At 41.2% G+C, this 540,073-nt stretch overlaps 73 protein-coding genes, 5 long non-coding RNA genes, 4 other non-coding genes and 2 pseudogenes across 160 annotated transcripts; 36 read left to right on the forward strand and 48 right to left on the reverse strand.

Moving 5' to 3' along the window:
- Positions 1-770: 770 nt before the first annotated feature.
- LOC115734281 (protein argonaute 4-like) lies at positions 771-7,724 on the forward strand. Its single transcript, XM_030664991.2, has 23 exons — positions 771-928; positions 2,167-2,417; positions 2,522-2,727; positions 2,797-3,021; positions 3,103-3,239; positions 3,313-3,410; positions 3,485-3,582; positions 3,662-3,833; positions 3,913-4,029; positions 4,141-4,248; positions 4,336-4,398; positions 4,472-4,585; positions 4,888-5,053; positions 5,136-5,248; positions 5,366-5,503; positions 5,577-5,707; positions 5,865-5,930; positions 6,196-6,259; positions 6,334-6,445; positions 6,523-6,596; positions 6,802-6,896; positions 6,994-7,025; positions 7,237-7,724. The coding sequence occupies exons 2-23, from the start codon at positions 2,169-2,171 to the stop codon at positions 7,410-7,412; spliced, it is 2,754 nt and encodes a 917-aa protein (XP_030520851.1). The 5' UTR covers positions 771-928; positions 2,167-2,168; the 3' UTR covers positions 7,413-7,724.
- A 747-nt stretch (positions 7,725-8,471) lies between these two features.
- On the reverse strand, positions 8,472-20,299 carry LOC115734282 (la-related protein 1A). Of its 2 annotated transcripts, XM_048279974.1 has the most exons (15): positions 19,604-20,299; positions 18,088-18,178; positions 17,647-17,928; positions 16,045-16,198; positions 15,515-15,605; positions 15,253-15,324; positions 14,545-14,999; positions 13,378-13,444; positions 12,388-12,492; positions 11,980-12,302; positions 11,663-11,806; positions 11,531-11,594; positions 10,679-10,824; positions 10,208-10,312; positions 8,472-9,037 (listed from the first exon to the last, which is right to left on the reverse strand). In XM_048279974.1, exons 1-15 carry the CDS (start codon positions 19,886-19,888, stop codon positions 8,896-8,898), a joined length of 2,526 nt encoding a protein of 841 aa, XP_048135931.1. In that variant the 5' UTR covers positions 19,889-20,299; the 3' UTR covers positions 8,472-8,895. The 2 variants fall into 2 exon arrangements, with proteins under 2 accessions (XP_048135931.1, XP_030520854.1); XM_030664994.2 differs by having other exon boundaries at positions 17,647-18,178.
- Positions 20,300-20,732: 433 nt separating this feature from the next.
- On the forward strand, positions 20,733-23,944 carry LOC115734284 (UBP1-associated protein 2B-like). The gene is made up of 2 exons (XM_030664998.2): positions 20,733-22,245; positions 23,893-23,944. The coding sequence occupies exon 1, from the start codon at positions 20,899-20,901 to the stop codon at positions 22,243-22,245; it is 1,347 nt and encodes a 448-aa protein (XP_030520858.1). The 5' UTR covers positions 20,733-20,898; the 3' UTR covers positions 23,893-23,944.
- Positions 23,945-24,645: 701 nt separating this feature from the next.
- On the forward strand, positions 24,646-33,285 carry LOC115734283 (probable peptide/nitrate transporter At3g43790). Of its 5 annotated transcripts, none has more exons than XR_007198610.1 (18): positions 24,646-24,965; positions 25,686-25,726; positions 26,215-26,275; positions 26,680-26,782; positions 26,870-26,972; positions 27,094-27,147; positions 27,228-27,290; positions 27,865-27,914; positions 28,017-28,092; positions 28,634-28,819; positions 29,297-29,384; positions 29,921-30,006; positions 30,103-30,210; positions 30,726-30,770; positions 30,905-30,993; positions 31,934-32,056; positions 32,173-32,216; positions 33,172-33,269. XR_007198610.1 is itself a non-coding variant. In XM_048279976.1 (18 exons), exons 1-18 carry the CDS (start codon positions 24,809-24,811, stop codon positions 33,173-33,175), a joined length of 1,413 nt encoding a protein of 470 aa, XP_048135933.1. In that variant the 5' UTR covers positions 24,646-24,808; the 3' UTR covers positions 33,176-33,285. The 5 variants fall into 5 exon arrangements, 2 of the variants coding, with proteins under 2 accessions (XP_048135933.1, XP_048135932.1); XR_007198611.1 differs by lacking the exon at positions 33,172-33,269 and adding an exon at positions 32,488-32,532; XR_007198609.1 differs by lacking the exon at positions 33,172-33,269 and adding an exon at positions 31,677-31,850 and having other exon boundaries at positions 32,173-32,195.
- A 115-nt stretch (positions 33,286-33,400) lies between these two features.
- Positions 33,401-60,383, reverse strand: LOC115734285 (calmodulin-like). Of its 5 annotated transcripts, XM_048279978.1 has the most exons (5): positions 60,369-60,383; positions 58,394-58,398; positions 38,633-38,765; positions 36,956-37,325; positions 33,401-33,729 (listed from the first exon to the last, which is right to left on the reverse strand). In XM_048279978.1, exons 3-5 carry the CDS (start codon positions 38,706-38,708, stop codon positions 33,615-33,617), a joined length of 561 nt encoding a protein of 186 aa, XP_048135935.1. In that variant the 5' UTR covers positions 38,709-38,765; positions 58,394-58,398; positions 60,369-60,383; the 3' UTR covers positions 33,401-33,614. The 5 variants fall into 5 exon arrangements, with proteins under 5 accessions (XP_048135935.1, XP_048135937.1, XP_030520861.1 ...); XM_048279980.1 differs by lacking the exons at positions 58,394-58,398; positions 60,369-60,383 and adding an exon at positions 37,452-37,629 and having other exon boundaries at positions 38,633-38,786; XM_030665001.2 differs by lacking the exons at positions 38,633-38,765; positions 58,394-58,398; positions 60,369-60,383 and adding exons at positions 37,452-37,629; positions 37,664-38,602.
- LOC115734327 (calmodulin-like) lies at positions 42,022-42,580 on the reverse strand. The gene is made up of 2 exons (XM_030665062.2): positions 42,505-42,580; positions 42,022-42,410 (listed from the first exon to the last, which is right to left on the reverse strand). Exons 1-2 carry the CDS (start codon positions 42,578-42,580, stop codon positions 42,022-42,024), a joined length of 465 nt encoding a protein of 154 aa, XP_030520922.2.
- Positions 46,236-50,878, forward strand: LOC115734527 (oligoribonuclease). Its single transcript, XM_030665369.2, has 8 exons — positions 46,236-46,420; positions 47,511-47,642; positions 47,896-47,972; positions 48,257-48,338; positions 48,461-48,516; positions 49,125-49,211; positions 50,013-50,103; positions 50,506-50,878. Exons 1-8 carry the CDS (start codon positions 46,306-46,308, stop codon positions 50,625-50,627), a joined length of 762 nt encoding a protein of 253 aa, XP_030521229.1. The 5' UTR covers positions 46,236-46,305; the 3' UTR covers positions 50,628-50,878.
- Positions 51,670-57,306, reverse strand: LOC115734278 (CBL-interacting protein kinase 32-like). 3 transcript variants are annotated; one of them, XM_030664988.2, is made up of 15 exons: positions 56,930-57,301; positions 56,158-56,437; positions 55,799-55,861; positions 55,426-55,497; positions 55,045-55,152; positions 54,885-54,965; positions 54,558-54,611; positions 54,338-54,463; positions 54,157-54,246; positions 53,385-53,507; positions 53,154-53,264; positions 52,542-52,655; positions 52,368-52,424; positions 52,213-52,287; positions 51,670-52,040 (listed from the first exon to the last, which is right to left on the reverse strand). In XM_030664988.2, exons 2-15 carry the CDS (start codon positions 56,329-56,331, stop codon positions 51,966-51,968), a joined length of 1,323 nt encoding a protein of 440 aa, XP_030520848.1. In that variant the 5' UTR covers positions 56,332-56,437; positions 56,930-57,301; the 3' UTR covers positions 51,670-51,965. The 3 variants fall into 3 exon arrangements, 2 of the variants coding, with proteins under 2 accessions (XP_030520848.1, XP_048135934.1); XM_048279977.1 differs by lacking the exon at positions 55,426-55,497 and having other exon boundaries at positions 56,930-57,306; XR_004014634.2 differs by lacking the exon at positions 51,670-52,040 and having other exon boundaries at positions 53,140-53,264; positions 56,930-57,306.
- On the reverse strand, positions 58,424-63,406 carry LOC115734280 (COP9 signalosome complex subunit 2). 2 transcript variants are annotated; one of them, XM_030664989.2, is made up of 12 exons: positions 63,252-63,406; positions 62,808-62,900; positions 62,097-62,175; positions 61,227-61,467; positions 61,074-61,148; positions 60,850-60,984; positions 60,394-60,581; positions 59,661-59,729; positions 59,477-59,567; positions 59,242-59,376; positions 58,876-58,988; positions 58,424-58,758 (listed from the first exon to the last, which is right to left on the reverse strand). In XM_030664989.2, exons 1-12 carry the CDS (start codon positions 63,259-63,261, stop codon positions 58,668-58,670), a joined length of 1,320 nt encoding a protein of 439 aa, XP_030520849.1. In that variant the 5' UTR covers positions 63,262-63,406; the 3' UTR covers positions 58,424-58,667. The 2 variants fall into 2 exon arrangements, with proteins under 2 accessions (XP_030520849.1, XP_030520850.1); XM_030664990.2 differs by having other exon boundaries at positions 62,808-62,894; positions 63,252-63,398.
- Positions 63,407-65,529: 2,123 nt separating this feature from the next.
- On the reverse strand, positions 65,530-70,902 carry LOC115734479 (proteasome subunit alpha type-3). The gene is made up of 10 exons (XM_030665295.2): positions 70,651-70,902; positions 70,498-70,537; positions 70,308-70,391; positions 69,323-69,396; positions 68,413-68,499; positions 68,214-68,298; positions 67,980-68,026; positions 66,677-66,742; positions 65,949-66,039; positions 65,530-65,763 (listed from the first exon to the last, which is right to left on the reverse strand). Exons 1-10 carry the CDS (start codon positions 70,752-70,754, stop codon positions 65,692-65,694), a joined length of 750 nt encoding a protein of 249 aa, XP_030521155.1. The 5' UTR covers positions 70,755-70,902; the 3' UTR covers positions 65,530-65,691.
- A 4,120-nt stretch (positions 70,903-75,022) lies between these two features.
- Positions 75,023-78,486, forward strand: LOC115734476 (probable serine/threonine-protein kinase PBL3). 2 transcript variants are annotated; one of them, XM_030665286.2, is made up of 6 exons: positions 75,023-75,579; positions 76,037-76,362; positions 76,454-76,589; positions 77,240-77,376; positions 77,484-77,607; positions 78,028-78,486. In XM_030665286.2, exons 1-6 carry the CDS (start codon positions 75,519-75,521, stop codon positions 78,390-78,392), a joined length of 1,149 nt encoding a protein of 382 aa, XP_030521146.1. In that variant the 5' UTR covers positions 75,023-75,518; the 3' UTR covers positions 78,393-78,486. The 2 variants fall into 2 exon arrangements, with proteins under 2 accessions (XP_030521146.1, XP_048135930.1); XM_048279973.1 differs by lacking the exon at positions 75,023-75,579 and adding an exon at positions 75,757-75,895.
- Positions 78,487-80,577: 2,091 nt separating this feature from the next.
- LOC115734478 (urease accessory protein F) lies at positions 80,578-83,232 on the forward strand. Of its 2 annotated transcripts, XR_004014660.2 has the most exons (3): positions 80,578-80,752; positions 81,378-82,245; positions 82,688-83,232. XR_004014660.2 is itself a non-coding variant. In XM_030665293.2 (2 exons), the coding sequence occupies exon 2, from the start codon at positions 81,388-81,390 to the stop codon at positions 82,117-82,119; it is 732 nt and encodes a 243-aa protein (XP_030521153.1). In that variant the 5' UTR covers positions 80,578-80,752; positions 81,378-81,387; the 3' UTR covers positions 82,120-82,390. The 2 variants fall into 2 exon arrangements, 1 of the variants encoding a protein (XP_030521153.1); XM_030665293.2 differs by lacking the exon at positions 82,688-83,232 and having other exon boundaries at positions 81,378-82,390.
- Positions 83,233-85,665: 2,433 nt separating this feature from the next.
- LOC115734474 (transcription factor GAMYB-like) lies at positions 85,666-89,778 on the forward strand. The gene is made up of 4 exons (XM_030665283.2): positions 85,666-86,584; positions 87,036-87,400; positions 88,233-89,202; positions 89,315-89,778. The coding sequence occupies exons 2-4, from the start codon at positions 87,050-87,052 to the stop codon at positions 89,512-89,514; spliced, it is 1,521 nt and encodes a 506-aa protein (XP_030521143.1). The 5' UTR covers positions 85,666-86,584; positions 87,036-87,049; the 3' UTR covers positions 89,515-89,778.
- A 1,765-nt stretch (positions 89,779-91,543) lies between these two features.
- Positions 91,544-93,908, forward strand: LOC115734477 (probable E3 ubiquitin-protein ligase RHC1A). Of its 6 annotated transcripts, XM_048280870.1 has the most exons (4): positions 91,876-91,897; positions 92,366-92,370; positions 92,617-92,986; positions 93,113-93,908. In XM_048280870.1, the coding sequence occupies exons 3-4, from the start codon at positions 92,665-92,667 to the stop codon at positions 93,700-93,702; spliced, it is 912 nt and encodes a 303-aa protein (XP_048136827.1). In that variant the 5' UTR covers positions 91,876-91,897; positions 92,366-92,370; positions 92,617-92,664; the 3' UTR covers positions 93,703-93,908. The 6 variants fall into 6 exon arrangements, with proteins under 6 accessions (XP_030521151.1, XP_048136828.1, XP_030521149.1 ...); XM_030665291.2 differs by lacking the exons at positions 91,876-91,897; positions 92,366-92,370 and adding an exon at positions 91,544-91,719 and having other exon boundaries at positions 93,116-93,908; XM_048280871.1 differs by lacking the exons at positions 91,876-91,897; positions 92,366-92,370 and adding an exon at positions 91,544-91,719 and having other exon boundaries at positions 93,164-93,908.
- A 509-nt stretch (positions 93,909-94,417) lies between these two features.
- Positions 94,418-99,332, reverse strand: LOC115734475 (tyrosine-specific transport system). Of its 3 annotated transcripts, none has more exons than XM_030665285.2 (14): positions 98,957-99,332; positions 98,805-98,845; positions 98,481-98,573; positions 98,258-98,332; positions 98,015-98,064; positions 97,456-97,545; positions 97,249-97,305; positions 96,808-96,877; positions 96,427-96,528; positions 96,289-96,341; positions 95,648-95,798; positions 95,437-95,521; positions 94,917-95,045; positions 94,418-94,786 (listed from the first exon to the last, which is right to left on the reverse strand). In XM_030665285.2, the coding sequence occupies exons 1-14, from the start codon at positions 99,231-99,233 to the stop codon at positions 94,605-94,607; spliced, it is 1,455 nt and encodes a 484-aa protein (XP_030521145.1). In that variant the 5' UTR covers positions 99,234-99,332; the 3' UTR covers positions 94,418-94,604. The 3 variants fall into 3 exon arrangements, with proteins under 3 accessions (XP_030521145.1, XP_048136824.1, XP_048136825.1); XM_048280867.1 differs by having other exon boundaries at positions 98,258-98,359; XM_048280868.1 differs by having other exon boundaries at positions 98,258-98,340; positions 98,481-98,845; positions 98,957-99,063.
- Positions 99,333-100,487: 1,155 nt separating this feature from the next.
- On the reverse strand, positions 100,488-101,210 carry LOC115734480 (Werner Syndrome-like exonuclease). Its single transcript, XM_030665296.2, has one exon. It carries the CDS (start codon positions 101,208-101,210, stop codon positions 100,488-100,490), a length of 723 nt encoding a protein of 240 aa, XP_030521156.1.
- Positions 101,211-107,251: 6,041 nt separating this feature from the next.
- LOC115734482 (cysteine proteinase inhibitor-like) lies at positions 107,252-122,484 on the reverse strand. 4 transcript variants are annotated; one of them, XM_048280026.1, is made up of 4 exons: positions 122,474-122,484; positions 109,165-109,283; positions 108,544-108,754; positions 107,252-107,560 (listed from the first exon to the last, which is right to left on the reverse strand). In XM_048280026.1, exons 2-3 carry the CDS (start codon positions 109,264-109,266, stop codon positions 108,551-108,553), a joined length of 306 nt encoding a protein of 101 aa, XP_048135983.1. In that variant the 5' UTR covers positions 109,267-109,283; positions 122,474-122,484; the 3' UTR covers positions 107,252-107,560; positions 108,544-108,550. The 4 variants fall into 4 exon arrangements, with proteins under 4 accessions (XP_048135983.1, XP_048135982.1, XP_030521157.1 ...); XM_048280025.1 differs by lacking the exon at positions 122,474-122,484 and adding an exon at positions 119,043-119,051; XM_030665297.2 differs by lacking the exon at positions 122,474-122,484 and having other exon boundaries at positions 109,165-109,352.
- Positions 110,346-117,813, forward strand: LOC115734209 (protein DGS1, mitochondrial). Of its 4 annotated transcripts, XR_007198628.1 has the most exons (15): positions 110,354-110,747; positions 111,155-111,269; positions 111,374-111,577; positions 112,727-112,864; positions 113,039-113,200; positions 113,660-113,854; positions 114,000-114,100; positions 114,605-114,694; positions 114,911-114,983; positions 115,100-115,128; positions 115,233-115,356; positions 116,048-116,158; positions 116,793-116,893; positions 117,362-117,560; positions 117,693-117,813. XR_007198628.1 is itself a non-coding variant. In XM_030664839.2 (14 exons), the coding sequence occupies exons 1-14, from the start codon at positions 110,524-110,526 to the stop codon at positions 117,480-117,482; spliced, it is 1,788 nt and encodes a 595-aa protein (XP_030520699.1). In that variant the 5' UTR covers positions 110,355-110,523; the 3' UTR covers positions 117,483-117,813. The 4 variants fall into 4 exon arrangements, 2 of the variants coding, with proteins under 2 accessions (XP_048135977.1, XP_030520699.1); XR_007198629.1 differs by lacking the exon at positions 116,793-116,893 and having other exon boundaries at positions 110,346-110,747; XM_030664839.2 differs by having other exon boundaries at positions 110,355-110,747; positions 117,362-117,813.
- LOC115734212 (50S ribosomal protein L20) lies at positions 118,685-120,701 on the forward strand. Its single transcript, XM_030664842.2, has 2 exons — positions 118,685-118,997; positions 120,293-120,701. The coding sequence occupies exons 1-2, from the start codon at positions 118,812-118,814 to the stop codon at positions 120,482-120,484; spliced, it is 378 nt and encodes a 125-aa protein (XP_030520702.1). The 5' UTR covers positions 118,685-118,811; the 3' UTR covers positions 120,485-120,701.
- On the forward strand, positions 122,163-125,902 carry LOC115734210 (cysteine desulfurase 1, chloroplastic). The gene is made up of 10 exons (XM_030664840.2): positions 122,163-122,470; positions 122,707-122,840; positions 122,921-123,080; positions 123,364-123,550; positions 123,863-124,008; positions 124,085-124,157; positions 124,288-124,351; positions 124,617-124,716; positions 125,351-125,509; positions 125,642-125,902. The coding sequence occupies exons 1-10, from the start codon at positions 122,237-122,239 to the stop codon at positions 125,810-125,812; spliced, it is 1,428 nt and encodes a 475-aa protein (XP_030520700.1). The 5' UTR covers positions 122,163-122,236; the 3' UTR covers positions 125,813-125,902.
- Positions 125,903-128,190: 2,288 nt separating this feature from the next.
- Positions 128,191-133,200, reverse strand: LOC115734211 (translation initiation factor eIF-2B subunit gamma). Of its 3 annotated transcripts, XM_030664841.2 has the most exons (13): positions 132,990-133,197; positions 132,770-132,865; positions 132,377-132,454; positions 130,848-130,928; positions 130,554-130,773; positions 130,394-130,452; positions 130,107-130,156; positions 129,931-130,018; positions 129,579-129,839; positions 129,385-129,477; positions 129,092-129,196; positions 128,784-128,900; positions 128,191-128,657 (listed from the first exon to the last, which is right to left on the reverse strand). In XM_030664841.2, the coding sequence occupies exons 1-13, from the start codon at positions 133,053-133,055 to the stop codon at positions 128,586-128,588; spliced, it is 1,386 nt and encodes a 461-aa protein (XP_030520701.1). In that variant the 5' UTR covers positions 133,056-133,197; the 3' UTR covers positions 128,191-128,585. The 3 variants fall into 3 exon arrangements, with proteins under 3 accessions (XP_030520701.1, XP_048135978.1, XP_048135979.1); XM_048280021.1 differs by lacking the exon at positions 129,579-129,839 and having other exon boundaries at positions 132,990-133,199; XM_048280022.1 differs by lacking the exons at positions 129,385-129,477; positions 129,579-129,839 and having other exon boundaries at positions 132,990-133,200.
- An 84-nt stretch (positions 133,201-133,284) lies between these two features.
- Positions 133,285-133,357, forward strand: TRNAA-UGC. The gene has a single exon. It is a non-coding gene; the product is annotated as a tRNA-Ala (tRNA).
- A 1,309-nt stretch (positions 133,358-134,666) lies between these two features.
- LOC115734407 (stomatal closure-related actin-binding protein 1-like) lies at positions 134,667-144,624 on the reverse strand. Of its 2 annotated transcripts, none has more exons than XM_030665169.2 (13): positions 144,391-144,624; positions 143,535-143,834; positions 142,843-142,971; positions 142,127-142,219; positions 140,921-141,061; positions 140,533-140,601; positions 139,068-139,151; positions 138,696-138,873; positions 137,664-137,780; positions 137,489-137,547; positions 135,784-135,918; positions 135,145-135,294; positions 134,667-134,993 (listed from the first exon to the last, which is right to left on the reverse strand). In XM_030665169.2, the coding sequence occupies exons 2-13, from the start codon at positions 143,811-143,813 to the stop codon at positions 134,946-134,948; spliced, it is 1,482 nt and encodes a 493-aa protein (XP_030521029.1). In that variant the 5' UTR covers positions 143,814-143,834; positions 144,391-144,624; the 3' UTR covers positions 134,667-134,945. The 2 variants fall into 2 exon arrangements, with proteins under 2 accessions (XP_030521029.1, XP_030521030.1); XM_030665170.2 differs by having other exon boundaries at positions 143,535-143,903.
- Positions 144,625-157,139: 12,515 nt separating this feature from the next.
- LOC115734530 (tubulin beta-4 chain) lies at positions 157,140-160,593 on the forward strand. 2 transcript variants are annotated; one of them, XM_048280023.1, is made up of 4 exons: positions 157,140-157,289; positions 157,944-158,347; positions 158,565-158,834; positions 159,731-160,593. In XM_048280023.1, exons 2-4 carry the CDS (start codon positions 157,954-157,956, stop codon positions 160,405-160,407), a joined length of 1,341 nt encoding a protein of 446 aa, XP_048135980.1. In that variant the 5' UTR covers positions 157,140-157,289; positions 157,944-157,953; the 3' UTR covers positions 160,408-160,593. The 2 variants fall into 2 exon arrangements, with proteins under 2 accessions (XP_048135980.1, XP_030521232.1); XM_030665372.2 differs by having other exon boundaries at positions 157,152-157,301; positions 157,943-158,347.
- A 1,979-nt stretch (positions 160,594-162,572) lies between these two features.
- Positions 162,573-164,031, forward strand: LOC115734532 (blue copper protein 1b). Its single transcript, XM_030665378.2, has 2 exons — positions 162,573-162,945; positions 163,372-164,031. Exons 1-2 carry the CDS (start codon positions 162,714-162,716, stop codon positions 163,869-163,871), a joined length of 732 nt encoding a protein of 243 aa, XP_030521238.1. The 5' UTR covers positions 162,573-162,713; the 3' UTR covers positions 163,872-164,031.
- Positions 164,032-165,522: 1,491 nt separating this feature from the next.
- LOC115734533 (10 kDa chaperonin, mitochondrial-like) lies at positions 165,523-167,895 on the reverse strand. Its single transcript, XM_030665379.2, has 3 exons — positions 167,696-167,895; positions 166,293-166,432; positions 165,523-165,761 (listed from the first exon to the last, which is right to left on the reverse strand). The coding sequence occupies exons 1-3, from the start codon at positions 167,798-167,800 to the stop codon at positions 165,713-165,715; spliced, it is 294 nt and encodes a 97-aa protein (XP_030521239.2). The 5' UTR covers positions 167,801-167,895; the 3' UTR covers positions 165,523-165,712.
- A 5,009-nt stretch (positions 167,896-172,904) lies between these two features.
- On the reverse strand, positions 172,905-178,457 carry LOC115734531 (hydroxymethylglutaryl-CoA lyase, mitochondrial). 2 transcript variants are annotated; one of them, XM_030665375.2, is made up of 9 exons: positions 178,053-178,457; positions 177,016-177,214; positions 176,336-176,540; positions 176,044-176,223; positions 175,680-175,760; positions 175,410-175,573; positions 174,721-174,857; positions 173,986-174,101; positions 172,905-173,387 (listed from the first exon to the last, which is right to left on the reverse strand). In XM_030665375.2, the coding sequence occupies exons 2-9, from the start codon at positions 177,180-177,182 to the stop codon at positions 173,139-173,141; spliced, it is 1,299 nt and encodes a 432-aa protein (XP_030521235.1). In that variant the 5' UTR covers positions 177,183-177,214; positions 178,053-178,457; the 3' UTR covers positions 172,905-173,138. The 2 variants fall into 2 exon arrangements, with proteins under 2 accessions (XP_030521235.1, XP_030521236.1); XM_030665376.2 differs by lacking the exon at positions 178,053-178,457 and adding an exon at positions 177,827-177,995.
- A 3,086-nt stretch (positions 178,458-181,543) lies between these two features.
- On the reverse strand, positions 181,544-193,226 carry LOC115734326 (Holliday junction resolvase MOC1, chloroplastic-like). The gene is made up of 7 exons (XM_030665061.2): positions 192,871-193,226; positions 184,868-185,083; positions 184,036-184,141; positions 183,422-183,474; positions 182,685-182,816; positions 182,026-182,098; positions 181,544-181,653 (listed from the first exon to the last, which is right to left on the reverse strand). The coding sequence occupies exons 1-7, from the start codon at positions 193,108-193,110 to the stop codon at positions 181,544-181,546; spliced, it is 930 nt and encodes a 309-aa protein (XP_030520921.2). The 5' UTR covers positions 193,111-193,226.
- A 3,587-nt stretch (positions 193,227-196,813) lies between these two features.
- Positions 196,814-198,594, forward strand: LOC115734126. The gene is made up of 2 exons (XM_030664717.2): positions 196,814-197,587; positions 197,881-198,594. The coding sequence occupies exons 1-2, from the start codon at positions 196,814-196,816 to the stop codon at positions 198,340-198,342; spliced, it is 1,236 nt and encodes a 411-aa protein (XP_030520577.1). The 3' UTR covers positions 198,343-198,594.
- Positions 198,595-198,659: 65 nt separating this feature from the next.
- On the reverse strand, positions 198,660-202,218 carry LOC115734127 (F-box protein At2g32560-like). Its single transcript, XM_030664719.2, has 5 exons — positions 201,233-202,218; positions 200,936-201,015; positions 200,580-200,758; positions 199,989-200,063; positions 198,660-199,143 (listed from the first exon to the last, which is right to left on the reverse strand). Exons 1-5 carry the CDS (start codon positions 201,872-201,874, stop codon positions 198,956-198,958), a joined length of 1,164 nt encoding a protein of 387 aa, XP_030520579.2. The 5' UTR covers positions 201,875-202,218; the 3' UTR covers positions 198,660-198,955.
- A 1,553-nt stretch (positions 202,219-203,771) lies between these two features.
- Positions 203,772-238,020, reverse strand: LOC115734125 (flavonoid 3',5'-hydroxylase 2-like). Of its 2 annotated transcripts, XM_048281248.1 has the most exons (5): positions 238,009-238,020; positions 233,178-233,184; positions 220,614-221,279; positions 220,264-220,505; positions 219,506-220,144 (listed from the first exon to the last, which is right to left on the reverse strand). In XM_048281248.1, the coding sequence occupies exons 3-5, from the start codon at positions 221,275-221,277 to the stop codon at positions 219,512-219,514; spliced, it is 1,539 nt and encodes a 512-aa protein (XP_048137205.1). In that variant the 5' UTR covers positions 221,278-221,279; positions 233,178-233,184; positions 238,009-238,020; the 3' UTR covers positions 219,506-219,511. The 2 variants fall into 2 exon arrangements, with proteins under 2 accessions (XP_048137204.1, XP_048137205.1); XM_048281247.1 differs by lacking the exons at positions 233,178-233,184; positions 238,009-238,020 and adding an exon at positions 203,772-203,797 and having other exon boundaries at positions 219,512-220,144; positions 220,614-221,335.
- On the forward strand, positions 213,491-214,215 carry LOC115734129 (splicing factor 3B subunit 6-like protein). Its single transcript, XM_030664721.2, has 2 exons — positions 213,491-213,969; positions 214,001-214,215. Exon 1 carries the CDS (start codon positions 213,587-213,589, stop codon positions 213,959-213,961), a length of 375 nt encoding a protein of 124 aa, XP_030520581.1. The 5' UTR covers positions 213,491-213,586; the 3' UTR covers positions 213,962-213,969; positions 214,001-214,215.
- On the reverse strand, positions 227,404-230,154 carry LOC115734325 (calcium-dependent protein kinase 17-like). Its single transcript, XM_030665059.2, has 8 exons — positions 229,222-230,154; positions 228,929-229,072; positions 228,674-228,826; positions 228,420-228,535; positions 228,146-228,313; positions 227,854-227,981; positions 227,615-227,714; positions 227,404-227,511 (listed from the first exon to the last, which is right to left on the reverse strand). Exons 1-8 carry the CDS (start codon positions 229,910-229,912, stop codon positions 227,419-227,421), a joined length of 1,593 nt encoding a protein of 530 aa, XP_030520919.1. The 5' UTR covers positions 229,913-230,154; the 3' UTR covers positions 227,404-227,418.
- On the reverse strand, positions 232,338-237,169 carry LOC115734352 (pentatricopeptide repeat-containing protein At1g62350). 18 transcript variants are annotated; one of them, XM_030665093.2, is made up of 7 exons: positions 237,023-237,147; positions 235,325-235,353; positions 235,106-235,189; positions 234,932-235,005; positions 234,269-234,342; positions 233,739-234,119; positions 232,338-232,931 (listed from the first exon to the last, which is right to left on the reverse strand). In XM_030665093.2, exons 6-7 carry the CDS (start codon positions 234,099-234,101, stop codon positions 232,515-232,517), a joined length of 780 nt encoding a protein of 259 aa, XP_030520953.1. In that variant the 5' UTR covers positions 234,102-234,119; positions 234,269-234,342; positions 234,932-235,005; positions 235,106-235,189; positions 235,325-235,353; positions 237,023-237,147; the 3' UTR covers positions 232,338-232,514. The 18 variants fall into 18 exon arrangements, with proteins under 18 accessions (XP_030520953.1, XP_030520951.1, XP_048137207.1 ...); XM_030665091.2 differs by lacking the exon at positions 235,325-235,353 and having other exon boundaries at positions 237,023-237,169; XM_048281250.1 differs by lacking the exon at positions 235,325-235,353 and having other exon boundaries at positions 234,932-235,189; positions 237,023-237,169.
- Positions 238,021-243,867: 5,847 nt separating the features above from the next.
- On the forward strand, positions 243,868-258,385 carry LOC115734221 (rho GTPase-activating protein 7-like). Of its 2 annotated transcripts, none has more exons than XM_030664864.2 (22): positions 243,868-244,559; positions 246,628-246,664; positions 247,302-247,378; positions 248,437-248,507; positions 248,602-248,680; positions 248,828-248,972; positions 249,078-249,197; positions 249,879-249,956; positions 250,076-250,131; positions 250,222-250,291; positions 250,880-250,967; positions 251,825-252,068; positions 252,621-252,842; positions 253,518-253,871; positions 254,648-254,697; positions 254,806-254,866; positions 254,950-255,033; positions 255,439-255,552; positions 255,632-255,795; positions 256,518-256,587; positions 257,340-257,555; positions 257,863-258,385. In XM_030664864.2, exons 1-22 carry the CDS (start codon positions 244,506-244,508, stop codon positions 258,046-258,048), a joined length of 2,640 nt encoding a protein of 879 aa, XP_030520724.1. In that variant the 5' UTR covers positions 243,868-244,505; the 3' UTR covers positions 258,049-258,385. The 2 variants fall into 2 exon arrangements, with proteins under 2 accessions (XP_030520724.1, XP_030520725.1); XM_030664865.2 differs by having other exon boundaries at positions 243,869-244,559; positions 257,352-257,555.
- A 1,606-nt stretch (positions 258,386-259,991) lies between these two features.
- Positions 259,992-263,624, forward strand: LOC115734222 (proteasome subunit beta type-5-like). The gene is made up of 8 exons (XM_030664867.2): positions 259,992-260,133; positions 260,459-260,581; positions 260,676-260,805; positions 261,062-261,168; positions 261,914-262,048; positions 262,133-262,236; positions 263,081-263,181; positions 263,318-263,624. Exons 2-8 carry the CDS (start codon positions 260,468-260,470, stop codon positions 263,446-263,448), a joined length of 822 nt encoding a protein of 273 aa, XP_030520727.1. The 5' UTR covers positions 259,992-260,133; positions 260,459-260,467; the 3' UTR covers positions 263,449-263,624.
- Positions 263,625-267,941: 4,317 nt separating this feature from the next.
- LOC115734517 lies at positions 267,942-269,874 on the forward strand. Its single transcript, XM_030665349.2, has 3 exons — positions 267,942-268,095; positions 268,565-269,238; positions 269,445-269,874. Exons 2-3 carry the CDS (start codon positions 268,641-268,643, stop codon positions 269,567-269,569), a joined length of 723 nt encoding a protein of 240 aa, XP_030521209.1. The 5' UTR covers positions 267,942-268,095; positions 268,565-268,640; the 3' UTR covers positions 269,570-269,874.
- A 9,306-nt stretch (positions 269,875-279,180) lies between these two features.
- On the reverse strand, positions 279,181-280,103 carry LOC115734324 (AT-hook motif nuclear-localized protein 28-like). The gene has a single exon (XM_030665058.2). The coding sequence runs from the start codon at positions 280,101-280,103 to the stop codon at positions 279,228-279,230; it is 876 nt and encodes a 291-aa protein (XP_030520918.1). The 3' UTR covers positions 279,181-279,227.
- Positions 280,104-284,463: 4,360 nt separating this feature from the next.
- LOC125315677 lies at positions 284,464-288,484 on the forward strand. The gene is made up of 3 exons (XR_007198964.1): positions 284,464-285,177; positions 287,755-288,077; positions 288,454-288,484. It is a non-coding gene; the product is annotated as an uncharacterized LOC125315677 (long non-coding RNA).
- Positions 288,485-292,436: 3,952 nt separating this feature from the next.
- LOC115734434 lies at positions 292,437-294,564 on the reverse strand. Its single transcript, XM_030665220.2, has one exon. The coding sequence runs from the start codon at positions 294,115-294,117 to the stop codon at positions 292,699-292,701; it is 1,419 nt and encodes a 472-aa protein (XP_030521080.1). The 5' UTR covers positions 294,118-294,564; the 3' UTR covers positions 292,437-292,698.
- Positions 294,565-296,377: 1,813 nt separating this feature from the next.
- LOC115734436 lies at positions 296,378-299,042 on the reverse strand. Of its 2 annotated transcripts, XM_030665222.2 has the most exons (4): positions 298,672-299,042; positions 298,057-298,181; positions 297,360-297,464; positions 296,378-297,102 (listed from the first exon to the last, which is right to left on the reverse strand). In XM_030665222.2, the coding sequence occupies exons 1-4, from the start codon at positions 298,726-298,728 to the stop codon at positions 296,667-296,669; spliced, it is 723 nt and encodes a 240-aa protein (XP_030521082.1). In that variant the 5' UTR covers positions 298,729-299,042; the 3' UTR covers positions 296,378-296,666. The 2 variants fall into 2 exon arrangements, with proteins under 2 accessions (XP_030521082.1, XP_048136995.1); XM_048281038.1 differs by lacking the exon at positions 298,672-299,042 and having other exon boundaries at positions 298,076-298,181.
- A 1,192-nt stretch (positions 299,043-300,234) lies between these two features.
- Positions 300,235-302,214, forward strand: LOC115734556 (ankyrin repeat-containing protein P16F5.05c). Its single transcript, XM_030665411.2, has 6 exons — positions 300,235-300,392; positions 300,671-300,758; positions 300,959-301,023; positions 301,589-301,657; positions 301,729-301,778; positions 301,897-302,214. Exons 1-6 carry the CDS (start codon positions 300,318-300,320, stop codon positions 302,006-302,008), a joined length of 459 nt encoding a protein of 152 aa, XP_030521271.1. The 5' UTR covers positions 300,235-300,317; the 3' UTR covers positions 302,009-302,214.
- Positions 302,215-304,119: 1,905 nt separating this feature from the next.
- Positions 304,120-304,878, reverse strand: LOC115734323. The gene is made up of 2 exons (XM_030665057.1): positions 304,821-304,878; positions 304,120-304,604 (listed from the first exon to the last, which is right to left on the reverse strand). The coding sequence occupies exons 1-2, from the start codon at positions 304,876-304,878 to the stop codon at positions 304,120-304,122; spliced, it is 543 nt and encodes a 180-aa protein (XP_030520917.1).
- Positions 304,879-308,022: 3,144 nt separating this feature from the next.
- LOC115734555 lies at positions 308,023-309,000 on the reverse strand. Its single transcript, XM_048281385.1, has 2 exons — positions 308,294-309,000; positions 308,023-308,255 (listed from the first exon to the last, which is right to left on the reverse strand). The coding sequence occupies exon 1, from the start codon at positions 308,960-308,962 to the stop codon at positions 308,306-308,308; it is 657 nt and encodes a 218-aa protein (XP_048137342.1). The 5' UTR covers positions 308,963-309,000; the 3' UTR covers positions 308,023-308,255; positions 308,294-308,305.
- Positions 309,001-322,743: 13,743 nt separating this feature from the next.
- On the forward strand, positions 322,744-325,890 carry LOC115734130 (integrator complex subunit 3 homolog). Its single transcript, XM_030664723.2, has one exon. The coding sequence runs from the start codon at positions 322,797-322,799 to the stop codon at positions 325,734-325,736; it is 2,940 nt and encodes a 979-aa protein (XP_030520583.1). The 5' UTR covers positions 322,744-322,796; the 3' UTR covers positions 325,737-325,890.
- A 3,545-nt stretch (positions 325,891-329,435) lies between these two features.
- On the reverse strand, positions 329,436-329,508 carry TRNAR-ACG. Its single transcript has one exon. It is a non-coding gene; the product is annotated as a tRNA-Arg (tRNA).
- A 213-nt stretch (positions 329,509-329,721) lies between these two features.
- LOC115734494 (annexin D8) lies at positions 329,722-331,708 on the forward strand. The gene is made up of 6 exons (XM_030665316.2): positions 329,722-329,826; positions 330,055-330,200; positions 330,370-330,588; positions 330,720-330,932; positions 331,143-331,235; positions 331,359-331,708. The coding sequence occupies exons 1-6, from the start codon at positions 329,739-329,741 to the stop codon at positions 331,563-331,565; spliced, it is 966 nt and encodes a 321-aa protein (XP_030521176.2). The 5' UTR covers positions 329,722-329,738; the 3' UTR covers positions 331,566-331,708.
- A 1,966-nt stretch (positions 331,709-333,674) lies between these two features.
- LOC115734316 (eukaryotic translation initiation factor 3 subunit A-like) lies at positions 333,675-337,118 on the forward strand. Its single transcript, XM_030665052.2, has 4 exons — positions 333,675-334,475; positions 335,712-335,875; positions 335,940-336,158; positions 336,266-337,118. The coding sequence occupies exons 1-4, from the start codon at positions 333,947-333,949 to the stop codon at positions 336,977-336,979; spliced, it is 1,626 nt and encodes a 541-aa protein (XP_030520912.1). The 5' UTR covers positions 333,675-333,946; the 3' UTR covers positions 336,980-337,118.
- Positions 337,114-337,709, reverse strand: LOC125315437. The gene is made up of 2 exons (XR_007198699.1): positions 337,462-337,709; positions 337,114-337,378 (listed from the first exon to the last, which is right to left on the reverse strand). It is a non-coding gene; the product is annotated as an uncharacterized LOC125315437 (long non-coding RNA).
- Positions 337,710-337,932: 223 nt separating this feature from the next.
- On the reverse strand, positions 337,933-340,647 carry LOC115734317 (mitochondrial fission 1 protein A). Its single transcript, XM_030665053.2, has 5 exons — positions 340,402-340,647; positions 339,048-339,186; positions 338,788-338,909; positions 338,291-338,354; positions 337,933-338,206 (listed from the first exon to the last, which is right to left on the reverse strand). The coding sequence occupies exons 1-5, from the start codon at positions 340,492-340,494 to the stop codon at positions 338,121-338,123; spliced, it is 504 nt and encodes a 167-aa protein (XP_030520913.1). The 5' UTR covers positions 340,495-340,647; the 3' UTR covers positions 337,933-338,120.
- A 932-nt stretch (positions 340,648-341,579) lies between these two features.
- LOC115734526 (probable magnesium transporter NIPA6) lies at positions 341,580-345,558 on the reverse strand. Of its 4 annotated transcripts, XM_030665363.2 has the most exons (10): positions 345,236-345,558; positions 345,066-345,122; positions 344,621-344,711; positions 344,348-344,508; positions 344,137-344,264; positions 343,709-343,846; positions 342,560-342,652; positions 342,124-342,244; positions 341,896-342,044; positions 341,580-341,853 (listed from the first exon to the last, which is right to left on the reverse strand). In XM_030665363.2, the coding sequence occupies exons 1-9, from the start codon at positions 345,363-345,365 to the stop codon at positions 341,917-341,919; spliced, it is 1,047 nt and encodes a 348-aa protein (XP_030521223.1). In that variant the 5' UTR covers positions 345,366-345,558; the 3' UTR covers positions 341,580-341,853; positions 341,896-341,916. The 4 variants fall into 4 exon arrangements, with proteins under 4 accessions (XP_030521223.1, XP_030521222.1, XP_030521224.1 ...); XM_030665362.2 differs by having other exon boundaries at positions 341,580-342,044; positions 345,236-345,557; XM_030665364.2 differs by having other exon boundaries at positions 341,580-342,035; positions 345,236-345,550.
- Positions 345,559-349,175: 3,617 nt separating this feature from the next.
- LOC115734496 (F-box protein At4g18380-like) lies at positions 349,176-350,775 on the reverse strand. Its single transcript, XM_048281130.1, has 2 exons — positions 349,466-350,775; positions 349,176-349,431 (listed from the first exon to the last, which is right to left on the reverse strand). Exon 1 carries the CDS (start codon positions 350,649-350,651, stop codon positions 349,476-349,478), a length of 1,176 nt encoding a protein of 391 aa, XP_048137087.1. The 5' UTR covers positions 350,652-350,775; the 3' UTR covers positions 349,176-349,431; positions 349,466-349,475.
- A 2,176-nt stretch (positions 350,776-352,951) lies between these two features.
- Positions 352,952-365,740, reverse strand: LOC115734429 (serine--glyoxylate aminotransferase). Of its 4 annotated transcripts, XM_048280407.1 has the most exons (7): positions 365,715-365,740; positions 356,687-356,733; positions 354,908-355,167; positions 354,540-354,824; positions 353,951-354,317; positions 353,660-353,870; positions 352,952-353,221 (listed from the first exon to the last, which is right to left on the reverse strand). In XM_048280407.1, exons 3-7 carry the CDS (start codon positions 355,110-355,112, stop codon positions 353,084-353,086), a joined length of 1,206 nt encoding a protein of 401 aa, XP_048136364.1. In that variant the 5' UTR covers positions 355,113-355,167; positions 356,687-356,733; positions 365,715-365,740; the 3' UTR covers positions 352,952-353,083. The 4 variants fall into 4 exon arrangements, with proteins under 4 accessions (XP_048136364.1, XP_030521068.1, XP_048136366.1 ...); XM_030665208.2 differs by lacking the exon at positions 365,715-365,740 and having other exon boundaries at positions 356,687-356,840; XM_048280409.1 differs by lacking the exon at positions 365,715-365,740 and having other exon boundaries at positions 356,698-356,823.
- On the reverse strand, positions 360,829-365,707 carry LOC115734492 (uncharacterized protein At2g34460, chloroplastic). Of its 3 annotated transcripts, none has more exons than XR_004014662.2 (10): positions 365,388-365,707; positions 364,339-364,451; positions 364,157-364,210; positions 363,974-364,058; positions 363,650-363,755; positions 362,953-363,039; positions 362,776-362,873; positions 362,008-362,117; positions 361,309-361,463; positions 360,829-361,201 (listed from the first exon to the last, which is right to left on the reverse strand). XR_004014662.2 is itself a non-coding variant. In XM_030665312.2 (9 exons), the coding sequence occupies exons 1-9, from the start codon at positions 365,686-365,688 to the stop codon at positions 361,401-361,403; spliced, it is 1,017 nt and encodes a 338-aa protein (XP_030521172.1). In that variant the 5' UTR covers positions 365,689-365,707; the 3' UTR covers positions 360,829-361,400. The 3 variants fall into 3 exon arrangements, 1 of the variants encoding a protein (XP_030521172.1); XR_007198697.1 differs by having other exon boundaries at positions 361,299-361,463; XM_030665312.2 differs by having other exon boundaries at positions 360,829-361,463.
- A 5,741-nt stretch (positions 365,741-371,481) lies between the features above and the next one.
- Positions 371,482-373,840, forward strand: LOC115734444 (scarecrow-like protein 3). Its single transcript, XM_030665239.2, has 2 exons — positions 371,482-371,825; positions 372,243-373,840. Exon 2 carries the CDS (start codon positions 372,302-372,304, stop codon positions 373,715-373,717), a length of 1,416 nt encoding a protein of 471 aa, XP_030521099.1. The 5' UTR covers positions 371,482-371,825; positions 372,243-372,301; the 3' UTR covers positions 373,718-373,840.
- A 1,678-nt stretch (positions 373,841-375,518) lies between these two features.
- On the reverse strand, positions 375,519-376,577 carry LOC115734179 (protein GAST1-like). Its single transcript, XM_030664802.2, has 4 exons — positions 376,414-376,577; positions 376,210-376,275; positions 376,066-376,099; positions 375,519-375,885 (listed from the first exon to the last, which is right to left on the reverse strand). Exons 1-4 carry the CDS (start codon positions 376,480-376,482, stop codon positions 375,704-375,706), a joined length of 351 nt encoding a protein of 116 aa, XP_030520662.1. The 5' UTR covers positions 376,483-376,577; the 3' UTR covers positions 375,519-375,703.
- Positions 376,578-379,308: 2,731 nt separating this feature from the next.
- Positions 379,309-390,570, forward strand: LOC115734176 (nuclear cap-binding protein subunit 1). The gene is made up of 19 exons (XM_030664799.2): positions 379,309-379,535; positions 379,719-379,778; positions 379,872-379,928; positions 380,715-380,786; positions 380,938-381,000; positions 381,112-381,288; positions 381,871-382,002; positions 382,925-382,991; positions 383,106-383,305; positions 383,993-384,063; positions 384,986-385,070; positions 385,654-385,722; positions 385,819-385,937; positions 386,604-386,742; positions 387,337-387,837; positions 388,862-389,161; positions 389,407-389,585; positions 389,694-389,805; positions 390,414-390,570. The coding sequence occupies exons 1-19, from the start codon at positions 379,455-379,457 to the stop codon at positions 390,531-390,533; spliced, it is 2,604 nt and encodes an 867-aa protein (XP_030520659.1). The 5' UTR covers positions 379,309-379,454; the 3' UTR covers positions 390,534-390,570.
- Positions 390,571-391,597: 1,027 nt separating this feature from the next.
- Positions 391,598-397,376, reverse strand: LOC115734178 (THUMP domain-containing protein 1 homolog). 2 transcript variants are annotated; one of them, XM_030664801.2, is made up of 7 exons: positions 397,216-397,376; positions 396,951-397,070; positions 395,650-396,075; positions 394,319-394,458; positions 394,082-394,202; positions 392,710-392,850; positions 391,598-391,841 (listed from the first exon to the last, which is right to left on the reverse strand). In XM_030664801.2, the coding sequence occupies exons 1-7, from the start codon at positions 397,297-397,299 to the stop codon at positions 391,758-391,760; spliced, it is 1,116 nt and encodes a 371-aa protein (XP_030520661.1). In that variant the 5' UTR covers positions 397,300-397,376; the 3' UTR covers positions 391,598-391,757. The 2 variants fall into 2 exon arrangements, with proteins under 2 accessions (XP_030520661.1, XP_048137520.1); XM_048281563.1 differs by lacking the exon at positions 391,598-391,841 and having other exon boundaries at positions 392,805-392,943.
- A 173-nt stretch (positions 397,377-397,549) lies between these two features.
- On the reverse strand, positions 397,550-403,355 carry LOC115734177 (hexokinase-3-like). 2 transcript variants are annotated; one of them, XM_030664800.2, is made up of 9 exons: positions 402,588-403,355; positions 400,914-401,064; positions 400,636-400,818; positions 400,140-400,214; positions 399,433-399,588; positions 399,248-399,346; positions 399,045-399,172; positions 398,243-398,324; positions 397,550-398,122 (listed from the first exon to the last, which is right to left on the reverse strand). In XM_030664800.2, the coding sequence occupies exons 1-9, from the start codon at positions 402,866-402,868 to the stop codon at positions 397,730-397,732; spliced, it is 1,548 nt and encodes a 515-aa protein (XP_030520660.1). In that variant the 5' UTR covers positions 402,869-403,355; the 3' UTR covers positions 397,550-397,729. The 2 variants fall into 2 exon arrangements, with proteins under 2 accessions (XP_030520660.1, XP_048137189.1); XM_048281232.1 differs by having other exon boundaries at positions 399,415-399,588.
- An 11,043-nt stretch (positions 403,356-414,398) lies between these two features.
- On the forward strand, positions 414,399-416,009 carry LOC115734521 (glucan endo-1,3-beta-glucosidase-like). Its single transcript, XM_030665355.2, has 2 exons — positions 414,399-414,649; positions 414,927-416,009. Exons 1-2 carry the CDS (start codon positions 414,577-414,579, stop codon positions 415,871-415,873), a joined length of 1,020 nt encoding a protein of 339 aa, XP_030521215.2. The 5' UTR covers positions 414,399-414,576; the 3' UTR covers positions 415,874-416,009.
- Positions 415,919-421,913, reverse strand: LOC115734518. 3 transcript variants are annotated; one of them, XM_030665351.2, is made up of 10 exons: positions 420,874-421,907; positions 420,465-420,595; positions 420,273-420,335; positions 420,045-420,134; positions 419,627-419,792; positions 419,030-419,219; positions 418,029-418,849; positions 417,028-417,642; positions 416,883-416,948; positions 415,919-416,675 (listed from the first exon to the last, which is right to left on the reverse strand). In XM_030665351.2, the coding sequence occupies exons 1-10, from the start codon at positions 421,441-421,443 to the stop codon at positions 416,568-416,570; spliced, it is 2,820 nt and encodes a 939-aa protein (XP_030521211.1). In that variant the 5' UTR covers positions 421,444-421,907; the 3' UTR covers positions 415,919-416,567. The 3 variants fall into 3 exon arrangements, with proteins under 3 accessions (XP_030521211.1, XP_030521210.1, XP_030521212.1); XM_030665350.2 differs by having other exon boundaries at positions 418,029-418,852; positions 420,874-421,905; XM_030665352.2 differs by lacking the exons at positions 415,919-416,675; positions 416,883-416,948 and having other exon boundaries at positions 417,337-417,642; positions 417,989-418,852; positions 420,874-421,913.
- Positions 421,914-423,772: 1,859 nt separating this feature from the next.
- On the reverse strand, positions 423,773-426,688 carry LOC115734519 (protein TRAUCO-like). Its single transcript, XM_030665353.2, has 2 exons — positions 425,333-426,688; positions 423,773-424,270 (listed from the first exon to the last, which is right to left on the reverse strand). The coding sequence occupies exons 1-2, from the start codon at positions 426,495-426,497 to the stop codon at positions 424,005-424,007; spliced, it is 1,431 nt and encodes a 476-aa protein (XP_030521213.2). The 5' UTR covers positions 426,498-426,688; the 3' UTR covers positions 423,773-424,004.
- An 814-nt stretch (positions 426,689-427,502) lies between these two features.
- LOC115734525 lies at positions 427,503-429,684 on the forward strand. The gene is made up of 3 exons (XM_048281229.1): positions 427,503-428,617; positions 428,714-429,253; positions 429,359-429,684. Exons 1-3 carry the CDS (start codon positions 427,781-427,783, stop codon positions 429,452-429,454), a joined length of 1,473 nt encoding a protein of 490 aa, XP_048137186.1. The 5' UTR covers positions 427,503-427,780; the 3' UTR covers positions 429,455-429,684.
- A 114-nt stretch (positions 429,685-429,798) lies between these two features.
- LOC115734520 (protein RETICULATA-RELATED 4, chloroplastic) lies at positions 429,799-433,660 on the reverse strand. The gene is made up of 8 exons (XM_030665354.2): positions 433,082-433,660; positions 432,170-432,238; positions 431,540-431,671; positions 431,390-431,443; positions 431,256-431,300; positions 430,766-430,902; positions 430,118-430,243; positions 429,799-430,031 (listed from the first exon to the last, which is right to left on the reverse strand). Exons 1-8 carry the CDS (start codon positions 433,604-433,606, stop codon positions 429,995-429,997), a joined length of 1,125 nt encoding a protein of 374 aa, XP_030521214.1. The 5' UTR covers positions 433,607-433,660; the 3' UTR covers positions 429,799-429,994.
- Positions 433,661-436,019: 2,359 nt separating this feature from the next.
- Positions 436,020-441,004, reverse strand: LOC115734524 (phenylacetaldehyde reductase-like). The gene is made up of 6 exons (XM_048281228.1): positions 440,798-441,004; positions 439,388-439,557; positions 437,885-438,076; positions 437,476-437,638; positions 436,786-436,972; positions 436,020-436,343 (listed from the first exon to the last, which is right to left on the reverse strand). The coding sequence occupies exons 1-6, from the start codon at positions 440,922-440,924 to the stop codon at positions 436,199-436,201; spliced, it is 984 nt and encodes a 327-aa protein (XP_048137185.1). The 5' UTR covers positions 440,925-441,004; the 3' UTR covers positions 436,020-436,198.
- A 5,022-nt stretch (positions 441,005-446,026) lies between these two features.
- On the reverse strand, positions 446,027-446,367 carry LOC125315639 (annotated as a pseudogene).
- Positions 446,368-447,817: 1,450 nt separating this feature from the next.
- LOC115734522 (phenylacetaldehyde reductase-like) lies at positions 447,818-462,198 on the reverse strand. Of its 2 annotated transcripts, XM_048281227.1 has the most exons (7): positions 461,991-462,198; positions 460,848-461,017; positions 459,484-459,675; positions 459,075-459,237; positions 458,383-458,569; positions 457,810-457,955; positions 447,818-447,850 (listed from the first exon to the last, which is right to left on the reverse strand). In XM_048281227.1, the coding sequence occupies exons 1-6, from the start codon at positions 462,115-462,117 to the stop codon at positions 457,811-457,813; spliced, it is 984 nt and encodes a 327-aa protein (XP_048137184.1). In that variant the 5' UTR covers positions 462,118-462,198; the 3' UTR covers positions 447,818-447,850; position 457,810. The 2 variants fall into 2 exon arrangements, with proteins under 2 accessions (XP_048137184.1, XP_030521216.1); XM_030665356.2 differs by lacking the exon at positions 447,818-447,850 and having other exon boundaries at positions 457,717-457,955.
- Positions 462,199-465,125: 2,927 nt separating this feature from the next.
- LOC115734260 (photosystem II 5 kDa protein, chloroplastic-like) lies at positions 465,126-465,724 on the forward strand. Its single transcript, XM_030664962.2, has one exon. The coding sequence runs from the start codon at positions 465,252-465,254 to the stop codon at positions 465,591-465,593; it is 342 nt and encodes a 113-aa protein (XP_030520822.2). The 5' UTR covers positions 465,126-465,251; the 3' UTR covers positions 465,594-465,724.
- Positions 465,725-466,326: 602 nt separating this feature from the next.
- LOC115734258 (sulfite reductase [ferredoxin], chloroplastic) lies at positions 466,327-470,871 on the reverse strand. Its single transcript, XM_030664960.2, has 8 exons — positions 470,495-470,871; positions 468,836-469,618; positions 468,446-468,742; positions 468,085-468,282; positions 467,437-467,571; positions 467,228-467,344; positions 466,981-467,139; positions 466,327-466,801 (listed from the first exon to the last, which is right to left on the reverse strand). Exons 1-8 carry the CDS (start codon positions 470,690-470,692, stop codon positions 466,595-466,597), a joined length of 2,094 nt encoding a protein of 697 aa, XP_030520820.1. The 5' UTR covers positions 470,693-470,871; the 3' UTR covers positions 466,327-466,594.
- Positions 470,872-474,265: 3,394 nt separating this feature from the next.
- On the reverse strand, positions 474,266-476,657 carry LOC115734259. The gene is made up of 2 exons (XM_030664961.2): positions 476,334-476,657; positions 474,266-474,832 (listed from the first exon to the last, which is right to left on the reverse strand). Exons 1-2 carry the CDS (start codon positions 476,545-476,547, stop codon positions 474,585-474,587), a joined length of 462 nt encoding a protein of 153 aa, XP_030520821.1. The 5' UTR covers positions 476,548-476,657; the 3' UTR covers positions 474,266-474,584.
- Positions 476,658-478,346: 1,689 nt separating this feature from the next.
- LOC125315600 lies at positions 478,347-479,438 on the forward strand. Its single transcript, XR_007198809.1, has 4 exons — positions 478,347-478,451; positions 478,574-478,783; positions 478,874-478,945; positions 479,352-479,438. It is a non-coding gene; the product is annotated as an uncharacterized LOC125315600 (long non-coding RNA).
- Positions 479,439-482,450: 3,012 nt separating this feature from the next.
- Positions 482,451-483,198, reverse strand: LOC115734320 (annotated as a pseudogene).
- A 1,192-nt stretch (positions 483,199-484,390) lies between these two features.
- On the reverse strand, positions 484,391-487,955 carry LOC115734464 (putative pentatricopeptide repeat-containing protein At3g01580). Of its 3 annotated transcripts, none has more exons than XM_030665269.2 (2): positions 487,741-487,955; positions 484,391-487,015 (listed from the first exon to the last, which is right to left on the reverse strand). In XM_030665269.2, the coding sequence occupies exons 1-2, from the start codon at positions 487,931-487,933 to the stop codon at positions 484,698-484,700; spliced, it is 2,511 nt and encodes an 836-aa protein (XP_030521129.2). In that variant the 5' UTR covers positions 487,934-487,955; the 3' UTR covers positions 484,391-484,697. The 3 variants fall into 3 exon arrangements, with proteins under 3 accessions (XP_030521129.2, XP_030521130.2, XP_030521127.2); XM_030665270.2 differs by lacking the exon at positions 487,741-487,955 and having other exon boundaries at positions 484,391-485,968; positions 486,104-487,730; XM_030665267.2 differs by lacking the exon at positions 487,741-487,955 and having other exon boundaries at positions 484,391-487,730.
- A 7,518-nt stretch (positions 487,956-495,473) lies between these two features.
- Positions 495,474-497,124, reverse strand: LOC115734472 (cyclin-dependent protein kinase inhibitor SMR9). Of its 2 annotated transcripts, none has more exons than XM_030665279.2 (2): positions 496,955-497,124; positions 495,474-496,353 (listed from the first exon to the last, which is right to left on the reverse strand). In XM_030665279.2, the coding sequence occupies exons 1-2, from the start codon at positions 497,117-497,119 to the stop codon at positions 495,916-495,918; spliced, it is 603 nt and encodes a 200-aa protein (XP_030521139.1). In that variant the 5' UTR covers positions 497,120-497,124; the 3' UTR covers positions 495,474-495,915. The 2 variants fall into 2 exon arrangements, with proteins under 2 accessions (XP_030521139.1, XP_030521141.1); XM_030665281.2 differs by lacking the exon at positions 495,474-496,353 and adding an exon at positions 496,529-496,845.
- Positions 497,125-500,308: 3,184 nt separating this feature from the next.
- LOC115734467 (heterogeneous nuclear ribonucleoprotein H-like) lies at positions 500,309-502,962 on the reverse strand. The gene is made up of 2 exons (XM_030665273.2): positions 502,727-502,962; positions 500,309-501,232 (listed from the first exon to the last, which is right to left on the reverse strand). The coding sequence occupies exons 1-2, from the start codon at positions 502,945-502,947 to the stop codon at positions 500,461-500,463; spliced, it is 993 nt and encodes a 330-aa protein (XP_030521133.2). The 5' UTR covers positions 502,948-502,962; the 3' UTR covers positions 500,309-500,460.
- Positions 502,963-505,686: 2,724 nt separating this feature from the next.
- LOC115734469 (chaperonin-like RbcX protein 2, chloroplastic) lies at positions 505,687-507,515 on the forward strand. 4 transcript variants are annotated; one of them, XM_048281286.1, is made up of 5 exons: positions 505,687-506,036; positions 506,254-506,345; positions 506,737-506,821; positions 506,992-507,112; positions 507,187-507,515. In XM_048281286.1, the coding sequence occupies exons 1-5, from the start codon at positions 505,695-505,697 to the stop codon at positions 507,201-507,203; spliced, it is 657 nt and encodes a 218-aa protein (XP_048137243.1). In that variant the 5' UTR covers positions 505,687-505,694; the 3' UTR covers positions 507,204-507,515. The 4 variants fall into 4 exon arrangements, with proteins under 4 accessions (XP_048137243.1, XP_048137242.1, XP_048137244.1 ...); XM_048281285.1 differs by having other exon boundaries at positions 507,047-507,112; XM_048281287.1 differs by having other exon boundaries at positions 506,764-506,821.
- On the reverse strand, positions 507,495-508,278 carry LOC115734473. Its single transcript, XR_007198920.1, has 2 exons — positions 507,747-508,278; positions 507,495-507,586 (listed from the first exon to the last, which is right to left on the reverse strand). It is a non-coding gene; the product is annotated as an uncharacterized LOC115734473 (long non-coding RNA).
- A 1,902-nt stretch (positions 508,279-510,180) lies between these two features.
- Positions 510,181-510,262, forward strand: TRNAS-GCU. Its single transcript has one exon. It is a non-coding gene; the product is annotated as a tRNA-Ser (tRNA).
- Positions 510,263-512,576: 2,314 nt separating this feature from the next.
- On the reverse strand, positions 512,577-515,496 carry LOC115734468 (transcription factor MYB46-like). 2 transcript variants are annotated; one of them, XM_048281284.1, is made up of 3 exons: positions 515,157-515,496; positions 513,247-513,954; positions 512,577-513,151 (listed from the first exon to the last, which is right to left on the reverse strand). In XM_048281284.1, the coding sequence occupies exons 1-2, from the start codon at positions 515,438-515,440 to the stop codon at positions 513,258-513,260; spliced, it is 981 nt and encodes a 326-aa protein (XP_048137241.1). In that variant the 5' UTR covers positions 515,441-515,496; the 3' UTR covers positions 512,577-513,151; positions 513,247-513,257. The 2 variants fall into 2 exon arrangements, with proteins under 2 accessions (XP_048137241.1, XP_030521135.1); XM_030665275.1 differs by having other exon boundaries at positions 512,577-513,134; positions 513,230-513,954.
- Positions 515,497-520,132: 4,636 nt separating this feature from the next.
- LOC125315643 lies at positions 520,133-521,807 on the reverse strand. Its single transcript, XR_007198919.1, has 2 exons — positions 521,042-521,807; positions 520,133-520,745 (listed from the first exon to the last, which is right to left on the reverse strand). It is a non-coding gene; the product is annotated as an uncharacterized LOC125315643 (long non-coding RNA).
- Positions 521,808-525,470: 3,663 nt separating this feature from the next.
- Positions 525,471-529,631, forward strand: LOC115734466 (tRNA-specific 2-thiouridylase MnmA). The gene is made up of 10 exons (XM_030665272.2): positions 525,471-525,920; positions 526,279-526,353; positions 526,529-526,582; positions 526,763-526,841; positions 526,915-527,039; positions 527,146-527,229; positions 527,379-527,462; positions 527,763-527,914; positions 528,218-528,368; positions 528,925-529,631. The coding sequence occupies exons 1-10, from the start codon at positions 525,558-525,560 to the stop codon at positions 529,219-529,221; spliced, it is 1,464 nt and encodes a 487-aa protein (XP_030521132.1). The 5' UTR covers positions 525,471-525,557; the 3' UTR covers positions 529,222-529,631.
- Positions 529,632-531,224: 1,593 nt separating this feature from the next.
- Positions 531,225-534,203, forward strand: LOC115734465 (aldehyde dehydrogenase family 3 member F1-like). Its single transcript, XM_030665271.2, has 10 exons — positions 531,225-531,544; positions 531,688-531,756; positions 531,987-532,083; positions 532,201-532,407; positions 532,530-532,654; positions 532,764-532,868; positions 532,954-533,126; positions 533,218-533,308; positions 533,458-533,607; positions 533,853-534,203. Exons 1-10 carry the CDS (start codon positions 531,347-531,349, stop codon positions 534,111-534,113), a joined length of 1,476 nt encoding a protein of 491 aa, XP_030521131.2. The 5' UTR covers positions 531,225-531,346; the 3' UTR covers positions 534,114-534,203.
- A 3,509-nt stretch (positions 534,204-537,712) lies between these two features.
- Positions 537,713-539,237, forward strand: LOC115734471 (extensin-2-like). 7 transcript variants are annotated; one of them, XM_048281279.1, is made up of 3 exons: positions 537,713-538,689; positions 538,777-538,865; positions 538,988-539,237. In XM_048281279.1, exons 1-2 carry the CDS (start codon positions 537,798-537,800, stop codon positions 538,827-538,829), a joined length of 945 nt encoding a protein of 314 aa, XP_048137236.1. In that variant the 5' UTR covers positions 537,713-537,797; the 3' UTR covers positions 538,830-538,865; positions 538,988-539,237. The 7 variants fall into 7 exon arrangements, with proteins under 7 accessions (XP_048137236.1, XP_048137240.1, XP_048137238.1 ...); XM_048281283.1 differs by having other exon boundaries at positions 537,713-538,604; positions 538,815-538,863; positions 538,986-539,237; XM_048281281.1 differs by having other exon boundaries at positions 537,713-538,310; positions 538,443-538,863; positions 538,986-539,237.
- Positions 539,238-539,735: 498 nt separating this feature from the next.
- On the forward strand, positions 539,736-539,819 carry TRNAL-CAA. Its single transcript has one exon. It is a non-coding gene; the product is annotated as a tRNA-Leu (tRNA).
- The last annotated feature ends 254 nt before the right edge of the window (positions 539,820-540,073 follow it).

The following is a 540,073-nucleotide window of genomic DNA, read 5'->3' on the forward strand; positions in this document are numbered from 1 at the left end:
TGACATGGTGCGACTATTAATCTTATGTTGGATATATAGACAAAAGCCCCCCCCAAAAAAAACAATAAAAAAAAAAGACAAAAGTAAAAGGCAAAACTCAAAAGAAACGGATTTTCGACTTGATGGTTTATTCAAAGAAATTGATTCAATTGAAGTTATCAAAATCATACGGGCTTAAGTGAATTGTTAAGACACACACAATACGTCACGAACAACTCGAAAACATCAAGTTGGGATATCTTTATATTTAAGAATCTATCAAACTCTCGAAGATATGAATATAGATTCATCAAATTTCTCGTCGAAATAATGTAAAATGATAGTGGGTACATGATATGGTAACAATTATGACTATCCAAATATATCGATCAAGAATATCTATTCTTTTACAGCACAATTAGGCAAGTACTAAGAAAAAGGAACAAATCAAAGCAAAATAACAAGCTAGATAAGATTTTCCTCAGATTAGCCAATTGCCCTCTTACGGCCACCGTTTACTAAATTGAACCTAAACGTCGTCAGTTCAGCAGATCATATCGACAATCCATTCGATATAATCGCATCCCGTCCTTGAAAGCATCGCGAGCAAAACGGAAATATATCGCGGTACTGATCAATATCGAGTAAAGATCTCGTCGCCACGTGGAAGCTTCTAGATCGAGAGCGCACGGGAGTCCCCGTACGCCACGCCTCACCGTAACGTACCTATGACGGAGCGACCCTAGGTTTTAACGGAGACAGAGCGCCGTGGGCCCGTATAAAAGCTGAGCACACTCTGTTTGCCCTCCAAAGAGTCGCTTTTGCCAGCAACAGCAGTTATCGAGAGCGAGAGCTAGAGCGAGCGAGTGTTTGGAAGAATTCGCGTTGAAACAGCGAGAGAGCTCCAGAGGATCTCTTCCGCTAGGGTTTTTTTCATCCTTCGCTTCAGGTAGTGCTCTTCTTCCATGCCTTGTTGCAGAACTCTGGCGTGTTCCGATTTTTGTTGATTTTGAGGGATTTTCCGCCGTTGTTTTTGGTTCAGTACTGTTGTTAGTGTTTTTGGTGCTTCTGAGGCCTGAAATCTGCAATGCCGCTTCTCTCCGTGCTTGATCGGGGACGACGATTGCGTTTCCTGTTCGCGAGTTTTTGTTTTGAGCGATTTTCGTTGTCGTCTCAGGCTTTGTGAAAGTATTTTGCTATGTTCGGTGGCTTTGTTTTTGTTTTTTTTTTTGTTTGTGCCTTTTTTGACTTCTTTTGAAACGATTTTAAGGATATATTTTTTTTACGGTTTTCATGTCACATCTGTCGCGTGAGAGCAGTGGTTTGACTGGAGCGTTGTGATTTTCCCTGTCCGAGTTGTCTGTCTGTATTCGCCTCTCGAATGGGCTTCTTCCTTTTTGTTCCCTCTGATCCCCATGTTTTCTGGTGTTTTTGTTTTTGGCTTCTTCTAGGGCATACTGTTCTTGGGTGCTTCGTTCCTCTTATACACCTATGCAGTGACTGTCGCTCTTAGGTCGGATTAGCGCTTTCTTCTTTGTTATTTCCCAATGCTCATGTTGTTGTTCTGAGGCTCGTCCTGTGCTTCCGGGATTATTTCTGTTTGATTTCCGAGACTCGTCCGTCAGAAACGGTTTCTGGGCGACGAAATATTGTGATTCAGTGTCCGTTTTATTCGCCTGCATGTTGGCCTAGCCGAGTAAATACCTGTAGAGATTGCTGTGTTTGTGGGTTTTCCTTGTTCTTGGGTTCCATTGGGCGTGGTGATATTTTTTCTTTGCCTGTGGTACACTATATCTTGTTTAATTGGCTCCTGTAGTGTTATAGTGTTCTGATTGCTGTCACATTGCGGACACCATTGTTTTTGCTATGTGATGGTTTGGCCCTTTTGTTCTGAGTTTTGAGTTACAGTTGAGTAGAAAAATTTGGCAACTTGGTGTTTCACATTGATCACGTGACATTAAGTAGTCCTCTTGGGTCACATGTGCCTCATCTGTGTAGATTTTCTCTGCGATGTATTTGATAGACAAATATGATTAGACAGTCTGTGCCGTTGTAGTAGTCAGTTGATTATTCTGCACTGTGAAGGTACTGTCTGCTCTGGGAAATATCTCCAGTAAAAACACTTGGTTGTATTTGTTGCTTGTATAGTGTTTTACCCAAATTATATGACCTGTGTCCACTGACCAGATATGGACTCATCTGAAACAAATGGAAATGGGGCGAAAAGTGATTTGCCGCCACCTCCTCCTGTTATTCCACCAGATATTGTTCCTGAGCGAATTGAACCTGAGATTCCTCCACAACCTGTAAAGAAGAAAGTTTCTCGGGTCCCAATTGCTAGACGTGGCCTTGGTTCTAAAGGCCAGAAGATACCTGTGATAACCAATCACTTCAAAGTAAATGTTACCAATCTTGACGGTCAATTCTTTCATTATTCGGTATGTACTTTCTATTATCTCTCCTGTTGATTCTGTGTCTGTTGATTTGCTTCAGTAACTGAGTTATATGGCAGTTTCACTTCTTGTTTGTTCCACTGTATTAGGTAGCTCTTTTTTATGAGGATGGCCGCTCTGTTGATGCCAAGGGAATTGGTAGAAAAGTGATTGATAAAGTGCAAAGTACCTACAGCAGCGAGTTAGCTGGAAAGGACTTTGCATATGACGGTGAGAAGAGTTTGTTCACTATTGGTGCCCTCCCTCGGAACAAACTCGAATTCACTGTCGTGCTTGAGGATGTAACCTCTAGCAGGTAGATATGTGATTACTGTGCTCTTTCCCTATATGTCCTTAAGTACTAAACTACTATCTTTATTCATAGAAATCATGGAAATTCTAGTCCCGATGGTCATGGGAGTCCCAATGACAGTGATCGAAAGAGATTACGACGCCCATATCAGTCGAAAACATTCAAAGTAGAGATTAGCTTTGCTGCAAAGATCCCCATGCAGGCAATTGCAAATGCCTTGCGCGGTCAGGAGTCTGAGAATTCTCAGGAAGCTCTCAGAGTGCTGGATATTGTATTAAGGCAGCACGCGTCAAAGCAGTAAGAATCTCTTTGGCATGGACTCTCTGCTGCGATGAGCTTGTTGTCGTATCAATATGTAAACTAAATTTGCTGTTTCAGGGGCTGCTTGCTTGTTCGTCAATCTTTCTTTCACAATGACCCGAGAAACTTCACAGATGTGGGCGGAGGCGTCCTTGGCTGCAGAGGATTTCATTCAAGTTTTAGAACGAGCCAGGGAGGATTGTCTCTTAACATTGGTGGGTTTGCTGTATTACCCCCTTTTTTTCCTTTTGTTGATGAGATTTTCATTAATGATGCTGGTTTTGTCAGATGTATCAACCACTATGATAATTCAGCCTGGACCAGTGGTGGAATTTTTGATGGCGAACCAAAAGGTGCAAGACCCCTATTCTGTTGATTGGGCTAAGGTAAATAGCGTTTCTACAATGGATCAGAATGCAATACCTGTTTCTATATTCTGGATCTGAACATTTCCCTGCAGGCTAAGCGGACCCTAAAGAATTTGAGGATCAAGGCAAGTCCAACCAACATGGAATACAAGATAACTGGCCTTAGTGAGAAACCCTGCAGGGAGCAACTGTATGCTCCTCGTTCCTTCATGCCCCCTTCTCCCTTTCTGTTCTCTCTGATATTTCGGTAATTGGGCCTCGTTTTGCAGGTTCTCTTTGAAGCAGAAAAGCAGAAGGGATGCAGATGGCGAGGCAGAGACCATAGAAGTGACGGTCTATGATTATTTTGTCAACCACCGCCACATACAGTTGCGATTTTCTGGAGATTTCCCATGCATAAATGTTGGCAAGCCAAAGCGACCTACATATATTCCTCTTGAGGTATAGGATAGGCTTATATAATATACTAGTGGAAACTACAAAGAATGTTATTTTATAACCCTAATGTGGATCTTCTCAGCTATGCGAGTTGGTATCCTTGCAACGCTACACAAAAGCTTTGACAAATCTTCAAAGGGCTTCTCTTGTTGAAAAATCACGGCAAAAGCCACAAGAAAGGATGAGAGTTCTGTCAGATGTAAGTTCACTCTGATTTGATTATTGTTCTATATATGTACATGTGTAGCGGGTGGTAGTGTTTTTTATTTATTTATAATTCTATGTATTAAGTTCAAGGTTCTCTTTGCAGGCTCTGAAATTGAACAAGTACGATGCTGAGCCAATGTTGCGTTCATGTGGGGTATCAATCAGCCCCCAGTTTACTCAAGTTGAAGGACGTGTTTTACCTGCACCAAGGGTATTAATTTTCTGTAGTTTAACTGTTATTATCTGTTGGAACTCTTGTCATCTTCCTCTGAATCCGCGTTCCGTCATATTTGTGCAGCTGAAAGTAGGCAATGGGGAAGATTTCTTTCCTCGCAATGGGCGGTGGAACTTTAACAACAAGGTGTGTTTGGTTCTTGTGGGTTGATTTCCAATTTGCAGACTTCCCTTTGCTCATGTATGAAATGCTTTTTCAGAAGTTGGTCGAGCCATCTAAGATAGAGAGATGGGCTGTTGTGAACTTCTCCGCTCGCTGCGATGTTCGTGGCCTTGTCCGAGATCTCATAAAATGTGGCAACATGAAAGGAATCGTATGTCTTATGTTCCATTAAATATTTTCCAATTTGCATTTGTGTTTCTGTTGAAAGTCTCTGCTCTACTTTTGCGCATACAGCAGATGCAAATTCTTTCAGTTGTTTTCGAATCCTATTGCGCACCTTAAAAATATGATTGCAAATATGTCCTTTCTGATACGGATGGATGACCCTTTCTAGGGTAAGGTTGTATCTGTTTTTGTTCCTGCAGCAGATGCAGTTTTATAGTTCGTGTTGACACTTTGTATTGTGTTCCAAAATACAGCCAGTCTGATAGTGCTTCTTTCCTCCTTGTGTAGCGTATTGATCAGCCATTTGAAGTAATTGAAGAGAGTCACCAGTATAGGCGAGCTCCTCCTGTTGTTAGAGTAGAGAAGATGTTTGAGGAGATACAGTCAAAGCTTCCTGGCGCACCACAATTTCTTCTTTGCTTGCTTCCTGAGAGAAAGAATTCTGATCTCTATGGTTTGGTGTTCTCTTTCGTTAATCTTGCCAGTTTTATATATCTGCCCTGATTTGTTGATGTGGAGTTTAATCTAATATTTAGGTCCATGGAAGAAAAAGAATCTTGCTGAACATGGGATTGTTACTCAGTGCATTGCTCCTATGAAGGTTAATGATCAGTATCTCACTAATGTTCTCCTAAAAATCAATGCAAAGGTGAGAGTCCATCTCTCTCTCTCTCTCTCTCTCTCTCTCTCGCGCGTGCCCTCACATGCACACAAATGGTGCCCTTTTTGTCATTTTCACCCTAGCTATAGTTAAATATCATTGCAGCTTGGGGGTTTGAATTCAGTTCTGGCCGTTGAGCATTCTCCTTCGATACCCTTGGTGTCTAAAGTACCCACTATAATCCTTGGGATGGATGTATCGCATGGCTCTCCCGGACAATCTGATATTCCATCAATTGCTGCGGTAACATGCTGGCTCATTTCACATTGTAATATCTTGGATTGTTCTCAAGGTGAGTTGATGTTTCCCGCTCCAGGTTGTTAGCTCCCGCCAATGGCCTTTGATTTCTCGCTATCGAGCTTCAGTGCGGACACAGTCTCCGAAAGTCGAAATGATTGACAACTTATTCAAGAAGGTATCTGACAAGGTGGATGAGGGGATAATCAGGTTTGTTCTTAGTTTCTTCAACTCAATAGTGCCTTTTTATAGCTTTTAGTTCCTTTTTAATAGATTCGTCCAATGTAGTAGCATGCATTGTTCACCATCCTTGTTATTTCACTTGCCCACAAGCGATGTATGGTTTCACCTCTATTGTTTACTTCAGGGAACTTCTCCTCGATTTCTACGTGAGTTCGGGTAAGAGGAAACCAGAGCAAATCATCATATTCAGGTATGGAGTTGGATATCCATATGGTGGACATCGTGTATCGCATCTTTTATGCTAGTAAACTTCTAGGTAGTCTTCTTGGTGATGAGGTGCAGGGATTCACGCTTTTTATTTTTTTGTTGAAATATTGGATTGTCCTGAAGAATGATTCTGTGAAATTTTTGTTGGTGGAATTTGTACATCGTAGTGCACACTGTCTATCTGGTGGGAGTGCACTCTTGGTTTCTTGCCATGCAGCTCACATCTCTCTCTTTTGTGCTTGCTCCAGGGATGGAGTCAGCGAGTCTCAATTTAATCAGGTTTTAAACATTGAACTGGATCAGATTATTGAGGTTAGCTTCTGATTGACTTTAATGCGGAAAGTTCATCTGGAGAAATGGTTTAGTTTATGCTAAGTACTTTTCAGGCCTGCAAGTTTCTTGATGAGAAATGGTCCCCCAAGTTTGTTGTGATTGTTGCTCAAAAAAACCATCACACCAAGTTCTTCCAGTCTGGATCGCCAGATAATGTTCCTCCTGGTAAAAGCCTTTCTGCCTCTATCAATAAGAACACAGTTATTATAGGACACATCTGCCTAACTTTTGTTTTCCTGCAGGGACGATCATAGACAACAAAGTGTGTCATCCACGCAACAATGACTTTTATCTCTGTGCACATGCTGGGATGATTGTGAGTAAAACCCGAACAAATTCCTTGTGATTGTTGCTTCTCCTAAGAACTGATTGCGGTTTAATCCTTGTCAATTTCGTCTCATCTAGTTGAGCTCTGAATGGGAAAGAATGTTCATGTAATAGTACCAACCTCAAAATGGCAATATCTGTTAATGTTATATTTCTTTTGCCTACTTTTAATTTCTTAGTTAATTACATTGCAGGGAACGACCAGACCCACTCACTATCACGTATTAATGGATGAGGTCGGTTTTTCCGCGGACGATCTGCAGGAGCTTGTGCATTCTCTGTCATATGTGTAAGCAAAAACTTTGAAAATCTGCTTATATGATTGATTTTGAGCTTCCACTTTGCTATGCTCATATATTGATAAAACTTTGCTTATCATGTTGCAGGTATCAAAGAAGTACTACAGCTATATCAGTTGGTAAATAAATCCTCTTTGCAAATGTTATTTTAGGAAGTCTTCATGGGAATTCCATACTCGCTTAAAAAAAAAAAAAAAACGTTGTTTAAAGATTTCATGGTGGTAGTTGTGCCATATATCTTAGGATTTTGACAGTGGTTAATGGAACTCTGATTGCTTAACAGTCATATGGATCACGATCTTAACTCTCTGTTTTTCCCCCGAAATCCAGTTGCACCGGTTTGCTATGCTCACTTGGCGGCTTCTCAAATGGGTCAGTTCATGAAATTCGAGGATGCTTCTGAGACTTCATCTAGCCAAGGCGGGCTGACTTCGGCAGGACCAGTTGCTGTTCCTCAGCTGCCCAGATTGGATGAGAAAGTGTGCAACTCCATGTTTTTCTGTTGAAGGCTTTACTTGCACTTCCTTCTTACACAACTCTCGGGAACGGCGGTTTTTTCACCAGTACAGGCTTTTGTTTGAATGACTTTGGGTCTTGAAGACTCCTAGTATCACGTTTTGTGGTGGCTGAGCTCTGGCTTTATCCATCTTGATATTTTCCGTGACTTCGGCCATGGATGGTGGTTTCTCTTGCTGTAAATAATATGCTTAGTACATTTTGGATGTGGCCTTCCGCTAGGGAAGATCAGCCATAGGTATATATGGCGGTGAAAACTGGCATGAACGCCTTGCTATCTTATTGTCTAACTTGTTTCTATCGCCCAGTTTTCGCTTGGATTTTTGAAGTTGTGTTTCAGCCGTCTTTTGTTTGGCAACAACATTTGGCATTCTGGAGCCACCTTTTAGCGACAAAAAGTGGGGAAAGTCTTGGTATGCCTACTCGACCATGAGAACGGGATCGTTAAGATTAATTGGTATTCACTGAACTTTCTCGGCCTCTGTCACTAGGTCTTGACCATATAGGAGAGGCAATTTTTCTCATCTCGTGTCGGTGATGGGTATCATTGTTTTTCCTGTTTGATTTTGGCTCCGAAAATTGAGTGACTTTGAGTTTCGTCATTGATTACATAAAAGTTAGCAAGTTTGGGAGACGAAACAAGCGGTAGATCCAATAGAGATTTCTTTCTTTCTTGAAGGTGAATTGAAAAAGACGAATAGAAGTAGAAATCATCGACTCTGAGATAACAGCACATCAAATATAACTGCAAGCTGACCGAGGTTTGCTTCATTAACGGGTGAAATGCAGTTTCACCATAGAAGGAGAGATCAATCGTCAAGGGTACTTCGATTGGACAGAAAGTGCAGACGGCCCAAAGGCAGACCGTAAATCCCTCGGAAAAAAATAGGTTGCCCAATAGCTTCAAGTACGAGGAATTTTCAGATCCAACGGTCATCAACATTAGCATAACATCGGATTGATCAACTATCCTCCACATTATCGGGTCAGATAGTTGTACCACTCATTTTCAGGGTAACATGCATAGATAATAAGAAAACAAACGTGAATTATAAGGAGGCTACCAAACACACTGGCATAGCAATCTCTTATTGTTCCATTGTGGACGAGATTCAAAACTGACCACCTTATTTTGATTTTTTTTTTATTGGTTTTGGTTTTGGTTTTACCCCTTTATATACAAGTTACAACTGAGGATATGCACAAAAGCACCTCCCTCCTGTGGACAAGAATAAAGACAACGCGAGAGCTGAAAGAACTGTCCGAAGGGGGCAAAAAAGCCTCAGCCCCAAGTGAATGCTCGTAGCTAGAGCAAAGGGTGCCCTGAACCCAAAAAGTATAAAAGACACAACCACTTCTTTCCATCCACGCCAAAAACAGAAGCTTCCGTATCTCAAACCTGTCGGTCAAATCGTTAGAATTGCTCTTCCAAAATTGGACGTTGCCACGCCGGAACAACTAGTGAACTGCTCCTTAATGGCCCACCTCCTTCGTGATGTTAGCTTTCTCTTTAGCACGGAAATCATCCAAGGTGCGGTATTCCTCTAAGAGCAACCTCTCCAAGTCCGGTAGCTTCTTAATTGGATCTTTCTGGTTGCGATAATGGTGAAATGCCCTGTCACAGCAAGTTACATCCGCATATAATTCAGGAAGAAAAGGATTTCTGCACCTACTAATTATATGCACATACGAAACACAACCTCCTGAATTCAGAAGCATGAAGTCTCATCCGCGTTTTAATGGGAGATAAAAAAAGCAACTCTACTCGAATTGCACACCAAATCAATATCATTATAGCAAGGGAGAGACAGTGAAGAATATCACAGTTTATTCATGCAAAACAATCAGAAAGCACATGACTTTCTCATGTTCAGATGAGGATAATCTGGCAAAATTTTTCCAATTAACGACGACTTAAGAAAACAGGTATAGAAAAATGGCCCTTACATAATAAGAGCGGGGATAAAAGGCTCCAGACACAGGTTTCGTCTGAAGCAGCTCTACAAATAGCCCCTCCACAATTAATCAATGAGAACTTTAGAAATCAAACGCAGATTCTCTTTGCCAAGGCTAAAGTCTCCTTAAAAAGGAAAGGTGCTGAGAATGTTCTAAAATACAGTCTACGCCACTCGGCGAGTGCTCTCTACATGCTTCAACAACTGCGTTAACAGGCTCGCTCAAGCTATCCCATAACATCCTTGCATGTTAGAAGTTAACAGATCGCAGCTTCCCAACGTAAAGAGTTTCACATCTCATCGAGAAATTTCAACAGGTCAGGGTAACTTAGATAAGTCGTAAGCATATCAACAGAATCCAAGGAATTGTCATTTCCATGTCTTCTAAAGAGGAGCAGAGCTACTTCTAAAAAATTGGTGAAGGAGAGTGAAGAAAATGTGATTGTGAACATGGTGGCCAAAGAAAAGAAACAAATGCTGTAACTAGATATAAATATTTCAGAGGTAATAACCAACTAAGCAATATAGAGGAAGAACACCTGTTTGCCTATGCAAATTCTTGACAATGCTGATACACAACAGAAGATATAAAAGGCAGAGAAGAGAACTTCTAACTCATGTATCAACTAAGACGAAAAAAATGCCTCTTAATAGACCAATTTAATGCAATAACTAAGCTAAAATATTAGATGGCTTTATTGGTCAATGCAAAGATCGCACAATGTGCAAAATATAAAGGCACAAAGAAAGTTCAATCAATCTAAGTAAAAGACTGCCCCCGAGGTGTGTGGGGTGGGGGGGGGTTGGTGGTTTGTGTGTTTAGGAATTACCAGTATTTCTCAAGGCCATAAAGGTTGCCTTTATGGTAGAAGTCGAGGGTGAGCTTTTCAAAATCCTTATACAGATCCTCCCTGAATTCCTTCTCCAAGCCATAACTATAATGGACGAAGTTTCATAGGACAAGATCAAGGTACAACGTGATTTACAATGGCCAATAAAGATAGGCAAGACAGATGTTCCAAGGATGTGCTAACAGCCATAGCAGAGTCTCCAGTACACCAATCAGCTGGTTAGACCCGCTGGATCGTAAATTTTATCAACTCAATAAATTTTAGTACCATTGTACTTTAAGTTGAGTATAACTTTAAAAAAAGGTGGCTACCACAGATTTCTAGTGTAAGTGAGTCGACACCACCATCAATGAGTGTCTAATTATTCAAAAAAGATGGGTTGAAGCAAATTATAAACAAGATGCTTGAAACAATTAAAGAATAGAACAAAGAGATATCTGGCAGTAATACCTATAGAACCTGAAAAGGCACTCCAGTCCATAACAGTAGTTAGCCGCAGCATCTTCGAGTGCAACTTTGCGGAACTCTTCATACATAGAAGGGACAAACATGTCTCTAAGAAAGTATGACCAAAACCGGTACAGTGTGTTCATTTCCTGCACATAAAAGTCGATTGTCTCCAAGGAATAGTGGTTGAAAATGCCGCAGATACCAAACTCAAATTAATCAACTGCATGAGCTGGCACTAAGAAAGCCAAATGATTCGTTCTTAAAGGAATTAAGCTCATGCAGATTGGCCATCACACTGCAGCAAAAGGATTCTGCACTGGAAGCATGATAAAGCATCGAAATTTTGGAAGCCATAAATGTTTTTTTTTTTTTTGGTAAGGAGAGAAGGTGCACATCCGGGGAAGCCATAAATGTTGAGCTCCTAGGAAACCAAAGGCATTCAAATAATAACAGATAAAATGGGAAAGCAAAAAAGGAATGACTAGCTAGCCTTTGTCTTATCTTCCTACATTGATCCAACATTATTGTGTGTTTCTAAATGAGTTCTCAAAAATAGCCTTCAGAATCAGCAAGAAAATGGTGGCTTCTCTACCAAGTAATGTGGGAAGGACCTACAAAAGAAAGGGTCAAACAGGAAAGATTGCACCATTCGAATCTCAATATTGAACAGGACTGATGAAACACTCTTCCAACAAAAACATGAAAGTAGGTATATCATAAGAGAGAAGGATGAGCAAGAAGTTCTCTAGCCTTCACAATCCTAGTCTCAAATGACAATGACTTCTGCAATCAACATATACAGCTCACATTCACCTCTTAAGAAATACAGAGCAAAAAAGCATAGGGACACACCTCACTGCAACCAATTCCTGACTTCTTTCTGTCATTCAAGCACCGTTTGCGATACTTCAGGTACCTTAAGGGTAAGCAACCATGTGAGTGAAACCTCAAATTAAACAAGCATATTTAACAGGGAGCTCTTACATTTGCTGTTTAAAACCATTTTCCTCCAAAAGACGGTGACTTGGATGTTGAAATGGTGGAAATGACTTTGGCATCGAACCAACAGGTGGACTACAGCCAGAGAGATTTCCATGAGGTGAATTACTCAATTTTGAAGACCTGGGCCTGTATATGTCACGATTAAGTTTGTGTTACACTTGCAAAAACTAGACAACCAGCGAGACCACCTAAACCTAGGGTCAGATGGCACAATGGAAGGGAAAAAATTCCTTCTACGATATGCTGATGGAGAGAGTAAGAAGAGACCACAAAGATGGTAGCAAAAATTTCAAACTAACCCATGGTTTTCAGGAGGAGTAGACCCAAAGAAATAACCAAAGGAATTGCTCGGTGGACTCTCCGATATCACTCCTACAGTGCTTGGAGCAGTACCATGATTTCTGAAGTTGCTGGAAAAAAATCGCTGCTTAAAGGATGCGTGTTGCTTAGAGGTACTCTTATTTTGCTTTCTGCGGGCATTACTAAGGCCAGATTCACCAGGACTGCTGGACGTAGCAAAATGTTCCCCCAGCTTGAAGTTTGATACTCCAGGGCCACATTTTCCAGACCCGTTTTCCAAACAGTCGTTCTTTCGACGATTGGATTGCTTTTTTTCCAGTTCCTGTTAGCAGTGAAAAAAACCATTATCCACAATGCAAACTTCAAGTGAGCGATGAAAGAATAAAATACAAGAATTACTCTCTAACCTGCTCATAGAAGTAAAGACCCTCATCAATTGCAGAAGCAAGCTCCCTAGGGATTGACTTCGATTCATTGCCTCCAGTTTCATAACATTTGCCAATCCTGCCATTCTGCATTGTAGACAGAAAGGATTCAACTTCCAAATCCAGAGCACTGGACAAAGTTCTTGAGTGAATCATTATCAGATGGTGAAAACTCAGAGAGAGAAAAAAAGAGAGTTTCTTTTGAAAGACAGTTGTTTCTAGTGAAGTCGATGAACATTTCTCCCTATACGGGGAAAGAGAGAATGAAGAAAAATGTGACCTTTTTTTTTTCTTTGGATACATACTGCTTCCTATCACCACTATTTCTCGAAAAGTAACACACCGGACAAAATGGATAATGCTTTCAAGCACCAAACACAGTCTCAAACTCCTTAAAAACTGCAAACTGTCTAATGCTATTTTCTCTGTTATCAGCTGAAACCATAAGAGAGAGAGCATACGGACCTGTAATGAAAAAAACAGCTATATTTTTTATTATTTGAAAATAAGAATACCATTAGTTTAGTTACAGTTAGAGACTGTAAATACAAGCTAATCTCTCTCAAATTTTCCTGAATCAGACCTCAGCTAGGTGCTAGAAGAAACAAATGGAAGATGAATAAAGCAGCTTCCCAACCATAAGCTTACAACGGAGAGAAAGTTAGTAGAACGGGTTCTTTACAAAAGTATACCCTCCTCGCACAAGGATGACAAATCGTCTCCAGCAGACAGCATCTGTTTGTGAACTAAAAGCACGTTTCTGCATGCAAAATTACTAGCAAAGGCAATGAAGAGCATTTTTAGTCCACTACTCCATACTTCCAGAAAAAGCATGCTTTAATAACGCAATTGTCCAAAACCACAGGAAACATAGATAAGTGACTGAGGACTCCTTGACTCACCGATTAAAGAGCAATGCATGTGTTCTTTTTTTCGCTTAAACATTTCTTTCTGCTAAAAAAGCAGCAATACCTGTGTTACTATCACTAGTCTCTGAACATCATGATCATAGCCAATGTCATCTTCTTCATCATCAACTCTGCGAAAACATAAGCTCAAACCAGAGAGAAAAAGTTAGAACAAGAATCCATCACCCAAAAACATGGTGACAGAAGCAGAAGCAGTCCAAAAATGCCAAACAAAATGCCATACATAATATTTATCTGACAGAAATCTTGCAGAAATATAAGATTAAACAAACAGGAAATATCAGTAGTCAGCTGATTTAAGAAACGTTATCATGATATGGTTAACAAGTACTGGAACCAACACAGTTATTTCTTGTTTAACATAGAAATAAGCTTGAAAATTACAATTTTCAGATGGTGATAAGACATTGAAAGTGAACCATCTTAAGAATAGAGATAAAAGTTTATGTTTTTCAAGCTTATTTCTGCAGTTTCCAGTTTCCATAAACCAAATGGAGTTTCTAAAGTAAGTCCTTAATAAGTTTCCTGAGTTTTTATTTCCCAAGAGAAAACTAAGACAAACTCAGCCATGGGTCCAATAAGAGAATAAAGATAAGAGGGGTGAAATAAATTTATTGACTAGCAAATCATCAGCAAAAGATATTAGCTACCATTTCAAGGTTCCAGCTTTCCCTTTATAATTCCTTGTCACTTGTAACTATGGATGTTTTACTCACTGCACATAGTCCTCAAAAGAATCATCATAGTTAATAGGACTGTAGAATATGACCAAAATAAATAAATAAATAAGACTGTAGAAACATTGTTTTTGGTCGTCAAGGATATTGAGAAGATCACTAGAACCTTGGTGCTGCATCTTATGTTAGCCATTTAAAAAGTGCACCTACTTTTTCTAAAAGCTGATGTCACTTAGCATTAGTTCCTTCTCACATCTTTCAAAAAAATAAACATCTCCCCACATATTTGTGTCCTCATAATTAATGCATCAGTGCTCTTTTCATCGAAATGTATCACATAGTTTATCAATGCTCGAGATCCATTTTAGTTCCATTAACTTTTCCAAAAGCGGAATTTACATGATGACATCCCTAATGCCTAAAACCATTTCAGAAGACTGCCAACAATCCCATCTGTGGAAAACACACTTTTTTGGGCAAATACTATTTAGAACTGCATATGATAGGAGCAAGAAGAATAAAGCATGTGGCACCTTCTAATGAGAGAAAGGTCGTCTCTTTTCACAGTACTTTGCTCTAGCTCCAGCTCTTCATCAAGCATAAATGTGCTAGAGAAGTCATCAGACAAGTCAGAAGCATTAACGTTTCTAGACGTAACTGATGGCGCTTGGTTTCTCTGTCTCACATAATCGCCCAATGTTGTTGATTCTGTCTCCCGTACATCATCAGGAAAAGTAGTGCTAGTAGCATGGTTTAAGCACTTGACGGCTGATTGACAAGTTTTTCCATTCAAATTACACTCCGCATCACAAGATGGATGTGTGGCACGGCTTCCCTGCAAGAGACTCTCTGCTTTATCCTCAGTAGCATCGCTATCCACAAAAGAATCAACACCAAGTTGACTTTTAGGAGTCTCAGCTTTTGATGTAGATTCATTTCTCTTGCGAACCCACTTTGACCACTCATCTCGCTTTCTTATATTGTCACCCTGCATGTTCAATAATGGAAATTGGCCCATGAACTCTGAAAAAATGAAAGGGCATAAAGCTGGGATGACATGTCTTTTAGAACAACTGAAGAAGAAAGATCAAATCATGCATAACTGTTGGAAAGCCAATTTGAAAGCATTTGAAACTTTTCGTTAAAGTCGAACCAAAAGAAAAGGTTATCTAGCAAAAGAAACATTTCATAATCCTGTCAGCATGCATTTTTTCATCAAATATTGAACACCAAAATCAGACCTTTACTTCAATAGTGCTCGAACTTTGCAAAGCATAGAGGATAAATTCTATGTTGGTGCACATTTTCTGTACCTGCAACCACAAATCAAAAAAGGAATAGCCTTTTGACTATTAAAGGTGTTTCATCTGAAAATATTAAGCAAAAACTAATGTGAATTATTTCGTAACAAGGACATAACCGATGCACATTGCACACGCATGCGATACAGCATTAATGTACCTTCCAAGCAAAATAAAATAGCATTGTTGCATCAAAACATACCCTTCTGAAGTTAGCAATTTCGGATATTGAAACCCATCCTTGTTCATCCAGCAACTCAATTAGATAATTGTCATTCTGCAAATTCTCATCACTGCAACAAGTAAAAGTCAACAATTACACAGCAGAAACATGTTCTGCAAGCAAGTAAACAATCATGCAACTGCGATGAACATAAGATATTTTAATAGCATTTTCTGGATCAAGTCTGTCATGTCTTCCACAGCACATGGAGTGCACCCTCAAGTAAATTACTAAGGCAAACACGCAAAAAAGCAATGTCAAATGAGCATTAAGAAAATGAGAGCAAATTCCACACACTGCTGATTAAGTATTAATGATTTTTACGTACGCATGCTCTGACATGTGATAGACATTTTAATTTATTGGAGAGCACTACCAGCAGCATCCGCACTTAATTTTTGTGCACCTGATGGTAATGGGATGGATATTGCTCAGATTCGTCATAAGGGGAGGAAATCAATGATCCACCGACAGTGGCTTAATTTGCAAAAGTAATAAAGGAGCAATACCTGAAGTAATACTCAATTTGTTTAATAATGCTCGATTTCAATGCCAGTGTTTCTGGGGGTAGTGTGCTAGCCCCTGGATTTACAGGATGTGAAACAAAGTGCGGAGGATAAGGTCCTCGAGGAGCAAAAGGAACATAGCATATGGATGAAGGTCCTGTGACAGAGACAAATTATTTAATTCAAAGGTAATAAAACACCTGGCAAAAATATAATATCCGATGACCAAGCAATCTAAGAGAGCAGAATGAACAATATAAGGCAGATCGCAAATAGCAAGGAGATAAGAAGGACATCATTCCCCTATTAGGATTTTTCTTACCTTCATCTCTCATATCCTACAGTGAATATCATACTGCATAATTGAGAGGTCTAAACATATAAATCTTCTGATAATTTCGAGTTTTCCTCACTGAGTATGAGCAGACTTGCACTAATTAGAAGCCCTTGTTAGAGAAGAAGAAACTTTTCTTTTGGGAAGGATGGAATCTATCAACTGAACCATTGATTACCTTATGCTTCCAAAATGAGTGACGTAATCATCAAATTGAAATATGTGCTTTAATCTGGTGGCATATAAGGGAAAAAATAATAACAGCGCAACAGATCAAGCGCATGAATTTGCTTTGACATTCAAGAAAAGAAGAACAAAGAGGGCAAGAGTTAGTTTCAAGTTTCTAAGAAACTTAATATATACATCACTTGTGTCAACAAAATGAACGTTGGAGCTCGCTCTTCTTCTAGCTCATGTTTTTGGGATTATACATCTTGTATACATTGATAATGCACATATTCATATCCACTGAATTTGTCGTGAATTCACTAAGAAAATCCAGGTTGGAAATGCAGGGTAAAAACCAGGTCTTGAAAGGTTCTTACTATTCCAAGCACCTCAAAGAAAACAAGAAAAGATGCAGCAACCTATTCCCAAATAAATTTCCAATTATGGCTTCGGACGACATCTCAAATTTAGCGATATTTCAATTACATGTATCATTCATAAACTCCTTTTCTTCCGTCACTACAGTAGCTGATTACCTCTCACAAAAAGGAGCTCCAGGTGCCAGATCACTAGCCAGTCAAAAAGTCCAAGATAAACTACTAGAACAGATTCAAGAACATCTATTGCCACAATGGAAAGGAACAGGCCTAAATTCATACCTTTTCCTATGGAATAACTAGAATATTGCGGATAGACATGTAACACACCTAAACCATGCACCTTGACAAATAATTAAGACAGAAAAGGGAATAAATGCCAAACGTCCTTTTTGGGTTCTTTCTCTCAATGCTGAATAGATCATCTGATAATCCTTTGCCTTATGCGTGGAGGGACTGAACGATTACTTAACAAATACAGCGAGTGTCTAGAATGACTTACTTTTTGCCCTTTTAAAAAAAAAAAAATTCTCGCGCTTACGCAGTTTGACCTCTTATTTAAACCCAGAACTTCCAAATCTTGACATGTAAATTTCGGATATGATCTATCCTTATATCTTTCAATTTGAAAAAAATCCTAACTTTTGGTAGGAAGACAAAACAAGTTCTTTTTATTTCTATGAATAAAAAGAAACTGGGATAAAGAAACCATGGTTGTATTCTCACCTGGGAAGCCTGGACCAACCATAAATCCAGGGGCTGGACCATAGAATGGAGCCCTAAAATACGTTCTTGGTCCAACAACCTGTTGCACTGGAATGGTCTCTCCGGGCCCAAATGCTCGATGATTCCACGGTTGGGAAGTACCACCAGACCGCTGCATATTAGGTCTTCTATTTGAAAAATTCACAGCACAAGCATTAGGATCTCCTTGTGGCAAAGGTTGACTTCTACTGGGATTAACGCCACTCGCAGCGGGAATGAAAGGCTGTCCAGGCATTTCACCTCCTGACTTCACCAAAGGAGTCTCAACGCTTGGAAAAGGTCCAGGACGCGGATGGCAAACATATCCCGGCATTCCCATATGGGGGACAGGAACCAAAGTATGATAAAAGGGGGGAGTAGGAGATTGACCATACTGTAATTGTACAGGGAAAGGAGGCCCACCATTTGGGTTGCGCTTAGAACCTGATTTTTGATGACGTGGTGATGAATGCTTCTGTGAGTTAGAGTTTCCAGACCCTTGAGACTTAGACTGCATGAATGGTGAATGTAAAAGGAACAAAAAATGCAGCGTGTTATGAAATGAAGCTCCACCAAAACAAAGGAAAAGGCAACACTTAGCAATTACACAACAACAAAGTACAGGATCTTTGAAGTACATTCAAGCATCAAAATTACTACATCCATCAGTTTTCCTGCATATACCGGATGCATGTACTTCTTTGAATAATAGTTCTAAAAACTTTGGACTTCTCAAGCCATTAGTAATAAAACATTCACACTTTAGCATCAGATCAAATTCAAATGTTCAAACCCAAAAGGATAGAAACAACAGAAGAAGTATTCTTAATGCAAAACCAACAAAGGTCTGTACTGTTAATGTTTTAAGTGCCAAGAAAGACGTCATTGGTCATTATTACTGAAACCACTGAGAACTAGCAATTTATCACAGGGGTTAATGACAATCTGCAAACCAAAAGAAATGAACACCTTATTTGTCGATCATTTTGGTTCAGCAATCTTGATAAAGTGATACCCATTAAACAGGTCAATTTTCTCATAATTATTCCAAATAAGACAACGTATGATCCATGCACATGAATGGCATGGTACACATGAGCTTATCTGTTCATTACCACTTTACACTCGTCTAAATCTGCTTATATCCACTATGTTACATGCCAGATAATAGCAACGCCAGCTGCAATTCTTTGACTCTTTCCATTCTAAGTTTCTTCACCTATCAAGGTAACTCAAATACTGGATCTCAAGTTGACATAATGACAGATGCCTCTGCATGTCGCAAGAGAGGACGCAAACAGAAACAACTATTCTACAACACGCAGTACTCCAAAACTGCGAGCAGCAGGTTTTGATACTGTCTATTTACTTCAGAGAAATTGGTAAGCATAAAAGGAAAAGAGGAAATCACGAACACTTCTGCTATGCCAAACTCACTCCTATGTCCCAACTCCTAAGCAGCACACTAAAACTTGTACTAGTTATTAAAATTACAATGCCCTTACTAATTGGACATTCCACCGGTAAAGCCTCCTTGATAAACCCATGCTAAGATAGAAAATAATGATAAAAACTGAAGGCTTTGTGAGAACGAAATTAGGTAGCACAGAAAGACATAGTCTGGAACATCCAGTCAAAATCATCATTGAGAACATATTTCAAGCCATCCCTCGTAAAGAACTTAAGATTGAGTGTGGTTCCATGTCTTCGCGTTTTAAGGCTAATCTGCTCCTATAATGGCTTCACTTGTCAGAACGCGTGTGCAAATCAAGAGCGAATATGCTCCTGAATAAAATTCCGATGCAACGAGCAACTCCTAAAACGCCACGTCAAAATGACACTACTATCAATACCGATCATCACAGCTCAAAACCAAAACGCCGATCAAGCATAGCCAGGGAGCTTAATCTACACGATCAGACAGAAGCTAAACCTGATGAGCAGCTTGTGTGGGAGCTCCTTTGCCAGAAGCAACCGAAGCGGGAGGCTTTTCCGGAGATTCCACACTCTTCGTCCACGCCGGAGCATTGCCAAGAGCAGGCCAAGACTCCGCGCCCATCACCGGCGCGTCCGCAGGGGTCCCATCGGCCGCCGGCGCCGCCGGCGCCGGAGTCTTCCACGGCGACTTCGGCCCGCCGAGCTCCTTCTGCTCGTCGACGCTCTCGTTCTCGGCCGTCACCATCGCCTCCGATCTCGCCAGAAGCCGCGGAAGCCCCTCAATCATCCAACCAAAACTGATAATGCGGGATCAGCGTTCGCTCTAGCAGCAGCAAGCCAGCGAGCGGCCGGAGGGCCCTTACGAGTCTCTGTAAGCGAATCCTCCTCCGACGATCATATCGTGCGCTTGCCTCAGCTGATGATCACTAGCACGAGAGGACCAAGCTTCGCGAGGCCTAGCTTGAAGCAGCGAGAGAGAGAGAGAGAGAGAGAGTGGAAGTGCGTGCGATGCGTGCGCGTGACGGAGACTAGGGTTGAAGACGGTGAGAGACAGAGAGTGCGAGGGTTTCTGAGACAAGATTGACAGCAGCGGACACAGTGTGGAAACTGTTGATGGATTCAGAAGCACTTCCGCTCTCGTGAGTTTTCGTGTGTTCGCCTCGGGGCTTGTCGTTGTCGCTCATTTTTTTGACTGTCTCCAGATAGGGGCGTCCGACTCTGTTTGCGTTGGACACCGCTGGCGAGTGAGGAGACCGGAGTGGAAGTAGCCAAAACCAGTGTGCTCTTGGGAAAATAATAATGCGAAACCTTCTATTGGTCGGTGTGCGATGCATAAACCCTAGGACGAGCGACAGTTGGGTTTACAAGATGGGCCCTAAGGCCCAAAGCACCTCGGAGAATAAAGCAGCCAGAAGCTAGAAAGGAAATATTTAGGTATAAATTATTAATTTTTTTATCAACTAATTAATTTCAGCGATTTGAGTGATTTTTTTTTTTTAAATTAAAACTATTTATTTTTCGCGTGAAACAAAAGAAGTGGAGGAGGATGAATCTATTATGGCCAGATTGCCTTGGACTAAGCCCAGAACTCTCTCAAGTGTAGGCCCAAACGATACTCGATTCGGCCCACGATTCGAGCATCGTCACGTCAACTTCGCTTGACGCTGGACTTCTCCTTGCTCGTTTCTCACAGTTCGCTTCTGTTCTCGCCGTCCGGAAGTACGCGAACTCAGTCCGGAGTTCTCCTCGGCCGAAGCAAAACCCTTAAGACCTATTAAAGCTGATTCGTAACATTCAATGGCGAAGAAGAGGAAAACCATAGAACCCGAGCCCCAGCCACCTCCTCCGAAGGAAGTATCCGAAGAAGAAGAAGAGGACGAGGATGAAGACGAAGACGAAGAAGAGGGCGAGTCCGCCTCGGAAGAACAAGAAGACGAAGAAGAGTCGGAATCGGAATCCTCAGAAGACGAAGACGAGGCGTCGAAGCGAGAAACCATTAAGCAACTCCTCGAACCATTCACCAAGGACCAGCTCATCACCGTCCTCTTAGAAGCCTCCGCTAACAACCCTTCTCTGGTCTCTCAGCTCGTCAAATCGACTGAATCGGACCCCGTTCACCGCAAAATCTTCGTCCACGGCCTTGCCTGGGACGCCACGGACGAGACCCTGACCTCCGCGTTCAAGCCGTTCGGCCCAATCGAAGAATGCAAGGCCGTCACTGATAAGGCCACCGACCGGTGCAAGGGTTACGGTTTCGTCCTCTTCAAGACCCGCGCTGCAACGCAAAAGGCCCTCAAGGAGCCGCAGAAGAAGATCGGCAACCGCATGGCCTCGTGCCAGCTCGCGGCCGCCGGTCCCCCATCGGCCGCCCCAGTTTCGGCGAACGCGAGCTCACGGAAGATGTACATTGCAAACGTCGCGCCGCAGGTCAGCCCGGAGAAGCTGCGGGCCTTCTTCGCGAAGTTCGGGGAGATTGATGATGGACCTTTGGGTATGGATAGAGTGACGGGTAAGTTTAGGGGTTTTGCTATAATTGTGTACAAGAGCCTAGAAGGTATCAATAAGGCGTTGCAAGAGCCTGTCAAGGATTTTGAAGGCATGAAATTAGAGTGTTCTCCTTTCGTGGAAGGGCGAAATTCCAAAACCGTCAAGAAGGCTGCACCGGCAGCAGCAGCCATGGGGGGCGGTGCAGTTGGTATTGGGGGTGCTTCAACGACCCTGAACAATGTCGGATTTCAGAATTTTCCAGTTGGATTAAATCAGGGATTAGTTGGTCAGAATTATCACCCAGCGGTGGCTCTTTTGGGGCAGAATGCAGGTTTGGGTTTATTGAATCCTTTGTTGGGATTTGGTGGGGGCTCCTTAAACCAGGTGGTCATGAACCCGTCATTCCCCGGTGCCATTTCGGCGCCTTTGAACAGAAACTCGGGCGCTTCAATGGGATTGAATGCTGGTTTTGGCGTGCAACAGGACATTAATACCATAAGCCCGAGTGTGATCAATGCATATAATTCTCAGGCTGCTTTGCCAGGGTTTGGTGCTTATCAAAACTCCCTGTTGGGTCAGACATCTGCTTCTGGGGTATCATCAGTAGGGAGAGGACAACCTGGTGCCGGATCTGCTGGGTCGAATTTAGGGCGCTAGGTAGGTGATTGATTTCGTAATTTGGTTTTGAACGTTGTTTTATTGTGGTTCTTTGCCTGTGATTTGCTTTGTAATCTTTGTTCCTTTGATGCGTTGAAACAGAGGATATTTGTTATTTGTTTGTCATATGTGCTTGAGAAGTTGAGATATTTATCTACCATTTGTCCTTGTGGGCACGGAGTGCTCACTGCTCAATGTGCAAGAAATTAGAATGCGGTTGGACTTGACTTGGGTGGCATATATAACTTAATGTGGTAATTCGCATTTTAGAATCGGTGGCGGAATGCAAACAGTAGTATTGTGATTCATTATGAAGTCTTGAGAGCATTACACAAGCAGCCATGCAATGCTGGAGCTACTTCTAATAATCTCACGGACCTTTCAGAATTTACTATCAAATGACTCTTCAACAAATGAAAAGTTAATGTAATACATTCTCTATTTGACACACGGCGTGTCACGTTGGCCTTCCGTCAAATGTTTGATAGGTGGTTAATGGATCATGAATCCAAGTTATGCAAGAATAACCTGGTAAAAGATTTTCAAAAGTATAGTGGCCTTTTTCAAAGTAATCATGAAAGTATTGCATGTGATTTTAAACTTCTGATCAATTCTCGTTGAAGAAAGCCTTTATGTCACAATTTTATAGAAGAGAGTTTCTGGCCATTTGTTGAAGTCATGAAATGAGGGTTGAAATTTGAAATGACGGTTTGAGATCCAGTAATTTGAGAAAATTCATCATCTTAGCTGTGGACGTCATATTCCCATAAGAAATCTTCCCTTATGAAGGACTTAATTTACTATTAGCAAGTTCTAGATTTCAAGTCTTTCCTTTGAATAAGAAGCTCAGTAGAGAGATCGGTTACCAATTCTCTAAGTGACAGATATTGCTAATTAGATGGAAGTATAAGAGTAACACTGTTGTCCTGTTTCCAAGTGGCTGTCTAGGGCAAAAAAAATGGCGATGGAGACTCTCTTCTTTTTTCATTTTGTTGTATTAAGTGGCGTTGGAGACTTTTAGTACTGCAAGTTTTGTAAGGGCTAGAAATGTTAAGGCATGATAGGTCTAGGCTCTTGTGCACCCCGGCAAATATACAGTTGGGAACTGTAATTGAACTGATGATAGTAACATAATAGCCTAAATACAGAAGTTACTTGAGAGTAGAAAGTTATACTGAGTTTACGGAGTAGCTTCAAGCAATATCCTCGGAGCTGTATCAGAAATTTAAGTGAGATTGTCCTTCTGCATCGGGAGAGCAATCATGTATATAATTGCCTTTATGTTGATTACAAATCTAGGTTTTGCACATGGCGAGCGACATGATACTTCTTTCATGGGTTTGGGGTGGTTATGAGTCTGCAGGTCTTAATTTTAGACCAGGAAAGTCCATTAGCTGCTATTTAGATTCTTTTAGCTCTAACGGTTAGAATGAATGGTGTCTGACATCTTTCGGACAAGAGCCTAGATTACAAATTCACGATGAATGTTGTGATTCAATTTGGATGCTAAGGCATGTAAATAACAACTATTGAGCAGCTTGTTCAAAGTCGGTTCTCCCCTTTCTTGCTTTTTTCGGGATTTTTAGTAACCCTATGGTCCTTTACTAATTCACTTCAACTCGAACAAGTCTGCCTTTGTGATTGCAGTGGTCGAAAGGATTTGTCGGTCAATGGACCTTCGCAACTGCAATGCTGTCTCAAAAACCAACCAAGGAGGAGCCCTCTCAAGATGCTCACAAAATCGTTCTGTACATTGATGCGACGATGCTGATTCTAGTCCGAGGTGGAGATGCGTTGATGGTGACTTATTTAACTTGTTGAATTCGAAGTGTAGACCAACAATCGGGGAGCTGTTCATTGTGAGAAACCTACTTGATTCTCATTACTACCCATTGGGATGCACACTCTCTCAAAAGAAACATGTAAAGACATCCGTAGATATCGAGCTATTTATAGTGCACTGAAATAGCGATTTCGGATGAAAATTGATTGGGAGAAGTACATTGGAATTTCGCGCAAAATTTAGAAATAAATTAGTAAAATTGAAAAGTTTAGGATTGAGAATGGTAGATTTAGGATTAATTGGCTGACTATGAATCAAGTTTTCATGTGTATTCAGATCATAGCATGAAATATATTTAAAAATTATGGACTCAGCTTGTCATTTAGCACCTCAAAAAGTCGTGCATTTTTCTATCGAGCCCATCCCAGCAATGGTGAACGAAAATGAATGACTAAAACGACACGGCGTACGCTAATAACTAGCCAATTGATCTCACAAATGTTGTCTCTTCTTCTCGTATCTCTAGGAATAAAAAAGGCGGAAAAAATCGGCACGAGAAATGCAAGAAAGGCGGCCCGCGAAACGCCAAGGAGGATTCGGGCTGGTAATGTCGCATTCCAAGTTTGACGAATACGATCAGTGAAAGCTCCATTCTTGTAGTCGCTCGACCTCGCTCTCCGCTATTAATGTTCAGCTCGTCTTCTTCGACTTCGTTTCGAGAGAGAGAGAGGGAGGGAACGCGCGTCTCTGCTCTCGAATCAAGCTCTTGCTGATTCAGCCATGGCCGAGAGCCCCGAGACCAGCGACGCCGTCCCTCTGTTCGAGAAGGCTTATCACGCCAACTGTCCCGGGTGCAAGGTCGACCGCCTCAAGCAGGAGCGACGAGGGATCCCTTACAGGGACCTGTCTTTCATTTGGATCGTCTCTTTATGCACCGGTTAGCCCGGCTGACTCTGTCCTTCGCGTTCATGAACCTCGTCTTTCGAGTTTCCGCAGTGTTCATGGAACTTGTGGTTGCGCAATCTATTGGTAGAGACTGTTGTGGCGCATGAAACGGTTATGTGTGCTCTCGTCTTGTGTCGAAGGATAGTAACTTGAAGGGACGTTCAACGCAAATTTAGCTATCTAGTTAACCCAGTTTGCTACGTGGTGCGTGTTGCTGTTTTAGTTAAGTACTGCACAATGAAATGGAGTACGTTCTACTATTCTATTCCATGTATGTCCTCTGATGAATTTGAGTCTAACATGACTGGAATACGTAGTAGCTGCACTAAGTTTTAAATCTTCTTGCTTTAATCCTCTCTGTCACGGTGGACAAGTTTGTTGTTTTTAAGTAGTCAATCGACAGATTTGGTCGATTCAAATGTAAACGAGTGTTCATGTTAAAGGGTGGACGATAAAAAAAAGGTTTAATGAGGCATTTTATTGTTTGACGAGTATTTGAGTGCTATGTTGTTTTCTTTACCTTTAACTTGTTTGTTCTGATGATGTCACGCTTGTTTCTTTTCCCGAATTTATGTAAAAGCACCTGTTTTATTTAATTTTGGATTTATTATGACATAACTTCGCATTTAGATTTTGGGGGGATCATACTTTCTCCTGTAGTGTTAGATGATATCATCATGCTCTTATAATTCATCTGCCTGCTTTGTTTCAGCTCTGCCGATCTCGTCACTTTTTCCATTTCTGTACTTCATGGTACGTATCTCCCTTCCTAATAAGAACTCACTTTAATCATTGCAAGATGAAGTGTGAATCCTTTCCTCCTGCTGGTTTCTTAATTCTATAAGCATGCACAAAAACATAGATTAAGTGGTTGTCACAGTGAAGCACTTCCTTCATTGACTCAATTACAATTCCTACCGTAAAGTTTTCTGTGCATCATTCTTGAACTCGCATTTGTCATTCTGCCGGTATTAAATGCTTTTTTTCGAGGCCTTGGTTAGGGTTGTCTCCACTCCAATTCAAATTTTGACAAAGGCAGATGGAAGCTTTAATTTCAGCCCATATGATCACTCTGATGGTACTCCAACATGTAGAATGAGTTACATGTCGAGACTGATTTACCTTTTCCTATTTCAAGCTAGATGTCAAAGCTCCTCAGGAGCATAATTTTTTTCAATTATGTCCTTGTACTTCCCATTCTGTATCTTACTAGGACAATTAATCGCAACTTCTACTCTCGGATCGGAGACTTCCATATCGCAAAGAGAGAGGAAGACATTGGTTTCTATGCTGGATTTGTAGGTAATGTTGAGAAATTAATTTGTTTTCATTTTAAGGGTAAATGAAATAAATGGTCCCCGAACTTTGGCCTAATGTACAATGTGGTCCTTGAACTTTAAACTTGTTCAATGTGATCTCCGGAATTTTGGTACATGTTTAATTTAGTCCCTGAATTGTATGAAAATGTTTAATATTGTCCTTGAACTTGAATTATGGAAGGACAACATCAAACATATTCCTACAAGGACTAAATTTAACATATACCATAAGTCTAAGACCATATTGACCAAATTAAAAGTTCATGGACTATATTGCACTTTGGGCTAAAGTCCAAAGACCACATTGAACATTGGGCCCAAGTTCAGAGACCATTTGTGTCATTATCCCAATCTTTAATTACATGTTGATGAGGATCTTCTTTTTAGGGTCTTCATTCATGGTGGGAAGAGCTCTGACATCTGTTTTCTGGGGAGTTGTAGCAGATAGATATGGTCGAAAACCAGTTATTTTGATCGGCACATTCTCAGTGTTAGCCTTTTTCCTCCTTTGGCAACTGCAATGGAAATGAAACTAAGAAGCTCCTTCGAATGTGTGTTAACAGTCATTTGTCATCAGGGTTATCCTCAATGCTCTCTTTGGCCTGAGCACTAGTTTCTGGATGGCCCTTTGTACACGTTTTCTTCTGGGATGCTTCAACAGTCTACTGGGTACTATAAGGGTATGGTTTCTTTCTGTATGCTTAGATTTTAGTTGCATTATAACCACTGTAGGGCAGGTTATTTGGTTCCTTTTCCGGACATGCTAATCTGCAGCTGTTCCTTTGGTTTGTTCTGATTTAGGCTTATGCCACAGAGGTTTCTAGAGAAGAACACCGTGCTCTCACTCTATCAGTTGTAAGAAATTTAGCCTCTGTTCTCTGGCCCAAAACAGCTTCCGATGCGGTAGCAATTTACTCTAGTGCTTTTCATTTCAGGTCAGTACATCGAGAGGCATAGGGCTCATCATCGGCCCTGCTATTGGAGGTTTCTTTGCACAGGTGTGGGCTTTACTGCTGCTCAATTTCCCTGGTTGTCATGCATGATGGGTTTACAAGCCCTTTACTTTTTACCTTATATTCTTGAATTCATCAATAAACACTGTTGTGACATCGAATTACCTTTAACATATTCTGGGAGAAACACTTTGTTGGATAATTCTCAATCTACCGACTCAATATATCTGAAACCAATGTTCCAGGAGTACTTCACCAGTAAGATAGAGCTTGAAAGGTGGAAGTTGGTGACCTGTAAAATGTTCTGGCAATTTTCGTACTTTTTTCTTATTGCTAATTTCACGTTCACGTATGATTTTCTGTCAATCTCCTTTTTCTATTGGTTTTGCGCGGCAAAGATTTTCATTCTCAGGTGGTTTCTATCCATAGAAGTCATTGCAACAAGGATTATTATTCAACAAACTAAAATTGATGAATCATTGTCCTTCAATTGTGCCAGGGCCTGAGCTTCAATTTTGTGGGAGGAAATTATGAATTTTCTTAATCTCATTCTTATCCCTTTAGCTGTCTGGAAATCTTTTTGGACTTATTTCTTACAGTTTATCTTTGGATGCATCAGCCTGCAGAAAAATATCCATTTTTGTTCTCTCAAAGCTCTATCTTTGGAAGGTATATATGACTATCATTTTGATAAAGATTCCATGGACAACCTTTCTATCCATCTTTACATGCTGGTAATTTAACCTCTCATGAATTTATGCATCTTTGCAGATATCCCTACTTCTTGCCGTGCCTCCTAATATCGATTTACGCGGCAGGAGTATTTATTTCTTGCTGGTGGCTACCTGTAAGTTTCAAATGACATTCTAATATTCTTATTCAATCAGGAATGGCATTTTTCGGTCTTGTAAAGCTGAATTCATCGATTCAAAGTCACATTTCAAAAGTCCAGCATGTTTTTGTCCCTTTGAAATTTGAGTGAAAACAAGCAACATAGAAGATTTTATCCGATTTGGAACCAAGAGGATCATAGACTGGAGTTGTTGCGAACATGCATATGCTCTATGTGCACTGTTACCTTTGTCCAAGTTGGTCGATAAAATAATTCCTTTTGTAACTCAAGGACTTGATTTTTCTTTTATTGAATCATTGGAAGTCCGGATCAGCCAATCCGTTGATGTAGAGTCATCAATAACTTCACGTGCGAGAAAAGTTGAAAGTAGGGGAAATGAAGCTATAAATTTACTTGTTTGAAATGGCCATAATTCTTCACGATAGTACTGAACTATGTTGTTTTGCTCAAATTACCATTCTTCTAGTATGACTCGGTTATAACTTAGTGGTAATTGCTTAAGCAAAGTTGTTATAAAATAGTCATGACAATGCAGGAAACATTGCACATGCATGAAAGCACAGTTGGTAGGGATTCATGTGATTCATCTGATGCTACAAAACATGATACAGAAGTTGAGGAACAGAAAACTTATGAAGATAATCTCCTCAAGAATTGGCCTCTGATGTCCACTATCATTGTTTATTGTGTTTTCTCGCTTCAAGAAATTGCTTACTCAGAGGTAAATTTTGTTCTTATCCGTTATATCTCTCTGATAGTGCTCACAAACATGGTACATATTTCTATAACGTAAGTGATAGAATCTACTCAAGTTCAGGATTGGCGAGGTCAATGATCTGCAACTCAGATTGAGGTCATAGGTACCTGAGGCTGATCCTTTTATCTGCCTAAGGTTATATAAGGTCCGGTATAAGTTCATGATTCAGGGTCTAACTCGTGTTTAGGGCATCTGCTTTCGGCTTCTGTGGTTGTTTCAAAGGTGTCTTTACTGCCTTAAGTTAGTTCATTTTGTTTGATGGTAAATCATCGTTCCAACTTTGAACATTAGGTGCATCCTCAGTCTCAAGAATTCTCTCGTTATTTTTCATTCTTGTGGTCCATGACACTGAGCAAGATTCGGATCAGTTACTTTTTTTGAGAAAACATGGAAGGTCTTAAAACATGCTATAAAATCAACTGCCCTTCTATTCATTCACAGATATTCTCACTGTGGGCTGTCAGTGAAAGAAAGTATGGAGGGCTGAACTTTTCATCTCAAGATGTTGGTGAAGTTCTAGCTATTTCAGGTACATACCCACCAGGCTCATGATATAGAAAACTGGTTTGCCAGTAAAGTAGGTGTTTGGTCTATTTGCAACATGTGCTTGCCAACTTGGAATATCAGGAAAAGTTCCTTATGCAATGACAAAGGGAAGCTTCTTTTTCTTGAGTAACTGGGTTGCTCGGTCATCTGTGTTATCTTAGTTTGTCTTCATATCATTGGAGAAGTGAGGACAACTGGACTTACCAAGAAGGCTGGAATATTGGGTAGCAAGAGTGATAGAGGGTTTATGTGTTTTTTGATTCTTTCTATTTATTATTTATTTGGTTTTATTTTATTTTTTATTTTTTTGGGAGGGGGTGGGGGGGTGGGGGAAGATGTTGTTGAAAGAGGCAACAACTGCGATATCATTACAAAGTTTATAGTTAACTGTGGATTCTAATGTCTAATGTCTCATCGAGTTCAGTACTTAATACTGTAAGCTTAGGTTGACTTGCACTGCATCATCGGATTATATGGTTCAACAGTTTAGCTAACCTGTGGGAATGGCAATGTCATCAGGGCTTGGTCTTTTACTATTCCAACTTCTTCTATATCCACGGGTCGAGAAAATTCTTGGGCCGATAATGATCACTCAACTATCAGCTGTAAAGTTTGATCTTTCACCTACTTTCTTCATTTCATTTTTTAAATTGTAGTTTTTGCAATAGAGTTGAAAATTAATGTTTGGTTACTTGTTCCAGGGCATATCTATCCCATTGCTGTCAAGTTACCCTTATATAGCCATGCTTTCTGGGTTGACGCTTCACATAGCAATAAATTTTGCATCCATATTAAGGAATGCTCTCTCTGTGAGTATTTGCTGCTCTTACAAGTACAGGGAATAATCATTTTCTGCCTCAAGTTTTCTCTCTTTTTGTCATTTTCTAATTACCGTTTGTTGTCAAAATATGTAATCACAATTGTTTGTTGTATTATCTGGTTGTCAAAGTGATTCGTTTCCTGAGAATTCACAGAACATGTATTTGATCAATTTCTGTTTTTCTTGATGATTTGAGCCATATGCGATGAAGATGGATCGGAATAGCACTAACATTTTCACAATTACTTATCCTTTTTCATTTTAATTGTTCTATGAGCCTCGCAGTGTCCTTAGCTTAATCTGAATCCTGAGGGTGTGTTTTGCTGAGCAGTTTGCAGACTAGAAATAACCTGATATTGATAAGGCCTCCTTTGAGTAATTTCTTGCGATGACATATTTTGTCATGCTGTTGTTCATGTTGTCATTGTAATTGGATGTCTTTTTCTTGAGTAGAAACCTTTCCATTGCATATATCACACGATATGATTTATCAAACCTATGCAGGTATCTGGGGTCACAGGAATATTCATATTGCTCAACAATGCTGTTGTAAGTTTACTGTCCGCGAGTTACAGAATAATTTGTATAGGCATTCAATTTAATCTGTCTTTTAGTGTGAGAACCTAGCTTAGCATGATTGTTGTGTTTAGGACATTCTCTTTTCACCTTCTACTGCTTTGCAGCCCCAGCACCAAAGAGGAGCTGCTAATGGTATTTCCATGACTGCAATGTCTATCTCAAAGGCATTTGGCCCTGCATGCGGAGGTGCCCTGTAAGTCAAATTAATGTAATTAAGATCTAGTTGATATCTGCTCATTGTAAAAAGTATGTATGGAGCTTGCAGTAGAGGCAGCAGCCAACTTACTGAAAGAGTAGTGCTATGTGATGCCAAAAATTAAAGTACAAAGCCAAACATTTCTAAATTCCCTAAACCAGCTCTCGGAATGTCAAAGATCTTAGTGTTGCCAGAGAGATCAAAAAATCATTTTCTTTGCATTCCTTCTCATGCAGTGCTTCTGTATTCCTCTTCTCCATTACTTTAGTAATTAGGTATTGGCTGAAATTTTTTCACTCTTCATAGAAATTTGTGCATGTCTTCACAGAGTACTCTGCGAAGATGACTTCTGCGGAGGGGCGAGTAGCAGGGACAGATTTGCACAACCACATTTTTTTCCTTCTTAGCTCTTCTCAAACATAGGCATCTGACTCCTCCTTTTGGCTTACCAATTGGTTTTTGGTATGTCTCTGTCCCAGAAAAATTGATCATCAGACTCAAAACCGATTGAAATTTGCCCTGTCAAAGCTAAGACACCCCTTAAAAGTGGCATTAATGTACATAATTTGCTAACTTAGAATAAATCTAGATGTGGCAATTCGTTCAGTTAATTGATAGAAATATTTGGATAAACCTTCTTACTTTTTTGGAGTCTTGCAATTGTAAGATTGAAGCTGGAGTATTCAAAAGCAATGGGTAGAGTTGCTTGTGGTAGCGTCTAAACATGGACAACTGAGTCACGATGGGTCTGGGATCCAGCGTCAAGCGTGTATAGTTCTCGATTGTCTCTACTCTTAGTGTCTAGTCGGAAAAGGCCACTGTGGATCTGGGACTGGGATAGCTTTCCTTTTCAGGTGAGAGTGTACTAGTTCCCCCATGTTCTCATTATAAGTAGGTTCCATAGATCTCATTCGTATTATGATAATCTGATTTGTAGGGAATTCAGGATATTCCTAATATCTCTTTTAGCCTTTCTTAAGCTTGCTCTGCTTTGAGTACATATCATCTCATCTGAATGAACCAGCTTCTCTAATTAGAGTCGCACATAAATGCTTGAACTGTAAGTTCACTTGGTCAATGCTAAAAAGTGATGGATATTAAGGTAGTTTATCTGGCGGTATGTGAACATCACTGCTCCAGTAACTTCTTTTCCTTTTTCTCATCTCTATTCTGCAGGTTTTCTTGGGCCCAGAAGCGGCAAGTAGCGACCTTCCTCCCTGGTATACACTTATGCTCGCATTGTTGATAGTCTGTTTAAAAATAAATTCTTCCAGCACCTGTTTGAGTGGGAGGGTTTGGTATAAACTCAGCATGCACCTTTACTATTGATGGATTGCGGATATTTATGTCCCCATTCTTGAAAATTATCTAGTTGCTCCGCTTTACCTAGCACTATAGCAAGTTTAATTATTTCTTGACTCTGCTTTCAGACAATGAGACGAAAAAACTATTGTTTTTTTAAGTTGGCTGTCTGTGCATGACATTTTACAGTGATTAACATCCCGTTTGCATCTGAGGATGTCACTATCCCAAGAGTTATAATAAAGTATCTATCTTAGCAAGGATCTCAAACTGCTAGGACCATACAGGATTGCAATTAAAAATCTCGATCCTGTGCATCCTTTACAATGTATGAGCTCATTTTTCATATGAACTTAGGATTATTTAAAATCCAGTGATCACTTTGCATATTACTAATCACTAGATTAATGATATATTTTGGAATTTTGGATTATGTGAATGTAGACTTAAATCCTAGGTTTATGGATGCTATCGTCTTTTGTAGTTTCGATTTCAGCAAACGCTCATCTATAATTATTCAACTTTTCTTTGTATGTTACAAGATTTGCATGATTTCAAGGATCTCTTCTCTGGTGTCCTACGCTGACTTTGATTAAGCAAAATGCCAGAGCACGTGCTGCTTCTTGTTTCACATTAATGTCATTTTCATCCTACCACCATCAACTTTTCTAATTCAAACATTAATGTCATTAAATTGCAACGACATTTGCAAAAATGGTGGCACATGCTGATGTAATGTTACTAATCAGCTCTTTGAGCTTTAAGATGGTTGTGACTGTCCACGAGTTATATCCACATCTCTTCCTTGTTCCTCTGCATTCCATATGACCAAATTACTTCTTGCAGCCTGTGCCTCATTTTTCTGGAATGCAGGTGATCAAATGGTCTTCTTCGTATTGAACTTGCTTCAGATGATCGGATTGATTCTCACCTTCAAGCCTTTCTTGGCCCAACCCCGTGAGCGAAGAGCAGTTTCCCTTACTTGAAGTAACAGGAGGTTCTCATAAATGTATATAAGCCTACTCTTCTAGGCCTTTGACTTTAGTCTAGCAGTGGGCGTTATATATACATACAGGTATAGCATTGCATACAGATCCTAATGTGTCATGCGCTGGAAAATATCTGGATAAATAAGATTTACGCTTACACAAATGTATTCATACTGGACATGTCCGCTTGTCCATTTGGTGCACATCATTATGCTTATCGAAGAAGCTTGACTTGGCGCGTTTGTTAAAACTGCCTCACATTTGTAGTGTTGGAGATAGGAAGCCGCCATCAAAACGGCGTGAATAAGGCTGTAGACGTTTCGGCTTTTAGAGGAAGAAACACTTGAGGAGGCTTTGCTTGGCTCCGTTGGGCTTACCTCCCTTCGAGGGCTTGCCACTGCTTGTGCTGGTCAATTTCCTCTCTACCCTCTTTTCCCTTCTCCTGCCATTAAAAGTTATAGAGATCGTTAGGTGGGACAAAAGAACAAAAGCCCAAGGCCATCTCTTTTCCTGCTTTATTTCTTTGTTTTTTTTTATTTATTGTTCTTGCATCGAGGACAAAGATTGTCCCGATTCATTCTTCTGTCCTTGGTAGATTTCATGAGGCAATAGGACGCACTGCAAAGAGAGAGAGAGAGAGAGAGAGAGAGAGAGAGAGCAGATGCGAAATCAATAATGATGCGTCAAGTAGCTTCAAGTATCATTCCCGCCAAGCCATAATGGTGGGTAATGCCAAGGGCATAAAAGGTGATTGCAAAGGATGGCCTCCCTATGGAAAAATTCTATTCGGGCATGGACTTAGCTATCCGAGTCAAATTCTCTTTTGTGGTCTGCCTTGTGAAATTCTATCGGTGTCACGTCCAGCGAATCTCCTAATCTAGAGGTCCACATGGCGAGAGAGGAGGCAAACACCAGTATTCTCTAGGGAGCAGTCGATAGGGGCATGTGATGCAATAGCACAACACACCCTTTCTGGGAGGAAAAAAAAAAGGAGTGATTTCATATCCAAGTTTAAGAACTAAAAATATGATCAATGGACAGATAGATGAGATATTCAATTACAACATAAGAAGAGATGCGATATTGTATTTGAATGAATACTACCTTTATCACGATAATTTGCATCGGTATCTCAGTATTTAGGTGAACAGACAGCCTTATTTTTAGATCGTTAAGACCTCTTCAGGCCAAGGATTTAACTGGGAAAATATTCCTAGCATTCATGCAAAACATTCAAAAAAAAAAAAACTCGCTTCAACAGTTTTGGACGAATGACATATTGAAATTTTTCTAAACACTAATAAAGGATATAACAAAATCTCAAAACGTTTTGTGGGTTGTCTTGGGCTTTCAGCCTTTTGAAAGTTGATTTTACCCTAAAGATGTTTTGAAAGAAATTACCAAACACCTAAATTTTGGCCCAAAGGGCTTTGGACATCCAAACCCCCTTGGGAAAGCCCTTCCCAAACGCAGCCTATATGTTATTCTCCATTTTCCTCTTTCAAGGTTTTCTTTTGAAGTGCGTCCTCCACTGGGCCAATCAAGCTCTTTGTACCAAAGGTGGGCCCATCCAGATAAAGACGCAATGATTTCAAGCTTATGGACCCCTTTCCAGTTTTTTTTTTTTTTTTATCGCACGCCCCTTTCCAGTTAACGACACTGTATTCTCCCAGTTCACATACCATAAAACTCATTATCTAAACGAAACAAATCACGTCAGTGTCATCCCACTAAATCCACAAGAAATTTATGCAAAACTTCTACCCGAGCCCACGCAATTATACGACTCACATAGATCTGCAAGGACAACACAAAGCGTAAATGCACAAACTTTCGAGGAAGGCGAAACAAGCCGTAGATCCTTGCCGTATCTTTCTCTGGAAAATTCGCACTAAAGCATCCAAGAGGGCAAAAGCTATTACGAGATCCTCTTATCTTCACTTTCACTTTTTGGATCAAACCAGATTGCACTTAAATTGTTTTACCGACTTCTTGTTTATTTGTTCGGTCACCGTAATTGCGCATCTACAAAAGTTGAACTAACCTTCAAAAGAAAAATAGAATCTCAAGGGGTGGCCAAGATTCACTGATCTTTGAACGCAAGAAGGGGTTACAAACATATTCCCCAAGGGGGATTTTTTAGGACAACCGCCCAACGCGGCCGCAAAAAAAGTTCACACCACAAATATGTTTTTTTTTTTTTTTGGTCGAGCACACCACAAATGTGTTCAAAAGCAAGGGAATGGAGATATAAGACCAGGGTCAATGATGTAATGAATCATCTCCAACGATGTGGTTTAGAAAAGTTGGAATCCACGAGCCAGGGTCACATAATGACGCGCAGATAACTGTACTCTCCGTTCCCACCTTAATAAGCAGGAAGACCAAAAACTTACTGAATGACAACTTACCGAATTGCGAACGAGAAGTTCGGAAATGCATCGACTCAAGTACCCAAATTTCCATCTGACCAAAAAAAAAAAAAAAATTACGCAAATTTCCTGCGAATGCCTACCTCCTTCGTCTTGCCTTTTACCTTATGGACAAGATAATGTCATCCCAGCGGGCGGATTTATGCAATTAACTCATTGGAATTACTTGAAGTATGATAATATCAACCTCCTGCTCTTAGATTGGTATCCCACTTTGGTTTTCACATTCGCCCTTATGAGGGTTACTTGAAGGAGACGAATTCCGTCTCACAAACAAATTCAACCATCCAAGCCCCACAAACATGAAAAGTCCCTACTCAGCCCGAACAAACCTTACACGCACCTCCATTGCTCAAACAGGCCAATTAAACTAGTATCTACTCAACAGAACTCGTGACGGCTCTTGGATAAGAAATCGATATTTGGGTTACAGAATTGGACAAGTACAACCAGGAAGAGGACTCCCAGCACTCAATAAAGGTTCGGATGATCTTGAAACTGAAATGAATTTCCTTTTAGCAAATAATGTGAGCGAGCGAGATACGGGGGAATTGCAAATCGAATCAAGTCCCCAATTTCGTGTAAAAGAAGTGGCAAGACATGAAGAGGCAAAAGGTAGCAACCCAAAGTGGTTTTAAATCACACTAATCCGACAATGAACAAGCAAAAGGGGATAAATCATCAAATAGAAAGGAATCAAATCCAGCTTTCCGGATTACCTTTATCCAAAACCTGCTATTGTTCGGCACATTTCCAAAGGAAATCCACCAACAAGTGGTCGACTGTGAAACCAATTAGATGCCACACTACCACTGTCGATATGCAAGCAATCATTCAAGCCACTGATGGAGAATACGAGACTCCAATTTCCTATAAGGCAAGAAGCATTCACACAAAAACTGCAAAGATCTAAACTAGCAACCAGAATTGCCATAAACAAGGTGGAAAACAGCTGTTCACCAATTGTTCTAAATTCATGTAGCAAAGTAAGAGGCATAAAAAAAAGAGAGAAGGAAACTAAAGGCCGACTAAACTAACATTGAAAGCAGACCAAACAAGCAAACATACAGAGAAAAAGTGCCACTCAAGGATGCAAAATAAGGAAGAAACCACCCAACAAAAGCTACTGACACAATTCATGAGTCCCTAGGAAATAAAGTGTCATCAACTTATCTGTCCTGTTCCCTTTTCATTCAATCATACGCAATTAGAGGACTGGTTTAGGGGTGTTCTCACTTGGCCATCATGACTCTGACAAACTCCTCATAATTGATTTGGCCATCACCATCCACATCAGCCTCACGGATCATTTCATCAACTTCCTCATCAGTCAGCTTCTCACCGAGATTTGTCATGACATGGCGGAGCTCAGCTGCCGAGATGAAGCCATTCTGGTCCTTATCAAAAACTCGGAAGGCTTCCTTAAGTTCCTCTTCGGAGTCAGTATCCTTCATCTTCCGAGCCATCAAGTTGAGGAACTCTGGAAAATCAATTGTACCATTGCCATCAGCATCAACCTCATTAATCATGTCCTGGAGCTCGGCCTCGGTTGGGTTCTGTCCAAGTGACCTCATTACAGTCCCAAGCTCCTTGGTGGTTATGCAACCTGTGATGAAACTGAACATTCAGGCAGGACATCGGTGGAAGGTTCACCATGTAACAAAGATGACATTAATTATCACTAGTATATTTCCTATTGTTGCTCCCATAATCTTCCAGTGCGTTCACTTACTTCCAGCTCTGGACATTCCAGACTACCGACATTCTGACAAAGAAATGTCATTGAATGACAAGAATGAAATGAAAGTTCCCTTCCTAAGCAACCAGGTTCGTAACACCTAGTACTAAAGTACATGGGAGTGATGAACAGCATGACCAAGCATCCAGCTTCACTTTTTAACATCAACAACCTGGAAACATGTTGGCCGAAAAAAAAAAAAGAACCTGGAACATGACAGACGCTGATGGTCTTTCAGTAAGAGAACATAATGAACTCAAGTATGGTGGGCAATAAACCTAGAAAATCGACCTTCAAACAAATTAGTTTTAACTGCTAATCATCACTTAATAGTTTAAGATCCTACATCCTAGTATGTTTTTTTATCAATTCCTAGTCAAAGTACGAGAAGGGCCTACTAGTGTCGATTTAGAGTAGATAATGTTTTTCTTAAACGATATGAAGAGATCTCGATCTTCGAGAGCTAACACAAACAGGGAGACAGAGCTGGAAAGGAAAGCATAGTTCGCACAACTACGTCGTAAAAAAAAAAATGCTACAAGAGAACCTCACACACACCAAAAAGTCTATCTATGCACGCAACGGAGTGCCTAATTTTCCAGCTCATGTTTCTGCCAATAATTGATGACACGGAGTTCAAAGCCCTGGACAATTTACTCCATAAAGATAGTGGAAAAGAAGAAGAAAGTCAAACTCCACAGCAAAACATCTGACAGGAGGCAAATCCAATTACTTATTGACCGAACAATCGGTACACAACGTGAACGACCTCCCGGATTCACCATAAATCGCCAGAGATCATCAAAGCTCTAACACATCAAACGGAGCAGGACCTGCCGTCCTCCTAAAAAGAGATCAAACGAGAGCTCAAACACTAAAAAGATTCAACCAAGAACAAACAGTAGCACAAAAAATCAGATGCCGCCGTACACACGGCACGGTGGACTAGCGGAGACGGACCCTGAGAAAAAACAAACACAAAGACCAACACCGCAAAGGATCGCTCGACCGACTGTACAGCTCCGAAAACTGAATCAGAAGCGTCACGAGCGAAGCAACATCACGGAACGACGAAGCAATAGGACTGGAAGTCCAAAATCCGAACGCGAAAAACTCAGTTCGCGAACCGGCGAATCACACGAGAATCTAATGGAGAGAGAGAGAGAGAGAGAGACCGTCGCCGTCCTTGTCGAAGAGGCTGAAGGCCTCCTTGAACTCGGAGATCTGATCGCTGGTGAGCTGATCGGCCATGTCCTCTGTCTGTCAACCGGCTGCGAGATTCTTCCCCGGAGCGCCGTCACCTGCTGACTGAAGAAGAAGAAGAAGACGAAGAAAGACGGGAGGAAATTCAAAAGGAGGCGAAGCGAAAGTCGTGTCCGCGTCTGGCTCGTCAGGCATGACCGAAGAGTCGAATTAATACTAGTCGCAGCATACTCAGAGTGCGTGCAAAGTTATTCCAGAATAAATTAAATAAATAAATAAAAGAAAATAAAAAAGGGCGAAAGTTGCCCCCGCCCCCACCTACGACTACTCTTCGAGGAAAGGCATCTCATTCTCTCTCTACTCCTCACGAAATCTTTTTCTAATTTCCTGTAATTTTCCTTTCTTTTTCTTTCTTTTTTTTTGCCCCTTTCCTATTTTCTTGAAAATTGTAAAAATTAAAAAAAAAGGAAAAAGAATTCTCACGTTTCTTGAAAATCCGACGTTCGTATAAGAGAAATGTAAATTCGGCGAGGCTGATGTAGTTTCCTAAATAATTAGCAACAAATCAACGGGTGATAAACTACGAATGGCAATTGTAAAGATGGTGCGCGAATATAAGCTCGACAAATCTCTTAATCGACGAGATTTGCTCAAATTTTAGACCTGTCAAATGGATAAGTCATATTCGAAAATGATCCGATCCGAATTGACAAATTTTAATTTATTTTTTACGCATTTTCATGCAATATAATCTAGTGACGTATACTCAATCTGATCCATATTACTAAAACATTTTTATATTTAATCTAATCTTAAAAGTCTCATACCCAAACCGCTATGAGAGCACGGAGTGAGCGAGCGCGAAATCGAATAAGGACGAGAGAGCGAAGAGAGAGTCATATAAATTGGTTGAAATTAAGTAAGTTATAAACTCATTTAACACTATTATTTTGAATTTTACCTCTTTGGATCGTATTTAAACATCTCATGCCTGATTGGTCATTTCACTCACACCTCGCACGTGGGACCTACCATTTGTTGTACGTGATTGATATGATTGGTGGATCGAGCTCCAATAATCAACTTATTCGGACTCTAGAGGGGAAAAATTGCATACGCGATTACACCTTATATAAGAAAAAAATCATCCTAACGTTTAACTACCCATCTGTTTTTTCATCTACAAGGAAATATTTTATAAGTTAGATAGCCATCGCAATAAGGTCCTTTACCAAATTTCATCTCGATTTTCAACTGTGATTTTCAGTAATTAACCACGATCCTTCGTGTCTTCCATCTCCACGAGAGTCACTAATTTATTACTGTTATTCAATAGAGAAATGAATAGCCAATTGAATGTGCATATTCAAAATCGAGTCGAACAGTAATAATTTACGGAAATAACTAATATCATTTTTTCACGACATCGAGATATGTAGATGTAAGCATATTATTATATATTTATGTTCATAATTTGCAGAAATTTGGAGAACGGTGAAGAAGTTATTTTTGCTTAATGCCAAACGAACGGATTCTCTTTATAAAACTTCTTACTTTCTCATTGTAGAGATTAATAGATAATTTTTTTTGGTGATGCAATCTTTTTACTACCCTCTCTCTCTCTCTCTCTCTCTCTCTCTCTCTCTCTCTCTCTCTCTACTATGCTTTCGCAATCTTTATTTATTATGGATGAGTAAGACATATCTACCGAAATGGCCGGTTTGGTCCGATTCCATAAAATTAAAACCAGTAATTTTCGGTCCGGTTCTCGGTGCCATGGAGAACAGGACATGAGCGATTATTTTTTGCTTATTTACTTTATTTCTTAAATGTAAATTTAATTTCAATTAAAACGGGAAAATGAAAGTTTGTGTTATTCACCCTTTTTAATAATATACCGGATTTAGGATCGAAAATCGATGACTCCCGCTATTTTTACCCCTTTTTCTATCTCTCCTTGGACGTGGAAACACGTGTGCTTTTTCTTTTTTTTTTTTTACTTGTGAGTATAAAAAGAGAAGAATATTTAAATATCAAGAGGACCCGTGGCTGTCGATTCAATGCTATTTCCTCGTTAGATTCGACGTACCTCCTTCGTGGATTATCTCCCCCAGCACGCCACTCGGAGAAAATCACAAAAATAAGAAAAATGGGGAGAAAATACGGCCCCTCTCGAAAGGGCCATACCCGGCCCGCCTCCGAAAGCCGGGCACCCAAAATCCACCAAAAAACCGTCATCGCCGTCTAACAAAATGGCGCCAAAATCCATAGCCGTCGTATTCCATGGTTCGTTATTATATGCCACAGCGGGTGCAGAAGAAGTTGCGTACCGTCAGTTACAGACGCCGTCGATATGACGAACGGGCTTGAACGTGGAATCCTCTCTCTCTGTCCGACAGGAAAAGCCACGTCACGCGAGTAGTCGAAGTACAGTAGCCATAGAATGGAAGAAGGAAACTAACGAATCTGAGGGGCTAGGGTTAAAAGAGGCCGCCAATGGTGGCGCCGCCTCCCCGGATCACGGACTTGTGAGAACCGGCGTGATGCTCTTCGATTCGGCCATACTCTCAAACCGATAAGACGCCGTCAATTGTGGATTAGATAAGTCTAATGGCTCGTGCACCAAAAAATTAATGATATGCGATGATGATAAATCTAAAGATGAATTTCTGGTGAATCTCCAATGTCGATGGTAAGTACAAGTCGATCCTTTTTTTTCTTTTTTGTCCGCTGAGTTTTTTGTAATTTATTATTGAAAGAGCGTTCTTACCATTCTCAGATTTAGTATTCCATAATAGAATACTAATTTTTTTTATTAAACAAATGGGTCCGTCCATTTCAACAAAACGGTGAGTTTTCCACACTCATATTCAATTAAGTTGATTTCCAAAATATTTTAGATTTTACAGGTGCACATCAATTGTTATTTTATCAATAAACTATCAATAAAGTGACGACTTTATGATTTGGAAATTTTGTGTTACATTGCCAAATGTCGTAAAATTTTTTAGTAAAACATTATCAAAGCACTGAATTTTATCATTTAGAACAATCAATTAGATTACTAACGGAATAATGATTTTAATATTGTGAAGACGTAGGTCATAATGTACAAATGGTATAATAATTTTACCACCCCCACATGTAATAGTAAATTACCAAAAAAAAAACATTTAAAAAATTTACAGGAAGGCCAGAATTAAGAAGTAACTTGCACCCCAAGTGATGGCTCTACTGCCCTCAATTCTAGCAAACATGTATGATATATACACAGGAAAAATCGCGTCTCCAGGTTGGAAACAAGCAAACAGAAGGCTAAAACGCCGGTTCAAGAGGTGAGGACCGCTCCCTTTTTGCTCCATCATGAGTGACCAGACGGCGCCGCCGCCGCCGGCCAGTCGGTCGTCATGAACATGAGGAATTCCTCGTAGTTGATCTTGCCGTGGTCAGCCACGTCAGCCGCGTGGATCAATTCCTCAGCTTCCTCGTCAGTCAGCTGCCCCCAAAGAGTTGTTAGGACCTGGTGCAGCTGCTCCGCCGATATGAAGCCATCCCCGTCCAGGTCGAAGCTCCGGAAAGCTTCCTTGAGCTCCTCCATCCTTCGAGCCATGAACTTGAGGAAGTCTTGGAAATCGATGGCGCCATCGTGATTGGCGTCGACCTGGTCAAACATGTTCCGGAGCCCGGACTCGGTAGGGACCTGTCCAAACGTCCTCATTAGAGTCCCAAGGTCCTTGGTAGTGATGTAACCTGTAAAACGGGTAGAAATCACAAAAATTTGTGTAATCCATACAAGAGACGCCCCGTGAAAGGAAGGAAAAAGGAGGACTGGGGAGGGAGAGACCATCGCCGTCCTGGTCGAGGAGGCCAAAAGCCCCCCGGAACTCGGAGATCTGATCATCGGTGAACCGATCCGCCATGTTTTCCGGTGTGAAGTGGACGACAAGGAACCAAAGTTGGAGAGAGAGAGAGGGGGGGGCCACACGATCCCGCAACTTGCATGCCGTTTTCCAAACGGGAGAGGAGGTGGACATAATAAATAACAGCAGCAGCACGTACTACGTTGCTGTTTCTCTGTCTCTCTAGCTCTCTCGGGCGGCCGGCCTTGTGCTTTGTCCGACTCTAGAAGCGCGAAGTTCCTCTCATCAGCGACACGGCCTAGGATTTGGGTTAAATCAGCTCTATCCTGTCCTCTCTCTCGACCTCTTGTCGTTTCTCACTCTTCGCCATTTCCCGCTGCCTTCCCTCTCATGACCGTTGCCTTTATTCATTCTTCGCCGTATGTAGACGTACGTCATCAGAACACACTAACAGAATAGAACTACGACAGAGAGGAGAATATCCCGTGAGTTATGGCGAGTTAATACGAGGACGGAAGAGACAAAGAAAAGAGCAGATAAACAAAGGTTTTATATCGTGCGGTCGACCAAGACAGCATTTTCTCGGAAGCCTACATCCACGGTAGGAATCCTCATTTTCTTAGCTTCTTGAGGAAGATTTATTCTCCTTAAATAAAGAAAAGCACATCATGATTGCTAAACATAACCTATGATTGTTATGGTAAATACAGTTAGTACATATTGGACCTTGTTCTTCAATCTTAGCATAACTTGGCAAGTGTATCTCGCCAACACTCCCCCTCCGAGTTGGGGCAAAGATGTCTTCTGAGATCAACTTGGCCAACGTTTGTTCAAACACTCCTTTAGAAAAGGGTTTAGTAAACACATCCGCAAGTTGTTCTTTACTTTGAACAGAAGGAGTCTCGATAGTTGTATCCTGAACTTTCTCTCGAACAAAACGATAATAGATTTTTATGGGTTTTGTCCTTTCATTGAAGACCGGATTTGATGCAACGTGGGTTGCTGCTCGGTTATCACAAAATAAGCTTCATAGGAGCCCGAGGTTCTTCAAGACCCATGGCACTAAATAGCAAGCGAAGCCAAATCAATTCGCATGTGGCAAATGCCATAGCTTTGTATCTCGCTTCAGCGCTCGAACGAGCAACCACACTATGCTTTTTTCTTTTTCACTCAACGACGTTAAAAAAATTAATGGTGGATCTCCTATTAGTGGGACTGCCAGCCCAATCAACATAAGCATGACCTACAACCTATGTATGACCATGTTTCTTCATAAGAATGCCACATCCTAGACATGACTTCAAATACCTCAATCTACGGTCTACAAGCTTCATGTGACATTCGGTAGGAGCATGCATAAATTGACTCGCAAAACTAACGGCATATGAAATGCCTGGTTGAGTGATAGTGAAATAAATTAGCCAACCAACTAATCTCACTTTGTTCCCAAAGTCCATAAAAAACTCTGGAGTTGAGTCCTAAAATTTTCAAAAAGTGCAATCAAGTCCACAAATTTATCACAAAAGTGCAATCGAGTCATAAAATTTATCAAATTGGTACAATCAAGTCGTAAAACTTGTTAGCATTTTTCCATTGTCAAGTTGAACGAAGTTAATAAAAGGACTTTATTGTATTTTTAAAAAAATTTAGAACTCAATTGTGATTTCGATACACTTATCCCTAGCCATAACGGGTAAGCGAAGCACTTGGTTACACTATACATTATTTCGGGGGACTCGAATGAACAAAATAAAATTTAGAGGACGAATTTCACACCGATCACGAATAATAGAGAACTTGATTGCATAAAATAAAAGTTAGAGGACCAAATCACATATAACTAGACCTTAGAGGATTGAAACCGTAGTTAAATGTTTTAAAGTACTTGTGACAATAGAAGTTCCTTCAAGTACAAGTACACATATTTGACATTGATGAATAAGGTGTTTCATGGATCGGTTACTGCATGTAAAAGTGATACACATGGTGCAACGAGCCAAAAAAAATTGAGTGATTTGAAAATCGAACTTCAAGTAGGATGAGATAAATATTGCACGAGCAACATGATCGAGAGTGATCACACCACATCACTCTTGTAACCGACACACAAATTACATTTCTGACACCAAAAGAAGTAATTTAATTAGGAAAGCAGGGGAAGACTTCGCTTAGACTTATTATATATAATAATCTAAAGAGAGAAAACTACGTTTTGAAATTTGCGAGAAATTGCATTTTAAAGGGTTTAGAAGTTTTGCCAAAATGAATGTTCCGATTATGAATTACTATAGCCGCAAAATGTACAAAAAATTGGAAAGTTGAAAAGAGAAATTCGAAAATTTTAAGATAAAAATCAAGATAGAATATATTTTATCATATTTTGTGTTTGGTAGATGTACGGGATTGGATGAAGGAGATATAGAAGGAATATAGCTCGAATAAAAATATCTTAAAGTAGAGGTGGGACAAATCCGGATAGGATTTCTCAAAAAAACAGATACGAGGAGAACCGATTTTTTCCACAACCACTACCTCGCTTCCACGCCGGGCTACCTCTCCGGTAGGGCCAGGCTAGGGTCTCCAGTAGCAAAACGGAGCATCTCCACGACCTCGTTCTTTAACCGATAGTTTGGCGTGATATGAGATCATGTTTTTCGTTCTTTAATCACTTGAATCTTTTCAACATTCCAAATGGGACTCAACATGTCATGAAAAACTCGAGGTTAATCATTGACTTTCAAGGTAGCTCTTTTGGGCGACTTGCATGAGTGCATCTTCAACTTATGAAAGAGGCCAAATAATTCAATTGTTTAGCACTTGTTTACTCACTCGATAAGAAAACGAGCAAGACTAGTGGGTTATTTTCAAATGATTCGCCTCCAAATCAAGACACATGATTCTACTAGGTCCGCTTGATCGATGTCATTTTTAAATTTAGACGGCACAAAGAACAATAACCGACTCATCAGAATTCATCACTAAATAATTTCTAAAACATTCCGATGTTTTAGCAAATCGAAGTCGATCTCAACCGTGCTTTGCCTTTACTTATTGGGCTTTATATTCGTATTTCATCAAGCAGGTGATAAAATATGACAAAATTCTTTGATTTCTTATCACACCCTATCTAGTCATACTCTTGCTAGAAATCCGGACGATCAAATAAAGCCTAAAAGAACCAAAAATTATGGATTCACAGTATGTACATGAAAGAATCTTAACTTGTGATATGACACTTTCTATATGTTGAATCAAGTCCATTACATACATCCCTTCAATCCATACGTGATCCAAATGGTAATTAGGGCGATTTAATAATACTAATAATACTGTCAAAAAAATCGTTGCTTTTATGCAACAAAGCTAGCTAATGCCGATTTATAAAATTAGCACATACTAATCCACGTGTCAAATTGTGGCCGTACCCTATAAATAAATGGACCGTATTGAAGAATCAATAACAATATTTATAACGTATCACTGAGTAAACTATTCTTTTTCCCGATTAAAAAAAAACTAGTTTTACATTTTTTTTTTGTTCGGAATACTGATTTTGCATTCCAATCTTCGCAAGTCTTGCAATTTTCCAACGGTACCTTCCTAAGCACGCAAAACCCCACAATAATTGAATCACTATAGGCAAAAGTAATTCCGACCAAAAAAAAAAGGAAAAAGTAAAACCCGGGCCCACACAGAAAATCGCCATAACCCGTTTCCGCGAAACGGCAGGCCGGTTTCGGAATTGCGCCAATCACAGAGAGAGAGAGCCCCCCGCTAGACACAAAATGGAGCGCCTCTCGAACTCCTTCGCCGTGCTGGGGCTGGACGCCGTCGACGACCACCTCGACGGCGGTTCCTCCGCAGCTCCTTGCGCCGCGCACGAGAAGAACAGCGGTTCAGGTGACGTCACGCTCCCTTCTTACCTGATCGCAGGAAAAGAGCTCACGCTCGCTACTGCCTTCTACTGTCTGCTACAGTGGAATCGCGTAGGGTTCCTGAGTATTTCGATCTTGAAGAAGTCACTGGGTGTTGGCGCTAGGGCTGGGCAACTACCGTCGGTGGTTGTCGTTGATTAGCTGCTTTAGATACGATGGGGACTGCTTGTTAAGCAGATTCAGTTTAAAGAACAATACTTTTTGATGGCGACGAGTGAGAATTCGGACACAAAATCAAAACTTTGAGCTTATACTTTGCGCATGTGCAGATATTGAAAAGTCGCCGTGCAATTGGCAAATGCGTTAACACTGATATGTACAAACGAATTCGATAGACTCCTTAGTCGATGTCAAAATCTGCAAGGCTCTAAAGAGCGGTCTTTTTCGTGGCAAGGACTTTGCACACTCATAGGGAAACAGAATTTCTATCTGCACTGAAGCTCTTTTGCCCCCTGCCTTCACTGTACTTGAAGCAGTCTGGTGGGTTTCATGATAACTAGAATTTAGCCATAATCGAACCTCAGCAGAACATCCGTCTTCTTAATAAGGTTTCGGAAGTGGTGTGAACTTCAGTTGATTCTTGCCCCACAATGCATTATGCATTTTTTCCCCTTTATAACTTTGTCTGCCGATAAAACTGGCAAGAGGTCCCTGTGACTGGCACGAGACTCAGGTGAGACAGTTCTAGGGTGATTATCACTAGATGTTGGCTAAGTTGTAACTGTAGCTACATGATTGTTGGTGATTGGTGTAGTCACAATGTTGATCGTGGAGGGTCTGCGTGCGAAGCTAGGGTTTCAGATGTACATGGAGCAGCTGAAAGGATTGTCTCGGAGGCAGTGAGAGAAGTGAGACGACTATTATAGTCAAACAAGAGATTGCAGAGAGCGCTATGTTTTATTGTCATGATATGTAGATGAGGCAGTTTCAGAAACTTAGCACTTGCTTATACTTTATTGCACTATGTATATAACAGTTCCCACTATTATCTGAATTGAAATTGAAGATACTAATTTGAAGTGGTTTTTGGGCTGATGTGTAACTCTTATATTCAGCTAAGAAGAATAAAAAGGCCAACGGTTCTGCTAATGGTGTGCCAATGAAGAACGACAAACCAGATGGGGGAAGTTCAGTGATTCCTCCTGCGTACAAGATGCCTCTTGTGTGGATTGACTTGGAAATGACTGGTAAGTTATGGTATAGTCAATAGTATTAATAGCCAAAAGCGGTTCTGCCTCTGCTGCATTACCATTTGCTTAAGTCAAGACGCGTGTAACCCGGAGTTGCTCTAGTTCTTCGCTAGCTTTGGACATTTGTGGTGATTATATGGTGCTAACTGTATGTATTGACCCAACACATTGGCCGTTTGAAGAGGATGCCGAAGCCACTAGATGTTTGTTTCTTCTTCCCTCTCACCCTTTTACTTCTTCTGCTATGCAGGTTTAAATGTGGAATTTGATAGGATTCTAGAAATTGCTTGTATAATAACAGATGGAAGTTTGACCAATTCTATCGAGGTACTTTGTTTCCCTCAAGTGGGTTTTTAAGGCTGGTGTGGCTTTCAAAGATACTACTCACAGTCCATTTTTACTTTCTTCAGTTGGTTATCATCATTAGTATCACGTTTGTCATCCATGTTTATATTAGAGCCAAAGAGAAAATGATGTTTAGGATATGCTTTTGAATCATGACCTGCCAGACAGGATATTCTTCTCAAATCCTTCTTTTTGACCGCTTGCATTAGTGTGATATCTATCTCTCTCAGGTGATTCTTTTATTCTAAAGATTGCTCTCTTGTTAGGGTCCTGATTTAGTCATCCATCAAAGTAAAGAATGCCTGGATAGTATGGGAGAATGGTGTCGAGATCATCATGCGGCTAGTGGTTAGCACTTAAAAGACCTGCTTCTTTCATTGGTTTTTTTTTTTTTTTCAGGTTCTGAAGGGAGCTGTCTTTTTTAGAAGTGTTGGGTTAAACCAGACTAACAAAAATTGAACTTTATGCAGGATTGACAAAAAGGGTCCTTCATAGTACGATAACAGAGAGAGAAGCTGAAATGCAGGTTAGGAAGATCTACTGAAATTTCTACGAGATGTATTATTCATTCTTGGATTGTTTGCTTCAGTATGTTCCGTTTAAACTAGTGCACTCATTACAAAATACACGCAAACACTTCAATTCTTCACCTTATGAAGCTTCCTGTCATTCTTAAATGTTGAAGCTTAACTTCAAAGCTGTAGGCGTTATAAGGTGTCATTATTGTGAAATATAGCGGATTACTGAGGTTTTTGCTCCTTATATTTGACTTCGTAATGAGAAAGAAGGCTGGAGGGCATGTGTCATAGAAAATCATGAAGGTGTCACGCTGGCAATATTGAAGTCATATACAGAAAGCATGAATTCTTTTGTTGCCAACAAATGTTTTTTGGTGTATAACTTTGTTAGTCTTGAGGACATTCTGATCGAAATGGCTTATGGGTGGATAACTTTGCAAGTGTGAGGACATAAATATGGCCTGTCCATCCATAACAATCAACATTATGGCTTCGTGATTTTTGTTCTTAAATTTTGAATTGTGAGTAATATGTGATTGATGGAAGAACTATGTTTTTTTCCCTTCTTTATTATATGGATAGGTACACATTAATGTCATGGTTTCTGATGGTGCAGGTTATAGAATTTGTGAAGAAAAATGTGGGAAGTCATACACCCCATTTAGCTGGCAATTCTGTTTATGTTGATCTTCTCTTTTTAAAGGTATAGTTATGATACGAGTATCGGCTTGAGTAGTAGGTCCTGAGGCCATTGATTTCTTGCATTATATAAATTACTACATAAGAAATATCGGGTGATTTTTGTTGTACTTTTTTCTTATAAGTTTCTGCGTGATAATTCTGTTGATCTAATGCTCATCAAATTTTAACGGATGCCAGTATTTAGAGATCTGAGTGGCATGCACATGCTCAAGGCTGTTGCCAAGTTTTTTCCAGATGCATGTTAACCGTTTAGTTGTTGAACTTTGATATATGGTCTGCGGGCTCATTTTAAAACTTGTTGTAGTAGGTGAAGAGAAAACTTGTCTGGTGAAATTATCAGTCAGTTTGAAATTCTGAGTCACCACTAAATTGAAGGAGATGGTTCTACCCATATCCATAGGACAAACCAATCATTGTCAAAAAGTGCATCTGAGCGACATTGTTGGATACAGAAAAATTTGTTTTTACGTAAGAAACTTGTTTGAGTGGGTTCCCCTCTAATCAACCGCATTAACTTCTCAAAGGATGTGTAATAGGCCGTGATCATGAATGACATCTAGAATCCTCGTCTCTTTTGTTGTATTCCATCAATACCTGGTCAAGGTCTCCTTCCACCAGTTTCATACTAATCCAGAACGATTTGGCAATTTAAATATTCGTCTTTTTAACTCTCCGCCAATCTTGCAAAGTGGAAAAATGTTTAATCTTGCTGTTGGACTTGTTTTCTTGTTGGTCCTGATGAATGTCATCATCATAAACTCCTGTTCTTATTCTCTGAAACATCTCGTTGTTTTGTCTGCAGAAGTACATGCCCAATTTGGCTGGCCTTTTTTCCCATGTACTCGTTGATGTGAGTAGCGTCAAGGCTCTGTGTATCCGATGGTATCCTGGAGGTAATTTTGTGTGGTTCCTCTGCATTTTTTTAGTGCATCTTATGGCTTCTTCTGCATGGTATATCGCTGCCTCAAGTTTCCGCGGAGTTATTGTCAGTGAAAAGTAGAATCGTGAGGGGTCACGAAACATTGGCCAAGACCTGAACTTTTGGAAAAAGAGAGAGAGAGAGAGAGAGAATAATTTTTTCATAGGTTTTGCTGGAAATAGTCTATTAACTTCTTGCAGTGAACCTCCTTGTACCATTTGTAGACTGTTTTTGTGCCTATGTGCTTGTAGATGCGTGTGCTTTCTATCAGATAAGGTCATTTTTGGCTGGTAAAATTCCTTGTGTTTATTTGACCAATGGCGTTTGGAATTAAGTGCTTGTTCACACCTTAAAAGTGATTGTGACATTCATACAGACTCCAGGAAAGCCCCTTCGAAAGAAAACAAACACAGAGCAATGGATGACATCAGGGAAAGCATCTCGGAGCTGAAATACTACAAGGAAAGTATATTTAAGGCATCCAGGTCCAGAAAATGACGCAATTGATGTCTGCACTATGCAGAGTGCTTCATCTAGAGGTGTGATTTCTAAGTACCTCCTGGATGACTTTCATCATTGAATAGCACATCCTCTTTGTGATTGGCGCCACTGTCTTTCTTCACGGTTTTTTTAAATCAATGCTTTGACTGCAATATTAGGTATGATCCAGTCATTTGCCATGTAAGCCAATGTACGATAAATCTTTCAAACATTCCAGCGTTAATTATCTACAATGCAATTATTTGTATCGGGGATTATTGGTCTGACAATGGGTGGATGAAGAAGGTTTCACGTCCAGACTCATGGCTGGCGTGTCAAACATCTTGGAGTTGAGCATCACATTGTAAGGAACAGAATACTATTTTGCTGAAAATTTTTCTACAGGGAACTCTGCGCGCCTGATCGAGCGGTGCTTTAAAATAGCAAAAAAGGTCTTTATTTCATGTTTTCCAATTTAATAGAATCTTTCTGTTAGGGAGAGTGAATTTGAATTCTTTCAGTTACTAAATAAGAATGAGGAGCTCCATCCCATTTTGAATTCTTGCAATTGCTAGACAAGAATGATGAGTTCCATCCCGTCTCTAAGAAGACCATAGGCACTCCAATTTATGATTGATATTGAGTGGGGAGACTGGACATTCTCGTTTGGTATACAAAAAAGAACTTATTGACTGTCGTTGAAGGTTTTCAACTATTTTATCGTTTATAATTGGTACGTTAGCGTGAAAATATGAAAAGTTTTGAGGTGAAGTCACAAATTTGCTACATATGATTGATAACTTTTCAATTATGTTGGTGATTTCCATTCTTCCTTTAGTAAATTTCTAAATGAGTTGGTTAATCCCGGATTGTTATGGTCGTCCCTCATCAACCCGATGGATTTGTCAATAGTGAATTCATCGGTTATTTGGTTTTGACAAGTCCTCGAAAACTGCTTTAAGTGGAATCGAGGAAATGCCTGGACGATGCGGCAGGACCATTACCAGAATTACCGGAGAATTTCTGTCGATTTTCTTGGAATAAAGTTAAAGCATGCTTAAGCTAAAAGAAAATTTCAATGGGGGCCCTCACCTGAGGGAGCTGGACAAGGGGAAGGAGACTATCCATTCTTTCGCTAACTCGCCTTTCTGGACTATTCAAACAACAATAAGACACAGGACGCTGAAGAAATTGCGACACTCTTAATCACGCAACACGATTACAATGGTACTGCTGAAGTTTAGTTTTGTCTGATGATGCGTTCCAAGAATGAAAATACAAAGCAAAAGCATGACGGTTGGGATGATGACAAGATGAGAGCTATCCTCCAAAATTGTCCGAGTCCCACGAGCTTCTCTACTTTGTTTCTTGCATATCATCCTCAGTTTTCCACACGATGCCCTCGAGGCGGTTCGTGAGGTTCTTATAGAACTGTAGGAAGCAAAAGGAAAATTCATGAGGGTCATAGCAAAATCTCAAATGAGACCAGATTTTCAGCATCTCTCTTCAGCTATAATTATAATAGCATGCTATTTGCAGGAGCCATGTACAAAGAAGATTAGAATAACATTAAGCGTGACCAAGAAAAATATGGTTGGAGAACCTTATGGAACTCCAAGGTGTCTCCTTTCGCCTTTCGCACTTCAACCATATGAAGCGACGGCGCAACTTGGAAGATCTGAAAGCGATGAAGATATCAGAAGTTATGATAAGATATCAGCTCCATGTGTACCAAAATTGTAGTTCAGACGAGAATACCTCCGTCGCAATGTTTAAGTTCCCCTTTCTCCCAGCTTTCATGTTTTCGAGCCGCATCTGAAGGGACACAAGCAGAAAGTAGATCAAAATTCATCCGAGAACTCCTAGCATTTACTTGAAGCACTCTATTAATGGGTGTACTGCATTATCATGTTTATCAGTAGCATCGTGAACCTTGTAATTTTTCTTGTGAACACCGTAACCAAGGGGCTTTGCAGCTTCTTCAATCTTGTTTATGATCTCGTTCGCAGCGCATTTGGATGTGAACCTTGTTTCTCTTGTAAATCCCTGCAGCCGTTCAGATCATAGACATTCTTTGAAGTAGAAAATGAAAGGAGGTAAAAAACAGACTAGAAATTCCATGTTGAGCTAAGTTACTGTGGAGAGCAATTCGTCTGATCCAGCTCAATCATGAACAACAATTCAGTCTACTATTTCTTGAAATCCTTACTCTGTACCTTTGCCATCGGGCATTGAGTACCGATATAGAATGGTGTAATTCTTCCTCTCAACTACAGAGTTTTCAATGGCAGAAGGAACTAAGTTTCAGATAGAACCAGTCTTTGTGCAACTTCATTTTTAATTTAACAAATACGTATTCGAATCAGACTGATGATTTCATCATTTTTACATGCATTATGCACCCTGTCTTCCACAATTTTCTTCTCAGAACATGGTGGAGAAGCATAACCAATCACGTCATGGAAAATGTTTATCTGCGGACCACTTTCATCTAGTTGACGCAGATTGGAAAGGTAGGCAAGAAACAAACCTCGTCTCACACACCTGTTCCCCATCAAATAAATTCCCAAGGTTTAGCCCTTTCGACATCGAAATCAAATCAAATGCATTCATGGGTGTTGGTGGTTCTTCCTTCTTCTCGCTCACATGGTGCGCCTGTATCGACAGCAATGCACTCCTCATCAGGCCACTAACCCAAAATGCCACAAGCACTTTTGTCTAGATTATAACGTGTACAACTCATTAGCACTTTAGAATCCCTGGAGGTCCACTCACCTCCGAATCCATGAAAACGGCTTCAACGTCATCCAAGCTTGTGTCTTCTTTCTCGTCAAAAACGGCGGGCTTGTATTCCTTCTTGAACCATTCATCCTCCAAAATTTCAGGAATGATAATACGCTGCAGTCAGAAAAAAATTCTTTGGAGATGGTAACCAATCCAGTAACTTAAAGTGGAGCTGGAGCTAGGGCAGGTTCTGTAGAATTGCTAATAGAGGTAGACTAAGCAAAGGAAGCAAAGCATGTGGAGCTGAAGATGAGTTTTGATACTTTTGCAATGCCTTGGTGATCAATGAAGCCAGAGGTAGCCAGTTTCAACAGAGTCAAAGTTCTAAGGTGTCAACTAGTGCTATGCCGAACCAGTCAAAAGGGTATGGCTTGTGAAATGTAACAGAGGGAAGTATAGTCAACCTAACCTGCCTTATAAAGCTCCTTGTAAATGTTCTGTTAGCAGAGCACAGTATAAAGAGATGTGATTTTTATGTCTTCATTTTCATCAAGTAATTAACCTGCCCTAGTTCTATAAATTGACAATACAATGGTGGCAACTGGCAAGTATGACACGGTGGTGCTTTAATATCTACCATCAGGTATCCCTAGATCCTGAAAGATGATGCATGAGATTGTCATCACTCATCTGAAAACTCAAACAAGGCTCATGCTTTGAGCACCATTTCAGATATTCCTATATGCTTCATAAGATGCATACAACTGCCTATCTCCTAATGGACGGATCAAACAATGGAAAGTCCAAAAGCATCTCTACTCACCGTCGCGGGATTCGGGTCCAATAGACGAGTTATCAACTTCATGGCACCAAAAGAGAGCCAGGGGGGACAAGTAAACTCTGCAGCCAAAATCTGCAGAAAAGGGTAGCAATAGTGAGACACCAAAGAAAGCTGGATTCGTGGAGAGCAAAACTGTTTATTGTAAATAGAGCACAATGCTCACTTTTTTGTACAGGTTCAGAGTATTAGCATCATCAAAGGGCAAGTAACCTGCAAGCAATACAAAGAGTATTACTCCACATGACCACAAGTCTGCAGTTGCCCCATCATAGCCTCTATCATTTAGGACCTAAACAGCAAGATGGTAGATGACTACAAGCCTATTAGTAAAAGTTCATCGATAATAAAATACACCACGGGAAAGAACAAGTGAAGGTGAAGACCTCGGGAGCAACATAGTTTGGAGTTCCACAAGCCGTGTGAAAAAGTCCATCATCCTGTCAAGGCAAATGAATCTCAGATCAAAAGTAATTCTAGGAGACATAAAGTGATGTCCCTAACATTGGATACGTTCAGGATGGGGAGAGAAAAACAAACAAAGCCCTTCAGGAAAGCTAGAGCACTCTTGGAATTGCTTTATTGTGCATAAAGAAAGGACCTATATAACTGTACCACAGTCTTCAAGTACAAGGCCTCAGGTAACACAGATAAGACTTCACATAGATCATACAAGAATGGAATTTTATAAATTTTGAAGAGGTCAATATTACCCTGACTTGTCGTGACAATGCACTCAGTCCAAAATCAGAAACTTTAAGATTTCCATAACCATCCAGCAGCAAATTTTCTGGCTGCAATGAGAAAAAATCAACACAAGTAACATCATGAATGTCCTTTATAACAAATTTCTGAAAAGACCAGAAGAGGCACCTTTAAGTCTCGGTGATAAACACCACGGCTATGACAATAGTCAACAGCATTAATTAGTTGCTGGAAGTAATTTCGTGCTTCATCCTCAGTCATCCTTCCATGGTTTACCTTTATTAAAAGAACAGAAGAAAGTAAAGAACACAGCAATGCAGGGCAAAAAAACAATCAAATTAACGTGCCCTTAGTTTGTGTGCCTCATTCTATTAACGTCCTATCCATAGCAGAATGCTTCTGCATAGCCACAATGTCAAGCATAAGAGATTAGTATACTTAGCACGGAGGTTTGTGGAAATTGACAGTCATGAACGAACAACCAATTAATTTAAAGCAAAATAGATCTTGAAAATAACAAAATCACCCATGGAAAGCAGGACAACTTACGATTTTGTCAAAAAGCTCTCCCCCAGTTGCGAATTCTAAAACGATGTATATCTTTGTCCTGCTGCCCATTACCTGCATTAGTAATTAAAAGAGGAGTCTCTGAAGATCAAATTGGTTCGGATCAAACCAATCATTTGCTTTCCGATAATTTTCTAGTTTCAATTATGATGCAATCAAATGCCTCAGGCCTCCAGTGAATGCCCATCTACAGTCATTCCCAACTTCTCTCTCTATTACCTTTCGACCTCGACCTCGGGGTTCGAGATAAATCGCAAGGTCATATTCCAACTTAAATGACACAAACCACCCCATCGCTTCCCTGGACCGCCGTATGAACACGCAGGTGTGCAGAGAGAGAGAGAGAGAGAGAAACCTCATATAAGCGGACAACATTTGGATGCTTTATTAGCTTCATTGTTGCTATCTCCCTTTTAATCTGAAAATTTAAGGGTAAAGAATCAGAGAAAAACTGCACCAAAGATGAATATAAATAAGCACTTCTGCTGAAAAAGCCAGGGGAAACAACTGAGTCACTTTGTCTAGAACAATGTCATCGTGTGAAAGCAAGGACTAGGAATTCTACAGATATAGCAGCGCCATCAACCTTCCAAAGAATATTTTGAGATGTATAATGATTTACAGGGATGCCGAAGGGCATCAATGAAAGAGCTTGGAAAAGCAAATGCTTTCGGAAGAAGGAACTGTAAAAGAAAGAGAACTATCAGAAATGACCTGTTCTGCCATTTTGTGTTTGAGGACCATCTCTTTGTCAAGGATCTTGACAGCCACAGCTTCCCCAGTCTCAGAATTCCGGGCAAACTTCACTTTCGCAAATGTTCCCTCACCAATCGTCCTTCCCACTTCGTATTTACCGATCCGACGCTTGATTTTAGATGCATTCATCATTGATTTTTCTTACGGAGAGTGGTAGTCCCACTACTCTTAATCACTCTATTCACTGTGCAAGTGAATGTTTCATCCGTAGAATTGCTGATTGTAAGACTAACCTTATCTGAACAAGCAGAATGGAGGTAATATAAGACTTGATGACCCTAAAAATCAGATGACATGACACTCAAATCCCACTTGATGACGACGATCATAAATGGCTAATCAGGGTGCGATATACAATCACCAATTGTGGCAATATGCCAAGTCTCACCAGATAGTAAACCCGAAATTGGAAGAGCAAATCGAAGAGGACTCTGAGAAAAGAGTTACAGAAGATGAAAATCTGAACAACAATTCGACTTCGTAATTCAACACTCAAGTAACCACAACATTACGTTTTCTGTAGTAGCAATACAACCGTGAAGTGATCCGTATTTTCATGGTGCCGTTACCATGATTTGATCTGTATGGAAATCTACTCATCTCACTAAGTTAACAACAACCCACGTCAGCCACAACTACTACTGCTTTGAAGAAATTACAAGCACGGGATACTTTCTCCATTTTTCCAACAAGGGGCGATGCACGAGAGCGAGGAGACAGAAGGATATACCCGAGCTTCGCGGAGAGAGATTCTTGATGAGGAGGAGGAGGAGGAAGCCTAAAAAGCACGGCCAATCAAGTTGGCACAGAAAGGGAGTCAAGATTTTGATAACCACGAATCATTGTCGCTGAGCTGGATCGTATGAGGCTGAACCCATAGGACAAATGCTCACCCATCAGCGTCACCCCATTTCATTGCAGTTCGATCAGGACCAGATCATTCGTACAGGTACGATACTGACCATCCGATTATTCACGGTTCTTGGAAAGCAAAATCGAATTTTGACTACCCAGTTCGCCATATAGTCGGTAGTTATTCATATCGGACACAGAGAAACTGCCGCCTTTGGCCACCAGACGTGTGTCGAACAATCGTGTTCGGAATCCGACAAGGCTGGAGCTGAAATGGGATTAGTCGAGTATGCTGTAGAACGTGAATTTGTGCAATAAAGGTGGTAAATTTGAAGCCAAAAAAAGGAAACAGACATCACATGTGGGTGTACACAACGATTGTGCGAGTGGTCCGTGATCCACGTGATTGTGCTGGCGGGACTCTGGCCTTTTTTGTCTCTGTCCGTTGGTTCTTTTCTTACAAACGACAGAAAGTTACGTTCCATAATAACCGAAGACCACTCGATTCCGTTTCCCTCACGGGTCTGTCTCTTTCTCCATAATTTGCATTCGGCGTGTTTCGTCTGGGTGACTCTCATCGTCATTAATTTCTCGTCTTAGCAATAGCCGCACGACACTGCACTCCCATCTTCATCCGAGCTTGACCCAATGGACCGGTGCTTCTATTTTTCCAGGAGTCATGGAATCCATCACCGCAAATTTGTAGGATCGAGGAGAGGTAGTCAGGAAAAAAGGCTATTGGCTCCGCTGCCTTCAGATTACAGACGGTGCGAGGTTGGTATGAGTCAACCCGAACATTCCGTCACGGATGTGAAACTCACATGATTAAAGCCTAGATGAGATTACTAGCACTAATCATCTCATTGCATTCGTATGAGTTATTCAAGCCCTCTTAACATTAGTAAAAAGGTAATCGCTTGAATTTGATTCATTCGCCATGCTGTTGTGTTCCGGAAGACTGTCCTTTTTTCCAGAATATGTAAATTGGTCTCTCATTCGCCATGCTGTTGTGCTCACGATGACTGACGGTGGTTGTTTAGAGAGAGTTGACTGTCTTCACTAGAGACCATAAATCTTTCTGTAGGCCCGCCAATAATCTCACAATCCATCTCAGATAATTGCAGCTCTCCATTCTCTATTCCAAAAATGCAATTCACGTGATAGAGTTGTGGCACCGAAACAGGGGAGAGACTAGAGAAAGGATCAAAACGACCACCTGAAACTTTTCTTGGTCGGAGACACCTGGCCTCAGCCGGCTTAGAGTAAAGATTAAGTATGGTTTGACGCAGAATAGTCATCTGAGAAACAGGATAAAAAAGATGGGAGGCAAAAAAAAAATCACAAAAGCTTCTCAACAACGGGCAGTCTATAGTTCTGCAAACAACATTCAATTTTGTCACCATCAATCTCTTGCAATTATCATTTTGTACACATCATGTGGATGCAATTACAAGAAGAACCATGTCAAGGGCAATCAAAACAAGAATGTCCCCCTAGCGCTATTGAACAGATCACCTGATATTACAACTCTCCAAGAAGAAAAGCAGACAAATTCTACCTTGACTCCAGCAAAGAATATCGCTCAAAATGCCGGCCAATCGTCTATGCAGCAAAACTCAATACACTCTGTTGTTTATAGTTTGATAAAGAGACTTCAGCTGCGTGTTCCACTTATCAATAGCAGCGTACTTCTTCATTCCCTTTGACCTGGTTTGGATTTTGAAAAAAAGATCTTGGAGTTTCAGATTCATGTACACAGGAGAATGGCATAAAAGATGAACAACTTCTAACATTGCGCGGTGCACCAGAAAGATGATATGGTACCTGTCACCACGCTCTAACAACCGATTTACTTGATCAATGTGCCCATCAATACGGTTGTCCAAAATTAGAGAAACCAACAACTGCTCGACGTCCTTTTCTGGCACGTTAAGTTCCTGGACGTAACAAGTTTCAATAAGCCAGTAAGTAGGGAGGCATAGAGAATAAAAGAGGCAGATGGAAGTAACGATAATCATTAGTATATTGATTGACCAAGTAAATATCACTATGCTTAACAGCAAAAAAAGAACTTGCTTATAAGTTTGAAGCTACGTAAGTGAATCTGTAGCTAAATCATATCAGCAATGAAGATCTAACACCTATTCCGGAGAATACAATAATTAGTGAAACTAAAACCAGAGCCTTTACCTTCGAGATGAAAGGGATGCGGATTCTGGTATAAGGCTTGATAAGTTTAAGCAATACTTGTGTCCTGATGTTCTTCAAAAGATCTTCAATATAATTCCGGATGAATGGGTCATCCATTATGGTTCTTCTGTTGCTCTAGAAAAATGTGCCAATGGTAACTTAATTTAGGGAGAACGGAACCGGTGAAACACAGGCACAAATCGTTAATAAAAATAGACAAAAAAGGTTAACATACCTTAAGGATTTTCTCAAATTCTAGAATCTCATTTCGTTGATATGCAGCTATAAGATTTGTCATGGCTAAAATTTCAGGGTCATTCTTATACCTACAGAGTGTGCCGGACCATTAAAAAAAGTGAAAGAGGAATAAAGGCATTATTTTGGGGAGGAAGGAGGTAGAGAGAAGAAAGAGTACTTACGGCTTTGCTTCTTGGCCATCGAATGGATTAACTTCAGACTCCATCAGCATATTAGCCAGAACCAAATATCTGCCACAGAATGCAAATAGACACTATAGTGGCCTCAAGTTACACAAAAGTACAAACTTCACACTCCACAAAAATGGCAAAGTAACAGTAAGATAAGAAAAGAATATCTTCTGTTGTTCATATCTGAGCATTTAGTGGTTTCTACTCGCTTATACAAGGTTAAATTTCATAACCCACAAACAGTGGCAAGCCAAGGATCACAGTTCAAACTATAGAAACTTGTGAAACAAAACAAAAAAAGACATTTATATCCTAAATTTTTGAATTTCTTCCACTCTCTTAATGGGAGACTTTCAAACATACAAGAAGGTTAGGTTCAGTTGATAATCTTGGTTAAGGTCCCACATCTAATGCTTCTTTCAGAAACATCAAAGACATTGTTGCCTTCCTACTAATTTGTCTTGTGAAAAATGTATTTTCTCCTCACCCCAAAGTTAAAATTCAATCCATCAACTAGCAGTGGAAGGATAACCAAAGTGCACTTTGCCTAGATAACAACAGACCAACCCATACAAATTGTCAAGGGAAACCAATTTTTCCTCAAAAAAGCCAGCCATACTTGCTTCAGCATGAACCATCCTCCAATGGGATAAATGAGAATAATCCAGTAGGAATAATCATCAGCAATTTAATCAAGACAAGACGGAAGGACAAGTAACCATACTTTAGACATTGGATTCGCCTTTGGTTCCCAGCTTCATCATAATTTTTGAAGGCTTCAAAGAAATCAGTCGCTGCCTCAGCCCACGTGCGCTCGGCCATATGCATCTTACCGCCACATTCCCGAATTATACCCATAATTCTTGGATGTGGTATAGCTGACTTGATTGCAAGTGCTTTTTGATACAATTGCTGCAGCCATCATTAATTTCAGTTGGTGTCCAAAAGTAATTTAAAATGGACAATTTACAGAACAGTTTACAAGACAATTACGGCACAAGATTTAGAAGTGGTAGAAATATGGTATTGCTTGATTGCTGAAAGAGTTACCTTTATCGGCTTGATAAGAACACTGACACTAATAAAGAGAGAAAATCTACAGCATTGCAAGTTCGAACCATAGATAGATGAAATATTTTAGAAAAACTTCGATTAACCACTTTGAGAAAGTAGAAATTACCTTAAGCTTCTTATTATTCTTAGTCTCAGTGTACATTTGGATCTCAATAGCGTACACTTCAAGAAGCTGGCTTCCTTTCTTGTGGTCATCAGTACCATCCTCTCTTTGGCAAGATTTGTGGAGCTCCTTCAAAATCTAGTTATTTACAGAAGATTATAAGCATAGCTTGCCATTGACAAATTATGTCAGCCATACTGTGCAAATACTATCCAATAAAATGGCACCTTATTCATTCTTCCATATTCGCCCATATCAAACCAAATCTTGCAAAGCTTGAGATTTGTCTTGAACCAAAGTCTCTGCAAATTATAAAAAGCATAAATTTCACAAGAAAAATGGCATTGTTGCAAACAGAGTGATTAGGCAAGATTGGTGACCTCATTCTTTGCCTCTTCAAGAGCCTTTAGAGTAGTCTGATAAAACTCCTGTAGAAGACTAAAATTCTGACTGGCTGATCCCGAAACAAAATCCATTACATTGTTTATACATTTTTCACTGTAGTTTCTTGTCACCGCTGATTTGATGTATGTAAGCATCACTCTGTAAGAATCCATCATTTCTTTATACTTTCCCAACCGATAATAAAGCTTGACGGTTTGCTTAAGAGCTTTAAATCCCCTATAAAACAAGTTAAGAGAAAGATGATCAATAGCACAGTAGTACTCATGGTAATTTAGAATTATAAAAGAGATATTCTTGAGCTGCAAAGCTGAAAGCTATTAAATTTATGCAGACAACTCTTATCAGTTCATCACTGCACAAACATTCCATACAAAATATGGAAACCATGACTACGGAACACCTAGAAAAATGTACTTTGCATAAAGGAAAGTGGTCACAGTCCAATGCCCATCCCTGTACCCAAGACAAACCTCTTCAGACAAAAATGACAGAGAGATGGAATGGATCCTATATTAGAGCTTCCATTCAATTTTTCCTAAATCTTTGCTCAAGTTGTTCTTTTTTCACTCATTGATATAAACTAATGACCAGCCAATTCACCAGAGTAGTTTTTCTCCTGTCAAGAATTATTTCAAGAAAGCTGACTCGGGGTACATAAAAGAAATTCTTTCTTCTGAATGTTTCAGCTGTTATTTGCGGTTTGCAGGCTCAACACTGGCCAAAAAAAGTTCATCTTTGTTTTATGGAAGGAACCACATGTAACTTCACTTGCAATTTTAAGCGAACTAAAAATTTCTTCCAAGCAATTGATTATGCCACAGGTATAAAAAACCTACAGCACTCACCATTCAGCCTTCTCAGGTTCCATGCGGACAACCTCAGCAAAGCCTGCAAGTGCTCCTTCTGGATCAGTTTCTATGAGGCCTACATTGCAAAATCAAATCAAGCTACATTCAGGATAAACAATTAAAAAATATTAAAGAAAATTGTGCGTGCTACTCAAGAAGTGCACCGTGTAAGCAAATTAGATCGATTTATAACATACGTCTCTGGTAACTGAATAACTCTAGATATTTTAAGTTTCCTTAATAGCAAAAACTTCCCCGAAACGGAAGTATTCTGCTGTTGATACAGGAACAAATAGGAAACCTTAACAAAGACAATGAACGAATAGTCAAATAAAAGAGCAGGAAACAAAAATTATCTCCGCCCATCACTTCCAGTGACATGATTATGCTCAAACATTAATCTAAAGGAAGTTTGCCAGTAAAGGGACACGGCTCCCCAACTCTCCCAGAAAGTACACTAGGATCTTATCCAAGTTCCATCACAGACCACATTGCAAATGATTCATCCCCCAGAACAGTAGCTAAGCACCATGGAATCTGCTAATCTGGTCAAATGGGCGGTAATCAAACATTCCTCTTTCAACAACAAAGATTCGCCTAACCGGAAAGAGCTCCCCAACGGCATAAAAATGATGCAAAGCACAACCCAATCAGGACACGACAAAAGAGTGCCCAACAGACAGATTGCTTAAGAGAGGTCGAAAATACCTTTAGAGTTGTAATACTGATTCTCAATGTCAACGTCCTGCTCCTCAGGCTCCTCATCCGAATATTCAAAACCATAATCCTCCATATCTGCATCTGGGAATCCAGCGAACCAGTAAAGTAACCAACGATGATCTTAAAACAGTAGATAAAGCCAGAAGAACAGCGCCAACAGGACTCCCCATAGTTTATTCCAGCACAGCAAAAAAAAAAAAAATCATAACACTGAAGAGAACATCCTTCCTTCCCTTAAACGTCATCGAGAATGAACGCGTTAGGACCAAACCCTAGTGCAACAATTTTTTCCCCGTTTTGTCAGTAGATCGATCAGACCAAGACAGTAAAACCGATGATCAAAGAAACCTAGGAGTAGGGAGGCCGAGGCCGAGGCCGATGAACGGCAGTGAGCTAGCAACTAACAGCAAGATGTTGAAAGAGAGAAGAGACCTGAAGCCATTGCAGCTTGCGAAGGTAGAGAGAAATCTCCCAGCGACGAACCGGCGATGGTAAGTAGAATTGTCCGATGAATTTGATCTTCGCAGCGCTCGGGACGGTGGCAGAATTAGAAGAAGATGCCGGAGGCCAGTGTTGCGGCCCATAGATTTTCAAGCCCAGCGGGCCGATGAAGTTGGCTAAGGAGATAGCCCATGAATTGGTGTATTGGCCCATTTATTTTGAATCTTCTAGGCCCAGTCCAGATATTTCAAGCCCAACATGCCGATGAAGTAGGCTCTAAAATGTTCCGAGATAATAGTATACATGAATATTCATTCCGAGGGCTATGTATGAAATATCCGCTTGTATCTAAAGACTTCCCATCGATCTCTATGTGGATTTACCCTTGTAATTAGAGGGGTCTTGTACAAAAATGGGTTTTTTTTTTTCATTTGGATCGCCCATAAATATAACTGGCTACTCTATACACGTCTCTCTATAACGTTTCTGTCTAAGTATATTTTAGGTTATTATCTATTGAAAATACCAAATAAAAGATTTTTTTTTAAGTGGGAACTGTATTATTAAATAAAGCAGGAAAGGAGAGTTTCAACATTAGTAGGTTCTTAACAAATTCATTTTTTTGTCGGAGTTTGCGGATTTCATTCTTTAGTGTCGTATTTTTCAAATGTCTTTTTCGTTCTATATTCGTTTAACTAAAAACTTGAAACCATTACTTTTATGTCTAATTCTTAAATTTTATTTGAGCGATAATGTTAAAGGCAACATGTCGAACAATGGGCTATTACATTACAGCTTATAAGATTCTCTCTTTACCTTCTTTTTTTCAATTCAATTAAACATTACTCGAGCTTCCAATAAAATTATGTTCATTTTTAAATCTCAACTGAATGAATCTACTTTGAAGCATATAAGATGCATTCAATATAAGTTGAGTTCAAGAGAAGACATAAAACTAAATGAAATTTCGGCATGCATGTTATATTAAATAGGTAAATTGAGTAATTATTCACATGTTGATATGAATTATACTTCAAATATCAATACAATTCACCTAATAATATACACTTCTCTCTCTAAGTCAAATTTGATTAACTGAACGTATTGTGTCTATCAGTATAGTTTATATATATTGGAGATAAATATCTTGAAAATATAATTATAATACATTTCAACAAGTTTTGTCACTTTTCTTTTTCTTCAAATTTAAAACAAATGGGAGAAGGCAGTTCAAAAAGATGTTGGAGAATACGTTTAGATACTTTCACTAATTTTGTCATTTTCTTTGAAATTTAAACTCAATAAACAATAGAAACATGAGGATGACAATTCAATGGTCAAATATGAGCCACTTAGCAATCATAGAGGCAAAGTGAAGTGCTACATGAGAAACACTCAAGAGTCAAGCCTTCACTCTTTTAGCTCCGGCTTTAACTATAATTAACTAATTAGTTACTTACCCCGCACAAAGTAAACATATTACAGAATAATTTTTATTCTCCTTTCTCTTAATACCGGCAATGATTTTCACTCGTAGAATGTCAGGGTTTGTTGTTATCCATGAAGAAAAGAAAAAAACCAAGTAAAAACATTAGTCAAATCAAGCATGCGAAAGATAGCCTAAAAGTTTAAACTTAAAATTAACTAAAATAAAAATAAAATTTTTTTATCTAATTTTATCATATCTTATTCTACTACACAAGCCACTATGTGTGCATTATGTGCCAAGTGTCGATTGCGAAACCCCACTCTCTCACGCGTCTCTACCTTACTCCGTCCCAAGGTGGAAAGTCGAATCCCCATCCTCCCTTCCCAAATGGAAAAAGCAACCCCCGAGGCAAACCCCTAGTGGTTAAATAGAAATATAGTTGAAAATTTACAAAATAAGAGCCTTGCTTCTTCACAAATCTGACTCTATTTTCATACAAAATTGGCAAAGTTCACATACAAAAATGGCAACTTCTTAAAATTACATTGGGCAATATGAAATTTAAAAAAAAAAAAAAAGGAAAAATTTGAAAACTAATAGCAGATTTGCAAAATTCAGATTATTTCCAAAAACCAATAGTTTCGAAAATATTAGTCGACACACACACCCCTGGAGAGCACAAGAAACACAGGAATAATATTACGATACCCCTGTCGGAGACATTGTTATCTGATAGTAAGGCTTTCAATGTTTAGCTGACCGTTTGCAGCAACTGATGACTTCGCGAGCTTAGGCCCCGAAAGAAGAAAAAACAGCGAGAAAGAGAGACCGCTATTCAAATTGAAGAACAAGAGAAAACCATAGGCCTCTCAGATGAGAAATTCACTTAGACGTAGATCAATCTCTGACTGTTCCTTGCAAGAAACCACCAAAAGAATTCCTTAAAATCGTACAGTCAATATCACAACAGTAAAATCATGCATTAAAAGTGGGCTGGAATATTTAATCAGCATCCATCTCTTCCAATGCCAATCGAGCTGCAGCCTTCGCTTCCTCTAGGAGGTTGTCAGGAACCTGTGATTGGGTTGGCAATGGCAAACGACTCAGCCAGACAACATGCGAGTTTTAAAGCAAGGACGGTTCTGAAAGCATAATATGAGTAGAAGGCGACGTCCTTCGGCGTATGAATTCAGAACCGTATGAGTAGAAGGCGATGTCCTTCCGCGTATGAAAAGAAGCATGGAGAGAGATGACAATACCTTCTCCTGCTGCCTCTTTGACTCGTCGCAGACCCAGCTCATTTCTAGTTCAAACGCCTTGTCCTTTGCCTCATCGTGCACCTTGTAGATGCTGCTTAGTGGCAAACCAGATGTATAAGGAATTTACCATTCTTGATTTCCCATAAAACAAACTTCACATACTTTCTTCCAAAAAGTGTAAAAGGAAAGGGATAAAATCTCAGGCTATCTCCCGGCTTACTATTTAAACCCTCTCACCACACACAATTGCCAATCCCGGGTTAGCCAATTTCTAATACCACTATGACTGCATATACCTCTCCATTATATTTAGTAATTGGGCAAGCAAGTTAATTACTCCGGTGAAGATATAGTTCCAGTGAATTGATCCTGCTGCTTCACTCAAAATGGGTGGTCCTATGGGTTTCTAATACTTCAGTTGCAGTTAAGAAGCAAGTTCAATTTGGCTATATCCAAGGAATTGCACTCAAGCAACTCTCTAAATAATCATGCCATGGAGCAAGAGTCAAGGATAGTGCAGTGAGGTTCAGCGTGCGTCAAAACAGAAACAGTACAAAAGAGGGATATAATTCAACATATTAATCAACAGCTTCCAACGACATAAACCAAAAAGAAGCAGGCTACAAACTACAAAGGATGAATCAAGAGAAACTCGAAATTACGCACTATATGAGAAAAAATTCCATGGTATGTACACAACAAGACATAAAACTAAGAGGAAAACTTACATCTTAGCTACTTCAATAACTCCTTCCCTGCACGTCATCTCTGAGAGCTTTAACTTTTCAATTTCTCTGTTAACACCAATTAAGTCACATTAGACAACAAAACCTTAAATGAGTTGTTTCACCGAGATTAGAAAAACAGACTAGCACAGCCGAACCCAAGTACACTGTTTTTTTTTTTTAAATCAGAAACACATGCTATACTGTTGGCCTGATACAAAAATGAATTCTTAACATTTGCACAATCGAGATGTAATGACAGTTAACCGCTTATATCAACACAATTAGATCCAACAGAATCAAATGCTGCCCCCAAAGTTCTACTTGGCATAAAAGCAAAAGCATTGAAAGAAAGAGTACGAAATTTACTTTGATCCCAGATATGTGCCACTCCAATATGACATCTTTCAATAGACAGCAAAAGTTTAGAGTCTCATTACCTAATAGGCCATAATAGGCTAAGAAGAATGGCAAAATAACATAGCTCGATACGTGCTAATAGATCACAAATCCATTCCAAATTATTACGTGAAGGGTGCAACATAGAGGCTTTCATAACAGAAGGACCAAATCAATCAAAACATAGGGATAACAGCAGACAAGTTTGGGACAGTTGACTCTGGCCCAAGCCGATACCCATTAGCCATAAAATCACCCCAATCAATTAAAAGAAAGTGAGGGATAGGAGCAAGCAGTTTTGGGACAGTTGACCCTAGCCCAAACTTGAACCCAAACATAAGCTACAGCCACCCCAAACCAGAGATAAGATTTAAATGGAGTCCCAAAACCTGTACAATCGAGTACAAGGGAAACCAAAACCAGCATAATTGTGTCTAATTTGACTATTTTGAATAAATAGATATATCAAATGCAAATGAAATAAAATTACACAAACAGCTAGTGTACATTTCCGGAAAGTAAACAACCTAGTGTATCAACATCAACATCACCTTTATCCCAAACTAGTTGGGGTCGGCGAAAGTAAACAACCTTGTGTATATGAAAAGAAAATTGAATTTAATGATTATTTGAGTTTTAGGTACCCGCCATCTAAATCTCAAACCCACTACAAACCCTACAGTCAAAAGGGAACCAAGCACATCTGGTGATGCCAACCCTAGCAAAAGTTTAAAATGCTATTTATTCCAAACAGAAGTAGAGATTGAATTAACACATTAATATCAGATGCCATAGGTATCATTGCAGAAGTAAGTCACATAAAAGTAAAGCCACAGAAATCTCGCTTTCATGTGCTTTTCCATTTAGTTGGTAATACTTTTCCTGCACAAACGAGCAAGAGACTTACGTCTTCGCAGCTTGCTTTCCCTTGCCAATTGCAGCCCCAAAGTATCTCTACAACAAAAGTCGAGAGCAAGAATGTTCAGAACAGGGTGAATAACAAAATGAACCAGTTTTTAAATAACATCAAACAAGTAACCAAAAAGCAAATTAAGGGAAGGGTAGCCACTAAATTCAGATGAACAACTTAGAGGAAACCACATGAAGCAAAAATGTGAGAGATTGGAATGGGACCACTCACATAGGAAATACCAGACGGTTCAATCATGTATAATTGAGGTCCGTCTCTGTCATAACCTCCGAGAATAACTCCACAACCAAAAGGCCTGCAGAAACAACAGCAAAAATCTAAATATCCTGCACTCATAAGAAAAGAGGTAATGCACCAGAAAGAGGTACAAAAGAGCATGAGCAACCACAAGGGTGACATTAATCTCAACCTGAGCCACCAATAGAGGGTGCACAAATGTACATAATTAGCAACACGTTCAGCAAGCTCCTTTACAGGAATGGCTTCCCCATAAACACTGCACTTGAGGACATGACGATGATGAGTTAGCAAACCATCCAATCCACAAGGAAAAGCTAATCAGCGATCAAGTCCTTGTCTACAGCTTAAAGCAACACATTCACCAGAATTTAACACAGTTACACAACTATCTGAATCAAAAGTGCGAGAAATATCTTTATTTCACTCAACAATCCAAAGGCGAGCACTAGATGATGATTAGAAGTTAGAATCAGCACATAATAATCCATATATCTTCAGCTTGATTACAATCATCAGCCGAAATTGTCTCCACTCTTGAACAATCTGAAAGTCGCCTGCTCTAATAAAATTTTACAATATTACACAAAAAGAACATGAAAGAGTACCATAAAACCAGTATGCAGCTCGGATTTGATGATTAAGAAATTTGAGCCGATATTTGAACTTTCTACTACCTTAAAGTGAAGAGATGCTCTTTACAGATAACTACATCATTGAGAGGACAGTTAACTACATATAGTTCTAGGAAGCTATCATAACTTCAGTATGGCATTGGGAAAATGTCTGAAGCCAAAAAAAAAAAGCCAGAATATTTTAATTTACTGCACGACTTATGCATCATTTTCATCCTCACGATATTTACTAATAATAATTGTTGCTGCACACGTTTTACAGCCTCAATGATACACGTGCTCTAAAAATTGAAACCCTCTTCAATATGGAGCCAAATCACACCAAAGGACCAACAAAAACCTAAGTACTTGCTAAAAAAGGAGACAAACTCATAAAGCTGTTTCCAGATTAATATAAGCAGCTCCACAGCGATTAAGGTTTGAGGTGGGTGTGAATCCAGTACAAACCTATCATAATTAGTTGCCTCAGACTTTGCTCGTGCAACAATTTGTCTCCCATCTGCTGCTAAGCCAGCAACAGCCTGATTCAGAGAGAGAGAGAGAGAGAATTAAAAAATTACCTGAAAACACATTACCAGTGGATTACTCACAAGATGCAGGCAAGTGCTTCTAAGAAACGATTGTCCAAAAGGGATACGGGCTTATGCTTGACACTCGGTCAGTTTAAGTAATATAGACTACAAAAGCATGAGGACACCTTTACAACATTCATTACAACCAATAGGAGAATTTAGAAAATGACAGCACTCTTTCGGAAGTAAAAAGAATGGTCAATCACTTGTGCAGCAGCTTCTTAAAGGTACCATAAGGAGGACAAAATTTAAAAAAATCCTTCCATCTCACAAAGTATGAGGTGTTACACAAACTAACGAACCCACACCACAAGTGCATTTTAATGCTTTCAAAATGTGCTCTAACAATCATAGTTTTGCAGTCCGGAGTAATACGGTAGCCCTTGGTCGTGTCATGGTAAAAGATTTTCCTAAACTTGCAAAGTCTCTCTAATCATATGGATGGAATGTACATATGATTGCAGGAAAAATAGGAATAATTCATCTAAAAAGGTAAACAAGTCCAACCCTATAATATGCATCGAATCCTACATGAAAAAGCATTCTTCTAGGCACCTTAATTAGCATGTCATAGGTCTTAAAAGTATCTTCCTATCTTCGATTCACACAATAGAAGTCTCATATCAAACACACCAAACTCAATATTAAGAAGCAACAATGAGCAATATTCTGAAGTATCAAATGCTTAAGCTACAGATATTCGAACCGAGGAACAAAGAAATAGAAACGATGAAAAGACCGTAGGGGCCGTACGTAACTAAGTCTACGACGAGAAAGTGTAGTAAATCTGCTGTGTTGACATCTAAGTCAGATGATGAAGAGGATTGAAGTGTAGCCAAGGGGAAGTAAAGCACAATTACCATGCCGGAATGACGATGGACGGCGTGGATTCGCCGATTGGAACCAGGCAACATCATTTTCGACGTTATCAGCTTCTCGACGCCCTAATCGAAGCCCCAAAGCATTTAACCAGCGCCATCAACTTCCATAAATCGCACGGTATTGGCAACAAAATCATCAAAAGAAGACGATTCAGCAAAGAAAACCTACCATGACAATCCCGTCCTTGCACCTGATGCCTATCACAGTACTGCGAACAGCGGAAAAAACCTAAATGTGAAAAATCCAAACCGGAGAGAAACAGAACCACAAGATGAACAATCTAGAGAGAGAGAGAGAGAGAGAGAGAGAGAGAGAGGAGACCCGCTGTTGTCGACGGCCTTGGCGGCGTATTCGATCTGGAAAACGCGGCCATCGGGAGAGAAAGTGGTGACCGAGAGGTCGTAACCTGTGCCGATGCTGCTCATGGTTCTTCCCGCTGGATTTCAAGCTCTGCGATTTTTTCGTTCCGGTCCCTGTTCGCTTCGGGGAGTGGAGAAAGAAGATGGAGAAGCAGAGACAGCAGCTCAAGCTGTTTACGAGGTTCTTACTTGAATCTCAAGACAGTGAGGAGAGACTCCCCTTTTCTTTTTCGATCATTTTTTTTTATTATTTTGTTTGGGCCTGTTGTCTCGGTTAGAACGGGCCTAAGAAATGTGGTGTAGTGGAGGTCCATTTAGTATTGGCCCACGGATCAACGGCCCATTTTTTGGTCAACGGCCCATTTGCAAATAAGCGAAAAATGAGCAACAAATGTCAACCCACCGGGAGAAATGCAGAGATATCTATACTTCGATTCCGCCCTTCGAAAAGGAACTGTCCGAGACAACTATTCAAGAGTTCCTAAAACTCCTCGTAGGACTTGTTGGAAGACCCGTTACCAGACTTGATTGGATGAATAGGGTACGACCATAAGTTTGCTGAGAGGCGTAGAGCTTGCTACCTGATGGCGATTGAAATCAAGTTCTATAAGGAGCAACGATATCAAGGTTCCATGTCATCCTTCAATTATTCCTAATTATTAAATGTAATCCCTAAACTTTCGATTTGTTCAATCTCGGCCTCGGCTTTTCAAAATAAAGTCAAATAAGTCATTCGATACTAGTCACAAGTTTTCTTAAATATATTATTATTCGGATTATAAAGTATATATTTATCTCGATCTATTTCAAATTCAACAGAGGAATATGCTATGCTTCTATTAAAAGTTAAAGGATGGCATTGCACTGCATCAAAATTTAGGGGAATAGTGTCATTTTCCCGCTTGTATTTGTACTAATTACGTAGCAAAAATTTTGAGTTTGATCGATCGAAAATTTTTGGCACTAAAGTAAGCAATATACAAAAATTACGATAATTGTACTTGTAGTGTTCTTTTCGCAATAAAGAGGAGGACACGAAAACTACTACGCTGGTTGAAAACAAAGATATTGATGGACACTTGAGTGACTAGTGGCATGGGTAATTTTGTAACCCTTTTTGGATGAGTTCGGCGAGCAAATAGGAGGCCTAGAAACTTGAAAACATAGTTACAATTATACTTAGTATGTTATGGCCAAAATATATACATACATATATATATTAACTGCTCACACAGGTGATTATTGTTAGAGATTATATATAAAAATAATACCACGAAAAACTTCAAACTAATACGAATTTACCCCAAATTAGTTTTTTTCCTCTTATTCTGACAAAAAAAAATCTCTTATAAAAATGAGAGTACGAAAAATAGTTTTTGTCATCGGCCTATATTGTTGTCGATAATGAAAATAGTTTGACTAATTATCTCGAGCGATATAAAACGATCATTTTCAATAAAAATATTTTAAGACTGTTCTTTTTTTTAGGAAATAAATGAAATCTTAATATATTTTAAATTCACGTCATGCGCTGTCCTTTGCTCTTAAATTTACTCTTCATGTTCTCTGTCACGCCAATTCAATCCTCATCCGAAACCATGGCAGGACTCATTTAAAGAAAAAAAAAAGGAAAGAACAGCAATCAACTTTTGGCGAAAGGTTTGCGGAGAAAATATTTTCTCTTCTTCGCGGATAACGGGGTTGACTGGACCCATTACCGAGCCATGTTGCCCAATCCGTTTATTGACGGGGAACCCGTCCGTAAACGGGTCAGCTTGTCATCGGGGCAGGTCCATACCCATTTACCTCACCCGTCCGCCTCTTTCCCGCCCTTTTCACTTCAGCCACGAACGAAGCCGCCTTGTAATTTTCACGGGAAACCTCGCTCCCACCTCACCCCGTAATCAACTCATTTTGACCTATACCGTCCTCTCTGTAAATAATCACTTGATAAAAACAAAATTTAAAACTGCGAAAGAATGGCAAATAAGTAATTCTATTCCAATCCGCTCGCTCGCTTCGGCTCCGGGTGCTTGCTCCAAATAATCGAGCGCTCCGAAAGTTTTCAAAGTTCCTTCGCTATCCGTCTCTCTGCAGTTAGCTTGCCCGAAAGTGATTTTTCAATCAACTGATATTTATGTCGTACTCGTTCTCTTTCGATCTAGAGCTATATTTAGATTTGGGTGCTCTTCTATCTCGATTTAGAGATATATCGGGGATTTACAAAGCATTTTTTGTGTTCTTACAATATTGTTGTGGTCTCCATATGATGAGAGTATTGGGGATGTCGAGCCTAGGCGTCTACCTTTTTTTCGCAAAACCGTAGCTACTAAAGAGGAATTTATCGACGTGTGCTTATCACCGATGCTGATGCGAGATTCGGTGATTGGTTACCATATAAGCTTTGATGCTATAAGAGATCGGTCTTTGTGAAATGGGCCAGTCCATGCAAGTAATATCAAATCGATTCATTTTTCAGATTTACTTATTTTATTTACTTTGTAGGGTTTGTATTTTTGTCTCAAAGTTATGCATTCATTTTTTTATATGAAATGAAAACGTGCATTCCGATAAAAAAAAAAAAAAAAAAGTAAGATCGCAGCACTAAACTCGTGAAAGTAAAAATGCGTCCATCGACAAACCATTACCATAACCATCCCGACTTCCCTTTTAAATGTGCACCACAAGAAGCACTCTTTTAGCCATCATAAGTCAGACTTCATCTTTTTCGAGATTAGTCTCATGATCTTGGTTATAAACAAAGGGAAAATTTCAAAAAAGGGCTCGAGGTCCTCTTATTTTCTCAAATAAGAGCTTGAAGTGTCGTTACTTTATCAAAAAATGGCATGAAGTAAACATTGTTTTAAATAAAAGCCTAAAGTGGCCATGAAATTTTAAAAAAGGACATTATTTCAAGTGCATTTTCATCCTTTTTTTCTTATTTGATTTTTTTTTTTCTTTTTATTAGACTTTTCTTTTTCTATTTCTTTAAAATAAAATAAAAAGATACGAGAGGAGGGACGATTTGCCCTCTCACTTGTGTCCGCCGCCCCATAGCTGGTGGGGGGTCGACGACCACAAGAGGGAGGGGCAAGCCGACAACCCCGCCGACATAGCCCTCGCTAAAACGGGGAAGGGTCGGGCCCTCTCCCGAGTCCGGGTATGGGTCGCCGACCCCCGCCTTGACTATGGGAGGGCCCACGACCACCAAGGGTTGGCGACCACCGCCTAGTCAAGGTGAGGGCGACGACCCCCGCCCAATCCCGGCCCTTGCCTGCGGTCGGTGGGGTCGCCGCCCCTCGCCGAGGGGTTGGCGACCCGGCCAACCCCCACTAGTGGATGGCCGATGGCTACGGGCGGGAGGGAAGCCCTCCCGTTTGTGTGGTTGTTTTTCTTTTAATTTTTTAAATTTTACAAAAGGAAAAAAAATAGACAAAAAATCAAAATGAAAAATGACGAAAATGCCCTTTAGCCCAGGCCCTTTTTTAAAATTCTATGACTACTTCAGGCCCTTATGCGAAGCATGCTATGCCACATCGAGCCTTTAATTGAAAAAATGAGAGGATTTCAAGCCTTTATTTGAAATTTTCCCTAAAAAAAAGGATAAATAACACAAATGGTCCTCCTTACCAAAAATAAATAAATAAATAAATAACACAAATGGTCCTTAAACTTTGGCTCAATGCATAATGTGTTCCTTGAACTCTTAGTTTGACCAATATGATCCATGAACTCTAGTCTAATATATAATGTGGCCTTTAAACTTTCAATTTGTTCAATATGATTTTTGAATTTTTAGAACAAGCTCAATTTAGTCCATGAACTATAAGAAAATATTCAATATCGTCCTTGAACTTGAATTGATGGAATGACTACATTGAACATGTTCTAAAAGTTCGTGGACCACCACATTGAACAAATTGAAAGTTCATGAACTATATCGATCAAATTAGAAGTTCAATGATTACATTGGAGATTGGGCCAAAATTTAAGGATCATCTATGCCTTTATCTCTAAAAAGCTTTCGAGAGATCTCTTACACAGTGTACTAATAAGTATTTTTATTATTTTTAAGCACCACATAAGAACAAGAAACGTATTATTCGGGAAAATATGGTCGGTCAGACCACGTCACGCAGACCCTAACACCTAAAAAGTAAATGAAATATTGGCGCCGTGCTCGTGATATATTATCATGTGCGCTTTTCGGGTAACTTGTCGGTTTTCAAATTGTAGAATGCGTTGATTTTCAGGATCAAAGCAAAGATTGTCAACATGTTCCTAGAAGCAAAATAGAGAAGCCATTTTTCTGGGAAACTCTCGGCAGCCAGAAAATGCGGTTTCTTTTTGGGAAGGGAACTTGGAAACGTCAGACACTTTGAACGATCTTGAAGCACAGGATGCCCGACCGGGTCATCGTTCACCGCGCGGAAGCAACAATTATGAATCTCCAATCACCGTCGTGGCCGTCGTCACCATTATCATCTTCCCGAGTCAAACGGGCTCCTTAATGTCAAGGGCAGTGGGGCCAGGAATAACGTTCGGAGCCCGATTCATTCAGACCAGTCGACTCCTCAATCCCGTCGCTTTCGATGGAGATTTCCAGTTCATCTTCCTTGACTCGCCGCCGCCCATGGCACAGGCAAAGTCCACCCATTATCTTTATTGTTGGCACCTTCTTTTCTTTTCATTTTCTGTCTTCTCTTTCTCGGCTGCCCTTTATATATGCGCTGCTCGAGCGCCTCGGGCTGACCACCTTCGTTGCTGACGTGACTTCGCTTCGTCCATGGAGTTTTGAGAGCTCCTCTCTGTTGGGAAGAGCCGTCCGGCATGGGAATCTGCGGTGGGAAACCTGCGAAGTGCGCTCATGCTTCGACCATTACCTTCGCCGGTTGGTACTCCGGCTTTTTTGTTTCGTCTATAGTTTCTGTTGGGATGTTGCGATCTCTGCCAGTGATCGAGTTGCGTGGGTGATCAGTAGCCAAATATTGGTTTTTTTTTTTATGCTGGAAATGCTAGTTTGTTCGGTTATTCCCGAATTTTGGAGTTTGTTCTCGTTTAGTGAATCCATGGAAGTGGTGACTTCTTTGGTGCTCTTGCCAAGATGCTCTTTGGTGCTTTTGTCGAGATGCTTTCGTGTTTGACAAATGCTGCAAGTACCATCGAACTGTAGAAATGTGTGACACTAGCCATGAGTTTTCATTAAGGTCATGAGCTTGACTGCATATCGAATTTCTGTCCGATTATATAAGTTCTTCATTATTCTGTTATGTGGCAACAATATTAGGTATCTGTTTATGTTATGATGTGGCGATCAACTTATGGCTTCCTTGGTAATTTTGTTCCAGAAGCTAAACGATCTCTTAGCAATGTTAGCCGGGATCCACCCCCTCTCAACCAGCAAGAGGCTATACCAGGCCTGAAGAAACCTCTGATGAATTCCAAGCTTGATTCCTTGGTCTGCAACAATCTCAAGTCCTTTAGCCTCAGCGATCTCAAGAATGCCACCAAAAACTTCCGCTCTGAAAGTATGCTTGGAGAGGGAGGGTTTGGTTGTGTGTTCAAAGGATGGATTGATGCGAATACACTATCTCCTGCTAAACCTGGAAGCGGGATGGTGGTGGCTATAAAGAAACTGAAGTCTGAGAGCTTTCAAGGCCACAAGGAATGGCTTGTACGTGGATTTCTCTTCTGACATTCTCTTCGCTACTCTCTTTGCGCGTCTTGTTCGTTTCGCAGTTAACTTAGTTCTGTTTCATTGGCAGGCAGAAGTAAATTATTTGGGCCAACTTCACCATGAGAATCTAGTTAAGCTTATTGGCTATTGCTGTGAGTCAGATAACAGGCTACTCGTGTACGAATTCATGCCAAAGGGTAGCTTGGAGAATCATTTATTCAGAAGTAAGTGCATATTCTTCAAAGGTTTTTTGACCTCTGGACTTCTCTTCTCTGGAAAATCACATGTATGATAACATTGGTGGGTTAGAGAAAAGGCAGAGAACCAATGTTAAGGAAGGGTCTGTGAATTGTGACCCCTTCTCTTTTCTGTCTCGAGAGCTTATTCCACTTGATTTGTCAACAAGGCCTAGAAAGACTGGGCAGATTCTGCTTCATTTGTGTGGAAGGATGGCAGTTTTAGTTTTCGAAGGGCCGGACATGTTAGATGCGGAACATAGTCACTTGAAGAGGAAAGGAAATAGGACGAGAGAGCACTTTGTAGACACCGTGAATTGTCCACGAGATTCTGAAGGCTGGTTGGAAAATGATTTGGGAAAATCCAGATGATGCTGTTTATTTTGTAACTCAGAGAATGCCCAATCATTTCTGTATTTCGGAAAACTATTTGGAGAGCAAAGTTGAGGATCATCCTAGGAGAGCCACCAAAGACAGCTAACACTAGATCCGAGTTGCTACTACAGGAAAATTTCATGCCCTCTAATCTGCAACTTGAATGTGTTAGTGGACGGGGACGTACTATTGGTTGAACATAATTTGGAAACATCCAAGTTTCGACGCGCTAACTATTTGCTGACCTTTATCTATGTCTGCAGAAGGCGTCGAACCCATTCCTTGGGCCACAAGGATGAACATTGCCATCAGTGTTGCGCAAGGATTGTCTTTCTTGCATGGCCTAGATGCTAATGTCATCTACCGTGATTTGAAGGCTTCCAATATACTGCTCGATTCGGTGAGCAGAAACTTTCTAAATGATATCGTTCATTAATCGTATATAAGCAGGTAGTTCCATCAGAACCTTGCGTTTATGCTTAACGAAGTCTGGATTAATTTTCGCAGGATTTTACTGCCAAACTTTCAGATTTTGGCTTAGCTAGGGACGGGCCTACCGGGGACAAAACTCATGTTTCAACACGAGTAGTGGGAACCCGGGGCTATGCAGCTCCAGAGTATGTGGCGACAGGTTAGTCTAATCTTCCTGTCACGTTGGACTTTTCATCTATAAAGAATTAATGTTTCACGGAAAATTGTACAGCCGGTACAGCCTGCCATGTTTGAATTGAAATACAGACGGTTGGGTGACTGGGCCAACGTCAGATTGAGACTTTGGAAGCTTCAGCTTCTACACCCGATTCGTTCTTGCTGCTGCTTCTCTGCAGCATAAATAAATCTATACTTGAGTTTTATTTATTTATTTATTTTTGGGTTGGAGCAATTTCAGGAAATAATGATTCTAGAGCGCTGTTCGAGAAGTGGAAAATGTGTCGAATGACGAGCTTGCATGTTATTGAATTTTAAGAGCCCCTTCCCTATTTTTCTTCCATTATTTGAGAGAAATACGATACTTAATCCGTTTGTCTAATGATCGATCCACACGAAACAGGTCACCTAACGCCGAAGAGCGATGTCTACAGCTTCGGTGTTGTTTTGTTAGAGTTACTGAGTGGAAGACGGGCTCTGGATGACGAGAGACCTGGTTATATTGAGGAGACCTTGGTCGAGTGGGCGAAGCCTTTCTTAAGCGACAGCAGGCGGATCTTTAGGATCATGGACACAAGACTGGGCGGTCAATACTCTAAGAAAGAAGCCCAAGCTGCTTCTGCTCTTGCTTTGCAATGCCTCCATACGGATCCGAAGAGTAGGCCGCCGATGGTTGACGTTCTGGCGACTCTAGAAGAGCTGCACACAACAAAGGAAGGGCTGAGAACGCCGCCCTCTAAGCTCGACCACCATGGGAAATGGAATTAAGCATCTCGAGCGGTGCTTACGCTACAAGTACTGTATGAGGTCCGTTGCAGCAGTAGCTGGGGTCCGCATTATTGGTTTCGAGTACCGGAATTAGTGTGAGAACCCGATAATTTAGGCGACGCCGTATTTATGCTGGGCGAGTGTACATATATATATTTTTTGTATAGGTGAAGGTTTCTCTCACTTAAAACTCGGGGTCTGTCTTCAGTAAAACAGAAAGAAATGCTGTTGGACTCTTGTATATATCAAAGAATTAGTTAGCTGTCGAATGCCCTTCTCAGGAGACCCTGAAAAATTCGAAAGATGAAATTCGTCCGAACACCGAACGATGGGCAAACTGAATTCGGAAGCTTTAACAGCTGACAATGTCTTTTGTGTGTCTATCCCTGAAGACATCATTCATCCGTTTAGTCGTGGTTGGTGACGGCGAACTTGCGCCGCGATAAAACACCGACGAACTCCGATCGCCGACCTTTTTTGGTTTAGGGACGACACTCGTGAACAGGGTTTTGAAACTAGAAAATGTCTGAATGGGGCCAGAAAACGCATTCCCAAAGTCAAACTTCGCTAGCTTCTTGGGGTTCTGGAGTTTTGGGGGGAGACATGTCAAAAGATTATCAAAAGTACTTTGTTTCCCCAATATGAACAGGGAATAGTCGTGTGGACTAGAACTCGGACCTCATGGGTCATTCCTCAGGAACTTTGCGCCTACATGGGCCGACTTGGGCGAGATGCTGCTGACTCGCCAAGGGTCTGAAATCTGACTCATCACTCAAATGAAAATCGCCGCAGATTTTGATGAAAGAACCCTCCGAGCTTTCATGTTCAAAGGTCAATTCAGAATTGGAATTTGTAGAAATCTGAAATGGGAAACTAAGGGCGCACGTGGCAATATTTATGCTCTACATATCAATTTTTATCCGGGAGTTATTTTTTTACTTCTTCTTCCGAACTGAAGTTGATTTTTCTACTTATAGAGAGCTGTAGTTTTTTTTTTTTACTCTTTTAATGGCTCCAAAATTCCTTCTAAAGCAAAAAAAAAAAAAAAAAGCTTTAGAAATAAAAAATAAAGTTACATAACTAAATGAACCTTTTGATTCGTAAATACTTCTGAATCGGAAATTCTATTCAAGAAATGTTGTCATACAGGCCCTAAGAGAAAGCCTTTCAATTTCAACTTTTTCGTTTTGTTATGGGATAAGTTCACTATAAGTCTTAAAACTTGTCACAAAAATATAATTGAATCCTAAAACTTAACATCGACAATTTGATTAACGAAAAATATGGATGTGACATTTTAAATTAATCTCAATCTCCTATGTAGCATTAATTATTATTATTTATTCATAAAAATTTTATAATATATTAAAAATAAAAAAGAACATTAACATTTTATTTTAAAAAGAAAAAATGCAAAAAAAGAAAAGGTAGAGCCTAGGGGCTACATTTGCCGATCGCCGGAGGGGCCGCCGACCCTTGGTAAGGGTGGCCGGTCCTTGCCAAGCCGGGGCAAGGCCTTGCTGGCCCCTCGATGACCCTCGCCAGGCTTAAGTGAGGGCCGGTGTTGCTCGAATCGATTCTCATAAATCACGACAAAGTCGCGAAGAGATGACGTGAAACCTTTGAAAATCTCTACCACAGGAGAAAACTAGATTTTGCAAAACCGAACTGCGACAACCCGGATCGGGTAAGTACGGATGGACGAGCTAGTGCAACGTCTTGACAAGACCCGAGTGAGGCTAAATACATGTCTTCTGTTCCACATCACCTAGGGGGAAGTCTTGGGTTAGTTGATAAGGCTCGCAGCTCTTTAATCTGTCTAACGTGTTTTGAAGCGGTGAGGGTTTCGACCCAAAGTAAGCAATATTATACGGCGGTAGCTCCCAAGGTCTTTATAAGAAGGACGGGCTAGTGCAACGTCTTGGTAATATGCAGGCGAGGCTATGTGCATGACTTTTGTCCCGCCTCGCCCCAACTTGGCGAGGCACCTTCGCCCCAACTTGGCGAGGCACCTTCGCCCTTCCCTGGTGGAGGCCGCCGGTCCCTCCGGCGAAGTGCGGCAGCTCCTATCAGCGAGTGCTGCATTTTTTTTTTTTAAGTTTTGTTGTTTAAAATAAAAGTTTATAGTTTCTTATAATTTTTAAATTAACATAGATAGATTCTCAGTGAAAAATAACAATAAGCCTTATGGTCCAGTTCACTCCCTCTTCCTCAACATCCACTTTCTCGTACGCAGTTGTCTCTGGACGACTGTCGAAGGCAGCTCTCCCATGACCCTCTGGGTCTCGGTCCGAATCAGCCGGTTGAGCTGAGTCCCTTCGCATGCGTTTTGAGAGATCGGCTAGTGCGACCAAATCCTGGTAAGATTGGTTGATGTCGAAATCAATTGTTTTCCCCTTGTTTAGCGCTTCGGTATGCCGATTTTTGCTCTGTTTTTGAGTTCTCCTCGTTCTCTTGGTCGCTGCGTCGACATGTTTTTGATGAACACTCAGCTATCATTCGTCGGAAGGGGCGGTGATTTCGAGAGAATTTGTTTGGGTAGTCGTCTAACTTGACACTTACTGTGATTAGCGGAGGAAAGGCAAGGAAACGAGATTTGCTGTGATTGTGTTAGAAAAAGCTTGCATCGTTCATGGGATGAATTGTAAAAGTCATCAACGTGGGGTCAAATTTGATTTGATGAAAATGGTGAGAAGCTCTATTGCACACCTGTGTAGCGATCTTGGTTGAATGAATGAATGAATTGGCTTCGTTGTGTCTATGTAGGGCTCGGATCTCACAACCTGCTTGTTAAGTATTCTGGAAGAGAGTTTTGCTGAATTATTTTGAAGTTGCCTTGGACCCGAATATGGAAATAATTTCAATCACTCGATGCTCTTGTTCTCGGAATCATAAGTACTTGTTTTGGCAGAAATGGGAATAAATTGGGGCCTCCTCATTCATTGTGTTACATGTAGCATATGCTCTTGATTCATTTATTTCCAGAGTGACGGCGATGGAGATCGATATGGAAAGGAACAACAACCGGAAAAGACCCGCCTCTACTGACTTGCCCCTACAGTGGAGCCAGTGGCAGCTGCTTGATTCCATCCTTCCGACGGGGGGATTTGCGCATTCGTCTGGTCTAGAGGCTGCAATACAAACCCGCGTGATCACCGGGCCTGAAGATCTTCATACCTTTGTAGTACACGTGTTGGAGAACACTGGTAGTTTACTTCTTCCTTTTGTCTACACCGCGAGCAAATCGCCAAGTGCAGACACTTTGTGTAAGCTTGACAGGATGCTAGACGCGATGCTTACTAATGAGGTGGGCCGGAAGGCATCTGTAGCTCAAGGATCAGCACTTATGAGGGTGGCTGCGTCTGTATTTTCCGAAATCCCGTTGCTTAAAACGATGAGAGATAACTTTTTGAGTTCTGGAGCCGTTTCTTTTCACCATGCTCCAATCTTCGGGCTTGTATGTGGGCTTCTTGGGTTTGAGAGTGAGACAAGTCAGAGAGCCTTCATGTTCATTACTTTAAGAGATGTTATTTCTGCTGCAACTAGGCTGAATATAGTTGGGCCACTGGGAGCTGCTGCGTTGCAGCACCAGATTGCTCATGATGCCGAAGCTATTACAGAGAAATGGAGTAACCGTGGTGTTGAAGAAGCGTGCCAAACAGTTCCTTTGCTTGACACTGTGCAGGGATGCCATGGCTACTTGTTTTCGAGGCTGTTCTGCTCCTGATGATTATTCGTGCACGTCCATAACGATCAATTCCTTTATTATGCTCTCCTGCTGATATTGGACGTTGAATTAGAAATGTTTGCATCTTCTTCAGCCAGGAGGATCCTTGCTGGTGTTTTATGTCGTGTAAGTTAATTTGGATTTTCCATGACTGTCGAGTAGGGAAATGTAGATGGATCCATATACCCGTTCGATTGCTTCAGCACTGAATACTTTTATGATGCTTTTGAAAGTTACGATGATCTGAATTTCGAATGTGGTTTCAAGGCAAGTCAATTCTGTTGTCGCAGTGGACTGAAGCATCGTCTAGCTCATTAGTCACATCTCTAACTAATTTTTGCTTGTAGAGTTGCCAGTGTGACAATTTCTACGTCATCTGCTATGGTTTTGCTTTGAATATAATACATAGAACTTTCCGATCGAAGATTTCTTGATTGCTATGTGTAAAGCCTTGTATTTTTTTTCCTGCCTCAGATCCGTATGCTACTTTGTTCCTTTTTCATTGGCGCCGTGCCTTTCATCTAACAACGCAAACTCGATGTTCATTGAATTTCTCCGTGTTGGCCAGATGCTCCTGTTCGGTGAGGTCGCTATCGTGTCAAGGAATCCTTAACAGGAATGTCGTCTTCCCCACTTGGAGAGTTTTCTGTGGCAGCGGTAACCGGTGACTGTTGATGGGTGAGTGCTCCATTTTTGTCTCTGGACTTGCAACACTCGTTTTCTCTTGCACAATTCGCAAGCTACCATTCTGTTGCCGGTCTCGGCCATCGTCTCTCTATTTGTAACTTGGTTGTCAAGGCATTGGACGGCGATCATTGCAGGACTGACCTCTGTGCGCCCAAAGTGAGACAATCTCGTTTGCCAGTTGCCTTCGAATTCGAATAGTGTGACACGGCCAAAATGGGTCTGACATGCATTTTCCTTGTACTCGGTGGCTTGATCGAACTGATCGTCCGCAATCTCCACATCGAATGGCTTGTTCTCCTCGATCGGAACTGGTGGGTCAATTTTGTGTTTGGACTGGGATGAAGCTGCAATGAGAAATAGCTAAAGAGATTCGTGAAGGTCCACCCCGTTAAATACTCCATGAATGAATGTATATTCCTAGCTGGATGAAACGCCTCTCACAAGTCGAAGGCAACGAGATTCGCATCGATCTCACTTGATCCAATGACACTGTTTGACTATGATGGTCTCGAATTAGGCATTGGCCAATAAAGTTACACATTTCCTTATGATGTGAGTACGCATGCATAGGCTTGACCATGGGTCGTAAATTTAAAATCGATCTTCCCTAATTTCCTCCATGGATAGATATCTTCTTTAAATTTCGAAAAAAAAATCGTTGCAATGGTCATTGACAATCGCTAGATCGCTACGTCAAAGTCACTCGAAAATTTGAATCAAATTTCTAATGATAGGGGGAGTATGAGGATCATGAACTTTAGGCACATGTTTTAGATCGGATTTCATTCACTTATTTATCATCTTTCAAATTATTTCTCCGTTTTATTATTTGTAGTTAAAACTTAATAGATTAAAAAGTATGTCGGTTTTAACTCGAACTAACGAAAGTGTGGTTTTAAATTTCTTAATGTAATTTAGGGATTATAATGAACATTTAACAATAATTCGGGGTGAATTGTAGTAAAATAAAAAATGATAGGGCTTCGATTTGTTTTCTCCGAATAATATCCTCTTTCGGGCACATGTTTTAGATCGGATTTCATTCACTTATTTATCATCTTTCAAATTATTTCTCCATTTTGTTATTTGTAGTTAAAACTTAATAGATTAAAAAGTATGTCAGTTTTAACTCGAACTAACGAAAGTGTGGTTTTAAATTTCTTAATGTAATTTAGGGATTATAATGAACATTTAACAATAATTCGGGGTGAATTGTAGTAAAATAAAAAATGATAGGGCTTCGGATTTGTTTTCTCCGAATAATATCCTCTTTCGGGCACATGTTTTAGATCGGATTTCATTCACTTATTTATCATCTTTCAAATTATTTCTCCATTTTGTTATTTGTAGTTAAAACTTAATAGATTAAAAAGTATGTCGGTTTTAACTCGAACTAACGAAAGTGTGGTTTTAAATTTCTTAATGTAATTTAGGGATTATAATGAACATTTAACAATAATTCGGGGTGAATTGTAGTAAAATAAAAAATGATAGGGCTTCGATTTGTTTTCTCCGAATAATATCCTCTTTCGGGCACATGTTTTAGATCGGATTTCATTCACTTATTTATCATCTTTCAAATTATTTCTCCATTTTGTTATTTGTAGTTAAAACTTAATAGATTAAAAAGTATGTCGGTTTTAACTCGAACTAACGAAAGTGTGGTTTTAAATTTCTTAATGTAATTTAGGGATTATAATGAACATTTAACAATAATTCGGGGTGAATTGTAGTAAAATAAAAAATGATAGGGCTTCGATTTGTTTTCTCCGAATAATATCCTCTTTCGGGCATATGTTTTAGATCGGATTTCATTCACTTATTTATCATCTTTCAAATTATTTCTCCATTTTGTTATTTGTAGTTAAAACTTAATAGATTAAAAAGTATGTCGGTTTTAACTCGAACTAACGAAAGTGTGGTTTTAAATTTCTTAATGTAATTTAGGGATTATAATGAACATTTAACAATAATTCGGGGTGAATTGTAGTAAAATAAAAAATGATAGGGCTTCGATTTGTTTTCTCCGAATAATATCCTCTTTCGGGCACATGTTTTAGATCGGATTTCATTCACTTATTTATCATCTTTCAAATTATTTCTCCATTTTGTTATTTGTAGTTAAAACTTAATAGATTAAAAAGTATGTCGGTTTTAACTCGAACTAACGAAAGTGTGGTTTTAAATTTCTTAATGTAATTTAGGGATTATAATGAACATTTAACAATAATTCGGGGTGAATTGTAGTAAAATAAAAAATGATAGGGCTTCAGATTTGTTTTCTCCGAATAATATCCTCTTTCGGGCACATGTTTTAGATCGGATTTCATTCACTTATTTATCATCTTTCAAATTATTTCTCCATTTTGTTATTTGTAGTTAAAACTTAATAGATTAAAAAGTATGTCGGTTTTAACTCGAACTAACGAAAGTGTGGTTTTAAATTTCTTAATGTAATTTAGGGATTATAATGAACATTTAACAATAATTCGGGGTGAATTGTAGTAAAATAAAAAATGATAGGGCTTCAGATTTGTTTTCTCCGAATAATATCCTCTTTCGGGCACATGTTTTAGATCGGATTTCATTCACTTATTTATCATCTTTCAAATTATTTCTCCATTTTGTTATTTGTAGTTAAAACTTAATAGATTAAAAAGTATGTCGGTTTTAACTCGAACTAACGAAAGTGTGGTTTTAAATTTCTTAATGTAATTTAGGGATTATAATGAACATTTAACAATAATTCAGGGTGAATTGTAGTAAAATAAAAAATGATAGGGCTTCAGATTTGTTTTCTCCGAATAATATCCTCCTTCAGTCTCCCTTTTGACTTGGCTGGGAAATCGCCACTCTTTTTCTCTTCAGCTTCGGCGTACAGATAGCAAAAACTCAAAAACTCTCCCTCTCACTCTCTCTCTACCCAAAAAGAAAGGAGAGATGTATCTCTCTCTCTCTCTCACCCCTTAGCTCCCCCACGCTCCACGGCACGCGCGTACTCCCCACGGAACAGCCACGACCCGCCACCTCTATCTCGTGCTGGCCACGCGCCATCTCTCTCCTCCTCCTCCTGCACCCGCTTCATTATCGGGAAACAATCGCCACCTCTGACCCGATCAAATGATTAGCATTCAAATTTTTTTTTTTTTTCTTTTTTTCACTTTTCTCGCCTGCGATTAATAATCGAATCGAGGGATCGAGGCTCGAGCGTGAGCGGGATAAGGTGGGGGCCCAAGGAGATTTCGATCGGTTCAGTGATCTTCATTCCTTCTCTCTCGCTCTCTGCGAAACCTCCTTGCTCGCCTTCTCTCTCCTCGAGCTTTAGAGAGGGAGAGTGAGAGTGTGAAATGGTGCGGAGACGCCGCGAAAGCTCGGAGCTTCAGATGGAGGTGTAGATCGGAGCGCGGGAGATTCGGCGCCATCGAGCTTCGTCCGCCTCTCGTCTCTGCTGAAATCTGTGTCTCCTCCGGTGAAGTGCAGTTCGTTCTGAATCGCTGCTGATTCTGTCCGCGGGAGAAGCCAGCAAGCTGATTCGACTTTGCGAATTCGTTGAATGCGGTTTTTTTCGAAGCCCGTGACTGCTAATTGGAGTTACGTTTTCTCTCTAATAATCCGCTTTCTGGAGAGGGAACTTCCGAGGATCAGGTGCTTTGAGGATCAAGCGGAGTTTCGAATGGGTCCAAAGGACTATTTTGAGGATGCTTTGGACGCGAAAGCCAAGATCATGAGTAATGATTAGTTCTCTCGGTGAAATCTGACCAGGCGCCGTTTCCTTCTGGTAAATTTTCTTTCATGATCATGCTAGGTGGCTTCAATTCTATCACTGACAAAGTCTGAATTCAATTGCTATTGTCCACGTGGTGATTCTGAAGAGTATGATAGTGGATAGCTCTGATTCCGATGACTGACTAGAAGTATGATCTTTAGTCTCTCGGCCTTGCATATTTCATGCTTTTGGTTACCATTGGTACTGTGGGCTGATCGTGGTGTTTCACTTCTATTTTTCACGATGCATCGATCATCACGCAGTTACAGATGTTAGGTTGCTAAAAAAAAAGGCTAGAAAAGAAAAGGAATCAGTTTTTAGGAAGAAGGGAGGAAGGTTTATCTATGCACAAGAATTTCTAGGTCACGTTATTGCTGATAGTAGTGATGTGCCCTGTCTCTGCTCTACTGCTTTTTCTAAGTCCATTTGTTAATAATGTGGAAAATTTGTGTTTTTTTTTTAGGCATATTGGTCGAGATGCGAAGTACGACAGACGGTGGCAGGGATAAAAAAGTGCGCAAGATTCGCAGGCACTCGCCATCCGGTGAGGAAGCCAGTGATGGAGGAGGGATTCCTTTGAAGAAAGGCCCTTGGACAGCGGCAGAAGATGCAATTTTGGTTGACTATGTCACTAAGCATGGGGAGGGAAATTGGAATGCGGTCCAGAAGCATTCAGGGCTTGCCAGGTGTGGGAAAAGCTGTCGTTTGCGGTGGGCAAATCATCTGAGACCTGATCTGAAGAAAGGTGCATTTTCTCCTGAGGAAGAGCGTCTTATTATTGAGCTCCACGCGAAAATGGGAAACAAATGGGCTCGAATGGCTGCAGAGGTTCTCAAAATGCTGTTTTTTAAATGTTTTTCATGTGGACATTATCTGTTGTGGCTTTTGGTGCTTGTCTTGTATGTCTTTTGCTGCTTGTGAAATGTTGCCGTAGTGTTTCGCGACATCTTCGCACGAATGGTTGGGAACAGTTTGATTTTTATATCAGATGAAGTGAGGAGTCAAAAATAGCAAAAGGGATTAAACCCCGGGTTAATATTTTCTTCGGGGATAAGAGATGGAATGTGGAACTTTGAATTGCTGTTTACAATCTAGGGAGGTATCCTTCCAGCTAGTTTAAGTTGGAGGATTAGGGGACAAGGTTTCACTAAATTGGCACATCTGTTTTTCCTGCTTTTGCAATGGCGACTTGTGCCTCTCATTCTATTTCATGACTTTGTGGAAATGGTATCTCAACAAAATCTCTTTGGTCCAATAGACATGTTTTTTATTCTTTATGTGTTTTTGGGTCATAAGCTTGTAAGTTTTGCAATCACCATCTTATAATTCTTGTGATATTTGGTTATTTTTTAAAAATAAATCAAATTTGACAGTCTTATAGCTTGGAATAGGATATCCTGTGAGAGAATTCCCCTGTCCTTGATTCTTTGTTGCTGAACATAGGGTTAGAGAGGTGGCCTTGTGTTTGATTGATTACATCTTGTCTCTTGGATGATGTCACATTTTGAAAGTCACCATGTCCAATCTCTTGCCATCATTTGTGTAGCAGAACACGAGCCGTGCTATTTATTATTTGAAAACAAATCTTGGTCTTTAAAACAAATAGAACCTCCTTATTTTGTCTTCTTGCCCTGATGCATTTCTTCCTTCCCTTTTTCAGTTACCCGGACGTACAGACAATGAGATAAAGAACTACTGGAATACAAGAATTAAGCGACTGCAACGCACTGGCATGCCTATATATCCTTCTGAGGTTTGTCTTCAAGTGTCAAGTGGGAATCAAGAAACTCATAACATGGGTAACTTGCATACTGCAGGCAAAGATAATTGTGATCTCTCACAGGCAGATACACTTGAGATCCCAGAGGTTGATTTTAGAAAACTGGAACTGCATCTAGGTTTCTCTTCTTTTTGGTCTACACTTTTGGACGTTCCTCCTTGCGGCTTTGCAAGAGAGGCAATGTGTCTATCCGATGCTTACTGCTTTCCATTTCCATCAATCCCGTCTCCTAAACGCCTTCGGGGTTCTGAAACCCCATATCCTGTTTTGGATGCTGGAAGTAATGACAGTTTCTCTTCATTGGGTCAGTATGCTGACTATTCTTCCGAGATCAATCCTGAGTCCTTTGTGTTGTCATCACCGTATGATGTCAATCCTGACTCGACTAACCAGTCTCTACTGGGCGATCTCCCAGGCAGCCATGCCTTTTTAAATGGCAACTACCCTTCTTCTGTGCCCCATTTGGAGGCCATGAAGTCGGAGCTCCCTTCACTCCAATATACAGAGACTCAGCAAAGTAGCTGTGGTACTCCTGCATCCCCACGACCTTCCCTTGAGTCTATTGAACCTCTAATACAGTCACCTCCATGCGAGCACTATCAGTCAGATTGTCATTCGCCACAGAGGTGCGGCCTACTGGAAGCCGTCGTCTATGAGGCCTGCTCTAAGCAAAAATCCTGCGCACAGACTACTGGCGTTTCTGGCAATGTAGCTTGCAACTGTTCTCCGGTTCAGCTCAGGACAAAGCCGGAAATGTATGCTGCCCCAGACTCTCCTTTTGGTCATAATGCTACATCAGTGCTCGGCGGAAGATCGCTTGAAGAACCCCAATCCGCCGACACCATGCCTGGTGCGATCACTTAATGTTGCTTATAGTTCATAAAATGATGATGGCTTTGTTTCATTGCCAGAATGAACTTCAGCATTTTCTCAGTGGAGTTTTCGGTTTGTCTTTCATGCAGGATTTGACATCAAGCCTGAGGAAGATAGCAAACCTTTTACTGATTTTGAAGGAAAGCAAGAGATCTTAGATCAGATGCACATCAACAGGCCAGATGCTTTGTTTGATTTAGATTGGTGTCAGCACAAAAGTCAGCCTAGCGAAGACAAAATTGGGCGGGCAGATTATATCGGAGCACTTCTTGGTACTGATTTTTACTAAGTCACCCAGAATATGGGTGATAGGACCACATTGCACTGGTATACGACACGACTACAACATGCCTTCTCGTCAACCCTTGGGAATAGTGAGTTTTTAGAATTTTGGAAATTCTGCCTCCTTTTCCGGTCTATGAATTTTGCAACTTCCACCTTACGTTTGGGACCTATGGCTTCAAGATTTGAGTTCTCCTTTTTGAGTCCTCTGGACAATGTCATGTGAATTCCTTTGGATGCTTATAATTCTAGCTAATTGTCGATTTGTTCTTCCTGTGCTGTTCTTATTGCTTAGTTACACCGGAAGCAATCATGTCTGACTGGCCCTTAGCTCTAGACTTGCAACTTCTTGTTGTCTTGTGGTGTTTTATTTGCTGGTCTTATTTCGATCTATGGGCATGACACCCCAGGCTAGGAAAAGTGTCGCATGGATCAGCTGCAGCACCAGCCTGGTGAGGCAAAGTAGTCCATCTTCAGCCTAATGACTATACGTCTCAAATTTTTACCTGGACTTTCATATGGTTGCAACTGGTTGGCTCCGCGATCGTGGCCATCCGGCACTGCCTCACAGTCTCTCCTGTTCAAGAGGGGCTGTATTAACGTCGTAGGCCATTGAACGTGAGTAAATGTTGCGTTTGAATAGAAGAAGAGACGTGAACGAGACTGTCCGGACTGGGGAGATACTCTTTTGCAGAAGGCATTGACCATTTCTGTCGACTTACAACTTTGCTCATCATTCCAAAAGTACGTGAGTCTATATCATGACCACCACGCCCAAAACCCAGAAACATTCCTGGACAAAAAAAAAGCAAGAAAAATAACCACACAAAAAAAAAAAAAAAAGGGCACAGCATGCCACTGATACCCTTTTCCAGTTTTCCTGGTTAATAATATTTGCCTTACCGATAGAACAGATTAGTCGACCATGCGATAAACCAAATGTAACCACGTCCATATAACGCACCTTTCACTAAGACCACCTCGAGGCGAAAAACGTTGACGGGTTGTGTTCGATCGACAATTAATCTTGCAAGTTGGTTATTCGTCTCGTAGATTAGTTTTTCGTCTGCACGGGTTGCATCGATACTAAAAATACGCAGAAAACATAATCGGATTTAATGTCTGAATTTGAAATGGTTCGTGACAAAGTGACTAATTATCGCGTTAGACAGAAGTAGAGAAAACTGGCCGACATACATTTTGGCCGGCCTAGCCGTCGAGTCCTCATACCTCCAATAAATAGAGAGCGAATCCACCGACAGACTGACTCATTTCATCCATTTGCCAAGCCAACCCAAAAATAGAAAACCCGGCAAGGATGGTATTATTTTCGACCTATATTATTCCTCCCTCCCCTGAGTCCCCTCTCCCCCCGCCCGGGATGAAGTGAGCTTTCTTTTTTTTTTTATTTTCTTTTACAGGGAAAAATGATTTAAGATTCATTTTCGTAGTTTTAGGTATTTATAATTTTTAAGGAAAATTTCGAATAAAGTATGAAATAGACTTTATTCCAAACAAGAGTATGAAGTGTACTTGTTCTTCATTGATTTTTTTTACTTTCTTTTATTTTTCCTTTGACTTTTTCCCTTGGTTTCGCCGGTTGACTAGGCCGCCAGTAAGGGCAAGGGTGAGGCCGTCCCTCCCGACCGTCGAGGGCAGCCGCGAAAAAAAAAGGATTAAAAAAAAAAAGCAAATGACATGAATGCTCTTGATCGGATCACTCTTCATAATAAAAAGATGACATTTCAGGCTTCATTTTAGATTCTTATTTAATAAAATAATGACATTTCATGTCTTTATTTAAAATGTATATAATTTTTATTAAAAAAATTGAAAATGATAAAGGGAAAAGAAAGGAAGAAGACGCCTATCAGAATCCGGCAAAAAATTAGAATGGGGATAACGTGGCGTAACGTGAGTTTGTGCCTTTTTCTTTTTGTTCTCTCTCTCTCTCTCTCTCTCTCTCTCTCTCTTTCTGCTAAGCGCTAATAATTGAGACCCACTTTCTCTTTTTACTCACTCCTTTGGCCTACTTCCAAAGTGGTAAAAGCTAAAGCTAAGCTAAGCTCAGCTCATCTCCCACTGAGCTTCGTCTTTGCTGGGTGGGGTTGGTGATGTGGAGCTTTTAGGGGGTGTTCGCGAGCTTTTGGAGTCCACGGCTGGAATCGGATCTCTCCGCCCCCTCCTCCGCCTTTCCCTCGTCGTCTCTTTGGTAGGTTTCGGATCTTCTCTTTCAAGAACTTTCATTTCAACCCCCTCTCTTTTATACCCCCGGTGAAATCAGATGCGGATTGAGTTGTGTGGTCGTCTTTTGAGTGGCGAAGAATCTCCTTGCTTTTGGGTGTTGACTGTTTGACTAACCTGAGCCTGTATTTCCTTTTGTTGTCAATCAAAATTCTTTCTTGTGATCTTGTTTTTTACCGTTTTGTGGGTTGGAATCGTGACTGGATCTTGAGACTCTGTTTCTTTCTGACGAGACGAAGGCCTTGGTTCTCCATGATTAGCTCGGATCAAGCTTCGGTTTCACTTTGCAGAGGAAGGGGAAACTGCGTTCTCGTGGTTCCCGAATCTTGTGCCGTAGTTTCCGTGCCTATGCTTCTGCACTACACAAAAGTAAAAAAGAAAAAAGAAAAAACAGCATTTTCTGCGATATGAATTGGCAGAATCTGTTGATTCCACGAGCCAGCCTCTTTTGTTTTTATGTATTGAATTGCCAATGCTCATGTGAAAGTGTCGCCGTTGATCATTTGCCATATTTCGTTGTAGACCAAGTAAAGCTCTGAAGTGTGGTTGTTTTGTGTAGTGTTTTACTTGCGTTTGGGAAATTCAGCTGCTCTTTCTGTTCCTGCTCTTAACTCTTCCAGCTTCTTGTTGAGGTGCAATTGGCTGATTCAATGATTGGATTTAATCTTCATTTTGGAAAGGTGTGGTAGTAAATCATTCTTTCCAGAATAAATCATGAGCTCGTGTCGTATCAGTGAGAGAAACACTTGGCCAAATGGGTTTTGTTGCCCCTTCCAACTACTGTGAAAGAGACCCCTTTGTTGGTGTTATATACATACTTTCAGAAGTTATTTGGTGTAATGCAACTGTAAATTCTCTAATGCAGAAGGAAGCGTGTCTATTGTTTTGATATTTGCACTTGAACAAAGAAAGGATGTATAATGGAGAAGAGACACATTGGTGCTATCAGTGCAACCAGCCATTTGGGCTTCAAGGCCAAGAAGTAATTTGCCCTTACTGTGCTGGAGGATTTGTGCAAGAACTTCAGGAGGTACAGGCTCTGCCGTTGGCAGATGTTTCAGCACCATACCCGATGGATCTCTCTTCTCGAGTACCTCCAGTGTTTGACGCTTTATATGCTCTGGTAGGCGATAATTGTCTCGACCCCAGAAGTAGATTTCTTGGCTTAGTTGATTTGTTAATGAGGGATGCAGTCGCAGGAGGAAATCCTAATTTTGATGTCAGAGGACGTCCAGGTTGGGAGCTAAACTTAGTTTCAGTGTTTGTACTTTCCTTTTCTTCATCACCCCCACCCCCTTCTCTTTTTCCTAGTGACCACATGCATCATTAAATAAGATATTCGACTGTTTACCATAATATAGCAGGAAGAAGACCAAGGTTAGCTGACATGGATGACTATTTCATGGGCCCAGGACTTGAAGAATTGATTGAACAGCTCACTGTTGATGATAGAAGGGGTCCACCCCCGGCACCTCAGTCGGCAATCGCTGCATTGCCGACCATTAAGATCACTCAGACGCATCTTCGGGCGGATTCAGAGTGTCCCGTCTGCAAAGAGGAATTCGAGCTGCAAGCCGAAGCAAAGATGATGCCTTGCCACCACATTTATCACCCTGATTGCATTGTGCCTTGGTTGGTACAGCACAATTCCTGTCCTGTTTGCCGCTTTGAGATGCCGCCGCTGGGTGCCGGTTCTGTTCAGGGGGTTCAAAGCCGGAGTGACCAGAGTAGAAGCAGCAGCAGCAGCAGCAGCAGCAGCCCTCTAAGGAGTGGTGATAGTGGCAGGGACAGTGCGAGGCAAAATCAAGGGAGGAGGAGTCGATTACCATGGCCTTTTGGTTCATCAAATTCTAATACCCAGCAATACGCTGAAACAGGAGGAAGCAACTCGAGAACCATTCATGAGCAGAATCACGAGATGAACTACTCTGGATGGCCATTTGATTACTGAGTCCCGCCATACTTAGAGGATAGTGATAGAGCTCATAAATAATCGTGGGTAGGTCTAAGTACTCGATGGTCGCTCTTGTTTGCATTGGGACTGCAGTGAAAGTTGTCTCCGGGTCAAACTATCTCTGTGTTTTTGGAGTGGATATGGTCTCTTGAGGCCGCAGCTTGGTTGAATATCTATCGGTTCTCATAACATTTTCCTGTGCATGGCCGTGTGTGGCGAACTCCAAAATGAGTCGCTCTGTCCTAGCTGCTTGTGGAGTCGACAGCTACATGATGTTTTGGCAATCCCTTATTTTTTTTTTCTCTGTGGGGGTGTTGATATAATTCTATAATTGCTCTTAATCTGGAGAGATTTATGGATATTTGGGTGGAGCATTTTTTTCCTTGGTCAAATTGCTTTTGATGTCCAAAAATGGCTGTGCTAACGATGCAGGGCAAGCATGTTTAATAGAGAAAATGTCTTACTTTTCAAGGTAAACTTTAAGTTTCAAGACTCTACTTATACACACTACGAGAAAAGCTACCATTTGGGAAATTCAAAATCGAAGTATATTTGTTTTGTTGCTCAACCATTGTTTTAAACACTCAATAGCAATGAGAGGGAGGGAGGGAGAATTATCAAATTGTCGTAGTTGTGCGAGAGATATGGCGGTCACACTATCAAATTAAGATTTGATCATGAAGACCATCGATTACTGCCCGTTGTTTGTCCATTTGAATGAACATTAATAACTTGACGGAAGACAACCTAAGGAGCTTCGACAATACAAGAAACCTTGTTCGCACCATGAGGAAAGGGAATGGTCACTAGCTGCTAGTGTGAAAAGAACATGTGCTCTAGTTGTCCATTCAAGCGATTATTGCTAGGTTATCTGGCAAAGACAATGAATCCTCGGTGCTCTATGTCTTCCCGAGGTTCTCTAGTAATTCAGATATTATCACCCATCCCGCCCCTCCACCAATTACCGCAAGAGTGAGCTGTCCGCCGGGAACCAGCTTGGGTGGTCTCATCGATGTAATTGAATTCGACTGCCTATCTGACCATGACATTGCAGCAGGGAGGATTCCAAACAGCACCAGCACTAAAATGAAAATGGAACAGGGGGATATAAGAGAAAACGAAACGGGCTGAGTTCGCCAAAGCGACCATCTCTAGTTGCATGCGAGGAGATTAACCCTGCCATCAACTTGAGCTAGAAGAGTTGGGCTTACCTCCATAAGTTCCAGCAAAATCCAAGGCTTTGAAGAAAATTTCTGGATCTAGCAATGAGAGTATGAGCGGAGGAACCAAGGTCAAGAGATATGGCAGAGGTTTGTTCTGACCAGAGGGGAGCTTCAACACTGCAGATATAAGATTACTAACATCAACATACAGTAATACGATCATTTATTTAGAGAATTTGACTTATGTCATGTCTCGGACAAAGTTTTGAGGTGATGCTTTGAATTAAGATTGTAGGAACAGGGTGCTATGCACTCTCATATGTTTTGGCAAAGACATTTGTGACTGGAATGTGCTACATACTCTACTGCAACGCATTACCCAACACTGGTTTATTGCCTATTAAAGAGCTTGCCTCTTGCATCTCCGCGAGGGATTGTAAGATTTAGACTAATGTAAATTTCAGAATGTCCATAACCACGTACATATAGGTGCAAGACAAAGACCGCGTATGAATTCTCCATTAGAATTTAACACGATTGACTTTGGTGAAGAAAGAAGCATACTTACAGTCAGCCAAGAAGTCGGAGAGGCCCAGAACAAATCCGATATAAGATGTTGCGATTGCAAGAAGCGAGAATACCTCAACTATAGGCTGTGGAAACAACAAGAGGCATATAGAGCTAAGAACTGAAAGTCTGTTTTGTAAGGTTTGAAACTATATTGAAATGGATGTTGAATCTTGACTAAAAAAAGTTGAAATGGTTGAAGCCAGACTTACGCCAACGACTCCATTACTGGATCGTAATTGTTGTATAGGGTCAATGAAGTTATCAGAGCTCACATCAGCACTTGTAATAGTCCCTAGGATGACAGCATTCCATACAAGAAATAAGCCAAGAGGTATAGCTGTGCCCAGGACAATTGCAGTCCTACAAATAATGCAATGTCGTCACGGACAAATTAAGAAGTGTCAAACAAGAATTGTGAACTATGTCAACATTCCAAATAATATATGAAGGAAAAAGCGACTAGAATTATGACAACATAAAAGAAGCAAGATGAACTCTGATTAGGGAGCGAACAGGGAAGTGACCACAAGAATTATGCAGAACTTATTTTTGACTTCTTGTATTAATTTAACCCACTTGATAATCTTGAAGTCGCTAAAATTCATTCATGTGCAAAGAGCAAGGCTTGAAAAGTGGCATTTTATTTGAATGCAGTTGGCCATCGCATTATCTTCAGCACAAAGGGCTGAGCGGCCATGTACACAAAGACTGCCCCGGTCTCAAACTAAAAGTAAACCCAATTTCTCCAAAGCAGGATTAACAGATCAGCATAAAAACGAGGATGAGGTGCATTAACTGAGATGGACGATCTTGAGATGCCAGAACAGATGCAAGCAGTAAATCTTATTACCTTACTTTTGTCAGGTCACCTTCAAGATTTGTACAAAGAACAGGCACTACGTTCTGCACAAACCCAATACAATATGATCAAATTAGTTCTTTCTGAAAAACTGTCCTGATTTCAAGGGCTCCAGTCCGGTGAAATTACCTGGTACACAAATGATAGTGCAATAACAGGTATACTCATTGGAACAGCTTCAAAGTTGGCTTTGAGAAGAGACTCCCAGTGCACATCTCCACTTGCGGCTGCCTAAGGAAACACACTCAACTTCAGTAGACATGAAAAACACACCGTCTTGAAATCACCAGTGAAAGTGCTCTAATTGGTACATACAAAATTGTTAAAGTCAAATAATGCAAACAAGAACTTGTTATAGGAATGAATTCCATTAGAAGCAGTACAAGGAAAATATATATGAGATTTTTTCAAAAAATAGAAAATATCTTGAAAATTTGGCATTACCATACAGACAATTCATAGTCCAGGAAAAGTATTAACATCGCGAGCTGAAACTTAACTGAAGCTTACCACGAGAGCTGCAAAAGACAACAGGATGCCAAGAACCAAAACCCCGTTTACCGCACCAATCAAGCGCTGGCTACAATAGGAGATGATTAGAGTCCCTTCATTCATCCAAGCGGTGGGTACAATGTTTATATAGAAAATTCACAATAATAACCAACCACACGAACAATTAAAAATTGCAAATGACTTGGATCTTAATTGAGACCGTATAATTTTAGGAGCTGTCAAGTCAAGATTGGTCTGTAAATCAAGCATTCTTTCAGGCTATACAGGTATGATCATATGGCTAAGATAACAGGAGATATCATCTGCTCGTCAGTGGATTTGATGATGAACAAGGAAAATTTTTTTTTTTTTTCTATCTTCCATAAAAAAATTCAGTTTGAACGGGGAAGGACCTTCTTATAGTTACTTGAAGAAATGAAATCAGAAAGCTACACCAACCTGCCAAAATAGCAGATTCCCCCCATTACCAGTGAGAACAGGGTAGCACTCTCCCATCTGCAACCATAATGCTGCCCATCAACACCTACGAAAGTACGAAATGCACTTCAAATATGTGCCTCATAAGTGCTAGCGAGGAACTAAGCATCTCAAGAAAAAATTTAGCATGAAAACCAGGAGGAGAAAAGCTAGAGTGATGATCCATACAGTGGAATGCCAAGAGAATTTGTTAAAATATCTGAAGAACGAGCCACATAAGCAACGAGGAGGGCATAATGAATGAAAATGTATGACCAACTGCAGGAAAGAATGTATAAATCAGAGAAGCAATATAAATGGAGTCATGTATGAATTTAAATTCGTGTCTCTAAGAATGCTAATATCATATTGTCTATCATCACTGGACGCCCTCTTGTTTTCAGAATTTGTATCCAGTCGAGTTTACAAGCTAGCGATAATAATAATGATTGAGATAAACCTCCTAAAACAATAGAATGTATGGGGTGATGGCCTACTAGATAATCTCAGACCTGAGCTCACTACAAAAACATGAGCAGTGATACATGGCCCATAACCATTTGTTGTGGTAATTTGTCATTAATACAGAGACAACTAACAATGGCGGGCAGATTTTACATTAGTATCCACACTTCGTATGCCTAGATCACTCTAAAATACATTGATTTCACTTGCTAACACATAACTCAAGGTGAATCATAATAAAATGGCAATCTCACTGAGAGAGTGGCCAAAGAAAATTCTTTACCAAGCGACTTGCACTCCAAACTTCCCTAAAGTTCTCATTGCCATTGATACCTGAAAGGTTTTTCGTATAAAGTTAATTGCAATTCGTATAACAGTAAGTAAATCAGATTAATGTTTTGAATGCTGTAACAAAGTATGAGGATCAAAAGGTTTGTCTTCTATTCTTGCTGGGGTAGTCACAAGAAGTTTGCATCAAATAGTAGCTTTTTTTGGAAGCGCAAGTGGATTCTCATGAGCGGATTACCAGCGATACACCTCCAGAACCCAGTTCGCACATCGTGTTCACATTGACTTCAGCGATGAGCAGCCCTGTTGCAACCTGCAATGTTTGGACACCCAATAATTGTTGGAGTGAGTGATAATTTGACTTAGCTTGTCGTCAATGATGAATTGACAATAGCTCACAAAAGAAGAAAATGGAAAATTCACTATGTGAACACGTTTAGAAGTATCACACAGATGATTACCATGAAGATCCAACAGAAAATACAGGTAACTGCAGAAGCTATGAATCCAGATTCTTGTGTCACGGCAGGTATGGCGAGAATCCCAGCTCCTACCTATCAAACTTTGGATCAGTAAATGAACATCGCGGCAAAAATGAGGCGCTAGAATTCCTTGATAATTACGACTATAGTTAACGTAACATGCAATTTGCCATGCCCAGAATGTGCACCGGGCAGAAGAGTTCGTGATCCAGCCAAAATTGAACATAACCTCCGCATGACTCGATTCTAATTTAGGCCAGTCCAATGCTGAAGTCGCATTCAAATGGGTAACCGAATCCTTACCGTAGTGCCTGCGACCAGGAAAACCGCACTGGACAGGCTTCCTGAAAACAGCAAAACAAGAAAAACGAACGCTGCGACGATTAGTAAAGTAACATCGGACAAACGCAAGCCGCTGAGAAATGCGCTCGGCGCGAGGTCGGAGGATACCGCACCAGGTTCCCGCTTGAGAGTGGCCTGGTTAAGATTCGAGAACAGTCGCTCGAGTTCGAGCTCGCTCTCTTCGGCCGATTGCCCCTGCGAAGAGCATCTGAGCCTGACCGTCCTCCAAAGCTCGGAAGAAGCAGAAGGAGAAGAGAGGCGGTGAGAACGCAAGGACGGTCCGCCTCCTGGGGACCGCAAAGTCGGGGGCAAGTGGAAGGAACGGCGATTTCGGGGTTGGATCGAGAGAGAAGGCAATGGAAGGCAAGAAGGAGATGATGATGGTGCCATTCGACAGCGCCTCCCCTCGTCTCCGCTGTGGTAGAACACTCAACACTGGTTGTTTTGGGTGGAAGGAGAAGTCCTCGTCTGCTTCTGCTTCATCATGCAAAGATGGAGAGGAACCTGATAACGTGGGGCCTACCTGTGCCATTGCAACGCATCATGCATCCAATGGAGTTTGGTAGCACGTGACCACCCATGGACGAGGCGACGCCACGTCCCCCAGCCGACATTAGATTATATCCGTAAAACTAATAAGAACGTCACGTACTAAATCAATTTTATAAGTTAATTTAATTATGTTAACCATTTTCCTTCTTACATTACGGAAAAGTCTTCCTTGGGCAATCAATCAGACACCCATCGAAATATACAAATATTCCTCATGAATTAGGCAACGCTCCGATTAAAATATAAAAATATGCTTATTAAAAATTTTAAAATTTGTCACGAAAATATAATCAAATCCTAAAATTTATAATCGAGTGCTTCCATTGACTCCGTCCAGCTTGAGAAAGTGTAAACGAGTTTTAAAACTTGTAAAAAGTATAATCAATTCATAAAATTTATCAAATTGATACAATTAAATTTTTTCTGTTAACTCCGTTTAAGTTGACTAACGAAAAATGCTCACATGGCTTCTTTGAATATTTTTTATAGCTAAAACGATGTTATTTTGGTTCAAATATAATTTTTAATATAATTTTTTAATTATATTAGATAAAAAGGCTAAAATTAAATAATAATAATAATAATAATAATAATAATAATAATAATAATAATAAAAAGAAGAAGAAGTTAGAACTAAACGGGGAGAGCCCTCGTGGCGGCCCCCCCACCATCATCGGGAAGAGCCGGCAGTGACAGGCGAATGGTCAGCGGGAGTCGCTGGCCCCCAGCTATGCAATAGTCTAGCTCAGAGGATATGAAAACATCATTATTTACTAGCATGGCTAACATTGGGTATATATATACATGCACGGGACATCTTCCACGACGTGGTAGCAAGCGAGGACTATCGACTAGCGTCACTGTCGATCGATAATGGATGGATACACGAGCTGTCTGAGTTTCCGCACGCCTGGAACGAACGCTCTCCTCCGCTTCTTCGTCGTCTTCCGAGCGCCATAACTGATCGGACTGGACTCAACCCCCTCCTCCACCATTACGCACTGTACAAACACATAAAAACACACCAGCCTCCATGACACTACCGGCTTTGTTCCTCCATTAATCCACCCACCACGCAAGCACGTCTTCTTTTCACCTCAGATCCTCCAGCATGTCGTCGAGGTACTGACCCTCGTCGCTAGGACGCTGCAAAGAGCCAAACCACTTCATCACCCACATCATGAAAATCTCATCGAACAGCAGCAGATGCCCCAGCTGGAACGAGTAGTAAGCGTCGGCGCACGCGTACTTCACTTGCCTAGGGGTAAGCCGCCTCGCGTCCCACTTGCCCAGCGCGATCTCCCTCGGGATCTTCAGGTCTCGCCCCTTGAGCTCCCTCACCAGCGTCGCCAAGCCCGCTCTCCTCAGCTCCCTCCGGTTCGTCTCCCTCGCCGCCAGCTTCCCCAGATCCACCGCCTTCTTCACCTCCAGGCCGTAGTCCTCGCTCAGCTTCGCCGCGTCGGGGGCGATCCGGACGCCGGTGAAGACGAACCTCGGGTCGCGGAGGGCGAGGTAGAGCGACCGGGGGAGGCAGCGGGCGCGGAGGATCTGGTAGACGAGGCAGCAGCGGCCGATGCAGAGGTGGATGGTGGCGACGGGGTGGCGGACGCCGCGGGCGAAGCTCGGTCGCCACTTGATGTCGAACCCGACCGTCCGGGGGTAGTCACGGGCGGAGAGTAGATGGACGGAGATCCACAAGTCGACGGCGCTGGGGCAGCGAGTGACGAGAGCGCACACGGTTCGGTTGTGGACCACGACCTCGAAGGATGTGGCGCACTCGTGAGGGGATTCGACTTCTTCGATAGTGATAGCCATGGTGGAAGTATTGACTTCTCCTCTTCCTTCTTTCTTAGACTCTTTTCAGAAGCTGGAAATGGGTTTTGGATTTCATCGGTGGAAGGAGATGATTCTGATGATTGAAGGTGAAGAAATGATGCATTGTGCGTTCCAGGAAATGGAAGTACAATAATGGATGGCGGAGGAAATGGACGCTACTATGATCAACAAAGACATTTACCCTTTTCATCGGACGGTGAACATATGGTAAGAAATCCGTACCACGGAGCCCGCAGCCAATTAGTGGGGGGTGGAAAGGAGTCGTTGCTTTATGTTCTTTTTGTCTTGTCACTCTTTTATCTTTAATGGAGAATTATATTTTGGCTTTCATATTTTGAAATTTAAATTTCATTTATTTCACGAAAAATAATTTTTTAAAAAATATTTTTCATATTTTTCGATGTGAGCGAAAAGTAAGTGGTCAAGAAAAATATTCTCCGATCAACGAAAAATTTCCTTCTAAATCCGAGGAAAACAATTTCTTTTTTCGAAAAATGGAAATCATTTTCTTGATCTTTCTTTCCTTATCTCTTTCACACTTCCTTTATTTATAATTACTTTTTCACTTTATTTTTAATTATTTATTTTTTTAATTCGAATATTTTATATTTTCTTTTTCTTTTTTCTTGTTCTTTTTTTTTCTCTTCCTCCTTCCTCCACCAGCCGTTCATTTTTCCTCTAGTTGCCCGTTTCTTCCTCCCTGTCTCCTTCCTCCGGCCGCCTTGGGATTGGCCATGACTTGGCTCGGCGAGCTCGAGGCGGCCAATCTCGACGATTTGGGGCTTGCCGGATCGGCGACCTTCGAGCTCGATCGAGGAGCAATAGTGGTGCTCAAGGAGGACGGATGCGATCTCAGGCCTCCTTCGATAGAGCGCCTCCAAGAGCGGGTTTCACCATGCGGTATTCTGGACCAAGGCGTCAGCGCCGGCGGAGGCAAGGGAGCGGATGGCGAAGGCTTCGGAGAGGCGGACAACGAGGTGGACAGTGGAAGGGGACGCCGCTGCCGCCTAAGGTGTCGAAGAAGAAGACGACAGCCTTCAATTTGGCTGAAGACGATGAAGAAGATGAAAATGGTGATTGAGGTGCATCCAAAAACTACACGCGCACAAGCGCACATATATATATTAAAATTTTGAATTTTTTATAATAATAAAAAATAAAAAAATTATTGAAAGGAGTTCGTGGAGGATAGGGGTGGCCACGGACGAGTTTGGGCCTAAAACCGGCTTGTTGACCAACCGGAACCGGCCCGGCCCTCATGGGCCGATTACGGTTCCTTCAAATTAGGAATTGGTGGTTCCGTGCCAATTTCGAACCACCAATTAGCCGTTCGACCAAGCCCAACGGTTAAGCTTAAAAAAATAAAATAAAAAAACTAGGGGGACCCTTTGCCCCGTGAGCCCAATTTGGCCGTTGCATTGCAACAGATGCTTTTTTTTTTCTTAGTTTATTAAAACCATCCTAAATAATCTCTATAAATACCCCTTTCCTCTTTCATTTTTTCTCACAAATTCTCTCAATTCTCTCAATCCCGGCTCAATTCTCTCAATTTTCTGAGTTCGCTTTCTGCTTGATTCTCTAAAAAAAAATGGCAAGTGGAAGCATAATCCGGTGACGGGGGAAAGAGCGCGATGCGGATGGGGGAATTCGATTATTCCCATCCTCATGAATATGATCATCGTGAATTTACAAATTGGGTAGACGAGAATGATAATATCAACGGCATTCCCAACGTCGAGTACGTCCCAACGCAATAAAATCTTCATCCTTCTACCAGTGTCGAAGAAACATCGACAACACAAGAACCGGAATGGGAGGGTACATCCAACATATGAAAACACTTCACGAAGGAACATTTAGGCGAAGATAAGTATTAGGTAAAATGTAAATATTGTAGGACAACATATAGTTTTATAGGTGGAGGTGGCTATGGAATATTTAAACGGCATATGAGGTCAAAACATGCAATACAAGTGGAGATCAATACTAGCCAATAACAAATTTTCGGATACGCCAATCTTCACACTTCTTCTTTATTTCGTTACAATGAAAAAATTTATAAAGAAACATTAGCTCAATATGCTGTCATTGATCATTTACCGTTTAATATTGATGAAAATTTTGGTTTTAATTTTTTTATAAACACTGCATGTACTCCGTAAGCAAAACTCATTCTGAAAAATACTCTTAAACGGGAAAAATTTTAGACTTTTTAAAAAAAGGAAAAAGAGATTTGAATTTTTTTTTTTATGAATTTTAATGGACGTGTGCATATAAGTAGTGACATTTGGAGTAATCCTTGGCAAACTCATTTTTATATGGATATCACATGTCATTGGATAAGTGACGATTGGAACGTTCAAAAAAGAGTTATTGCATTTCAAATTTTTTATGATAGGCAAGTTTTAAATAAATATAATTTGATTAACAATTTTTTTTAGTTGGTTTGATAATGCCGCGGCAAATACCGCTTCCATTCCTGATTTAGAAAAGATTTGTAAACCCGTTTTTTGTGGATAATTTTTTCACATTAGATGTGCTTGTCATGTTTAAAATTTATGTGTACAAGATGGTTTACGAACTTTTGATATTTTTCTCAACCCAATAAAAAAAGAAATTCAATTTTTATGGAAACATTCTCAAATTATAAAAAAAATGGGGTAGATTTTGTAAAGCAAATAGAAGAACACCAAAAAAATTTCCAAAAGACGTTTCGACTAGTTGAAATTCTACCTACGAGTTACTTAATAGCAATCAATCTTTTGCTTATAAAGATTTATTATGCGCGTTTATTTCGAATAATGTTTCAGAAATTAATTTATTCCAACAAGATTGGGATATTTGTAAATAAAAAAAACATTTAAAAGTTTTAAACGATGTAACTTATAGTTTATTCTGTGTTTATTGTTCTACTGCACATTTATTTTTAATAGAATGTGTTAATATTGTCGGTGTTTTTAAAGAATACGAAAAAGATGATCAATGAGCTCCGACTATTATAGCAATGCGAGGAAAATGGCTGCTTTATTATACCGAAATTTCTCTTATTTATTTGGTTGCTTTTGTTTTTTATCCACGTATGAAATTAAATGGTTTAGGTGATTATCTAAATAGCTATTATGAATGTTTATATTTAAATGAAATAGTAAACGTTAGAATTATACAAGCAATGGTTAAAGACGCAATAGTAGAATTGTATAGTGAATTTTATAGTACATATAGTTTAGGTGATAGTGGATCTTCCTAGCCTAGTGACGTACAAAGCGGGGAGAGTAGTAGAATTAGTAAAGGGTATAAAATGCTGATAAGTAGACAAAAAAGATAAAAGAGAGCAACATGTAATATTTCTGAAATATAGACATATTTAACCATTTCTTTTGAGTTTGGTGAATCCGAAGGTACAGATTTTCCAATTCTAGAGTGGTGAAAGAGGCATTCAACTCAATTCCCAACCCTCGCTCTCATCGCAAGATAAATTTTAGCAACCCCTTGTTCAACGGTTGCGGTTGAACAAGCATTTAGTGCTGGAGGATTAATTTTGGACAAGTGACGTTCAAGATTACATCCGGATTCGATGGAGGCCCAAGCTTGTCTCGATGATTGGATAAAGGCTCAATTTCGACAACAAAAAATGAATCGCAACGCAGAAGCCGAATTCTTCGATGATAATGATGGAAATACCACCGCCACGACTACCGAAACGGATAGCGACGATTGATGATGAGGTAAGTTGGGGTTATCAAAGGTAAAAAAACTACATTGGCTTTGATTCTTCTATTCCCAATAAGATATGTAGGCGCTTAATGATAATTCATTAAGTTCAAGCCCCTTTCCCCTCTCTTTTTTTCCCCCAAATTTGATTACAATGTACAATTTGATGATAATATATATTTAATAAATTATTATTTAAAATTTAAATATAAAAATCTGAACCGGATCCGATACCGCCCCTTAAGGGGCCTGTTTTGATTCGGGGGTGGCCACGAACCGGAACCGGCCGGTTTCGAATCGTGGCCACCTCTAGTAGAGGAAAATCGAACATGATTTTCTATACCAAATGATGCAAAAAAATTTCTGGGTCTTTTTTATAGTTTAGCCAAATATCAAAAAAAATTGTCATTTTCTTGGAAAATAACTATCCGAAAAAATATTTTCCGAAACGCTCGCATTTTTCGCCAAACAAACGGAGCCTTATTACAAATTGCCTGGAATTTTCAAGTTTTATAAGGTGGCTCTTGAAATTCCGAAATTGATTGCAATGTCCCTAGCCTATCCTTCCACCGGAGCTCCGGTCATGTTACTCATCACATGATTAGCTTCTCTTACAGAGGGCAATGGCATCTGATAGATGAATAGTATTTTGTCTCGCGAGTTTTGGCACTTGCCGGAAGTTGCACCCTGATATTTCAGTTGTTTGCAATTTTCTCTTCTAAGGTCTCGAAATCAATTGCGATGTCCATCCTAGTGTTAACTTTGGCTTATTTTCGTAAAAGGCCCTCACTTTTAATAATTTTTTAATCTAGCCCATACTTTAGAAATAATTAGTCAAATAACCAAACTACGTATTTCGTTTCAGTTGTGGTCTCCAAAATTCATCCAAACTTTCAAAGTTATTATGAAATCATGCGAAATTCATATATCATTTTCACAAATTGACCTCTTGAAAATTGCCATACAAGGTAAGACACAAAACAAACTAGGAATTGTAGAGAAAGGTCCTAACATTACAAGACAAAATACAATCTACTAATTTTTTTTTAGCACAAATTAACGTGTTTATTCTAAAAGTCAATCGTTTTCCTTGTTAAATAAAAGGGAAATTTTATCCAAAAAATCCTAAACCAATCGCAACTTTTATATTTAGTCATAAACTTTTTAATCGTGACAATTGAGACCTAAACCTTTTCAGATTTTGCAATTGAGTCCATCCGGCCAATTATGACCAGAAATCCAGTTGTCTACGTGGCACGGCTGGCGCTGGTGTGCACAATTTATGAGAATATTTTAATAGTTTTTCTATTATTTTTCTTATTTTTCTTTTCTTCTATTTTACTTCTTTACTTTTTTCTATTTTTTATTTTTCCCTTTTCCCTTTGCTGACCATCTCCAGGCCTCATCGATGGCAAGGGAGGTCACCAGCCTCATTCGATGGCTGCCCTTGTTAAATTAGGTGAGATCGCCCTTCGCGGGATCGGGCCAAGGCCACCCTCGCATGAGGTCGAAGGAAAAAGGGAACATCCAAAAAAAAAAAAAAAAGGGAAAGAGAACAAAACATAAACAAAACAGAAAAGTAAACACATATAGAATTCGAAAAAAAATTAGACAATTATTAAAAATTGTGCATGTTAGCGATTTCCCAGCAAAATTGGCTGAATGGGCTCTCAATTGGCAAAATAGGAAAATGTGCAGGACTCAAATACAATTAAAATGTTTATGATTGAATTGATAAAAGTGCAATATATTTAGTTATAATTGTATTAGTCTATCCTAAATAAATAATGATGTTAATACCAATGTCAACTTATAATTAACATGATTAATATTACATAATTATTGTGTATCGTAAGTACATAATATCAATTAATATACTATCCACAATAACAATTGAACTTAAATTTTGATTTAGTAATTCTAAATTATTGTTGATTAATTACACATTACGTGATTAACCTTAAATAACTGCAACTGTTTCTCTAGCAATTCATTATGAATAATTATTATTTTAGAATATATACAATAAATTGAAATTAATGAACAATGTGAATTCGATTACATTCCAACATATATATACAATATTAATTAAAAAGTATTAGCTAATTTACTTTTTATGGATAAATTTTGTAACTTTACAATATATAGTATAATAAAATTTTTGTAAGTACAAGATTAATTAACTTTATTGGAAAATTATCATTCAATTCCATTCTCGCAGCTTTTTTTCCTACAAACAGATACAATAATTTGCATTCGATTACATTCCAACAACTTATCAAACAATGATATTGGAAATGGAATGGTCATTCCGTTCAATTTCATTCCTTTCCCATTTTATTTCATTTCACCGTATCAAACACAACATATTGGAATGGTCATTCCATTCAACATAAGATTTTGTCTTCTGATTGTAAAGCCAACAATAGGAATTGTCGATTTGCCGTCTTAAACACAACGTATAGAACGGGCTAACTTTTACAGCCTATGAGTACTTTTACTTTTACATCAAAGTAAAGTTTTTCTTTTGTTCTGACAAAAAAGGTACTGTGTCTTCGATCTTCTCTTCATCCTTTTGCTTTGAGCACAGAAGGCCTATGCAGATTCCTCTTGCGAACCTGAAATAAGAGCACAACGTTGAAGACATCGTCCATCTGATAAAACAAAAACACTGATGTAATGCGTCTGGTCAACTCTACTAGCTTTATTGTTTGTACTGAGGATGGTTGACACGCCGCGAAGCATAATTGCACAGAAAAAGATCACCATTGGTATTGATCACAGCTATAGGATGTCTTTAGGATGCTGGAACAGGATTCGCTAAATTCGACATCAACATACTTGAGCAGCTGGTAAAATGCTCTTTCTTTTCCAAGGCTCGACAGGAAATCTTCATTCCATGCTTGGACAGAGTCATAAACAGTGCCTAACATACCTATCTTTACTAGCGGAAGAGCCAAAAGAGAGTATTGTGCCTTGCGTTATCATCCAATCAATCATCATAACTTATGTTAGGTACGTGAATTGCTCGTTCTGTCCTATAAGGAACCCGAATCAAAGATGCTGTCTCCCCATTACCATCTCCAAGATGACCTTCTCCAGCATGATCGACTCCAGAAGAAAACAGAACTGCATGAACAAATCAAGTCCTCGATTCGTGCAATTGTGAATTATCTCAGATGAGTGATCAATGGGTACTTATTCTCTTCTTCACGTTATTCCCTTCCTTGACATCTAAGCAGTAATCGCAACCATGATGATGCACTTGTCGTCGTTTTTCCTGTAATCCATATGATCATTTTGACTTAACATCTCAGGAATTCTAGGTGCATCCATATGATCCTCAACAAGCACAGTTTTAGGAATAAGTGACTCCCATCAGGCGTCTCAGTAATTTCACGACCACATGTTGTTCCCTCGATGCTATGCTGTCCACTACACATAGTGAGAAAAACAAAAAAGCACAGGCAAAGTTCTTGGAGTCCGCAGCACTACAGAGTAGCCACCAACTGACAGGCTTAACAGCAAATTAAGCAGAAACAAACTCTAACTCGTCTGCTAATATGTGGGCACAAGACAGATCAGAGAGCAGATGACATACCGCGAAACTAAGCTCTAGCCTCAGCAGGAGCATCGCCAAGGAGCTTGAACTCTTGCAACGACTTGAAGTTCATCCATGGCTTCACCCAAATCTTAGCATCATACACTTTCTTGACGCCGCCATCAGCCGCCTCCAAGGTAATGTAATACATGGTGCCCGAAACCACCTGCTGCTTCACATTCACCACTTTCCTAAGCTCCAGAAGAGCATTCTGCACCACACATTCGCTCAATCCATGAGACACAAACTCAGAATTCACAACCAAGAAATCCACATTCGAAAAACAAGTCCGATGAATACTCTTCATTGAGTCTCGAACGAAAACCAATCAAACAACCAACATTGATGTCCCCTGCGACAACACTAACACCATAATCTCTCTCTCTCTCTCTCTCCACCTGTTCTTTGCCCGAATCAAAATACCCCTCCATCATTAATCTTCCGAATGTCACCTTATTCGCAAGTTTTATTGTAATTAGATAATAAAACTCACCAATTTTCATGCAAACTTTTCCTCTCGCCCCAAACTAGAAATTGCAAAATTCTTTTGCAACTCCCACTGAGTTTTTGCGTGATGAAGGAACAAAAGAAAAGGGGGAAGAAGAAGAAGAAGAAGAAGACCTGCTTCTTGTTCTGCTCGTCGACGGCGAAGCGAGCGAGGCCCTCGATCTCGAGGCTGTTCTGGTTTCCAGCAAATTGACGGATATCACCTACCCTAGCCATTATCCCCCTCTCTCTCTTTTCCTCGCTTCTTTCTGCCTCGGATTTGCAGGCGACGATCGAGAATTTCTCGGTAGCTGCGAGATGGGAAGAGACTCTACTTCCTGGTCTTCTTATAGGCGAGGCGCGATGGTTATTCCCGTCGCTGCCGGGGGCGCTGTCGAGGAGGAGTCTTCGCTCCTAAGTCATTTTGCTCGTGGGCTTTTTGGCTTGGGCTGTGCCAAGCGTGTTAAGTTTGTGGTTTGCTTAGCACCTAAGCTTATATTGTGCTTATATTAAGAATAATCGCTTATATCTTCTATAAAAATAAATCAAATAAAATATAATTTTATCGTCCACGAAAATATTTAAATATAAATTATCATTGACAATAGAGACACTCTTCATCAATTATTTATTCCATGCGGTATTATCCATCGATTTTACTTCTTCTTTTTTACGCTAAACAAATGGAGTGATGTTGGTTCACATAATTCAAAATTATCAATAACTTCTCCGCTTGAGCTCACGTGTCAATCATATTTATTAAACATGTTCCGTATGAAATTATTTATTTTCAAAGATATCAAATGACTTCGAAGCGTTTTTTTAAATAAAATATAAGATAATTTGTTTTGCGAAAGACAAATGATTTGAATTTTTGTTTAAAAAAAGCAGTAGTTTATTTCGCGTGTGATGAATCACATGAAAAAAAATGAAAAAGTGATCTCTTCTATATCTTAAAATAATTAATTAATGATTTTTTTATTATAGATAATAATTTATATTTTATTTTCATGAACGACGGAAATATTTTTGTAAGCGATAAGAGATCATTTTTAGAAGAATGCCTCATAAGTTATTTACTTTTCGTGAAATAAATGTAGCTCTAATATCGAAAAACAAAACTTTTTTGTCCCAAAAAACAATGAAGATGATCATGAGAAAGATCATTCGGTAGACTTGGTTGGCCACGAGCACGTGCCCTTTTAGAGAAGTCACTTTCCAAATTGTCGAAACTTTCGAGTTAGATTCGATGGACATGAAACGTTTTGTCCAAATCTTCGCTTACTCCTTTGTGGCTGGGTGCAGCTGTGAACTCGCGTAAATTCAGGGACTTTCGCGCAAATTGCCGGTCAAACATTCAAACGCTTCTCGCACTCTTCAGAACATCTCGCTCCGCCACATCGCAGAGTCGCCAGTCAGCTCCATCGGGCGCGAGCGAGTCGAATCCACTTCCCAATAGCTCGGACCAGCGCCGCCTCATCCCCCGCCGCATCCATGGAGGCTCCGACGCCTGAAACCGAATCGAAGGACTTGAAAGCCCTCGCCTCGTTTTACTCGAGCTACGTCTGGAACCGGCTCTTCGGTTCCTCTCCTTCTCCCGGTTCCAGTTTTCTCGGGAAAATCTCCCGCCTGTACCGCCAGACTGCTCGCCCGAGGTCCCGCAGGCGCACGTCCCGTCTTCCTCTTCCGTTGCCTTCCAATTCAGCCGACTGCTCCGTGTAAGGCCTCTCTCTTCGTAGACGTTCTCTCCTTTGTCGAGAAAATGGGAGGACCTACGACTTTTAGGGAGCGATTGACAATGTAGCTTGTTGCAGTTTGTGCGGTCGATTCAGATGTTCGGTTTTGCAGGCCGTGTTGATTGCGAACTGCAGGCGGTCAATGTGTCCGTGCCCTTCATTTTCAGTTGATCGTATGCTGTACGAGCCATCGTAATGATGTCTTAATGGGTAGAAAATATATTGGCCGTGAAAGTTGCATGGAGATTGAGCAAGTATCTAAAAATCTGCTGTAGTGGAGAATCGATTGCTTAATGTGGTTGATGTCTGTTGGAATTATAGTCGTGCCTAGTTTTGGTTCATGCTTCCAACCAGAGGTTCTTAGTTAGCTCTTGAATGGTGTAATGCAGGGTTTTAACAGAGGCATCTAGAGTTTACGATGTCCTGGAGGATATTATGGAACATGTATTATCGTATCTGCATGACATTCAGAAGCATTTGCAGTTTTGGCAAACGCGAGCTGAGGTTATTTAATTTTAGTTCATAGTTCTGGAATACAAGTTACATTTTGCCACCGTCCGGCCGTAGCGTTTGAGAGATGTCTTCTGATTTTTCCTTTCTGAATTCAGGGTTCTAATGGTCAAAAGATGTTCTTCATGATTTTTGAGAGAGGCCCTCTTGCTTTCGTAGATGAAACAGTTCGGTTGATACAACATTCTGTCACAGAGGGCTCTTCATTGCAACACTTTTGCCACTCTGCATCAGCACACATATCTGAGAGGATAACCATTTTGACTTACTTGAGATGTTCGCTTGCTTCTTTTCTAGCCGAGGTTTGTGCGATTCTTATTTTTAGCTTGTTTAGTTAATACTTTCTCGCGTAAAGTTCTGAACAGTCATAGCACATTGATAGCCATTAGCTGATCACTTAGCAGTTATGTAGTATGTGGCTAGCACACATTCTCTATTCTTCTTGACTTGATGTTGATCCTTTCCACCAATTAGATGATCTGTAACATATCTTTTTCATTAGTAGGTCGCGCTTGTTATCTTGTGTTAATTTGTAATATGACTACCAGAATAATTCCTCGAAGGAAATGGGCAATCTCACATGACCGATAGCGAGACCCTATAATTTCATGACGTTGGCTATTGTTTACTATCCTTGGTTTGACAAGTTAACAGAATGAGGCCTAAACAGTATCATTGAAGTTCTTGTCTATCTCCTGTTTGAAAAAAGGATACTTAATTAACTGGCCTCAATTGGGAACACTTGCGTTTGCTTTCTTCTAAAGTTTTTGTATTTGATAGTGATTTAGCAGTATATCAGATGCTAATATCGACGCTGCATTTTAGTTGCTTTCCAATCTTGGCTGGCTTTAGTATGTATTTTTCCTGAGTGTAAAGGATGAAAATATCATTTTTCCGGGATTTCTCATTGCCTCCATCTATTACCTGTGTGAACTCAATATCTAGCTTGAGAAATGAAAATTTTGAATGCTTGGATGTTAATGAAGTATGGTTTCTCCCGGCTGAAAACATAATTAGAATCAATATTGTGATATGAAGTCCTCATCTATTTATCAATTGAATGTGTCAACAATAGATCTGTTTGGATGTCTCAGGCTCTTAGCTATAAGAGGCTCGTCAAAATATCTAGGTAGAGAGGTGTAAATTCGCGTCTTGTCATCATACCAGAGCCACTTAGATCATTTTGCGTCATTTGTAAGATGGAAATCAGCACAAATTTAACCAATAGAAAAAAGTCTTGAAAGATGTCAAAACACAGTCATACATGACATTTTGGTTCAAACGAATAGTTTGTGCCTCTGTAGGATATTCAGTGATTTTACAGCTTTTGCTGCCGTTGTTCATTAGATAGGTTGCTTTCGACATGCTTATTGTAATTGACCCAATATCCGTGCATAGCAATTTCCATGGATGCAATGACTTATTTTTTAATTCGTCATAAGGGATTATAGGTCTATGTTGAAGTTGACAAAAGGGGAGAAGAATTGGTCAAAAGCCCGGAGAAGTCTTTGCCATCTTTATTGGTAGTTATGGACGGTTTATTTTCAAAGTTGGAGGAATCCATTGGCTCTTTGCCCCTGCATAATCAGGTGTGGCCTTCTTTTACTAACCCTTTCCTTCCCCGTCGTAGTTATCCTTGTCCTTCAGATCCTCTCTAGAAGTTACCCTGGAATTTTGCTTAGAGTTTCCCTTTGAAAACTACGGAAGCTGATTCTCTTTTTATACCAATATATGAAAAAGCTTTCATGTCTTTTCTCATGCAGAATAATTCTTCTCCTGATGGAAGCTATTCTCACCGGCTTGCATTTTATAGTTTGCCCACAGTAATTCAGGAGGGTTCTCAGTGGACAGATAGAGAAATTGGTGATGCTGTCAATTTGGTTTACCAGAACATACAGAAACTTGAGTCTTACTTATCTTTTGAGGTAAGTCTTAGTTACTTTTTACACCAAGTAAACTTCTTATTACTTTACTAGAGACAATAGAGCTTTGCTGGTAACTCCATGTTAAATATATTAATTTGAATTGAAGGAGGTATAGATGATGCGCTATAATAGTTTCATATTATTTACTTTTTTAATGTAGTGTACTACTGGCATATTCCTTGCCCTTGCAAAAGCAGTATGTTAAATTTCTTTTATTTGTAAAAAGAAGAAGGAAAGAAATAGTTGATACGGAGATGGATACTCGAAGCTTTTTGCAGTAAAATTTTCGATATTACTATTTTGGTTAGGTCTTAACAGTGCTCAGAGCAGTTCACTACCTCCCAAAGTCCTCTGTAGTTATTATTTTGCGGAAAACTGGCTAATTTACTGACGTTTGATTGTTTTCTTGCCGACTGGAGCATTTCTCCCATGCGAGTAAATCTATTTTTCTTCCCTTAGGTGGCCAAGTACAAGATGCCCAGAAAAGTGACTCAGTACTGGATCAGCTATACATGTGGAGCTGTTGGATTTGCCGCCTGCTCTATGTGGCTGGTCAGGCACAGCAGCTTGATGGGAAGTTCCGATATTAACAACTGGATTCGTGAAGCGAGGGACTCTACACTTAGCTTTTTCAATGATCATGTAGAGCAACCGGTATAGATCCATGTGCTTTTCTTGTTGGTTTACGTATGTATTTAAATCAGTATACCATTGATATTAGGAATTTGAATTGCCTTCTGCAGATAGTTTTTCAATAAATATGAAGTAATGGAACTAATAATTAATAACACCTCATCAGCTTCTGTCCATCAGAGACGAACTCTTTGAAACATTCAGGAAGAGACATGAAAGTGCGATGGAGCTTGAAGAAGTACATTTAACTGCCGAATCTCTCCATAGGTTAGTTTTTTGCTAATTCTTTTTTTCCCAACACGTAGAAGATTGCACATTAAAGTAAGAACTTGGTATTATATACTTCGGTTTTTTAGTTGTGGGAAGACTCCGGTGGACTTCAGATTCGGAGAATGCTTTGCATCTGGCTCTGTAGACATAACATAGGTATAGGTGAGGCAATGCCATTTTCCTTTCGATATACCTGTGAAACTACACATGCAACGGGAAGGGAAACAGACATTGAGAGGTAATACATATAGGGAGAAGAGAAGTGCATTGCTTCAAAGATGGCCTATACCTAAGCCCCAACAACAGAATGAGCAGCAATTCATGTAGATTGACTTGCTAAACCTGTTGCCATTCTATTTGAAAGGAATAATGGAAAGAAAATGGTGATACTACAGAAACCTACTATGTTTCTTAGCTTTTGGTTCCTGATTTGACTTCCAAATCGACTTTCCCCCCTTCATTCCTTCTTTCTTTTCTTTTAACATCTTCTATCATTAGCAGAATGTTGCAGGCTTTCAGTGAGCAGGCTGAGGGACAGAAGCTGCCAGAGGATGCATCTGATCAGCAAATGCTAGAAATAGTTATGGCCAGGTATATGGTTAGTAAAAGAGTACTTAAAGGGATGCCAGGCTTTAGACATTGCAGTTAAAATTTCACAAGTGTGAGGTCTTAAACTGCTACTCTGTGGATTAATATCTACTTGACAGAGCTCTCAACTACTTGTGTATATGCTGTTATTTTGATACTTTCCCTTTGGCTGATAAGCTCACGAAATTCCAAATCCCATTGTTCATCTCTTTATTGTAGATATGAGAAGGAACTGATGCATCCTGTGAAGAATCTTCTCAGCGGAGAGCTTGCCCGTGCTTTGCTCATTCAGGTAGTACAGAAAATGCTTAGTGGTTTTGCTTTTCTGGATATTGAGATGTGAGTTCTTTTGTATGGTACCCTTGGAGTCAAATCAGGTGACCGTGCCATTTATTTTTGTGGCTGCAGGTCCAGAAGCTTAAACTGGATATTGAAACGTGAGTTCTTTTGTATGGTACTTTTGGCCAGTCGATAGTTATCAGCTTCTAATTCTCCCACTTTCTCTTACTACTTTAGTCTCGTGATTTCCTGTCGTCATCAGGGCAATGCTTGAGCTTAACCAGATACTTAGAGCAAATGAAATCAACTTTGCAATACTAGCTGCCTTGCCAGCATTTTTCCTGTCTCTTATTCTGCTGATGATAATGAGAGCTTGGCTAAAACAGGTGAGATGGCCATGTGGTGTGATTTCACAAGTAAGAAATGTGCTTTTCATTTCACTTTGATTATGATATAGTACTTACTAGCTGTGAGAGTTGGTTTGCTATTCATGCAATGGTGAGCGCTGATTATATATCTCACTGTGTGGCATTCGGATTACATAGTTGGCATATTGTTTTCTAGCTGCACTTTGACCAATGAGAGCAACTAGAAACATATTGCAACTTCTCGAAATTACTGCATCATGTATAAAGACAAGTTAGGTAGTTGCTCCAATCTTAATTTAGTTCAATTATATGTAGTTGCAAAAATATTTTTGTTCCGGCATGCATGCACTCCGTAAAAGGATTTTTGCTGCATGTTCATCTACTGAAAATTTCCTGAGATAAAGATAATGCTGTAATAGCACTTCGATGTGGTGTATGCGAGACTTGTGTATGCTATGGCCTCTAAAACCTCCTCTATTTTTCTTAGCTGTTTGAGCATCTGTGTTGGATGCTGATTTTCTATTTAACCATTTATTTTCCAGGGCACTTTTACTGTTTTCTCATGTCTTGTTTGCTATTCCGTGTATATGTGAAAGAAAAGGATGGTGTCAGGACTCACCCATTAGATAGAGGTGTCGTGTTCTGTGCTTGTGTCCACTGTCCGCTGTGTGTTTGTGTAATTGTTAGAACTTTTTCTATTTTTATCCAGGATACTAAAGCTGAAGGTAGAGGAAGAGTTGCTCGTCTGCAAAGGAGGTTACTTTTGGTGGAGATTGAGAAACGAATCATGCAGTACCAGAATTTCATCAACCAAGGACTGGTAAGGCTCTATTCTTCATACGTACTTGCCACCTGTATCAGCTACATGAAAAGTTCCACGATAAGAACCAGTTGGATCTTATTATGTTCATCAGATTGAATGGAGTGCATATTGCATATTTTCTGTCCTTTTTGTGAAAGAGATGCATCTGTTATAACCAGTTGGATCTTAGGGACTACAGTATCAAAAAAGTATGAAAGTTTCAACTACTGGAATTATTATCAGTGGCAATGATAGTGTCCATGGTAATATTTTTAGTTGCTGGTCCGTTTTGTTCCCTTGGTTCCTCTTTTACACAGCAGAATGAGGAAAATGCTCTAAGTTTCTTCTAAGGCGTCAGTGCCAGTGGTTAGATAGATTGAGCTTGTTAGTTCTCTACGAAGTAGGAGCGCACCAACATTATGTTCTTCATGGTTTTATAATGCTTCGCACTAGATCTCGCTTCTAATATTGGAGAAGTGTTTATGTTGCTATAGATGCAGTGAAAAGTAAGTTCATCTTTCATGCCTTCGCGATGGGGAAGAAAACCGCAATTTATACACTGATACTTATTCTATCAAGAGAGTGAGAGAGAGACATTCGGTATAATTTGTTCTCTGCCCATCGAAAAGGTACTGATTTTATGCATGTGCAGGAAAATGATGCACGGTGCATGTATGGTTTGATGTTGTACAGTCTAGATCGCCTATACCTTGCTGTTGAGAGGCATGCAAGAGCAACTGGGGAATGGCCGTGGTTAGTTGTTAATTTACTTTTGCTTACAAATATATGTTCTCTAACTACTCATAGTCCCAATGGTTAGCCCAGGCATGTAGTAGTCAGTACCTGCATGCAATGCTATGTACATTCATCGGTTTGTACTTGTGTTGAGAGCACTTTAAGCAGAGTGCATGGCTTGGAATCTGTCTCACAATCCCAAATCGTACATGTCCGACATTTAGTGTGGTTTTGTTGAGCTTGATAATCTTCTGGTTGGGACGAGAAAATTTTATTGTCCTCCGATTCAGATTCTTTCTTGCTTAAGTATATCTAACACTACTGTGTTACAAATATACTGTGGCTAGTGAATGAGTTGACAAATATAGGTTGGATGCCGATAATTTGGTATGGTGTGACTATCGTAATGAGAGATAAATTGCCAGCCCTAATCTAGAGAGTGAAACTTTTATCTGCAAGAGCATGCTAATATTGCGAGTTGAGCAGGTTGAGGCAAGATATCATCGACTTGGCAAAGCCTGGCCTTCAGACGACGTACAAGTTCAAAGTGACATCAAGGATGGCGCGGATGTATGACTGCCTGCTCCCTTCACCAAAACGACAGTAGCATGTTGGAGCGTTTCACTGACCCGAAACTTTTTGAAGGGCTTGACCATTTTATTTTCACACAGGATAAAGGCGGGAGGCAAGTGTATTGATTCTTGTTTTGCTAATTGTAGGAAGAGAAAAGTGATTCGCTCTTCATTAGTTCCTTGCCTTAAATGTGGGGAACTTCTTTTTCTTTGTTTGCTTAGAATGTGTTGAACTTCGTTGACAGAGATACGATGTCCCTGTACTGGCGTGGTTCACGGTAAATTGTGTGACATCGGCTAAGGGACAATTCGCAAGTGGAGCAAGACTTAATGCGATGCTACGTTCCTTGTGTTCTTTTCTCCTAATACTGTTCTCTTCACTACAATCTGAATGCATTACACGTCCTCATTAGATGTCATCCCTGACGGGCATTTTGTCCGATGTGCTTGAGCAAGGACTGATCGGCAGTGTCCCAAGGTGTCTGGCCGATTGGACGAGCATCGTAACAGCAACGAATTGCATGTGGCATGTTGTTCGCTTCCACGGAGAATGATATCACTCTCTTTAAGCGGGGTATTTGACGATTAGATTGCAAGCACGACTACCTCGAGCGTAATTTTCTTTATCCACAACAAAAATGTGTGAATCGTGAGGACCATTTTCAGAAGCCAGAACTTGCGCTGATCCCATCACGTGCGCCACTTAAGTTGACATCAAAAGATAATCTCATCCAAAATCTCGGTAGTAAGTCACGTTGTTATTTAATAATTTAATCATTTTAATGGTGATAATAGTATTTCATGATACCGGAATATGAAGTCATGATGACCGACGTTGATATTTGACTTTGTTCGCGTGAGGTAGATAATACTGCGCCTCTGAAATTTTATGGCTTCATATTAGTAGCTCAAAACTTGGTCGATTGTGCTCAACTATGTTTCTCTTGATTATAAACAGTCACTCTAGTCGAACATATTAGATACACAGTTTTCACCATAGTAAAGTTCGTCATTCTGATAAAATGTGGATAAATATGAGGATTATAATTGACCCGGTCGGATTCGGGAGCCTACAAGAGGGGAAACAACTGAATTCTACTCAAATCAAATAATCGAACCTCTCGTCGGACTCGATACAACCTTAGCAAGTTAGAGGGAGACTCGAAAAGAGGCCCAACCGGCCCAGAAAGCAGGGGTTGCCCACCCGAATGGCGTCGCCCCGCCGCTCGCGCTTTTCAGTCCCTCAAACTGAGCGAAGTAGCGAGCGAACTCTCCCAAACAATATAACTTTCTAATCCTCTCGATCGAAGCTCCGGTTTGATCGGTGTTGATTTTCTTGACTGGGGTTTGAAGCGGAGACAAAGATGAACAAAGCGAAGGTGTTCAAGCTAGCGAAAGGTTTCAGAGGGAGGGCGAAGAACTGCATCCGGATCGCGAGGGAGAGGGTGGAGAAGGCGTTGCAGTACTCTTACCGAGACCGCCGCAACAAGAAGCGCGACATGCGTTCCCTCTGGATTCAGCGCATCAATGCCGGCACTCGCATCCACTCCGTACGTTCTCTGAACCAACCCCCCCTTTTTCCTTTCCACCACACCCTCTCTCTCATGTCGCTCCCTCGGTTGTGGAGGTCATCGATGAGAAGCTTTGTTGCCGGTGAATGTGGTTTCGCTTATTTGCTGAGGTCTGTTTGCTTGCCAACGTGGAGTTTTGGGATTTCTTATCGTAGAAATGAGTTTGCAGCGTGGGGAGTTGTTGTGAGAGTTATGAGCTTGACTTGGGAGTTGCTGTTGTTTGTCCAGCAAGTGCTCGATAAAACGACGCTGAAGCTTGAATTGCTTCGAACTCGCAAGTTTTATGGAGTTTGTAAAGCCCATCGCCCCCCAAGATCCTGAAAAATTGGCCAGTCTTTCACCTGCGAGCTGTTCTTGTTTTTGGGTTTCTGTTTATTGGTGTTTCCGATGGTAGTTTTCCTCAAGTTCTTCACACCTGACCCGATATTGCAGCTATCTTTTGTTTTCGAGAATTGTGTGATCTCAAATTCATAGAATGTGAATACGATGATTTGACTCCATCCTCCTACCTGTTCTATGAAGAATAAGAGTGCATTCAGTCGTGCTTCTCCAAACTAGAACTACCAATGGGTTGTAGTATGAATACATGGTGGTTTTCGTATATGTTGCTCCGTAATTTTCAAGAGCCCATTTGGTCTGACCTTTATCTTGGATGTGTTGTTCCACTTGCTGCCTAAGTCCGATTTTCCAGTTTTGACTTTTTTATTTCTTTGTAGCCTGCTGGATATAAGCACTCGGCGGTCCTTTTTTAACTTTAGAAGTAGTCAAGATTTTCGATTTTGAACCTTCCATCCATTTGCTAATGTACAGAATCGCCAGTAGTTTGAGTTTCTTGCCAAAGCAATGTCCCTCTCCCTTTCTTTAGAACCCAAAAGCCCCTCAATAATACGGTTTCCTTCTAAAAGTAGGATGGTTAGTTATTCCTCTCTCGGTCCCAATCTGATGGATATTCCTGGTAGAGAACTAAGCCAGTTCATCCTTATGATCGTACCCCTTTCTATTACTTCTAAAACGAAATCGTGATGCTTTTCTGAAACCTAGAAATGGCAATGAGTCCTATTCAGGAACTTGTGAATGAGGTGATAAAATTCGGGGCATACTATTATTCGATGTTACCCTAGGTTTTTTAAGTCTCCGATCTTGTCACTTTTCTTATGGACATGGGACTGGAGTGTTTAGTATGCTTGTGGATTTTGTGCTTAGGCGCTATAGCTTGTGACTTCTATCTGTGTCCTTTTATGTATGGCTGAAATACTCCTTTTGTTTTGTTTCAGGTCAACTATGGCAACTTCATGCATGGACTAATGAAGGAGAACATTCAACTGAACAGAAAGGTCCTATCGGAGATCTCAATGCACGAACCACATAGTTTTAAGGCGCTCGTGGACATTTCTCGTAATGCCTTCCCTGGAAACAAGAATGTGGTTCATGCACCTAGGAAAGTGGCCATGCCACTTAGTGTCTAATAGTTGACTTGACCTTCCTGTCTTGCTCTCGGTCTCATGGAAACCAAGTGCTTGTTGTTCCTGATGCACCCTTTTGGGGCCAACAGCGATGGGAATAAGTTATCAAGTTTGTTTTTATATCTTCTTGCCGGGGCTCCTCCTCTCTCTTGCTTGAATCTCATAGGAAAAGATTCTTTGGTGATCCTTCCCATACATATGAAACATTTCCCTCTGTACTGGTGCTCATTACTCTTTTGCTGGATGTGCATGCAAAGATTATGCCCATATCCATGGAGGTGAAACCAAGCAGATGATATAACTGTTCTCTATTTTTCTCTTTTTTTTTTTTTTTGGGGTACTTGTCTAGTGTGACAGTTCAATAAGAGAAAATAAGAGGTTTTGTTTATCTCCCTTTTTCATGATAGGACGTCTGGTATGGGGTGAGGCTTTAGTTTATGTTCTTATGGAAGACGGAGAAGAGTTCACTTCCTGGTGTCTGTTATTTCGTGAGTTCAATTAGCCGTCGCCTCTTCGCTTTGTTGTTCATGCCGGCCACTTGATAACCTGTTGCAACTGTTGCAGGCATATTACTCTTCTGTATGTTTGAATTCAGACTGGAAAAAGCGCCCGGGTGAATTTGGAAATTTCATGATAGAGCTAGGAGTTTCGATGTCAAACTTAGATCAGATGGAAATCCAGGAGTGTTGGGGCCCGATTCATTTCTAGCTCATTTGCTTCGAAGTTGTGGCTTCGTATCACGAGTACATATTTTAGAAGTTCAATTTTTTATATTTTCTGTGACGTAGATGAGGAGGTTCATTCAGAGTGCGATTGTTCCCTCGTGAAAATCATTTTCAAAGAAAATTGTTGGTTTTCATTTGTTTAATGATTTAGGAAAGTAATTTCCTTGCTAGAAGGCGAAATTGTTTTCTTCCAATTTAATCAATTAGTTTTTCATCATCAAAACACTAAAATTTTTTGTATATATATACACTCACGCACATAGATATGTGTGTGTTTGTATGCGCACATAGGTAATGATACTAATGGTACTTGTCGAAATCTCTTGATGCGTCCCGATTGTTCGGTTTAATGTGTTACCAATCATTATATTGGTACAATTGCATCCTCACATTTTATTTATTTGTTACATTGAGTTAGTCTTTGGATTGTTGTTTTATTTTTCTCGCACAACTGCCAGAGTTAGATTACATCACAATATTAACATCCAAATATATCACGTTAATTATGCAATGCAAAACATTGAAGGTATGAAATTCTTATATACGAAAATATATCCTTGTTTCCATGTTTGTGACCAATTCAAAATGTAAATTAACACGCCATGTTAACACGAGAAACATCTTAAATTGCTTAGCTAAACGAATCTAAATGTTTCATGAATAGATAAAGAAAAAGTCAATTCATACTTGACATAACTATTAATCACTAAGATTAAGTCTATATGAACACATTAATGCGTATAGTGTGTACGTCTGGTCAATTGGTCATGTAAAAAATAACTAGCTAAGATTTTATCTTATCAAAAAGTGCACTCCCAATTTTCACGAATCCACCGCAAACGAATCCTCATCATCAAAACACAAAATCCTGACTCCTTTGCTCAGCCGCCAGAGCTAGCTAGTAGCGTGCTGCGATCTTCGACTGCGCCCACTTCTTCCCCGTGTCCCCGTCTCGTTCTCATCATCTCTCTCTGTGACTCGCTTTTCTCGCTCGGTAGCGTTTTTCGCGCGAGAGAAGACGACGACGACCATGGCGATGGCGATGGAAGGAGCGGCTGCTCTGAAACTCGCTCCTCTCAGACCATTTTGCCCTAATTCGACCCTCACTCTCACCACGTCCTCTTCTTCTAGGGCTTCCTTCCGCAGACTCTCTTCTTCTTCTTCCTGCTCCTCCTTGTCTGTGCTCGCCGACAGCGACCCCTCCGCTTCCGGCTCTCTCTCCTTGGGCCACCTCACCCGTCCCGATTTCCCCATCCTCCACCAGGTTCTCTCTCTTCTCTCTCGTTCAATCGCGTGTACTGAGACTCAGATGCATACCCTGCTTCTTAGCTGTATCGACTTCACATTTGCGCTATGGCGGCGATCTCCGGCTTGCCTCGTTGTTCGCCTCTCCGTGGTCTTGTTTCATCGATCGAATGGGATTCTGTTTGGTTACTCGACTCTTTGGTAGATTTATGTATGTGGTTGGCATTTTGATTGCCGCGACTTTCCGCTCCTCAGGAGGTGAATGGCTCGAAGCTTGTCTACTTGGACAACGCCGCGACGTCGCAGAAGCCTAACTCTGTCTTGAAGGCTGTGCAGAAGTATTACCAGGCTCACAATTCCAACGTGCACCGAGGGATTCATTTCTTGAGGTAGCTCATTGTATTGTATTGTGCGTTGAGTGTTTGTTTTTTTCAAGCTTCTGTTTGTTAACGTTCTGTTTCTTATCCAGTGCAAAGGCGACGGATGAGTACGAGTTGGCCAGGAAGAAGGTGGCCGAGTTCATCAATGCGGGAGATTCTAGAGATATCGTTTTCACAAGAAATGCTACTGAAGCTATCAATCTTGTTGCCCACTCCTGGGGCCTTTCGAATTTGAAACCGGAAGATGAGGTAGGACTGTAATTAGGGAGTGCGTGATTGTTCCTGGGAGTGTAATAGTTTTTATATGGCGGCTCCTTTGGAATCAAATATTGCTGCTAATTCAGGTGAAGATCAGATCAGTGGCGAACTGAAAGTTATTGAATGACTGGTGATAGGATGATGTGTCAACATAAGTCAATTTGTTGAGTCTCTGTTGCTTCTTAAATACCATTGTGTTTGTTTCTTCGAGAATAACCTATGGAATTGCGGAACATCATAGAGCTATGGTTGATGTCATGTGATCTTCTCGCAGATCATACTCACAATTGCTGAACATCATAGCGCTATCGTCCCGTGGCAAATAGTCTCAAAAAAGACCGGCGCCATTCTTAAATATGTGGACTTGGATGGAGGCGAAGTACCAGATGTGAGCAAATTAAGAGGAATGCTTTCAAAGAAGACGAAACTGGTTGTAGTTCATCATGTATCAAACATGCTTGGTAGGTGAAGTCCTTGCATGTTATATAATGATTCTTTACTTTGCACATGTTTTAACTGCATTTAATATAGATAAGGTGGGTATTTGCTTATGGGTCGTATATAGTGTTGGTGAAGAAGCATTGAGATGGTTTATGCGATAAGTAAGGATGATGATAGTATCTGCAGATGCCGTTAAATGAGATGAATGTAACATGAGTTAACTTTTTTTATGCTTACAATAGTTCCTAAAACATCTGGATTGTTTCATCTGTCCAACGGAATCGGAAAAGAATGTCGAATGATTATGGGTTATCATAATTGTCTCTTGGCAGCTTCTATTCTGCCGATCGAAGATATTATTCAATGGGCACATGATGTTCAGGCTAAAGTCCTTGTGGATGCTTGTCAAAGCGTGCCTCACATGGTGGTTGATGTCAAAGCCCTTGATGCTGATTTCCTTGTTGCCTCGTCTCACAAGGTTGGGTTCCTCCCTCGGCATTGAAATGTTTACTTCATTGACAAGTTTGTGAAGTTCTGGAATAAACATCCTTCAGATGTGTGGGCCTACAGGCATTGGATTCTTGTATGGAAAGAGTGAGCTGCTGACTTCCATGCCTCCATTTTTAGGTGAGATTTCTTGATACGTAAAAAGCAGGATCTATTTTTCCAGGTATTGCTCTTCTGTGCGCGTGCGCTGTGTGTGTGCGTGTGAGATGTGTGTCAATTGGTGATATTTCCTCTAAATTCTGTTGTGTAGGTGGTGGAGAGATGATTGCTGATGTCTTTCTGGACCATTCCACATATGCGGAACCTCCATCCAGGTTGGCATACTTGACCCTTCATAACCTATTCTGCTGATGACAGGTGGATTGTTGGGCTCTGGGATCCTTTTGGGTGGCTGAGCATTGCATTACTAATGACGTGATGTAAGAAGTAGTCTACATACATTCAGATTAGAGATACTTTGTTTGTCAGTAACTCTTAATTTTGTCAACTATCTTCCATAACAGCTTACTTTCTCCCCGCCTCCTCCCTTTTTTCCCCACTTTTCTTCTTCATAAATGATGTTGGGTTTACTTGGAATAGGTTTGAGGCTGGAACACCTGCTATTGGGGAAGCAATTGGACTAGGAGCAGCTATTGATTATTTGTCTGAGATTGGCATGCAAAAGATTCATGATTATGAGGTGATGGTCTCATTTAGTCCATATAAACGATAGAAAGTTGCCTTGTCTCTATGGAAGTACTTTTTCCCCCTAAATTGAATACTAAGCATAGATCAGTGAAATCCAAATAGTTTATGGTCTCAAGGCATGCATGTTCCTGTGGCTTAGGAAAACTGGTGTTCTCTGTTTCACGATGGACATTTGCTTTTAGGAAGGAAGCATGCTTCTAAAGGAGACTTTAGAATTTGCCTGTACTGCAAGAGGGAAGTGGTTGTAGCATATGAGGAATGGGACACTGCCTGTTGTGTGGTGCGGTTTTGTTTGTGTGTGTGCACATGTGAAGTAGCTATAGAGTATAGATATCTTGCACGCCAATGTAGGAAGAATCTTTTTGCACAACGTATTACATAGATGAGCAATGTATTGGTCTTCCTATATCTGGTTGGGGATAAGTTAAAAGCTTTTTCATGACGGCCTGTTGGTATGCAATGTTGTGGAGATTAGGCACATGATGGACTCTGCAATTTGAGATGTCTTTTTGTTATTTTGCTTTTTGCTTGTTCCAGACAAGTTGGCTAGAGTCAAGATACAGTAGTTTTGGCTGACGTATTTGTCACTTGGATGGTCAATGATTAATTTTCTCCTGTATGTGTAGATGGAACTTGCAAATTACTTGTATGAAAGCCTTCAATCAGTTCCGAGTGTTCGTATCTATGGTCCAAAACCTTCAAGGAATATCGGTCGTGCTGCTTTGTGCTCATTCAATGTCGAGAGCATACACCCCACTGATATTGCGACATTTCTCGACCAGCAGGTACATAAGCAGTTTGGGTAGGCCAGAGTTGTAGATTTCCAGTTTTACCATCTTTTAGCAATTTTTTCCTTCTATTAGCGAAGTCTTTTTTTCTGTGATTTCTCTTTTCACTGCTATGTTTCTTATTTTCAGCATGGGGTTGCCATCAGATCGGGTCACCACTGTGCTCAACCCCTCCATCGCTTTCTAGGAATCAGTGCGAGTGCACGTGCCAGTCTCTACTTCTACAACACTAAAGAAGATGTAGACAATTTCATTCTGGCACTCAACGATACAGTCAGTTTCTTCAATTCTTTCAAGTAAAAGGTGCCTCCCTATGTTATTTTTAGGGACGTGTGCATAAATATGTGGATCTCGGAGCTAGATGGATAAAGAGGAGTCGAGATGGTTTTAGATATAAACTTCTTCAATCAAAGTGCTTGCTTCAGGAATTCTCCGGGGAATACTCTGCTTCTAAGTTGATAAAAACCTAAATTGTACCCATTGTAAAATAGTATCGGCTGTGTTTTTAAGTTTTGGTAACTTGATTCATGTAAAAATCCTAGTTGATGCTTCGGGAGCATGCATGTGGTGGTGGGTGGTCGATTGTCTAGCCCTGTGCATTGAAGCTGTAAGTTAATTGGATGGTAGCATAATGTCGACAGTTTCTAGGCAGAATTTCAGAAGAAAATATGGTAAAGTTCCAAGCAAAAAAAAGTTGTATTTTTGGTTCTCCTCTGCCGTGTACAAAACCGAAAAGTCTGCCCTTTTTGTGCCTGGAAAATTACGGCGGCAGGGATCATTCTTGCGCGGGCCCCGCCCAACTCTTAGGGCCTTTAAATTGGGCTAGACCTTAACTGGGGCCTGGGCTGGCCCGGCCAATCAAGGCCTAGTGGCCAACTCATTGTGCCTAACAAGGGCATGGACAGCCACAGTAATGGGCATCTACTCTTTGGGGGCTAAGGCCCAATGCCAACAGTAAATGGGCCTGGATAGCCTCAAATTGGTCCATAAGTTGGGCCACGCCAGACCTTGCCTAATTCGAATCAAATTTGGCCCAGTATCTACCTCAAATGGGCCTTAAATTTGGCCACGTTGGACACTCCTGGTGTGACCCAATAGCAACCCTAAATAGGCCTGGAGCCTACAGTGGCTAAGGCCCAACAAGGCACACGTTTTTGGGCTAAAGTTGGCCCAGTGTGGATAATGATGTGCCCCGGTTGGCCCAACAGCGTCTTCAAATGGGCCTTAAGTTGGGTCAAATCTGGGATGGCCCAAATCTTTGATCTAAATTTGGCCCAACCCAGTGGGGTTTATGATGGGCCTGGATTGGGACAATATGAACCTTAATTAACGTTTTTGGTCGGAAATTGAGCCTTAACTTGGGTAGGGCCTGGCCCAACTCTTTGGGTTGGGGTGGGCCTATGTTATGGACTATTTTGGGCCTTGAGTTGTGCCTGGCCTAGCCCAGTATTGGGCCTTAACTTTTACGGCAAATATTTGAGCGTTTTTGGTCAAATATAATTGGCTTAACTTGGGCCATTTTTTCCAAATAGGCGTGGCCCGTCCCGCTGTTTGGACAACAGAATGTCTTGGGCTTATGGTTTCGCAGTTTTTATGGGCTGGAAACCCAAATAGGGCCGAGGTCCACAATTAAATCCATGATAGCCAACATTTTACCAAGAATTGAACGACCCACGTAGGCTTTTCCTGACCCATCTATTTGGGCCTGAAAGTTTTAATGTTTGCATTGAATGGGCTTGACCCCTAACTATCCCTCTCGTGATTAACAAGTTCGCAACGAAGACATCAATATCCAGGGTAGAAAAATTCTTGTGGCTAATGCAAAAAATCTCTCATATCGAGAAGAGCAACCGTCAAGCAACTAAAGGCTTGAGACGGGCATTGTGCTCCTTTTAAGCAAAAGCACGGTACATGCCTAATCTAAGGTCGCAACATCACATGATGTAAAAAGGGCCATGCCCAACGATTTAGTCCAGAAAGCAGTGAGATTCCGAATGCCCTGTCAATAGGAATCCTACTTTCAGATTCTCTGGGAGGAAGCGCGAGAGATTGTCTTATCATCCCTTTTCCATTCAATTCTAACCTTGGAACCGCATCTCTACAGCTGCAAAAGCATAGAAAGAAGAAAAGACATGCCAAAAGCATTATAGTTCCTGGAATCAGCTGTCTGTGGGTGCTTTTTGTAAGTGGTGAGTGTAGTGGGCACGGACAATTTACTTCCCCGAAATCACAAGCCCAAATCATCTATCCGGACTTCCCTTAAAAATCTGTAATCATATACAACAATCAGTGTCGTTCCCATATATTGAAGACTGGCTTATGCATGAGAATGGCCGATTAAGCAATGGCCATTCTCTCATTGGATTGCCACTTGCCATATGCCCTACAGTTTTGAGAACTGGATGTAGGATAGAGGAACGGCAGTAAGTCATGATCCGGACAATGAAGAGAATAGTTGAAGATGATGAATCAACGAGGCACCAGAGCAAGCCCCACTGTTATTGATACTGTTGAGTATCTACATAAGGTGACAACCTTTCACTGTATGCAACTCAAAACAGTAATGCCAAGTAAATTAAGACTTGTCTGCACAATTTGTACACTAACTAATGTGATCGGATGCAAGTAGCAATTAAATCACTGGGTCATATATAACACTTGTGTCGCATCACTTGGTATATCAAAGTAAATCAGCTTCCAAAAGGGCAGATCACAGCAATTGCCAACAATTGCGCAGGAAGAACTTTTCACAGTTGCCTTACAAACAGATTATATATTATAGCAACAAACTTTGACAAAACTGATCTTAATCTATTTTGACTAGAATTTTTCTGCAAAATTCAGTACCATATTGGAAACTTCAATGAACGAATAAGTGGCCAAACAAAAGAGCAGACGAATAGAACCAAAAGATTGGCATTTTCATTCCCACTGAGAACCCTCTCTATATTGACTGCAAGCGCAGCAGTCACCACAAAATCTTCCCTCACGTGGATTGTGGAAAAACTCAGATACCTCAGTTAAGTACCTCAATACTAATTGCTGTCTTCCTAGATAATAAGTATCCATTTACTCATTTCTCCTTCTTAGCCAAGGACTCTCCCTTATACTCACCGCCTGCAATAACGACAAAACCTGCTCCAACCTGGAATCAAATATGATGTATTGATGAGTTGATTTTAGCCTACCACTGGATTACATGGCTATTAATGGACATGAAGGCTTCAGCAAGCGCGCGCATGTGTGAGAAAGAGAGCAAGAGAGAGAGAACCTGGCAATCTTTCAAAACAACACGTTCTTGAAGCTGTACATTACTGCAAACTACAGACCCTTGTATCGAGCAACCATCTCCAATCGTAACATGGTTCATAATGATTGAATTAACAATCTGCATAGTGGAGAATAGGGAGAAAAAGCAAAGGAAATCGTCTCAAAACAATATTTTCGAGGAACTTTTTATATTTTTGGCTGCTTTCAATACTAAGCTAAAAAAAGTTATGGAAAGATGGAAGACATCATTTATCTTTTTCTCTATTGTTTCCTTAGCTTGATCTTCTAGTTCAAGTAAAATTACCATACCTTGACATTGGAACCTATCCGGCAGTGGCGGCCTATAACAGATCGCTTTACGCTACATTTATCCCCCATTTGAGATCCTTCCCCAAGCATACAATGTGGTCCCACCTATCACAGTAAAACCACTTCAGACACTCACATCATGAACTTCTAATATACATGAAACAATACGATTTTCAGCCAAAAATAGGCATCTTGTAATCACCCTTTACCTTTAAAGGAAGTAGCGATGTTAAATTTGCATTGGCTTCTAGATGCTAATAGGATGAATACATCGCATTAAAGTAACAACTCACAGTAGTTTTAGATCCCAGCTCCGCTGAAGGATGGATAATGTTGTTATGAGCAGAGAAAGAATAGCCTGACAGATGATTTACCTCTCCAATGACCTGATACATTTTAAAATATCAACTCAACAAGATGAAGCACATAATATTTCAAGTACAAAGTGACTAGGTTGAAAAAAATGAATCAAACAATAGACGCTCACATCACGATTGATATCGCTAAATGCTTGGATGGAGTTCAAGCGGGCGCAATACTTGCTTTTGCTGGCAATGTATACACAACATTTATGCGTTCTTCGAGCAGGGGCAGAACCATATGAATCTAACTCATGGCGTTCATGGAAATTTGGCCTCGATGAATTAGACAGAATTTGTGACAGCAATACTTGGTTGTTCTGGGAAGCAACCTTTTCATTTCCGTTCTCTTCGGGTTGTGGTGCACCATTTAGTAATATTTCGGATTTCTAAGGTTCAGATAGGAAATGAATCAACTCTGGCCATATGTAATTATCCAACCAACCGATAACTATGTACCAAGGGACTTTAGAAACTAACCAGCTGGCTCCGCACTAGATAAGGCAATAAATCCTCCTTTAAACTTTGAAATGTATCCTTCTGATGTAGAATCTCTTGCAGCACGGTCCTGGGAGGAAAAAAAGACCCACGGAAGAATGAGGGAAAGGCATCCACTTATTTATACTCGCAAAAAAAGGGGCAAAAGGTTATCAAACCTTTTGAAGGCATATAAATGAGCATCAATGAGATCAGCACGGATTTCCATCTGCATTAGAGAGAAGGATGACAGTTGATGCTAATAACCAGAAGACATTAGGAAGGCATCAGCATTCCTCTTCAGTTCTCAAGCATACATGCAACAATGTATTACACTGGACGCTTTAAGGCAGTGCAGAAAGGCATGCATGAGGGTATCAGTGTCATCTTTGTCAAGCACAGGTTTTTGGGCATTATGCAATTAACCAGATTAACCATGGGGAAAGGTAAAAGAAACATTGACTACCTCGCCTACTGCACGAAGTATACTCTTCTGAATACGGAGATCGTTCTCAAGTTCAGCACCTGCAATTAGCAAAAGACGCTACCCTATGAAGTTTCTAAGCATATAAGCAAATCTCTCCCATATACCCCTGATTTATTGTTACGTTAAATACATGTTGAACCTGTGGCAATGTATAATAGGAACTGCTTTGAACGGTCCAACCCTATGAGGTTGTAGCGTCCTGCTTTCTTGGTTTTGTCCTTTCCACCAGAGGATCCTGACTCTGCAGGACCGCTTACAGGAGCGGAGCAAAGCATTGCAGTTACCACAGCATTGTGCCGTCTATGTGCAGCTGCCACAGCTCCAGGAGGCACATCAGAAACAAGATCACCACTCACAACCTGCAAAAACATGTGTAACGCAATTATTTATAAATGTTGCATAAAGAGAATTTTAAACAGGTAACATGCTTTACCAAGATGTCTTTTGCAGTCAGATGATGTGCAATGGCTCGAAGGGCTCCAGCTGTCCCGATGTCCTCAGGTACGGCAGCAACCTGTAGCACAATAGTATTTCTCTAACTCTTTTATGAAGAAGAATATTACAAAGAATTGGCTTACTTGAAGCATAACTCAGATTAGATAAGGGGAGCATAACAGGATTGCATTATTGGCATGACACTACACTAGTCGTCACAACCAATAGAATGTTATCTGAGTGGCTGGATTCCAAAAAACCACATTTATATAAATTGTCCTACTAGAAGGCCTCAAGTAGATCAAATAATCAAAAGATCATGCTATTGCACAGTTATGTACCACAAGCTGCAAGATATCTTGGTAAAACAGTTTTTAATTGTTGGTACCAAGAATAAAGCAGCTGTGGATGCTGCCAAAGGGAGTGGCGATGCCATACGCAAAAAGGAAGAGACTCATAGAATGGCAGAGGCAAATAGAGCTTTTGCACATCTTCATTAATCCATGAACATCCTTTATATAGACACATAGAATAACAGGATACAATTCCATATATTTAACTATTTGCTAATTAATTTAAGGGCAAAACCTGAAGTACATAAGACAGTTACATTCTTCCAAGTCCTAAACAAAATACTTCCCAAACTGAACAGTATAAGTGGACATGTAAGTTTAAAAAAAACTAGATAGCGATATTAATCAAAATGGTCAAACTCTTCAAATCTGGGGATTTCTAAACAGTTGTGAACTGCCAGCTCAAGTCTGTATCATCATAGAGAACATTACTGGCAGAAATCAATTCTCAGAACTTAATATTGTTAGCACATCATAATTAGCTATGCTACTCTACTTTCAGTGGCCCCATCCTAGATGAAACGCCATGGGCCAAATTTATCTCACTAGAACAGAGAAAATGAGGAGACAACCTCAAAAGGGGCAATCAAGGAAAGTCAAAATCAGATGACCACTTGGCCATGCAGAAGTTTTCCCAGACTTTTAGAATGATTAGGTCTTGCTTAGAGTTTCCACTCCTTAGAGTTTCCACTCCCTTTCACTAGAAATATGTTTCAGATAAAGTTTTTGCAGTAACCAACAGTACTCAGCTTAATCAGAATGTAAATCGACAAGACCCAAAAGAACCTCGGATTATAATCCCCTGCTTTCAGGAAGATTAAGGACCATAAATTGCGGGTAGCATATAAAGCTGTTTTAAAGGACTAGAAACAGAAGATTGAAATTTCAAGGGAAAATCTTGCAACTTTGAAATTCTTACCATCTTTCAATCTCCTGAATCCATGTACTATAACTTAAAACAAACAGGAAGGGGCCTATTTTCAGCTAATATAATGTGAGCTCAGTGTAAAGGCATTCGAGCATCACTTATCATAACACTACATCTCCTCTCCTCAAAGCTACTTTAATGGCATTTTCTCTCCTCCTCATCTCAAGTTGGCTAGGAATAAATAAAGGTTAGCTACCATGATTGGAACCACTTGATGCCTTACTGCAGTGAGCTGCATTCTCATACCTCAACATGCAGACGGTCCACATAAGCACCCGATATCCAGCCTCCAACAAGGAGAGCCGCATGTTCTCCCTCGACAACCTAAGAACCACAACATGTACACACGCTAGCATCGGTACCAGAAACAAATTAGAAGCACAAGATAGAAGATGCAACCGGTAATCCTGACCAATTTCACATCACAGAAAAAACAAACTCATAATTATACTTGAGTTAGATCATCTGCTGCAGACCAAATAGGAAGCACTTGCAAACAATCCCGCGAAGCAAAATCAAAGCAATTTTTTCTTTACGACAGAAGAACATGAAGCACCAAAAAATGCTCGCATCCGCGGACCACAACATGCTGGGAACTGCGATTAGGGTTATGAAAGAGGAAAGCGAGAGAGAACTAACGACGATGAGATCCTTGAGGTTACTTTGCTCCAGGAGCTCCAAGACGTAGGACAGGACCGGGCGGTTGGCCACCGGGAGCAGCGCCTTAGGCACCTCCTGCAACGAATTGGACCAAGGAAAAAACACGAAGAAGAATGAGAAAACCTTCGAGAATGGAGCGAGGAGGAAAATACATCAGTTCCTCGAGGAAATCTTCGCCGCAGGAGTTGGAGGGAGTGACCTTAGAGACGAGAGGGACGAGCTTCTTCGAGAAGCCACCGGCTAACACTACCACTTGAAAATCCATCGACGGCGACGAATCGCAGAGGCTCCGTCAGTCTGCCGGTGGCGAGCGAGAGAGAGTGACTTTGAATTGAATTGTATGATCCTTCTGTTCTTTTCTCTTTCTTTTCCCTCAACGTTTTTTTGGAGGGGAGAGAGAGAGATAGAGACGACGTCTACGTCATTTTGTCTAATTGAGCAAGACCAGTGCATAAATGATACTTAGTCTTATTATTGGAGCATTAAAAGCAGTTGGGGATGTAGCTCAAATGGTAGAGCGCTCGCTTTGCATGCGAGAGGTACAGGGTTCGATACCCTGCATCTCCAAAAGCCTAGCTCTCTATCTTATTTTTGCTTCCTTACTGTTGAACCTGTTCTTGAATTTCAACTTCGAAACTTTAATTTATTTAATGTGGTTTTTGAATTTCAACTCCTCCAACTTTTTAATTGTTCAATTTAGTTCTCGAACTAGATATAAAAATATTCAACACTATGTACTTGGTTCTATGGCTAAATTGAACATGTATTAAAAAGTCAAGATATTATATTAAATAAACTAAAAGTTCATGAACAACGTGGGGTCACATTCTACATTAAACCAAAATTCAGAAACCATTTATGTTATTACCTTTTTTTATTTATGCTTATGGTCGTTATTGACAATTTCATTCTCACTTGACAAAACAACCATATATCGGTTGCCGAGATAACATTGTCGGTCATCTTTCTCCGGGCAATTTTGAAGACGGTCCTCTCTTTATGTGTTCAAGTTGCTCTCACTGCTAGCGATTCTTTCTTTAGCTTAGTTTCCGGGGTCGCGAATGGCAAAGCATAATCCTATCACATCGCAACTATGAATCTTTCTTCTTACTTAATGTGGTTTTTGAATTTCAACTCCTCCAACTTTTTAATTGTTCAATTTAGTTCTCGAACTAGATATAAAAATATTCAACACTATGTACTTGGTTCTATGGCTAAATTGAACATGTATTAAAAAGTCAAGATATTATATTAAATAAACTAAAAGTTCATGAACAACGTGGGGTCACATTCTACATTAAACCAAAATTCAGAAACCATTTATGTTATTACCTTTTTTTATTTATGCTTATGGTCGTTATTGACAATTTCATTCTCACTTGACAAAACAACCATATATCAGTTGCCGAGATAACATTGTCGGTCATCTTTCTCCGGGCAATTTTGAAGACGGTCCTCTCTTTATGTGTTCAAGTTGCTCTCACTGCTAGCGATTCTTTCTTTAGCTTAGTTTCCAGGGCCGCGAATGGCAAAGCATAATCCTATCACATCGCAACTATGAATCTTTCTTCTTATTTTTGGTCCTGTCGTCGTTAGTATCAGAACAACTGCTTAGAAATCCATGGCTACTGCGAAGTTGCAAGCGCTACTTGTTATCGGATGCGTGTGCTTCCAACTTGCTCTTTTTCCAAGCCAAGGCAAATTAGATATGGCCAAGTTTCGACTTCGTTACTTGCGCACAAATCCTGTTCTTTTGCCGACATACCTATGTGTCCAAAGCTGTCACATCCAGGCCGGCCCTCTCCAGAAATTACTACAGTTTCTCACTCGGTGGGTTCTATCTATCATCGGTGTAATGAATCAGTGTGCTAAATCATTTTCAAACAGACTGCACAAAAAACATCCGGCATGAGCTGGATACGGTCACCCAAAACATGAAATAGTTTCATACAGGGGACAAATACTCCATGTGTAATCAGATACAAAGATCTCAAACGGCAGAACAACCGGATACAGGAAAGTTGGGTTAGAATCACCCAAAACTATGACAAACAATGAAAAAGTAACACGGTCGAAAGCGCATCAACTTACAATACAGTAGACAAAGAAAGGGAAATGTAATTACACTCTACTAAAGGCAAAGATTTGAACGGAATTATCGGGTACCTATAGGTGCTCTGTCATCTGGTCCGGCAAGCATGATCTGGCAAGGGCAATTTGAATAGTTACAGAAGAAATCGGGGAGAGAAATAAGAAGTGAATCGAGCGGCAAGGAATGGACAGCGGATAGTCAAAGGCATTGTGTTGCATGCATGTACAAGAAGAGCAGCTAGAAAAAGTTAGCGAGGACTTACATTGCAATCATAAGCAAATCTTCTGGCAAGCATTACGGCAGCATTCCTTTCTCTCTCTGATTCAAATGCTAATACAAAGGAAACTCCTTGCTTCGCTTGCCAAAACAATGCCTGAGCTGCAGCATTGCCACCACCTCTAACCCCGCAGAGCTAAAGAGACGGGAAAGGACATAATAAGTGGCACCCAAGATACGGGGGTTTTAAAAAGAGAGAAGAAAAGACTAGCATGGCATGGGGGCAGTAACATATGACTGAACAAGCTTGTTCCTAAGGCATAAACTAACATTCCTAACTACAGAAAGTTAGGTTAAATTTTCTCGTCTAAGCCACCAGATATTCACTTTTACAGAAATACCACCAACAAAATGATATGATTAGAATAAGAATTTGGAAAGTTGTCAATCATGATACTCATAAAAATCAATAAAAAAATCAATAAATACGTCAGTTGAATGCAACCACAGCGAATCCCAAAAGGGTGTACCTTTCCAAAGCCATATAAGTGCATAATACAGTAAACATGTGGAAAGACAACAGTCCCTCACAGTAAATGTCAGACTTTCAAGCTGATAATTACTCCTTGGACCACACAAGAGTAATTACTGCAAACAAAGAATAACTAGCCACTCTGTTTGATACCTGCATTGAACTCGAATAATATTCTTTAGCTACGGTCGTCTTTTCTTTAGAAAGTTTCATTCTCATTCTCCCAATGTGAAGAACGTGAATAGATTCTAACGGATGTTCCACACCATTAGTCTGAGCAACCACCACCTGCAAAGCACAGCCACAAGGACCAACAAAGAGGTCAATGAATGACAATATGCATGGGCAATGATAGGCTTTTCTATACATGTAACCTCCCTAAATATATCTAGTTGAAGCTTCCAGACCAAAAATGAATTTGTTTCCATTTTCACGTGACAGATTAACCTTCAGATATGAAGACGAAACTAAAAAACATCTGAATGCGGCAACAAAAAGAGAAAAAAATCCGTGCTTTGTTGTGTATACATGATAAGAGTGATAAGGATCGGAGATTTCTGATCAGTTAGAATTTTCACACAATTAGATGTAAAAATTTCAAATGGAAAAAATAAAAAATCATAAAAAAATTATCCATCCTGCACAAAATACAGGGTGCAGGGTGTGGGGTGTGTACCGAGTAAGTAGTACAACTACAAACCGTAGAACCTAACCTGTACTCACAGGCATACCCTACAAACTCTAATACCCACATAGGAACCTATCCGATCATGCCGGTTTTGCAGGTTCAATAGGTTCTCAAGCACACCTCTAGTACTTAGGCAGTGGCTTTCTAGGGTGGACTAGCCCTCATGTATCACTTCACAAGCCCCCTTCCATTAAATCTAGGATTTGAAATGTTACAAGCTTTTCAATTATATCACTAACATCCCTTTTCCAATGCTCAATGAAACCCAGAACAAGACTAGGTGCCCATGCAGGCTGAAGAGGCAGATCTCATATCTTTTGTCAGGGGTGGGTTCAAGAAATGATTCACATGATGTAGCATTTTAAACCTGCAAGACACTGAACTATGTTTGGATAGGTTTTTGTAGTAGGTGAGGAAAATAAAGGTGAAGAAAAATGGAAGCGTTGAAAAGAAAGGTGAGGGATGATTTCTTTATGTGTTGTTTGGGAAGGATAGAAAGTGAGGGTGAAGAAGATGCGACGAATTTGATCATGTGTTAATTGGAAATAAAGAAGTATGAAAGTCTTAGAGTAAAAGTATATTTTTTCCCTTCTTCTACAATTTACAAATGAAAGAAAGGCTCAGGCAGTTTAGGAATTTTATTGAAAAGGCGAGGGTGAATTTGAAAAGTAAGTTTTTAGTACACCAATTTTATAAGTTTTCTTCACAGTTGTGGAGAGAACACTCACAGTGGGCATAGAAGATTTTAAACGCCTTGAATTTCTACACGTAGTATTTCCATAGACATTCCGATCAGATGAGTTTTCAAATCCTCAACCCAAATCTTTCCTTAGCTATACTTAGCCCCACTTTTCAATGCATCCAAACTCAGTGTTAGTTCCCACACTTCCCAAGCGCTGTAATACCATTCCGATAATGGCCTAACCCAATCTAAAAATACCAATCCCCTTAAAAAAAAATCCTCAAGTGGTGATATTATGGAGGCAAACTTTATTATGCGTCGCTTGACAAGCCCTCTCCCATTTGATGTGGAACCTAGGAGGTAACAAGAATATTTGTCGGAGATATGAACGTTTTTGCACATTTCCTATTACATCAGTTTGCAAACTTCAAGGAGAAAAAATTTGTAAACTTCATTCAAAAGCAGTTTATAGGATGAGCATGGCATACCTTGAATTGTGTGTCATGTTTCCGCACAAGTGCTTCAACATAACTTCCCAAACCAGCGGCTGCATGAAAAAATCAAACAATGCTGAATGAACACAAGCAGCATTAAGCATTAAAGAAGCTGAAACCAAAACAGTAACCTACATGGAAGGAAAGAAATAGAGAAACCTAATCAGACCTGGGTCAATTGGACCAGTGGTCGTCAAGGCAATGCGTTGGTCATCACAAACAATATCAACTTGCAGTAGTCGCCCCACATCAAAAGGCTCTGGAGCATAGATAGGTTTGGTAGCTCCTGAAACAGTACCAAATAGTGACACCAAATTCAAACAATAGTACCCAAGAGAAATGTTCTCTGAAAGTACAACTGAGTTCCAGCAGACACAGTCATTATGATACATTCAACATAATCAAGGAACCTCAAAGGAAGTTGCTTTGCTTAAGACATCCATAGAGCATTACTTTTGACATAAGATGGGGCATATGTTGCGCACAATGTAATTTAGTGGGAAAGCATCTAAACAGCACACGACATACAAGGCTAAGATAATTACGATTGATCATGTATCTCAAAGAGAAGTGCAAAGACGAAAACACTATTAAGAAGCTTATTCGATTCCGAGACCATTACAATAGAAGATGGGGTCCATCAACATTTCAAAGTTTCTGGGAAGTACCAAAGAGAAGCACTATTGCAAACCACATAGCACACATCTTAAGTTTGACACCTAGACAAAGATATTGATCATATCCCACTTCTGAAAGTTGTCCTTGCTAGCTGTTTCATAAGGTTCACATCAAAATAGTCATTAGAGTCGTAAAGCTGAAGTGAAGAGCTTGGGATAAATTTAACTACATGAACAAGCTGGCTGCAGACTTTTGTCCTCCACCCTACGAAGATGAGTTTCCATTAAGCCAGAGATAAAGCGAAATGACCGTGATACAAGTTCAGGAAAAGGCAAGCAAATTGCGATTTTTATACAATGAATTCATGTTACCTGAGCTAAAATACATTAAGCATGAGCGGTAGCATTTTATATAGATTGAGTACACGTAATTCCAACACAACCATGCTGCATGAATTAAAGGAAAAATATTGCAGTAAAGTTTTGAGTTCATGCTACAATTGAATCACTTGGTATATGCATGTCAGAATGCAGGCATGACTCCATATATGCATGTCAGCCTAAAGATGTACAAACATATATACCTGATATAAGTTCCTTACTGCCATCTTCACATGACATCCTGTGCCACTGAATTGTACATTTAGATAGTACTGGAGCACTGTCAGAGCATGGCACAATCTGCAGATAGGAACCCAGTGCTTCGGCTCCTTCTAACTCATATAGAAGCAAGCTCATCTCTCCCTTTCTCATCATTGCAAGCTGGATGAAGAGAGAAAGCAAAAGGAAAAAGGGAAAAGCTAATTGATTACTCACTTCATGAAAACAATTTTACATTTCTACAGTGGCTCTACCCACAGGTAAGTAAATTCCCACAAAATTTGGAAGTTGAGGAAAGAAGGAATTGCAAACTTTTCACATCAGATCTGCAAGAATAAGGTAAACAATGAAGGAACCTCTTTTTGAAGCTCAAGTGAACGCTTGGACTTCTCTGCAAGTTGACTCCTCAAGGCGTGCAACTCATATTCCATGTCCATGACCTATGTCATGATATAAATTCAATCGCAATAAACACAAGGAATGAACATAGACAAGAAAAAGCACACTAAGAATAACCTAATCCGTAAAATACATCCAATCAAAACAAAAGCAAGATCTCATCTTATCTACAATAAACAATCTATGCACTAGTTGCCACTCCACAATCCTTGAAACTTCACATTTTTGTAAATTAAACAGCAGGTATTCCTTTCTACTTTTATAAAGAAAAGAAGCATACTCTCCTCCATCGATGATATAGTTGCCACCTTCAATATTTTAGCTGCAACTGCCACACTCTGGAAACTAGACCGGGCTTATATTTTTTACCTCTTAAGCATATGTGACTGGTTAATTTTCCCTTTTGGTCCCCACTTAGCTATGTGATTAATATTTGAGAAATCTCATCTTCTTCTCTCCGCAGCAATTTAAATTATATTGCTTAATCAACAAAAATTGACCAGAAAGACTACATTGGAATCGTGCGTGAAGGTACAAGACTAAATTGGCAAGATTAAAAAGTTTAGAACTGAATTGGTATCCATACAATAGGTTTAGGACTAATTGGGTAATATTTCCTATCTTTGACATTTGCTATCCAAAGAAACTTAGCCTTTGTATATCACGACAACAACAAAAACTTATCTTGAGGAAATCTGTAGCTATTAAGCTTGGGATATAACAGCTTCTCTTTTTGCTCTGGCTTGCTTATCACTCCCAATATTCCCCTTTTCATGCATCAACTGAGTTTTGTTCTTATTTTTCCCTTTTTACTCCGACCGTGACTATTAAATGCAGCCATAAAATACAAGATTCACTTACAAGTATAGAAAAAGAAATGGCGGATACTTATATTTATGTGAGAAATCAATGTTGAAGACCAATTTCCTTCTTTTCACCATCTTCTATTGCAGAATCATGAAGATTGAGTTAGATAGAGAAGAACCCTGGCCCATTCCCATAATCAGATCAAGAAAAGCACATCCTCCATCTACACAGAGCACCAAAAGGAACTTTTTCTCCTCAGAGAAATTTCCTCCTTAGAGAAATTTCCTCCTCACGATTTCATACTACCACCCAAATTACCAATTCAAAGAAGTCACCCCATTCCTCCTCTTTAGTTTCTGGGTCTAGAACTAACAATGGCCCTTTCCTCTGGAACTCGTATAGGGTCATGAATCGTGATTATCTGCATCTAAGGACCACCCAATCTGAAAGAGACCCGCTTTGCCGCAGTTATAGCATGAATCTATCATAATGCAGAAACTATAAGAAAGGAGTAGGCATCTTGCCCACATGCATCAAGGAAAAGAATTTGAGAGAGATGCTCATTGAGGCAACAAATTGATGCAGTTTGAGAGGGCATCAAGCTGGCACATTTACCTTACTTCGCTGATGCAACATAATGATCCGCCTAGCTTCTTGAACCTCTTTCATTAATCCTTCCAAGTCCTAAAAGATCCAAAAGTTTACATTAGTTAGACACTGCAAATCCAGAGTCAAAGGCTAACTTTCTTGAACTGTTTGGAAAAGTGAGAGATGCAATAAACACTAGATTCCAAATGCCACCTGCATTGTATCGTAATTCTAATTCCCAAGATACAAGCAACAAAAAGCTCAACTTTGGGTAATCATGCAAAAAATATCACGGTGCCCAGAGAATTTTGCAGAGAAAGATAGTCATCATCGAGAAACCAAACTAGCCAAGAGATCAATTCCAATAATACTGTCATCAGAGAACACAAGACAGCACCACTTCTGTAACTCATACCTGTTTCCCTGAGGCTCGAGATGTACGTTCATGCTCCTGAAGGGCCTCTTCTACTCTTCGAACGGCAGCTTTCGCACTCTCAATTTCAGCACGAGCAAAAGCCCTTTCTTCATCAACAAGTTTTTTGGCATCCTCCGAAGCCTAACAAGCAACCAGTCAGTGGCAGAACAAAATTTGTGTAAAGTAATCGCAACAAACCAATCATTGAAAGACCTGAGTCTTGAAGGTCCTAATCAAACAGATAATTTTCTTCTTGTCAAAATTGAGTTGCTATCCACTTCTACAAAGAGTTCTTACACAATCTAGCAGCTTATTCTTAAAGCTATATCATCACTCTGATACATTAAGGTTCTAAATACACTGGGCTGAGTTCATGTAGTCGCAGAAAATTAAGGGGGTAAAAAAAGCAATTATGTGAAAAACGGATCTCCCACAATTATTTTCTCATGGTAAACCGTGCTTGACATAGATTTCTTGCGTGGTATTTTTTTACCGGTGTGAAGCACAAAATCTATATCCAAAGAAAATAAAGACCGCGTTTAGTATCATCTTCTATGAGGTCTTATTTTGACAAACCCAATCCACCCTTTGGTCCTGCAAAATCGAACAATGCGATATAGCCCGTAGCCCCTATTACAGCAAGATGCACAATGCGCTGCCTAGAAAAGTCCCCCCGATGGGTACTTTAAACATCAAGCCCAAATATAACCCTGTCAACTAAAAAACGTGTCCTGAACTTTTAATTTAATGCCCATCACTCCTCTAAATATATACTTCGTGTATCATTAGGCAGTTTTTAATCGGCTATCTTTCCATCACTCGTCATTTTTCCCTCAAACAGTTAAAACTGCAGTCAACCTCTCCAAAAACTGTGTACCATTACATCATGATCCTCTTCAGGAACAAAGCCCAGAAGCTTTTAGCTACCTCATGGCATCACCACAACGATCAAACCAATGGCCCCTCAAAGCTCTTAGATTGAGTGTTCATATTTTACTAGCGGTTGTTTATAATGTCTAAAGGGTTCATAAATTAAAATTTGTCTGGAAAATGTGTAGCATAGCCTGATATTTACAAAGAGAGTATCATGTGAAAACTCAACCATCCAAAACAATCTCATAATAATAATGCAAGTAGGATCCATTCGACACTCAATGACAGACCATTTATATAATATAAACAAACTTCTATTAGGAAGAAGTGCACCTGCTTGAGGAAATTTGCTAATTTCTTTACTTCAGCCTTCTCTTGGATTAACTCTCCTTCTCTTTGAGTCAACTGAGCAGCCAAAGATTCCACCTACAAGAAGCCAACTCCATTTAATTCTTTTGGGTTATAGCGCCCGCTTTACTAAAACGACTATAATGTGCTTTCAAAAACTACAATGAAATTAGACATTCCTACAGATAACATGTCCAAAGAACAAGATCTACAGCTAAAAAGGAAGTTACAAAAAAACACACTCGAAGAGTTGAAAAAGAAAAATTTACCAAGCAACTCGACATAACTAAACAGGGATACAATTGTTAAAATACTTAACTATACTCCAAAATTTTAATTTTCACCTGTATTTATCTTTCTCTGTCATGACAGCTAATTGCGACTTGCTAGACTCGAAGAAGGGGGCGTGGGGGGAGCCGAAAACCACTCAAGCAGAAAACGAAAAAAAATTATGCTACTTATATAGCCTGCAATTTGTGAACAGTGCTTAATAAGCTCACGGGATCAACAAGTCAACTTCAAATTGCTTTCCTGTTTTCAAGAGACACATGTATTTGCAAAAGAAGATAATGTTGGAGGATCATGCCATAGGAAGGGGAGGGGGGGTTATTGCAAAGGACGTAAACAGAGGCCCTTCATATACCAGAGTGATTGTTTCAATAGGAGAAAATATAATATCAGGAACAGACATGAAAACTGACCATGGTTATTGCTTCTTCGACATCATCCTTGCTTCTACCTGTCACCCGTCCTCGCAAGGATTCCAATGCATCTCTAAGCTTCTTCAATAGAACATGTTTCTCCAAGGAAGCAGCCTCCCTGAGTCGAGCCTATTTATGCACAGTCACTAATGACTTTGTTAGTACTAAAGGGCAAAGCAGAGCCCCTGTGAAGAAGATTTGACGTCTTATATATTCACTGCATGACTGGAAGGTGAAACTAATCATTAACATCACATTTACTCCATTCAGCTAGTTGAATCAGCATACCAGGAAAAAAAAATTCAGTGAAACAACCACCTCTTGTCACCTCATTTGTGTATGTACACTTAATAAAACAATGTCACAGGAAGTAATAAGCAAGAATTCCCTTTGTCTCCGTAAGAAAGAAACGGCATGTTTCATTAACACCACTACAGAGGGATGGTTACTACATGCACTGCTGGCGAAGAACATCAATCTCTATGAGCATCACTTGCAAAGAGAAAAGTGTACATTTTAGTTTCAAATTAAGAGAACATAAGCAAGGACATATGAAAGGGGAAATCATTGTTTCACTGCAGAATGCATTGCACATTATTCCTGAAATGGATTGCAGTATATCCTAAATTCATCAGTTCAAAGTACAATGACAAACAAAAGGATAAGACACTAAATCTGCTAAATCTACCTACCTCATCGGATAATTTAGCAGCAGCAGCCAGCCCTCTCTCAAATTTACTAGCAAGATCACGTACTGATAAACGCTTCTGCTGTTCTAGCAACTGAGCAGTCTCACGCGCAACAACTTCTTTCAGAGACAGAATCTTTGCATCATCTCTTGCATCTATGATCCGATTGTTGGCTCCAATTTTGTACTTTGGAAACCGAGTAGAAGCAAAAATCACGTCAGCAGACACAGCAGGGACCGGTCTTTGGATCGCAGTGCCAAATTCACGAGTCATCCTCGTCATGGTTGGAGCGGATTACCCCGTCTAAAACGATGAGTAAGCTTTATAAATAAGGAACCCAAGAAATTGCTGAATCGAAAAGGGCGTCTCAACCTACAAAAGCAACGTGGGACAGGGGGTACCAAACCTAATTAATTCTATTAGGTGAACAACAGCAAGCATTATGCACTTAATGACCGTAATACACAGTGTGACTAGAAGAAAGGGGCCAACTTGCCAAGACGGAGCTCCTATTCCGGACTATCTCGAATTACTCGGCCAAGAAAAACTATTCCCGGGTAATTTCAGCCGCAATGCCCATAGGGGCTGAAGCTAAATTCCCAAAACTGATAAAAACTCTGAATTTTTCATTTCAGGAAAATGTATATCCATGTACACAGGTTTTAATTCCCGAAATGGGGAAGAACGTTATTACCCATAACAGTTAAATGCAGAGATCAAGGGCAAAATGCCGTGAGCATAGCACAGCTATCGAATCAAGTCTCAAAAAGGAGACGAAACTGAATCAAATGCTCGTTACCGCAACATCGAGGAGGAAAAGAGGTTGCATAAGTTCGAGACTAGGAGGTGTCGAGCTTACGAATCTCGCGCGAATGAGCGAAAGCGAGCCGGGCTTGAAGTTGAGACGCTCGGATCGGGAGAGAATCAGTTCGAATTCGAAGATCCGGAAGCGGAATCACATTGCGACAACGAGCTCAGCGAGAAATCGGGAGCAGAACTGAGTGATGAAGTGAGCAGGCAGTGTTGTACGGAGTAGTTGCTCTGTTTCGTGCTCGCTTTTCGAAAAGGAAGATGAAGGGGAAATATTAAAAAAAAAAACCGCGTCCTCTTTTGTAATAGAATTAAAATATTTTACGCCGCGAGCATTTTAACGGTCAGGCCAGAATCTTGACTAATCAGCGATGACGATGGGTTATTGCATTTTGACCCCCCATATTCTCAGGATTGTCTCGATCAACCTCGTAATCCATAGTTTATGTCGGCCAACTCCTTAAACGTTATTTCTATAGGGCACGTTTTTTTAGCATCTACACAAAAGCAAAAATTTATATTATTATCCAAAAAATAAAAAATTATGTAAAAAAGTATATGAGAATCTACTATCAACCCTTAGGAGTTCTTGGGAAAAAAATCAGAGTGCGCTAACAGCAAAATTTAGACTAAGCAAAAAATCAGAAGACAAAAATAAGTTCAAATTGGCTCATATTTCAATTTGGGCTAAGAGCAGGTGACATCAATTGTCATGGTTTGATGATGGCTAGCACAATTCTTATTTCTCCTGTGCAAGTTCTGATGAGATCTTTTTTTTTTTTTTATCCTCTTCGAATTACGAGTTATTGAAAGAAAATGCACGTAACGTTTGATTTGAATGCCTTTCACAAGAGAAATGGCATATGCTAATCATTTCAATCTAATCGATTGCTTCAGTTAGCACATCTGGTTCAAAGTGTTGTAAAAATCATCACATAGGTATTAGATCTCAAACATCCGGGAAATTTTGGTCCAATAAATTTGCAGCGATTTGACTCTACAAATTAAATTATAGGCATTAACTTAGACAACTGTATAAAGGAGGCATCTCCATCTGCAACTCCAATGAATATAAAGGACTTATGCGGAGGCCTGAGCGAGTCCTTGAAATGCCCGATGGAAAGCAGGAAGCTAAGGGTGCGCATGGTAACACTTTAGATTGATTTCTCAACTTTTCCTTCAAAGCGGAAGATGATTTTTCTACTTTTACTTCGGATTAACTTCTGATTAGAAAAATTCGTTTGATTATGATTGAAAATTTCTACTTCTAGAACATTATTAACAAAATCTTCAACGGCCGGTCGGCGGGCGGCCGGCGACGATGGGTGGTCGGTGGAGGTCAATGTGATCGAAGAAGTGATTCTAAGGTGGAGAAGTAAAAAAAAATTACTTCTCAAAGTTGGCAAAGAATCTTGCCGGAAGTTAAAAATTCTACCGGAAGTTGAAAATCCTACCATAAGTTAATTTTTTTACCAAACGGATTTCCACTTCGGCAAGGTTTTTACCAAACGGATTTCCCTGGCGGATTAACTTTTGGCGGAGAAATCCAGTAGTAGAAGTGATTTCATGCGCACCCTAAGCTTTCGTAAGACTTTCGGGTATTTCCCTCCTTCCGGGTATAAAAAATAATAATTTGGTGGGAATTGAGGAGGCTTGAGGGTCGGCCTCGGGCCGACGTGAAATGATTTTCGAAATTTGCAGGCCGCTCGGTTAGGGGGCAAGTAGAACTAGTCTCGAGTTGCAATGATCTCTGTGTACTTCGTAGCAACAAAGCTCAGGGGAAGTCACCCCGGGCTACGAAGTTAGACAACTCCGCAAATTAGGCATCTCCATCTTTTAACTCCGACCAATATAAATGAATTTGGTGCAAATTACATCCCATATGGTCGTTAACGATTTTCATGTGGATAATTCTTTTTCTAAATTGTGAATGAACGAGGAAGAAGCAAGGTTAATTCATAGTACTCTTGCACAGACATGTTGGAGACGGGAGTGTATAAATTAAATTAGCGCAATTAAAGATTCATTTGCAGAAAACTAGTTTGGCAAGGTAGATATGGAGAAAAGCAGTTCAAAATCATAGAATTAGAAAAATAGCAGGGGAGCACGACCATGATAGAGGAGGATAGTGACCATCTCAGAGTGAAGACGTCATTTTCTAATTAAAAGACTTAGAGCTGAATGGATCGGGGATCTCTCATTCGACAATGGCTTCTCACGCGTGTGAGAGCGAGAGTGGGGGGAGAGACTCCACGAGGGCTCCTCATTTATTTGGGAAAACACTAAAAGCGTGCCTTGATTTTTAAATTAAATGCAAAAGGCATAACTCTATTTCAAAACTATAAATAAATTTGATAATACCTTTGCTTAACTAACCCGATTGAAACGATCGAAATGACCTCTCTTGTCTTAAAAGCCCCTTGCCTCATGTCACTCATAACACACAAGCTCTCGACCAAGTCGGCTACCACCCTCCTCAGCTACCGGCCATCGCCTCCGCATCGCTCGCCCATTGCATTGCGGCTACATTGCTCTCTCTCTTCCCTCCAACCAAGGTTAGGTCTGTCTCTAGCTCTCTTCCTTTCTTTGCAACTCCTCTCTCTCTTTCTCTTCTTTGCAATCTCTTCCTTTCTCAAAGGTCACAACAGCCGACGGCGATCTTGAATGAGGTCCCGAGACGCGGTTTTAGAGAGAGAGAGAGAGAGATGGGCAATTTGGGTGGAGTTGCCACGAAATCAAAGCAGGCTAAGCTAGTGGCCGAAGACATTGGCGGTGGCCGAAGGTGGCGGGGCTGTGGCGGCCGAGCTAAGGTTTAGGTTTTTCACTTTGTTGGCTAGGCTTTGACCGTTGATAGAAGTGAAAAAACATGGGTAGGCACATTTTCGAAAAAAAGAAATGACGATCTTCTAAATAAGCGCACCATTTTGCTGAGATGAGGTAGGTAACTTATCATTTTGCAAGAAATGGTTTCTCAGACACAGATTTTGGTGATCCCGAAATCAGACACGATCCATTTTCACTAATGGGCCATAACAATCTTACATAAGCCCAGCTTGATTACTCCATTGATTACCTTGAATCAACTCCCGAACTTTGCATGTCGAATCGTGATTAACGTAGTGTCCTTCCCCTCCGGATTATCAAGGCAAAAACTCGTGTGTACAATTCGATGTCACTAGGGGCGATGTTCATATCGATCTGTCTGTGTCATCTTAGTAAATGGAAGAAAAATGTATTAAGAAAGGTATCAAATGTACCGCGATTTTCCTCGATAAATAACACGGTTTGTAACAAGCCCATCGCACATTATTTTTGACTCGTCATGAAAGATAGAGTAGACATCACATATTCGATGTTGGATATGTAATGACCTGTTTCTCATAGTTACCCCAATGCCCTCCGATCCATTGCCTAGAAAGTGACTAGGGGAAGCAGTAATTTGCTTGATGTTAATGATGTAAAATGCCCTTAATTAACAGGTAAGAGGTCATTTTTTGAGGCTGACATGGTCTCTTCGGACTCTTATTTGAAACAACGAGGGCGCTTCGGGTCTTTAGTTGAATTAAAATCCACTTCAAGTTCTTATTTAAAAAAATGACAACACTTCGAGCTTTTATTCGGAATTTTTCCCAATCTCCATCATGGACCACCAATAAAGAAAAGAGAAGCTCAATCGCGGGCCTCGATACTCGATAGGCTCGAGCTAGGCCAGTCCTTATAAGCTTCTAGAAGATTGATTTAGCATTCTTTTTTTTTATTATAAATTCCTTTTCAATAAATATGAACTACCCTCATGATTATTAGTTGCAATTCACATTCTTTTATATTGGTAGTTGGGTTTGGGTATTGTTGTCTACCGAACGTTATTATTTAAATTGAGAACCTTTTTGGCAATGGTGGTAATCGCCAAGGGGTCCAAATTTATCTACGTGAGCCTAGAGAAGAGGTCGGCCCAAAGGCTAAAAGGCAATTGATTTCGAATCGCATAGGTATCTTGAAAAGGGACCGGCCACTATTTTTGTTTTCAGCTCGGCTCCTATTGTCATTCGGTTGAAAAATTTAAGTTCGCGTTGATTTTTCCTTTTTTTTTTTAAAAGCTCCCGACTTTTTTTTTTTTTCGAATTTTGAAAGTTAGTAATTGGATCTATGCCACGCGTGCTTCAACAAATAGTGACGGTCGTTAGAAAGTCCAACTCAAAAGTTTAAGCTAATAGATGGAGAGATATCACGTAAATATAAAGAGCACATGAGACCCATTATCAAGCGATGCGGGACAACAACATCAACAACAACAACAACAACATCAATAATGAAAAGGCACAAAGTGTGATTTTCCTAAATTTCGAGCATATACATATATATTTTAACTTGCGAGACAGTCGGAGAGCCAGTAATTTTTGCATACGTGTTTGCTCGTGTCTTTTTGAAAGCCAAATCACGATCTTCGCAAAGGCTCCTCCTCGCTTTCGACGCTTTACAATCTTAAGAGGACGCAATCTAAGCAAGTCTCGCGTTTGGCAATGCAAGGTTGGTTGCGGTGATTTGTTCTGCGGAGTTAGTGTTGCGAGATGTGAATAATAAGATTCGTATCCCTATTTCGGTTTTCTCTTTTCCCTCTACTCGTCTGTTAAAAATTCCACGGTACAATGGATGAAATCCCCGCTTCACCGCGGTAAAATTCCGTGTAAATTCCGATGGTTGCATGTGAATTTTGTCTTGTCCGGGATCGAAGAAAGGTAATCCATTTGGGAATCTAGTGGAGGATGGACCAAAGGGCAGGGCAGGGACAGAAAGAGAGAGAGAGCGCCTAGCGACTCAATCCGGCTCCCAAAAGAAAGCATTGACCAGCGGTCAAAGACGCCAATAATTGCAAAGTCAATAATTCTGATTGCACTCGTAATCGAGATGGACACGAGACGCTCCTAATCCTTAGCCAATCGCCTCTGTCGGCATTCTGGCTCTCAATCTTTTCATCACTCAAGTAAATGCGCGAGATGTCCTTTGTTTTTTTTTTAAATAACATTTCATTCACTTTCTCAATCAAAATAAAAAAAAATACATTTCAATAGATATAATTTCAAATCATGACAAATTTCAAATAATTTCAAAACAAAACAAAGCTCAAGGCAATAATAAGGCTATAAATCACACGCTCAAAGAACACATATATGACTTATTTAAGCCAAAATTGACAACCGATCACCATATCCTTCTTTATAATGAGCACACATTGAGAACTCAAATCGATGTTACAACTTTACCTTTCGGTGATGCGCGCCTATGTTTGACGTCTCCAACATCATCATCGAGTGGAGTAAAAAGATTGAACAAATATAGATCTAGCATATGTGAGAGCGAAACCTCGATGAAGCTCCTAACTTATTCAAAATTGAATTTGTTCACTATCGAAATCGGAGAAAAGCGAAGTCCCAAAAACATACACATAGAAAAACTCCAAATCTAAACTAGACTGGGATAGAAATCTCATCGAAATGGGAGAAAGAAGGTTCTAGATCTACACTAAATCGGAAGAGAGAAGCTTCAAACGAGAGAAAAATAAGAAAACAAAATAGAGGATGAAAATAAATAAAGAAAAAAGGGCAGGGAAGGTGCCCCCTCTCCCTCGTGAACAAAGCTCCTGGGAAAAGAGAAGGAGGCGGCGGCTGCTGGGAGAAAAAAATCTTAGAGGAGAAAAAAAAAAAACTGTCTTGCCTACGCGAGATGTCACTTGGCGAAATTTAAAATCCACTTATTTATAGAAAAGTCATTTTTTGAGAAATTATTTATATTTTTTAGCTTTTGGATGATGAAGAATAAATTGATTTACGGAAAAAAAAATTCATCAATTGAAAATAATAAGCTTAGATTGGAAAAATACAATTTTTGCTTCTAGCAAAAGGCAACTAACTTTTTATGAATCGCTAAACAAATGAAAATGAATTTTTTTCCTTTAAAATGTTTTTAGCGAAATCATTTGCTAGAAACACTTTTCAAGAAAATGTTTTCCCCTTTTCACTTTTCAAGTTAGAGAATTCATTCGACCAAACTTTAAGTTCCGTTTATTTCGCGAAGAATGAATGATTTGGAATGCATTTTCTTAAAAACAATTGCTTGAAATAATTAATTAATGAAAATATTTTCATTGCAGACAATAATTGGTATTTAAATGTTTGCGTGGAGGATGAGAATATTTTTATCTATTGATTTAATTATTGGTATCGATTGGTTTTTGAAAAAAAATGATTTTCCAATTTTTCATTTTCGCCAAACAAGCGGAACTTGAGCATGCATATTTTCTTTTTTCCTTAAATGGCTCTCCATCTATTGATTATTTTTAGTAAACCCTCTATTGATTATTTTCAGCGAGCTCAATGGGTGAAAGTCCAAAAAATTAATTTTTTAAAAAATTCTATAGCGTGACTTCATACTTTAAATGGAAAGAAATGCAGAGGCCCCAAAAGAGCCACGATACGCTACTTTGTAATGCGACAAGGGTGCTAATACGCATGCAGTCTGCTGGCAAAGGGATTAAGGGTGAGTTTGGTTCGACATTTAGAAGTAGCATTTGGCCCCGAATGCTCATTTGAAAAATGTTGAACCGTTTGGCAAGCATTTCGAAGGAGCATTTGGCCAAATATTCCTCTTGGGAAGACTGAAAGCCCAATGCTAGAAGCCCCAACATTAGCTTTCAGCATTTGCATTCCCTCAAAGCTCTTTCCAAATGTCGAACCAAACCCACCCTAAGAGTGAGAAAGCTAGTATCATAAGCGTGAGATTCGATTTTTGTGCTCAGTAAGAAAGGTAATGTAGGAGACATGAGATGGTGACACGTGTAGCTGAATCCGGAGAAAATAAGAAGAAAAGAGAAGCATTGATTTTCTTTACGATCTCAAGACTGGACAAATGGAGCATCTGGAATTCACGATCGAGAGACTTTGCTTTTTCCTCCTGCAGATTTTCACGTGAACTCATCTTCTTGGCAGCATCCTCGACCGTCCAAACAAACAAGCCTCGATCTTTCCGAAGCCGGCCCAATTTGCCTGGCCGGTTCCTTTGAACATCCTTAAATAGAATCGATCCAAGTCGTGAATTAAAACTATTGATCATCAATCTATGGACTGCTTTTCACTAACAAGTCAAGCCAAACTGCTTTTTTTTTTTTCCGTCTTTTCGAGTTGACATCTTAGCGTCCTTTTTTTCCTGGGTAAGCGAATGAATTTATTGATAATGAAGCCAAGTTACAAGAAAGTAATTTCGCCTTTGGCTGATTATGCATCCGGTACCGGCCTGTGCATATTAATACGAATTAACAGTAATGGAACAGGAACAAGTGCACTTGAAAACACATCAATAACCAAAAAGGTGCCGCTTCAGATTCGATCTTGTGGTTGAATTTTGAAGCCCAAGCGAGAGTTCGAGAAATTTTAGAACTTGCAGTGGACTTTTTCCTTTGTATTTGTTTTTGTTAAAATATATGTCTCGAGTTTGAGTTCGAACAAAATCCGACGATGTATTGTGTGGATGCTCCAGCACGTGAAAGAACGAAAAAAAAGATTGGCACATATATTTGCCGGTGGATATGTGTTCACGTCAAAGGATGAGAAAAGGGAAAAGTGCAATTATTGACTTTGGCCAAATAATGAGGATATTTGGTTCAAAGTGGACTCCTTGAAGACAACGACAAAGAAGAAAAGATATGCTTTCTTGGTTGTTGAAAAAGTTGCATGCAGGAGTAAGAAAGTCCAAGTTTGAGACTTTGTTGTCCCTATCTTCATGGTGGAAATCTGCACACTCTTTGGTGGTGAGTTTAATATAAAATGCTTCTCAAGTTTGCTTGAGAGATGACTCTTGAAAAAGAGTCCTAAAGAGAGCCATTCATTGAGTGCTCTGCAAGGGTTTCATTCGTGGGTTTTGTTCGTGGAATTACATCAAGAATTCAAGTATCGAAGCCGATTAAATCTTGAGGTTAGATTTGTGTTAATTCCTTTGCGAGAATATTGCTAGGAATTGGGGGCTAAACACTGTGTGCGTTCTTGAATGTAATTGGGGTTTGGGAAACACCGAGAGTGTTTGAGTTACCCGAGTGTGGTTTTGTAATCTCCGTGTATCGCTCGTTCTATAGTGGAATTCGTTGTCGCTCTCCCCGTAGACGTAGGTCTCTACGACCGAACCACGTACATCCGGTGTCCGATTTATTTTCTTGTTCTGTCTATTTATTGTTCGATCGCTTGTTCCGCGCAACAGTTTTTGTATTGTGACCTATAAGAAGAAAAAAGAAAACACGAATGGTGGATGGAAATCCAGGAAAAATTAAGAAGTGGGGATGCTAATCCCACTTGATTATCCATGTTCTTTCTTCTTCGTTTGCCTCCGTGAACGCATTTATTAATTGGTGCTGGCAATCTGTACATTGCAGCAATTATTGAGCTCCCTGAAGAAACGACTAAGCTAATGGATTTGGGGAGTAATTCGGGTCGGACTTTCAGTTTTAGTAATCAATTCGGGCCAGATTACTCCAGGGTACCCGACACAACCCCGGACAAACTCACCCCGAGCTCTGCCAAATGAACGTCGATTTCCTTATTCCCACCCAACGCAACACAACCCAACCCCCGTCGGCTTGCATCAAAGGTGTGGACCACCACTACTGTACAACGATGAAATTTTTCCCAAACCGATCTTAATGTCCCCATAATGATCCTTCCTTAACAAAAAGTAGGGATCTCATCAAAATCCCACCGGCCCCAGATGCTTGATTTATAATTCGCTTCCTGTGGCTTGGATCTGACGCAGAAACCGGCTTTCTCTACAGTCTAATATGGCGTTTTCGGCATGTTTTTGGAGTGTCCGGAGAAACCCACATGATGTGTTTGGACAAAATTACAATAGTTCATGTTACGAAAAATATCAAATTGGTACGCTTGTGACAAATTTACTCTTATATTAATTTTTCGAATCATTAAAAACTTCAAATTGGTACACATGTGATGAATTTACCCAAACTAACTTTCTAACTACTAAAAATCACAAGTCCGTACATCCGTGATAAATATATCTACCGTTAATTTCTGTTAAATTGGGTTAGTACCATGAAATTTTTTAAACCGGTACACCCGTGACAAACGAAAGGTAAGAATCTTTAAGATGGTATACCCGTCAATTGACTCATGTCATCCAACTCAACAATTTAATTGTCAAATTTAACGAAAATTAAAATGGGTAAATTTGTAATGGATGTATTGGTTTCAAATTTTTATGGTCAAAATATTAGTTTAGAATAAAATTATTACGTATATATCGATTTGAGGTTTTTCGTAATATTAACCCTAATTGCAACGTCTAAACAGAGAGAGGGGGTGGTGTGGGTGGGTTTCCATGACCACGAGCCAAGAAAATTGTTCGATTTGCCTCCCTCCGGAGTATTAAGTGACTAGTGAGAAGGACCACATGGATGAGCCCTTTCTCTCGTTCATGAACGCGAGATCCCGCCTGGTGCTCAATGTTTTCTTGTTTAATCTATAAGCATCATGCGCTGCCCCAGGCACATGCCACCCAGTTATCCACGACATTCAAACCCTCTTGTCTTAAAACATATTTTGGCGGCCATTACGCGGAGTTTCCGAGAGAAGTGAGCGTGTTAGGATGGAATCCGAGCTACGAAATACTCGACTCGTGAATTGTAGCTCCACCTTTTGGTTCGAGATCCACGGGGTGCAATGTCGACCCATTCCTCCCCCGTCGTGGCCTTCTCGGACTGAAGATCGAACTCTGTGTTACCCGCCAAAGTGGACTCCACATACTATCCGATCACTAGAAAAGATTTATCTCCTTACGTCCGATTTTCCAGGGACACATATTTTGTGTTAGAGGAGTTTATTCGGGAAATCCGAGGGATATTTATTGCCGGATATGTTGCAAGATCTTTAGACATGTCAAGCTGAAAAATGAACCTTGAGACTCTTTTAAGGAGCACCGTGGTCCTAGAAGAAGACAAGGTCTAAGCTTTTGTCCTTGCTATTGAGGACCGTATACACCATCCGTTGATGCCGCGATATCAATCGCTCGTGCATCGGAAGGAAATATGAACTCAGATTAACTCGGATTGAACATGCAATTGATGTGCCACGAATCTCAGACAAAAGTTCATTTTACCCATCAAATTAGACAAGTAATGTTATACTCGATGAGTTAGAAACTTTTTCAACATCTGGTTGAATTGCGATCGAAGAGGAATTAATGGAACCCGATACCTTCACATGGGGAGAAGGTCAAATGGGAGTCTAAATCCGAGCCCGTTAATATATCCAGTTGGATCCAACTTTACCCAACAACTCAAGCAATGATTTATGGGTCAATTGAGATATGTTAACTACTTCACTCCACACAACTATTCGGTTAACTCAACTCGCACGTGTATCTCAACAATCTTCCCCCCACATGTGAGTTCGGTATTAGGTATGTTCTCCCTTAATTCATGTATCATTTTGCATTAATTTATCTCAAGTTAAATCTCCTTGTCATTGCATTGTACCTGCAATTATGCACAACAACCATCTTTGTTAACTTGGAAATTGAATCTCAACGTCATTACAATGCACCTCTAACTATGCACTGTAATAATCATCAACTACTAATTTGGGACTGTATTACCCACGATCTCTATCTCGCGTTACCAAATCAACGGTCCATGGTCTTTTCTTGCCAAACCAATCATAATAATAATTTTCACCAGAAACAAACGTTGATCATGAGATTTCTTTTTTGAGATATTCACCAAACATCGAAAAGATTGGGGTGGGGTATCAATCGACCATCGGCTCTAAAACCATTTGTTGGAAGCCCCTAGCAGAAGCCCGATATGAAGTTCGCAAAGAGGGAGCCAAAGTTCGAGCCCGTCGACACAACTAGTTGGACCCATATTCACTTAAAAGTTTAAACCAATGAGTAATGAGCCAATAGAAATATATTAACTGCTCTACTCCGTACCAATTCTTTAAATATGAAATTTTTTTAATAGAACTCACACGTGTATCTCAACGGCAACGATATAGCTAGGAAAATTTTTTTCAATAAATATTGAGAATGGTCATGATGCTATACTTCAACAAGAAACCTTTCGCGAGCATTATGCTATAGACGATAAATTTGCATTCGATGATTACTTAGGCTCAAATAGAGACGTGTATAGGGCACGCATCAATCAAGAAACCAAATTCCCAAGTCCTTCGGGGAGAAATCACCAAAAACAGTCCGCTAGTCCTAACAAGTAACACATACGTAATTAGAACCCCATCACTAGGCAAAAATAGGCTTAATGCCATCATATCAAAGCAGTCCACATATTCCCATAATAGCTCAATCGATCAACCCTTACGCTCCAATGTCCATGGAAGTACAGCTTAGAACCACCCCATTCCCCACCAAAGAGACTTCAAACTCAATCTCCCATGCCCAACAGAATTCAAAATTCGTCGTCAATCGCAGCTTTCAAAACGCGAATTCAATGGACCTTTCCAAATCTTCGTTCTCATTTCATCATCTTCCTCCTATCGATCTCAACACATCGAATCCAAATCCGGGGTCCCCCCGGCACAATTTGCCATATCGTACCAAGAAACGAAAGAGACGCTTCAGCGAAGGGTGAATTTTGGTGGTCGAATTGAACGCAGGTGGGAGCGAGGGCGACATGAGATCTTAGCGAGGAGAGGGGGGGAAGTGGTTGGCTTGGCTGGCAGGTCACATGGCCGCATCGCTGTCCCATGCGACCCCACCCCGTCCATCCCAGCTCTCTTCCACTCTCTCCGTCCTCTCGCGCCCCATCCATCGTCTAAGGAAGCAAGAGAAGAAATATCTCCCATGCGATTTTCCCAAAAGAAGGATACCCAAAAAGTGACCTGAACGGCTAAACTTAACAAGAAAATGGGTAAATAAACGTATATGTTCTTTAAATATTGACCAAATGCGTAACGTCGTCCCTGAAATTTTGGCACATGTTCAACCTAGTCTCCATTCGATCCCTCCCCCCCCCTAAAAAAAAAATATAGTATTTAGACTATATTAAAATATTTAATGTGGTTCTTGAATTATTGAACGTATTCACTTTAGTCCATAAATTATATGAAAATGTTCAATGTTGTCGTTCCAAAATTCAAGTTCGGGTATAGCATTAAAAATTTTCAAATAATCTATGAACTAAATTGAACATGTATCAAAAGTTCATGAGCCGCATTAAACAAATAAAAAATTCAAATTTGATAGTTCACATTGAACTAAAAGTTTAGGAACAACATTGTACGTGAGGTCAGTCATGGACCATTTGTATAATTATCCAAAAAAACATCGTTCCTAAATTTTCTAAATCGGCTCTCATCAAATGCGCAATGTTTGTTCTTTTTTTTTTGGATCGGATGTGTTTGTTCATCCGTCAAGCTATACTTTTCCTTCTGACCAAAACAACATAAAAAGCTATGCTTTTTCTTGCCGTGCGGACGGGACGCTGTACCTTTTCGAAATAAATAAATTTTCTTACAAATCCGAGTCACCTCCAGGCCACAGTGGCAACATCGTCATTTCGGTCAAGGTCACTAGCGCCAACCCCTGCCGAACATCCAAATATTTCAAAAAACCAATAATGCGCCCTCGCCCGGCCAAGCGCCATCCGAGCCGTTCAAGCACCGTCATCTGACGGCATCCAACGGTCCGCAACGGAAAGGGAGGGAAAGAGCCAAGGCCGTCCGATCACACAGGCTAGTCCTCCCTCCCTGTCTCTGTCTCCGTCTCTCTCTCTCTCTCTGAACCCCCTTATAAAACTCCTCATTTCTCGCCGTTGTCCTCTGCAATCTCTCAGTTCCCTTCCTCCTCGCGCTACCCGGTCGGGCCTCGCTCTCGGTCGCTCGATCCGCTGTCGCCTTATTCACGTTCCGGCATCTCCTCGACGGGATCTCGCCTGTAAGTTTGGCCGACGCTGTCCTCATTTTCCGTCTCTGTTCTATGCATTTTGGTCCCGCCGCGATTTTGAAGAGATTTGCGTCGAATACGACTATTGCGGTTTTGCTTCGCTATTTTTGGTTAGTGAAAGTGAAATGAAGAGTTCAAAAGAGATGTTGATTGCTTTGAGCGGTTTTGTTTGTTCTGATGGAGCTGTGCGAGAATGTTACTGTTTCTGGCATTTTGTCGGTGAGAAAACGGCCCGGATCTTTTCGTTTTTGGTGCGATTCGATGATTTTCTGATGTTTAGCGCTTTGTTCCCTCGACTTCGTTCTACATTTCGAGGAATTTGAGATCTGGGCTTTGAATAGGGCGCCTCCATGCACGGTAATGATGTTATGCTCAGATAAGGTCTTTCGCTGGGGATTCAGTGCTGTTATAGAGAGAAATCTCGAATGCCTTACTCCGAGCTTTTTTCAGTTGATTCATTCGATTGTTCTTTTGAGACTCGTTCGAATTGTTGTTTCAGTGTCAATTTACTAGTTCCTCGAACCTGCTCGATTTATGTGCTGAAATCATTTGTTAGATTCATTTAAGGGTTTATATCGCCAAATTATTGGTCTCGTCCATGGTCCTTTGAGTTTTGAGGCATATTTTCTCGTGATGCCCTACCAGATAAACGAGAATGAGAGAAATCCTGCACATTCAAGGTGGGCAATGTGGGAACCAAATTGGATCCAAGTTCTGGGAGGTTGTCTGCGACGAACATGGCATCGACCCAACTGGACGCTATACTGGTACCTCTGATCTCCAGTTGGAGCGTGTCAATGTGTACTACAATGAGGCTTCATGCGGGCGCTTTGTACCTCGTGCGGTGCTCATGGATCTGGAGCCTGGTACTATGGACAGTGTACGGACAGGTCCTTATGGCCAGATCTTCAGGCCAGACAACTTTGTCTTTGGGCAGTCTGGTGCTGGTAACAATTGGGCCAAGGGGCATTACACTGAGGGTGCAGAGCTCATTGATGCCGTTCTTGACGTTGTGAGGAAGGAAGCAGAGAATTGTGACTGTCTTCAAGGTACATCTATAGCTTTCTTCTATTTTAGCTGCGGGCTCATGCATTATCCGTGCTGGATCTAATCTGTAATTACTAATCTTTCAATGAACATGTAGAGCAGAGACAGAGAGTTAACGTTTTGTAAATAAGCTTAGTTTCGTGAGGACGTGGCATGTGCTGTTTGATTTATCCACTTTATTTGCAAAACTTTCTTACCGAGGATCCGTTTACTGTGCAGGGTTCCAAGTCTGCCACTCGCTCGGTGGTGGAACTGGTTCTGGAATGGGAACCTTGTTGATTTCAAAGATCAGAGAAGAGTACCCTGACCGAATGTTGCTCACTTTCTCAGTGTTTCCATCACCAAAGGTATCGGATACGGTAGTTGAGCCCTACAATGCCACTCTTTCTGTGCATCAGCTTGTGGAGAATGCTGATGAGTGCATGGTCTTGGACAATGAGGCTCTATATGACATTTGTTTCAGGACTCTCAAGCTGACGACTCCTAGCTGTGAGTATCATTTGTGTGTTGTGTGTGTGTAATTCAGTGTAGAAGCAATGGATTCACGTGGCCTATTGTCCGCGATAGAATTAACATTAGTCAAGCAACTTCATTACTGATTTGCTATTTAGTATTTTTCTCGAGAGTCAATCAAGCAACTTCTGATTGTCGAATGCTGTACAATTTATAGCTGAATTTGGATGGTTTTGATCTCTCTTTGCTGTTCATTATGTCGTTTGAGTAGATTGATGACCAATAGGGACATAAGCTGAAGCTGAATTTGGATGTTATTGCATGCCTGGTATTTTGTCTCGCAAGACTGTCCTTGATTATTCGGATTTGTAGATATGTTTAGGTTGTAATCTGTTACTATCCATTCTAATCTTTTATATGGAGTATGGCAGGCCATGGCAGTTGCACATGATATGTAACTATAATTTACCACATTTGATTGGATTAACCATGGGGATAATTTGATACTGGTGATGCAGGTTGTAATCTGTTACTATCCATTCTAATCTTTTATATGGAGTATGGCAGGCCATGGCAGTTGCACATGATATGTAACTATAATTTACCACATTTGATTGGATTAACCATGGGGATAATTTGATACTGGTGATGCCATCAGAATGGGCAGTCAAATGTTTTCCCTATTCAATATACTGCTAGCATGGCTTTTTCATTTTCACATGTTCATGTGAATTGCATTCCATTGTGAATGCCCTAACCGTTTGAACGATTTTTGTCTGAGAAGTGTTAGATCATTTTCTCCACACCAGTTGTGATAACTTGATGCTATAGATTGTGTGATATTGGGATCTGATAGTTATACAGCATGTAATCTCGATTTGTTTTTATTGTGATGTATATTGAAGCTTATATGGGTTTTACTTCTATTTCAGTTGGCGATTTGAACCATTTGATTTCTGCTACCATGAGTGGGGTTACATGCTGCCTCAGGTTCCCTGGGCAACTGAACTCTGACCTCCGAAAGCTTGCAGTCAATCTCATCCCCTTCCCTCGTCTTCACTTCTTTATGGTCGGATTTGCCCCTCTCACTTCCCGTGGCTCTCAGCAGTATCGTGCTTTGACTGTCCCAGAGCTCACTCAACAGATGTGGGATGCAAAGAACATGATGTGCGCAGCAGACCCACGCCATGGTCGCTACCTCACAGCATCAGCCATGTTCAGAGGCAAGATGAGCACGAAGGAAGTCGATGAGCAGATGATCAATGTCCAGAACAAGAATTCCTCTTACTTTGTTGAGTGGATTCCGAACAACGTGAAATCCAGCGTCTGTGACATTCCTCCCAGGGGACTCTCCATGGCATCTACTTTCATCGGTAACTCGACGTCGATTCAGGAGATGTTCAGGAGGGTCAGTGAGCAATTCACGGCCATGTTCAGGAGAAAGGCGTTCTTGCACTGGTACACTGGTGAAGGCATGGACGAGATGGAGTTCACTGAAGCTGAGAGCAACATGAATGACCTCGTGTCAGAGTATCAGCAGTACCAGGATGCAACAGCCGATGAGGAACTCGAGTACGAGGATGAGGAGGAAGCTGAGCATGATGTGTAAATGTACTATTGAGAGAGGGGTATTACACCTTCGTTGCAGCAATTTGTGGTGGTTGATGCCTGAGTACTTAATCCGGAGAGGATTTGGAGAATGCCTTTTCTTTTCAGTTTAAATCTCAGTACTTATATGCAGAAGTTGCTTTGTCACTGTTCATGCTTGCTTGCAGCTATTAATAGTATCTACATTTTAACCACGTGCGATCGGTGATCTGTTCTTCACTTCTTGCATTCTCGATGTAAGTTGTTTCTGATTCCAAGCTAGCAAACTGCAGATTTCACTTGGACAAGTTGGAGAAATCCAGAACTCTGTTCTACGAGATTGGTCCAAGTGTCTCCTTATATTTTTGGTCGAAAAGAACTCGATTGTTTGACTTGATGAAAATAACGCTGATGCTCCAAAGTCCAACCGCAATGAGGTTTCAATTATCGTATCAGCGAACTGAGTAGCAAGCTTGCAGGTGCAATGATAGGTGCATATGATTGCGATGCAACCCTCATTCGGTTTGAATTCGTTCAATGATTGGGGTGCCGATTTCGAGTCAATTCCTCCGTGATGGACATGGAAAATAAGTACAGCAACCACCGGCCCTTCTTAATTTATTTGCTTCGAAATTTGAAGCCTTCAACTGGGTCAGAATTCTAGGAAGCTGTTCAATGACAACATTTGGCCATTTAACAAGAGATGAAATCGATGAGAATTTTAATGGACCAGCTAATCGTGGAGTTGCAGGATTTCACTCGCCTGATATTTTGCATTTCGTGATCAAGGGAGAGGATGCAAGACGGGGGCGGCAGTGTCGTAGTGATAGAATAGACGCAGCGGAAAGTTGAAGTTCAACGTACGTATGGGCATCTCCACGTGAAATGGACCAAAAGGCTTTCATCCTCCATGTAATTGGATCCCATCCCATCAAATCCCATCCCATCCCATCCCATCCCATCCCATCCCACACCACGCCAACCCTACCCTACTACCGACACCAACTTTTATGACTCTCCTCCACGCTCTGCTCCTTTTTCCTTCTTTTTATAGCGAAAAGAACGGAGCGAGGCGAGCGCGCCACCGACTCTGCCCATGCATTAACTGTAAAAGACCTCCGCACATCTACGATTCGATATATACAAACCGTTATCATAGTCCCATCAAGATATCAACAATCGGAATTTCTCTTTATGCAAAATATGTCACAGGTGAAAGAGTTAGTTCAGAAATTTACAAACATCGCGAGCAACGTCGAACTCATGTACCAAAGACGAGCAATCATTTTACCCCCGTTCCACGAGGAATCGATCGGACCCGCAAATTGTCATCTCGTGTAGCCGGGACGACGCGTTGGGTTCTTGATGAGACGAAGACAACAAAAGTAATCAACAAGTGCACGTGACGCCTCGTGACCAGAATAGCGTCCCATTGCAAGTCCCGCGCCTGTCCATGCATACCCTTTTCGCAATCTTATCTTTTCTAGCTCGTAACATGCAATGCAAAGCTGCCATCGCTTCAGACTTAAAACCTCCGCGCTGAAATTGCGTTCCGTCAGAGCTCACGTGGTGTCGTGATGGAAAATTGCTTGAAAATGAAAGCGGGGATAACATTAACGATGCAATAATGGATTAAGCTTGTTATAGAAGCAAAGCATCTTCCATGACCTTACTTTCTCTCTTTCTTCTTTGATGGGGTCTGTCTTTGCTTTTTTGCCCTGTGCAGAGATTTTTACAGTTCAGCTGCGTTTCGTTGGGGTTAACACTAAAGATGTATCCCTTGCTTGATTCTCACTAAAATGGGTTTCACTTGCAGTGATTGGAACATACTTTGTAAAATCAGATTGCAAGTTTTTGCCCAGAGATTGTCCACTAGAAGGGTAAATGACAAATTTTTAATTTTTTTTTTAACTAGAGGGGAAACAAAAGTAGTAAAGGTTCAAATATCCATATGGCCAATCGTTTTTTTTTTTTTTTTGGCCTTCCTTGAGTTCATGTGATTGCCGCCGACATTATCATTGTGTGAGTGTGAAACATTCATGTCAGTATATACAAAAGAAAGGAGAAGGTGCAACCATAAGCTCACATGGCTATCTTCTGAATCATCTATGCTTTGCTTGCGATACCCAACATTATTTGAACAGGATAAAAGCAGAAGACTGATTTGGTAATTTGGGACGGAGGTGGGGTCATATTGGTTGCACGAAAAGGCTGGAGACAACTCAACTTCAACGCCCACTCTCTCTCTCTCTCTCTCTCCTTCTCTTGTCCTAAAATTGACTGTTCTGGTCCACACTCGAACATAACATTCAGCAACTTCAGCTTCCCATGTTCCACAGATCCCAAGAAACAATGGCACAGGGAAGGTACGGTTTTGGGCTGGTGACATTTTACTTCTGCATCTCCTGTATTGCTCTCGTTTCGCTCTCAGGGCGTGTTGAAGCTTATCAGAACTACACTGTGGGTGGCTCTCTCGGTTGGTATGACAACCAAGAAAAGCCTGAGATTGATTACAAAAAGTGGGCTTCTGGCAAGAACTTCAGCTTGGGAGATTTCCTCAGTAAGCTCTCTCACACCCACAACAATCTCAAATTTCATCTTTTCTTTTGTGGGGGTTCCTTCTTTATGCATTAGAGCTTCTTGTTTGCTTTAAAGTCACAGTAGGCATGGCTACTCACTGCCACCGAGGCTTTTTTGGCTTGTGAAACTATTGGATTGGAATCTGATTATGGTGCCACCGGCGTTGGTGCCCTTGTTTGGAGTAAGTTCATTACAAGCGTTTGATCCCGTCAGTTGTGATCATTGGCTCTGCCAATTAGACAATTTGTGACTTGTCAGGATCTGCTCCAACATCAAGCAAAGGGTTTTTTACTGTTCACTCATGGTAGTCAAGTGATGAACACCATCTTAATTGATCAAGTGTTATTCCACTTACTAGTTTCGACTTTTCGTTCTTATAATTGTCGAACCTTTGTGGGTTATGCAGTATTCAACACCGACACCAACCACTCAGTTGTGCAAACATACAATTCCACCACATACAAGCTCTGTGACTTCGAGGATGCCCTGGAAAAGGACACCATCCAATGGTCGTCCAGCGATCCGTCCAACACCGCCACTCACCCGGTCACCGTGGCCGTCCCGCTTGTCAAGGAGGGGGCGAATTATTTCTTCTCCAGCGATTACGACGGCGAGCAATGCCAGAACGGCCAACTCTTCATGATCAACGTGACGCACGGGCAAGGCCTGCCTGAAAGTCTGAAGAACCCATCGGACCAGTCGCCAGGTCCGGCGAGTCCCGATTCGGGGGATGATGGTTCGGCACCCGACACGGTGGTTCCGTCCAATTTCAACAACCCCCAAGAACAGAGCACCGATGACAATGAGTCATCTGGGTCTGTTGCTCTAACAGCTTGTGGTGATAAGTTCTTGAATGGAGCGCTCTTGATGTTTTTGGGGACCGCGTTGCAGACCCTGATGATTTGAGTTCTGGTTACACTGACAGATCCATCGATCTTCTTCTCTTTTTAACAGATTTTTATTCAAAATGTTTACTTGATACGCTATACAGTACTCTTGTAGAACATGGAGCAAATTATTCAAGGATGATTAGATGGATAAAGTATAAGTCTTTGTTTCTAGAAAATCAGCAGATGAGTCAATGATTGCAACACCAATCGTCTGGAAAAATTAATATACATTGCAAGAAAGGCGAAGCGGACAAAAGTATGTACACATTAGAGCATAATGAATCATGGGGCTTGTGCACATGGAGAGTTGTGCAGGGGTTTCTGTCATCTCTACTTGATTTCTCCATTTAAACTTAGTTTTGGACGACATGGCTTTTGCTTACCGAACCGAACTGTAGTGAAGTGGTTTGATTGCTGACTGAGATGCTGCATCATGACTCATGAGGATCACCAAACGACAGCAGAGCATGTATATTATGAATACCAGTTGATCGGTCCTTGTCACCATGATCCTGACCTTACTATATAAAAGAGTGGCAATAATGACAATGTCAAAGAAAAATTTGCTTATACAAGCTGGCAATTAGTCGGCGGTTCACACCGCAATCGTCAATTCTTGCAGTATAAAACAATCGGCTGATAGCTCTGCTTTCATGACAGGGAAGTATCGCGGCTTATTAACAAGGGCAAGGGTTTTGATTTTGTTAGGAAAAGGTAAATCAATAGCCTGAATTTCATGGCCTTTTCCCCTGTTTTGACATTTGGTTTCCAGACAACGAAGAAATTTCTGCAAGGCGAAAATGGTCGATGTTATGGCGCATACAGATAGATAATCAGCTTTGTACAGGACGAGAAAGTCTATGTTACTAACATCGGACAGAGAACACTGGCAAGAAATAATCAGCGGACGCCTTGGAAGCACTTATCTACAATCGAACAGCGAAAATTTTACATTTGATAACGCGTAACTTGAGGGACAAGAGCTTGAATCTGTTTCATCAAGAGCTGAGCCAGCGACAACTGAAAGCTACGGCACCATCAGTCCGTAAAGTACCTATAGAAGTTTATGAGGCTCGTTGTTTGGCGATGCATCTCTTGATAACTCTAATGCTTCCAGCGAGAAGCATAGGCAAAACACACAATAAGCACAATGAGGCGAAGATCCAGTTGTGGATACCCTACAGCAGCAAATTCCCGCCTCTTTCGGGGTCTGAGCCCGACAAATTTTTTGTAACATTATACAACATTGTCCATTTTGTGAGTATCTCGCAAAACAGGGACATGTAAGGCACGCTATGGTCCATTTCCTACAGTTTTTGCCAAAAGTTTGAAGACTTGTGCTGTGCTTTTTCTCTTAAGCAATATTCTATCGACATTTAAGCTAGGAAAAGGCTGATATAGTGTATGAACAATAGATGACTGGTGTCCCCCATAAACAAACCTCGTTTAGATTTCCACGATTCGATTGCAAAGATCCTCGATTTAAACAAGTATATATGTTCATTGTTCAGCAGGGGCTGACGGAAAGACCTACTACGCGTCCGTTGTAGGAGCCAAGCACTAGCCTGACAAGACATGGTCCTAACGGTGTCTGAACACTTGACCAACTTCACACTCAAGTGATAATGTTGCCAATGATTCACTGACAAGGATGACACAGGAAAGAATTATGTAATGAGGATTAATAGCTTTTCATTGCAACGTAGACCCAAGTGTTCGTAACAGCCCAGTCCGAAACAGTTCTAGCTAAGGTTGAAGTCCCCATGGATCATTTATAAAAAGGAAAATCAAGTTGCAGAACAGTAGTACTCCATGGCAGTTAATGTTTCATGCCTCAGAGAGTAGAAGATGAGCACACTAATCATGGAGAGTCCCCAAGATGTCTTCATCTCTGTATAAATGATACCTGCATCATTGAAGGTGTGACTAAATGAGAAATCTAAAGCTATCACAGACAATACCCTGAAGCGGGCATTGCAGAAACAGGAGAGATAAGCATGAAGAAAGCATGAGCACGGGATTTTATGCACAAAAATGCAAGCCAACGAAGATGTTCTGCCCCACAGTCAGTTGCCACTGGCTCGGTGTAGCAGCAAAGTAGACTATGATTCTACTGCCGATATGAACCTTAAAAATATGACCAGAGGAGAACATGATATAACGAGTCGGGATTGGCTAAAAATTGAAAGTTGTCCTAGTAGCCAATCTTTAAGGAGAGTTACCCGTGTATTGGAGTGGCAAGTAATTGATAAGGCACAATTCATGAGGGAGATCACATAGAGCAAATGAAGAAACAGGTTGTTGCAGTAATTAACAGAACAGAGGCAAGATCTACAACTAGGGATGCATCCAAAATGTACACTAACTTCACAACAAAGAGTTGACTGAACCAGTTGCAATATGCAAGCAGAAAGCTGCTCAAGATTTATGAACTTACTCTTTCTCGCCAAGCTTTACTTCAGTTCCACCGTATTCAGGCAGAAGAACTGTCTCTCCTTCCTTCACGCTAACAGGAATAATCTTCCCATCCTTATCCCGAGCCCCAGGACCCACTGCAATGACTTTTCCAGAATTCAGCTGCACCGCAAGCATCGGGAAGAATAATATGAGACCAACCAAGCATTAAATCTTTCAATCATGACAACAAACAGCAATAGCAATCGTACCATAGATACAAAAGTCAGTTAAATGAAAATGCCGTAGATTGAAACATGTCAGGACTTTGCTCCCAAATTCTTTATGTCCCTAGTAAAAAAAATACCATCCATGGAATGGATATCCCGATAAGTGCACGCAGACCACCCATCTTTACTCACTCTATTAACGAAGAATGATGAATTTTCTCAAAAAGTATGGAAGGAGACCCGTGCTTTGGAGGGGAGCTATGAGAGGACCTTCATCCTACCAGAAGAATCCACAGCAGTAGCGAGAGAGCATCATGCTAACAGACCCACAATGCGTTCAAATCATATGAAAAGCTTGGTCAATGTCTTCCAACTATATTCAGCCCATCCGGGAATAATACTCATACAAGGTATCACCTAACTACTATTCTCGCTAACAATGTTACGAAGAAAGCCACGTCTAGATCCTTGCTAATGTTATATCTTGTTGCAGCTAAAAGTTGAGAAATCAATAAGATGCCCAACTCATGAAGAAATCTTCACAAAAAGGGTAATTCAGAATGTCATGATCCCCAATTACTATAATAGCAAAAGAATGCGAGGGAGAGTTTGAGCAAACTTGACTATTTGCGCTAACGATCTTCGGGCTACATACAGATGAAAAAGGGGGGCGAAAGGGAAATGAAAACCAGTAGCATTGCTACATTAGGCAAATTCGGCATAGCATATAGGATAACTCAAGAAGGAAAACAGAATCAGCAACTTCAAGAAGAACTAAAACATGGACTCTAACCAACATCGAATAGCGCATAAAGCACTTATTAACTCAAAATGTAAACTTGCAAAACCACAGGGTATTGAGGGGAGTCGTAATTCATTCAACGATTAAGCAGCTTTCCGAACTAGAAATTACTCAAGGAACTGAAAATCCCAACAAAGAAAAACGGCAGTAATTACAATCTTTAATAAGACTGCCACCACAGCTCACAATGGTAACTACAAAAACCAGGGCCGTCATATATCAATCACGAAAAAGGTCCACATCTTACGACAGACAAGAACAGGCCTTGCAAGACGAGACATTTCCGTCCTACTCCATCAATTCTAAACCGAATATATCCAGATACGAAGCACGTCATTGAAATGGATTCTAGATGATAAAGAAGTGCTGAGGATACAGACTGAAACCAAATCAAGAAAAGAAGAAACGGAGAACCTTGGTGGTCTTCTCAGGGAGTAAGATCCCGGTATTGGTTTTGGATGGAGGAACGATCTTCTCTATCAAAACGCGATTGAGAGTCGGAATCAGACGCTTCGCCATGGGAGAGGACTCCGAAGACCCAGAGAGAGAGAGAGAGAGAGAGGGAATGGAATGCTAGAATCTTCTTGTACTAAACTCGGGGAGTATGGTTTGGGAAGGAGAAGGTAGGGTTTTAGGAGGATTTATGGGCGGGTGCAAGTTCGAAAATGCCCCTGCGATGTACACTGTTTTTCTCGGTCACCAAATTTTGCATTTAGCCAGATTTTTTCGTCATTTGCGGCATTTTCCCTAATTTCCAATAAGTAGAAGATTCCTTTCTTAGCAAGAATTTGACCGTGTAACTTTTAAGACCGAAAGATCCTGCGACTTTATAAAAGGCGTAGCTTTTTCCTCTCGAAAAAGCCTCGGATGCTGTTATATGACGGGTGAATAAAATTATGTACGCAATGACGTGTACAATGTAAATTTGAAATAAATCTTGAGACACTCGATGTTAGCAATAACTAAAAGATGATCGGATTATTGGGTCTCCTCTTATTCTTAAAAGGGTTTTTGTTAAAAAGTAATCCCCGACATTTACAATCGTAATTCTTTGGATGCAATTTTTTCTCGTGGTATTTGTAATTAATGATTTGAAAATCAAGATAATTCATACTACAAGTTTCTCTGACACTCTTTAACAACACTTAAAAATGAAAATCAGCTGGATATCCCACCCGACAATGCTGGCTTCCCTTGATTGTGCTTTGTTTGCGCGGACACCATCTCTTGAGTCTTTGACAACGTATGAATCCCTAGGCCCCGCCATTTTTCTGTTGTTGGGCCCAATCCAGGCCCAATTTTTATAGGCCTGCACAGAAATTTTGGAAGCTTTATTTATTTCGCGAAAATAAATGATTGAAAAATATTTTTCTAAAAATATCTCTTGTGTCGCTTAAAATAATTAATTAATAAAAAATATTTTCATTATTGACAGAAATTTATGTTTGCATTTTTTCGTGGAAGATAAAAATATTTTTTGTTTATTCAATTTTGTAAGCGATACAAGCACTCGTTTTTAGTAGACATTTTTCAAATTATTCATTTTTCACGAAACAAATAGAACTCGAGTCTTCTTCTAACTTTCTTGATTTTGTACAATTGAATCAAGACTGGTAGATTAATTAATGACATCGCATTGTGATTAGGAGAAATTGTCACATGAAGCTAATGTGGTGCCAAATGAGCATCAAATTAGCAAAAAAAAAAAAAACTAAGAAAAAGAATGCATGTTCTAATCCAATAGCGTTAGCTACAACGGGGGAACAAAACACTTAATTGCACAAATCAAGAACGTTCGAGCACTCGAATAAACCAAAGACAAGACCAGATCACACGAATCGAGAACTATTAGGGGACTCGACTGCATAAAATCAAATTTCAGGAGATCAAGTCGCACGGCATACACTAGAGCTTAAAAGGAGTAGATCTGCACTTTCACCATTGCATGCCAAATTCATTTTGGGTGTAAGTCCAAGATCATCAGATGGTGTAATTGCTCAGATGTCTGGGAGAAAGTTCTGCAACCCTAATTCCAGCTACAATTTCCTTTTTTTTTTTTTTAATCATTTTCTTTTTGGCCTTTTTCCCATTTCAATTTCAAATCAACGGCTGAGGACTCACAGACATTTTGGCACGCAGGAGATGCAAATTTCGAAGCATGGATACACCATTTTCGAGTCAACCAGGGCGACACATCTCCCTGCCTGCAGCTTCGTGACCTTTGTCTGCCAAACTTGCCCCCCCCCTCTCTCTCTCTCTCTCTCTCTCTCTCATGGAGAAAAATTCTTGCTAAATGGAAAAATCAAGAAAGTAAAAGCAGCACCTTTCAATGGAGATGTGTCTAAATTCCGACAGGCAATAAGCAACAACCCTTGTAATGATCTCCATTCCCGATAAGCTTTCATTCTTTCTTACCTGAGTTTTGTAAGATTTTCCACTGTTTCTTTGTGTCTTTCCTGTTTTGGTTATAGTTTGAGAGGAAGCAGCGAATCGGTTTTCAGCAAAAGCTCAAACTGAACTGCACTGAACAGAGCTTTCAGCTCAAAAAGCCTCATAAGAAAATGACAGCTTGGCCATTAATCCACAACCACCAGAAAGTAAAAAACACCAAACCACACTCATAACGAACACGACCAAGTTTTACTCATTACCCAACAACTCCATTTATGGCAGCAATATCACCAGTTCTTGATTCATCTTCTCTGTCCATACTTGACAAACTATATCACTATTCAAAACTGGAGACCAAAAACTTTTACATGGAATTCTTGAATATATAGCTCAGGGCATGACTATAGACAGTACATACTCAGACCGCAGATGTTCATCAACATAGATATCAAGAAAATATATTGAGAAGAAAAAAAAAAATCAAGTTTTTCAAGAAGGAGACAGCTTCAATTCATAGCTTGATGCAGGACAGAAGGCAGAACTCTGCCTCCAGAGTTCATCTGTTGTGTAAAGGATTTGGACCTGTGTAGACTCTCCTCTTTTCATCACCAAAAGGGCGATCGCCCTCTTCGTGTCTTGCTCCACCGAAGCTTGCACTGTCTTGCTTCACGGGACTCAACCCAGAAGGACCGGGCTTAGTCTTGAAGCTTGCAAATCTAGCAGACCCATCAACAGTAATGGAGGTTTCCAGCAGCAACAGCAACAAAAACAGCAGAGAGAAGCAAGCAAGCTCCTTTCCTGAGCCCATCAACTTCAAGAGTATTGCCTAATCCGTACATGGAATGTTGTCAGCCTCGAGATACTGAAAAGTGGGAAGCAAGCCACTTTTGCATTTCTTTTGGATCTGATTCCAAGAAGCAGCAAGGCAAAAATTCAGTGTTTTCCTTTTGGGGGTGATAGCATGAGAAAGAGGCCCTTTTGGTTTTTGCCCCTTTTGTGGGTTTCTTTGCTTTGGTTTTTCTGCTGGTTAACCTTGGAGTTCGAGCTCATGGGGATTGAAATGGAGGAGGGTCAATGAAGGGAGAGAGTCAACTTTTGCATAGGGGTTGGTGCCTCAAAGGAGAAATAGTAAATGAGGGTTGCAGAAGGTGCTTGCTTTCTGATTTCGGAGCCCGTTTTCAACCTTGGGAAGCCTCTAAAAGCCAAGTGAGTGATGGTACTGTTGGGGTTAAAAGATAATTCTGTTTGTTTGTTTGTTTTTCTGTTTTTTTGTCAAGACATTCAATAAATGTATTGCATATGAGAGAGAGAGACAGAGGTTGGTCTAGATGCCATTACTAATTGACTCTTCTCACATAATTGAAACGAAAGAGAGGACATATGTACAATGATTAAAAAGAATGAGACATCTCCCAATCGATTTATCTTTAAGTTGCTTCGTCTTCGGATCGAATGAAATAAAATGTCAGTGGTTATTTCTCTCTCTTTCCAGTATCAACTAGGGCAATTTGACGGGTACTAGCATTCCAAAGTCGTAGCAACTCCTTCTCCTTGTTAGTGAAGTAAAAAAAATCCATTCACTTTTCTTCTTTTAGCTAAGTATCTTGACATTGGTATTTAAGAGCAAACAAGCTCTTTTTTCTTGGTCAAAAGGGAGAAACATATGATCAAAATAGTCAAAATATTAGGAGCTGATAGGTGGGCCATGAGGGAGTGGCCGGTGACTGTGTGGAGTATTCTTTTTTCTTAGGGGCAAATGATGTTGTCTTCATTCACTATCTCGTTCACAATGAAAAAGAAGGTCTCGAGTGTATGAAAGTCATGGACAATTGATTTTTGCACACTCCTCAGATGGCCCAGTGACTTGTTTAACAATGCAATAAAAAATCTTACTTTGAAGATCACCTCCTTTTCTTTGCCTTTTCCTCGCCTTTTCCTCTTTGCCTTTTGCCCACTGATCATCTTTGAAATTTTTTTTTTTGTATTTTTTTCCTTCTAATTCTCTAACTTCACCATCTCTTTTCCGAAACTCAGAGATCTCAAAAGGAGCTTGATCTGATTTAAACCCACATGAGCCCAAAAATTATAACTTCGCCAGTTGTGTAGACCACCACAGACCCAGCTGAGGAGTTCCTCACAAGCAAACAAGACTTGCTTCACTGTTCTCACATAAGGTCCCATATGTTCGTAGATGCACAGAAGCCAAATAGAAAGATCATTAGATTCACAGGGTTTACTTGTATATACATCGGGACAGGGCTACTGAATCAAGATTCGGTTGAACACGAAAGCAATATTTCGCAAACTGATAACGTTCTCAAATGATGGTGCAATAATACTTGAGTTTCGGAGTCGATACTTGTCATTTGAGAGACTTTTGGTATGTGGATCTTAGACATGATGATCTAATATCATACAAAAAGCGGCTGATTTAGCAGGAAAATGCTTAGCGTCAGTTGTTGCCCATCACACTGCATGTAGTATTTTTAACATGTCTATCACCTTGATTTTCTATTTTGAGTACAGCATAATAATCCACCCTAAGAAAAGCAAACAGAAAACCCATAAAGCTTCCTCATAAAGCTTCCTCTTTTGTACAGCATGGATGATACAGCAAAATCACAAGAAGCCGTGCCTTAGTGCTCCTATTCAACGACACAAACTTGAGCCCTCCAGCTTTTTCATAATGAGTTACAACAACTGATACCACAAAAGCAAAGAGGGTTTTGGGGCAGATCAGGGAAACACATCTTGATGGATTTCCATGAGTGCCCAGAATAGCTTTGACTGGGAGGGAGGGAAGGAAGGACACAGGTAAGATGAGACAATGTGGCTAATTGAGTACCCCTGAGGCATCATTAGGGCAAAGAACATGCATTTTTGGTGGACTAGCAATTATCAGTCTCCTTTTTCCACCACCTCTTTTCTTTCTCCCCTTTTCAATCTCTTTTGCTTAACTGGTCAAGGTCATGGTGCCACACACCATCATTGGAAATTCAACTACTCTCCCATGAAGAAATTCACACCGGGGGACTCTGTTGAAGTCTCAACGAGGGGATATTGTGATTGAGTTAATAAAGGATGATGTTAACAAATTTGAACGAGTCATGATGTTATCACTATAAAGTTTTGGCAGGTTCTTGCCTCGGACTTCCTTACACTTCCATTTGCCAAATTGAATAATGAATTTGCAACTAAGCTGAAGGTCACACAAATTATTTGAAAAATACAATGACAGAGCCAAGAAAATTAGCTTTGGGATACTTTTATCTGTTTCTGAGTCAAGCAAAGAATTAGATTATGATGCTGAATTTCTATATCGACCGTCATCGAAAGAAATAAACTTTCTGGTTTCTTCTATTCTTCTCTAGACACGAGGCATTGTACGATCCTGAGCAGAATAGATACATTAATCATCTTGCTTGGGGCAAGAAAATGGTAAAGAAGACTTAGCAATATGAATTCTTCATATCTTAGAGGCATCTGCTGTAGCACGGCATAGGGCAATGGCCGTCTTTGAACCAGATGGCCGGCACAAATGTTTGCTTATGAATTCTCCAGCCACCATGAGCTTTGCGAGGTCCACATTGGTCTTCACGCCAAGCCCATTGAGCATGTACACCACATCCTCCGTGGCAACGTTTCCTGTTGCTCCCTTCGCATAGGGACAACCGCCTAATCCCGCAACGGAGGAATCTACTGTGCTAATTCCCATCTGTCAAAGTTAAGTGTAAGAAGCAGAAAACAAATATCATCTCGAGCACTAAGGTCTATCATAGGGCTAAACAGCAACAAACTCAGTAAGATATATCATTCTGAGGTAATATTCAACCAAAAAAAATGACTGAGTAGTATTATGCTGGAAGAGGGTGAAATTACGCATCAAAATGAGAGGACTTTCCAATGTCCCCTTTTGAGAAACTTATTACGAGGATAAAACCAAAATTATTCAATCTGACCCGCATTATCGAAAATGAGCTGCAAAATGAAAAAAGGAGTGCAAGAAGATGCTTTAGAAACCGCAGCAGTCCAATTCAAGTGAACATATGTATACCGAGATGCTCCTGGTATCGCATTCCAATAGAGAAGTGGTTTTCCAAATTTAGGGAAAGGCCATAAAATTACAGGAAGATCCAAATTCAAAGAAAGCTCATGTTTGCTGGAAAGAAAACTCCTCATGCAAAGACAGCTTCCATTTTTTCCACAGACGGAATGACAAACAGATTAAAGATAGAACCTAAGCCGCTTTAGGCCAGATATATGTGCATTCAAAGATCAAAGGCATGACAAAAGACGGTTTTTTAGCAACTTACTTGGAGGGATATCAAAATATTCGGGAGAGACTGCCCATAGGTGTCATGAAAGTGAACAGCAAGTTTGTCAGCTGGGACAACAGCCATTACAGCTTCAAGCATTGGAACAACAGTTCCTGAAACACACATCAACAAAACAAGAAGATCAATGGAACGTTGAAATCACGTGGACTAATGCTTCAGACTCAAAGAGCGTGAATAAACCAAACTCCTTTTTATTTAAAAATTAGCTAAGATTACTAATATGAAAAACCAAAGAGCTTCACAAACTGTTATGTTCTCCAGAAATTGGATGTTACTCGGGGGATTACTATAAGGCATTTAACCAACTGAACAGTGTCCTCAACAAACACAGCGTCTTAATCAAAAAGCGAATTTTGAATATTCGGCGAGTAAAAAGATAGAATGATTATGTGCTTTCATCGAAGCAGAGCGACGAAGGTAAGACAAATGGAAATAGCTAAAGTGAATAGTTGAAGGTTTTCAATACATGCCAAGAGCACCAAATTATCACACTTTCATCTTCCTCCAATTTGCTTGTTGGAAAAGTACATCTTTGTTGATTGCTGGACTTAACTAAAACTCAAAACTCACTAACATCCCTAAAAGCTTTCTATCTAGATAAAACCCAGAGACTTCTCTTAAATTCATCATGTAACAAAAAGAAGTTTATCCTAGGAAAAAATTTCTACAGCTAAAAAACGAGGACAAGTACTTGTCGCTTCTGAAAATTACCTGGAGTACCAACCCCAATCGTATCTCCGAGGGAAATTTCGAAGCAGCCCATTTCATATAGCTCTTTTGCGACATAAGCAACTTTTGAAGGTGCAATTGGTCCTTCTACTGGACATCCAATGGCACATGAGACATACCTGATGTTTTTCAAAAAGTTCATTCAATTGAACAGCCAAAGCCTGATGAAGTGAACTGCTGCAACATGTCATTGTAGATGAAAGGAATGATACAGTCACCCAAACAAACACAACATTAGGGATTGAGAGCATATATTAGCTCTGAAAAAATAAGTCTCACACTTAACAACAGGTTTATTAAGAAGACAGGATTTTAGGACAAAAGCTCGAGAACAGGAGTAAGTAGAAAACCAAAGCGTTCCAAGAAGGGAATCACCAAAAATTCCAATTTAAGGGATTTGCTTTTATTATCGTCTAACCAACATAATTCACAGACAGCAAAATTTTCTTTGCTACACCAATTTGATACCAGAGTTTAGACTCTAGCAATCATATAAAGCTTCTTACGGTTGCATATTGTTTCAATAGTATAAAACAGGTGCAAGCATATTGCTAGTGCTAGAGAACTGCTCACAACATCAGCACAGTTTAATATAATAAAGTTAATACTCTGTAGATCTGCACATTGTGCTTTGTGGCTTCTCACACATACACATGAGAGAGAGCACTTACCCACGGACAGGGATTAAGAGCGCTTTAGCAGCTTGAGTAACGGCACGGTAACGTGCAAGACTCTCTTCAATGCTACAATTGATGTTTGACTTCGAAAAGGACTCGGAAGCAGATGCAAACACTGCTACTTCCTTAGCACCAGCTGCTACAGCTGCTTGAAATCCCTGAAAGAAATGTGCTAATTAATATAGGACAAATATATATGACTCATCTTTTAATTCAAGTAGCATAGTGTTAAATAATTTCATGATTCTGTCCATGACTACCTACTTTCATATTAGGAGTCAGAACAGGCAATCTGGCATCCTCCAAATTATGTACTGCTTCCATTACATCCTTTGCATCCGCCAGCTGAAACCAAGTTCACAGATCAGACCAATATAAATACGCTTTCACAAAGATGAGTAAGAAAGCTTCACAGAATTGAAAATCAATGAGCTATAAGCGTTTTGACTGATCTTCATTCCGAAGATGTAGGATAATAGGTAGGCATAACGGCTGAATGGAGATTATAGACTAACAAGCACCTAGAACTGCAGATAATATTGCAGTAATTCCTGAAATGAATAATGAGGCTCTCAACAAGGAACACTTTGAAATTATGGCATTACTTGGAATCGAGAAACCCACTAACCTGAGGAACCCATTTAGGTGATACAAAGCTTGTGGCTTCAACCACGGGCAACCCACAGGACACTAATCTTCGTATCAATTCCACCTTAATTGCGGTAGGCACCGTATTTTTCTCATTCTGTAATCCATCTCTTGGACCAACTTCCACAATCTTCACAAACTTCGGAATACCTCTCAAAAACTGATCAAGCATGACGATGTTCAGATGACCAACACTTGACGATAGAAAGAAAGATTCTCTTGAGCTTAGATGGTAAAAGAAATTATAAGCATGTGGGTGGCCAGTAGATCACCTTGTTTGATGTGGTGCGCATGCTTTTTTCATCACACTTGGATCTATACTGATGGTCCAGGAAGTACCGGGAAGCGCATAGGCTCCCAGCCACCGAGTCGTTCCTGCCTCCATTTGAAGATCGGGTGTAGGAGTCGTTTTTGGACCCATTTCGGGTATGACTTCTCCATGGGAATGAATCTTCTGTAAACTCATCATAATCGTTGCTGAATGGAAGAAGAAGAAGGAGTCAGCTTTCGATCTCAGGTACCTATTTTATAAAGAATGACTATCCCAAATTTCAACAGGATTTTCTTCCCAAATTTCCCAAATAGTAGGTGTTTTTTCTTCCTTCACGATTGATACTCCCAAGCCATTAAAATCATGATTCCACTCCAGCATGAACTATTCTAGGCTCCTTAGATGTTTCCTAAAATACAGGAATGCACTTCTCACTCTCAAATACCGAAAAGAGGACTTGGGGGCCGCACTAATTCATTGCTCATGATCTAATTTTTGTTAAGCCCTCACCAAGCCCAAAAAGGAAAAGGAAGAAGTTACAAACCCTTCAAATCCAAGCAAGTCATTTCCTAAATCCATTAAAAGGTTCCTGGTTAAATCTCATTCCTGATAAGAACATACAGAAGAAACAGAGAAGACAGCTTAATCTTGTAGGTCATCTTCAGCAATTCAAAAGAATACCTGCAACTGTTTGATGAGCTACAATCCCTTCCTTCGATCCAGCAACTCCCCATTCCCATATCATCCATTCTTGGTCGACACGCACCGGATGAGAACCTCTGAATCCTATCAATAGTACTCATGCTGGGCAACTTGTCAAGACCAAGTGGTTCCTCCAAACTCGACATTGCGAAAATGGGTACAAAAATAGTTGGAAATCCTGCATAATGATTACAAGTATCAGATACATCTGAACCATTAGTACACCGGATTCCAGTTTGGGCAATGCAGTTTCAGCACTTGAAGTTAACAGCCAGATTAGAGGACATATTGTTCGGCTTACCAAGACAACAGAGCTGGACAACACAAATATCAGCTACTCAATACATTGAGTTCACATCTATGCTCCGTAAGCATCAAACCTCATGACGAATATGTCATTGAATCTAAGCCACCACTACAGAATTAATGCTCACAGATCAAAGTATAGAAACTTTCTAGTGCGACGGCATTGCTGTGAAACATAAACTCCTTGACCACTAATGTGGCAAACCATGTTTACATAGATGGTGTTCAGACATTTCTTTTGTAAAGACTTAGGTTCCTGCTTCCTCTGTAAATGCAGCAATTCATTGAGACATGACTGCAAGTGACATGACCAAAAAAAAAGAACAGGAGCATCTAAAAGTAGCAACGCAGCATTCACCAATATGACTTCTGAGCTACAACAGAACGGATCAGACATTGCTCCTAAGACTCAAGGTTTGCTCAAAAGGATCACTAAAACCCGCCAAATTGGACTGATTTAAGAGCATTGTTTTTCACTTATTACTTTAGCTTCCAAGCGTGGGTCACAAAGCCCCAACTAGCAATTCGCTCTTGTTTTTCACTTATCACTTTAGCTTCCAAGGGTGGATTACAAAGCCCCAACCCGCAATTCGCTCTCTATTAACATACGCTTCTTTTACTTTCTCATCCCTCAACAGAGCAAGCAGAAGTTCACAGACAACAAACCAAAGAGAACCCAAATCAAAAGCAGAAAAGACCAAGAAAAGTACCAAATCAAAACGAGGCAGAGCTAGGGTTTCTGCTGGAAATCTAGGAACCCCAGAAAAAAAAAGATCGAATTTTTCCGGGGACCCAGTCAAGAGGACTCGGAAAGAGGAAAGAAGAGTTCCTAAACTCTTGGTGGGGCGTGGTGTTAGATGGAAGAAGAAGAAGAAGCAGATGAAGAAGAATAGAAGGTCAAGAAACGTGACGGAGTCGTTCAAAACAGCCTTTTCGTTTGGGTTTGGTGGAAGATGTTAATCTGGGAATGGCCTTTCTTTTCTTTTCTTTTCTTTTTTTTTTTTGTGTAGAGAGAGAATTAATTCTTGAGCGTGCGCGTCAGAAAGAGAGGCAGAGAGACAAGAATTGAATCGCCCGGAACACAGAAGGTGGGAAAGATGGTGGGAGAAGGGTGGTAGGTAGTTTTCCGTTGGCAGTTGGCCTCTCTTTCTCTCTCCACAAATTCTTTCTTTCTTTCTTTCTTTTGAATTCTTTAATGAAGTTGGCTCTCTTTCTCTCTCCACAAATTTTTTTTTTGTATTAATTTTTCAATTTGATATGTTTGACTTCCTCTCCGTTTCTTTTTCAATTCCTGTTGGTACAAATTTGTTTGTCCGACCGGCACAATTCTGGAGCTTTTTCAACAAGATGAGAACTTTCGTGTTCGCATTTTGTAAAAAGAATGTCTTAGGAATTTTTGTAAAGTGATGTATTAAGAAGATTTTATAATTTTCGAAACATCGATCGTTCTCATATTACACACAATCAACGTCTTGAAAGTAGTTAGGATTGTTATGAATAAACTCAACGAAGATCGGAATGAGCTTGTGTGAGCAAGCGCCAAGACCGAGAGCTTCAGGTGGCCATGCAAGCATTGTTATAGACTTGTAGGTTTGCCATAGGAGACTTGCCATAGGAGACTAGGTCCCAATCTGGAACACATTGGGCCACCCCACCTTGATTTAGACTAATATGAGGCAGCCACCGTCGCCGACCTCAAGTCCGACTTAGAGGCGGCAGAGGGCTAGGGCAAGGGTGGTGGTTGGTCGGTGATAGGATAAGAGAGAGACGATGGAGGATGGAGAGAATTATATGTTAGCGTTTTTGGATTTGATTTTTGAGCATGAACAATTCGAAAAGAAAAAAAAGTGGCAACTTCTGTAAATAAGAGCGGTCGTAAGAATGCAAAGTGATACAGAGAATGACAAAACTCGAAATACAAGTTATGAGTTTCAAAAGTGTGAATGACATTTGACTCCATGACAATAGTCATATACGCAAAGAAATTTTTTTTATAAAATCTCTTAAATTGCTTCTATGGTTCTTTCTTTCAATGCACGAAAAATACGCGAAATGTATGTTTTGTTTTTTCGATTTCCAATCATGAGAAGTCTTTGGAAGTTTTATTTTTTCGATTTCCAATCACAAGAAGTCCCTGGCCTAAAAAATAGAATGAGAAGTTCACCCTTTAGATAATATGCAACACAATTCATGAACTTCGGAGATTTAACGCGTGTTTTCATTTTTTAGCTATTACCCAAAAAAGAAAAGAAAAAGGTAATTCGATCAAGTCGTTTCTTTAAATTAATCGAAGAGAATTACATCTAGTTGGATTCCGTTGACCAGGGGCAAAACGTGTTCGTGTGGGAATTCACATGTTACAGAGACAGCGATCCTGGAATGGAATCTTCCAGGATCCCTATGCGATGTCCTAATTTTTTGGAGTTTTCTGGCTCCTAGGTGGTAAGTTTCACGCCGGGCCTATCGCTCTTGCCCGGTGGACGAGACTGGTAGGTCCTTCTTCCTAGTTTTGATCGAAGCTACCACTACCAGCCATCATTTCCTCTAGGTGAGTCGAAAATTATCGAGAGGAAATGAAAAACCTGAAATTTGAAACTAGACCAAGTTTCACAAATTGAAAAACCTATTTCAATAGGTAAATTTCAAATTTCAAATTTTATGTGGATGAAATCCATAATGATTTTCTTGTGATTTTCTTAATACATGTCTCTCTGTAATTCCACGACATTCCGTAACGTCGGATGATAAATTACTAGTGTAAATTTTCATTTTCGACAATATTTTTTATTGAAATTTTTATTTTGTTAATATTTCATATTTATTCGTGAATTTAAATATGATATGTAATTAGTAAATTACAGCAACAAAGAATGCTCTTTAAATATCATAATTTACTATAATTATTTAATTAAAAATATATGTGAAACCTATTTAGATCCTAAAAACTCGTGACAAAGTAAGTTTCAAGTGTCAGATATGCAGAATGGGTTTTATGTGTGCGTGTGGAAGGAGCCGTCCTACCACGAGTGGTTCTAGAAGCTGCCGCGTCCCCCGTTCAATCAAAACCGATGGACGTCGGGGAAGACGGAGACGGTGGAAGCAGAAGCCGACAGGTGTGCGAACGTGCGCGCTACTGTCGAAACAGGGCCCCACTTTGACATGGACTCCGTTCCCAACAACCCGCACGGAGTTTTCTTCTGCTTATGTGACGATCCTCAATTTTTTTTTTTAAATTATTACTCCATTTCATGGAGGTTTTGCTCGAGAAGACAGATGATTAAAAATTCGTTAAACCGTCGGAACAGAGTAATGACGCGCTCTCCAGAAAACACGGGCAGAAAGCAAGCTGTCGGCCTCGTCATTTTGACAAAAGTTCAGAGTGATTTGGAGCGAATTCAGACCGTGAAGACGAATTGTTTTCCCATATCCAAATTCTGTGACGCCAAATTTTTGCTGAGAAACGAACCTGTTCCCATAGACTTAAGAGACGTACCAATGCCACTAATTCTTTCCGTCTCGAATTAGGCATACATCGTGAGCCTTCCGTTCCTGAGCAGCTACCGACTTCCGAACCTTGTACAGTGTCTAACGTGGGCTAAAATTCGCGTGGAGCTGTCTTGAGCGATGTGTCCAAATCATAGAAAAAGCCGTGGTCGTTGGCATCATCAATGCAGAGAGATCAAAATAATCGTTCGGGCATGTCTTTGACAGATGGGTGGTTTCTGTGCAGCAGCTTTCTAGTTGGTTTTAGTTGTCCGTGCGTGCTCCTACGAAAGCCCGTGAATCTGCAGATGGGCTTTGAGTTGTTCACCAACCCAACAGCCCATTCACCGCCAATTCCGGGATCTATAATCTACCTGTCCCAGGCACTGGCTCTCCTCCTCGTGCATGAGCCATGAACTGAAAGCCTCAAGCAGCTTCTCTACCACGCTGGCCTGTTACAAATGAGAAATTGCTATGGACATCTACATCCTGGGGGCGGACTCGAGTCCGTCGATGCGTTCGACCGGCTTTCTGGAACCGACCTTCATCTACTCTTTACGGTCTTTCACCTCCCCATTGGTGTGGAAGTCTGGAGCTTCTTATATCATGCGCTGATGAAGCTTCTGACTGGCGGAATACCTCAACAGGACTCATCCGCTTGCTCGTCCAAGTATTCTTTGAGATTAGGGTTCTCCCAGGAAAAATGAATTGCAGAAGATCAAAACAAATGGAGCGACGAAGAGACCACTTCCTCAACAATACACGATGAATTTGACTTCAACTTCAAGCCTTTCCCATAGGCGGCAATAAGAAGAGCCTCAGCTCTACCTGCACCGCGGCAAATCAAGAGAATATTTGAGACAGACCCAATCATACTTAGTAGATTGGAGCATCTCAATCCACTCAATTAATCTTGGCTATTGGAAAGTGACTACTAGTGTTTTATCGCAACAGCTTTTGGCAGAAACAAATTTGTCCAACGGCGGCAGAGGCTAGATAAGCTTTCCTATGTTTCAAATTATGCAAGAACGCTATGTCCATAAATGCACGGTCCCTGGCTCCATCAAAGTGATGATTACGAATAAATTCCCATGTGGCATATCTTTGAGAACATTCCTATCACTCAACGCAGTAATATGATGCTAAAATTGTAGGGCACAACCAAAAAGAAAACAAGAAAATAAGGAAAAGATCAATTACCATGGTCTTTCTTCCTTTTAAGTTGATCATCCAAAGAAGGAAACAAACTTGATGCAACCCTCCGACTGTCATCCTGTTCCAATCAGCATCTCCAAGGTGAACATACCAACTCAACATCTCAATAAAATAAAACGCAGCAATACTTTCAGGTGATTATCACGAAAATATACTCAGTCCAGAAGACAAAGCAATGGTGAGGGAGACAGAATAGTCCAAAGTCATGGGAGTATTGATTCACTGTTGGAGTTCTACATAATACAGCAATCCATCCACAGGGGCTACAGCTAGTATGAGCCACAATTCCATCCATATAAAACATGGAACACCAAGGTTCCGTTTGTTTTGTGGAAAATGAGTGATCTGGAAAGCCATCATTTTCAGGAAATTCCAGATCACTCATTTTCCGTGATCTCTTCCGCAAAACAAAAAAAAGAAAGGGGGGGGGGACGGTGGTGGTGGTGGGTGGTGGTGGTTTGGAAGGTGTGGCCCTTTCTCACAAGATAATAAACTTAACTGGCAGAAAGATTTATTTGTCAAAACCTGGAACACCAAACTAGAACCCTCGTGTAAGGAAAAGGACAGTTTTTCGCAGGCTTAACTTCCCAAAACAAAACTAGCATGTAATTTTATATCAGTGATTGAGTTGAAACCAAACCTACCTTTGTGAAGGCACTCCCAGAGAGCTCAAATACATTTTTCCACAGTGAAGATGCAACTGGAACCACGGAAAATCCCGACGAAACCAAGATTCCAATCCACAAGCCATATCCAAAACCTCCACTCCACCATCCCTGAAAAGCATATGAAGAGAATCCTTAAGAAAAATCGCCTTACTCCTCTATGCCTAAACAACAGTCACTCCAACAACATTGCCATTATGAACCGAGACAATTCAAGAGGAATTTCAGATAAATAGACATCAAAAACAACTCAGAATAAGGGCATGCCCTAGATTAGAAAGATACAAACTTATTGGAAGGATTGGCACACATCCCTTCTCCAAATAAAGACATGCAACTTGCTTACAGTGAAGAACTTCACAATTTTTTACAAACTCAAAGCCCTAGAGAATTGGGCCCAAACAAAAAGCGCTATAGAATGAATTACTCAATTACGGATAACTCTTAATCAAATTGAAAGAGCATCTTTAATATGTATTTTTTTCAAATCTTTAATGCAGACTTCCTTGCACTGAGCAATGAAGCCCTATACTTCATGTGAATGATCCCAAATGTCAAGACATGAGACATGGTCAGTACATAATAGTTCAATTCGACTCTTCTCTCACGATGTAGATGTAGCCACATGAGAAGAATGAAAGAAGAGAGATGATATCTGGTGAGTAGGCACATAAACATCTAAAAAAGATCAGAAAATCAATTTTATTCAAACGAACCTGTTTACCATCATTAGGAAATGGAATAGACTGTTCTATGTATGCCTTTGTCCCTAATTTAAGAAGCTCCAAAAGTCAGTGACCTTCAATTAAAAGGGATAACAATATATATAGGAAAATGAATGTGCTCCTTTCTGATGGCTTGACATGAAACTCATGATGTTATGGGATAAAGGACATAAGTGATGCATTTTTGTATTGATTTCTTAGCACCAAAACAGGAGAAACATGATCAACCCAGAAATTGCACTCCCAGAGTGATTTCAAGACCAACAATGCAAGCTAAAGATACTCAATTCAGATAGATCTAGCCACCATGCAAGTGGAAGCATAAATAAAAGCTCATATGCATTTCCAACCATTCCAATCCGCCTCCCAGCAGTTTGCATTCTTATTCATAGTGTACGAAGTCCTATAGATCAAGCAGATTTAAAATGAGGATAACCTTTACCAACAACAACATAAAGCATAGTAGGACAAGTTAACTACCATAACACCCAAAAAGCTGACACAACAGGGTACAACTTGATCTTTTACATGACAAAACGAACAGTGAGATGCAGGATTCACTGACAAAAGAAAGTGAAACGCAGGATTGAACTTCAAAAAAGTACCAATTGGAGCATCCAAGCTCCGAAGCAACTGAACAATAGACTTGGGATCCAATCGCCTTCGAGTTCTTTTACCAACCAGTATTGGAACAGCGGGAGAATCAAACACCTATACCAATTAAATTTTCTAGCTTAAGAACAAGGATCTTGCAATCCTAGCAGATAAGAATGCCAATAACAACATGAGTAACAGAACCAAGGGATGAATCAAGTACTGAAATATGTTCACCAGATCAGTATAAGTTTGAAGAAGTCATGATCAAGTGCAGTCTCTATCTCTAGACTAGGAAGGCAAATTATGCATGTTTTGAAGCTAAGGAATTGCATATAAAATGGAATAACAAAGTCGATCAGGTAGGTAAAATCATTGTGTAGTTGACAGCTTCTAATATATTGCCCCATTACTTCTACTCTAAAGCTTATTATCAGTAGGCTCCACAGAAACACCATGCCTCCTACAGGAGGCTTTTCGCACATCCTTCACAATACTGCTTCGACCAATCGCCAACAAAAACAGCACCCCCTTCCTTTCTTGGATAATGGAGGGGCCATTCCAGTAAGACGAGTCTTCTCAAATACCTAATAACTTCAAATTTAATGTCTAATTGTAAACTCGAAAACCTGATGTTACAACCCAAATTCCAGAGAAAAACCCAATATTGTCCATATATCAAACACCTAGGAACTCAAAAAGCACTCTATTACGCGGCCAAAACAAAATAGCTAGATTGACTACATACTCAGCTGCACATTCAAATTGGCACCCAGTAATTTGAGAAAAGAACTTAACACGCACAAAAGAGCGCAACGAAAAAGGCCATCCACAATCCCAAACCTGAGCTGAAAACCCGGACTTGTCGGGTTTCAAGAGCGCCAATGCACCCGAGAGATCCGGATCGATGCCGATAACCCAATCCAAGCCCAAACTATCTCCATCACAATCTACCCACCCAGAACTAGCGGCAACAGGGCAAGTGAGCGAGTCCAACCACCTCTGCTTCAGCTGAGCATCGGGGGACTTACCCTTAACCTTAATTCTCCCATTCCCATTTCCACGAACGCCCTCTTTCCTCAAATCAGGACTCTGCGAACTCGGCGCATCCAAAATCGGAACTTGAGCCTGATTTGCAGCAAGAGTGGAAGAACAGAAGAGGGAGGTGAAGCGAGACCCAGCGAAGGAGACTTTGGGTCTGAGAGCGAAGTGGAGCGGGTTCATGAGATGGCTCTGGAACTGGATGGCTTCTTGTTGGTGGCGAGGCTTGATTTGGATGGCGTCCATTACAATGTTAGTTTTCACTGTAACAATGTGCTCCCGTGAAAAAGGTAAAGCCAATCTGAGAATGTCGTCACAAAATGGAACACAAATCTTTCACATTAGCAAAAAGCTCCTCATAAGCATATGCCATAGCTTGTGGGAAAGAGGCATTTGTCAATAGCACCAGACAACATCACACGACTTTATGAAGCGGGGACCGTACTTTGTTGCTATCGCTGTTCATTCAAACTCATGAAAATTTTAGTGGCTGTGACGCATGAAACGAGATAAATATTAAGCACATTCTACATCCATCAAATCTCCCTCTCGAACGGCAACTTAGCACTCCAACGATAGCATAAACTTAGCCCATGTTTCCTCATATGACAATTGGCATTTTTGCATGCAGGCAAAGACAAATGTACAAACATGAATCATTAACAAATCCATTTATCTCTTCTCCTCTTCTATTTGCCAAGTAAACCGAAAGAAGGAACAATAGAGATACATCTCCATAAATAGGTGAATGTCTTCACATCTAGGACCTAAAGTTAATCTTTCTGTTATATGCATATGTGGGCGAGAGAGCAGATTCCTCACAACAACATTTATGCAAATGTTTATGTGGACGACTTAATAAGATATCTCAAATCAAAGTTTAGCTATGAGAACACATTGAACAATCTAGAAATCCCAAATCAAACACTTATGAAACAAATTACCCAATTAGCAGCACAAATCACTAAAAAAGATCTCACACAAAACAGAAAACACACGTAATCTGGAAATGAAAGTTGATGATCCTAATACAAGGTTACGCGCTTTGAAGAAGTTGCTAAGTTCTTTTACACATGTTGTAGGCACTGAAAACATGGCAACAGATCTCAATGTTGAATTTTCCAAGGATACCGCGGTTTCAGCCTTAAGGTTTGGGAAGTCATGGGAATGGTGTGAGTTTGTTCATCGTACTCATTCTCTCAGTATTTTCGCTGTGTCTAATGTCGAAGAAAAAATCCAGAAGAAGGCGAGACAAACTGTCCTTCAGCCAGAGTCCGACTGTTTCGAAGGAAATCAAAGAAGTTAGGGTGGAGCAAGTGCAATCAGTGCATTCGGTCCTTGTGATGGCATCCTTCTCACTATTCAGGACAAATCCAGTGACAGAGAATCGGTTTAAGTGCTTGTGCATGTCGGCAAGGGGAAACCGTAGAAAAGAGATAATACCAGTCAGGGCCATTTCATCATGCAATCCGCCGTCGAACGCGGCCTCCGCCTCCGCCTTGTCCGTCGGACCAGTCCACTTGGGGGAGAGAGTGTAGGAGCAGGGCGTCGTCTCTGCTGGGTTTTGGGCGTCGATTTGGGCGGGGAGGGGTAGAACCACCGTCGCGGTCAAAACCTAAGGCGTCGGGCGTCGATTTGGGTGGGAGGGAGAGAACCACCGTCGCCGTCTCTAATGGGTTTGGTCGCCCGATTTGGGTGGGAGGGAGAGAGCATGGGGAAGGGGAGAGGGAGAGGAGTATGGGTTGGGGATGCGGGTGGGCGGCGGGCGGCGCGGCAACCGGCACGAGTTTTCTTCTGCTTCTGTCACAATCCCGGCGGTCTAATCGGCCTGAACAGAGTATCTGGCCTAGCTGCGTATAATATTATCTGGACATCTCAACCGGAAAAAAAATGCGGATACAACCGAACGGTAAAATTTCTCTTGCCGTGGAGAAGATGCGGGTTCGATTCTCACCGTCCGCCTAGGTTAAAGTAATGTGCTTAAAGATATTCCAGATCTATGGATAAAGATAGAAAAGCATATTCCGAATGTAATTAGATCTTCTATTTTTTGTTTTCGATAGAAAAGATTGAAGCAAAATAGCTATGAATTAATTAACTTAAAGGATGATTTTAGTTTATTAGAGATATTGACATATTATATTTGTTAGCTTGCCTTTTTTTTTATCATGTAATCCTTCGTTTTATGGAGGTTTTGCTCGTGATTTGGGGCAATTCAGACCGTGAAGACAAATTATTCTCTCATATCAAAATTTCGTGACACCAAATTTTTACTGAGAAATGAGCCTGTTCCCATAAAAAACAGGATAGGATACGTCTTCAAGGATGTTCTGAGCGTGATCAAACCACTAAAAATGCGTCAATCCCCCTTCATCCTAACACACAAAAAGACGTCAACTTGAACAACTATAAGCAAACGATATGGTGAAAGAAAAAGCAGAATACATACTCTGGTTATGTGAACGAGGCCTTTACGAGCATTAGAGACAACCTTTTTCGCCCCAAGATGCATCTTGCGAGCACGAAACTCTAGCATCCTGACCAGTAATCAAAGACTAGGTCAGAGAGATGCCGCCAAATCACCACTGATAAGGCCAAAGGAAAGAGCAAAGAACGAACTTTGGTTGACAAGAGGATATCACGGCCAAAGGAATGCTGATTAGTAGGGGTGAGGCCTGGCTCGAGCCGGCCCGAAAATAAATAGTACCTAGTTCGGCTCGGCCCGAGCCGGCCCAAGCCCGAATTACATATGCCCCAACTCTTCGGGGCCAGGTTGGGGTTGGGTCAGATTTTTTTTTTTTTTTTTTTAATCAAAAGCACTTGACAAGCCCGTCGAATGAAATAATATAAAAAAAGAGAAACGAAAAGAAAATAAATTAAAAAGAAAGCGTAGATGTAAAAAAAGCCGGAGCCGGCCCGGCCTGAGCCTTACAAGGACAATGCCGAAGCCCGGCCCGACAAGGCCCAAAAATTCACCTAATTTTCGGGTTGGATCAGATTGGGTCTGGTCGGGCCGGGTCAGGCTGGGCTGGGCTTTTTTGACACCCCTACTGATTAGGGCTCAAGTAGACCGGAGAGCAGATTTATTGTTTTCCGAGTCGAGAGAGATGGAAAAGGGTCTGTTGGCATACCGTTTGCATCTTAAATACGAGTGTGGCGACTTTCTTTTTCATTATTCTTTTTGGGCTTTCTTTTTGTTTTTCACTTTGAAACTTTTTGGACTGTCATGCTAGCACATCTCCAGTATTTTTTTAAATATAAAAACCTACGAATTTTTCATATTTAAGGTCGTCCTAATTTATTTATTTTTTTGGTCGGAAGGCTCGCCCTGATTAAACTGCTAAACATTTAACTGTAAGGCTTCATCATAGATGTGTAAACATGGCTAATTAGGGAAAAAGCTCATTCAAAATTAAATCCCTAATGCTGACCGTCTCTCAAACTAATCAAATACTTGTCCAATGCTTCTTTCTTTTCTAATATAATTGAAATCGCACGCCCTCAACAGGAGCCGTGGAAATAATTTCTCTCAAATCTTGAGTTTCAAAATGTAGGTAGATTAATTTGAGATAGAAAAATTGATCAAAAGTATTTCAAGGCTGCAATGCAACAAAGGAAGCTGTTAAGTTGAAACATCTGATTATTAATATTCAAAATTACCGCAAAGGGAAATAGGGTTGTGATACATGTACTCAGATTTTAGGCGGACATTGGACGCACGCCTCGCACAAATGTGAGCCTTTCGTTCCTGATCAGCTACCGACTTCCGAACCTTGTATAGTGTGTAACGTGGGCTAAAATTCGTGTGGAGCTGTCTTGAGCGATGTGTCCAAATCATAGAAAAAGCTGTGGTCGTTGGCATCATCAATGCAAAGAAGAGCAAAATAACCGTTCGGGCATGTCTTTGCCAGATGGGGTGGTTACTGTGCAGCAGCTTTCTCGTTAGTTTAGTTGTGACGTGCGTGTTCCTACGAAAGCCCATGAATCTGCAGATGGGCTTGAGTTGTTCACCGGCCCAACAGCCCATGGACCTCCAATTCCGGGATCTACAATCGACCTATCCCAGGCACTGGCTCTCCTCCTCGTGCATGAGCCATGAACTAAAAGCCTCAAGCAGCTTCTCTACCTCCTCAAATGTCATGTTTACCTCGCTGGCCTGTTACAAAGAGAAATTTTTATGGACATCTACATCCTGGGGACGGATTGAGTCTGTTGATGCGTGCGACCGGCTTTCTGAAACCAACCTTCATCTACTCTTTACGGTCTTTCACCTCCCCATCGGTGTGGAAGTCTGGAGCTACTTATATCATGCGCTGATGAAGCTTTTGACCGGCGGACGACCTCAACCGAACTCATCCGCTCGCTCGTCTAAGTATTCTTTGAGATTAGAGTTCTCCCAGGAAAAATGAATTGCTGAAGATCAAAACAAATGGAGCGACGAAGAGAGGAACTAAGAGACCACTTCCTCAACAATACACGATGAATTTGACTTCAACTTCAAGCCTTTCCCATAGGCGGCAATAAGAAGAGCCTCAGCTCTACCTGCACCGTGGCAAATTGAGAGAATATTTGAGACAGATCCAATCATACTTAGTAGATTGCTGCATCTAAATCCACTCGATTAATCTTGGCTATTGGAAAGTGACTACTAGTGTTTTATCGCAACAGCTTTTGGCAGAAAAAAATTTGTCCAAAGGCGGCAGAGGCTAGATAAGCTTTCCTATGTTTCAAATTACGCAAGCCTTATGTTAACTCTATTTCCATAAATGCATCGTCCCTGGCTCCATCTAAGTGATGATTACGAATAAATTCCCAGGTGGCATATCTTTGAGAATATTCCTGTCATTCAACGCAGTAATATGATGCTAAAATTGTAGGGCACAACCAAGAAGAAAACAAGAAAATAAGGAAAATATCAATTACCATGGTCTTTCTTCCTTTTAAGTTGATCATCCAAAGAAGGAAACAAACTCGACGCAACCCTCCGACTGTCATCCTGTTCCAATCAGCATCTCCAAGGTGAACATACCAACTCAACATCCCAATAAAATAAAATGCAGCAATACTTTCAGGTGATTATCATGAAAAAATACTCAGTCCAGCAGACGAAGCAATGATGAGGGAGACAGAATAGTCCGAAGTCATGGGAGTATTGATTCACTGTTGGAGTTCTACATAATACAGCAATCCATCCACAGGGGCCACAGCTAGTATGAGCCACGGTTTCATCCATATAAAACATGGAACACCAAGGCTCCGTTAGTTTTGCAGAAAATGAGTGATCTAGAAACATTTTCTAGAAAATGTTTCCAGATCACTCATTTTCCATGATCTCTTCTGCGAAACAAACGGAACTGGCAGAAAGATTTATTTGTCAAAACCTGGAACACCAAACTAGAACCCTCGTGTAAGGAAAAGGACAGTTTTTCGTAGGCTTAACTTCCCAAAACAAAACTAGCATGTAATTTTATATATATGACTGAGTTGAAACCAAACCTACCTTTGTAAAGGCACTTCCAGAGAGCTCAAATACATTTTTCCACAGAGAAGATGCAACTGGAACCACGGAAAATCCCGACGAAACCAAGATTCCAATCCATAGGCCATATCCAAAACCTCCACTCCACCATCCCTAAAAAGCATAAGAAGAGAATCCTTAAGAAAAATCACCCTACTCCTCTATGCCTAAACAACAGTCACTCCAACAACATTGCCACTATGAACCGAGACAATTCAAGAGGAATTTCAGATAAATAGACACCAAAAATTAGAAAGATACAAACTTATTGGAAGGATTGGCACACATCCCTTCTCCAAATAAAGACATGCAACTTGCTTACAGTCAAGAACTTCACAATTTTTTACAAACTCCAAGCCCTATAGAATGAATTACTCAATTATGGATAACTCTTAATCAAATTGAAAGAGCATTTTTAGTAGGCATTTTTTTTCAAATCTTTAATGCAGACTTCCTTGCACTGAGCAATGATGCCCTATACTTCATGTGAATGATCCCAAATGTCAAGACATGAGACATGGTCAGTACATAATAGTTCAATTTCACTATTCTCTCACAATGTAGATGTAGCCACAAGAGAAGAATGAAAGAATAGACAGATGGTATCTGGTGAGTAGGCATACAAACATCTAAAAAAGATCAGAAAATCAATTTTATTCAAACTAACCTGTTTACCATCATTAGGAAATGGAATTGATTGTTCTATGTATACCTTTGTCCCTAATTTAAGAAGCTCCAAAAGTCAGTAACCTTCAATTAAAAGGGATAACAATGTATATAGGAAAATGAATGTGCTCCTTTCTAATGGCTTGACACGAAACTCATGCTGTTATGGGATAAAGGAAATAAGTGACGCATTTTTGTATTGATTTCCAACCGCCAAAACAGGAGAAACGTGATCAACCCACCCAGAAATTGCACTCCCAGAGTGATTTCAAGACCAACAATGCAAGCTAAAGATGCTCAATTCAGATAGATCTAGCCACCATGCAAGTGGAAGCATAAATAAAAGCTCACATGCATTTCCAACCATTCCAATCTGCCTCCTAACAGTTTGCATTCTTATTCACAGTGTACGAACTTTATAGAACAAGCAGATTTAAAATGAGGATAACCTTTACCAACAACAACATGAAGCATGGTATGAAAAGTTAACTACATAACACCCAAAAAGCTGACACAACAGGGTACAACTTGATCTTTTACATGACAAAACGAACAGTGAGATGCAGGATTCACTGATAAAAGGAAGTGAAACGCAGGAAGTACCGATTGGAGCATCCAAGCTCCGAAGCAACTGAACAATAGATTTGGGATCCAATCGCCTTCGAGTTCTTTTACCAACCAGTACTGGAACAGCAGGAGAATCGAACACCTATACCAATTAAATTTTTTAGCTTAAGAACAAGGATCTCGCAGTCCTTAGCAGATAATAACAACATGAATAACAGAACCAAGGGATGAAACGACTACTGAAATATGTCCACCAAATCAGTATAAATTCCAAGAAGTCATGATCAAGTGCAGTCTCTATCTCTAGACTAATTGTGCACATTTTGAAGCTGAAGAATTCATATAAAATGGAATAACAAAGTAAATCAGATAGGCAAAATCATTATGCAGTTGACAGCTTCTCATTTATTCCCGTTATTTCCACTCCAAAGCTTATCATCAATAGGCTCAACATAAACACTATGCCTCCTACAGGAGGCTTTCTGACCATCCTTCGCAATACTACTTCGACCAATCACCAACAAAAACAGACACCCCCTCCCTTTCTTGGATAGTGAAGGGGCCATTCCAGTAAGACGAGCCTTCTCGGATACATAATAACTTCAAATGTAATGTCTAATTGTAAAATCGAAAACCTGATATTTACAACCGAGATTCCAGAGAAAAACCCAATATTGTCCATCTATCAAACACCTAGGACCTCAAAAGGCACTCTGTTACGCGGCCAAAACGAAATAGCTACATTGACTACGTACTCAGCTGCACATTCAAATTGGCACCCAGTAATTTGAGAAAATAACTTAACACGCACAAAAGAGCGCAGCGAAAAAGGCCATCCATAATCCCAAACCTGAGCTGAAAACCCAGACTCTTCGGGTTTCAAGAGCGCCAATGCACCCGAGAGATCCGGATCGATGCCGATAACCCAATCCGAACCCGAACCATCTCCATCACATTCCACCCGCCCGGAACTAGCGGCGACAGGGCAAGTGAGCGAGTCCAACCACCTCTGCTTCAGCTGAGCATCAGCGGACTTACCCTTAACCCTACTTCTCCCATTCCCGTTCCCACCAGCGCCCTCTTTCCTCGAATCAGGACTCCGCGAACTCGGCGCGTCCAAAATCCGAACTTGAGCCTGATTTGCAGCCAGGGCGGAAGAACAGAAGAGCGAGATGAAGCGAGACCCAGCGAAGGAGATTTTGGGTCTGAGCGCGAAGTGGAGCGGGTTCATGAGATGGCTCCGGAACTGGATGGCTTCTTGTCGGTGGCGAGGCTTGATTTGGATGGCTTCCATTACAATGCCTGCCTATGCTTGTGGTTCTTGGATTGTGCTCGCATGTCTGAGAAAATCTGCTCGGAAATACGAGGAGCCAAAAATTGCGCGGGTCTCCGAAATTTCAACTGCCTGTCTCTCCACTATTGCTGTTCGTAGAGATCTTTCCATGCACTCGGTCTATACTCCATAGCCCTGCGCTTGGTCTGTAGCCTCCCGTGGCAGTCACTGATTGGTCGAGCCTATACGAGATTCACATTACTAATGAATGACATTTTATGATACTGTAAATTATGCCGAGTTACCACTGAGGCTAGAGAAGTCAGGAATTTGCTCGGAGAGAGCAGATCGGAAAATTCATGTAGACGCGTCGCGGGTGGAGCGCGGATCGGAAGCGTCGGCTGCCGGAATAGTGAGAGACAGCCGTGGATAGTTGATTGATGGTTTCTCAGAGCCCATTCGAGCCAAATCCCCCCTTGCGGTGGAAACCCTAACCCTGAAGTGGGGTTTGTAGAAAATCTCTGAATCGAAAGTAAAGATTTAGGGCCTGTATAGCAACGATTCTGATCCAAAAAAGTGATTATGATTAAAATCGATTTTTTTATTCTATTCATAAATGAGTTTTAGACAATCAAAACGTGTTTGGTAATCGCACAAAATTTATGTTTTCGGAACAAAAACACGTTCGGTAACTACACAAAATTTTTGTTCCTGAAAATAATTTCTTGTCCCAATTTTTATCATTTAAGTCAAATAATTACGTAGTTATTTTATGAAATTTTATCCTACATTTCGAATTAATTGAAGATTAATTCATATTGATTCGCTTATATAACATATTGCATATAAAATTTATTTGTGATATTCCGTCTAATTGTCATGTCATAACGAGTCATTTTAAGCTTAAAAAATGAGAGATCATGTTAGGTTAGTGTGTTATTTCGGATTAGCTCGAGTCCTCCTAGGCCTATACCAAATTGCAATGAGGGAATATTAAATTCAATCTTAGTGTGATCGATGGCATATGTATGTGTATGTGCAAATAGAGTCATTACTAATCTTTAACGAAGGTAGACTGTAAATCTTATCAAATGATTGGGAGAAACCATTTAATTCTACACAACCAGAGAAATATAGGGTCCGAGGATCTAGTTATGTCGATGCCCTTTCGACACCAAAGTTAAGTGTTTCTAAATGTGTTTCATGCAAATTTTCAATGCATTTGTAAACTTATGAGGTAAGCCAATGCTAAGTATCCACGCAGGTCTTTTTTTTTTTTTTTTTTGTCTTTTTTCAAATTTTCTAAAACTATATTAAGTCTAAAGTACCTAAACCTAAGCAAATCACAACTAGTGAAATGAAGTGCACAATCAGGGAATCATGGCATTGATAAATTGCATCATAAAATTCTAATGAAGCTCTAAGGGCTTAGAGAAATGTGGTTCGGGTTTAATTTCAAATATATTTATGATTTTCCTAAAAGAGAACAAAATATACAAAATATAGGCCCAATTCTATGAAAATGAGGTCAAACTACCACAATCTAAGCTTCTTTTATTTTTAGGGATTTTCTAAAATTTTTCTGATTTTTTAGAATTTTTCTAATTTTTAATTTTAATTTTTTTATTATTTTATATATTTTTCTTTGAAAATAAGACCTCGTTCCGTTTTAGGCCGAGGGAAAAGTGATTAGAGAACCGAAAGAAAAAATTGAGAGATGCGGGATTTCATTCTGTTTTGTAATTCTTAAAAGTGATTTTTTTTTTCCGGAACCAACTTTTTTTTGCTTCTCGTTTTTGCTCCAAAATCGTTCCCGGAAACAGAATCAGAATCAGAATCATTTATGCTACCAAACATGATTCTCATCCTATTTTGTTTCGGAGAACGGAATTAGAGAATCGGAATCGTTGCCATGCAGGCCCTTACTTGCCGAAGCTCATCTCAAAGAAGTCCTCAAGTGATACGGTAAATGACAGATCTGATCTGCATGGCGAGCTTATCAGCGATAATTTATCACTTGTAAGGCACTTATCATGCCAAGCACATCGCCCTCAAACCCGTGACCCATCTCTAGTTTAATCGAGGATTGCAGAGTATTGATGGGCCAGCTCAAGGATGTTAGCATCATCTACTCTCCACGTGAAGAAAATTCACATACGAATTGGTTAGCTCAAGCACATAGATTAGGCTTTCTCCCACCTAATGGGTTGTCTAATCCCCCCTAATCCTTCGGTATTTGCTACGTTTTGATGTTACTTCTGGTTGTTTTTCGAACGTTATTAGCGAACGAAAAAACCCGCATTTCCGATCAAAAAAATTTATGCAATAATTTCTCCTTATAAGGTGCTAGAATGAGACTTTATAGCAAAAATTAAATAAAATGGATGATCTCATGTGAAATTGGAGTAATCCGATCACTCTCCAGTAAAACAAAATCCGATTACTTGCATGAAATTGGTGTATGCAGAAATTACCTACCGAGGACAATCCCATCCTTAATATCATATCTAGGCGAAATTGCTTGGCCATAAAGGAAAGTAGGTTAATAGGAAACCCGTTGCAAGATCAATTTGGCAAAAACTCTAAATGGGGACCAAAAATATTAATTAGTCCTTCTCAATTTGGCATGGAGAAAAATCCTTAGAAAATGTGAAAGTTGACATTAAATGATAATTTTTTTTGTTTATTTTGTCAAAAAGGTTGACTAAATTATAATGATTTGAATCGAGAAATCACGCCGAAAAAAAAGAGATAAAGTCATCCCGTAACCACGTCGATATAAATTTCATCTTTTTATGGGGGGTTTACATTCATGCATCCCGTGCTATGAACATCCCATGTTATTTCTCGATACATCAGTAAGTTTCCCAACGAAGGCTAATAACTTAGCATTATCAAAGTTGACTAACTTTTTCAGACGGATTAGATGACGACCACAAGCCTGTAGGAGAATCCCATCAACGGCAAATCTCTCCGGTGGCTTTCTTGAACCTACCGGCTGCGTTTCTCGGTAGCCTGAAAGAGGGGTGCTCATTGCTTGCCGCTAATCAGTTTTCGCTTGCAAGTCTCTGTCTTCCTCCGCGACAATTGCAAGGCCTCGCTTTGAAACCATCAACTGGTCGCGACGCTAGACAAAGAAAAGCATGTGGCGTGTACCGCTCCGTGTCGCTTTCGACCCGCAAAGTCTGACCTTAACGCGCACGGAAGATCACGCGACGCCTGTGTGAGCAAGAACAAAAACAGAGACCTTCCCGCCTGTGACTTCCATGGCAGGGAGTGGAGGAACATGAACCCTCCAATCACGACGAATTTTATCAAACCGCATTAAACCGGCCTACAGAATAAGCGTGAGATCGAGGAATGCGACGGATTAGGAGCAGGACGTGGAGTTAATAAATCATATTCTATACCTAGCGAAGATCCGGCATATCACATACCATTTGATTTTTCATAAATCAATCCTAGTATTCAGTGCGCAAAACATAATTTTATTGGTTATCTAGTATCTTAGAATTGCCAAACTTTGAAGATTGCTTTGGCCACAAAAGCAGGCACACGAAGCTCTCTCTTATATTTGGCCAGGATTTCCCCTGAATTCAGGATCAAGAAAAGGGTCAACACAAGTTAGCCTCTAAAACCAGAGCTCTTCACAATACTCGGCATCAGCACACGCATTTTCCCTCCTCATTTTCTCAGCCGAGAAAATTTCAGGAAAATCACAGTAATGGAGATCGTGGATTCTCATAACATCACCGCCACAAGCATCCACCTGAGCGCTCCCGCGAGCCCAGACGAGAGCAGCTTCGAAGGCTTGCTCTTCCACAGTGCCCCCGGGAGCCCCAAGACTGAGCCCCCCACTCCTAGAGCCTCCTCCAACGACGGCGGGGACTTCCAGTTCGAGACCAGTCGCCAGTTCGACGACATCGCTCTTGAGAACCCCACGAAACGACAACAGCATGAGCGGCGGGAAGAACCACAACCACGAGAGAGCCCACGCGAGCGACCTTGCATGGCATTCGCGGACGAGCTCTTCTGCGACGGGAAGGTCAAGCCGCTGAAGCTCCCGCCGCGGCTCCAGAACAACGGCGGCGACGGGTCACGGGTTCAGACGCCGGTGGCTTCCCCGACGTCGTCTCCGCGTTATGCTGGCGTGAGGAAACGGCTCGCGAGGCAGAAGAGCTTGTGGGACGACGGATTCGACCCGTTCGAGGTTGCGCTGGAGCGGGTGAGGGCGGAGGAGAGAGATTCCAGCCGCCGTAGGAGCAGGTCTATGTCTCCGTTCAGGGGATTTGGCGGCGTAAGTGGCGACGGCGACAAGGTGGTGGGGATGAGGTCCAGTGAATCGACTCGGTGGACTCTGCGGGGGAGCGCCAGGGAAGAGAGTGCCGAAGCCGGCGTGCGGTTCTGGAGGGCTAAAAAGAAGGTGGAGCCCGTGGAGCAATTCGACCCTGCCCATGAGAAGGACACCCAAACGGGCTCCCTTGAAGAAGAAAAACAGGTAGTTCTCTTCTATTTAACCAAATTGAACATTGAGATTCTTCATTTTGTATGAAGTTTGGTGTCTGAGCAATACTAGTAACAATCGGTGACCCGCGTCATCCGTAATCGGGCAATGCCGACTATAGAAAACGCCTCGAAGTGGCATAATAAGTTGCATTTCTAGGAGCCCGAATTCACGCGATTCCTCAAAGGCATCCTGAGTCTTAACCAACTAGATTAGATAATAAATCTTTTCATTAGGAGTGTAGTTACCCAACAACGCTTTGACTGCTTTCTACTCGTATCTTGCAGAGGCAAAGGAAGCTGGCGTTGGCAGAGCCGAGAGGAGCAGACTTCGCAAGGAGATTGAGGCTGGTGAAGATGGACACCCATGCAAATCCATGCAAGCCAACCACGACCGCTCTCCCAGGACCAGAAGCCACAAGCACACCCGATCAGGGGAAAGAAAATGGAGGAGGGTCTGTCAACTGCATCCCAAGAGAATCGAAGAGGCAGAGGATAAAGAAGTTCCTCCTGAGGAGCACGTCGCTGGGGAGAGAACTCGGGACGAAGGAGAAGGGGGGAGATGGTTCCGCATCGGCTGAACCAGTGAGCAAACCGAACATCTTGAGAAGATTGAGCTTCAGGTCAACAGGGTCGAAGCAGTCGGGCCACGAAGTGAGCACAGTGGGTCAGATGACGCTCGTCCGTTACAGGCCCAGAATGCTGCTTTGTCTGGGCTATGGGGTCCAGAGCTCCGTGCATGTCGGGTGAAGCTTGCACTCCTGTGCTGAACAGTGCTGGCTCAGCTTTCATGGCATCTGTTCTTTTTTGGGTGAATTCAGACTCATCTTGAATGTGATCTTTTGTGTTATCAACTCCACCTCAGTTTAAGGTGGAAATCTTTTGTTCAGTAGGAACGCGTACAGCTGTTGATTCTATGAACTGTTCTCAGAGGTTTTTATTTCTCTGTCATTGTATGAAAAGCCCAGCCATTGCAATGGAGGAACGAAAGGTGTTATAAATTTTCCATCAGTTGGTATCTATTCAGGTTGATTCGTTTTGCTAGGATTGGAACAACAAAAGTCACATTTTGTTCAAGAGAAGGCAAAAGTCACATTTTATTCCTTCATTTGTATATGCTACATCATGTATCCATCAATAAAGAAAGCGATTCGCCGGAATTGCTGAGATGCAAATTAATCTCCAATCATCGTGGAGAGGGGGGAGAAAAAGAACTTTCGCATTCATCCAACTGACTGAGTTTCAGCTTCTATCGAGCCACTTTCGCTGAGTAAAAATATTCAACAGAGCTCTCCTTGAATGGGGGGAACCGTTCCATAATTATCCTCGCCGTGTGCTCAAAGCAGGCTGTTGGGGACATAACCTATTCTAGTAGTCCAGTTGGCCAGATCCGCTTCCACGCAGAAATCTCGTCGTCGGTCCTGAGCTTTCTGATTCCTCCATAGAATCCGTCGACCTCGTTCCCTTCCTCCCTGTGGTTTCGCCTGTCTATGGTTGTGCGACTCCACCGCGACCCTGCTGAATACTGATTGAATTCCAGAACCACAGCATCTGTTTGCCAAATCATCAATCAACTGTCAGGTCATCCATAAAGAACTAATAGATGAAGCGGTATTGTTTTATGGAGCATCACTGTAAGCAGATTGAAATAATTAAGCATGGTTTCCGAGGCAAATATTTCTCTGATGCATTTCGCCCCAGAATGCATCCTCCATTTATCGTGACCAAAATCCACGAAAAATGCCTAGTGAAGATAGTGAATTGACAAAGTGCAGTCGACTTTCTTATGTTCTTAGCTGTTTATTGGATCTTATCAGAAAGAATCAGTTGTTTAGGATCTGTTTGGATGGCGTATGAACACAGGAACATCGAAGAAAACTATACCGATCATTATAACAATATCAGCGCCACAAATCCACGAGATTCCAACTTGAGTAGAAACAAAAGTCTTAAAGAGAGAAAAAGGTTGAATCTTTCGACATGGTCGGCCATCAATATTCCACTCAGACACAACTTATCGCGTTGTTGGTCAAAAGCTTGACACCCTGATAATTATTTGTCAAGGGCGCCAATCAAAACTAGCCCAAAAGGGAGGGTGGTCCATCCATTGGAAAGATGAGAATCGAGAAAGCTACCCGAGAAGCCGAGACATCGGTCTATTTCTCTGAAAGTTTTAGCTTTATGATCATCTTCTCATCCACATCTTTGAAAGCTTCTCCCATTTAATGAAAGGTTTCACTGAAAAACTTTTCGTCCTTTAATAGTTTCTTTCTCCTAGATATTGTTTTCAAAGGGGTCATTTTGAGAAGTGGTGGTGTCTGGTGCTGATTTCGCCAACACAACACATAGGAATCGGGTTCCACTGCAGAAAAAAGAGCACTAAATGATGAACTCACCGCTGCTAAGGCAACGGCAGTAGTTTTCGTTCCTGTCACATGATTCCAGATGACCGACGACGCCGTACCACCAACCTGCAATATGTGTGACGACATTCGGTCATGTACATTGCCATTCAGAATCTGCCTCGGCAAGACAGGATGCAGTTGAATATTGTACTACAATGACCAAGTGGAAGGATTTAGACTAGAAGAGCCCGATGGACCCAAGGCAATTAGAACTAGTAATCTCAGAATTAGGTAGAATGAATTCGGATTCTAATTTCAAGTCTGGGGTAGTGTGGTAACATGATGAAGGTTGAAAAGATCCTATTTGATGGAGCTTGGCACAGCATAGAGATGCAGTTAGCTTGTTTGTCCTTGCCATCTAAATAAGTATAGTAGCTAGGAATGGGATCTCTTTTTTCTTCTTGTAAGTTTTTTCGAAAATCTATGTTTACTTCACTTACCAGTGACAAATACCCAAGAAAGAAAAGAATGAACGATCAAATGAAACGAGCCCAAACAATCTACTAATATATAGACTTAACTTCTCAGCAGAAAGTTGATGCAGTGAGACTGAAAACTAAAGCTTTGGATGAAACAATATACCATATGGAAACTCTTTGTTTCTTCTCCACTGAATCTCCACATGGTCACCAGGGCACAGATCCTTCAAACAATCGGACAAATGAAGGTCGTGTGGAGAAGTATCGACCGGAGGGGACCTCAGCCTTTCCCACGTCACCCCGGTCTCCAGCGCCATCGCCCTCCTTCCATGCGGGGGATACCTGCAAGAACCAAAGTCCAAATGATCCAACCACTCAGGCGGCTAAATGAATTAAGGAATTAAATATTCCAGGAACACAAGAACCAACAAGATATACAGTAGGAATATGTCGATTAAGCAAGCGTTGGAATTATTCATGGACATGTTTGAAGGAGGTATCATATCATCAGCAATTTACCTGGCTCTGAAGGTGTCGGTTTGAAAATCATAGCTGAGCTCAGCATCATAGCAAGACAACATAAACCCAGCATGCCCGTTCTGCAAAAATTGCAACATCAAAAAATTCTAAGAGGAGATCACAAAGAAAACAGAACAGAAGCTTCGACTGAATCGCAGGGCAAAATAGGACAGTAGTTAGCACAGAATAAGAATAGAATGAGCAAGACAACTGAATCTAACAATTTGCATAAGCAAACTCAAGCATATCAACAGCCTTGGAAATTTCGAAATCAACATATGAAGCAGTATCCAATACCTCACGGTTATAGACTTGAGCAGGGAACCAGAACCTCCCAGTCTCAAGTGCAATATACCAAGACATGACCGATGAATCATGTGGCAGAGAACACGTCCGGTCTTGACCGATATTGATCCTCTCACCAGCCCATGAACAAGGCCAGACGAGAGAAAACAACCTCAACAACCCCTTTTGCTTCCCTTGATTTGAATCACCATTATCCCTCCTTGAAGCAAGGCCCAATTGCCACACCTTAGAAGCTGATGGACCAACCACTCTGTCCCATTTCTGCTTCATGTGCTTGTCCCAGAAATAGTCACTCCTGCACCTATCTCTCAAAGCCGTGCACACGCCAGACATGCTCAAGAGCCCATCCGGCGGGAGCTTCTCGAGAATGCATTCCAGAGCGAGCTCCGGCAAGTCCAACAGCGGCGACACTCCTCCTTTGGACTCCTCTGCATTGTCTGCTCCTGAAGCTGGACTCATCTTCTCCTTCACGGACAATCTCAGGGGCCGAACGGGAACAGGACTACGGTGGCGATCGAGGACCAGAGAGACACGGAAGCATGTCCGCCGCGAAGAGAGAATCTTGAGAGGGCGGGACTTCAATAAAAGGAGGAGGAAGGAGAGGGAGGAGGTGACCAAGAAGCAAATAAGCATCACAGAGGAGGTTGAATCGAATGCCCTTCTTGTAGGGTCAGATGTCAAAGTTAGGCATAAATGATAAGCCTGAAAAAGATGAACTAGAAGGAAACTTGCTCTCTCTTTCTTGTGCCGTGATGAGTACCCTTTATATCAAGAGACATTACAGTGTGGCGATCTTGCAAGAATGTGGAATCTTATTGGGTGATCTTGCAGAAATGTGGCATCTTACTGGCTTGATGACACCCACCAACCCCACAAGTAGGGCCTTTACTAGTATAATAATTCTGGGAATGTGTCGACGTTCGCACGCGTTTCACACGTCAAAGAAGAAAAACTTAGGTAGGAAGTTGCCTCGTACCAAGTCCTGAATCGAGGAAGCTAAGCAAGAAGAGGTCCTCCCTCTATAATAAAGTCAGAATGGCAGCCGACTTTTAAATGCTATGAACATGATTAGCGGAATCAATAATCAATTATAGTGTATAAAATCTTCCTTTAGTCACATGTATCTTCTGTCGGACATGGTCTGAACAAGAGGTGATCATGTGCTTTGCAACTTCCAAGCCTGTACATCCAAAGACCTTCCGAGCTCGTTCGTCCAAGCCCGCGCGGGTCCTTAATAAATTCTCGGGCGCGGCCAGTCTAAACCCGCTTAGGATATGTGCGTGTATAGTCTTGGATAAGGGTAATAAGCCGATCCTAGGCCAGTTCCACGTACTGATCGAGTCCCATATGAACCGGGCAACGTGAACAAATGCGTGGAGTCGTAATTGATTCGCACCTTTACATAGGCAAGAGCTCCATATAAGCATTAGTCTTGATGAAATACACACACACAGTCTCTCTCTCTCTCTCTCTCTCTCTCCCATCTAGTAAAAGATCGGACGGGCTTTGGGTTGAGTGAATCCATTAGAGCATGTGCAAGATAGAGCTGATGTCCCTTTCGAAGCACATGAAAAATCTCAAAGGAGGGATGCAGATGAGGCAAAAGCAAGTCCAGGTGCAGAGACCCATATCTCCCATTGTCTCCAAGATCTTTGAAATGTCTAACGTGGGAGTCCCCAAAGAAGTGCTTTGAAGCATCATGGCGAGTGACATCGTGCCATTTTAGGCGCAATCCCACCACCGAACGATTCCATCTTTTCGCAAGCTAAGAACCAAAGTACAATAATACAGTACACGTATACATCTGCAGATGTAAAATACAAGTTTGGGCTTAGAGAATGTACAAAACTTGAAGGAGTGGGGTCATTCGGACGCTTTATAGTCCAAACGGAACTCCTCCTCCTCCTCCGCCGTTGGGGACGCTTTCGGTGAGGCAAATCGACGAACACGTAGCCGACATTGTAAGATGGGGGATCGGTTCCTTGGACGAACGTATCTCGAGAAAATCTCTTGGGGGCAAATTTCTGTCGTGGGTCGGGTATTTTTATAATATATATATGTACGAGCAACTTTATGCCTTCTTTATTATCTAGAGGAATATGAAAACTTTACGTTGCCGACGAATTTGCGAATGGAAGATGGTGCGAAATCGAGATGGTTGATAGCAGACCCGCTTTCACCGTGGCAAAAGGAACGAGCCTTCAAATTTTTTAGGGATTAGTACAATGAAAAGTTACAAAGACTGTCATGAAAATATAATTGAAACTTAAATTGCAAAAAAGTGCAATCAAATCTTACAACTTGCCAAATTCATGCAATTCCTTTTGTTTACTCCCTTCGGAAGGAAAATGCTTGCATGTTTTTATTTATTTATTAATTTCTCTATCCTACGTGACAATAATGCGCATAAAATGAAGTCGTTTTAAAAAATGAGTTAGAAAGAGGGCCTGGTGGACCTCGCACCTGGGGCCCAAAGACCCCCGCCACCATTCCTCCACCATCACCGGTGCAGAGGGTTCGTCGCCTGGTTTCTAACTCCTTTTTTTTTTTTTTTAAATAGCTTATTTTTAATTTAATTTAAATAAAATTTAGCTTGACATTTCGTATTTTAGCCATGTTATCACCACTTGTAAGAGAGAAAATATTATAAAAAGACAAAGTCAGCATTTTCAGTTAGTCAAGTTGGACGGGGTTAACATAAGAACTCGATTGCACAAATTTGATAAGTTTTAGGACTTGATTGCACTTTTTATAAATTTTAATGCATATTTACACTTTGGTAACAAGTTTTAAGATTTCTAGCACACTTTATCTTAATTTTCAATTATTTGCGATTGACCCCAAGAAAGACACACTTCATCGGATCTTCGAGTTGGTAAGTGTTGTGGTGGCGACGACGGCTGCGTGGACGCAATCGCCGCCAGCCCTCATGCATCGACCTTTGGTCGTATTATTGGGTAATTAATAAGGGGACCATTATTAAACATATGGACGCTGATTAATACAATTGATAACTACTCATTCGATTTCGAAACGCGGTCCATCTGCGTCGTCTTATCCGATTTGTTAATGTTTGAAAAAGCTAGAAGAAGCTTTTTATCACTCGACTGTTAATGTCAAGCAAATTCTCTTAGGGCAATCCCTTACATGATTGGGACTTTTACGATGTGATTAAGAGACCATCTTTATCGTAAGAAATCAATCTATTGACCCCTTCCATTTTCCGTGGACGCGATCGAGATAATATCTTTATTCGTCGAGCGATTTCAGAAATCTTTAGGGTCGTAATTCCTCTTTGGCAAGCGATGCCATGCGAGACCGAGATTCTATTCGCAAAATTGAGGAAGCCTATTCCAAACGTTCGAGACATGTAGGATCATGAGTACACATGGCAATCTCAGAATGTAAATAGGGGTATGCTATTTTTAATAGACTTGAGAGATGAACTTCGCATGATATCACATAAGGAGTGTGAGTTTGGTCAAGACTGTCGGGGATCGATCGATAAAGTCGAGGGATAACGACACTTTAAAGGAGAAAATGACACTAGAAGTGCCGTAATTTTTGTATAGCCCTCATTTTGGTGCAAAAAATTTTTGCCGGATTCCTTGAGTGCCACCTTTTTTAAAAGAACTATCACTTGGGTGTAGTTGCAGTTTTGGGATGCCGGACAACCGACATGGTAATATTTTATCAATTTTTCTCGATCGGTTGGAAGAGTTGTATAATTATGTTTTTTATGGGGTGGGTGTATTTTTAGTTAATTGTCTAATTGAGTTCATTTGCGTCGGCCATGTCATGTCTGTTAATTTAATAAAGATTTTGAGGTTCACCTTGTTAATTTTCAGTCAAAATTAGCCACAGTGACCTCAATGAAAAGAGAAAAAAAATTGGTAATATTAAAAAATTCTCTCTCTAAAAAAATACAAATGATTTAGAACTAAATTAGCATCAATGCAATAAGTTGAAGACTTTTTTTAAGACTTTTTTCCTTTCCATATTAGCGTTGTAGTGTCTCTTGAAATGATGCCGTGCCAACATAGACATATGGGACGATAAGATTGTCCAAATCGGCACTCTCTCCCTTTCCTTATAGCTCAATACCAAAACTGAGATGACATGATTTTCACTTGGCAAGCAAGTCACGCTAGTAATACGACTAAGCTCTTGCAAAATAAGCAAGCCACCAATAAAATCACACGACACAACAACATCAAGTGGAGGCCTTGCACCGAGCCAAATTTGAAAAGTTAACTTACCTTATCGAATAAAAAAGAAAATTAAAACATGAAATAACTATTAAACGGCTCAAAGTTTAAAACATGAAATAACTTAATGAGTGGTTTACAACTCTCTCTACTTTTCAAACAAAACACGGAGAGAAAAATTAGGAGCAAGTGGCTCCAGGATCTATACGCGTTTCATCTATATTCTTATTTGAATGACTGTTAAAGAATCATCGCCTTCTGTTATAATTCATTGATCGCAACTTGTTATAAGTTATACTTTAAACTTATCAGTCAGAATAGATTCTTCGATTTTTAAAATTTAGAACTGGATAAGTTCCCTATCGATTCGATTTCAGATCTCAGATCTTACTCTGACACCACCATGCTCAGCCTTAAGAAAGATAGCTAAGGCCCCCCAAGTTCATGAGGTACATGACCAAGTCAAACAGATGCCTTGTCTCCTAAAGTTGAGGCAACGCTTTCGATATCTTTATCTTCAACCTTCTTTTTTTCCTCTCCGAAATGATTAATCTTGTCTGGTCGGACGAAATTGTCAATTCAAAGCCATGTGATTTTGCATACAAGTGGCTCGATACAAAGGCTCTCTTCTTTTTCGCTCGACTCTCGTCCGGCGGGGTCCCGAGGCCCATTTCGTTGCGTCTCTCTCGGCATGCCAAGTGTCCCACTATCATCATCCGATCTCCAGAAATTGCTTGCATTTCACCCAATTCCCATGACAAGTGACCGCCAAATTAAGCTTTGAGAAAGGAGGGGCGGCAAAAAAAAAAGCAAGATCGAAAATAAAAAAAGGATCAAGTCACAAAAAAAAAAAAAATCAAACTATACCCACTTAACATATTTACTAAATTACTCACTAATCCCGTTGTCATTTATCTTCCGTTTTCGTCACCGAGAACCAATAAAAAAACTGTTTGCGTGGACGGCGGAACTGATATGGTGCTTGCGTGGCTTAAGTGAAATAAAAACAACGTCGTTTTGACGGGAATATCATATGGTAGAGGGTAAATGTGTATCACTGGCTTAGATTTGACGTTTTTTATGTCACAAAAAAAAGGTTTAAGGAAAATGTATCATGACGAGTATAGTTTAGGGCTTTGGGCATTAGGGGTGAGCAAGTCGGACCAACCAAACAGGGAACAACCCAAATCGGACCGAACCGGTGGTCCCCGTTCCTGGTTCTAGAGGTATAGAACTAGACCGGACCACTTTGACTAGGCCGGTCGATTTTAATTTATATTTTTTTGCATTTTCGAGGTCTCATACGATTGAGATTTGGATCATATGTTTATTTTGCAGCTTCTATTGTCATGACTCCACCCAACAATGTCGAATGCTACGTGTTACTGGATTGTGCTGGAAAATTCTATCATCTCACTTTTGTTTTAGGAAAAGAATCTATTGTTTTAGAGTCATTTCTTCAAAAATAATGACCTTGATAATATTTGCTTGACTCCATTAGACCCCCTAGGAATCGAATTGGGCCGGCCGTCCAATCCCCGATTCCGAAAATTGAGAACCGGCACCACCGGTTCGATTTTCGATTCTCGAGGGAAATCGGATTGGATCGAGAACTACTCACTCTTATTGGACATCATAAAAAAAGTTACAACTAAACTTAAAATTTTTGATGACCTTTTCCCTAATCTTTAAAAGAGCGGCCCATTAAAAGATAGAATTAGAACATGACTACAACTTTTGGGCAGCCCCTGATGGGTTTGGTTTCATGGGCCTCTCTAGTCATGTGGACTGGGATGCATTGCGTCAACATGTCACGTTTGAGGATGGACAATCTCTACGAACCATTTACGTGGGCAAACAGACCGTGGACCACGCCGTCGTCTTTGACCAGTCTAATTGGCGAAAGACTATGATTCGCAAATTAAAAATCGATCGTACGAATTCCAACCTTGATATGAAGAGCAAAATTGGGCGGCCGGAAATCGATTTCAAGTATCGTACGCACGCGATGCAGAATAACTAAACAATATGGGGTTGGCACTAGAATTGGATCGAATCGATCGATTATGGGCAGTTCCCAATTATTAGAATTTGTAATATGTGATTATTAATCTAGTTCCTATTCTAGGTTTGAATCGAATCACTCGGACCGAATCAATATTTTTTTTTAATATTGGCATACTAATGATACTCCATCACATTTTATCACACAGTTTGGGACTTTCACTAAGATTTTCATTGGTTAAAGGTCCAAAATACTAAAAGAACGAGAGTCTAGACTATGCAATAAGCCAACGACACTTTTAATCTTACGAGAAATAGGAGAAGGAAAAGATATCACCGCCGGTTCCTAAACTCACATCGTACTTGCCCACTCGAGTTCAAATTCGTAAGTGCCTCTGCGCCAGAAATTGGCCTCAATGATTGCTGCTTGCCTTTTGCAGCACCAAAATCGTACGTGCATGTACTGCAATAGCGCAATTTCTTGCCTTACAAACGTACGAAAGCCAGTTGATTCTCCAGTACAATGTTGTCGAAAGTACACACTTGTACTCAGGACTTTTTGCTTGAACGTGTGGGAATCGCAGGTGGTCAAATTTGCAGTACGCTCGGGCGTTAGTACCAGAGATCTTTTGGCTCCCCCCGCCTATTAAAGTTCAAGGAAATCCACGATCTGAAAGGCACAGTGTCGTCGTCTGGTGCATCCGCCGGAGATCACAGCGGGTTTTGGCCGAGGGCCCTACAGGAGCGACTTGAGATCACATGCGAGGCGCGGCGCGGCGCGGCGCGTCGGCACTCGGTATATGCCGTCGCCGCCGTGCATTGTGCCTGATGTGTTCTCAGGTCGCCCCTGCCGGGCCGTCCTCGGTTATTGGCCAACGGGATACGGCAAGGTTTAGCGACAAATCTTGGTTGGATTTGGGCTTCCTCCGGCAGGTAATCGGCACTCGGATCTTCGATAGTTAATATTGGGCTTTCGAAATTGTTGATTTTCGCTATGTATTCAGATGTACAAGGCGATGCTTCCAGACTTGTCAGGTTTCGCATGTTAGTAAAAATCCGTCAAGATTTTGTTAGCGAGTATTTCAAGGGATGCAAAGTTTACGATTTCTACGCTCTGTCTTGTTTCTCAATTGTTAGATTCAGATTCTCATTAAATGTTATATCTTGAGACATCCTAATTTGAGATTTGCAATAAAAATAGGGTTTTAATTAAATGGTTGTGATTGTAAATTTTTTTTATACGCTACGCTGTACGAAACAAGTATATCTATTTAAGATGTTACTGTGGTAGGTTGGGCAGTACCCCAGTTACTATTAATGAGGCTTATTGAATAATGTTACGTCAAAATCCCTCGTGGTAGGGTTTGGAATCGATTGGGCAAATAATTTTGACTTTGACATGAGGTCCTCACCTTTCAAAACCCGTTTCGATTTTGATGGCGACAAGTAATGCGGAGACAGGTAGGCTTTCAATCAGTTTCAATCTCGGCCCACAAAATAAATGAAGGTATCATGCCGTCGAAATTTCAAACTGGCATATCCGTATCACACGTATCACAATTAATTTCATGAAAGATTTATCGAATTGATTCAACCATCTCAACCTGTCACACTCATTTACCTCTTATTAATTTCTCTATAATAAAAAAACTTCAAATCGGTACACTTGTACCATATTTTCTTAATAAAAATTCTGGATCTATCACAAATTTGGGGTTCATGTTTACTCCAGATCGGTGCGCTTGTGCCACTAGTGCAACATATAAGCATGGTCTTTCAATAGAAGGAACCTATTTGACAATGGCCGTTCAAAATTGGAGACCTTGCTTGGCTTGGTTTTTTGCGGCTAATGACTTGAAAGGCCGCTCATACGTCTTTTTTTTTTTCTTCTCCGCCTAAGGATACCATTTCTTGCACGAGTGTAGGATTTTCCGTGACCCTAAAATTAAATTAGAGTAAATGTGGTACGGATGTATCTGCTTGGGGGTGGGGGGCTTGGGCGGTATTAATCTTAAAATAGAATAATCTCGTTGTTAAGCAATGATACGAGCTCTCTTATCAATAGACGGATGGAAAATTAAAGAGGTACACGATCCGGATGGTATATATATATATATATATATATATATATATATATATATCTAGATACTTATCACCATTACATTGATCGTACTGTAAAGTATAAAGGGAGCGAAATTCGCACATAAAAGGACGATTATATTCCATTAACAAAGTCGCGAGTGTAAATATTTATCTTAGATTTCATTCGCATCTATGGGTCTTGGGCATGCTCTTGTTGGCAATTTGCCGAGCACGATCATAAGTTCAAGCCTTGCAGTAATCGAATATTGCCACATATCTGAATGAATTGCTAAACAAAAAGAGATTACCAAAAAAAGTCCTAAATTTAGTATATTCGTGTCAATTCAGTCTTAAATATTTTAATTTGATCAATTTAATCCTAAACTTTTTTTGACAATTTGCAAATTGGGTCTTATTCGCTAGAAATCGCTAACTTGAATGGTGGTTGTCCTATTGGCACGACTGAAGATGAAGTGATTTTTTTTTTTTTTAAATTGTTTATTTTCATTTTTTCTCTTTGATTTTTTTTTTTCCAATTATGCCGACGAGGGTACCAGTGACCCTCGCCTGCCTCGAAGGCATCGTCTAGTCTAGGCAAGGATGTGAAGTCCCCCACCCATGGATAGCAGAGCTGTGAAGGCCCTCGCCCGGGTCTTGGGAGAGCCCTTATGCCCTTGCTCGTGGCTGGTGAGACCGCCATGGCCACATCTAGGGACTTCGTGGCCTCATTGGTGACCTCACCTGCTTTGGGCAAGATGCCTCAACGGCCAGCCCACCCTCACCGGCAAAATGAAAAAATAAAAAAGAAAAGTAAAAATGAAAAAAAAAATCAAATCAAATAAAAAATTAAAGAACACTTCAATTCGGCGTTGATCGTGCCACGTAAAACAACCGACATCCACGTTTAGGATTTATTAACATAATTAAAAGATTTATGATTGAGTTGATAGAAATACTATATGTTTAGGACTTTTTCAGTATTTTTTTTTTTTTTGCTAAATAGATATATGTAAATGTCTAACTAGTTTTCTACATGCTCTCCGCGCCCACGTGAAGTTGCGCCCGTTGCTTGTGTAGAAGGAAAGTAACGGCCCACTGAAATAGAAGCCCAAATGACATCACGCCATGATTACCGCACCTCGTGAATTCGAGCAAAAAGAATGAAAGTAACCAAATGGGCAATGGTAAACAAACAATTTCGTATCGCGTTAACCGGGGTAACTGTTTAAAAAATTGTCAACTGTTTGTAGGACGGCCTGGCCATTTCAATCATATATTTTTCGATTTGGTCAATTTAGTCTTAAACGTGACCGGTGTTAATGTAGTTATTACAGTAAAATTTGACATGATTAAAAGGTTTGTGACTAATTGTAGACGGCCTGGCCATTTTAATCGTAAATTTTTCGATTTGGTCAATTTAGTCTTAAACGCGATGATTGCTAATACGCAGGCATTACAATAAAATTTGATCGAAAACTACCGACCTAAAAGTAGGCCATCCTTCGTGTGATGACGGATGTTGCGTGGGGCATGTTCCCCAAAAGAGGGAGCGCGCCGACGACCGGTCACCCTTTCGGCCCTGGTGGGAGGTTACGGGAATTCATACGAAGGATCGACTTGATGAAGAAGCGGGTGACGAGTAAGAGAAGAGCCGCCGATGCGACCTCTCGGAGTAAAACTACGTTTAAGTGAAGGACCATAGTATTGCCGGCGTGAAAATTTTGCCAAATGAAGAAAGTGGATCACTAAGGGTCGTATGTTGCTGAGAATGAGAATGAGAATATCATATATTTATAGACAAAAACCAAGGGAGATAGCAAGGGATGAGCATGATTTCAAGATAGAGCTCTTGAGGAATCGAAACGGTGAGAATCGGTCCGATTCCAAGTTTTAGGGCATACATGATAGGTTCCAGGTTAAAAAAACTAAGGAATCGATTCCGACGTGACCTAGAATTAGTTTTTATGTTTTTCTTGTTCTATGTCTTCGCACGATATGTTATATCCCACAACGTCTAATGATGAGTTTATAATCTAGGACTGAGATTTTTTTTCTTTTTAATCTTTTATATTTTTCGCGTGTCTAAATATGAGTTGTGGTCAATAGACGGTCATTAGAGGTGATGATTCAATGCAATCGTTCAATTAAAAATATAAGTGAAACTTTGGTAGACCTTGAAATAGATATCGGAACTCTGTGATAGTGTAGGTATCGGGTTGTATGATATGCATGGTAAGTTTCAAGTTTGAAAAATTGGAGAACTAGTTTCGATGAACAGGCTCCGGGTTCAAAAAATTGAGCAAGCAGTTCTCATAAATTGGTTTCATATTTTAGGTAAAACCTAGACCAATTCTGGATCCGCCCGCTACTAATAGATGGGTAGAGTTACAGATGAAGAACTATTGATCTTCGTAGGCCGCATGGACACTGACCGCGACATTTACCCACCGGGCCAAACACAAAATGTGGTCGCTGGATTTCGATCGTCGTCACGTGTTAGTATAAAATGTTAATCCTAACATTTGTTTGAATCTACACGACGACCAAAAGCAATTGAGAAGAAGTATGAAAAAAATCTTATGGCAGCACCACATGATTCATGCTACGGCAGCATCACATGATTCATGCTATGATAATAAGTTCGAGATCAACCGTGAACACCAGTGAGAACTCGAGCGACGACGTGGAAATGAAGAAATCGCATCCCTATCCCTATCTAAGATGTTGAGGTTTGATTTTGACATTGCTAGAAAAAAAAATTTTGGCTCATCTTATATTTAAGATCCGACATAACTTAAATCAATTTTGTGTCAATGCATATTATAATAAACATCTATTTTACAAATGAGTAGGGTGTAAACAGTAATTCGAACAGAGTGAAACCCCACCCCGACTCGAGCTGGCTTGAAATTCCTTAACCTGGATTGGGGATTACCACGGCTGGATTTTCGGGCTTGATTCGGTTTTCAATTCTGGATGGGTCATGCCATCGAGCTTCACTTTGTGTAGCCTGAAATGGCCCAATTTGCCCCGAATTTTTTTTCTAGTTTCATATATATTTTCTACATTTCTAGTATCATATCATTAATATTCTTGTTAAAATTTTAGTTTGTGTTATGACACGAAATAAAAAGTAATTTTGTAAGTACTTTTTTAGTTACATTCATTAAAATTAGAACGCGAAAAATTTGAATACTAAATACTGTGTGGATAGAATACGAAAAACATCTCGAACTACGTAAAGAGAGAGAAAACCCCAATTTATCAAGTTCGTTTGTCCGATATCCACAATCGGGATTAACGGGATTGGTTTTCGATTTCATGTACTTGAAAAATCGATCCTGATCGGATAGGTTTCTAATTTTAGGACGAAACCGATTAGCTTTTCTATGTATTTTCTTGGAGAGAAGTGTAAAAAAAGTCTTAAACTTATTGTATTGGTGCCAATTCAATCCAAAATATTTTTTTTGTCAATTCGGTCTTACATCTTTTACATTTGTGCCAATTTCAATCCAAAATATTTTATTGTGCCAATTCAATCTTAAATCTTTTATAACTGTGTCAATTTAGTTCTAAATTTTTTGCATTTATGCTAGTTAAAATAATATTAAAAAATTTCAACGTCATCGCTAGCCGTATCAAGTAGAACAAGCGACGCCCACGTCGCCGATTTCAAGCTTAAATTGGCCGGATTGATTCAATTGGTACAAATGCAAAATATTTTAAATTGAATTGACACAAATATAAAAAATTTAAGACCGAATTGATATGAATAAAAGATTTAAGACTGAATTGGTATTAATGCAATAGGTTTATTACTTTTTTTTTTTTTTTTTTACATTTTTCCCTATTTTCTTGTCTCTAACGTCTAACCGACCGTGGCCCGGTCCACCAGGACACCAGTCCATCCCACCCGGCCCGAGTCCGCACCGACTCACGTATATTTACCAAAATCGCCTCTATCTCCTCAGCAAACCTGCCACTTTCCCAGCCAAACCCTAACGTTTTTCCCGCACTTTCTCGAGCCCCCGATCGACGACCTCTGCCCCCGATGGCGACGATCAGCCTCCGCAAGGGCAACGCGCGGCTCCCGCCCGAGGTGAACCGCGCCCTCTACGTCCGCAACCTGCCGTTCAACATCACGAGCGAGGAGATGTACGACATCTTCGGCAAGTACGGCGCGATCCGGCAGATCCGCATCGGCACTAGCAAGGACACCCGCGGCACGGCGTTCGTCGTCTACGAGGACATTTACGACGCCAAGACCGCCGTCGACCACCTCTCCGGGTTCAACGTCGCGAACCGGTACCTGATCGTGCTGTACTACCAGCCGGCGAAGATGAACAAGAAGTTCGACCAGAAGAAGAAGGAGGACGAGCTCGCCAAGATGCAGGAGAAGTACGGGGTCTCCACCAAAGATAAGTAGACGTCGATCATGAGTTGTGTGATTTTTTCTTGGCAGTGTTAGGAGGTTTTCGATGTGTACAATTATCATTGGCATCGGCATGTTTTGTGGTGTGAATTGATGCAGATGTATGATAGATTATGCAATGAATCCCCTCATTTGACTACTACTCTGGATATGTGAGTTCTGGTGGTCGTGGTTTAGCTAATGTCTGTACTTTTGAACTATATATTCATCGCAACGTGCCTGAACTGCAGCTTTGTTATGCTGAGAAATTTGAATTTTCCTGAATTCAATAGAGTTAGGGTGTAAGCCTCGTCGATGCAGATATGTTTGCTGTTAGGAGCTAATCTGTTTCATGAGTCATAGAGATTGCTTCACTTCGGAATGTGTATAAGAACCGGGAACTAGACTATTTATGATTTCAATTTGTGTCCGTTTGTGAAAGAAGATAATAGGTGCTGCGAGGTTATGTGCTGTGTCTTGCTTCTGCAGGAGAATCTGCATTGCCCCCGGAGGACTTATATGCTGACTCTATGCTAGAATTATGAATGAATATTTGTAGTGATGGGTAGTTGATCTGTTGTGTGCTAGTGAGAGTATTGTGATAGATTTAGAGATTCAATACCGGAGAATCGGATTTTGTAGGGGCTTCTTTGCATTGATTCCTTATTGGTAGTTAAATGATCTTGAATGTGCGGATGGTTAACATTGTCGATGGAGTCCTTTGTTGGAGCTGTCATTCTACTGTTATTTTAGGGTCTAGAAGGGGGAATCGCCATTTCTACAAAGGTTCTTGGAGTAACGTCCTTTTAGGCAGTCTAGGTGGATGTTGTGAATCTTCTGATTCTGTTTTTGGTATTCAAGTTTCCTGGAAAGCTCATTTGTTTGTGAGCTCATTCTGTTTGATAAATTTTACTGGTTCCTTCAAGGATCCTTCTACTGAATCTCCTTGATAAGAATACATTTGGAGTTTTAGATGTAATTATCGTCCTTACCGGAACATGAGATGTTGTGGGTTTGCAACTCGAGGCCATTTATGTAACGATGTAATTCTCATTCTTTCAAGTGGTGATTCTTTCCTGAGATGAGCTCTGGGGGATTCTACCACACATCTGTGCCCCTCTCAATTGCCTTTCACAGTCAATTGACTTACTAGGAATGTGGCATAGCCCTTTTTTGGTATACTTTTTTAAATCCTCGTCCTCATTAACTTGACAGATATGACGGTATGCGGTATCACTCGATGTTTTAATTCAGTAGTCTGATCTATGATTCTTATTTGAGGGAACATAGATAAGATCTTTCCAGTCAGAGCCCAGTCCTTACGAGCATTGCCTCCGAGCATGGGTAGCTTGCTGAATTTTGTAAGCAAGCGAACTTGTCTGTGTTCAAGAATCATTGGCCAGAGATTTATTGAGGTGGCGAGTGAATGGGTTGTCAAACCTTCATTTATAACTTCAATTCACCACTTGCAAAAGAAAATAACTCAGATTTATCATGGTCATATAGAATAAGCAACTCAGATTATCTAAAAATGATATATTTGAAAAGAAAAGGGATGTTCGACAAAAAAAAGAAGAAAGATGAAGTCCGGAGTGTCTCCAGAGCACGCATTTGCCACCATATGTCAGCCTTCCAAATTGTTTCCTGAAGTATCAATTGGATTAACATAAGATCCTATGATTTCCTGCTGATATAAAAGTTTCAGTTCTCTCTGCCTTAGATATCTTCAGTTTTGCTTTTCAGAAATTCTACTTCAGAAAGAAGCGATTAATTTCATGTGCAGCTTACCATAGCAGCAGAGTTCAAGGCTCTGATCTCTGGCATTAATTTGTGGCCTTGTGTTTCCTTGTGTTGAGTCGGCGCTTCTTGCCTGATTGTTATTTGTTCCTCGGCTCTCTCTGTCCGTGTCTAAGCCACCGCCACCAGCGAAAGAAAATGGAGAATACAAAAAGTCATCATGTTTAATATCCGACAGAAAACATGGTTTCAAGTGCATGGAAAGTGTTCACTGAGGCTCTCAAGTATACATCTCTTGTTACTTGCTAGTTATCTATGATTCCAGTTTCTTATCGGCTAAAACCCTTTCTAATGATGGGAAAAAGAGTCATAATAATGAAATTATGCCAACCGAAAACAAAACCACGCTGGTTGGTGAACGGCTAGTTCCCAAATGTTGCGTCTTGACTGCGGTGAAAGGCTAGTGTGCAACTAGCTCATACTGGACTCTCTAAGGCTGAGAAATTATGGCGGAAAAGTAGTAATCCTAATTGTGAAGAAATGAGCCATCCGATCGGCTTGTTGCTTGTGCCCGCTAGCTTTTGAAAGTGGTTCTATCAATTTCGGTGTTGGACTAAAGTCGAGCTTGTTTACGAATTTTTCTTTTAAAATCTCAGGAAAACAAAATGGTCTAGTAAAAACGTGGCTGCTCCATGACCCAATTCGTGTCTTTGGCCGGAAGATTCTTAGGTGCTCGCGAAGGATCATGTCAAACGTTTGCTCGACTAATGACGGAAACACGAAATGGTACGTCTTCTCATTGATATTGATAGTCATGACACTTGGTACTTTGTGACTGGTTAGGGGGCTAGGGATGGGGTGCAACACGGGACCAAGCGAAGCACACTGGCAAGGAGGAAGATTAGCCAGTCATCTTCTCCGGGACCCCATTTTTGGATTATGCTGGTGAGCGCATGGACGACCTTATCTTCTTAGAATCCGTCTGCTGGAATCGTGATTCCAACCACGAACGAGAAAAGGGCCAAACTCGAACATAACGAGCTTGTCCTTGGGGCTGTCTGTCTGTTTTCTCGCGGCCCATCTTGAGCATTTTATCCCCCATCCTCCAACGCACCGCATCGTGATTCGAGAGCTAGGGCTGCTTGCTCGCTCCCGACTCATTCTCGAGCTCAACCCGACTTACATAATTCCACGCGATCGGGCGGGGCCTCCGTGAGGCTCACGGCGTGCAACCATCCATGCGATTCGGGCTTCCACGTGTTGGGAAGAGGCCCGGACGTTTGTACGAGCGTTAATCCGGTCTCAAGTTTTGATATTACGACTTCGTTACTTTCGAGGATTTCTTGGATCTCGTAAATTTACATTTTTTGTTTGTTCTTTTTAGCTTACGAACGGGCAAGAGAAAAAAATATATATGGTCCCGTTCGGAAAGTCGCTATCGTTAGCACCTTAACCTATCAATCTAAATCTTCCATTGTTTTCGCGAAACTGAGCTGAAATCCGACTATTTGGCGCATATCCACGTAAGACGATGCCGACTCTTTGGTGGAAAATCTACGCAATGAGGCGGGGGATACACGGACCCGTCTTCCTTTCTATGCTCTAGTTTTCATTCCCATCAGAAGTCCGACACGCCGGGCTTCATCAGACTTTAGGATTCGCGGATCGTGACCGGGACCCCGATTCTTTCCGTTTCGCTCTCGAGCAAATACGACAGCCGACGAGATGACTACGTGTCTGACTTTGAGGCAAGGAGCATATGTCCCGGGATTCTCGAGACCAGTGTTGCGTAAAAAATTTGCTTATTGACTGCGCAATGAATCACACAACTTATTTGATCAAAACTAAGGTCGTGGGTTCACGCATTCTGAAAAGCTTACCACGGTCTTTTGGTAAATCGATTTCCTAATATTTTTATGTGATTCGCTGGAGTGACAGCTCATGGGATAAATTTCTTACTGTCGTTGTCGTTGTTTTTTACCCAAAAAAAGTGGGGTACACGTTGTCATTTTCCAGTAGAATGCTGGATTAATCATCCAAACTTGAAACCTGTGAAGGTTGGCCCGGGCGGCGTCACGTCACTATAGCACGATTTAATTTGATTTGATTTGATTTGATCTCCGGAGTGGTTACGGCCTGTTATCTTTCGTCATATTTGGCTTTTTTTTTTCAATTTTTTCTTATCTGGAATCTTTACCTTGTTTGAATTTTCTACTTTCAAATCGCTTTGAGTACGGATACGGAGAGACCGTCTCAATTTTGGGCATGCGCTTGTTGCCCTTTTTATCGAAGTAAAAGGGGCTCGTTAGATAACCTAGGGACTTCCTTTTTTTGGGGAACGAAGGTTTTGGATGATCACTTATTTTGATGGATAAGTCGGTAATAACGTTTCATTTTTCTCCGGGATTCGCCGAACCTGGCCCGATCCGACGTGGTTGCACCCTCACTGGGCTCTTGCGTGTCAGCAGAGGAAGGAGAAAATAGCAAGATAAAAAATAAAGAAATTTAGAATATTTTTTTTTTTAAAAAGCAAAAGTAAAAAATCGTCCTCGTCGGCTCGGCCGTGTTACGTAAGGCCGCCACGATTCACGTTAGTAATTATCGATCAAAGTTGATCATAAGGAATTCATTAATAACTCGTCAAAAAATTTATGAATAAATTTAGTTAAATTGAAAATTTTATGTCTGAACCAGCATTAATGTCAATAGAATCGAGATTTTTTTTTTCGATTAATCATCCTTCCCGTTAATTCGCCCGACGATTTCATTTCGATTAAAGCCAAATTATAGGCGTTGAATTATATCTCGAGTTCGGACCGTTCCCGGAGCCCGGCCCGGTTGGATGAATGCCGAAGTTGACCGTGCAAAGAGATTGAAGGCGGTGAGCTTCTTATACGGTCAAAAACAAAGATGGACCCACCCCCTCGGCACTACGAGACAAAAGTGGGCACACTTATCCATGAATATTAATTTCGCATGTTGAGTGAAAAAGAATGGGTCCAGCGGGAAAGCATGTGGGACCAAGACTTTGTCGAGAACAAAAGAAAACAAAACAAAAACGGAAAAAATCACGAAAAATCTTAAACTATGCTCGTTGTGACACATTTATCTTAAATTTTTATTTGTGACACAAAAAACCTTAAATTTATACGTATGTGACATATTTACCCTAAACTTATGCTTGTGTGACACATTTACTCCAAACATTTTGTTGTAACACTAAAAACTCCAAACTTATATTCGTGTAACACATTTAACTCCAAACTGATCCATGAACAAAAAAAGAGAGAACATAGGTTTTTGCTTTTGGGGGGCCCTTAGTTGTCCCTCGTCTTTTCATTATCGTGTGGCCGCCAGACGTCCCCTCTGCCAAGGCCGAACAATGAAGTCCTTTTGAGGGGTGGTTCGGACCGAACCGCGTGACGCCTATCGATTCCTCGTTTAATTTCTCTGATTCTCTCGCATTGCCATAAATTTACAAGATTCTGGTTAACTTCCGCGTATTAATTACAATAATAGAAAGCGGGACATTGCTCCTCATGCATCGAGCCAAGCAAATTAATCGGTGGAGGTAGGTTTCTTCTAGGATTCGGGATGTCCGTGCACGAGAGAGAAAGTGTCTCCTGGACTCGAGTGGAAATAATCAAAGCGAAGCAACACGAATATACAAACGCTGGGGGAAAAAAACACTCAGATTATTCGAAATACATAACGAAGAAAAGTTACAACCGAAAGAGGAGCGAAAGAGTTAGAAGAGCGCAATTCATCGTAATAGTCCTAGGACTATGGTGATGTCGGATTCTGGTGGTTGTCGGAAAAAGCTTTTCTTTAAGATGCGTATGCGCTAGGAGAGAGCCTTGGGGTGACGATGGCCGACAGGGGCACGGCCTTCTGCAGCGCCAGGCCGAACGCCTCGTCCATGTTCAGCTCCCCCACGCCGTCCGGTAACTTCCAATCGAAGGAGTGGACCAGCGTCCCCAGGATGCACTCCACCAGCACGATCCCCATCCTCGTCCCGGCGCAGATCCTCCGCCCGGCCCCGAACGGGATCAGCTCGAAGTCGTTCCCGCGCGGGTCGATCTTCGCGTGCCGCCCGCTCAGGAACCGCTCCGGGGTGAAGCTCAGCGGGTTCTCCCACGTGTCCGGGTCCCGCCCGATCGCCCATATGTTCACGCTGAGCCTCGTGTTCTTGGGGATGTAGTACCCGTTCACCCGGCACGCCTCGGTCGAGATCCTCGGGAGGTTCAGCGGTGTGGACGGGTGTTTCCGGTAGGACTCCTTGCATATGGCTTGCAGGTACGGGAGCTTCGGGATGTCGGATTCCACGAGGCGGCGATTCCGCCCGATGACCCGGTCCATCTCCTCGTGGGCCCGCTTGAGGATGCTGGGGTTCTTCAGCATCTCGGCCAGCGACCATTCGATTATGCTCGATGAAGTGTCGGTGCCTGCGGTGAACAAATTCTAGACCAAAAAAAAAAAAAAGAGAGAGAGAGATAACAAGATCAGCACTAACTAATGTCACGAGTTGATGAAGAAGCCAAGAATCAACATGTTGAATTCACTTTAGACAGTGTATATACCAAGAGAAGAGCCTTAATGTTGGTCAAGCTAAGCTTCTCGGCCCCGGGGTTATCTCGGTTCGCCATGACGACGTCGAGGAAATCCGGGTTTCCTCTACGCTCATGAGCGGTTGCGGAGTGTTGCTCGATCATCTTCGTCAACAGCACGTCGAATTTCTTGTGCAAGCGCTTCATTCCGCCTTCGATCCCTTGCAAGTCCATCCACGCGATCGACGGGATGAAGTCGCCGATGTTGAAGAACCCTACATCGAGTAAGGCAAATCAAGTTAAAACCTTTGCGAGCCGTCTCCTAGATTCAAGCACTAACAGCTCGTGCGATAGCGAAGCGTGTTTGGTTGAATGCTATGTACCTGCGCTCGTCATCAGCTCCACCACCATGTCCTTGAATTCGTTAGACTCGGAGCCCTTGGTCACGAACACCCTCCGGCTCAAAATGACTTGCCCGATCATGTTCGCCATAGCGTAGGTCAGCATCTCCGGCACCACCACCGGCTCGCCTCGCTTGCTGCACTCGCACATGGCCTGGACCATGTACCCTAGCTCGGCTGACCGGACCCGAGCCCAGTCCTCGAGGGCCTTCCCTCCGAGCATGTGCAGATTGCTCAGCTTCCTGAGCAACTTCCACCGCGGGCCGTAGCCGGCGAACACCATGTCCTGCGCGCCGTAGGCCAGGTGGGTCGCGCCCGCGTTCGGCGGCCTGTTGGAGAAGTTGATGTCCAGGGTCTTCAAGAAAGCCCGGGCGGCGTCGGGTGTCGACGCCACGACCATGTCGCACGTGCCCATCTTCAGGTACATCACCGGCCCGTACTGCTTGGCCATCTTCGCCAGGGCGACGTGGGGCATGTTCCCCAGGAGAGGGAGGGCGCCGATGACCGGCCACCCTTTCGGCCCCGGCGGGAGCTTGCAGGAGTCTAATCGGAGCAGGAGGGACCGGATGAAGAACCGGGTGACGAAGAAGAGGAGAGCCGCCGCGGCGACCTCCCGGAGCAGGACTCTGTCGGCGAGAATCACCATCTCTCAACCCAAACGAAAGCGAGGAGCGCTGGACACTTACTTAGTGTGTTGTGTGTTGGGTGCCGCATGTTATATAGATGGACGAAAACATGTATTAAAGCGCAATCCGGGTAGGTCGCATGAACCTAAGCACGAGAGTCCTCACCAAACCGCGATGTCTCAGCTTTTGCCGAGAAGGTTGCGAAAGACAACACGAGCGTTTTCGCCTTGAGCTCGTCGGGATCTACCATTCTCCTTCCCTGAACGATTACTGGACGTTCCAACGTTGGGCAAAAGGCATAATATAATAAATAGCTCGCGTGGTTTGATGACGGAACAAAGTAGGATTTTTTTTCCTTTCCGGGTAGATATTCGTGAGATGTATAAATGCGGCACGTGGACCGACGGAGGGCTTCGCGGCCATCGCCCAATCGGAAATCTAATCCTTCATACATCCACCCTTCTTTTCTATTTATATCGGGGTCTTGTTAATTACTATTGTACGCCGGCCCGGCGGTGTTAAAAAAAAAAAATCACGACCGAAAGAAGTATTCATGGAGTAATTGTTATCACGAAAGCCCTCAAGAAGGGAAGAGACTTCCATCTACCATTCTCGCTCTTGCCCCTTTTGAAAATCTTTGAGCAGGCATGGTGGACATATTATATGTAGTACGGAATGGACAGGTCTTGAAATAAGCGGCAATGGCAGACGAGGAAGTGGCGGGTTGATTAGCTGAGGTCCATGATGTAATCTTAGACTTCCGATCCTCACTAGAATATAAAACAGATGAAAAGTAAAAGGAAAAGGAAAGGAAAGAAAAGAGAAGGAAAGTCTCTGATGATTAGGAAATGACCTAAAAAAGACTCAGCCACCAGCTATGTCCTAAGATTTCTTCCTAATTCGCACGAAACGAACGAATCATCCCGTTATTGTAATTATGGGTGTTAATGGCTCGACATTCTGTGAGACGTTACTTTATTTATGTCTATTCGATTCACATGGCTTTTTATTATGCTGTAGTTACCGACTTTAGTATTGTTTTTATTAAGGGTTAATGGCTCAACTAGTGATAGCCATTAATTTTTTCTGCCTATGTTTCCCATTCCATTAATAGGCGAGTGTCCCTAGTTCAAAGACATGAAGAACCAATTTGAAGAACTCCTCCAATGGGGAAAATTGTCAAAAAAGAAGAAGAAGTCATAAACTTTTCACACATTTGCTAATTCAATTTTAAACCTTTTAAGTTTGTTGATTTAATCCTAAAACTTTTCACTCTATGCCGATGCAGTCCTATTCACGGGAATTCTTCGACGTGGGTGTCGATTGTCCTACGTAGCACCTTTGGTGACAATTTAAAAAAATTATTTAAAAAGTCAATTATTATTATTATTTTTTTGTTGGCTTCAAAGTCGACAACCCCAGCTAGATTACGGCTGGTGGGGGCCGCTGGCCCCTAGGCGAGAGCCGGGGACCCCTGCGGGTCCTTGGGCGAGGGCCACGAATCCCTAGTGATCGAAGATGAGGGGTCGCGGCCTTGGCCACAACGAGGGTTGCGACGCCCTTGCCGTGGCCCGCGAGGGTGAGGGCCACGACCCCTCGTCTTCGGTTGCAAGGGATTCGCGGCCCTCGCAAGGACCCATGGGGGTCGTTGGCTGCCGCCGACCCTAATCCAGCCAGGGACACCTAACTTGAAGCCAGCAAAGGAAAAAAGGGAAAAAAATATGTTTTTTCAAATAAAAATATTTAAAAATTATCCACGTCGGCGCCGGTGGTGCCATATAAAAAACCGACATTCACTTCAACGATTTTCAACGAAAAAGATTGAATTGGCACAAACTAAAAATGTTTAAGACTGAATCAACAAACTTAAAAGGTTTATGACCGAATTGATAAAAGCGTGAAAGGTTTATGACTTTTTCGACAATTCCCCCCTCAAATTAATGCTCTAGTTTTCTCGTAGTCGTCCTCTATGATGGGGTTTTGGGATTGTTAAAACGCAGCGAAATATAAATCTAAACCGAAACCCTAGACAGGATCCATGCGTATATTGAAATCAATAGAAGTTCAAGATGTACCTTTTACATATCGAAATTAAATTGACGATCGGTTGTGTTTGGATCAACACCCCAAGTATTGCGCCTCTACTAGTATCCACACACACGGACTGAAGTCTCCAACGATCCAAGTGCTAGCTTACGGATCTTGGAACTCCTCTTCCTTAATTACCTCTTTGATCTTCGAGACTCTCTCAAAGATCTAAAAACAGAGAACGATTCTCTGTGTTTTTTTTTTTTATTCTCATAGACGTCTCTAGGATTTTTCCACGTTTATATATAGCTTCAATATTTACGCGTAATAAAAGAAGTGGGGTCGGGCGATTCGGGCCCGCCAAACCGTCTATCTCCAATCATTCGTTTCATTGTTATCTTATAACATGCACGATCGCGTAGATATTTAAAATAGGAGAATAAATTAAAATCTACTTCTTAAGTAGATCAAGGCACGGATAAAATATAAACTCAGTTCGCTATTGTGTGTGACCCCGTAAGTTCGCTAAACATTAGTAGTGTACTCAAAACTCTTTTTGGCTCACAAGTCATAAGCGGTCTCTAGCAACACATTATGACTACCTAAGTATAGTGAATGTCGTTTTTCGACACAACCTAATCCACAACTAATGTTAGAGCATTAACCTTGATTAGTTCCTAGGACGGACCGCTAACACTCTAATGTGTTGGTTTCGATAAATGGTCGACATAGTCTTGTCCGCACAGTACTAATACAAAGGGGGTCGCATGGTGCTAATATAAACGGGTTTGAGGTGTCGTATCTTGGGAGGCGTAGTTCCCGAAAATGCTCAGCATCGCTAGCTGGAACTAATCGCCTCAAGAAAATTCGATTAATTGTACCTCACCTCCGGTTCATTTCTTTTCGAGTCTATAGCGTTAAGCAAGTCTCCGTGTGATCTATAATTCAACATCTCTATTTGAAAAGAGATAATGCAAACATTGGCTTGGTCATTATTATTGAATTTGTTATGGTCATCTCCGTGTTTTTCTTCTTCTGCTCACTACAAACAGTACCACGTTGCGCACATATATATTAACTTCTTGCCAACATCCGTCGATCGGATGCCGTGTTCTCGAGGGTTTTTACCAGTGCTCGTGCTTGTCAGGTTAACGACTAAATGTCGATCTGGACCATGATTTGATCGGAGGGAAGGATGTTTTCTCGCACAGCTTTGACACTAAACATTCGCTTTTAGTACAACCGAGAAAAGTAAAAAATTCGCATAAATTAATTTCATTAGTTAGGTTGGGAGCGTTGTCGTTGACCTTTCAATGATGTGATGATCGTAGCGCCACGTGTCGGTTTCCGACGATTGGATAAACGGGGCAAAATTATCTTTAACATAATCACGATTAGCTGCGGTTTGTGCCAAGACAGCAGCCACCCGAGATGCGTTCGTGTGGTTTTTGCCTCGTTCATGCGTTTTGTATGGCCTAACCAAGGAACCATGTCATTAGCGTGATGATTTGGAGAGACTAGTGGATCTGCCAAGCGCCCTTAAAATTCTAATCCGTATCGTGATTTGACCATTTGTATTAAGAGAAAAATCTCAGTGTATCTCATGGTAAGTTTTACGAGCCAAAAAAAAAAAGAATGAACGAACCAGCTTTTTGGGTCGTTCTCGAGACTTCAATTAACCTTAAGGGAGAATTATTGAAAAATTCATAATCCTATTGCGGTTATGCCATTCAGTAACAGTTTTTTTCTTTTGCTTTCAATTCAATTTTAAATCTTCTATATTTGTATCAATTCAATTCATTCGGCTAGTGTTGATCCAAAATTACCGATATTGCGTTGCGCGCAGTGACTTGAGAATCTTTTTATTTTTTATTTTTGCGATTTTTTCATAGTTAGAGAGTACAAATTGTGCATTGACGGCGAGGATTAACTCTAGGGAGGTTTTGTTGGAAATCCATCGTTATTCTTGACTAGAAAATGGTTTAGGTATAATACAAGCCTGTTTTAGAAAATCGTGTGGCGAAAACGGCTCTATCCCTCCGTTCAACGCGACGGGGCCCGTCATCATTCATTTTCCTGCCTTGGCTGCGGGTGGGTTGGAGCCATTTGCAATCCGGAACGACCAGTCACGGAGAGTTCCTACCGTCCCGCTGTCCAGAAAACGTCTTACTCAGGTGCAATTTGTCATCCCACCTAAAAAAAAAAAGTGCAATTTGTCATACCATCTATGGGATATGTCTTTTTAGCAAACACCTCAAAGGCTGCCAATGATCAACCAAGATTTGACTCGGGGACGCTGCAGAACCCGTCCCCACAAAGAACCGACGTCGTTCTTGCGGGACACGTCGGCTTTCGAGTTAAATTGATGAAGCAGTGAATAGAAACACATCGGCAACGGCCGATATGCGGGGGCCGGGCGGCGTCTGAAACCCGGGCAAACGGGTCGGGCGGTCGAATCTCAGGAGTGACACTGGAGCTCCAAATATTCAATGCGCGGGGGTGGTATGAAACCCGGGGAAGAATCCAGAGTCAGTGCGCTAATTTTTCTATTGCCTCTTTCTCTGCCCTTTTGCTTGCAGGAGATATATTATTCATAAGACTGCCGTAAAATGCGGAGCCAAAGCAAGGACCGGTGTCTCCGGTGGTTGGGAGTTAGTTGACGGAGCACGTGCACGCGTCTACCTACTTTCCCTCCTCCACGGTTCGTTGATTTGCCATTCGTGCCCGTTGGCCTCCGTCCGTCTCAATCAGGACCACGATCGATAGACTCGGGTCGGATGGAGACCAGACCATTCTGCTATTGAATGATGATCTGCTATGTTATATCGACACGACACGCCGACACGTGATTTCCCAAAAAATAGAAAATTTCGACACGTTGAGATACATTGTATATTAAATATATATTTTTATATATACATGATAAATTATCAATTTTTTGAAGAAACAATGACACCCAGAACGAGGGTTCATTCTGAACGAGGATGTTGTTGCGATACTGCCCTCGGACCTTCCTTTTTTTTACGCTAGGACAATGGCAAAACAGTAATAAACTTTGCGGGAGGTGCTAGACTGGTGCTTAGGTTTTTTTACGGGAGATCTTGACCGTCAAGCTAATCCAAGAGCACATCTTGCGAGATCGTCATCCTCGTCCTGCGTTGAGGAATCCGACGTGGCCACCCCGCAATGGAAAGTGCGTGACGAACATGTACAGAAATAGGTTTTGCCATGAAAAGCGAAATCGGTGTTCCCCCATCGGCCACAGAATGGAGAAAATGACGGAAAGCTTCTCATAGAAAGGGGCGCAGTGCGACATGCTCACCTGGACGGGATGAATGGGCCATGTGGAAGGCCCAGAGGCCCATCGGGCTAGTATAGATTTTATTTTCAAGTACAAGCCTAAGCGTGTCTCATTTGTTGACCGAGTGTCCTCGTGTGTCGGACTCGTGTTCGATACCGACACGTGTTCGACACCGACACGTGTTCGACACGCTTAAAATGTCTCGAGGCGCGTGTTCGTGCAACATAGATGATCTGAGCATGAGATCCCGCGTTACTCAGCCGAGACCATTCTGTCGGAGGCCCGCACAACAACTAGGCTATCTGATTCCTACACCCCGTCGTCGAATAGGTGGCGAATGGGTGGGTCGGATCGGATAATAAATTAGACTCGTTTATGATTTGTTTATTGCAATACAAATCTAACAACTCATATCCGATCCATACTCAAATTGATTCGTATTCCTAAAATACTTTCATACTTGATCCAAATTGAAGTGATGGCGCAGAGTGAGTGGGCATGAGGTCGAGAGGCAGAGTTAAAAGGTGGGCTGGATCTAAATAAAAAACTCCTGGAGAACAACAAGGATGAGAATGTACAGCTTTGAACCACAAACTTCCCAAACCCCTCCAAAACCCTAACAACGCGTGTTTTCTCTAGCTGAGCCCCATGTCTAAACCAACCCTGTATCCTCCCCAAGTTCTTCCCTTTAAACCAGCTATGTGTGTACATGCCATGCCCCTGTATTCCATGAACTTCTCCGGCAAAAGCCAAGAAGATGCATCAGGGTTCAGAAGGATGAGAATTTTTTTTTTTTTTTTTTTGTGTTCCCTTTTTCCCCGGAATTGCATCGTCAGACAAATACTTCGTGTCGCTTCTTCGGATTCGCTTCCGGATTCCCCTTCTTCATCATAGCCACGAACTCGTCGTAATCGATTCGGCCATCCTGTGAGAGTCAGCATGTCATACGTAAGTACTCGAACGGAGAGCAATCCAGAGTTTTTTGCATGGTTAATGCAGCGGTCGATGTTGTTTGTTTTGCTACTTACGTTGTCGGCGTCGACTTCCGAAATGATTTCTTTGATGTCCCTTCCGTCTTGCATGCCGTATTCTCGTAGAGCTTGTGCGAGTTCCTCTGTTGTAATAAACCTGTACGCATTGCTAAAAGAGTTAATACTATAATCTGCGAGATCATAACCTCCTAGTACTTTTACTGCAATGAGCCTGTTACTGTTCTTGTGGTTGGAAAATCAAATGCACCCATTCAAAAACTTCCTACCACTCGTACCCGCTATTGTCTTTATCGAAAAACTGGAAGGCCGTGTAGAGATGCTCTTCTCTGTCCATCCGGTTCATGTGCATCGTTGCTGTAATGAACTCGTCGTAGTCTATGGTTCCGTTACCGTCCGCATCGGCCTTCATCCAAGGAAAGCGAAGAAGCAGAGAGTAAGAGAAGGTATTAGCATGTTTATGAAGCGAACATGTATTCCGGTTGCACGACTAATTGTAAGCCCGCACATTCGATGCGATCAGCCTCTGCCGATGCCGAGAAATTGACAACTAGAATAGAGTTGACTCACTGCTTCCATCAGTTGTTTAACTTCGTACTCCGATAGCTTCGTCCCTTGCATCGAGAGCCCTTGCTTCAACTCCTCTAGTGTTATCGTACCGCTGTTGTCGGTATCCATGCCCTTGAACATCTCCTTCAATCCTCTTATCTCTTCCTTGGAAAGACATCCGGCGATGACCTGTTGTGTTGCGTTTAGAGAATCTAAGGATCAGTGCTAGCAGAAACATCTAGCCACTCAATTTGGTAATTTAAGACCCTCTTTCCATCCGTCACTCGATTCGTACCCGAAGAGCCACTTTCTTGAACTTGTTCATCGCTCTGAATTGCTTGAGGCGACCCAAGACCGCGTTGTCGAGAGGGGTATCGGGTGCTTCTCCGTCCTCCTTAATCCACGGATGATCTATCAAAATGTTTTGGCGGTTCCTCAGAATACAATGTCAGTAGAACAAGACTGTGTGGAAATATTTCTAATCGTGATTCTGGCAGCTGCAGCATATATAAGCTTACAAACCGAAACAGTTCTTCGCGAAATACTTACTAAGGACTTCAAAAGCCGTTAGCCTCTGCTTAGGATCGGAGTTCAACATCTTGTGGATGAGATCTTTTGCCCCGGGCGAGATCGATGGCCACGGATCACTACTAAAATCAATGTGGCCACGCAAGATTGCATTGAAAATCCCGGTTTCCGACTCTGTCCATGCAACGCATCTCATTTTGAGCATCATAACGAGAAATTTTTGTTCCTAGAAACTGATTCCCGACTGAGTCGGACAGTCTTGATGACAATCTTTACCTGCCCAAAAAGGGGGAACTCCAGAAAGGAGGATATATAGCATTACGCCGACACTCCAAATGTCGATTTCCTGTCCATATTTCCTCTTCAGAACTTCCGGCGCAATGTAATATGCACTTCCAACTACATCTTGAAATGTATCTCCTGCCGAAAGAACAACAAAACGAGGTCGCTTCTCACATCAGCCATGCTCGGCGAATGGAAAACCGGTAACTCGCTATCTTTCCCACTTTGGAGATCATCAGCTTTCGTCAGGAACATGAAAAATGTGAGTAGAGGATTAAGAGGCCAACCTGGCTTGAAAAATACCGATAGGCCGAAATCAGTGGCCTTAAGTGGTGAGTCCTCGTCCTTGTTCAACAGAAGGAAATTCTCGGGCTTCAGGTCCCGATGAATGACCCCCATAGAGTGACACGTGTGCACGATCTGAACGATTGTCCTGAGCAGCGACGCGGCGGCACGCTCCGTGTAATTCCCTTTGGCTATGATCCGGTCGAACAGCTCCCCGCCGGCGCACAGCTCCATCACCAAGTGGACGGATCGCTTGTCCTCATGAGCCCCCTTCAGCTCCACAATGTTGGGCTGGCCAGTCAGGTGGTGCATGATCTGGACTTCCCTCCTCACATCCTCAATGTCCTCCTTGTTCACGAGCTTCCTCTTGGCGATCGTCTTGCAGGCGAGCTGCTCCCCGGTCGCCTTGTCGGTGCACAAGTAGGTGACGCCGAATTGCCCCCGGCCGAGCTCTTTCCCCATCGAGTACGAGGCCTTGAGGTCCTCCATAGGCCGGTTGAGGACGGGGCCGACCGGGGCTGGCTTGGAGGGCTTGGGATTAGGGGTCGCCATCTTCGGCAGGACGGGCACGTTATTGTTTGGGGTGGCATTGCCCTCCGGACTGCTTGCGTTGTTCTCCGTGGCGGACCCCACTTTCTGTAGGTCCCCCTTCGTGGCGCCGCGACCAATGCCCCCCGAGCAGCAGTTGCCCATGCCGGCAGCGACGCGATGACCAGGCGGGAACGGGATGCTGCCGGTCAAATTCGGACTTTTATCTTTCTTTTGGATTTAAGTCAATTTAGATTCCATTAAGAAAAGATAGTCCAGGATTAGCAGAAGAAAGGACAAAAAAAAAAAAAAACTGAAGAAAGGGAAGGATTACAGCTGAGGAGTGATGGAGAGAGGGACAATGAAGGGTTCTTGCGAGTTTGAAGGGAAGAGTCAAGGCAATTCTTGTAGGGTAATGGTTGAGAAAACTTCCCGGGGAAAAGCCAACGGTATTTTGTAATTTTTGGGGGGGCGGCTCATCAACGGCTACGACAGGACAGGCTTTTCCCCTCCGTGTTCAAATCGCGTATTCGGCAAGAACTTCAATCTTGGTTTTCTACTTTTATCTTAGCAGGGAAAGACAAAATATCTTTATTCCTCAATCCCGAATCTTAGCGATCATTTATTTCTGACGGTTGTGTCTGAAAGGTAGCTCATATCCAATGGAGATATTTGAATGATCAAGGGAAGAAGGTAGGGCGGGAGTATTTACCTCGAGGATATTCTCGGGATATGGGTCGTGTATTGGCGAGAGAGGGGATTCAGCACCTAGTTTAACTTCCTGTTCCTGCACGATTATGCCCGGACCTATTTCTATTCCTATTTAAATTTGAGAAAAATGGATTTCTTTATAAATTAAGGGTGCATACAACAATTCTATTTCCCTGTTTTTCTATTTTTCTGATTCTAGAGAACAAGTTAGGAACAGCAATCCATTTGGTAACGTAATTTCATTTTTTTTTCGAGACAAATTTGGCTCAGAAATAAGAAAAAGAAATTTTCTACTTTTCTATTTCAGCAATAATAGAAATAGAAATAAGAACTGTTCTTGTTGCTCACTCTCTCTCTCTCTCTCTATCGCGCATGGTCTCCCTCTTTCTGATGTCCTTGCTGCCGCTCTCCTCTCTCGCGTCCCTGTTGCCGTTTGCCCTTTGCCATCCGTCGATCCACCCTCCGCCGGTCTTCGTCCACTTGTCGCCGACCAACAACCATAGAAACTTTATTCTGTTATCTAACGAATTTATGTTTCGAGAACAGAAATTTTACGTCATTATCAAACACTTCTCTACTCAGAAGCTCATCCAAAAAATAGAAATAGAGCCCGTAAATAGAGTGGTTGACATTCGAGCCCAGTGACTTGGCATAGGAATGATTCTCCATTCCATGTTATTCACTTTAAGAACTTCCTTAATTCACCTCTCAACTTAATGGAAAAATTGTCCAAAAAGTCCTAAACCTATTACAATTGTGCCAATTCAATCCTAAACCTTTCATTTGTGCCAATTTAATCCTAAACCTTTTGATAACTTGCCGGTTCGGCCATAAACCTTTCAATTATGTCAATTTGATCCTAAATCTTTTAATGATTTACCAAACAAGTCCTAAACTTTTTCACAAATTATCAATTTAGTCCTTTCGACAAATTACTCAAATAATAGGCTTAGGAATAAAATGGCAAAATTTCAAAAGATTTAGGACTAAATTGACAAAATTTCAAAAGATTTAAGACTAAATTGACATAATTAAAAAGTTTGGGACTAAATTGGAAAGTTGTCAAAAAATTTAAGACTGAATTGACACAATTTAAAAATTTAAAACTAAATTAGCACGAATGCAACAAGTTTAGGACTTTTTTGGTAATATCCCCCAACTTAATCGTGACACTTTCGCACATAAATGGTGCAAAGCGAAATCATTCTCGAGGAACCACTTTGCGGACTCACTACTTGCTTTTCCACGACAACCTCACGAAACACCGCTTGTTTTCATTGCTACTCTAGTCACTACAAAGGCACTAGGCAGTACATTTTGCAGCATGTGAGGGGAACCCCAATGCCAAGCTCGAGCCTTTGATTATCGACATGGAGGAAGTAGGAGATCCGGGAAAGAGGGCTTCACTGCAGTCAAGGAGCTTAGGCATCTCCCGTCTGACTGGTTCCGGCTCGACTAGTTCATCAACTCCGCACTTCTCATGGATGCCCAAGTCCGACCTTGTTGCTGTCCTCACTGAGTTCCAGGGGCAGGACCAGGTCCCATGAAGGTTTGTCAGTTTTTGTTCATTCGAAATTGGCTCGGAGCATTTCGAGAGTATTAAAGTCGATGATCAGAACAGTCTTGAGATGAGAGACCAAATAATAATCAACAAAATTCCTAGCATGGAGGGGCAAAACAGAACAGTTCTATATGCAGTTCTAATGGCTGTAGCAGATTACTACTAAAATGAGTACCGAGCACCTAGTGGTCGGCAGCAAGGGGCAGCAGATTTTCAGAAGATGTAGAAGAGAAGCAGTTCTTCAAAACGAACTAACTTCCCTTTTTCCATTGCCGCAAAGATTAAAATCAAAGGCTATTACCAAAATGACACTCGAGAGAGAACAAAATTTATCATATTCTACCAAACAGAATTGGAAAATTAAGGAAGACAATCCGTTGACATGGCTGGTAGTTAAAAGGATGAAATTGAGCACCGAGAGTACCTTAGGACTCATTTTGACATAAATTAAAGGAGTGATGAGTCCCATATAACATCAGTCCATGAAGAGCACCTCTAATCATCTTCACTCTCCTTTATCAATTCTTGATCTTCAAACAAGTCTTCAGGTGGGTCATACACAATCATACCCGGGAAGAGCTCCAGGAAGTCGTCCTTCACCCTCTCTCTCAATTCTGGATATGGAATAAGCCCTTTCAATATCACGCGGAAAGGCAGCGAGAGAGGAGGATCAGGAGACTGTCTCATTTCGCCATATATCTCCATAGCCTCCGAGGGAAGTCCGCTATCCAAGAAGGCCCTGACTATGTCCCCAAAGGTGTGCTGATCAAACAAAACTTCTTCCCTTTTCAGATCTTCCCACACACGACTTGCCTCATCCACATTTTTGTTCCTTGCGAGCATCATCAACATGTCCCTGTAGAAAAACATGTCCGGCCGGTACCATATCTCTTTCCGCACCACATTATACAACTGAAAACAAATAAGACATAGCTAAAATCCCAATCAAACATGCTGCTAAAATCCCAATCAATGATGCCCTCATTGAAAATGAAAAGAAAAAAATAAACACAATGCAAACAACAGTGTAATTTGATGATCTTATCAAAGGGACAACATCCTTCGGCAATATTCTAGTCGAATGTTTATCATGGCCTGGCTAGTTCGAAGCAGTTACAATGATCGAGCAGGTGCTAATCATATTCCACTCACAAGCACACTGACCCTTGTATATTTGACCTTTATCCAGACAACCTTTGTCTGACAATGTATTAAAGCTTGCGAACAGTTTCACAAGTTGGAAAGACCACTCAAGTGACAAAGGACAGAATGATTCTAAAAATAGTATTGAATCTTACAAAAAACATGAAAATTTAACACCTTCCATCACTTCTCTAATCAATTACCATACTCTGCACAGATAAAGATCAAATTATACAAATGACAATGGCATTACAATATACAGGAAGTTGACTGCAGGTTCAACCACCTTAATAAATTGTCTCGCCTCTGAAGACGAACCGAAAGAAGATGGCAGGATTGTCTCCCCCAGGTCACGGACCCCGACCGCAAGGTGCTCGGTACACAGTTTAGTGTATATTCTACAACCATTGACATAAACATTCTTTATTTTTCCCTCCAAGCTAAGATTTTCGGTTTTTTATTTGGCCTCTGTAATCTATCTGCATCTGCTATTTGCCTCTCTGATCTCAAGACCAGTACAGTTATCAACTAAAATAATGCGCCACATCCAATACCAGGTGAACAAAAATGACGAACCTTCATGCAGAGAAAGACCTGATCCTGCCTCTGGAACTCAGCGAGGACAGAGACAAGGTCGGACTTGAGCAGGCGCGAGACGTGGGACTTGATGAACCGGTCGAGCCGGACTAGGTTGGTTTGGAGACGCTTGAGTTCCTTGGCCACAATCAAGCCCTCTTTCCCGATCTCCTTCTTCCTCCTCCATATCGACAAACTAGGACTCGAGGCTGTCCTGACGTAATGTAAAATCTGCTGTGTTCGTGGCGACAACAACAGAAACGGCAGTAAGCAATGCTTTGAGAGATTGCTGTGGAAAAGCAAATGTTGATTCCGCAAAGCTGTTCTTCGTCGAAGAAGAAGATGAGAAGCGAGGTTCAACATCAATGGAAGTCATCAGAACTGCAAGAGGACTGAGGAACATCAAACTTTACTGACAAGCGCTATCTTTCAGATATGCTTTAGGCTTTTTTAAGTTCAGGATATGGAAAACCTCAGAAAAGCCTATCTACAATGAGATATTTACATTAAATAATGTGAATGATACTAACAGGATCATTTTTTGAAGAATACCAAAGAACTGCATGTGAGGATAAACCAGCTTTTCCAAGACACCAGCCTATTCCTACAAATATTGGGAACTCCTGTCAGTACTCGGTAGAGGTATATAGCATATGCAACGATCAAGTTATATCACAATACTGTCACAGGAAAGGATAGAATAAGATTACAATCAGCAGACGATGAACATACTATGGGAAAAATAAAGTGTGTAGCCTCACTATACACCATATATAGGTAATAAGCAAGTAAAAAATGCTAGAAATGAAGTAGTGCAAGCAAACTTGACAGTCGAACGTACGAACAAGTGGACCATCATTCTATTTCAATCAGAGTAGGGTGGGTATAGGTGCATATATATCCAATTGCAAGTATTATTCCACAATTAGCAAGAATTTCATTTGTGCCAGCATAATTTGACTTTCCTTCATGATATGTTCTGTTTAGTCATCATTCACCTCATCGATTATGAGAAGTTATTAATTGATCAAATTTTTTATACAATGGTTTGCAAACATGATACATCTTCCCATGAATGAAGATGTGTTTCAAAAGAAGTACCACCTCAGAATAGATATTCGATTGCAAATGCAAGTATAAACATTCTTAAACCTAATGAGCTGAAAATAAGAAAATTTGTTATCTTGACTGACCTTCTGAAGATATGAAAAGATGGCACTCTTTAACACCTGCCAAAGCTTCAATGTATTAGAAGTTACAACCGAACCTACTAAACAATCAGAAGCAGCAACCATTCAAAAAGTTGAATTCCATATATAAATCAAAAGACCAAGAAAACTATTGCCACTTGAGCAACCATACATAACCTCACTTTGGTGCTTACAACAAAACTCCAACTAAACACGAGCTATCAATAGACCTTCCAGAAATAAGATCGTGCTGAGAAAATTCTGGAAGAAATTGGATACAATGAGTAACGGAACAATTTAGGAGGATGCAATAAGTAACGGAACAATTTAGAAGTGTCACTCGTGATTGATACTTCTACTCAAGAACCAGTATATTCCAGGACATAGAGGAAAAACTGGTTATTGAACCTGGCAATTTACATAACCTTCAACATAAAAAGAGAGCCTATCAATGTCCATAGATAAGTAACCTATTTCTGTTTGGGACCTTAAGATTTGACTTCTATAGCTGTGAGCAGAAACTTTATCCCGCATCCTGAACAGCATGAAGCAAGCTTTAACATGCATTGACAGAGTCATTCAGGACCCCACAAAATTAGAGTCATCAGGAGGCATTCATTGCAATAGCTTAGGGTACTTTTAAAATTGTGAACAGAAGCATCAGATACTTGCAGTAACAAAGGGCGTTTTATGGGAGTTTGGAAAATTGTTTTAGAGAGGACAAAACGACTGAATTACTCGGTACATCAATAGGCAGTAGCAATGGCACATCTTATAGATTATGGTCTTGAAAATTGTTTGTCAGGGGAAAAGGGTTAAGAGAAAAGAATAATGTTTTTTCCTGTTCGAACAAGTAACATCCTAGACAAAGATCACCGCTCCCAGATCTATTTTAGGTACCGATAGATAAGAGGACAACTTCACAAGAGTAACACCATCCTATTAAACAAAGGTCCGAGAGAAAAGGAAATCAAATGTAGGGTTTTTTTTTTGGTCGGAAATCAAATCTAGGTTCAAAAGCATATATTCTGACAACTATTGATGGCTTTACAACCAGCACTCATACAAGAAACATCAACTTTGCAGCTTTCATTATTTACATCAATTACCGAGGGAAAAAGGGACCAAAACTAGATGTTGAACGAGGAGAATAGATGAGGTCATCAAGATGTCCAAACTCCCCTAAAAGCCTGAGGTTTGTTTTGTGACCAACATGCACTTATATATCAAGCACCTACCATTATTTACATAGCCTTCAGTAAAGCCTGTGAAATCGGAACATATTCTGGTGATTTAGATGTTTTACTCTACATTTAAACTGGAAATAAAGTCAAGATGGTATTCAATAACATGCCAGAACCCACACCTGAAGCCTGTGAAAGTACAACTTCGTGCACACCCAAACAGATTTTACCGATGTATGAAGTCCTTAATGGCTAAACCGGAAAAGGCCGAAGAAAACTCAAGCACCGAGCAATTGCACCACTCCAACGTTCAGAAAACAATCGTCGATTGGTAAGAAACATCAATCTCTTGCAAATTCGTCAAAAGTCACCTAGAACGTAAATCTATGTATATGAAAGTGCACCTAAATACAAAACCCTATTCGCTCCCCGTCAGTAAATAGCTACAGGAAACATGAAAGGGCAACGAAGAGTCCACCGGTACGCAAACAGAAATTATATCAGAAGGCTCGGTGAAAGTGCTTCCACCTTCTTCGAGCTGGATTCAAGTCGCCAAACATACCCAAACCCCTAAACTCCATGGTTGTTTGCGAGCTACTGGTATAATAAAAAACCAAACACGACAGAGCAAAGATAAACTGACTCGCCGCTGAGAAACAAATGGAGCTCTAAGAAGAATTTCCTAGGGTTCCTCCGAAAAACTTCCTTGTCTCACCACTGAAGCGGAGCACAAAGCTAACGCCTCCCACATGAGCGCGCACAACAGGGAACTTGAAGCACTCCGCGTTTCTAGAACATTAGAGACTCGTACCGCCGCCACACGACGGAAAATCAGGAATCGGCGGCAGTCGAACAAGATTCGCCTTGAGCTAGGGTTGCCGTGTGGGAGAGAGGGAGAGAGGGGTGGTACCTGGCCGGCAGCGACGGCGAGCGGCGCGGAGAGAGGCTGCTCGCTGGTCGACGGAGAAAGGTCGCTCCCGGGGAGCAAGATAGAGTCCAGGTCAGGGTCAAGTTCAGGCTCGGTCTGTTTCGCCAAAGACGAGTAAATTTGATAATATTCTTCTAGAAACGATAGCATATGTCACATGCAATATTACCACAGTAAAAGCTTTAAGTTACTACGTGTACTCACGTAGTTCAATATTTACTTTTCTATTTCGTGAGATTTATAATATTATTAATTATTTAAATAAATATTTTAATTTAATACTCAATTACTCTAATATTTTTAATGTGGCTCCAAAAGCTCTCGTGAGATTTTGTAACATCGCTAGCTATTCTAAAAATTGAAGTTATTAAAGGAATACACAATTTATTATTTAATTATTTTAAAGATATCAACATCCCAAGGCCCAGCTTCTCAATAAAAGCCCATAACCTCTATATGGCTCAAGCGACAGTCTCCTTGTCGAGGCTATGGAATTGCCATGCTCGATCTTCATTCGAATCGAATGATCATCCTCCAAGTTTACGCTAATTGAAGCTGCAAAACATGACACTTAACATATCACCATCGCTATTCCATCTATTCGAAAAGATGTGAGCGTTACCCTAGGCAATCGGCTCAAAAGTCTCGGGTGGGGTGAGGGGTTGGTCCACAGACGAGATTCGAATAATTAGTCAATGAAAAATATTTTCATTATCGGCGATAATTTATATCGAGACATTCGTATAGACGATGAAAATATTTTTCGTTTATTCGTTCTAGAAAATAATTTTAGTGATCCTTTTATTAAAAAAGGTTTTTCGGATAGTTTTTCACGGAAAAAAAAAAAAACGAAGCCTTCGGTTTAATAGTACAGAAAGTCCTAAACTGGAACACATGTGATAAATCTATCTCGAACAAATTTTTTTACCACGAAAAATTTTCGAACCGACAACTTGTAACAAATTTACCCTATATTAGTTCCTATTAAATTAGGTTGACATTACATAAAACCTCAAACCGATGCTTATGTGCCAAACAGATGGTAAAACCTTTATTAAAAAGTCATTTTGGACCAAAATAATGTCGTTTTAGATTTATATTTCATATTTTAGACATGTCATTACCATGATTGAACTTTCCATGAAATTCATAGTCGTGTTACTTATAACTTCATCAGTAGTTCAATCGAGATTCCCGAATGGGGCGGTGGAATAAGAAATTGACTAATTCGACTTTATCATACTCTCTTTATCATATTAATTTCTATTCTACCTTCTCAGAGTTCATTCTCCAGTGAACTCCATTTAAAATATTCTGATGAATTCCTTACAATTTTCTTTTTTTATTTTATGATCTCATTAGAAATCATATAAATACATGATTAATGAAATGACTTGATTGGACTTATTTAACAAATTTTAGGACTGAATTGTATTTCTTTAAAAGTTTTTAAATTTAATTACACTTTTGTGATAAATTTAGGACTTCCAATGCATTTTTCTTTTTTCGAAAGTGCTGGTCTTTTCATACGAAGAGCAGCATTGCCCATTTCGCACAGGGCAAGCTCGTGGGCCGCTGTCAGAAATGCTATTCGTTTCACGCGCCAAAAATAGCGCGTGTCCCAGCCAAAAATCTACTTATTTAAGTAGCGGTAAATTCGGACTTGTCTTCACTCTGTCGAAAAGTTTGACTTCTTTTACCGCGGTAAAAGATTCCTCTGAAGCCGCCTTTGTTCCGAAACGGGGTAGGTCTGGCCAATAAGATCGTGCCAGACAAGCACGCTTCCATGTGATGGCAATAGTGGTAGATTGTCTAATAATTTCAAATTTTCGTTCGATGGCAACCAGCATTTGAAATTGGTTATGTTAGGTACACCATAAATCACCCAATTAAATGAGCTTCTCCGTATGTCGGTATGTATCCCCGCATGGGCTCGTTTGACTTTGATCCGTGACTTCCAAAAAGGTTTAGTACTATTAAACAGCCTCAAGTCCCCATATTAATTTTCATTCTACCAAAAAAAAAAAAAATCTCTAACGGATATTCATGGTACATTTAATGTAAGTTAATTTTCGTTTCACAAAATATTTCAAACTCATTTTTTCGACTCGGATCGACCCTCCGTTAAAATGCATATGGGTCAACACACGTTGTATTAGTCCGTCTCCACATCCAATACGTCTTGTGATTCTTCATGTACGTGGACACGCATGCATTTTGACGTGAAGCTAGACGGAATGTTAAATCAATGTTAGATTTTGGTTGGGGTACCGGCTTGGTTTTCTTACGAGACGAAAATTAGCTTTACCGCTTTAGGATTATTTATGAGACAAAAAAAAAATAGTTTATGGGAAATGAATCGAGGGGCACTACTTTGAGTTTTTTTTTTTTTTTTTTTTTGCGAGGCAGAAATTTGTTTGGAATAAATGTGTCATGGGCCGTGAGTTTCGAAAATTTTAATGGTATTAATCATAAGTTCTATGGACATGTCTAGATAGACTTTATCTTTCACTTAATTCAAATCCTACGGCGCATGATTTTGGCCTCGTTTAATTCTAAAACTTGGAACTATCGTCCACATGTACTTTTCATCCGTTTCTGACAATTTGATAACATATTAAGTTTTATGGAGGAAGCAATATACTTTTCATCCACCATCATTGAAAAGTGTGCTGCTTGCCTCAAAATCAATTTACAACATTAATGTATCGAAATTAATGAGGTAAATCGAGAATAAGTGTCGGGTGCGCCAGATACACGTGAGCTCAACTTAAGTACACGCTATATAAGGCGACGCGCATATCATAAAATAGTAGGGAGAACTATCAAACAAGTCATAAATCTATTGTATTTTTATCAATCCAATTCTAAACTTTTTAAGTTTACCAATTGAATTCCAAACATTTTCACCTTTTTATCAATTCAATCCTATTGCCGGAAATAGATAACGTGAAAATCAGCAGTCCTACGTGTCATTATCGGTGCTAACGTATATAATTTTTAATATATTTTTTTATTTTTGATTTTTTTTTCCTTTTTCCTTATAGTCTTGTCTTCATTTGCCGGCAGGGTCATCTAGCCCTCGCCGGATGCTGAAGAAGAAACCAGAAAAATAAAATAAAAAACAATTACATTTTCTTAAAAAAATATATGAAGATATTATTAAAAACTATCTACATAAGCGTTGGCCATGCCGCATAGGACGTTCGCATTAGCGAAATTTCGGTTAATAGGATTGAATTGACAAAAAGTGAAAAGGCTTAGAACTCAATTGACTACTTTAAAATGTTTATGATTAAATTGGCAAAAATACAATAGGTTGAGAACTTTTTTGACAAATTTTCCTCGAACGATGCGCTGGATTAGCTTGCATACGCCGAATGCACCTAAAAGCATTCTCAGATCAATCATGGAAACTCATTGAAGTACATTGCAAGCGATAGTTAAACAAATTGATTACATTCAAAAAACAAACAAGAAGAGTCTATCGCGTGAATTAATATTATGTTAATTAATCTTAAGGTACATAATATTATCGTTAATGGAGTTGGAATTCAATCCCGAACTCTCTAACTACAGATTTTTTAAGGTGATTTATCGAATGACCCCAAATTTAATTGCAAAGTTTTTCAACGGAGGCCTATACTAAAAGAAACATGATTACTGAAATATTATATACCGTTCCTTTTCAAGTATGCTATCAAATAAATCACTTAAACAAGATGGTCCAATTTTAACCAAACAACTTTTGACCCGCAAGGCTAAAGTCAGGAATCCCATGAAGCTTAAGGGTAATTAACTAATTATTCACAAACTCCAAGACAGAGAGTGGCGTATGTAGATGTCTGGACTCTAGAGTTAGTAACCGACGCAAAAGAAGGAAAAAAAAAACATGTGATTTTAAATGAAGGCCTATCAATTTATAAATGTAATGAAATTACGGGTTATGACATTTCTAGGCAAATAATTAAACTCGCGAAATGGCGAGAGAATCTATATATTGAATCACGTGGCATGTTTTCATAAGAATTTTATCGATTTACCGACGGACAACAATAAAAGGGCTCGATTTAGAACTTTTTTTTTAAATGTTTGAAGTCTGGAGTTGTTATATAAAAAACTTCCGGCCCTTGTACATTGGTCGCATTTGAGTACTAAGGCTCTCGATGCAGTTCTTTCTCGCGGGGCTCCATGACTAAAGAATACAGTCATTCGAATTCGTTATATAGGCAAACATGTGAATTTATTAGCTTAAAGCTATTCCACCGAACAAGGATTTTGGAACAATTTTACCAAATCACTCTAGTTTGGTAGAAAAGAACATAGTTTCTCTTTCCAGATTCAATCGTTACGAACATGAAAAGGATCGAGCCTTTTCCACTTTGTTGGCTAGGACACTTCCTAAAATAGTAATTTTACTATAATATCCCTTACGGATCCTATCTTTTAGCATATCATATCTATTGACAAGTCTTAAATTTAAACGTGGGCCTATTTTATGTTTACTTTATTTTTTCTCTATTTCTTCCCTATCCTCTCCTCTCTCTCTTTGCGGGTTCGTTATCTTCTTCTTTGCCCGAGATTAAGGAGGCTATTAGCATCCCTCGAGAGTGTGAGTAAGTTATTGTCCAGGTCACCGGGGAAGGCAGGTGACTAGATCTCTTCGGGACCCGATCTATCAGATACATGGTCTACTTGAGCGCTAGGATGTATTTGGTCCAACAGATACATGGAGGTTAGTAAACTATGAATATTTGAACATTCAATTGTCTTTTAATCACAATTTAAATATAAATATATATACTTATAATTAGAAGAGTTTTACTTAGATTAGCTAAAACATTTCACTTTCAAAAATATAATATACCAAAGAACTCAAGCGGAACATTCGATAAAAGTTTCAAAGTCCTCAGACTTTACTTTCCTATGTGTATTCACAAGGCTCAACACAAGAAGCTGTGCTTTGCCTACTTACCGATAGTACCTTTAAATTTAAGATGAGATCGTGTTATAATAGAAAACCTAAATCCTTAAGAACTGCACGATATCTGCATGTGATCGTGTTACAAATCAAGGTTTTTGCGGCGCAACCGATCGATCATACTACTTGGAAGAACCTCAAGACTTGAAATGTATTGGCAACTAGGTTTCTCTAGGGTTTTCTAGAGTATTCTTAAGAGCGGATGATATTGTAATTGTCCCGTGTTCTAGAATTTTCATATTTAATATGGATAGTTGAGTGGATGGGAAGGTGCGATCTTAGCCATTAGATCAATAATAGATCAATAGGTGTAACGAAATGCCTTCTACTGTAAATAGAGGTGTCTTTCCCTCATTCGAGTCATCCGACGAAAGAACAATACAAAGCTTTCTCTCACATATGAATTGATACAAGCGATCATTTTTAGAAAAATATTTATTCATTTTTTGTAAAACAAGCGAAGTCTTATTTTATAGAACAATACATGCAATTTCCAGCGAGGTTCATGGATTTATAAGCGTAATGAAAGTATAGTTTATGAGATTTCCACATAAACAATAAAATTCACGAGAGAGCGAGGGAGTCTATATATTAAATCAAGCGACATGTTTTTGTAAAGTTTTTTTTGTCAATTTAACAGCGGAGGGTAATAAAGGGGCTTCATTTGAAACTTTTCAAAAAGTTTTAGGACAAAAAGTGTGATATCAAAAGCTTCCGCGACTAATACACACGTCGTTTTTGAGTACTAAGGCTCTCGATAGTTCTTCCCACGCATGTGAATTTAATAGCAAAACAATGGAAATGTAGTAATTTAATTAGTTAGTCATTTACAAGCCTTGTATTTTAAAACATATTCCAAAATTATTAGTTATTATTCGTTTGGAAAATCAACCAACTACAAATATTTTCCTTATCACACAACCTATGCCCAAATATTCATGTTGTTAGCAAAAAATATTTACGGTCGACTCGTTATTCTAAGCGATTCAAGTTATTACCTTTTCAAAATTATATTTTTAAATCGTTGATTTTCACGAAACAAAGAAACCATCTCCGTTTTATTTCCTTTCCCAATTGTCCTAACGAAGATTTTCAAACTCATAGCAATTACAAATTAAAAGAATAAATTACATAAGACCCCACTTGTACGCTTGCCCTCCACTTTCATCCGTTATGTCCACCCCATTAGATTGTCATTTTGCTATGGTCATTAAACCACACTTATTTTTCTGTTAGTATGGACAACGCACCACGACTTCTAAAAAAATACAAATATATTCGGATATCACTTTTTAACCGATATCTCTCTTTTATTTGAAATTGCTTGAAAAAAAAAAGAATAATACCAAATCACATAGTATACTAATAATAGAAAAATAAAAATTTATTTGTATATCCTACAATTTCACAATCTTTTATTTTTTTGTATTATTTATTTATATATTTTTCTCCATTTTTTTTTATATAAAAAGCAAGAGTAAAAGAGATATTTCCTCTAAAAATGAGAAGCAAAGTACGCACGCATAGCAATTGTAGACAAGCGGGTTAACCACCGTAGCAAAATGAAAGCTTAGGAGGAATGTATAATAGTTGAAAGTTTTGGGAAAAAAGTGTAATATCCTTAAAGTTTGGGAGAGTATCTTATAAGTTTCTCCGAATCAAAGACAGTTGTTCCTTATTTTTTCCTTTTGTTTGGCGAGACCAATAAATAGACTAAGACAGCAGTTAACAAATTAAAAAAAAAAACAACATTACCATACAATGACGTGGCTCTTTCCAATTGGATGGCGACTATACGTTGGACTAAAGCTGACTTCACATGACTCCTTCCTCCTCCTTCGCTGAAAACTCTCTCTCTCTCTCCCTCTCTTCTCTGCTGCTTCACGGCCAAAAGTAGGTGAAAAGCAAAGCCTTCCTCTCCACACTTGCACATTCCCACGACAACCACTATTTTGCTGTACCTAATCCCGAGCTCGAGCTAATAGAAAAAATGGCGGATTCGTCAGTATAATACTCGCGCCACTCAGTACACGCGCGCGCGCGCCCACTCAGTTGGGATAAAAAAACGAAGAGGGATAAGCAAGAGCGGGGTTGGTTCAGGTTGGTGTTCCTGTTCTTTCAGTCCAATCGGAGCGAGAGCGAGAGCGGACCGAGGGATTCGCATGGAGACAGGGATTGCGGAACTGGCTCGCCATTCTTTTTAGGGGTTGGGGTGGGGGTTGGAGGGGTGGGTTTTTGGGGGTCGAGTGATCGGTACTTTACTGTCTGTTGGATCGAAACCCTAGGCTGTTGGGATTGCTTCGACACGGTTCGGATCTTACGCTCGCCGATCTACTGGCTGACGATCGTTGCTGACTGGGGCAGGCGGTGGATGGCGAAGCCGATTCAGGCGGAGTGAGATGTTCGGGGATGTGAGCTATGGTTGGACTTCGATTGGGCGCGAGTTCAGTGCCGTAGCTGCGGAAGCGCACCTCTCTCGTGGAAATGTCAGCTTCGTTAGCGGCCTTTGACCGCCCAAGACCTGGTATTTCTAACACGGTACGAGCCTCTAGCTCCAGAAATGTTTTAAGTACTTGAAGTTTCCTTGTTTTGCGCGTTCGGGTAGGAGGAGTTGGGAGACGAGGAAGTATTCGGCTGAAAACTAGGACTTTTTGTTAGAGCTTCATTGCTTTTTGGGGACATTGTTCTCGCAGTTCATCCGTCCTTTGTGGTGTTTGATTTTGCTTATACCATTAGCTCGGAAACAACTGTGGATGTTAGGTATGTTTGACGATTTAATTGAGCTTGAAAAGGTGGAGGCATTTTGACCGAGCGTGTTCATGTAATTTCTGCTTGCGTAGGACTCATTTTTACCCTTTCTTTTTTTCGTAGTTTGTAATTGAGGAGAAATGAATAGGATTGTGTTTGGCACTTTCATCTCCAGAGATTTATACTTGGGGTGCGACTTTTGATGAATTTTTGCGAGAATGATATTTCTTGCTGGCTGAGGCTCGTGTTCTGAATAGTGGTATGGTGCAATTGCTCGGTGCTTAAAATTTTTCTTTGGCATTTTCAGATTTAGCAATCCAGATAATCATTTATCAGTAAAATTTGTTTGGGGTTGCAAAAATTGTACTTTCGCAGGCTACAGACACGGGGTTCTGGCTTGTTAGTGAATACCACCTGTACTTTATCACTGGTTTTAAATTTAGAGTTTTAACATCTAAATCACAAGGATATGTTCCGAATCCACAGGTTCGCTGAAGGCTATCCAAATAATGATAGGTGCTTGATGATGTATGTGCATGTTGGCTTCAAACAATCTTTAAGGATGCGGTGGTGTTTAGGCATCTCGTTTAGCTCTAGTTGTTCAGAAACTAGATTTAGCCTTTTCTTCCTCGTTTTTTACGAGAATAATGGCAGCTGCAAAGTTTATATTCCTAATAAGAATGCTGGTTGCTGATTTTTTACAATAAATGCTTATGAACCTAAATTTCATTTTCCATTCTGCTCTGACCTTTATTTAATAGGATGGATGCGTTACTCTAGTGAAGTTTTTCCTCTTTCACTTCTCAATATTTTACCTATCAGTACCTAAAATTCAAGTGAGATTGGTATCTTTGACTAGGATATTGATATTATTATTTTTTTTTCTATTTTTTTACCCTGTGAAAACTAAGTTCTCAAAGATCATAATCTGGAAAATGTACCATTGGTACTGCCTATCCTTGTAACAAGTAGCTCCGTGGGTTTATCCTTTAAATTCCTTATCCAAATTCCTGTAAAATGGTCCTTGTTGCCGAAAGGATCGGATGCTTTTGTTCACAATTTCAAAAGCTATTCCAATGAATGCCTCCGCACGATGATAATTTTGCGGGATCGTGTACTATTCCGGCAATGCATGTTAAAGCAGTGTTCTACGCTGTTCTGGTTGCGAGACAAAGTTGCTGCTCATTGTCACACCTATAGGAGCTAGCATTGATGTCTTGTACTCAAATATGATATTCATCTATGGACAAGGCTCTTCTTTCATGTTTTAGGTTGCGTAAATTGTAGAATTCAGTCACTAATTTTTCCTCTATGTCCTAAAATATGATGGCTAGCATTGACGTCTTGTACTCAAATATGATACTCATCTATGGACAAGGCTCTTCTTTCATGTTTTAGGTTGCGTAAATTGTAGAATTCAGTCACTAATTTTTCCTCTATGTCCTAAAATATGATGGCTAGCATTGACGTCTTGTACTCAAATATGATACTCATCTATGGACAAGGCTCTTCTTTCATGTTTTAGGTTGCGTAAATTGTAGAATTCAGTCACTAATTTTTCCTCTATGTCCTAAAATATGATGGCTCTTGAGTAGTATTGTCAATCATAAGTCACAATTTTAAGTTACTCCGGTTCTTATTGCTGCCAAATTCTTCCAAAGTTGTCTCAGCGCACTCTTATTTCTGGGAGGATTATTGATAGCTCGTGTTTAGTTGGAGTGTAAGGCTATATGTGGTTGCCCCTTTGGTAATAATCTGTCTTGTCTTTTATGTATGGACTTTAATGTTCTAATGTTTGTTGCTAGTGATTGTTTAGGGGGTTTCAATTCTCAGCTCTAATACATTGAAGCTTTGGCAGGTGTTCAAGAGTGGCCCTCTTTTTATATCTTCCAAAGGTCAGTCAAGATATCACGTTTTTGTATTTTCAGCTCATTCGGTTTGCGTACTTTTATAATTCCACTTGCGATAATGTACTTATTCTGAGGTGGTACTTCTTTTTAAACGCGTGTTCTGATCATCGTCATACTTGTGAAGATGTTTTATGTTTGCAAAGCACTTTATCAAAATAGATCTGTTAATAATTTTTCATAATCGAACAGCTAAATTAGGACTAGTGGAAACAGAACAATATGCACTTACACTTAACCTATTTAGATTGAAACAGACAAGGATGGTCCATTTGCTCCTCTCAGCAACTGTCAAGCAATAATCCTTGTAATTTGATAAATAGGCACCTACAGTTAACCTATTTAGATTGACACAGACAAGGATGGTCCATTTGCTCTTATCAGCAACTGTCAAGTTTTGCACCGCTTCATGCCTAGCATCTTTTTCTTGCTTATTACATCTATCATGATGTCAATTGAGGATCCACCCTTTGTCTTTCCTTATAATATGTTTAACATCCGTATGATGTGTCTGCTTGTTATGATCATATTTTTACTGGTGTCTTTTTCTTTCAAATTTTCTTGAAATAACTAGATCTTTGCATGTGCTTTTATACCTAGTGACGGGAATTCCTAATGTTTACAGGAATAGGCTGGAAGTCTTGGAAAAAGCGCTGGTTTATCCTCACACGCACTTCTTTGGTTTTCTTCAAAAATGATCCTGTTAGTATCTATTTTACGTTACTACATGTGAAGTATTTCATTGGAGATTGACTTTTCTGAGTTTTTTCCAAGTTTTCTTGATTTCTCCTTTAGACGGCATTGTTACAAGAGTCACTCTAGCTGCACTTTCTGGTGGTTTGGCAATGTGTGCTTATGGTATTTGTTGGGCAATTGGATGAAGGATGTTGTAACATACTCCTAACCTTAAGTTTAGCAGATTTTTCAACCTAACAGTAGCTCTTAATGTTGTGTCCAAATCCATGGTACTTTTGGCAGTGTTAGATGTAGCCCAAATTCCAGTCCTTTTAATATAATATCCGGTAAGTATTCCTTGAAATTGTTACCTTACAAGCACCTGTTATGAAATTGTTGCATAAATAAGATAAGATGTATAGACTGGAGAAACCATTAAATTGCCACTTGAAAGCACAATTATTTTTGTCCACTGGACATTATTAGCTTATGGCGTATTGTCATACAAGTTTTAGTTATCTGGGAGAGTAGCAGGTGCTTTGACAAATTTCACTGAAGTTCACTATTAGCCACTTGAAACCATTCTTGAGATCTCAAATTTTGTGCTAATGAATCGCGATCACTGTCAACCGTTAATTCTAATTGCTGTCTAGATTGCTATGCTTGTCTTCTGGTTTTCCCAAATATCCACATGCTTCCCCTTTAACTTATGAAATTCCTTGTAAAGGAGGCACTTTATCTCAATTCTTGGACTTACACCAAAGGGCTTTACCGACTATTCAGATGAATCGTCATGTTTAAGTGCACCACATCTTGTTTTCCGTTTCCTCATTCTGTTAACGGGGATCTAGTTGAGCACTTGCACCTTTTCAGATTCAAAATGGCTACACAATCTTTTTACTTGTAACAATTTATGTATTTTCTGTGCTTCATTTGATGAGTGGTCGAAATTAGTGATATTGGCCTTTAGTTAAGTTTGTTTGAACTGGCGTGTTTCAAATTATGCCTTTCCTTGTAGTAAGATCAGATGTCGTATCTGGATGATTAGATACAGCATATGCTTATTATTTTGATTTTTCATGTAGAGTGCCCTCCCACAGAGAGGCGGAGAGGTGAACCTGACTTTGGGTGGGATTGACCTGAACAACTCTGGGAGGTATGTTTTCCTTTCTTGGCGGCTGAGGGCTTTACTATGGTTTGAAGAGATTATTATGTGTGTTATAATGGTTCATTTCTTGCACCTCCGTCAGCGTTGTTGTTAGAGAAGATAAAAAGCTGTTGACTGTCCTGTTTCCTGATGGACGCGATGGCCGAGCATTCACTCTTAAGGTGCTTCATCTATTTTTACCCCTAATAGTTGTGCAATTTCCTCCGACACAGTGAGCGCGTTCTGTTATTATACAAACTAATTATTCTCAGACTGAAGTTCTCAGATACACACCTTTCCTTCTGTTTGCTTTGACCCTTTTTTCCCAGGCGGAGACGTTGGAGGATTTGTATGAGTGGAAAACAGCCTTGGAACATGCTCTTGCCCAAGCGCCAAGTGCTGCCCTTGTCATGGGACACAACGGAATCTTCCGGAATGACACGGGTGATACAATTGAGGGCTCTTTTCATCAATGTCTGTACTCCTCTTATAATTGTACATTTTGCTTCAACCTGGTTCTTTTGCATGCATAAGGAGATTCTTGGCACTTGCTCTTCGCCTCATGATGCTTTAATGCAGGGAGGGAGAAGCATCCTGTAAAATCTATGGTCGTTGGGAGACCAATTTTGCTTGCTCTGGAAGATATTGATGGAGGTCCTTCCTTTCTTGAGAAAGCTCTTCGGTTTCTGGAGAAGTTTGGTGAGTTTTTCTACTGTAATCTAGTGTGATCTTTAGCTTTCTGAGTTTGTAATCGTTTTCTTAAAGCAAGTTACCTTGTCATATTACTCCTTAAGGGTCATTTAGTGTGCTGCCCTACGATGGTCTGGCAATTCATCTTTACATGTTTCCCTAGTTGTTTACCTACTTGTGCCAAAGGAGCTCCAAGCTGGTCGCACAGTTGGGTTGCCTTTACCCCCATGCCTTGTCTTTTGATTTTCAAAACAGGAGCCTATGCAGCATAGTTCTCCTTGGCCTATACGCATCTGAATATTTGCTTCGCCTATTCCCTCCCTTTCCCTGCTGCACTTCTCTGGATGTCTTTTCTGTTTTAAAAAGCTGGCTGCTTGGCATTTGGTTGTAAGTGGCCATTATTAGGGACATTTATGCGGAAAATTGGCCATTTCTGAAAATATGAACTTTGGTTGGGAAATGAGAATGATATCTTGTTGAATTTGTTTGTGTGGAGTAGTGTATTGTCCAAAAGGATAATGAATAGAAAATTTAGGCTAGGCCTTTTAAACACTTGATTCTCGAAGAATGGATATGGATTAACACTTCATGTGCCATGTTAGGTGATAAAGATAGATAACAGTTTTTTTCAACTACACGATTCTTCTTGTTCTCAGAATTATTTCACTTTAAATAACTGTTTTCAAACAGGAACAAAAGTAGAAGGTATTCTAAGGCAATCTGCAGATGTCGAGGAGGTGGACCACAGGGTCCAAGAATACGAACAAGGTACATGTTGATTCATTTGTACAGCCAGGGTGAGATGTATGAAAGAGATCTAGTTATTTGCATCTGCTGCTGTTCATGCTAAGTGTGGTTCATACTCTCTTTTAACTTAACACTTGCAGGCAAAAATGAATTTGCTCCTGATGAAGATGCTCATGTTGTTGGTGACTGTGTGAAGGTGCTTTTTTTGCTGCCAGCTTTGATATATGGTTCTTGAGCTATTACTGCTTCATCTAAGTCATTCAATATTCACATGTTTGATCCGCAGCATGTTCTGAGGGAGCTACCTTCCTCTCCAGTTCCAGCATCTTGCTGCACTGCGTTGCTAGAGGCTTATAGTAAGTCGAGCTTATGCTCAATGGATTCCAGGGTATCTCTTGTTCACTGTACTGAAGTATCTATTGTCCTAATACAATATCAATCTCAAGTTGCCTTTCACTGAATGATTAATTTCAGTCAACTTGCTTTTTGCCTTTTAGGAGATGATGTAGACGACCACATCTTTTTCTTCTCTCATTAGCGGCAAACCCCATTTTCGAGTGCTTGTTAATCATTATTTGCCGTGTTTATGATCAAGGTTCCATGAAAATTAGCCTCAAGAAGAAAGTTGATATATGAGGACGGGGGTTCTCAGCTGTCGTGCTCCAGCTGATTCATTCGGTTTTATGTTCATTCATGAGTATTTTGTTGAGCAACATGCGATCTAAAAAATGACAAACGGCAGCTTTGGATGTCAAGATTTGCTTAACTCATACTGTAGAGGACCATCCATGGTGTAATACTGTTAGTAGTTTTATGATGCTAGTAGTGTTTTATGGTCTTTTCTTCTCCTTCAGTTCTTGTGGTGTTAATATCTGGATTTTTGTGCTTCGTTCTAGATTATAACAGGCATGTTGATGTAGTTGCTTCATGTTGTTTTATGTCAGAAATTGATAGGAGGGAAGCTCGTGCTCATGCAATGCGGTCTGCGATACAGGATACATTCCCTGAACCAAATAGACGTTTACTGCAGAGGTATACCCTCTCTCCTTAGCTTTGACATCATTGTGTCATTACTTTCAGTTATCAAGCTTATCTGATTGGGAAAAGTTTCCACAAATTGTAAATATGATATTGAAATCACATGAAGCAGAGCGCAATTGTAAACTCATTCGAATTTTATTTAAGTCTGCCATTTAGGGCGCGCACATAACAACACTTCTGAAGTAGAAATTTATTTGGTTACACAACTTCATTTTTTTACTTATGGAGCATTTTTTTTTTTTTGCTCCAGAAGTAGTTTTGGAGTCACTTGAAGAAGTAAAAAAAATTTACTTCTCTCAAGAAGTAGAAAAATCAACTTTTGGCTGGAAGTTAATTTCTAAAGCAGAAGTAGAAAAATCAATTTTTGTGGATGTGCTATAGAGAAATTTTAAGTTGCATACGGAAATGAGATAATGTTTTTCATTTTGGTTGTTTCTTGGTATTTGTCAATGAAAACTTAGGACCTTGACATGGTACAACCGTGCTATTGAATGGCATTTTTATGTGGTTTCAGCAACTGATCACTCTAGTGTCCAAATTTGTTGCACCTTAATACCCGGAATAGCAGTAAATGAAGCCATATGAAATTGCTAAGACTTGATTGCGTGGTGAAATCATGTCAGCACACTACAGCCTATTGCATTTCTATTACTTATAAGTGGTGAACTGCATATTTTATGAGTTGAGGTTCCTTTTTCCTATTCCTTTTGTGAGCAAAGAGCCCCGTTAATGATTTTTTTTTTGGGCAAAAAAGAAAGAGAAACGGAGTTAATTGCGATTTTCTTTTTTCATCTTGTTGTTGATCCTCCATTTCAAACTGAATTTCTACTTGCTTCCTTGTTTTGCAGAATCCTGAAGATGATGCATACTATTGCCTCAAATTCTCATGAGAACCGGATGACTGCATCTGCTGTTGCTGCTTGCATGGCTCCTTTATTATTACGTCCTTTATTAGCTGGTGAATGTGAATTGGACGATGATTTTGACACTAATGGCGATGCTTCTGCTCAGCTTCTAGCTGCTGCAAATGCTGCCAATAACGCGCAAGCCATCATCACAAGTCTTCTAGAGGAGTACGATAATATTTTTGATGTAAGAGTCTCTTAATCTGAATCTTCCTTAGTGTCTCTCAATCTGAATCTTCCTCTGCAGTTTTTAAACACTTGTTACTGGACATATATGTCGTGGGTCATTAGTTGTACCAGGTACTTTTTACAATTTCATTTGTCTAGAGCTGGAAACGTGAAATCATAACGTCATACCCACTCCTCCATATAAGCAATCGGATACTTGTCACCGATGCAAAGCATTCTGCGTGAATTTTTTGTTAGTTTATAATTCAGAAAAGTGTAATTGTTGAGGAGAAACTACCTATAATATTATGGCTTGCATTCATTACAACGCATAATATCTGCAAACCTTGCAGCTGCAGTTCGTTATGCCTTGCTGGCTCATGAGTGAGATACATATCGAGAAACTCAGTTTTAGACAAGGGAACCTTTGTAAACTAATCGGTGCTAATTTTACTTGCTGTTATGAAGGGTTCCTGTTGGAAATAGTGAGAGTGACAATATTCAAGGGAACCCTCTTTTCATCATTCCTGGCGGTTTCACTAGGTGCTTATATTGTTTTACAAAATTTCAGGAAGAGAATCTTCAAAGATGCTCCATATCTGCTGATTCTCGGATTGATAACAGTGGGAGTGACGATTCATCTGATGAAGATAATGTGGATGTAAAAGTCAATGGTTACCATGATGCAGAGAATGAAGTTGATCCAGAAACAGAAGATGATCCAGAACGCACGCTTAGTGGAAAACTTAGTGAAAGCAGTGGATGCAATGGAGGCGATCTGTATGACTATAAGGTTCATAATAATCATGTGTATGCCGTTTGTTGCTTCTTTTTCTGCTTGCAAAAATACTACAACCGTTGTCGCACTACATCGAGTGTAATATTTCAACCATTGTCGCATGACATTGAGTGTACTTCTCATGTTTCTTGCCAAATCTTGGTTTTAAGACTAGCATTGACCATTGTAGGGGACAATGGTTGACTTACTTGATGTGGTTGACCATTATAGGGGACAATGGTTGACTTACTTGATGTGGTTATCATTGAAGAGATTAGCATTAGTAAAATCCCTAGTTGTGGTTAAGATTATTTTTATTATGTTCACTTCCTTTTTTTCTATTTGTACCGGAAAGAATTCCAGCTCCCTTTCGTTTATCGCACTGAGAGGATAACTAATCTTAGAGATGGTTACCTAAATGACTTGCTACTGCTTTTCACATAATGACTTCAGCTGTGTAGCTCTCCATCAAAAGCTAGACATTTATTGACAGTTGTATGGTGCTTCAAGTCATTGATTTATTTTGGTACATCAGTATATTCTCCTTATCTTCTGTGTAATCTTTTTTCACATGATAAATCTTATCAAGGACTTAACGAAAAATCTGAAATTGGTACTCTTTTTAGTTAATTTAGCTGTGATGTTCAGAACATGTCTGTTGACTGTAATTTTCTTTCATTCTGCATGCAGGCTTTTGGCACGGATGATTCAGATGTTGGGTCACCTAGGGATAATTCTGCTTCAATTGGCAGTTCGAACTTACATGCTGATTCTCGACCTAGGGATTCCAATATTCAGTTAGTTGAGCAACAAGGACAACTGAAGAAAGAAATTGACAGCTCTGCTAGTGAAGTTGAATCTTCAACTGTCGCACATTCTGGTGAGCAGTTCCAATCTGTGGGTGAAATTTTGTCTTCAATCAGGCCAGGCCAGAGCCACACTCTTCCAGTTTCAGGGCTTGAGGGAGGTTCTGGAAGGTCAATGGGAAAAATGTCAAGCTCCAATCTCAACACAAAAAGATCAACATTGTGGGGAAGAAACGCTGTGAGCAATCTTGCAGCCTCTCAACTTTAATTTACAACTCCTATGCAGCACGGTTAAATTCATAGATTGACCAGCCACTTCTATTTGTGGAATTAGTGTTGTTGTCGACCCTTCCGTCTATGCAAGAAATGTGTTGATAAATTTGTGTATGGTGATTTTATTACGTCTCTGTTTGCAAATTATTTACTTGAAATCCAGAAGTACACGCTTCTTGTATCTTCCTTGATACCGAAAGCTTTCAAATTACAGGATGTAGAACGTATGAGCAGAGGACATACCCCTGTTATTTTTTTTTTCTTTTGGCCGGACTATTATGTTAGTTCATTCGCAGTTTATTAGATGACCTGAATATTATTTTGTATCCTCACTTTTGGGAGTCTTTATTTTTGGTACTCCGTTGAGCAATTGTGCATTTTATTGGTGCTGCCCGGCAAAGTGGCTAACCCATACTCTATGTCCGGACAGCATTTAATTGTTCTATCATCTATATCTGGTTATAAGCATTATCGGTAGATGGGGATATTATTGGTAGATGGTAATTTCACAAGTCACCAATCCCGTTGGCAATGGGCAGAGATCACTTTTGTATTTCTTTGTAGTTGAGTAGGCTAGTAAGTTTTATGATGAAGTACGATTGTAGTATTCCTGTAACCAGATTCGATTTCTGTCGATTGGGTAGATGTATCTTTTATGCTCTTGGCAACAAAGAAACTAGATATCGCTAATAAACTTGTGTAAATTAAAATGCTGACACTTGGATCTTAACTCTTGTGCAGGCCAGAAAAGCACCATCAATGGAATCAGTGGATTCTTCTGGAGAAGAAGAGTAAGACATTGTCGCGTTTCAGCTTCTCTTTTAATGGGCTTGACTTACCTGGTTAGTTAATTATCAGCCGCTCCTTTACCATTTGTCTAAAAGTTTTCTTGCTTGCAGGCTTGCTATACAGAGACTTGAGATAACGAAAAATGACTTGCGACAAAGGATAGCTAAGGAGGTAGTCTCACTTTATAAGAGTTCGTGATCTGCATTGTAGATGGTTGAACATTTCGATAAGATATTTCATGTCAACTCTAATAGGCCAGAGGGAATGCAATATTGCAAGCTAGCTTGGAGAGGAGGAAGCAGGCTCTGCATGAGAGGCGCTTGGCACTCGAACAAGATGTATTTTCTTACTCTTTGATTATGTCTCTATTTCCTCTAAGGCCTGCCCCCATTCCCCTAAAGTAATGGCTCCCCCCCTCTGTTGGGCAATTAGGTTGAAATTGGAACTGAAAACCGAAACCCTTTAGAATTGGGTGATATGAGTCATGGGGGTCTTTAAAGGCAGTTTTTCCTTATCTTGCTCAGATGGCAAGAGTCATCATTTCCTCAAGGGGAATATTGATTGCCATACAACTGTAGAAAATAACGCAGTTGCTTCTACTGTCCCATACTGGTATTCTTATGCAACTCTATCACTGCCAAAACCTATTCATAGTGCTGAGTCAATTGCATGTCCCAGTTTATTTACATAGTAAGACATGGTTTATATGTTGTTTACCCTTGTGCTTGTGGATGAATATTTAGGTGGCTAGATTGCAAGAACAGCTGCAAGCAGAAAGGGACCTGAGAGCTGCACTTGAAGCTGGTTTGAGCATGTCGTCTGGGCAATTTTCCAGTTCCCGTGGCATGGATTCCAAGGTTCATACTGAATTCAATGGGGCATTTTCCTTTGCAAGTCTATCTTTCTCTGTGTTTCATGGTATGAACTGATGGACAGACAAGGGCCGAGCTCGAGGAGATTGCTCTTGCAGAAGCAGATGTTGCTAGATTGAAGCAGAAAGTTGCAGAATTGCACCATCAGCTGAATCAGCAGCGCCAGCATCACTATGGATCCCTTTCTGATGCATGTGACCGCTATCAACAAGTGCAGAATTCTCAACAGTAAGTGTGTATAACTATGTTGCCTTTCTTCGAGCGAGCTTTTAATCCATTGGTTTGTAGCGTGGAGTGCATCGTCCTTAGATATTTGGGTGGCTATTTCAAGGTCTAAGATGTCCTCCTCCCGTTGACAGCCGTTAAGACAATCTAGTGCTTTCCTGTTATCTTGCTTCCATTTTCAGGATTTTGTCATGACAAACTTGCTAAGGCGTATTATTTTAAAGATAATTCATGGTTGTATTTGGGTATACAAGTTTTAACATTTGTTTTGTTTGTCCCAACTTTGTGAAAACCTAAAATTACTTATTGGGCCAAAGAATTGAGACAATGTTATCCAAAATAGTTATAAGGAGCAAACCCAACATTGTGGAGCTAATAGGAAGATTGGGTTTGTTTCTAGAAAGCTTATCAGTTGCTTCTTTCACTTAGTGAAGGAGAAATCCTTGGTATTATTGTGGGCACTCAGGCATTTATGGGTTAATTGTGTGGGAAATGAGATGAATAGCAAAGATGGAACACAGATGTCAGTTTGAAGCCTGTAACTAGTCTGTGGTGCTCAAGTTAAGAGCATTGTAGTAGCAGGGGTAAGGAACTCATGATATTTTGATCTGCTCTCAGCATGTTTGGATCTGTGTTTGGGTATGCTATTTGATCATAAGATTGCTGCTACAAATAAAATATGAAAGCTATTATATCGAATTTAAAATCTCATTGGGTATTTGCAGGATATTTCTACCACAAGATTTTGATACTACCCTCGCCTTTTATAATCACGAAAGAAAACAGAGAAGCGAGGTGTGTATTTCAATCCGTCTTGTCATTTGTGCTCGGTTTTTCATTAGAACAGATATAATTGATAGAACTGCTCGTCCTGCTCATTATTTTCTAATCTTTCACTTGATCTTCTTATATCTCTGCAACATTTGTGTATTTTGTTCAGTATGCCCTTTATGCTGTTATGCCTTCTACAGTCTACACTGTTTGAATTATCTTCGTGACCTTGGACCACACATGGGCAAAAGCAGATTTCAGTTATGCTACCATCTTCAAATTTTCGAATCTGCAGTTATGAAATTGACATAGTATGTTCACGTGCAAATGTGCTTTTATTGCAGAGACATTTATGTTGTTACCGAAGGTCAAGATGGTGCTAGTCGTAACAGCTGTTTCTGCCTGACTAGTTAAAGATTCAAAATTACAAAGTCTTTATCAAGTATTGAGAGATTGCACATTGGCAGCATTGTGCATAGCGCACAACTAAATGATTTTGAAAGATGCTGCGCGAAAATGACTTTGAATATTAAATCTTAGGTTGGCGAGCATGAATTTTTAGTTTAAATGCAAAACGCCATGTATGAATAATTGGTCATCCTGTTTTACTTCGTTTAATCTTTCAATACTATGATTGATAGTCAGGTCCTACCTTGGCCTGAGAATTCTTAATGCAATATGAATGTTCTTTTCCTTTTAGTTTTAATCTCTCCTGTGAGTCTTGATCACGTTAATTGTTTCTGGTGATTTATTCGATTCATCTATAATCATCGCAAATTAATCAACAGGAGAGTTTGCTCGGGGATTGGAGAAATATCAAAGGTCAAGTATTGGCATCTGCAAGCAGTAGCAGGTTGCCTTCAGGGAAGCAATTTATGGATTCGTCGCCTCTTAGCGATTCAAAAAGTACAGAGGCATCGACAAGTATATCCGTGGATGAGCTCGGGGCTGTTGATTCAGCATCTCTGCCCTCTACTTCAAGAATAGCGGAGGTAATAAATGGATGTTGGACTGTGAATTCTTGTGTCTTACTGTCAATTCAGAAGCAGTTGTAAATTTTATTCTCTTTCCCTTTCTATTTCTTGGAAAATTGATTTACATCATACCGTGTTCGCTGTGGTCCGCATCCTGCTCTGTCTACTTTTGAGAATGTTTCTAAACAAGCTCCAATCATCCTGTTTTAAGGTGAACTTTTTCCCAGCTTTCCTCTTTGATTTTAGTGTCACGTGCAGCATAATTTCGTAAATTTATAGGAATGACTACCATATTCTTAAACAAAGTTCCACTCTTTGATTGCAGGGAACGGAATTTCCAAGGCATCCGTCCGTGGCATCTTCTGCTTTAGTGGAATTAACGACACGTCTCGACTTCTTCAAGGAGCGGCGATCTCAGCTAATGGAGCAGCTCCACAGCCTTGATTTAAATTATGGCACGGCTTCTTCGCAAGACTTTGTCTACAGACCGTCATCTCCGCCATGGAGTTGATCGAGGAAGGACACTCTTATCAAAGTAAGCCATGACAGAAGATTCCCGTGTCTTGTACAGTTGTTGGCGCTCTTGCAAATAGTCTCCCCTCCTCTGGTCCGCCATTTCTGTTAATAACTATTATTTGATGTTCAAAAAGGATGTTCACCTAGTGGAAAATGAGATTGGGTTCTGGATAGCGTTCAGTTTTGTCCCTTTTTGTATTGTTTGATTCTTGTTATTTGTAATCTATGCCGACATTGTCCATGGTTGGAGCTACTGTCGAGCAGACCTTGCCGTAGAGTGAAGCTTGTGTTTTTGTAGACGTATCTGACATAATGTATCAGTGTCCAAATTTGCGTATCTGACATAATGTATTAGTGTCCCAATTTTCCTGGTACGTATTCTCGTATCCACTTGTTTGGTGAATTTCGACTCGTCCTAGGATAGATCTCTGGCGTACGGGAAATAAAGACCCTGGGCCCATCCTCGCCCTTCTATTTTAGATAAAAGAAGTTAAAATTTAAGGTATTGAATGTGCGATTGATAAATTATACTGGAAACTAAGAAAAGTTGTCACTGCTGTGACGGCATCATGTTTGATGAAGCCTATTATATACGAGGAACGCATCAAGAACCATATTATGTCCGGACAAAAAATAAAAGTTCGCAAATGACTCTTGTACTGTAGTGTTTTTTTTTTTTTTTGATAACCGAGGATCCGCTGGGCCCCTTTCGAGGACCCACGGTCTCTACGGCGCTCGGACAGCGCCTGCTGTTGGCGACTATACCTTGGGAGAGACTAGCACGGGACCCGACCACCATGGCTCTCCACTTAAGACGTTAGCAACTGCGGGTTTTGAACTCTCAACCTCGGCGATGAGGGAGGGACTCTCAACCAACGCAGCTACCCACCGGTGGGTCTTGTACTGTAGTTTTAACTCTGCTGATTTCTCAAAAAAGGGCAAATTAAAAAATTGGGATAAGTAAACTAAAAGTCTAAAAATTTGCAAGGAAGGTGTACTCAAGTTCTAAAACTTATTATGAAGGATATTATTTGTCACTTTCATCTCTAGATAAATACGCTTGGGATGTTACTTTTGACGGGTTTTTTGCGAGACTGGTATTTCTCATTGACCGATGCTCATTTTTAGATATGTTAGACCGAGTTCAAACTTGATCTTAGATTTCTCCTTTTTTCTATTTATTTTCGAAATGCAAATTTTCACTTCTGGTTGAAACTCGAGACGTATTCTAACAAGACGCTCGTGTGCGTTGGGGAAGAAGAAGAAGAAGAAGAAGAAGAAGAAGGCGACTTGCGTGGTGGAAAGCGAGGTTGGGCTTGGGCTTCAAAGGAAAATATCTAAAGGGGGAAGTGGGCTCTGAGTCGAGAGATCGCCCAATCTTCAAGCCCAACTCACCCCCAACCCCCTGTAAAACGCACCGTATAATCGGTCAGGAACATTTTTCGATCACTCTATCAGCAATCTCTCTCCAGGCAGCTGCCACTATCGGCCTTCTCTCTCTCTCTCTCTCCTCTCGTCTCCCTGGTACGCCTCGTCCTCCCTTTTCCCTCCGTCGCTAGGTGTAACGATTCTCGTGTTTTCTGTCTTGTTGGTCTGTTCCGATCGTTCGTTTCTGGTGTGTTTTCTTTAGCGAAGGAAATCTGCTGGTTGTAAAGCTCTTTCACTCTGCATTGCGTGATTTGAGGTCGCATGGTCGGATCGACCGTCTGGAGTCTCTGCCGCTGTTTCGCTTGGTTTTCTTGTCTGTTTGCGTGTTCTTGATGACGTAACTTTGTAAGCCCTCGGCAAAGTCCGGTCCTTTGTATTGCCCTAATTATACTGTACTGATGCGTGAGTCGGGTCCTTTCCGCGTGCACTGCGAAAGCGATCACAAGCTCGATCTCGAAATGCTCCACGTCGAAAAAGCCTCTTGGCCCGTTTAGGCTCGAAAGCCCAGTAACGCTCGTTTTCCTGCAGCGCAAGAAAGAAGAAGGGAAAGCATAAAAGCATTTGGAGAGGCACTCTCTCGTTGTTCTAGCTCGTCGCATCGCATTCGATCGCTTCTCACATATTCCTTCGTCGCTTCATCGACCACAACAAGGTACTATCCTGATCTGTTAGCACTGTACCTCGCAGTTCATGCTTTCACCTCGTGCCTGTAGTCAAATTCGGAGTGGAGAGTGTGCTCGAGATTCGATCATTCGGATGAGAAAATTGGACTTCTTTTGCGGAATGGTTTTTGTTGCTTCAGTAATATGACAATGGAAATAGCTCGAATCAAATGATTTTGTTGGCAAGGGTGGCAGATCGATCTGTTTGGAGTTTGTTGGAGCTCTCTGAGAAACCTGTGTTTTTGGTGTCATTCTTGAGTAGCTTAGTGGCTGGTCTTGTCTGTGGTTATGTAGTTGCTCGAGTTTTTCTTTCAGGTTTTAGCCATGAAGCTTGATACCAGCGGCCTAGAGTCCGCCATGCCGTTTTTCGGGGTGAACAAAGAGCTGGTCGAGGGGTTTTCAGCTTCCCCGTCTTTTGAAATTCCTGGTGCCTGTGATGTGAGTTTGGCGAGGCTGTTCTTTTTTGGTTGGCTGTATGCACCGAGTTAATAAATCGGACAACGGGCTTTTACATTTGTGTTTGTATCTTCAGTTCGACAGCTTTCAAAAAGAAGCTGTGCAGATGGTGAAGCCAGCTAAGGGAACGACCACCCTTGCTTTTATTTTTAAAGAGGGTGTTATGGTTGCTGCTGATTCTCGAGCTAGCATGGGAGGCTATATCTGTAAGTTCATTTTTGTTGATTTGGTTTTATCTTCAGGATGTGTGTTATGGCTAGTTCATGGAGGGAGGGAGATGCCCATATTACGTACAAATAGATTCACAAGCTCCTTTACATTGTGTAGAATATGTTACCTGCCTTTGGGTCAAGTAATGCACTGCATATGGTAGTTTTTGTCACTGTTCAGTAGTGCATGCCCCAATGAAGTTAGCTGTGCATAACATTATTCAAATCAGCTGTTCATGTCTGTTATTTGCAGCATCTCAGTCAGTGAAGAAGATAATTGAGATAAATCCGTACATGCTAGGAACAATGGCTGGAGGAGCTGCTGACTGCCAATTTTGGCACCGAAATCTAGGTATTAAGGTAAGCACTTTTCTCCTTGACAGGAAATTCTTCTTCTTTTTTAGTGATAGTGATATCTTATGAAAGAATCTTAGTAGAATACTTTGATATTCCCCTATTGGGTTGCTGCTTCAGCATTTGGAAATCTGCTCGCTTGTTTCACATTAAGCATGTTGAGCATGATATTTTCTCCTTCTTGTCATCATCATCATAAAATTTCTTGGGTTGCATAGCTACCTTATGAGTAAACAAAATAGAACAATGCGAATCTTTTTCACTGGTAGACTTGACTAAAGAAAACAATGATTAAAAGGGAAAAAGTACTTACTTTCTTTCTTAGAAACTCAGGATTGCCAATCGTCACGCATACTGAGATACTTCTTTCTTTTGGAAGGTTGTGTGTTTTGTTTTTAGAAATGGGGAATTATAAGTTGTAAGTTTCTTGTAATATATGTCCGAGACACCACAACTTGTGTTAAACAATACTTCTTTCTGCAGGTGGAATTGGTCGATGAATTGCATGCATAAATTTTTGGTTTCTCTATGTCCTGCCTCAGTTAATATGAACAACTGTTGTGGAAGAGGGCTACTAGAGTTTATAAAGAAATATTTATACTATAATCCATCTCCATAGTGTCTGAGCTTCACGCTGCTGAACTTTACATGTTTTTTAACATTTTAATGTGTTGTTGAAAATGTGCTTTTGCTGAACTTTACATGCTTTTAACATTATGATGTTTTGTTGAAATGTGCTTTATCTGAATAGTGTCGGCTCCATGAATTGGCAAACAAACGGAGGATCTCAGTGACAGGGGCTTCAAAGCTCCTTGCAAACATTCTCTATTCGTATCGTGGAATGGGTCTATCGGTTGGGACGATGATCGCTGGCTGGGATGAGACGGTATTGGCATGTCAATTCAAAATATATATATTTATATAGGTTTTTTGTTTGTATCTTTCAATACCTTGCGTCTACTCATTGTAGGGCCCAGGTCTATATTATGTGGACAGTGAGGGAGGAAGATTGAAAGGGACTCGGTTCTCAGTTGGTTCTGGATCACCATATGCATATGGTGTTTTGGATAGCGGGTATGTTACTTCTTAGTAGTTTTATTCTGTAGGTTGTAAATTATACTGGACTGATTTGCTTTTCGAAAAATGGACACACGAACATCTGCTGGATGCATTTCGTACTTAGAAATCCTTCTTGTTACTGTATTTCTTATATATGCAGAAGAGGCAGCATATTCTCCTAATTATTGGCACTAAGAATAGATATTAATCTGTTTAAATTATAGAGAAAGAGCCAAAAGCTAATGGGAAGTGTGTTGGGGTTGAATACTGTGTTGAAGCTCTGTCTGCCCACCCCAAATGAAAGAGCAAGAATGAGTGGACAAACTTTCTTCTCCATCTTCTTTTTGCGCTAGTCATACAACCTGCTCTTACCTTGCACCTGCCTTTACTACATACAGTCAAAAAAATAAATGGGTTTTCGTTCTATGGGGAATGGATAAGTTCTTCGACTATTGATGGCGATCAAAGTTTGGATGACGAGTATAAAACATGCAATTGGTCATTTTCAGGATATTGTTGGAATACAAATACGCACAAATAGTCTACCTTCAAACTGTGATTTATTCGGAGGTCTACACCAGTCATTCCTGACAATGCCAATATGCAATATGGACACTCATGCCTCGGGATGGTTCAACCTACATGCACTAAAGCTTTTTGTTAGCATGTATCTCGATGATTGAGTAGCTTTCCCATGGTGGCATTAGCTTTTGTTTGTAATTTCACCAACCCAGTCTAAGTCTGAAGTTTCTTCAAGTTTTCTTTATTATTTTTTTAAAAAAATTCCTGTAGCATTACACTGGTTTCCTTTTTTCAACCATGATCAACCTGATGATTTTCCTGCCCTTGCATTTGCTAGCTATCGTTATGACATGTCCGTTGAAGAAGCTGCAGAATTGGCTAGAAGAGCCATTTACCATGCAACTTTTCGTGATGGAGCCAGTGGTGGAGTTGCAAGTGGTACACTCTCTCTCTCTTGCACGCATGCACAGATCGCGTCCACATCTGGGTTAATATTTGCCCATGCTCACATGCGGTGCTTAATTGGTTCGATAGGAATGAATTACTTGAGCTTTTTTTGTTTTCTTCCATTCAGTCTATCATGTGGGACCAACTGGATGGAAGAAGCTATCTGGTGACGATGTTGGGGAACTTCACTACAAATACTATCCTGTCATGCCAAGCACGGTGGAACAGGAAATGGCTGAAGTAGTGGCAGGGCCTTGAAAGAAAATCTATTCTTCAACTGAATTCTTCGAGTGGGTCCTTCCGTGTACTATCTGCCTGGGGAGATGGCTTTCTTCACATGCTTATGTATATTGATCTTGTTTAGCTGGGGATTGATGATCAGAACAGCACTTGATGAAACCTGAAATGCACTAAAATTAGAAGAGAATCTACTCTATACTCATTCCCTCCTTGTTTATGCTAGTCAACTTTAAATGCCATAAAAACGCCACCCCTTGCAGAGTTCTTGAAAATTTGGACCTGACGCTGTGCCTGTGGTGACTCTTTGATGTTGAGATACTTGGAAACCTGAAATTGGACGTGGTGAATTGGTCAGTAACATTTTTCACTCACTCTTATCAGTAACCTTGCATCTTTTGCTTTAGGCCAAATGTTGTTAGTGAGGTCTTGAACCCCATCTTGTCGTCAGTGGTATGTGTGGGATGACATCTGCATAATTAGGGGTCAGTTCTTTTGGTTCATTTCTTTTTTATGCCGGTAGGAAAGAACCAGGATTTGATCTGAACTACGTTAGGTACGTCTCCTTCAGAGCAAAGCAAAACGAAAGTCAGCGAAAATTATTTGCTGCTTGTGAGAGAATTCGCTTCTTGTCCACTATTAGGACCAAGAACAGTGGACGGTCATCATTTAAAGATGTCATTTTCCTATGATGAACGCTCTTTGCAGGACAAGAATTGGAAAGCAGGGCAAATTTAATATCTTTTTCGGATTCGGCAAGAAAACAAATTGATCATCAGACATAGGAAGGGGATCAAAAAAGGAAGTGGGTTCCTAGGGAGGGGATCAGATCTTAACTAATACCAGCATCTGATATGCAATTACATACAGAGTCCCAGCAAATGAAATTTTGCATCAGTTTTGTGGCTAATCAACATGGAGTAAATACATGCGGAGTCCATCGGTCGTCTTGTTCGAACAAATTAAAGATGGGACGAGCTGCGCGAATGAGAGAAAGACTGTATGATTTATGATTCTTAGTATAACAAGCATCAGCGAAAAAAATGTACGGTATACCCGGATGGTCGGGGAGGCGCGCAGCAACCACCAGCCCCTTGGTCGTCCCTGGATACACGATGCGTCTTCTAACTAACAAATCATGTCCGCGACATAGTTTCAAAACTATGGTGTGCATGACACACAGAAATGGTAACCGATAAGGATGAGATTCATGAGAATTGCTTATTATTTTAAGAGAAAAATACAAAAAAAACCCCTAAAACTATTGCCCTTATGCCAATTTAATCTTAAACCTTTCGGTTGTGTTGATTGCATCCTAAACATTTTCATATTTTTCCAATTTAGTTCATCCAACAAATTTTGATTAGAAAACGTTGATGTGGTAATCCAATCGGTGCTAATCATTTTATGTGACGCACCGACATTGACGTGAATAACTTTTTAAATTTCTTTATTTTTTCTTTCCTTTTTGCCGGTGGTCAGTCTCGGGGGATGGCCGGAGAGAGGTGTGCGAGGTCACCTTGGCACTAGATGACAAAATAAATAAATAGAAGATATATATATATATATATATATAAAGAAATTCAAAAATTCATTAAGAATATCAAAGTCGAAGCCGATCGTGCCGCGTAAGGTGGTCGACATCAACATAGGCAATTTCTGGCCAAATTGATCGGATGGACTCAATTGGCGGAATGTGAAAAAATTTAGGACTTAATTTGCACATTTGAAAATTGTAAAACTGAGTTGACATAAATGTAATAAATTTAAAGCCTTTATGATAATTTTTTCCTTCTTTTATCATTGTTCTTGGTTTGTACTTCATTGTACCCAAGCACAAGCGTCGTTCCAGAACACGACGAACTAATTTTAGATTTGTGTTGTCAAGGAAATTACCGTGTTTTACGAGGAAGAATTCTTTGAAGATAAAATTGCAAAAAATGGGCCTCAAGTGACGCTGTTTTCTTAAATAAAGATCTAGAGTTGACCTTATTTCAAATAAGAGTCTAAGGAAGCTAATTGTGCAAGGTGCAATGCTAACAGAGGATCGGGATAGTACCTGTCATAGCGGATGGGGACAAGTAAAAATGGAGACAAGACAGTGCGAAGAGATCGAATGCAATGCGACGAGCTAGAACAACGAGAGGATGCTCTCGAAATGGTTTTATGCTTTCTTTTCTTTCTTGTGCTGCAGGAAAACCTTCATTACTGGGTTTTGGAGCCTAAACGGGCCAAGAGGCTTTCGACGTGGAGCAATATTGGTATAATCTTGTCACGAGACTACAGCTTTGTCAAAACACACCCCCCCCTCTCTCTCTCTCTCTCTCTCTCTAGAAGGAGGAGGAAAACTTGTATCATCGCTCGGATGGCTTACCTTTATCTTTACATGCAAAAAGGGTCGGCGACTCCCATGTGAAGGGAAAATTCCAAATAAGGGCATCGAGTACTTTCATTTTCTCAAATAAAAGACCGAAGTGATCTTTGTTTTAAATAAGGGCCTAAAATGCCTTCTATGTCTCAAATAAGGGTTTAAAGTGGCCGTATCTATTTCAAATAAGGGTCGACCTCGTTGGCCGGACAACCAAATATTTCGGCCTACTAGGGGAATTTTTGTAATTTTCTTTTTTATTTTTTTTTGTTTTCAATTTTTTTAAAAAAAAAACTAAAAGTATAAAGAAAAAAAGAAAGGACTGAGATACAGGTGAGAGGGGGATTGGAGCTAGGCGAGGATCGTCTCCCTCAGCCGAGGGGTTGGCGACCCTCGCCCTGGTTTGGCCGAGGGCTTGGCCTCTAGTCGACCGGGTCGCCGGCCCCCGTCGCCGCCCCATCGAGTTTGGGGTGGCGGCCCTCGTCTAACCTGTATCTCAGTTTTATTTATTTATTTATTTAAGTTTTATTTTTTTAAAATTTTTTGAAAAATAAAAAGTAAAAAATAAATTTAAAAATAAAATTACGAAAACGCCCCTAATCAACTCGTGAGTCGGGCTCTTTTTTGAAACCGATATGGCTACTTCATGTCTTTATTTGAATTAATGAGGACACTTTGGGTCCTTATTTGAAATTTTCTCTCTTATGGACATTAAAATCGATTCAGGTTGTCACTGCTTCGCACTGCCCACAACCCCGATTGTCCAAAATTCACAAGCCCATCACTCAGCTCGACCAAAATACTATCCGTAAGAAGTGATGCCAAACGCCGTCACGCCCATTGGTTTAAACCTAAACACTTCGTAATGGGCCTCGGAACCTCGCCGTCACCGTCACAGCCAGAGGGAATAACAATGCCCAGGGCCCATCCTCGCCCTTTTATTTTATCTAAAAGAAGTTAAAATGAAGGCATTTCATGTGCGATTGACAAATTAAATTGAAAATTAAGAAAAGTTGTTACTGTCGTGACAACGGCATGTTTGACGAAGCCTATTACATACAAGGAACACATCAAGAACCATATAGTTTTCGAACGACTCTTGTACCGTGAGTCTCAACTCTGTTCATTTCTTAAAAAATGGAAGGTTAAAATGGAGAGTACGGTTCGATTCTCGTGAACAGTGCATGCGTGTACATAAAAGAGAAGAGAGAGATTAAAAAAAACGGCAAAAGAAGTCACAAACATGCCCACTTTTAACACATTTATCTTGAATTTTTTTTACATAAACTATCCCAAATTCCGGCGCCATAAAAAATCCAAAACTTATACTTATATGGCACATTTATCTGATTTTTCAACTAGAATAAAATCAAGCCGCGCGGACGCCATGATAGTATTGTTTGCTTTAGGGCGTTCGCATAGGCGGATTTCAACGGTGAACGTTGACGGAGGATAAATGTGTTAGGTGGTCTTGAACCTCTCTCATTCCAAGAGTTAGTTTAAAGGTTAAGACTTTCCTTCACACTTATAAACCGATCCCTGACCCCTTCCACAACCGATGTGGGATAACCTCAACAATTTCCTCCTCACACATTAGGCCATGAGTCGGAAGTACCTAGGCTCTGATATTAGTACTCACACGGAAGAGATATGGGTTGTCATCGCTGCCCACCCATGGCCCGATGTGTAAGGGGAAGATTGTTGGGGTTATCCCACATCGGTTGGAAGGGGCTGGTGATCGGTTTATAAGTGTGAGGGAAAGTCTCAACCTTTAAACTAGCTCTTGGAATGAGAAAGGCTCAAGACCATCCAACACTTATAAACCTACCACCTGCCCCTTCCACAACCGATATGTGGTATAAATTTGAGATTTTAAGTGTCTAAGAAAGACCAAACCCTTCCACAACCGATATGTGGTATAAATTTGAGATTTTAAGTGTCTAAGAAAGAAAAATATTCAGGTAAACGTATCACGTTGAGTATAGTTTAGGATTTTTGGTGGCTTTTGCCCAATTTTTTTTTTAAACAAAAGTTGGACCAAAAGTTGTATCTTTTTAATTGAAAAAAGTGTCTGAAAAAAAGAAAAAGAAATTGAAGTGTTGGGTCGGACCATGAGGTCCCATCCAACGAAATCCTCATTGGATTTCAGAGTCGGCACTCACCAACGAACGAAATCCTCGTCGGATTTTCTCCTCCTCATCTTCAAAAGTCCACGCAACAGTCACGAACATTCCTGCACTTCGCTTGCGATGCTCGGGTCGTGTCTCGAGCTCTCGTCTCCCCAGTTTCCTCGCATACGAGTAAGTCCTCCGTCGCTCTGCTTCCTCAAACCTTTCCTCCCTTCGTCGCAACATCGAATTGGGTTGCTGCCGGAGCTCCGGGAAGTTGAGCTTTTTGCTAGATATCGGATGGACCGGAAGCTTCACGGTTCGGTAATTAGTTTGGTTGCTTGCTCGACTGCCCTTTGATTCTTGCTCTTATTCCTTTTTTGGGTTTTTCTTTCTGCGATCGTTATGATGAAGTTGCGGTTGCTTGCCGGTGAATCGTGGTTTTGGGGGGTGATCTTTCAGGGTTTGTTTGGGTTTAGGAATCGTGGCAAGTAGGATAATTGGACGATGCCCCGTGGTTTCTCATTTTGTTGGAAATCGAGAGTTGGGTGTTTATGAGATAAAACCCTTTTGTTGTCTTGGTAACACGGCGGATTTTCGTCTACTCGGGCCTGACCTCTGTTTGTTGTATGCTTTTGCTAACTTCCCAATGCGATTCCTGGCAGGTCTACAGACGGTTGATGCTATGATTCTGTGGTTTCGATGCGAAATCCCGTGATATTTTCAGTTCGACAGTGATGAACTTCGAGTTCCTCAACCATGTTCCGTGGTTCAGCAGGGTCCATCCGGATAAGGATTTGGGGCCATCCTTTGGATCTACCACGGTCTTGATAGAGCAACCTAAACAAAAGGGTGGTTTCAATCTCAAGTTGTGGGGATGGTCCATCCTTTCCGTTTTTCCATGGGCTCTCGATTCCAGAGATGGAACCAGAATGCCTCCCACTGTAAATAGGCAGTTGAAAAGGCGCACTCAATCTGGTGGGATAGTTCAAAACAGCGATAAGGTCATGACTGTCCGCTTCCGGCCATATGTTTCTAAAGTTCCGTGGCATACAGGGCCGAGAGCAGTCCTCTCTCAGCTATTCCCAAGATACGGGCATTATTGCGGACCTAACTGGTCGAGTGGAAAGGATGGTGGGTCTCCCCTATGGGACCAGAGGCCAATTGATTGGTTGGATTTTTGCTGCTATTGCCATGATATTGGTTACGACACCCATGATCAGGCGAAGCTTTTGGAGGCTGATTTAGCATTTCTCGAGTGCTTGGAAAAGCAACACTACAGTATAAAAGGAAATGCCCACGTTGCGAATTTCTACGAGACAATGTGCATCACAGGTATGCATCTTGCCTCTGTGACCTTTGTAGTCGGGTCAAGCTTTTGCGGAGATTGTATATGCAATGGCAATTAGGTTCCTTTCTACAACACTTGAGAAGTGAAATTTTTATGGAAAGCTTTATGCTTCTGAGTATTTTGTTCGATAATGAGCTTTTGTCACTTCATGGCTTGATGTATATTAACTGGTCTACTCTGGGATTGGCAGGTCTCAAGAACTTCTTAATTCCGTACAGAGCGCATCTCGTAAAGCTAACGTCTAGGCAACCTCTAATTGATTTTGGTTGGCTGAGCAATGTGAGATGGAGGAGTGGAAATAGTCAGAAAAACTGAAATGAGCAAGAGTTGTGTGGCCTGACAAGCAGGATCTGTATGGTATCACTTAGTTGACTAGCTAGGTAATTCAGCCCTGGATCTTTGAATGTATGGTTCTGTAGTTTGTCTTTTGTATTTGTACCGAAGCTTCTCTGAGTCGCACCTTATATAGTCTATAGATCACCAGTGGCTATTTAAACATGTATTATTTACAATTTGACTTTCTTAATTGTGCGTGCTTTGTACATAAACATCATTTGTGCCACTGCCCCTCTGTTGCCACATTCTGTATCTGAACACAATCGGTTGAGCTTGTGCACTAAGGCTGAGATGTAGTATCGTAGTCAGATTATTGTTTACTGTACAGGCCTTTCGTATTGTTCTCTGCCATCACGGTTTCATATTTGACTTTTTCTAGTTGCAAACACTAACACAGGTAGGTGGATAAATTTGGCTGACTGTTGAGAATTGAATTACAATGCTCTTAAGTATTTTTTCGGTAATTCTAATATACTTTGCTTATTCTTCTTCACATCTTTGAATAATAGATCTGGGCATGTTTTGAGAGGACTATGCAATGCTCTTAAAAACGCCCCTTTGTCATGCTGAGAATGTCTAAGACCATTTCAATCGACAGGTCCAGTTAACAATGGTCATCCATTTTATTAGTGAACTTCTTTCACTTTAACTCCAATTTGCAGCCTAGGATGATTGTTTTCTAACTAAAGAATTTGTAGTTTTTATTGTTGAATGGCCGAAAACCTCCGGCGACTTTGATAGCAGGTTGCGATTCCTTGCTCTTCTTCATTTGCTTTACTGAATGCGCTGGCCTTCGCTATTCTCACTGCCCAATTTGGGGTCTGTGTGGACTTTAGCTTTAGTACAGTCACAAGGGTTTGATCAATGAGCCTACACGAGAAGAACCACGATCACGGTGAACCCGACAGAAAATCAGTTGATTGGGCGATAGATATCTTAGTCGATCCCGGCAAGAATTGCGAATCCAATCTGCTTACGACTCTGAGAAGCTTGAATTACAATTGCCAGGTCAGATAACCCCCATTGCATTTACGCCCCGAATTTGCATCCCCGCATCTTTTCCGGCTTACAAGAGCAGGTATGTTGTCTTTTGGACATTGAATGTATTCTCTGTTAGAACCCACCACTACCTAACAATGAGACTTCAGAGCTGCTTCTTTTTCTGTTCTTTTTTATTGGAGAGACTAAAAAGACTTGTGAGAATGGACCATTTGCTGGGTCGAAACTTACGGGTCAATATGTCATCCTGCTTTCTCCCTGATAGTTATCACCATGCGTGCCTCTCTCTCCTGACGCTTTCACGAGCCTTTTAAAAAAAAAGTAGCATGTCAGGAGTCTTCGCATGGGAGGAATTCTCCCATTGAAACATCACAGAAGCCTAGCTACTCAGCAAAAGCAAAGTAAGCCTGAGCCAGAGCTTTTTGAGCCGGCCATTGTTGGGTAAAGGTGCCCAAGTGGATCTCTCACTTATTTGCATGTGTTTTGAGTTCCAACGCCCCGTGCATTTATTTTTATAAAGGGAAGTTTGGATCCAATGTACATCGACGATCCAACCGGGTACCAGTTTGGGATAATGGGAAGGAGGAGAGGAGGGCGGTAGCGAGAGTATAGGACATCTCTTGAGATTAGTTCAAAAGTACAGTTATGATGCATGCTAATTCCCTAATCTAAGAGGGAACCTGGCCAACGAAACGTATGCGCACGTAGCGAGTTCATCACTCAGCTGACGGCGGCCAAGGATATGAAGGGCAGTGCGGGGTCACGGAGGTCATGCAATCTTGGCATCTCCTCGCCTAAGATTACACGACTCCGATGTTGCCTCTCCCGGGGCGTGCAACCTCGGGCGAGGGCGGTAGCTATTGCTTCATCGGCGAAAGCCGTTGCCGGAGCCAAGGGTCGTTGTTGGTGTTTTGTGCAAAGGTTTTTGATAAATGCTCTCTCAAATGCACACGTAATGAAATCTGCATTTGACTGTTTCTATCTATTCTTTTGAAAAGTTCTTGTGTGCAGTAGTAGCCTTGAACGTAAATACATCGATTTTCTTCGAGTTTAGGGATACGAACGTCATGAATCCTGTGATCATCAATACACTACTTACCACTATGGCTCCCATTCAAAAGTTAATAAGCTGAGATAACAGCACGTGTTGACCGACACACCTCTAGGGGGGAAAGAACTTTAATTTAGACATAATCGGCAGATCGAGTTTCAATATTTTATTATGATGAGGTAAGCCTTATAAAAAATCGGGAAAAGTGTCAAAACAGTCCTAAACCTATTGCATTAGTGTCAATTCAGTCCTAAAGCTTTTTTTGGTTCCGATTCAGTCCTAAACCTTTTGCATTTATGCAAATTCAATCATGAACTTTTTATTAGTGCTAATTTAGTCCCAAACGTTTTGTATTGATGTCAATTCAGTCCTAAATCAACCAATTGAATTAGCCAAATTCAAAAGATTTAGGACTAAATTGGCATCAATGCAACAAATTTAGAACCGAATTGGCACTAATGCAATAAGATAGGTTTATGACTTTTTTGATACTTCTCCAAAAAAGAATCTATCTAGATCTGATCCAAAGAACATTCCCCTTCATGGCCTACTTTGGTAGCATAACAATTTTGAGGGACTATGATAATAACATATACGTAAATTTTTGAAAAGAGTGGACTCCATAATAATTTCTATTTATCTATTTTTTTGTGACCCAAAACTAGCTATTAATCTCACAGTAAATTAAGATTATTACATAATTATTTCACAAATTTAATTTTATAAACGAGTGCATCATGATACTTAGGACGTGAATGATAACCATTCTGTTTCTTTATTTTTATCATGTTTGGAACATAAATTTAGTTGACAACGCAATTTCATTTTTCTATTTCTAGAACAAAAATTTAATCTAGAAATAGATTTGGAACAAAAATGAGAAGTTAAAATTTTCAGCTTCTCCATTTCGGGAACAGAAATAAGAAGTAAGAATTCTTCCCATTGCTCACTCCCTCTCTCTCGTGAGGTGCCACTAGCCCATGTTATATTTATGGTGGTTGGCTTAGTACGTTCGGTTGTCAATGATAACAGTGTAAGTCACGCAATTCGAAACTTGCTTCGGGGAATTCGCGGCAAAGAGAGCGAGTGGGGGGTAGGGGTAGGCTATCGAAGTGACTTCCACATAGCCGAAGAAGGGCTTACGGTAGGAATTGGATATATAGAACTTTTGGCATAAGTAGGCTGATTGACTTTACTCTTGCTTGCTTTTCTCGATGGATTGTTTTGAGGGCTTTCTTTGCGCACGGGCATCAAAATCTAGGCTTTATCAAACCAAACCAGCTTGATGATTCCCCCTGCTGCCTCCCGTGGGAGTTCGGGCCGTGTCTCAATCCCAGTGTGGCCGATCATCTAAAAAAACCAGCTAAGTATCATTGGCTCGGCCAACTTTTACCCGACCAACTACCTAATACTACGCAGGCTCATCAAAATGCATTTTGCATTGAGACCTACAAAAGTATGTATGGAGTAACCACCCGGATATCATGTCTTAGATGATTCTAAATGAGTTTGAAAATGGAGAAAGGAAATCCATGGGTTAAAACTAGCCACACGAGTCTAGTTTGAAAGCCTCGGCAAAACTCTTCTTTCTAATGGTTACGGTTGATGTGCCGGAGCCGTAGGTAGAGGGTGTCATTTGGGCCCGTGGGCCCGGAACCGGCCTGTTAACCGGGCCCATGGTTCCGGAACCGTGAATTAAAAAAAAAAAAAAAGTGGGGCCGGGGCGGAGAGCCCACGGCTCTCGCCCCGGGCCCCCACCCCCTTCCTCCCTCCCTCCCCCCCCTCTTTGGGCCGTTGCAAAAAAAAAAAAAGAATTAAAATTAATTCTTGCCTATAAATACATATGCTCCCCCTTTCATTTTTGTCACAAATTCTCCGAACAATCTCTCGAATTCTCTCTGACATCCTCTCAAATCGCTCAAATTCTCCCAATTCTCTCAATCCCGACTCAATTCTCTCAATCGGATTTCCGATCAATTCTCTCAAAAATGGCAAGTGGAAGCGGAAATGCCGACAAGGGCAAGATGACTATGGGAGATTCCGAGTATCCCATTCCCGAATATGATCCTCGTGAGTATGCAAGTTGGGAAGACGACGACGATAATATCAACTATGTCCCGATTCCGAACGTCGAGCACATCTCAACACAAGAAAGTCTTCATCCTCCCACCGGTGTCGAAGAAGCGTCAACGGCAAATGAGTCGGAACGGAAGGGCCAAGATAATACATCCGACTTGTGGCTACACTTCGACAAGGTACGTGATGAAGGCGAATGTAAGTATAATATAAAATGTAAATATTGTTCGCAAACATATAAATTTACGAAAGGAGACGGCTACGAAACATTCCGTCGGTATTTGACGAAAAAACATCCAACGCGAGCGGGGATCGACAATATGCAACAACAAATTTTCGGGTACGCCACTTCTAATCCTCATCCTATATTTCGTTTCACTGAAGCACTTTATAAACAAACATTAGGTGAATATGTTGCCCTTGATCATGCTCCGTTTAATACTGGTGAAAATTTTAATATGAAATATTTGACAAATACTGCGTTGGTTCCCCAAGCGCCAACTATTCCAAAAAATACTCTTAAACGCGAAGTTTTTCATCTTTATAAAAAAGGAAAAAAATCTTTAGCAAAATTTTTTGCGGAATTCAATGGACGTGTGCATATAGGTAGCGATATTTGGAGTGATCCTTGGCAAATTCATTCTTATACGGGTGTCACGTGTCATTGGATAGGTGACGATTGGAGGATTCAAAAAAGACTTATTGCATTCCGAGTTTTTGATGAAAGACATTCGGCTCATAATATTTATAGAATAATTAGGCAAGTTTTAAAAGAATATAATTTAATAAATAAAGTATTTTCAATTGGTTTTGATAATGCCGCTGCAAATACCGCTTCTATTCCCGAATTAGAAAATATTTGCAAACCCACTTTTGGCGGACAATTTTTTCACATTAGATGTGCTTGTCATGTTTTAAATTTATGTGTACAAGATGGTTTACGAACTCTTGACACTTCTCTCGCCCCAATAAAAAGTGCAATTAAATTTTTATGGAGTCGTCCCCATTGTATGAAATCGTGGGGAAAATTTTGTAAACAAAATGGGAGAAGGGCAAGAAGATTTCCAAAAGATATTCCGACTCGTTGGAATTCTACGTACGAGTTGCTTCAGCAAACTTTTGAATATAAAGATTTATTATGTATGTTTATTTCACAAAATATTCCCGAAATTACTTTACTTCCTCAACATTGGGACGTTTGCAAGAAAATTTTAGATATTTTGAAAATTTTTAATGATGCTACTAAGACTTTATCTGGTATTTATTATCCTACTACGCATTTATTTTTAATAGAATGTGTTAATATTGGTAGTGTTTTTAGTGAATATGAAAATGATACCGAATTAGGTCGAACTATTTTAGTAATGCGAGAAACATGGTTGCATTATTATTTGCAAATTCCTCTTGTCTATTTAGTTGGTATTGTTTTTGATCCACGTATTAAATTAGACGGTTTACATGATTATTTGAATGTGTATTATCATGATTGTTTACATTTGGAAGATTCAATAGATATTTCAAATATACTAGGACATGTTAAAGAATCTATAGTAGCATTATATGGAGAATTTTGTAGTAGATATGGTTTAAGTGATTCTGGATCTTTACAATCTACCGCCTCACGTAGCGAATGTGGTAGTTCACTTAGTAGAGGGTATAATATGCTTAAGAGTAGGCAAAAAAAACAAAAAGGGACAACAAGTAGTATTTCTGAATTAGAAAAATATTTAACCACTCAATTTGAGTTTCGTGATGCGTAACATAGTACAGATTTCGAAATCCTGAATTGGTGGAAGAGTCACCAAATCGATTATCCAGTTCTCGCCCTCATCGCTCGTCAGATATTAGCAACCCCTTCTTCAACGGTTGCAGTTGAACAATCATTTAGTGCTGGAGGATTAATTTTGGACTCTTGCCGTTCAAGATTAAGCCCGGACTCTGTGGAAGCTCAAGCTTGTGTCGGCAATTGGACGAGGGTGAAATATCAACACCAAGAGTTAGATCGTGAACACGAATTTTTTAGCGATGATGTTGGAGATACCACCGCCACGGGTACCACAACGGGTAGCGACGATTGACGATGAGGTAAGTTGGGGTTCTCAAAGGTAAAAGAACTACATGGGCTTTGATTCTTCTATCCCCAAGAAGATATGTAGGCGCTTAATGATAATTCATTAAGTTCAAGCCCATTCCTCCTCTTTTTTTTTTCCCCATATTTTATTACAATGTACAATTTAATTGTATTTTATAATTTATAATTTATTATGTTTATTTTATTATTTATTATTTTAAAAATTAATATTAAAAAAGGAATCGGAATGAACTGCCGGTTCCGAAGCGGAAGCGGAACCGGCCCGGAACCGGAACCGGCGGTTCCACCGAACCGGCCGTGTCGGGCTGTAGGGTTCAGTTGGTGGTTAGAGCCAGTGGATTCTTCATTGTCCCCATCATAGGGAGGGCTCTTGGTGCCTCGGTGACTGCCGTTGTTGGCCATGATCTATGGGTCTGATTCACTAAGGTGTTCTACTGTTCTAGGTCCTCTATTTTGACTAACCTCCTAGGATCATAGCTAAGGGTGTCAAAAAAGCCCGCGTTGGTCCGATCCGGCCCAACCTGACCCGGCTAGGCCCAAAAATTCACCCTAGTTTTCGGGGCTTTTCGGGCCAGCTTGGTATTGTTAGGGTCGAGCCAACCCGGTTCCGGCCTTTTTTTTTTCACCCAAATTTTCTTTTTAATATATCTTATTTTCATTTTATTTTTTATATTCTTTCATTCGACGGACATGTCAAGAGATTTTGATTAAAAAAAAAGAAACCGACCTGGCCCGAAGAGGGTTTGGGCCGAGTCGGGCTTGGCACTGCTCGGTTTCCGGCCGGCTCGGGCCAGGCCGAGATCCGGCCAATTGACACCCCTAATCATAGCTAGAAGAAGGAAGCACACTAGATAAAGGACAACATAGGGATGTGCAAATTGGACCAGACCGGCCGGGTTGGTCCGGTCCGGCCCCCGGTCCCAATAAATGGAACCGGTGACCGGGCGGTTCGGTTCTCGGGTCCATGGTGGATGGGACCGGTCCGGACCGCCCGGACCGAACTGTTCAAAATATATATAGAGATTCATAAAATTATAAAATAGTTAGAAATGTTTGACTTCAAACAAAGTAATCCAATAATAAAAAAGAAAAAAAGAACCAGTTAACCTAATTTTCTTAAGTCCTCTCCGCTTGCGTCTCCTTGTTGCCTCTTCGCTCACGTCTCGCCTTCGCTTCTTCGCTTACGTTTCACCTTTGCCTTTCCCCTTGCTCTTCTTGCAGTCCCACCTACCGTCGACTCGTCGCTCCTCTCGCCGTATCCTCTCCTTGCCTTTATCCTCACTTTTTTGCTTCGATCTCGGGTAAAACCCCATAATTATTGAATCGCATAACTTTTTCATTTTTCTTTTTTTCCTCGAAAAGCAGTTCTTGATTTGCAAGGGTTACATAATCTTCACAAACCGTGCAACTATGTATCAGTATATCAGTAAAACTCTAACCTAGTGAATTCCCTTTTTCAAGCACTAAAATCGACTCCACCCCCAATGACACAAATCGAATTCTCGGAAAAAGCAACCGTGCAACTATGTATCGATTAGTTGGAGGAATCATGCCATAATCTTGATATTCTTTTCCGATTTCCATTATGTAAATCTAGTGAACTTTGTGACACCTAGTGTTTCTCTCTTCTATTCTTTTTATCTGTTTGTGATTGATTGAGGTTTTTGTTTTCCATGTTCATATGACTTGTGAAAAATGGTTTTCTTTTTGCATTTCCTGTATCAGGCTAATTATGTTGTACTACCTACATTTACTTCAATCTTTTCATCTTCTTTTATTGTGCCAAAACTACAAGTGGTAACGCAGTTACATTGTTTTCAAGATCCTTCATATTTTTCCATTTAGAAGCCAAGATCCTTCATATTTTTCCATTTAGAAGCCTTACTTCTAGAGCATTAACGTGATGTCATTTTCCATAGCAAGATGATGATATTCCAACTTGTTTTTTTTTTTTTATTCAACCGGGGGTATAGATTTTAAATTAACATGCAATTGAAGCATATTGTATTCAAAGAGTTAGATTTTTATAAGTAGCTAATATTAGCGGTCCCATCGGGCCGGACCGCCGGTCTCGGTCCTGTCCGATCCCGATCCGGTTCGTGGTCCTGAAAATTTGGGGACCGGGACTACCGGTCCGGTCCCCGGTTCCATATCGGGACCGGACCAACCCGGACCATGCACACCCCTAGGACAACATGTACCTCTCTCGATTGAACATAGACTTGACGTCTATGGCGGATGTCGTCCCAGTTGCCACTCGCCATTCCACCATTGCCGGCCAGCCGGTTGTTGATCACCGCTTAGCTGTTTGGTCGGCTAGCCGGTTTTCAATTCGCCGGTTTCCGATTGTCGTTCCGTCGCTTGCTGGTTTGTCGGTCAATTGTTTGTCGGCCGCCAGCCCCCGGTTCGGCAATCAATCTATCGCAGGTCGCCGGATCGACGAACACCGATTGCCGACAATTCTAGAAAATTTATATTGTTATTAAAAGAATTGTTATTCCGGGAACATAAATTTTAATGTATTTATTTACTTTGAAACTCGTCTAAAAATTAAAAATTAAAAACCTACTTTTAATCAGAAATTGATCCCTGAAACTGAATAGTTATTATTCAAACCCTTGAAGTTATCCTCGTTCCATTGAGAGAGGTGATGAGAGGGAAGGGATGATGATGATGGCCTCCAATGTCCATTAATGGATGCAGGGAAGGGTCTAGTCAAAGCTGAGGAGAGGAGGGCTGATCTGATCCGATCTGCAAAATGTCTGTGCTTTTGCTTTGATTTGCTTTGGACATCCCAAATCGAGCCCTTCCCTTCCCGAGGCTTAATTACTCACCACCTCGCTTCGTCCAACCTCGATTCCCCATTTACTTCTACTTTTCCTCCCTCGACTTTTTCGCTTGGAGGGATGGACGGATTCGAGAAGCGACTGAAGAACAGCAGTCCGGGACGGACAGAACCAGAAAAAAGAACAGGAAAAAACCAACCAACCAACCACCCACGCGTTCAAACATTTAACAAAAGGAGTTGAAGTCGAATGTCCAGTTCAAAACAGAACAGAAAAGACAAATCCAGTTCAGTTCGCTGGTTGCACGTTGCAGCAGAGCACGCGATGGATGGAACGGAAGAGAGAGAAATCATCACACGCAGTCGCAGCATCATAACCCAAACAATATCACGCCGAAGCCCTAACATTCCAAGAAGGGTTTGCATGCTTGGAGATCACAGCTCGGATGGTGATATGGAGATGGGAAGAGACAAGACAAGTTTTTTAAGGAAAAGACATCAACTGCTTCTACAGTTCTACTCGTTCAATACACTACAAAAATCCCCCCCCCCCAAAAAAAAGAACGAAAAAAACGTTACATGTGACGTTTTCTTCCAAATTGAGCTTGAATTTCTCTCTCTCTCTCTCTCTCGCTCAATAAGGAGGGCGAGAGGCAGAATTCGCTGCACCACCCCAAGGCATTACCTCGGGAGACATCGGCTGACCGCTCAAACCCCCTCCTCCGCAGTAGATGCGGCCGGCCGCAGCGGCGGAACTAGGGCAAGGAGGAGGTTCGCTTCCCCCGACGCCGCCAATACAAGGCTCGGTCTCCTGAAGATCGCCACCTTCTTCGTCGCCTCCAGATCGAAACCTGTGGAAGCTGGGGCTCATGAATGTAGCCGCCGCGACCACCACGGGCGTCGCGGCCACCACCTTCCCTCCCACCACCCCTCCGAACACCTGCCCTTGAGCCCCCGCGAGAGTTATCCCGAAGTGGCTTGAGCCCTCCTGACGACGCTGCTGTCTCGCGGGTCTGTCGTTCTCGGACTCGTCATTGTCATTCTTATCGTTAACGCAACCACCCAGGACAGACCCACTCAGGGAGAGGAGGTTGAAGGGCCCGCGGAGTGAGAGCGGCGGAGCGTGGGGCAGGGGGTGGCGGAGCGTGACATCGGAGACGGAGCCGAAGCCGCTGAGGACAGCGAGGCCCATGCGCCGACTGAGCGCGAACGACGTGAGGGCGTGGACGACGTCGGAGCCGGCGGAGATCTCCAGCAAGACGGGCCTCATGGCGGAGGAGGAGCCGGAGGAGTCTTGGGCGGTGACGAGGACGACGGGCGGTTTGGGCTTGTTCTTGGATCCGGGTGGTCTTCCTCGCGGTTTCTTCTTGGTGGGGGGGCTGGTGGCGGCGGCGGGTGGAGGGAGGGCGAGAGGAGTGAGGTGGTGGCCGGAGGTGTCGTCATCGGAGGAGGAGGAAGAGTGGGGGTGTGAGAGGGAGAGGGAGGCGGTGTTGCCACGGTCCGCCGCCATGGTGTAGGGTGGCCGGCGGTGGCGTGGTCTTCAGGAGAGAGAGAGAGAGAGAGAACGAGAGTGTGGAGTCTTTCGCGCTCTTTGAGGGTCAACTCAATATACTCACAAGGAGGCATGATAAGTGGCTTATGCATATAGACGAAGTCCCACGAGGTGAAGAATGAAATCTGTGCAATAATAATAATAATAATAAATTTGAGCATCATCGTATCTCGAATTATAGAAGTTGAATGTACATGTATATATATATATATATATATATATATATATACACACACTTTAAAAGTTACCAAAACTTTGTCGATTGAATGTTTAAACTCTTTTCACGTGTCGTTTTATCTAGCTAAAATATATAGTGAGGAATCATCAATAAAGGTGTTGTCAACAAGTACTTGAGACAAAAAAAATGAGCACTTGAGGCCCAAAAAAAAAAAAAAAAAACCGAGAACTCGAGATAGACCAAAACAAAAAAAAACAAAAAAAGAGTACTCGAGACAATTGCTAAGTAAGTTTTACTTGAAATAATGTAATATTTAGTACACTGATTGAGAATAAACGAAGGCAATAAATGTAATATAAAGTAATTTTTTTTAATTGATTGCTTAACAAGTGTCTTCAAGGTATTCCATTAACAAAATCTTCTATAAAAAAAATTGAACATTTAAACAATATATGCCATATCAAACGCCTAAGAATGGTTTCTTACATACTTATGCTAAAGTAATTTGATAAACCTATTTTAGTGTATTTAGCATCATTTATTTTTTCATGAGAATAGTCCTTGACATATGCAGGAATTTATGAAATTGTAGCACTAGGATGGGGAGCAGCAATCCATGTAGATCGCTCTTCCAATAAAATGGTAGGATCAAATGGGTGTCAATAGTGAATTGGTGATTTGGCTTCTCAAGGAATTTGCAACGATGTTTTATCTTTTTTTCACCCAATCGAAAAATTATCATTTATCTAACAGTCTAAATTTTTGCATTTTCAATTACAATTTACCATTGGACCAAAAGAAAATTACAATTTACTAAACACTCTTTGCATCTTGTGAAAACCCTTTAATATAAAGTCTTTTACATTTTCCCAAAAGTTGAACCAAACACATTTTCATTAACTTGCCTTTTTCCTTCCGACCAAAAAAAAAAAAAAAAAACTTGCCTTTTTCCCTTTTTCTTTGACATTTTGGACATACCGGTTGGTTAAGCTTTTTCAATGGACTTTGACCTTCTAAAGTCTATTGCGAAAAAAATCTTAGATTCGATCCGGCTCGCGAAAAATAAGATGTTTCTGGAAAATGTTTTCCGTTAAGTCATTTTTCAGGAAAATGATAACATCTTCCGGTGATTCGGTTGAAATCCGAAAATAAAAGGGAAAAAGCCACCAAAAATACTAAACTATGTCCGCCGTGACACATTTACTCCAAACTTTTATTTGTGACACAAAAAACCCTAAACTTGTACGCATGTGACACATTTACCCCAAACTTATTCTTGTGTGACACATTTACCCCAAATTTTTTGTTGTGACACTAAAAACTCCAAACTTATATTCGTGTGACACATTTACCTCAAATTTTTGAAGTAAATGTGTCGCACGAATATAAGTTTAGGATTTTTTATGTCACAAAAAAATATTTTTGGGTAAATATGTCACACGGGTATAAATTTAGGGTTTTCAATGTCACAAGAAAAAGTTTGGGGTAAATGTGTCACATGAGTAAAAGTTTGGGATTTTTGGTGTCACAAAAAAAGTTTAGGGTAAATGTGTCACAATTGGCATAGTTCGGGGTTTTTGGTGGTTTTTTCCCAAAATAAAATAGAAAATATTTTCAGCAGTTCGATTTGGAAAATTAGATTTAATTTTTCTCCATTCAGTCCTTCTAACAAAATTTAAATTTAAATTTTTTCTCTTTTTATTTATTATATATTATATATTTTTTATATTTTTTCTTTTTCCCTCTTCTTTGGACAGCCGACGACCGGTGAGGCTTGAGCTTGTCGACCTCGGGTGAGGCCTCGTCTCGCTAGATTTGGCGGAGTTGGTGACGCTTGGCCTTGCCATGCCGGAAGCCGATGAGGCTCGGTCTCACTCACCAAGACCCATCATTAGCTGGGTTGTGGCCGACAACAGGCCGAAGAAGAAATGAAAAGAAAAAAATAATAAATAAAAAAAAAAAACAGACAAAATTAGAAGTTTGTATTTTTAAAAAAATAAAAAATAATGGTCGAGAAAAATATTTTTTAAAAAGTTATTTTTTGTAAAATAAATAGAGTGTAAGCATTTAGTGATTCTTTTTCAAGGAACCTTGAGTGAAAAATATCTGAGCATTGGATATTTTTGGGAAAATTACAAATAAGGATATGAATGGACCTTTTTTCAAAGAAAGACCCGATTAAGAGAGTTTTCATCATTTCTCTTTTTTTTCTCTTTCTTTTTTTATTTTTTTATTTTTTTAAGGCCCTAGCTTCTCGAGAAAAAAAGAAAAAAATCAGACAAAGGGAAATGATGAAAATGCTTTTAAAAAGGTTATTTTTCAAAATAATGAAGGAGTTTCATACCCTTATTTGAAGTGCCCTGATTTGAAATAAAAGCAACTTTAGGCCTTTATATGAGAAAACTAGGATACTTCAACCCCTTATTTAGTATTTTTTTTTAATCATTTTTATGTTTTGAAAAATCTTGGGTAAAAGCTTGGTACTTGAGCTTTGGGCATTTTCGGGACTGCATTTCTTGCTGCCAAAAACTTAATAAAATTCCCAGTTATGTTCTCCTTCTCTCTTGCTCGCTCACGAATGCTCGCTATTGTGCACGCCTCTCTCTTACTCGCAATCCAGCTGCTGGCCTCTGGTTCTCGCTTCAGTTCCTTCCCGTTGTGCTCACGAACACCAATCCAACAGATTGCAGAACTCTCACGCCAAGCCCAGGTTCGCTCGCTTCAGTTCCTTCTCGTGTGCTTCTTCTCCTTGTGCTTCTTAAGCGAATGGTGATTTTGGTGTTCGGTTATTTCAATGCTGTGTTTTGATTGAAGATATCACTGCTCGAGTAATGAATTTTTGGCTAATGTTGCTTGCGCATAGTTTGCAAAAGTTGGGGAATTGTTTCGTGAGAAGGAGATGAGTTCTTTAATTTCTTTAGAACAGACATGCTCGTATCACTATTGTAATCTAGCTATGATTGATGTTCGCTTGAGTTCAGATGGGTCTTACAGCATTTGGAAGCCACATTAATTGTGTAGCTTGTTGGGACTAGTAGTTGCTGTTGCTAGTTATTTGCTAATGAAAAGGCATTATGGGATGGCTAACCATGGGTTCGAGAAGGGGGAACCACAATGTGAATTTTAAGTCTCTTCCTAACAGCTCTTTTTGACCTCCACCATTCTAGGCACAAGGCCTGTGGTGCGAAACCTTATTATGTTCGGATATATTCACATTTTATACTTTTCCTCGTTGAAAATACTAGCGAAAGGATGAATCTCTTTTCAAACCATCCTTCTGGTTTGAGCGAATGTGGAAGCGGTTGCTTGTATTCCAAGGGACAGTAAACATTACTTCTAGAATTGGTTGTTCCTTAAGTATAGAATTGTCGCTAGGCCCATGACCAATCTTTAATGTTTAGCTGCATGTCTATAAGTCTGTTACTGTGAGCATGGTATCGAAGTAATTGAATTAAAGTTTACACTTCCTCCTGTTTGCTTAATCTATCATATGGGTTCTTAATGGTGCGACATGAGTTCAATGTCGAGGGAGATCAGGAACATCATGTTTCCCGTTTCTATTTATGGCTTTTAGATAAATGGGAAGTGGTGCCACAAATTTTATCACCTGTGAGGACCAATGACGCATCTCATTCATGCAGCCGGTTTTCTTTTATCAGCATTTGTACAACTGGTTTGTTGACTTGATTACGACAATTGTCACGCGATAGGGAAAAACACGAGTAAGTGTTTGTCTAACCAGGATTCGGATCCCCTAACATTGGGGATTCATGTTAGAGGTAACATAACCCCTCATCGGACCGTTCATTTCCTATCGGACGGTCAAAAATTAATCGCGTCAATAAAAAAAAAAATTTCCCACCCAAAATTTCCCCTCCCAAAATTTGAATTGACTGATTGTTGACCATCCGACGAAAAATTGAGGCCTGATGGGGGGTTATGTTATCCCTAACATGAATCCCCAATGTTAGGGGATCCATTTCCGTCCAATGTCCTCTTCAGTGTTCTGCACTTAGTTACGTTCTTTTTGTCTGATTAGGTCTAAATGACCCTCTTAAATAAAACTAAACCTCACTCTACTGGCCAAGCAAGGGGAGGGCTACTTAGAGTTGGCCTCATTTGTTGCGTATAGATTTGGCTTTTCTTTTTGAATTGAAAATTTAAATTGCAATCACAACATTGCAGTTGATGGAAAAATTTGTTAACCAGGATCTTATTTCTGCAGGGTCTTCGAGTTAGTCATAAAAAGTACAAGGACATGCGGGTTTGGCTTCTGTTTCTCGCCTTGAAGATGCTGTGATATCGTTTTCTGCTCTGTTCAGATTCTTTTCAGGTCCGGTGTAGAAGTCACAGTTTACAATCATAATGCATTTTGCCCTTTAAGCAAGCTATTTCATGTCACAACTCATTTCTGATCTAGTTGTTTTTGTGCAATGTCCGGACTGCATAATGCCTCCTGCTTTAATTATTGTCCAATGCTTCCGGTTATTTGAATTGCCCACTTCAAGAAATGTTTTGAGTGATGTGTGCTCATCTGACTGTCAATTTTACTGTGTCTAAGCCCACCTATGCGATGGCAAGTGGAATTATATGGAAAAATGGAAGATGGATTTTATCATGTCTCCATGAAGCATTTTTTATGACCTTTGATTAAGGGAACATACAAACATAGTTCAATATTTCCTATCTTTTCACTTGCAGCTCCTTGTTGACTTTTCTCTTGGGAATGTTGTGAATGGTAAGTGCATATCCTGATCATTCAGTTCTTAATTGTGATATTGCATATTTCTCTAGCATGTCACTGTGGCAGAAGGCTAGCTATAGAAAGCATCTGTTTGACCAGACTTCGTTAAGGTAAATAAAGTTCATCATCTGTTTGTTTCTTCTCAGTATTTGAGTGATTCTGAGATTGGTGCTACGTTTGTCAGCCCTCCTACGTACGTCAGTGTTATCGTGTTTTAAATCAGATATTTGGAAATGGTGCTTAATACATAGTTAGGTCTGGCATAATTTCTATCATCGCACTTTTGCATGAAATGATTTCAGAATGATTTTTCTTGGAGATTTAACATCATATCCGGCCTATGGTTAAGGATAATACAAAAATAATTGATACTTGATTTGGGAACTTCCATCTTAATAAGGTGGTACCGTGGTGCAATATATCTTTCTGGCAGCTTCAATTAGGGCATAAACTAATTTGGAATGATATTTCTCATAGAGTTAACCCTAACATTTTCTCCATTCCCTTCATTGGTTTTGTAACCTGAATTGTTCCAGAATGTCTACTAGATTAAATTTGTTGTGGGTGATAGTGAATTGCGTTGATGTAATTGTAATAAACTGAATTATGGTCCTGAAGCTGATGTATTCACCATTATGCATTTTTTAAGGTCTTCAGAACCACCACTTAGCCAATCAACCTTTTTCTCTGTTCATATCAGATTCCTTGGCTTCCCTTCTGGCTGTTCAATGTTGAGAGGACCTAGCAACTCTGATTTGTCTGCAATCTCATGTTGGGTTTGGCAACTTTTCCAATGTAACTTAAAATTTAGAAGTCTACTAGAAATGTCTGAAACTCGTTGCTATGATGTAACCTCAAAGTAGCTTGGGCATAGATCTTGTCTCCATGTCGTGATTGTTAAACCAGGAAACACCACTGTTTAGTGTTTACCATATTAGATTTGATATATTAAAATAATAAACCATGTTTTCATCTAATAGCTTAAACTTTTAGAGCAGGTTAGGGTGGTCCCACAAAATCTCACATGTATCAGAGCATGAAGTCATGAGTTTAAATTTTTCTAGGCCCCTATTTGCCTTCCCAATTATATGTTTCCATGCTCAATACTAGGCAAAAAGACTAGACTAAGCGTGAGGTGGAGTGATAGGTTATTAAAATAATAAACCATGCGTTTAAATTTTTAGAGCAGTTAGCGGTGGTCCCGGGAAGGGGTGGTACTGCCTTGGTTCCTCATGGATCAAATTTGACGTTCGAGGAAAGTCACTCGATGTTTGGATATAAATCTTGGTTTCTATTGCAATAGTGCTTTGAGTGTTGAAATTTGTTTGTCTCTTACTATCTAAAATCATAGTAAAAAAAGGATGAATTTTCCTTTTCTTATGTTGGCAAATGAAAGTTGCTCAACCTATTAGTGATGTACTGTGGGGATGAGCAGCCACTTTGCCTACTAGGATGCAGGACCAATTGTTTATTTTGTCAATCAAAAACAAATATTATTTATGCATATGGATATGACTGTAGTATCACAATTCTGGAATAGCCTGGTGGTTCAAGTGGCTTTGAAGGATTGCTACTGAAGATAAGAGTCTCTGGAAAAAGGTCATTGCTGCTGAATATGGCACTTGCCAGCAAGTTTGGTGTTGGACTTGTTTGTGATGATAGATCATGGGAAGCATTAACTACGGAGGGAAATGTAAATAAATTTTCTGGCTTGACCGAGGCTGATGATGGACATAAATCAAGTTATTGACAGAGATTTTGCGTTGATGGAGTTTTCGAACTTTTACTCCATTCCTCAGGAGAGACATGCAATCATGCTACAGTCGCTAATGATTTGCGGAGAAATGGAATCTCTGTATGCTGGAATCCTAGTTTGTTCTTAGCTGGGCTGGTGGGGGGCTGGATGAGATAAGTTACACTCTTACTATAGAAAGATAAGTTGCAATGAAAAATTTGAGAAGAAAGAAATTTGAGATCTAATCTTACTGCAAGGCTATTTGTCCCAGACAGACCACTTGCTTTCAGTTGAAACAGATTTGGAAAGTTAAAGCTTCATGAAGAGCTTCTTTTTAGGCCTGATCAGCATCAAGGGAATATCTTACAAATGAAAAACTTTTGAAGTCTTGGTCTCACTGTTTGGGCAGTTTTGCTGCATGTGCCATGGAGAGGGCCAAATCTGTAACTTGTCTTTTGTTTCACTGTGAAGTGGTGTCCAAAGGTTGGTCTTTTTTTTTCATCATAAGCCGGTTTGGCTCTGGTGATCATGATGCCACACTCTAGATGCTTAGTTCTTAGCTATCGCAAAGGTTTCAAACTGAAGTATAAATTCGGAGAGTTGCTGTATATTGGGATCAAGTACCATTCATTTCGAAAAAATATATCATTACCTATCAAAGAAAATAAGTTACTTCCTATGATGTGCCAACACGTTGCTTACAGTTGATCATCTATGCAAAACAGTTATTAGGGCATTGTTTTTTGCTGTTCCAGCCTTCGAGAGGGTTTCTCAGGAATTTGAGGTTCTTGTCAGATCTTATGGGTAGGTAATTTGACTTTGTTATTGTTGCCAGGATCAAGGAAATGTTTTTTGGTCACATAGTTGTTTATTCGCTTCGGCATTCGCTTACCTTACGCTGTTTATTCAGCACAGTTTGCCATGGGGTTGAGAATGTTTGTCTGTTTTGTAGGTGCTTTCATTCAAGTCCAGCACTTTTGGCTAGAGGTGATAGGCAATTTGGTTTGAGGACTCCCAAGAGAGAAGAATATTCGAAGAGAGAATAGGACCCAACCACCCATTGAGGTTCCATATGTGCCACCTAAAGTGAAAACAATGACAAAGTCCTCTGTGGCTAAATCAATCGACATTTTTGCAGGCATGGCAATAGTCGAACTCGCCAAGCTTACTGGTGAGTCATTATCTTCCCTGCAAGATATTCCTCTGAATGTTGGGGAGAAGGTTGAATCAGAATTTGATCCTCTCAGCATTGATATTGCGGAGCTTGTTGCAATGGTATGTTTACTTGCTTGTCATGGTAATTCGTTTTCATGCTTGAAATGCAAAAGAGAAAAAATAGCCGAGAATACTGGTGTCATTTTCATTCTTCATAAATAGCCGAGAATACTGGTGTTAGGTGAAACATAATATGTGCTTAGACTGCTGATTTAATTATCTAAAGAAAGAAACTTGTTCAAAGGGAACATTACCATCTCGTGCCTTGTGAGAGACTTGCTTAATCATTGTTTTTTTTTTTTTTTTTGCATGGACAATGTTTGTGTTGGCCAGCAATGTACATGAAAATGCCTTCAGTATGAAAAACCTTATTTGCTTACTGCCGTTAGCACTTAATAGAACTGAACATAGCGCATGTAGCTCGGTCTGACTACAGTTGCAGGGACTTACTTTGTACCCTATACATCGAGCTTTTAGCTCGATCACCCGTTGTCATGGTCATGGTTATGGTCATGTGGACCATGGAAAAACTTCTATTTTGGATTCTTTGGACCCTATATTTAAGGGAATCGTATGTTTGGGTGCTTATGAAGATCAATTTCTCGATCGCTCGCGTGGTACTCTTGTTCATTGACAAGTGGTTGTCAAGTCAACATCCGAATTACATGACTGTTCTCCAGGCCCGTGAGGTCGAACGATGCTGGTCATCTCTCCATAGGCGATGGTGTTTTGGAGCTAGGATCTTGAGAAGAGACGACATGGCCAAGTCTCAACCGGGTCCTTTTTTTTCCTTTTGCCAACCCAATTTGAGTCCATGCATCTGTTCATGGCCTGTCGGCCTAAGATGGTCAACTCTTTTGAGGCAAAGTACGCTTGGGGTTCAAGTCCGCAACCAATGCACGAGGACGAGGTGGTTTGTGTGCACTTGTCAAGATTGGTCGGGCCGCTGAATGTTCGGACGTCCCGCGTCGTTGAGAAGAAAATCTCACATCATCATACTGACAATATATTTCTGTCTGCAACACGTTCAGTTTGTGAGTCTCTTTATCTTCGCAAAAAACTGGCGAACAGAGATGGCTTTGCTAAATCCGACCACGGTGGTTGGGTTATCTCTTTCGTTCAACTTGCAAGGGCCATCGAGAACGATATGTATAGTCTCGCTAATCCGACCGCAGTGGTCAGGATGGGTTTTCGGGCCATTCCAAGGAGCTCAATCTATCAAACAACAGTCGATCACTTTGATGCCTCACTCGATTACAAAGCTCTCGTCACCGAGCTAGGCACTGGTGAACCGAGAAAGACGGCTGGAGAAATATGAACGTGGTTGGGCTCGTGAACATCTTGCCGGTTCACCATGGGCCTGTGCTCTGTTTCGCCCTGTTTTAGTAGTGTTTGCCCCCCAAAAAGCCTTTGGAATCCTTTTGGTTTCGTGGTCTTTTGGGTTGCTTTCAGCCTTAAAGCCTCTCTGTTTGGGGTACGCATATTGCGACACCGACTTGCATAATGTCACATTATAGATAGCAAAGAGGCATTGAGAAGATGAAGAAAGGAGAAGAAGCCCTCCTCAAATTCAGATTTTGTTTGTTTCTCGAAAAATGAACGAGTTAAAAATGATTGTTTATATTGTTTAATATTTTATCCTTTAGATATTTTCGTGAAAGATGAAAATACTTTTAATTTATTTATTTTTACAAGCAATACTAACGATCATTTGTAGGAAAAATGTTTTGCGAATCATTCATTTTCTGTAAAACAAGCAGATGAGAAAAAGCAAGAATTCATTTGGACAGGCGCGTTACCCCTGAATTTACCATCTTGCACTGCTGTTCTGCTTCTTCTTCTTCTTCTTTTTCCGAGCCGAGATATCCCGCCTCACTAAACTAAAATGTTTAATGTGCTGACTCTTTGATTGCGTTAGGTGAGAATATAGTCAATGAGATTTTGACTCGGGATCCACTACCGATCAGTTTCGTCATCGATGTCCACTTCACAAAAAAAAGGAAAAAGAGAAAAAAAATTACGGATTCACGATCTGCTACCGATCGATCCCCGTCGTCGGAGTCCACTTCATTAGAGACCAGTTGGCGAAATATCATATGACGATGCGAGACTCTACCGAACACCCTTTATTCCATCGATAAAAACAACGGAGAGCAACAACACAAAATCTTCCTGTCCTTTCCAAATTTCTTCGTCCACAACAAAAAATATTCTCTGTGGAAGCCATGTCCGATTGCAAGATCGGGCGTTCCTCGGATTCCATTTGCTCAGCGCAGGCTTTTTACATCTTGTGGGAGTTTGGTGTCGTTTCTTCTTTCTGGTTCGTTTGTCCTTTGTTTTCTTCGAATGCTAACGGGGCATTATAGATCCCGAAGAATTCTGTCTCTGTTTTTTCCTTCGAAAGAAAATGTCGGAATCGACCCCACCAGTCACCACCCACCATCACTCGTCCCCCCATTGTTTGTACATGCTTGGCTTCTAGTTTCAAACATTCGATCATGACTTAGGATTAGGATACACGGTCCTTTCCTTTGACAGGTCGCTCGTTCAGGAAAAAAAAAAAGGGACCTAACTTTTGCTAATTTCATGGGGTTAATTTTCTAACAAAAAAAAAAAAAAACCCTTCAATTTTAAGTTCATTCTTAATTTTATCCCGAACCTTTTTTTTTCTCGAAAAGAAATCACAAACTTTCATTATAGTCTCAAATCTACCCTTGCGTACAAAAAAAAAAAAAAACCAATAGCTTCTTTAGAATTATCAACATCGAGGCCAATTCGAGATTCGTTATCAAAACCGTGTTTTTTCATCAACAACATCACCTTCGTATGGAACAACAATAGTCTCGTCATATAAGTTAGGGAGAAATCGGTAACGATATTTGGACACGGGGTAGACTTGGAACTACAGTGAAATTTTATGATATTTTCCTGACAAAAAGAAATGTCCCGGAAATAATTGGAATAAAATAAAAAAAATGTTTTTTTTTTCACATGAAATTAGGACCATTTTTGTCACACTAGTGCGGTCTTCAAAGCATTTTGGATGAGGATAGAGAGAAGGAAAGAGAACATGTAGTCAAACGAACTTCATGATAATTTTGACCAACACCAACCACGCAAACATTAAAAAAAAAAAATTATTCTAAGCTTGTCCTCCGTGTCATCACGAGGCTCGTTTATTTATTTAAACACTTTTAATTCTTAATTACATGTGGCTTTTCTTAAATTTTCAAGTTCTCGAAATATCCTTAACTGGTAATAGCGAACGTGATTGGAACTTAGCGGGGTTTAATGCATGGTTCCATAAGAAATTCCAATTGTTCAAACTCTGCACAATATTTCAGTCCAGTGATCAACATTCATTCTTCAAGAAACAAATGGAGCCTAAATATCTTGTATAAAGATTTTAAATCTGAGTTAACCATCTTTAACTTATAATTACTTAAATCAATTCTATGAAATAACTCATATCGAATTTTTCTTTCTTTCATTGTAGCCTTTTCCATATTTTGCGCGCGCCCACACGGCACAGTATGTATGGATTTCTTTCTTTTTTTTAAAATAAGTCTAGGCACTTGATAAATATTCATATGATGAAAGTTTGCCATTCCCAAAGTAACTCAATAATTAAGATTGATCTAAGCTTCAAAGACAATCCTTAATTTACGTAATCAATCATATGTTAACTGGTAAAGTTTAATTCATCGTACACAATTTCCAAATTTTGCTACAAAAAATTCTTTATGTAATAAGAAAAGGCAAGCTTCTAAGTTTTTTTTTTTTTTTTTTTAGTAATTGATTGACATATGAAGAAATTGAAACATTAAGAAAAGCACATAGATGCTTCCATAGCACAAAGCACTCTTAATAAATAAATTTAAAAAAAAAACTCTCTTTTCTGACCTAGATTATCCACACACAAAAAAAAACATGGAATGAAGGAGAAAAATTCATAGCTGCTTCCTTAACCAGAAATGTGTCAGCTTTGCTTCTTTCTTTGGTTTCTTCTTCCCCCTTTTTAACAGCAAAAGAAGGTGGGGGAGTGGCGGTTGGTGTTCCAACAATCTCGAGCATTGCCCCAGAAGTGTCACAGTGTCCATTCGAACCATGCTTTACGAATGCGCCACTTTGCTGCAAATCCTGAGCTGTGTCGACGGCAGAATCAGAAACTTCAAGAATATTCAACGGAAGTTCTCTGTGAACTCGTTGTTCTTGCTTCAAAGCCAAGAGAGGCAACACTAGGGGTTGAGAAAAGATGGAAGAAAACAGGCGGAGATCGCAAGTTATCAGTCCTGGAGACAAATCCTGCTCCAGACTTTAGACACTGAAACTGTAGTTTGTGATTCCAGAGGACACCCACAATGCAAGTCGGTCCCATTGGCCATTAGAACAGCACACCAGATCCGCTAGGAGCTATTCAGGAACAAGAAGCAATAATCACCCAACACTTCTCTCGAACCTGGAATCATGTAACTTATAGCACAACCACAGAGTTTAGGCAGTCACTCTGTCTGTTTGTTGTAGCTGGTGGACCACTAGACTTTGAATTCAAACTCAAAAGACATATATGCTCTGAGGGGTCATAAATTAATTTTAAGTTCTATCGAAACAGCACTAACAAGTTAAAATCCTCGCAGCCCTGCTCCCGTGCGAAAATCGGCATCCTATTCGTGGTTACTGGTCAGAAGAATGCGCGGCTACCGTAGAAAACCCGCGACTGATCCTTCCTGTTGCTGTTATTATTGTCCAAATCCAATTTGCCCTTTTGAGTCTGGATCTCGGCGGAGGCTGCGGCGGCAGCATGGTCTTGTTTGATCTCGGGCTTGTCGATGTCCATCGGGAGCTTCATTTTAGCCAGGGACTCGGTGAACTGTTGCATGCTTCTCATGTACATGTCCACAATCTGCTGTTGCATCGCCGATTGCTCAGCCTCGAGATTCATATTCGTAGTCGCGGGCGAAAACACCTGATGATGATGACCAAACTTCACACGATCCATATTCGCATTCGCATTCGCATCCCCTTCTTCATTATTACTTCTCTTCATCGCTCCTTCCTCAGAGTCACACTCCTCGTTCTCATCTTTCATGACTTTGATGATCTCGCACGCTTTCTTCGAAGTCGGAGTGTCAGGACAGGCTCCACAGGCATGACTGGCCCCAGGATTCGCTGAATTCGACGCGTCAATGCCTGAACCTGAGCCGGACCGTGCCTTCTTCTCGACCGACGACTCGGCCGAGTTCCGATCGTCACTCAAGCTGGTGGTAGTCGAGCTCAGGAACCCGGAGTTACGGCCACTCCCGTCGGGCGAGATGGGGGATCGCTCCAAGGCGTGATTTTGACCCATCTCGCAGTCGTCTATCGCGGTCGGCGACGAACCCAGATGGAGAAAGGACCCGAAGAAACCGCCGTTGCTGTTGGGTTTCGAGCTCGAGCTCGTCGAGCCCTGCCTCGCCAGGTCAAAGTACTCGGACACCATCTTCTGATTCTCCCTCACGACGCTGATTTCGGGGAACTCGATCTTGGAATACTCGACCGGGTCGAGGATCACCTCCGAGATTTTCCGGTCGAGCAGCACCACCTCGGAGCTGATCGACGAGTTAGCCGACGACTCGACCGGCGCCGACGCGGTGAGCTGGAGGCCGAGTCTGACGGTCCCGGCGGGGGAGTGGAAGAGGTCGGTGGACGACAGGCTGTAGTCGCGAGTGACCTTGCCCTTGCCGGCGATCTGCGACAGCGGGACGAGGGCGAACCCGAGGAGCTGGTCCTCCATGAAGTGCCGGGCGCGGCTCAGCATCCAGACTTCGCACTTGAGGACCGCGTCGGGCTGCGTCACCTCGAGGGCGAGGGTCTCGTTGAAATCCGGGTTCTTGCCACCGCCGCAGGCGACGCGGGTGGAGAGGGCGTCGTCGGGGCTGTAGGTGAGGGAGAACTTGGCGTACACGTCCTGGTTGTCGTAGATGCAGATGTTGTGGATGTTCCTCGCGTGGTGGACGTGGACCTCGAGGACACCCGCGAAGCTCGCGTCGCCGCCGCCGTCTCCGCCGCAGTGGCCACCACCGACCATGCCAAAGGCCGAGGGGCAGGCGAACGAGTCCATGAATCGTTTTCTCGATGCTCGGAGAGGAAAAAACCTATCTTGAGGGAAGGAGTCGACTCGGGGACGTCATGGACATAGCCCGATCAGCTCAGCTACGCTCTAGCAATGAGTGGGGGTGCCTCGCAGGAGTGGTCGAGAGATATGATTGGCTTGATGCGTGCGTGAGGCAGAGAGAGAAAGAGACAGAGACAGAGTAAAGGGACTGCCGTTGGAATGAATAGCAGAAGAATCAAGAATTCGAGCTGTGTTTCACTGTTGAAATTAAGACTTTGAGAGAGAGAGACATGGTGGGTAGGGTAAGGTCCCGTAGTAGGTGAGAATGGAGAGCGAGCAAGAAAGAAATCAGAGAAGAGGAGGAGGAGGAAGGTGGTGATGTGCAAACAGTCGTACGATAGATAATTCTGTCAAAAGGGTCGCCACCTTTTTCTTGCATGATGTCAAAATCTCGATTTCTCCAAATTTCTTTGTCTTAGATTCTCCGTGTGGCGTGGGGGTGGGTGGAGGTGGAGGTGGTTTTGCTTGGCCTGGCTTGCTTCCACTTCAAGTGACTGAGCCAAAGCTCCATTGATTGATATGGAGTCTCTGTTGGAGGGAGGTCCCCACTTACACTTGGACGGATGCTCTTTGTTGGCGATTTTTTTTTTCTTATTTGCTTTCCTGCCTAAGACATGGTTAGGGTTCTTACTATTGCTCCCCCACGAACACGATGGTGACCTTAATTCAAAAAAAGAACACCACTCCCCGGTTTTGTAAACATGCATTGAGTACATGAAATTGGTTGGGCAAGATCGTGTGTACCGAATTAAGGTGCGGCGCAAAATGAGTCTTTTAATAGTTGTTCCGAGGCGCGAGACGGTGCATTCATTTTTTACGTTGATTAGGCTGTTTACACCGCCAACGGGCATACCGATTAGTACAAATCATTTTTTTCATCGACCCAACCGCAGTCTATTCGCTAATTTAATATCAAGAAGTAGCCCTTTCGTACCCCGGGTCATAATGTCGTCGATCGACAATTTCAGACCGGACGCTACTCTCTTCTCTTGTTCTTCCTTGACTAGGACAGAATCATCTCGGACATGGACATGATTACCCCAGCCTTCCACGAGAGTCGAAGCATATGATAGTGTTTTTCAGCCAACGGAGTCGGAATCACCTCCCACTTTCAATAGTTTAACAATAATTCAACTGCGGTTGGGCAAGTTGGTGTTGAGAAGCTATCCACCACATGGCTCGCTCTGCTCGGACAGGGTCCCACGTCCAATGGCGGGCTTAGGCTCTTCATCAATCACAGAGTCGGCACTTAAAGAGCATGGCAGAGAGATTAAACACATCCAACATCGGCGCAGTCGGCCGAAACGTTAAGAAATTTTCAATTGAGAAATTGATGGTTATCGATTCGAATTTCAACAACATGCAAACTCGTTATCTTCTGCACGGGTTAGTGCCCGAATTGAACCGATTCACCAGACTTACGGTTATCTCATAGTTATCTCTGATCCAGATATATTCCTTAATTATTAAAAACAAATTATCCGTTCGAGGACCGCACTTGCACCCAGCAAGCGAAGCAAAAAATGTGTTAGGTAATGAAACTCACGTCTCTTGATGTTTGATGACGCCCCCAGTTGGACTCCCAGAGAGAGATTTCACCGTGTTATTCCCTCGGTCATTTTCACAAACAGTTAGCGAGCATGGCGCGGTTGAACAAGAAGACGACGGGTCGGGAATCTTCAAATTTGCGAGACGACAGACTTGATAAGTGCCCGACAACTATTGGAGTAAAACCCATGGAAAACATGGGCCGGAGATGATCGGGCCGGGTTACATGTCCATGGCTTAGATGACTGGGCTAGTCTCGGGATTGCTAGAGCGGTTCCTGCTTGAGTAGCACCGCAATGATCCGTCGGGTGCAATATCGGGCTGCAATTTGGCCTCTGAAGAGTGAAAAAAAAAAAAAAAACATAACTTGGTGTAATTCCTGGCGTTGCACCAGGAACGGAGAACGCTGAAGCATTCTCTAGCACACGTGATGCTCACGGACATCGGCTTCCATATAACGCATCGCCGCATCTATCATCATCTTCTTCATGTATTAACAACGCAACAAGTCTGACTTCGACGGTATTCGGACAATTAGACATGTAAACTTGTGTTAATAGACTTGCCAACTCCAACTAAACCATTCATGTCAGCTATATTCAGATTTTTGCGATATCTCGTGTTTCCGTATTTTCGTAAATACAAACACAGTGGTTCCTCCAGCATCTAAGACGTTGATTCATTAGTCAAATGTCTCATAAAGATAACGTGGTGAAGCATCCCAAATTCAGAGGGAAGCAAACCACCAACCAATGAAAGGGACACGAGGGCATAAAAATCCAGATCTTCGTGTCTGAATTGTGAAAGCAGAAGCCTAGAGAACTAATTTACAGCATCATCTTTATCCCACCTAGAAAAGTCATTATTTCACAGCGGTCTAAGCTTATGTACAAGAGTAAGTCGAAACCAGAGCTTTCTTCACCCCTCCCGCTAGAGGACCACTCCAATCAGTTCCTTCCCAGCCTCATCAGATGCTGCTGATGCTTGGCCGCAGCTGCCTTATCAGCTGCCTCCCGCTTCAGAGCCCTCTTCGCCCGCCTCCCAGTACCGACCGTCTCCTTTGCTGCAACCTCCTTTTTCTTGGGCTGGCGGGACGAACTAGAAGCACCCTCGTCTTGAGGGTTTGCCCGATAGGCTGGCCGTGCTTCTTGGCGGCCTGCCCTGACATACCCGTTATCTCCCCACCTCCGATTCCCAATCCGGATGCTAGGACTGTTGAAGTAAGCTTCTTCAAGATCGTCATCCTCATCATCTACTTCGTCCACATAGGGACAGTAGTCTTCGAGGGGATCATATGACTCCTCGTAATGGACCTCCAGTGGCATGAACCATGTAGCCCTAAGAAGCAGGCATACGCTCTCCTCGAACATGTAATCACGGATACTGCAATAAATGAAACAGCTTGGATCAATCATCCCTCACTCCTCTTGCTACTCACTTTTCCTTCTAATAAACAGAATCTACGGCGAAATAAGCCACCACACCTCTCGGTACGAAAACTATCTCAAAGACTCAAACAATGTCTTCCACGACACTGTAACTTAACCCATACTAGTCCCTCACTAAAAAACTTTTAGCTTCAGTTATTTTTCATAGTTACCTTACAAGTAAAATCTCAAATAGCATATACAGATCCTTACCTTCCGTCAAGCGAGCGATGAACATTGAGGAAGTCAAAAGGATTTTTACATTGAGGGCAGGATGGTCTCTCCTTACATGAGGCCCAGCGGAGAATGCATGTCACACTGCATAAGATAACAAAGAGATCAGGAAAGGCGTTGTGCTTTTCATAAGTATGAGAACAAGCAGACCAAACTAACATGGTTCAGTATCACCTAAAAAAAGCAGTCCATTGCTGCCTATATTTTAACTTGCGATTCCTACCCTATTTCGGTACCTTCCATGGCTTTGCAAACTAATATCTCCTCCATTTTCTAATTATCTAAAATCTCAGAACCTCAACCTAAATCACTTTTTTGATCTTTAATAAACAAAATTGTGACTTCATACATTTCGGAAAGTAAAGGAGAGGAGCAACCCTATAACAGAAAAGAATCAGTTCCTCAAACCATTCTAAAAACCCCCAAGGATGGAGCAAGTCATCTCCTCCTTGTCACTAAATGAAAGACAAACTGATCTCGCGGGATGCAAATGTCACACATCTTATGATGTCAATACGGAATTCAAACGCCCTTGCCCTAAAGCATGACTACGACCAAAATATACAAATACAGAGGCAACATTCTTTATAAAGGTTCGGACAAAGGACAACAACTAGGGAACAATGTACTTCAGTCAGTAATAACAAATAAAATGGCAGGTGGGTTTCAAACAAACCAGTAGGCGTGCTCGCAACCTTTTACAAGGGCAGTTTCTTGGAGCACAATCTTTTCCAAACATATCGCGCAAACCCCTCCATGATCAGCATAATCATGGCTGATCGTTGCAATCGGCATTTTCTCCTGGAATATCAGGCACACAAAAGCTCAAAGATTGAACTAACTACTTAAGGGACCAGGACAAACGCCTATCTACGATAAGAGAGACCCCATAGTTGATGCATCCAAGCAAACCGTAGGGCGAAACTATGATCTGATCACCATTTCTAAAGGTCACCAAACATATCCAAACCCAAAAAGCAATCTCCAATTCCCATAAAATGAAGCAAGGAACAGACTCCCAGAGCTCCCAAATCAAGCACAGCCGAGCTAACACGGAGCACTAGAATCACTAATCCCAGCAAAAGTCGATCACACCAAACCGAAGCATCGCTCTAAACGGATCGCAATCAAAATTCATTCTTTTGCAACACAAACAAACCAAATAGGAACAAACACACGACCCATTTCCTCAAAACCGGGACCAGATCTAATCCGATGGAAAAGAAACCCGAAAAACGAACGAAGAACTCGAGAAGCGAGCGAACCAAACCCCGGGAAACCAAAGACGTACCTGATCGTGAAGAGCGTTGACCGCACGGTCGCCGTCGAGTTGGATGACTGTGGCCATGTCGATCCGGTGGGTGGATGGACGGATGGAAACGATTCAAGCTGCCGGAAGGAGAAACAAGCCCAGATTTCGGCCCCCCTACTAATTTACAAAATCTCTTGCTCTAAAAACCCAACAGACAAAAAAACAGAAAGGAGGAAAAAAAGAAGATAAAGAATGAAAGAATAAGCTCCTGTACAGAGCACAGGAGAGAGAATATTATGCTCAGGGAATGATTCCGATTCCAAACCAGAGAGCGCGCGCGAGCGAGAGAGAGAGAGAGAGAGAGAGAGAAGTTCCCCTTGATGGAGGATGTAGCCCCGGCAAGGGGAAGACGAGATGTGGTCGATATAAAAAGCGGTAAATGGCAACAAAAAAAAAAAATATATATATATATATATATTAAAAATAATAATTTTGTGATTATAATAAACGACAACGGATCTCGATCGTCGAAATGGAAATTTATTGAACGGTTCGGATCTCTCCCGGAGACGTACGGGGGACTCGGCCGTGAATTTGGTGCCCTAATCTCGTTGACGGGTCACGGGGTCCGGGATTTATGAATAGTGGGGCCCGCCCTTGGGGCGCAAGCAGTGGCGACACCTATTTTCTTTTTCCTTTTTTTTTTTAATTTTCAATTTATTCTCCCTCATTTCTTTCCTCATTTTACATTTTTTCCCCCCTTTTATTGTCTAAAAGGATGGTGTGTTCCACGCGCTTGCTTTTGCTTGCAGACTTTCGCCTTTGACCTAGGCTCAAACTCAAAAGGAGAAATTTTTTTACGGAGATCCGACCAGAAATCCCCCCCGCCGTAATTTGAGAACGGTGTCGTCCAAGAAAGAACTGAACAATACGGACACGTGATTTTATCGGTGGATCTTTTGCGAATATGCTTGGAACGTGCTTTCACCTAATGCTGCTAGTCATAGTCACGGCATAAACCTCGGTGAATCATCAAATTACCCTTACTAACACTCGCTTGTATTGAAGGGAGAAGTGGGTTTCGTATCCCTTTTGAAATTCCCATAGTAACTTAAATTGATGATTGGATCATCTATATTGCTATTTATCTGCACAGCCGTTCTAGGGAGGAGTGAGTTTTGTCTCGCTTTTATAGCTTCGAGTGCTTCGCGACAAAAAAAAATTTAAGAATGAGCGGTTCCATAATTGATTCAGATTTCATTTGAAACCTCAAATTCATTAGTTGAAATCGGTTTTTTAGTATTTGGAATTTGAAACTTACGATGTATATATCTTGAGATATTCACAAATAAACGCAAACTTAACGTTGGCATTATTTTCTAGCTCTAACAATATCATAAAAATGGAGGTAATTGGCCAATTAATTCACCCGGAATGTTTTTTAACAAGCGCGGTGACACTCCCCGCCCAAACCAAACCGACCATCGATTTGGTCGACTAGATAGGGGGGCTCTCATTGGAGGCCCAATTCAAAAGGAAGGCCTAGGCCCATCCTACGACCCGGCCCGATTCTGAACCCGATCGAAACTCCCTCTCCCTTCTCCCTCGCCTCCTTTCCTTCGCCTCGTCGCCTCTCCGTCGAGTTTCGCTACGAAAATTCTCTGAAGAAATTTGCTCCGGTGAAAATGGGGGCGGATTCAAACTCAGCCGGGCATGCTCCAGTAGCTACCATGCCGGACGACGTGGATGCCTTACTTGATGTGCTCTCTCGCTCCCTCTTCTAATTCTCTCCCCCGCCCCCTTTTTTTTTTTCTGTTGATGATTCTGATGATGAGGTTAGACGCTCAATACGGTCGCACTGAGATCGATTCTGTAGCGTGGTTACCTCCCGTTATGGGTTCGTTTGTGTCGGGGACGTTGGTGCTGTGTGCGTTGAGTTTACTTGGGTATTAGGCATTCGGTTTCGTGCTCCTGAGGTTATTTGGCGGCTGAGATATTCAGGAACTGTTTGTGGGTGTGTCTGTGTGGTGATTGACAGGCTGCGAGATACGGTGACATGGAGGACGTCACGAGCTTAGCCACCGCCGGTGTTCCTCTAGATTCGAGGGACGAGCAAGGCCGTACAGGTTGTTCTCGTGGCTTGGGCCTTTGAGCTCCCTATATGCTTTTGTCGTCTTATTATGTTAAATTTTCTTGTTTGTATCAAGGCATGGCTTCCCTTATCGGGTAGAATCGCTGTATAACTTTGTATCGGACTTCTCATTAAAGTTGTTTAGATACGAAAGGATTACTCTGTTTGATTTGCTTCCGTGGATATCGTTTGCAGCTCTTCACATGGCCGCGGCCAATGGGCACCTCAACATTGTGGATTATCTCATCGGTAAAGGAGTGGTGAGGAAGTCATCTTGGGCAACTGTTTCTTTCCTTCTTTATATTTCGGGGGGTTTGGTTGTGTTCCCTTCATCATGTTCATGTCTTATTGCTGATCTTGGGTGTATCTGGTAATGTTGAACTCAGAAAGATCCAGTCTTGTTTGTTTCCTGCTTTCTGTTCATATCTCCTGTGGACTCAGGCTTTTCATTCTTCCGACCAAACTGTGGCTTGAAATGATGTGACTAAATTCAGTCAACTATCCTATGGTCATCAAGATGCTTATCATGAAAATTCTCTCTCTCTCGGAGATGTCGATGTTTATCGCTTGCTGTAGTACTACTACTTACCACTCTCAGTTCTGGCAATATTTAGTCGTGCTCTATTGATTTGAGAAACCCAGATAATTTTTCTCGAATGTTGGTCAGCACTTTTCTGATGATTGCTTTGTGGTTGTTCTGATTTGTGCTTGATGTCAGTGTCTTATTGGAGCTAGTGTTGATATGAGGCTCTGAGTGCCGCTATTTATTGCATAGTCACATGTTAAAAGAGACGCTCCCTAAAATCTGGAATCTTCCGATTTCAGGATGTTAATACTGCTAATGCAGAGAAGAATACTCCTCTTCATTGGGCTTGTCTCAATGGTCATGTTCAGGTGATTGTTTCAACATATTGCAAAGATTTCGTTCCATCTTTATCAAATTCCTTAGCACATTGACATTGCAGGTGGTTCATAACTTGATTGTGGCCGGAGCAGATGCAAGCTTGTTGAACAGGTCAGTTATTTTTTGGATTGAAGTTAATGGCATGGGATGCTGCTCGAAGCAATGCCTAGTTGCCCACTACGTGTTAGACATATTTCTGCACTCACTAATCCAACTGGGTAATGTGCAGCCACGAGCGGACGCCCATTGATGAGGCAGTGGGTAGGGGGAAATTGGATGTGGTTGATGCGATCAATGCTGCTGCAGCGCAAGTTGAACTAAGTGGCACGAGCATGTCCTGATGGAGAGGTGATTGGGATGATATGCAGGTAGCTGTCTCGATTTTCTGCTGTCTTTATGGGAGAGATGCTAGGCTTATGTGATGAGAGAGTTTAGTGATATAACGTGGCGGTTCTTGTAGTCTATTGTCAATGCCTCAATTTTGCGATGTCATGAGCTATAAGATATTCATCGAATATGAAAAGCGGCCCAATGTTGCCGACTGCAAGACATCCTAAAAAAACTAGAGGAATTCAAGGAATCAATACAGAAGAGAGTCTTTACTCCTTTAAATTTCGAGCAACCGAGTAGACTAGATCTTTAGTATTCCTTGAGATTTAACCATGTATGTAATGACTAATGAAGAGCATGCCACGGATGACATACTTTTGTACAATAACCAGGAACTTTTAGTTTTATTGCAATATTTATGATTTTTGACAACCAAAAACTATCTTTGCTCAGATTCATTTGGTGCTTGCTTGAGAATCCATTTAGATTGTTACTCGGCCTATCACTGGAAAAGCCTCCATTTCTTAGATGAAGCAAGGATTATGCATTTTTGCGATGATACGAATGTTTCGATGATTTCCGAAGTAGACAATCTAAATGGATTCTCAATCACCTAAAGCAATCTTCTTGAAGAACTTGATGTGTTCCTGTGTTTTATATGCTATAATTTAATAACATAACCCAATACGGAAACAGGAAATTCATATGCCCTAGTACTAGTAGTATTGAGTTCATCGCAACCGATGTTAAGGTGCAGCATCCGGATCATCGACTAGGCAGAAGTATTTTGATTCTTGTCACTGTACGGCCTTCTTTTACCATGCGGCAGACCTTAATCTTAGGTGTATAATCTGTCGACTCTGTCTTACTTTGGTCGCTAATCGATTCTCCGATGCATCATAGAATGACAAAAAGGATAAAGAATGAACTTGACTCCATGGAAATCGATCTGAAATAGAACGTACTATCATCCGACAAATGCGAATTGCTTAACAAGACAAATCAATAACATTGTCCATTAGGGTACATTCTCTGAGCCTCACATCACTTGTTTACTCGTCCGAAACCGGGGGTCATAAACCATTTTATCTGGCGTATGCATTATCTCTGAGCACCAGGAAATACAATTAGTTGCTTTATCTTTATGTTAATTGAACCCTAAATGTGTACATTGTGTGATTCCTCGTTCAATTAGCCAAAATCCTCGGATTACGCCCTTGTCTTGTTGGTGACAAACGCAATAACATATGGTCTTGCAATCATCATGCTTTTGTTTCTCAACAATTGGCAACTTTGTTGGTGAGTTACTGGAAGTTCGATGATTTGGATCAACGTCATAGCTAACGAAGAAAATTTGTCGTTTAAGATAAAATTCAAACACCTGATTAATTAGGTCAGCATTAGATTGGTGCCCAAGCCCAACCATATCTTCTAAGCAACAGGATGTCCTGAAAATTCAATCAGTAGGCGCTGAAACGAAACGTGTGATTACCTGGAAAGAAACAATTGAAATCAAATGGAAACGAAAACTATCATGAAATAAAAGGTGTGAAAGCTAATGAATCCAAAAAGAAACGAGGTTCATTGAATTCCGAAAATTGCCACGTCAGTACCATTCGGTGTCCACGTCGGCGTCGACCGGCTAGAGTTGACCGGATGAACTGAATGCACAAATGTAAAAGATTGATTATTGAATTGACAAAAAAAAAGTATATAATTGAAATGACACAATTGCAATATATCTATGTTTTTTTGGATAATTTTCACTCGTACTATTTGCCATATATTTCTAGGAAGCTGCTAGCCCGATAGTCCGTCAGTAATATCAGTTATTTTTTACCACTCGATCTCCCAATTAATCAATATTTTATGCAAAATACGCCGTGATAGTTTGTGGATTTATGGTTAGGATTGTACAGTCTCTGACAGCACTGTCGGTGAAGTATTTCCCCTATTTCTATACCAATAGCTGTTTCCCTCTTTTGTACAATTGAGAGGCAAATTAGAGGTGAGAAAAATTTTGTTAACATGACTGTATTTAGTTGGAACTGCTACCGACTAGCTATACTTTTCATTCTCTTCAACCACATCTAGAAACTACAATCATGGTGTCAGATGTAAATTATTCCCTTTCTTTCTTCTTCCACTCCAACAGCATAAGTTTGCAAGGGAAAACCCTAGCTTTGTACTCCGATATCGTCTCCAATTTCGGCGACCAAACTTGCACTTTAGATCCCACTAACTGATCGCAACGCCTTTGCAACTCCGGCGTGCTACAAAGAAAACCGTGACTCGCAGCTGCATTAGCATCACCGCATGCAGTACTGTCCTCATTCTTCTTGGCGACGATCAACCTCATGATGAACTCCGGGATAACCTTAATTAGGACCTTCCTGTCTTCGCCTTTCACGTACTCGAAAGCGCCGTTGCTATCCCCGAAGCTCACGAGGGACAGTTTGCCAGGGTTTGAGCAACGAGATGCAATGGTGGAGGAAGATAGGGTGTCGCCAGAGAAGAAGTCAATGGGAAGGACAAAGTAGGCTTGACCGGGGACAAGCTCATCGTAGATGGCGAGCAGCGGGATGGGGCGGCCGAGCAAGAACGAGTCTGCAGCGGGGACAAAGTAGGTTTAAAACTAAATTGGCGCGAATAAATGGTTTAGGATTGAAATGGCCCCAGTAAAATTAGAACTCTCAATTCGTATTCATTCGCACCACGCCAAATCTGCTCAACCAAACCCTAAAACCTTTTCCCCTTCTCTCTCTATCCCCGACCCTCCTCAAATTCCGACTTGCTGCCCTGTTAGGGGCCACGCTGCCACACCTTGGCCACCCTCGACGTCGTCGGCCTTGCCGATGCTGGCGAGGGTAGCCAAACACATACTTATGCATGTTAGCGTTCTTAGTTGTTTATTATTAGGATGTGACTTAGTAGTGTATGTAATTGTTATAACTTTCTTTTACACAACTCATATGTGTGTCTCAACATATTCCATGACTCTCACCATTGAAATGAACAATTAGTAATTGTTTACTTAAACATAGAACTAGTGTTACAAATAGGTTTAGACTGAAAAACAGAGGAACTTACCAAAAAAGTCCTAAATCTTTTGACAACTTGTCAATTCAATCATAAACCTTTCAATTGTGTCAATTTATCATAAATCTTGTTAAATTATGCCAATTTAGTCCTAAATCTTTTACCAGTTTAGTCTTAAACTTTTTAATAATTGGCCGAAAGGACTAAATTGGTAATTCGTTAAAAGGTTTAGGACTAATTTGGCAAATTATTAAAAGGTTTAGGACTAAATTGACATAATTTAAAGGCTTATGACCGAATTGGGAAGTTGTCAAAAGGTTTAGGATTGAATTAGCACAAATGCAATAGGTTTAGGATTTTTTGGACAATTTTCTCCAAAAAAACAAAAAGGATTACACTTCCTCCATACGTCATAATCAAAGCTTGTGAACCTCACAATTCGATTTTCAATTTGGACAATAAATGACAGAGAGAGATCAATCTTAAACCTTTCAATTGTTTCAATTTATCCTAAATCTTATTAAATTATGCCAATTTAGTCCTAAATCTTTTGAAGTTTTTCCATTTTAGTTCTAAACTTTTTAGTAATTGGCCGAAAAGACTAAATTGGCAATTCGTTAAAAGGTTTAGGACCAGTTTAGCAAATCATTAAAATTTTTAGGACTAAATTGATATAATTTAAAGGCTTAGGACTGAATTGGCAAGTTGTTAAAAGGTTTAGGAATGAATTAGCACAAATGCAATAGGTTTAGGATTTTTTGAACAATTTTCCCCAAAAAACAAAAAGGATTACACTTCCTCCATACCTCATAATCACAGCTTGTGAACCTCACAATTCGATTTTCAATTTGGACAATAAATGACAAAGAGAGATCAGTAACAACGAATTCTGTGGACGTATCCACGATGGGAATCCTTCCTCAAGTTTCTATTACAAGCATCGCTATAAAAAGCATTGAGGGTAATTCGGATATCACCTGGGAAAATCACTGGACAAGAGGCGTGAAGTCTCCGGTTCTGATTTATACCTAATTGTCACGACTACTTGGCGACGATAAACAATGCATTAGATCAAAGTCCCTAGTCTCGTTGCATATGGATTGCTTTCAACCGGACCGAAGTTAGTATGGTGCGCAAAAATTTAGCTGAGGGTCTCGCTTGCTGGTTAAAGAGGAAAAAAAAAAAAAGAGAGTAAATTTCCGGATCAAGGAGGCGATCGTATTTCGATTCTACTGAAAATGAGTTTAGTGATCTCCCTGAAGACTCAGCATGAATCTAGAATTGCTTTACTTTGTTTCTACTCTGATGAACCAATGTTTTGTTTAAGGTTAACGTGCATGGCATGGATATGGTCCAAGCTTACGTGTTACGTCGTTCGTGAAGACCAACTCGTGCCTCACCCAAAAAAAAATAATAATAATATTGAAAGAAAGCAGTCGGTCCTTCGATTTGGCTTTGACCATTCTTTAAGAAAGAAAAATGCTGCTTTGAATAGAACTTCGAGTAGTAGCTTTGCTTAGTCTACATAATTGAAACATTCCGAACGAATCCAATCTGCCATTAACGAGGGGTCTTACGTTGTAGTCCTCGTTTCTAGACTCTTTGCACTGTAGGCATGAGATTGTTTTCTTCGCTGGCGGTATGTGTATTCCATAACATCAATTCATGAGTAGCGCCGAGCCCTCCAATGAGTGACGATATCGTAGCAGCTCAGCCTGAACACCGTCGCCATTGGCTGGCGCGCCTTCTTAGTTATGGCTCGGATTGTTCTTCGAAATAGAAAGGTCGCATGGAAGTTTCCTTGCAAAGATTCAATTTTCCAAGTAAGACATCTCCTAGTAAACCGAGGACTTTTGATAGATTATGCAAGTAAACTCCCAAGTCTTAAATAAAGCATTATTCTAGGGCTAGTTATTGGAGTTGGGGAAAATTATTAAAAAAGCCCCAAATCTAATGGAATTGTGCTAATTCAATCATAAACTTTTTCTTTATGTCAATTCGGTCCTAAAACTTTTACATTTATGCCAATTCAGTCCATTTAGGCGGCCAGTGCTAATGTGGTAAAATTTTAAAATTTTAAATATTTTATATCTTTTTTCTTTTATTTTGCAATTTCTTTTTCATATTTTGTGATTTGTTTTTTCATTTTGTTTGCTTTCTTTTTATTTCCTTTTTTTTCTTTTTCTCTCCACAGGTCCGTGATCTCAACAATGGATGGCAAGCTCTTGCCAAACCTAGAACTGCCAAGCATGTCATGGCCCTCGCTAGATTTGGGGTATGGGACTGCGACTCCCTTGCTTGTGGCCAACGAGGGCCGGCTACCTCTGGTAGCCGTCGCCAAGGTCATGGACTCATGGAGGAACATAGGAAAAACAGAAAAAAGAATAAGAAAAGGAAAGGAAAAAAGGAGAAAAAAAAAAACCGACTACGTCGGCACTTATTGTGCCTTGTAGGATGGTCGGCGTCCATGGTAACGATTGTTGGCCAAAATTGGCAGGAATGACTATATTGGCAAATCAATGATAAGGTTTATCCTTTAAATTGATCAAATCAAAAAATTTAGGATTGAATTGACATCCATAAAATAAGTGCATGATGTTTTCGGTAATTTTACTATCTTGTTGGTGACAACAACAAGAAAATATTATGATGTCAATCTCATAATTCTTCAAAAGCTTTCAATATGACATTTTCATCCATCTCCTCTTTTCTGATTCTTCAAACATTGTAGCCATCATGCTTTTGTTTTTTCCTATGGTTGGAAACTTTTACAGGCGAGTTACTGGAATTTCGATCATTTGGATCAGCATCATAAGTAACCGAGCAAAGTTATGATTTTAATTCAAGTTCAAACACCTAATCAATTGGTTAGCATTAAATTGGTGACTACCTCCGGAGCGGTACGATGTCAGCAAGTGCTGAAAACGAAGCATGTGATTAGCAGGGGACAAGCATTTCACCTTCAAATAAAAAACCCTAAACTATCATCCAAGGAATGAAACTGATGATGCTAGTGAATCCAAAAAGAAGTGAGGTTCATTCAATTCTGAAAATCAAATTATTTCTCAAATGCTCCTTAATCAACGAATGTTCCCCTCTGCTTTTGTACATTTCAGAGGCAAATCATAAGTGAGAAAAAATTAGGTTAACATGAATCCATTTGGTTGTAACTGGTAACTACTAGCTAGCTATACTCTTTCATTCTCTTCAACCACACCAGGAAACTATTATCGTAGCGTAGAAAAGGTGGAAAAAGAAGAAGTCGTCAACTATTTTCTTTCTTTCTTCTTCTTCTTCCACTCCAACCCTATCAGTTTGCAGGGCAAAACCCTAGCTTTGCACTCCGATATCGTCTCCAACTTCGGCGACCAAACTTGCACTTTAGAACCTACTAACTGGTCGTAATGCTTCTGCAACTCCGGCGTGCTGCAAAGAAAACCATGACTCCCCGCTGCGTTAATGTTGCCGCATGCGATATCGTCCTTACTATTCTTGGCGACGATCATCCTCGTGATGAACTCCGGGACGACCTTAATCAGGACCTTCCCATCTTCGCTCTTGACGTACTCGAAAGGGCCGCTGCCATCGCCGAAGCTCACGAGGGACAGTTTGCGAGGGTTCGAGCATAGGGATGCAATGGTGGAGGAAGACAGGGTGTCGCCGGAGAAGAAGTCGATGGGAAGGACAAAGTAGGTTTGACCGGGGACGAGCTCCTCGTCGACGGCGAGCAGCGGGATGGGGCGGCCGAGGAAGAACGAGTCCGCGTGCATGACCATCTTGTCGGGACACTCGAACATGATGTCACCGGCTATGCGGGGGCGGTTTCCGGCTAACATCCTCGTGCTTCCTTCCCAAAAGATTAGCTTCACGGACTGTGGCTTTGAGCTTGAGTTGTGTTGCAAGCAAGGTGATACCGCATTGCCCATGGATGACTGATCGATGAGAGAGAGAGAGAGAGAGAGAGAGAGAGTCTTGCTTTAGAACAAGGAAGAGGGTGCTGTGGGAATTAATATATGGGGAACGTGGGAAGAGATTTTGACCTTTTCCCAAATGAGAGTGTCTCTCCAGTTTTATTTTGTCGTAGGTTTTCGATGTACTCATTTATTTTTGGTTTGGTGCTTTTGGAAAAAAAAGGAGTAAAACTCGCCGTTTGTTGTCAAGTCGGCGGTGGGGTCTGGTCAGCGAAGCCGGCTATGGACCAAAGACAATTTCTCCTGCCCTCCCTTTAATTTGGTGTACCCAGACGCTCCCTTGGACCGGTCATGCATGACATTTGATCGGTCGAATGCACGATGGAACTGTATTAGAAAAGTTCTACATCGAATAATTAATGTAATGTGGAGCGATTAATATATTCAAATTGGCCCATAACTCATTGACTTAACCTTTTAAGTGAAGGTGAGTCCAACTAGATATATTGACGGGCTCGGACTTGGATTCCTTCTTAACGATCTCATCGAATGAAGGTACTGAACTTCTGTTGCGCGCTCCCGACACGAAGCCCCAAGAACATTAACCTTTCTATCATCAAATCAAACCATATACAACATCCTAATCATCTTCCGGGCTAGACAACTCTTCAGCTACTCCGATCCTCGAGCACGAGATAGCGACATGCGGATGCTCAGTTTACGTTCCTCCACACCGCATTGAATCCTCTCGATCGGCCCTGATACTTTTCCCCTTCTCTTTCTACGACCCTCGTCACTCCTCAACCTCCGACTTGTCGCCTCTCGAACACATACGATGGTGGCGATCTTATTTGTTTATTGACAGAGGTGGCGTGCACGGTCGTTGTAACTTTATTTCACACCTTGCACAACTCCCCACAATTTGATTTTCAATTTGGAGAATCGAAGTCGAGAGAGATCAGTAATAACGAATTTTTTGGCCGCCTCGACAATTGGGAATCCTTCCTCAAGTTTCTATTACAAGCATTGGTGTAAAAGTGCTTTTGGGCAATTCGAATGTCACCAAAAAATGGGAAAGCCACTAGACAAGAGGCGAGAGGAGGTCTCGGGTTCCAATTTATACGTAATTGTCACGACGGCTTGGCGACAACTTCAACGTCGGTATCTAGTCGCGGCGCATACGAAGCGCCATAAACCGGGCTGAATTTAGTCCGGCGCAAAAAAAAATTCAGCCGAGGCTATCGGTCGATGGTTCGAAAAACATAATGAGTTTCAGGATCGGAGGTGGGATGATGTGTTGACCTACCGAAAAAACGAGTCTAGAATGGCTAAACTTAGGTTGAACTCTGGTGGACCAATGTTTGATCAACGTTGAACGTGCATGGCATGGATACGGTCCAACCTTACGCCTTTCGTGGAGACCAACTCGTGCCTCATCACCATAAAAATACAGTAAAAGAAGAAAGCAGTCGGTCCTTCGAGCTGGCTTTGACCATTCTTTAAGGAAGAAAAATGCTGCTTTGAATAGAACTTCTTAGTAGTAGCGGCTTCGCTTACTTTAATAGAATTGAAAGATTTCGAACCGATCCAGTCTGCCATTCCCCTCTTGGTGGGATTAATAGGTAGTATCTTTTGTTTTTTTTTGTTTTTTTTTTTTTTTTTTGCCCTTTTCTTCCTTTTTGCAAACAGGAAGAAAAAAGACATTTGACCATATTTACCGCAGATAGGAGAAAAAAACTCACGTGCATGATATTGAATATGGCCGGTTGTGAAATTGAAATCTAACGTAGAACGATTACGTTTCGGTCTATATATCTCTGGATCTTTATACTGCATGCCGAAGATTGTTTGCTTTCACCAGCGGTAAATATATGAAACGGGTTGAGGAATAATTTCTTCTCTTGGCAAACCGTGGCTTCTCAATATGATATTCCTCGTAACTATTAAAAGGCTGCTGTTTGTTTCGCGAAAAATTAATGATTTGAAAAATTAATGGTATCTTGTGTCGCTTGAAATAATTAGTTAATAGATGATATTTTCATTATCGACAATAATTTACTGAACACATTTTTTATTGGTTCATTTTTATAAGCGATAGAAGTAATCATTTTAAGGAAAAATATTTTCCAATCATTTCCGATAATCAAATGCACCCTGAGAAGTTTGTCATTAGGCTGTAAAATCTCAATCAAACTAATGTTCGAGTTCTGTTTATTTTTTTTTTCCTTGCCTTGGTAATTCCCCGTTGACCAATATGCTCGGTCGATTACGTCCCTATGTCAAATATGTTGACCTTTGCAGAACATCATGGATGGATATTTTGACTTCCAGGCACAAAACAGACATGCGCATGACAAATTCCTGTCCTAAGTTAAATATTCCCGTTTCAAAGTCTGAACCTTTCCGTCAAGCTAAAAGCCAATGGCTATGCAGTTCGAAGATCGTGGATCCCCAGCACGTCAAAGTTCGAGATCACCGACCGTAGAGGTCTTACCTCAAACATGGCGTCTATTACGACTTCTTGCATTTTTGGGCACGTGACACATTCGAGAATCGAACCACCAAGTCAAATTGAGTGATTTTGGGACTGCCCGTGGGATAAAACTGCACAAAAAGTAAAAAGTTTAAAAAAAATTGTTAAAATGGTTAAAAATAAGCTAAAAATTAAAAAATAAAAAATAAAAAAAAAGGCTTTGATTTGGTAACGCCGATGGTAGGGGATGGTTCGCGGGGGTCGCCGAGCCTCCGCTAGTGGTTAGCGACTCTCACCGACCACAAGCAAGGGCTTGCCGGCCCTCACCCAAATCTGGGCAAGGGTTGCCAAACCTCATTGGCGATGGTGGGGCGGTGATGGCGGCAAGGGCTTGTGCAAGCCCTCACCGCTGCCAAGTCCAACTCTTTTTTTTTTTTAATAATTTTTTTTAGTTTTTTAGCTTATTTTTAAAAATCAGTCCACGTGGACTGAATTTTTTGAACAATTTGCCACGTGAAGTCCATTTTTAAAAAAAATTTGCCGCGTGGACCAACTTTTTAAAAAGATTTGCAAAGTAATATTAAAAAATTAATAATAAATGTCACGTAATCAGTTTGACCGGAATTTCTGACCGTTGGCATTAAAATGATAGTTTTTTCTTTGATCCGGCACTTAAATGAGTTGACGAAAAATTTTGGCATTAAAGTGAGCAGCACCGTACATAAATTTTGATACTTTTAGTGTCCTTCTGCCGATAAAAATAACTCTCTTCATCGAAAAGAAATGTGAAGTGGAGCGACGCTTACGTTTGCCTTCAGCAATCAAGATGACCATGTTAGAATATATTTCTTATGTGGGCTTTATTAATTGTTATTATACTTATTAATTGGTCTAATAAAAAAAAGATACACAGTTTCCAATTTATTCTAATATGGAGCTGGATAGTGTGTGCTGAGTTATTTCCTTTTCCGTAATGAGAGGGTAGGTTACAAACTCTATAAATAGAACTCAAGTCCCTCTTCTAAACCCTAATGTCCACATAACCTCACATAAAGAGTTGTCAATCTCATTGAAACCGGTGCATAAAAGGGGTTAATAGAGGACAAGCTTTTGAGCATTGGATCGTCGTCAATTCCACATCAAGAATGATGGATTCGAAACAAAGTTTGTTAATTCCTTTGCTTGATAAACATGATTCGCTTATCTATACGTGTTATTATTGAGTTGCTGCATATGAATTAAAATCGCAGCTTACAAACCTTCATTCTTGAAAAATAACTTCCTTTGAAAGATTGTCCATATGATGTCTGATCGGTTCAGGATTGGTTTTGAAGACCCTTATGTCAAGTCACCAGTGAAAAGCAATTAGCGGGAGAAGTATGTTTTGGATTTTGGTACTTTTAGCGGACGACCCTAAGATTTCATTCGAGCGTAAGCCGCGAGAAGTTTTTCGCAAAGCAAATGCAGGTATAAATCCAAGTTAGATAGTCGAGAAGGAGGTGCTGGTAAGGACAGGGACTGTGGTCGTCCGTCTCCGGATTGCCGGCCGGAAATCCGGTCGGCACAACAGGCCGTCACCATTTTATTACGGGATGAAGCTCGTTGCTCATGGAAAGAGTGACTGAACACCATGTACGCAAATACATTTGGATCATGACGGCCTGCCATTTATCGTCGAAGAAAAAGTTCCGGTTATTTTGAGCATACCATTATACAAATTTGAACTCCCATCTGCACTTTTTTTTTTTTCCCGAATCACTCGAACTTTGAGAAAGAAAATTAGAAATCAAATTTTGACTTTATAGTTGAATAGGGGAATTTCTTATTGTTCAACAGCCAAGGACCCCTTTTGTTGACAAGGAAAACGGACCAGGAATACAACATTAGGAATGATCGTCTTACCGGACCGCGATCCCCTACTAAAGAAAAGGGAGAAATTACCAAAAAAAAGTCATAAATCTATTATAATTGTGTCAATTCAATCTTAATTTTTTTTTTGGCCGATTCAGTCATAAAATTTTGAGAAAAATCCAAAAAAGGGCCTGAAGTGCTCTTGATTTTTCAAATAAGGACCCAAAGTGAATTATATTTCAAATAAGGGCCCGAAGTAATATAGTACGTTTCAATTGAGGGCCCGAAGTGGTTATAATGTTTCAAAAAAGGGTACGGCTTGAAGGGTATTTTCGTTATTTCACATTTTAATTTTTTTTTTTTTTTTCTTTTCTTGATTACAAAAAAAAGGTATGCACAGGCGGGAGGGCTGCCCCTCCCGCCCGTGGCCGCCGGCCCACCGCCGGTGGGGGGTCGACGAGCGGGGTGAAGGCCGGTGGGGTCGCCGGCGACCTCGGTGGTCCCGCTCGTCGGAGGCAAGGGCCTCTGGCCCTCGCCAAAAACGGGAGAGGGTTGGGCCCTCTCCCAAATCTGGGTGAGGCCGGCGGTCCTCGCCTAGATCGGGGGTCGCCGGCCGTTGCCCGGGATTGGGCCGGAGTCGCGTTGACTAGGCGACCCCCAACCCGGGCGCGGATCGCCGGCCTCACCTAGATCCGGGAGAGGGCCCGACCCTCTCCCGATTTTGGCGAGGGCCGAGGCCCACACCTTTGACCGGGCGGGGCCGACGGCCACAAGCGGGAGGGGGAGCCCTCCCATCCGTGAACGTAAACTTCCTCCTATCTTTTTTTTTTTTTTTGGTGGAAACAGATAACAAAAACTATAATAAAAAAGAAAAAATTAAATAAGTAAAAAGACTAAAATACCCTTGAATCAAGCCTTTTTTTGAGATTTTAAGGTCATTTCAAGCCCTTATTTGAAACAGTATTCACTTGAAACCCCTATTTGAGAAAATACAAGGACTTCGGGCTCTTTTTTGAAACAGTGTTCATTTGGGGCCCTTATTTGAGAAAACATGAGGAATTCGGGCCCTTTTTTGAATTTTTCCCTAAAATTTTTATAATTGGGCTAATTCAATCAATTTGGTTGTCAACCCAGACATGATAAATTTTTAATAATTTACTAATATTTTTTCAATTTTTCAATTTTTTTAAATATTTTTAGGATTTGGGCCTGGGATCTCCGTCCATCACTGGGTGAGGGCTCACGACCCTGGCCCGACCGTAGCAAGGGTTTGCGGCCCTCACCCTAGGGCTGGAGGAGGTTGCTAGCCCTCGGCCAATGGCCGGCAGCCTTCCGTAGGCTCAAACCCTAAAAAAAGAAAAAAGAAAAGAAAAAGGTAAAAAAAATGATTAAAAAATAATCAAAAATTCAAAAAATATCAAGTATTATTAAGAAATTATCATGTTAGTGCCAGTTGGACAAATGGACTAAATTGACATAATGACAAGAGGTTTAGGACTCAATCAATTAAAAAAAGTTTGGGACTAAATTGACGCAAATGCAATAGATTTAGAAATTTGTTGGTAATTCTCCCATAGGGGAATGACAAAAGGCACAACCTAATTGAATTTACTTTTGTTGTTCATCTCTTTTTGGCTGCTCCCATGACAAGTTATTCTCAGTATTTACCTAATGAAACACAACTCGAAGTGGCACTCTTCGGTTCTTTAAACCACTTTCAACCATGAGTTGGCCCTTTACCAAAGACGGGATCGCACACCTTCAACACCCATTAACGATAGAGGACAGCGACATCGTTCCATTCCAAATCGCACATAAAAATGGTTTGTTCGAAAACAAAAATGCTTATTATTGAAACAACAATCGAGATGAAGAAATCTTTACATTCTTATGAAATCAAATCTGATTCTGTAGAATTGCGGTGTCATTTTTTATTATTATATTGTTGTTCTTTCTTTTCTATACTTATTCCGCACGTGCACCGCACACATATATTTGTATGCACGTATAACTCTTTTATTTGTCCTCAATAATCCGTATACAACTTAGATCAATTCAATAAATTCCACAGCTTCTAAAGCATCCTCTCCACAGCTCGAAGCCGACGCCAGCATTTGTCTGAAATCGATAACTAAATTTTGTTAGAACCGAAAAGCTAGTAATTACCTGCGACACGCCTAAACAATACATGGTCAGAACATTATCCACTCTCCCCAAGAGCTTCGGTTCCCGCCGCGAGAGGGCAAGAAATCTTCGGCACCGATAAATCACGATCAGCTACCATAGTAGCCGATCACGATGGATTTCAGTACACACCAAGAATTGCATCTGGACGAAAGCTTTGTCACCCGAAGTGGGCGAAATACGGAAGCCCTTGAGGGAGAGTGAGCAATGCCGAACCATCGGATATGTGCTTCGACCGTTTGAGGTCGACTGCACGATCTTTTCTCACCGGCTCGACCAAGACACAGTCCCTCGCACTCGCCCCAGAGACTTCCAGACTTGCGCTGTTTTTTTTTTTTTGGCTAACCAGGCCGGCCATGGCCAGAAGCCATCGAGGGAGATTGCTAAGTAGAGAAATGCTTTGGTCTCAGCAGCGGCTCTCAAAACACAATCTCAAACAACGATTTTCGCAAAAAAGCAAGACAAAGCCTGTTCGCTCTCCCTCGATGGCTTCTACTTCCAAGACTTTGCATCTCATTTCAAAGCCAAAGTGAGAATTATAAAAAGAGACGCAGGATCAGAAGATCCTGAGGGAGAGTGAGCAACCCAATTTGCCTTGGAGTTTACTTTGCTCTAACTAAGCTTTTGGTTCTGAGGAACAAGGATTGGCCGAGAAGACCATTTTATAGTGAGAAAAATAGGTGGCCAGCATGGTGGGGAACCCACATCTTGGCTCTTGACTTTTTTTGGGCAAACCGGATCTTCTTTGCTTCCAGATATGTTTCACAATGGATATATGAAAGTAGGTCATTGTACATGGATAAAGATTGGAAATTGGAAATGTGCTCAAAATGTGCTTGACACCTGGGGCAGAAATAGACATTTGAAGCCCTAGAAAAATGCTCGAGATGACTTCCAAATCGAATCCAAGTTAATTGTCTCGAGACGGCTCACATGATTTTGACACGAACATGAATAATGGGAAAATTGTCCAAAAAAATCTCAAATCTATTGTGGTATGTACGGATTTTTTTTTTAATTTGGTCAATATAATCGTAAATCTTTTGACGATTTTTCATTGTAGCCCTTTCGGCCAAGAAAAACAGGTTCTCGAGTAGACCTGGAATAGGACCGGAAGAACAGGATAGGTTCCAAAACAGGTTCCAGGATAAACATGGTAGGTTCTATGTTCCAAAAATTTGGAACCAAGTTATAATAGGGTTTGTTTCGGGTCCAGGTCCAAAACCTACCCACCTCGCCCATACTCATCCCTAAGTTAGTCCATGCAGGATTCAAGGAGAAAGAGAAAGATAAGGAGTTGGATATGAGAGTTGAGGAGCCTAGGATCGGTGAAGGCTGCGACCCTCGCTTGTGTCCGATGAGGATGTGGCTGTCGAAGAAGATGCACAGTAGTGTTGAAAAGAAAAGAAAAGAAAAAGAAAGAAAAAAATAGGGAAAAGAATTGAATTTTTTTTAAAAAAATTAGGAAACAATAATTCTTCCATGTTAATAGCTGAAAAAAAAAAAAAAGGCTAGTCACGCCAAGTAGGAAAGCCACCGCCGACTGGACCACCACGTTCATGATTTTCTGCGTAAATTGGTTGGATGGACTACATTAGAATATCATCAAAAAATTTAGAACTACATTGGCTAAATTGAAAAGTTTATGACAAAATTGACTGTCGTACAATGGGAAAATTGTCTAAAAAATCCTAAACTTATTACTCTTTCGCCAATTCAATCCAAAATCCTTTAATTGTATCAATTGAGTCTTAAACCTTTTCAGTTTTGCTAATTGAGTGTATTTGGCAATTTTGACCGAAAATTATTAACGTAGACGTCAACTGTCTTGCGTGGAGTCAATGCCAATGTAGACATTTTTTTTTATTTGGTATTAATATTTTGTTTTCGTCTTCTTTTTTGATCTGTTTCATATGCCTAATAATTGATATGTTCTATCTCTAAGTTCTAAGTGCTTTGAAGGTTCTTGGCCTTGGTCTCCAATCTAAGCCATATATGTAGGGGTGTCAAAATGGAATTGACTACCGAATCGAATCGCGAACCGAACCGAATTGAATTGAATTCGCGCATTTTGCTTTGGTTTGGTTTTCAGTTAAGGTAATTGAAAAATAACATTTTTTTAGTTCAGTTATTTCGGTTCATTAACCAAATCGCACTAAAAATCTTCAAAATAACTTTTTATCTTATTTTTCCTTTTCCTTTTCCTTTTCCTTTTCCTTTCTTTTCTTTTTTTCTCTTTTTAGGGCTGAGGGCCGATGGTTGAAATTTTTTTCATTGCTTAAGAATCCATCCGATGGAAGGTTATAGTAGCAAAAGCCATTGGAATTACCTGTGGGCGAGGGTCAATCTGGCGGTCACCCGGCCCCCGGAGAGGGTCGGCGACCCCGTTGGCCCCCGGGCAAGGGCGTCGCGGCCCTCACCAATGCGAGATCAAGCGTCGATGAGAGTCGCAAAGCCCTTGTCCAGTCCCTCGTGGCGTTAGCGAGGGTCGCAATGCCCTTGATCAAGGTCGGCGACCCAAAAAAGAAAAAGAAAAAATAAAAATCAATAAAGAAAAATCAAAAATCGAATCGAACCGAACTGAATTGTTGTTTTAATTAATATTCTGTTCAAGACGAGATTCGATTTAGTTCAAGCTTGAACCATTTACACTCCTAGAACCTTTGACAGGTTGCAATAATTACTACTAGTTGCGTTTTTATTTTTTATAGTACGAGAATAATGCCACTTATCTTAGGCATGTGAATCTTATCCACATTATCTTTTGCACGTCAACGCAAGGGAAAATTCCAAATTGACAGTCCGCATTGGCCGAATCCTGCTTTTCTATCCTTCTTGCTTTAAATCTCGACACCCAATGGCATATCTTCCATTTGGATAAAAAAAAGATAAATGTGCCTTTAACGGTTCTGACACGTGTCCCAAAAAAAAAAAAACTATTGCCATGATTGAACTACAGTGTTTACGATTTTCGATGAAGATTGGCCAAAAGAATTACCTCGAAATTTCATATAAATATTTAAAATTAAATTAAAATTTTTAAAATTCAATTCACATTCATATGATAGATGTAAGATTCATTGGGTAATTTTTCCTTGTTGACTTTCTTAAACATGCTTGTCGTTTGTAACAAAGACATGTCTGACATGGAATATTCACCGGTGTTTCTTCAGAGAAGGTAAAAGTCATTTAGTAACTCTTACATGATAACATCTAAAAGCTAAGTGCATAACCATTTGATTGAAATAATATGTTATATTTAGATATCACAGTCGACTTTCTAAACTAACATTTTGACACTAGATAATCATCCAATTAACTTATAATTGAGTTTATTTAGATGTCATGGTAGGAAAGTTATAACAACTAAAGTTGAGGGTCATAACTTCTTTTAAGATGAAAAACTTCCCATTATAAGAAAGTTCAATAATTGTAGTCGTATAAAATGATACATCATGATCATTAAAGACGTACCATACACGCGAAAGCCCGACGGATCAATGGCGATGAAGAGGGATTGCCAACCCTTCTAGAAATCCAACCCATTGACAAGTTTCGAGAGCACACTACGAATTTGCCTTTACTGTGAAATGGGTTTTCAAATGGAGTCTTAAACCCGCCATTGAGAGCACGGTGAATGTTTTGAGCAAATGGATGTAGCAACTGCAAAGCAATCGAAAGATAGGATTAACTAGATTTTTTTGGGTTAGTAGTAAGTACGAATACATCCTAATATATCTTCAAAAAACTGAGTGTTTTTCATATAAAACTAGAGAAATTTGGGATTTAGGGAATTGTAAACTGAAATCGAAGCCCGAACTGCACATCACCGCCCAATATCAAAATGAACGTCATGCGACAAATAAATGTGCTATGAAAAAGGATTGTTTGCGCGATTTGTCGAATAGGGCCATGTATATGGAATATGTTGGCATGAAGTTGGCATTCATTTTCGTTCTTTATGTTCCTCTCGACATACATTGCTTCGGCTCCCACCAAAAACTCTCTCTCTCTCTTTTTCTTTAGGATTTCCAGCGCCGCCGGTAGCACTTCTTGAGGGAGAGCGCGACATTTCTCTCTCGTCTCCTCATTATCAAGATTTCTACTTTTTTTAGCTTTTCTCTCCCATTCTATTTTGGGAGTACTTGTGTGTGAATAAATTTCTACGGTTGATTTTGGGTGGACGTGGAGACTAGTTCGGCCATTCGTCCAGTTGACAGCCATTGAAGAAGATGTTTGTGACGTGATTTCACAATCTCTTCGAGATTACCTCGCTCTCCCCTCTCGATTTAGATTTAGGTTTAGATCCGAGGGTTATACTCTCCCGGACTAGATCTATATATAAATCTAGGAGTTATTTATAGGTATTTGATATTTGTTCTTTCAAAAAATTGTGCTCGGATATGATGATGAGGACATCGAACCTAGAAGCACACCGCAAACCGTTGCAAATGGCATGGGAGACTCGGTGTATACTCATCGGTGAATCTAGTGATCAGCCGCTGTTTACAATGACAAATCTGTTATTAAGGGATGAAATTGTGCTTTTACCTACGAGTGTGCTATGTTATATGCTTTTAGGTATTTGCTTTGTTCCGTAGTTTTTTGAGATTTGCTAGACTTGAAAGCTTTCTATGTACCTCTCGAGTACTATTCTGCTTAGGCTTTGTCCGTTTGTTTTCCAGAAAGTCGGTTTTCAGGAAAATGACAATATTTTCCGTTGTTAGACTTAAACCCGAAGATGACCCGGAAATATTTTTTGCTTTTTAGTATGGAAAATTAGATTTGACTTCCCTTTGTGCACCCCTTCGATAAATTTTATTTGTATTTTATTTTTTTATTATATTTTTCATTTTTATTTTTTTAAGTTCTAAAGTTTTTATTTTTTTTTATATTTTTCCCTTTTCATTTATTTTTATTTTTATTTTTTTCCCCTTTCCCTTCTTCTATCGATTGCTGACCGCGGGTGAGCTCGAGCCTCGCCACGGACCCACAGGCCGACGAGGCGAAGCTCTGGCCTCTAGCCACGCTCGGGGGTGACAATGGAGAGGCGAGGTGAGGCGAGGCTCGGCCTCGAGCGAGGTTGAGCTCATCGGCCTCGTCGCTTGTGGCCGGTCATTGGTGATTGGCCAAAGAAGAAAGGAAAATAAAAATAAAATAAAAATAAAAGAGAAAAAAATAAAAATTTCGAATTAAAAAAATGAAGATAATAACAAAATAAAGAACAATATTTTTTGTCATAAAATAAAAAAATAATTAAAAAGAAAGAAAATGTGAAAGAGAGGAGGAAAAAAAGATGAGGGAAAATGTTTTCCGCTTCTCAATACTAAGGAAAATGTTTTCCCCATTTTTGAATGCGCGTTTTCCATGAGAGGAAGATGATTTCCTTGACTTGTTTATTTTCCGCGAAATGAATGCCGAAAAATCCGGAAAATATTTTTCTTGAAGTTGATTTCCACTAAACGAGCAGAGCCTTATTAGATAAGCTACTTGTACCTTATGAAGATAAGTAAGGATGAGTTTCGCATGTTCGATGCCCTCGGAATTTCTGGAAACAAGATTGAGACAAGGCGAACATGAAAATGAAGTTGAAGAGATGTTTAGATTACTCAAGTAATTTTGTCGCGGGGTATTCTGAACACCTGAAAAAATCCTAAGCATCAGATGAACACAAAGTTTGCCGATGTTGCTCCATTGCTGCATCACAAACTCGCAGACAGCCAGACAAACAAACTAGGATAAAAAAGGCTGCACCTTCCGCTTATGAACCCCATGACGGCCTGCAGAATCACCTGAATGAGAGATCTAGAATTTGCCATTCGAAACGATCACTTCCACGGCATTTCGCCGCGGAAACAAAATGCTTCCTTCAAGTCATCCTGGCCGACATGGCCATTTGTGTCGACGCTAGATGTGTAGCTGCGTCAGGATTCACACCTCTACTGATCCTCCTCCTCGACACCAGCTCGGCCTCTTGCATCCTGCCTTGGCCCTGCAGAAAAATGAGATGTTGGACTCGCGTGTCGCCGGCGTGTCTGGAGCGCTGACCACGTGTCGGTTATGTGTCGGAGAGTCTCGAACACAACACGATACGGAGGCCCTCGAAGAATGTCGGTGCTTCCCAACTCAATCTCGGAAACCGTTGATTAGAATACTGTACGTGATGCCGTGTGAAAGCATCCCCCCACACGCGGAAACCATCGATTGGTGATCTGCGCATGTAGCAATGTCAGGTTCTCGGCTCCCTTTGAGACATTGTCTCGGGCAAGCTCATGGCTTCGTTCATATTCCCATCCTTGCAGTCTCCATTTATTAGCACAGCGGATGTACAGAAACCGGGAGACGCGCCCCCCTTTCGCTCATCTCACCGAGGGTCTTACCGCCTCCACGAGCATCCTTGCAATCGCCCAAACCGTTCAACATTTAGGAGGATACCTGCCTACATCCATGACGCAGCCCTTGCTCAAGCATTTCATCCCGCATCCTCGAAGCCGAGACTATAAGTCATTTCTAGTACCCATCAATGAGAGTGGCATACGTTTGTTCGGACATAAGATTTGACGCACGACCGGAAAGAGATGAAGCATAAAAGCAATAAGGAGAAATCCAAACACAAGATTTTATATGTGCCACATATTCTACCGATCTCAATTTCACAACACTCGAGATGTGATTTGACGAATGGCTAGATGGGTGCGTCTTCTCCCGTGGCAGTGCTTAGATTCAAGTCATCATTAATCTATTCTAGGTCGGTCAGGAGCCGAGCAAGCGCGTCTTACTTTTGCCTACTAGACTTCAAATTCATGGACTTGGTTATGTTAGCTTTGACGGTCCATTTTCTATGTCAAAACAAAAATTTCGGATAGTTCTAGATACATATGTACGAGTACGCAATTAATAAAGCGAAACAATTAATAACAATAAGAAATACTAATTATCACTATATTTTTTCCTTTTTCTACTCCTTCCAAGTGCAAAATAACCCCGAGGGTCACGGATTTTTTCCTATAAATTGGGACATAAAAAGTAAATCAATTGTAAAAAGAAAAAAAAAACGCAATATTACATGGAGCGTAAAATTGGTTTCATTCAACCCAGTACGTTAAACACAATATTAGAGTTAATTTTTACTTAATTAAAAATTGGTAATTGCTCAAAAATGGAAAATAATCGGCCACACCTTTCCGACGACTGCGGCGAGCGCCGCCGCGACGCGACGGCATTCTCTTTCTTTTTCTGAAACCCTTCGACAAGTTGCTCCCAAACCCCTCAGAATGACTACGCACACTGCCGACCGTTAGGCCTTCCACTACCTCCTCCTCCTCCTCCTCTAGTCATGCCATGGCCTCGAAGCTACTCTCACTCGGACCTCACGAAGTAGAGAACCATCTCGAGCTCTCTCTCCGTCAAGCCTTCCACCTCCTTGAGCCCAAGCTCAGACCGCCCTTCCCTCTCAAAGTCTTAACCTCGGACGAATATTCCAATCTCACTCGAGCCATCCTCTATGGAGCTCTAACCGAGACCCATCTCGCCAAAACTCACATCAAGCACTTGCACGCCATCGTCACCGACGGGTACGCACTCTTCGTGAATCTAGTAGCTCGAATCGTCAACGAATTGTACGAGAAGCTCGCCGAGATGGCGAAAACTCAGGTCCTATGGGCTGCTAGCGAGATGGTCGATGTTTCTGCAGTAGGGTTCAGTGAAATGCTGGTCTCGCTGTTGAGGCAAATAGTTGGGGGCGATTTTAGCAGTGGAAATCTGTGGTTGTGTTTCGAGATGGTGAGCCTGTTTTTGGGTAAATGGAATTGCTTGCTAGAAGAGGATCCGTTGGTTTTGACTTGTGCGTTGTATAGCTTTCTGAGGTTATTGGCTGACCATTGTAGGGTGACTGTTGATTCAAGACTGGAAGCGTTGAAGAAGTTGGAAATTGAGTTTTGTGTTAAGATGCTGAGAGTGCAGTTTGGTTTGTGTTTGAAGATTGGGAGGGATTTAATTCGGTTGTTGCAAGACTTGGTCCACGTGCCGGAGTTTCGAGCAATATGGATGGATTTGGTTTCAAACCCGAGAGAGTTCGGGGTCGGCGAATTTTCGGATATTGCGCAGATATATTCCATGAGGACTCCAAGTCGGTATTTCTTGCTTCGACTTACCCCGGAGGCAGAAATGCAATTACGATTTCTGCTCACGCACGTGAAGCTTGGGAACCAAAAGCGGCATCAAACCTGGTTTGCCAGCAAGTTTTTTGGCACTCCGGATAGAGAGACTCTTATAGTTGATATTGTTCGCTTCATATGTTGTGCACACCACCCATCTACAGAAATCATTCATTCGAATATTATCCCGAGGTGGGCTGTCATTGGATGGCTTCTAAAGTCTTGCAGGAAGAATTATGTGGAAGCCAATGCAAAGTTGGCCTTATTTTATGATTGGCTTTTCTTCGATGAAAGAGTGGATAAGATTATGAACATTGAACCGGCATTGTTGTTAATGGTTCATTCTATACCTGACTATATCGAACTAACGCACACTCTTCTTGAATTTTTGTTTCTTCTTGTGGATAACTATGACGTGGAACACAAGGATATGATATCTAGCAGAGTTTCAACATCTTTCAGTCTGCTCACTAACAACAAAGGATTGAGTCGCAATCTTGAAAATTTGACATCGGCTGAAGCACTTTCTCCACCTCTGAAGGAGAAGCTTAGGTGTTCCTTATCTGGTACGAGAGTTGGGATTGCTGAAAAAACACAATCAGCTAAAAGTCTTGGTCATTTAATTCCCATGGAGGTCGGAACAGTTCTACCTGAGGAACACTATACCTACATCCAGAAAGATGAAGTTGGGCCCAAGTTGGTCGATACTTCTGCTTCCTTTCCTTCAAGATTCTTGACCATCACTTCAGAAATTCAAGAGAATGATATCCAAAAATTGGTCGAAGGTCTCAGCAAAGCAATTATGAACTCAAATGCATCAAGTCTTCAGGCTTTAGGGCACATTCTTGATTTGTATGTTGATGTTGGCAGTGACTTGCCCACACATTGTTCAGTATCTCCCGAGGTTTTATCATCAACTATAGCAAGGGAACTAGAGTCGAATGGATACAAACTCTTTGCACCTCTCGAGCATTCCCAAGATGATCTTGATGTTGACGAATGCAAGTCTCCTACAACCTTAATTATTTGGAAATATCTCTTTTCTAAGAGCGAAAGGTTAGTTCAAATGCTTTTGTTTTGGTCGAGGAATGGTTTTCCTGTGGGAGCACACTTGCTGTATTACGCATCAAGACTGGCTTACGAGGCAGACATGGCAAATCATATGGTTCATGAACTCGCGGGAGATGATCTTTACAAGTTGATCAGCACCCGGGTGCCATTCCTGATGGGTCACATTGATCGTTATCTCGCCTTTTCAGATAAAACGCGAAAGAACTTTCCTGTACCACTTATCTCTGCAACTTTAATAGACAGAGAGTTAGCTGTTACATTGGTACAGGATGCTTTCTCTGCGTACAGACATTACCTTTTACATCTAACGACTAACTTACCTAAAGAAGATGATAGAACTCTTTCAGAGCTTCTTGTTTTTGATTTAGCGTCTTGCTCAGTGTGGAAGGGGGTGAAACCGCAGTTTTTGTTCCACAGTGTCTTTACTCAGCTTTCTGATTTATCCATTGGCAAGGAGCATGTCATCAGATTACTTGTGAGTCACTTGAACGATGGTGATATTGTCGATATAAAGTTTGACATTGCACAAAGGAAGCTATCCATAGTGGGGGAGAATGTGGAAACTGTTCATGATTTAATCCAAAGTTCCCTTCACTGGGGAGCTGATGAACAACATAAGTTCTGGAGTCTGATTAGGCTGGAACTTGTGGCTTCTCAGGTCCAATTAGAGAAGTTGGTCTTAAAATTCTTTTGCTCAGGTGGGATAGATGCAGGTAAGGGTGCTATTGCAGTGGGAGGCCTTTTAGATTTGTGCTGTTCTCGATTACCTACATCCGAGCTTGTTGGGGCAATCCTGTTGTTACCTAATAATGGGTTTCATGACTTTTCTGCTTCTGTCCTGCAAATGTGGGCTGTGTCTCATGCTTCATTGCTGTTTAATAGCTTAGCTGAGTTCTCTAAGAAAGTTGAAAGCATCGACAGAAAATCTATCTTCTCCGAATCTGCTGAGCTTACAATCAACCATTCTGCAGTTTTATGGTTATCCAATTATTGTGATGCTGAAGGCTTGAGCAGATCCAAAATTTTTGGTTGCTTTCCCCAGAACACTCGCTAAGAATGGCAAATGGTCTCATTACACGAAGCTAATGGGTTTCACTAAAGGTAAGGTGCTAGATAAAGGACCTTCCATACATCAGGATGCAGTTCTTGCGTGCTGTGATAAATTTTGAGTCGTCTATTGTTAAAATAGATATTATGTAGATGCCTGTCCCCATCCCCGTCCTATAAAAATTGGAAGAGCATTTTCCATACATGCCCTGTCCATTTCTTGAAAACTCCAATAGGCTCGCATTCTGTCCAATTTTCTTACATCATAGTTTTGCACGTCTTCCCCTTCGCTCATTTTCCTGTCATTTTCCATTTCTCTGACTACTTTCATCAGAGAGAAACTTTTCAAGTTTCTGTACACGATTTCACATAGTGCGCCTCTAACAAACTGATCTGTCTTATTCTTAATATAAAAGGCTTGACTATCTTTTTGTTTTTCATTGTACAATGTTATACCGAAGATAAGATTGATTGTTTTATTCTAGTCTGCACGCATTGAGCACACGCTGGTGGTGCGGATGATCCTGAAGGTGTCAGACCAGGCGACAGAGCTCGCAGCGGGGGCTATGCTGGCGCTGTGCTTGGCATGGGAGCAGTGCCGGAGGAACATGTTCTCTGCCGACATGGTTACAAAGCTACTGCTGCTGTTGCTGAGCGACTGCATGGAGAGGGTCAATAGGAAGGCCCAGCTCCTGCTGAAGCTGCTCTGAGACTCGTGGCTGGAGGATTTGATCAGGAATTTTTACGATTTTGCTCGCAGCAAGGTCGTCGTCCCATTCCGATGATGGTTCAATACAATGATTCATAACAGCGTTTGAAATTTTTGTTGCGTTTTCTTTTTTTAATTTGTTAGATTTGTGGTATTATTTCTTGTTTATGTCAATTTGTCTTTGCAGGGAAGTTTCTAATGGTAGAGAGAAATGAGGGGGAAAGGGAAATGGTGGAGAGGGAACGTTTTAAATTAGATTTTGATCTATAGAGAGAGATTTGTATTTTGGTAAGTAATTTTGGATGTAAGGAATTTTTTGGTTGGAAAAAAAGCTCATCAGATTCAGAATTTGAAGAGTACATCAGTTGATCTCTTATGTTCTTTACTGTTGTTAATTAATATTCCGCAAAGGGACTCTATTAGTTCCCTAATCTTTTGGTATTTGGTTTAGAAGCTTTTTGTTGGAGCAATGATGGAAGACAAGATGCTTTTGCGGATTAATTTATGGCCTAATCTCTTAATGTTTGTTTAATTGTATGCGTAAAGCTTAATGGATAGAGAACGAGTGCAATTTGGAACAAATGTTGGGTAATTTGTCGTGTATACGGGAGTCTGTGTGGCTGTCTTGAATTTTATCATGAAGGAAAATATTTACTTTGTGAGACTTTCAACTGGATGAGTAGCAACTAGAAGTTTTTTCTTTGGGATGAGTGAAGTGGCAACTAAGTTCTATTGTGATACTTGTTGCTGGAGATTGACTTTACACCTTTTCGGTATGTGAGGATTCTACCTTACTGTGTGGGGCCTACAGGTTATCTTTTCCCATTTTGGTTTTGAAGCAAAGTAGAACACTCTGTATGTGAGCTTGGTCAACTATCTAAATAGATAGGTTCTTGTAAATTTGTTCTTTCCTACACTTGGCTGTAAACAACTAGGTGTCCCCATTGTTTAGTTCTGCTGTTCTGCCTTATTTTCCTTTGATTTGTAATGTTAAATTGGTTTATCAGCTTCATCCTAATTATTCTTAACTTTTGTTTTGATCACTAGAATCAGGACGACTTCACTGAACTCAAGCATGGAATGTCTAAAAGGCTCTTCGCCCTTCTCAAGAAATTGAGGGAGACTGATCCTTCCTACCATCAGTTTTTCATCTTGTAAGACAAGGTGAGCAGCTGTGGAGAAGGGTTTTTTTCTCCTTGCAAATCTGGTTGAGGACTAGATGGGGGCACCAATGGTTATGTTGATCAGGTGCTTCAAACGCACCCCCATGGTCAGCAGAATGCATGAAGCACAGGTATGTTACGTGTTGCCTAATTGCTGTTCATGTTTAGTTCTTTTCATGTTTAATCTATATCTGTGGCATTTTTTTTTTGTCCTCCTTAAGTACACAGGATTTGGTCTGGTTCATTGCTTGTTTGACTTTCAAGACAATCGATATATTGCTTTATTAGAACAGTTACTGAATTTTGTGCTGTATTTGGTATCTAGTTTTTCTGTCGACACTTCATAAAGTTCTTGGCTGGTGAATGATATGTTGAAAGTTGTTACGTTATTGAACATGGAAACTAGTTTTCCAGCATCGTCATTGAGTCTGTCACTGTCGTCCGTCATTGAATAAGATGCCACTTAAAGTGTGTTTAGTAGATTGTTCTTCTTTGATGAGTTTTCAAGAGATATCTGCAGAGTAAATTGGAGAAATCATTTCATCCAGCATCAGGGCGTTCCCTGATGTGCCGTAGAGGAGTGTCTATGTGCTTGGGCAATTTGCCTTTAGTAAATATCTCTTTCTGGAGATCGCGATCCTGGAAATATAAATTCACCTTTGCAGGAAATTATCCAGTATATCATTGTTTTGTTTGACCAATCGGTGTAACCACAGGTTTTGCTGGGATTCCATTCAACAGGCGAATGGGTGTTAAAGCTAATGATATCAGTCAGCGGACAGACCTGCAGACGACATTTCTTGGTTCATCCCAAAAGCAGGGGAAGACTAGATTCTGGGTTTATGTTCTATTTGAGAAGGGAAGAGCAAACTTTTTTTGCATATTTCCCTTGTTACAGCAGAATCGTTTTGCCTACAGAGTTGGGGACATTATTCATCAACTGTATTTACAACTAAATTGTGGGATTTAATGATGTTTTATTAAATACATTCTGATTTGTTTTCCTTTAGAGATCTGGCACGACATGAGGGGAGAGAAGTGGAGGCTAAAAAGCAAAATCTGGGTTGTAGAAATTGTACTCTTTCGTTAAGCAGATGTTCCTGCGTTGCCTTGCCGAACTCGGAGTGTGTATCGTTGCTCAATAGTCAATGCAGTGATTTGAATAGATATTGAGAAGCGTGTATACATTTATCACTTGAGTACCTCACAGAGCTTTGCCATGATGATCAGAGTGAACGTGATCAGGAATATGCAATGTTAAAACAAAACATGCCGGGAGGTAGTTCCGTGTCAAGAGGGTCATGTAGACGCTTTCTCGGAGATCATATCATCTTCCTTGCTGCCATTTTATCAGCATATAGCGAAAGCCCGGTTCTCGAAGAACAATGCAGTCAGACTCTGGCGTTCTGTTTCCGCCACAGGTAGCATCAAAGTCCTTGGTTATCCTGTTCCCTATCCTTCCCCATGGGATGCGAATAAGGTTCTTGACTGACGAGGAAGATTCGCCGCTGAACTTTCAAAGAGAACATGAGGGTCTCCGTTTCGGCATTACATCCGGTATTCGATGCAGACCATTGGACCGGAGGAATTCATCAGGTCACCTTTCTTGGAACTTCTCATGAAACTAAAACCAAAACCGAAGTCGCGCTCGGGCTCGAGATTATAGTAACAGGAGGGGAGCTTCCCCAAGGAGCTGATATGCTGTGCACTTTGCGCAAGTCATTTTCATCAATTGCTTTCGCTTTTGCTCTTGAAGGCAACCAAGTTTCATTTGCAATCTGGATTTAGGAATTCAAAACCATAAAGGGCAAAAAGGGAAGAAGGGAAAAGAAAGCGACTCCACTGGGGATCGAACCCAGAATCTCTGGTTCCGTAGACCAGCGCCTTATCCATTGGGCCATGGAGTCTTTGTTTGACATCTTGACGCAAATTAAGTATAATATCCGAAGACAAACCTTCGTGGACACTTTCTTTTCTTTTTCTTCCCTCTTCTGACGGGTAATCACGTTACGATCTTTGTATTGTGAATTTATTATCGAGAAAAACGCCTCGTTATTAATTATTATTTAACTCTTTAACATAACAACTATAAGAAAGGGTCAGTGAAATGCGTAGTTTAGCTTCAGTTTCATATGAAATGAAAGAGAAAAAAATGAGCACGCTGGTTGCTCCCAAGGACTTCTCTCCTGTTGCCGATGCGGAGGCCATCAAGAAGGCTTGCCAAGGTCTCACTTCACATCCCCTTTCTTCCTCCGCTCTTACTCGCCGTTTTCTGCCCTGTCCGTCCGACCGTTCTCGGTTTCGCGGTTACCTTTGCATCGGCTCGGTTTGGTCGTGTTACTGAGGCAGATATGGCGCATTTCTCAGACCCGGCTTCGATATCCTTAGAGGTTATGTTTGTCTGTCCACCTTTCATGGTACCCTTTGTTCTCTTTTGATTTTTTTGCATATAGGATGGGGAACGGACGAGAGGGCCATAATCTCAGTCCTAGGACACAGGAACATATTCCAGAGAAGGCTCATCAGGTTGGCGTATGAAGAAATCTACCATGAAGACCTCATCGGGCAGCTCCAGTCTGAGCTCTCCGGTCATTTCGAGGTCCGTGATTCGATCCCCGCCCTCTGCACATGCCCCATCCCATCCCATTTTTCTGCATCACAGCTGACCCGGCTTGATTTTATTTCGATTCGGATATGACGTTTGTTGTTTTAGCACCGTGAATTACTTAGTTTCTCTTTGAACGGGTGATGGGAAATGTCTGCGGCAGAGAGCTTTGTGCCACTGGATCTTGGACCCGGCTGATCGGGACGCGGTGTTTGCTAACTCGGCGCTGAAGAGGGCGACACCTGATCATCGGGTCGTTATAGAACTCGCGTGTCTCAAGTCCCCGGAGGAGCTGTTGGGAATCAGGAGAGCGTACAAATTCCGGTACAGGCGTTCCTTGGAAGAGGATGTGGCTGCTCACACTACCGGAGATGTCCGAAAAGTGAAATTCTCAGAGCCCCATGATTCGTGCTTTCCTATCAAAGAATTGAGACTAGACAGAACGATTCGTATGAGAAAACAAATTTAAAATATGATGTGCTTCCCTCTTTCAGCTCTATGCTTCTTGTGCAGATTCTCGTCGCGCTCGCGAGTGCTTACAGATATGACGGCAACGACATCGACAAGGAAATGGCTAAATCGGAAGCGGGTATTCTCCGTGACGAAATCCACGGGAATGCTTTTAACCATGAAGAGCTGACCAGAATCTTGAGTACAAGAAGCAAGGCGCAGCTCAATTCAACCTTCAATCACTACAGGGACATCCACGGCACTTCTATCACCAAGGTACACAACATTCTAAGCCAGAGAAGAAAAAGTGCATCAGACAACAAACAAAGAGGAAAAATGAGACTTGCCCTTTGAAATTCAGTTCTAGACTTCTGCATTGGCTTCAGACATTTCCCTGTTGTTCCAATAAGAAGAAAACTTCATCAAATAGCTTTTCCGTGTCTGTGAAAGCACGATGCGCCGGTAATGGGATTCGATCTTTCGTAGGGATTGTCGGGAGACCCGGCGAATGAGTATCTAGAGGGACTGCTACGGACCGCTATCAGATGCATCAAGGACCCCAGGAAATACCTTGCAAAGGTGCGCGAATGGCTTGCAAATAACAAAAGGCCAAAAACGTTTGGAGTCAACAACTCCGCCATTCCCGTTGGAACTTCATACGAGCCTCCGAACTTCTAACATCGGAACTCGGGGTGTTTGCAGGTGCTTCGCACTGCCGTGAATGCGGTCACGACCGACAAAGACGCTCTCGCCAGAGTCATCGTCACCTGCGCAGAGAAGGACTTGGCGGAGATCAAAGAGCTTTTCCTCAAGAGAAGCAGCACGTCTCTTGAGGAAGCCGTGGCCAACAGCACCTCAGGAGACTTCAAGGAGTTTCTTCTGACTCTACTTGGGAGTGAAGACAACTAGAGGATTTCCTTCTTGGGAGTTTTCAGATAGAATAATGAGTTGGAGCCGTTGCATTGCGTCCAAGTACAACATGGTTAGCACTGCCAAAGGATTGATTTTCCTTTTCTCCATGGCTTTGATTTGACTCTTCCTTCCATGCGCAAAGTGCGCGGACGCCTTGTTTCAGAAATGGAATCATTAGTTCATGAATTGGAAAGTCTTTGTTGATGTATGGCCGGCTAATTAGGAGTGAGCGATTTTAAGGTCGGTTCAAATTCCACCAAAATTTGGAGCCTGCGGTGCATATCCCGAAACCCGAAATCGGATTGTTTCTCTGATTTTCAATTTTACTTGGGATCATGCTCACTCCTACTGTCTAAGTAGCACCGACATCGACACGTGAGGCGACGTGATACGACACGCCGACATATTATTTCTCAAAAATAGAGAATGCCGACACATTGAGATACGTTGTATATTAAAATAAAAAATTATCATTTTTATGATTATTTCAATCAAGTTAATTTGATTCAAATCCATAAATAAGTAAATAATAAAAAAAAACCTATAATGAATTTACACTTCGACCCAAAAAAAAAATACACTAAAAACATTAATCCTTCATTTGTTGATATCATTCGTTATTTCAAATTGACAAATTCAACTACATTCCATTCTAATAAACCATCATTTATTGGTGGAGCTTTTTTCTGTAAAATATTAGGTTTCTATGAATATACATTCTTCCCCCTAAAAAATTGAAAATGTTTCAAAATAGATTCGCGTGTGTCGGATTTTGCATGTCGGAATGTCCGACACATGTGTCGCTGATGTGTCAGAAGAGCTAATCACGTGTTGAGTGCCCGACACGAGTCTTCCGGAAAATGTCGGTGCTGTATTGCCTACTGATGACTTGGGAGAATCCTGAAGATGTCTTGCATCAGTGGACTCTTTAGTTGAGGACAAAGCGCATGCAACACTGTTTGGTATGAAACCTCAGCACCCGCATGCTGACGACATGTGCCTTTTACCGCCTCTTTTTACCAAATCTTACCATGGATTGCGATAACTTTGAGCATCAAAACGATCAGTGTCCGCCGGAGCTTTGCCCTTATCCAGAAATCTCAGACCTCAAACATACCTTTTTCAGACAATCAAGAAAACGGTCCCATCATAAATCATGCAGATATAGATGTCAACTCCATATAATCAATATAGATAGGAAATTATAAATAAATAAAAAAATGCAATTGTGCCACTGAATAGTCTTTTTTTTTTTGGAAAATGTGGAAATTTACCCAACTTTTCTTTTATGTGTAATTGCAAATGCAATAAGCCTTTCATTCATTCAATCGGATGGTTCACCCTCTTCTTCATTAATCAAATATGCATGTCCCTCTCTCCATTAGAATAGACAATGATAATGTCATTTTCATCTCTCTCTCTCTCTCTCTCTCTCTCTCTCTCTCTCTACATATGTTTTCTTAGTCCAAGATTCCAGCTTGCGGAAAGAAGAATAAGACAATCTTTTTTCAGTTCTTTGATCTTAATTTTGTTCTTTAATCACAGTCCTTAGCAAATGCCAATCCGGCACAAGATTGAGAAAAACCAAGAAGAAAGAAATACAAAACTAGTTGCTTTCTAGTACTTATCGCCGCTCTACCCAATGAAAAAAAAATTAAAAAAAAAAAAAAGACTTAAATTTAAGTGAAAATTTTAAATGAAGGTCCGAAATGCCATTAATTTCTCTAATAAGAGCTCAGTGTGGATCGCATTTTAAATAAGTACCTGAAATGCCCTTATAATTTCAAAGAAGGGCGTGGCTGTCGAAGGGCATTTTTGTCCCTTTTTTTTTTGCAAATTTATGTAGAAATGTAAAAAATGGAAATGCCCTTCAATCAGGCTCTTCTTTGAAATAATGATGGCATTTTAGGCCTTTATTTAAAATAAAATTGACTTTGAGCTTTCATTCGAGAAAATAAAGATATTTTAGATTTTTATTTGAAATTTTTTCTAAATTTAAAAAACGATAAGTAACTCCCGCTAAATATGACGTGTCACCGGAAAAAAACAAAAAAAAAACCAAAGGCAAAAGACTTCCCCCAAGTCAATGACTCCAATTTTGTCTTAAAACGCAAATTCACCACCACATCCCCTCCGTGTGACTCACTCCCTCGCAAGTCCCAACAGAGGCGGCTCTTCTCCTTTGCCGTCATTTCTCAACCCTCCACCGACACTGAAGGCGGTGCACCGCCGTCTGCCGGCGACGATCCAATGCCCTGCCTCCTCCGCAATCCGCCGCAATTCCTCCGCCTCCTCTCCCTTTCTTGCTCGGATCACTGACCCACCGTCCTCTCTTTCTTCCTTCAATTCCAATTTCGCCGCCCAAAAAAAAAAAAAAAATGGATTCGAGCGCGTCTTCGATCGACCAAATCTCCAAATCCGCCGCCGAGATCCTCGCGAAATGGAAGCAGTACAACGACAAGATAAGCTCTTGCATCCAGAACAGCGATTCCCCATCTGGGTCCAGCCCGAAATCTGCGACGCCGCCGCAGCCGCCGCCTCCTCCTCCGCCGGCCGCGGTGGCGGTGGCGGTGCCAGTCCAGGTGCCGACCCGGAGAGTGCATGCAAAAGGGTCGAAGAAAGGTTGCATGAAGGGCAAAGGAGGGCCGGAGAATCTGAGGTGCAATTACAGAGGGGTGAGGCAGCGGACGTGGGGGAAGTGGGTGGCCGAGATTCGAGAGCCGAGCCGAGGAAGCAGGCTCTGGCTTGGGACGTTCCCGACGGCCCTTGAGGCTGCTCTTGCTTATGACAAGGCCGCGAGTGCAATGTATGGCTCTTTTGCGAGGTTGAATTTCCCTCTCGGTTTGAGTTCCAAGGACTCCTCCAACAACTCCTCTTCTTCTACCACCGTTGCTGCTCCTGAGAAAGGTCTAACTTTCCTCTGTAAATTATCCATCTTTGTGGTTTTTGGGGTGCACAAATTTGGGTTTTGTGTTGTGGTTTCTTGGAGATTGGATGGTAAATTAACTACACGTAGCGTTTGAGCGGTCGGTGGTTTTGATGGATGATGAGCATGTTTAAAAGTAAAGCGATCTTTTAGGAAACCAGGAAGCTTTCGAGGGAATGTGGTAGAACGTATCAGGAAAATATTTGCAAGTTGTGCATTTTAGTATTTAAGCTAAGGGAAAAAAAAGGAAAAGACTTGAGGGGGAAACAGGAATGGTGGGGAGCCGTAGGGCATGGTGGTAGCTGCATCGAGATAATTTCGAAATTTAGTTAACGGGGAGTCCACTTTTGCCATTAGGACAAGTACGATGAGCCCTGGTTTTATAGTTTTAGGCTTATTGATCTATGATCTTTCCTTGAGGATATCAACAGTATACTTTTTGTTGGCGCTATCCTAGAGTTAGTTCCCATTTGCATCTACTAAAGAAGAGTGAAGATCAATATTGCCCACCAATTAAATCTTAAGCATAAACTAATTTGTTTAAGTTTTCATCTTCCACCCGCCTCCGGTTTTTTAGGCTCTAGATCTGTCTCAAGCAAGTCACCTAGGAAGCATAATTGGCTGTTTGTAATAATAAGTTCATCCTTTTGGTCTCTGAACTTATTCTGTTCCATGGGTACTCTCTGCCAATTGGACTCTCTCTTAGGGAACGTCTCTTGGAAGACTAACTGTTGCCAACGAAAGCTGACCTCCACGCAAAAACATGAAAAGCTTTTCTTGAGCTTATCCTGAGCCTGTACAATCTCCTTATTCTGGCATTACAGTCTCCAAAACAATAATTCATTCAAACCTGGAGGTAGAAGAGAATTTTCTTATTAGTGTTTTGGTAAAAGAAGCCTCTCCTAGGGATCAGATCTAGTAGAATTTGGCTATGCTGCCGAAAGCTGAGTATACCTGCTGAATCCTGATGAGCATGAAATACACCATTGGAATTGCATGAATCCTGATGGAGGCTAAGATGCTTGTGCTTGTACTGGTCAAGTAAACGGTTGGAAACATCTTGAATGGCATTTTAATCCACAGAATGGCTAGTCTTTGACTGACCTTTATGCTATTACAGTCAAGGTTGTGAACTAGCTACTGTATGTCCATGAAACTAATGTATTGATGGTAAGTCATTGCTACCTCATGCGTTTCGTATCAATACTCCTCTGCAGATGCTTCAACCTTAAATGAGCCACTGTCCGCCGATCTCCATCTCGGCAGTTTTTCGATGGTTTTAGTAGATGAGCGTCCAAAAAAGCATTCGAAGGCCAGCACTTCCTTATCACCAGGTGCAAGGTCATCGCCTCTTAAAGAAAGCGAGTCTTTGGAGTTCGAGGTACTTCATCATGCCTGCTTTTTTTTTGTTATGAGCATATTTTCTGAATTTTCCGTCCTTTCAGCTGTCACTGCGGAGTGGGAATGGAATCTCCAGTCCTCAACACAATACGGAAGTAGATCTCAAGCAGGAGCCAGCTGAAAATATACTTCTTGATCTCTCCAAATCTGTCATTTGTGTTGAGGAGGTTTCTGACAAGACTACTGTGGAAAAGGCGGAAGGATCAGCTGAAAGTTCAACCACCTCAGATACTACCTTTGATTCATCTAAATCTGTCGACATGGTACTTTCTTTATTTTGACATGCATATGTTCTGGAATCGAAGCTGGTGCATTTTCATCTTTCAGTTATGTTATTTTCCCTTTTAAATTTGTGTTGGGATATTTATAGATTGCTACCAGCAGCACTGTTACACTCTCTGAGAGCAAGGATTTGAAAACATGGCTATCGAAGATGAGACAACTCATCAATGGAAAGCCTGTTGAAGTCTCTGCAGAGGCAGAACTTGCCAGTCTCATCAAATCCAATGATGAGGAGGCTCAGAAGGCTAGAACCGTGTTTGAGAGCTTGAAGTCCATGGATTTCAAATCACTATCTGACCCCGATTTCTCAGAAAGATTAGAGCAAGCAATCTCTGCTCTTCTGTCCGACAAGAGCGACACACCTCATGGATGCTCAGCTCTCTACAGAATCTCAAAGCAGATTTCTTTTCTTTGTTCGGACTTCAAACGGGCACAAACCGATATACTGGAAGTCACAGAGATGTTCCTTATGAAAGATTCCCTGAAGGCTGAGCTTGACGAGAAGACCGTTCATTTCGAAAGGTTACAGAAGATCGATACAGGATGCGACAAGAAGATTGAGAGCCTCGAAGCCAAGATCAGCAAGCTGCAAGCCCAGTTGAAGAAGGAGAAGGAAGCGAAAGTGGAAAACTCTTTCGAAATAAAGAGACTGTACAAGGAGACCGAAGAGAAGGGGGAGCTTTTCAGGCAGTACTTTGAAGAAGAAGCGAAGTGGAGGCTTAAAAAGAGGAAGGCTGAGAGGGACGTTGAGCGGGTGGAGAAGGATTGGGAAGAGCTGAAGAAAGAATTTCTGCTGTTCTAACACAGTATTTAATAATGTTTAGTTGCTGTAGTTTCCAGACATGTTGGGATTGTAGAATACTTACTTTGTTTTGAACTATTGAACTCTCAAAGACTACCAATTTGCAGACTGAATCTGTTGGTTGGCCCTCGACATTCTTGGATTTTGTCACTTCCATGCTTTGGAAATTTCAGCAAAAAGGAAAAACATTGTGTTACTGCAGTGGCCTCTGCTAATAAATTGGTGGGAGCATGAGTTCCGAACTCCATGTTAACTGCAATCTCCAAGACCAAGGCTGGAGCTGGTGCATCCTATCATGGTGGCTCGGCCGAAGTAGCTGCAGCCCTTGATTTTGTCTCGATGATGATCAGATCGTTTTTGTCATATTTGGCTGCGAAAGTGCATTTCACATCCGGGCAACTCCGTAAGACAGAAACTGACTAGTTGAGCGTCCGAACAGAATGGAAGCATGAACCATGGACAACGCCTCCAAATGGCCCTACCCGTGGATTGCGTAGGTTTTCTTGTCGTTGGACAATCATTGCATCTGAGTGGACGAGCTCAAAAAGGTAGAACTCCAAGTGCTTCTGATAGGAGGTGCATTCGAAATTACCAAATAGCGCACTTGCTCCAGCCAACGCCTGCCAGTCGATAACAAAGTGGAACAAAAAGGGGGCACCCAGAAGATTGGAGAGAAGATAGTAGCGAGCAACGTCAATAGTCTACATAGCTTTCATGAGAAACGTCAAGCAACAAGTCCCTGATACAACATTTCAATTGTTAGAGACTCCATATGGCATGGTGCGATACTGACATAGCAGGAGATGAGCAATGATGGAAGGCCCTTTGTTGCTGATTTCTCTGCTACATGGGCAATGGCTTGGATAGAGAAAAAGAGAGCAAGAGAACAAAGAACAAAGTGGGAAGCACGACCTTGTCACATACTTTCGTTCAGGTAAGCAAAGAGAGACATATCAAAGAACTACCTTTACCTCACAGTGTCCATCAAACAAACGACAAGTGACTAAACTTCATCAAAGTAGACGATTTACTTACCACATCACTATTGAGGTTAGCAAAGAACAGGAGAGAAAAAAAAATTAACAAACTTTAGCATGGGTTGTTCATATAAACAGAGTACTCTAGGGGGAGCGTGTGTGGGTCATTTCTTCCTTGAGAGAGCTGCAGCAAGTCCACCTGCCAGCAATCCTAGAGCAGTAGCAGCAATGCCAATGCCAATTATCCCATCTGCAATCAAACAAGGTAGGATAGTCAGAGATCTCTACACTTGGAACAAACTGGGAGGATAATGATTGGTCATTTGGTCCTTACCCTTTGTGATACGGTCTTCGATTGTTTTCTTAAGTGTGAGAGCCTGTCTCCAATCAGGGGCAATCTGCCGGAAGAATTTTGTTAAATATGTCAGAAGAATGCTAACAACTTGTCCGACAATCAAGCAATTCATGCATCACATAAATCTCCCATATCACCCATATATGAACAACTACTGGTGAAAGATCTGATGAAGAACATAAAGTAACTAACAGCAATATCATACCAACACCAATCATACATCAAGAAAATCGAATTGTTTATTCATTGTCCTAAATTATTTGAGAATCAGATGAATTTAAGCAGTTGGAGCAAATGACTCGTGTTTCAACAAGTGTTGAAAACAATTTCTGATGCCCAGACAGCATTGATAAATGAAGGGATCTAGGAGTGAGAATGCAATATGCTGATAAGGGTTAAGATGCAATCTGAAGAAAGCAGTAATACAAGAAAGGACTCTAATGACTGTTATCAGACATGAAAAACTTAAGCCTGACCCGCAGACACCGCTCCACAAGGTCCCTGCTCTTTGTGTAGTCTCCACTTCTGTAATAACCAACAGCTAGAAGATAAAGCTGCTCTCTCAATTGCAATGGACTCTTAGTGCCAGAAATGGAAGCTGCAGATAGATGTCAGTCACGAAATTATCCAACTACAAATTACATAAAGTAATACCTACACGTAATCAATGCTAACTTCTTAACAAAACCACCACTGTGCGAACCTAGCCATAACAATGAGACAGCCTACTCTTTACCTTCAAGCATTGCTATTCCACGCTGGACATCTTCTGGTTGCCTTGAGTGAACAAGTGCCCATGATAAACGCATAATACATTGACTGATAAGCTCATCAGATGAGCCCTTTTCAGCCTCAGCAACTTCTCGCTCACAACCCTAATCAAGTGAAATTTTTAATGGGAACAGCAAGAAGAAATATAAGCCAGCTATGAGCAACAGATTTTTCATATCAAGAGGTGGAAAGTTAGCGATTGCCTAGTAACTAAAAGCTAGAACAAGAGTCAATAAGAACGTTACGTTTGAATGAAGTCTAACCACTTTTGATAGATATTTCTACAGAAGGAAGTTTATGACTATTCAGGCAAAATAACACTAAGCAAAAGAGGCCAGTGAAAGCAACACAAAACAGCAAGCACAACATGCCACGTTAAAATGATAACTGATACAACAGAAGTACAATAAAAGCACCGACAATGAGTATGCAACATCACTGATCAAAAGCAATCATCCCACCTCATATCTCGAATCACAATGACGACCATCCAGTCTCTTAATCCATCACAAACCCGACAAACAAGTAACGTGGCATGACTTGATATCGTCAATAATGCAAAGCATGCTGTATACTGATACAACAAAATGGAATCAAGGAATCAATGCTTATACCTCAAGGAATCACCTCATGATAGAATCCAAATGCAAATGCCAGCGAGCCAATTCAAGTGAGTCCAAATGGCGTGGATCTCTTACTTAAGCTCATCTACTATCATCATGGTCCTTGACACTTTCCATCTCTACGCAACTATTATTATATCATGGCGGTCTCGCAAAAGAATCATTCTATCACTCAATTACTCACCGTAAGCCACGAACCGCCATAATTGCTGTTGCTTTCTCATCATATGTTCATGATGCAGAGCCCATACATCATTGAGAAAAAAGGCAATAGATAAGCATTCCCCAGATACACACAATACACTCTGGAGTCCTTCACTATGTTCTATAAACGGTATCCTATCCTCAATTACATTTACATCCGCCAGGTTTTAGGCACTACACTTCCTTTAAAGCGAAACAAGCCCTCAGTCACACCACTATTGCCCGAGGCGGCAAACAAAATCACACTATCGACAACTTATTTCGTGAACAAAGCCATTCCTGCTTCGACCAAAAAAAAAAAAAAGGTCATCCCTGCATGTACAATCAATATGAAGAGCTCCGACCTACAATCTGGACGCATGGAGGTGAAATTCCCCTCTCACAGAACTAAGAACATTGCAATTTCAGCTTCCAATAGCTATCTAATCAAAAGGAACCAATGAATGAACCGAGAACTTGAGAGAGAGAGAGAGAGAGAGAGAGAGAGAGGACCCCGATGACGTCGCGATCGCACCAGGGGATATGATCGGTGCCGGTGAAGAAGTCGGAGACCGATCCGAAGAACTTGTTCATCTTCGCTTCCATTGTTCTCTGCTTCTTCCACCGCGAGAGAGAGAGAGAGGAGCGAGAACCAGTTCAGAACTTGCGGAATCTCACTTTCAGAAAGAGCGGTTGGGCTGGCAGAGTGCTCGCATGGCACATCAACATCATGTCGAACTCCCTTTTCTTTCCTCTCTCTATCCCTCCGAGTTGTGGCTTTTGCTTCACGACCACGCTTTTCCCTTCTTCTTTTTTTTTGCCCGTCATTTCACAGTTTGATATTATTTCTAACGTGTAACTTTTAATTATTTTCACGTCATAAAACTTGAAAATGTAGTAATTAAGTACTAAAACTCTCAAAATATGTAATCGAGTCTTAAAATTTATCAAATTTGTACAATCAAATCCTAAAACTTATTAGTATTTTTTTCGTTTGTCTAGTTAAGTGGAATTTGTGCTAAAAAAGAAGTCGAACGGAATTAATGAAATGATTTCATTGCATAAATTTGATAAATTTTTAGAATTTGTTTGTATTTTTTTTATAAAAATTTTTTAATTTAATTATACTTTCTTAATAAATTTTAGAATCTAATTGCACGAATTTTGAAACTTCTGAAACAATTATCCCTTGTTCCTAAGTGTCGTTACTTCAGCGCCAAGCTCAACAAATACTTTGTTTTCCGCACGTTAAGCCTTTTTGTTTTTTTCGCGACTAACGATTGAAAAAGGACTTGAAATCCGGTGATCGCGCTTCCACCGGGCCCTCGTGGACGACAGATTTGAAGCATTGTTGGAAGAACTCTTTAACTTTCTCGACTCAAATGAATCGATTCTCGTTTGAAGAACAACAGTCGCAGTCATTTTCCCTGAGCAAACATCAAAGAGACATGGCAAAACTCCATCAATCTGGAAAAAAAGAATTCTTTATCTACACCAATCAATCTCAATCAATCTACAAGAACCACCCCTATCTGCTCTGAAGGAGGAAAAGAATAATCTAACAGGCACTCCACATAGTGTGATTGATTTTCCCAATACGGGCCTGCCCAAGGAAAGGATCCCGCGAGAGCGACCAGCCATTCGCTCGGAGCTCGACACAGCTCGGTGCTCTGCTCAAGGAGTAGGCTCGGCTCGTCCGCTGAATGACCACGCGCACTCTGGATCGCCTTGAAGGTCCAAACTATTTTCAACATCTTGCTTCCTTCACTTCCCTCACCGACTGTACAAGTCTCCGACTACTGAGGCCACAGTACAGGGGTCCTAGTAATTGCTGACTGGCCTATTCGAAGGTTAATAAAACCTAACTGACACCCAAGAGCTGAGACGCGCTGCAGGGTGGTTCCGTGTGTTATGCAATCGGAGTGAGAATCATCATGGGCATTCTGTACAATCTTACCTCCCGCTTAGGTTTGTAAATTTGAAGTGAAGTGAGCATTATTTCTTCTTGAAAACCATCTAAAAGTACCGCTATTGTCTTCTCATGCAAACTTCCTCGGCTGGTGGTGCATTTTCCTCGTCATATTTGGAATCACCGTTTCCGCTGCAGAGCCGAGTCGATAGTGAGGATGATACGGGCGCATAGTTACCTGCATTGGCTTATTAACATTACATGACAGGGTCGAATCAGACTAAAAGAGAATGGAAAATGAAGGTTCGACAAAGGAAGTCTCATACCTCTGAAGGATGGACTCCTTTCGAAGTCCTTGGTTGTGTGCAACAATATGGTCCCCGAGAGCACGACAATGAAACCACATATTTCCGAAATGATGTCTCCACCGTTCTGACCGTCCCAATCCTAGAACGGAAACAGCCAATATTGGTAACTATAACACGGTACATTACAACTAACAGGCTATAAGACTACTTGTTTAAGTAAACCCCGTCTAACAAATAAGAGCCAAAAGTTAACTTGTGCAATTAGTCAACTCATGCAAATCCAGTTTTATAAATGTGACAGATTTAAAACAAGATAATTGGATTGTGGGGGTGTGGCTGCAGCTCCTGTTTTCAGTTAGCCTACTACTCTCTCAAGGACACACTCAACTAGAGGCTAGAAGGTCAAATAAGCAAAGCCGTTATGAATGAAAATGCGCATCGTGCCTTTTCATACCTTAAACATTATAACACTGGCAAGGATTGTAAGGGTTGTGAACATAACATAGTAAATAGGCGACACAATGGCAGTGTTGAATGTGTCCAGTGCCTGAAATATCAAAATCAAAGAAAGAGCAGGACAATATTGTAAGCATGGAGTGCAAGCATGAGAGGAAGCATTTGACTGGGATCTATCAGATACGATTATATGTCTAAAGCAAACCTATGAGATAGAAACAAAGCTGACCAAGAAAAACTCTTAAAGTAAGCTCATCAAGCAAGTATTTTATCCACAAGCAAACAGAATGTCAAAGAAACCTTTTGCAGGAAAAAGCCAATTGTAAATTGTTTCTGAAGCAAACAACCTTGACTCACTGACCCCAACATACAGAATTACCACTTAGGTGTTGAAAAAGCTACACCACTGTATCCCAGCGACAAAGAATGGAGGGCAGTTACCTTGCCAAAAGGCCACAGGAAGATAGAAATGTCTTAGACTAGTGCAAGTTTACAGGTAGAATTTAGTTTGTGTTGAACAACTCAAACTCAGAGTCCTCAATTATCATAGACACAATGATAATAACAATAATGAAAATCCTCCCCAGTTCCTGATTGTTTTAATCATAATTAATGAGATTCATGAATGGATCAGAATGCACATAATGCAGACTATAGGTAGAGAGGCCAGACTCTCAAAACAACCAAATAATAAGGAGAGAGAATGTCTGGAAAGAGAACTTTGACTTCTTCATGGGCATAATCTTCAGGACTAACTGTAACCAAGTTCAGACGACCAAAAAAAAAAAAAAACAAGTTGCTTAATTTACCATATCACCAACCAAATGCTTCTAACGTAAGAAAACTAAAGTTCTACCAGTCTTAAAATCCCAAGAAACATGAAACATGGAATTGATCAGGTACCATAAAACAGGACAACAAGCACCCTATTTAGTTAAAAGAGAGATGCAGATATTCCATGACTGCCTTTTCTCCCAATGTTGTGTAATCCCAACATAAGGAAAAAGTAAAAGTTACAAATTTTTATAGAGGAAATTCGGTGCGTCATTGGATGTTGGCGGCTGTATGGCTATGATAAATTGAAATTTACACATTCATCATGGGGTAAAATTAGCTAATTAAAATTGGAAAACATCTTGGGACAGACCTTATTGAGATAATTCATTTGGGTAATAACACATGTAGCCACAACCAACATAAAAAACCAAGTCTCCGGATAGATCAACTGATTCTTCCCCTCAAAAGTCAACTTCAAAGAAGTCCCAAGTGCTTTCACACTCATCACCTGCACATAGATCATACAAATGATGAGGACTGAGAAAGCAAAAGTACCTGAATGCAAGGAAAATTAAATGTGTCCACCACTATAATTGTAGCTTGTTAACTTCGTTTTGACAGGATAAAAAGAATTACAAGAGATGGCGGTACCATGAATCAACAATCTATCTAATGCTGATAATGCAAGATCAACTCTCATGTTTAAGTGGCGCTTCCAACAATCTGGTTGGTGTATAGACACTAAAGTAGGTCGGAAGGAAGAAAAAAACCCAAAAGATGCCAAAGCAGTTATTTTACCGAGAGAGAGCCCATTAACGAGCAGATGCCAGTGTAAACTAGCACATTCGTGTGTCCACATCTTGGTGAGAAATGGAAAACCAGGATGAAGACCAGCACGATCACCGAGCCGACGTAGAGCAAAAAAGCTGAAAAAGACGTATAAATGCAGTCAGTTATCAGCATATTGCTGATCGTATAAAGAACACATAAGCCAAGCCCGAAGACTGACCTGGTTGAGTTGCCATAATCCATATTTGTTGAACAGAAGTGATGGGACTCTCTTGTGGTGCGTGGACGACGATTATGACAGACCCAACAATGCACATCACACAGCCTAAGATCCCCAGCTTGTGTAGTTTCTCCTTCAAGATGAAGTGAGCCAGCACGGCACTAACCAATGATCCAAAGTACACACGTTGAGGACAATCGAAAGGGCTCATATTGTGATACTGCAACAAACACCCACAAGAACATGCCAAAAACTCGAGGAGAACGACACTACCTCACTATTATACTTAAAGCACCGAGAGGAGTGACAAGCACCGCCGGGGCGAATGCGTAAGCTACGAAATTCGCAACCTCTCCAACAATCACTACATCGGAAAACAGAAAACAGAAACAAATTCTGCAGAATTTCAGCTGATGAAACAGGTCAGTACTACTAACGAGACGGTTATGGGATTATCCAAAACTAAAGCATGAAGCTAATGGTTCAATTTCTTGGTTTCTCTTACATTATGATTATCACTCGGTTTCCTTTGTCAAAAAAGACTGCAACAAGAAGTAACATAAGCCATTTATAAACGAACTATCACCGCCAAAAGAGCAATGTACATGCTCCAAGTTCATTAAATAACCTTGATCTCAGTGGTTAGAATCGATTAAGCGAACTATCGTCACTAATAATTGAGCCAGAAAAATGAATGATGGAAATCAAAGGAGCTTACTCGTGATCATGCCCACCCACCACAGAGGTTCCAACAAATACGCATACCCACCAACACCTTTCACCCAAAGATCAAAGACATCGAATCAGTCCCGTTTTCAGGAATTTCAGGCACCCAATTCGTCGAAGCTAATGTTCTTTCGAAGGAACAGGGAAATCGAAGATATTTACCAGCTCTCACCCCAGAAACAACGGCAGCTCGTCGGAGGCCCTTCTTCTTGATGATGAAGCTACCTCCGATGAACCCACTCGACAGGAGCGCCAAGACGACGCCGGTCAGGTTGTCCGTCGAGAAATCCATCCCTTCTAATCTCTCCACCCCTCGCCCTCTCTCTCTCTCTCTCTCTCTCTCTCTTCTTTCTCTTGCGATTTCTCTTCATGAACGTCGTCCAATCATGGGCTTTTTGCAGATCAATCTTCTGTTTTCGCGATCCCTGAATATTCCCTGTCAATGAAGGCGAGAAGCCTACGGTGTATGTGAATACAGCTAATGCGTCAGCCACTGTTCTGGTTTTTTGGCAGTTAGCTTGTAATTCCATCATTTTGATATTAATTATGTATTGATTAACCATTAATCACGATGGTTGTATTATTTAGATTCAAAAAGATAATTATAATTTCCGTTGATTTGGATTGGAATCGGCAAGTGATGTGCTTTCTTTCTGTTTGGTTAGCGAGTCTTGGCACCGTGTGCACGTTACAACGAGGTCGTCTCTGGAGGGACAATATGTCGGTCACGTGCGTGGAACCATTCGACGTGGTGTGTAGATCGGAACTTTTCGAAACTGCGAGGAGCAATTACAAAAAATGATCTTTGAATTTTTTGCTAATGTGATTTATAAATTTTTAATTTATTTAATGCAATTTATGAATTTTAACTCGATATCCAATATGATCTTTAAATTTTTAATTTGTTCAATATGACTCTTGAATTTTTTATACATTATATAGAAAATGTCTGATGTTATTCTTTTTAATTAATTCAAGTTCATTAATAATATTAAATATTTCGATTTAGTTCGCGGATTAAATTGAACATGTACGAAAAGTCCAAGAACCATATTAAACAAATTAAAAGTTCATGGACCGTATTACACATTGAGTAAAAAAAAAATAATGGATCATTTGTATTATTTTTCCAAACTGGAGCATGTCGTTGTTCGATTCAATCTCTATACCCGACAAGGACAGAAAGGGTCCGGATGGTTTGGGGTTTACACTTGTGTTCCCACAATCACCCCCGGTGAATTTCAAGGACTGGATACGATCGTCGTTAAATGATCCAAGGTACCCGTGAGATTGATATATGCATCCGATTTGGGCCGAGCGAGAGAAAGGCCATCATCCCGACATCAATTGTCAAGCAAGTAAAAAACGATAACGCTAGATTAGTCCTTCATAGAGGATCCTAAATAGAGACAAGTGAGTGAAGTGGAGTTTAATTTCTCAAATCAACGCGCCTTTCAATTTCACCATCTGCTATGGTAAGGAGATTGTTCACACAAGTCATTCTCTCGTATATAGTTAAGGTGATAGCACATCGATAAGTGATACTAATTTATCCCCTTGTGAAATCGAGAAATCTTGATTTGTACTAAAATCATGTCAGCGTGATTTCCCTACGAACGGTAGCAGGTTCGAATACCGCAAAGTGTGTGGGATTGATCTCTAAGCTCCGAGCGGAGCGGAGGCTCATGACCAAATCGGCAATGCCATCGGTTCCTGGCGACGACCAAAGCTCATCTCAAGAAGACGTCATTAGAGTTTCGACCCTCTGACCTGGAGAAGAATTTCTGTCGACCTTCGTAGCCCGCCTTCCCCTCATGGACAAAGGGAAAGGAAGCGATCATTCCTACCGTTAATTACGTTCTTTGGACTTTTCACTAGTGCTTGTTGCTGTCGACATCAGTTCAAATCTTGAAGGCATGAATATGGACATTTTAAGCCCTTTAAATGTCAAAGCAAGCATTTAAAGGGCTTAAAATGTCAAAGCAAGCTTTGACCAAAAAAAAAAAAATTGTCAAAGCAAGCATCGGACTGTCCCTTTTAACATCACGGATGATCTGTTTCGAGTCAACCCTTGACTTTTTCGTGAGCTTCGTCCTCAATTGGGATGGCGGCTCTTGTCCCAAAAATCGAGAACCGGAACCTAAAAGTGTCGATTCCCGGTTCGCGAAATCATGTACATTCGACCGGATCGTCCCTGTCCGATCCCTAATTGGACCGGGACCGGCTATATTTTGGCTGTATTTTTCATTTCTTATTTTCTTCTGATACATGCACGGATTTTTATAAAAAAAGAAAGAATGGTTGGGAAGTCTCGATCATTAAATTATTCAACTCCCCTCGCCTCCGGTCTGCGGCTGCCACTAGAACCAAGCCTGTTATTGCATACTGCAAATTAAAAAAACATTACACTCAGCCTCCAAAAGCTTGAAATCTTCGGGGACTGCAAAGTAAAACCGGCTCTCCAGTCTCATGATCTCCTGCTTCGTACAAAGTTAAACATTACATATCACCCTAAGGGAGATAAAGTGTCACGTGAGCCCTAAATTTTATCGAAAAAAATACATCAAAAATGTCAAAAATTATATACGGCGCTCATTTTAGTGTTAAAAGTTTATTTTGAATCATTTAAGTGTCAAAATTTTGAAAAACGATTGTTTGAGTGTCGACTTTGATCTACTCAACCAAAATTAGACGCGACTTTTTTTTTATTGGTACCTAAAGTAGCTCGCCGGAAGTCCAATCGGCATCTAAGGGCCTATTTAATAACGTTTCTGATTCTCTATTTTTCTGTTCTTTTGTTTCCCCATAAAAGAAAAATAAAAAAAATCTGCTTCTGTACGTCAGTGGATTTTTTTGTTCCCGAGAATAGATTAGTGGCCAAGGAATAGATGTGGAATAGAAAAAAGAAATATAAAAAATAGCTTCTTTGTTCTCGATAACAAAAAGAGAAGCAATGTTATTTTAGAAAAACAAGTTTAGTGTAAGTTAATACTCGTATCAATCGTTTCTTTGTCACGGATATATCAATTTAGGATTTTTTATATGATATTAACTCGATTTAACGGAAACTAATAGACAGTAAATTTGTCGCTAGTACATCAATTTGGAGTAAATTTGTTACTGGGTGTACGGTTTAGGATTTTTGGATATCGAAAAATAGCTTTAGGTAAATTATCACAAGTGTACCGATTTTGAATTTTACGTAGTCAAAAAAATAGCTTGGGGTAAATTTATCACATGAGTACTTGTTTGAGATTTTTCGTAGTATTAATCCAATTCAAAAAACACGAGCTTAAGATTTCAATTCCATACATGACTTGTTTGGAATTGAAATCTTGATAATTAATGAAAAAATTGGGAATAGAAAATTTTAGGGCTATACCAAACGCATTTATGTTCTTTTTATGTTTTGGGAATAGAAATTTTATATAGCTACCAAACACATTCTTTGCTCAAAAACACATCTAAAGAATAGGAATAGAAAAAACTATTATTGAAAAAAATTGTTCCCATGAACAGAAATTTTACCATATGCACGCTAAGACATAAATTGACAATATTTAATGCACTTCTCCAACCTTTATGCTTAATTTTTTTTATTTTTTTTTTTTTTTTTTGTTCTCCCTTCTTCTTCTAGCCGATTGTCAGATCTAGCGACTAACTATTGGAAGAAGATAAGAAAAAAGGAAAAGAAAAGATAATGGCATAGGCTACGTTTTTACTGACACGTCACTTAAAAATTTTAATTGCAAATGCCACTTTTTTTTTTTGCTAGAATTCTCGTCGAAGGCACTTAATTGATCATTTTTTTTTATTTGGTACTAAGTGAGCTGGTTAAAACTTTTGATATTAAAATAAGCATCATACACAACTTTTGGCACTTTTGATGTACTTTTCCCAAATTTTGTAATAGAGTAGCTAATTTCGTCGATTCGATTCCACTCAATGAACCGAAAACCTCCCAAAGTTGATAGGTTTGGTTCGATTTCCGATTTGAATCAGAATTGTTGCTTACCATTATAATCTTTTCTAATGGTCGTAGAGAATTCATGTTTCTGTTGTTCTAGTCCAAGGGTGAGCCAATTTGGAACTATGTTGAGTGGCCTTATTTTGGAAAACCATCTTAAGGATTCGAAATCAAGCTTAAAATCAATGGAGGTCCTCCTTAAGAATTTAATTCGACGAGTTTAATCTATTGGATGGAATTACAAACGCCTTAATTTGTTCCCCTAATGAATCAATGAATCCACCTCGTGCTTGAAGTATACTTGTCTATCAAAGTTTGGCAACGTGATATGTACAACATATACATGTGTCCAAAAAACAAAAACCAAAAAACATAAAGTCGAAACCTTAAAAAGAAAAGAAAAGAACAGAAAAAGCTGCCGTGTCCAATCTCATCTTAGAAGGAATTCATCTCCAACATGTACGTCTTCTTCATCTTCCTCATCTCCCTCACCGCCTCGCCGAACGCCTCTTCCTCTCCATCGCCTCCCTCGAAACTCGCACTCTCCATCGCCTCACCCAGCTCGACTCCTTCCTTCGCCTTCCCCTTCTCGCCGAGCTCACTCGCCGGCGCGATCAACACCATCGTCGCCCCTCTCATCACGTATCCGGATTCCGGCAGCTCCAGCTCCGGCGCGTACCACAGCTTCATCCTCAGGTCCGGAACGCGGCTCCTCTCCGCCGCCGGCGCCGCAGCAGCAGCATCGGCCGCCTCCGACTCGAAGGATCTCCTCAGCTCGGCGATCTCTTCCTGTCGCATCCTGACCTTCCCCTGCTTGTCCGAGTCGACGATGGCCACGGTCTTCAGCATCGGATGATCCGCTACGATCTGTTTGAGAAGATAATGCCTCACCGAAGCGGCGATCAAGCAGGAAATGATCCAGACCACTCGCAACTTCAGCTCCTCCTCCGCGATCACCGGTTCGGGCTCGACCTCGACCTCGACCTCTTCAAAGGCTCTCCGTCTCGATTCCCGCACGCAGCCCTCTTCCGAGGCGGCGGCAGCGCTGTCTCTCCTCCGCAGCGAATTCGCTCCGAGGACGACGCAGCTCTTCATCTCGCCTCCGAATTGAGCCGTCCACCTGAGGACCATGCGCTTGCCGTTGGGTCCCACCGCGTCGACGCAGGAGGGGAGTTCCACGCGCAGCGACTCGATCCCTCTGAAGGGTTTAAGGACTTCGCCCGGAGTGGGATGAGAATCGTTATCGCAATCTTCGTCGCCTTCTCCGCCGGAGCAAGAGACCGAATTAGGAGAAACGACGCGGTGGAGGAAGCGGAGGGGGCTGCGGACGAATTTCTCGAGGAGACGCGAGAAGAAGCCGCTCCGGCGGCGGAAGCGGCCGAAACAGTAGTCGGAGGAGGCTCGGAGGAGGCGGGGGTGGGGGAAGGCGAGGGAGACGGTGGTGGTGAGGGGGACGAGGGAGGAGAAGCGCTTGGAGACGGCGAGGCAGCGGGCGAGGGACCTCGCGTCGTGGACTCGGTCGAGGATGTGGAGGAGGAGGTCGTCCGGTAAGCGACCGAGCTGGTCGTCTTCTTCTTCTTCTTCTAAAACCTCCGATCGTCGAAGATCCATGGATCGAAACGACGTGGGATGTGATGGCAAAATACAGAATCTGGGTCTAGCTAGGGTTTTGGCGGAGAGAAGGGATGAAGAGATAAGGAAGCAATGGAGGGTTTTGGCAGAGGATGGTCTTTCTATATATATAAAGAGAGAGAGAGAGATAAAGAAAGGCGGTCGGGTAGAGAGAGAGAGAGAAAGAGAGAAATGGCGAGTAGGGACGCAATTGCACGCGGTTTCGAGTGGAACGCAGATTCGAACACGCATTATGGGAGCGAGGAGAGGACCACTATGGAGGATACGAAGTTTCGGACCGGCGGGATTCATCGGTTTAGGAAGAGCAAGTGTGCATTTCCAATTATCAGTTATGTTGCTAATTTGCAACCAAATTATGTCCCCAAAAAAAAAAAAAAAAATCCCAACTATATCTATTGCGCTGAAACAATCGATCGAACAATACAATAAATGGAATAAGAATTATGTGGTTTCGTTACGTTTAATGAAAGAATTCAGAAATCTTATTCACAAGATTTAATTGGCTTCAAACACCAGAGATATAATTCTCTAGCAAAAGGAACATTTGCTTCTTATTTATAGGCAATGATTGGATCTAAAATACGAAATCTGCTCTAATTAGGATTAGAAAAATTATTTAAAATATGAAATATCGCACTGATTTCATCATGGATAGATTTCCGTGAAATTCAAAACAAGAGCCACTGTTGCCATTTGGTGCCGAGTACAAAAACCGCCGCTATATCTCGACAAATTCGAGCTCTCCCGCTCTCTTCGGTCCTCGCGAGACGTCCGAAGAATCTCTTCACGCTCTCTCGATTTCCATTCCTTCGTGACGAAGCCAACGGCTCGATTCTCTTTCGAATCAATTGTACGACCACCGATGGTGACGAGATTATTGCGATTTTTCTCAAATACGCTATTTTCCTTTGCGTAATGCTTGAACCCACATTTAAAGGACGTGAAAAGTCATAAAAGTACACCTTAAGAAGCACCCCCGGCTTTCTCATTTGACCGTGGACCGAGTGTGGGGAGTGGTTTTAGTTTGACCATCCTTATCCTGACGTTCCACGTTGATATGCACTGAGCCATTCGATGACGCGATCCTCATCGCAGGGTCCCGCCATGCCATTGATTGATGGCTGTTGGCATCACATGACAAATGACGTGTTTACCTAATTGGAAGTAACTCTTGCTTTTACTATCCCCAATTAAAGGAGTTTAGAGATTTCTTTCCTTCCTCTTCTTTTTTTTCTCTTTTTCTTTACCAAAAGAGAAAAAAGTTAAACTCTTGGTTTATTTCGCAAAAAGGAAAAGATTTGAAAATAAAATTTAAAAAAATGATCGCTGATATTGATTGAAATAATTACATTCATTAACGATCAGAATTTATAGCTAAACATTTTCATAAATAATAAAAAATATTTATTTTTTAAATAAAAATCATTAATTAAATTCATTAATCAATTCAAGCGATATTTTTTGAAATATATTTTCTAAATCATTTGAATTTTTGCGAAACAATGCCCTTTTTTTTTGTCAATAATAAAGGCATTTTAAATTGACTAATCATTTCAAATTACTTATAAGAAAATGGCTTTCAAATCATTCATTTTTCAAGGAACATCCCATAAGTTCGGTGCACCAAATCTTGGAATAACTATTTATTATCTTGTGCGCACGTTGAAATAACTATTTATTGTCCTGGAATCAATTGCAATTATTCATTGAGTGTCGCAAGATTTCACTTTCTTATTTGGGGTACTCAGCGTCCTAATCGAAAACAAGTGGACTTTTCATAAGGTCTGCGAGACTCAAGCGCAATCGGCGTTCACGTTAATGATTTCCAATTAAAATTGATTGAATAGACTGAATAAGCATCAATGTAAAAAAAATTTAAGACTAAATTAATCCAATTAAATTTAAAACTGAATTAGTATCGATATAATAGATTTATGATTTTTTTTTGTACTTTTCGCCACATTCATTAGGGTCCTAACAGGAGTCGAAGTAGTCGGATTGCTCTTCCACGACCAGCCAAAAAACCTACGAGAATCACAGAGCCAGGACACCAGTGGACTAGGAAAATCCCGAAGGTCCTACAACTTCAAACCCAACAAGGGGATGAACCCTTTTCATAACCTGAGCTAACAAGTTTCACAATCAACATGCTCGATCGCTTGTCGGTTTTCTGAACTCGGAGCGCCTTATAGATGCAGACATCGTCCATAATCGAGAAGACCCGGAACAAATGATTCGAGTCCAGTGCGCAAAGCAATGTTAAATCAAAGCAGGAGGCTGGGAAACCATGAGAGTACGTGCAAAAATAGGAAAATAATGTATGTTTCTACATGGAGTTCGAAAGGAATAACGGTTGAAGGGGACAACTAATTACATGACTGAGGGCCTGAGGCAGGTGAAATCCTGTTTCTTTAGATCCTGGATGCGATCAAGGGGGTGTTGTTTTGGAAGTATGCGGAAGCAGCCCCGACCCCGCTTCCGAGCTTGATGGGGTAGCCCACATCCTTGAGCACCATCTCCACGCCGGCAAGACAACCCAGCAGTTGCAGCTGAAAACAGAACAAAGAGGAACATTTGTGTCCAGATAACAATGGAATTTCAGGATAAGGCAGAGGATAATATGTAACTTCTAATAAGAAAGACTCTCCTGTGCGATGCACGCTCACCATCACACCCGTGCTTGCGCTCAATAATGACATAAGAAGTATTGAGTTTTCGCTGATCGAGCGACCATGATTTGTGAATCCAAACTTGGGTGGTGCCTAAAGTTGTGTTGTTTAACAACACTGACAGAAACTTGGCATATGTAATGCTGTTTCCAGGTTCTAAAGACATGAAGCAATCGTCAGATTTCCACAACTCATTTTGCACTTAATGATTGAGAGGTGAATCTTTCGGCGTGTAAAGGTTTTAGAAGCGCGAAGCTTCCTTGTTTATCTTGCAAGCTCAAAATTCATGTTATCAACAGTGGAAAGAAACAAACATACCTCATTCAGATTGCCAAGATGCCCTATCCTGAAGACTTTTCCAGCCACTTTGTTCAGTCCCAGGCCTAAACTCAAATTGTATCTCTTCCATCCCCTCCTCACTATTTCGGAGCTATCCATATATGGGGGAACAACAATCGCCGTCACGGTGTCGCTGAACCACTCCTCCTTTTGTGTGCAGTTCTTCAGCCCCCACGCCTCCACAGCAAGCCTGAAGTCCAATGCAATAAGTCATTTGATCAAGACAAATGAAAGACGGTTGGACAAAGATTGAGGAAATTATGACCTTACCTAGTTCCTGTGGCGAGACGGTTATGCCTCGCGATCACGTTATCGAGTCCTTCCTCGAAAATGAGATCGAGAGCAGCTCGCAGCCCGTACAATAGATGAATGGAAGGGGTGTATGGCCAATAGTTTCCCAACTTGTAGAACTTGAGGTAGTCATTCCAGTCGAAGAAGACTCTGAACGACTTTGCAGTTTTGGATGCCTCCAGAGCCTTGGGGCTTGCACAAACAATGCCCATTCCGGTGGGAAGAGAGAGTGCTTTCTGAGAGCCAGTCAAGGCCACATCGATTCCCCATTCGTCCATGCGGAAATCGAGAGCACAGATTGAAGAGACTCCATCGACCAAAAACAGGGCAGGGTGCCTATAGTCATCTGCAAGTAAATAAACGTAGCATGATATTACAGAATGGCCTATTAAAACGATTAGCTAAAAAGATAAAATCTCAGCAAAAATACATGAAATGTCTTGTCAATGTTCAGTACAATATAACGCAACCAACTCAGTGATAAGAGCCCTTCTAATCATAGATCAGAAAGATTAATGCTGAAGTCATGAATTCAAAGCTTGGACTAGTACAAACGTTATGTCCTTACCAAGTATTTTTCTTACTTTAGCCAGGTTGTTCGTGACTCCAGTTGCTGTTTCATTGTGGACGATGCATACTGCCTTAATGGTGTGTGCAGTGTCGGCAGCGAGCTTCGATGCCAGGATGTCGAGATTGGCGCCCTGGCCCCACTCACTTTCGACGATATCCACATTGAAGCCTAGGCGCTGCTGCTGATCAATCCAGAGCAGAGAGAATTGGCCAATCAAGAACGAGATAGTTCGATCTCCAGGAGACAATGTGTTGGTCAGAGCGCTCTCCCATGCACCGGTGCCTAAAACCAAGACCACAACTTTTAGATTGCATAAATGAAAGGCTAAATGCTTTATCACACGGCTTTTTCAATGAAGGATGTACCAGTGGTGGGAATGAGGAATGGCGTTCCGGTAGTAGTCTTGAAAATTTTCTTCACGTCCTCAAGGAGAGTTTTGGTAAGTGCCGGAATAGCAGGTGAACGGTAATCCTCATTGTTCCTGTTCATCGCACGAATGACCTGATCCGGGATGTTGACAGGGCCCGGAACAAAGAGGTGGTTCCTTCCTGGTCCATAGAAGTAGTCCATGTTGCCTTCTTCAGAAATTCACAAGTTGGAGTCTTGAGATTTTGCGAGGCCTATGCTGCAAATTTTTTGGTGGGAGCAATTAAACTCTGCATCTGATCAAGGGAAAGAACTACGCAGAACTTAAATTTCTATACTACGTTTATGGTCTTGCTTGATCTTGAACTCCTTGGTCTGAGTGGACCATGAAGAACTGAAATAAATCATCATTCCCAATATTGATGTCTGTATAAGAAAAGAGTGTGCACCTCATTCTAGAAAACATGTGTAGTGGCAAAGATATGGGTCATCATCATGCAAATCTGCTTCCTATAATCAAGCTAATCTATGTGATATAACAGGGAGTGGAACAAAGCAAGAATAAAAGCTAAAGAGACAGATCAATCCTCATAATTAGCATAATGACGATGAACCACCGTCTGTTCCTTCATTGATTGACGCCATAAAGTGTCTTCTTGCTGAAACTTGACATGCTCGTTTGATATGATGCAAGGCTTTGAATTGGAACAAAGCATAACCGAATGTCAGAGAACAAAATATTGTGCTACAACTTTTTCTCCTTGACAATAGATTGGTTGAGACCACTTCATAAGAAACTCTATCAGAAAGCAAAGTACCATTAATTTTATCCTAAAACTATCAGCTTCTTACAAATATTTCCTCAAACATACCAGTCTGTTACAACATATTTGAGTGTTTCTGATTCTCGAAACCTCGAAACCGTGTTTTTCAGCTGTTTCCCCTGAGTTTGCTTTCAATAACTCGGGAAAAGCCAATGACTGCAGCCTAATCAACCTTTCAGAGGCACGCTCTAACAAGGTACACTGCCGATACAAGAGAAACATGAGTCGGCTTTGCATAAGCAACGCTGAGGGACCACTTCACGCGCAAATGAGTACTTGAAAAATTGTTTAGCGAAAGAGGGAGCGCTCAAAGAAGTAGAATATCGAACTTTGATTGTCAACGGAGGAGTCAAAAGCAGGACAGGATATACTTGAGAGGTTATTCTGGTGGACATCACAAAGAAGAAGACTATATCGTTGCCATAGCAACCTTAAAACTTATCAACAACAGCATAACAACTTTCGTTCTGGTCTGAGAAAAATGATCTTCAATTTCGTAATCCGCCACCCAAAAAAAATTTCTTTTATTAGAACTTTGTAAGTTCTCTCCATTTCTTTCCCTCGAACCCTTTTTACTTTGGCTCAATTTTGTCAGAATGCTCCCAAGAGCCACTTCAATTAATCAGAGACAGCCAAGAGCCCAGTTCAGCAAACACTACCACACGATCATTGATCACCTTCCGGCAACTTTTGCAGAACAGACACTTCGTTGGGTAGAGTGAAAGCAAACTAATATATCATCCAGTGATTGAACTGAAACAGCGAGAAGCAAAACAAAGTACTCTTCGGACTCAAGACTCAAGAGTCAGTCAATGATGAGAAGAGAGTTCGATCTCGAAGAGCCGAAACAGAACAAGCCCATGCAAGGCGCACGTTGAAAAAACTAAAACCCAGGAACGATTCATCGAATGGATTGACGGACAAGAATCATTTTTGAACTCAGCAGAAGTTTACCTCCTCACTTCCTCCAAATCGTCAGCACAGAGAGGGAAGGGATGAGAGAGAGAGAGAGAGAGGTGCCGGATGATTCTCTGCGGTCTCTTGTTGTTGTAGCCGGCGGACACGATCCCGAACGGGCTCCGTTCGTCGCTTCATTTTTTATAGGAGCGCGGGAGAGCCAATCAACCTCCCCCGCGGGGCCCAAGCCCGCTGTCCACGTTTGCGGATAAGGGCGGGGCGCATGTTCGCGGTCTTGCGGCTGAGAATGGGCGACATGGCGTGAAGCACCGTTTATTCATCTGCATGGGAAGAAGAGTTTTGATGTTGCTTTGCTTTGTTTGGGTGGTTCTCACGGGGTCATCTCTTGGGCTCCTACGGTCGAATTACATCCATAATTACAGTGAGAGACCATCAGTTTGACCTTAATTTTTCCGTTCGATATTTTAGACATGCTGAAAGGAGGATTGATCGAAATCGGTGTGCTAAGCAACGTGGCGGATGGTGAATCTCGAAACAATTGGGTCGTACTCGACATCCGATAAAAGTGCGCCGCATTACCTGATCTACCGGTAAAGTTGAACTATTACATTGTTTGTGCTTCAAAGAGTTCGTCATTGGAGTTTAAAAGGCGATGCTTTTTTTATGTCCTCATTGGTGGAATTCCATGGAAATTGGGAGACTTTGTCTAACCCACCAATGTAAATCTTTCTCGACTTCCCCTGCTCCTTTTTCGCTTATTTTGCTCGTTCATGGAGTGATGCAGATAAGATGAACATCAGTAACCAGAAATGAATAAACTTTAAGGTATCTGCTCATCATTCAAGTCTTGCTTGCAGTGAGCCTTGCAATGAAAAGGAAAAGAACGACTAAGGGGGCAAAAAGAGAGCAGAAATGGACATATACAGATCAAATTGGGTATCACAAATTGGCACTGTAACTTGCAATGTCTCTTCTAATACACAAGATCCCGTACAGAGTAAGTAAGCATGTGGTTGAGGGACCATGCGAAAGATAAAGCGATAATGTGCTGAGAACCACACACTGTTCCCATTAACCAGGGCCATACAGCAATTTTTTATTTTATCTTTGCTTTTATTGCAAATTTGTCTTCCTAATGTTGAAGCTGCTTTCTGGTAATCTGGCTGTGATCTGATTCTTGTGGGTCACGCTAGTTTTTGGTGCCTTCCCTCCTTCGTTGTCACTGGAAATGATTCGAATCTCGGATTGTCCCTCTCACTCTTTGCCTTTTCTCTTTCCTCTCGTGGCTTGCTTGTCACGGACTAGGTCCAAGTCCTTGGGGGGAGTTCCTTTTGAGTACTTGATCAGAAATCCTGGTAACATTGCATCAAGGTGGAGAACGACAGGCATGGGATAGCAAAAATAGCTCACGGACCCCTTCAATTCGTAACTTTCACGCATTTGACGTTAGAAGGTGAAACTGAGATCCCATCTGTATAAGTGCGCGGCGAATTCAAGGGTCAAGGCATCCAAGTAAAATGCATCACTTACAGGAACATGGATAAAAGCACTCAGCACTCTTACAGAAGAAGCATGTTCTGCAGCTTGCTGTACTAATACTGATTGTGCAACTTCCATTCAAACTTTTAAGTTACAGGATACAATGTACAGTTCCACAGCACCATTCCGTAACAATGAGGTAAGGGATGAAATTTGCCGTACCGTTACAAACAGAAAAGGGATTCCCCTACAGGTTTACTGTACATCTGCAGGAAAAAAGAATGAAAAGAATATATCTAACTCATTGGAAGCACTTCATCAATGTGCAAATGTAATCTCTTGAGGACTTCACGCACATTAGCAATTAAAGGATGTAACTTATCACCAGAGAGGAACGAATACATGCAACCCCTGATATCAATCCAAGTACATCCCACGTTCTTTTGGACTCCTCTCGCTTCCATCAATTCTTTAACTTCTACTGCATCACCCCACCAGCCACTCTCTGTGTAAGAATTGGCAAGAAGCACATAGTTTGACGAGCTAAATGGTTCATTAGCATGAAGATGTTCAGAAACACGCCTTGCCATTCTTAAATTCCCATGTAATTTGCAGGCTCCAAGCAATGCTCCCCATATTACCACATCAGGCTCGGAAGGCAAGCTTAGAAGAAGAGCCTCGGCTTCCTCCAAATGTCCTGCTCTCCCAAGCAAATCAACTATGCACGTATAATGCTCCACAGTGGGCTTGATGCAATGCTTCCGAACCATATCAATGAAATGAATGCAACCTTCCTCCACTAAGCCAGCATGACAACAAGCACTGAGAACTCCCACGAAAGTGACAACGTTTGGGGAAACACCTGGTGATCCTTCTCTCAACAACTCATTGAAAAGCTCCAGAGCCTCTTCAGCTTGCCCATTTGCAGCATACCCACATATAATTCCATTCCATGAGACAATATCTTTTTCAGAGAGGCCCCTAAATGCTTTCAAAGCATTGTCCATCTCGCTGCACTTGGAATACAAATCTAAAAGTGAACTTCCAACAACCACCTCGTTTTCTAGTCCACACTTCAAAACAAGTGCATGAAGTTGCTTTCCCAACTGCAATGCATTGAAGGTAGCACAACCACCAAGCATACCACCGAAGGTGAATGAATTAGGCTTCAGATCTTGGATACACATTTCGTGGAACAATGACTCTGCAAGTTCCATGTGCCCACTTTGTGAAAACCCAACTATCATTGTCGTCCAAGACACAAGATCGGGGTCGGCCATCTCCTCAAATAACTTGAAAGCAGAAGCAACAAATCCACATTTAAAGTACAAGTTGATCAAGGCATTGTTTATAAAGCAGTCAGAGCAGTACCCACAGCGAGTAACTGCTGAATGCACCATCATGGCTTCAAATAGTTGGGCGTTCGACACGAGATCATTTAAAATAATGGCATAGGTATACTCATCAGGCTGAATTCCTTCTCTGCAAAGCTCGCGGAAAAATTCTACACAAGTGTCACCACTTTCATGCTTAGAGAAACAATAGATCATAGCATTCCACGCAACTAAGTCCCTCTGAGGCATTTCGCCAAACACCTTCCTCGCACCATGCACATCCCCAGCTCCCCCATACATTCTCATCAAAGTAGCCCCAAGAAAGGCGTCCGAACCTACACCGTTCTTTACAATCTCTGCATGAACTTGTTTTCCCAACCCCAGATCACAACAAGGAACCACAATCGAGTAAGTAAAACCATCGGGCCTAACAACAGAAAGTCGCATTTTCAGGAAATGGGTCAATGCCAGCTCAACCCGCTTGCATTTAGCAAGCCCAGAAATGACGATATTCCATGAGTGGCAGTCTTTCCCAGGGGTGGATTCGAAGAGGCTCAGAGCCTCGGGGACCAAACCAGAGTTGAAGTAACCGGAAAAAACGGTGTTGTAGGAGGCGGCGTTGGTGGCGGGCATGGCGGAAAGTAGCTTGTGGGCGTCGGATAAGGAATTGGACTTGACGTAGGATTGGAGGAGGAGGTTGCATCGATAGGCATGGCTTTGGAGGCCTTGCTTGATGAGGGAAGCATGGAGAGCTCGCGCTTTGTACATGTGAAGGGAAGCTTAAAAAAGGTCCTTTTCCTTTCTTTCCCGGGAGTGCGAGAATTTGTATGTCGGTTGGGGTCGACTTTCAACGGCTACTGGGCGTGGGATTTGAAACTTTATTATTTTTATAGCAATCGTTTTCCGAAATTGGGTATTAACTAAGAAAATCGATTAAACCAAATTTTACTTCTCCATTAGGACCGAAAAACAGTGTTACTTGAATGAAAAACAATTTTGTTTCCTGAACATACCAAATTTAATGTGTTGTTCTGAAGTTCATATGTCCGACGTTGTTATCATATCACATCCAATACCTTTTGCATTTGGAAATAATTTGATGTTTGTTTTTTATTTTTGGTCTGGTTCTATCCTATCCTATTCTGGCAAAATCCTGTCTCTCTTCTCATGCGTCCTCACCCTCCTCTTCCCGAAGGTAGGGGTTCGAACACCTGGCCACCCGCTTCCTAAATGAAAAAAGTGGCCATTGAGGTAATCCTCCAATGGTTGAAATGATCCGATGTTGAAACCTCAAGTTTTCGTGTTTCTTTCCTGACGGCGAATTTCTGAACATCTGGTTGTTGTAATGGTGACACGAAGCAAATCTGAACTATTCAACACATTTCCTTCTTTTCAGCTTAAGCGAACATATACATCAGCAGGGCCAATAACTTTCAACAAAGATGAATGAGTTACTGAGCTGAGTAAAATATAGGCCCGATGATCTTGCAAAGCTCATATCCAGCAGAACTAGCACTGCTCAAATTATAACCACGTTACCGTTACCATGAGAAGTGCAATTGCACCGTACGCCATTAAATACTAAACTATAAAGTGTAACTCAGTCAATTCGAGACTCTAAGCAATCGATGAGAAACACGCCAGATGCCGTGTTATGCAGATAAGCAAACAAGGCACTTCCAACTCATCCTACTTATGAAACTCTTTGCTTTCCTCTTTACTATCAGTGTTGATAATCCTGATATGATAAAGATCAAACGCATTCTTTAGGAAGTGAGACAAGAACAAAGAATCATAGATTGGCTTTTCACATTCCATGACTATGTAATATGTACAGTGCGTGACCGGTGAGGGCAGCATGCATGTCGTGATTTGGGATTCTTGTCCACTCTAGGACGCAACTGGATAAGGTAATGTTGATTGTCACATCTGATGCACTATACTTTGGGAGATTTGAACAGTTCTCTCCATTTCTGAGGATCACTTCCTGGACCTTGTCCCTGCAATTTCCAATTAACAAGATATGCAAGATTTTATCACCATCACCCTGTATAGGAGCATAGCTCATAGTAGATAAAACAAGTACATTTCACCAAAAATTCTAGTTTTAGCAATAAGAGTACGTGTGCAGATTCAGAGGTGAGTCTGCAATAACATTGCAGTAAAGCTACTTAGTGTAACTCTAGGAAAATTGAGATTTTTCTTTCGAAAATCACCAACTAAATGAAAGCGAAAGTTACTCTCTTCTCTTGCGATATCACTAAGTACGTGGTACCAAAAGAACTCACATTTTGAAACCTACTTTTGCAATGTGGAAATCTTCTAACTCTTGTCACTTTGGCTTATCCCGAGTTCTGATATATTCGACCAAGGTATAAACATTTTTGACACGTTATAGTTAAGTTTCCAAGTGAAAAGTTAGTTAACCCACGTTGAAAAGTTATTAATCACCAATAGGTTTGACGTTATTTATCCTCACATTAAAAGTTGCTAATATCATGAATCTTGAATGCAATTTCACAATGGGGAAGGATGCACAATTACCTCAACAGAGTTGATTTCATATATTTCGCCCTCAGCAAATTCTATGTCCAGTAACTGTATGCAAGCTTCAGCAACGACAAGCCTGCTAACCTCTCCAACGAGTTTATCCCCTGAGAAGTTGAGCGTATTAGAGCAAGCAAGAGATCTTTTTCCTAGAGGAGAGGCACTAAAAGCAATGCTGCACCAACTGCTCTTTGGCAGAAAAGCTTTCATCATTTCAACCTTCTAAGCAATCCAAATAATTAAGGGATAGGGGAGGTACTAAGCAAAGACCTGCCAATCCGAGATAATGAGATAGACCTGAGTAACTTTTCTTTGTTGCCAAAAAGATGCGAGTAAGTGGATCTAATTAAATTTGTACCAAACACAGACCAAGAAAGTATAATGCAATGATGTGAGATGGAGGGTTTCTTGGACCATGTCCTCCAGTAGTATGTGTAGTCAGATGTTTCATTCTAAGTCTATATAGCAGCATTCCCAAATATCAAGACAAACTAACTCCATGTGTAGTAAATGGTCCTGAAACCATTTGACACCCCCAAATCGAGTACAAATGGATCGCGGTCACTTCAAAAGATTAGTTTAAGAGCAAATACAACTTAGATTACTGATATATGCAGTGAGATGTAAAAGACTGACATGAATTTTCTTAATGTCCTTCTATTTCCTGTTCAATTGAGAAAAAGATGTTTAGTTTAGCATCACTGAACACTAGTGATTTTCCATGTTTGACACAACAGGCGTCAAGTAAGGAACTAAAGATCATACCTTGACCAATGACAACAGCACGCCGTTGGCCAGCTGTAGCTTTGAGCAAAGTATTTAAGTCATACGATGTGTAGGGCCCGTCAGTCAATCTACCGGGTCTAGTAAATTAAACAGCAAGTGTCAGGATTCACATAGTCATTATCATAAGAAAAAAGTGTATAAGAGATCGATCAAAACCTCAGTATAGTAAATGGAAGACCAGATTGACGAAGAAAGTCTTCCCCCATCTTCTTAGATTTAAGGACTCCAAAAAGGTTCATGATGCTGTCAAAAGAAAAGAACAGTTATTGTAGACAAAATACTCGAGTAACTCATGGACAAATCCAACATGATTAGAATCTACAAATTTTTAAAAAAAAATGTGAACATCTGACCCTCAACTGCAGAAGCGGCCCATTGGTCAAAACAACGTGGGGGATGGGATGAGGTTGGGGGTTCAAACCCCAAAGCCAACTGAAATAACTCAGTAAACACAAAGACTGAAAACATCCAGAACTTACGTTTCTTCTCTGTGGACAAACTACGCATCCTAAGGTACCTAATAGGCTACCCCAAGTGGGAAGAGCTACATACACTCTGGTGATCATGACCTTCTCTTCCTCTTATTTCAGCCTCTTTATCATTCTAAAGAAAGAAAATAAACCGCAGAGAGTGATAGATATCCTGCAGATGTAAGTAATTACCATACAATCAAGACAACACATAAGAAAGCTTCTCACATATTCCCTGAGTTAGAATTCTGAAATTCACTTTTTACTGAAAAGCGACACTCATATCAGTGAGTGCAAAAAAAAAAAGGATATGTATTTTGGCACTGAATAAATGATACAACCTACATATAATGATGTATGAGCAGCTTATATCGCCGACTCACCTCCAAGGCAGCTCGTTGAACTTAGTAACTCCCACGGAAGAAACAAGAACTACTCTCTTCACGGACGAAGGCAGAGCAGAGATAAGATTTCTCACACCCTCCCAATCTTCAATGAAACATACAGTCAGAGACACTCATGATGAATAACTGTGCTTGAACATGTGCATGCTAGAACATGCAACTCAAGCATTCCAAAAAAAAGATGCAGCATTAAGGAAACCAGAAGTAGGGACTCTATGGAGAGTAGCGCAAACAAAAAGAACATAAAATCAGTAATGCTGTCATTTTTTCCTCTAACATAAGCAACATAAATTTCTTTCTAACCTACTCTTTCTGGAGAATTATCCCCCTCCCATCGCTTTGAAGGAAAGGCTGTAGTTCCTGTGCAGCAAATGACATGCGTGACTCCCTGCGAAATTATGGAAATAACAATAAGCACATACATGATGAGATCTCTTGAAAATGTTTCATATTTGAAACCGAAGTTGCACATTCCAAAACAATTACCTCAAACATGGATGGATCCAGATGCTCTGGGTTCCTTGTGTCTCCTTGCCATACCTTCCAAGAGACGAAAAACCTATTATTATAAACCTTGCATGCTGATTAAAAATTGACAAGGTGAAATTGGATGCAAATGAGAAAAAGAACAATGGAAACTGCAAGAGCCAAACAGATATAGGCAACACCTGTAGTCTCTCTTCATCTTGTTGGCCAAACAAAGATTTAGCCTTATCAAGATCTCGTAGCAAGAGGCGTGTTTTAATATTCCTTTCAAGCAATGATGCCACAACTAACTGTCCTGAAAAAGAGAGAAGAAATATGCTATGAACTAGGTTTCTTAGGTAGGAATGCATTGTTTTGTGACATGGAAAGGCGGGATATTTTATCCTATTATGATGTTACTACTTTCGTCAAATCCACATGTGCAAGAAATCAAAGCACCACAATTCTTTGACAAAGAAAAACAGCATACACACTCCACAGTAGGTGTAGGTGTAGGTGTAGCTGTGTAGGCGACTGAAATAAAAAAACCTTTGGTGATAGCAAAAGAGCCACTACCACCCCTAACTCAGCTCATGCAGATTTTAGAATCTCTGGTAAGTTTCTCCACCCCCTCTTAGTCAAGTTGATATTGTAAACTAAGGTTAAAAAGAAGTACAGAGCCGCCAACCTAATGGTTCAGTGAGCTTCCACAATGGATGTTGATGTCATGAAATTATCTGTTGTTCGCCACGATGGGGATTAGATGAGTCAGACAGCAAGAAATGCTCAAGTTCCCAAATCCCATCGCTTACTAGTAAAAGCATATGCAAGGGTTCACAGCAATTAGAAGAGCCATTGCCTCACTAGAAACATTAGATGTCCTACCCACGACCATGGCAAATTTCAATGTCAAACTCGGTCTCAGTGTCTAGGGAGAAAGAAACATTGTCCAATCCAGTAAAAAAATGCTTGATACCAATAACGAGTAGGCTTCAATCAAATATATACGCAAACTGAGCAGCAACACCAGAACCAACCCAGACTCACATAACCGTCCATCCAGCGTCCAGTGAAACAAAACAGCTAAAGAAAGATCTAGAAACAAAATCGCCCTGTCAGAGCATCATCCATTCAGAATTCAGAACTCGCCCAGTTCAAATATAGAACCTAGACAAGCTTTCCCATCTACAGAACTTGAAGCGAGGACAGAGATTATCAAAGAGTACGCAAAAGCGAAGGAGAAACTACGTACCGACGCCACCGGAGCCTCCGGCGACGAAGACCAGCTTAGAGGATGCCGGGGAAGTGGCTCCAGAATCAGCGACGAGCTCGGTGGCGGGAGACTCGATCACTTCCTCCTTCACGGCATTAACGACGGGCGCCGCGACGGCCCTCCTTCTCGGGCCGGAAATAGAAGCGTCAGGGCAACTATTTCGACGAGAGAAGCTCAGCGAAGGAAGAGTGGGGGGAGCACATTTCAGAGGCGCTTTGATGAATCTGTCGAGTGCGACGGGAGAGTTGGAGAGGGGAGTGAAGGTGAACTGTGTCGCCATGGAACGTTCAGAGCTCAGACCAATGCCATGAGAGAGAGAGAGAGAGAGAGAGAGAGAGAGCGTGGCATTCGTGGTGGTTACATAACCACCAGGTTTGATTTTTCTTTTCTCTTTTTTCCAACTTTCTTCTTGGATTTGTTCTTGTAGAGAAAATGCATATTTTCTCGTTTGAATTAGAGTGTAATGCACTAGTAAACTATCTTGGGCTGGCCCTTTCCCTTAAAAAAAAATCTGAAAATAAAAAGGAAAATATTTAAATAAGGTTAACTCAATAGACTATTTTTCGGGGTGGTAGGCAATATCATCAAGTAAGGGTGCGTATGGTAACGTTTACGTTCCCGGAACAACTTTTGGAACAGAAACATTTTTTTTTGTTTCTGTTCCCGGCTACGATTTTTGGGAACGGAAACGCGTTTGGTAACTACAAAAAAAAAATGTGTTCAAAAGCTTTGATAAAAAGTCGTCGTCTTTGTAAGTGTGAAGGAGTAGTCCGGGAACAGAGGGTTGCAAAAAGTGTTCCTCTTGCGTTATAAAATGTGTTCAAAAGCTTTGATAAAAAGTGTTCCGGGAACAAAGAAACAAGTATTTTTGTTTCTCGTTTTCGCTCCAAAAGTGTTCCCATTTTCGAAAAGTGTTCCGGAACACTTTGGGAACACTTTTTTACCATACGCGTTTCTGTTCCCAAAGTGTTCCGGGAACACTTTGGGAACAGAAACACTTTTTCTGGAGCGTTACCATACGCACCCTAAGTCCCCCAAGACGTGGTCGTTGAGAGTCGAACCCGGGATCTCATCGGTTTAACTGTCTAAGGCTCAAGTGTCTCACCAACTTGTCCAACGCTTCATTGGCAAATTAACTCCCTTTTTTTTCTTTGTTCTAAAGGCTTAATTCCCTTTTTCAAAAAAATCACAAATGGCTTCGGTCCCAATTCTGCCCGGAATTTTTTTTTTTTTTTGCTATCAAATCATATCACTAACTTTCACTACATCCAAAGATCACCATTAATTTCTTCAAAATTATCAATATCAAGCCAATTAGTGGTCCATTATAAGAACTTGCGTCTTTATCAATACCCTCACTTCTGTATGGAGCAATAGCAATCTCTCGATCTTGATATCGACAATTTTGAAGAAATCAGCAGCTATTTTTTTTTCCGTGGGGTAGATTTTTTTTTTTTTTCCTATTGGCCATCACGTGGGGTAGATTTGAAATTAGAGAAAAGTAGGTGATTTCTTCTAAAAAGAATTCGAGACAGAATTGAAATTGAACTTTAAAGTTGGAGATTTTTTAATGGAATTAGACCATCGATATTATTGAGAAGTCCTATACGATTTTGAATGTCTATAGAATATATCACGTGTTTCGAACTAATAAAAATTCACTGCATGAGTTCTCTAATCCACGAAATAAACAATAACCATTTGTCCAAATCAGGAATGTGCTCTTCTTGGGTTTCTCTCGGTGATGGCTCATCTGGGGGACTTTCTTCTTAAGTTTTTGCTCATCCGAGGTTGACCTCTTGTTACAATTTGAACTAGTGCAGAAGAGTTATGTCTGCACTTTGTTTGTCTGAATCAATCACGACGTTAAGATATTTTCCAATTTTTTTTTTTTTTTTGGGTGGAGGGTCTAGGTATTTTCCAATTATAACAGTGGAAAAAGGATCTCTCTGTTCCTTTCTCTTCTGAGGAACAGGCAATTGTAGGCTGGAGCACGATATTGACAGCAACTTCTATCTTGACTTTCCGAGGAACAGGCTTTTTTTTTTCCGGCCTTGTTTTTGTAACTGTTACTGCAGAAACAATGTGGTGTTTACAACTTTTAGTGAATTGAAGAAGCCAATCACAGGCGCGGCTCCTTACAATACTATGATGATGCAAAGAGCCAGACTAAGTCTGATAGATGCTTGTCTGAGCAGGTCTAAGCATGGAAGAACTGGAGAAGTTTGCTAAGCTTGGAACATCTCCTGTATTAGAGTGATGAATCATCTCCTGTTGCTTTTCTCCCATTTTATTAAGCAAGTCTTTCCGCGAGATCTCTGATATTTACCTTTAGTTATACATATTAAGTTGTGCTAGGTGGCCTCTGGGGAAATTGGTGCAGCTAGCCAGCTACTGTTTCGACGACCATGTCATTTTGCTTGCCACTTTTGCTATATGGACGACGAAAGCTTTAAGAAATGTCGTCAATCACTTTGCGTCTATCTAAAAGGTTGGGATTTCTGTCCTTGCTACTGGAGGAATAGGCGGAGTGCATCGCCATGGTGAGCATAGTAAGTAACATTGTCCCGAAATCAATGTAGTGACAATATCACCATAGCTCTATTGCAATCTCCAGATTCCCTTCTGAAATGCCCCCGGCTGCAGCTTTTTTTTTTTTGTCCCCGCTGGACTGTACCGATGTGCTTGATTAGTTTAAATCCTTCATGCCTAAGGTTTGAGATGAAAATTTTTCCGGCCAGTGGTCTATATGTGGATGGCCGCCACGTTAGCTATTTGCCTGTTGTAAGAGTTTCCAGGACAAGGGACACCATTGACTGTGCTACATAACTAGTTAGGGTACTTGTCCCTTTCTTTCTTGAGAAGAAGATGTCTGGGAATTTAGTGGAATGATGAAACTTGGGCTTTCTTGTGAATGCTAATACCAACTACGCTTCGTCGACCTCTTTGTTGCAGCCATGGACATACCCTCCGATCCTAAAGAGTTTGGGAAGGAGTCCTGTAGCAGTTGTTTCTGCTGGTGCAAAATCCATTTTAGAGTTCCCCAGGACACTTGAGTATTTGGTAACAGCTTTCGTTATCCTCAAACTTCTACTATTTATACCAAAGTCAACCAGGTTAGTTGTCTAGTTCTAGTTCCTCATTCTCCGGAATAACAGGAGACTCTTGGAGTTCGTGTTGCTGCTCAGGGCACCCATGAATTTCGAACCTTTTTCACCCGAACCCCGTGGTTGCAAGGTATTGATCATTAATCTAAGTGAAGTTATACAACACCTGCTAGTTGGGTGTCGAATTGTTTTGTTCCCACTTCTTAGGGACATTTTAGCATTTTAATGTGGTCACTCTAAATTCTTTCTCAACTCACTTGTCACTTCAAAGTCAAATGTCAGATATGGTGACCGTCGTTTGTTGCTCCTAAGAGAAACTATCTTTCAACAAAACTGGCAAACCTATAAGATTTAAAAGAAGCAGTGATTTTCCCCTTAGATTTGTAATGATGCTTGGAACATGGTTGGTCATGAGTTTATGGCATTGAAGAATGCCAGTGAAGAAGACTGTTTGACATGGCGTCAAATAATCCCTGTGAAAACAAAGCCCAGTTTGCACCTTATGGCTAACGGCTGCTGCTTCTGATCCCTTATTAACTATGCAAAGTGTAGATTCGCCTGAAGATTGAGCTCGGGTAATACGCAAGTATCTTGTCTTGAAATCTGCATAAGCACTTGCAGGATTGGGAGCAACTTTGTATCTTTCTGACCTATTATGTCGATCTCAGATGCAAATAGGAAGCTTAAACTTGGAAGTGGAACTCCAATAGCAGTTCCAGTACAGAATGAACTTGCAGCTTTGGTTGGGGAGTTTAATCGAGGATGCAATCCAGAAGGCCATTTAAGAAGCTAGGTGAACTTCCACCTTGTGTCAGTTTCCCTTTTTCCTAGAGTTGTCTGAAGTACTAACAATTCAGCTAGCTGCCGGATCGGTTACCAGGCATCCCGCTGTGACCGATGTTCTCATTTTTTACATTTCTCTGGGGGATGAAAATTTCACAGGAAGTGCAGAAACTCCTTGTGTCCTCACTAGAGGGATTGAGCTGACATGAGGAGCATCGCTTGCTTCGAGTATCCTCTTCTCAGTTGTCAGTCGCAAGACTATTCTCAACTGCGGTATTTCTTCCTAATCTTCGGATTTTTCTCTTTAGAGAAATGCTACGTATACTAAAAATGGTTTGGAGAGTCGGTTTAACGAGCAACATCGCGAATTGTCATTAAGTGTTGAATACGACCCATTTGCTTAAACGATCAGTTTGCAATTCATCAAGTCACCTAATATAACAAAGTTCGTAGTTCGATATTAATATACCCAGCATTGTCTTTTCCTGTCATGCGTCTGCCTGTGAACTTGTTGATTCTTATTTCCGGCTTACTTTGACCGCAAGACAAGAGAGGGTCGAGGCATATACCTCGGCTTCTATTCCGACTTGATACTTACTTTAACCTGTAATGCCTGCTGTATGACTGCTCGCTTGTCACCATTTTCTTGACCATACCAGACATCGCACTGTCGATGAACAATGTTTTTTCGCTGGCACTAAGGTCGCTGTCGCCCTTGCACATCTTGGACAGGAATGAGGAATCGCAGCTCTCGTGTTCCATGACCACAAGTACTGCTAATGTTTCAAAGGGTAGGCACTGATTATCTTTGTTACACATCCTCTTGGAGAATCTGCTTTGCTTCGTGAATTCTACTAAGTCCCAAGTCCTGTAATCTCGAATTCTTAGCACGGGCATCACCGCCACGGGCAGCAGTGCAATTTGATTTTCAAATTGACCTTTCGGGTTACCAATTTCAGATTTCCGATCATGTTGTTCAGGATTCCAAGAACACGAACTTTTTATATCCGACTCTATTTTTCATAATTTGAATATGTGGTGTGACGGAAAAAAGTCGGGTGACAGAAAAATAATCGTGCTTGCGAGCCGATAATCAAACTCCGTGAACATTATTAGTTGGAGGCCATACTGGTGGGAGAGAGAGGGCACCGCTCACGTGGCAGTCTCTGATTGGATCTACCCACCTAAACTCACTTCCCGGGCACAAAACTTTAGCCATCCAACGTTATAAATTCATACGACCAAAAAAAAAAAAAAACGTTTTAAATTCATGACATAATTCTCCCCTGAAAGTTGAAAATTCCACTAAAGGGGCAATTTTTTTATTGTTTATTTTTTGGGAGTTGCCACCTAAGTCACCGCAAACTGCAAAGGCCGGTGATAAATTGTACCTGCCGCTTTTGGACCGGAGCTCGACCCGCTTGTCTCCTTGTCTTAACGTGGGAAGATAAGACCAATTGTAAGGTCACGGCTCGATGAACCCGTTCCAGAAAGAGACAGACGATTGGTGGGCCTGGTTCTCATTTTCCCATACTTAGCCCTCGCTAGGAGACAGAGAGATGAGGGGAATTCGTTTTGTCCTTGTCTGGACATGTTTGGATCCACCCGAGCTTGGGGAATATTGTCGAAGCCTTCCCCATCGGGCCAGTCTCATACAAGACAAGCAATGAAGAAAAGTTCGTAGAGAGAGAAATACAGAGAGACGGACCGAACCCATCTTTGGAAATTAAGGTCTGCAGGAAGACGAAGAGTAATTTGTCACAACGGCTGACATTAGGCAGTTAAAAGTATGGTTAAGATGGCTAGATGGGTGGGTCTTCAATCGAACCGAAAAAGATCGGATTAAAGGTGGGAAAGTTGGAATGGGACATCGGCCGGGCACATTTGTCGTGCTACGCACATGTTAATTATGATGTCGTCGTGGAGAATTATATGATTTGTCTTTCGACATGAGGACATTAATAGTGTAGAGAACGGTTTTTTTGGAGTGTTTTTTAACAAATTATGCGAGTCCTGTGATGTTACGAGAATGCAATGAAATTGATTAATTCCAGTATGAGATTCTTGCACCGTCACAGAGAGAGAGAGAGAGAGAGAGAGAGAGAGAGAGAATTTCCACATTCCACATAAGAGGAGGAGGAAGCCGAAACCAGTAGCGACAAACGAACAGGCCCAGCGCTCGGGAAAATTCCATATTCCACGGAATAGGAGGACAAAGCCGAAACCAGTAGCGACAAACCAACAGGCCCAACACGCACTCGTCCGACAACAACGTGACCCTGAAGTTGTGTTGCGTTAATCCAGCGACAAGGAGGAAAAAAGATTTCTCCTTTGGAACACGAGAGACCAGACCACGCCTCGCCTGTGCTTTCCATCGAACCCCCACCAGATCTCTCTCTCTCTGCTTGGTTCGGTTGAGTCGTGCTTTTCCTGCGAACAGAGCTCAGACTTCGATAATCGCGAATCTCTCTCGAGTCGCTTGTGGTTTCGAATTCAGTCAGCTCCTCTTCACGGACCACAGCTCCTGGTGAGGATTTTGTTTGTTTGCTTTTCTCTGTTGGTTGTCCGCTCTCTTGCTTAATTGGCACAGATTCGTTGTTGTTCTTCGCTCCCTGTGTTTCGCTGCTTCGCGTCGCTTCTTGTTTGGTTCACTGGATTCTGTCGGTCCATTTTCTTTCTCCTCTTGTTGGATGGTAGGAATCGCCTAATCTAGTCATAGCTTCTCCGATTGGTTGACCTGTCATTCTTGTTGCCCGTCACGATACATTTGACTTGATGGGTCTGGATGGAGTTTGCTCGTCTCATTTCTTCTGATCTTTTTGAATTCCTTCTATCTTCCTCTCTCTGTCATCTTCTGGAATGAACGATAGATGTCTGTCCTATTCTGAAGTTAGATTGCTGCTTATAATTTCTCATTTTGACTGTCCCGCGTCACCTCTTTTAGGACAATCATCGCCTGCGTCGATTATAGGAGGTTGCTCGAGTCTTTGATCGGTCACGCCCATGTTTCAAGACGACGGGTCTTCCTCCGTGACATCCGCTCCTCTCCAGTTCTGTCCCCTGATGTCGCTTTCGCCGGGCTTTGGGTCCCCGAACTCATTGCTGAAGGAACTAAAATCGGAGGAGCGGGGCTTGTACTTGATACATTTGTTGCTCGCTTGTGCGAATCACGTCGCCAACGGTAACCTCGAGAATGCAAATATAGCCCTCGAGCAAATCTCTCAGCTTGCGTCTCCCGATGGGGATACTATGCAACGGATTGCCGCATACTTTGCAGAGGCGCTCGCTGACCGGATACTGAAGTCGTGGCCTGGCCTTCATAAGGCCCTTAATTCTACTAAACTATCGTTTCTGCCTGAAGAGCTTCTTGTCAGGAAGCTGTTCTTCGAGCTGTTTCCTTTCTTGAAGTCGGCATTTGTGCTCACCAACCAAGCTATAATGGAAGCTATGGAGTCGGAGAAGATGGTTCATATTATTGATCTCAATGCAACGGAGCCCACACAGTGGATTGCGCTTCTTCAGTCTTTGAATGCGCGGCCTGAAGGACCGCCCCATCTCAGGATCACAGGGATTCATCAGCACAAAGAGGTCTTAGATCTTATGGCCCGCAGTTTGACTGAAGAAGCAGAAAGATTGGATATTCCATTTCAGTTTAATCCAATCGTTAGCAAATTAGAGAATGTTGAGGTTGAAAATTTGAGTGTGAAGACTGGCGAGGCTTTGGCAATCAGCTCAGTTCTTCAGTTGCATTCCCTATTGGCCTTTGACCATGAGCATCACCAGAAAAGATCGCCTCTTTCATTCAAGAATATGAATGTAACTGACTCACACAGAGTCTTACTGATGAGCCAAAATTCGCTGGGTGAACTGCTTCAGAAAGACTTGGTAAATGGGAGTAGCCCAAGTACCGATTCAGCTGCATCGTCGCCGCTTTCTCTAAATGTTTCTGTCAAGATGGATAATTTCCTCAATGCTTTGTGGGGATTATCCCCGAAGGTTATGGTAGTGACAGAGCAAGACTCGAACCACAACGGGTCCACTCTGTTGGAGCGGCTCGTGGAAGCTTTGCACTCTTATGCAGCATTATTCGATTGTTTGGAGTCTACGGTGTCGAGGACATCCTTAGAGAGATTGAAGGTGGAGAAATTGCTATTTGGAAAAGAAATCAAGAATATTATATCGGGTGAGGGAGCCGAAAGGAAGGAACGACATGAGAAGCTCGACAAGTGGATCCAGAGGCTTGACTTGGCTGGATTCGGGAATGCGCCGTTGAGCTACTATGGGAGGTTGCAGGCAAGGAGGTTGATGCAGGCATACAATTGTGACGCGTATAAGATCAAAGAAGACAACGGATGCGTAGTGATGTGCTGGCAAGATCGGCCTCTTTTCTCCGTCTCAGCTTGGATGTGTAGAAAGTAAGGTATTAACTTAGCCCCACTGTAAACAGAAAACTCTCTTCTTTTTATTTGGGATTAAAGGAATTTTTTCCATATATGCTGCCTGCTTTTGAGAATGATTTGCAGACTCCCTCTTCTTAGTCTTGGTTTGTTAAACCTTTGTTCCCTTTTCATACAGCCAGAATCCGATCAATCATTTTTGCTCTGTATAAAGTGAATACCATGGGAAAGTCAAATGATATATACCAAACATCCTGTTTCTACCATTACAAATGTAGGGTTCATTTTGGTCGTGATAGGGTGTACGACTAGAAATTTCTTTTATTTCCATTTCTTTGGGGGTATGATCTTTTATAATTGCCATAGTAGTTTGGGTGCTTCATTGGCTCTCAAGGGTGTCTAATCATTTATAGAATCTGTATCTCCTGAAGAAGGAACTAGTTATTTTCAATCTGGATGATGGAATAGTGAACTCTCAGGCAAATAAACAGTCCGTCTTAATGCTAATTCGAGATGGAAATGCCGTTGTCAAGTTTGGAATGTGCATCCAGATCGATCTGATTATGGTGATTGTTTTTTCTCTCGAGTTGCAAATGTCTACGGCTTACACATGCCAGAGGGTTTTGGGCCTGAATGATGATCAAGAAGAAAGAAGCGGTAGGTTGATATCGATTTTTGTCATGACTTCTTGATAGATTAGCAGTGTTAATCTGGTTTTGATTAGTTTATCCGTTTCCAATAAAGCACGCCATTATTTCATTGATGGCGATTGTCTTTGCTTTTATTCTATGAAAGAAGAACCATCCATGTTAGATGACCTGAGCCTACACCTAGAGAATGACCCAAAGGGCTTTTAGGTGTGCTCACAAAGTTTTCGAAGTCGTCATGCAGGGTTCATGCCGATGCTTATATCGAGATCGGAACTTTGTTCTTTTTGGTCTTTCTCAAGCTGTGAAGTATGACATTTGACATTAAGGTATTAGTCGAGTCTGTGACAACCGGATCTCTATAAGTCTATATGAGCTATGAGATTTGTGGTACTTGTAATCAACAGGCTTTCACTCACAGTGAACCCAATGATGTCTCTTTCTCTCCAGAAAATAGAAAGGAAATTCCAAGTTGCTTTTAATCCCTGAAAGCTATGGGCTTTGCATGGATCTTAGGAAGCTTACTTTTGCGTTCATAGACTTTTCGATGGACGTCAACACATGATTATACGTCTCTCGAATTACATCTTAACAGTAAGCTAATACTACATGTCACGCAACGAAAAGAGAAGGATTTGAACTCGCAGCAGTCGCTTGAAAGGCAATGCATGAGATTGCAGAATGATTCGAACACAATTCAAAAACAGATTCAGGGACCAGGACAGATCAGTTTTCCTTTCTCCTTCATCTAAAGCCAGGATGAAACCAAAAGATGCAGATGATTCTTAGTGCTTTTGTTGCTTTTGGTTTAATTACAGGAACTGAGAACTAGATCTACCATTGCTGTAGTGAATTTAATGATTGAAGACCCCAAGCGCAGAAACCTTGTGCCCTGCTGTTCATTTTATGTATGTGCTCTCCAATGAGCTCTCCATATTCCAAGCCGTATTTCAAGAATCGCAACTACTATCATACAAAGTTTTAGTTATGCTTGATCACTGTGCTTTGAGGTCCTATTTCATGAGTAAGCAAATGTTAATTCTTTATTTGGGGAAGAGAATTGTGAAAGCCGGTTTTGATATCCACAGCGCAGAACACAAACAACAAACACATCACACTCAGGCAAGATTCATGTTAAATCCGAATACTAAGGACTCAAAAGCGGGAGATTTCAACTGCAGAAATAGATTAATAGTATTTCTGAGAAACTAAGGCACCTACAACTTGGAATGAATCAAAGAGCACAAAGGCAATGTGGCTCTGCCTTTTCTTCTTCTTCTTCCTCCTAATTGTGGCCTCCGCTGGCTGTTTGGAATCACCAAAGTGATTGGTTAGGAACATATCGAAGGAATATCTAATGTTCAGGGACATTTCGGGCCTCCTCTCTTGGTCTTCCAGTTGTTATAGCAAGGGCAAGTTTGCTTATTCCCATAGGTTCCAGCGGGAACACACAGGCACTTGGCACAGCATTTTTGGCAGAAGAACATGCACGGCTTCTTGTACGATGTCTGCGAGCACCTAGACGTGCATCTCGGACCGCAATCTGCAAAAAAAAAATTGCAAAAAAACACGCCCTTAAGTCCCGGTCATGGCCAGTAACTTAAAATGACCACATTTACGGAAGCATGATATGTGCAAGACTTTCACGAGAAAGCCCTGCCACAGGAGCAGAACAACGAGGAATGGAACTGGAAAACCTGGAAGAAGGAAAAAATTGACCAACCTTGTGGCTTAAGACTGCCTTGAGTGGTACCATACTGCAAATATATACCAAGTCATTCGAAGTTTGTTAGACTCCTTTTTTATTTTTCATGAAACCTAGCGGAAACACAGGACATTGGTTGCACAGTAAGGCACAGTCACTCACCATCTGATGGCTGCCTTGGCTTGCTCGTACATCAAACTCCGGAACCGACTCCGTGGAGCCAAAGACCTGCAAAACGGTAGTAGGATCGCGATCGCTAAGACTTGAGAAAATTCTTTTTATTTAATTCAGTTCATGGGAGTGAACAATGTTGGTTCACTAATCCACGAGCGAACAAAATCCGAAATTTTGCGTGGTTTCAATCACCTTGTTTTCCTGTGCTAGAATAAGCAGGAGTGCAATGCACAGGAGGAGGATGCTTTGTGCTTTGGCCATTGTTTCAGGTCAAGAGATTGTGCAGACAGAAACTAGAAGCAGAAAACAGAGGAGGATGGTGATACATTTAGAGAAAGGGAATGAGGCTATTTATAGGCACGTTTGGCTGATACTGTTGTTGTTGTCGTCTCCACCTGTTGGGCAAATTACAGTTGCTCCCAACAGCATTGCTCACAGTCATCTGTCTGCAACCGCTAACAAGGAAATTTTACCAACCTTGTCGGCCCATGACATTAATTTATTCGCGCTGAGGGCATGAGTTGGCCGAATCGTTCCTTGATCGCATGTCTGCCCTAGGAAGCTGCTCGAGGCTTGGTTTCTTCCAAGAAAGATGATCACAAGAATGTATAGAATAAAGAAGGAGGAGAGGAAGAAGAAGAAGAAGAAGAAGAAGAGCAGCAAGAAAACAATCAGTTTGAGATGCATGTATTTTTGTAAAGTTCCTCGGCATTAGGCTAGGAGATTTAATGAATATGCCCGTCACTTAGACAAGAAACGTATCTAATTGGTCTTCTCTGTTTATCAAATCACTATGACAATCCGGTTGATGAAAAATTTTGGTGTAAACCTTGAGCGCACTCTGTTTATCAAGCTATATACATTCCAATCTCGGTGGCCTGTCTTACGAAATAGTGCGCTGTGTAATTCGCGCAAAGCGTACCCTCCCTCTTGAACTTCCGAACTCGTGACATCCCACACCTTTTTCGTATAGGAAAATGCCGTGATATGTAGACTAGTAGTCTTGCCTCAACGAACAGGTTTTAAGTTATCTTCGCGCGAAACTCCGTCTAGACACCTCATGCTACACATGCTCGATAGGTAGGTTGTTATACCACAGAAAGCGACATTAGACTGTCGCGGACATTATTGAAACCGCCCGAGGACAGAGCCGTCCACTGAATCGTCCTTGAGCTCATCCATGTGAACCTACGGACAATGGCCCATCCGCATGTTCCGGTCACATGCCCCATCTTCGTCTTGAGGGCCCTGCTCTTCACATGCCTCGGCAGACAAGAGAGTAAGTGCTAGCCGAAAAATGTGGGCACAAGGCTCACGGGAGCCACACCAACTTGCTTTTTGGTGGACATTACCCGCTCTCCAGATGTTGATGCTGTTGCTCCTTGTTTGTCAATAAGTGGCTCGCGTTTGCTTTGTGCGTTCTTCCTATCTTCTTGTTTTTACGAGGAGAAAAGTTCCAAAGCTCTCCCGCCGCGGGGGGTGTGTGTTGTTTGCTGCCCGCTTTCTCTTGTACCTCGTGAGGCACGAGCCCCTGTCCTGCAATCTGATCAAGAATCTCGGCTTTGTTGATCTATTTTGGGCACGAAGTTAAAAACAGAGGCACGAGGCAGGGGAGGGTTAGCTGTTTTAGGACCAGTCTCGCAGGGTGTCTGAGTGTACTCGTGTGACAGCAGTGTTTGTTGTAACCAGTAAATTGACTGATCAGAAATGATAACTCCTAGAACGCGATAGCAAATTAACTCCGATAAATGCAGCCACCGGAGGAAGCGAACGGGTCAGTGCCTAACTTTGTGTCGGGCATCGACTCGAGAAAGCCCTCTGGCCATCTTCTTTAAGAGATGCATCCTCGGAAACGAGGGGAGGCTTTGAGCACGAGAGTTCCTTCGCCCCGTACGATGAGGAGATGCGTTGGGAGCATCCGTGGACTCCTTAATTGCCATGGCCAGCATGCTTAGTTCGATGCTTTTCAGATTTGCGAACTATGTCTCTCCATATACAATACATTAAATGCGTTCGTGCTAAAACTATGCAAATGGGGTCGGTCGAACTCTTTCAGAAATCGGCGCACATACAGATTGAGCCAAAGAGAAAACTCGAGAGTTTGATTTCTGAACTAAAGAAAGATACATTTTTATAATGACAAAGAAAACTGGCTGCACATGAATTATAGAGATGAATGAACTGAAGAGAAACACATTAACTAAAAAGACATCTCGTTTTACTCACTTCTATTCATCCATTGACCATAATTGCAACACGGAGTTTGAAAGAGAAACTGCAACATGGGTAAGGTCATTGTGCTTGTTCTTGAAGAGCGGATGGAGGCTTTTCTAATCGAGATTGTTAGATTTTTTTTTTTTTGGTCGAAGGGATGTTAGAGCCATTTGACCAAAAAAATTTAGGGCCGAGTCTAATTGACCAGCCGGGCCTTGGCAACGGCTTCCCCACCTGGGCCTCACCTATCCCGCGGAATTTTATATGGTTAGATAAAAAGTCACAATTCTAGTTTAAAGTGATTCAGATAATGACAATGCTGGCGATGGTGGTATTTTTTAGGTACTGCATTCTCTTATCTAACTTCTCAAGTAAATTAAATAACTTCCGCCTTTTTATTGTTCGATCACGTCTATTTCGCTAGTCTCATTTCTCACAATCCTAAAGCTGGACATGGCAATATATATTAACCATTAGGCTAGACCTAACCATAGCTCAATCAAAACCGACCAATACTAACGTCCATATATGATAACACAATGTTGCGTCGTGTTTCGTTCACAATATGAATATGTAATATAATTTGCTATGTTGTTAGGCAATTACTATGACATCATCAATTTTCCTTTATATGGTTGACAGTTGACACGTACTTTTAAAGGCGTCAAAAGCATATCATATACGAACCTTTGAAATGATAAATTCGAGTTTCGCGTCAAAAAGTAAAATCTCTATCCGAGGGGAAGAAAAAAAAAGAGAGAGACGGACGAAAATTAATCAGCCGAATCACGTGAAAAACCCGTGACTTTGATGGGCTTTTCAAATGGGTCGGGTCGCCCAATTAGGGCTCGAAACCCACCCATCCAACGTTCACCTTCTTCGTGCTCGCTCTTGGTCAGGCCATAAACCCTTCAAATCCCCTTTCTTTCTCTCCCTCTCTCCCTCGCTCTCTGCTCGGTCAATTCAGTCCGATCTCTGTCTCCGATCGCGTCTCTGCGAGGGAGGTTCAGCGGAGCAAAATGAGCAGCTGGAAGAGCCTCCTCCTTCGAATCGGCGACAAGTGCCCCGAGTACAACAGCTCCGATCCCAAAGAACACATCGTAAGCTCATTTCTCCCCCTTCATCTGCTCGCTCTCGAGCTCAGTGCAGGTCCATTTGCACATTGCTATGTGGAGAAGTAGAAACCCTAACAGTAGGATTGAGTTTCGTTTTGCGCTCCTTCTTTTTTAATTTTTTGCATCGTTGAAGTAGCTTCGATTGATTTATGGCCTTTAAATTCGCAGGAGACGTGCTACGGTGCTCTTCGGAGAGAGTTGGATCATTCTGGGAGCGACATTCTTCCCGTAATTTTAGCTCGCCTTTGTGCTCATGCTGTTTTGTCGAGTCATTTTGGATGTGCTCATGTGTTTTTTCTTTGTTTGCTTCATGTCCGACAGTTTCTTCTACAATGTGCCGAGCAGTTGCCACACAAGATTCCTTTCTATGGTACCGTGGTATGGTATCTTTTAATGTTCTTGTGTCTGTGGCTTCATTTGAATGATAGACCAATATGTGTGTGAGGATCTATGATGGACTGTCAGAGATTTGAAGTGAGCTTGCTGATTGTGTCGAAACAACATTTAGCACCAAATCTTTTTGTGGCCAGAGTAGTGATTTTCCTGTTACTTATCTATTAGTTAAAGCATCTGTCAGTAGAAGCATCCACGCACTTAATGTCTATCAGAAGAAGCATGTGTGTCCAGCTGTGGTCAAGTGGCAGTGCTCAGAGCACACAGACTCATCACGATGCTGACAAATTTCTGATTGCTTATTAGCCAGAGTCTTCCACACACTTAAGAGCATGTCTTTTGTCAAAGAATCTTAGTACAGTCTGTGAACTTTTGACAAGAAGCAGAAAGACATCCTGCAGAGGTAAAGCCACAAAGTGTTTTCTTTTGTGTGAAAACAGTTGATAGCAAGGGCTTTCTTATTGTAAATCGATTCATCAGAGTGTAAGTTGGTTTTGGATAATTTAAACTGCTTGTGCCCCCTTTGTGCATACCTGAACCATTCTGCTGCCAATGGCAGTTGTGGACTTGGTTGAGCCTAACTTGAAGTTTCAGCAAATTTTCTGCTTGTACCCCGAAAAATGGCATCTGCGGTTTATTTTGCGGACCCTGCTACAATGCTTCAGTTTATAGACTTGGTTGAGTCATGCTGCTATGATGCTTCACCTTGACCAGGATAGTGGCTGCATTTGATGAACTCCCTGCCCTCTTCTTTTTCCTTTTTCTCCCTAGGTTGGTTTGCTGAACTTGGCAAATGAGGACTTCGTCAAAAAATTAGTTGATAATACCCACACCAATTTTCAGGTAAGCAATTTCAAATTGCTTTATTTGGGTTGGAAGAAATGCCAGCTTAGTCTCAAGCATTTGTTTTTTCCCTCTTACGTGGACATATTTTAAGATTTTGTAGTGTTACTTTCCTTGAATAATCTCTTGACTTGCTATTATGTGCATGCAGGATGCTTTGGATTCAGAAGATTGTAATAGAATCCGTATATTGATGCGGTTTCTGACTGTTATTGTATGTTAAAGGGGCACCTTTTCTTGATTATTGTTTTGCTATTGTTGCCCACAGTTTCTTTTTGGATTCTTGTCCAGTGGTATAATTTCCTTACCAGCTTATTTTGTATAGATGTGTAGTAAAGTCCTACAACCAAGTTCGATCGTAGTGGTTTTTGAGACTTTATTGTCATCAGCTGCAACTACTGTGGATGAGGAGAAAGGGAACCCCTCTTGGCAGGCACGTGCTGACTTCTATATAACTTGTATCTTATCCTGCCTACCATGGGGAGGCGCGGAGCTCATTGAGGTACTCTATCTTGGCTGAAAACTAATTGGATGCTCATGTTATGGACATTTCATTGCACAGTACTTTTCTATTGGACTTTTTAATACGACAGCTATTTAGGCTGACTTCCAGAAAAAGTATGAAGGCCTTTCATAACCACATTCAAGAAATTAAACTTATTTTTGCTGGAATTTAGCTTAGTGTTACTCCCTTTATGTATCGGTTTTGTAACTTGCATGAGTAAGTAGCTAAAATTGGCCAAGAGTGATTTACTTTTGAAGGTTTCAAATGTGTTAGAACTATTCGTATGTTTCAAGCAGTTCCTTTTAAGAGTTAACTGCAATGAAATTTTTGGCCTTATGCAGTTAAGATCCCTTCCTTCTTTTTTTTTTTTTTCTGCTATGGGGTGCCCGGGGGGGGATTTTCTCTGCTTATACATAGATTTTATGACAAAGGAGAACATGGTGTTCAAAATGGGGAAGCTCGTTTAGTAATTTTGTGTCTTAAGCACTCTTAGAAGGTAGTCTTGGTATTTTCTCATGCATATCCTGAATTGCACAAAGCTCATCAACATCTTCTATGGTGGCCTTTTTCTGAATGCAGCAAGTGCCCGAGGAGATTGAGAGAGTCATGGTTGGAATAGAAGCTTATATGAGCATTAGAAAGCATGTATCCGATGATGGCTTAGTATTTTTTGAGGATGAAGATGAGAATGAGGAAGGGCTCAAGGAAAAGGTGTAGTTTCTCTTTTTCCAACTTGGGTCTTCTTCTTCCTTTTGTGGTGGATATGCTATCTTTCTAATTTTGTGAAAGATTTCCAAACTTTTGTTTGTACTGCTCAAAATCAATACTGTGAATCCAAAATTGGTGGGCGTAGTTATCTAATTCATTGCAACTAGGTCCTTAGCTGAATTAGTAATAGCAATTAGCGGGTGGCATTTTTTTTATGGTTTGTTCGCCATGCATCCTTTGGATGGCACTTGAAACGGCAAGAACATATTGCTAGCAGATTTAGGTGATGATATGATTTTCGTGGTCTCGGATGATGATAGCATCAATAGTATACTACTTTTTAGACTGAATCCTTTTGTCGCCACTAATCTTGCCTTTTTCTGCTTGTCCGGTTAAAAATAATGACTTGATTGAATGTGCTTCTGATAGAGACGCGAGATCCTGTAGCACGGTGCTCTTTAGGAAATAAAGCTAAAAGACTATGACATTGGTTTTATTTTGGGGCCAAATACCTAGCTTGTGCCCAGGGAATTAAACCATAGATGCATTCAACATGGTCATGAAAAGAAACTAGGGATGTCTATAACTTCCATGTAGTGCCAGGTCCCAAAAATAGGGAGATCTTGGCTAGGTGTCTCAATGAGAGTGTGTCGCTAGAGTTTTAGAATATCGAGCTCATCGACCTTATGGACCCATTCCCGGGTTTTGTTACTGTGATTTCTGGTGTATGGGAGAAATTTCTTATGCTCAATCATTTCCCAGGTCCTTGTTTTCTTGAACATGGTTCTAAGAAGATTTTGTAGGTTTTAATATGCCTTTTGGGATACCTTTTTTCTTGTTCAGAGCTTTAGTAGAAGCATCTTATCCTGGTAATAGTTGTCATGAGCTTGAAATCTGCAATTTCTTCATCTCAATGTATTGTCAGGATTTCTTGGAGGATTTGTGGGAACGTATTCAAATTCTTTCCAACAATGGATGGAAACTGAACAGTGGTATGGTTGAAACTTTCATCTTTCTGTGCAGTTATGGTCTTTGCTCTATTGCTGGCTTTCATAGATTTCAGAGTGTGTCAAATTTATCACTCTTTCTGCACTTTATCCTGCTAGTTCCAAGACCTCACCTCTCATTTGAAGCTCAGCTTGTTGCTGGAAAGTCTCATGATTTTGGCCCTGTCAGCTGTCCCCCACAACCTGATCTGCCTTCAACACTTTCTGTGATCACTTATGGGAAACAGAAACATGATGCGGAATTGATGTATCCTCAAAGAATCCGGAGGCTTAATATTTTCCCCGACGACAAAACTGAGGTAAAAGATCAACTTTATGTTACATTCCTTTGCTTTGAAAATTAAAGAAAAAAATTTGGAGACTCACTTTAAGGTTAGATATTGCTTGGACAATTAGTTAATTTACTTGATATCTAGTAGTGTGAGAATCTCGCTTTGTGAAAGTGTACAGATTGACATCTATTAATTTGTGTGAGTAACCTTCTTGGTAATGCGTTTTTTGTTTTTTCCTTCTTATATAACCAACAAATAACTTTGATAAAACTGAGGTAAAAGATCAACTTTACATTACATTCCTTTGCTTTGAAAATTAAAGAAAAAAATTTGGAGACTCACTTCAAGGTTAGATATTGCTTGGACAATTAGTTAATTCACTTGATATCTAGTAGTGTGGGGATCTCGCTTTGTGAAAGTGTACAGATTGATATCTATTAATTTGTGTGAGTAACCTTTTTGGTAATGCATTTTTTTTCTCTTCTTATATAACCAACAAATAACTTTGATGTGAACTCTCTTACTTAATATTTTTTTCCTCTAAGGAAAATGCTAGGTATACTAAATTGGATACTAAGTGATTTGACATTCTATTGCTTGTTGAATGTAGTCCGCTATTGTGAAATTGGCATGTTAAGTGATTTGACATGTACTTATGAACATTATGTCCTTCCTTGATTCTAGAGGGATGATAAGTTTCTCTTTTGCTGACAGGATCTTCAACCAATAGATCGCTTTGTTGTGGAAGAATATCTGCTGGATGTGTTGTTCTACTTTAATGGATGGTGATTTTCAACCTTGTACTCTTTGCCATTCTCATAAAATGGAAAAAAGATGACGGTGGTGCACAAATTACAATGGTGATCTTTTGTTTGAACAAGTGGATTTGAAAAAGTAGGGTAAACCAATTCTACAGAATTGAAATCAGCAATTAAAGTTATAATAGGACTTGTTCTATTTGTTTGAGAAGATGCTATGCCGCCACTTGGACTCAAACTGAGATGCTCTAGCACTGCTTCCTAAGAGCAGCTTATCTACCGAGGTCACCATAGCGGCGTACTCAAAATAATAATACTATTATTACTTAATCATCTTATGCCAATACCCTTGTCATTGTGCTGTTGATCTTTTTTATGCTAATTCCTTGCTTTCATATTCCTTTATTTCTTTATTTACCTTTTCATCTTTTAGGTGGCAGCTTTTTTTTTTTTTTTTGGGGGGGGAGGGATTGGTTTAGGTAGGATGGATTCTTCATTTGTAGATGGCATGGACTTTCCTTGACAGGCCTGGAGTTCTTGAGCAATTTACATCTGACCAGCTATAGATAGGACAACATAGTTTCTGTATCATGTAAGCTTGGTAATTTATCAGCTGCCAAGTTTTCTCCTGAAGAAATAAATTGGGCTTCAAGCGCTCTTCTCATGATTTATGCTAAATGTGAGAACTGTGCAAGTTGTGTCTCTATGGGATCGAGTTGTGCAGTATGACATTCAATGCATTAATTCATCACGACTAAAAATGATTTAATAGCAGACTATGGGTGTTATATGCAATTTTTTTGCAAATCCTGCTTAGTTAATCTAGGTTTAAAGTTGTCTGTTACACTTTCCATACTCTCCAATTCTATTTGATATGTGCCATCTCACATGATGAGACCTGTCGAACTTAACTTCTCTTGCTTTTGTTTCTTGATTTGTGCAAAGCTAGTCGAAAGGAATGTGCTTTGTACATGGTTGGTCTGCCTGTTCCCTTCAGATACGAGTATCTTATGGCAGAGACAATATTCTCGCAGGTATGCTCGCATGTGTAACAAAGTGATTGTTGCTTTAATTCTGCTACACTGCGCTGAATGAAGCTCCCTAGATGAAAATACACTCATTGAATTGATGCTAAGACAATCTTTTCTATGTGCCAACTTTTTATCTTTCTATCTTAATCACTTATATTGTTTTTGCTTTGGCCTTTTCTATTTTTAGTTCAGACTTTTAGTTAGCCGAATGCTTAGGACTGCTCAAGTGCTTACATGGTGCTTGAGTGTAATATAGAATTCCAATTGCCCTGGCTTGTGCATTGTCAAGCCGCAGTACCTGGAAAGTAGGTTCCTCAGTCAATTACATTCAGACTAAGTCACGTGCCAATTTTTTCTGGGCTTGATAACTTGTGACCTTTCAGTTTTCAGTATTCTCTATATGGACCCAAGACATTCAGCTGGTAGAATTCCCTAGACTTGTTTGCATAGTGTTTACCTAGAGTCTTCGCATAGTTATGATATAATTTCTTTTCTTTTCTGTGTACATTGCAGCTATTGTGCTTTTTGCAGTCAGTTATACGAGGCTTATTGCTTTACACGTTTCTTACAAATCTCATTGCTGCAGTTACTTTTGCTGCCACACCCCCCTTTCAAGCCAATATATTACACACTGGTCATAATTGACCTTTGTAAGGTAGTTCTAAGAACTATTAAGATGCAAATCCTTTTCTTGTCCACATTTGAGTCGTGCCTTTTTCACATTAGTTTTTCACTATATTTTGGTCTGTAGGCTCTTCCTGGAGCCTTCCCCGCAGTAGTAGCAGGTGCAGTTCGTGCTCTGTTTGAGAAAATTGCTGATTTGGATATGGAGTGCCGCATGAGGCTCATCCTTTGGTTTTCACACCACCTGTGAGTATAGGTTTTGGAAACTCATGGTTGATGAGTTGGTCCAGTTTTAGTTAATAGTAAATTGGTTTAATGCTCTTTCTTTTAACCTATCTCATGTCATTATAGCCATTTTGAATATGCATTTTTGGTAATAGTTACTGTTGCCTTGTAATAAGGATGTTATTCTTAGTGCTGAGAATTGATTGGTGGAAGTTCTTGTTTCCATCAGGCTGTGACTAATGCCAACCTAAACTTGTAATATCATCCATTGTTTTTCTTATATAATCCGTTTTCTGATGTTATTTATAAAAATTAGTTGGGGCAGGAAATGATGGTATATGATGATAGTTCTCTTAGTTTAATGAATGTATGACTGATTTGAAAGTTTCTTCTCTAAAAGTAAATATATATTTGTTTCATACTCTTGTTTTTCTGTGCAGCGAGTGAGTTTGTATTATCATATTGAGTGCAAATTTGATGTATCTTCATTTACTAGGTCATTTCTCAATTGTAGCTGCTACTTTGAAACTCCTGGTTTGCATGCTTTCTGCTTGTTAAGTGACGTCCTCCAAATAGAAAAAAAGGTGCACATTACACCTGGGGAGGAATAGAAATTATTAGTTGATCTTCGAATGGGCTTTCATCGGTCTGTGTGATATTGTGTAATGACAAACCAATATTTCCCAGATCCAACTTTCAATTTATATGGCCTTGGGAGGAGTGGGCTTATGTCTTGGATCTTCCAAAATGGGCACCCCAACGTGTCTTCGTTCAGGAGGTTTTGGAGAGAGAGATCCGTTTGTCATACTGGGAGAAAGTTAAGCAGGTAAGAATTCATGCCATTGCTGTTTAATTTAGAACAGCTTGTTGCTTAAGCAAGCTCTGAAGTTTTTTATTAAAGAAGCTAGCTTTGAACTTTGAGTGCTTTTTTCTTATAAAAAATCGGAACTTTTCCAACATAAAATGACCACAGGAGTTGCCTAAGTTTAGGAGTTTGTAAACTAATTTTGGAGCAGCTAAACTAGTATCGTTGTGAGTTCTCTAAGGCTTCAGATGTATAGTTCCTTTAATCTTAAGATATCTTTATGACAACGGCCAATTAATGAGTGGGAAGGTATCCATGATTGAACGTTGAATTAATGAGTAGGAAGATATCCATGATTGAACGTTGAAGAGCGAAAAATGATGTTTGTTTATGTTTTCTCATAGAAGCTAATTCATCTGCATGAAGCATCTGCTTCTTTCGTATCCCTTTTCTTTCTGTGCTTGTTCTAATAAGCACATGCTTTAGTAGATGGGTGCTTCTTTGGGAAGCCTAACTTGAAGTCCATGACCATTAGTTTTTAGATGTCAATTACATGTGAGAATGATTCTTCCTGTAATGACATCTTTTTCTTGTTTATTACTCTCATCCTTACAGAGTGTTGAGAATGCGCCTGGATTAGAAGAGCTGCTTCCTCCCAAGGGAGGTACAAACTTCAAATATGGCATTGATGATGGCAGCGAACAAACTGAAGAGCAAAGGCTCTCTGCAGAACTCAGCAAAATGGTAAAAGGTAGGCAAACTGCACGTGAATTGATCTCATGGATCGAAGAAAGTGTTTATCCAGTTCATGGTTTGGAGTCTACTCTCCAATTGGTGGTGCAAACTCTTCTCGACATTGGCTCTAAAAGTTTCACTCATTTGATTACCATCCTTGAGAGATATGGCCAAGTCATTGCAAAAATTTGCCCTGATGAAGAAAGACAAGTGATGTTGATAGAGGAATTGAGCTCGTACTGGAAGAACAATCCTCAAATGAGGGCTATCACTATTGATCGAATGATGGGTTACCGACTAATATCAAATTTGGCGATTGCGAGATGGGTTTTCTCTCCTGTCAACATCGATCAGTTTCATACATCAGATCTTCCATGGGAGGTAAGCTGGCACATTTCTTATATGTGGTTTGAGTTCGTAATATTTTTGAAAATTTTCTTGTTTATGACATACTATCATTTTCTCCAAACCTGAGTGTCAAATTGTCAAAATAGTTTAATCTGTATATCCCGTCATAGTCCAACCAAAAAGAAGAAATTTGTAATCTTTCAAGTGGAAATTACAGTTGACTGCTTTGAAGCTGTTCTTCAGGTCTTAGCTATATCCTTTGCCATTCATTGATGTTGAAGGTTCTTGTCAAATGCATGGCCTGAAAGATCAGATCAGAAAGCAAAAACCGAAACCAACTAGAATTTGTCATTACAGAAGGTTCCAAAGTCTGTATCTAATTTGTAAGGGTGGATGCTTTGACGGTAATCAAAGCAGTGGAACTAAGTGTAGGCCTAATTACAATGACCATAATTCAAGTGTGCATAAACTCAAGGGACACTGGGTCCATAATTGATTCTGCTTCCCTATCAATCGTAGACAACCCCTCCAAAATACTAAAAGTTCTGATAGCTTATATCACACTTTCTGGCCCAACTTGGTTGAGATTCATGACATGGATGTCATTGATTTTCTTTGCACAGTTAATGTTGGAATCGATGCAGATTCCAAAGAGGCTGTGAGTGGTTAAATTGGCTCGTTAATGCTGATGTCATTAAGTCTCCTGCTTGTTTTAAGAAAATGCAAGTTGTACTAGTCAAGTCAAAAGGGGCATCATGATATTGTACTCTTTTAAGTCATCGGTAGGATTGCTTCAGAATCTTTTAGGCTGAATTAGACTCTCCTGTACCTACATATGAGTGGTAAACTGCGTGAGGATAAATTTAGTCTAAAGTATCATATTCTTGTCATTGCTCACCACCCTGCTTCTATTACCACCAATTTGAGGCTGCATAAGCATATGTTAATGAGACTGTTTTAATGAGTCGAGGCGTGGGAACTTTTATCTAAAGCCCCTTTTGTTATGTTTTCCTCGAGTGCTGATTATGTTTGCTGTATGATCTTCCTTGCTTCACAGATTCTCAGGAATGCAGTTAGCAAGACATATAATCGTATAGTGGATCTAAGGAAAGAGATTTTATCTCTTAAAAAAGATGTCATGTCTGCTGAGGAAGCAAGCGCAAAAGCGAGAGCAGATCTTGAGGGTGCTGAACAGAAGCTCATGCTTGTGGATGGTGAACCCACCGTTGGCGAAAATCCTGTGAGGATGAAACGCTTGAAATCATATGCGGAAAAGGCAAAAGAGAAGGAAGTATCTATTCGTGAAAATTTAGAGGTGAAAGAGGCTCTTCTCGGGCGTGCCTATAATGAAAATGAGGTAACATGACTCGTAAATCCAGAAAATTTATTTTCTGTTAATGTATGAATTCTAAAGTTATTTTCGCCGCCTTCATGTACTGGTCATTACTTTAATAAGTCCTCTTTTGGTCAAATATGTGGTTATCGGTTAAGTATATAGACGTTTAAATATTCTATGATTTGTGTATTGATGATGCTCCTAATTGATTCCTTCCTATACTTAAGGACAACTCTTCCTTAGACTGAGTGAATTAAAATTTACAGGCGTTGTTCCTAGCTTTATACACAAAGTTGTCAAGTGTGTTGAAGGAACGTCTTCCAGAACCATCTAAAGCTAGAACTTTGAGGGAACTCAAGTCTATTAATGCAGACGAAACAGCTGTTGAGCTCGAGGAACCTTCAGCCATGGAAATGGATGATGAGAATGGAAGAGCTAAAGAAAGGTCTCTCTCTCTCTCTCTCTCTCTCTCTCTACCATTCCTTTTGGGGAGTATTCAATGCAGCAAAGGTAGATGTTAAACTCTTTCCATCTACGTTTACTTTCTTGTCAGTCATTCAAATGGTGAGAAGGCGAGCGATGTCTACAAAGTCGGTGAAGAGGCACAGTGGTGTATATCCACTTTGGGTTATGTCAAGGCCTTCTCTAGGCAATATGCTTCCGAGGTATAAACTTATTTTGGTTTTTCTATTTCCAGATTCATTTTACCAAGATGCATCGTCATTCATCAGCAGGCTTGTCGTGTCAGTAGAATTCTCTCTCTGTGTCATGGACATACTACCGTGTGTTGATAAAGTTAATCATTGAATAGTTATGGTATTTGCAACTGCCCTGGAGCTCAATCAAGCACGTTATCATGTGTTTGTTGGCTTTGCATTGTCTAGGACACGTTTCTGGCCTGTAGGATGAATGGTGCCTTAAGTGATCTTGTCCAACAACTTCGATGTAGTCGAATGACCTGATCCATCACGGATCTTGACTAATTCCTTGGAAATGAGGCCCCCCCTTATCATGCGAAATCACCTTTTTACCAAAATGCTGTCTCCTGACAAATTTTGAGAATTAAGTTATGGTGCTTTACCTTGTTCGTTCGTGTCCTCTTCCATTGACTCGCGTCATGAATAGAAATTTTGTTGGCTTCAGTTTCCCCATTGAAGGAAATGTGGAATTGCAGTCATCGTCATCATCATTTCAGGCTTTTTGTTGATGGATTTTCAAATAATGGGGGTATTGGATATAGATACCCTGATACGAATATTTTTGTGACTCACAGATATGGCCGCTCTTGGAGAAGCTGGAAGCAGAAGTATTGACAGGAGATGTACATCCGCTTTTCAGAAAAGCGGTCTATTCCGGTTTGCGTCGTTCGGTGAGTGGGTATTCATCTGGTTGACGGATGCTGTCTTATAGTAGTAGCCTCTAAAAGCATCAGAAAAATTTTTCCCCCCACTCTGCATTGGTTTGTGTAAATTATTTGGTGAAATGGAAAAATTGCGGAAGAGGAAAACCGGTCGTTCTCCCTGATCCGAGCTCTAGCACCACTGATTAATCTTTTACTGTGGGGTGAGCTAATAGATAGTAGCCCCTCTCCTGCAAAATGCATGTTACTGAGTTGTTCCATTATTGCCATGTGTTCTTGTTCTCTGTCCATAGTTGGCCGATCCTCCTGTCGTAAGAGAGATTATAGCGTGAAATGATTTATCTGGAATCTAGAATACAAGGACCAAGGAAATTAAAACTTTTGGGAGATGAGACTTCCAGCGAGCTTTTACGAGAAAAAGTTTTAACATCCAACATGGGCCCAGCTAACCCTAATCCTTGCACTTAAATATGGGCCCAGAACAGGGCCACCTGGGCCCCGAATCAGCCCAAGATTAGGCCCGTGGATCCCAAACTCGAGCTCATTATTGGGTCCAGATCAGTTCAAGTAAATTGGGCCTACATTAGATCGACTGAAGCCCATCGTACGACAATCTTGAGCTCAAATAATAGGTACAAAGAGGCCCAAGATGGCCCCCTAACATCCTCACGCTGGGACCAGATCAGCCCGATCTCGGGCCCAAAACAACCTAACGGAGGACCATATAGGACCTAACCTTGGGCCTGGCCGCAAAAAATCTTTGGGCCAACGAAAATATTTGAGCAAAAAACAGAGAATTAGAGAATGCCTGCAATACCGTACTCTTAGCCGGCATTAGAGATTCCGGTGGCGAGCTCTGTCTGAAAAACCACCTCTTCGCTTGACTCTCTTCAATCGGTTTACTAAGTTGACAAGTCAGTATTCAGGTTAGCGATCTTTTCTTGGTCGCAATCCTAAACTGAGTTTTTCTTTTGCGGGGTCGAATCCCGAACTGAGTTTTTTTTTTTTTTTTGGTCGGGCCTAAACAAAGTTCACAAGCTGCATTTGTTTGTCCTGTTTTCCCTCTTCTTTACAGAAATTGTGCATCACACTAACTATAAACAAAGACGATATCGAAACAGCACTACCAATACTAATGCACAGAGGCTAAAAAATTTCTGCAACATTCACAGATAATTTATCCCATAAATTCCTCTCACCAAAGATTTCTACATAGAAAATTATATGTTAGCAGATTGTAAAGAATAAAGAGTGTCATCACGACCTCGGCGAGGTGAGCTGTCTCAGATTGTACTTAGCCAGCTCCTTGTACTTCTCAACGACCCCGATCAAGCAAATGGTCTGCAATTAAAGAGGGTATGGAAAATGAAATTTAGAGATATATACAACACAGCATATTCGAAAAATAAAAAGAACGTTGCTGTCCTACGCTAACACATCTGCCCATAATTTGAAATTTCAATATTCTAACTTCAAATGAGATAAACAAGCTCGCAGCTCAATTTTCACCGGGTACATTAAAGCTTGCTGTCCAGCCCATCTTCATTGTATGGCAGAAAATACACCGACAACTGAAGATACATTTCATGAAACACTATATCTTGTTAATATAAATTTCTCATCATTCAAAATCTGAAAACTAATGGAACATGGATGCACTCTCCTGCATTCTTGCTCTCGAGCATCAAATGATGCAGCATATCCTAGTCACAAACATGGCGAGATAACCTTTCCGTTCCACCAACTTTTTGCTTTCATATGAAGCATGACATTGGTCCAACCTTCTTATCAAACAAATTATGGGAATTATGCTCAATGCCGGACAGTAAACTAAATCCTATCCCATTTCATGAGGTCAGTCACACGAACTCCTTTTACATCATTGAGTCAAGTTGCCAACTTTGTCCTTTGAAAGGACATAAAAATTCAAATTTACTGCACCTAACCAACAATTTTTTATGGATATTCACTCAGAAGGACGTGATTAAGACCTACTTTGACGCCATGCATCTATCAACCATATACCATCTCTCGACAGACGAGCTCTGCCACATGATTGGCAAGAAATATTTCCAATTTCAAAGTCTGGGCCATTGAAATAGTGAACCCTTATGCACTCAAACAGCAATATAGAGAAACCTTGGAAAATATACTTACAAGATGGAACGATAGCTAAAAATTCTAAGATAGGAGCAAAGGATTATCTGACCTTAACAATTTGGACCACAATGCTTTTATCGGGATTATTGAGATCGACTTTATGTGGCCCAGGAACAGACTTTGCAACTGAGTTTATGATTTTCATCCGGTCAATCCCACTATTTGCCCGCGCGTCATACAGTACAGCAAACTGCCCAGGAAATTTACAGTGTCATTGACCTCATTATAAATCAAAAGGTTCAGTGTAATTATAACCAAAGCTCCTTTCATGAAGGTGCTTGAGCTGCAAATCATTCGTTTACCAGAAAAAGAAGAGTGATGTGAAAGAACAAATCAAGCAAGAAAATGCTTAACAAAAGACATGGTAGATATACTACTTATAGACCACCGTAGCAAACAACTCTAGAACCCTAATAGTTCCCTCGCGGTTCCTCTCAAATCCCATTTGGGTTGTAAAGAATTTAATAGCCAAATCCTTGTTAAGATACTTCAATAGTGTGAAGCAGATCGACAAGAAGAGTTTCAGGAACGCTCCTTATTTTGTAAATTTTCCTTCTCCTTGCCAAGGCATATAAGATCGATTACATGTCAGATCCTCGTATTTTGCAGCTTTTTATCAGTTGAAGAGCGTGTGCGCATAAATGTGCGATTAGAAAACCTAGTGGTACATTAACTGTTATGCCACCTGGACAATGAGGTATAGTACAGAATAAGAGAAAAAAAGTATGGTGATTAAGTGATATAATATAATATAGATAGTCAAACCCTTCAAAACGCGGATTGTGAGGGAAAGAGCAATAATATGATACAATTTGACACGAGGAACTCATGTGGCAATTCAGTAGAGTGCAATTTCAACATTTTGCTTGTCCTCATAATGACGCTGCTACATTCTACTATTTTCAGACACGGGCCTTTATCAACTCCAGTTAAGTCCTCGCATTCGTAAAACTGACGTCAGTGCTAAGCAGTTCATTTTCCTGACGATTGAGCAGCTACATGCAGCTATAACTTAAAATCTTGAAAAAGATTAACATAAATATAAAACAAGAAGCATCATGAATTAAGGAACTAGCTTATGCCGTGTTTTAGAATACCCATCATATAGACAATGGTCACAATCCTTTGCATTTATCACTTCTAAGTTAAATGTAAAGCTGACAACCCTCAGTCTTACCATCGAAAAATGAATAATTCCATCCGATGACTTTTTTCTGCAAGTAATTTCACCTGATAATCTCCCTTAGATGAGTTGCTTTTTGTTCATCCAGGCAAAAACCACGTCGGTAAATCAAAGACATGACAAGTGAAACGTATAATAACTGCCTCGATTATTTTGTAAATTTTTTGCAGCTAAATCACACAATATTGAATTAGGTAGGAAAGGTCAGGTTATACAACGAATGAAAGCTACAATATACCTTTTGGGGGTGCTCAGTTTCAAGTGGAAAATATTGTGTAACAAGGGGCTTGATTGCTCTAGAGATTTCTTCTTCTGAAGCATAGCAAGCAACTTCAATTGGTAAGACTCTCAAAATGAACCTATAAAAAATTTGGAGCCAACATCAGCGGTGCTTTCAGTATGATTATGATAGAACAGCATTTAAACAATGCATGAGGTAGATAGAATCCAGCCAAAAGCTAATAAATATAGGGACCTTGACATATGCTTCCTTGTTGATGCAGCAGATTGCATGATGTGCTGCACTATATCTCTCGGCCCAGGGTCACCATCCTGCTTCCGCATTTGGATAAAGATAACCCCATTACAACCAGAATCAAGGGTCACAAATCGCCTCTGAAATACAATAGAGTTTCTCATCAGAACAGATAATTTAGATGATAGGTACACTATGGCCAACTAAATGATATTAGAGTTTGAACATACATCGGACTTGCCAAGGCATAAAATTAACAATAGTTAAGGATTGGAATATAAGAAACAGGACAAAATTCCAGCACATGCCAACTGCTACTTCTGCAAAAGAATTAAAACTAAAAACTATGAAAAGGAAAAATGGCCTTAAAAATTTGAAAAACGATTACAACTTATGAACTCCAATGTCAAGAAATGGGAACGATAAAGAAGTAATGAAAACACATACAAGCATAGATGCAAGTAGATGCACATGCACATGTGTATCTCAAGTAGGAAGCAGAAAGTCAAATGCTACATCAGATACTTCTCAATTCTCAAATCTTGACTAAGTAACAGATACTTGTCACAAGACTAACTGTATTACCGTATGTCAATGTAAATATCAGAATTGACCCAACATGCTTATCGGCATTCACTAATGACAAAAAAATGGCCATTGGAAAGAAATCCTAAACATAGCCACCTAGAGTAAGCATTGTGTCAAGCACTTTGGGTACTTGCACAAAGAATATCTCATTCGTGGTTTAAAGCACTTGTTTACAGGTAAAAGAGCTCAAGAATAATTATTCAACAATAGCTACTAGCTTTCAAAGACTTGAGGTTGAAAAGGCAATTCCCAGGCTTATCAACCAGAGTTAACGTCATATATGAGCAACTTGGGCACAGGTAAGAAGTCGAGCAATCTGAGAGCACGACAAGGAGTTGAACAATCTTGACAGATACAGCAATGAAAAATAAATTATTGACGTAAGGGATGTTACGAAAGTTGGTTTTGGCACATCTGTCTGCCCCCACAATGAAGATCCTTACATATGTTTTAAGCAAGCAAATAAATGTGACATATTCAAACATAATTCCGTCCCCTAAATTTTGGGCTCTGAATTCTGCATATTCATGAAAGAAGCAACGACATATTAACAAGAAAAGAATGAAACATGGATCATACGGGATTGACAGAAAAACAAGAGATGTGGAAAAGGAAGTAGGTAACAGAATGGAGTTCATTCAAAGATTCATCCATTCTGACAATATGAGGACTTCATCTCATCTAGTTAAAAACCACAGCTCTACTCCATTCTGGAGGCAAATCTATAATTCATTCTCACATACCTTATTCTTATCTCCCAGTTCTTTAATTTCATCTTCAATCAGCTTATCAATGGACTTCTCCTCTTTGTTGTCTTTCAAAGAACACTTGGACGAGCAACTCTCTAGGCACTGTTTCTTTGAAGGGGGCTCACCAGCTCCACTGCATAGTTCTTCCGGTGTTTCAGCAGTTTCGCCATGACTTTGCTTATCTTCCTTTTGAAGTTCAGCGTTCTCATCTCCAGAATTTCCCGGATCAACCTCTTCGCCCGTATGAGCCTCAGATTCATTTTCACCATTTTCATCTTCCCCATCATCATCATCACCATCCTCATCACCAGATGATTCAGATTCAGAGTAATTGAATTTTATCTTCTTATTCGCTGGTTTGGAGACTGTTTCTGCAGGTATTGAGGCTGCACCATTTCCACAAAGTAGCTCTTCGAAGAACTACAAAAATGAGAGGAAAAGCCCTTAGAAGTTATGACTACTAATTCATACACAATAAATTCACAGAATCCTACTTTTTATTTTGATATGAGCAGCTTAAAAACAACTGATATTGCAGATTGCTAGACATTAAACAATAACCTGTGCCAGAAACTCAGCATCCACACCAAAGGATCAAGTAAAAGGACTAGGAACTATTACACAAAGTTCAGTAATAAGAACAGTCTATAGATGCCTTACGAAAATTACAGAGAGAAAATGAAGATGAATACTAATATATATCGAATAGATATAGCGCAGGGTTCCCTTTAGCGAAACACCAAAAGTACAGGGCATGCCTGATCATTTCATACAGAAAGAAGAGAACCTTTTTGTTAGATTTATCATGCTCAACATTTCAAAACTCTCGCCAACTTACCTGCTTCAGAACATGTTTCAAGGCACACAAGGCTACATCTTCTAGATATCTTACTCCTTTAATTCCAAATTAAAACACTACAAATAAGAAATCTCTTGCTTTGGCTTCTAAGAATTTGTTGCTTTTATCTTCCTTTTGTAACACAACTGTGCAGTACGCTTGATCAAGAAATGCGAAATGAGAACTGAATCGGTTGGTGCCACTTCATTTCTCTAATGAGCTCAGTAGAATCTCAAAGAGCCTCCAACGTCTGAACTGAACAGGTATTTAATGCAACAGAAGGCAAATTTGAACACAGCAACAACGAACATTTATATACGTGGAACTAGGACAATCTATACGCAGCAAAGAGATCATGCCACAACGAGGAAGAGCGCGAGCTCAACAGGATTAACCAACTATTGCGACCCAAAAAAAATAAAAAAACGCGAAGTTACGACTGGTCAAGTCGACATACAGAGTCGATAACATTGATGGCTTCGCGAGAGGCTTGGCGTTCCCTGCCGCCGTCGCAAGTGATGAAGAAGCCTTGCACGCCGGGGCGTAGCGGATACGATCCCTTCTTCTTCACCGGCCTCTGAAACAAGCAATCAACGAGGAGCGAAAAGAGAAGAGAGAGAGAGGGAAAATCAGCCAAGAGTTGCGCAACAAACGAGTGAGCACAAATCAAGTGCATGAAACAATTGACACAGTGTGACTGCCGAAAGAACGCGAGAACGGACATTGTGAGGGAGGAACTGCTTCCTCTTCTTGCTTTTCGCGCCGTCGCTGGTGGTTGTGGGCTTCGATTTGCCGGCGGTTGCCATAACCTCGAGCTCGGACTGCTTGCTCTCGGTTTCTGTTACGAGCGCTTAGCGAGGGTTCTGGCTGGAGGTTGATGGTGATGGCTTAGGAGAGGTTAGAGTGGGCCGGGGCGGGATGCGATGTTGGGCCTGAAAACATGGGCCCCCCCTATTACTCGCGAGGACTGTACCCGATGGCAATTGATTTAAACTTTCGAAGAACTATTTTTTTTTTTTGTTCGAAAACTTCCGAAAATCTTTAGCTACAAAGAAATTGATAAATAAAAAAATTTCATTCAAAACTCAAAATTGGACCAATAGTATACAACAAGACAAAGCCAATCCAATGAACATATGGTAATATGAACAGAATTTACCTAAAAATTCACGAAATGGAAGATGGCATGACACTGAATTTACAAGGCCTGTAATATAAACAAACTGTGATGTTGTTCTAAGGCATCTGTACGCTATCCACAGTGTTGGGTGGTGGTGTCGACGAATGCGAGGCCGCCGCGAGGAGGGCCGCTCCGAGGCCCGAACCGTCTTCAGTGACTTTAAGAATGACATGTCGTGCATCGTCTTCCCCCAGAATCTCTCTCAAGGCTTCAAGCAGATATTCTCTGAACATGGTGTAGCTGGTGTACAAACCACCTTCTATCGCCACAACCGATCTTCTCATCCGGGCGTCTCCTCTACTTCTTCCGCCGGTGATGCTTCCACCGTCCCGACCTATTTTCTTCAAGATCCCCACGATACCAGCAGCAGCCAAGCGGGCGGCTCTGCGGGTCACTATGTCGCATACCTTCACAATCACCTTCCGTGCTTTTTTAGGGACTTCCGGAACCTGAAGATGGCAAGCCACAAAAATAGACCATGAAATACTTGAATCCCGAGAACCCGACGTGAAAAGACTCAACAGGAGAAGGCCACAAAAAAAAGCTCCAACGCATGTCAAACCACTTACTTCCAGCATCTCTCTCCATTTTTCATCTACTTCTCTCAAATCTGGGGAGTTATCTTCGTGCATAGCAGCCATTAATGGAGTTCTGGAACAATAAATCGTGCAGCTTCCATCAGTGAAACAAAGTACGGAGGTAATGACAGAGGCCAAATATTGCGAAGCCATTTTTCATCCCAAGCCTTATGAGGAATGAGACATTGATCTAACTTATCACTCCTCAGTCATATCAGGAGTGATCTGTCGGATTTATACGTGTTCTTGCCCCCAACGTTTGAGAGCTTACAACACTATTAAAGAACTTCAGGATATTTCAGCACTCACCAGTATATCCTTTCCAAGGAAACACCAGAATGTCAGAAGACTTTGAACCATGACATCAACTTATCAGTACATTGACATAGACGGCCAGTCCAGACTAACGCCAGTCCAGACTAACAGCGCTTGAATCACGCAACGGTATGATCCAATGCCATGTTGACGAAATTAAACTAGTTGCTTTAAAAACCAAAAAGCATCTACTACATTCCCTGAAAAGCTTCCTTATTTGGTAAGAACCATTTCAAATGTGTTTGGAAGTACTATGAACGTGTATTTGTTAATACCAATACGACGAACATATTGACACTTACGCACTTACTTTCCGAAGGACAATTGCATGTCTGGTTCTATCATGCCCATATACATAAGCACGTGAAATTTATAATTCTTTCCACGAATGATACTGGCCCTTACATTAACATAAGTAAAGAATCCAGAGCTTAATCATGAAAGGACAGACTAACTATCAGAGAGAGAGAGAGTTTACCTCAAAATGAATGGAATTGACAAATTTGACAAAGAGGCACCGAAAATATCAGACTCTTGGGACATCCTGAGGATCACTCTCCTCACAATTTCTCCCAGATACATTCCAGATATCATTTTTTCAAAACCCTACAGCAAATGTCTTGGTCTTACATTAACCTAGCAGGAAAGATGCAAGGATGTAACTGAAAATACAAGATCTACCTGTTCGTTGGGGTTGGGACTCTCAGCATCTAAATCAATATCATAAGAAGTTCTTGGTAAATGGGAAGACCAGAAACTTCCCCATTCCATGTTCACAACCTAAAGAGAGGAACAAACACCATGAGTAACCAAGATAGAAAATCCAGTCACAGTAATATGTCACTTACGGTAAATTTGAAGCGTACCATTAACCCAGAAGTTGTAACAAGACCCTGGCATTTAATAATAGCATCTGTTCGCTCAACATAGCAGGCATTTGTACCCGTTCCAATGATTACTGCAGCAACCGTGTCCGGATCATGATAATGTCCGAGAGCTAGTGTTCCAACGGTGTCATTTACCTGCTCAGAAGAAAACAGGATTTCCATGATGTCATATACATTGTTTGAAGAGGATATTTTTGGACCCTGTAAAGTGCAAATCCTATTCAAGTTGAAGCCAAAAATAGGCCAGACAACTTTTTAACATCAACCCAAACCGCGCGATTTGCTAAATACTATGCTAAATTGCTGGAGAAACATTTGAATCTCCCCTTCTATGAACATGGAAACACAGATAAAAGAACGTAGCTTATCTTAATTCATGAAATTCCCAATCCTCATCCATCATATTCCTTCTCAAGCATGCCAAGCATGTGAGGGGGGAACAACATTTCTCAGTCAAGCAAAAAGATTGGTATGATAAAGTGAGGCAATAATAGCAGATGGAAAGTATGCAAGCTCAACTATATAGCATATTGGTCACATTAATCAATCGACAAATTAAACTAGTATGCAGACAATTCTAAACCACCAATATCACAGTTTCTCATCTCCAAAAGTTCAAGCAACATGAGCGGAATGGTGCAGATTTTATTCTAAATTAGAGTGATAAATTTAGGAATAGAGAGTACCAATGCTACAACTCGCATATTTAGGCCATTCCTCGCCAATGCTAGTTGCAAACTTTCAGCAATATCTTTTCCAACCTGAAAATGAATCATCTAGTTACAAAACAAAGTTACCTGTCCTTAGAAAAATAAAGCTTAGAAAATCTCCTCCTCTAGAAATCCTGAACTCTATTTGCAAGTCTATTGTTGTGTTTTGGAATCACGGGAAGCAAAGATTCAACAAGTAGAAGCTACATTTATGGTGAAAGTAGAAATAGTAATATGGGCAAAGCAAAAACCAAATCTAATCGAGTTGACGAATATCTCTTGCCAATGTCAACTACAGACAATGCCCAGACTAAAAACAAGGCAACACGATGTCTAATGCTCAGCTTGTGCAAAACATTTCACAAATCTTCTCAAACGTAACCATGTGACCAGGAATTGATTCTACAGATCATAATCATCTTAAGTCAAAATTTCCCACGGTTCTATTAAACAAATAACTAAAGAGACAAACCATGTCGTGAATAGCAAATCCCTTTGTCCATCTGATTAAAATCCCGGATGAAACAGAAGTTTGCTTCACAGGAAATGAGACTGTGAATCCAAGTTCCCTTCTTTTTTCTGGTGAATATCCAAAGCTGACTTCTTTTCTCTCAACAAACTCCTTCAGTGAAGCGGCTATAAAGTCAAAAAGATCCTGCAACAAAGGCACAGATGAATCTTTCAAATGCAGCAAATTAGAAGAATTCAATTAGCATACTGTCAAAACATTCGAGATCCTCATTGAGCCACCTCTCTCGTACTGGTCATCAAATGTTGGGGAATGGGTTGTTGTTCCACCTCAGGAGGGAAGATTGAGGACCTTCTGCCTTCCAGCTGAACCTGGAGAACCCTAAAATTGGTGCCTCCAAGATCAAGTGCATAATAAATTCCTTTTTCATTCCTGTAAAAAGAAAACCAAAAAATACACGAAGTGTCAAAACTATGTAGGAAGTGCATGTAGACTTAACTTGCACATAAAAAACAAATGAAAAATTAATGGGGCAAAGAAATATTGAATTATGTCAACATCCAGAAACTGATCCTCGAGAAAATGACCTCTAACATTTCCAAGATGGCAGTTGCCAAGCGTGCAATTAAAGCACATTAGTAGGCCTACACCAACTAGTTTGTAGAGATCTCGGTTCAACAAAATCTACAACATTTTTAAATAGAAGAAGAATTAACACTAGCACGACCAAACTAAAGTCTTTCTAAACTAATTTTTTTTCAAGAATTATGAACAACATCACAAGGTATACAAACAAAATCCCTCTACTATTTGTCTCTCTGAAGCCCAAAAATCATACAACAAATACAACTAGCAGCAAAGTAAACCTTCCTTAAACAATACAGTCTAAATGAGATAAATCAAAACCCTTATTAATAAAGAGGGATGGAGAGATTCTCTTTGATGTTTTAAACCATTACACGAAAAGTTTAAAACAAAGATATTCCGAAATAAAAGGGATGAAGAGATTGATTCCTCCATGACAAATATCAAAACAAACATTGCCAAACAGATATCTTAATAAAGGGATATTGCCATGACACCTCCAAGATAAAAGAAAGTAGTGTCGATATCATCTGGAAGAAAGCACTCACGGGGAAAAAGCAACTTTTGTAGGAAAAGGATAATGGAATACAAACAACAAAAAAGGGCAATTGCCTAAAAGGGGTATTGGCCGAAAAGGAACATAAGATTATTTCATGAAAAACAATGACCTCACCTAGAGAATAATTTTAGCTCGTGCCGGTATAAACAGCAGGGACTGTTTTCGGTCTTTATATAGATTGAGCATCAACAAAAGATATAGGAGAAAAGGCCTACACTAAGACAGAACAAATTGATGCAAATAAAAAACCTGGAATATGAAAGGAATATAGTGTTCTAACTCCTCAGCAAGTTAATTCTTCACATAAGGGATGACAAATGCATCTATGCAATAGATCGGCCGATATTAGTACAGTAGTTCACGCCACAACACACCAAGGACCCAAATAAGAATAGCATTATCATCGAGATCAATGCTGAAAAACACCCTGTTGACTACAGAATACGTATCATTAGGAAAACAATAGAATTGGGGAAAATCCACTAAAGGAACCGAAAGTAGAGAGCACCTGACAATACAAGTACCGCTCGTTAGATTGCATCGAACTCATTATAGCCATTGCATTCTTTTGAGCACACTCTAGAAAGAGAATATAAGGCTGGAGACCAATCAGGCAATCTCTCTTTCGCTAAAGAATGCAAACACCAAAATCCAGCGAAACTACTAAAAAAGAAAACTGACACCTGATGCAACAAAAGCTCATTCGAGCACTAACAAGAGACCCAAAGTATCGCTAACAACTTCAACTTCAGCGAAATGAATTCGTTGAAAAAGAAGCGTGAAAACTTGGTGGGAGACATGAGTTAAGTACCCATTGGGGAGAGTATCGACGAAAGTGAGCAACATCTTGAGCTTCGAGCCACCCTCGGAGGCCAAACCCGCGTGCATCTCAACGGCCATAGCATCCACCACCTGCCTCAGCCTCCCCACCGGCGTCTCGCACGCATCCTCGAGCTCCCTCAACACGCCCAAAACCCTCCTCCACCTCCTCCTGCTCCTCACACTCCTGCCCACCGCCACCCCCGCCACCGCGACCGCCGCCACCGCCACCAACCCCACCACCGCCATCGCCCCCACCCCTATCCTCCCCATCGCTCGCGTCTCCTCACCGCCTCCGCCTCCGCCTCCGCCTCGACGCCGCCGTCACCAATCACTAAGATCGGTCACCCGAGGCTCTCCCCTACAGCGCCTCGTGGGGCGAGCGATTCATCGCTTTCCGCTTGGTCCTCTCTCTCGGCGTCGTGGCGGCGTGACGCCGCGTCCTTTTTCCGATGTTGGCGCGACGGTTCGATGCGAGGAGAGGAGGCCCTCGTGATCATGCAAGCCAAGGCGTTATTGTTGCGGGTTGCTCTCGTGGAGCTTTGGCTGAAGCAGTGAGGTCAAAGGTGAGAGTTCGTGCCAGGTCGAGTGTGTCAGAGATCGTCGGAGGAGGAAGGGAAGGAGGAGGTGGCGATTCCTCTTTTTCGCGGCGAAGAGCCGCCGGAAATGAAATGGACCTGTTCGAACGAAGGCCTAAAAAGCGATAGTTCAGAGAGAGAGAGAGAGAGAGAGAGAGAGAAGGATTTCCTCTTGCAGTAAGCGGTATTGGAAAGCGAACTGAATAGCTACTCACACATGCCCTTTGATCTCTTGAAAGACGGATTTGCCCTTTGATCTCTTGAGAATGGCGGATTTGCTCCGCTGTCCTCCCACGAGGGTTGATAAGAAATTAGACAATTTATGAGATAAAACGGAGCTCCATCTTTAATTTTCTTTTCCCCTTGTTAATAGCAATTTTGTTATTATCCATAAGTAAAGTTAAAACGAGAGCTGTCGTACATAATCCAATCACTAGTCGAAAAGTCACGAAAAAAAGTTAACTAGTATATCCTCCCGCCCGATGCCTTAATGTACGAGTCATCAAATGATTTCAAATGGAGTCCGATGATATCTTCAAGCATGCATTAAGCCAACAAATAAAAAAAATATACCTAAAGGTTCGGCCCGGTGCTATTTTTATGCGTTAGCTCGTGTGCATTGAATTTAATTGAGCTGCGAAAAAAAATGCCGCGTAAGTACAGTAATGGTCGATGCGTCGGAATTGAAAATGATGCCGGGTAAGATATAAACATATTAGAAGAGTTCTCACTCCTTCAATTTTAGTTAATCCGCCGTTCACTCGATTTAAGTTTTCAAAATTAACGGTATTATTGGCGGATGTTCCCTAATTAAATCCACCTTAAAATGAAAGTTCCAATTTTTCGAAAAATTAAAATTGTAAATATAAGCAGGTGGGGAGCTAAAAGATTTGCGGGGGGTTAGAATGGGAGTGGGGTGGGGCAACGGATAGGAGGTTCGACTTATTGCGTGGGGGGTCGCCGTTGAGAATTGCCATTGGAGTTTGGAGATATTTACAGTTTTGGGTTGGTTGGATTAGGGAAGGTCGGTTACCGCAATGTTTGAAAGATGGCATGCCGCCGTTTTGACTTTGATTTGATTAAGGAAAGATTGCCGAATTAGCGGAGCGGGGCTACCCGAACCTCGTGCAGATTAATTTGAATTGGTATATTTCCTCCTACCACGTCTTGGTCAACGCATGAGTCACCCATCAACGCATTAGGAATGCGCAATTATTATCCTTACTAATTTCGGGTCTTCCTTTTTGATTTTATAATTTCTTGTTATTATTCACATGCATTATCAAAGCCGCCTCGCTAATTTCGGATCTTCTTTTCTGATTTTATAATTTCTCGTAATTTTTCACTCGCATTATTAGAACCGTGGCTCGGTTGGTTACGATGAATCCACAAAAATCACATATTTCCATGTATATCAAGAACGGGGTTCGTTTAAAATGACGTCTCTTACACTCGTCGTCAAGAGTAATTCACAAAGGAGATTTCGTACCTTTCGAGCACGAAATCTGCCGCCTGCAAATCGAATGCTGATCTTTTCCGTGTAAGCACTAACCCACCTTTTGTTTTCAGGATTAGACGCCTCGTCGATGTGCGGTTTAATCAGAATTTTGTGATTGCAGATTCGTTTCATTCTAAACTTTCTTGTCCAATCACAACTTAAGTCCCTCCTGGCGGGACCCGCAAGGCGAAAAGAGTCTCCATGTTTTGTCCTCGAAGCTTGATGAGAGAGAGAGAGAGAGAGAGTACTTAATGATCGACATGATTTTGACTTTGACCGAAATGACGAATCCGTTATTCGCAACATCCGTTCGGCCTTTAAAGAAAGCAAGGAGCTTTAGCGTAATAACCCCCAAAATTAAAATGGGATTAACGATAGTAAAGCCCGAATTTTCCTCTATCGCTTTCGGGGACCACCTGCGACGACTCGTTGACAGCCCAAGAAGGGTGGGAAATTCCTTTTTTTGAGGACAACTGACGACCAAGTCCTATTCGCGTAACGTCGACCCTCTTCTCATCTTCTCGAATCGCTCCCTTTCGTGCTACAGGGAAGAAAGAAGGCGTGCTTAAATTGAATTTGGCTTCGGATTTTATGGAGACGGACGCTCCGACAGGCCGTGTCGACGATAAAGAACGATTAAAATCAGTCTACTTCGAGAGCTTTGGTGGATCTAGGACAAGACGGAAGCAAAGATTTGACTGACGAATTCTTTGGCCTTTGGTGACCAAACCCCTAGCTTTGCCTTTTTCACTGTTCTTTTGCACAGCGTGGGTACTCTCACCTAACGAATTTGCTAAATCTGTATGCCGGTCAAAGTTGGATGCGCCTCGTCGTTTTAATATCGTAGGTAAAATTCTTACCTTGGCTATGAAATAGTCCGATAAATCCATGGATTGATTTATATACTGATTTCGTAGGCCTTCGCATTTTGCCTGTTTTCTCTACGAAAAATCCGTGATGGCTTTCTTTTTGTTCTCTTTCTTCGCTCGCATGCACTTTGTCGATGATTTGCCATATTAAAGAATCGCGATAGATGAGCAAAAGAACTCGATCGGACCAAATCAGCCGATTCCGAGCGGTTCATATTGTATATGGTGAATATCAATCCATTTTCGAGCTTCGGGTGTGGACCCACCCACCCAAATTACCTAGATCGAAACCAATGGGTCCATTCGGGAATCAAACCGATTAGTATGATGCAAAAAAGTGTTTATCTTCTTAACGGAATTTAGCGAATGCGATTATTCAATCTTCTTGCGGGACTCTCATAACTTAGCAAATGCAGATATTTAGCTTTTAGCATTCGGTTGAATTCTCACTTGTATGTACAAACTTTCGGTATTCAATTAAATTCTTATTTTGGACATAAGGCTTTGTGGCCTTGCTGCTAGGATGAGGTGCTATCTTACCATTCTAAGATCCATAACGAGGGAGAATATCGGAATGATGCTTCTTCCTACTACTAAAAAGGCATTCTCTCGATTTTCTTTGGCCAACCTCGAACTTATATTGGGGTTTGCATGTTCAAGGAGTTCCTACACATATCTTTGTCTTCGACTTGCTGTTGCGGTATTCAAGAGTCGACGATAAGTGCGGAATACTCATTCATTGTTCTTTGGTTTATGTCCATATTCAATTATGCTTCTTGTTAATTTTTTGACTCACGATCCGTTTCTGGATCCATTCGGAAACCAAATCAATATCGTTGGACCAATTCCAGATTGAGTTTGCGAATTAGGTGGGCGGTTCCCAATTTCCATTTTATGAAATCGGTCTTTTGTGGGCAATTTTCGGTTATAGGATAGGAACCAACTCACCCCGAAACCAATCACCTTTAACCATTGTTCTTCGGTGGAGTTCAATTTGTTTATAACTCTATCGCAATAACAGCTATAATATCTACAAGCCCTAAATGATACTTAAAAAAAAAAAAAAAGAGTCGAATGTTCAATAAGAGAGCGAAAGTTGATAATAGAGGTGGACCTCCTCGTTTTATACATGGATTGCATTTCTAGACCTTATGGTGTCGGGATCTCAATATCAATCGAGGCTAATGTGGGATCATCGGGCCTCCTAATCACTTAATGTTCGGTGCGGTTCTTATGCGATCTCAACATAAAGATAGAATCGACAGCATATACCCATATCATTTGCAAATATATGCACCATGCGGGAAAATTACATGGGTATAATCGAACTCTCGAAACAGGTACTCAATTCGAAGCGAAGGCACATCGAGGACCCAAATCTCCATCTCAACCATCAAGACTCTAAAATTTCTTCTGAATTCCACGTGAGACCGAGCCGACTCGTTACCTTTTCAAACGAAATGGTAGGAAACAAGACAGGTCACGAACTCCCGCGGACTTTGACCACCACAAAAGGAAAAAAAAAAAAAGAAGAAAGGGGGGAACTCCTGTAGACACGTGCTCTTTGGTCTTTTTGCAAAGTAGGAGGAGAACCCGCGGTCGGATCGCGATTTCAGGAGAGGCGGAGGGGCAAAAGAGGCAAAGGGGTAAAAAGGAGGAGGAGGCAGCGATGTCCTTTGCCTTTCGGGGATTCGGTGGCGGCCCCGTTTTCTTATTTTCCGTATAAAGAAGAGGGAGGGGAGGACCGACTGGCCGAGTGGACCGAGCATTAGAGGACGAACGGCGACGGGTCCTGCGCATTCGCCGCCGTACATCCGCCAGCTGTCCTCCGCTCTTTCCAGCTGTGTTTTCTCGCTTCTCCAAAACCTCGCAAAACACGTTAAAAAAAAAAACCGACAACAACACTCGCGGCCCTCGGTGGTACCACCTTCGCCACGGTCTCTTCGCCGTTTCTCCCGAGGTTATTATCAAAGTGTACAGCCGAAAATCGTTTTTCCATCATCCTTGATCAAATCTCTTGTCGAGCTTCTTTGGGACAGGCGATCATGCCACTTACCAAGGGCGTGTAATTTGCACGGAGAAAAAGCAAGGATTTGGATTCACATGTCCTTAGGCCTCGTTTTGTCCCGAGTCTAGGAGCCAGAGTCTCGAGCCCGCCCGCGAGATCCGGGGCCCGGGTGTTTGGGTCCCAGCCCCAGAGCATCGAGCTCCCCAGCCGACTCACGAGGCCTCGATGTTCGGGGCTTTGGGGGCTCGGGACGATCCTTGAAAAAGTGTTAGGACTCGTTTTTTTCTCAAGACTTTCATGCTGATGTGTATAATTACTACTGTAGCGAAATCCCAACAACACACGCTGCTAGATAATCCAATTCTACGTTCTTGAGTTCCTTTTTCTCGACATAGGAAATTTGCAAAACGATTCAAATCCAACGCAGTAAACCTCCTAAGTTGCCCGCATTGTTCTACAAGCAACTGTGGAACTCCTTTTTTATTCTAAAAAAAGGAAAATCCAATTTGATGTTAATCTGAACAATGAAATTCGAAAGAAATGACAACAAATGACTGGTTAAAATAAAGTTGATGTCCAACGATACGGTCAGTCGAGGCCCCGACCACAATCGAGCAAAGTGCAAAACAACGTAAGGCGACATGACGTGCTGTGTTCGTTCACCCACAGGAATCTATTCCTATTAATTTGCAGGTGGGCGCCAACTTTGATCTATGGCCAATGACCGATTTGTGGTGCCACTAGAGAAGTGCTGCTACATGGAGCTAGGGACTATTGCAGGTGACTACTCTTGCTTGACGTCTCCACTTTTATCAAAAAGTTGAAAACTAGCCAAATGAAATTAAAATAGGATTAACACCATGAAAAAATCCAAATTGATATATTTATGACAAATTTACTCCAAATTTTATTGATTATCAAAAACCCCAAAATGGTACACTTATGATAAATTTACCATCCATTAGTTTTTGATAAATTTTACCATCAAATTGCTGAGTTTGATGACATGTAACAATTGATGGATGTACCAGTTTAGGATTAACACAATTTAACGGAAATTAATCGAGGGTAAATTTATCGCGGATGTACCGGTTTAGTCTTTTTTGTGGTAAAAAAATCAGTTTGTAGTAAATTTGACCATTTTGAGGTCTTTGATAGCCAAAATATTAGTTTATGGTAAATCTATCAAAGGTGTACCAATTTGAGATTTTTCTTGATATTAACCCACCAAAATAGGATCCACTATCAAATTCATGGTCGTGTATTTTCTTCATACCACAAGCAATTTCTCTTCTATTTAGTAAAGTTCCGGTACTTAATTTTGCTTCTCAAAAGCTTAAACATTGGAGAAAAAGAGGTAGATGATACTCTAAACAGACCTTTTTTATGTAAGAAGGTTCGCGTAATTATGTCTCGTGCGATTGTGCATCGCGTGTGATGAGACGGGGAACAATATATTGAGCAAAAAATACTTGGCAAAGTATAACGATGCGATGATAAAAACTTTGGACATTGGATTACGAATCTGGTCCATGAATTTTCACCGTTCTTTCTTTTTTTTTTTTTCCTCCTTACTTATAAGTATTCTTTGACCATATAAAATTTTTTCGACCGATCTCTTGGTCGAATTAGATTTGATTGAAGCCGATACATTGACCGGTGTCGTAAAAAATAATTGGTGCCGCTACGTAACGAAAGCCTACCGAAGATTTGCTTAATAGGGTCTCAGGGTCAAATCAAATGCGTTTGCTATTCTTCGCTAAGAGCGTGACATAGAAAAATCAACGCCATTATGCACGATATACATTAGGAAAAAGTCAAACACATCGATTTTCCTCCGTCGCAATCAGAGATCAACCAAGTCGAGAAACTCTGATTGAGAAATCTGATCGAGGGTCAAAAGGGTATTTTCCTATTTCAACATGGAACTCTAACGTACGTAGCGTAGGCGATCGCGAGAATTCACCGTTCAAAAAGGGCAAATTTTTTTTTTTTTTAAAAGTATGTAAAAAGAGGGGGACCTTAGGTCAAGATTAGAGACGGTGAGATTGGACGAAGCCTGCCGACCAAAAAGTGCAGATCTTGATGGGCCGGTATCTCTTTCGAGATATCAGTGTCCCGAAATCTTCTTTCTTTCTCTGTTTTTTTTTAAATGAGAAAATTCCCAATTGGTTCAAATCATTTTGGCAACGCATGAAGAAGAGCCATTCTTTTTTCCCCCCCAACCTTTTCTCTCTCTCTCTCTCTCGTAAAGACACGAACGGCTAGTGGGGGTCGCTTTCGGGCCATCCATACTGAATCCGAGACCCGGGATTGGCCGACCAAAGGAGCCCAAACTTCGGTGAATCGCCTTGCTCCATGTCGCTCGCGACTTTTAGCAGCTGCAATTCCTTCGCCCATGATGGGTGACCACGGGGGGGATCAAGATGATCTATGGATTAGTATCTTGAAATGTTGGTCTCTCTCTCTCTCTCTTAAATCTCGGGTCGATACGATGGCAAAAATCACGATCAATCGAGATTAGCATTTTGCTATCTTTTATCGTTTGAAAAGTTTGCTGTCATTGCTAGTGATAATACCCATTGGCTATCTCTTTCTCCCCCCTCAATCAACTTAGATTGGACATGAGATTGTGTTTGGCACTTCATCGAAGCATACGACCCCAAAGGGAAACCACTAGTGGACGGTTGTCCGACAATTATATGTTTAGACGACTACGGCATTTTGTACGACGCACTTGGCTCAATGTACGACCAAGCGTCTTATCGCCCTGTAATTGCCAAATTGAAGTACTGCGATTTGTTTTTGAGTTTGACCTACCATTGTATGACCGTGCACGAGAAAAATCATAATTTACCAATTTAACATAAGACATCCTAAGCCTTTTAAGTTAAAAATTATCCTACAACCCTTTTCACTTCGAGTACGACGAATTGCTATACGAATATTATAAAAAATATCAATTTACGACCGTTATATACGACTTCGTCATGAGGGCAGCACCGCCTAGATCCTCTCATTACGACCCCCGTTGAGGGTCGCGAGGAAGGCCTAGTTGCTCTCGTTGGCACAGCGATGGCGCCCATAGCCCTTGCCATTGTCTTGTTCCCTTCTAGTACAACGATACAGATTGCACAAAGAAAAATTAACGGTCTAAGTTTCAAGTTTGGTATGGCTAGTGCAATAACTATTGATGTTATGAGGATGTTTTGACTTTCATGTTACCAGATAAGGCCATGATTGAACAGCTAGACCTATCGCGAGCATGCAATTTTTAACTAACTTCGGAACAAGGAGAGGAAATCGAGAAACAGACACGGGGTGGGGTAAAGTGTCCGCGCTAGCGCAGTGCACCGGTGGTGGGTTTTGTCGGTTAGAGGTGTACAGCTGGGCAGTACCAGACACGTGTCGGATCTCCCGATTTTTTCTTCACAGCCGAGGATCTGGCGATTCGATGGGACCCGGCCCTTTTTGTGCGACGCTATTATACTGTCCCGAACGAGGTCGGACGTTTTAATAACACACTACTCTCTCTCTCTCTCTGCGGGCGCGTTGAATCAGCCACGATTTTCCGCGTGCGAGGAGCTGGAAAATCTTCCTGACATCATGCGATCACGTGACGAAGCACACGTCAGGCGCCACGTCACCCACGGGCTTCGGCTTGATATTTTGGTGGAGGAGTAAGGCTAAGGCCCTCATCAGAGGTAGCCCAAATCTCCAACGCAAATGGTCCGGATCCACAGTACATGGGCCAAGAAGCAGAAGCAGATCAGGAGAAGGGGCCCTCTTTTTTTTTGGTCGGAAGGAGAATGGGCTTTCGGCTAGCTGGATATCCTAGTGGCGAGCGAGGTGTATAAGAAAAATTTCAAATAAGGACTTGAAGTGTTATTATTTTCTCAAATAAAGATCTAAAATATACTTTATTTCAAAAAAGACCCGAAGCATCTTTATTGTTTCAAAGAACGATATGATCAAGGGTATTTTCGTCATTTTACATTTTTTTATTATTATTTTTTCATATTTTCATATTTGATATTTCCTCTTTTTCTCTGTTGGGGCCGGTGAGGGCTCGTCAACAGTCGGCAACCTCGCATCGTCCAGGCGAATGCTTGTGGCCGGCCCTCGCCTGGGCGAGGCTAGCGACAGCTTCGAGTGGCCTCACTGGCTAGAGGCGACCTCACCTAGCCCTCGTCGGTGGCCGTCCATCGCTTGAGACCAGCCACCGGTGGAAAGGAAAGGAAAAAGAAGAAAGAAAAAATGGAAGAAAAATTAAAAATATTCAGAAAATGTAAAACGACGAAAATATCCTTGGTCATATATTTTCTTTTTTTCTTTTTAAACACCGAGGACATGTCAGATCATTCTTTAAAATAATGTCAGTTTCATGTCTTTATTTAAGAAAATGAGGAAAGAGGAGTGCTGTGAAATACCGAAAGAAAAAAAACACAGTGACATCGATGAAAAATTCTCTGTCAAGACCTGTCCAGAAGACTCCAGGATTTGCTAGATCGTCCATCGATGGTCAGGAGTTGCGTTCGTCGGGGCCAAACTGATGACGGACGTACAATGGACGACGAATCGCTCGGCTGCGACGTCGCTTTCCTGCCGAAGAAAAACGTGCGACGGTTCACGAAGTCAGACGAGTACGACGTCTCCTGCTCATTGAGAACCGAAGCTCTCTATTTATCCTCATGTGGAGTTTGGATCTGTCGGGTTCGCGTACAATGAGCTGTTCGCATTGATGGAGTGAAAGCGAGAACACGTTGTACCGGACTGCAACTCTGTTTAGTGCGGTGCAACTTATTTGGCTCAACTTCTGTGAAAATGGGCGTCAAGCCTTCCACTACGTAGATCCCTCGAGGGGTGAGCAATAGAAACAGCCCAGATCGTGCTCGACCGGCCGATTTTGAGAGGTTTTCGAGAATGCCGGTTCGATTTCGAGTGGGCGGTTCCATTTCCGGTCTAGTTCCCGATTCCAAAAATGGAACCGCCCACTCGTATCTTCTGGACTGGAACGGTTATTTTTTTAAATCTTTAACCCTAATCGCAGACTCACAATCACACTCGCTCCACCACCAAATTTTTGCTCCATCGGGCCATGAAGTTGTCGACAGAAGTGGCATATCATGTATGATGTTTCTCTCCTCTATCATCTATTTTTCCAACCCCTTTGGATTTGTGATTACTGCCCTCAAACTCAGCCTTCTGTTGTGTGTATGTACTTTACGTAATAGAGCCTACCCTTCCAAAACACCATATAATCAAGCAATGGCCCTAATTTGGCATGAATCAGCTCGTGAAAAATTAATTTAGCATCAAGCACTTTTAGTTTTAGTCTTCCGGACGGGTGAATATGTGCGACTGTTTTCTAGTTTGCAAAATATATTCAAATCCAACATGATGCAACTAATGAAAGGTTATTTTGGTAAATATGTCAATAACGAGAGAGTTTAACAACAAAACACGACAAAAGAACAGGCGACCAGTTCTATTGGACCACTTGGGAGCCGGATTGGTCGGTCCGGTTCCCAATTCCTGGGTGAGAATTGGATCGCCCGGAAGCCAATCACCCCTTAGATCCATCCCATTTCTCAAAGATCTTGATAATACCATTGGCTTATTATTGGATTTTTTTATTATTAAATTCACTACCCTCATAAAAAATGATTTGCACATCCGCCGTGGGATCATTTGACCTGTAAAAAGATGCTGGTTGTATAATTGTCTCAAAATATATATTGATCCTCTCGTGAATGTGTATAATTTATCTCCTTAAGTTTATCGCGGACGCGATGATTATACGATCTCCTTTAGAATTTTGGTAAAATGTGCCCTTTAGGCACGTTGATTATGAATTGTAAGTTATGATTTATTGTCACGTGCTAAAAGAAATGCAACTTTTTTTTGCATCCATTTTGTCTTTATGCCTATTTATGATCGTTCCCGCTATTTTTAGATTCGGTAATTTCCTCCAAACTAGTGATTTTATGCTATTGCTCTTCATCACCCATGGATTTGTATTTATGCAAAATTAAAATTAAATGGCCTAAAAAATGTACTGTGCTTAGTAAAAATAAAAAGGACCAATGCATTTTGCACCTAGGGTTAAAGTACGATTAGTGGCACAATCGTGGAGTTATGACTTGGTGGACTCCGAAGATACACGCCAGGAAAGATCCAACTTTATCTGCCTCACGTGATGTAGGGTTCATAAATTGCCAAGTGGCGACGTCTTGTTCATCAGCATCTCATCAACGTTTTCAAGGCACTAGCGGTCCCGTTATCTTTACTTTTCCGGTCAATTTCACTGTTGATCGCGGTAACTCGAGTTTTACCTCCAAATTATCAGTTGTTGGGTGAATCTACACCATGCTGTTTTTCTGTACGAAAATAAAGCACGGTAATAAGGCACGATTTTGGCTTTTGCCATGCTTTCTAAGCTACACACTTTGTTGTCTTGACGTGTTCTTGGGGATGCTTGGTCGGAATAGGAAGGGGTACATCGCAACTTACGATCAACAACCTTGATGATCGAAACGCAAGTCGTTCAACCGAGCGTATCTAGCAAAAAGCCTTAAGCTACCGATTTTTGTTAGGCTTATCTCGTATTCAGGTTAGGCATGTAGGACCGGCCTCCTTGGCAGCGTGAGGTAGTCGACGAGGGAAGAAGCGAACAAGGGGTAAGTCTCTGTTGAAGAAAATTCTCGCGTCAATCACGGCGAAATGAGAGAACATGTCCATGGCCATGCGATTCGTGAAGCATTGGCTTCGCGTCACAGTCTCATTAGGTGTCTGTCCTGCACCTTAAACATCCAAGAAACTGTCTTACCATGTTAACATCACCTTGAGTGATTGACCTGGCAAGAAGCCAAGAAGTCGTCTGTCAATCGTTTAGAATGTGCTCTTGAATTTTCCAAATCCTAGGCCATGGAGCTGCATATAAGCTGGAGATCTACGGAGATAAGCATCCGGGGATCTGCTTTCGTCCCTTTAAAGAGTTTTTGTTTTCCATAGTCAGTTTCGACGAAATGAGTAACAAGAATGTTATGGCTTCGCTTATGCTCGCTCTCGGCCTGCTACTAGCAGGAGCAGGAATGACAGGTTCCTTCCTTGTTCTTCTGCTTTTCCTTTAAGCATGTATCGTCCCGTAATGGGAACAGATGTTGTCTTCGACCCGAGGTATCGACCAAGCATGTTCGGGACATGTCTGAAATCTACACGGTGATAGATAGAGTGATTGGAGTAGATGCTTTTATTGAACACTATAGTCAAAACGATTTCACTTCCTAACTCTGCTCAACTGTTTGATTGCTCATGAAGCTATAAAAAAACGTCACATTCTCCTTTCATCAATGCATCATTTCATTTCACAATCCAGGTGCGCAGTCCGTAGGCGTCTGCTATGGACGGAACGGCAACAATCTGCCTAGTCAGGCGGAAGTGATCGAGCTGTTCAAGGCCAACAACATCGGAAGGATGAGGATTTACGATCCAGACCAAGCCACTCTCCAGGCCCTGAGAGGATCCAACATCGAACTCATCCTCGGCGTTCTTAACGACAACCTCCAGGCTCTAACCGATGCCTCCACGGCATCCAACTGGGTCCAAAACAACGTCGTGGCATTCTCGTCCGATGTCAAGATCAAGTACATCGCGGTCGGGAATGAAGTCCCCCCGGGCGACGCAAAAGCCCCCTACGTCCTCCCCGCAATGCAGAACATCCAAAACGCCCTCACATCCGCCAATTTGCAGGGCCAGATCAAGGTCTCCACGGCAGTTGACACAGGTCTGCTAGGCGTATCCTACCCCCCGTCGAACGGGGCATTCAGTGACACCGCAAGTCAATTCATAGGCCCCATTATTAGCTTCTTGGTCAATAACGGCTCACCGCTCCTAGCCAACATCTACCCCTACTTCAGCTACACACAGAATATGCAGAGCATTGATCTTGCCTATGCTCTATTTACATCACCAGGAGTGGTGGTAACGGACGGTGCATATCAGTACCAAAACCTGTTTGACGCATTGGTGGACTCCCTTTACTCCGCCTTGGAAAGAGCTGGTGGGTCAAGTTTGGCAATCGTTGTATCAGAGAGTGGATGGCCATCGGAAGGCGGCACTGCAGCTTCACTAGGCAATGCAGGCACTTACTATGCAAATCTGATCAGCCATGTGAAGCAAGGCACGCCCAAGAAAGCCGGCCAGGCCATCGAGGCATACTTATTTGCAATGTTTGATGAGAACCTAAAAGCAGCCGGGGTCGAGCAGCATTTTGGACTCTTCACTCCCAGCAAGCAACTGAAATACCAAATCTCTTTTCCTTGAGAGAAAAAACCAAGTGAGACTACACTTATAGTTGTAATAAGGGTGCTGCTCATCCACTGGAAATGTAGCTGCGCACGGTATTGAATAACAAGCAAATAAAAAGATGTGAACTGATTGTGTAACATTACAAGACAGATGTGTCAACTTTTACACTATGATATTCCTAGTAGAAACCATGTATCCCGTTGTCCTCCTAGAAAAATAACTCACAAAGGGAAGGGGAAGTATGCCTGCTATCTCCGGACAGTGATCTAAGATTATACTCTTTGCATATCTCCATTTTCCTCAAGAGAAAAATCAAATTGTGATCTTATTTTCTCCAGCGTTCTCACACTATTATCGATAAATCAGCAAAGGTGAGGATATACCATAATATCTTGCTTTTACACGAAGTTAAATATGATATATACCACAACTAGTACACTGTTTGTTTAATTTACAACCGCACACGAATGATGTGAGCGTGTGATCACCGTCCGTGCTGGAAATATTCTAAGAGATGTGGTGTCATTTCCCAACAAAAAGGAAGAAGAAGATAGCCAAAGAAAAGAAGTAGAGAGGAAGTGAAATGGGCCAATTATACTAGGTCACTTGGCATCAACAAATAGGAAGTGGTAACACCATTCTGGAACTGATTATCCACATCTCTTGTGCTTCTGCATTATTACTTCGAATTTGAGAGCGATATTCACAGTCATGATGCCATAGCAGTCCAGTAGTTCGCCACACATAAGCTTGTCGGTGTCCCTATAATACGTGACCATGCCCAATCCGCTTCTCCTACTCGTCGCATCTCCGCCAACTGCCACAGAAACATCTTGTGAGGAGCAATATTGGATAACTGTGATTCTGTTTATGGTTTTTCGATTCACCAGTATCATGCTCTAAGGTTATAATGGCTAAGTCATTGATCTAATGTTCAGTTTTTGAGATGTACTCTAGACGTTCATGTACAAAAAATATGGGCGACACTGTCATAGTTTGTAATCGTAAGGCAATAGTGGCTCACCCTTCCGTCTTTCAGCTCAAAGATCACTGAGTCATCAGAAAATGGAATTGGCCTCGTGGGGGCGACCTGTATTTCGAAGCACAAGGGGTGAGTTTCGACAAAACTTGGGGTCCAAGCAAGACACGACAGCGATGCATGAACTAACTTTTGTGTCACAGTTCCTGTCGAGGTCATCGAATTGTGTCGGTTCCTTCTCGGCTCCAGCATTAGTATCTTTAGGGATGCAAATTGCATCATGCGCGCCACTTGCTTTCGTCTCTCTGTGATCCTCGGAGGCTGTGTTTCCTATGTATGGGTGACCGAAGCTTTTCCATTTCCATGTCGTCTCTTCCGTGTACCTCATATATACATCTCCGTCTGAACCGATCACGAATAATTGATTACCCTCAAAGCAAGGACCTGGTGGACATACCAACGTGACGGCTTTATGTGGTGTTCCATGTTCCACCCAATTCCACCCATTGACTGTGCTCCATTGATATTCTACTAGTCCACCGTCTCGAGAAAGAACAAAAATGGAACCTTCTAAGGATACCGAGGATGGACGCATCACGGTTCCAGGCGACCCAGATAAGAGTAAGTGCCGGGATTGGTAATGCTCATGCCACAACTCTGTCACTTTGTTGTACTGATATAATCTTCCATCTGTGCCGACAACGAATACTATGTTTCTTCTGAATAGTTCTTGATCTATGATGCATGAGACCTTTGTATTTGGAGGGTTTCGGCAATCTTTCCATTTGAACTTCCTCATGAAAACCTGCAAAAATAGTCGTGTAGTACATTTCGATAACTTGTCTTAAACGAGTTGGAGCAATGCAAAATCAACAGGGACTAGAGCTATATCCATCTTTGTTCTGTCAGAAAATGTTTAGCAATTTGAAAATTGAAGCAACATTGGGGATCATTTTCGTTATTGACAGAAATTCTTGTCAACGAGTGATTCTTTTGCACCATCTGCACAACCATGCTTGTGAGAATCCTCCGCTACTTGATGGAATATGTGAACCGAAAAGGATGCACGAGAAAATCTTTGATTATTCTGAACGATTTGTATCTTAATCACCATTGCCATTTCAGCATATTAAGACATGAAAAGGACTGACCTATAGGTAAAGGCATTCTAGTTGGATGTGGACTACTCACTGTGAATTGCATCAATCTTCCACTTTTGCTCACGAAGAAGAGCGCATCATCTACTGTGAGTTTACTTTCTCTGCCTGGTATCCCATCCCATGGCGGACCTGCTCTAACTTGCCTTCCTTTCCTCATAGCTGTGCAATTCACCCAAGTGAGCTCGTTGCTGCTTCTCTCTCTCATCAGCAAACTCTTGTAAATGTCAGCAAGAAATAGGCTCCCGTTGTAGTTCCCTAGCACGACTTTCATTGCAGTTGGGTGGTCGTGCTGCAGCCAAAACCAAATATTGTCAGCATAGAGATACTCAAAGGTCAAACCGCCATCTGTTATCAGGAAAAATGATCTGCTTCCATGCATCACACGCAGCCGGAAATTAGCGTTCATCCTATCATCTGGGAAAGTATGTTGCTGCACATTTGTTCCCTCTGATGTGCCTGGAAGTAAGTAGCTTTCTTGTGTCGCGCTTGCCTTTCTCCTCCTTGTTACCATGCTTGTAGTTCCTGAATCATTTGGCTCGTCTTTAGTGCCCGTTACGCAATTTGCAGGTCCGCGTTCTTCAGTGCAATACTCTGCATTCCATCCTTCACTTTCTGGGGCATCAAATACTGACCAGACATACTTGGACGAGGGTTTCTTCCTGATGTTGGGTTGACCAGGGCCTGAATTTTCACCCCCAAGTCCTGGCAGGTGTAGCTCTGCAAGTCGGCCATCATCAAGTGCAAAAATTACTCTTCCGATCTGTAACTGTACCCCCGAAATACCCCTCGCAGCTTTACCATGCATCGGATGCATGTGATTAGCCCAAACATCCATAGGTGGCTTCTGGACCACTTCTAAGCAGTTCCAAGGTGAGGAATAACATACAGCAACAGCCAACCACAGTGAAAAATATTGCTGGTGAGTTCGAGATATGCACCTTTTAGCTCCAATGCAAAGTAAATTCTTTTTTGACGCGAAGACAGATTTTCTTTTTCATGTAATTGCATGATGAGGTTTTCTCATAACAATACCTGAATGTTTCGGTATTCTATATTCCACAACAGAGCCTGAGGATGTCGTGAAGAACAGAGAGTACATGTTTTCACTGAATTCATGTTGTAGAACTAGGGTCATGGATGTCAGGTTATGATTGTTTGGACTTCCATGAGATATCCATTTCCACTTCTGTTGGTGTATTCGCCTTTCAACTAGATCCCCGGCCTGCATGAGGAGTTTGTAGATATAAAGCAAGCAAGAGATTCGTAGAGATGCGGGCATCTTAGTTTCACAGATAAATAGCCCTTCATTTTGGTCATCTAGCACTTTTTAAGATCGCCGTTATTTCAATACATAACATCAAGAAGATGCTTCAAATTTTGTAAATTCGTCTAGGTTAAAACGTTGAAAAGTTTAGTGTAGCAACAGGCAAAGTTTACGGATAATTCCAGCCGACATCTTCAAAGGATTTTCCATATGAATAGGACATGAGCATGCCTTATTTCAGTATGGTCACTTGTATCATATCACTTTGGCAACCTAGGTTACTCCTGCGATATGAAAGGTCTCTTACTAGTAGTCATTCACTCTTTCAATCTACTAACGAAAAGATTGGTATGCATGAGTAGAACCTTTGTAAGAAGAAAGACGGAAGCGGAATGATCTCCGTTCATCCCCAGTAAAGTACAACCCCGAGCGACTGTCAGAGAAGCATCTTCTTCTCTTCCCTGTTTCATGATGTGCTTCTTCCATGGCGGCTTTGAGCTTTTATCATACTCGTAAAGATCACCTTTTGAGCTGCATTCAATATCTCTTGTTCAGTTGACTCGACATAGGCAAGTTGGAACAGTTCACCAAATAATTCAATTGCACATGCTTTACTAGTACACATTATGTAATGGAAGCCTTTTGCCAACTTGAATCCAGTCCGGTTATTTAGTTAAGTTTTATCAGATTGTGTGTCGGTTGGTAGGCATGTTAATATGCCAGCTGCGTTGGTTAAGTTCACCGGCAGTGATATCAAGGGACAAAGGCAGCGAGAGATTTTACCTTATGATAAATACTGCTTCTGGTCGCAAAGCGCCCGCATCAGTTATCAAGGCAACATTAGCACCAGGGGGTCGGCCGTGATTTACCCATCTGTGCTTAGAGAACATACAAGCTAATGGCATATGAGTTTCTTGACAAATAATCTACGAGAATCGGAGTTTCAAATTCATGTCATTACCTTCGATTCAATATCTGTCTCGTCTACAACATCACATATTTGGTTCTTACCTTGGGGGCTCTATGTCACTCAGCTCCAACAACGCTCCGTTCTTCGTGCAGAAATAAACACTCCTGGAAAAAAGGCGGAGTTATGTTCAGTTATCATCGCGAGATGTCCTACTACGATAGTCCCGCCATGACAATCAAATGAATATGTTCTTTTCGGTTCCTATGGTTGCATACTGGAATTGATTTACTCACATTCCATCAAATGAAACAACACCTGACTTTATTTGGGTGATTGAAGCCTTTTCCTTCTCTTGACTTGAGCTCGAATTGAACTTCACAGGGACCTCTACCCAAATTGGCTGTGAACTTTCACTGAGTTGCATCTGGAAAAATGAAAAAAGTATGCGTGAGTCAGCTTACTTCAATTCAGAATTTTGGGATACTTTGCCATCAGTTTTGTAGGCAAGAAGAGACTTAACACGTAAAAAGTTAATACATCTATGAGCAAGTGCAATCAATCTCTCGAAACTAACGGCTGAACTAGGAGCAGATAAGCCAGATATGCCTTGCACATTAGACTTATCTGACCCTTGCACTCGCCTTCGTGATGTTGATGTTTTCTCTTAGCATCCGAAACAAGTCTAAAGCGAGAGCACTCCACCTGGCATAGCTGACCCGCTTCAGACAGAGCAAGTATCGTATGGTTGATGATGAAAACCGATATTGCGCGACCTGCTGGTGTCGCGAAATCATGGGGTGCCAGAACCCATTGCACTCCGTTCCAGAACCTCTCATAGATGGACCCGCTCTCTCCCGTGATCCAAATTGACGTCTCCGACATCTTAGTAACAGAGAGTCTCTTCCTGAGAGGCAGAACCATGCTGGAGCCATCTGCCGCTTCTCCTCTGTCATCTTTAGCCGACGTCTCACTTTGTTCGGGATCATGGGATTGCCTTTCCCATCGCTCTTCACCGTGCGACCTCCGATCAAGCGAACCAACCTTGGTGCAGTTGTCATTAGCACAGGTCACCAGATCATAAGGCAGTTGAACCTCAACCCAGCGGTTGGTTTGCTCATCAAACTCCCAGAACCGATCCGTTTTCTGCTCGAATTGCCGCACGCTGTGCTGAATATATTCATAGGGGTACCAGGAAGCGTAGCCGCGCACAACCGGATGATCCACCAGCCAGACGACCGAGATGAACACTAGGACCATCCCTGCAGCACACATGTTAGAGATGCAGGAGGCCCTTTAAACCCAGGACACGGAGAAGGCGCCAAGAACCGGCATGGTCGGACGACCGTACTCGATGTGGTGACCCATCGGCGCGGAAGCAGAAAAAGGCCAGGGAGTACTGAACTACTCAACAGAGGACCAAGTACCCATTTTGACAAACAAAGAGCTCCTCTCATGGGGGGTCCAGGTTCAGTTTTTAAAGACGACACCTACCTCTGTAGTGAACTCCTCTGCGTTTGTCAACTCTAGGTGGTTAAAAAAAAAAAAGAAAAACCATACAGAAGCTGCGAGGCCTCCTTCAATGGGATTAGCTTAACTGCCTTTTCTCCCTTGAGTACGTTTCTTTCTTCTCTCTTACCTAATACCAATGACTTTATCACTGTCACAGGGTCGGATTGTCTTAATCTTCTCGCCGGTTTCCAGTCACATGAAAGTGAAAATACATGATTCAGTGGAGTAGTAGAGAGGTTCTTAGCTTTTCAAATAAAGCGTGGGATTGCGATGAATCCAAGTTGTCCATATCTTCTTTTGAAATTCCTACACTGATTCCATTACAAAACGAATAGATTCACGGTTCCCATTTGATGTTCTGCACCATCCTGTCGACCGTTCCGACCGTCCGATGAGCATATCTTTCTTCGTATCTTTTTCCTTTTTCTTTCTTGAGCAAGTTTCTTCATGATCAGGAAACCACAAGGTGCTGCCGTCGAAAACGTGGGAAATCAAAGTATTGGTTTTGGGGGAAGAGAAGGGCGATTGTCAGCTGAGGTAAGATGTCACTTATTTCTTTAATGGAGTGTAAAAGCCATGGCATCCTAATGCAGACATGTCACCAGTGGGACGTTTCTGCCAGAGACGGGATCATGTTTCGCAGACCCATCACCTTCTGTGGTCCACAAGTGATTTTTGTGGGGCCTTCAACTTCCGACCAATCATCGAGTACTATAGAAATCTCAAGCTAGACGCAATACCAATATCAATCTCATATCATATACGTAAAAAGGCCGATATGCACTGAGAACAGTACTCTCGAAACGCCCGATGCTTTCGCACCTTTATGCTAGACCCTTCCCCTGTGCTGGAATTGAGTACTTAAGCCCTTAAATCTTACGGAATCGATGCAATCGGACGGGCGAGCCTCGGTTTCGCGGCCAAGGCATGCGGGTTAAGATGTGTGGTTCTGGGGTCTTTGTTTGATGAATGGAATCTTTAGATCTGCTGCTGGCGGCTTGAAGAATCTTGCTTTTCTTGGTCACATGTGGCTCTCAAGATTCCCCGATTCATTATTTTTATTGGGTACTTTGCACTTAATCGTAATTTGACTTCCGGTATCTCGGATCGACATTACTCATTCAGATATTCAACAGATTCTTGATGGGGATCGATCAGAAGAACATGTACATGTACGTCTGCAACCCGAGAGCGGGTCTTTTTCAAATTGATGTTTCGCCGTGACTTTGGACTTTTTCCAGGGCGGTTGAGGAGTCAGTGATGTGATATTTGCCGTCTTATAAACGCTCCTCGAGTAAATCCTTACAGGGTCTCATACGGAATCCTTGGATCATGCCTACGTAGAGGCGAATCGTGTTCGATTTCGCAAAACCTCTCGGAGAATTCAGAGGATCGACTTGGCATCCCTAACCGTCACTCTTTTCGGGCCAGTAGAGATCTTAATCTTGTGCCCGATAGAGCTCTGTGATTCTCTGAAGTTACCAATGGCCAGAAGAAGAAGAAGAGAAGATTCAACAGACTTCGAGGATGGGGCTAAACAATTGAACCACTGGGCAGACATACCAAATATATATATATATGACCTTAATTCTTACGTCTACTGTCATGCCAAAGTTCAGACGAAACGACCTTCTTGTTTGACCCATTCTGTATTGAAGCAGAAATGTAGATGGTCCTAATAACTTCACCATGAATTGGTGGCCCACCCAAGTCATTCACACTTACTGTATCTTGAATACGACATGCAAAGTCAAGCATAGTTTGCAACCGCGACGAGTTTCGGTTTTTCTCTTTAAGCGCAGCTTAACAGGAGTCTTACCGTCTTGTGAAGTGTCAGTCGTTTGATTTATTCTGGACAAGGTAAGAGGTATCATCTGACAGATCAATTGTGCCAAGTTGAAACCAATGTTATGATCAGGAGAAATTATCGACTTGGGAAGAGAATTATTATCTATGGCATAATCCATTGACTGAGCGACAGAACTTCCTTTGGTATATAGTGTTGAACAGAAGTTTCAAAGACGCACCTGGAAAAAACCACAATCTGGTACCTGGACCGAACAAGAACATAGAGTCCGATAGGGATCACATGTCAAACCTGAAATAGAATGACAAACGCGACAAGTTCTAATCAAGTTCGCTGGTCTAACACAGTAACGGATTCACTCACCATGACGCAAACGAAAAGCTTTACACTTTACATTGAGTTGCAACTTTTCAAGCCCCAAATCCTGGTAAGACCTGAACAAAAGGTTGAATGCAACTCCCAACTTCTCTATTAAACAAAAAGGAGCTCATAAACCAAAGCAATCCCTCCAAACTGGCTAATGCTTTTTCTCGGGGGGCACATCATTCTCAACCGGGTTCACGACCCCATGGAAAGGCACTTCAACCATCAGCCTAGGGAGCGGACGTCCTTCAAAGTTATCGGGAAAGCATTCAAGTTTAGGCCCGAAGTTGAACCTGACCAAACAATTAGGTTGATTAGGAAGAGTATACAATGAAGCAGCTGGGTAGTATCTGCCTCCATACAAATCCTTGAAAGCAACCCCTTGGCAAACCCCATTTTTGAAGAAAGAAATCTCGCTCCCTGCGTTAGAAGATTGCAACTACTGATGAGTAAAGTAAAGAGAGAATGACACTGTTTTGGCTACAATACACTCCTGAGGAAGGATTAAACAAACGCTAAAATCCTACTAAACATTAAGAATGTCAGGTACTTTGGCCATTGGCTATGAATGCAGGCAAACCTGGGCTCAAAGGATAACCGGACATTGCTAGACCAAGAAAATTTTTTATCTCCGTACTGTTAAGATATAAACTGAAAAATTGGGTGGCGCCATTGTGGCAAGTTCTAAAGGCTGCCAACCGTAAAATCCAGCTCATAAATATGCCACTTACCCTCAAGACAGAATTTACCGCCCGACAACATAACGCAAGCCATATCGACCCAACTTTTAAGTGCCAATTAAGTAATGGCCTCAACCTATTCAAGAGAATGAAGTCTACAACATTCACTTTATTTTACTATTGTAATAAGTCAGCTAATGTTACTTATCGGTCCACTTGAATTGAGAGTGCTTAAATTTTAGACTCTCATAATTCATGTACATGGGGGGTAGGACTGTAGGACAGGCTGCTGGCCAGTTACTGTTATGATATGATGTTCTTGTTTGAAGTTAAGAGTCTCTGTATACTAAGCTTGGCTCTAACATTTATAACATGATTGATCAGCGGGACTAAATAAATTAACCCAAAATCAAGTTTTAGACTAACCTTAAACTTTCCATGGGCTACAGCAATCTACAATCCAGTAAAATTGACCTCTCCGGCAAAACTTGTATCATATTTAAGCATGAGCTTGTACTACTACGTTTCATACTGCATTCACAAATAAAAAGAAAGTTCCATTTAGCCCTGCCTTACCTTGCTGCTATAAAATTGACCTCTCCGGCAAAAGTATCATTTTGGAAGAGTATCCCACATACAGCAGCACAAGCTAGTTGCCTTAAATATTTAGACAGAGTCACTACTAGATTCCTAAAATTTCTAACAACTTCATTTTGAAATGGTAACCATAAATGGAAATAGAGACTTACAATCAACAACTTACATAAACACATGCCACAGAGACACTAAATAGCCAACTCACCAGGCACCACCTTGGGCGGATCTTCCTTCGGGTCGGCCGCACAAACATATCTCTGCCCCTTAAACAGCACCAAGCGTGGCGGCTTTGGGGCATACCGCTCACCGTCGGGCAAATTAATGTAGAAACCAATGATATCACCTTCCTTGTACCCTTCATCTCCGTACTTCTCCCTGAGAGCCTTGTGCACCTTACACCCATCAATGTCCCTATACCCATAGCTATTCCCATCATAACCAACAGGTGCCTGCAAGTCGCCTTTCTCTGTAGACCACCCTAATCTGGTATGCCCTGTCTCACCCAATCTCTCCACCTTAATTTCAAAGTACCAAGCGCCCTCCACAACCCCTCTTGTGGCCCTCACCATCCTGTACCCCTTCATGCTGCCGGCAGTCATCCGGTCCTCGCTCAATTCGACTTTCTCCGCCTTATAGAACTTGGACAGACAGATTTCCATCTCCGGGTTGTCGTCCGTTTTGTCGGGGAACCGCGGCAAGGGGGCTACCAAGACCTTGTCATTGGAGGCCGAATTGGGGGCATTGTTGGTGTTGTTGGTACTGTTCTTGCTCTTGCTCCTTTTGCCCTTCCGAGTGGACTTGGGGACCCACACGTTGTTGCTCTTCTTCTTGCTCGATTTCTTCCCATTGGTGGTGCTCGGAGCCGCTCCGTTTTCGGCGACCGCGCTCGCATTAGGTTCCACAGAGCCAGCTTCGGCTTCTTCTTCTTCTCCTTCTTTGGTTTCTTCCGGGTCTTCGAGTTCTTGGTTTTCAGGAAGGTGAAGAGCGAGAGAGGACAAAGGTTTCTGCTTTTTGGGAGACGGCTCTTCTTCTTCTTCATCCTCCTCCTCTTCCTCCTCCTCCTCCTCCTCGTCCTCTTCTTGGTCGTCGTCCTCGTCATTTTGGGAAGTTCTGGGTCGTTTGGTAGACTTTCGGGGCTCATAAGAAGCAGGGGTTTCTTCCTCATCAGAGGATGAACCGTCGGAAAAGGGTTGGGTTTTCAGAGGGGTGGGGTTTTCAGGCTCGCCCATCGTCTGCGTTGGCGTCGCCGACGGCGTCGGCGGCGGCGGAGAGGGTTTGTCGGCGGGGGAGGGAGGAGCGGGATGAAGGGGCAGCTCCCCTGTTTCGTCGTCGTCGTCGTCGTCTCTGTATGTGGATTGGAGAGAGTCCATCACAGGCGGTGGGACTGCGAAAACAGCTACAGGGTGGGAAATGACAACAGTGGAATTCTTGGTTCAGTTTGGCTGGAGAGCGAGAGAGAGAGAGAGAGAGGGAGAGAGAGATGATTGAATTGCAGTGGAAGAGGACAGAGATTGGAGGAGGGAAGGCAAAAAGGCAATCAGGCGAGCGCCGTTAAACGGGATGAGAAGACGCCGTTTTGATTCCGCGGTACTACGGGTGTATTTTCTTTGGGGGGTTTGCCTTCCCTAAACTATGGCATTGGAGTTAGGTCATGAAATAAATGAAATGAGAATCCAAATACGGTCCATTTGGGAAAATAATGAAGAAATAATCCGGATATGAAGATGGCACGACTTCCATATTAAAACTTTGGTGCAATATAGATAGACGTTGAATTTCATCGAGTCCAAACTTTGAGACGATTTGTGAAATTTTCGACGATTTAATAGTCACATTCATCGGAAATTCATCTTTAATGATAAAAAATTGTCTTATTTGGATAGAGAAAAATAATGGAATCGAATCAAATTAAACCAAAGAAACTTTTTTTCCTTCGGCTAAGGGTAAGTAAATATCTAAGCTTATTGAAGGGACATACAAATAAATTCGGGAATACCCAACATAGATGAAAAGAGACTACAGTTAATGAAGATGTTAATGATTAGCGGAGTCCTTTATTACTGAAGATGTTAATGCAGAGTCGACTTTAATATGGAAAGATTAATGAAAATTTGTATCGACATGGTGGATGTGCTACAAATGCGGAGATAGTGAATTCGGTTTGACTATATTACACGACAAAGGGCGATTGCGGCTACTTAATCAAATTTAATGTATCGATGTGGAGAGGTAAGAATTCCAATTTGTTTCGATCCACTGCAACTGATGCCCGGAATCAGAGCCCGGCAGAGAAAGTATCAAGCAAGTTAAAAAGAGTAAACTCATCTTTCATCCTGTCCAAGCTGCGTGATAACGCAAGTCTGTTCAATCTCAACATGCATACCATCACCAACCCCTCACGAGGAAAGCATAAACCATCTCATCTTCGTCATGCCCTCTCGCAAGATCCATGTCAAAATTATCAGAAAGGTTACAGAGCTTCACATGTACCAGCACAGCAAACCATGCGAGATGCAATGGCTTTCACTTGTAAAAGACAGTTTTGAACCGCTTATATAAGTGATGAAGTACCTATCCTATGTATGATCTCGCGCTTCGCTTGTCTACATTGTTCTTCTCGATCTATTCTCCATATCCCTTCTGCTAGTCGGGGATGTCGCCAGATATGTCTCTCTATCACAGCTCGACCAAGCAGAAACCCGGCCATTCTTCTCTAGGAAGTTCGTGCAGATCAGTGGCTATTTCAGGACTGCTTTTGCTCCTGCTGTGCACATTGTCCTTTAGCTACCACTGGAGCCAATCTCTGATTGCCTTTTACCTACCCTTCAGGCTCAGCTGTCTGTCGTCCGGCCCCGGCCCCGGCCCATGCCCCAGCACTGGCACTCCTACTAACGTCAACCACCTCGTGTTTGGCATAGTTGGCTCTGTGAATACATGGAAACATAAGAGGCCCTACATTGAATCGTGGTGGAGACCAAATGTTACTCGCGGGTATCTCTTCCTGGATCGAGCTCCTTCGAAAGAGCTTCAAGACTGGCCTCCTTCTTCGCCTCCTTTCCGAGTGAACGAAGATATAACTAAGTGGGAAGTATACCCGAGAATCGCGAGACCTGTCCAGGTAAGGATTTTTCGAACGATCTTGGAGACGTTTAGACAGGGAGACAGAGATGTGAGATGGTATATAATGGCGGACGACGACACCGTGCTCTTCCTGGACAACCTCGTGGAGGTTCTGTCAAAGTATGATCATACCAAGTACTACTATATCGGCTCAACCTCAGAATGTATCACGTCCAACTTTGACTTGTCCTTCGAGATGGCCTTTGGAGGAGCTGGCTATGCTTTGAGCTACCCTCTGGTTGAGATGCTGGCGACGGAGTTAGATGCTTGCATAAAGAGAAATCCACAGTTGTTTTTTAGCGATCACATGTTGCATATATGCTTAGCCGACCTTGGAGTCTCCCTGACCAGAGAGAGAGGCTTTCATCAGGTATGAATCACAAATTTGAGACTCTACTCGGCCTGTATAATCTGGATACCTAAGATTTTTCTTTTTACCTGAGAGCAACGATTTTCCTTGCCACAGATTGATCTCCACGGTGACATATCAGGTTTTCTATCGGCTCATCTGCAATCTCCTATCCTATCACTGCACCACATCGATGTCATCGACCCAATTTTCCCCTCCATGAACCGCTCTGAAGCTATCAATCAGCTCATGAAGCCTGCACAGGTCGACCAATCCCGTCTCCTGCAACAAACTGTCTGCTACAACAGGGAAAGAAACTGGTCAATCTCTGTATCATGGGGTTACTCTACTCATATATATGAGAACATACTTCCTCGAAGCTTCTTAGGGAAACCCATTGAGACATTCAAGCCATGGTTGAAGAGAGCTAAGCCACCTTTCTATTTGTTCAACACGCGGATCCTCGATGGCAACCCATGCATAGTTCCTCATGTATTTTTCTTGAAATCCATGGAGAATGCTACTCGTAACGAAATTGTTACTGCTTACACTCGAGCGTCAAAGAGAGGATTACCCGCTTGTGCACTTGGTGGAAATCATTCTGCAGATCCCATCTCCAGAGTTCTAGTATTTTCACCAAGAAGAAGACACATTGAGGTCAGTGTTTTTCATTTAATCTGCAGACGAGCATGCAACAAGCTGTCGTATTTGACACAAACCGGCTATGTCAACATAATCATCTTTGTCCATTTGCTCTTTCAGGCCGGAAGAATAGAGTGCTGTGATGTTCTAGCTGACAACCAGAATACCACAAAGGTCAGACTAAGGCCCTGCATGTTCGGTGAAGTCATTGCCTAAGAGCAGAACGACATGAATGTGTCATGTCGGTTTCTACATGTTTTTCACATTGATGATATCGCCGATCTTAGGATCAATACTAAATTCATTCATCCATTTCAAAGCCGCAAAAGTTGGTAGGTTGTGGAGTTGATAAAGATGCAATGGTCCCCCTCAGGAGAGAAATTGCTGTCAAAGAACAAAACTAGAGTGGGAGAATATCCAAAATGTTTGTGTTCATGTTGATAACGGAAACTTTATCATAAATTCTTCAACTCTTCCAGAATTACAACCGCATTGTACTGCTGATGTCTGAACTATATATATTTGTTATAGCACTCTTGAGACCCATAAGTAAGAAGAAATCAGAAAGTTAAATTGAAGGTCATTTATTTGTAGGATAAATCATGTGTACAATGAACGAGTCATCCTGAAAGAAGCATCGGTTTGTATGAATCAAAACTGGCGGCAGCGTCAAGGATTGCCGCATGCTGAGGACATGTGGATTGATGCTTCAAGTGCCTTCACAAAGAAAATCAAACAAATTGTTGGATCTTGGGTCTACTGAATACCTATCCAACGTGCATAATCTACCCACCTGTCAAATGACCATGCAGTTCATTACCTTTAACCGAGGGATACAAACTCAATTAGTCAAAAAAATCCAGATGAGAAAAGTCTTACAATAGGGAGCCCAAGTATGTGTTGCCGGTTCGAACAGCAAAGCAAATAGCACTGAGCATGAATTTGTGTTGGTGTAGCAAGGGCTCTAACATCCTCTGCTCAATTACACCAGCTAGCACTTGGTACCTGTTGGATACTTAGAAATTTAAACGCATGCCAAAAACATTATCTTGACATGTAGCTGGACAGATACAGACAAATAGTTCTCTTACGTCACAAGTAGCAGCAACAAGCAAAACATGCTAAACCTTGGATTTCATGAACAAGTTTTTAAATTCAAGTAAAAAGAAAGATGGGTCTTCAAGTAGGGTTTATTTGATGGCAGTCCTGCCGAGCTCTTCTGACTAGTCTAGAGAAAAGAGCAATGTGCATCAGGTCTCGCTGAAAGATCCAAGCAGAAGGAGCCAGAATGTAAAAGCACAGTACTTTTCTAAAAAGACCATGTGAAGTATACTTTAAAATCAGAAAGACAAAAAATCCCTCTCAAACTTTTAATCCTCTTAAGAAATCGTCCCTCTGTAAGTGTGAGCTGTTCAAAACAGACAAAACATTGATGTTTTCCGAGGAGTCACAACAAAACAATCCTTTCCGCGAGAAAAATTATATGAAGGCAACTGCGGATGCAGGTATCGGGTAAAGGCGGCAAACCTGAGATTACTTGAAACAGCCATGTAAACACCATAGGCAGCACTTGTTGACAAAATCGGTACATTTTCCACTTCAGCAGATCTGTTATCAACAGCCTTCCTTGCGTTAATCAAGGCATTTGTCACAAATGTACCAACCTGAGAAACAAGAAAATTTTGATTATCAAGATTTAGAAATCTTTATTTGCAGGATTAGATTCCCTTAATTTTCCTCTAGTCCTTACCATTTGCAACGATGAAATAAGAAAGATAATTGCACTTTCACCTTCACTTAATTGACATGAAGTTAAGGAATATGGAGAGAAGACCTCTTTTCAGCATCCAACGGATGAGAAACGACATGCCATGATGTAATTCCTGTTTAAGCTAGTGGGTCAATTGTCCAACAATGAGTTGGACAAGTACAACTTGCATTCAAAGTAGAAGCTAGGACTAGGCTATAGTGATCACATCTTTGATTTCTTGATTGTAGTGAAGAGATGAAAACTCACCAAGGATGATGCAGTGCCGACAGCAAAAAGCTTTGTGCCATTACGCTGCACCATATTAAAATACGTGGATTAACACTCACAATTGCTGAAAATGGGCATATGAAGCAACAACGAAAAGGAAGGGATATACTTACCAGTATGGAACCCATCCTCTGTAAGAACGAATACGATATTCCAGGAAGTGCAGTCTACAGATGATCGAGGATAAATTAGTTCATAGCACAGAAGCCGGGCCCAGAGATCTTCATAGAAGAGCAGCTGACTGTAATAGACGAAGCAGTAACCTGAAATGCATTGTCGGGACATCTATAGAAGAACTTTGCCAGTGATCCAGCGTTGGTGGCAAGAGCAGGGCGGAGAGAAACCGTTGGGGCAGGGAGATAAACAAGCATGAAATCCGCAAGTATTGCCATTACCTAAGAGAGCAAGAGTTGGAAGCATAACCAAATCGTATCATTAAGTCTTATCTGTAACAGGTATGTCACTACTCGGGTAGATGGGAGTGGGACCAAAGGAAGCCAACATCTTCTGAAAATCAACAGGAGCAATTCAAAATTTTACTTAGCATTCATAGCTGGGAACATTTTCTCATCCACTCAGAAAAACACGGAAAAAGACGTATGAGCGCGTATGTTGGAGTATCTTCACGTGCTTAGAAACAATTTCATCCAGTAAAAAAAAGGGGTGCTTTTCGACCAAAATAAATAAATGAGGGGTGTTCCTTGAAGTGCTATACCTCCGGATTAATCTATTTATTTATTTGGAATAGACACAAAAACTTGTGAAATCTTTGAAATTGCTCCTGAGAGGATGCTCAAGTTGGTTTTACAAGAAATCCTACCAATTATTGATGAACTTGCACCAATACCAACATTCTTAATGAAGGCTTATAATGAGAGGCAGCCAATCCGTACCACATCAGCAAAAACAATTTCCAGCTCCTCGAAAAATTTCTCTCCCCGGCGTTGATACTCCGCGGCAGTCTACAAAGAGACATAAATCCTTGTAGTCGGTTTGTTTTAGGAGAAAAAGATTAGCTCACATAAAGAAGAGGAAATGTATGATGGAATTATCGGAAGATCATCATCAATTCAACTATCAATCACATCAGTTTAAGCAACTAACCCTCAATCAGTCAGGAACAAGCCCTGGCAGTTGGCAAAAAATTATGGAAATAATGTGCATTATTACTAATAACAGATACCACATGAAGGGTCTTGTTAGAAGCACTTGTTAAACATGCTTAATAAGGGAATATACAAGTTTCAAAGCATTGACTGTGCAAGTATGAGGATAATCAGTGCATTAGAAATTGCAAAATTTCCTCAATTCTTTACTTAACAAGTGCTCATGGACACTCATAACAAAATCCTGATGTGAAATACCAAAGGGATGCCTGAGGCTCTGACATTCACTTAGAATCTGTAAGAAAAAACTCACGACTAGAAGCGAGCGTAAAGTTGAACAATTAAGAGAGCACAGAAAATTCAACTTATTTCGTCACGGTTCAATCTTCTAAACGTACTGTTAAAACCTGTATGGAACATATCCATTTATAATTATAGAGTCTTTCCCTCGGTCTTGACATACCGAGAGATATAGAACCCTATTAAAGAGCAATTTACCAGACAGTCAGCCCAAACGAAATGCAGTTTCTCTCTCCTCCCTAAACCAAAAGACTGGAACTTGAAAGACTAATCTTGCAGCAGACAGAAATCTAAAGTAATGAAGACTTTTAGCAGAGAGAATAAATTTCACAGGAGTCAAAATTTTGAGCACTAATCATGCGGAATGAACAACACAAATGTCCAAAGCTAACTATGTACCTTTGTGAAGAGCCCGACACCACATTCAATCCCGACCTTGGCCAAGAACAGGTCATCAGCCAACAACCTTTCCTTAAACCCACCGAACTGAAGCAACCAACGGAACAGCGCTGACTTCTCCAGCTCGAAGTACCTCGTAACCACCGACCCCGGGATCCTCCCGGCGCCAAGAGCCGCCGCCAGATCCCCTGGCAAGCTCTCTACGCCTCGACCCGCCTCCGCCAGCACCATGAGCGCCTCCTTCTTGTTGTTATCGCCGGCATTGTCTCCGCCCCCTCCGCCGCCGGAGGAGGGGCCGTCGTCCCCGCCTCCGCCGCCGGAATGGCCGCCGGAGCAGAGGGCTATGTGGAGGGGAGGGCGGCTTTGGTGGGTGGCGAGAGAGGCGGGGGAGGCGGAGGAGAGGCGGAGGCGGAGCAGGGAAGGTGGCTGTAAAGAGGCCGGGGGTGGGAGGAAAGGGCCGCTGTTGGTGGCGGTGGCGCGGTTGTGAAGAGAGACGGTGTGGTTGAAGAAGGTGGCGATTGCCATTGTTGATCGTTGCTCGCTCTCTGTGACGAAATGGGCGTCGTGCGTTTTAGGTGATGGGAAGAAGAAGTGCGCGGGGCTTTAATGTCGTTTTTGTAATTTTGTTTCTCAGCCATTGTGTTGTACAATGTAGTTTTTCCTGTCGGGCGTGGAAATCGTAGCGATTTCTGAAGAGTCACAGTTTCAGCTCGGGACACGTGGAGTCCACGACCCAGTTAGAAAAAAAAAAAAGAGACAAGGAAAATTGGAATCCCTTTTTCGTTAATATCAAGAAAATTTGGAAAAAAATATTTTTTATTAAAAAATAAAAAATATGGCCCTAATTTCTTACTCACTTTTTTCACAATCCTTAGACTCTTGTTTTTATTTGAAGCGTCCAAAATAATCAAAATATCAGCAGATGATATGCGGATTTTAATTTTCATGAACGTTTGAAACTTAAAGTACTTTTTTTTTGTTTGTTTGTAAAGGTTTTGTGAATGGCGTGATTAGAATTAAAAGGCCAACGAGATATAGATCTTAAGCTTTTCTTGCGCGACATTCAAATCTGCAGATCGTATAGCATGTGATTAATCGGATTCATATTATAAAATTCAAAGTAAGTGCTAGAGACTAAAGTGTTGTATTTTAAGTATCGACTGCTTTGAGTGATGAAATAAAAAAATAATAATAAGTTGTTTGATGATAATTGAAAATTAATAAACAATTGAAAATGGATAACCAAATTTTATCCATTTCTTACCAATGATAGAAAGGTGACCATGTTTTAGCAATTATGTGGTAAGATCTCTGTTGTCGTCAATAAGCATGTTACTGAGGGGGGTAATGGGTCGTTAGGAGATTTCTCCCAAGAACTCGGGAAGCTTAAAAAGTGTTTTATGTGTTACCTCGGAAAGTCCGTCGGGGAAGGTGCTGTGTAGGGACAAAAAATTAAATATCAGAGGATTCTCGCACGCAAAGGCCGTTCGAGTTCGACTGATCTTTGGCATGTGTCTGGTTCAACCAACGACGAATATTACCGTCCAGCATCGGGTTTTTTTTCCAATTAAATTTTTTTAAAATATTTACGAAATTATTTTTTAAAAAAAAGTATTTACCAATTTGGGCCTTGCTCGGCAGCCCAACTGCTGAGCAGGCCCTGTTGGGCCCAGTCCCAGCTGCTCGGCAGCCCAACTGCCGAGCAGCCCACTTGCACGGCAGCCCAGCTGCTGAGTGGCACTTTTTTTTTTTTAATTTCATTTTTTTAAGTGTTTTAATTATTTATATTTATAATATTTAGTTTATTTCGTATTTTTTAACATGTTTATATTTATTTTATTTATAATTTTTTTCTTGTGAAGCTTATCTTTATAATATAATTAACAATAATTAATGTAAAAATTTATTAAGATCTATAATTAATAAATAAAGTTGTAATTATGTAATTAATTTAAAATATTCATAAAATAAAATTAGTAAGATAAATGAAAAAAAAATGAGATTTTCATGATATATTCATCTATTGGACAGATAGAAATCCAATCGAAAGGCGAAACGGTGATGTGTCAAGAGCTGGCGGATCGGGTCAACGACATCGGATCGGGCTCAAATTTGGTCGGTTAAAGCGAAACAGCGTCCTAATCAATATTCACCGCCGTTGGCGGTGACGAACGATGGTTTTTTGCGATTCGAGATCGTCTAAACGGGTTTTCCTATTTTTTTAGTATTTTCGGGAAACCACAGCAAAAGAGTTAAAAATCGCATGGAAAGATTAAGAACCACAGTAAAAGAGTGGAAACGAGTAAAGAAAGGGCAAAACTTTGGAAGAGCATATCTCATCGCTCGGGCATCCGTTTGAGACGAATTTTTTTTTTATTTCACGTAATTTTTCGAGACTAATTTCAGTCAAACGAGCTCCTATGACATACATTTGATTGCTAGAATTTAATCAGCACCAACCCATATCATTCGCCACTGCATGATAGGTGATTACTATACAAGCGAGCTCCTATGACATACATTTGACTCTATGATGATTAATTCACTGACGATTCCTGTTTCTCATCATGCTCGTCCAGGGAAGTGCCATTTAGATACAGAACCATATGAAAAAAAAGAAAAGGACTTTCGTACTCGAAATCCGTTCGACCGTGCTTTGCATTACACAATCAAGCGACCTTCTGTTCTGTTGTGTTGCCAAATCCCGAAGCAACGGTTGTCAAGAAAATATATGAACCTGCTGTCGCTGTGATTTTACGAGGTCACTTTGCCTCTAGAACAGATTCTAATATTGACTATTGAAGGGTTTAAAATTGGAACCTAACAGTTATAATACGGAGGATGGCGTGAATTCGTGAAGCGATAATTTCTAACGCCCTTCACACGAAACAATTGGCCTTATCGGTTGGACACTCGGCACATCCTGATTCAGCGACGATTGAGAAAGAACGCATCATCGACCGTATTTCTTGTTTTATTACGAAGATGGGTACAGAGGAGCAGGAAAATCTACGGTTCCTGCCTATACCAATGTCCATGTGCAGACACCTCATGCGAACAAACAGCCAGTAGGTGAAAAGCTTCCCAATTACATTTCTGACTTTGGCAGATTTTGTATCAGAATTTAATAAATCCCTTCTCCTTCATGCTTTCAACAGTTTCCTTCAAACTCTGCTCCAGAGGAATGTAGTCGATCCCCAAGCTTTTCACTTTCTCCTTGGAAACCTGATAGACTAGCACGAAAGGCTTGTCGTCCGCGCACCTGTGAAGCGAATCTCAAGCAAAATCAGCTCTCTCCTTTGGGAGCAAACAGACGCCAGATAGACATCATGGGAAAATTATCATTCGTGCCTAGATAACAGGCATACATCATAGTCATCTAAACAGGAGAAGTGGATTTTCGAAGAAGAGAACAAGTCATATTGACTGAAAGGTGGCTTCGCTTTCAAATATTTTTTGTGTGTGTGTGTGTGTGTGTGTGTGTGTGTGTGAGAGAGAGAGAGAGAGAGAGAGAGAGAGATGGTAAAGTGTTTCTACCGTCAGAAATTGAAGTTAAAGAAGAAAATTGTGTAAATCAGCAGCATACGATTTTATACCAATGGTATTTCCCAAGAAAAACTTGTCTACCTTCGCACGGTACTAGAGAAACCTTTATACTCTCTGCAGCTCACCATAAATGTACAGGTTATCGTCTAACTACTTACTTTTCTGGAAGCTGGACAGAAGGGTAAAGCTCGTGTAACATCCCCACAATCTCGGAGTAGTGTGCAACCCTCTCAAATAAACAGTATCTGCCGCTGGCTGACGGGACCTCAAATGCCAGTATATGAGCATTTGCAACATCTTTGACATTGACCCATCCAAAACTTGCATTTGGAAAAGTTGGTGCACCTGAGACGGAATAATAAGCAGAAAAGATATCAAACTACGATACTCCTGGTTAGAAGAAATACAGCGAAGCAGAAAAAAATTTGGCTGCATTTAACAAGTATGGCTACAGTATGGTGAAAACACCGGCAGAAGTGGGTGATTGTGTACTTGACGGCAATGAAATGGATGATGGTGTACCTCAATTCAACTAAAATCCAAGAGGACTTTTACAGAATAGAAGAGATACTGCTGACGGCTCAATACTAAATTGGTAAATTGGTCCAATTAAATAATCATCATTTGCCAAGAAGTTACAACAGTAAATATTCATTCCCCCCCTTCAAATGGTAACTTCCAACAGATAAAACTGAATTGGGATGGTAAAGAAACAAATTAGCAGCCACGAGCTTCCTTGTTAGTTAGGGCAGAGAGCAGTTTGTCAATGCAATCATACAAGATCGGGGCAATGGAAACACAAAACAACTCTGTAATCTGGACAACTTTCACAGTTACTGCTAAATTACCATTTATCATATTGGCAATTGCCGCAGCACTTGTGTTAAGTGCTGGCTGCAAAAGAGGACCAATCACCATAGCTGGGTTGATTGTAACCATGTCAATACCCTTTTCTTCCACAAATTTCCAGGCAGCTTCCTCAGCTGAAGTCTTGGAGAGCACATACCACATCTGCAAGGGGGCAAAATTGAGAGAGATCGTGATGATAACCACTGACATGTAACAAAATGAAATGGACCAACTCCTCTGCCAACAAACCAGCTGGTTTTGTGTCGACAACCAAAAATATAAAATGGGAGAGATCACTTTAGAGGAGTGGTTATTAGTCCATTGTTAGATTTCACTCGTGTCAATCATCTTGGCATCTGTAGACAATAATACATGAGACAATCAAATTAAACTGGACAAGATGCGTACGTTGGTTTGTCTGCACAAGTCTGGATCCGAAAACCAACTTTCATCCACCACAACATCAGGTGCCCGCGGTCTTATATTCAACGAAAGTGCAGCCATAGATGATGTCAAGACCACACGCTGCACAGAAGGTTTCTTGGAACATGACTTCAGAACATTAAGAGTTCCCTTCACAGCAGGATCAAGTAATTCTGTCTGAAATATGTTAATTAGCCGAAAGAGAATAAATAGCTGAAATAATGAGAGACTGAATTGTGTTACCACACGTCATAAAATCTTTTAGTGCGTAACTAGAACTTGAATTATAAATCCTACTTAAGTTTTTCCCTTGCCATTTCAGAGTGAGGAACAACTAGCATTTTTCCATCCATAATCTTATAATATGACACAGACAAGGGCGTGGGATTAGTCAAGGCTACATATTTGACTTAATGAAAATTATTTGCCGAAAAAAACAAATCTAGAGCGAACTTCCCATTAACCCATTAAAGATCTTCAACATGCTCATTTGGACTGGATAGACAGGCACTAATTAGCAAGGCATGACATGTTTTAGTCAAGTTAACTGATTAACTAACACATCATGTACACAAGAAGTCAAATGCTGAAGAATTTAATTAGTATCATAAAAATAGTCCACTTATATCATGGAGACACCTCGTTAGGAGAATTCAGACTATCACTCAACTACTTCAGGAACTTCAATCTGGTACGTCCTCAATAACAGAAGGATCTCCATTGGTTCTATGTAGTTCTAGTCAGAGAGCTAGTCGTACTTAACTTGTAAGTAGCTCATGTATGAAGGAGGTCCACATATAAATGACTGTTCACTACCAATACATTAAAATTGACATAAGTTAACACACTATATGATCTATTTCGCTCATCCATAAAAGAAACATATCAAAGTCGAGAGAAATCCATTCCTAAACAGGTTTTGTTATCATCAATTATCAAGTAAAAGATGCAACAAAATAAATGAAAATTTGAATCTTACAGAGTATGAGGGAAAACAAAATGAGACAGACAACCAAAATATTATCGCACTAAAAAGAGAATACATCAGTGGATGTTCGAGTAGAGATAAAAGCGAATAACCAAAAGATACGCCGGACAACTTAGAACCCTGTATAGAATTGATCCCAACCCATCTTCACAAACAATTTGCAAAGCTATAAATTGGAAGGCCATGAGAGATGTGCTTGATGAGAATATCAGATTATGCAAGTCAAAGAGCAGAAGAGTACAGTCACTACAACTACAGATTCCAGGCACCCTTCATTCCCTTCCGTAATCAAAAGGCAGAGCTGAAGAATAACAAAACTAAGCAGGAGTGACCAAGTTAATGAACTTGGTTATGGTTAATATTGAACAAATTGCTACTCTCACAAGATCAGCATGAAGCATGCTAGTTGGCCTCAATAAATAAAATGTGGCGAAAAAGGAGTAATGAAAAAGGAAAAAAACAACTCTGCAAGGACTAGTCTGTGAATTCTGGAACCAAACCTGCGGATCCTTGACATCATGATAAAAGGGTGAGGCAGTGTGAAAAACTCCTGCACAACCCTCAACAATAGGATCAAATGAACCCTCTTCAAGCAGGTTTGCTTTGAACAGTTGAAGTCTCTCCTTCGCTCCATTAAGTGCAAGCAAATGTTCAGTCTTTTTTGTATCATCTGTTGGAGAGACAAGAACAATCACGGTAAATGAGCGGTTTGAATATAAGGAAAGCCACAAAATTCAATGCCCATGGCTCATCCACTAAGCTGGAATGGCCCGAGCCAAACAACATCATGGCTCTTCAACAAAAGTTCAAATTAAGGCATTTTCATGAAAGTCGAAGATATTCGTTTTTTCTCCCAGAAAACTAAATGATTTGGAGCATGGTACTGTCATAGAAACTTGAGAACCTTAGTAACAGTACATAACGTTTTCCTGAATGTTCTCTTTCATTTACCTTGCTTCCCAATGCAGGAATGAATTTGAATAACAGCTGCAAGATCACTCTTAACATAACCAAAGACAAGCCGTAAAAGACAACCAGTGTACTACACAAATCATAGCCTCATTGAGGAATGTCTTCGGAGCTGGCAAACAATCCTAACTAAAGCACTAACTACTCCAGCTATGGAACAGTAACGTTGCATTCGGCATGGGCAGGCCAAAAGAAGAAAAGGTTTATTCAGATTGATTATACCTCTGACTAGACATGGCCAAATGGGCCCGGGGGCCCGGAACTGGCCCGTTGACCGGGCCCACGGTTCCAACCCGGAACCGGAACTGCCGGTTCCGGGCCCGTTCCGACCCGTTTTTTTTTTTAAAAAAAGGGGAGGCACAGGGGAAAGAGTCGTTGGGCTCGGGAACCGGCGGTTCCGAACCGGAACCGGAACCGGCCCGGAACCTCCGGTTCCACCTTTTCGGCCTAACCAGAACCAGCGGTTCAACCGAACCGGCCATGTCTACCTCTGACCACCCTCATCTCTCATCTGGTCATCAACAATCTCAGGAGATGACTCCTCTATCCTCTAGAAATGCTCGAAAAATAAACGGAAGCAAAATCTTTCTACAAGGCACTTCGTTGGAAAAACAGCATCTACACCCCAGTTTCCGTCAAACCCTGCTAAAAACTCGATTACTTCATAACAACCCAGCCAGAACATAAACTACCCCACTTGGCCGCACAGTCCGAAACTGCACATGCACGAAACACTCATCTAGGACATAGAATTACACGAAATGACGACAAAATAGACCATATCACACAAGATACACACAACACGAGAGAGGATCAAGACCATCAGAAAGCAAAAATCAGTCGAGCAGGGACAATCAACGGTCACTTATCACGCAAAGGGACCACTCAAAGCCAAAATAAACTCGAAAGAAAAACGGAAACGAGAGGGATCGAGAGCGAACTTGGATCGCGAACAGAAGCCTTGACGGTGTAGCCACGCTGCAGGAGGAGCTTGACGAGCCATGAGGCGATGTAACCGGATGCTCCGGTCACGCACACGACCTTTCCGGCGCCGATCGTCTCGCTCATTTTCAGTCGCCGATTCTTCTCGTCCTTGCTCTCCTGTCGAGAAAGTAGCCCTCGCTCCGCAGATTGCAGTTGCAGTTGCGTTGCGAGCAGCCCCGAGGGTTCTTATAGAAGAGTGCGCTTTGATATCCCGTTTCAAAAAACCAAAGGATCGCCGACCCAGAGCGCCGACCCAGAGCGCCATGTCGGACGTCGGATGTGGAAAGGTGCTTCTCATAAGTATTTTATTATTTTTTGAAGGGGGTTTGATTGTCGGCATGACTTTTCGGCTTACGGAATTGAAGCCATGCTTTACGTCATCCGTCATGTAAGTGATTTAGGAGTGGTCAAGTGATCCTTATCCTCACTTTTAGGAGACGTACGTTTTTTTTGGGGTAACTGTGATTAGGGGTGAGCGGTTCCCGGTCCGATCCGATTCCCATACAAAATCAAGAACCGGATCGGTGGTCCCGATTCCCACTTTTCGGAACCGCAGACCGAACCGACCACCCTCGGAATCGGGAACCGCACCGGACCGTCGCCCCGGTCCGGTTCCTGGCGCGTTCTAAGGGTTTTCGATCTGCGGTTCCGAAAAGTGGATGCACACTTTTATAGATGACATGGTCGAGCTTGAGGTCGAGGAAACAAAGGTCGGTGTACCACGAGCTCGACGGAGTCAAGGCCTCTCCAATTGGCGGCTCCGGATCGAACTCCAAATGGCCTAAACCTAAACAACAAGTAAACGCTAGGTTTATTTTAAAAAAAAAAATTAAAAAAAAAAAGACCGGTCCGATCCGGGCGGTCCGGCCCGGTCCGGCCCGGGCGGTCCGGTCTAGTCCCGAGCCCTAGAATCGGGAACCGGACCGCCCTGGCCACTGTTCTAATTTTAGGAACCGGAGGCTGGACCGCCCGATCATCGGTTCCAATTTTAGGAACCGAGAACCAGGCCGGATCTCCCTAAAATCGGGAACCGTACCATCGGTCCCGATCCGGTCCGGGCGGTCTCGGTCCGGGTGGTTCGTTTTGCTCACCCCTAACTGTGACAATTTCACCGCTATCGACCAATGACTCGAAGAAGAGATGATGACGACGATAATAATAACAATAATAATAATTATTATAATAATAATAATAATTATTATTATTACAAATTTCGGCCCGATTTGAATTATAACGAGAAGATAATGTCCAAACTATTGATGTTGTTTTCTTTCGGATTCCATAATCTTCTTCTCGATAAAGGAAAAGACTAATAAAGAGTGAAACATGGTACCGGTAGGCCTGTTTTGAAATGTAGGGTATCTTCGCTTTTGTTTTGACGATTCCTTTTTAATATCCGTAATTATTTGTGGCAATGAAAATTGAAGTTGTTGACGGCTGGCGACTAGCATGCAGTGGAGATGCGTGACGTTCTTGCTTACCGAATGTCGGCTAATCTTAACATCACCCACTGTTAGTTGTTGCATGACGTGGACTGAGAGCAGCCGAGACTTATATCCGACCATTTTAATGACTACATTAAAAGTTAACAGCCGACATTTATTGTAATCAATAACGAGCGATCGATCAAGAAAGGGATAACACCGTCAAGAATCTCAAATTAATATGCCCATGACGCATTTACCCATAATTAATTTTCGTGTAGCGAAAAACATCGAAATGATATACCTGTGGTACATTTATCTCAGACTGACTGCTGCACGGCAACAAATTTACGCTTCACTAGCTTTCGTCAAATGTCTCATTAGATGGCCGACGTGGAAACACAACTAGCAAACACCCTGTTTGTCGTCAATTATTTTTGCGATTAAATGAACTAAGTCACTACTCACCCCTTGTTCGACCAAAAAAAAAATCTTCTCACCCCTTACCATATTAAGGGCATTTTTACTTCATTGAGTTTATGAAGTGAATGTTAATTGAATTTAGTAAATGAGTTAAATTTTCAGTTTTCAGCATCTAATTGTGTTATCGAACATGTCATGAGTATGCTTGGTTAAAAAAGAAGAAGGAAGAACAAGGAAAAGAGAAAGGACACAGACTGACAGACATCGGATGTGGAGCTACTCCTGATTGGACGGTGGGAGCACGCGTTTGAAGCGAGCGTGAAGTTCCGAAATGGCGGGTTTGGTGGGGGAGTCCATTGTTTCTGTGGGCCTGTTTATGTTTCTTAATCGGAATAGACTGAATTCCATTGTTCAAAAAGAGAGTTTTTCTTTTGCGCCTCCTTTTTGTTTCATATTTTCACTTCACACCCGTTTATTTCTCCGTCATTTCATTTTCACCCTTACCGCCAATTTCACCGTCATTTCATTTTGGTCGGCTGTAGCGTAATTATGGTTGCCATCCCATCTTTGAGGGAAATGCGTGGTGCCGCTCAAAATCCTCTCACCGTTCTTTCAGATGGCCGAATAGCTCCAGGTAAAAGCGTAATATGTCCAGAAATGTTGATTTATTCAATGCTCAAACGTTTAGGTCAATTTAGTGTTCGTCTCTCCCGTTTAATCAGTTTATGATAGAGCCGTCAATATGGGTCAAAGACCTGTTTCTGACCCATATTTTGTATAAAATGGGTCTTATATGGGTTGTTGCTTTTAAGGGGCCCACTAAATATGGGTTCAGCAAAATTGAAGGTAAATTTGATGGGTTAAAAATGGTCCACGCTTGAAGCCCATTTTGAAACCACTTTGGACCCATTTCGACCCATCAAAATCATCCAACCTGACGTGACCCACCCAACCCTGTTTCGCAAGTACGTCTTGCCCTGGCAGCTCGCAAAGTCACAAGCGGCCGTTGCATAAGCGGCAGCCGAAGCTTTCGTCTTCTTCAAGTCGTCTTCGTCCTTCTCTCTCCTTTAGACTCCGTTCAGAAGTAAATCTCTGTTGAAGACCGGGAACACAAGCCTAATTTGCCGTTGCAGAAGATCTCGTCATCAGAAATCGGAGACAAGCCCAGCCCCCTGCACACGAAAGCGAATTCCCCCTCTTCTTCGTTTGCTTACTCAATGTCATCGCTATCAAACTGGGTGCTCTCTCTTTCCTCGCCCCTTGCTTCTTCGCTCGGCGACTGCGACTGTTCGGTGCTAGCTTGAGCGAAATTGATGGCGTCAAAACAGAGCAGGTCAGAATCGAGCCTGAGCTCATCGACGACCCAAGCGACTGAGGCTTGGGGATGGTGAGAGTACAGCTGATGCCTGCATCTTTGCATGTACTCTATTTCTCTGTTACTTTTAAAGAGAGGAAATGGAGACAGTGTGGGGTTGGTTCGTGGGAGATATATAGCTACACATTGCAGAGTCTTAGGAGTTTCGATTTGCCACTGTCACTCTCAGGTTTTTCCTACTCGCGCTCGCCTTTTTCTCGGAACTTCGATATGTCGTAGCTTCATTATCGAGTTTCATTCGGCGACCTCATTGGGATTTCTGATGGATTCCATGAAGGGATAAAGAGGGATTTAGATGCTGTTGACCGTATAACAGGAGGCTCAACAGATCATTTCGAGTGCCAAGACGTAAGGATAGAATAGCAAATTACGTTCTTTTGATGTTTTTAAGATGTTCGGTGTTGTTCTCTTTTAGGAAGAACAAGTTTATCGTGTGGGTGAGAGATTTTTCTCCAATCATATCTTTTTATCGCTCTTAATCGTCAATTGGTGAGTGATTTTGCTCCGGGACATTGAATTCGAGAATTGTCGGAAAGTGAGTTAAGAAATTCGGGTCGAACATACTTAACGGTCGGTTAAATTCATCAAACACATGTATATCTGCTTTCAAAAAACAAGTTACCCACATGAAATTGGACTTCTTAAATATTGATCACAACCTATTTTGTCAATGTTTTTTTTATAAATATTTCAATTTATAGATTTTTTATATTCTTTATTTTATTTATTAATTTTTTTATTTGATGTAAAGTTTTTATCTAGGTAATATGTACATGCGAAGAATTTAAAGTTGGTTAAATAAGTTGTATGGGTTTTTCTAGAATTTTAATGTGTGTTTTATAATATGGGTCAAAATGGGTCGGGCCGAATATGGGTCGGGCGCGGGTCGGGTCGGGTATGGGTTATTAAATATGGGTCAAAAGCAGTTAGACGGGTCAATATGGGTCGGACCATATTCGACTCGACCCAAACCCTACCCGACCCACTCACTTGACACCTCTAATTTATGACTCTTCTTCTTTTCTTTTCTTTTCTTTTTCCTTCTTTTTTTAATCTATGCCACCTCGAATTTCTCAATCTCGAATTTTGATACGCATACGCTCCTTTATACGAATCATGGGTCGCTTCAATTAATTGTAGTACCAACACCATTTTGTCATTTCGCCAAAGGGTTTACATTCGCACAATAGGGCTAAGCGGATGTTCGGTGTCGATTTTAATCTTAGCTCATGGATTTTCCTTCCCACAATTTCAGAGCTTGAAACCCCACCTCTCATTTGAAAGTTGATTTCCTTGAACATTTCAACTAACGTAACAATGACATAATTCATGCACAAACAACGCCCCGATTTCGTACATGATATTGTCAAAAAAACCTTTGTTTGATTCCGAGGGAAAAACTGAATGTCCTAGTGGGTGGAAGCTTACCTCGCTTGCCATGTACAAGTGTGGGAAAAAGTACCAAAAAAGTGCTAAAGTTATTGCATTGGTACCAATTCAGTCATAAACCTTTTAATTGAACCAATTCAGTCCTAAACATTTTTGTATTGGTATCAATTCAGTTTACCCAACCTATTTTAGCAGGAAATCGCTGACATGGACACCGACAATGCCATGTAGAATGGCCGGTACTGATATTGATATCATTTAATAATATGTTTTAACATTTTTGTCCTTTTTTCTAAACTTTTGTCCCTTTCCTTCTCTCCCTTCCTCTGCAAAACTCTCTCTCTCTCTCTCTCTCTCTCCAACTACTCTCAACCTTCATCTCTCTCTAATCCACGAATTCAATCTTCCTATGTACACCATAATCACTCATTCTCACTTAATCCCATTGGACCCAAAAAAAAAAAAAATAAAAACCTTAATCCCGTTCGCTAACCCAGTGTTAAAACCTCTCTTAAGCCCTAACGCTAATCAAACTATCTTATTCTTCTTCCTTCTTCCTGAGATGAATAGAAGGCAGCCAGGCTACCGATGGTGCTTTAGCTTCGCCACCATCTCCTCCACCAGCCTCAGGCTCGCTCCCTCCGCGTCGATCTCCTCCATCAGTTGCTCCACCAGCTCGTGCTTCTTCTGCTTCTTCTGATGCTTCGCCCTCGCGCCGTAGTCAGAACTGTCCCTGAGCAGCAGCAGGTTCTGACTCTGCTAAGCCATTTCCTTGGCCCTCCACGTCCCGTCCATGCTCAGCTCTAGCAACCCGGGCACAGCACCTTCCCTCAGGACCGCCTCCCTGTGCTTGTCCCTGCAGCTCCTCACCATCGCCAGGAGTATCACGACCACATGCTCCCTGCACTCCGGAGACCCTTCCTTAATCGCCTCAACCAGCGCTCGGATAGGGCCGTGGGCGCAGCGACCTCGTGGACCGCGTGGCTGGACGATGCCACGACTTTCTCAAGCGCCGCCATCGCCTTCTAGGTGGCCTCTAGGTACTACAGCGAGCTGGAGGCGACGATTAGGGGGAGCGATCTGGCAAGAGGTGGAGAGGTTCAGGAGCATGGAGACCGCGTCGAGCTTCGTTTGCGGCGAGATGGCGATTCAATGGGAATTCGTGGCAATTTCACCTGATAAGATTGCGATTAGTGTCTCGATGGCGCCGGAGGATGCGATAGGCAGCTTATTGGCGTTGAAAGAGGACAGGATCCACATCGCCGACACTACCAATTCTACCAGCGACAGGTTCCCACGAAGATTTAGAGTGGTTGCATATATATATAGAGAGAGAGAGAGAGAGAGAGAGAGAGATGCAGAGAGGAAAGGGGCAAAAGTTTAGAAGAACAGGAAAAATAATTAAAAGAATAACTTTTAAAAAAATTATATTATTAAAAAAAATTCACATCAGCATCGATCGTCTTACGTGGCATCGCCGGCGTCCACGTCGCCGATTTCTGGCTGAAATTGAGCGAATAGACTGAATTGGTATAAATGCAAAAAGATTTAAGACTAAATTAGTCCAATTGAAAGGTTTATGATAGAATTGGTACTAATGTAATACATTTATAACTTTTTTGATACTTTTTCCTGGAAGTGTGTGTGCACACCAGAGTCTCGAGCTTATGTGGTGCACTCAGTGCGCGCTTGGCGTTTTCACAATACATTAGTTGAAAATGCAAAGTCGCATGAAAATGAATGGTCGCAAACGGGAATTAGAGAAAGTGTAGGGGTAAGGAATGGCAATAAGCATGTCACTGAGGGGGTAATGGGTCGTTAGGAGATTTCTCCCAAGAACTCGGGAAGCTTAAACGTGTTTTGTGTGTTGCCTCGGAAAGTCCGTCGGGGAAGGTGCTGTGTAGGGACAACAAATTAAATATCAAAGGATTCTCGCACGCAAAGACCGTTCGAGTTCGACTGATCTTTGGCATGTGTCTGGTTCAACCAACGACGGATATTACCGTCCAGCATCCGACTATTTTGTCGTGTTACGATCAGATTATAGCTGGCGATCGATTAAATGAACGATCCTGCTGTCGCTCTGCTTTTACGAGGTTTCGTTTGCCTCGAGAACTGATTCTTATGTCGACCCATTAAAGGGTTTGAACATCGAAAGTTCTGAACAAGTTACGATACGGAGGTTTACCTTTGGATACTCGGTACATCCTGATTCAGCAGCCATTGAGAAAAAAAGAACGCGTCGACGGTGTTTCTTGTTTTAATACGAAGATTAGAGCAGAGAAGCAGGGAGACTCGTGATTCCTGCGTTTACCCAGTGTTCATCGTGCAAACACACTTCATGGGAACGAACGGCCAGCAGGTGAGTAGCCTCCCATTTACATTTTTGGCTTGGGAAACATTCTCTGTCACAATTTAACAAATCCCTTGTCATTCAAGCTTTTGACAGTTTCGTTCAAACTCTGTACCAGATCAATGTAATTGATCCCCAAGTAGAAATTATGTACTGTTCACTCCCCCTCTCGCACACCTATGGAATAGTAGATCAAACTTTCAGGATCCATTGAAAGGGCTAAAAAAAAGTATGAAAAAAATCACTTTAGAAATACGAATTCTTCTCATTACTCACTCCCTATTTCTTGCGTGTGGTCTCTCTCTCTCTCTCTGTGGCCTTCAGCCGATAGCCATTCGCTAGTTGTCCGTCGTCGATAGCTAGCCGTTTGCCAATCATCGCTCTCGTATGCAAAGACCGTAGAAATTTTTTATTGTTATCAAAGAATGAATGTTCTATGAGCCAATCGATAGACGACATACCCCGATGAACCACAAGACTTGCAGTGTCTTGGCCTCTATGATTTTCTTGAATCCTCTAAAATATTCTTAGTGGCGGGCGATACGGTAAATGTATCCTATTCTAGAGTATTTCTTGTGATGTAATTGGTAAAAATAGAGGTATTGTGACGTCCCGAAATTTCAACCTCTGTAAGAAAATTATAAATTCCGGGGTGGATAGTAAATTTGGATCTTGAGGATTTAATAGTCGATGATTGGCTATTCTGGAGTGTTTGTCGGGAAAAATCGAGTTTGAATCGTCAAACTTTGACTCGTTTTACCGAGAATCGTCGCGCGCAAATTTAGGTTTGATCGAGCTATAAATACCAAAATATCATTTTTACCCTCGATCATTTGAGTCAAGTGACCGTCCGATACCTATTTATTAAATTACCAAATCGCCCGTGGGATTTATGCACTTGAGACAAGGGAATTAAGGAATTTTTGAAAAGTTATGTGGGCCCCCAATTCTCTCCCCTTTTCCGTCGAAATCCCCCTCCCCAATTTGCGGCCGCCCAACGTCATTCTCACTTTCCTTGGCTGACATCACTCCTACCTCATCAACTTGCCTCCCAAGTTTTGAAACCCACGTGGCCCACTTCTCTATTCTTTCTTCTTTCTCTTCTGCCCAAGCAACAGAACCACTTCCCCAAGCTTGCTTGACTTTTCCACACTTCTTTTTCTCTCTCTCTCATAGCTTCCCCCCCCACGACGTGACCCCACTCCTCTCTCCCCTCTTCTTCTTCTTCTTCTTCTTTTCCTTTCGTGCGCGAACAGACCCCCCAACGACGCGATCTCTCTCTGTTTCTTCTTCTTTCCTTTTGCTGTTCGCGCGAGCAGACCCCCCCCCAAAATCTGCACGACCACCACCCAGCTGTTGTTTTGCGCCGCGCCAACTTCGGTTCGACGCCGTTGGTCTGCTTGATACTCGCGAGGCCGCTGGCCCGAGGGCCAACGTGGCTTGCGCCGCCGCGCCGAACTCTATCCAACCCAAATCCGGTCGTCACCAGTCCCGATCCGCCATCCAACCTTGCATTTCCGCCAGCCGCGCCTCCGCTTCATCCTATCGCCTTCCACCTCCAGCCCGCGCTTCACCCGAAGTTGCCGCGCTAACCGCGGGCCACAAAAGGGAGCTAACACGGTCCGCGCCGCCGTGCTCCATCCCGATCACTTCCCGACGCTGCTGTTCCGAGTTTCCCAAACGCTAGCCCACTGCCTCGAGTCCTCGACGTCCGTCCGATCACTCCCTAGCTTCTGCTCAGTTACGATGACGAACCACCTAGCCACCCGAAGCTCTTTGGGGACGTGATCAGTATTAATCGAGCCCCCTGTTCGAACCCGAGAACCTCAGGTTTGGAGCTCGTAAGACCCAACACGGTCGTTCGTTGTCTCGCCGCCACCACAACCCTCCGAAGCCGTTGTTTGGCTGTTAGACAGCCGGCCCGACGCCCATGCGGCCATGAACAGTAACCGAGAGACCCGAACCGAGGCCGACCCGGACCGATGATCGAACCCGTAACGCCGCGCCAGCTCGAGGATCCAACGTGGGAGTTCCGTTGGTTGCCGCGAACTGGAACATGGATTTAAATTCGAACTCGCATCGCTTCGCGCCCGACTCGACATCAAACGCAGGAGTTGTGAGTTAACCCCTAAACTACGAATAGGACGTTTACTGCGTTTAAGGATAGATTTAATGTTATTGACTGCTAATTAGATTATTTTAATTGGGATCAGATAATTTAATTGCATGCGATCAAATTACTTACGTGAAGCTTAATCAGCTAAATATTGTGATCGAGATAGTTAATTACGTTAATTTAATTATTCTTGTACGATTATGATTATTATTATTGGGCGGTTATTGTATTATTATTGGGTTATTGTATAATGACTGCTACTTGTCCGGATTGATGTGAGTGATCACCCTGTTTATGGTTGCAAAATATTGTGGCTGATTTGTATATCTATATGATCACGTGTGGACCGAATTTTGAGCATAAAAATGGCATCGAGCCAAGTTTTGAGCACGATCGCTTGTGGATGCATTGGATTAAATGCAAAGATAAGAATTGGCTTGATTGTCCGGTGTGCTTGTGTGGTCATATGATGAGATTATACCGTGCCGGTCGTACGGTTTCCTAATAAGTTCGTGCCGTGCCGGTCGTACGGAATAACATGACTTATTAGACGCCGGTCGCAGCTTGTGAAGGACCGAAGCCCCTACGGGGATTCCTGGTAGTTACGTGTCGTGCCGGTCGTACGAATCTTACGGACTATCGGACGCCGTCGCCGGAAGTAAGGGACGAAGCCTGGTCATGCCCGTAGACACCGCCGATCGTAGTGTTAAACACCGCCGGTCGTAGTGTTAAGCCACACCGGTCGTGTGCGTTGGGCCCGATGTTTTTTTTTATAACCGGAATACGTGTGATACATTATGTATGAGATTGTGATGGGTGTTCTGGTTGAGTGTCATGGTTTATATGTTGTTGGCTGTTATGATATGAATTGTTCGTCGTGTGGCCCATGGTGGGGTAAGTTTGCATGTGATTGAAGATTCACCGTGATATTGTACTTGGCCATGTGGTAGATATAGCGTGGCGTGAGTCGCATGCTATTGATCCGTTATCGATATTATCCCGCATGCTTAGGATGCCTTGAGCGAGTTAATGTCCTACTCGGACTTAGGCGTTGACTCACGGAGATTTTATATCTCACCCGTTGTTGTTAACCATTTTTCAGGCCTTAACTATAGGAAGCTGGAAGTGAGCAAGGCTTCTTTTTGAGTAGCATGAAGTAGTGTTAACCCCCAACCCCGAACTGGTATTTTTGAGGACAGTAGACAGTGGCCCTAAGGTAGGGCTTGTATGTACGTACTTCCCAGGATTAACAAGATAATTAAATAAAAGTGATTTTTGGTTAGTATTGATTGATTTGACTTCCTACTGTTCTATCCCTACTTTTAATTTATTTGTTTGGGGATATTACACGTTCCGCATGCATTATTATTATTAAGATAAAACTAATTGGTCGATGACGTGCCTGGGACGTCGTCCATTTTGACTCGAGGCGTTTTGGTAGGGCTGTTGCGGGCCCGAGGATCGGGGCGTGACAGGTATACTCTCATTGGTAGATAGGGAGGTGCAATATCTACCATTAGATCTAGAGTCAAACGACAGTAGTCATTCCAAGGCTCCTTGTATAAATAGTGGAGCTCTTTCCTTTATACTTGAGCAACACAAATTATTTTCTCTCGTAGCTTATCTCTTTAACACTTTCTCGATCCACTAATCGAGTAATTAGTCCTTATCAGTAAACACTTTCTCGATTCGCTAATTGAGTAATCGGTCCTTATCAATCGGTGAAGGGTTAGCTTAAGGGCTTCAATGATCCAAGGAAGCCTAAGCCTAAGTTGCCCTTGACGAGCCACGAGGATGCTCCGGTCACGCGATCGGCATCTACTATCACGCTCATTCTTGTCTTCTCCGGCTCTTCTCGTCCTTCTTTTTCAAGGAGGTTGGTCTTGCTATGCAGTTGGTGCACAGCCGTGATCGTAAGTGCGATTATTTGGGGAAAAACTTCATCACAAAGGTAGAAACGTTATTTTCCTATTTTTGGTAATATGTGATCGAATAAGTTTTCTAGTATTTAGATATCATTTAAAAATGATTTCGGACTCATGATTTTATCTGAGGAAAAAAATCAAATTTTTAAATAATTCTTTCATAGTGTGGCCCGAGGCCGATCGGGCTTGACCTCGTGTGGCGGGAGTCCGGGTGGCGATCGACGAAGGAAAAAGTAAAAAAAAAAAAAAACTAATAAGAAAAGAAAACAAAATAAAATATGAACATATTTTTTTGGTCGAACAAAGACATTTTCGTTAATGTTCCTGATATTTTTTTTGTCCGGAAACTAAATGATTTGGAGCATTGCATTTTTGGAGAAATTTGAAAACATACAACACCAAGAAAACAAACCCAAGATCTTGTAACTTCTCAGAAGATTCTCTTTCATTTGCCTTTCTGTAATGCACCCCGTGTAAAAAAAAAAGCATCTACGCCCCTGGTCGAGGCGAAGGAAGGAGGAAAAAGAAAGAAAAAAATAAAAATAATTAAAACTCTAGTTTTTTAAAAAGAAAATAAAAGAAAAATAGATAAACAAGATACGATATAAATAATAAAGAAGAGAAAAAATAAAAATAAAAATTATAAAAGGAGTGCACGGAGGCAAATTAAATTTGATTTTTCATTCCAAATGGTGAAAAAAAAATCGAGTTTGAGGTGTAGATCAAACACCGGAATACATTATCATTTTCTTGAAAAATAACTTCTTCGAAAACATTTCCAGCACACAAAAATAGCCTAGGGAACTTTATCACTTCTATTCGAGCTCTGTTTATTTTGCAAAAAATAAGTGATTTGAAAAATGTTTTTCTAGAAAAAATGATCCGTCTAACTTGAAATAATTTATCGGTTAAAATATTTTCGTTGATAATAAAAATATTTTTCGTCCATTCATTTTTTTAAGCGATATAAACCATTATTTTTAGGAAAATATTTTTTAGATCATTCACTTTCACGAGATAAATAAAGCTTCAATGACTAATCAATAATTGAATACTCAATGGAATGCCCCACACATCAATCAAAGTTTTTAGAATGATAACCGGATAATTTCCAACTTATGCCGTGTGTAGATTGCAAAACCCCGCTTCTTCTTCTCTCATTCCTATCCCATTTCTCTCGAAGATGAATATTCGAACCCTCCACCTTTCTCTTCTTAAGTAGAAAGAGCGGCATTGGGGCAATTCTCAGTGGTTATTTTAAATTTAGTTTGAAGCCCATGAAATTTTTTGATAAGGAAAGATCTCCTTTGAGAGATCTGGCATGTTTTGGACGCGTGGCATCTTTTACATTTATTACAAAGGTAAGTTGGTAACTGTTTATAACAAGCTCTGGATCGAGAAAATCATGGGTTTTTTTCCAATTTAATTTAAAAATATATATATTTACAAAAATATTTTTTTAAAATAAATATTTACAACTTTGGGCCTCGCTCGGCAGCCCAACCGCCGAGCAGCTCTGCTGGGCCCCCCCCCAACTGCTGGGCAGCCCAATTGCCAAGCGAGGTTGGGCTTCTTTTTTTTTTTTTTTTAAGTATTTAAATTATTTAAAAAAATACGAAATTTACAAAAAAAAAAAACAATGTGGGCCGGCTATATTGTAAATTTTGTATTTTTTTTAATTATTGATACTTAGAATAATTATTTTATTTATAATTTTTTTTCTTGTGAAACTTATATTTATAACATTATTAGCAATAATTAATGTAAATATTTATTAAGATCTATAATTAATAAATAAAGTTGTGATATAATGTAATATAGCCGTAGGAATATGTTGGAAACCGCAGTAATAGATAGATGGGAAACCGCAAGAAAAGAGTTAAACACCGCACGGAAAGATTAAAAACCGCAGCAAAAGAGTGGAAACAAGTAAAGAAATGGCAAAACTTTGGAAGAGCATATCTCATCGCTCGGGTGTCCGTTTGAGACGATTTTTTTTTTATTTCACGTAATTTTTCAAGAGGAATCCATTGGCAAATGGCCGTAGGCGATTTGGCCAGCCTTTTTCCCCAAAAAACGTCGTTTTCCTTGTTAATTTTGTATTTTCTCATTTCGGTGCTACTTCTCGATATTGAACGAACCCTCCTTTCCCTTTTTCCCCAAACAAATTCGGCCATTGGCGGTGATGAATGATGGATTTTTGCAATTCGGGATCATCTAGATGAGTTTTCCTATTTTTTCTAGTATTTTCTGGATTTATTAATGGCAATTTTTGCTATTCGGGATCGTTCAGATGGGTTTCGATTTATTATATTATAAAGATATTGAATTAAGAATGGGGTTCCTTAATTTTATATATCTTACCAATTTTATTTTATGAATATTTTTAATTAATTACATAATTACAACATTATTTATTAATTATATATCTTAATAATTTTTATATTAATTATTACTAATTATGTTATAAAGATAAGCTTCCCAAGAAAAAATATATAAATAAAATAAATATAAACATGTTAAAAAATACGAAAATAAACTAAATATTATAAATATAAATAATTAAAATACTTAAAAAAATGAAATTAAAAAAAGAAGAAGAAGAAGCCCAACCTCGCTCGACAGTTGGGCTGCCAAGTGGGCCTCGCTTGACAACCCAACTGCCGAACGAGGCCCAAACTTGTAAATATTTATTTTTAAAAAATATTTTTGTAAATATTTTTAAAAAAAAAAATTAAATTATGACAGCACGCCTTACTAAAATTATGCACAACACTTTTAGTTCAAAATAGTTCCCTCAGAAGATTAATCCTTATTTTGGGCCTCGTAATTTGGGCTTTTCAAGACTAAAATTAACAAGCAATTAATTTGGGTCCAGGTCATATTATAGTTTTGTGATTCGGAGCCTAAAACTAAGTGAGGGTATATTAATCAGTTAAACGACTTTTGCATGTAATGATTAAACTATAAATCATTTCAGTTGGGCGAATTCACCCCCACCAAGATACATGAAGAATCGCAATTGAGGTGCTCAAGCTTTAGGATACTTCCGTGCCTCAAAACATCTCGTTAATCTTAATATCGAATCGTGTTTAGTATCGGTCTGTCTGCGAACTTGCGGACGTGTCAATCTTAAATAAGATAATGGGTTAAAACATACTTTTTAGAGCGATTCGCGTCTTGTCCTTTTTGGTCGGTAAATATCGGAAAAACCCAAAGGGCTAGTTTAATACTTACAGATTGATTTGTTTCGTGTTAGAACTCAAAACGACTGTGAACATTCGCCAATGGGAAAATTTACTAAGTAAATACAAGTTCAAGAAGGAGAAGACGGTTGTTACGTTGGTAAACCATTATCATCCCGAACGAATAAAGCGAGAACCAAGTGAATGTTGATCAATAATCTTGTGCCTTTCTGATGTTTTTAATCGGATAAAAGGAACTATTATTTTGAATTCAAGTAATATGTTATATGTATAGTGTAGGTGGGTGATGATTTTTGTTTATTTATTTTATCATTCAATCGCTTCCTTTTCGCAACGCCAAGGATGGAGAGTCGGTGTCGACCCATGCATGCCGTCTTCGAGCCAAGAAAAAGTGGCGCCGCTGCCGTCATCCGAGGCTGAGTTCCCACTCGAGTTTCCAATCGGGTTTGGATTTGGCCCCACCGACGGGGAGCTCATTCTCTGTTACTTGAAGCCCAAAGTCATGGGCGGTCCAATTCCGCCCCGCGACTTCTTCGCCGACGTTGATCTCTACAAGTCCGACCCCAGAACGCTCATCGGTACGTGCGTCATATATAAGCGGCCAGCATAAACACTCGGAGTCTGTTCGGTTTTGTAATGCACGGGCAAGCACGTTTGAAGATGCGATTTCTTGTTCGGTCGTTCCTCTCTTTGAATTTCTTGGCCCTCTTGGGGCTTGTCAGGTTCTCGTTCGTTGACTTTCTTGGCTTTCTTTGATCCTTCCTTGATTAGAAATCGCGTGGTGAGTTCTTGCGTACATTCGTCTCAGTGCACGCTCGTGCTTACTTGAGAGTGCAATTGCTCGTCTATATCGGGTGGAACTAAGAAAATGCAAGAGAAATTACTCTGATGCAACTTAGTTCAGTGATTCTCCACAGAAACGGAACGGATGGGGCAAAGATGGGGACGAGGGGTGCTTCTTCACTCCGAGAGACGGGAAGTATCCGAACGGATAGCGGCCAAATCGTTGCACGCCCAGCGGGTTTGCGGTTTTGGAAGGCGTCCGGGACAGATAGCATCATCATGATGGAGAACAAAACGGTTGGAAAGAAGATGTCGTTGGCCTTTATTCGAGGAACCTGGCAAAGACGAAGCGACCGAATTTCTTCATCCGAACGATACGGATAGGGGACCACAGGGAGGGTCTGATTAGATGGACCTGCTTCCGGCTGACTGGTCCCCGCACTTTGATTTCTGATGAAGTAGTCTCGAGCAGGAAGTTCATGTCCCACCCCTTCCAATAATTTTTTGAGGCCGGCCTTGAGTATGCATGAGTATAGATTGGCGGAGGATGAGAAGAGGAACCACACCAGTACAGAAAGGAAGAAGAGGAAGGAGGAGGAGGAGGGGGTGAAGGACAAGAGGGTTTGGATCGATTCCTTAATGTTTACGTTTTAGCACCTGAGTTTTCCTTGCCATCAGGCGTATGGCGTGAATTGATGTGTTTGTGATGTGAATTGTGGCAGTTGGATGAGTAGGTTCTGTGCAAGGTCTACACGCCCAAGCATGCAAAGCATTCCAAGAACGGCCAGAAATCCGATCATCCGCCAAAGAAGAGGAACGAACAGAACCCTGATCTGCCAGACGGCAACAGCGATGATGGCCTGACGACAACCGGCAAGAATCGAGGCCAGAAAAAGGCTATTATTGTTACTGATGGCTACTTGCGAGACCACCTTCAATCCACTCCAAATCACGAGCTCAGCACGAGCCAACAAGTCCACGCGGTCAACAATTACCGACTGCTTCAGAGTTCTCAGGTCAGTGCTCGCGGCAGCAGTTCGGAGACCGACCAACCGGCCTACAACGTCCTGCCATATCAAACCCATACGCACCCCGACTTTATGGCTCACCGCCTGAGGGCAATGGGGATCAGCATGCATTTGCAAGTCCAGCGAGAGCTCACACAGCCCGCGTGTTTCGGGCCTCCTACTTGGCAGCTGACCAGCAATTCTCCTCCTGAATTGCGTCCAAGCGGGAGCTCTTGCCTCCTGGCGCAATCAACTCGCAAAAAATCCTTATCGAGTAGCGGTGTATAGCTTCAAAGATTTAATCACCACCAACCCATATCATTCGCCACTGCATGATAGGTGATTACTATACAAGAGAGCTCCTATAACATACAATTTGACTCTAGGATGATTAATTCACTGATGATTCCAGTTTCTCATCATGCTCATCCGGGGAAGTGCCGTTTAGATACATAACCATATATAAGAAAAGGATTTTCGTACTCGAAGGCCATTTGACCGTGCCTTGCACTACACGATCAAGCGACCTTCTCTATCGTATTGCCAAATCCGGAAGCAATGGTTGTCAAGAAAATATATGAACCTGCTGTCGCTGTGATTTTACGAGGTCACTTTGCCTCTAGAACAGATTCTAATGTTGACCATTGAAGGGTTTAAAATTGGAACCTCTAAACAGTTATAATACGGAGGATGGCGTGAATTTCGTGAAGCGATAATTTCTAACGCCCTTCACACGAAACAATTGGCCTCACCGGTTGGACACTCGGCACATCCTGATTCAGCGGCAATTGAGAAAGAACGCATCATCGACAGTATTTCTTGTTTTATTATGAAGATGGGTACAGAGGATCAGGAAAATCTACGGTTCCTGCCTATACCAATGTCCATGCGCAGACACACCACATGCGAACAAACAGCCAGTAGGTGAAAAGCCTCCCACTTACATTTCTGACTTTGGCAGATTTTCTATCAGAATTTAATAAATCCCTTCTCCTTCACGCTTTCAACAGTTTCCTTCAAACTCTGCTCCAGAGGAATGTAGTCGATCCCCAAGCTTTTCACTTTCTCCTTGGAAACCTGATAGATTGGCACGAAAGGCTTGTCGTCCGCACACCTGTGAAGCGAATTTCAAGCAAAATCAGCTCTCTCCTTTGGAAGTAAACAGACGCCAGATAGACATCATGGGAAAATTCAGACGTTCACTTAGTAACTTATCATTCGTGCCTAGATAACAGGCATACATCATAGTCATCTAAACAGGAGAAGTGGATTTTCGAAGAAGAGGACAAGTCATATTGACTGAAAGGTGGCTTCGCTTTCAAATATTGTGTGCGCGCGCGCGCCAGAGAGAGAGAGATGGTAAAGTGTTTCTACCACCAGAAATTGAAGTTAAAGAAGAAAATTGTGTAAATCAGCAGCATACGATTTTATACCAATGGTATTTCCCAAGAAAAACTTGTCTACCTTCGCACGGTACTAGAGAAACCTTTATACTCTCTGCAGCTCACCATAAATGTACAGGTTATCGTCTAACTACTTACTTTTCTGGAAGCTGGACAGAAGGGTAAAGCTGGCGTAAGATCCTCACAATCTCGGAGTAGTGTGCAACCCTCTCAACTAAACAGTATCTGCCGCTGGCTGATGGGACCTCAAATGCCAGTATATGAGCATTTGCAACATCTTTGACATTGACCCATCCAAAACTTGCATTTGGAAAAGTTGGTGCACCTGAGACGGAATAATAAGCAGAAAAGATATCAAACTACAATACTCCTGGTTAGAAGAAATACAACGAAGCAAAAAAAAATTTGGCTGCATTTAACAAGTATGGCTACAGTATGGTGAAAACACCAGCAGAAGTGGGTGATGCTGTACTTGACGGCAATGAAATGGATGATGGTCTACCTCAATTCAACTAAAATCCAAGAGGAGGACTTTACAGAATAGAAGAGATACTGCTGACGGCCCAATACTAAATTGGTAAAGTGGTCCAATTAAATAATCATCATTTGTCAAGAAGTTAAAACAGTAAATATTCATTTTCCCCCCCTCAAATGGTAACTTCCAACAGATAAAACTGAATTGGGATGGTAAAGAAACAAATTAGCAGCGTGAGCTTCCTTGTTAGTTAGGGCAGAGAGCAGTTTGTCAATGCAATCATACAAGATCGGGGCAATGGAAACACAAAACAACTCTGTAATCTGGACAACTTTCACAGTTACTGCTAAATTACCATTTATCATATTGGCAATTGCCGCAGAACTTGTGTTAAATGTTGGCTGCAAAAGAGGACCAATCACCATAGCTGGGTTGATTGTAACCATGTCAATACCCTTTTCTTTCACAAATTTCCAGGCAGCGTCCTCAGCCAAAGTCTTGGAGAGCACATACCACATCTGCAAGGGGGCACAATTGAGAGAGATCGTTATGATAACCACTGACATGTAACAAAATGAAATGGACCAACTCCTCCACCAACGAACCAGCTGGTTTTGTGTCGACAACCAAAAATATAAAATGGGAGAGATCACTTTAGGGGAGTGGTTATTAGTGCATTGTTAGATTTCACTCATGTCAATCATCTTGGCATCTGTAGACAATAATACATGAGACAATCAAATTAAACTGGACAAGATGCGTACGTTGGTTTGTATGCACAAGTCTGGATCCGAAAACCAACTTTCATCCACCACAACATCAGGTGTCCGCGGTCTTACATTGTAAGAAACTGCAGCCATAGATGATGTCAAGACCACACGCTGCACAGAAGGTGTCTTGGAACATGACTTCAGAACATTAAGAGTTCCCTTCACAGCAGGATCAAGTAATTCTGCCTGAAATATGGTAGCAGTTAATTAGCCGAAAGAGAATAAATAGCTGAAATAATGGGAGACTAAATTGTGTTACCACGTCATAAAATCTTTTAGTGCATGACTAGAACTTGAATTATAAATCCTACTTAAGTTTTTCCCTTGCCATTTCAGAGTGAGGAACTACTAGCATTTTTCCATCCACAATCTTATAATATGACAAAGACAAGGTCGTGGGATTAGTCAAGGCCACATATTTGACTTAATGAAAAGTATTTGCCGAAAAAAACAAATCTAGAGTGAACTTCCCATTAACCCATTAAAGATCTTCAACATGCTCATTTGAACTGGATAGACGAGCACTAATTAGCAAGGCATGACATGTTTTAGTCATGTTAACTGATTAACTAACACATCATGTACACAAGAAGTCAAGTGATGAAGAATTTAATTAGTATCGTAAACATAGTCCACTTATATCATGGAGACACCTCGTTAGTAGAATTCAAACTATCACTCAACTACTTCACGAACTTCAATCTGGTACGTCCTCAATAATTGAAGGATCTCCATTGGTTCTATGTAGTTCTAGTCAAAGAACTAATCGTACTTAACTTGTAAGTAGCTCATGTATGAAGGAGGTCCACAAATAAATGACTGTTCACTACCAATACATTAAAATTGACATAAGTTAACACACTATATGATCTATTTCACTCATCCATAAAAGAAACAGATCAAAGTCGAGAGAAATCCATTCCTAAACAGGTTTTGTTATCATCAATTACCAAGTAAAAGATGCAACAAAATAAATGAAAATTTGGTTCTTACAGAGTACGAGGGAAAACAAAATGAGACAGACAACCAAAATATTATCGCACTAAAAAGAGAATACATCGGCGGACGTTTGAGTAGAGATAAAAGCGAATAACCAAAAGATACGCCGGACAACTTAGAACCCCGTATAGAATTGACCCCAACCCATCTTCACAAACAATTTGCAAAGCTATAAATTAGAAGGCGGTGACCAAGTTAATGAACTTGGCTATGGTTAATATTGAATAAATTGCTACTCTCACAAGATCAGCATGAAGCATGCTAGTTGGCCTCAATAAATAAAATGTGGCAAAAAAGGAGTAATGAAAAAGGATAAAAACAACTCTGCAAGGACTAGTCTGTGAATTCTGGAACCAAACCTGCGGATCCTTGACATCATGATAAAAGGGCGAGGCAGTGTGAAAAACTCCTGCACAACCCTCAACAATAGGATCAAATGAACCCTCTTCAAGCAGGTTTGCTTTGAACAGTTGAAGTCTCTCCTTCGCTCCATTAAGTGCAAGCAAATGTTCAGTCTTTTTTGTATCATCTGTTGGAGAGACAAGAACAATCACGGCAAATGAGCGGTTTGAATATAAGCAAAGCCACAAAATTCAATGCCCATGGCTCATCCACTAAACTGGAATGGCCCGAGCCAAACAACATCATGGCTCTTCAACAAAAGTTCAAATTAAGGCATTTTCATGAAAGTCGAAGATATTCGTTTTTCCACCTGGAAACTAAATGATTTGGAGCACGGCACTGTCATAGAAACTTGAGAACCTTAGTAACAGTACATAACATTTTCCTGAATGTTCTCTTTCATTTACCTTGCTTCCCAATGCAGGAATGAATTTGAACAACAGCTGCAAGATCACTCTTAACATAACCAAATACAAGCCGTAAAAGACAACCAGTGTACTACACAAATCATAGCCTCATTGAGGAATGTCTTCGGAGCTGGCAAACAATCCTAACTAAAGCACGAACTACTCCAGCTCTGGAACAGTAACGTTGTATTCGGTATGGGCAGGCCAAAAGAAGAAAAGGTTTATTCAGATTGATTATACCTCTGACCACCCTCATCTCTCATCTGGTCATCAACAATCTCAGGAGATGACTCCTCTATCCTCTAGAAATGCTCGAAAAATAAACGGAAGCAAAATCTTTCTACAAGGCACTTCGTTGGAAAAACAGCATCTACAACCCAGTTTCCGTCAAACCCTGCTAAAAACTCGATTACTTCATAACAACCCAGCCAGAACATAAACTACTCCACTTGGCCGCACAGTCTGAAACTGCACATGCACGAAACACTCATCTAGGACATAGAATTACACGAAATGACGACAAAATAGACCATATCACACAAGATACACACAACACGAGAGAGGATCAAGACCAACAGAAAGCAAAAATCAGTCGAGCAGGGACAATCAACGGTCACTTATCACGCAAAGGCACGACTCAAAGCCAAAATAAACTCGAAAGAAAAACGGAAACGAGAGGGATCGAGAGCGGACTTGGATCGCGAACAGAAGCCTTGACGGTGTAGCCACGCTGCAGGAGGAGCTTGACGAGCCATGAGGCGATGTAACCGGACGCTCCAGTCACACACACGACCTTTCCGGCGCCGATCGTCGCGCTCATTTTCAGTCGCCGATTCTTCTCGTCCTTGTTCTCCTGTCGAGAAAGTAGCTCTCGCTCCGCAGATTGCAGTTTGCAGATGCGTTGCGAGCAGCCCCGAGGGTTCTTATAGAAGAGTGCGCGTTGATACCCCGTTTCAAAAAACAGCTAACGATCGTCGACGCCGACCCAGAGCGCAAACGCCACGCGGCGCCATATCGGCCGTCGGATGTGGAAAGGTACTTCTCATAAGTATTTTATTATTTTTTGAAGGGGGTTTAATTGTCGGCATGACGTTTCGGCTTACGGAATTGAAGCCATGCTTTACGTCATCAGTTATGTAAGTGATTTTGGAGCGGCCAAGCGATACTTCTCCTCCCTTCTAGGAGACATACTTGTTTTTTTGGGGTAACTCTGACGATTTCACTGCGATGGACCAATGACTCGATTTGAATTATATACGCGCTTGCACGAGTGAATTTGTATAAAATCACTGAAATCGAAAGCAAAACTATTAGAGTTTCTTTATACAAATTAAAAAGTTAATATCACCAAAAACTCTCAAATTGGTATATAATACTCTGTGACAAAAATCCAGAATCGATAATGTTATAATGACCCTAAGTTGGTGTATCCTAATTTTGGGGTAATTGTGGTACGAACATACCACTTTAAGGTAAATGAGGTACGAGTGTGCCGGATCGAAAATTTTTACGACGTACAAAATCAGTTTGGGATCAATGCGATAGAAATATATCAATTTAGGATTTTTAAGTTTCTTGAATAACGAGAAGATAATGTCCAAACCATTGATGTTGTTTTCTTTCGGATTCCATAATCTTCTTTTCGATAAAGGAAAAGACTAATAAAGAGGGAAACATGCTAGGCCTGTTTTGGGATGTATTTGTAGGGTATCTTCACTTTTGTTTTGACGCTTCCTTTTACTTTCTTGTTTTTTTCCTTTTTTTTTTAATATCCGTAATTATTTGTGGCGATGAAAATTGAAGTTGTTGACGGCTAGCGACTAGCACGGAGTGGAGATGCGTGACGTTCCTGCTTACCGAATTTAGGCTAATCCTAACATTTCCTCACTGTTAGTTGTTGCATGACGTGGACTAAGAGCAGCCGAGACTTATATCCGACCATTTTAATGACTACATTAATAGTTGACAGCCGACGTTTATCGTAATCCATATCAAGCGATCATTCAAGAAAGGAAAAAGACCGTCAAGAATCTCAAATTAATATGCCCGTGATGCATTTACCCATAATTAATTTCCGTGTAGCGAAAAACGCCAAATTGATGCACCCGTGGTGCATTTATCTCGGACCGACTGCTGCACCGCAACAAATTTACGCTTCACTGGCTTTCGTGAAAAATCTCATTAGATTGCCGATGTGGAAACACACGTGGCGAGCAACCCTATCTGATGTGGATCCGACGTGGGAATTCAGCATATATGGCTTTCGCAAACGATGCTGTTCTAGAAGTTCAAGCTCGTTATCCCACTCCTCTGCGTTCTTGCCATCTCCAGCAGCTACCTTCCAGACAAGAGCTCCCTCGCGTTTTGCGAGTTTGCTGTAATCCAAAATTTTTCCTTAAGATTTTGGTGATTTGGGAGAGAATGAGCAGATTCGACTTTGCTCTAATTCCCAATTCCAGTACATTTTCTTCGCCTAAGGATTATTGTTTAAAGAGCCTTTTATGCTGATTTTGCCAGTTGAATTCACGTCAAATGAGTCACTTGCCATGTATGCTTTAATGTCAGCAATTTAACGGGAATATTGGACAAAAACTAACGGAATATAAATTGGAAATAAGCACCACACTTATTGCAAACCAATTCAATTCTAAATATGTTAATCGAACCAATTTAGTCTTAAACCTATTGCATTGGTATCAATTAAGTTTATTCGGCCAATTTTGATTGGAAATAGCTAACATGAATACCTGTTATCCTACAAAAAATAGTCGGTGCTAATGTTGACATTTTTCAATAAAGTTCTTACATTTTTTTGGTTTTTTTTTTCTTTCTCCATTTCTTTCTAGATCTTTACTTCTTCACTATTTTGTTGAGTGTTGGCCAGGGCCCCTAACCAACCCTCGTTGGCCATAGGTGAGGGACGGGATGCCCTTGCTCGGGGTCAAGTAGCGCCGCAGCCCCCGCCCTAGGCCGGGATCCCGAGGGGTGCCTCGCACCCTCGTTTTGGCTAGCAAGGGCATGGCAGCTCTCTCCAGGCTTTCATTGGCCACGAAGAGGGCATTGGCACCCTCGCCCAATGCCGGCGAGGATCTGCCGATGGCCCTTGTCAGCATTAGAAAAAAGAAAAGAAAAGAAAAGAGAAAAAATTGAAATATTATTATAATATTATTAAAAAAAAAGTTCACATTAGTGTCGGCGTACACAAGGCCAAAATTGGCTTGATGGACTAAACTGGTGCAAATGCAAAAATATCTATAACAAAATTAGTTTAATTAAAAAGTTCATGATTGAATTAGTATCAATGTAATAGATTTAGGATTTTTTTGGGTATAAATTTTGTCATGGACCACTTTTGATAGTTTAAGATATTTTGTGGTACCATCCCTTCAAAACATAAATGACCCATAATTTACTGAAAATACTTAAAATTGACTCCGTACTTATAGAAATGACGTGTCAAGATGCTGTACTCGCGTATCGCTAACTTATCTGGAGCATTGATCATGTGTCAATCTCATGTCAAAGAGTGTCGGAATATTGAGCACGACACGAAGGTCCTCTAAGAGTGCCGGTGCTTTCTAACTTGTAAGCTGCTGTTATAGCTATTTCCTTTCCTATGTACAGATTTCCAAATAAAATAGCAAAACAAAGGAAGAAAACGCAAAGGAAAAACTTGAAAAATTCCATGAACGTTCGGGCCAAAGCTTTCCCCACCAATAGTTTCGCTTCAGATAACAAAAGATACACGTGGCAAGCACCCATTAGGGCCATATGTGTCTCGAGATAAGGAAATGGATCATGCCCTCTCTCCCCCAACAAGCGCTTCCCGTTTGCATTCGTCTCGACCCACAAATAATAATTGCCTCCCCGCACGATCGTTAGTTGCGAATCAACACAAGCTGAAGAGAAAAAAGAAAGAAAAGCAAAACACTCACTCAACCACACGCAGCGGCAATGGCTTCCGTGACCATGACAGCCTCCTTCCTCGCCGGCTCGTCGGCTGCGGTTGGCAAGCTACCCTCGGCCAAGGCCTCGAGGTGCCTCGTCGTGGCCAAGGCGGCCTCGAGAGCCACCGAGGCCGAGAAGGCCAGCCTTGAATTCAATGCCGCCAAGGAAGAGAGCAGCAATGGGAGAAGAGACTTGGTCTTCGCCGCTGCCGCCGCTGCAGCTGCCTGCGCTGTCGTGAGGGCCGCCATCGCTGACGAAGACGAGCCGAAAAGAGGGACTCCTGAAGCCAAGAAGAAGTATGCTCCTATTTGCGTGACCATGCCCACCGCTCGCATCTGCCGCAAATGAGGGTCAAGAATTGGCAAACTCCTTTTTCCCCCACGCTTGATTTCGTGTTGATTTGGGAATGATATATGTGTAGAACCTTGTATTCTAATTTCTTGCTATCTTGGGACTAATCCGATCACCATTCTATCTAAGTCCGCTTCTTTGGTCTGAATCACACTTCCCCTCTTGCGTTGCAACTCGAACATTTTGCATCATATTGATTTCGATGTCGGGGGTCGATTGTCGGTAGTTGTCGGGTAGTGAATGTTCGATCGAGAATGGAACTTAGGCCCGTATTTCCTTTGAACTTGCATTATCCAAATTCTCTTTTAGTACTGGCAATCGGCATTCACCAAAGGAGAGTTTCCCCACAGCAAAGTGTTGCTGATCCAACCTAGTAGCGGTGCCCTGGCAGCCAGTTTTCATTAGGTCTCGGCTCATCCAACAACCATACTGCATATCCAGCTTTCATGTATGAACAGTTCTGCGTATCGCCAGAACCAACTCATCATTGTAGTAATTACGGATAAAACATCAAGTGTGCATGAAATTTTACAATGTTCGGAAAGAGATTCCTCTTGCAACGTGAAAGGATGACGCGTCGACTGAACTGCATCCCGTGCTTGTTACCGGTTACTGCAGCACATTCCCCATAATAAGGCCACCACTATTGGTGCGGTGGCTGATCACCAACAAATTTGTAAAGCTAATGCTGTAAAGCCAGCCAGCACAAACTTTAAGCATACTAGCAGCCACAGGCAACAGAAGAATTTGATTACTCAAGAAAAGGAAATTAAAAAAGGCAAAAGACAACGCAATCCTTTACACCGACTCCAGGTCTTCCAAAAGCTGGAAAAAGAAATTGATGGAAGAGAGAAAAACAATGAGACCTCGCACTGCATCTACTCAACAGAGCCGTTACTGTGTGGTAACGGCATATATAGACAAAATGGTAGATCATTTTCTTATTCAGCTCCGCATCGATGAGGCAGGCATTGAAGAGATAAACTTGAACTGCTATCTCATTCGGCCTTCCCATTTTGCTGGGCAGCGACAAAATTCCGGACTACCTCTATGGCCAACTGATGAGCACTTTTGTCCTGCAGCTCTGCCAGTTCTTCCATGGCCTCATAAGTCTCCTTATCAGCAAATAGCTTCAGGTTGTAGCGCGCAGGTGCCTTTACCACACCATCCCACTTGTCAACCCACTCTTGAAGCTTCTCAAATCCCTGGAAGAAAACAAGACAGTCAAAGACAATTAGCTACGCCATAATATAAAAAAAGAATGGATGTAATAACAGATAATACAATCTCATTCTCGAAAAATGTTGGCTACAAGTATTCCTAATCTGATAGAAAACTACAAAAAAAAAAAAAAAAATGCGAGGTGTCATTATTTGGTGCTAACCACGCGATTAGTGAAGTCGCCGAATGATTCCTTGGATTGTCTCTTACGCTTCCAATAGTAGAAAAGAGGTTCAAAAACCTTCTCGAGATCCTGAACCTTAACCTTATTCATAAAAGTTCTTGCTATTGATGTCTGATTTGGTGTCCCTCCAAGCCAAATCTGTTTTTCCACACAAATTGAAGGTTAAAATGAGTTTATTCTGATAGGTTTCAGGAGATATAAAGCATTGATAAAGGGAAAGATGTACCTGGTAACTGTTAGGACCATCACCGACAAGTCCAAGTTCAGCCATGTATGGCCTAGCACAGCCATTAGGGCAGCCAGTTACCCTTATCACAAGAGATTCATTGTACTTGAGACCAACCTACAATGCCATTGCCAACGAACGTCCATTTCAGATAGTGCACTGCAATATTATGATATTATGACTGAGCTGTCATACATGGGAAGTCATACCTTATCAAATACAGCTCGAGTCCGCTTAAGTATATCAGGTATTCCTCGTTCAGCTTCAGTTATTGCCAATGGGCATAGAGGCAATGCAGGGCACGCCATTGCAGTTATATTGAGAGTGTCCACGTGTTTAGGTTCCTGTCCACAGTTACTATTTTCTATTATGAAATATCGTCTAGCGAAATATGCACACCAAGCAATGCGTAGACAGAAAGAAATAATACAATCTGAGTGCCATCATATCAAGATAAAGTCTGGATCTAGAGTCAACAGGAATGACCTCTAAGAGGTTGCGACCATGTAATAAACAAAGTTTCCATGCCGAATTAAACTCTAGGGTGTAAAAAGGAGTCCTTAGAAGAAATTCCTTAATGATGTGCTGGAACCCTTAACACCTCCAAGCTTTGCTTAAATAGTGAGACAGGCAGGACTTAATTATTCTCGTGTTCACATGGTGATTCGAAAAAGCATCTCTGTTTACTGATTTTTGTCCCCGACAAAATGTACATATCTTCCATGATAATGCTACTGAAACCACATAAATATGGGAATGAGATGCTCTTAATTAGAGGGGATGAATTTCTTAAATTATATTAAATCATCACATAAAACTAACACCAGAGTGAGAATAGTATCTCCAGTGCAACTTACCAGAAAACCACCCTGTGCAAGAGCTTTTGTGATGGGACGCTTCCAGGCATTCCGTATATCACACAATATTATGTTCTGGTTTGGTGTGAGACAAACATTGAGATTATATTTCCCTATTATCTCTCTTAGTGTCTTTTTCATATTCCCCCCAATACGTCCATTATCAACATGAAGCCCGCAAAACCAACCACCATCTCCCTGCCAAAAAACATTTGAGAATCACAAATCAGAGATCAAATGAGCCAAGCATGGTACAAGAATGTTTAGGCCTGATATAGGACACAGAATTATCAAGATGCAATAGATACCAAAATCCCTCAGGATAAGAAAATGATAGCAAATAATTGAAAAATACACATACCTGCTTCTGCCATCCCAGGTAACTCTTGAACTCCCACTCTGGTAATTCACGAATTGGCTCAAATTTCTTGCCATAATACTGCTCAACAACGCTTCTGAACTTTTCAATTCCCCAAGAACTAACCAAATATTTCATTCTACTATATTTGCGATCATCTCTTCTCCCATTTTCCCTCTGTGTAACAACAATAGCCTTTATTGCATACAAAATGTCCTCTTTTGGTACATAACCCAAAGGTTCTGACATGCGGGCGAAGGTAGTCTCCAACCTATGTGTTCTTCCCATACCACCACCAACCTGCAAAAGAAAATATTGCAGTTATGCAATTAAAAAAAGAAACATTACAGAAAAAATGTCAGCAAATATCCAATAGAAACACAGTCATCTTACATATAAGTTAAATCCTTGAGGCTCTCCCTCCTCATTAGAAATGACAACAACTCCAATGTCATTCGTAAAGATATCGACCGAGTTATCTGTGGGCACGGTAACAGCAATTTTGAACTTCCTGGGCAAGAATTGAGTTCCATAGATTGGCTCAGGGGAGTCCGGGAAGTTTGTTCCATGGGAATTATCGTTTCGAGCCTTCACAACCTCAGCAGGTTCATCTGTGGTGATTTTCTCTCCATCCACCCACATATCAAAGTAGAAACCTGACTGCGGTGTAAGAAGTGCAGCAATATTTTCTGCAGTTTCTTGTGCAAATTTGTAATCCTTTCTAGCATACGGAGCAGCAGGGGCAAGAACATTTCGATTAAGATCTCCACAAGCACCGAGAGTTGAACCCATGTTCCTAATTATCGTGCTCATCACTGTCTTGAGGTCCTTCTTCAGGACTCCATGGAGCTGAAACGTTTGTCTTGTAGTCAAACGAAGTGTTCCAATTCCAAACTGATCAGCAAGCTCATCCATGACCAAATAAAGTTGGTTGGGAACTTTTCCAAAGGGGTTTTTCGTACGAAGCATGAAGGAATACGATCTCGTCCCACGTTCGTCCCTGTTGTACTGTTGATAGCTCCCGTGGAACTTGATGATTTGGGTAGCAGTTTCATTTATGTTGGGTGCATCTGTCAGAAGCTCCTCGTTGAGAGGGTATCTTATAAAATTACTTTGTTCTTTAATTATTTCAACCTTGCTACGTTTAGGCTCAGCAGCAGTTTCAGGCTTTATGGGCTGCACATTGTTAAGAAAACTCATCAAGAAAGAGGCATAAATTATCTGCCACTTAGAAAGCAAAAGTTCAAGTCATAATAGCTTCCTGTCAGGATATAGGATGCATGCAGTTTTCCCCGTTGCTTATACATTATCCAAATTTACAGACAAAAGCAAGATGAAGAACAGTGATGAAGAAAGGAAAATGATCCCTGGATTCTTTTATAAACCCACGTCGTAAGTCGAACACGGAGAATTAGAGTATAGATAAAGCTTAAGCTTGCTAAACCGAAAGAGATGGCATTAATAGTCCTAGTCTGACAGAAGGAAGGTTTTGTTTTATCAGAGTTCGATTATGATGGCGCACGTTCCCCCTGTAGGAACTTACCGAGTGTAGGTCCATATCCATGGCTAGCAATTTATAAAAGGAAAAAGATTTTTGGCAGCGTGCCATAAGCAAGAGATCTATCATTGCGAAAACGGAAAAGCAATTTATTTTCGCCTAAAACATTTTCTTTAGCAGTGCTCTTTACATTTTTCACTTTTTTCAAGAATGTCTCAAGCAGGACCAGTGTTCTTAACTTCTTATCAACCGCGTCCCAGTTCCCACCCTCAACTTTCCTAAACCAAAAACCTAAGGGAAAAAAAAAAAAACACAAAGCTGCCAACTTTCAGTCTTTCATTTTCATTCTACCGATTACTGAATCAATATTAACCCAGAATCTCCAAATTCTCCAAATACATGCAAAGGCACGGCCAGCAAAATGCCAATTCGAACAAAAGAGAAGGCAACGAACTAATCCAGACAGAAATGCAAACACACAAGGAACAAATAAGGCGTCCCCGCGCAACAATTCCCGAGTAAAAATGATCCCCAGAGCAGCGACCAGGACTCACCGTCGACACAGCTCTCACGACCGACGAGCTCGAAGAAGAAGAAGAAGAGGCGGAGGAGCTAGAAGAGAGCGACAACCCGTTCAATTGCCTCGCAAGGGGCACCGAGCTGGAAGACTTGAGCCCGCCGAAGCTCTGAAACAGCGCAACCCTGCGGTCGCTCGGCACCGCCGTGCTCGCAGCTCCAACCGCCGTCGTCATGATCGATCAACGAACCCCCTCAAGGCCCTCCCCAGGCACGCCGATCCCGCTACTCGGATGGAGAGCTAGGGTTTCGAAAACGGAGGGACTAGTGAAGCTGAACAGAGCGAATGAGATTGGGTGGTGATGGAGAAGCTGGACAAAGCGAAGTCCCGAGTGCGGGGATTATATATCAAATTATGAGTGAATCTCCCCAAATCGACCTTTTCTTCATTTCTTTATTCATTTTTATTTTTTCATCTCTGCCGTGGCATTTGTCTAATTCGCCGGAGGTTCTTTAACGCGCGCCGTCGGGTCACGTGCCTGACACGGGCAGCGGAGGGCCTGGCTCAAACCCACTCGCGTCCTCGCACGCGCTCATTCGGAGAATCGGCGAGCAGTGAGCACGAGGGTGGGGATGAGGCGAGGCGCGTGGAGCGTGGGTCTTTCCATCGGAGGCGCGAAAACCCAAATTTGGCCACGACGTTTACATTGAACCTGGACGGAATTTGGACTACAGACACGTGGACCGGGGTCAACTGGGGCTGCGGCGGTTTTTGACAAAAATAGTTTTTTTTTTTGGGTCGAAGTTTTTGTCTATTTGAGATTCGAAAAAAAAAAAAGGTCATTTGGAAAAGAGTGGTGATTCGATATCCTCATCTCCCACTATTGTTGTTTACTTTACGGATCACGACAAATGTTCCTTATTTTGACTCGCCCACGGGGCGAAGGAAGCACCGGTTCCGATTTCGACCGGGGAACCGGTCCGGTTCCAAAGCCGAAACCGGTGTTTTGACTCAAAAGAAAAAAAAAAAGACACTTTTGTGAACATGAAGAATTAAAACATATTTTTCTACATAAAAAAATAACAATATAAGAAATACTACTTCTTTTGTTGAAAAGGTCAAATATCTAAAATTTATCTTAAAAATTTGATTTTTTTAACAATAATTTGATCGGATAAGAACTACCGGCTCGCAAGGTCGATTCCTGGCTCTAAGCCGAGCGCCGCTCTCCCTCAACTCGTGAAATGGACCCAATCGATTGGTGATGCTCCATTCTTCGCGTATTGATCGATAAATTACTTTATCAAGGCGCGGCGTCCATCCTTACCGGCACGAGAAACAAATCAGGGGTTTCAAAAGCTCTTGAAATTGAAGAATTGAATATCGTATGGACCGGCACGTCAAAGAAACGAAGAGGGGGCAGATGCGTGGTGGGCTGCAGAGGGATGCGGCTAGAGATGTCAAAGGCATCTGCTAATGATTAGGAAAATATTGATTTTGAAAGAAAGGAAAACAAGTGAAAGTTGAATTTGGTTGACACGTGGCACGGCGGCCAGACAGAGATACGGAGGGGGAAATCCAGGTGAGAAGGACAAAGGGCCAGGACAACTTCGACGTCCCTTCTATAAAAAAGGTTTATCTCCTTTCTTAATTCCCTCTAATTACTTATGAACATGTCTGCAAGCCCGGCCCAGCTTGCCCACGGGCCTGCATGAGCTTAGGAGGTACAAGCATTCTATTTCTTTATTTTTATTTCAAATCTATTTGAAAATAGGTTTGGAGTAGAAACTTGTTTGATAACGTAATTCTATTTTTCTATCTCTGAAATAAAAATATATTCCAAAAATAGATTTGGAAGAGAAATTAGAAATAAAAATTTATTTCTTAAATAGATTTGGAATGGAAATTAGAAACAAAACATTTAGGCGATCGGAGAAATAGAAATTAAAAATAATAACCTCTTACATTTTCTCAAGTGCCTACCGCCGCCGACCACCACCAGCCTCCGGCCGCTGTCCCTCCCTCACCCGCCTCACCGCCAGCCGCCGGCGCCCACCACCGACCTCCGCCGGCCACCTCAACCATGCCCGACCGCCGCCGACCTTTGCCGGTGGCCGCCGCCGATTACCACTTGCCACCCCCGCCGTCGACCCCCACCTCACCATCGGGCGCCACTGCTAATCGCCAACCTCCATCGGCCGCTGCTGCCCACAACCGTGACCACCGCCACCAACAATCGCCTACCGCCGACCTTCGTTGTCGCTAATCGCCTGCAATCGGCCGCTTCCTACCACCACTTGCCACCGCCCCTTGCCTCACTGTTAGTTGCCGCCGATCCTGCCGCCACGGACTATCGCGTGCCGCTAACCATCGCCCACCGCCAACTTCTGCCACCCTTTGCTTGTCGCCGCAACCATCGTCGCCCATCATCGACCACTGTTGACCTCCGCCGGCCGCCATTGCTGCATTTGGAGTAAAAAATAGATAATAATTTTTTATTTTTAAATAGTAAATAATAATTTATAGAAGTATAAATTTTTTATCGTTGTCAAACGAACTTTTGTTCTAGGATAAAAAAATTTATGTCGTTATCAAACATTTTTTTTTTCAAAAAATCATCCGGAAATAGAAATAAAAAAATATATTTCTATCCGTAAATCTATTTACGGAACAAAATGGTTGTCATGCACCCCCTTAATTTGAATTGCATTGGTGGGTTTGAACATGAATTCTCGAGCTTAATTAGGCATGGCTTCACCACTGCCTAAAAGATTTCCTCCTCTTATGTATTTTGTTCCCTATAAAAAAAAAAATTATCCCACATAATATTTGGGGAATTAAAAAAAAAAGCCCAAAATGCCTTTATTTTTTCAAATAAGGACATGAAGTTGACTTTATTTCAAATAATAGTCCGAAATGCCTTCATTGTCTCAAATAAGGCCATGAAGTGACCTTATCGGTCTTAAAAAAAAGGACCCGACTCATTAATAATAAGGGCATTTTGGTCGTTTAGTACTATTTATTTATTTATTTCAATTTTCCAATTTTTTTAAAAATTAAAAAAAAAAAGATATAGGCGAGAAGGCAAGGCCTGTGGCCATTGCCCCATTACCGTTAGGGCGACGGCCATGGTCGGCAGGGTCTCCAGTGCCTCAAGAAGGACCGACAACCCCGTCGACTAAAGACAAGAAGCAACAGTCTGTCGCTACAACCGGGACGGGGCCGCGACCTTGGTTGGCGGGCCGCAGCCCTCATTCGTCTCCCGGGTCCTCGCCCAAATTTGAGAAAGGGTCCTAGTCCTCACACAACCGTAGCGAGGGTTTGCTAGCTCTCGTCAAGGCATCGGCAACCCCATCGGCCATGGTTGCCGCCCCACCGGTAGTGGAGCAACACCCATAGGCGAGACGGTAGCCCCCTTCCATCTATTATCCTTTTTTTTTTTACTTTTAATTTTTTTAGTTTTTAATATAATTTAACTAAAAATTAGGTTAAATTGATTTTTTGACGAAAATTCCATTGATTGGCTGGAATATTTAGCCGACCAACCTGTTAACGAGATCAAACCCTTATTTGAAACAAGCATTGCTACTTTAAGCAATTATTTGAGACAAATAGAGCACTTTGGACCATTCTTTGAAACAAGAACCACTTCAAACTCTTATTTGAGAAAATTAGAGCACTTGAAACCCTTATTTGAAATTTTTTCTAATATTTATAGATTGCAAGACTCATAATTAATTTCCTCAGAGAGAGAATAGATAAAAATCTACTTAGTGAAGAAGAGGGTCAGATCCGACCAAAAAAAAAGAAGAGGGTCAGAGGCTATCGACCAGTAAACTTCAAAAGAACAGAGTCAAGTGTTTTCCTATGATAGTCTTCTACCTAAAGTACGGAAACACAGTGAAGCTTTTTCGCTTCTACATATACAAAACCAAGTTTTCTGTACAAGTGTTGAGATGCAGTGCAGATGTGCAATTGGGCTGGGTTATCTTCAGGTGTTGAAGATAGACCTTAGAAATGGAACAGTAAAATATTCGTCTGCAGAAAAGATCTATCGCCCATAGCTCGAAAGTAGCTCGACTAACTGCGTTTTCCTGTTGGCACCGGATCGCGTTGTTGCAAATGTATTAAGGAATTTCGAGCAGAGGTGGCGATGACTGGGGAGAATCCACAGCTTCTGAAGCTTGTGTTGTGATGGAACCTTTCGGGGGAGAGTCTGGTCCGTCTATGGAGGGTTTGATGACGCCGTAGAACAACAGGTTATAGAGGAAGGTGAAGAGCAGGAGACCACCAGCTGCATTCGATAGGAAAGACTCCGAAATCTCCATCCCGACTTGTCCTGTCATTTGGTCGCTCGTCAGCTTCACATCCGAAGCTGCGATGTTCAAGTACACACAAAAGAAAAATCACGTTAGAGAGTCAAAATTCATAAAATCCCTCCCTAAAAGATGGCGAAGGGCTCACGGCAACAAAACCAGAGGCAATGGAACACCACCACACCCCACCACATAAATCAGACGCGACAGACTGTTCGGCTACAATCAGAGTCCATTGGCCATGTCTTGCATGTGCTAAAACCTAGTATTTCCCATGGTTCCATATTGCGGATTTGCGATGAGAGAACAAAACATATCATGAAGCAAGAGCAAGTGCAAGAAGTGTCGGCAACGACACGATACAGTGAAGCAATCCAATTTTCCCCAAGGACAGATTGCAGTAATAGACTTTGCACTCTTGAAACTCATTTCACAGATGCCCGGTGACAACAAGAACGCAATTGGTGATAGTCCAAGATTTAAAACTCCAACACCAGACTCAAGTTTCGACCAGCTACTGTAGGAAACTTAATTGTCTTGCTACACTCTATCACTGTGCGACCACAAAGCAGTGCTGAGGGCAGAAGCTTAAATTGGGTTGCTAAACTATATTGCAGTCAAACACGACACTTAAATGATGGTGCACCATGATTCAAATTTCTTCGTCATCATCCCCACAAAAAGTCTATGTAATGCGTATCCTTGACACACTTATAGCATTGTAAATGAAGCTACAAATACGAAACACGCAGCTTGACCAGAGCCCACTCGAGACAGAAAAGACACAGGAACAAGAATTGATACTACACAATGGGCAGTCACGGGCAATAAGTAAACAGGTCGTGGAGGTCGCGGTGAGAATTCTTTTAAAAGGTTCATAATTTACCCAGAACTGACATATTTGTCAATTTTGGCTTAAATCTACGACAATCTGTCTTTCATTGACATTATGTGAACTTTATATTGTTCGGGAATAACTTTTCCTTGGTTGACTAATTAACATGTCCGAAGACAAATCAAAGTATAATAGCCTTCAAGGCATTTTAAGCTTTGAAGAAAGTATCAAAAATTTCTTTGGGTCCAAAACCATGGACGACTATACTTCTCCATCCTATAGGCCATAGAAATAACTTTGTGAATAAGTGCAAGAAGCCCCAGCGTACCCCAAATCTCCAATGTCCCCTGTCCTCTATGATGGTGGAAGAACCAGTCAGTTACCGGTGAGAATTCTCTTAGCGCCGCCTCTAGCGGTATACTGGCGGCGGTACCGTTAAGAAACGGCCTATATGCACCGCGTTTTAACTCCTTTCAACTTGTGATTATCTATCCAACAAGAAAAGACGGCAAGTTTTGAACTTTTCGTTATTTAATTCACGCGATATGGTTCTAACCATCTTTCACAGGCTCAACATCAAGCATCTTCATGAAACCCGGAATCGATTACGCAATAAAACCCCACCAACAAAAGTTCCCACCGCAAACTCGGAAAAGAAAACCAGACAGAGGAGAGTTCTTCACAAACAGACAAGATGCATAATTTCAGACTAGAACAGGACATACCCTTCACTTTTGGAGGAGGGGTTCGTTTCTGGGACAGAGACTGAAGCTGCTGGTCGAGCTGTTGAAGGGCTTCCCGCGCCTTGTCTTGGTCTACCTCGAATTGCTTCGAATCTTTCTCAACCGCACGTACCACCGCGAAATGGGGTCTTCTCTTGAAAATTTCGGGCCGTTCGCGGGCTAAGAGCTGAGGAGACGCAACTCGCAGCGAAAGCATCTGAACGAGAAAAATGGGTATAAAGAGGTGCGTCGACGAAGTATTGCAGATGATTCCCGAGCTTGAGGATGAACCGTAGGCGCGAGGGAAAAGGGTATGTAAGATAAGCACCTCCGGCCTGCGTCCGCTAGTGGCATAAAATTTAGGATATTATTCCGTATTTGGTGCCTATTTAAAATAAAATATAATAAGGTATAAAAAAATATAATCTAGATAAAATTATTTCATGAAAGAGGTAGAATAAAGGCGAATAAAATTTTTAATGGTAATTTTTTAACTAATAAAATTAAAATAGTATCAAAATATAAATAATATTTGATTTTTACCATAAAAATTTCAAAATGACGAAAAAAAAAATTCATGATTATTTATTCCCATTTTTATTTATCTTATAATATAAATTCTGTATATATAAATTTTTTATATTAATTAAATATTTTAGGTATTTTAGTAATTTAGGAATATTAGTATAGTTTACTATTTAGTAAAATGTTATTAGAGAATGATGGAAGGGAAAAAATAGATAAAAAAATAAAAAAATAGCAATAAAAATGAAGTAGCAAGAGTGTTACGAGGGATTCTTATCATTTTCTTTTATGCAACTTTTAAGTTCGTTCACACTAAAATATATCATTCATACCAAACAATAGATAAAGTAAGATATGAAAATATCCCGCTTTATTATTGCCGATCACCAAATAATAGATAGAATATGACAAAATTTCTAGATTTTATACCATATCCTATTCATTCTCTAAAAATCCCGACGATCAAACGTAATTCCGGAAGATATAGGTATTTTTGGTAAATATGAATAATGATTTCAGGGGAAAATTTTAAATAAGCATTGGAAATATTTTTATTTTTTAAAATAAATATTTGAAATGGATATTATTTTTAAAAAATTAAAAAATAAAAATTTTAAATGAATATTATTTTAAGTACGGACCTGGCTATATTAATCTTAAAAAAAGATGTGATTTTTTTTATGATATTAGCCTATTAGGGTCCCACACCCAGACCTTTTGACACGTATTAATTAGCCTAGACTAGACATAACCCCTTTCTCTCTCTTCCTTTGTCTCCTTGCGAAGAAAGAAGACCCGACCCGACCCAACCCAACCCGACCCGACCCTCCTCCCCCACTCCGTCTCCTTTGAAATTTTGGCTCCTCGTCTTCGCTCTCTGCTCCGCTCGTTCGCTCCTTGGCGCTCGTTCGGTCTTTTGCTCCGGCGCTCCTTCGCTCTCTGCTCTCTGCTCTGGCGATCGCTCGCTCTCGCTCGTCGCTCTTTGGGTCTTGCTCGGTTGCCACCGCCAGCTTCGGGCAACGCCCCGCCACGCAATTGCAAAGTGTGCATGAATTTTTTTAAGGAACAATCTTTTTGTTCTCTCTTTTTTTTTTGGGGGGGTGGGGTGTTGCCGGGGTCGAAATAAGGAGTCGTCTAGGTTTGCCTATATTAGCTCAAAATCACTTTGAAAAGTGTTCCGTATCAGGTGGCTGCTGATGTAATCATCGATGTCCCTATATTATTGCAGACTCCTACATATCTCGTAACCATCACTGCATTTGGCCATGGGAAGTGAGAGCAATCTCATGACCTGGGTCTCAGACAAGTTGATGTCACTATTGGGGTATTCCCAACCCACTATTGTCCTGTATTTTACTGAACTAGGTTAGCTATCTCTCCATCCATTTTATGTTCAGCATTCCTGTTTTCAAGAAGACAGGCATCATGCATAATTTCTGCGCAATAAAAATGGTGAATTTGTGGCTGCAGCTAAGCAGGCGTAGAGCTCAAGTGGTGGACAAGCTGGTGGAGTTTGGACTATCATCGTCAAGTGAAACCCGTGCTTTTGCGGAAGAAGTCTTTGCCAGAGTACCCCATAAAGCTGCTGGTTTGAATGTGAGTTGCTGTAGAAGCAGTATTGATTTACTCTGCATTTCAGCAAGCTTTTTTATTGTCATCTTTTGCTCTTAACCCGCCTAGTTTACTTTTCTTTTTGTCCGTATCAGCTCTATCAAAAGCAAGAAAGGGAAGCTCCTTTTTTAGCGAGGAACCAGAGGACTTATTCAATTCTGGATGACGACGACGATAGCAAACATAACATCAGTCAAGGACGCATTGACAATGAGTCTTCTAGGAACGCGACTTCAGAGACTGGCAAAGTAGCTTCTCGTGAGAAATAGTTTAGGAAAAAGAGCGGAAGTCATGAAGATGAGGATGAGGATGAGGAGGTAGGTGGACAAGTTGATCTTGGTTATCTCTTGATATTTAACCGTTATGTCTGCGTAAATCAATTATATTGTCTAAATGCAATGCTGCAGTCTGTTGCTCATGTTGATGAAGAAAGAATGGTCAAGAGACGGACTTCTCACGACGAAGATGGTGGCTCCGAGGTACATTTATTTTTGGAGTCTGTTTCGATTCCTTTGTCTACCTTAGCAGTCTTTATTTTGAAGGATGAGGAAACTTTGATTGTTGTGTTAATTGGTCTTATAGACCCACTGCGCAATCTTTGGCTCGCCTTTTTATGTACTAGTATTTGAGTAATGATGCGGTGTTCGGTTAGAATATTTCACCTTAACGTTTTCACGTTGTCGATATCCAAATAATTTTGTTAGTGATATCTGGTAACCTGCCTTCTTTTTTTGTTTATGTTAGACAAAGTATTTCTCCATATGATTCTTGTTCTTTGGTTTATCCAGCTTGAAACATTCCATGTTTATGTCCTCTCATCTAGTTTTCACAATGGTTTTCTCTTCAAGAAGTTAAGATATGTTTTCTCCCTTTATCGTTATGCAGTCAGAGGAAGAGAGATCACGCGATCAAAGAGAAAGGGAAGAACGGAACGACATCTAAAAGCACGAGATGCAGCGGCAACTCGGAAGGTACATATATACCACTGAAAACGAAAAACAGTGTTAGGATTTTCTTTTTGGTTACCTATTTCACGTCAGGGTGATGACACAATAGATTTGATTAAACTTGGGTTCACTTTGTTAAAAAATCCATGCAAATACACGGATACATGCCCAAGTGTGCGCAAATAGAGAAAGAGAGTGTTTGCTGTATTTTGTTTTGTTGGTGTGTGTGTGTGCGGTTTTTTTTTTTGGTTGGGGGGGGATGGTTGGGGGAGGGAGAGGGCAGGGGGAACAATGGAAATGGAGACGTTCCTTGGACACATGTGCATTAAGTAGCTTTATATGTTGATTCCTACAATGCACCAAGGAAAAATTTGGGTGCTGTGTGTGTTGCAAATGAATTTTCTCGCAATCATTGATTTAATTGGCACAAGCAACTAACTTTGTTCACAAGTACTGTGATTGCTCCTGAGAGCATCTTTCTTGATATAGGTAATTTGTGATAGAACATAGAAGTCCTTTCTTTCCCCTGCGATCTCCTTTTTTTTTTCTGTCATTTTGGGTGTGCCTGGTGAAGTGCTTTCCTAGGAATGGTGTGCAGAGTGACTCCTTTAGGAAGCTGTTGCTGACAGAACACAGAAGTAAGGTGCAGTAGACAAGGGAAGAGCTTGGGTGTTATATTCTATAATATAGAGAAGAGTTCACATGCTGAAAATTAAATGAGCTGCATCACATAGAGAAGATGGGATGCTTTTCTGAGCTCACCTCATTAAATTGGTTCTTTTATGAACTTGTGCATTTGAACTAATTAAAGTTTTCTGGACGAGTTCACAAGTGAGCATCTGTCGCTGCATAGATGGCTAATGTGAAAGCTGGGGTTGTTTATGTGTGTGCAACCCAAGATTGGCTAGAGTAAATTGAATATATGGACGGCTCTGAAGTGTGAAAACTCTGGGATTTCTTTTTTCAGATTTGGCCGTCATGTTCATTATATTTTCTATTTGTTATTTTTACTTTACAGCAGTTTATTGGTATAATTCTCACCAATTGCTCGTATTTTTTGTTTCAGTGTTTTTCTTCTTTCACATTCTGACTTCTCGTAACTCTTTGATTTGTTTAACAGCTAACATTGCCGAAATTGACACGAAGGGAAGAAGGTAATGCATCTCACCATTAAATTTCTTGTTATAATGATGTTTGATCATGCATGTGTTTCCTTGGATATTTGGAGCGCTAAGCTTTTAGCATTGATTGCTCGATCACTCGGACCGTAGAGAGAGAGAAAACATCTGGAGTGGGATAGACGTAAATGAGGTAGAGAGCTCTTCTATTTATATAAGAAGTGTCTCATTGACTATCGTTTATTGACTCTAGATTTACTAGTGAAGATTGCACCTAGCGTCTCAATGATAACGGTTGATTGACTCTAGATTTAATAGTAGATATTGCACTTCCCTATCTACCATTGAGAGTGCAGCTCTTCTCTACCAATCACATTGCAAGAATTACTCTAGAGTATGGTACATTTACAGTATCACCCGCTCTTAAGAATATTCTAGAGGATTCAAAAAAATCTCTCTCTCCGCACCTCCCATACCCTAGTCGCCAATAGCATTTCTTGAGGGCTCCCTCCCCCTCTCCCTCTTCCTTTTCCTATCTCTCTATCTCACTACTAGCCCCATCTTTAAGATTTCTACTCGTTTTCGGTCAGATTCAAGCGCCGGACTTTTAGGATCTTCTATGAGGAAAGTTGAACCTAGACGCGCACCGCAAGCTGTTGCAAATGGAGTGTGCTTATCACATAATCTGGTGATTGGCCGCCTCTAATCATTAACGACGACGGATATATTCTTAAGAGATGAGAGTGCTTTTAATTGCGGTGCGTGTTTTGTCATTGACTTTCTAGGATTTGTTTTGTTCTGTAGTTATTTGAGGCTTGCGAGGCTTAAAAGCCTTCTTTATAATTCTCATTCTGCTTAATGAATCAAATCCTCCCCGTCTTCAAGTTCCAGTGGGAGCTTCAGCCTCATCCTCGAACGAACCTTAACTCAAAATTCTACCTAGATAACAGGACACTCATAGGATTCTTACGTTAAAAAGGGCAAAAGCCAAGGATCGATCCGTTCCATGAAGAAACCTCGGAAATCACCTTCAAGTTCAACTTTTGCCTATCGAAACTTCTTTTCGACTAAACAAGCGAATAGAAGTAAATCAATGACCGAAATTGCGATCCCGTGTTTGTTCTTGGCGACCTTTGCCAGTGGTAGTGATGGCATTTCTAGGAGCCGTCGCTATAGCCGCTGTTGTCGTCCCTGTTATCGCCATCAAGGACCCTCTTCACGCATGAAAATCATCCGGACAACCATCCAACTCCAGCGACATGAAAATCATCCGGACAAGTTGGATGTTTATGGACAGGTTCTCTAGGGCTACTGCACTGTCACGTCCCAAGACAAGTTTTATTCTACTTTTCTCGCGTGCGGGCATCATAGAGAGAGCTTCGAACTACTACATGCCTGTCATTTTTGTTAACATATGATCGACGTACGTGTGCCCGTAATTTACTTGGCCAAATGACACGTGGCGATCGAGACTCCCCAACAGATCAAGCCAGTCCGGATGCCGGCAGCATAATTCCCAATCCCCACGGGATAAGCTCTAGCGGATTGAGCAAATAGCAAAGTGACCATCTCTAGAATCTAATTCTAAGTTAATCTATAAATTGTAATCACGGTTTACTTATGAAAAGGGCAGATACTAACAATTTATTCAAGTATTTAAAAAGCTTTTTCTCCTGTGGATGAGCTCCTGGCCTGGAGAAAAGCATAATCAGGAGCCAGCATCCAACTCACTCGGCCTCCTGGATTTCTTTAGTGCTTCAGCAATAGCATATGCTAAACCACAGATAGGGACACAAAAATTGCTTACTTCAAGGCCAAAACTGACGCACGCTTTCTCCATGCAAAAGGAAAAACTTAACCCTGACCTGAACAGGCCTTGAAAGGAAATTTCAAACATTACAGTGCAGCCAATAATCTTATCAGTCGCAAAGTAGCATGCGAACTAAGGAAAGAGTCACCGTCCCCTTGGAAACCGCTTCATCCAACTCCTCAGTGCTTGCAATGAACAACTCGATATACCGACTCCCCAGTGTCATCCTGTCCACAACCATAACGGCTCTAGATTCTTCTGCGCTCGCAAACTCGACACACGCTTCCCCAAAAGCCCTCCCCTCGGAGTTGACGACAATGTGAATGGAATCTTCAGAAGTCTTTGAAAAATTCCAATACAGTCATCCTTGCCAGCTGATAATCGGCAACCCCTTCAGTCGCAGTGTTCCCCATGTGCTCTCCAGAGTCCTTCCTCTCATTAGAGGACTTTCCTTGGGTTATGCTCCCGTGAGGAGATCCGCCACGAGCTTCTCAAACCTCATTCGCTATCGCCTAATAGTAGTCTTGCCTCTTACTTCTGAAGTCTTCGACATATCTATGACCCATGCTTTGCCTGTTTCTTTGAAGGGCAAAATCGACTTGAAGAGGATAACCCAAACCACAGAAGGCTCCTCCCATGAACTTCCCATCATTGTGAACAAACATAACATCAACGATGTCCAGGCCATGGAAGAACTCAGCAACGTCAACTTCAGTACAATTAAAAGGAAGACTGCGAAGCCGCACCAGCGGGAAAGGTGGAGACTGAACAGTGAAAGCATAAGGTGAAGCATTGTACATGTAGCTCAAACGAGGAGAAGCGCTGTGGAACGAAGAGTCCTTTTCGAATAGGCATGGTCATTTTGGACCCATTTCACAAACGTCATCAAAATAATCAAACATACCGAAATTTCTAGTAGAAGCTGTTAATTGTTCTTTTTTTAATCAGATGGTAGAAGCTGTTAACGGGGCTAAATTTTGTACTTCAAAAATGGAGAGACTACAACTTTTCATGGGCTTCCTCCATTCAATTGTTAAATTATCACAAACGAGGAATAAACTTTAAATTCAAGCTGAAAAACTTAAAAGCATATTAATAAAACTTTCAAAGCCTTCAAGCTGTAAAATCCATTTTTCATGAACTATCAAAACATGCACTGAATATGGGAAAGGAAAGCCATATTGCCCCATGCACTTCTTAATGGGTGGACTAAAACATCTATCTCCGAATACAAAAGCTTCTTCTTTTCCTATTACTTTTCCAAATATGTGGGCGATGCATCAAGCCAGAGGTGAGTGATCAGTATATATGAACACTTGCTGTTTTATTCTTTGCAACTAATCTGGAATAAACCTGGCACATTGAACAAAAATAGCTCGGTGAGAAGAAAAGTATACATAAAACTATGCAAGGCAACAAAGTTCGTGCCAGCAGAACATCTAAGATGATGGCACTCACTTGATATATCCCTTGTCACAGTGAACGCACAAAGCCCATTCCCTGCACAAAAAATTATATGATAACACCAAAACCATTACAATAAATCAAAACAAACAGTTACTATTGATTATACTACACATGACATTCATAAACCTCTACATATTTGTTGAATGTGATGATGCCCTTGAGCCGGAATTATCAAAATTAGGCCATTAGGCCAAACAAAACGGCTTCTTTGTAGGATAACCCCAGCCATTGCATCTAAATTATCAAATGCATATTCACCAGAATTTAGCACAATAAGGGACTTCCAAGAACTCGTGTTTCGCAGCTAACTTTAACCAGCTGGACCTTGCAATTCCAAATCAAATCTGCCATCAACACAGAATCCAAAACTAGCAACAAAAAAAGGGGAAAACGAATTCCCAAAATGGGTTCAAGTTCCACACTTGGAGACACAAATTGGAATAATTTACGAATGCAAGAAGGAACCCACACTCCGGCGGGACTAAAATAAAAATTAAAAAACCTATAGGAGATACTATGCGCACTGGAGAACAACAGCCCAATCATTCACAGAAAAAAGGACAGACATCAAATTCACGAAAGCGCATAGAAAATGAGCTAATTAGACATAATCATTGAGGAGTGTATGCAATATCGACAAGAACCTAAGCACGAGAGAAAGAGAAATAAAATGATGTGAAATCGACTTTACCCTCTGTAGTACATCGACATGTTTGGCTGTGTGAAAGTCAACTGTTTCGAATGGGTTGAATCAATGACTCCGATCTTCTTTGCAGAGAAGCTCAAAGCTCTCTGTAATTGATTGTGGTGGTGAACAGCAACAAGGGAGACCGGAGACTTTGAATGTTTAACAGCTCATCGATGTGCAACAGATCCTCTGAATGTGTACCTAACTCTCTTCATCAAGCAGTATCCATTGGATATCAGAAACATATCCAGCGTCCTTGATGGAGCACGACAAAGAACTTAAAATTGCATAAATCAAATCCGTCTGGGGATGTGACTGATCTCTGGCAGTGAAAACATGAGCTTGATTTCTTATAACAATCCAACTAATTCCTGGAGGTTTTCTTAGACCTTTCTCTTTCAGCCATGCCCTTATAAGCCGGACGTCTGACCAAACGCCAGCGGCAGCATAGATATTTGAGAGCAAAACATAATTTCCCTCATTTGTAGGCTCCAATTCAACAATTTTCTCAAAGACAAGCTTGACAAGCTTGGTATTAGAATGGACTTGACAAGCGCTAAGCAGAGCTCTCCACACTAAAGCATCAGCTTCAATAGGCATTGAATTGACAAAATTTAGAGCTTCATCTAAGTGGCCACCACGCCCAAGAAGATCAACCACACAACCATAGTGAATAAGTTCAGGCTTCACCTTAAACTTGCGAAACATTGAATTGTAAAGAAGCAACCCCTCCTCTATCAATCCACAATGGCTGCAAGCAGATAAAATAGATACGAAAGTTGCACTGTTTGGTTTCATACCATCTTCCAGCATCTGTCGAAAGGTAGATATAGCGCCTTCTCCCTGACCATGCATTCCATAGCCAATTATCATAGCATTCCATGAGATAACATCCTTTTGCCAAATCAAATTAAAAACTTTTTCGCCATTGTGCAGACTGCCACATTTTGCATACATAGTTATCAGCGCATTTGCAAGGGATGCATCAGAACCAATAGATGACTCCCTCCGGGTTATGTAAGCATGAATGCACTGGCCTAGATGAAGATCAGCTAGGTGGATACATGACGATAGAACATTTATAAGCGTGACTGAGTTAGGTTCAGTTTCTGAGATCAAACGTCTAAAGAGTAGCAGAGCCTTGTGAGTCTGGTTGTTTCTAATGTAACTGGCAATCAAAGAATTCCATGAGACTATATCTTTGTTGGAGCAGCAGTCAAACAAATTCCGCGCTGTCACTTCATCACCACAGTCCATGTACATCTCTGTCAGTGCAGTGTTCAAGGGTATATTAATATCAATGCCCTGCTTAATTACATAGCCATGGATAGATCGGCCAATGTTGAGTGAAGGTGCATCATCACAGGAAGCAAGAATTGATATAATTGTGTAAGAGTTGGGCTTGATTTCGGACTCATGCATCCTTAGAAAGATTTCCAATGCTTCAACTTTTGAGTTGCTATTGGCCAATGCTGCAATTAAAGTGTTCCAAGATACTACGTCAACGGCTGGCAGATGAGTAAAAGCCTTCTTAACAGCTTCGATACAATTGGTCTCTTCGTACATATTCAAAAGTGCATTACCGAGAGATACATCAATAAGCATACCAGCCTTAATCACATGCGCATGTAAACTTCTACCAAATCTCATCCCATCTGCTAAGTCTGCACATGAAGACAACATGAGAATAATAGTTCTTTCGTCTGCCTCGACATCCTCAGTTAGCATTCTCAAGAACAAACTCTGAGCTTCTTCAGGACAGCTGAAATCAATGTATGTAGACAGCATCGAATTCCACAGCACAACATCACAGGTAGGAACAGATTTAAATACTTCATATGCAAACTCTGGTTTCTGTAGCTTACTATACATATGCAGTAATGCATTTGCCAAGTAGACATCACAACTTAGTTCAGACTTAATAGCCATTTGATGAATTTGCATTGCCAGACCAAGAGATCCATGCTCTGTGCAGGCCTGAATCACTATCAACATGGTGACCTCATCAACTTCGCCCCCATTCTCTAGAATCCTCACAAAAAGCTTTAAAACCATTAAGTAGTCGCCAGCTTCAAAATAACCCATTATATTTGCATTCCAACTCACCATGTTCTTCACCTCCATCGTGTCAAACACATTGTGTGAAACCTTCACGTTAAACTTCGCATAAAACCCTATTAAAGCAGTTCCAACATGAGGGTATTCATGAAATAGCCCACTCCTCAAAGAATAACAATGTAATTCCTGCCCCATTCTCAACTCCATCGCTTCCCCGCAGGCCAAAAGCAATGCCACAACAGTACGAGAACTCGGTTTCACACTCTGCCTCCCCATTTCCAGGAACACTGAAATCGCCTCCTCGTGATCATCCACACCCACGTACCCATTTATCATCGTATTCCACGAAACAACATCTCTCTCAGTCATTCTATCAAACACATACCAAGCATCCTCAACGAGTCCGCACTTGCAATAAAAGTCGACAAGAGAAGTAGCCACTCGCACATCCTCCATCAAACCTGTACCCAGAATGCTCGAATGAATTCTCTTGCCTAGTTCGACATCATTCAACCTCCAGCAGGCCTTGAGCACCAGAGGCAACGTAGCCTTGTCCGGGGATATGCGTAAAGACAGCATGTGGGCATAGGTCGAGAGGATCGCATTGTCGTTCTTGAGCTTGGCATGGCGCTTGATGAGTGCGTTCCAATCCTTCAGGTCCTTGCTTGGTGTGTTGGGTTGTGCAGGTGAAGGTGGGAGCTTGACATAGCTAGAGCTCAGTGACATCTCCGTTTGAAGGACACGTCTCTCCGCGTCAAGGCAACTATGGTCAATGCGGTTATGTTTTCTCCAAGTTGGGGATGCTAATTGGGCCCGACCAAGCTTGGGCGGGCAACCTGTTTGTTGCCGGCGAGAACTCTTTTAGCGCCTCCAGTAGCGGTGTCTGCTGGCGGCCGCATACTTAAGAAAGGGCCTGTTCGCGCCATTTGTTAATTCCTTTCAAGTTGTGATTATCTAAAGAGAAAAAAAAACGGCAAGATTTTCCCTTTCAATTATTCAATTCACGTGAAACAGTTCTAATCATCTTTCACAGGCTCAATATCAAGCATCTTCATGAAACTCCGAATCGACCATTTAATAAAACTCCACCGAAAGTTCTCACTGCAAACTTAGCCAAAGTAAACGAGAAAGAAGAGAATTCACAAACAAACAAGATACAACAGCATCACATTAGAACAGGACATACCCTTTCTGGTACAGAGACTGAAGCTGCTGGTCGAGCTGTCGAAAGGCTTCACGAGCCTCCGTCTTGGTCTACCTCGAATTGCTTCGAATCTTTTCTCCACCGGACGAGCCACCGCGGAATGAGTTCTTCCCTTGAGAATTCGGAGCCTTCGTGGGGCTAAGAGCTGAGGAGACACAGCTCGCAGCGAAAGCATCTGAGTGAGAAAGAAAGGGATAAATTGGCGCGTCGCTTAAGAATCGCAGGTTGGTTCCCAAGCTTGAAGATGAACAACAGGCGAGAGTGTTACATCTCGAAAATTGTAAGTAGGAGGCCCAAAGATGGGCCGGGTCCAGCCCGCCCTGGAAAGGCCGCATGTCACACTGGGCGGTCAAGAAAAAGGGGCCGGTCCAGCACTTAATTTGGGTCGGGTCGGCCCATTCGACATCTCAAATTTAATCCGGAATTCACCAATGCACATTGGGCATGCTAAATTAAGCAATTTTAACCTCGAAAAAGTTCCCGCCAACGTTAAGAAACTACTTGTAGTGCCAATCCATGGGGTTTGACTAGTCAAATAATTTTGATTTATGTTTAGGAAGGGGGAAAAAATGAGTCTAAGGCCCCCGTTTATTTCATGAGAAACAAATGATTTTGACAATATTTACCTAAAAATAATGCTTGTATCGTCTAAAATAATTAGTTAATCGACAAATATTTATGTTTAAATCTTCCCGTGAATGATAAAGATATTCTCTAGCGTTAATACCATAAAAAAAAAACTCCAAAAATTACATACCCGTGACAAATTTATCTCAAACAAATTATTTCGATAATCGACAATCACATAAGCATTTTATCTAATATGATAATCGAAGGGGTAATTAAAATAAATCTCGATAGACTTGCGTAAAGAGGAAATTCAAATAAGTGAGAAGAATAGTTAAAGAATAGCAAGAAGATGGCATGGCCCTTTAATTTCTTAACCCCTGTTTACCCCCTCAGGTCCTCCCTATTCCCTAGCCACGCCGCAGTTCCTCCTCCGGAGGTCAAATGAGAAATGCCTTTCAGCATGCGGGCTGATCGAATGCATTTGGCTAAGGAATCATTGGGAACCATAAATGGGTCGAAAGGGAGTATTCAAATCAACTATGAGATCTTCAATGCCCATACGGTATTGAAATTGGACCCGCGATATTCTATTCTAAACTGAAAATTGTCCAAAAAGTTTTAAATCTATTGCACGGTAGCCAATCCAGTCCTAAATTTTTCAATTGTGCCAAATTGGTTCTATACTCCTTAACGATTTATCAATTTCTTTCTCCCGGTCAATTTTGATCGGAAATCACCGATGTGTGCATCGATCATCCTATGTTGCATGGCCGGCACTAACGTGGATCAATTTTTGCAATCTTGTTTAAATTTTCTAGAATTTTTTTTCTTTAGTTTTTATTTTCTTTCTTCCTCCATTGGTTGCCATGGTTTGCCATCGAATTTGGTGAGGGCCAGCCTTGCTCGAGGCTCAACCTCTCTGGCCCTTGCATGTAGCTAGTCGCTAGCCATTGCCAAGGCTTCACAACCGGTAGAGGAAAAAGGAAAAAAGAAAAAAAGTCAAAAGAATTTTAAAAATAAAAAAATGCAAATAATTGTCCATGTAAGCACCAACCGGGCCACATAAGAGATCTGTCTCCCATGTGAGCTAAAATTGGCTCAAAGAACTATATTAGCAAATTATCGAAAGGTTTAGGATTAAATTGGCTAAATTGATAGGTTTAAAATGTATTTGTATAATAGGTTTAGGATTTCTTTTGATAATTTTCCCCTTTTTTAAGAGGTTGGTGTGTATTACATTCTATAGTATTAAGGAAAAATTACCAAAAATATCATAAACATATTGTAATTGTGCCAAATTAAGTCCTAAACTTTTTGTTGCCGATTTAGTCTCAAACCTTTTATAATTGTGCCAATTCGGTCTATCCGATAAATTATGGTCGGCGGGCGCCTTGCCTCACGACGGCGAGATTGAGCCTCACCCGGCCATGGCAAGGCCGGCCTCGCCTAGAGGCCACAGCAAGGTCGGGCTTGGGCCGTCCCTATGAAGAAGAGGGAAGAGAAGGGAAAGGAAAAAGAAAATTAGAAAATACAAAATACTATTAGAATATTAGGTTGTCGGTCAAAATTTACCGGATGGACAAAATTGGCATAATTGCAAAAGTTTTAGGACTAAATCGGCAAAAAAAAAAGTTTAGGACTAAATTCGCACAATTGTAATAGATTTATGACTTTTTTGGTAATTTTCCTTAGCATTAGAGACCGAGCATCTAGCAACCCATATGGTTCAATTGCAATCATGCTGGTTCTTTGAGAGGGTTGGGGGGACAACCTCCAAATTGCTCTTGATTATTTCTTATGCCGTGCATGATTGGATTTCTTAAGGAATGAGAATCCAATTTGTACAATTTCCATGTTTAGGAAGATACGAAATGTCGGATATGGTTCCACATAGTATAGGGTTTCCCAGAAAGTGCAAAATTGGATTGCCTAGCAATAATTTGGATTTGGGATTCCAATGCTGCATTCCTAACACAATAAAATTACTAAAAACCCCACTTTATCGCTACCGCCATAGCCGGTCCCGCTGACACATTAGGAAGGTGACAAATATTCTTTCTTTGAAGTCCTAAACTTTTTACAATCCAAACAAAGTAGAAAGAAATCTTCTTCCTAGAAATGGGATCACTTGAGGTGAGAGTTCATTAGAGAATTCCTTATAAATAAGGCCTCGATCCAAACTCAATTATTATAGAGTGATCATCCAAACAATTCTATCTGTGTAGCACTGGCCTTTTGCACCGTTAGCAGCGGGATCCGAATTTCGGACTCGATTCATAAATTCCCATCTTTTGGTGACAATTCAAACTTGTTGGAATCGAATCTGCTTAATTACTTAGATTTTCCTTTTAGACGTACCATCTTCAGTTTCATCCCCCCTTTTTGGCCAAAGCCTAGGATGCTCGAGTCCTTCTAGGAACTAGCAAAAAACAGCTAAAGTCTCCTCGTTCCTTAAGGCGCTAACAAACCTCGTCTTAAAAGGTGAGCGTCCAACGCATGGCTCCGTACTAATGCTATCCCGACAAGAGTGTATGGCCAAACACCATCTTTAACCCTCTTTAATTAACATTAACACTCTTTTTCATGATCTGAATGAGAATGACCCGTGTGAACTTTGCCACATGCTTTCAAATGTGCTCGATTATATAGAGGTCCACTCAGCTAAATATTCTCTATTCTGCAACCAAAGAAAGTATATAGAACATTATTGAATAGAAGTCAAATATTAAATGCTATAAAACTAAAAGTCATGAAGACCCCAGCAAAAGGACACCTAGAACGCCAATATTTGTGTATGACACTCACTTTGGTGTCAATATATTTTTTTGAATCACTTAAGTATCAAATTAGAAAATAAACGATCATTTTAGTTCGAATGACGAGAAATTCGGCCAACTCATTACATGCTATTTATTTTTAATTTTTTAACATTACGTGGCTTTTTTTTTTTTTAAAAAATCAACCCATGTGGCATCCACATAGACTTTAAAACTTAAAAATAAGTTAATTTTTTTTATAAATTAAAATTAAGAAAAAAAATCCTAAAAAGTAAAAAAAAATAAAAAAAATTTTGCGGTGGCGAGGGCTTGCACAGCCCTCTCACAGCCCTCGTCGCAGCAAATCTTTTATTTTTGTTTACTTTTAGCTTATTTTTGGTTTTCCTTTATTTTTAATTTTTTATATGTTGATTTTTTTTTATTGATTTTTAACTTTTTTTTCTAACTAGTATCCTCCGGCGAGGCACATATGATTTCGTGTGAAATTCACCAGAGTTGGCACTGAAATAATTATCTTTAAAAAATATTGGCACTTAAGTGATATATATATTGACACCAAAGTGAGCGCTGTACACAAATATTGATACTCCAGGTGTCCTTTTGCCTAAAACCCCATATCATATTGTTTGTAAAGAAACTGCTCAACACCCTTTTAGTATGAAGTAAGAAAGATCAAATTTCAAAGAAGAAGGGAAGAAAAACAGAAAGAAAGAAAAAGAAAGAAAAGGCAAAAAGAAAATTTTAAATATTATTTAAATTTATTTACATCAGCGTCGACCTTGCCGTGTAGGACAACCATCATCCGCATCAGCGATTTTCGTTTAAAATTGGTCGGATGGACTCAACTAACTAAAGGTGAAAATATTTAGGACTCTATTAGCATGATTAAAATGGTTAGGACTAAATTGACAAAAATTCAATAGATTTATGACTTTTTGGACAATTTTTCCAAAGTAGAACTACTAAAAGGTATAGTTTTATTTTTTCGTATTGCACCAATTAAACGTATGCTCTTAAATAGAACCGCGATTGCACCATTGGATAGCATCAAGAAATGTGATTTGATCTAATTTGATCTTGTTAACCCGGGGGTGTTTTATTTCAACAATATCCACCACACCCGTTTGACCCAAAAGTAAAAGGAGATTGAGAACCTTTGTGAAAGAAATGGGGGCAACCTCGGATTCTAGAAAAGTTAGCAAGGCGTGGAACGTAGCAAAATCAACTGAAAACGAAGGAAAAACCACCATATGTCTTGATCTGTCGGACATTTCAAGTCGCAATTCACTGTAAATAAAGTCGGTCCTCACTTGAGGACAAGCATCAATCCAAACTCGGCTTCTTCGCCGTTTAATTCGCACATATTTTCCTCATTCCGAGATGATTCTGAAACCCTAATTATATTTTTTTTCCTCATGCACACGCACGTACAGTACTCAAGCGATTCCATCATACCTCGATGGAGCAACACGAATCTATCCATCGCCACGATCAAGATCACACACACACACACACACATAAAAGAAACGAGGGTTTGAGTTTCGCGGTCTCTTGCATGTGAAACATAAAACAAGATGTCACATGCATCCTCATCTCGAACGTTGTATTTTCACGTTCATGCCGAGCATCAAGTGCGAAGCAAGGGTTACTTAAGGCATGCATGGTAACACTTCTCCTTCAGAAATTAATTTCTGATCAAAAATTGATTTTATTTTTTTGCGAAGTTGTTTTTCTATTTCTACTCCAAAAGTTATTTCTGATCGGAGAAATTCGTTTGGTAATAGTTGAAAATTTTTACTTCTAAAACATTATTAAAACAAAATATTATATGAAAAATTATTATCGGGGGTCGAAAAATTTCTACTTCATTTTTTAAACTTTTTAAATTTCTTTAAAAATAATTATTATTATTTGTTTTTTTACTTTGACGGCTAGAAATAGTGACTCGGCGGTGGCGATCGGCACGGCGGTTAATGGTTGGAGGCGGTCGCGACCGGCGATGATTGGCGTGGCGAAAGGTTGGTGGTGGGCAATGGTTGGTGGCCGGTTGGTGGCTGGTGGGCGTGGTGGCGGCGTGGGACGTGGCCCGAAAGTTGGCGGATGTGGGTAAAGAGGGTGAGAACGTAATAAAAAGAGAATGATGCGAGAAGTACTACTTGAATTAGAGAAATTATTTTTTTTTAACTTCTCAAATTGGAGGGAAAAAAAACCTTAGAAGTGGAAATTTCTTTCAGAAGTAAAAATTTTTATCAAACGAATTTCCACTTTAAAAGTTACATTACCAAACGAACTTCGTTAAGCACTTATGGAATATAAATTCACTTCTAGAAGTGTTATCATGTGCCTCCTTAGAAACCCTAGTTAATTCTGAAGATGATGAAGATGCAAAAGACGATCATCGTGCCCGAAAAAGGTTTTGGGTCCACACGAATTTGAATAAAGTGAGAGAAGGGGGAAAAAAAAAGTAGGGGGGACTCAATGATTGAAGAAGCTAGGGGAGGCTTGCAATGAATGCGAATTTCCCTCACACGTATTCCTTGTTCAATTATGAACTCCGGAAAGCTGAGCGCAAAAGATGGACGTTCAAAGCTGAAAGCTTTTCATCCACTACACAAACCGGCCCCTTTTAAGATCATCTCATCATCTGTTGGGAGGAGTGATGATGACTATCGCTTCATAAATAACAATTTGTCGGCCCAAAAAAGGAGAGACTTTGTTGGCCAACTTTGCTCTATTTGCCTTCGTCTCTACGATCATTTTATTTTCTAACACGGGTTACAGTTGCCTCGAGTTCAAAGATATTAGAAGGCAAATTATGATTGTTGGGTCTCCTTATCTTTGTTAAGATTTATACAGGTGCTATTTGACGACGCGCTTATACTCATGACAAAGGTCGTAAATCGTCAAATAACTGCTGTCTACCCGCTAATCTCCTCAAGTTTCATTGGAGTAGGGCTAGCTACTTTGTTTTCTTTCTTCACACGGGCAGAACATAGTAAAGTACAGTGGGAAAGAATCCCATGTGTCTTGTTTGTGCGTGTGTGTAAAAGAATGGCCAAAGAAGTAATGCCGAGAGTTGAAGATTTAGACCACGGGTGTCGTCCGTTTCTTGAACCGAGTGCTTGTGAATGTTGTGCGGGGGGGAGTAAAATTTTGATGAAAGTAAAGAATGATCGACGGATGAACAGTGGGGAAATGGGTGATGAGTGGAATTTCTTGAGATTCTCCAAGGCTTTGGCTTTAGATTTATCAGCAACCCGCACGAGTCCTCTCCTCGGATTCCCTTCACCTTTTACTCTCTCTCTCTCTCTCTCTCTGTGGATTTGATTGTAGTTGTAAATTCTTCTTGATTGTTTCAATTCCAAGAGCTGGCCTATTTGATCACCCTTCAAGATCCCCAGAAGATTTTATAAATATGTAAACTTGATTCTTTCTCAAGAAACCTATTGATTATGGACTCCAACATCTATTAAAACTCTCTCTCTCTCTTGATTGCTTGATTGATTTGATGAAATTGTTTGTCAAGTGTAAAAGCATCATCTCCTAGATTGACCACCTTTTCCACTACCTTTCTCTCGTGTCCATGCCGTTTGTTTCTTGAATATTACACTTTGCTTCTTTTACTAACAGAGTAAACATAGCAAGAAGATTAGTATCTCCACATCTCTTGTTACTCCTCCATCTTGAGGCACCATTATCCTAACTATTGTGAATCCTTTTAACATGAAACCGAAACATTAAAAAAAAAAAAGTTGAGAAAAATGAGTTGGAACCATTCAAACTTCTGTCGGCAAATTTCAATTAAATCTAATGAAACTTTATTCCAAAAAAAAATAGTGAAAGTAATTTGACTCTAATCTATACACTCAGGAGCCTTATTTACTCTTGAAATTTCATTTTGGATTCAATTGTTTATCCATTCAATTTAACATCTTTTTTAAAATTTCATGAATATAAACGATAAGGCTATATAATTCGAACAGTTGTATTCAATTTACGAAGAGCACTGTTTATCGAAACTTAATTACTCAAGGTTAAAATGATTTTCGAGAAGACTAATTACTATCAAGTTGGTTCATTCCATGCGTAGAACAACTATGCCTATTCGTAGAATATCCAATAAAAGAATGAATTTGAGTGAAGGAGAGCATAGCCTAGGCCATAAAATTTGTCTTGAATTAAACTAGTCGTAGTGGCAGACATTGACATTGTCATACTGAGTGGCCCTCTTAAAACAAGCACTTAATCATGAGGTCACCACATATAATTCAAGAAGGTCCTCTGCTCTGCAAATTCGAAATAAGACACAGAAAAGCAAAGAAGAAAAACCTTTTCTTTTGCTTTATCAGATTAACTTTTGACAATCAAGGAAGATCACAACACTAAAATCACACTCACTCATCTCCCTAACCACCCACTACAGCTTCCACTTTCCTCAATCCCAAAAGGTCAGAGATAACATTACATTAGCCCAAGAAAAAAAAAGGAAAAGTTCTGCAGTAAACACTGGAATTCAGCTGGACCTCCCAGCTAAATCCAGGTGGTTTGATTAGTCATTCCCTACAGATTTTCGAAGGCCAGGAATTAGCATTGGCCCGAGGGAAAGCAAAGCAAAGCGAATCGAGAGCTTAAAAGGTGCCTAACCCTATTGCTCAGAATCTTCAAATTCTCACACTGTGTCACACTACTACTATAACCTTCAAACGCCTAATCTAAAAGGGGATCCATAAAGATGACCAAATTCTAAAAAAACCAATAAGACGTGGTCATCTTTTAGCTTTACATGGAAAAACCCACGCACTCACAAGCTTCAAATCGAAATACCGCGAAGGGCGAAGAAGAAGAAGAGCTCTATATCCGGAGGAGCGAAGAACGCGATCGGCCTCCTCTGCAGGCAGCAGCTCGACATTACTCTCCGCTTCTTCGGCGCTGGGGGGCACGTCTCGATCTTGGGTATCCGGAATCTCTGCGCCTTCGGAGTGGAGCAGTTGCTTCCGGAGATTTTTTCGCCTCCCGATTCTGCGCCGGTTAGTGCAGTGCTGGTCTCGGAGGTACTGTCAGAGCAGATTGTAGAGGATGAAGTGGAGCTTTCTTGATTCTTCACTTGCAGAGACCTTTTCTCGTAATGGGTCGGCCTCGGTTTTGCGGTTGATCTTCTTTTTCTCCCTCTTCTGCTACCCTTTGACGCCATTTGGCTAGAACAGAACTTTAACTCTTGTAAATATTGGATTCTTGAAGATGAGCGAACCTGGGGAATTCACTAAGAAAGTGAGAAACTTTACTAAGTTCGGAGAAAGAAAACTCTCTCAGAATGCTAAGTTCGAACCCGCCACTACTTGTGTGCTTTAAAGCTACTAAATTTGACCCAAAAGTGATCAAGAAAAAGCTCTAGGTGGGTGGTGACCGCATCTTTGGAAACAAACCTTTATGAGGCTCAGAAAGAACTCCTGATAAAAGAAGAGAATTATCCCACCAAGAACACAGAATTTGCAGTGCACTCGAGTCTTCCTCTACAAGATATTGCGCTTTGCTCAAATGAAGAAACTTTCTGAGAGACCGAGACTGGGCGACTGACTTCTAGCTTTCACAGAGGCCCATATGCGATCATCAACAAACTTTTGCAGAATCTTCCACTCACATCAAGCAAAGCAACTGTCGTGACAGCAACTTGTGTCACCTTGGGAGCACTTAAAAGCTCTCCATTAAACCCACCAAAAGGTTCGTCATCAATTGAAGGATCCTGAGGCAAATCAGGATCTGTCCATACCTAAGAAATCAAACGCAGGGGGAGGGGGAGAGAGAGAGAGAGAGAGAGAGAGAGAGGACGAGAGAGAGAAACACACACCCACTTCCCAGTGAGGAAGGCTTGAAAAACCCTGATCAAGAAGCATAAACCCTGGGGATGAGAATGCGGCAGAGAGTGATTTCACCGTTCGATTTGCGGCTTGGGACATTATAGGACTTCGTGTTGAGCGAGGATGGCGATAATCAGGGCAGGCCTGCCCGCTGCCCATGTAGACTTTTTTTTTTTATAAGGATGATTGCATCTAAAATTTTGGGAAAATTCTAAAAAAGGACTGTAAGTGCTTTCATTTTCTTAAATAAGGGCCTGAAGTGGACATTATTTCAAATAAGAGTCTGAAGTACTCTCATTGTGTCAAAGAAAGGCCTGAAGTACATATTATTTCAAATAAGAGCATGGAGTACTTATATTAATCTCAAAAAAGGGCACGAGTCTCTTTAGTTATGGGCATTTTGGTCATTTACTATTTTAATTTATTTTTTCCTTTTTCTATTTTTTAGAGATTTTTAAAAAAAAGTAAAAATAAAAAACAAAGAAATGCACGAGCAGGTGGTCATGGTCGACACCCCACCGGTCCGACCGCAGGCGTGGGCTAGCAAATCCTCGCCGAAGAGCCGGCGAACCCGACGGCCATAGACGCCGGCCCACCGGTGGTGGGGTGATGGCCACAGGTGGAGGTCGATCCTCCCTCCTCTGTTTTTTTTTTTTTCTCTTTTTTCTTTTTGTTTTATTTTTTATTTTAATTTAATTTAACAAAAAATTATATTAATTTATACTTTTACAAAAATACCCTTTCTTCGCCCGGAAAATTTGGCCGGCCGGCTAATTTGAAACAACCATACCTACTTTATACCCTTCTTTGAAATAATGATAGCACTTCAATCCCTTATTTGAAACATAGTCCACTTCAGCCCCTTATTTGAAAAAATAAGGGTACTTGGAGCCATTTTTTGAAATTTGTCCTAAAATTTTTCGCGAAATCACAATTTTAAAATTCGCAAAAGTATAATTAATTCTTATGATTTATCAAAATGATTGCATCAATTTTCTTTCCTAGTTTCATACGATTTAATTAATCGAGATGGCATTTTATCATTCCTTCCTCTTCTCTATATGGATGTTCATGTTAACTATATGGATGTTAAAACCGTAAAAGAGGCTTAAAAGAAAATGAAAAATAAAAAAAACACACACACACACAATGACTAAGGGCCGAGGGGTGGGGTTTAGAGGGGTAGTAGCGCCGCCAACGTGCCTCACCGATAAAGAAAAAAAAAATATCATTGAGTAATTATTCCAAGCGATATAACCGATACTTTTTGATTTATATTTTTCAAGTCACTCTTTTAATGTGAAATAAACGTTACCTTAATATTTCTTTTGCTGGTTTTGAGCTAAGATCTTGAATTAGTCCTTGCTAAAAATGGCCAAGTTAGATCTTGTGGTCCCACAGCACCAAAACAAGAAAACAGTCCACATTAGCTATGTCCAAGCACAGGATCAAAATGTCTTTTTCGACTAAACAAGAAAATAGAAGTAAAAAGGAATCGACAACTGAAATCGGGACATTCCATGATTTCACTTAGTGACCTTTCCACCAGTGCCGTCGCTATAACCACCGTCGCCGTCCGTGTTGCCATCAAAGGATCATCTCCACGCGAGTTTTCGTAAACCTTTCATGGAACGTGACCAACCAACTCCTGCGACTTGGAAAATCATCCGGACAAGTTAGATTTTCATGGACAGATTCTCCAGGGCTACCACATGTTGTTAATGGTATAAGCTCTAGTGGAATGACCCGCCGGATCAACCAAAGTCGGCCACAAGAGAAGATAGCAAATTAAGTGAACACACCTGAAATTCCATTGGAAGTTCATCTATACGATGAAATTATGATTGACTCAAGTATTAAAAAAGGGCTTATTGTAATGATTGGAGGAAGTCTCCGATTAGTGGCTCACTAGTATATATATAGAGATCGGGACATTATAAAAAAAAAGTCTTAAACCTATTGCAGTTTTGCCAATTCGGTTATAAATCTTTTTTTTTAGGTCAATTGAGTCCTAAACCTTTTGCATTTTTTCTAATCCAGTCCATCCGACCAACTTTAGCAGGCCAAATGACGTAATTATGCCGTGGTAATTTTTATTATTACATAAATGTTTTTTTTCAAAATATATTTTCCCATTTTTTGCATTACTTTCTTTTTCTTTTTTTTTCTCCTAAAAAAGAAAAAGAAAGAAAAGGAAAATGAATGAATAAATAATTAATTCAAAAAATATTAAAGCATTATTAAAAATTATCCTCGTCATTACCGGCTAGGCAAAGTTGGTCGAATGGAATAAATTGGCATGAATGCAATAGGTTTACGAGTCAATTGACAAAAAAAAGGCTTAAGACTAAATTGACATAATTACAATAGGCTTAAGATTATTTTGGTAATTTTCTCAATAGAGATAGCAAGAGATGGTTCAACTTTTCATAAAATTTGCTGATAAATATTCAAGGTTCGACTTCCTTTTGAGTTTATGTTATTGTATAGAGAGATGGTTCTATCAATTTTGATGGCAACAAAGTTGTGTATCAATGATCCCCACATTTTAGCCTAATGTATAATTTTGTCTTTGAACTTTTAATTAGTTTAATGTGATCCTTGAATTTCATCTTAATGTATAATATCGTCCATGAACTTTTAATTTGTTTAGCATTGTCCTTGAACTTTTAAAAAGATTTCAATCTAGTCCCTAACCTATATGAAAATATCCAATGTTATCCTTCCATTAAGTCAAGTTCAAAGAAATTATTGAATATTTCTTTATAGTTTATAGACTAAATTAAACATGTATCAAAAGTGTAAGGACCAAATTGAACAAATTATAAATTTAGGGACGATATTGTCTATCGAACTAAAGTTCGAGCATTACATTACATATTAAAAGTTCAAGAATTATTTGTGTCATTTTCCCTTAAAAATACGGAGACATGATGCAAAAGAACTAAATTGCCCGAAATGGTCCAATGAGGGAAATGTTTTGAATCCTTCCATTTACACAAAGGAAACAGAGCGAAGCAAGCCAAAGTAGTGGGCTTTGAAGTTTTATCTTTGGAAAAAAATCACACATACAATGAACTCTTCGATTGGTGGGCCTCGCCGCAATATACCTCGACATACAATTTCATTTTATTATTTTCCTTCAGGCAAGTTTTAGATAGATGCAAGCATGTTTGACGTATTTGGGACTTCATTCAAAGATATTTAAAAAGCTTTTTCTCATGTGGTCGGGCTTTTGGCTTGGAGAAACGCTTAATCAGGAGCCAGCATCCAACTCACTTGGCCCTTGGCTTTCTTTAATGCTTCTGCAAATGCTGAACCACGTATGGAAACACAAAAGTTGCATACTTCAAGGCCAAAACCGACACATGCTTTCTCCATGCAGATTAAGAAACTCAAATCTAAACCGAGCAGGCCTGAAAAGGAAATTTCAAGCATCACAGTGCAGCCAAATAATCTTATCAGTCGCAAAGTAGCATACAGGCGAACCAAGAAAAGAGTCACCGTCCCCTCGAAACCGCTTCATCCAGCTCCTCAGGGGTTGAAACGAACAATTCGATATACCGACTCCCCAGCGTCATCCTGTCCTTGGCCATAGCGGCTCTAGAATCTTCTGCATTCGCAAACTCAACATAAGCTTCCCCAGAAGGCCTCCCCTCAGAGTTGAAGACAATATGAATAGAATCTTCAGACAACTCAAAGTCTTTGAAAAATTCCAATACGTCATCCTTGCCAGCTGAAAATGGCAATCCCCTCAATCGCAGTATTCCCGTGTGCTCTGCAGAGTCCTTCCTCTCATTAGAAGACTTTCCTCGGGATATGCTCCGGTGAGGAGATCCTCCACGAGCTTCTGAAACTTCATTCGCTATCGCCTTATAGTAGTCTTGCCTCTTACTCCTGAAGACTTCAACATATCTACGACCCATGCTTTGCCTGTTCCTTTGAAGGGCAAAATCGACTTGAAGAGGATAACCCAAAACACAGAAGGCTTCTCCCGTGAACTTCCCATCGTTGTGAACAAACAGAACATCAACGATGTCCAGACCGTGAAAGAACTCAGCAACGTCAGCTTCAGTACAATTAAAAGGAAGGCCGCGAAGCCGCACCAGTGGGAAAGGTGGAGACTGACCAGTGCAAGGATAAGGTGAAGCATTGTACATGTAGCTCGAACCAGGAGAAGCCCCGTAAAACGAAGAGCCCTGATCAAATAGGCGTTGTCGTTTTGGACCCATTTCACGCCCGTCATCAAAATAATCAAACCTACCAAAATTTCTGATGGAAGGGAAACAGAGCAACAATATCACGTTACTTGTTCTGTAAGCAATGCTACAGCAATAAAAAAAGCCCAAACTACAGTTTTAAGCTATTCTTTACTTTAATAAAAAAATGATCCTTCAAACAACTAAAGCAAACAGAACTCTGCTTGCGTTCTTCCAGGCATCCAAAACAATCGTCCTCAATAAAATTAGTAGCCAATATGTATCTGATGATTGTTTTTACCAGAATTTCAAAGAAAATATCCAACTTGTGGTCATGCTTTTATAAGTGAAACTACTTCTCTTTCGCCATGCAAATGAAAAAGACCTATTGTCTCCCGTACAAACTAATGTAACTAGCTCTTAACAGAGCTAAATTTTATACTTCAAAAATGGGGAGACTACATCTTTTCATGGGCTTCCACCGCTCAAATGTTCAATCATCACAAACGAGGAACAAACTTCAAATTCAAGCTGAAAACTTAAGAGCATATTCAAAGGACATTTCAAAGCCTTCAAGCTGTAAAATCCATTTCTCATGAACTATCAAAACAGGCACTGACGATGGGAAAGGAAAGCAGTATTGCCCCAATGCACTTCTTAATGGGTGGCATAAAACATCTATATAGGAATACAATAGCTTCTTCTTCCCCGATAACTTCTTCAAAATTGTGGGCAATGCACCAAACCAGAGGTGAGCGATTGGTATATATGAACACTTACTGTTATAATCAACACAGCTAGCCAGGAATGAATTTGAGACGATGAATAAAAATAGCTCGGTGAGAAGTTCTATATATTTAAAAAAATGCCAAGGCAGCAAAGGTTGTGCCAGCAGAACATCTAAAATGATAGCACTGAATTGATCTACCACTTGTCGCAGTGAACGGACAAAGCAAATTCTCCGTATGGAAAAGAATATGATAACACCTAAACCAGTACAGTAAATCAAAACAAACAGCTACTACTGATTGGAGTTAGGCCATTGGGCCAAACAAAATGGCCTATGTTTAGGATAACCCCAGCCATTGCATCTATATCGTCAAATGCATATTTACCAGAATTTGAGCACAATAACGGACTCCAAGAACTCATATTTTGCAGCTAATTTTAAATAGATGAACTTTGCAAATCCAACTAAATCCGCCATCACCACAGAAACCGACATTAGCGACAAACAAAGGGGAAAAGGAATTCCCAAGATGGGTTCAAGTTCCATACTTGGAGACACAAATTGGGATCATTTGCGAGTGCAAGAAGGAACACAAACTCCGGCGGCACTCGAAAAAAAGGAAAAGAAAACCCTACAGAATCCAATTGCAAGGGAAGATACTATGTCCGCTAGAGAATCACGGCCAAATCACTCAGAGAAAAGGAGGAAAGACATCGAATCTACCAAAGCACATACGAGATGAGATAAGCAATCGTCATTATTGAGGAGCGAAGGCGAAATCGGCGACACCTGAGCACGAGAGAAAGAGAAATAAAATGATGTGAAATCGACATTTACCCTCGGTAGTACATCGACATGTCTGGCTGGGCGAAGGTCAACTGTTTCGAATGTGTCGGATCAATCGCTCTGGTCTTCTTCCCGGAGAGGCTCGAAGCTCTCTGCAATTGATAGCGGTGGCGGACGGCGACGAGTGGAGAGGGGGAGACCCGGTTCTGGAGCGCGAGAAGGTGAATGCAGGAAGCTTCTGGCGAGGGGAGGGCGAGATGGTGACGTGGCATCTGTGTTTCTTCTCCGACTCGAGCCGAAACGGCGACGTCCCCGAGTGTGGGCTGATCGATGTAACTGGGCTTTTTCAGTTGACTTTGACATGGGCTTTTTGACTTTTTTTTTTTTTTCCTCTGAGTGCGCACGAGAAAGCCCGGTAAGGTTTATGTTCGCGCCCAAAGGTATTCTTGTGATGAGCGGAGGGGGGTAAGAAAGCCGTAGAAAATTTCAATTAACCCCCTGTGTTGATTGCCTTTTCTCAATTTGCCCCCTGTTGGATCCCAACGTTCCAAACAGCCCCAAAAGAGGTGCGCGTGAGCCTTGAGGGACTAGCACTCTCTGCCTCACGTGACATTTTTTGCGCCAAGAGACGGGCAATTTTTCCCTCGACATCACACCGTACCGGTTCTTATCCCTAACTCTCGAGTCCCCGCCCCGCGCATCGATCTCCGCCGCCTTATCCTCAGGCCCTCCTCCCTCATCGTCTACGCCGCCCTCACCAGCAACCTCACATTCGTCAACCAGGAACGCGGGCATCATCCTCGTACGAGGAGGCGTGGCACTTCTTTATGTAAGCCCTTTCATGTGGTGTAAGTCCATAGTCCACTCCCGTGCGGTTTCGAGAAAAGGATCAGGTGAATTTTGGGGCTGTTTGGAATGTTCGTATCCAATACGAGCAAGGGGCAAACTGACCAAAAAAGGGCCGGCCTCTCTATGGGGCGTTTTTAAAAAAGGAGGATCAACATGAGGGGATGATGGGAAATTCATTATCTGATAATTTTAATAGTAGTCTACTCGGTCGGTGTACTCGGCATAGTTTTCAAATTAACATTGTTATGCCTCCGTTTCATACGATACGAACCATGAACTCTATTTCTAGGGAACAATTTCGTTTCTTATGCTCAGCACGTACGTTCTGTCCCATTCAAATTAGCTTACAATCGGAGAATTTAAATAAGGAGGTCTAAACAAGCGATTTCTTTTTTGAGTACGACGCATTCACTCTAAGTTGTGTAAGCCCGCTCACACCTAACGGTACCGTATAAAATGAGTTGATACTTTGTTTTTTTCCTGATTATATGAGTTTGACCCCCCAAACCAAAAAAAAAAAAAAAAAAAAACGTTTTAAGGTCTTCGGTCGTGCTGCATGCATTTGTTGACTCATGCGAGTGGGTGGCAGGAGGAGGCAAAGTTGGATTATGACTCTTTGTGAACCAATTCAGCACGTTCCCGCAAAGCAAGGGATCCCACCATATTTAAGGAACCGACCACTTGGAAAATTATGGACCTCAAACATCGTCTGGTTAACGTTCACACATTTCGACCAAAAAAAAAAAAAAACGTTCACACACCTTAAATTTTTTTTTTTTTTTAAATTACTGAGATTGCCCCAAATCCTCCCTTTGCAGAGAAGAGAGAAGGAAACGCCGAAAAAATTGTCAAAAAAGTCATAAATCTTTTGTACTTTTACCAATTCGATCCTAAACTTTTTAATTTTGTCAATTCAGTATATCCGACCAAATTTTGACGATCAACACTGATGTGGATGCCGCCCAGTACTAATGTGAATGTCGGCGATGACGTAGACAATTTTAAATAATATTTTAATATTTTTAAAATTATTTCTCTTTCCTTCTCCTTTAATTTTTCATTTGTTCTACCTTCAATCGATTGCGGGTGGCAATTGGCCAGTGCTCGACCTCGCTGGCCTCAAGCGAAGCTCGCCACCGTCGACCATCGGCCGGGGCAAACCTCCCCGGCATAGGGAGAGTGCCGATTTGGGCGAGGCTCGCCGAAGTTGATAGCGAACACTGGAATGGAAATTAGGGATCTGTAGCAACTCCGGATCTCCACCCATTGAGGAGAAGACCCAAAAATTCCAGACCATTTGATCAATCGGAATTGCCATCCCCACGCGATATCTGTTTCCTTCTCATTTTCCATCTTCGGCATATCTTTTCCTAGAAAATCTTTCCCGACCTTTTTCGTTTTTTCCCCTTCCTTTTCCAGAGCTCGCACCGATTTTTCTCCTATTCACACACGGTCCACCGCTTTCCTTCTGTTTCTTGCTCGTCTTGGTCTTCGTCTCTATCTACCGCACGCATTCTCTTCTTCTACGCCTTTTTTTTTTCTTTTTACTTTTTTTATTTTGGCTCTTCCACTGTATGGGAGACCTCGCTCAGATCGGCACTTCTGCCTAGCGCCGGTGAGGCTCACCAGCGCCAATGTGCGGCGACCGGCCGGCTAGAGGAAGAAGGTAGGAATAAAAAAAGAAAAAGAAAGGAAGAAAAAGAGAAAAAATAATTCGAAAAGTATTAAGACATTAATAAGAAAGAGTCCACATCATCGTCGAATTCCTCGTGAGCGTCGGCAGGCATCCATGTCAACACCGACCAATCAAAATTGACCGGATGGACTAAATCGACATAAATACAAAAAGATTTAGGATTGAATTGGTAAAACTAAAGGTTTAGGATCGAATCGGTACAAATACGATAGTTTTTAAGATTTTTTTTTTATAATTTTTCAAGAAAACACCTCTTCTCTTCGAAGATTCTCTTTGTGGTCAATCACCCGATTCATGAATCTTTGACTGCTTTTCTGCTTTGATCTCTTATATTATGTGAATTGGAAATACCCATTTGCAATTTGCTCGGAATTCTCTCGTGGTGGCAACCCTCGTTGCGTAGATACTTCTGATAAAAAAAAAGCCTAACATTGATCTCCCACATACTAAAAAAGAACAGGCGAGAGGGAGGATATGGTGGGGGCTCTATCCGCCGTGGGCTCGTCGGTTGTGGAATCACACACGTCCCCATTTCTGTGCCTCGACTCACTTCCCACGAGCGCGAGTCTCAAGAGCGGCGGAGATGTGGTCGGTCTGCGTAGAAGCCCCTGGGGAAGGGAGCAACTCTGGAGGCCCGGGTCGTTGGAGCTGGGGAGCTCGTTCCTCGATTCGTGGAACCATCGGCGGCTCCACGCCAAGTCGGTGCCCAGGAACATGAGCCGTCGCTTCTCGAACAAGCCGCGGAAGCACCGGAGCTTCAAGATCGCGAGCGAGGTGGCCGGGCAGTATGAAGACAGCTTCGAGGATGTCAAGACGGTGAGCATCCTCCGTCCGGCATGCATCATAGATTAACGGTTCCGTGCTCACGTAATCCGCAGGCTTTTCGCTATTTCGGTTCGATCATGTCCTCCCGTCGTTACAAAGGCGCGAGAACTGGGGACACAGCCAGGAAAATAAGAGAGGCAATCGGTATATTCTGCGATTCATTTTCTATTAAGCACCTTCTTATGTGGAAAACTGTTCACGCCTGCAGCAAATACTCAATTACTTCACGTATAAAGCCGTGAGGACGGTTCTCAACCAGCTGTACGAGATGAACCCGACGCAGTACAGGTGGCTTTACGAGTAAGTTTCCATCTTCACCTATCATGCGAGACAGCTTGATCTGTTATCTGCTGAATTACCTGCAACAAAACAGATGGTTCGATGGCTTATTTTACTCACCAAGATTTTGCTTTTCCTCCAGTTTATTGTGTGAACTAGTCAGAAGACCCTCTGGTTCTCTACAAAGAATAGTCGATCCTATATTTTAGCTTTCCAAGTCAACTTTAGATTCTATGGCGAAAAATTAATAACTGCAGATTTTGATAAAAGCTTGTATCAAAACAAGGGGAGATTTCTCCAACCTTAGAATTGTCCAGCCAAGCTATAACTTCAAAGGCGGACTCTCCAGCTCATGCTTGTTTTCACCGTCATCTGTGTGTGCGATTTTTCGTAATCAATCGTCATGTCTAAGTGTCACTGCTTCATATCTGTTGGCCAGATTTGTTGCGACAAACAAGCCTGGAGATGGAAAGCGTTTCATCAGCATACTGGGAAAGGTATTCTTCAGAACTCTGTAATACCATTTTTGTTAGGGCATCATGCGAAAAGAATGACCAACCCTGCATTCAAAAGCTTTTGCAACATTAGGGCGTAAATTCTTGATGTGCTAGGGTCACACTAGCAGAAGAAATAGAAGTTACAGTTAAAGACTTTTTTCAATGGACTTGATACGAAAGAAGCAGTAGTAACTTTGCATATCCTCCCTCCCTCTCTGATCTTAGGAGAAGCACGATCTTGCGGAGAGAGTAATGATCACACGTCTTCACCTTTATGGCAAATGGATCAAGGTAACAAAAGTCAAGAGATCAGTAGTTTCTTTGTGTATGTGTAATCCAGCTAAATTCTTGTCATTGTTGTATAGAAATGCAATCATGCTGAAATATACCAAGAGATATCTGACGAGAACTTGGAGTTGATGCGTGAACGACTCATGGAGACTGTTATTTGGCCATCAGATGATACAAACACAGAGAAGATTGGCTAAGATGTTGCATCTTCACATTCCATTCGTTTGGTTATACGTCTGTCAGTTGTTAGCTTACTTCACCCTTACTGAGCTTCAATCTTAATTTTCCCTTGCCTACAATGTGTAAATAGTTCCTAGATACTTTACAGAAGCAATTATTAGATAGTGATAATTTCCCCTTTCATCAACAATGTTACTATCTCAAAAGTTGGAACTTTCACCTCTTTTATAAAACAATTCCCATTTAATAAGCTCGAACTTTCACCTCTTCACTTGACAATGGAAAAATGTTTGACTGCCAGTTGCAAAAACCCCTAAACCAGACTAACAGATTTGAAAGGACCATACATGCAGAGTTCTCTGTAGTACGCCCTGATAGAAACTGAATACGTCACGTTGCAGTATAAGCCACTCAAGAAATTGAAAATCTGATCAAGTCAGGTTGTAGGGCTTACCGACAGAGAGAGCTCCACATAGTGCTGAGCTAAGTAATTGGTGCTGGAAATGTGTTGAATTTCTGCTCTTATTTCGTGGCAAAAGGTTTCGTCAGTGATTTATCATTGATGTGTATATCTAATTTTGCTGTATGACGAATGTACTGCCAAGAGGATGAAGGCCAAGGAATGCTTCTGTATGGAGTCATCTGAAATAAGTTTCTAGCTATGCAACTTCCTAGGATTATATCTTCCACATTTGGAGCCAAATTAGGGCGATTATTCACCTGGTATACTTCCCCAAATCTCCAAGTGGGTAATTTAAGCACATTACCACAATAGAAAAGTCGCTCCAAAATTAAGAATCCGACCTGATGTAGAAGAGATATTGACTATGTAAAAGCCAACCTGGATGTCTCTTGTACTAGCTGTCACCTCATGCAGTGAAATTATATACGCTTGACATACATTGTCTATCCATGTCCAAATATTTGAAGCTTTTGAGATGGAAAATGCTTAACATGTTATCTGAGTTCCACCTCCTTGTTTCTGCGCCCCGGCATCCTCTTCTCCTTGTTATCTCGATGGTCCATCTAAGCACAAGTTTTCTACGTCATTTAGCTTGATGTGCTTCCAGCTCGCATCCTGCCTTTTATGGGGGAGCTTGCACTCACGTGCCTAAAATACATTGCTGCCAGCTTCTTTGTAGTTTAAACTCTTACGACATATTCCCACTGGAAAGTAGGAATGAAATGAGACTAAACTAGGAGTGGACCGACCCATTTGGTGGATCTAGGCAGCAAGTTGGTGCCTTTAATGGTTGAGATGGATGATTTTGGAAGCTCTCTTTCCTCTTTTATGTACGGCGTGGGCACGTTCCCATTAGAGACCATATCCACGATCAAAGGTATGATTTACACTTGAGCTTTCATTTGTGGTTTAGAGACCAGCCCACCGCCTACTTTATTCCTTTCTCCGCTTCTCAATGGTTCTGTCAGAGGTACGTGAGATAACATCTGTAGAAAGGTAGATACGAAAGTTGCACTGTTTGGTTTCGTACCATCTTCCAGCATCAGAGAAAGGTAGATATAGCGACTTCTCCCTGACCATGCATTTCAGAGCCAGTTATCAAAGCATTTCATGAGATAACATCCCTTCGCCAAGTCAAGCTATAAACTTTCTCACCATTTGCAGACTGCCACATTTTACATACATAGTTTTCAGAGCATTCGTAAGAGATGCGTCAGAACCAATAGACGCGCATGAAATATGCCAACTCTGGTTTCTGTAGCTTACTATACGTATGCAGCAATGCATTAGACATAACAACTTAGATCAGACTTAATAGCCATTTCATAAAAATTTGCAGTTCCAGACCAACAGATCCATGCTCTCTGAGCAGGCCTGAATGACAATCAACATGGTGACCTCATCAAGTTCGCCCCATCCTCTAGAATCCTCACAAAAAACTCCAAAACCATTAAGCAGCCACTAGCTTCAAAATAACCCATGACTATTGCATTCCAACTCCCCATATTCTTCACCTCCATCATGTCAAACACATTGTGCAAAACCTTCAGGTAAAAACTTCGCATAAAACCCTATCAAAGCAGTTCCAACATGTGGGTATTCATGAAATAGCCCAATCCTTAGAGAACAACAATGTAATTCCTGCCCCAGTCTCAACTCCATCGCTTCCCCACAGGCCAAAAGTAATGCCACAACAGTAAGAGAACTCGGTCTCACACTCTGCCTCCCGATTTCCACAAACACCGAAATCGCCTCCTCATGATCACCCACACCCAGATACCCATTTATCATCGCGTTCCACAAATCACCATTTCTCTCAGCCATTCTACCGAACACATACCGAGCATCCTCAACGACTCCACACTGGCAATCGAAATCGACGAGAGAAGTAGCCACTCGCACATCCTCCATCAAATCCGTACCCAGAATACTCGAACGAACTCTCTTTCCTAGCTCCACATCATTCAGCCTCGGGCAGGCCTTGAGCACCAGAGGCAACGTGGCGTTGTCGGGCAATACGCGTAAACCCAGCATGTGGGCATAGGCCGACAGTATCGCATTGTCGTTCTCGAGCTTCGCCTGGCGCTTGATGAGTGCGTTCCAGTCCTTGGGGTCCTTGCTTGGTGGGGTTGGGTTGTGCAGGTGAAGGTGGGAGCTTGAGATAGCTGCTAGAGCTCGATGACATCTCCGTTTGAAAGACGCGTGTCTCCGTGTCGCGGCGACGACCGTCAATACGGTTATGCTTTCTTCAAGTTGGGGATGCTAATTGGGCTAGTTAGGCCCATTTATTTTTCGGGCTAATATTGGGCCCGACCAAGCTTGGACGGGCCTAGCGGGCTTTGAGGCCCATTGAATTGTCGTGTTATATTGCGCCCACGTAAAGTAAAATAAATAAATAAATTTTTAACTGAGTCTCACTGACTTAGTCGCTTTGGCCGAGTGGTTAAGGCGTGTGCCTGCTAAGTACATGGGGTTTCCCCGCGAGAGTTCGAATCTCTCAGGCGACGCAAGCTATTTTTTATCCTCCCTTGTTTTTTTTTTTTTTTTTGTCAATGGTGTCTGTGATAATCTCTGAGTGGGAACTCTTTCTGCATCTGTCAAATGAGGTAAAAAAAAAAGAAAAAGTCAAAATAACCCATCATGCATCTGAAGCTCCAAGCCAAAGAGGAAAAGTTCGTTTGCACGTCCCTTTCCAAGAAGCCCCTCCTTGGATTGGCCATTTCCTCTTTTGCCAATCTCTTAATAGTTAATACCTAACCCCCCTTTCTTTTCCGGACGTCAATAAGATAAAAGCTACGATGATTTGAGTTTTTCAAGCTCAAATCCGCTCCATTGGCTATAAACGTAGGGTCAATCGAAGGGAAAATGACAAAATGGTATCTAAACTTTGGCCCGATGTGCAACGTGGTCCTTGAACTTTTAATTTAACAATTTTTGGTCTCTGAACTTTAGTCCGTTGTGCAACATAGTCTCTGAACTTTTGGAACATGTTCAGCTTAGTCCATGAATTATAAGAAAATATCCAATGTCGTTTTGAACTTGAATTAATGGAAAGGCTGCGTTGAACATTTTCCTATAGTTCAGGGACTAAGTTGAGTATGTTCTAAAAGTTCGGGGACAACATCGAACAAACTAAAGGTTAATGGATCACATTACACATTAGATTAAAGTTTAGGGACTTTATTGGTTAAATTAAAAGTTGAGGGATCACATTACATATTTGACTAAGGTATCCCTTAATTGAATGATGATTCGACACGCGCGCACTTTAATTTACTAGAATTAGAACCTCCAGAACCCAATTTATCTTTTCTAGAACTGCAGCGCCTTGAGGTTTAACAGAAGCTCTCGTGATGAAACTCTGCTTAACAGGGATGCCTGGGTTGCTTACTTAGCTAATCAGTTAATGGCAAATGGATGGATAAGCCTAAGGGTTAGCTTAAAAAAAAAAAAAAATCTCGACGTTCCCATCGAACCCTTAGAAATCTACGTGATTTATCCATTGGCTTTTCTTCGATGGCTGGCCGAGCAAGTTCGACTTCATCAGTGCCATCTAAATCCGGGAGAATTATAAAAAAAAGTCTCAAACCTATTGAAATTGTGTCGGTTCGGTCCCAAATCTCTTTTTTTTGGTCAATTGAATTTTAAAATTTTTACATTTGTGTCAATTCAGTCCATATAGCTAACTTTAACCAACCGGTGCTGACGTGGATGATTTCAAAAATGTTTTAATATTTTTTCAATTTTTTTATTTTTTTTTCTTTTTCCAATTTTTTCTCTCTTTTTTTTTTTTTTTTTTGTCTTTCCTTTCTTCTTCTTTCTCTAGCCGGTCGTCGAAAATGTCCAATTGATTTCATGACGGGGGATTGCCTCCTTATTCCTTATGCAGTGCCCTAGATTTAGCCGTTGGAGTCCTGCTATTGATGAGGCTGTTGTGGGACTCGCTTTCCTTGGCTCGGCTGGTCTCACTGGAACTGTTTTCGGGGTTGGAGGAAGAAGGGCTACTATAAATCAATTCAGAGCTCGATTTCGTTGAGAAAAAAAGAAAAAAAAATTAATTCAAGATAATATAAAAATATTATTAAAAATTATCCACATCAACGCCGGTTGGACAAAATTAGCCATATGAATTGAATCGACACAAATGGAAAAAGTTTACAACTCAATTAAAAAAAAAATTTAGAAGCGAATTGGCATAATTGTAATATATTTCGGACCTTTTTTTTTTTTTTGGTCGAGAATTTTCCATCTAAATCCCGTGGACCGAAACTGATACGCATCTTGACGATTAGTTGCGTCTCTAGGAAGCGTAGCAACTAACGAGTGGTATCTCTTCTCGTACAAGGGCCTTTCAAATCAACGTTGAAAAATTTTACCCATTGGCTCTGCCTCGAGTTAAAACGTCCTTGTCTGCATGGACCATGCACTGAACACTTGAATGTGCTGGGGAAATCGTCATATCGAGGTCACATATATTTCTCCAAAGATTGCTTGTATCGTTCGCCCCTTTTCAACACAGGTGGCTTTAGGTGTCCATTCTTCCTCGATGCAGTGATTATGAGAGCCATAATTACAATTAGAAGTTAACCATCGAGGATAATCGAACGGACCAGATACAACACTATTGGATGATATGAGCAAGAAATGAGAGCAAAGCTGACTTAGTATTCTTAAAAGTGTCCATTCTTCTACCAAGTGGACTGTACAACTAACTGATTTAACTCCATTATTGAGCACACTCATCTTCCTTCCTATGAAGTCTTAGAGAGAGAGAGAGAGAGAGAGAGAGAGAGAGAGATTGTAGAGAGAGAGAGAGGGAGATTTTCTGTCTCCTCCATCAAAAGCTTATGATTTCACTTTACATGAGATAACTCTCTCCACTGATAACAACTTCCACCACCCGGACTTTGGATTTGTACATGACATGGTAATCACAAATTTTTGCAGACCTACCAAACATGATGTTTTCCCTCGACTTTTATTCTCTATCCACATCCATCTCAACATGTGTACATCGATCCATTATTCCGGAGCTTCACATGATCGCAAAGTAACGAGACAAAAGCGACCTCACCAATCTACTCACAAGCAAGAGCGCAATCGAACATGCCGGGAGTGCCTTGGGCACCGTCCAATTCGCGCCCTAATTACACTTCAGTTCGATGCTCCACCTTCCAAATCCGAGTGCCCATGCTCACTTTTATGGGTTGAAAAAAACAAAAAGGGATATAGGTACACTATAGACTACATTAGTCACGTGGGCGGCCGTCGCGAAATTAAGCTAAAACAAGATGGGAAACCTAGGGAAATTATTTTTGTTGTGGAGTCATATGTGACAATAACAGACGGGTTTCCTAAATCGATGAAGGTATATTTTCTAGGGTTCTTGCTCTTTTCTTAATCCAAGGTGAGAATGGTTTTACTACTTAGAGTGGGGGGCAGAGAAGCAAAGGGGTAAAAAAAAAAGAACTGCTGACGATTTTGGGAGAGAGCTATGACCACCTATTGAATAACCTGGAAATCAGCAGAAGCAAATGAAGAAACATCTTTCATCAACTCCTCCAAGTCCCATTCACCCACTTTCATCTCCTCCCCTCCATTCCACAAGTTCCCTAAACCAGCCATGCTTTCTATTCTGCCGTAGTTGTTTAAGTTGCCTACGTTATCAACGACATCATCATTGGTATAGTTGAAGTTATTAAGGTTCTTGCTACTATTGTGTTCACTATCGTACGTGTTCTCAGTTTTCACATTTTCTTCAATGCTTGTGCTATCCAGTGGAGGAGCATAGAACTGATCTCCATTAATCCCACAACCGACGATACCTCCGAATCTCCCGAAGTCACCGCTAACTCCGCCTTGCAGCGTGCAGTAATTAGGGTTCGCATCGCAGTATCCGCTCAAACCGGGGAGGTCGAGGCCTTGGTTGAGCGGATCGATGATCTGGTGAAGAGCCAAAGCCTGGACGGACGAAAACGAGTCCATAGAAAGCGGCATGAGTCCTTGTCCCTGGAGGGAGATGAGACCTCCCATGATATCTTTAGGGTCCGACGACAAGGAGGAATCGCTCGTGTTCGGCGAGTGTCTAGAAGAAGACGCGGACGACGAGTTCTTGAGCCTCTTCTTTATGGTCGAGTTCCAAAAGTTCTTTATCTCGTTGTCGGTCCGTCCGGGCAAGCGAGCCGCTATCTGCGACCACCTTTGAAGAAGAAGCAGAAGGCATGATGCAATATAAGACTCATTGTCTGCTGATATAAAAGTAAGAATAGATAAAATCTAGTTGCTCCCATGACTTCCTTAAAACATTCATGTTAATTATGCAAGGCATTGAATAATACTCGGTGTGATAATTCTGATGTGGAGTATCTTCAACTCAAAGGCCAGAAGATGGCACCAGAGCATGCCGGTGTCCTTTTCCGCTTTTTAGTCCTTTTGGTTAGGTTTGTTATAAATACAGGAGCATTCAACAACCTTCCTAGGTTTCATGGTATTTTTATGTTGACTGGATGCATGGTTCCTCATGGAAACCTACTTCAGAATATTGTCTTGGCGCAATTTATTTTCCACGTACAACCAAATTCCAGCAGCGAAGCAGCACGTAAGATTAACAAATAATTAGTCAGAGACTTATTGTTCTAAAAGTCCTTTTAACCCTTCTAAATTCCAGAGAGGTTGCTCTTGTGTCTTTTGCATGTATGCATGCAAGATTTGTTCTATAATTTCTAACTTTATAGCTTGCTCACACTTGGCCGTACGTATTGCTTTGCTTCTCGTGTCATTTTTCCAATCCAAGAGAGCATCATACTTTAGCAGGATATCCACTCTTCTCACTTGGGAAGAGGGAGGTAGGAGGTTCGAATCGGGTGGAGACATGTGAGGAGAGGGCAGGTTTCCTAACCTACGCACATATATAGCACACACGGTGGCTTGAAAAATAGAATAGAATAGGACCGGACCGGACCAAAAAAAAAAAAAGAGAAGAAAGGGGGAGATGGAATATGAAAAATGATTTTGATTGCGTACAAATTAAAAAATTTTATGGTACTGTTAATGGGGAAAGAATGTTATACATGTACTAAATCTAATGATGATATAACTAGTGGTTGACTGTGTCTAGCAAATCACTTAGTACCCACACACCTCACCTCTTCCTTTTTTCCAGATAAGTCATTATCAAATTTGGCTACACAATGTTATAGGTTGATGCGAATGCGACATAGTGACCAAATAGGAATATTTGTCTAATCGATGGGCATCGAAAGGTCCATTATTTTAGCTGCCTTCAATGATTAAATGGGACGAGAATGTCCTCTTGATCAGACACAAAGGAGAATATCCACTGTACGCTAATTACCAGAAACTATAGAGAGAGAGAGAGAGAGAGAGAGAGAGAGAGAGTACCTGTTGCCAAGGATGGTATGCAGGTGGATGATGAGCTCTTCCTCTTGCGGGGAGAAAGCGCCTCTCTTGAGGTCGGGGCGCAGGTAATTGATCCACCGGAGGCGGCAGCTCTTGCCGCACCGCTGCAGGCCGGCGTTCCGGGCCACATCGCTCCAGCAGCCCTGGCCATTGCTGAGCATGTAGCTCATCAGCTTGTCGTCTTCTTCGGGCGACCAGAGTCCTTTTCTCAGCTTGCTGGCGTTGCTATTGGAGCTGTTCCTCCCAGAGGAATCAGGCTTCCTCATTTCGAGAGACACAAGATCCCAAAAAAACAAAAGGGGGTAGCGGAAGCTTGTTCACTCTCTCTATCTCTCTCTCTCTCACTCTCCCCCAACTTGGATCAAGAACGACGGTCGTTTTATAAAGGGAGAAAACCGAAAAGAAAGGCAGAGAAAAGGCTACGAGGGTTCATGATCATAATGATGGAGATGGTGGTGGGTTTTGCTTGAAACATAGGGAAGAGAGAGAGAGAGATTATGTGAAGTGGAAGCAAAAATTGTTGGCTTGGTTAGAAAACAAAGGGGGGGGGTGGTGTTGTTTCTTTCTTTCTTTTTTTGTTTTTGGATGGGTTTCATTTCACTCTCTCTCTCTCTCCCCCCTCTCCATGATACACAAATGATCATTCCCTTGAGATTGAAGAAAATGCATTAAGAGCTAGAGAGAGAGAAACAAAGGACAAAAGTTGTGTATGGAGTCAAAGACAAGACGACCACCCTCTCTCTCTCTCTCTCTCTCTCTCTCTCTCTCTCTCTCTCTCTCTCTGGTCCCTGTCTAAACCGTTTTCTACTTAGACCCATCAACCAACTCTCTCTCTCTCTCTTACACACGTGTGCTTTAAGATAGGGGCAGGATCAACGAGAAAGAAATTCGGAACATGCTATTTCACGTGTTCATTTCGATACGTATGTATGCATTCATAGAATACTTAAATATTAAATCACGTGTTCAACTTAAGCTTTGAGAACATCTAGCATAGTATCATATCAGCAGGAGAACCCAAGTTTTATTCTTCCAAAAAACTTTATTTGCCTCCTCAATTGAATATGCCCACACATGGCACTAGGCAAAAGACTAGACCAAACACGAGGGGAATACTTAAATACTAAACCATACATTCATCTAACCGATGCGTTCCCTGTAAAGGTAACAAGCTCTCGTTACTTGGCCTCTCTTCGATCAGGACGATCTACAACCACATGCATGGGATTTTGGTCGTTTCCCGTGCAATAATTATGTAGATATAATACAAGAAATGTGGAGCTTTCTCATCTACCTCCGCTAGTTTGTCATTTATGCCAAAACCAGACAATCCCATAACGAGTCTATCTCGTAAAAATTAGTTATATAGTTCGTTGCTTGCACATGTGAAATCGAAAATCGTTCAAGAGCCGCGTCGTGTTATGAAACAATGAATAATCTAATGAGCGGTCTAGAGAAAAATTAGTAACATATGATTTGTTGGTATTCCTCCTTATAAATCTTTGTATAAGGACACGTTGCACGAGAAATTTTTGTGATAGCGAAATCATTCACGAGGCGTATCATAATCACTTAGTAGTGGGACAAACCCTAGCGGCGAAAGCAGTTCAGGCAGAGTTGCTCCGGGGCTGCCTCTTGTTTTTATTCCATAATACATATAAAATATGTACTGTGGAATGGAATAACCTAGAATAAGATTGTTAATACATGACTTGTTTCGTTTTCCTCCTTAATTATCTTATAGGACGTGGTTCACGAGAGCCAATCTTTTCCATGACGGACTGTGTAGTGTGTGTCACAAGCAAGGGAGAGGGAGAGAGAGAGGAAGAAAAATTGGGCGATGAATTGATTTCAAAGTAAACAGGACAAAAAAATGGGCGATAATAATCCACAGCTGCATTTTTCTGTCTATATATGTGCATTGTTTAATCCACAAGTAATATAGTAAGAACCGTTATGAGGAAAAGATGAAAGGAATTGAGCATCCAAATCATTGACTTTTGTTCCCCGTGGCAACCTTTGGAAGCAAAATCCTCCCCCCCTCGGTCCGAATTTTTCTTTCGCCGACAGGCAACGGGCGCACGTCAAAAAACCCTAAAACCTATTCACTGATGCACGACGGGATGTTTACCTACATTAAGGAGCATTTCTTGGGACGAAATCGCATCCTATGAAGAGCTACCGATCGATCATCTCGATCACGGGTGGGTCGGTTTCGTTACGCGCCCGTTTTTTCACCGGATATCAGCAAGAATCGATCAGCGGTCCCTCTCAATGTTTAAGAACCCGAGGAATGTACGTACGTGACGAAATGTCATCCTCTATTAACCAAGCTTCGGCATTCTCTCCATCTCCTTCTTTCTCGTCGCTTAACGAGTAAAGGGTCACACCCAAAAAAAAAAAAAAAAGGAGTTTCCATGCCGGTGCCTGAATTGCATCTTGTCAAGTTAGTTGAGGCGACGATGGGGACGTTTCGAAATTTCGTTGGCAATTTGACAAAACCTGGGCAGTGAGGGCTTATACAATTGGCGGTTACAGCGCACGGGCCTTGCTGAATTCTAGAATGAACAGTTCCTCAGGTAGTACCAAACTCAATAAACCACTAAAATGGGTCCGACTCCAAGGAAGATTTTCTTACAATCCTCGTCCAAGATCTGACAAAAGAAACATAGGACCGGGTGACGGGTGCAGCCCAATGCGATCGTGCCACAATTTGTCTTTTGCTCTTTTGTATCCTTTCTCGCCCCCTCTCTTCCTCTTTTCTATATTCTCCATTTGTTTCGCTAAAAATGAATAAATATCTTTTATTAATTAATTATTACAAGCAATGCAAGAGATCATTTTTAAGAAAATATTTTTCAAATCACTCCTCTTCCTCGAAACAAACAAAGCCTAAATTTCCACAAAAAAAAAAAAATCTCAAAAGGGAGGTCCAAAAAGCTTCGGAAACGCTATAATGTTGGGAGATAAAAAAAAAAAAAAGGTGGGGGGCAATCGATTGTCGGAGTATTATGCCTGGTGAGCCCCAAGGAGGAAACGCTGTGGATGGAGCAGGATGATGAACTGAGTAGGGGGAGGAGCGCACGTGGCCAGTTGAGATTTGTTCCAAGTTAATTAATAAGGGATTTTCACATGGCCGGACCGGACGCCTTGATGTTTTTTTTAGGTTGACTTCGAAGACTTTCATGATTGCTGTGGATTTTGGAAGCCGGTGCGGCGTTCGAAGTCACAGCGGAGCACGGAAGATCCTCGTCGTAGAACGAAAGAGCAATGCTTCATGACACTAGGATTAGCAGAGTCCTACGTTGTTCGTCTTTGCCAGACGTCGAGATAAGTCAGGTCGCGATACGAATTCTCAAACTATTAAATGAGAACACGGAGAAACTCCGCGAGAGATTTTTCCCAACTGGGTTTTTCTTGATTATGAAGTTTTCGCACTCGCCAAATCCGCCACGGCTCTAGCCAAAACGGAAGTAAAACTCCTCACAATTTCGCAAGCGTAGCCACCGAAAGAATTTGCTCATCTTGGTCCCATTTTTCGTTATTTGCGTCGAATCTTAAATTACCCTGTTCTCGATTATGTTCTACTTGAGACCCCCAAAAAGACAAAAAAAATCATGTTCTACTGAAACTTGCTCGTACAATACTAGGATGGATTTCAAGGGGGGCGGCGGAACAAGACGCAAGGGAAACCTTGGAAAGCATATTCGCCTTTTCAAATCTTTCTGTGCACTGTTGTCCCCACCAAGCTTCGAGTCCTCCTCCTCTTTGCTGGGATAAATAAATAAAGCATAAAATATTGACCAAAGAAAAATTAAAAAATAATAATAATGACAACACCCATCTGTTTTTGGTTGCCTTAGGAACAAGCAAACCACTGCTAAAATTTAGGTTGCCTTAGAAATGAGCGAATCATTTATGGTTTCTAGTACTTTTGCCCGAACGTTGGAAAAATTGTCCCTTTTCTTTTCTTTCCCTTTTTTTTTTTTGGGTTTTGTCTAATTCAGAAGTGTCCATCTACATTTTAGGGAAGTGTCGCCAATGACCCAAATTGTAGACGTGGCAGTTAATGACATTATTGAATAGTTGCCGACGTAGGTTTTCCTTTTCTTTTTTTGCAAGACCAAAGTTGGAAATCTTGCCCATCTGGTTTTGTTTTTTTCTTTCTTTTGCGAATCAAAGTTGACTTGATTGCTCCGAGTACTAATTTCCCCATCAACCTTCTTCCCTCCGCCTCTGTACTCTTGCCTCTCATCTGGACTATAACCCAATGGCAGCGTCGGTGGCCAGCTGGCCACAAGCCCACTCCAAGCGTTCCTACTGCAATTCATGCTTTCCTTGAGTGAGTAGGTGGAGCCTTGGAGGTGAAGTTACAGAGGATTACACCATCACCCACATTTGCAAAGTTAGGACCTTGAGAGCCCAAGCTACTTGAACAAGAAGCCCGGCCCTGTTCCTGCACAGTCATGACCACCACTCGCAGCCACGAGCTCGAGATTTGGCATCCATAGCTGTGAGCTCAAGCTCGAGCAGCCATGGCTGCTGGGAGCTCAAAGCTTGGGCATCCACAACCACGAGCTCAAGCGGTCATGTCCATGATGCCATGAACTCGAAGCTCGAGTGGTGACGGCCGCGGCAAGCTCAAATCAAGCGGCCTGCCAAGCCCAAATCGAGCGGCTATCCCCAAGAGCTCTAGATTTGGCCATGAAGGTCACGAGCTCGAGCTCGAAGAACATGGTCACCGGCGAGCTTGCAGCTTGAACTCACGGCAATGGCAGTTTTGGCGGACAACCTCTCTATCTCTGTCCCTCTCTCAATTTTGCACTACATAATAATTTTGAGCGTACCATAACATGACACGTGCATTTTGTTTAAACAACCGGTGGGAGAGAAAGGTATGATCTGAGAATTAACAGTGACACTTCATAAAAAAAATAGAGGGATGCTTTCGGGTAAAGAAAGAAAAAACAAAGTGGGGTTACTGTTTCAATATCCAGGCAAAAGTACATAGACCAAGACCACCAATGATATTGACCCTTATAATATATCTACTTGAAAACGCACTAAAACAGCATCTAAAATGGGCAACATGCAAGAAGCTCTTATCCGTTTTCAAAAAGCTTCTCCACTTTGACCCTTCTCAGGAATGGAAGATTGCAACTCTGAGGGACATCAGAAAGCAAGTGATTGAATGTCATGGCCAGCAATGACCCTGCATTAGTTTGTAGCTCATGGACCATGCAGACGATGCCCGAAAAACCATCCCCAAGTTCCTTGTTCACCATAGATGGGAAACCATAATGAGTATGATCGGATTCCGATCAGGACACTACTGGACAGGACGAGAGAGGAATTGAACTGAAGAGATCCTCAAGAAGCACATAAAAAGTGATGACGATAAATGAAGACCAATCCCATGGTGGGGAATCCACTACCCTGAAACTCTTTACCAAGTAACCTGAAGAACCCAGAAGAACATCCATTCCGACGAAGCAGCTGACAACAGACGCCAAGCGCTTCCCAAGAGAAGACCTTGAGAATCTCTCCCTGAAAGATCCTTATTGCATTTTGCTGAGAATACACACATCCGTTCGAAAGGAAAATGAAACATTAACAACAGGAAGAATCTGTCTCCACTTGTGCCATTAACCAAAAATAACGATTGGCATCTCATTGCTAACAATAAACAAGAGATCCGCAGTAGTGACCTGATTAAATTAGCAGGTGGATAGGCAAGATGTAGAAAACACGAACTGATCTTCAGAAAATGCATAATGCAGGAAGCATTAGATTAATCTTAGAACTAAAGTCTAAATGTACATTGGACCAAAAAAAAAAAAGTCTAAATGTACATCAGTATAAAATACCTAAAACTTTTATCATTTTTGGATCTTTCCAATTGAGCATTTGCCGGAGAAGAAGTGTTCTGGTTTGAGGGAAGGAATAACTCTGCCTTTCCCCGACAAGCATCATTGTTTCTCTTTTTCACACACTTCTTCGCAAGCTTTAAAAAGCGTTTCCCTTTAACCGGAATCCTTGAGAGCCGGTACCGGCATAACTAAATCCAGCACCCTTTCCACTTTCCAGAGGTATAGTAAAGAACCTTGACCAGAACCTCGTTCCAACTTCTTTTTGCACTGGTCTAAGTCCACATCCATAGTCCCTCCACCATCATCCGTTCTAGATAAACCAAACCAAGAAGTGAAAGTATAAGGCTGCACATCAAAATCAGCCCTTGTGATCTTATTCATAAAAGAGCTCTTCCCAACATTTGGGTACCCACAAATCAGGATAGTCCGAGTATTTGGATCTACTGAAGGCACCCTCTAATCTGTTCTAGATAAGCCAAACTAAGACTAAGCCGCTTAATCACAGTATACATTCTCCAAGAGCAGCGGCCTTTAGAAAACTTGCATCGGTAGAGTGAGTCACAATACTTCCAACAGCTGAACATTGCATTTAGCAACCTTTCTAATACGTTTCCTTGCTGTGTTAATTTGCCCAAAAGCAAGCCTGTAGTGATCCTCGTTGCTCAGCACGTGGAGAAGATCACCATAGAAAGAATAGATATCGCTCAGTCGTGAAACTTCTCGATGATACTTCAGAGCTTCTCATGTAAATTCTGTTGGGCAAACAACTTCAAGGATGCATAGTTTTATCATCACGCGGGAAATTGCCTGATGAAACTGGAGCGCTAGGCAAAAGGAAAAACAAACAGAGACAGGGAACGAAACTATAAAAATTAAAGCGAAGAGCAATTAGACTTATACGTTAACAAACCAACCTAGAATCTTTTTTCTCGAAAAGGGTGCTTTTTTGCGAATTAAGTGCGTACCAACATACATTTCCAAATAGGTTCAGATTCTTCAAAAGATGATACACGACGTTTTGGTTGTTTCACATGCATGTATGTGTCATCCCCCACAGTTTCCATTTCTCAAATTTTCTTGATTTCAACTACAAGCCCTGAGAAACAGCCACATGCGAAGCCGACGCATTGCTGGGCTTACTGGATTACGAAACCCGCCTTGCACGGTCATATGATTTTTGGGTCGTCTCGAAATTCCGACGACATACTGCCAGACGCGACCAGCCGTCTAATCCTACGGAACCAAAGCGACATGCAGAGCTCAATCATGACCATTGATCAGCCGGAACTTAGCCGGAAATGTGCCGGCGAAGTAAAACTCGCTATGGTCCGGACTAAAAGCTTGAAACTTCAACAACAGAACCTCCGAAATCAACATAACCAAGGCTGAAATTGTCTTACCCGGTGGTCGGATGTGGACATTTCCGCCGCGCTTCAAGCCACCGGCCACCGCGCTCTCTCTCTCTTTCTCTCTCTCTCTCTCTCTCTCTCTCTCTCGGGGCTTGAAGGTTGGTGGGTCGGTGCGAACGGGCTGGAGTCCGCAGGGCAATTCTAGCAGGGCCGTCTACGCGTGCTGTCTAATTGCCCATTGAAATATTCAAGTTCAATTGCGGAAATTAACACCTCTGTGGAATCAGTCCGTAATTATCATAATACATATTGGCAAATGTCACGAGCATTTCATGAAACTTAAGGATTAAAAATTGAGTTAAGTGCAGATTTAATTCTTTAAGTTTTAGCATTCGTACGATTTGATCCTCTAAACTTTATTTCCTTGAATTAAGTCCTTTAACTTTTTGAATTCGAACAATATGGTTGAAGAACTTTTTCAACTCGTGCAATCAAATCTTCCGACCAATCCATCTAACTTAACCATCGAATTAAGTAACGTCTTGTTATTTCTTACGCGACGTCAAATGACCAGAGAACAAGTGGCAAATATATATATGAGAAAAGAAATCTAATTTAACAATACCAATCAATGAGGGTAAACAAAGCAATTACATGCACAAACCAATAAAAGTTGAGGATTTGATTGCACAAAATGAAATAAATAGGATCAAGTTGAAGTAATTCACAATGTTAGAAACCTTGATTGTACAAAATAAAGTTTTGAAGATCAAATTTCATAAACGCTAAAATTTAGAGTACTAAATATGTATTTACGCAATAAAAGCTTGAGATTGAAATATCGAGTTTGCTTTCTATAAAATACAGATGAATGGGTATAGGTACCTTCAATAATTGTTGAACGTATAAGTAATATGCAATTTACCTAACGTTAGCAACTTTGAAAATGTGGTTTGTAAATCTACATTAGCGGTTTTCCAATTTTAATTTGTTTGGAATAGCTTTAAATTTTTATTTTCGACACGGGCTTTGTGAAAAATATTTTTTTTTATTTGGAAATTTTTCCGAAATCAATAAACTCGAAATTTCAGAAAATTTTTTAGAATAAGATTTAAATTTGAGTAATATTAGGGTGCGCATGCTTCTAGAGCAGAAATTCATTTGGTAACTTTTTCTGGAGCAGAAATTCATTTGAATAGGTAATTTTGTTTACTTATGAAATTTTTTTCCTTCAAAAATAATTTTAGAGCCACTTAAATAGAGGTGTACAACCGAATCGGGTTTACTCGGAATTCGGATTAGACTACCTCAAAAATAGAGTTGAGAATCGATTCCTGTTTAAACCGATCCGGGAAACCGGTTCCACTTTTTGGGAACCAGTTAAAACCGATGCGGTTCTCTGTTCTAAGTGGAGACCTATTCGGACCGGTTTTAGAACCGATTTTTAGCTACTTTTTTTAGAAAAGAAACCATAACCTCACTTTCCAACCTTGCCTCCCCTCCTCTGATTCCATTTCCAATCTTATTGTGCTCTCTCTCTCTCTCTCTCTCTCTCTCTCTCTCGTTGTCGCCACCATCAGCTCTCCTCTCCATTGTTGCCATCATCGGCGCCGCAAAGATGCAACACAGCTCGTTGTCGCCTTTTGTCTCATTATTGCCGGATTAGCCACCATAGCGTCTCGCTATCACCTCTTTTTTGCATCTTACCGACATTGACGCGGCTATCCAAAGTAAGTTAAGCTCATCAATACTCATATTATTTTGATGGAAAAAATAAAATCAAAAAAAGAAACAAAAGAAAAACAGGTTCTCGGGTAGACCTTTGAACTGGATCGAAAAACAGGATTGGTTCCAAAATTGGTTCTAGGACAAACATGATCGGTTCTAGGTTCTAAAAATTGAGAACCATTATAACATGACCAGTTTCGGGGTCTAGATCTGGACCCTACCCACTCGACCAATGCTCGCCCCTACACTTTAAGAAGTAAAAAATATTATTTATCTCTAAAAGTAGAAAAATCAACTAGAAGCAAAAATAAATAAAATAATTTTCTATAAAAGTTTATTTTTAAAATAGAAATGTTGCTATGTGCACATAAAAAGAAAAACTTCTCGAGTGTGTAAGGGTACGCATTGTAACATTTCTAGAAGTGGATTTATGCTCCAGAGTACTTCTAGAGTAGAAATCCGTCTAGTAATTTAACTTTTGAAGTAGAAATACATTTCGTAAAAATTTTTACTTTTGAAGTGAATTTTCACTTCTAAAGTAGTTTTTTCCCCAATTTAAGAAGTTAAAAAAAATTATTTTTCAACTCGAAAAATATTTCTCGTCTCATCTTTTTTCATTACGCAATCACCCTCTTTTCAATCACGCCCGCCGCCGACCTCCACCTCCACTCACCACTAACCATCGCCCACCACCGCCCACTACCACCCATCGCCCCCTGCCGCTAATCGCCAACCACCACCGCCGCCGATCGTCCCACATCGCCGACCTCCACTAGTCGCCGCCGACGCCCCTCACCACCAACCACTTGCCGACTTCCATCGGTTGCGATCCATAGCTGCCCACGACCATCGCCCACCCTTGACCTTTGCCGACCGCCCCCCTCCCCGTTGCCAACCATTGATCACCACCTCGCCCTCCACTTTAACCGCCGATGCCTCGCCGTTGAATCACCACCGTGACCACCACCACTCGTCACCGCCGTCGAGTTGCCGTCGTCGGGCCTCCGGCCACCCGAAGTAAAAAATTGATAATAATTTTTTTATTTTTAAAAAAGTAAATAATATTTTTTAATAATAAAAATTATTTTTTAAAAGAAAATTTAAAAAATTTAAAAATGAAGTAGAAATTTTTCGACTTTATAGAAAATTTTGTGTTAATGATTTTCTAAAAGTGAAAATTTTTAATCATTATTAAATGAATTTTTTGATTAAAAATTAATTTCTGAAGTAACTTCTACTTTTGAGAAAAAGTAGAAAAATCCAGGAGAATTTTTTTTTTTGTCGGACAGCAGAAGTTGTTTTGTTTTTCTGAAGGAAAGCGTTGCCCCGCGCGGGCGCGCCCTAAACAACCGAGGCCTTATCCACCTCTCCTTCTTGTTGTCTGCTGCAGAAACCCAAAACCCAGCAAAACAGCCCTCTCATCTCACCCTTCAACAATGGCGATGCTGCGACTAATCTCGAGACCCGTCATCCTGTCCTCCCTCCTCTCCCCCAGAGCATCTTCATCCTCCATTTTCTCTCCCTACATGCCCTACTCTCTCTCCTCCTCCTCCTCCTCCATCTCCAGAGCCTTCCTCAAGCCACTCGCCGTCTCTCTCGCCGCCGTCCCCCGACTCTCCGAACCTCCAGGATCCGCCTCCTACGGCGACCTGGACCCCTACCTTTCCTGCTCCATGCCGGACAAGCAGCTCAGGATCGCCGTCCTCCTCAGCGGCGGCGTCGACAGCAGCGTCGCCCTTCGCCTGCTCCACGCCGCCGGCCACTCCTGCACCGCCTTCTACCTCAAAATCTGGTTCCAAGTAAGTCCTTTCTTTTCCTGAAATGACAGAGGCCAAGGCTTGGAATTTTTTTTATTTATTTATTTTGGCTATTTTTCTGTCGATCATGAAGTAGAAGGAGTGAAAACAATTTAGAAGTTGGCACTCCCGACACTCGGGTACCCCAAAGTGGAAGTGATTTTTCCAAAAATCACTGAAGACGGAAGTTGGAAAAGGCCTATGAACTATAAATTTGCAATGTGCGTTGCAATTGTAGATAAATGCAGCTAATTCATACAAGTTAGTAGCTGCTGCGTATAAGTTCGTATTCTCCGAATATCAAGTGTGGTCGTTGTCAATGTAGAAGAAAAGAGCTTCTTTTGATTCTTGATTTATGTAGGAAGATTTCGAGAACTTTTGGTCGGAGTGCCCTTGGGAAGAAGACTTGAAGTATGCTAAAGCTGTTTGTGAGCAGGTCAGCATTATACTGGACTGATTTCATGTACCCGTCTCCTTGTTTGTTAATTTTCTTGAATTTAGGTGTATTCATTAATACATGTTTTCTCAACGGGTAGTAAGCTTAGCATTCAGTACTTTTCTCGTTACTATGAAAGGACATTGTAACTAGTTTCATCTACGGTTTTCGGCAGGTTAATGTGCCTTTGGAAGTTGTCCATTTGACAGAGGAGTATTGGCAAAACGTGGTACATACCATCTTGCCATGGCATACGTTTTATTTTTTTTTTGGCCCTGTTTTACCTTCTCTATTTTGAGGATTGCTTTTTTGATTTTAATATTCTTTGTTTTCTTTGCTAGTTTTGTTTGGCCTGCCTGTTCTTGGCATGACTTAATGAAGTTATTGCAGCTGTTTGCTCATGGTTCAGGTGTCTTACATAATTGAGGAGTACCGCAATGGTCGAACTCCTAATCCTGATGTCCTCTGCAACACAAGGATAAAGTTTGGTAAGTAGTTGAGCTCTGGCTAAGCCTGAATAGTTTTGAGGATTTTGGAATCAAATATGGTTCTTTGTTTTAGGTGCCTTCATGGATGCCATTTGCAGTATGGAGTATGACTTCATTGCTTCTGGCCACTATGCAAAAGTTGTCCACTCTTCAAATCATATAGAGAATGCTTCTGAGTTGAAATTGTCAGAGGACATGGTATGTATTGAACATTCTACATTAATATTCTGCATTTCAGGTTAATTGCAGAAGTCTTTTTTGGTCAAACTAGGCATTTATGATATCTCTAATCTCGTTTCTTTAGGTGAAGGATCAGACATACTTCCTTTCGCATCTCTCACAGGCCCAGCTGAAGCGACTAATTTTCCCTCTTGGTTGTATTTCAAAAGTAAGCTGTGCTAGTTTAATATCTTTCAATAACTTTTCCTTTCCAGAGCATGATTAGCAGAATTTGTTGGCCCTGATAAAGTAGATTTTACAGTTCTAAGGATATTTATTACTTCTATAGCGCTTAGTCTGACTCTAGTAACCCTGCAGGATGAAGTTCGAAAACTTGCTGCCAGATTTGATTTGCCTAACAAAGATAGAAAGGATTCACAAGGGATATGCTTTCTTGGGAAGGTGTGTATAAGTAGCCTTATTTGTATTCAGTCTTATCTAGGATCTTGAAGCACCTTCTTGTGATTTCAAGCCGAGAAAGGGTTCCTCTAACTCCAAGATGAAAAATTTGATCAAAACACCTTAACTATCATTTCATAAAATTATTTTGTTTGAATTCCAATGTAAACGAAAGCGGTTGCAGAGACAGATCGGTTTTGAGCTATCAAATGGCCAACATTCTTTTCTCATCTTAATTTTTCATAGTAGTTGATGTCCTTATAGGCTCATAGCTGTATTAACTCTTTCTCTGTTCTAATGCAGATAAAGTTCAGTGAGTTTGTTGCCAGACATATTGGGGAGATGGAGGGTGTCATATTAGAAGCTGAGACTGGGGATTTCCTTGGGAACCATCGTGGCTTTTGGTTCTACACAATTGGTCAACGGCAAGGACTACGTCTTCCTGGAGGACCTTGGTATGTACACTTAACTGGACACTAAGTGCATGTATTTAAGATGTAATCCGTCTCAACATCTGTTAATTAGTGTGTTTATTGCTAATGTGGTAAATTAGATAACTCTGTTCAGGAATTGGGGCCTTGAGTATCTTTACAACATAAATTCTTTAATGCATATCATTTCAACCCTTGAGCTCGATTGGCCTAAACAGAGATTCCGCCTCCCATGGCCTCTCTAACATCTTTTGAAGTATGACCAAATGCATGTAGTGTGGCTTCTTTCTGCCTTATGAATTCGTCATATGTACATGATTTTCACAGGTATGTTGTGGAGAAGGACACTAAGTACAACGTTGTTTTTGTGTCCCGAAATTACTTCTCAGTTGATAAAAGGAGGCGCCTTTTTCGTGTTGGCTCTCTTAAATGGCTTATGGGGGCACCTCCAACTGCGATCAGTCAGCTCCGATGCAAGGTAAACAGTTTAACTCTCTTTTCACATCTCGGTTATGTGTAGTAGCAGACCTTGGTACATGGATCTGTTGGAAAATTAGCAAGACGTCGCCATCAGCATTTAAGAGGTCTAATTGGTACGATGTCTCCTAGGCATGGACTTGAAATATTTATTGTTGGCCTTCCTTCTAAGCTAAAATTCAACAATGATCAGCAGTTATGCTCGAGGCGTTTAATTCTAATTCCCTCCAAAATTGAAAATTTAGTTTACTGTTGAAGAATTGTGTAGGTATTGGACATGATTTCCAATGACCTTAAATGACAACTCATATGGTTTTAAAAAATAAAGCCTGTAATGAATAGGAATTAAATCTCAAGACACTTCGATCATAGGCTGAAAATTGAAAGTAGTTACCCCAGACACACCCTCAGTTTGGCAGCTCCACTGATCAAATAATTACTATGCCTCGGCAAAGAAATATGACTGATCAGTCTGTCTAATGAATGATTCTTTTTGGGCATCTGCTGTATATTTACAATTTTCCCAGTTTTTTTCACTATAATTTTGCTATTACTAGGTGAGACACGGTCCTGGTTTCTACAACTGTAGCTTGTCTCTAGAATTGGGTGAGAATGGCCAGGAAGATGTCGCGGTGGTTCAATTGCCCGAAGATGATCAAGGCCTGGCAGCAGGGCAGTTCACAGCCTTTTACCAAGATAGAACATGCATTGGTTCAGGTGTTATTTTGGAATCTTGGAATGACCAGGGCTTCCCTCTCTGCCAGAAGGCTCTTGAGATCGCTAGAATGGAGGATAAGTCGAAACTTGGAAAACCAGTTAAGATTAAGGTAAAACCAGAGGGCATTATTGGCTAGTTTTATGGGAAAAGTTCAATTTGAACAGCAATGCCTTATGGCACGAAGCCCTTTCCATGCTGATTTGGCTGGAAAAATGAAGTTGGAATTTGCTGAAAACCAGCTATAAGACCAGAGGATGGTGGAGATTAGCTAATTCTGGCTAGTGGATGGTGGAGAAATCACAAGATACTGCCTTTCATATATTGTATGTAGCAAAAAGATCTTTCGGGGTTGAAAGGCGATGAGTTATCCGATACACTAAGTTCATCTTGCAGTATTTCAGCTCTGCTTTGATTTTGTGTCCAAGAAAAGTTATATTTTTCCCCAAGGCTTTCTTTTGGGCATATTTTCAAGCCGAAAGCTAGCAAGAAGTGCCTGATTGTGTAGAGTACTCTGCAATCATTTCATGTAATAGTCTGAAGATGTGTTAAAACATGGGGCCGAGTGTTGGCTTATGAAGTTTGTTGGCTCCATCAAAGGGCCTTGTCTCTGCTGCACCTTCCTTTTTCTCTTTGGCCTAAAGGTCTCTCCTATCCTTTGTGCGTGCGTACTCTACTGTCGAGGTTGCCACTTACATGGGGAAAACCACTCAAAAGATTTTGTCATGAGCAGTTTCATTAGATGGAAATTGGACCTGATTTTTTTTTTTTTAATATGACCAGTTTCAAGGAATAACCAGCAAGCTATGTCATTCAACAAATCATCCAACCCTGAAACTAATCTGTCATGCCTAAGTTTCTGTTTGATCTTTTTTGTTTACCTCTTGTTGATGTTTTGTTTGAAATTTGTTTGTGATTACTATGTCTCTCTCTAATGAGCCTTTCTCATTTGATTTTGTCAAAACCCGATGATTTCACGAGTGACTTTAATAGATAATTGACCGTCGTCTTTCATGGGATTAATCATAGGATATCCTAATCATTGTCTTCATGATTCTTTCCTATGTTCATCACTATTGTATGCCTAGAAACACTCAGCAGAAGAATGAAACATACTCCAAACACTGCTTTAGTTCGACCCCGAAAAAAAAAAAAGGCAAATTTGGTTTTTATGTGTTTTGTGGAATAATCTTCTTACCAGATGCAACGCATGTGACGGTGTACTACTGAAATTAAAAATATCCGTTAGCTTTTTATTGTTCTTTTAAGTGATTCTCAGATATGGGGTCGTATGGTTGGAGGATGGGGGATTCCTGTAATCAATCCACCGAAAGCAACTGCAATCCAAGAACTCCAGGCTTCGTGTACCGAATCATTTAAGATCTTGGTCCGCAACTCCAACCTAATCCATGTCCTCGGCTCTTGAATTCGATGTGGACCTGTAAGGATCATGGACCGAGCTGTTATATGGATTAGTTATATTTAATAAACGGATCATAATGGATCATAAATGGGCCATAATCGGATTTGTAATTTATTTAGACCCAAATAATCTCTACTACTCTCTCTTCACTGTCTTGCCGTTACTCCACACTCTTATCTCACTTTAACTATGAGTTTTCATGGGTATATGGAAGTGCTTTAAGAATATGGATCGATACGAGTCACCAGATTTTCGTTGCAATAAATAGGTTAAGTGGATGACCCGACCGAGGGGTCTAGCCTGATGTCTGCGTAGCTTTGAGTCTGAAAAGGATTGAAAGCAGCGGTGTACCTCTCGATCCTATCTTCTGGGGAATTCTCCTGTATGACTATGACCGTGACTTTCTTCAAAGAAACTCGTGCATACCATGCAAAGAAGATTACACAGCACGGTCTTTACTCCGCTGAACCAAGTCAATCGTAGGAACGATCCCCGGAGCCATTCCTGGCAAACGGACAAAGAGCACACAATCTTGGAACTCCTTTTACCGGAGACAGACACATTGTCTCGTAGGAAGAGTTACCGAGTTTGCTCAAGCTCTCAGTGAACCACAACTTGACCACCAATAAAAGTAATTGTTTCACTTGGATCGTGCGAGAGGGTGTAGACAACCTCACATACGCATAGCACGGTTACGGTCGAACTCCGGTGCTTTAAATGACAGGAGCAACCAGTAACCAACCAGGAAAATAAATGAGAGGCTGGTCGATAACTTGATATGGAAGATTAGAAGCACCCTGAAGAGCAGAGCAAACTGTTGGGCATCGCCTTCTTCGCTGCCATGGAGACGCTCGGAGACCTGGAAGTTCACTTGGAGGGCATGAGAGAGTATTACAGGGGTGGCAACACAAGAGGAGCACCTTGGAGGAAGTCGCAGCTCCAAGGGTTGCTTCGGCTGCTCGAAGAAAGAGAAGCTGAAATGTTCATGGCACTTGAACATGACTTGGGGAAGCATCCCGTCGAGGCGTATCGGGACGAGGTAGCTTCTTGAATACAAAATTTCCAACTTTTCTTCGAAGGAAAGCCGGCGACATGCCTTAACAAGACGCATCACTGATCCTTATGTTTTCTTGCTTTAGTGAATTTCATTCGTTTGATTTTTTGTTGCTGCAATTTGCACAGATAGGATGCGCGAAAAAGTCTGCGAACTATGCACTTGGTAGTTTGAAAGGGTGGATGTCAACCCAAAAGGTGAACAAGGCTTTCCCTGATTGATCCTCCGATACGTCCCGTTTATCCCATGCTGGGAATTTTCACTGTTTCTTTGTCGTCTTTCTTGGATCGCAAGATTCCAATCGCGCTGCGGGATTTGTTCAACTTCACAAGAGTCCTTAATGACGTTTTAAAGCTATGATCTCTTCTTGATGCCTTTGAGACACCTATTATGAGAAAAATTTAAGGTGAGCTCCTCGACTTTGTAGGCTAAACTGCCGCTAGGTGCTGTACTAACGACTGCGGAGATCATTCCCGAACCTCTTGGCCTCGTCCTGATCATCTCATCTTGGAATGTTCCAATTGGTAAGCGAAATTGTTCGCATGGGAAATCAAACTTAGTGCCATCATCTGTATTTGCGTAAAGCTTCCATCTTATCTACTTAAGGTGGCGATTGTCATTGCTGGGTTGTGCATAAGCAGGACTCTCCCTGGAACCACTGATAGGAGCGCTGGCTGCTGGAAACGCGGTGGTCCTAAAACCTTCAGAGTTGGCTCCTAGATGCTCTTCTCTCCTGGCCAATGCACTGCCGGCTTATCTAGACTCTAAGGCCGTCAAGGTTATTGAAGGCGGTCCTGCCGTTAGTGAACAACTAGTACAGCAAAAGTGGGATAAAATACTGTTCACAGGTAAAAACATCACTCACGGAGCTACCCTTTCAATTTGTTGCTGATGCACGAGGTTAAACCTTATCAACATGCCGTTTCGATTTGTGAAGTTCTCTTTCTCTAAAAGTTCCGCAAAAGTATAGGAAGTGCACGAGTAGGTCGCATGGTCATGGCTGCAGCAGCGAATCATCTGACACCTGTGACTCTTGAGCTGGGCGGGAAGTGTCCTGCCGTACTGGATTCTCTTTCGAGCTCATGGGACAGAGAGGTAAAAAATGAATTGTCGCATTAGAACTCCATCCAAAGTGAGCATCTTGCTCCATTTCTAGATATGAAATTCACTTCACAAGATGTAATATTTGCTGCAACATGTTCAGGTGGCCATTCAACGGATTCTCGGGGCGAAATTTGGTGCCTGTGCTGGTCAAGCTTGCATAGCCGTTGATTATGTCCTAGTGGAGAAACGATTCAGCTCCATTTCTGTACGATGACAACAGAATATATGTCCTTTTGAATCATTTTCCTATCTGTATTAGCATCATGCTTATAATTTTGCTTCTTTTTCAGCTGGAACTGATGAAGGTATGGATCGGAAAGATGTTTGGAGAGAACCCGAGAGAATCGCGCACTATGGCAAGAATCGTGAATAAACACCACTTCTTGAGACTGAAAACTCTTCTAGAAGACCCCAATGTCAAAGCTTCTATAGTCCACGGAGGTTCAATGGATGAAAACAGCCTGTATGTCGTCCATATTGACTCAATTGAAAGAGCCTAAGAATGTGTTCTGCGGTCTCGTAGTCAATCATTCCCTCGCTTTTGTTTTTCGCAGGTTTATCGAGCCAACCATCTTGCTTGATCCCCCTCTTGAATCGGATTTCATGCAAGATGAGATTTTTGGTCCCTTACTCCCAATCATTACGGTAAGAATGTTCTCTTTGAGATATATCCTTCCATAATACTCCTATGTCCTAAGGCATTGCCCTTCTAAATGATATTCGAGAATCTTCGGTTAGCAGCGACTTTGCTTGTCATAGAATAAGTTGCAATTGACTACTCTCTGTCTTGACAGTTGAAGAAGATCGAGGATAGCATCAACTTCATAAATTCAAGGCCTAAACCTCTCGCAGTTTACGTCTTCACTCAAAATGACTCACTCCAGAAAAGGATGGTAGCGGAAACATCGTCGGGAAGCTTGACATTCAATGATGCAGTTATTCAAGTATGTCCTTGTTCGATAACTTCATGATCCATTGAGTGTGCACAAAGAAAGATGGTTTTTTGATGAGCAAAAACATCAAAAACCGCAGTAAAAATTGATTAAAAAAGAATTCTCTTTTGCAGCTTATGGTACTTACTTTGTGAATGGTAACCAATGATTCTTACCCTGTTCTTTGATATATATATATATATTATTTTTTTTTTTTTTTTTTTATGGAATGGCCCCAATCCATGTCAAACCTGCAGTACTTGGCCGATACACTACCGTTTGGAGGTGTTGGCGAGAGTGGCATGGGCAATTACCACGGGAAGTTCTCATTTGATACATTCAGCCACCACAAGGCAGTGATGAGAAGGGGCTTTCTTGTTGACTTCTGGTTCAGATTCCCTCCTTGGAATGACCACAAACTGCAGCTATTTCGGTCCTTGTATGTTTTCGATTACCTCGGAGTGCTCCTCACCGTACTCGGATTGAAGAAATCCAAACAAGGCTTGAGCAGAGCCTAAGGCTCTTCAGTTCACAGGGGTTCATCGTTACGTCAATACATCCAGGGGGCCTAGTTGCTTTTATTGAAAGAATGTAAAGAGCTTGCGTGCTTTATTTCAAGCCTGTATTTCCCTTTCCGTTCAGCCTTTTGTATTGTTTGATTGGCTAATTTGGAGATGCATCCTTTTACCTCAATAATAGCTTTTCCTCGTCGAGTGGAGATGTGACTTGGTATGGTCCAAAGAGTAATTGTTCATGACACAGTATCCTGTTAGCATGAAATCATCGTTCATGACAAGGAAATTGCTATTATAAGAATCCCGCCTCAAGGATGTGAGGTTCAACAGAAACCAGACCACTCGATGAGAAACAGAACTAGCTGAGCGCTTCAGTTTCGCGACCTCCTGCTTAAAAAACCAATTACTAGATGAAAAATGTGGACTCATGAAGGCGGGAACAAAAGGAGACTGCAGAATTTCTTTACATAACCCATCCTTGACCTGCTTGAAGAGGACAGAGTGCGGCTATGGAGCATTCTGATAGTGTTCGCCTAGCCAAAGGAAAGAAGTAAAACATCGCATGGTAGTCAACATGCTTCTCTGAGTTGGCCAAGAAAGAGCTCCTCTGCTAATGAGAAACAAGAACCTTTTCTATACCACCATATGATTCTTCTGTATAATTATCACGTGCCATGTACAAAAGAGCAAGCACATTTAACGGTCATACTGACACATGGTGGACTCTACATTGAACTTCCTGGAGATTTTTGCTGCTTCTTTGAATCGTGAATTGGGATAAAGATGAAGAATCTCTGACTCTGTCCTGAGATTTTTACTGAAACTGGCTTCACTATTGTACCATAGCAGGCTCCAATCACTGTAATGCTAATGACCTTCACAGACAATAGACTTAATTTGGCACAAGAATCGGGTCGGAGTCACTTGACTTGGGAGTCATGTAGCAAGGTCAAAAGCACTTGATCGTAGATATGCAGAGCCAAACCCTTTAAACTTTGCGAACTTATCATTACAAGAGTAACCATTAAATCTGCATAGCTATAGTTGAATCTCAATAATTAATCAGAACAAGTGCCCACTTCCTCTTTCCCGGCTCTGTGTCCTTTTGCTCTTTTGACCTCGATTAATGGTTTTGTTGATTACTTCAGTTCCTTTTGCTATGTTTATGCCTTGACAAATTCTCCTGTTGGAGGATATTAGGATCTTATTATGTGCTCATCAGAAGGTTCTGATCTATTCTACTTGTTATTTGACTGAATCATAGCCTGGTCAGGTGGTAAAACCTTATCTAACGGGAATATCCTTGGCTGGATCCAAGTTTGTCGATTTCTCTCTTTTTCAGGGGAAGCGTTCAAAGATCGCTTGCTCTTCATTGCTAATATTTTGAATTTTCCAGTCCTGGCAAGTCTTTCTTCCCTTCACACAACACCCCCCTCCTCCCCCCTCCTCAATCTTGTCAAAACTTGTGGCGGTCATGGTTCTCAACCACACAGCACAAAGTCTTGCCTTCTCAGCACGACATAAATTTGTTAATATACGACGTTGTCAGCTGACTTTGTGAGCATGATTGTTTAATGGAAAAGTCCAAAGACTAGGGTCGGGAGTGACAAAACTGTTTAATGGACAGTGTGAAGACTCAGGCCAGTAGAGACGATCATACTATTTACGTACTTCACTCAGCAAATGATCTGATCCTCGGACTCTCTGTACTGCAAGAGATCATTGTGCTGATGGTGGAGATATAATCTGGGGCTATATAGTAGTGTGACTATAATGTGTTCCTAGTGCATTCATCCGTATGATGATGCACTAGGTTATTTCCAAAGAACCAGGTTGCTTTTCCAGCGATAATGTGAATAGTTGCGGAATCCGTCAATGCAAATTAAGCAAAGGTCATGCAAAGAACAAGTCAACCAGAAGAACTTGGACAAAGAAAACCAAATATATTATCCTAACGAGTCGTATGACGTCTGCAGAACACATTAATTAAATGCTGAGTTTTCAGACGGAGTTAGGAAGAGAAGGCCAGAACCCCATGAATTATATATGGAATATAGCAGACTAGTAGTAAAGAGAAATGTCCAGAGAATCCTTGATGTATCTGCAAGCAAGGATCCTCCTCCATCTTGACTTTGGCAGATAAAAATGACAGATTTACTTATAGCCAAAATGAAATGCCATGAGTCTAACCAGAGCAAATTTGTATAGCCTTGTAAGAGCTTGCAAAGTCTTGGCTGAATGCAATTTCTGTAGGATGATTTTGCCAATTCCTGCAAAGTTCATAACTGAACTTCTTTTAACTGCGCTCTAGCGAACAACAAACTTAAGGATTAAAGTCATTTCGTGGCATCCTCGGGTCCAAAAGTACGAATCGGCGAAGCAAGAGGAATGGATTGCCGTACATCCTTTGTCCTTAAACTTGTCCCCGGAATCTAAGTGAGCGGCCATTGGATCATCTGAGGCTTGCTTTACCCTGTTCTTGATTCTCCACAGTAGACACTTCAATGGCAATGGAAAAGAAAAACCTCGTAATCGACAGCTCAAATTTTGATTGTAACTTAAGTATTAACGTCATTTCGTGGCATCCGGGTCAAAAGTACGAAATGGCAAAGCGGTAAGAATAGATTGCTGTACGTCCTTTGTCCTTAAACTTGTCCCTGGGATCTAAGTGATCAGCCATTGGAACATCTGAGGCTTGGCCGGACCTGTTCTTGAATCTCTACATAGGACACTCCACTGGCAGATCGGAAAGAAGAACCTCGTGATCGACGGCTAAAATTTCGCTGTTGTCATACCAAAATTATCAATTGCCACTTTGATTGCGTTGCAAGAAACAGATAAAACATGCTTTTGAACCTGCCCATGTTACGAAAGCCACCCGATACATGTGCAGGTAAAAACTTTCATCAGCTTTCTGACCCAGATCGCTTCATTGAACATGAACAGGTCAAACATCACATGAACTGGGACGACGGAACCAAACGTTTTCATTTTGAACCGTAGCTTTGGCTACTGAAGCTTCGCATCCAGAACTCTGCGAACATGTCAACCATGACATGGACTGTGGACGGCGTAAAATTTGCGCAAAATGCCGTATGACGATCAGGCCGAGGATGCAGCTCATCAGTGACAATGATGAGCCAACGGTTACCGCTGCACAAATCAAGAATCAGTCAGCAAAGTCTACGATTGCTGAAGCAAATGGAAATATAGAATATGGCCGAGATATGAATATGAATGCAGGATGCTTCACGTCCCCGAGTACATTCTGAAATTTTTTTCAAAGCATATGCTCAATTCTCACCTACCCCTTCAATAGTTTAATCTAAAACATTGGATAAAATCTCTAAGTTGGTTCTGCTAATTGCTATAGATTAGTTGTTGGACCATTCATCCTGCGACTCGTTCAACCACTGCCTGTAATGATCAATGAAACTTGGTCGCTCCATTTTTATTTTTTATTTTATATTATGCTCAGTAGAGGCCAATTTGTGATTATTGTACTAGAATTAGTTGAGTGTTGGAAGCTACTTGGTTTATTAGAAAAAAGTAACTTGTTGATTGAGCGGATCGCTATATAAAGTGAGACATCTTGAGGAAACAAACTCGCAAGATACCATTTCAGATAAGTTTGAAGATCGTAAGAGCTAGGTTTGGTGGAATCCTAAGTCAGCTGGGTTGGCTAAAATGGCCAATTTTTGGCCACGCCTGCTCTATGCGGTGGCAATATGCTTGATAGCCACTGAGGTGGTGGTGGCTGCCGACGGCGACGACCCTTATTACCTTTCGCCGCCTCCACCGCCTTATGTTTACAATTCACCGCCTCCACCACCTCCTTATGTCTACAAGTCTCCACCTCCTCCGCCATATGTCTACAAGTCCCCACCACCACCTCCATACGTGTACAAGTCCCCGCCTCCTCCGCCTCCTTATGAGTACAAATCGCCTCCGCCACCTCCCTATGTATACAAGTCACCACCACCGCCTCCTTATGAATACAAATCTCCGCCGCCCCCACCACCTTATGTATACAAGTCCCCACCACCACCTCCTTATGAGTACAAATCACCGCCTCCCCCTCCACCGCCTTATGTATACAAGTCACCACCACCACCTCCCTATGAATACAAATCTCCACCGCCCCCTCCACCACCTTATGTATACAAATCTCCACCACCACCTCCATATGAGTACAAATCACCACCGCCCCCTCCACCACCTTATGTATACAAATCTCCACCACCACCTCCATATGAGTACAAATCACCACCGCCCCCTCCACCACCTTATGTGTACAAGTCTCCTCCACCTCCACCCTATGTCTACAAGTCTCCACCACCTCCTCCTTACATTTATAAGTCGCCTCCACCGCCGCCTTATGTGTACAAGTCTCCTCCGCCTCCTCCATATGTCTATTCATCACCACCTCCACCACCTTACATATATAAATCGCCTCCACCGCCGCCTTATGAGTACAAGTCTCCTCCACCTCCTCCATATGTCTATTCTTCGCCACCTCCGCCGCCTTACATATATAAATCGCCGCCGCCGCCTCCTTATTTGTACAAGTCTCCTCCACCTCCTCCATACATCTATTCATCACCACCTCCACCGCCTTACATGTACAAATCGCCGCCCCCGCCTCCTTATGTCTACATGTCTCCACCGCCACCTCCGTACTATTACACCTCTCCTCCACCTCCCGCGGTCCCCTACTAGACCGACCTTTTGCTGTGCACCTTTATTCACATACGTAAGCCAATTAAAGGAAAAGATTTCAATCCATATTCCTCTCGTTCTTTCCTTGCTGATCTTTGCCAGAACTCCAAAAGGATTATAACCGCAAACTAATGTTGCTACTCTTTGTTGTTGCAGGTGTAACCTGTCTGCTACGAATTCAATAAAGCACGAAGACGAGCATTGCTTGGATTCTTCGATTACGCCATAAATGTGTTTTGTTGAACTTAGTCTTAGTATACTTGTTTACTCCTAGGTACACACAACTATGTAACCGATTTCCTCGTCTCACTAGGTGTCTTTTGTTTTTTTTTTTCTACGCATGGCTTTCCTTGTCTACACATTATGCTGAGATCAATAAATAAGAAATGAAAGCTCCCTTATCATGTCCGACTTTGAGAGGGTTAAGGTAGAAAACAGCTTTACATTGGAAGAGAACGGCATCAAGCAACTCTAACAATGGCTCATGGATCAAATCATGTATGAGTAATCTCCCCTTAATGAAGTAAGGAAGGATCCTCCACCGCAAGAACCCTAACTACCCCAGATTTGAATTCTTGAGTTGGACATGAGATCAACGCAAAGGAAACCAGACCTCATAGACTTGTGGTACTGGTAGGTTCAGAAACTAAGGGAAATATCGCGATGCTGTGGCTGCACGAATAAATCCCCGGACTATGGTAATTAATCTAACTATAAAGTCCCTTCTTCTCTTCCCATTAGATCATATCGTCGATTTAGCATAACTTCGTCCCTTTAAGGGACACAGAAGGCGAGGAAGTAAAGAGTTTGAGCGTATATTACACGCCTCAATTACGAATATTTCCTATGACGATCATGGGAATTAAGTAAGACCTAAATAATATTAAGTGTACATTCGGACAACCAGTCAGGATGGCCGAGTGGTCTAAGGCGCCAGACTCAAGTTCTGGTCCTCGTGAGAGGGCGTGGGTTCAAATCCCACTTCTGACATTTTAATTTTTTCATGCTTTTTAACCTTTGGCGAAGACCAGCTCCTATATTTTTGCATCATCAAACTCAAAAATATGCTCTGCCCATAAAATTAAAAGAAAAGGATATAATTTCGAAGGGTTTTCTATTTAAATTGCGAAGAAACGACAATCACTAATCTCTTTTCATGCCAATCAATAATTAACAACTCGCATTCAATTTCGACTAATGTCTTAAACAGCTCACCGTGTCGGTGAGTTCCATCTTGAGGTTGA

This window comes from Rhodamnia argentea, chromosome 6 (genome assembly GCF_020921035.1).
Source record: "Rhodamnia argentea isolate NSW1041297 chromosome 6, ASM2092103v1, whole genome shotgun sequence".
In the NCBI taxonomy this organism is placed as follows: Eukaryota; Viridiplantae; Streptophyta; class Magnoliopsida; order Myrtales; family Myrtaceae; genus Rhodamnia; species Rhodamnia argentea.

What these genes read in the sequence shown, in the direction of transcription:
- LOC115734281 (XM_030664991.2), top strand. Translation starts at nt 2,169, where the DNA reads ATGGACTCATCTGAAACAAATGGAAATGGGGCGAAAAGTGATTTGCCG. An exon ending in AGGATTGTCTCTTAACATTG is followed by an intron (nt 3,240 to 3,312) that starts GTGGGTTTGCTG and finishes TGGTTTTGTCAG; the next exon opens with ATGTATCAACCACTATGATA. An exon ending in GCCAGATAATGTTCCTCCTG is followed by an intron (nt 6,446 to 6,522) that starts GTAAAAGCCTTT and finishes GTTTTCCTGCAG; the next exon opens with GGACGATCATAGACAACAAA.
- LOC115734282 (XM_030664994.2), bottom strand. Translation starts at nt 19,888, where the DNA reads ATGATTGAGGGGCTTCCGCGGCTTCTGGCGAGATCGGAGGCGATGGTG. An exon ending in AAATTGCTAACTTCAGAAGG is followed by an intron (nt 15,325 to 15,514) that starts GTATGTTTTGAT and finishes TTGTGGTTGCAG; the next exon opens with GTACAGAAAATGTGCACCAA. An exon ending in CAGGAATTGGTTGCAGTGAG is followed by an intron (nt 10,825 to 11,530) that starts GTGTGTCCCTAT and finishes TTTTATGTGCAG; the next exon opens with GAAATGAACACACTGTACCG.
- LOC115734284 (XM_030664998.2), top strand. Translation starts at nt 20,899, where the DNA reads ATGGCGAAGAAGAGGAAAACCATAGAACCCGAGCCCCAGCCACCTCCT.
- LOC115734283 (XM_048279975.1), top strand. Translation starts at nt 24,809, where the DNA reads ATGGCCGAGAGCCCCGAGACCAGCGACGCCGTCCCTCTGTTCGAGAAG. An exon ending in TGAAGTTCTAGCTATTTCAG is followed by an intron (nt 29,385 to 29,920) that starts GTACATACCCAC and finishes CAATGTCATCAG; the next exon opens with GGCTTGGTCTTTTACTATTC. An exon ending in TATTAAGGAATGCTCTCTCT is followed by an intron (nt 30,211 to 30,725) that starts GTGAGTATTTGC and finishes AAACCTATGCAG; the next exon opens with GTATCTGGGGTCACAGGAAT.
- LOC115734285 (XM_048279978.1), bottom strand. Translation starts at nt 38,708, where the DNA reads ATGGCCGATCAGCTCACCAGCGATCAGATCTCCGAGTTCAAGGAGGCC. An exon ending in CTTCGACAAGGACGGCGACG is followed by an intron (nt 37,326 to 38,632) that starts GTCTCTCTCTCT and finishes GTTTCATCACAG; the next exon opens with GTTGCATAACCACCAAGGAG. An exon ending in GTCAGAGTCATGATGGCCAA is followed by an intron (nt 33,730 to 36,955) that starts GTGAGAACACCC and finishes TTTTAATGGCAG; the next exon opens with GAGAAGGGAAAAGAGGGTAG.
- LOC115734327 (XM_030665062.2), bottom strand. Translation starts at nt 42,580, where the DNA reads ATGGCGGATCGGTTCACCGATGATCAGATCTCCGAGTTCCGGGGGGCT. An exon ending in CCTCGACCAGGACGGCGATG is followed by an intron (nt 42,411 to 42,504) that starts GTCTCTCCCTCC and finishes CCCGTTTTACAG; the next exon opens with GTTACATCACTACCAAGGAC.
- LOC115734527 (XM_030665369.2), top strand. Translation starts at nt 46,306, where the DNA reads ATGGAGCGCCTCTCGAACTCCTTCGCCGTGCTGGGGCTGGACGCCGTC. An exon ending in CGAGAAGAACAGCGGTTCAG is followed by an intron (nt 46,421 to 47,510) that starts GTGACGTCACGC and finishes TCTTATATTCAG; the next exon opens with CTAAGAAGAATAAAAAGGCC. An exon ending in GATTGACTTGGAAATGACTG is followed by an intron (nt 47,643 to 47,895) that starts GTAAGTTATGGT and finishes TCTGCTATGCAG; the next exon opens with GTTTAAATGTGGAATTTGAT.
- LOC115734278 (XM_030664988.2), bottom strand. Translation starts at nt 56,331, where the DNA reads ATGATGAATGCATCTAAAATCAAGCGTCGGATCGGTAAATACGAAGTG. An exon ending in ATGTTGTCCGCTTATATGAG is followed by an intron (nt 55,498 to 55,798) that starts GTTTCTCTCTCT and finishes TTACTAATGCAG; the next exon opens with GTAATGGGCAGCAGGACAAA. An exon ending in TTCACAAGAAAAATTACAAG is followed by an intron (nt 52,425 to 52,541) that starts GTTCACGATGCT and finishes GTGTCCCTTCAG; the next exon opens with ATGCGGCTCGAAAACATGAA.
- LOC115734280 (XM_030664989.2), bottom strand. An exon ending in TTGAAGAGGCAAAGAATGAG is followed by an intron (nt 61,149 to 61,226) that starts GTCACCAATCTT and finishes TATAATTTGCAG; the next exon opens with AGACTTTGGTTCAAGACAAA. An exon ending in AATATGGAAGAATGAATAAG is followed by an intron (nt 60,985 to 61,073) that starts GTGCCATTTTAT and finishes GTAAATAACTAG; the next exon opens with ATTTTGAAGGAGCTCCACAA.
- LOC115734479 (XM_030665295.2), bottom strand. Translation starts at nt 70,754, where the DNA reads ATGAGCAGCATCGGCACAGGTTACGACCTCTCGGTCACCACTTTCTCT. An exon ending in GAGGCAACTAATTATGATAG is followed by an intron (nt 68,500 to 69,322) that starts GTTTGTACTGGA and finishes CCTCAAGTGCAG; the next exon opens with TGTTTATGGGGAAGCCATTC. An exon ending in CAAAGAGGCAGCAGGAGAAG is followed by an intron (nt 65,764 to 65,948) that starts GTATTGTCATCT and finishes ACCCAATCACAG; the next exon opens with GTTCCTGACAACCTCCTAGA.
- LOC115734476 (XM_030665286.2), top strand. Translation starts at nt 75,519, where the DNA reads ATGGGAATCTGCGGTGGGAAACCTGCGAAGTGCGCTCATGCTTCGACC. An exon ending in TTCGACCATTACCTTCGCCG is followed by an intron (nt 75,580 to 76,036) that starts GTTGGTACTCCG and finishes ATTTTGTTCCAG; the next exon opens with AAGCTAAACGATCTCTTAGC. An exon ending in AAGGCCACAAGGAATGGCTT is followed by an intron (nt 76,363 to 76,453) that starts GTACGTGGATTT and finishes TTTCATTGGCAG; the next exon opens with GCAGAAGTAAATTATTTGGG.
- LOC115734478 (XM_030665293.2), top strand. Translation starts at nt 81,388, where the DNA reads ATGGAGATCGATATGGAAAGGAACAACAACCGGAAAAGACCCGCCTCT.
- LOC115734474 (XM_030665283.2), top strand. Translation starts at nt 87,050, where the DNA reads ATGCGAAGTACGACAGACGGTGGCAGGGATAAAAAAGTGCGCAAGATT. An exon ending in GGGCTCGAATGGCTGCAGAG is followed by an intron (nt 87,401 to 88,232) that starts GTTCTCAAAATG and finishes TCCCTTTTTCAG; the next exon opens with TTACCCGGACGTACAGACAA. An exon ending in ATCCGCCGACACCATGCCTG is followed by an intron (nt 89,203 to 89,314) that starts GTGCGATCACTT and finishes TCTTTCATGCAG; the next exon opens with GATTTGACATCAAGCCTGAG.
- LOC115734477 (XM_030665289.2), top strand. Translation starts at nt 92,665, where the DNA reads ATGTATAATGGAGAAGAGACACATTGGTGCTATCAGTGCAACCAGCCA. An exon ending in TGATGTCAGAGGACGTCCAG is followed by an intron (nt 92,987 to 93,112) that starts GTTGGGAGCTAA and finishes ACCATAATATAG; the next exon opens with CAGGAAGAAGACCAAGGTTA.
- LOC115734475 (XM_048280867.1), bottom strand. Translation starts at nt 99,233, where the DNA reads ATGGCACCATCATCATCTCCTTCTTGCCTTCCATTGCCTTCTCTCTCG. An exon ending in TCCTGGTCGCAGGCACTACG is followed by an intron (nt 98,574 to 98,804) that starts GTAAGGATTCGG and finishes AAAGTTTGATAG; the next exon opens with GTAGGAGCTGGGATTCTCGC. An exon ending in GGTGACCTGACAAAAGTAAG is followed by an intron (nt 95,799 to 96,288) that starts GTAATAAGATTT and finishes CATTATTTGTAG; the next exon opens with GACTGCAATTGTCCTGGGCA.
- LOC115734480 (XM_030665296.2), bottom strand. Translation starts at nt 101,210, where the DNA reads ATGGCTATCACTATCGAAGAAGTCGAATCCCCTCACGAGTGCGCCACA.
- LOC115734482 (XM_048280026.1), bottom strand. Translation starts at nt 109,266, where the DNA reads ATGGCTAGGGTAGGTGATATCCGTCAATTTGCTGGAAACCAGAACAGC. An exon ending in ACGAGCAGAACAAGAAGCAG is followed by an intron (nt 108,755 to 109,164) that starts GTCTTCTTCTTC and finishes TGTGTGGTGCAG; the next exon opens with AATGCTCTTCTGGAGCTTAG.
- LOC115734209 (XM_030664839.2), top strand. Translation starts at nt 110,524, where the DNA reads ATGGAGGCTCCGACGCCTGAAACCGAATCGAAGGACTTGAAAGCCCTC. An exon ending in AGTCTTACTTATCTTTTGAG is followed by an intron (nt 113,201 to 113,659) that starts GTAAGTCTTAGT and finishes TTCTTCCCTTAG; the next exon opens with GTGGCCAAGTACAAGATGCC. An exon ending in ACTGCCGAATCTCTCCATAG is followed by an intron (nt 114,101 to 114,604) that starts GTTAGTTTTTTG and finishes TATCATTAGCAG; the next exon opens with AATGTTGCAGGCTTTCAGTG.
- LOC115734212 (XM_030664842.2), top strand. Translation starts at nt 118,812, where the DNA reads ATGAACAAAGCGAAGGTGTTCAAGCTAGCGAAAGGTTTCAGAGGGAGG. An exon ending in CCGGCACTCGCATCCACTCC is followed by an intron (nt 118,998 to 120,292) that starts GTACGTTCTCTG and finishes GTTTTGTTTCAG; the next exon opens with GTCAACTATGGCAACTTCAT.
- LOC115734210 (XM_030664840.2), top strand. Translation starts at nt 122,237, where the DNA reads ATGGCGATGGCGATGGAAGGAGCGGCTGCTCTGAAACTCGCTCCTCTC. An exon ending in TATGCGGAACCTCCATCCAG is followed by an intron (nt 124,352 to 124,616) that starts GTTGGCATACTT and finishes TACTTGGAATAG; the next exon opens with GTTTGAGGCTGGAACACCTG. An exon ending in AAAAGATTCATGATTATGAG is followed by an intron (nt 124,717 to 125,350) that starts GTGATGGTCTCA and finishes CTGTATGTGTAG; the next exon opens with ATGGAACTTGCAAATTACTT.
- LOC115734211 (XM_030664841.2), bottom strand. Translation starts at nt 133,055, where the DNA reads ATGGATTTTCAAGTGGTAGTGTTAGCCGGTGGCTTCTCGAAGAAGCTC. An exon ending in ACCTCAAGGATCTCATCGTC is followed by an intron (nt 132,455 to 132,769) that starts GTTAGTTCTCTC and finishes TGTGGTTCTTAG; the next exon opens with GTTGTCGAGGGAGAACATGC. An exon ending in TACTTCGTGCAGTAGGCGAG is followed by an intron (nt 130,157 to 130,393) that starts GTAGTCAATGTT and finishes TCTCTAATGCAG; the next exon opens with ATGGAAATCCGTGCTGATCT.
- LOC115734407 (XM_030665169.2), bottom strand. Translation starts at nt 143,813, where the DNA reads ATGACGAGGATGACTCGTGAATTTGGCACTGCGATCCAAAGACCGGTC. An exon ending in TAGCAAATTTCCTCAAGCAG is followed by an intron (nt 141,062 to 142,126) that starts GTGCACTTCTTC and finishes GTTGCTTGTTAG; the next exon opens with GCTTCGGAGGATGCCAAAAA. An exon ending in CACTGGTCCAATTGACCCAG is followed by an intron (nt 137,548 to 137,663) that starts GTCTGATTAGGT and finishes TTTTTCATGCAG; the next exon opens with CCGCTGGTTTGGGAAGTTAT.
- LOC115734530 (XM_048280023.1), top strand. Translation starts at nt 157,954, where the DNA reads ATGAGAGAAATCCTGCACATTCAAGGTGGGCAATGTGGGAACCAAATT. An exon ending in GAATTGTGACTGTCTTCAAG is followed by an intron (nt 158,348 to 158,564) that starts GTACATCTATAG and finishes TTTACTGTGCAG; the next exon opens with GGTTCCAAGTCTGCCACTCG. An exon ending in CAAGCTGACGACTCCTAGCT is followed by an intron (nt 158,835 to 159,730) that starts GTGAGTATCATT and finishes CTTCTATTTCAG; the next exon opens with TTGGCGATTTGAACCATTTG.
- LOC115734532 (XM_030665378.2), top strand. Translation starts at nt 162,714, where the DNA reads ATGTTCCACAGATCCCAAGAAACAATGGCACAGGGAAGGTACGGTTTT. An exon ending in CAGCTTGGGAGATTTCCTCA is followed by an intron (nt 162,946 to 163,371) that starts GTAAGCTCTCTC and finishes TGGGTTATGCAG; the next exon opens with TATTCAACACCGACACCAAC.
- LOC115734533 (XM_030665379.2), bottom strand. Translation starts at nt 167,800, where the DNA reads ATGGCGAAGCGTCTGATTCCGACTCTCAATCGCGTTTTGATAGAGAAG. An exon ending in TCCCTGAGAAGACCACCAAG is followed by an intron (nt 166,433 to 167,695) that starts GTTCTCCGTTTC and finishes CTTGCGGTGCAG; the next exon opens with CTGAATTCTGGAAAAGTCAT. An exon ending in GTAAAGCTTGGCGAGAAAGA is followed by an intron (nt 165,762 to 166,292) that starts GTAAGTTCATAA and finishes TCAATGATGCAG; the next exon opens with GTATCATTTATACAGAGATG.
- LOC115734531 (XM_030665375.2), bottom strand. Translation starts at nt 177,182, where the DNA reads ATGTCGAGTTTGGAGGAACCACTTGGTCTTGACAAGTTGCCCAGCATG. An exon ending in AGCTCATCAAACAGTTGCAG is followed by an intron (nt 176,541 to 177,015) that starts GTATTCTTTTGA and finishes TCTTCCATTCAG; the next exon opens with CAACGATTATGATGAGTTTA. An exon ending in ATATTTTGATATCCCTCCAA is followed by an intron (nt 173,388 to 173,985) that starts GTAAGTTGCTAA and finishes TAACTTTGACAG; the next exon opens with ATGGGAATTAGCACAGTAGA.
- LOC115734326 (XM_030665061.2), bottom strand. Translation starts at nt 193,110, where the DNA reads ATGGAAGCCATCCAAATCAAGCCTCGCCACCGACAAGAAGCCATCCAG. An exon ending in AGTCCGGGTTTTCAGCTCAG is followed by an intron (nt 184,142 to 184,867) that starts GTTTGGGATTGT and finishes TAATTGGTATAG; the next exon opens with GTGTTTGATTCTCCCGCTGT. An exon ending in TTCCTAATGATGGTAAACAG is followed by an intron (nt 182,817 to 183,421) that starts GTTCGTTTGAAT and finishes TATGCTTTTCAG; the next exon opens with GGATGGTGGAGTGGAGGTTT.
- LOC115734126 (XM_030664717.2), top strand. Translation starts at nt 196,814, where the DNA reads ATGGAGATCGTGGATTCTCATAACATCACCGCCACAAGCATCCACCTG. An exon ending in CCCTTGAAGAAGAAAAACAG is followed by an intron (nt 197,588 to 197,880) that starts GTAGTTCTCTTC and finishes CGTATCTTGCAG; the next exon opens with AGGCAAAGGAAGCTGGCGTT.
- LOC115734127 (XM_030664719.2), bottom strand. Translation starts at nt 201,874, where the DNA reads ATGCTTATTTGCTTCTTGGTCACCTCCTCCCTCTCCTTCCTCCTCCTT. An exon ending in CTCAAGTCTATAACCGTGAG is followed by an intron (nt 201,016 to 201,232) that starts GTATTGGATACT and finishes CAATTTTTGCAG; the next exon opens with AACGGGCATGCTGGGTTTAT. An exon ending in CTGCCGTTGCCTTAGCAGCG is followed by an intron (nt 199,144 to 199,988) that starts GTGAGTTCATCA and finishes TTTGGCAAACAG; the next exon opens with ATGCTGTGGTTCTGGAATTC.
- LOC115734129 (XM_030664721.2), top strand. Translation starts at nt 213,587, where the DNA reads ATGGCGACGATCAGCCTCCGCAAGGGCAACGCGCGGCTCCCGCCCGAG.
- LOC115734125 (XM_048281247.1), bottom strand. Translation starts at nt 221,277, where the DNA reads ATGGTGATTCTCGCCGACAGAGTCCTGCTCCGGGAGGTCGCCGCGGCG. An exon ending in GGAGCTGATGACGAGCGCAG is followed by an intron (nt 220,506 to 220,613) that starts GTACATAGCATT and finishes TACTCGATGTAG; the next exon opens with GGTTCTTCAACATCGGCGAC. An exon ending in ACATTAAGGCTCTTCTCTTG is followed by an intron (nt 220,145 to 220,263) that starts GTATATACACTG and finishes TTTTTGGTCTAG; the next exon opens with AATTTGTTCACCGCAGGCAC.
- LOC115734325 (XM_030665059.2), bottom strand. Translation starts at nt 229,912, where the DNA reads ATGGGCAACTGCTGCTCGGGGGGCATTGGTCGCGGCGCCACGAAGGGG. An exon ending in ATCGGTATTTTTCAAGCCAG is followed by an intron (nt 229,073 to 229,221) that starts GTTGGCCTCTTA and finishes TTCTTTCGGCAG; the next exon opens with GAGATACATTTCAAGATGTA. An exon ending in TCAAGAAAGTGGCTCTTCGG is followed by an intron (nt 228,314 to 228,419) that starts GTACGAATCGAG and finishes GCAACACAACAG; the next exon opens with GTCATCGCCGGATGTCTTTC.
- LOC115734352 (XM_030665091.2), bottom strand. Translation starts at nt 234,101, where the DNA reads ATGTTGAACCTCGCTTCTCATCTTCTTCTTCGACGAAGAACAGCTTTG. An exon ending in AGGTCTTTCTCTGCATGAAG is followed by an intron (nt 232,932 to 233,738) that starts GTTCGTCATTTT and finishes ATTTGTTTTCAG; the next exon opens with TTGTATAATGTGGTGCGGAA.
- LOC115734221 (XM_030664864.2), top strand. Translation starts at nt 244,506, where the DNA reads ATGTCAGCTTCGTTAGCGGCCTTTGACCGCCCAAGACCTGGTATTTCT. An exon ending in TGAGGGCTCTTTTCATCAAT is followed by an intron (nt 248,973 to 249,077) that starts GTCTGTACTCCT and finishes GCTTTAATGCAG; the next exon opens with GGAGGGAGAAGCATCCTGTA. An exon ending in GACAAAGGATAGCTAAGGAG is followed by an intron (nt 254,867 to 254,949) that starts GTAGTCTCACTT and finishes CAACTCTAATAG; the next exon opens with GCCAGAGGGAATGCAATATT.
- LOC115734222 (XM_030664867.2), top strand. Translation starts at nt 260,468, where the DNA reads ATGAAGCTTGATACCAGCGGCCTAGAGTCCGCCATGCCGTTTTTCGGG. An exon ending in TAGCATGGGAGGCTATATCT is followed by an intron (nt 260,806 to 261,061) that starts GTAAGTTCATTT and finishes TGTTATTTGCAG; the next exon opens with CATCTCAGTCAGTGAAGAAG. An exon ending in TATGGTGTTTTGGATAGCGG is followed by an intron (nt 262,237 to 263,080) that starts GTATGTTACTTC and finishes TGCATTTGCTAG; the next exon opens with CTATCGTTATGACATGTCCG.
- LOC115734517 (XM_030665349.2), top strand. Translation starts at nt 268,641, where the DNA reads ATGAACTTCGAGTTCCTCAACCATGTTCCGTGGTTCAGCAGGGTCCAT. An exon ending in CGAGACAATGTGCATCACAG is followed by an intron (nt 269,239 to 269,444) that starts GTATGCATCTTG and finishes TGGGATTGGCAG; the next exon opens with GTCTCAAGAACTTCTTAATT.
- LOC115734324 (XM_030665058.2), bottom strand. Translation starts at nt 280,103, where the DNA reads ATGGCGGCGGACCGTGGCAACACCGCCTCCCTCTCCCTCTCACACCCC.
- LOC115734434 (XM_030665220.2), bottom strand. Translation starts at nt 294,117, where the DNA reads ATGGACTCGTTCGCCTGCCCCTCGGCCTTTGGCATGGTCGGTGGTGGC.
- LOC115734436 (XM_030665222.2), bottom strand. Translation starts at nt 298,728, where the DNA reads ATGGCCACAGTCATCCAACTCGACGGCGACCGTGCGGTCAACGCTCTT. An exon ending in TCAACGCTCTTCACGATCAG is followed by an intron (nt 298,182 to 298,671) that starts GTACGTCTTTGG and finishes CTGATATTCCAG; the next exon opens with GAGAAAATGCCGATTGCAAC. An exon ending in GGTTGCGAGCACGCCTACTG is followed by an intron (nt 297,465 to 298,056) that starts GTTTGTTTGAAA and finishes TATCTTATGCAG; the next exon opens with TGTGACATGCATTCTCCGCT.
- LOC115734556 (XM_030665411.2), top strand. Translation starts at nt 300,318, where the DNA reads ATGGGGGCGGATTCAAACTCAGCCGGGCATGCTCCAGTAGCTACCATG. An exon ending in ACGTGGATGCCTTACTTGAT is followed by an intron (nt 300,393 to 300,670) that starts GTGCTCTCTCGC and finishes GGTGATTGACAG; the next exon opens with GCTGCGAGATACGGTGACAT. An exon ending in ATCTCATCGGTAAAGGAGTG is followed by an intron (nt 301,024 to 301,588) that starts GTGAGGAAGTCA and finishes TTCCGATTTCAG; the next exon opens with GATGTTAATACTGCTAATGC.
- LOC115734323 (XM_030665057.1), bottom strand. Translation starts at nt 304,878, where the DNA reads ATGTGTTTGGCTACCCTCGCCAGCATCGGCAAGGCCGACGACGTCGAG. An exon ending in CGACGTCGAGGGTGGCCAAG is followed by an intron (nt 304,605 to 304,820) that starts GTGTGGCAGCGT and finishes TCCCCGCTGCAG; the next exon opens with ACTCGTTCTTGCTCGGCCGC.
- LOC115734555 (XM_048281385.1), bottom strand. Translation starts at nt 308,962, where the DNA reads ATGGGCAATGCGGTATCACCTTGCTTGCAACACAACTCAAGCTCAAAG.
- LOC115734130 (XM_030664723.2), top strand. Translation starts at nt 322,797, where the DNA reads ATGGCCTCGAAGCTACTCTCACTCGGACCTCACGAAGTAGAGAACCAT.
- LOC115734494 (XM_030665316.2), top strand. Translation starts at nt 329,739, where the DNA reads ATGAAAGAGAAAAAAATGAGCACGCTGGTTGCTCCCAAGGACTTCTCT. An exon ending in CTACCGGAGATGTCCGAAAA is followed by an intron (nt 330,589 to 330,719) that starts GTGAAATTCTCA and finishes CTTCTTGTGCAG; the next exon opens with ATTCTCGTCGCGCTCGCGAG. An exon ending in CCAGGAAATACCTTGCAAAG is followed by an intron (nt 331,236 to 331,358) that starts GTGCGCGAATGG and finishes GGGTGTTTGCAG; the next exon opens with GTGCTTCGCACTGCCGTGAA.
- LOC115734316 (XM_030665052.2), top strand. Translation starts at nt 333,947, where the DNA reads ATGGATTCGAGCGCGTCTTCGATCGACCAAATCTCCAAATCCGCCGCC. An exon ending in CGTTGCTGCTCCTGAGAAAG is followed by an intron (nt 334,476 to 335,711) that starts GTCTAACTTTCC and finishes ACTCCTCTGCAG; the next exon opens with ATGCTTCAACCTTAAATGAG. An exon ending in GCGAGTCTTTGGAGTTCGAG is followed by an intron (nt 335,876 to 335,939) that starts GTACTTCATCAT and finishes CCGTCCTTTCAG; the next exon opens with CTGTCACTGCGGAGTGGGAA.
- LOC115734317 (XM_030665053.2), bottom strand. Translation starts at nt 340,494, where the DNA reads ATGGAAGCGAAGATGAACAAGTTCTTCGGATCGGTCTCCGACTTCTTC. An exon ending in GCGATCGCGACGTCATCGGG is followed by an intron (nt 339,187 to 340,401) that starts GTCCTCTCTCTC and finishes TCACTTGATTAG; the next exon opens with GGTTGTGAGCGAGAAGTTGC. An exon ending in TTGTGGAGCGGTGTCTGCGG is followed by an intron (nt 338,355 to 338,787) that starts GTCAGGCTTAAG and finishes TTCTTCCGGCAG; the next exon opens with ATTGCCCCTGATTGGAGACA.
- LOC115734526 (XM_030665363.2), bottom strand. Translation starts at nt 345,365, where the DNA reads ATGGATTTCTCGACGGACAACCTGACCGGCGTCGTCTTGGCGCTCCTG. An exon ending in GCTTTAAGTATAATAGTGAG is followed by an intron (nt 344,509 to 344,620) that starts GTAGTGTCGTTC and finishes ATCATTGGTTAG; the next exon opens with TGCCGTGCTGGCTCACTTCA. An exon ending in CGTTAATGGGCTCTCTCTCG is followed by an intron (nt 343,847 to 344,136) that starts GTAAAATAACTG and finishes ATCTATGTGCAG; the next exon opens with GTGATGAGTGTGAAAGCACT.
- LOC115734496 (XM_048281130.1), bottom strand. Translation starts at nt 350,651, where the DNA reads ATGGATCTTCGACGATCGGAGGTTTTAGAAGAAGAAGAAGAAGACGAC.
- LOC115734429 (XM_048280407.1), bottom strand. Translation starts at nt 355,112, where the DNA reads ATGGACTACTTCTATGGACCAGGAAGGAACCACCTCTTTGTTCCGGGC. An exon ending in ATTCCTCATTCCCACCACTG is followed by an intron (nt 354,825 to 354,907) that starts GTACATCCTTCA and finishes TCTTGGTTTTAG; the next exon opens with GCACCGGTGCATGGGAGAGC. An exon ending in TAAAGTAAGAAAAATACTTG is followed by an intron (nt 354,318 to 354,539) that starts GTAAGGACATAA and finishes ATTTACTTGCAG; the next exon opens with ATGACTATAGGCACCCTGCC.
- LOC115734492 (XM_030665312.2), bottom strand. Translation starts at nt 365,688, where the DNA reads ATGGCGACACAGTTCACCTTCACTCCCCTCTCCAACTCTCCCGTCGCA. An exon ending in AAGATGAAGAGAGACTACAG is followed by an intron (nt 364,211 to 364,338) that starts GTGTTGCCTATA and finishes GTCTCTTGGAAG; the next exon opens with GTATGGCAAGGAGACACAAG. An exon ending in CTTCCATTTACTATACTGAG is followed by an intron (nt 362,874 to 362,952) that starts GTTTTGATCGAT and finishes TTAATTTACTAG; the next exon opens with ACCCGGTAGATTGACTGACG.
- LOC115734444 (XM_030665239.2), top strand. Translation starts at nt 372,302, where the DNA reads ATGTTTCAAGACGACGGGTCTTCCTCCGTGACATCCGCTCCTCTCCAG.
- LOC115734179 (XM_030664802.2), bottom strand. Translation starts at nt 376,482, where the DNA reads ATGGCCAAAGCACAAAGCATCCTCCTCCTGTGCATTGCACTCCTGCTT. An exon ending in TTCTAGCACAGGAAAACAAG is followed by an intron (nt 376,276 to 376,413) that starts GTGATTGAAACC and finishes ACCGTTTTGCAG; the next exon opens with GTCTTTGGCTCCACGGAGTC. An exon ending in GCCAAGGCAGCCATCAGATG is followed by an intron (nt 376,100 to 376,209) that starts GTGAGTGACTGT and finishes ATATATTTGCAG; the next exon opens with TATGGTACCACTCAAGGCAG.
- LOC115734176 (XM_030664799.2), top strand. Translation starts at nt 379,455, where the DNA reads ATGAGCAGCTGGAAGAGCCTCCTCCTTCGAATCGGCGACAAGTGCCCC. An exon ending in CTGGGAGCGACATTCTTCCC is followed by an intron (nt 379,779 to 379,871) that starts GTAATTTTAGCT and finishes CATGTCCGACAG; the next exon opens with TTTCTTCTACAATGTGCCGA. An exon ending in ATACCCACACCAATTTTCAG is followed by an intron (nt 380,787 to 380,937) that starts GTAAGCAATTTC and finishes ATGTGCATGCAG; the next exon opens with GATGCTTTGGATTCAGAAGA.
- LOC115734178 (XM_030664801.2), bottom strand. Translation starts at nt 397,299, where the DNA reads ATGGCAACCGCCGGCAAATCGAAGCCCACAACCACCAGCGACGGCGCG. An exon ending in AGCAGTTCCTCCCTCACAAT is followed by an intron (nt 397,071 to 397,215) that starts GTCCGTTCTCGC and finishes TGCTTGTTTCAG; the next exon opens with AGGCCGGTGAAGAAGAAGGG. An exon ending in TTGTGGTCCAAATTGTTAAG is followed by an intron (nt 391,842 to 392,709) that starts GTCAGATAATCC and finishes CTTTAATTGCAG; the next exon opens with ACCATTTGCTTGATCGGGGT.
- LOC115734177 (XM_048281232.1), bottom strand. Translation starts at nt 402,868, where the DNA reads ATGGGGAGGATAGGGGTGGGGGCGATGGCGGTGGTGGGGTTGGTGGCG. An exon ending in GTCCCAACCCCAACGAACAG is followed by an intron (nt 399,173 to 399,247) that starts GTAGATCTTGTA and finishes CATTTGCTGTAG; the next exon opens with GGTTTTGAAAAAATGATATC. An exon ending in TCAATTCCATTCATTTTGAG is followed by an intron (nt 398,325 to 399,044) that starts GTAAACTCTCTC and finishes TTATTGTTCCAG; the next exon opens with AACTCCATTAATGGCTGCTA.
- LOC115734521 (XM_030665355.2), top strand. Translation starts at nt 414,577, where the DNA reads ATGAGTAACAAGAATGTTATGGCTTCGCTTATGCTCGCTCTCGGCCTG. An exon ending in AGCAGGAGCAGGAATGACAG is followed by an intron (nt 414,650 to 414,926) that starts GTTCCTTCCTTG and finishes TTCACAATCCAG; the next exon opens with GTGCGCAGTCCGTAGGCGTC.
- LOC115734518 (XM_030665350.2), bottom strand. Translation starts at nt 421,443, where the DNA reads ATGTGTGCTGCAGGGATGGTCCTAGTGTTCATCTCGGTCGTCTGGCTG. An exon ending in AAGCGGGTCAGCTATGCCAG is followed by an intron (nt 420,596 to 420,873) that starts GTGGAGTGCTCT and finishes TCATTTTTCCAG; the next exon opens with ATGCAACTCAGTGAAAGTTC. An exon ending in AGTGACATAGAGCCCCCAAG is followed by an intron (nt 420,135 to 420,272) that starts GTAAGAACCAAA and finishes CTCTAAGCACAG; the next exon opens with ATGGGTAAATCACGGCCGAC.
- LOC115734519 (XM_030665353.2), bottom strand. Translation starts at nt 426,497, where the DNA reads ATGGACTCTCTCCAATCCACATACAGAGACGACGACGACGACGACGAA. An exon ending in TCCGCCCAAGGTGGTGCCTG is followed by an intron (nt 424,271 to 425,332) that starts GTGAGTTGGCTA and finishes CTTCTAACGCAG; the next exon opens with GGAGCGAGATTTCTTTCTTC.
- LOC115734525 (XM_048281229.1), top strand. Translation starts at nt 427,781, where the DNA reads ATGTCGCCAGATATGTCTCTCTATCACAGCTCGACCAAGCAGAAACCC. An exon ending in GAGAGAGAGGCTTTCATCAG is followed by an intron (nt 428,618 to 428,713) that starts GTATGAATCACA and finishes TCCTTGCCACAG; the next exon opens with ATTGATCTCCACGGTGACAT. An exon ending in CAAGAAGAAGACACATTGAG is followed by an intron (nt 429,254 to 429,358) that starts GTCAGTGTTTTT and finishes TTGCTCTTTCAG; the next exon opens with GCCGGAAGAATAGAGTGCTG.
- LOC115734520 (XM_030665354.2), bottom strand. Translation starts at nt 433,606, where the DNA reads ATGGCAATCGCCACCTTCTTCAACCACACCGTCTCTCTTCACAACCGC. An exon ending in AAATTGTTTTTGCTGATGTG is followed by an intron (nt 431,672 to 432,169) that starts GTACGGATTGGC and finishes TTGCTCTCTTAG; the next exon opens with GTAATGGCAATACTTGCGGA. An exon ending in TCGGCACTGCATCATCCTTG is followed by an intron (nt 430,903 to 431,255) that starts GTGAGTTTTCAT and finishes CTTGTTTCTCAG; the next exon opens with GTTGGTACATTTGTGACAAA.
- LOC115734524 (XM_048281228.1), bottom strand. Translation starts at nt 440,924, where the DNA reads ATGAGCGAGACGATCGGCGCCGGAAAGGTCGTGTGCGTGACCGGAGCA. An exon ending in AATTGCCAATATGATAAATG is followed by an intron (nt 436,973 to 437,475) that starts GTAATTTAGCAG and finishes ATTCCGTCTCAG; the next exon opens with GTGCACCAACTTTTCCAAAT. An exon ending in TCTGTCCAGCTTCCAGAAAA is followed by an intron (nt 436,344 to 436,785) that starts GTAAGTAGTTAG and finishes TTCGCTTCACAG; the next exon opens with GTGCGCGGACGACAAGCCTT.
- LOC115734522 (XM_048281227.1), bottom strand. Translation starts at nt 462,117, where the DNA reads ATGAGCGCGACGATCGGCGCCGGAAAGGTCGTGTGTGTGACTGGAGCG. An exon ending in GGCTTCTGTTCGCGATCCAA is followed by an intron (nt 461,018 to 461,990) that starts GTCCGCTCTCGA and finishes TCTCTCCAACAG; the next exon opens with ATGATACAAAAAAGACTGAA. An exon ending in TCTGTCCAGCTTCCAGAAAA is followed by an intron (nt 457,956 to 458,382) that starts GTAAGTAGTTAG and finishes TTCGCTTCACAG; the next exon opens with GTGTGCGGACGACAAGCCTT.
- LOC115734260 (XM_030664962.2), top strand. Translation starts at nt 465,252, where the DNA reads ATGGCTTCCGTGACCATGACAGCCTCCTTCCTCGCCGGCTCGTCGGCT.
- LOC115734258 (XM_030664960.2), bottom strand. Translation starts at nt 470,692, where the DNA reads ATGACGACGGCGGTTGGAGCTGCGAGCACGGCGGTGCCGAGCGACCGC. An exon ending in CTCAAGGATTTAACTTATAT is followed by an intron (nt 468,743 to 468,835) that starts GTAAGATGACTG and finishes TTTCTTTTGCAG; the next exon opens with GTTGGTGGTGGTATGGGAAG. An exon ending in GCGACTTCACTAATCGCGTG is followed by an intron (nt 466,802 to 466,980) that starts GTTAGCACCAAA and finishes GTTTTCTTCCAG; the next exon opens with GGATTTGAGAAGCTTCAAGA.
- LOC115734259 (XM_030664961.2), bottom strand. Translation starts at nt 476,547, where the DNA reads ATGCTTTCGCTGCGAGTTGCGTCTCCTCAGCTCTTAGCCCGCGAACGG. An exon ending in CCCTCCTCCAAAAGTGAAGG is followed by an intron (nt 474,833 to 476,333) that starts GTATGTCCTGTT and finishes TGAACATCGCAG; the next exon opens with CTTCGGATGTGAAGCTGACG.
- LOC115734464 (XM_030665267.2), bottom strand. Translation starts at nt 487,280, where the DNA reads ATGTCACTGAGCTCTAGCTATGTCAAGCTCCCACCTTCACCTGCACAA.
- LOC115734472 (XM_030665279.2), bottom strand. Translation starts at nt 497,119, where the DNA reads ATGGGCAGCGGGCAGGCCTGCCCTGATTATCGCCATCCTCGCTCAACA. An exon ending in CAAGCCTTCCTCACTGGGAA is followed by an intron (nt 496,354 to 496,954) that starts GTGGGTGTGTGT and finishes TGAATTCCCCAG; the next exon opens with GTTCGCTCATCTTCAAGAAT.
- LOC115734467 (XM_030665273.2), bottom strand. Translation starts at nt 502,947, where the DNA reads ATGCCACGTCACCATCTCGCCCTCCCCTCGCCAGAAGCTTCCTGCATT. An exon ending in ATGTCGATGTACTACCGAGG is followed by an intron (nt 501,233 to 502,726) that starts GTAAATGTCGAT and finishes CCCTTCCATCAG; the next exon opens with AAATTTTGGTAGGTTTGATT.
- LOC115734469 (XM_048281285.1), top strand. Translation starts at nt 505,695, where the DNA reads ATGGTGGGGGCTCTATCCGCCGTGGGCTCGTCGGTTGTGGAATCACAC. An exon ending in TCATCAGCATACTGGGAAAG is followed by an intron (nt 506,822 to 507,046) that starts GTATTCTTCAGA and finishes CTCTGATCTTAG; the next exon opens with GAGAAGCACGATCTTGCGGA. An exon ending in TTTATGGCAAATGGATCAAG is followed by an intron (nt 507,113 to 507,186) that starts GTAACAAAAGTC and finishes ATTGTTGTATAG; the next exon opens with AAATGCAATCATGCTGAAAT.
- LOC115734468 (XM_048281284.1), bottom strand. Translation starts at nt 515,440, where the DNA reads ATGAGGAAGCCTGATTCCTCTGGGAGGAACAGCTCCAATAGCAACGCC. An exon ending in CATACCATCCTTGGCAACAG is followed by an intron (nt 513,955 to 515,156) that starts GTACTCTCTCTC and finishes TCTTCTTCAAAG; the next exon opens with GTGGTCGCAGATAGCGGCTC.
- LOC115734466 (XM_030665272.2), top strand. Translation starts at nt 525,558, where the DNA reads ATGGCGATGCTGCGACTAATCTCGAGACCCGTCATCCTGTCCTCCCTC. An exon ending in CTAAAGCTGTTTGTGAGCAG is followed by an intron (nt 526,354 to 526,528) that starts GTCAGCATTATA and finishes GGTTTTCGGCAG; the next exon opens with GTTAATGTGCCTTTGGAAGT. An exon ending in TCAGTCAGCTCCGATGCAAG is followed by an intron (nt 528,369 to 528,924) that starts GTAAACAGTTTA and finishes TGCTATTACTAG; the next exon opens with GTGAGACACGGTCCTGGTTT.
- LOC115734465 (XM_030665271.2), top strand. Translation starts at nt 531,347, where the DNA reads ATGGAGACGCTCGGAGACCTGGAAGTTCACTTGGAGGGCATGAGAGAG. An exon ending in GGTGGATGTCAACCCAAAAG is followed by an intron (nt 531,757 to 531,986) that starts GTGAACAAGGCT and finishes TCGACTTTGTAG; the next exon opens with GCTAAACTGCCGCTAGGTGC. An exon ending in CGAGCTCATGGGACAGAGAG is followed by an intron (nt 532,655 to 532,763) that starts GTAAAAAATGAA and finishes CAACATGTTCAG; the next exon opens with GTGGCCATTCAACGGATTCT.
- LOC115734471 (XM_030665277.2), top strand. Translation starts at nt 537,798, where the DNA reads ATGGCCAATTTTTGGCCACGCCTGCTCTATGCGGTGGCAATATGCTTG.